Source organism: Quercus robur, chromosome 12, assembly GCF_932294415.1.
Source record: "Quercus robur chromosome 12, dhQueRobu3.1, whole genome shotgun sequence".
NCBI lineage: Eukaryota > Viridiplantae > Streptophyta > Magnoliopsida > Fagales > Fagaceae > Quercus > Quercus robur.
Genome location: NC_065545.1, coordinates 18,715,572 through 19,271,139, shown reverse-complemented (window position 1 = coordinate 19,271,139; position 555,568 = coordinate 18,715,572). Strand labels below are relative to the sequence as shown.

Here is a 555,568-nt window from a genome sequence, read left to right as displayed (position 1 = left end):
AATTATGCTGGCCAGCGTGACGGTACATAACGGACAAGAGCGACGGTGAAGACCTAAAAAGAGGTGACGGCACATACTTAACAAAGGAGACGGTGAATGCCTTGCAATGGTGACGAGACGTTATTGCCGTCAGCATACCTTCTAGGCTGACGGTGACCTAAGGCAAAAGGACACAAAGACGAACGTCCTGAAGGTCATAGGATATGTGTAGACTGACGGGATTCATAGACTGACGGCGTCAGTCTATGAAACGCCTATTCTACACATTTGCATGTACAAATAAATAACTTGCTCCCCACGTTTCATGGAACCTAAGGACTCCTATATGGAAAGGATCCCGTAAAATACGCCCAGGAAGACTCCGATAAGGAAAAGACTTCTACTCCAAGGAAAAGAGGGTCAGCCCTCTCTACTATAAAAACCCAAGCACCCTCACAAACCAAGGTACGCGTAATTTACCCTCTCTAGCACTCTAGAGCAGTGAGAATAATTCTAATTTGACCTTCGGAGGGTACTTGGCCGGTACCACACCGGTACTCCCCGCTAGGTTATTCTTTTTCGTTGTGCAGGTGCCGTTAGTGATCGTGCGAGGAACGTGTGACTCATTGGTGGTATTGTTTTCGGTACCATCAAAAACCTTTTTCTTTTTTCTAGATATAATTTTTTTTTAAATAATTGAAAAAATAAACTATGCTTAAACAGGCACGGTGTGTCTGTGCTAATTGAGAGCCATATTTGCATGTCTTGGCCCTCAAGCATACACATTGACTATTTGATTTTCCATCAACTTTAGCGTAATATAGTTTGTAATATTGATTACAAGTATCTTTTGTGTTTGGTAGAATATCCCAAATCCCATGATTATATGGCTCAAATCAATATGTTTTTCTATCACAACCTGTTAGGTGCAGACCCTTTACCTAGCCAATAGGTGATCTTAGCAGGCATCAAAAATCAATGCCCACTTTGACCTAACATACCATCCATAAATAAAAAAATTCTATCAAATGATGATTGTGTTTGAAGTTTTGAACACAGTCAGACCACCAAACATGAAAATTATAGTCTTTTACTGGGTTTCAGTTGAAGTCGTAAGTGAGAGTTAGTGTTTGTGCAGATATTCTAGGTTTTTTTTTTTTTTTTTTTTTTTTTTAATGCTCACAAGATTTTGTGGAAAAAGAAGAAGTTATATATTGACTGCAATTGCCACTTGCTAGTTAAACTGTCACCAAACTCTATAATTGGTAAGTTGATTGGTTTATATTACGAATAAGTCATGGAAGGATTAACAGAATTGATTAGACATTTAAATTCAAAAACTGAACGACTTAGCAAATAGATATTTTAACCATTAACAAATTTCACTTAGCCAAAGTCGTAAGAGGGAGACAGGGGATATGTGATGGAGAATTAAAGAAACGCAATAACAAAACACTAAAACATATCAATTAAAAGTGGACTTGTGAAGAATACATAAACTCATCAACCCAATTGTAGAGCAAAATTTCATGAAAGAATAAAACAAAATCCATTAAAAGAAATATGATTTATATATATTATGTAGATTTATCACGTAACATGTCATTATAAATATGATTTCTATTTTAATTTGCACCCTCCTTTTAAGTCTTGATTTTACTCCTGAAATATTAAACTCAATGTGTAATGGTCACCATTAAGGTCCTCAATCATCGATGTAATATTAGTAAGACTCTTATAGCTCAACTTGTAGGCAGTTTTAAGTGTTTCTAAGATATCTAAAGTTCAAATCCCCTTATCTCTCGACTATCGAATTAAAAAATAAAAAATAAAGAAATCTTTAGTACCATACTATAGCCCTCATTTTCACTCCTGAGTCTTCTTGATATCATTTTTTTAAAGCTTTAAGATTATAAGTCAATGCAAGATTTTTGGTCTAAACTTTCACTCATGGAAACCGAGACTTTGGTTCATGAAGCTTTCATTTTGACCTTAGAACATAGAAGTTAGAAGGTCTTTTCTCTCAATCTTTCTTGTTTAGTGGTGAATTATCTTGAAATTCCACTTCATGACAACCACTATGTTAGTTATTTTATTAAACTCATAAAGGTCTTTTTGTCAAATATGATTACAAGTATGAGAGGAGCATTGAGGAATTAAATTAAGAATTGACTCCCAATGGCAATGGACTCCCATTCAAAGCAAGTATTCAAAAAAAAAAAAAAAAGTACTACGTTCATAACATTTTCATAATACTTTTATAACGAATTATATGTGGTAAGTTGTTATTAGTTCTAATTTGAATTCATAATTTAAATTATTTTTTTCCACCTATAACAACTAATAATAATCTGTCACTTAAAATTTATTGTAAAAGCGTTGTAAAAATGTTGTGAATATAGTATTTCTCAATAAAAAAAGGGTGATGGAATTACATTTTTTCATCCTGAATTTTCAATTTATTTTTTATGTTCCCAAACTATCAATTTACTCAATTATGTGTAAAATGAAAAAATAAATAAATAATTGCATTAATTTACCGTCTACTGTCTAAATCTAGCGTTAAATAACTATTGTGTAAAACTATAGACGGGAAACCAATTCATAGTCTCATAGATACACTCAGTAAAGTGTTGTAGAAATAAAAGCCAGTGGGCCTGGGCTTACATGGGTGTACAAGTCGACAGCCAATGATCTAACAAAGACAATAGAAAACATAATACTAATATATTTTTGATATATTTCAACAGTAATGGAAAATAGATGAAGGTGGTTGACACATAACACACCAATCTCAACAAATATGGATCTGCTTTTAATGTAAGATGGAAATAAGCCACCAACCAAAAACAAATCGATGTTGACACTGCTTATATCTGAATCAAAGCCAGAATTAAAGTGTCTTTTTAATAATTTAACTACACTCTTAATTGATTCCTCGAAATCCCATACTCCCAAGTCCCAAATTATCTACAAGATTTTTTTTTTTTTTTTTTTTTTTTGAATTAATTATCAGCAAGCTTGTGAAAAAAGCAAACAATAAAGTGTATAAAAACTACATGTTGGACAAAAGCAATGAAGTGTATAATAAATTTTTTTTTTTTTTTTTAATAAAGTTTCAACCTACCTATGATGTCTACATGATTGTATTTTTTTATCATCAAATTAAGACACCAATCGGTTTTTAGTGTAAATAAGATTTAAATCTCAAATCTCTTATTCAACTGTCATAGACTTTACTATTTTTTTTATAGAAATTATTACAATATGCTCTACCAGTTAAGCTAAGCATGGGGAGGCATCAATTCAGATACAAGACTCTTGACGAAATTTTACCAATTAAACTAACTGAAACACTCAATATAATAAATCTTTCAATTGGTACAATGGTACACTATAGTCGGCACAATATTTTGATTAATCTTAATCATATGCATAATCTCAATTTCTTGCAAGGGGGTTTTGGTTTTTATACTTAGTGAATGTGTGAGTTACGTTTGAATGATTATGAAGCAAGTATTTATAATTGCTATGAAGAATGTTAAATTGTTAAGGAATTGTTAGTACAACGCAATCGATTAAAAGTCCAAATAAATAATAGCCATTGGCTTGTCGTATGTCTGTGGAAAAGGTTGAAAAAATCTAGTAATATATCATACCTGCAACATAACGTACCCAAGGGGAATCGTGCATCGGTATAAAGTCTTGATTTCACATTATAATAGTAATGATGATACTTGCTACTTAGTGATTAAAATAGTAATAATGATAATTTGAGTAGATGTGACTCATGGAGCTAATATACATATTCATTCATAATCATTTGCGAATTTTTTGAAAAAAAAAAAAATCGAAATATTAAACCCCATATATTGTCTCAATTTTTACTTAATCCAAGGCATAAAGACCAAAGAAACAAACATTAGGTCAATTCAATTTTAATTACCATTTATTCATAATTTTAAAAATTATACTTGTGTTGATGTTTATTTTAATTTTCTACACAGTTAGTCTTGAGCCAAAAAAAAGGAAAAAAAAGAAAAGAAAAGATTTAAAAAAAAAAGAGAGATTTTTACTTTTTAGTAAGTCGACAATTAATGTAAAATTAGTCAACTAATGTGAAGAAATCTTTTATGGATTCAGTGAATTTGATTTCAATTAGTTGATGAAGCTCTATAGAGTCTTATCTTAAGATTAATTGGAATTAAAACTTAATTGAGTTGAATTAATTCATACCCTCATACTAATTTTATTTCTTTTTTAATTGGGCAAGAGAAAGTTACAAGCTAAACATATTCTATTTTACATAAAAGAGAGTTCCCCACAAGTCATTAAAATGAAAACAATTTTGAGAATAGCCTTAAAATCTATTATTATCAAACTTTACCTTTCAAGCTTTAATGACAGCTTTTTAAAAAAATTATCCTCATCCATTTAATACTTAATACATTCCTCCTAACTAGTATGGATTCATGTCCAACTTAATTGTCTATTCAACTTTTTCCTATAACTATAGGAATCAATGAAGTGAACAATTCAAAAATGTAACTCTCTCTGACTTTGAACTGGTACATCCTCCACATATTATTTATGCATGGTCCATTGAATATGACACAGTTTGATCCATAAAGCCTAGTGTCTAATTCACATGATCTATATAACACCACATGACATTTCCCAAAGCAAACCAAGCAGCCAAATAGAGCCGTCTCTGACTCTCTGACCATTGAAGTTACCTGATAAGATCAATAAGAATCTTTAGGACCTTGTCTTGAAGAATAGTAGAATACAATAACATAATCTAGTACCTGTTTTTTTGTATTTATAATTTTTTGTATATTTTATTTTCAAAAAAAAAAAAAAAAAATTTTGTATATTTTATTTTCAAAAAAATATATATATTGTTAACAGTAACTTGCACCAAAAAAATATTAATTGTGAACAGTAGCCCAGGAAACATAGAAAAGGCAGTGTTTGTTGAAGAGCTTAGAGGACACCCTGAAATCAAAGCCCACATCTTCTTCTTCTTCTTTCATCTGTCTTTTCTCTATTCATTCTCTTATTTGTTCTCTCTGTGTGTTTGCATGGAAAATATATGACAGCCTTCAGTTTCTCCTCATGGTATGTCCAAATCCAAGTTTGTTTTTGTTCTAGTAATTTTAAATTTAGTACTATATTTTGGCTTTATGCACTTTTTATTTTGTGGGTTTATTGCAATTTGTGTTCATATGTGATTGTATGGCATCAAGTTTGCTTTTTGTTGCTTATTCTCTGTTCTGGAATTCTTCCATGTGTTTTTTTTTCATATTGGGCTATGCTTCTTCTTCCTGTTTCATTGATTTGTAAGTTTGAAATGTTCTTTTTTCGGGTATGGTATTTCAATGGCTTATCAAAATTTTGTGGTTTGGAATCTTTTGGCTATAATTTTTTGTTTCAATGTCTAGTTTTCTCATCCAACTTGTTTTGTAATTCTACTTTGTTTCTAAGATACCATTCTTTTCTGCATTGTCCCATCAGTTCAATTCCTTTGTATCTACGTTAGTGTTTGTTTCATATGTTGTTCACTTTTGTTCATCTATATATATATATCTAAATTTTCCTCTTATTAATAAAGATTTAATTGTAATGACTTTTTCTGTTCATGTTTTGGCTTCTAATCATTATCTGGGAACCATATTTGTAGAGAGAACAAAAACATTTGGGTAATTGACTGAAACAACATAAGAAAATCAAATGCTATTTATGCTGCCTTTGATTCAACATAAGGTAAAAGTTTCCATCTTTTCACTCACTCATCTATTTCAAACTGTTCATTCTCAATTACCATTCCTAGCATTAACATGCTGCAATATTTTCCTTTCTTGGTAGGTTTCTGTTCTTTGAATATGAAAAAGAAGGTAGATTATTCTTCTCCTGTTGGAGTTCTTGAGGACTATTTTAAGAGCTCAGAATCTGAAACATGTTCTTCAAAAGAACACAATGTAGACTATGAAGTGCAACAACACTCAAAGCCCACTTCTCGTTGGCATGGATTTGTCCAATTATTAAGAAGTAGATCCAAAAAATCACTGGCCACAATGCATCCTCTCAGTGTCATGAAGCTCTCAAGAAGAATTAGTGGTAGTATGAGGGAGGCCAAAGCTATGTTTCCAAGCTTTTGTGCAGATACTGATTTGAACTATACTGGATTACCATGGAAGAATTTTACCTTGTATGAGCTACAAACTGCAACCAACTATTTCAGTCATGGTTTGTAGTATGCTTCAGTATTTAATTTCAAATTTAGTAATCTGTTACTTATAATTTAATTATGACATGCCATGATAGAATTTTCGGCTTTGCTTTGGTGTAGAAAACCTGATTGGAAAGGGTGGTTATGCTGAAGTTTACAAGGGGTGTTTACGAGATGGAAGACTTGTAGCAATCAAACGTCAAACAAAGGGAACAGCTGACGAGATTATAGGGGACTTCTTATCTGAGCTTGGTATAATGGCCCATGTGAACCATCCAAATACTGCCAAGTTAATTGGCTATGGGACTGAAGGAGGAATGCACCTTGTTCTTGAACTATCTCCACATGGGAGCTTAGCTTCTCTGCTTTATGGTCAGTTTCCATTTTGGGGTTACTATATCTCAAAATTTAGAGACTATAATTCAATGTATCCTGTTTTATTAATTCTTTTCCTTGTTGGAAAATGCCTATATATAGGTTCAAAGAAAAAGCTGGGATGGGGTATTAGGTATAAGATTGCATTAGGGACAGCTAAAGGTTTAGTATATCTTCATGAGGGTTGTCAAAAAAGAATCATCCACAGAGACATTAAAGCTGCAAACATTTTGCTTACAGAGGAGTATGAGCCTCAGGTACCATTTTAGTGACTTAAGACATACAAATATAAGCAACCTATGCTTGGACATTTGTGAAGAAGTTCATGCTTCAATCATGAAGTTTAGGTCAAGTGTTTTTTGATTACTTCCCAATGCACTTTATATGTAATTTTTCAGTAGTGTGGACTTCAATTAGTATGCCTATTTTGTAACAGATATGTGATTTTGGACTTGCAAAATGGCTACCAAAGGAGTGGACTCATCATACTGTTTCAAAATTTGAAGGCACATTTGGGTTGTTAACCAGCTTAACTTTATTTTTTTTCCTGACTATCAATCAAAGAATTGTTTATAGACTGAAGCCATTAATTGTTGAAGTGCAGGTATCTTGCTCCTGAGTTCTTACTGCATGGGATAGTAGATGAAAAAACTGATGTCTTTGCTTTTGGTGTGCTGTTATTGGAACTAGTCACAGGACGCCGAGCACTAGATTACTCACAGCAAAGCGTTGTTTTGTGGGTATATCTCTTAATTATATTCCCATGTGCAGGTTTAGACTTGTATGTTAAGTGTACATCTCATAGAGATGGCTACTGATAATTTCTTTTTGTTAAATGTATCAGGCAAAACCCTTGCTGAAGAAGAATCACATTAGGGAGCTTGTTGATCCTGCTCTATCTGATGACTACAACTCTCGACAGTTGAATCTTGTGCTCTTGGTTTCCTCTTTATGCATACAACAGTCATCAATTCGACGGCCTTCTATGAGTCAGGCATGTTCTGTTCTAGCACAGCTAATAATATTTGAGTATAGTGATAATACAATTAAGAAGAGACTTTCAGGTCAAAGTTGAGCCTGACTCAATGGTTAAGCTTTGGAGATTTTCCCCCAATGCTAAAAGACTGAACTTGTTGCAATAACAACAAAACCTTAGTCCCAAAATTTTGGGATCAACTATGTATCCTCAACAAATTAGTTAGGATTGACTATGTATTTATTGAACTTGTATATAATTAAATATCCAAAGATAATGTAGGGTCTAGGAGAAATACTTTAATTTTTTATGCCAGTTGTTGCTTCATCATTGTCTAATTCTGAAGTGCAACAAGGTATTTCATTTCTGATAGTCTGGCAGGACTTCAATTTTATAACCAAAACATGTCATTTTTACTCTATTTCCTCTCTTCTCTACTAGGTATAAACTGATCTGTGATAGTAATTAGTTTTTTTTCCCCATAATCAATAGTAATTAGTTTAACATTAAAGAACTCTATAGTAACAATTTTCACTGTTTGCACTTGAAAATGTAGCAGGTTCTACAGCTTCTTAATGGCGACCTTAGCTGCTTGAAATGCATGAAAAGCAGTCGAACAGCATTCTTCCAGAGAGCTTTCCATGAAGAGTTTATTGGTGCAGAAGAGTGCAACCCAATTAAGACTTAGATGATACTAATGAGCATCAATATATGGGTTCCATGTATAATTCCAAATATGATTATAACTCATTGTCCACCATCATGTATATGATGAAACAAAGATTTAGGACATTGAAGCTTAAATGATCTTGCCCCATCAAGAATTTTAGTATGTTGGTCCCAGAAGAAAGGAATGATTATGCCTTTTCACCTATGTACTCAGAAGAAAATGTTAAAGAACAAAAGGAAAGAATGACAACGGGTTTGAACCTATGTACATAAAAGAGATTAGGTAACAAAACCTGAGAATGTTAAATTAACTTATATTGTAATGAATTCTCTGTACAGTTTTACTTGGAGGAAGTTAGGGAAACTTCTGTTAAGGTTATTTACAATTGCACCTCTCTCCCTAGAGATGTTTGTTATTAGTTATTACATCAAGCTACCATTTGGGTTTATTTACCATATAATGATGTACCAAAAAAATAAAGATTAATAATTAAGTGCGATTGATTAACTTTATTTTCTTCTGGTTTATTTAGTTTATTTGCTTATATACAGTTTTCTAAAGCTTTATCTTTCTAGGTACAAATGTAGTTTTATCCAATCTTATCAAATAAGATAATAAAATATGCTATGAGCGAAAAATAAAGTTAATCCAAATACACAAATATATATTTTTGGGTAAGCTAAAATTACCTTTTTTTAATGAAGAAAATTTGATTGATAGGAGGTCAATATCATCTATAATTGATATAGTGGGGGTGGAGGAATGTATGGGCTAAGTTAGGTTAAGCCTTACTTTATTGAGGTTTAGTTTAAGCCTCACTTTATAAAGGTACCAACCAAGTATCAGCTACTATGAGTATGAATGGACCAAATAGATAATCTTGCCCGTTAATTATTTCTCAGTACTCAAACAGTCTAACCTCTCTAAATCTTATCAATGGTAATGTCTTTAATTATCTATCACACATCACAAAGTTTCTATTCATCTAAAATCAACTTTTTTATTGTACAAAAATCTAAAATTCAATCTCCGCCTATATAAAAAGTCAATTGGTCCATGACCTTTATGTTTTGTTGTTGGGTAGGTTTCATTTAACTCAATTGGTCAAGTTTTTTATCATCAGGAGCGAACGTCATGAGTTGAAACTCTCTCTCTCTATATATATATATATATAAATAAATAAGGGCCTCTAGTCCTTAGTTTTTATTTATTTATTTATTTAAGATAGATGTTTGCCATTTACGTTTGTTGTTGGCATTTTTACTTTTTATAAATTTTGGAAGTGGGGAATGGCCAAATGGGGACCCATAGAGCTCAATTTCAACTAGACCTTTGTGAAAATTTCTATCATGGCAGCTATTCCTTTTATCAATCCCATCTTGGAGACTTTGACAAGTAATGGGAAGAGTATAAAGTATAAAGTATATGTAATTTGCCAATTTATTTTTCTATTTTCTTCATGTCGAAGGTTTTTTTTTTTTTTTTTTTTTTAATATTCCTTACTAGAAATAGAAAATGAATTGAATTCCACATGTTTTTTAACATTTTTTTTTTTGTTGCACTAAGCCACCAACATTGAAGAATACATTATAGGTGGGCTTTGCACCCAATATAACCCTATCTAATTTATCACTAGTTTTGATGGGCTATAGAGGCCCAATTAGAGATGGACATGAATATGTGTAACCTTTATGTAAAGGTGTGCAACGGTCAATCAACCTAACTCAACCCAACTAATGGATTAATATTTTATTCTTTGTAAAAAATTAGGTTTTTATTAATTATTTTTTAAAATTTTCAATAAATTATTACAATCTACATAATATACTTAAATTATATTTCAAATTCATCAAAATATAAATATCAATTAAACTAAAAATTAAAATAAGACTATATAAGTGTAGGGGCATTGGGCCCTGGATCCCATTATTTAGGTATATAATGGACCTAAGGCCCAAGCCAAGGACTGAAGGCGTCCGAGGAGGGTAAACGTTATCAAAAGAGCCCATGTTAGTAGATAGAGAAGTCAGTTTTGATCATAACGGCACAAGGGGTTGGGCCAAGGATGAGAGCATCCTCGGCTAACCAAGGCCGGGGGTCCGTAGAGGTGGTTTGTCGTCCGGGAGAACGTCCCATGAACACTCTGCTGATACGGATAGGCACTACAGGAACACAAGACAGAGAGGTGTCCTAAAATATCTAAAGGGAAAGCTGCTACCACCGCATTGAATGTCCTGCAGCTAACTTTCTGGCCGTATTTATGTGAAGAAGACCTCTTAACAGTGCTACCTTGGCTATCACAACTCACAGAAAGGCCAGAGAGGATGTCTAATGGGACAAGCACTCAAGTAGTGGCTCAAATGATCAACAAGTATAGGATCAAGATCGTTCAAAGGGAACTATCTAATGTAAGAAATCCTCCATGGGTAAGAGAGGAAGAAACAAAGAGAAAATTACTATAGAATCAAGAATTGACTTTGTAATCAAATCTGAAAGAAATATATAAGAACAGATCTCCTCGGACTTTGCCGATGATGATTTTCTTCATTATAAACTTGTCCATTTACATCTTCTTGTCATCTAAATCTACTTTTGTGTTTGTTTGATTCATTAGAGCCCAATTTTCCAACCCATTCTTTACAAATTCATTGTTTTGAGCATTTTGGGTCTCAGTCCATCTATCTGTTGGGTTAAGAATTCAAATCTAGTCCTTACAATAAGTAAAAAAAAAAAAAAAAACTTATATACATGGTGGGATAAGTTAGATTGAAAAAAATTATCAACTCGACTCAAGATTCAAAATAAAATTCCAACCTACTGACCTATGAAAATCTTTGGGTTGGTGGGTTTAATGCATACCCTTACATCTATGGATGTTTTGACCAAAACCAATCACAAATCTTTGGCTTGGAGCTTGTTTTAGCTTAACAAAATAAGGTTTGGATCCTTTGGGACTAGGGCTGTAAACGATCCGAGTTTTGTCGAGTTGTGAATGTTCAAGCTCTGCTCAATAGCAAAAGTAGAATGTTCAAACTTGACTTAAACTTGATACGAGCCCAAAAATAATGTTCAAGTTTGAACTCGTTATAAAGTATAAAAGGTTGAGCTCGACTTGGCTTGGTTCATTAGTCAAGCCAAGCTCGAGCTCAATATCAAGCCTAGACTCAAGCTCAATATCATGCTTTTGAGCTTGAGATCCAAAACAAGTATATTATCAAGCCTGTATCAAGTTTATTATCTAGCCTATTTGGTTTGGATGAGTGGTTTCAACTTATAATTAATTAAAGTCTTAAAAGAATATGAGTTTACTGGTCAAGCTCATATCAATTTTATTACCAAACTCATAAATAAGCCTAACCTCAACTTGTTTTGTTACTTTTGTATCGAGCCTTAGTTGTTCATGAGCTTGTTCATGAATAATATTTTTTACTCGAGCTTAGCTCATTTATTAAAAAGCCTAAAACTAAAGTTTGAGCTTGACTTGTTTATAAACAAACAAACATGAACGAGCATTTTATTGAGCTAAGCCCGAGCTGCTTATAAATAGCTTGGTTCATTTACAGCCCTATTTAGGACATAATAACTTCAATGAAAATTATGATTAAAGACTTCTCAATTATCTAAGAATTACTTTATGGTTTAAGAATTTGGTTTTTTTCTTTTGTTGTTGGTAAGTATGGTTAATAAGTTATAGCCAAATATGGTATGAAAATAATCTAAATTGTCTGGAACTCTGGATTATAGTTGAAGACAATTTGGTTACTTAAAACACCCAACAACAAAACATAAATACCAACAATTACATTGTAATAATGACACCATTGTGTCCCTCAGTTGAATCAAACAGCCACATGCCAAAAATGACATCATTTTTGTCTCTTTTAGGATCTTATTTACGAAAAAAATAAGGTCATTATGAATTCATTCATTGACACACATTAAGAACAGAATTCTTCGAATACAAAAATGATCAAAAACGTCAACAATTCCACATTAGGGTATGTAACATAGTCTCTCAAGTAAAGCAAATTTCCAACCCAAAAATGGTGTCACCTTGACCCAAAGTTTGGGCAAAGTGGACACAAATGATATCATTCTGATAATTCATCACTAAATTAGCCCTGTATTCTAAACTAAAATTAAGGCAAAAAGTAGTGATTAATTACCGTATTCTAAACTAAAACACCTGCCAATGACTGAACAGCCCAATCACAGCCCACACGGCCACACCTTTCACGCCACCAATATCATTATCAACTATCATCGGTGTAGGCCCATTTGTGAAAAATAAAAATTAAAACAAAAAATAAAAAGCATTAAAAATCCAATTGTCCCATCGCAATAAATGAAAAGAAATTAGCCTTATCTATGATCTCATATAACATTAATTAAAGTATCAAAATCCTCATATATATATATATATATAATACTATTTTTATTAAAAAATATAAAAAATAAATTAATTTTTTTCTTTTCTATAATTTTTATATAAAAAATACTACATGAAATATCCATTATATATATATATATAAGTAAAACTAATATTTAAGAATTTTTTTATAATAGTTTTTATAAAATTATAAAATCCTAAGTGGTTGTGTGAGGAAAAATCCTAAGTGGTTAATTAGCTACGGCATCAGAAAAAAGATATTCTTTTTTAAGCGCCGTTGTATTTAACTCCAACACCACCATTTTCCTTAATCTCCGGCATTTGAAAAAAACAAAAAACAAATTAAGCAAAAAATATAAATTGAAATTAAAAAAAAATGATGAAAAAAAAGAGTTAAATTTTCAGTGAAGGGAGAGAGATAGAGAAAGAGAGCGAAAGAAAGCGAGAGAAAGTACAATGAACTTAGATTGAAAAAACTCTCACACAGAGAGAGAGATTTTCGGTTTCGAAGTCAAACCGAAAAGAAACGGAGAAGAAAATTTTTGTTTGTTTGTGTATGTGTGTGTGTGCGTGTTGCGATATTTTTTTCTGTCGCGCTGAAGCAATCGGATGAGATATCCGATCGTCAGCAGCGATCGGAGGAGATGTTCATCGTCGACGGAGGCAGAAGTGGAATTAGTTTTACCGTCGGAGGCGGTGGTGGAGGTGGCGGAAGGAGGTGGAGGACCGAGTAGCTCCGGCGAGTCGGGGGTAGTTGTTGTTGTTGTAACTGTAACCGTTACTGTATGGTTGTGGTGAAGATGAAGAAAGTAAAGGCAAAGAACAACGGTTTGTTACCGAACTCACTCAGAATCATATCGTCGTGCCTCAAAACAGTTTCCACCAACGCCAGCACCGTCGCTTCCACGGTTCGCTCCGCCGGAGCTTCGGTCGCTGCTTCCATTTCCTCATCTTCTTCCGAGGATCACAAAGATCAGGTTCATATCTCTTTGATTTTTCGTTCTGTGTGTAAATTTTAGTCTTAATTTGATATAAGCCTCAAATTTTGGTTCTGAATTAGTTAGATTATAGTGTTTCTGTGTATTTGTATGTTTAATTGTATCACAGAAATTTATTTTTAGTTTAGAATTGAAATTTTCATGATATGAACTTAGAGCAGTTGTGTTTAATTGTTAGTACTGAGCTTCTTAGTAATGCTTAGGTATTTGACTCAGCTATATGGTGCTAGTTATGAAAATCGAGGCGCCGAGTGAATTTTCTTTTGTTTGGTGATGGTTTACTGGAAAGATTGGTGAAATGTGAGGAAATGGAAGTCATTGGATTGGTGTTTTGAAGTTGATTGTATCATTGTGTGTTTCAGTTAGCTCAACTAGTAAGTATAGTCTTGTTTTGTCAAATGAGGGACTTGGGATTGAATCTTGCCTGCACAATAAAGAAGTGGATTGTGAAGTCTCGTGTTGTCAAATGAGGGACTTGGGATCAAATCCTGCCTACACAATCATTATGGAATGGACCTATCAATTCAAATATGTGGATTATTTGGAGGGAGCATAATGGTCGCATTTTTGACGATCAGGAGCATTTGGTGGATCAGCTCATAGCATTATTTACAGGGACACTGTTTGACTGGTCTCATTCTTGGGGATTCACTTCTAGTGATTTCATTCCATTGTTCTTAGCTTCTCTTCTTATTTGTACATAGTTTGCTTTCTTTCTTGTTTGTTTGAATATATTTTTGCTACTTCATTCTCCTTGTATGAAGTAGCCTTGATTAATAAAATTTTTCTTACCTATAAAAAAAAAAAAAAAATTGTTTGAGCTGGATTTGAGATATAATCTTACTTTGTGAAAGAAAAACTATTTGTAAACGTTTCTCATTCGTGCAATTCTCTGGACTTCTAATTTTATATGATGGTGTTTGGTACTTTCTTTTGTTTTGCATTGTATCAATAATAGTACACAGTGCTTTATGATGTGTGTTTCCCCTGGCTTATGTGGACTGGATTTAAACTTGTTAAATGTCTTGATTCTGAAGACATTTTGTGGTGTTCAATTCTTGAGTCTAACTTTATGGCATATGCATCTGCTCCCCTTTTACTAAGATTGTGTTTATGAGAATGTGTTTCTTTTTTGGGTGAACAGGTAACCTGGGCTGGCTTTGATAGGCTTGAGCTTGGTCCATCTGTCTTCAAACAGGTTCTCTTGCTTGGTTATCAGAATGGGTTTCAAGTCCTTGATGTGGAGGATGCCTCTAACTTCAGTGAACTTGTTTCGAAGCGTGATGGCCCGGTTTCATTCTTACAGATTCAGCCCTTCCCTGCATTGAATGATGGTTATGAAGGATTCAAGACATCACATCCTTTATTGCTGGTTGTTGCGGGTGAAGAAACCAATGGTTCAAACCTTGGTCAAAATCGTAGCCATTTGGGTGGCAGAGATGGTAATATGGAGTCCCGATCTGTAAACTCGGCCAACTGTCCTACTGCTGTCCAGTTTTACTCCCTTAGGTCTCATTGCTATGTTCATGTCCTGAGATTCCGGTCTGCTGTGTGTATGGTTAGATGCAGTCCTCGAATAGTAGCTGTTGGTCTGGCAACGCAAGTAAGATGGCTTGATCTGTGACATTTGGTTGACTACACAAGTCTAGAAGTACAGATATCTCAGTCAAAAGATATTTAACCATCCAATATATTTTAAATTTTGTATCTAACTATTTATATCTGCCTTCAAACTCCCAACATATCTAACTGTGGTTGAGTTTGAAGTGAGAACCCCCATGCATTTATCATGAGTCTGCAATCTGAATTTATTTTTCTGCATAATTCTGCTGCTGTTAATGATATAGGTTCAGGCTGTTAATGAAGTGATGCATTTCAGTCAGTTCTTACTAGTTGGTTTATATTTTCTGAGTCCTTTGTGGGAGTCAGGTCTTATGAAGACGAAGTAGATTTTTACTCTGTAGGTGTGATGCACTATCATGATATCACTCTATTGAAGGCAGCATCCTTTGTAATATAAGGATTATTTTTACCATTCAATTTACTAAATCTGTTTTATATTTGGTGGCAGATTTACTGCTTTGATGCGCTCACTCTTGAGAACAAATTCAGTGTTCTCACCTATCCTGTTCCTCAGTTGTCAGGACAGGGGAGCAGTGGGGTTAATGTTGGTTATGGTCCGATGGCTGTAGGTCCAAGGTGGTTAGCTTATGCTTCCAACAACCCACTGGTGTCTAGCACTGGTCGCTTAAGCCCACAAACCCTCACTCCTTCTCCAGGAGTTAGTCCTTCAACATCACCTGGCAGTGGTAGTTTGGTGGCTCGCTATGCAATGGAGTCTAGTAAACAGTTGGCTGCTGGAATTATCAACCTGGGGGACATGGGATACAAAACTTTTTCTAAATACTATCAAGAACTGCTCCCTGATGGATCTAACTCTCCAGTATCACCAAATTCAGGCTGGAAAGTTGGTAGGCATGCAGGAGCAGATATGGATAACGCAGGGACGGTTAGTATTTCACTCGGGATATGAAGTATTTTAAGTAGTTCATCTTATTTTTTGAACATCGTTGATCTCTATGTTAGGGCCCTAATAGTAAAGTCAGATAGTATGGTGGAAATATTGTTTTCCAACCTTGTTGTTTTTGGTGCTTGCATCATGCTGGATTTCCTATATGATGATATAAAACTTATGTTAAATGCTGGAAACCAACTGTCTGTTTTACTTTAGGGATGTAACTTTTTGGTTTTCTGTCTAAACGTATTGGTTCTTTCTTATCATATTATGCAAAATTTTCATGATATTGTTGACCAGAATTTAAAATTTAAATTTGGAGTGAAAACTACCAGGAGAGAATGACTAATGTTAACTTCTTTCTTATTACAAGAAGTAAAACCTTAATGATTCATTTAATCTATAAACATGACAATGTCAAAAGGAGAAGAAAAGGAAGAAGTTTTATGACTATGTGAAATTCAGTTACAATGTTTGATTGCAGGTTGTTGTGAAGGATTTTGTTTCCCGAGCTGTCATATCACAATTTAAAGCGCATACCAGTCCAATATCTGCACTATGTTTTGACCCTAGTGGGACCCTTCTGGTTACTGCCTCAGTCTATGGGAATAACATAAATATATTCCGGATAATGCCATCTTGCACACGCAGTGGATCAGGTGTTCAAACTTATGAATGGGGTTCTTCTCATGTGCATCTTTACCAACTGCATCGTGGAATAACATCAGCTGTTAGTATACATTCAATTTAAAGATGATTATTGGTATCTAAGATTTGATTTTCTTGTAAGGCCCGGATTCTTGTGAGTATTTATTATATTCCTTTTCTTGTGTTTATTTATTATGCAGATCATCCAGGACATTTGCTTTAGTCATTATAGTCAGTGGGTTGCAGTTGTTTCATCCAAGGGTACTTGTCATGTTTTTGTTTTGTCTCCTTTTGGTGGCGATGCGGGTTTTAGAATGCTTAGTTCGCAAGGTGAAGAGCCCTCCCTCTTTCCTGCTGTGTCTGTACCTTGGTGGTCTACTTCATCTTGCATCACCAATCAGCAATCTTTTCCACCGCCACCACCTGTTGCCCTCTCGGTAGTGAGCAGAATAAAATATAGTAGTTTTGGATGGCTTAATACAGTTAGCAATACTACTGCTGCAACAGGCAAGGTTTTTGTGCCATCTGGTGCTGTTGCTGCTGTTTTTCATAATTCATTATCTCAAAGGCTTCAGAATTCTAACTCAAGGGCCAATACCTTGGAGCGTCTGTTAGTTTATACTCCATCAGGTTATGTAGTTCAGCACGAACTTCTGCCATCAGTTGGGGTTGAAGGATGTGACAGTGGTTCAAGGACCCAGTCAGCTTCATTTGTACATATGCAGGAGGATGAGTTAAGAGTGAAAGTTGAACCTATTCAATGGTGGGATGTATGCAGAAGGTCTGATTGGCCAGAGAGAGAGGACTCTGTTTCTGGTACCAATTTTCATGGACCAGATGCTACTGATGTTATTCAAAATAAATCAGGTTCTGGAGATAACTATGGAGTGGATTTTCTTTACATAAATGATGGCATCAGGGGGAAAAGTATGGCGAGGACTTATTCTGGAAAGCCTCATGAAAAATCTCACTGGTACCTGTCTAATGCAGAGGTGCAAATAAGCTCCGGCAGGTTACCAATATGGCAAAAATCTAAGGTATTTCTTGTGTTAAAGTTGCAATGCTCATTATCTTCTTCTATATTTTGGATGTCATTTCTTTATTTCATTGTTCTAGATCTGTTTTTACACAATGGATTCTCCAAGAATTGATACAGTTGCTGGTGGAGAGTTTGAAATTGAAAAGGTCTCCATTCATGAAGTTGAAATAAAGCAGAAGGAATTATTGCCTGTTTTTGATCATTTCCTTAGCATAAAATCAGACTGGAATGGCAGGTAATGATCATTTATTCCATACTTCCTTTCTGGTTTTGGTTCCTCTTTATTAATTGGTTTTTTTTATTCTTGCCATAAAATTTTAGACTTTGTATCTTTTTAAAATATTCTGATTAATATTGCTTTTGAGTTTTGAGCCTGTCTAGTGTTGGAAGTGGGCGATACTTCACTGTAATGTTAATTGAAAAAGGCATGTTACTGTAACCTTTTCAGAACTTCTATTAAACTGTTTTATTGTTGTGTTGATGTTGTTATTGCAAGAGAGGAACGGGTGTTGGATAAATTTTACTTTTACATTGAACTTTTAGGTCTAGGTGTCACGTTGTTGGTCCATATTTTCATTGATACCAAACTACTTGAGATTTTTTTTTCTACTGGAGTTAATTTTATATCGATAATTATTTTTGTAGCTACAACCATATTTTTCCGTATAATATTACATCATAAATGTTATGGCTTGGATGCTACAATTTACAGTAATTTGGCGACGTAAATGTGTGACCCTCATCCTAGGTTCGATCCCCACTAGGAGTTCCCTTGGATTATCTTATACACCAGTTCTAGCAGGTGGGGTCATGTATCTGTGGTTTACTCCCTAGAGGTGGGTCCAAACTCCAAAGGGTCCTGCCATGGTGAGGTTCCACTTCATCCAAAATAATAATAAAAAGTGAATGCATGATCTTAGGGTCTAGAGGCATTTGCCAAGAAGGGTTCCATGTCATGTTGACTCTGATGTAGCATAGAATTATGATCTGTCAGATGCTATCAGAATATGTCTAACGTCATAAAAGTCTTATCATTTTTCTGACTTCTGCTGAGACTGTCTGTGTCTGTGTGTCTGTTATCTTATGCTGAATGTTTGTGTTATTTATGGAGTAATTACTTGGTTGTTTGATTCAGAGGCCTTTCCAGTGGAGGATATCCTAATTCTACATCTGCAGAGCATCATCCAGGTGAAGGCAAGATCACAGAAGAGACTGTCATCTGTCACTCAAAGCCAGCATCACTTAGTTCGACTGAAAGCTCGGATGGGGGTAAGAAAGAACGGCTTTTTTTTTTTTTTTCTTGAAAGATAAAATGATATTTAGACTTCATTCATCAATATTGTGCTTGATTGAAAACAATCTATGTCAAACCACTGAAATGTAATGCATGATGTGCAAAATAGCATAGCCAACATGCAGTTCTGATTTTGTCTTTTACTTCAACAATTGAAGTCCACTTGAATACGTATTTATTTAAATTTTACGAACAAAATTCCTGTCAGGTTCATCAAGAAGAATTGAGAATTTTCCTGACTTTGATCAAATAAATAGTGAGAAGTCGTATGCATACAGTTGTCAAACTTTGAATGAGATTTACCCGGAAAGAAGACCCCTTTTTGAACCTTCCCTACTGAAGCAGAACTCATCGAATATTGTATCTGCTCCATCTGAACATCCAAAACCTGTTGATTCTCAAGTTGACAGTTGTGGAACAAGAGATGCCCCATCACCAAATGCTGGTGGGATTGGGATCAGTGAAGTCTCAGTTTCAGGATCTGACCAACATGCTTCTAATCTGAATATTCTTGAAGAAGGGCACACAACTGTGCACTATCCTGCTGTAGATTTTGGACCATTAATTCAGGTGGGGCACTTTGAGGTAATGCAGGACAATGGGTGTGATGGGTTAACTGTGGTTGATACTGGTGATGTTGATAGCAGCAGTAACCACTGTGAGAGGGAAAAGCCAGGGGAGGATGGGGAAGATGATGAAATGCTTGGTGGCATATTTGCCTTTTCTGAAGAAGGTAGAAACCTGAAACTATTGTCTCTCTGATTGTTTCTTTTTTGATAGATATGCGATAGAATTTGAAATCTATGGCATTCGTTCTATGATAATTGCTCTTTATCATAAGGACAAAACACCAATGGGTTTATATTTGGTGTAGGTAGGATTTAAAGTTTGAATCAAAATCTCTTATCCAACTATAAGAGGCTTTACTGGTTTAGCTAACCAAAACTCACTTAGATTTTATGACTACTAATTATGTGCAATCGTTTTCTTTTCCATTTTTTATCATATATTTTTGCAGGTTGATGCATAAATTATGGAAAGCTTCTGGGATTGCGCCTTCTTACGGAGTCATCTCATTAAGATGAAGAGAAAGTTCCAATAAGGCCTTCTAGAGTGGGGATGGTGTATAATCTTTTCACAATCAAAGTGTAATGCAGTGTAAATAAGGAGTGACATGTTGGCAACACATTAAGCAAGTGTTGGCAGCGTATGTGATTAATCTCTCTCTCTCGCTCTCCCTCTATCTCTCTTTCTCATGTACATTCTGTAGATGGAAATTCATAAATTTGTGCAGGGTGCTAGTTTCGTTCAAGGGGGGGTGAGTTTAAAAACTCTTTGGTAGAGTTTAATTCGGTCTTCAAGTTTCAGGGTAGACCGTATGTACAGCCGAATTGGTGTGAACAGGTTCTCTCCAGCTGTATAACTTTTTAAATTTTCTTCTGGAGGTAACAGAGTATGGAAAAATGAAAACAACATCGATTAATGGACATTGTATTCATAGATGTTTTAATATTTCTTCTTAATAGCCGGTGGAAATTGCATACCACAGCCATTAGAATGTGTCGGAATTTTTAGTGCTCGAAAGATGACCCTTAAATTAAAGTGGTGGGGATGAGGAATATATCTAATGTTGTGTGTTTATTTTGCTAGAAATTTGGCTTTCTTTTGCAGGCCTATATGTTGAAACCGTTTAATTAAAATAGATATTGAAATAATATTAGCCGATATTTGTTGTTACAAAATCTAATCACCTTTTTTTTTAGGGTGGAAATCTAATCACTTATTTAGAAAAGGATGGATAATATTTTAAACTCTATAGTGGAGCCATTCTTTCTAGTTTCTAATAAGAACTTTTTAGGATTTGGGGGGAAAACATGTGAAAGCTTTGGCTACAAAAACCCATACAATGCACTGAAACTAAATTTGTTTCTTCTCTCTCTCTCTCAAAAAAAAAAACTAAATTTGTCTCTCATGATGAGGGTCATTTAGCTCAACTAATTGATACATTTTTTGTGTTTTTAACTGAGACATTTGCAAATCCTCTCTTGCTCAATTTTCAAATTATTAAAAATAAAAAATTGTCTCCCATGGCCTTAATTGAAAATTAATATGGTAAATACGAGTGAACAATGGTGAGGCTAAGAAATGTAATAAGAAAAGATGGCGTGTTTCACGTTGAGGAAAAATGCAATCAAAGGGGAAAGTCCAATATGAAACACGCCATCTAGCTCTTGCCTCTTGGAGGATTTCTTGTGGTCTACTCCCAAGAGTTTTTGAGAACCACATATTGGGTTCTTATTTTTTGTGGATTGTCCAATCCTACATGTGGATTGTGGTGTGCAGCATCTTCCAACCAAAGAATTGCCTCAGTTACTTTATTTAAGTTATCACCAAGCCTAGGTAAAAACATCAGGGATGGCAACAGGGCAAATTTAAAATGAAGCGGTTTCAAATTTCAACATTAATAAGTCGGTTGATTGAAGGCATTTTGCCATTTGTAATGAAGTGATTTCAATTTCAAATCTAATATAAATAATAAGGTAGAGTTGAAAGATAAAGGAAGCCTGGTAGAGAGAGAGATAGAGTTTTGGAATTATAATAGAATGGTATAAAAATAATAATTTATAAATAGGATTGTATAAAAGAATATAACATGTAAGGCAAAATGTAAGGCAAGATGGGTCAAGTAGAACTAGAATATAACATTTTTATCATCTCTAATCTTATTGGCACCCAAAAAAAAAAAAAAATATATATATATATATATATATATCTTTCACAGTCACATTACTAAATACTAGGAAAATAAGGTATAACTAACTACTATTCAGCAAAAAATGTATGATTAACTATTTTAGTTCCATTGCTTCTGCTTTCAGATTTGGAACAACTCTGTGAAAGATAAGATACCGATTAAAATATAAACTTTGCTTAGATGAGATTAGAATATTGCTTGATCTTAATGCTTGCTACTTCTGCTAGAATTTATGCTATCAATCAAAGAATATCCCCCCTTTTTCTGTAACTACAACTTCTCTACAGATTTTAATAAACTTTGTAAAAGACTTACTACTTATAATAGAATTTATGTTAGCAAACAAAGAAGATCTTTATGGTTCTTTTTATCATTATAAAAAAATTGTTGTTCTTTTTATCTAAATGGAAATCCATATTATTTTTTATATAATAAAAAGCTCACTAAATCATGTTAGATGGAATATAAAATTATGGACTTCCTTATTTTGAAAAATTAAGACATTTTCATTTCAGCGTAAATTTATAGATATGAGAACAAATAAATAAAAATACATATTTCTCTATTCATTTTTTACTTTTATGATAATTTACTTGGAATTAGTAGAATTTTAAAACTACGAAACCAACTAGTTTCACACTGGAGGAACAACATTAATTGTTATAACAAGTGGAGAGGAAGATTTTCCTTAGTAAAGGAGAATAGGCAATTACCTCCTCATTTATTACTTAGAACACTTCTACGATTAAAAACATTTAAGTAAATCAACCAAACATATAAAATCAAAGAAAAACGAATATTTCACTTATAAATTTCAACTGTCGAATAATAAATAGAAACCATTTGTCTAATTTTTAGTGTTTTACTCTATGTTTCACACTTTCACCATGTATAGTATGTTATGTATATTTTTTTTTTCCTCCAAGTGTGAACACGTCAACTTTTACTTTATATTTAAAATATATATATCATTTGCAGATTTGGTCGTTAAATTATTTTTTTTTTTGGAGAGAAGATTGTTGGTTGTCAAAACTTAAAATGTTTGATTAGCAATTAGAAAATCCAACTAAAGAAAATATCCACGCTGTTATCTCCGAATTCATGCATGTCTTTCGGTTTTATTTGGAAACTAGTAAAATGAATTATGGTTTGGTCAGAAAGGATGATCTCAAAATTCTTATCACGAGTATAAGAAACATAAACAAAAGAAAATTGATGATGAAGTTAAAAGAATTGTCAAATTACGGAAAATAGAGACAAAGAAGGTGAAAAGAGGAGATTAAGAGAGGTATTATTACTTATTAGGAGTTCGGATCTTCAAAAATTGAATAAAAGTAACAAGTATATAAATGAACAGTTCATAAGTGATGGTGACAAAGTCAAAAAGATATTCGAGGAGACAAAATGTTTTATTGAATTTTTTTTTTAATTCTTCCAAAAAATTTAAAAAGTGGAGTATATCTTTAGAAGGGTATTTTTATTTTCTTCATAAATATGCTTATGTGAGACAGCAAAAAGTTGTGACTTTATCTTGTGAATTATAAAGGAATAAATACTATTTAATTTATTGGCTTATGATGGCCTTATTTTTTCTAAAAATCACATAATTAAATTTAATTAGAAAATTTAAAGCAAAACACATGTTGAAGCTGTACTTAACTAGTTAACTAGTGTTAACTATTAAGTTATAAATTTTTTATGAGAAATGTTAACAAATGTCCTTAGAATATTGGTTTAGAAACTATTTTTAAAAATACTTTATGGGAAAATGATATAGCAATTAAGTTTTTTGAAATTTTTTTTATATTTTTTATAAAAGTGATATTAAAAATTTTTTAAATATGATTTATTAACAATTATCCTAAAGACACCAGTTAACTTAACCCGTATTTTATTTATATTTGTTAAAAGAAAAAAACTGTAAATTGCAATGTGAATAAAAAATAAATAAATGAAATAGTAGTAAATAGGTTTTAAGTATCAGAAACCAAAATAGCTAAGTTCTGAATTACTGTCATATACTCATATGAGTTATATCCCCATTTATGGCAAGTCATTTACTAGATTTCCCAAAACTCTCCTTGAACGTTTTCCACGGGAAACAGTCCTTATCTCAACATCATTGACCACTCTTGTACTGTATCTATTTAGTCAAAACTCAGAGATTATAATAAGATCTGCTTCATCTCCACACTTTGTTTTCTGGGTCAGTCTCTATTGAGTGGTAAAGCTCAAAGCTTTGAGCAACAAAAGAAGCCATCATGGATGTTATGACACAATTGCAGAGACAGTGGCGTGAACACACAGCCTATCTACGTAAGGAGGTCAGTTTCATTTATTTTTTGGGTGTTTGTTATTGGAAATTGTTCAAGATATGATTGTGTGAAATGGATCTCTAGGTGGGTTTGTTCTGTTTAAGCCTAATTATTTGTTTCTTGGGAAAGTTTGTTTTTTTCTTTGAAAGGATAAGTTTTGATATATCAGATGTTACCCAGAAGATAATTGAAGACATGCTGTGAATTTTCCATGTTGAAAGACTTAATATTGATCAGAATATATATATATATATATATATATATATATATATAGGCTTGAAAAGTAAAAACTTTCCTTGAAAATTAGCCTATTTTGCAATGAAACAAATAGAATATGTACTAGTTTCTTTATGTGTTTCTTTATCTATTTGGGTTGATAGAGGAAATCTGATGGGTTTTGTTGGTGATTAAAAGGGATATTTGGATGACCAGTTTGAACAACTTCAGAAATTGCAAGATGAGAACAGTCCAGATTTTGTTGCTGAGGTTGTGTCTATTTTCTTTGATGATTCTGAGAAGCTCCTCAACAATATGGCCAGAGCTCTGTGAGTACTTGTTATCTATGTGGTTGATTTTGGAAAAAGTTTGTTTATTACCCCTTTTTTTGGATAAAAGGAAATATTTCACTAATAGAAAAAGGGTTTTTATTTTTTTATTTTATTTTTTTTATTGCGTTTGTAGAGAACAGAAAGTTGTTGATTTTAAACAGGTAGATGCCCATGTTCATCAGTTCAAGGGTAGCAGTGCCAGGTATTTGCGGGTTTTCTCTGTTACTCTCTATTTGTTTATTGCTGCATCAGTATTAATATTATGGTTCTTGGAAGAAACTGAAACTGGACCTGTTTATGTTTGGAAATTAAGGTTAACTCATGTAGAAAATATGGTTTTGTGTCTGCTTTACTTATATATTTATCTTTTATGTTTTGAAGTGTTTGATTACATTTGTCTTTCCTATGTCTAACAGCATAGGTGCAATGAGAGTTAAAAACTTGTGCATTGAGTTCAGAAATCATTGCGAGGCCCAGAGCCTTGAAGAGTGAGTTCATCTTCATTCTTTTTTCTCCCCCATCTGATGTAATGTTTCAGTGTTAAACCAATTTCTATTTGATGATTGTCTACACAAAACAGATGGTTCTGTACATCTTGACTCAATTATGTTCAAATCCTAAATTCCTCGATGTGGCTCTAGCAAATTTTTATATTAAAGAATCTTGGAAGTTTTAAATGAAGAATATAAATCTAGTAAACAAGATGTCCAAATTTATGTAACACACTTGCCATCATAATTTTGTTAGAGAATAGCTAAAATGATCCAAAAGTTCAATATTAAGTAGGTCTTTAAGAAATTGTTTTAGTCTTCTGACTCTATTTGTTTAAGTTCAAATAAGGAGATTTTTTATTTTGGTTTATCCAATATTTGGACTAGACTTAAGCATTCAGTTTTTCTGACATTAATTGGCATTGACTTTTCACTTGAAATCATGAGGGGCAATTTTCATATGAACCTTAGAGATGCTCTTTGATGGAAATAAATAGAAGTAAACTGTAAGATATTTTGTATATGATTTAGGTCTTCTTGAATGTTGTCATGATTAAGGTAAATCCCGGAAGAACTTCATATCCCTTTACTTTTGTTTGTATTTCCGGTTTGATTTAAACCAATAGCATTTGTTCCATGATAATTGTAAATAATTACTAGGCTAAGATACCTATGGGCTTCACATTCCATTTTATAGATAAAGGATCACTTACACAAATCCTAAACATGATGAAAGAGGCTGTGACCATGATTATTGCACCAAAGTGTGAATGACTCAAGATTGTTTTGGTGCAGGTGTGTGAGATGTTTGCGAAAACTGCAATATGAGTACTCTGTACTGAAAAATCAGCTCGAATATTTATTCAGGGTAAGTATTAACTATTAAGTATTAACTTCCATTCAAGTGAAGTGGTGTGTGTTGTCAGAATGATTTTTATCATGAAGTGTCAATGCTTGCTTCATGGGGAAGATAACCTTATATGTTTAAAATAAGCATTCAAAATTTCAAATTATCATCTATGTTGAAACTCCACTTTTTGGCCTTCTACAACCCTTTTTTTTGTTGGGCATCTAATATGTTTCTCCTCACAATGGGAGACAGCTTTGAATGCTTCCTTCTAATGGATGCTCAATAACATCTTTGAGCAGTAGCTTTGGCTAATTATCTAGTTTGTTTAACCATTAGCTTGTCAGTTTTGGATGTAATAGTGTTGTTATTGTAAAATCTTATTATTTCCCTTTTGTTGGTCACTGTAGCTTGAGCAACAGATCCGAGCCGCTGGTGTGTAATGGTGATGTCATCTCCTATAGGCAGAAACGAGTGGATATGAAGGATTGATGTTATAGATAATCTATATTGAGTTTTTGTGATGTTGAAATTAATCCTTCTAGACTTTCTGGAGGATTTCTCTAGTTTTATGTCTAGAGCTTACATAAATGGAAAGTGCTAATGTGAATAAATATACCTTCTTTATACAGAACATACAGTTTCCTTTTGCTGTTCCTGTTCACTAGTTGAAATTTTTGTATTGGTTGTTTAGATGGTTGAAATTTTCTGGTGGTTATTTTTGCTACCTATTAATGCTAATGGTTAATTTTGTATTTCTTTCTTTGATGGGTTAATATGAAGTTTAAACAAGCCTCCAAAAGTATAGGATCATGTTAGCAGTTTAATTTTACATAACCGCAAAATTCTATGAAGGTGATTGTAACAATTTCTCTGTTGGTTCCTTGCTAGGATAGTGAGTCAATTACCTCAGATTCTTGGATATAATGATTGACCTCTAGTTTTAAGGTCCAAAAGAATGGAGATGTGATTCAGAAAATTCTCTAGAAGCTATTTTAGAACACTCACAGCAGTGGAGTTAAATAGCTATTTTAACTCTACCAAAACACATAAACCACCATCTAGCAGTGGAGTTATAGCTAATTTTTTTTAGTTTCATTGCTACAGTGCACATCTATAGGTTGATGTAGGTGTGTGCAAAAAATTGACGAACCGAAAAAACTGCTTCAAACTGACCGAACCGGTGCAAAAATTTCGGATCGGTTTTAGTTCGATTCGGTTTTGATTTTATTATATAAAAAACCGAAAATTTCAGTTCGGTTTTCGGTTGCAGATTTGAATGCACTGAGCCGACCGAATCGAACCGAAATATATTATTATATTATATTTTATATTAAATATATAATATAAAGTTTGTAAACATGGGCTTGGCCTTGCCAATATTACTCAAGCCCACTGCCCGTTAGATAAGTTAGATTAACTAACTAAAATTAAACAATTTAAACTAATTAAGTTAAACAAAAACTAATTGAAAATAAAGAAAATAAAAACCCTACCTACCTCGCTTTCATTTACACGACATCTCCCTCATCTTCGTCACGCCTCCATCTCCCTCTCTCACAGACTCACACAAAGCTTCCATCACTCCCTCTCACACACACCAGCCTCCATCAGTCGACATTTGCCACTGGCCTCCACACTCTGGCCTCCGCACGCTGGCATCCACAGCTACTCCACATACCCCACAGCCCACACGTATTCACTGTCACGCCTCACAGCCTCCACTCCACACAAATCTGCCTCTGTTGCCGCCTTCACATGCCGGCCTCCCCACGCGACTTGATCTTTTCATTCTCACGGTGACCACCTCTCTTTTTAATTTCTTGATAACCCTTTTTTTTTTTTTTTTGGTATTTTGGGTTTTGTTTAAAGTTTAATATTAAATCAATGCTATTTTCAGTGAATCTGTGATTGTGGATTTGAGTTGTTATTTTCTTATTGAAAAATCGATTACCCCATGTGATGTTGAGTTGTTTTTTTTTCTTTTTGTGACTGAGAGTCTGTGATGTGGATTGAAACCGAAAACTGACTGAAACCGACCGAAATTGAATTCGACGGTTTTTCAATTATTTCGGTCGGTTTCAGTTGGGAATTTCACAAACCGAAAATTTCGGTTTCGGTTGGCCGGATAAAAAAAAACCGATCGAACTGAACCGATTACAGCCCTAGATAGATGTGCACTGTAACTGAGAACTAAAAAAAATAATAATATTTTATTAAATTTCTCTTTTCTCTTTCATTTAAAAAATATTTTCTCTTTCTTTCTTTTTCTCTCTCTAGCTTCTCTTTTTTAAGGATGGAAAAATGTACCTAACCCGTGAGTACTCGACTCGACCTGACCCGTTTAACATTAGGGTCAGGTCTGGGTTTTCATTAAAAAAACCCGAAGCTGGTTCGGGTCGGGTCTGGGTATTAGGCATACCCAGCCCGAACCTGACCCATATATATAATATATATAAAAAATAAAAATAAAAACCTAAGTATAAATACTCACTTTTCCAACCCTAAATCCCTCAGACCCATTCTCTCCCAAGCTGCCTCCCATTCTCTCCTTCACCCTCACTCTCACTTGAGCAAGACCACTGTTGATCATTTTGCCAGTGCCGCTGCTCCTTGCATACCTCACCTCACCGGTGTCGCTCCATTCTCCACCTTGCTAGTCTTTCCTCCCTGCCTCCTTCACCTTGCTGCAGCCTGCAGACATCGCTGCTCCTCCCTCACCTCGCCAGGCCCTCCTCCACCTCACAAGGCCGCAACTTTCTCATCTCCCTCACCTCGTTGTGAACTCAAGCTTTTGCAATGAAAATCATTCTTTTTGTTCATAGAATCATATTTGTAATTTCTAGTTTTAGTGCTATTTTGGTTGAATAGGATCGGCTTGTTCGATTTGATTTTGTAGGGTCTTATTGTTTGGACCTAGGGTTTGTATGTTAATTCTTGTTTTTACTTTTGATGTGGGAAAATATTGTAACGAAAAAAAAGGGTTTCCGATCTATTAGTTGTTGAGAAAATAATGAGTTTTCTTGAGTGTTCTTTTTCCCCTCCTGTTTGGTTGCTGAGAAAATCAATATCAATCAAAAATTTTTTTTTTTTTTTATTAGGCTACAAAATAGGCCCTGAAGTACCACGACCCAATGGGACCATGGAGCCCACGGGGCCCGACGGGGGCGGGTTTGGGCCCCGGAAAAAAAAATCCGTTTAGTAAATGGGCCGAGTCCAGTCCGCAGGTCGGGTCCAGGTATGGAAAAACCCGGCCCGAACCTAAACCGTTGCCATTCCTACTCTTCTTTCTTCCTTTTTCCTTCTCACTTTTTTTTCTCTCCCTCATCTACTCTCTGCTTCACCGCTGCCAACCCACCCCCACGCCGTCGATCCATGCCGCCAACCCATTTCGCCCTTACTTGGTTGCTTTTTCTTTTTTTTCCCTGCTGTGGGCTATGGTGTGGTGGTGTGGGTAGATCGGCGTCGGTGGGTGGCTGGGTTCGTCGACATCAGTGGATATATTACCTAGTAAGGAATGGAGTAGATCGGCGTCGATGGTTGTGGTTATGGTTGTGGTTGTGTGGGTAGATCTATGTCGGTGGGTGGCTAGGTCCATCGGTGGGTGGCTGGGCTGTGGATAGGTTTGCCGGTAGATCAGTGTGTTCGTGGTGATGGCTCGAGTGGGTTTCATGGTGGGTCTGGTGGGTGTGGGTTTGGTTGATTTTTTTTTCTTTGTTGTGGGCTGTGGTGGTGGTGGTTGTGGTTGTGGTTGTGGTTGTGGCTGTGATGGTTGTATGTAGTGAATATATTATTTTATTGTAGTGAGATAAATTATTTTATTGTAGTAGATATGTTATTTTATTATGATGTTTATATTATTTTATTGTGTTGAAAGCTAAAATAGATCCACTGCTACAGCATGTGTGTAGGTAAAATAGATAAAGTAACTTTTGGTAGAGATAAATTGCTAAATTTTTAGTTTCACTGCTGTGGATGCTGTGCATTCTTTTGATAAAAGCTATACACAAGTTATGAGATATAAAAATATATTTGGTTTTGGATTGGTCTTTGGTGGGCAAATAAAGTAGAGAACCCAGCATAGCATACAGACGGCTTTGGTGAGCAAATGAAATGGAGAGCCCAACAACTAAGGTTCGAAACCACACTTAAAACTTATGGATCGGGCAAAGGTGAAGTCTGGTTCTACTATTTGAGCAATTCAACTTGGGTTACCCCTAACGTGCTACCTTTCTTGCGTCAATTTCACACAATGACAATGTAATCTAGCAACCACAAGCCAATAGGCATCCTAAATTGTTTATGGTACGGTAGATATTGGTCAAGCAGCTAGTAGAGTTATTGTGCAACACTACTATTTTTTTAAATGGAGTAAACTTAAACTTCAAAGAAATAAAATTTCAACCGTGCCATAGATTCCTTTCCATTTCACTGTCTTATCTTTCTTTTTTGGAAAATAAAGCACACCTGAAAATTGATCTGTATTCGATTGGCAGATTGCTACATTACTTAGGTACAACATGGTACAGTGGGGGGGGGGGGGGGGGGGGGGGTTCCAAACTTGAAACCCAAAATTAACAATTAGTGCAGCTAGCTCTGAGCCCTCCTGACATTTGCAGTTGAAAAATCTATATAGAAAAAATAAAATACCATAGCGGCAAGCAAAATCCAAACAACATTATTTATGTCAAAGATAAGATGATTTGAGAGTGATATGTAGCATTCTCTCAAAACATTGCTCTGAAAACATTTAATTTACTAACGCTTTATGTGGAAGCCTTCTCTGCAGCTTGCATTATTGTATTTAATTTAATTTACTAAGTTGTATTTGTATTTATTTTTGAGGCTGCTTTCATTATTGAACGTGGAGAAATGATGTTGTATGGGCATGGGATTTTAATCATGAGCCTCACTATTTGGTTTCATGCTACCCTGAGGTCTCATACTAATATGGTCCAAGGATTACTTACAAGTTACAACTTAGCATCCTTGTAGATGACTCCAAATTTTTTGCTGAAGTGAAAATGACTATAAGATTAGGGATATACAAAATATTGATTTTGATAATCTAAAACTGCGCTTTAAATTTATTCATCTACGTTACAAATATGCTTTGTGTCTATCATCTATGATACACTAGTTAGTTTCACTTAACAATGCTCATGATTTCACTGTGTGGTCTGAAACAATAACCCAAATATTTGACCAGTTGAACTTGATACAAGCAGACTTTTGTACTGAAAATATATAGCACAATTTAATAAAAATCTTTACCCCCAAGGGGTTCTCTTTTTTCAAAAAACAATGTTCATGATGTGCTTTTTTTTTTATTCTTTTTTTTTTTTTTGTATTTTTTCCCCATAATTGATTCATTACTAACGTTAATCAATGGGTATTAAAAAAAAATTTGAAAAACCTCAGCAAGTGAGAAATGACACATTCCATCATTTTGCTATTTAAGGTTACACTAAATTCTGCATAATTGCAAAAGCAATTCAGTACGCGTTTTTTCTTTTTTTGGAAAAACTTGAACTACCCTGAATTGCCAACTCATTCTTGTATGTTTTTGTCTTCTTTTTTAATGAAATGTTTTTGGCATTAAGTGTGGTGACACTGTCTTATCAAACGCAGTTTAGAATTATAATTTGTGAATAAATTATAGTTGTTAGAACAAAAAGTTGGACATATGATTTTTATTTGTAATTTGTTGCATCAAAAAGGATAGTAATTTGTTTAAAAATTTTCAAGAAAATAAAATGTAATTTATCCTTAAAAATTAAGCTTAGAATAATGCTACAAGCACAATAATTTTATAATTTTTTTCATAATTGTTGAATTGGTAAAAGTTTAGCTACAAAATCAGTTGTAGCATAAGGTTACAACTTTACTCAATATCATTAAAATTATTACATATTTCGAAAATTTAACCGTTGAATTGTTTGTTCTTTATGTTCTTAATACACATGTCAAATTTTGTGCCAATCAAATATTATTTACTATATGATCTATAAGATTATATTTTATGCATAATTTTAAACTACAAAAACTTGTAATTTAAACAATTTATTGATGAGATAGCTATTGATCTTTAATTCTCTAGAAATTTTGCAAGTATAGAGGATATAAGAAGAAAATGGAATCCAATGGCGGCTTTGTCGAAATTCAACTCTAATAAAAAAATATTGAATAAGGTTGTAGTTTTAGGCTACAACCAAATTTATAATTAAACTTTGTCTATTAATTTTTACATGAATCCACCACCTGATCAGTTATTATTTTCCACCGATTAAGAACTTATCCAAAAAAAAAAAAGGTCCTCAACTGTTGTGAAAAAAAATATATAAATTAACTTTCAAGGATAATTAATAACAAATCCATAAATAAAATGTAATTGTTATTTTTTCTTTGTATAAAAGCCATACAATGTAATTGGAACTAAATTATGTGCTCTAAAAGGAGGTTCGTTGTAAAGAAGGTAGCTTAGGTGGATGAAAAAGACAGCCCACCCAAGTTACATAAATTACACATGTTGGTCCTAGTCTCATAGATGAAGAGAGTGTAAATCCATACAGAAAACTCCATAATAGTCTAATGCAAGGACATGACCATGGACCAGAAAATCCCTATGATGAGGTGAGTATTGTGGTTGTTGGGGTTGGTGCAATCTTCACGCATGCCCATGCAAAGTTGAACATGGTGGGGCATATGATATAAAATGAGGGGGTTGAAGTTGCTGATCTGAATTACCTGCAAAGTAATACAAGCTGGTTATATATATTTTACTGCATTAGGCTAATTTTTTATGTGATTTTTGAACTAAACCTTGAAACATTTTCTTATGAACTTATACAAGTGTTACATAAATGCTTTTGATCGTTTTTGCTTTATGTTTTGACATATGTGTTATCAATTGTGATTCTAGGTGGTCTTATATAATTATGTGCAGAAACTTTTTCTTCTCTCCAAATCATGTTTCATTTTCTTTATGAATTCCTTTCCACCACATCCCTATTGTGTATTTGTCCTCTTATAGTTGTCTAGTCTTTCTTGTCTAGAAATAGCTTCTCTGATTGTTCATTACCTTTTGCTTTAATGATTAACCACATTTTTTGATGAGGCTCATTTGAAGATTAGAGTACAAGATACAATTTAATTTGTCCAACAAACTCCCTAAAAATTATAATAGTTAAGTATAGTTTTACTGTTTAGTCTCTATTGCTTTTGTTGAGATAAGTACATATCGTGTGGTTTAACAAATAACAAGCAATCTTGTGATGCAAGAAACAAATCTTCCAAGTTCTACTAGCCATTGACATTTGACACCCTTAAACCAATTACAGTAATAAAGCCTAATGTGTACTAAAAGAAAAGAAGAGTAAGTTCCTCAAAGGTCATTTGCCTCGTTTTAGACTGTGTCACACGGCAGAGCTTGTTAGGTTCTTCAGAGGTACCTTTTTGACCTTTTGCGAATTTAAGTCTAAATGTAGAGTGGACTGTGGACAATTAGCATTAGAAGAATGTGCTACAGAAACTGACTTTTACGGTTCTTTGTTTACTTTTACTAGTATAGCATTTAAGTGTAAATTTATTGCTTGGTACTAATGTGTATGTTCTTTCTTTGGGTCCAAGAAAGGGATGTGCCAGATGGCAACAGAATGCTGAAAATTTGGCTTTTACCAAGTTTTTTTGGCTCCACCTGATACCACAACAGTCCATTGTGGAAAAACTGTGAAACAATTTAGTACTCTGGGTCTAAAGTTATGCCCTTTCAAGAGACTTAATGGTTAAATTTAAGAGCTCTAGGATTTCAATGTACAATGTACTGATATTTTCGAACACCTCTTTTAGAAGAGAAAAAATACAACGGATATAGTGATGCCTGAATTGTGGTGGGAAAAAGATTTGTTCTAATGTTATTACATCCATTCTTTTCTGTTATTTATTATTATTATTATTATTATTTTAAATCTGTTTATGATAATGTTATTATAGCCGCTCTTCAAATGGTTGAGCACAGTTGGTGCATTTTGGATTGGGGTCAATGATTTGGTGGCCAACATACCCCCAGAAAAAGGCCAGAACCATCAGTGTCGAAGGAAATATGGAAAAATCTAGCTGCATAATGTAACATCAACTTATTTGCACTGAAAACTTTAGTTTTAAAATTACGTGAGCTGATGACTAATGTTTGCATAGACTTTCCCTTTTATTTTAGTTGTCCATTTCATCATGAGCTTTCCATTTGCATGAGGTCCCTCAAAAAAAAGTTGAGTAGCTTTTTTGAGCAATGGATGGGTGTAAGGTTCACTTTTCAGTTTTTAAACAATATTACATGTATTTTTACACACTTTTTCACCCACACATATTTTCAAAAAATACAAACAACGTTAGTAAAACAAGTAACCAAATAGTCTCAGTTTTCTTGTCTTTTTATCACCTTTGGTTTGTGTTAGAGGAAAAGTGGCCTTAAGTAGCTATTAATCATTCCTACCCCAACAAGGAAAATTAAACCTGTAACTGTGGGCCTGTGGCCAACACCGAATTACAACCCAATTATATGATATACACCTTCTTTTTGGCAGAATTTCCTAGTTCTTATTTTGCTAATCAGGTGTTTGAACTCCTAATGTATCCTACTAATTTTTTAGCAAATATCAAATAATCATCGAGATGAATCCTTTGAGTAATCACAAAGGCATTTGAAACATCCAGTCAGTCGCCCATGATCCAACAATGCATAGGAATTGATGTGGTATAGCATCAATTGGGAGTGGGACTTTTAAAAAACAAAAGGTACAAAAGGAACTTCATTGAACACTAAAAAGCATATAAACATAATGGTTAACAGCAAAAACAAGTTTGTTTGGGTACACATTGTCCATGTCTAAATCAACAACAAAAGAACATTAGAACTACATTCATTCTCAGAATACATCAGTGGTTTATACATTTTAACTCACAGGTTATTTGGGCAATTTTGGTCAGCTGGCTAGATATATCATTAGAGTGAGTGATCACAAACACAAAACAAAGGGTATTGAAGTTTCACTTATTAAGAGACTTTCAATTCAACAAGAAACCGCTTTTGATTTGCTTGTCCCCAACCCCACATTACCAAAATTGCACAAGTACCTTGTGAGTTTTACAGCTTACAACTTACAGGTAAAGCAAACGAAACGACGACTAGTCTAGTAGTATCATTTTCATGAAATACGAGACAACAATAACACTTAAAAGCTTAGCTGGCACCACTTCACAGTCTTCCCCACATTCCTGCTCACGTGTCACCCCATCACAGGCCAGTGACATTTAATCTGTATCACCTTCAGTCATCTTTATCACAGTCACGTGATCCCCGTCCTGAGTGTCCTGACCACCTCCTCCCGAACCTGATGACATGGCACCACAAACCTCAGGCTCGGACAACCGTTTGCACCCGAACCTCTTCCCAATAAAGAAACCAAATACAACCAAGAATCCACATGGAAAAAAAACCAATAAAATTAATAAAAATAAAACCAACAAATAAAAAATGATTTCTGACCGTGTTTCCTTCACAGTAATGAGTAAACCAAATACACACACACTCGCAATACCAGTTCATTGCGTCTTCTCTCAGAAGCCACAAACAATAATGAAAAAGCAAAGCTATTGAGAGTAAGTAGTAGAGCAAGTAAAAAGAAGCTTCGTCATTGAAAGTTTTCAAGTATAGCTTGCTTTCCAAGCCACCCCATTTTCTCACTCACTCTCTCTCTCTCTCTCTCCATCTCTTTTTTTCTTTTTTGATGCTGAAAGTTCCGCCATTAATAAAAGCTCTCACCTTCTCACGCCGTTTCCCACGAGAAACCGGTCGGTTCCTTTCACGGAAAAGCATTCTCATTTCACTCACATTATCGTTCTCACTCTGCTATAAAAATCCAATCTTTGACAAAACCCATATCACAAACTCACTCCCATCTCTTCTTCCATGGCCAGCCCAAGAGACTTCAGGCTTTTGGGTCTTCTGGGTCTGTGTTTTTTTCAGTACAATCTATTAGTGTTAGCGATTCTAAACCCAGTTGATTTTCTAGCTCTGCAATCGATTCGAAAAGCTTTGGAAGACTTGCCCGGGTCGAATTTCTTTGCTTCATGGGATTTCACCTCCGACCCATGTAACTTCGCCGGAGTTTATTGCGATTCCGATAAGGTAATCTCTCTCAATCTTGGCGACCCGAGAGCTGGCTCTCCCGGGTTATCGGGTCGGATTGATCCTGCAATTGGAAAGCTCTCTTCTTTAGCTGAACTCTCCGTCGTTCCGGGTCGGATCTTCGGAGCTCTGCCCCAAACATTGTCTCAACTGAAGAACCTCCGGTTTCTAGCGATCAGCCGGAACTACCTCTCCGGCCAAATTCCGGCGAGTCTCAGCGAGCTCCGGAACCTCCGAACACTCGATCTCAGCTTCAACCAGCTCGCCGGAGAGATCCCTCGTACCATCGGAACCTTACCGGAATTAACCAACGTCATCCTTGGCCACAACCGGCTCACCGGTCCGGTACCTCTGTTTCTCTCCCATACCCTAACCCGGCTCGACCTTAAACACAACGACCTCTCCGGTTCAATCGGACCGGATTCACTACCTCCCTCTCTGCAATACCTCTCACTCTCCTGGAACCGGTTCACCGGCGCAGTAGACCGGGCCTTAACCCGGATGAACCGGCTAAACTACCTAGACCTGAGCATGAATCAATTCAGCGGTCCAATCCCAGGCCGAATCTTCACCTTCCCAATCAACAACATCCAATTGCAAAGAAACCAGTTTTCCGGCCCGGTTCAACCGGCTGATCAGGTAACAATCCAGACCGTTGATCTGAGCTACAATAGACTATCCGGTCAAATCCCACCCACGTTCTCGACCGTACAGAATCTTTACCTGAACAACAACCGGTTTACCGGTCAAGTTCCCGGTAGCTTCGTGGACCAGTTACTAGCTGCTAGTATACAGACACTGTACTTACAGCACAATTATCTAACTGGGATTCAGATCAATCCAACGGCTGAGATTCCTTTAAGCAGTTCGTTGTGTTTGCAGTACAATTGTATGGTCCCACCCGTACAGACACCGTGTCCGTTGAAGTCAGGGAAACAGAAAACGAGGCCTACTGAGCAATGTAACGAGTGGAAAGGGTAAATTTGGAATTTCATGCCTATATCTCAGGGGCAGAATGGAAAAAGACAAAAAAAGATAAGTTTTTTATCATATTTTTGTTGTGGGGTTTGGGAGGGTTTTTGATTCATTTATTACTTTTGTGATATAGAATAGTGGGTAAAGTTTTAGGAATAAGGAGAGATTGTCGATAAAAAGAAAAAAAAAATGTTAAAGCTCTACAAAAGAACGTTTTTAATCTATATAGTGTAAGCTATTGTAGTGTGAGTTATTTTTTGTTATTGATTTATAGAAAGTAAAGTATTATTATATATTGTGTTGTTGGCATTTATTATGTTTCTGTTTGATGAGAGCACATGATGACATTTACTTCAAGACTTGTCTTTTTTTAACTAAGACATCAATGGGTTGTTTGATGTAGATGGAGATTTTATTACAAAGAGAGTTAACTTGTTGAGCTAGCTGTACTGTGTATGCAAATTGTCAGCACTTATATGATATCTTATAATTGTGACCAGCACCAGCCAATGGTGAGGGAGCTTAAATTAAAGTTAAGCTCAGATTAGATGGAGATTTTATTACAAAGAGAGTTAACTTGTTGAGCTAGCTGTACTGTGTATGCAAATTGTCAGCACTTATATGATATCTTATAATTGTGACCAGCACCAGCCAATGGTGAGGGAGCTTAAATTAAAGTTAAGCTCAGATTATGCTTCATCCTAGCACATTCTAGTTATTGAACTGTCCATGACAGATTGTCCTTTAGCATTCATGTAGCCCACAATAAATGGGGTATATCCTTTATTTGTCCCAAAGTGATTTGTAAAACACTTGTCTTCTGTAAGCTAGCCGTTTCTTTGTAATTTCTAGGAAGAATCTTATCTGTTGGGAATGTTTGTGTTTTTTTGTTTTGAGTTAGCAGCCTGCTACTGTGTCTTCTTGTAAAAATATATACAGGGCATGGACTGATTTTGGTGATTTAGACTGATCTATTCATATTGGATAAAAGTACAGTTATGTTTAAGAAGAAAAAAAAAGAGTTTTCAAAAAGCTATAAACAAATAAGCTAATAAACTTCATAAAAAGATCAAACCAAACTCACTTGCCTTTAATTAATATAAGCATCTGAATCTGATTCATTCATTCAAAAAAAAAAAAAAAACAACTATCTTTTTTTAACAGAAAACCAAGCTTAAATAAGTTCATTGCAGTTTAAAACCAAAGCATATAAGCTAGGCTCTTGTGCTTGTGCTTGATTTATAATTTCCAAATTAAACTAGCTTTTTTTAACAGAAAACCAAGCTTAAATAAGTTCATTGCAGTTCAAAACCAAGCATATAAGCTAGGCTCTTGTGCTTGTGCTTGATTTATAATTGCCAAATGAAATTGTACGCGCACTGGCAACTGGTATAGCAGCTTTCGATATACATTATCACATATGGGCTCCCAAAGTTGTTTTTGTTTGTTTCTAGAGAATTTCCTTTCTTTTCCTGAGAAGAACTGAAGAAAGTTTGTAGGGAAACTTTCATTGCTGGACCTATGCTTTTCGGCTTTTTGGATGCACGGCTTTTGTGTGCATGAATACCATCATTGAGGCCAGCTAGATGAGTGAACTATAACATTCATATGCCACTTCTATTTTATGTGCCTTGTAAGCTTGTAAACCAGATGGTCCACTTGATCATATAAAAACAAATTTTATTTTTTATAATTTAAAAAAAGATTGATATATGCTAAGAAAAGCTAAATAACTAAATCACAAAAGAGACTATGAATGATATTTCCAGATTTTGACTGACCTTTTACAAGGTAAAGGGTCATATTGTGTAGCCAAAAACTTGGATCATCTATCTCTTTCTTATGTCCTAAGAGAAGGACATGAGATTAGGTGGGGTTAGATAATTATTTGGTGAGTTTGGGGCCTTTGGGGCCTGGGGCATATAGAAGGGAGCAAATACTAGCAATCGCAAAAGGTCAAATCTAAGAAGCTTTTTAAACTCATTTCAGTCATTTGTATGCCTAGGGTTGTTGGAGTGAACAACTTAGCACATGCCAAAGGTGTAAAAACGCATTCCCCATGAGTCCATGATGACTTCTTTTGAAACCGAAGGTCAAACCCACTTTTTTTTCAAGATTCTAGGTCTTTTATAATGCTTTTGGGAACTATGTAATCTCATATTTCTCAGAGTTTCTTTGGCTAGGAAACAGATTAATTCCCAGATCAAGGACAAAAGTTTCTGATCTAAGAAAATGAATTCCATGCAAATTAGTGAAAGTGTTTGCAAGAATACATAATGGTTGAAAATTGAGTATGAAAATGAGACACATAATTAGCTCGTGCAGAAAGGCAGTGTGGGTTTAAGATTATGTTTGAAGCCACTGAGATAATGTTTGAAGCTTCTTTTTAAGTGGGGGCCCTTGTCTTTTATGTTCCCTCATTATCCTAATATCGACTTTAACTACTCCATGTTGTTACTTCCCTAGTAGGAATCGTCATTGATTATTATGTTAATTTATTTGTGTTGCTTCTTTGAAAATCTTTGACTATCACCTAAAGTAGGGTCCCTCTCATTGTTTATGTTCCCTCATCATGTTAAGCCACCCCTCCCCCAGTTAATCTATGTTGCTGAGCTTCCATCATAGTTATCACACAATTGAGCCAGTCAAAATGGTGAATCCATTTGTAATCATTTTAAAAATTTTATTTCAGCTTAGATCTAATTTAGAAAATTCTCCTTCCTAAATGTTTGATGAACCAACCACTCCTAAGGGGTGCCACTGATTGTTCTTGGCCTTCTAGGACTTTAATGATTCAGCCTTCCTTTGGCTTGATAAAAAGAAACTATACCATGTGTAATAAGCACTGTAATTTGCCCAAAGGGAAACATACTAAACCCATCTCCTTGAGGGAAGATTATCACTGTTTCTGGAAGAAAATACAATATTAAGAAAATTGCCTTGGATTACCATACAAGAGATGCTAATCTATATTCTATGCTACTAGCCAAATGGTGGAGATTTTTCTTCTTTTGTTTTTTATCAATAATTTTTACGCTTCTCAATTTTGTGGGATCAAAATTTTGGGATTACACCGATGATGGTCTAGGACTTGAAGGAGAAAATTGAATAATTAAGATCAATACATGGTGCCAACTGCCAACAATCTTTTTAAGTCAAATGATATTTTATAGTGTCTTCAATGGAAATGTTCAAAGTTTGAAGGGTTTGAATTCTCATTTTCACTTAAAATATGTCCAAAAAATATTATTACTCAATTTGATATTCTATTTTATTCAATACCTCAAAATACAAAATATTTTAGTGACACATTAATGAGTTGGGCTTATAGGTCACATTACTCTGGCTAAACCCCTCTTTTATCCCCTAAACATTGAGCCTCCAGTGAAATAAAATCATAATTTTCTTTTAGAGATTTTAGCAGGTAGAAAAAATAAAGGCTAAAAAAACCAAAAAAAAAAAGGGGGAAGGAGAGGGAAAAAGAGGAGTTATGATGAGAATTGTTTTATAAGGTATCGAATGCGGCACATGATTGCTTAGGTTCTTTATTTTTAATTTTTTTTATCATATATGATTGCTTAAATGTACTTTGGTTTTCATTAGAATGCAAATCCAGCACAAGCTAGGCATGCAAAAGCATTTAGTTTTACATCAATAATTGCTTAATATCTAGGGCACTCAAACATTCCAGTAGACCAGGAAAAATAGGACTGAAGCTTTTCTTCTGTTGATTCGTACTAGTATTAGATTTAGAGCTTGTGGGTCATTTGTGTTCCTTGGAATACAATTCCTTCTTCCAACTTTTTTTTGGTTTTTGTTTTTTACTTTTTTCTGTACACCGAAAATATTATGGTTATTATTGGAGTGGCCCTATCATCGAATCAAATAATGAGATGTTAGTCATGTAACTTTTTCTTTCTTTTTTTTCTTTTTTTTTTTTCCATCCAAAATTCACACCTTCGCTCACATAGCACCTTACTTGGAGTCACCAACACAAAAATAAAAATAAAAATAAAGGACCACAATTAATTCACACTCATTTTCACAATTATCTGATGTAACCGACTATGAGTGGTGAAAAAAAAAATGGTGGATCTGTATAAAAGTAACAGACAACCAATTACAATTTGCCACATATAATAGTTGTGAAAATTGGTATGAAATTGATTGTGATCATAATAACACAAAAAGAAGGGGCTTATGAGTAAATGTGTAAATTTTTCGGTGAAAAATTCAGCTCATTTTTTATCCTTTGAGCAGGGTTTGAAAAACAATTCTTCTAAGACTATAAACTGTATCACACACTTTATCACAACTTGTATAAGTGTAAACTTATGATTTAATTACATGATTTACACATGAATCCACCGCTGCTATTTGGTGAACACGTGCAAGTTGTGAGAAAAGGCGAAGTGTGTATCCCAAGATTCTTCCTTGGAATATTGAACTTTTAATTGAAAAGTAATCTCTCTCTCAAAAAAAAAAAAAAATTTTGAAAAGTAATAAAAGACCCAAAGGTACCAGCTCATCTCAATGAAAAGAGAGAAGTGAGATGGGGATGGGCCCGTGGGCATTACAGGCTGTAGGGGTGGCAAATGGGCGGGTTGGGTCATAAATGGGTTGGGTGTATAATTACCCATTTATCCATTTATGACCCGTTTATATATAAATTAATTATCCATTACCAACCCAATCCATTTAATTAGTAACCCACCCATTTAACCCAATATGACCCAAATACCTCTAAAACTACTTGAATACCCTCTTGACTTCCAAAATACCCATAAATACCTAAAATGATGCAAATACCCCTAATCTTCCAAAATTACCAATATACCCTTGGACATCCAAAATTATCCCCAAAATCTCTAAAATTAGTAAAATACCCATGAAACCTCTAAAATGACCAAAATGACCAAAATACCCTTGATATCTCTAAAATCACCAAATATGCTTAAAAACCACTAAAATGACCAAAATACCCCCTGAAACCCAAAAAATGACCAAAATACCCCCAAAACTCAAAAAATGACCAAAATACCCCGAAACCTAAAAATTACCAAAATACCCCCCAAAACCTAAAAAATGACCAAAATACCTCTAAAACCAAAAAATGACCAAAATACCCCCAAAACCCAAAAAATGACCAAAATACCCTCAAAACCCAAAAATAACCTCAAAACCCAAAAAAATGACCAAAATACCATCAAAACCTAAAAATGACCAAAATACCTTCAAAACCCAAAAAATGACCAAAGTACCCCCAAAACCCAAAAAAAAATGACCAAAATACCCCCTAAAACCTAAAAATTACCAAAATACCCTGAAACCCAAAAAATTACGAAAATATCCCCGAAACATAAAAATGACCAAAATACTTCAAAAACCCAAAAAATGACCAAAATACCCCCGAAACCCAAAAAATGACCAAAATACCCTGAAATCTAAAAAATTACCAAAATACCCCCGAAACCCAAAAACTGACCAAAATACCCCCAAAACCTAAAAATCACCAAAACACCCTCGAAACCCAAAAAATTACCAAAATACCCCCAAAACCTCAAAAAATACCAAAATACCCCCGAAACTCAAAAAATACCAAATACCCTTCAAACCCAAAAAATGACCGAAATACCCTCGAAACCTAAAAATGACCAAAATACCACTGAAACATAAAAAATTACTGACATACCCCAAAACCTAAAAATAACCAAAATACTTCTGAACCCTAGAAATTTACTGAAATAACCCTAAAACTAAAAGATGACAGAAATGCCTCCGTAACCTAAAAAATGGCTAAAATACCCTTAGAATCTAAAAGATGATCAAAATAACCCCGAAACCTAAAAAATTACCGAAATTCCCTCGAAACCTATAAAATGAATGAAAGACTCTTAGAACCTTTAATTTGTCAAAAATATCCTTGAAACATCCAAAATACCCTGAAACCTCTATTTCGGTAATTTTAAATGTTTCTGGTGTATTTTGGTCATCTTACATGTTTAGGGGCATTTTGGTCATAATTTGGGTTTTAGGGGTTTTTATCGATCATTTTTTTAGGTTTTGGGGTTATTTTGGTAATTTTTTTAGGGTTTTGGGGGTATATCGATCATTTTTTAGGTTTCAGGGTATTTTGATAATTTTTTTAGGTTTCTGGGGTTTTTCAGTTATTTTTTAGGTTTTAGAGGTATTTCGGTCATTTTTTAGATTCATGGAGTATTTTGGTAATTTTTTAGGTTTAGGGAGTGTTTTGGTAATTTTTTAGGTTTAGGGTGTATTTTGGTAATTGTTAGGTTTTGGGGGTATTTTAGTCATTTTTTTAGGTTTTTGGGGTATTTTGGTCATTGTTTTAGGCTTTGGGGTTATTTTAGTCATTTTTTAGGTCTTGGGGTATTTTAATCATTTTATAGGTTTCAGAGGTCTATTGGTCATTTTTTAGGTTTCGGGAGTATTTTTGGTAATTTTAAGGTTTCAAAGGTATTTCGGTTATTTTTAAGGTTTAGGGGGTAATTTAGTCATTTTTTAGGTTTAGGAAGCATTTTGGTCATTTTTTGGGTTTTTAGGGTATTTTGGTAATTTTTGGGTTTTAGGGATATTTTGGACATTTTAGAGGTTTTTGGGGGGGGGGGGGGGTATTTTGCTCATTTTAGATGTTTTGGAGGTATTTTTCTCATTTTGTGGGTTTTGGGGGTATTTTGGTCATTTTTTGGGTTTTGAGGGTATTTTGGTTAGTTTTTGGGTTTTGGGGATATTTTGGACATTTGAGAGGTTTTGGGGGGTATTTTGCTCATTTTAGAGATTTTGGAGGTATTTTGGTCATTTTGTGGGTTTTGGGGGTATTTTGGTCATTTTTTGGGTTTTGGGGGAATTTTGGTCATTTTTTGGGTTTTGAGGGTATTTTTGTCATTTTTTGGGTTTTGGAGGTATTTTGGTCATTTTTAGGTTTTAGGGGTATTTTGGTCATTTTTTGGGTTTCAGAGGTATTTTGGTCATATTTTGGATTTTGGGAGTATTTTGGTCATTTTTTGGGTTTTAGGGGTATTTTGGTTATTTTTTGGGTTTTGGAGGTATTTTGGTCATTTTTAGGTTTCGGGGGTATTTTGGTCATTTTTTGGGTTTTGGTGGTATTTTAGTAATTTTTAGGTTTTAGGGGTATTTTTGTCATTTTTTTGGATTTCAGAGGTATTTTGGTCATTTTTTGGATTTTGGGGATATTTTGGTAATTTTTAGGTTTCTGGGGTATTTTGGTCATTTGCTGGGTTTCAGGGATATTTTGGTCATTTTCTTGGTTTTGGGGGTATTTTGGTAATTTTTAGGTTTTGGGAGGTATTTTGGTCATTTTTTGGGTTTTGGTAGTATTTTAGTCATTTTTTGGGTTTCAGGGGTATTTTAATCATTTTTTAGAAATTTAGATTTTATATTGTTTATTTAAATTTTAGATGGGTTTAGTGGGATTATCGATTTAGACCCATCTAATTAAATAACCAAATGGGTCTTTACCCATTTAACCCAAATATTCAAATGGGTTGGGTTAAAACTTATCCAAATAAGGTGGGTAATGGGTGGGTTCATGGATATGGATAAAAATTGCCACCCCTAACAGACTACAATGGAATGGGTGAAAGAATTGGGCCTCTCCGGAGGCAGAGCTAAAAGACCCAAAAGAACCATAATGATGGAGCACAGCCTATATTCCATTTGATTTGATACCTTACCACCATTTGCAAAAAGACCCAAAAAAAAAAAAAAATGAGGGAGCATAGCTTTCATGCCTCCATGGGAGTCCAGTGACTTCAGTCCATCATCCTGACAATGGGATTCAATGGGACGGCTGTGATCTTGCCACGCCACTCATAGATATAATAAACACATGCCATTAGAATAAAAAAATGGTCCAAATGTTTTGACTGATGCGGGATAGGCAACCCATTTCTCAAAACTTGTTAGAAAGAATTCTATTTCATTTTTATTTAAAATACAGAAAAGCACACATTTGGCTGTGTATTTGCATTAATACATATGCAGTACCATCATCCATGACTTTTACACAAAATATGAAGATCGCAATCCCCACTTGTAGTGGTATTTTATGTACAACTTAAGATGGTGAATATGAGAATTTTTTGTAGTTCATATTGCTCGTCAGTTGCACCTTATTTGATAGTGAAAAATGTAGCTTGAACCATATACAAATATTTACCAAACAGTATCATACATATCTTGCACAAACAGCAAGTGGTCTTCAATAAATATATCTCCTTGGAACTCTCTTCTTGGTCACGGGTGTCGGTGCTTCGCCACTCCCAGGAAACTCCCATTTGACAATATCCCCATCCCAAGATGAGCTAAGAAGCATAGGGTAATAAGGGTGCCAACTACAGTCTCTAACAGGTGATTTATGATGCTTGAGTGTTGCAACTTGAGCTCCACTCACCTAAGAACAATTACCAAGTTACCGTCAATCAATTTAATTGTGCAAAGCTAAATGCTTGGCAATGGGTGTGCATGGGTCGGGTTGGGTCGGGTTGAGGGGATTTTTTGACCCAATCCACCATGGCAGGTCAAAAAAAACCCAACCCAACCCAACCCATCACATAAGTCCAACCCAACCCACATGGGTCGGGTTGGGTCGGGTTGAACCCATGGGTTTGACATTTTTTATTATTATTATTAAATTGAGTATAAAAAAAAAATTAAAATATTAAAAAAACCTAAAGATTAGTATCAAGGTAACTCTTTAAAAGCAAACAACACTAATGACTAAACAACAATAGTAATTTATTAGGATTTGTGTGAACTAATTGGCTTTTATATAGGATAGGAAGAACTAACTATTTAAAAAAATTTATTAATTATATAATATATTATATATATTAAATTAGTATTAGTAGAAGGAACTGAGGAAATACTGTTCTACAACTGTTTTTTTTTTTAAATTATTAAATATATAATATATATTTAAATGTGTATATATATATATATATATATATATATATAAAAGTTCCCTACAATTGATTTTAAAAAAATTATTAAATATAAAAATATATTTTAAATATATATTATATATGGGTAGGTCGGGTTGGGTTTGGCGGGTTTGTAATTTTATGACCCAGACCCAACCCAACCCGCCATAAAAAAATTTTTTGTAACCCAACCCAACCCACCAAGCCTTAAAAACCGACCCAACCCGGCGGGTCGGGTTGGGTTGGGTCGGGTTTGGCGGGTCGGTGGGTTTTCTGCACACCCCTAGTTGGCATTCAGCTTCAAATGTGGACACAACAATGACAGTTCGGCAAGTTATTCGAGATCTTCAGATTACTTTCTACTTTCATATTTAATTTTGTGGACATCATGCAAAACAATAAATTGTAGCTTTTTTTATATGTGAAAAGACACTGATGATTTTGTCATCCAAATAAGAGTACATCTAACAAGTACCAACCAATGTATTGTATGAGTCCCAACAACTGGTTGAGTTTCAATCTCTCTTCAAACAAGGCATAAAAAAAGGTCAAGAGGATTGCAACCCCTCATCCTCCCAGCCTCATCTGAGTAACTCTATTTCAGAATTACCAACAGAAAATAAAGCATGCAGATAACAAGAAAAGCAGTATTTGATTACGTACCAAATCATAAATATAAACACATGAATTGTGAGATCCAGTGTATATGTACTTTTGACCAGTGCTGCAAAATGTCAAGAAATTGATGTTAAAATTTTGGACAACCGTCAGTACTGTACAAAAGGAATTTAATCCCCAAAAAAAAAAAAAAAAAAAAAAACGATGACAAAGAAGAAGAAGAAGAAGAAATCTTGCAGGAAACCAAGATTAAAAACTTTGTTATATCTTAATTCAACCTTGGGGCCCCTTGGGAAGTCAAAGTAAAAGTAAATTAACCAGATCAACATAGAATGAGAGCTCTATTGATTCAGGTTGACCACAAATAATATCATCAAACAAACAGCTTGGTACTTACCTATATTCTGGGGAGAAGTAGCAGCGAATAAGAGTACGCAAGACCGAATGACCTCTATATGTAGCCACTGATAGATCACGCGGGTGTTTCACATCTTTTGCCTGTGGCGGGTAGTCCATCCATCTATAGTCCCATTCATATTTCCTGAAGTCTTCTCGATTGCTGACATGAAGAAGAAAAAGATTTGTTACATACGTGTACACAAGCACAGCAGCATTCAAGCAGAAAGACTTTATAGACCTTTTTATTTATTATTATTATTTTTATATAAGTGAAAAAATATGTTTAGACATAATGGGAGTCCTTAGTTTGATGCAAACAAACCCTTGGTAGACTATAATAGATTCTATCTAAACTCAAACTTTCCATAATCATGCTGACTTCAATCCAGAAGTGAATAAAAATAAAGTTTGGCTGTACAACCCATTCATGCATCTCTTCACACACTCCTCTAATTATAGACCTCAGATCCTCTGGCTAACTTGTTTTCCTTTTTACTTCAATCAATTTCTTTTAGCTCCATTATTGTGCACAATATTTTAGTAGTCAAGGGAAAGAAACTTTTATTTTCATAGAAATACCATGCCAAATAAATGACATATTGCAAAAATGAGAGGAAATAATTTAACAAAGAAGATCTAATAAATAAATGGACTAACGTTAAAGTTTTAATGGCCAAAACTTATGAAAATGATTTCTGAAATAATTTCATAAATTTATTTCACCTCTGATACAGATGAGGAGCTTTCCAATCTCACAACATACCTAAGCCATATATATAAATAAATAAATAACCTCTGCATCACTCTTTTCTTTTTTCTTTTTCTTTTTTTTTTTCTTTTTCAATATCCCATAACTTCTGCATCACAATCAAGAAAGAGGAAACATAGAAAGCCATAATATAATTGAGATCACAACCTCATAAACAGAAGATTGTTTTCAAAAGCACCAAGAAGCCATCTTACGATCAAGATCATTACTTCATAAAGGTAGGACAAATTTTAAAAGGCACCATGGGAAGCCAGAAAGTGATCATACCAAGTAGCTTCTGAGGACATTTTCCGGATATCCCATAGTTTTATGGACTGATCTTTACCATTTGAAATGAAATAACGACCATCTCCACGGCTGTCAATAAATGTAATGCCTTCTAGGTGTCCCATCAAGACCCCTGCTGGCTTATCTCTAGCATCTAAGCAACGTCTGTCCCACACCTACATAAAGTTATCTATCATTCAAAATTATGTGTATATTATATTAGAAGGCAGGGGCAATTTGCCAGAGGCTGCCAACGTGAAGTGTAGATGGTCAAATTTTGTAGTTTATGGGAGAAAGTGTAATCAACGCCTTAGATTAGTGGAAAAGAGAAACCAATCCCAAATACAAATACCATATATGTAAAAGTACCTTACAGTAAGTATCATCACTCCCAGAATAAATGAGATGGCCACTTTCATCAGCAAAACATACAGTGTTCACATCAGACTGCAACACAAAATGCAAAACCTTTAAAAATCTGTAGTCCCATTCAATCAAAGTAGCCATTTTGCATAAAATTGTTCTTCCAAAAATGGAATAAAAAATAATAAATTAATTTACACAAACTATTAGGATAACTCAATATGGCTCCATTGAAGGTTACACACACCGCTACCTTTCTGTAGTTCCAAGTCTTCTGTTTTTATTCAAGTCATGTTGTGCTAATAAAAACTTGGTAAGAGAATTAGTATTTTTATTTTTTATAAGTAATTACTGCTTCATCGAATAAGAAAAAAAGTTACAGAAGGGACCAGAGCACACAGGCAATGTGCTAAGGGCCCAAAAAAAAAAAATTATATAGCAAGAAAATTACAGCTATCGAGTAAATCAGCCAAAGAGTTAAAAGTAAAAACACCCGAAGCATTCCACTCAAATAAAAAGTCCAGAAGAATAGCAGCTTCAAATCATGAATCAATCCCGCACTTCCTTCAAAAGTGCAAGTATTCCTTTCCCACTAAATACTCAACGAGGGATCATGGCCCAAATTGCTGCCTACCTATGTCTGTTAAACCTACTTGACCAGCTTGCTAGAAGATCCACAACCCCACTCAGCATAACCCCAGAACTCTGAAGAGAGAAAACACCAAATTCCACAATTTTCTAGCAACAGGGTAGTGCATAAGTAAATGATCAATAGTCTCCCCATCTCTCTTTACACATGAAACACCAATTGAACCCACTAAAGAGTATTTTGAGGATAACAAAGTAAATACACTATTTGGAAAGGCCAGTTATTTGAAGTGAGGCTTAAAGCTCTGCATAGAACCTCTTTAGCAACTCAGTGCAGTAAAATGTAGGTCATGCAGATGAAGTTTAGATACAGGAATAAATAGTGAGAAGTGCTAAAGAATTGAGATAGAGAGATGAAGAAAAGTTTTTAATCAAGAGGCATAATCTTTGTATTTTCGTGCAAGAGGAGAAAGATAAAAACACAATAATCACACAAACAACCTGCATATCAAATCAAGAAACACATAATAGAGGTGTTTATGCAAATGGTAACAATACCGAGTGTGCTGAAATTTGGAGGGAAGGCTTATTTGCTTCAAGATCATAGACATATAAAGAATCATCACTACTTCCAGCGACAACTTCTCGTCCATCAGTTGAGAATTTCACAGAGAAGATTCCGAAAGAGTATCCTCGATCCTCATCACCAACAGAAGAAAAATCCAAACCATCATGGATCTCCTGTATAACATATAGGCTCCAAAAGTCAAGCAAGAATACAGTGGAGAGAGAATAAAAATTCAGTTTTCAAAAGAAAATTCAGATACCAACATCATTTCTGGCCAGAAGGGTGCAATCATAAACATAAAGGGTGACCAACATTTGGCACAATGGGTTGCAATACATATTATTAATTTTTCTTTTTTTTTTAAATTTTTGGTTGTTCCTTTCAGGGAAAATTTTCAAGCCATAGTGAGCATGCAACAAAAAAACTATATTTTCCTAGTTATCATTTTTTTTTGGGGTGCAATCTAAAGATAGCGATAAAACAGTCAGAAGGAAGAAAGTCCAAGATACAGTCCTCCAAATTTGTGACCAGGAGATTCCCAAGTGAGATTGTCAAACAAAGCATGCAGTGATCCAAAACATTGTTTTATTCCCTATTAGATAGCCATAGTGGCATTCCCAATAGTGCCTGCTCATGTGGGTTACTCTCGAAAACATTTGGTTGTACAGCCTAGTAGATTTCTACATTCAGATGGAGCTTGCATTGCACATGAACCAAATGTGTTTCATCCACACATTCCTATTTTCAATGTCCTACCCTTACATTTAAATTGTTAAAATATCTTTAACCCTATGAATCTTTTTGTGCTTCACCACAAGATTCCAAATAGCTGAGATTTTTTTTTAATTTTTAATTTCTTTGCTTTCAGATACAGATTTCCAAGCTATTGGGGTAGGCAACAATGCAAGTGTGAAAATAGTTTCATGGAAAGTTGATGTAAAAGAACTGAGTTGTCATGCTATACTTTTATTCCATACATGCATTAAGTAAATTGCAAAACCTACTGGGAAAAGCTAGAAGAGGGGGGGGGGGGGGGGGGGGGGGGGATTATAAGTGGACACTAACAACTTCATACCGTAACATTTGCCAGAGATTCTGTTTCAGCAGAACCAACATTAACAATATGGACGATAGGTGACATGCTGGCATAAACCTGCAATAGCAACCAATAACAACAATGTGGAGAAAATGAATTATAAGCTTCAAGCCCTTGAGAGAGTGTCCCTTTAAATCAACTTATATCAAACGAAATTAGTGGAGTGACAAAATACACAAGAAAAGAACAAGAATATACCAGATTCACACTCAAATCAACTAAGACTTAAACCAAATTAAATTGAGGGCTGTCAGATAGCCGTGTGACCATCCCAGCCAGATCAGACCAACTGGGAAGTCCCATTCAATTTGGGTACACTTGTCAAGATGAGTTTGATAGGAATTTTCTATCTTTACTACTATATACAATGTATAGGTGTGCAAGGGAGCAACTGGGAAGTCTGAGTTAGGACATGTTTCAATCTTGCTCACTGTATTGTCAGAGACATTTCAAACATCAAAGAATATTTGCCAGTTTCTTAGATCTTTTACTCAACAAAAACATGAAATCTTCAAGGGTTACATAAAACAAACCATGCAAAGTGCAAGCATACATCTTTCCTTTGCTCCTACCTCACAGATTTCCAGCAGCTAGAAAGAAGATAAAAGAATGTTCTAGTTCTATCTTTGTAAAGCAGTCCTTGTCAAACCATGCTACTTTATATAAAATCATCCACTCTTGCTAAGTAACTTCCAAGAGGGTACAGGACAAAGAACTGGATATCCAAATACATTTGTATATCATATGAAACCACAGTTCTTTTTGAGTGAGTTCGCCAGGGCAGGGGAGTAGGAGTTAAGCAACCACTATTCCAATCTAAATGAAGGTAAACACTAGGACAACAGCAATGCTAAACTCGCAAGTCACAAATAAAACTTCCAATAGGGAATGCAATATTCATTCAACCATAATGATTTGAAATGGCATAGTTTGCCTACCTCTAGTCATAGAATGAAAAACATAGGGATTCAGGGCTTCTCCCTTCCCCCTTTCCCCATTCTAACGTTGATAAAGCACAGCCTTTCATGGAATCTACCTAATTATGGTAAATATTTGCCTTATTTGATTTTTTTTATTGGGTAAGTCATTTGCCTTATTTGATAACTTCAAAATTTTCATTTTATTGGCTATTTGATGACCTAAAAACTCGTAACTGATTTGGAATAACACAGAGCATTCTCAAAATCACCAATAGAAGACAAAGTAAAATGGATATGTTTCATTGTTTTCATTTACAGTTAGAAATTCGTTTCCAGTGGTTGATATTCTCCTTCATAGTACCCTGCTTTTTCGTATCCAAGAGGACCTCAGTCTCAGTAGGGTACACATGTTAAGTAGAATGGTTTTTTTTTTTACCTCACATGCACGTCAGTTAAGAAATAAAGATAGTTCCTATCAGAAATAAACACCTTATACATCACGCTTTGGATAAGTTCAAAAAATATAAATATGCAAAATATAAGGACAAGGGAATATCATTTACATGTCATTTACATGCAACTAAGTTTAAAGTGTGTGTATATATATACATATAGGAACTCACAAGATGGCGTTGATCTGGAGAAAGAGATGTATCAGTAATTGTCCATCGCAAACTTTTGGCAAGAATATTTTTCTGAACCTTCCACCCTTTATCAACATTGTATATTCTAATGTGGCTTCCCTGCAACAGATGATCAAAATCTATTGTAACCGAAAATTATGACAGATATGATTATCCTGTGATTTGTTTAACAACAAAGGACATGCAAGAAAGAAAAAATTAAATTAAAAACTTTAGGGCTCACACCTTTAATAGTTCTGAACCAAGAAAACAACTTAAAACATGCCTAGTAAAAACATATGTTTCATTTGAGGCAACCCTTCATTACTCTAGAGAAAAATGAGATTTTTCATTTTCTCTTCTTTGACTCAGTTTTATCAGCAACAAGATGAATTTCTATTGAGAAGGGGTTCTACATCCCTATTTCCAAGTCAGCTATTATTTACCTGAAATCCAGCTACAAAAAGAGAACCATCGGCAGAAAACTGCGAGACATAGGCTCGACTGTTCATTTCATCTATAAGCCAAGGACCATTTACTGGAAGATATCTACTAAGAACATGACAACAATCTGCTGATGAGAACCTCCCCCTTCCTGAAAAATTACATTCTCGACCAGCCAACATTTTCACTGTGGAAACAGGTAACCCCCGCCTTCCAGGTGCAATTTGGCTCAGCATTTGATGGGGTCCTGATTTTAACTTTGTGAGCTGGGCAATTTCATTGTCTAAATCATTCAATGGCTTGTTGGATCTTTGACTGTCACCGACTCCATGGACAACCTCCCCGCCGTCACAATGGTCTGGTTCTATCTCCAGCCTACTCATTGCATAACCCATTTCATCTATTGCAGCCCTGTTGTGTGTAACATACATTTTAGTTTAAGACCACTGCCAACAATTTGTTGTGCAGAAACATATATAATACTGTTGCAGCTTCATACCACCCCCATACAATGTCAGTCCCGCCAAGGAAAAAAAAAGTTTCACTTTTAGACTCCAAACCTACAAACAAGAGACATTCTATTAATCAATCATCTCCTACTTTTCATGTACATGTAGGATAAGGAAAAGATAATAATCAATCCCAATATTCATTAAGTGAAATCTGTTTGGTTATTTTGGACTACATCTAAATTTCAATATCCCATTATAAGTTTTACACTTTCCTTCAGTCTATTCGAGGATCATCTTATTCCACCAGCTTTCTTTTGATCTCAGTTCTTCAAACTCTATTCATTCTATGTTTTGAGTTCAAAGTCTCCATCTAATTTATCATATAGCTTACCATCAAGTTTCTTTCTACTTAACACAAAATAAGAAAGCCAACCCAACTAAGCTTTGATCCCAACATATTTTTTCCCCCTGAAATGTAATTCCAACAAATTGGGTCTTACCAAAAAGAAAAGGGAAAAAAAATTTTCCACATGAAATTTCCCAGAAACTGTTTTCCACCAAACAAAGAGTTTTAGTCTAAACCATAATATAATTTCCAACTTCTAATTCATGTAAAACCCACAATCTTTCTATCCCACCACTAAATTAAAAAATTTCTCAACAGAAAAAGAATGAAAGAGTCAAACTTTACTGCATATGCAACCACCATATTCAGCTCAGTCACTGCAAAGTGAAACCATTTCCAATACCCAACATCCACAAACCACCACAAAACCCATTCTTTCTTAGGGCTCTTAAATTATGATGAATAATGAACTATATGACATAAGTATTTAACAAAACAGATCCCTGGAAATTAAAGCAGAAACCCCAAAATGATCAACAATAAAACAAAAATGACAAAAAAAAAATCAAAACAAAAAGTTCTTTTTTCATTTCTGGGTCAGCAAAAAAATGCAACAATTATGGAAATCTGACCTGTAGGCTTATGGGTCTGACAGGAAGAATCGTGTGGATTTGAGGTGATATACCTTATAAGGGAAAAGTTGGATAATGTTTTTTTTTTATATAAATATTTTGGTCTCTACTTTCTAGGAAACTAAAAAGGTTGTTTAATGTGTTTTTTGGATTGGAGTGGTAAAAGATTGAAGTCCTTTTTGTCTTTGGTTTGGTTTGGTTTTCAGTGTTGAGCTGAGAAGTCGAGTCGTGTCGTGTCTCACGTAAGATTGCATAGTGCATACAACTGGGCGTTCTCTGACGTCCACGTTGCCACTTTTGGGATCTTTTTGTAAATACCAGTAAATTGGGTACAAATACAATATGACCAAAAGCAATGATCGTCATTTTATTTTTTGTCCCGGTTCACTGTCGCAATGAGTTTAGTGTATAAAAAGTATCGGACTTAGGCTAAAGTCCTTGTGAGAACAATATATATATATATATATATATATATTTTATGCTTGAGATTGATGAAAGGATTTTATTTTTAGTAAATGAAAAACAAGTGCAATAAAAGGGGAAGTAAAAAAAATCTTAGGACACAATTTTTTCTATAATTTGTTAAAGTGATCGATTATGAGTGATGGACCAAAAAATATACATGTCCATATAAAAGTAATAATTCAATACTTGCATTCGTCCACTTCAACAAATCGTGAACAACCCTTTCAAGAAAAAAAAACAAAACAGATCGTGAACAAAATTGTAATAAAAATTGTATCCGAAGAGTTATTCAAATGAAAAATTGGTAATATTACATAATTAATGATTGAAGTGCAGAACATTTTGTTGGTGGTGATATTATTGTTTTAAAATTTGTGATACCCAATTTTTAAAAAATAACCCTCCACTCTAAATAATCAAAATAATTGATACTCTAGAGTTAACTTTTTTTTTTTTTTTTTAATAAAAACAATAGAATTTCAATTTACAATGAAATATGTAACAACTGAACTAACTAGAAGTGAGTTAAAACTAGAAGCGAGTTGAAATTAGCATTATTGAAGTTATGAAATATGCAACAAACATCGGAGTAAAATAAATAAATAGAAGAAAAGTTCCACACTTAACAACTCAAGCATCATAATTTTTTTTTTTTTTGTTTTAAAAAGGTGTTTAATAGAAATTTACCCAAAAATCACTAAAGTCCAAAACTGGTGTCAAGATGAGATTGAAGTTGTCAAAATCGTTGTAGGCCAAGTAATACACCATCACCCAATAAGGATTTAACTAGTGGGTTCCAATTAACTCAACTGGTAAAGTTTTTTATAGTTCTATAAGAAATCTGGGGTTCAATCTCCGCTTACATCAAAAACTGATTGGTGTCTTAGTCTGATGATAAAGAGCTATTATTAGAAGCGAACGCCATAAATTGAAACTTTCTCTCAAAAAAAAATAAGGATTTAATTAGACATCCTTATCTCTCATTCATGAACCGAATTGAACCTAAAAAATAGATCTACCTCCTTTAATTAGTCCAATTTCTCACAAGTTTATGCGATTCCACCAATTCCACAGTTTAAATATAGATCTTACTATAATCTTAAAAACAAAATATTTTGGCAATTCCAAAAATCACATAATTATAGTAGTTTATACTCTTTTTCTTTTTCTTTTTTGGAACAAATAATAGTTTATACAATTATACTTGCCAATAGCCTTATTAATCAACTAGTTAGCACCTTCTAATATTTTCAACAAAAATATTCAAGATTTAAAATTCCCCCATATTGTAGCTAAAAAAAGTAAATAAAAAATTGGAAGGTTATACTTAATTCAATGGAGCCAAGAGTTTTTGTACCTCAACCGACTGCTGCTTTTTAATATATTCATGACATCAACTGTTCAAATTTCTCTTGTAACTATTAATTCATTTTAAAAAAATCAAAAAATCAAGTGTTTTTATACTCAAATAAGGAAATGGGAAATTGAAGTCTAATCCCACCACACTAAAAAAGAAATTCATTTGTATCTTAGTCGGATAATAATAACTAATTTGTTGTAAAATGGAATATAGTTAGCAAAATAAAGATCCTATCACACATATCATTTTAAAAACTATCAAATTTACTAGATCATTTTTTTAGATTTCTTTTATTGAATCTTTTTTTTTTTTTTGGTAACATAATTTATTGAATCTAACAATATAAACAATATCACATTACTTAATGTGCGAGCTAGAAATGAGGTTAATGGGCCGGTCCTCACTTGGGCTCACAATCTATTTGTGATGTAGGTTTTGGATTTCCTACCTTGGGTAGTTCCTAGCACAGAGACCCAACAATGCAACCTCACCCTATGAATTCCTCTTCTTTCTCTCTTACTGCTCTCCTGATGCTCTCTCTTTTCTTTTGTGCCATTCAACAACCCCCTATTCCTCATTTTCATCTCTTATTTATAGCTCAAGATTAGTGGAGGGGTTATGATTACTCTAGGTTATTAGTGGACATGGAGGTCCAATTCCATTGCCTTTAAGTGGGTGTTTAGTTGGGAGTGTGAGTAGTGGCTTTGGAACTGGTTCCCACCTTAAATGGGACGTTCGGCAGCGATATTCTCCAGGGTAATACCGGGCAGCTAAGATATAGTAACCCCGAGCAATCACGTTCTTGGATAAGATGTGTTAGCCAGGCAGGTCTCTGGCTGTGAACCATGAGGTGTAAAATTCAAGATTGTATGCCCAATGGGCCTTAGGCCAAGTATAGTGTAATGGATCTCGGGCCCATAGCCTCAGCAGGCCTAGGGCCCAGCTTCGGACAAAGAGGTTGGAACCATGGGCCACACAATAGGGTTGAAGTTTATGGTCCAAGTGGGCTTGGGGACCCTTGTGTCGTACATTAGCCCCCCCTTGATTTGTTCTCGAGGGCCGGGCACAAATCAAGGACATTAAGTGACAGAAATTATCCAAGAAGTCTAACGGGTATATTCCAGACGGTTGAAAACTCATTAATGGGCCTTTAAAAGGTGCGTTGTATCTGACCACTTGGTTCAACCGTCATCATTGTCTGACGGTTCATGAACCAAGGCGACGCACTCGGCGGTTGCAATGGGGATTCGTAGAGTTTCTCGCCCCTCACTTATTACATGTTATTTATTCCTCCACTGGCTCCTATACATAGTTCCCTCTGAGTCTCTTCTTCACTTTTTACATTCTCGATTCCTCAAACTCCTTCTCCGCCGAGCATACTTCTTTCATGCGCTCATCCTTCAGCTTAGAACACCATTTCTTCCTAAGGTCCACAGTAAGTTCTCTTTGCCTTTCCTTTCATCCTCTCTTCTTCTTTCAGTTTTCCTTTAATCTTAGTTTAGGAATGGGCTATTTTTACTATAACGACCCAAGGAAAAGCGCTAGCTACATCTGCGTTATACCTTAAAAGGACTAGTCGTAATTGAGGCTCCTTGTAGTTGTTAATAAAGCTCAGTTCAACCCAGTAAATACCCGATGTGGAACTCATCACACACCCACACACATCACACAATCAATCAAATTGGGGCATCACACATATGTAACAACCCAAGGAAAAGTGCTAGCCATATCTACGCTTTACCTCAAAAGGACTAGTCGCAATTAAGGCTCCTTGTAGTTGTTAATAAAGCCCAGTTCAACCCAGTAAATACCCGATGTGGGACTCATCACACACCTACACACATCACATAATCAATCAAATTTGGGCATCATAATCTCCCCCACTTAAATCCCTAACGTCCTCGTTAAGGCCCACTTTGTGGGGTAGTGTCTTTGAGCCCACATTGGATTATCAGGCCGGCTCTGATACCATATGTAACGACCTAAGGAAAAGCGCTAACCACATCTGCGCTATACCTCAAAAGGACTAGTCGCAATTGAGGCTCCTTGTAGTTGTTAATAAAGCCCAGTTTAACCCAGTAAATACCCGATGTGGGACTCATCACACATCCACACACATCACACAATCAATCAAATTGGGGCATCACAATCTCCCCCACTTAAATCTCTAATGTCCTTATTAGGGCCCACTTTGTGGGGTAATGTCTCTGAGCCCACGTGGGATTATTGGGCCGGCTTTGATACCATATGTAACGACCCAAGGAAAAGCGCTAGCCACGTCTGCGCTATACCTCAAAAGGACTAGTCACAATTGAGGCTCCTTGCAGTTGTTAATAAAGCCCAGTTCAACCCAGTAAATACCCGATGTGGAACTCATCACACACCTACACACATCACACAATCAATCAAATTGGGGCATCACACTTACCTTCTATCTTTAGAAGCATCCTTGGCTAGCTTTAGAGCAGCCTACAATGTCCCTGGAGATGTTGATATTGCCTATTGTCACAAGGGCGATATTGACCTCCATAGGCGTTCCGGCTCAAGCACTGTCTTTTTCCCCCTTAGGCTATTCTTGAGGGTGGGGTTAGGTTCCCCGTGGACCCTCTCATTATAGGCACCCTTAGATTTTGTGGCTTGTGTCCTGACCAACTCCCCCCAATTTTTACCAAGTGATGAGTTGCGTGAGTAGGTTAAACCAAATATTTGGTCTATAGTTAAACTACCATTATATTAACTTCATGTATAGTCTATTCGGAAATATTAGGTCTGATTATTACAAAAAAACTAGGGATATATGGGTACGGCTGATATCATGCCTTCCCGATTCTAACAGAAATTCGACAAGGGAATTTGGCCGAGTGCACGGCAATTGGTTTGCCAATGAACTCCCTTGCTCATTTTCGCCGCGTGATGTTGGTCAGTACTGAGAACCTTCATTTGCTTTAAGCTTGAATCTTTTACTTAGTTGCTTGCATATAAATTAACCGATCTTTTTGTTGATTTGCTGTAGAAGGAAAAATGTTTCAACCAAATCTCCGAGTTGTACACATAAGGGACCTTAACTTCGTACTTAGGTCAAAAAATTTTGTGCACACGGACGGACAACTCCGAGCATCCCATTTGATACTCGGCGTTAACCTGGTATATTCTACCTGGCAAGCATTCAGCCAGGCGTTGTTAGTAGATATTCCCCTTCTTTCTTATATTGATGTCCGGCATGCCAATTTTCTCCCACCTTTTCTGACTGTTGGTGAAGCCTGAGACCTTAGTCGCAGATACACCACTTCAGAGGATCGTGCGCCGGTGCGAGACGAGTCGGCTGAGCGCGTATCTTAAAGCCGAAAAGTCCACGTGCCTGTTGAAGTGCCTGACGCCCTCGCCCAAGTAGCCGAGCCAGAAGCAACTAAGGATGATCAAGAATTAGTTATGATGAATAGGTGGAAAATGATTATTGACCGATTCATTCTTGGTACTCATCCCTCCGCCCAGCCTCAAGGCGAGGACCATGCTCCCCCTCCCCCTCCCCCGGGTGTCAGTCGCCCAAAAAAGAAGCAGCAAGTTGGGTACCAACCCTTTAAAGTCCCTAGCGACACCCCCACAAAGACTCCTCCCCGAGGCGAGATAATGATCCGGGAATCAGTGGGTGAACCCTGGCCATCCGCCAAAGTTAGTATGGACGTGGCATCTTTATCCCAGCTTGAGAACATTTGGCAGCCCAACTTCAAGTTTGGCGACGGGCTTCTGCCTGCGTCAGCCAGCATCAAGGCTTAGGCCCAGAGCTAAGGGGGGATGGTGGCACAAAGCTTGGTGCACGGCCTTTTACTTCCCGAGGATGTCCAATTCTTCTCAGATGGGATCGAGGACTCGTTGGCAAGGCGTTTACAATGGCATACCATAGCGGTAATTTTCTACCTTACTTTCACATTTATTTTAACGTGTGCGCATTCCTTATTCTTTCATACTAATCACTACTATAATATCAGGCCACCCAACTAACTAATATCCTCAGCAAAAGGATGAAGGAGTTCGCTGAGGATGTTGAGTGAGAGAAGGCCCTGAAGGACGTTGTTGCTGCTACAGCCAAAGATAAGGGCAAAGCTGCCAAGGCTGCTGAGAAAAAGTCCCAATCCGCGAAGAAAGCTCGGTTTGTGGTGGAGAGGAATTTGGCCAAGGTGGAGGATAAGCTAGGGGCCATAGAGCTCAAACTGGCGAAGGCAGCCAATCTAAATTTGGCCCAGGCTGATGAAATAGCTAACCTAAAGGCAACCCTCGAAGCTTGTGAGAACAAGTGGTATGATGAGGGCTTCGCGGAAGCCGAGAACTCCGTGGAGCCTATCGTCCATCAAGCCCTGTCTCATGGGTTCGAAGAGGGGTGGCTGGCAGCCTTTCAAGCTATAAGAGTGCCCGATGATTCCCCACTGAGGAATCCAGTGCAAATCCCATACCCGGCTCCACCTCCCCTCGTCCAAAGCCAAGTTGGTGCCGCAGATGAAGAAGATACCCCTAGTATGAGGGAGTTGGTCTGAGTGATTGATGATCATGCAGAGAACATTGATCTCGAGGTTACCAGCAATCTCAATGTCGCCAATGATGCACAAGGCCAGCTACCACCAACCGGGGATGCGCTAGGGCAGCAGGCCGGCGATACAACTCAACTCCCACCTACCAAACCTTCTTTTTGATACTTGTGTTTCAGTTTGCTTTTATTTATGATGCATGTTTACTTTTTCCCTTTTACTTATTTGGTTTGCCTAAGTCACTGGGTTGTGGTTTTCCTAAGTTTTATTTGCCTATGGTCACCAGGCTGCAGTGACAGAACATTAGTTTAATCTTCATTTACTTACTTCAATTGTGTTTATGAGTGTTTGTTACTGAGTTATTCTTTCGGTTATGTTCTTTGATTGTCTTTCTCTTTTTATATGTATATATACTCCAGATGACCGGGTAGTTTACTCCTGGGACCAGCCTGGAAGAGATCACCTATATCTAGAAAGAATTGGCTCTTCAACGATAATTACTAAATTTGACATACATTGACTTTTTTAGGAATATGTAGGGTAATTACCTTTCCCGTGATTTAGGTTGTATCCGAGATACTAGTTTCAGCCCCTTAAATAATTTGACATACTCCTAGTGTGCCCGGCGACTAGAATAGAGCTGGGGAGCTTATTTCTATTCTTGGAATAGCTCAATGTAACATTCCCAACCGTCCGGTGATGAAGGTTTGTTCAGGAACCGGTTTTTGCCCTTGGGTAAAATCTAAGATTAGGTTTCCACTTGCCCGGTGATTGAGATCAAACCAAGAAGCAGGTTTTTGTTCTTAGAAAGGTTCAAGGTAAGGTTTCCACCTACTCGGTGATGAAAATCAAATCGGGAACAAGTTTCTGTCCTTAGAAAAACTCAGCGTAAGGTTTCCACTTGCTCATTGATGAAAATCGAACCGGGAACAAGTTTCTGTCATTGGAAAAACTCAGCATAAGGTTTCCACCTACTTGATGATGAAAATCGAACCGGGAATAGGTTTCTATCCTTAGAAAAACTCAGCATAAGGTCTCCACCTGCTCGGTGATGAAAATCGGTTTCTGTCTTTAGAAAAACTCAGCATAAGGTTTCCACCAAATCGAACCATTAACAGGTTTTTGTCCTTAGAAAAACTCAGCATAAGGTTTCCACCTGCTCGGTGATGAAAATCGAACCGAGAACAGGTTTCTGTCCTTAGAAAATTAGGATTAGGCTTTCCTTATGTTTGTTAGATAGGACTAGCAAGTTGACAATAATAAACAGTAATAAAACCATGTGTGAGCATAGCAATATGAATAAACATCAACCTTATATTATTTAACATACATGTGCACCAACAATTCATTGATAAAATTTCTTTAGATTATGGACGTTCCATGGTCGAGGAAGCGGTCTCTCGTCTAGATCCTCTAGGTAGTATGCGCCAGCGCCTGTTATGGCAGTAACTCTATAAAACCCTTCCAGGTCGGGGCTAACTTCCCAGCGTTAGTGTCTCACATATTTCCTACTGCTTTCCGCGACACTAGGTCCCCAGCGTTGAACTCCTTTGTGTTCACATCTTGGTTGTAACGTCGAGCAAGCTTTTGATGGTATTTGGCCAGCTGTATAGTCGCAACTTCTTGGTACTCTTCCAGCAAATATAAACGCTCCACCATTAATCCGTTATTCAGAGTAGGGTTGAATACAGCAACTCGGGCACTACATAGGTTTATCTCGGCTGGTATGACAGCTTCTGCCCCGTATGACCACAAAACGTTGGGTCCTCGACCCACCTACCCTTTGCACCATCTAACATTTTCTTCAATCTATTTACAATTGCTTTATTCATGGCTTTAGCTTGGCCGTTGCTCTGAGGATATGCAGGGGTGGAGTACCTGTTCTTGATGCCAAGATCCCTGCAAAACTCACAAAAAGCTCTACTATCGAATTGCAACCCATTATCAGATATAAGAGAGTCCGGCACCCCAAATCCCGTGACTATGTTTCTCCATACAAACCTTTTAATGTCTACGTCCCGAATATTAGCTAATGCCTCTGCCTCTGCCAATTTGGTGAAGTAATCTACAGCTACCAAAACAAACCTCCGATTGCCTGTGGCTCGAGGAAACGGGTCGATAATATCTAGCCTCCATTGTGCAAAGGGCCAAGGGTTATTGACCGGGTTCAGATAACCTGCTAGCTAGTGGATCAAGGGGGTGTGCTTTTGGCACTGTTCACACTTCCGTGCATACTCGACGGCATCCTTCTGCATCTGCGGCCACCAAAATCCCTGGGTCATCACTCGGTGTGCCAGTGAACGTCCCTCTACGTGACTGCCATACACCCCATCGTGTAGTTCAGCCAAGAGTTCATTAACCTTTTCGGGGTGCAAACATAAAAGATACGGCCCCCCAAAAGATCTTCAATACAACTTGCGATCTACCAAGAACCAATATCGGGCGGCTACTCGACGTACCTTGTTAGCTTCCTTCTCATCATCCGATACTTTATCCTCGGCCAAAAAATTGATGATCGGGTCCATCCAACATGGCTCAGTCATTGAAATCACTACAACACCTATTGTGGCACCAATACTCGGTTGCTGTCATAACCCAAACCTGCTTCAAAGTTTAGAGCATGTATGTTTTATAAAATCATAAAATCAAAACTTCATGCACTTAAAAGTAATTAAGATAATAACATGCATATAAACCCATTAAGTTAATTATGAAATTAGGTTAGGGTGTTACATCCTTCCCTCCTTAAAAATTTTCGTCCTCGGAAATTGTACACATACCATCAACAAAGAGATTCGGATACTTTTGCCTCATTTCCTCCTCTGCCTCCCAGGTTGCCTCTTCTGTAGAGTGATTTCTTCACAACACCTTGACTAAAGAAATTGTCTTGGTGTGAAGAACTTGCTCCTTACGATCTAAAATCTTAATTGGGATCTCTTCATTTGACAAGTTCTCTTGGATTTGAAGTGGTTCATACTCTATCACATGTTTTGAATCAAGAATATATTTTCTAAGATTAGAGATATGAAATACATTGTGTATCTTGGATAATGCAGGAGGTAAGGCAACTCGATATGCAGCTGATCCAATCTTTTCAAGTATCTCAAATGGTTGAACAAATCTAGGACTTAGCTTATTTGTCTTCCCAAATCTCATCACTCCCTTCAATGGTGAAACTTTGACAAACATATGATCTCCCACATCGAATTCAATGTCTTGTTGTTTCTTATCAGCATGGCTTTTCTGCCTACTTTGAGTAGCCTTTAGTCGTTCTCGAATTAGCCAAATTTTATCAACTGTAATCTACACAATCTTAAGTCCCATAAACTTCCTTTCTCCAACTTCATCCCAACAAATTGGTGACCGACATCGTCATCCATATAAAGACTCAAAAGGAGCCATCCCAATGTTAGAATGATAGCTATTGTTGTAGGCAAACTCAATTAACGGTAAATGACTATCCCATCTGCCTCCTAAATCCAAAACATAAGCTCGCAACATGTCTTCAAAGGTTTGAATAGTACGTTCAGATTGTCCATCTATTTGAGGATGGTAAGCTGTGCTGAATGTCAATTTAGTACCCAAAGTTGTTTGTAAGCTCTCCCAAAAATGTGAAGTAAACTTAGGATCTCTATCAGACACAATAGATGAAGGAACCCCATGTAATCTCACAATTTCTTGTATATACAACTCAGCAAGCTTATTTAAAGGATAGTTAACCTTCACACGAAGAAAATGAGTTGACTTGGTTACGCGATCTACAATCACCCAAACCAAATCATAACCTTGAAGTGATTTTGGGAGTCCCACAACAAAATCCATAGAAATATGCTCCCACTTCCACTCGGGGATAGTAAGGGGCTGTAATAGTCCTCCAGGTCTTTGATGTTCAGCTTTTATTTGTTGACAAGTCAAGCAACGATTTACAAATTTAGCAATATCTTTCTTCATACCACTTTACCAAAAATTTCCTCTCAAGTCCCGATACATTTTGGTACTATCCGGATGTACGATATAGGGAGTACAATGAGCTTTTTCCATAATCTATCTTTTCAACTCATTATCTACTGGAACACACAATCTGGAACCGTGCATTAAAACACCATCCTTACTAATGAGAAAACCAGGTATATTGCCATTAGATGCTCTATCACAGATCTTAGCTAATTCTAGATCATTAAATTGAGAGGCCTTAATTTTCTCCAATAGGGTAGGCTTCACAATTAAAGTGGAAAAACATGTACTTGAACCCCTGATTATAAACTCAATCCCCATCCATTGTAAATCTGCCAAAATTTCTTTTTGAGTAGTTAGTATGCAAGCTAATTGTCCTAAAGACTTTCTACTCAAAGCATCTGCCACCACATTTGCTTTGCTAGGATGATATTCAATGGAGCAATCATAGTTATTTATCAACTCCAACCATCTTCTTTGCCTAAGATTCAACTCTTTTTGTGTAAACAAATATTTGAGACTCTTGTGATCTGTGTATATCATACAAGGTTCACCATACAAATGGTGTCTCCAAATTTTAAGAGCAAAGACCACTGCTGCTAATTCCAAATCATGAGTAGGATAATTTTGTTCATATGACTTTAGTTGTCTAGAGGCATAAGCTATGACCTTCCCTTGTTGCATGAGAACACATCCCAAACCTTTCTTGGAAGCACCATTATATATCACAAAACCTCCTAAACTTGAAGGTAAAGTAAGTATTGGAGCGGTAACTAGTCTCTGTTTTAACTCCTTAAAACTATGCTCGCATTTATCAATCCATTCAAACTTCACTGCTTTCCTGGTTAAATTGGTTAAAGGCTCAGAAATCTTGGAGAAAACTTCTATAAATCTTCAATAATAACCAATCATGCCCAAGAAACTACGAACCTCCGAGACGGTCTTTAGTTTTTCCTAATTCACTATAGCTTCAATCTTCTTTGGGTCAACTGAAATTCCATCCTTTGATGTCACATGTCCTAAGAAAGAAATTTGTGCTAGCCAAAATTCACACTTCTTTAATTTGGCATAAAGTTGCTTATCCCTTAAAGTCTGCAATACAATTCGCAAATACTTCTCATGATATTCCTGACTCTTAAAGTATATTAAAATGTCATTTATGAATATCACCACAAACTGATCTAAGTAAGGCTGAAACACTCTATTCATTAAATCCATAAAAGCAGCTGGTGCATTTGTCAATCCAAAAGGCATCACAAGAAACTCATAATGACCATATCGGGTTCGAAAGGCAGTTTTTAGTATATCATCCTTCTTCACTTCAATTGATGATAGCCAGAATGCAAATCAATTTTTGAGAAAACTTATGCTCCTTGTAATTGATCGAATAAATCATCTATTCAGGGAAGTGGATACTTGTTCTTCACTGTTACCTTATTCAATTCTCGGTAATCAATACAAAGTCTCAAACTTCCATCCTTCTTTTTAACAAACAGAACTGGTGCACCCTATGGGGAAACACTTGGCCTGATAAAACCCTTATCAAGCAGATCTTGTAATTGCAATTTTAACTCTCTAAGTTCAACTGGGGCCATTATATAAGGAGCCTTAGATATAGGATCAGTACCAGGCAAAAGTTCAATAGAGAATTCAATCTCTCTATCTGGAGGTAAGCCAGGTAACTCTTCTGGAAAAATGTTAGGAAATTCCTTTACAATAGGAATATCTTCTAACTTCTCATTAGTAGCTTCAGAGTTAATCATATATGCCAAAAAGCTACTACACCCCTTTTCAATCATATTACTAGCTTGAAAAGCAGAAATTATACTCAATGGTTTAACCTTTCTATCTCCCTCAAAATAAAATTCAGATTGGCCAAGTATATGAAAGATTACACGTTTCTCAAAACATTCTACAACTGCATGGTGAGTCGAAAACCAGGCCATACCCAAAATTACATCAAAGTCATGCATATTTAACAATATTAAATCTGCAACTAACTCCCTACCAACAATATTTATAACACAACTTCGATACACCTATTGAGCACACAAAATTACAGCCGAAGGAGTAGACACCCATAGTTCACAATCCAACAACTCAAGACTCATGTGTAACATATCAGCAAAAGTAGGGGATACAAAAGAGTGTGAAGAGCCAGAATCAAATAAAACATGAGCAGCTTTAGAGCAAATATTGAGAGTACTTGATACCACATCCGATGCTGCTTGTGCATCTTGTTCCGTGAGGGCGAAAACTCTTTCCTAGACCATTGGCCTCTTTTGTCCACTTCCAGCAGTGGAGTTCCCTTTGTTAGAATTATTTGGACAATCCCTAATAAAACGACCAGGTTTGCCACAACGAAAACATGTATTGTTGGTAGCACGGCATTCCCCAAAATGAGGCCTTCCACAATGGGCACATTTTTCTACAGCTCTTGGCAAGTACTTAGTGGTATTCTTCTTGGAGGAGTTAAGGGAGGATTTTCCTTTCCAGGGCTGGTTAAACTTCACTGTTTTGTCTTTATCTTGTTCCATTATTGCTTTCATTTTAGTACATTCTTGAATGTCTTTTTCTACAGCTTCAGCAAGTATAACCAAATTTTTGTAGTCCTCAACTCGAGAAGTAGTCAAACGTTGTCTGATTTTGAAATTCAACCCTTTGTGAAACTTCTTAACCCTTAAAGTTTTAGTAGAGACAAGACAAGGAGCAAAACGAGACAACTCGGTAAACTTTGCTTCATATTGAGCAACCCCCATACTCCCTTGGACAAGTTCATCGAAATTTTCAGCTTGCTTATCTGTAACACCTCAATCCAATTTTTATAATTAAACTATATGTTTAAGTGGTTAAGTATGATTAATATTTTAAGCCACTTACTTACAAAGTATTTAATGAACATATTATTTTATAATGTTATTGAATAAGAATTTGTAAAGATTATAAATAATTGAAATGATTATTTGTATTATAAAATATATTTAGCATGTACAAAACTATATTAGGTGGTTAAGTTGTGATATATATATATATATATATATGCAAAGTGATATTATTTTTGTAGAAAAGTAAGTGTGAATGCAAGGAATTATTTTGGTAGAAAAGTAAGTGTGAATGCAAAGATTTTATATATATATATATATATATATATATACATATATATATATATATATATAAGTGTGAATGCAAGAATATTGGAAAAAGTGGGTGAGATATTTGTTTTTCCCTAGCCATACACGTATCCAAGCCCCAAAAGTCTTCTTACTTTTCTGATTTTCTTGGCTGCTCCCTGAAGTCCAGCAGCTGCTTTTCTTCTTTCTCTATTTTCCCCTTTCTTTGTTCTTCTTTCTTCTTCCTTCCTTACACGGCAACATCTCTCCCTTCCTTCCTCACCAAAAATTCTAGTTTCTTTAAAGAAGAAATTAAACAATTAGCCTTAAGGTTTCATCTTCAAAGTGTGTGGGTAAGTAATTAAACCTCATCTGATTTTGTGTATTTGGATAGTATAATTGTTTGCTTACTTTCCCTCTTTGTTCTCTGCTCTGTTTTTGGAAGTTGAATTGGTGATTCTGTTTTAGTGATTTGAAGGTTTGATGATATTATGGTTTATTTAATGTTTAATAACATATTTTAGTATGTTAATTATAGGTATAAAAATACTCAAATGAAATTAAGGCCTATTGCTATTTGTTGATGATTTTGTAAGAATATGTTCTGAAGCTGTCACTGTGACAGATTCTGTGTTCATGCATGTTAAATTATGTATTAAATTTTATATAGTGAATTTGGATGCTAGGGATAATTCCTATGAAACTTAAGACACTTGTGGTTGTTATTGAATTGGTCTCACAGCATTTGGATTAATATAAAAATAATGGTTTAATTTATAAGTTGCAAGAAATTCTGTCAGGGCAGATTTGAGTATGCTGTCTTGTGGGATTTTTAGTAAATCATGGGTTTATTATTTGACTCCGAAATTTTTATAGTATATACTGGACATATAGGGGAGTAGTTCTGTAAAATTTCATGACAATTGGATGTGTTTGAGCAGCCCGTTTGTATTTTACAAATGGAGCCTATGCTGCTGGAATAGAACAGTGAATAGTAAGGGACATGTCTAACTTTGTGGATTTAATTATCAAGTTAGGGTGAATGTTTTGAGCTATAATTTAATATTCTTGTCTTTTGGTATGTCTCGATCATAGATTAATTTTGTATAACTTGTTTTGAGGCTTATTACTCCAAGGAAGGGGGTTCTAAACCATGAGACGGTTGTATGTATGAAGCTGTTTTGCCCGACGTGTTGTATGTTATCATATGAATGTATATAGTTACATAATCATGCTCAAAAGATTTTATATTTATGCATGCATTATTGCCCTGACCTTAAAGCACCTTTTGAAACAAAGTTGGCTCATTTAGAGATATGGGATTAATATAAGAATGTTGGTTTCTCTAGGATTTTGTACTTGTTGTTGATGAATGTATTTTTGTTTGTGGGAACCTCGTTGAGGTGGGATTAGGACTTCCTTGATTCTAAGAGATAGGCTTTGAGATGAATGTGAAGTTTATGATAAGGAATTATGGATAGTAATAAGTTTTGAATTATGGTTTAGGTGTTACCAGTATCCAAGTCTAAGCTCCTTCGACTTTAGGCTCTCGATTCTTCTGCTCTCAGGTAAGGGATAAGTTATATGAGCATTTGGTAAGTCATGAGGTTATTTTAAAGTATATTATGCATTAAAATGTTTTTGGATTAGAGATATGACATGTAATCATTATTCTGACAAAGTTATGTTCGTGAGCTTTCGAAAAACTTATGTATATGATTTAAGCATATTGAAACTATTATTGATTCCACGAACATGATGTTTAATGAAAAGAATGGAAATGTTATTATTATGAAATGTTATGCAAAATAAGAAGTTTCAGTATGATGTAAAAGTATGAAATGTTTTCGGGTTATGTCCTCTGATAATTTGAACTCAGCCAGTAGGGGTTAATTATTGGCTTTCCATGGGAAAATGTTATCTGTTTGGCCATTTAAAGTAGAGGAAATGGGGCTGCCCGTAACTCTAGGCCATTTAAAGTAGAGGAAATGGGGTTGCCCGTAACTCTAATTTGATTAAGGCCTTCTCCCCAATGTGTACGGACGGCGGGGAGGAACAAAACCTGGAGGGGATGTGCCATCAGGCCTTCCAAAGGGGACAATATCATACACACGGGGGCACCCAAATGTGATGAGGCCTTCTCTGTACAGCTTATCAGACATGGACTAACCAATATGTTATGAACAGCTATGTTATGTTATAAATCATGAGAGAATTCTTTTGTTTAAATGCATTATGAAAAGTTAAAAGCTCTCATGAAAATAAGAAGTTTCTGATGAAAAGAAAGCTGTTCATTAAAGATAAAAGTTTATGAAGTTCTGTTGTGCTATAAAGATAAAGTTTCTAATGAAAGTACAAGTTTATGTTTAACGTTATCAGATATCTGTTTTTTTTATGAAACGTTAAGTTTTATGATCATGAAAGTTATAGTATCCTATGAGAAGAAGTTTATAAAGAAAAGTTTTCTTATCAGTCAAGATGTTTCTAGTTTAATACAAAGTTGCCGATTATCTGATTTAAGTTAAAACAATTATTTTTTTATGAGAATATATACATGGTGACTCTGTAGGAAATGAAAGAAGTTTAATCCGAAAGGTTTTGGTAATATTATTCTGATAAGAAAAGGGAGAACAATTATTTTCCTATGAAAAGCGTATAAGTTATTATTCTGAATAGTATAAAATACTATGCATGGAAAGCTGTTCTCCTATTTGATTATGCATAGAATGAAATGATTTGATTTACATGCATCCTTATTGAATTCTCATATTTCTTACCTTTACTGAGCTGTGTAGCTCACCCCTTCCACTCTTTCAGTTAGCAGGTTTTATTTTGGAGCAGAGGGAGCCTTAGTCGAGTTTTGAAAGGAGCTGGTTTTAGTTTGATATGTATAAATCCTAAATTGGCATTCTGACGTTTAGCTTTATAGTTATTGTGTATTTTAGGATCAAATGAAAGTTGTGTATACCTTAAAGTATCAAGCTATGTATTATGTAAAAGTGTGGAAATTAAATGATTGGTGGATTATGTTATTCCTTGGAGTACAATGTAGATGCTCTGAATGTCAAGTCAAAGGTTATATAATTTAAGTAAAGAAACAAGGATTGAAAAGAAAAGGAAAGCTTTCGGTAAAAGTTTTGTAAAAGTTAAGTGGTTCTTGTTAATATCAGGTTTAGGCTTGATATTAGCATGCCGGTCATGATCACAAATCTGAGTATCGGGTTTGGGGCGTGACATTATCTCTGAAGCATTCTGTAAAATATTGCTCATAAAATTTCTTCACAAATTCTGCCTTACTAATCTGGGTATTATCACCTCTTCCTTCTAAGAGAAGTCTCTCTGCTAACTTCCACCATATTTCAGCAGGACCTTCAAACATGTATGTAGCATAATTCACCTTCTGAGAATCTATGCATCCAAGGAATTTAAAAATCTTTTCCATCTTAAAAACCCAACTTTCTGCTTCTAATGGATTGGTAGTGCCACTAAAAGAAGGAGGCCTTTGCTTTAGGAAAGCCTCTTGGGTAGAACCTTGACTAACTCCAGCTGGAGGATGGATATTAGCTGCCCTTTAGGCAATCTCCTCCAACACTTGGTTGCACACATTACTTATATTTGAAGCTTGCATCCTATTAAGAAACGACATCACACATGCTAGGACACCATTTTTTTTAACATATTCATAATCATGAACATTATAATTTAAACTCAACATGTATGTGCGGTAAATTACGCATGCAATTATACAAACATAGAGCACAACAAAATTCACAAAACAAAAATTTAATTGTCTCCAAAGAGATATGCATTTACTAATCTACCCAAGCTACCCTTTCTGACTTCTAAAAACACTTACATCTATCTAAAAGTCTATAAAATCATAACCTATGCTCTGATACCACAACTGTCACGACCCAAACCTGTACTTCAGAGTTTAGAGCATGTATGTTTTATAAAATCATAAAATCAAAACTTCATGCACTTAAAAGTAATTAAGTTAATAACATGCATATAAACCCATTAAGTTAATTATGAAATTAGGTTGGGGTGTTATAGTTGCGCTATGAGCTTCACTTTGATTATTCGAGGCACATCCTCTGTCATTGATGACGCTAATGTAGCTGAAGAGTCTGCATGCTTGTTTTGCCCTCGAACCACCTGGATCACCTTGGCCTTAGTGAACTGACTTATAACCTGCCTTACTACCCACAAGTATTCCTTCATTCAAGAGTCTTGAGCCTCAAAACTGCCCTGCACCTGACTAACCACCAGCCGAGAATTCGAATAAATTTCGACTTCCCGTGCACCCATATCCAGTACGACTCTCAATCCAGCGAGCAAAGCTTCATACTCAGCCTCATTATTGGAGACCCTAAACCCCAACCTGAAAGAATGTTCCAACCGTATTCCCTTTGTAGTGGTGATGACAATCCCAGCTCCAGCCCCAATTGCACTAGATGCGCAATCCACAAACACCTTCCACGGGTGACAATTCACGTGACAAACTATTTCCATCTCTTTCCTTGGGGAAAACTCTGTAATGAAATCAACAAGAACTTGGCCTTTCACTGAGCTTCTTGGCCTATACCTTATATCAAAGGATCCTAGTCGAGTTCCCCACTTAGCTATTCGGCCCGTGAAGTCAGATCTCTTTAGCAACGATTGTAAAGGATATTGGGTTAAGACATAGACGGTATGAGCTTGAAAATAGTGAGGCAACTTCCTCGTAGCGTGCACTAGTGCTAACACCAGTTTCTCCAAGGGCAAATACTGTGTCTCTGCGTCACCCAGGGTCTTGCTAATGTAATACACGGGTTGCTGTACTCCTTGATCTCTTAAAATCATGGCACTCATGGCATGATCTGACACTGATAAATACATGAATAAGTCCTCTCCGGGTTTTGGGGTCATCAACATAGGTGCCTGCATCAAATACTCCTTCAAGTCCTAAAAAGCCTTTTCGCATTTTTCATTCCACTGGAATCCCCTCCACTTCTTCAAAAGCTGGTAGAATAGACGGTAGTGATCGACAAACTTGGAAATGAACCGGTTAAGGGCAGCCAACATGCCGGTCAGTACTTGTACTTCCTTCGGATTGCTCGGCAGCTTAAGGCACTTCACAACTTCAATTTTATAGGGGTTAACTTCTATCCTTCGGTTGGTTATCAGATATCTTAAGAACTTGTCGGCCCCCACCCCGAAAGCATACTTATCCGCATTGAGGCGCAACTTGTGTTGCCGAAGTCCTTCAAACACCCCTTGGAGATCCTCTATATGTCGTGCCTCTTGTTTACTTTTCACCACCATATTGTCAATGTACACCTCCATAATTTGCCCGATCTTATCTCGGAACATTCTTGTCATCGTCCGTTAATAGGTGGCCCCGACATTCTTTAACCCAAAGGGCATCACAGTATAATGGTAGTTGGCGTCAAAGGAGATAAATGCTATCTTTTCCTGATCCTCAGTGGCCAAGGCAATCTGGTGATAACCTTGAAAGGCATTCAAAAAACTCATCCTCGGGTGCCCATATGTGGCATCTACCAATTGATTGATCTTCGGCATAGGAAACGGGTCCTTTAGGCACCCTCGATTCAAATCCCTGAAATCCACGCAAACTCTCCATTTGCCAATCTTCTTCTTCACCACCACGGTATTCGCTAGCCATTTCGAAAAGAAGATTTCCTTTATCGCCCTAGCCTCCTTTAACCTTTTGACCTCCTGCCTAACTACCTCAACGTGTTCTTTAGCTTACCTCCTTGGCTTCTACTTCTTGGGGGGAAATGATGGATCTACATTAAGCTTATGAACTATGAATTCGGGATCCATCCCGAGCACCTTATACAGGCTCCAAACAAACACATCTATATTCTGTATAAGAAATAATAACGTTTCTACTCGATCCTTATCCCTCATACTTACCCCTACTTGAAAATACCCGTCGATATCCGATATTATTCTTACTTTGATTAATTCCTCAGTACAACTAGCCTTCATTCCCTCTTGGGGCTCCTATAATTGCTATAAAGGGACCTTCTTGGATGTTCCCTTCCGTTTGACCTGCTCGTGCTTCCAATTAACCGTGGCCACTAAACACTGTCTGGCCATTTGCTGGCTTTCTCTTACTACAGCAATGCCCTGCTCAGTGCGGAACTTAACCTTCATGTGCAGGGTGGATGAGACTGCCCCCATCGCATGGATCCACGACCTTCCTAGAATCGCTGAATAAGGAGAAAACGAGGTGACCACTATAAATGTCACTGTTACTTCCTTTCCTTCCAAGTTCACGGGAAGTGAAATTTGCCCCTTGGGACTCACTACCTGGCCATCAAACCCAACCAGGGGCGTATCGTACTTTGAGAGGTCTTCGTTTTTCAGTTCGAACCCTTTGAACAGGTCCGGTTACATCACGTAAGCCCTATTCCCTTGGTCCACCATCACCTTCTTCATTATGAAACCATTTATTCGGGCCATCACCACCAACGCATCATCGTGTGGCTGAATTGTTCCCTCTAAGTCATCGTCGTTGAAAGCAATGGGCTCTCGTGTGAACTTCATCTTCTTCTCGGATGGTTACTTGCCTGAGCAGTCTTCCACTGGCACTATAGCCAACACCCCTTTCCTTCTAGTCACAGCAATACCCTTTGAGGCAACGTGGATGACCTCGATCACTCCTAATGGGGGTGGGAGAGGATTCTCCCTTTGCTGTGCACCTTGCTCGGTACCTCGGTTCCCTGAATCCACTACAAACTCCTTCAAATACCCCGCTTTCACTAGCTACCCTAGATGATCTTTCAATACCCGGTATTGCCCTGTGGTATGCCCTTTATCTCTGTGGTAAGTACAATACAAGTTTTGGTTCCTTTTGGACAGGTCACCCCTCATCTTGTTCGCCCACCGGAAGTATGGCTCGTTCTTGATTTGGTCTACGAACTTGTGCACTGGCTCCTTGAACATTACGTTTACTTCCCCCATTTGTGCTTCCAGTCCTTGAATCCTTAAGTCCCTTCGGGGCCTTGACTGAAAGCCACCCTGCCGAGGACGACTCATTACCGGGGCTTTACCTTTGTTCTGCAGCCGGTCATCCTCTAAGCGTTTGTACTCTTTAATGCGCCTCATAAGTTGCCTCATATCCTCGAAAGGCTTTCTCATAAGCGACTCACGCAGTTCAGAGTCCTCGGCCAACTTCATTCTAAAGGTGCTTGCCGCAATCTTCTCATTGCCCCCACCGATCTCATTGTAGAGTTCTCAATACTGACTGGCATAGCTGCGAAGGGTTTCCCCTACCCTCATTTTCATGGATAGTAATGCATCTACTGGTTGTAAGGCCCGGCTACAAGTTACAAACCAGACACCGAATTCTTGGATTAACTCAGCGAAACTATGAATAAAGCCCTTCCGTAACCCATTAAACCATTTCAAAGCAGTGGATCCAAGGCTTGAGGGAAATACCTTACACATTAACGCGTCATTGTGAGTATGCAAATGCATCATTTGAATATAATGGCTGACGTGCTTTACCGGGTCCATTTTTCCATCGTAAGAGTTGAACGGTGGGCGCGTAAATCTACTTGACATTGGGGCCCGTTCAATGTTGTTTGAGAATGGCGACCGAGCAGCTTTGCGTAATGCACGGCTCATAGCATCCATGGCGGCGTTCCGGGGCCGTCGCTCTTCTGGGGAATCCGAGTCCCGGTCTACATACTCCTGTGAACATGAATGATCCTGGTGTTGACAGGAACCGAATTGATTGGACTTGGCCCAGTAGCGACCTCCCCCACTAGCAGACCCTTCTTCTCGGTCGTCTTAGTCTCTTCTCTGGCATCTACCTCTTGCTTCCAACTCCAAATCTCTCACCAACCTGCGCAACTGCTCAAGTTCCTCATCTCTCTTGTTAAATTGTCCGTGTCCTAAAGCTCTCAACATTGTCTTGTGTGTTTGATACAACCCTTCTCCGAGGTCGGATCATTCTTCCTCTCACTCACGATCCCTATCTTCACACCTCTTGTGCCTTCTCTCTCACTAGGTAGATCCTTGAGAAGACCCCTTGGAGCCACTTTCAGCATAACTCCTTGAACATCTTTCAGACATTTCTCGAGTGTAAGTCTCGGTCGAACCACAGTTTCTTAGGAGATTCCCACAGATGGTGCCAATTGTGTGCGCCTGAAATGAGGTTAACGGGTCGGTCCTCACTTGAGCTCACAATCTATTTGTGATGTGGTCTTTGAATTTCCTACCTTGGGTAGTTCCTAGCACAGAGACCTAACAATGCAATCTCACCCCATGAATTCCTCTCCTTTTTCTCTTACTACTCTCCTGATGCTCTCTCTCTCTTTTTTGCTTTCTCTTTTCTTTTGTGACATTCAACAACCCTCTATTCCTCATTTTCATCTCTTATTTATAGCTCGAGATTAGTAGAGGGGTTATGATTACTCTAGGTTATTAGTGGGCATTGGGGTCCAATTCCATTGCCTTTAAGTGGGTGTTTAGCTGGGAGTGTAAGTGGTGGCTTTGGAACTGGTTTCCACCTTAAGTGGGACGTTCGACAGTGATATTCTCCAGGGTAATACCGGGCAGCTAAGATATAATAACCCCGAGCAATCACGTTCCCGAATAAGATGTGTTAGCCAAGTAAGTCTCTAGCTGTGAACCATGTGGTGTACAATTCAAGATTGTTTGCCCAATGGGTCTTGGGCCAAGCATAGTGGCATGGATCCTGGGCTCATGGCCTCAGCAGGCCTAGGGCCTAGCTTCGGATAAAGGGGTTGGAACCATGGGCCACACAGTAGGGTTGAAGTTCATCGTCCAAGTGGGCTTGGGAACCCTTGTGCCGTACACTTAAAATTTTAAATAATGTATCTAGGGGTGTGCATGGGTCGGGTTGGGTCGGGTTGAGGGGAGTTTTTGACCCAACCCACCATGGTGGGTAAAAAAAAACCCAACCCAACCCAACCCATCACATAAGTCCAACCCAACCCAACCCAACCCACATGGGTCGGGTTGGGTCGGGTTGAACCCATGGGTTGAAATTTTTTTATTATTATTATTAAATTGAGTAAAAAAAAATATATTAAAATATTAAAAAAACCTAAAGATTAGTATCAATGTAACTCCTTAAAGGCAAACAACATTAATGACTAAACAACAATAGTAATTTATTAGGATTTGTGTGAACTAATTGGCTTTTATATAGGATAGGAAGAACTGGCTATTTAAAAAAATTTATTAATTATATAATATATTATATATATATATATATATATATTAAATTAGTATTAGTAGGAGAAACTAAGGAAATGCTACTTTACAATTGTTTTTTTTTTTAATTATTAAATATATAATATATATTTAAATATATATATATATATATATATATATATATAAAAGTGTCCTACAATTGATTTAAAAATTTATTAAATATAAAAATATATTTTAAATATATATTAAATATGGGTGGGTCGGGTTGGGTTTGGCGGGTTTGTAATTTTATGACCCAAACCCAACCCAACCCGCCATAAAATTTTTTTTTGTAACCCAACCCAACCCACCAAGCCTTAAAAACCGACCCAACCCGATGGGTCGGATTGGTTTTGGTGGGTCGGTGGGTTTTCTGCACACCCCTAAATGTATCAAACTATAGTATACAACCATAAATTTATATAAAATAGAATATGAAAAATGGACGAGATTGACAAATTTTGAAAATAAAAAGGATAAAGATCATAGTATCCTACTGTGTCTATCACACACAAATGTGAGATTAGTAGGAAGGTTATAATTAAATGATTAAATAAAATAATAATAAATCTTTCAGCAAAAAATTAAATAATTAATAATAATCCAGTTCTGTTTAACACTGCACCCAAACACAACCAAATCCTCAGCCACTGATTCACAATCACAGCCATCTCTCTCTCTCTCAGTCTCTGCGTAAACCCTCTCTAAACCCTAAAATGCTCGTTAGAAGAATCTACACCACAAGAAGAAGACTATGAAGCGGGTCTGGAAAATCACAGACGCGGCGGCCCAAGCCGAGCTTTTCTGTTTCACTAAACCCAAAACCCTAGCTTCTTCTTCTTCCTCCTCTCCTTTCAACTTTACCCTCACCAAGTCCCCTAATTACGCCTTTGCCACTCGCGACCTCAATCCCCACCATTCCAGCAAATACACCTTTCCGACCAACATTCTCAGCTTGTTCGCCGACAAGCTTGCACCTTCCGATTTGTCGGCTAAAGAGGATCTGAGGAACAAGGTGACGAGGTTGAAGGAGGAGCTGGTTCTGAGGTTCGAGGATTCCGAGGATTATGTTTTTAGGGTTTTGGAGGAGAAAGGGGCGTCTTTGTTTCGGAGCTATTCGGATGGGTCCGCTTTTATTGAGCTTTTGAAGCAGCTCAGTTCATGGCCTCACTTAGCACTAGAGGTGTTTTTCCCATTTTTACATGTTTGAGTGTGTGTGCGCGTGCGTTTTTATGATAAAATTGAATTGCATTGCATTTTGTTTTTATAAGATGTTTGATGTGGGATTTATTTGGGTCATTGGTTGTTTCCCTTGTTGGTTGTTGCATTTAAAAAAGGAAAAAAAGTGGATTTGTGTGTTTTTAATGATAAAAGTGTATTGCATTTCTGCTTATTTAATGGCATTTGGTTTAGTTTGATGTGGGATTTATGCGGGTTATTGGTTGTTTCACTTGTTGATTGGTGCTAAAAAAAATGTTGATTTGTGTGTGTTATATGATAAAACTGTATTGCATTTTGTTTTTATTGAATGGAATTTGGCTATGGTTGAAGTGGGAGTTATTTGGGTTACTGGTTGTTTTACTTGTTGATTGGTGTTTTAAAAAAAATGAGAGACATAGTTGTGGTGAGTAATTATGGAGCTTATGATTTATTTGGAAATTCAGGGAAATATTGTTTTTTTTTTTTTTGGGTGATTTTTGTAGGATGTACATAGGTTTTCTTTTGTTTTTGGAAAGAGGAGTGGAACATGGACGTGTTGAGATTTTGATGAATGAGCCTTTCTTTTTTGGGTGTGGAGTTTGTGCCTTTGTGGTGATATAGATTCTTTATGCACTAAATGTTATAAAATTCTGTGCAATGAAAGTACAACAAAAATTTTGGCTATTGATTTATGGCAGTTGGAGTCTGTTGTTAGGGTCTTCACTTAGTGAACGGTTTTGAATTGTATCTATCTTGGACAGAAAGCACTGCTTCGGTTTTCGTGGGATGTCTGACTGCCTCTTACTATGTTAGAGTGTATAAAAATTATAACAAGCAACTAGATCGATGCAAATTGTTGGGGGCAAATGATCTTTAGTCCTATTTAACATGTCTTAGATGGTGTTGTCTATTGACGTTCAGGTTTTCAATTGGAGGAGAAAACAGGCAGAGTATGGCATTCTTATGACACCTGAGGAGTATTCCAAGGGCATTGCAATTGCTGGTAGAATTAAGAATGTTGATCTTGCAGTGGAGCTGTTTACTGAGGCTGCTAACAAGCGAATCAAGACAATATCTACTTATAATGCACTAATGGGTGCTTATATGTGCAATGGTCTGGGTGATAAATGCCAGTCATTGTTTCGGGACCTGAAGAAGGAAGCAATTTGTAGTCCTACAGTTGTAACGTATAACATTCTTATTTCTGTTTTTGGTCGCTTGATGCTAGTTGATCACATGGAAACAGCTTTTCGGGAGATAAATGATTTGAATCTCTCCCCTAATATAAGCACATACAACAATTTAATTGCTGGATATGTCACAGCTTGGATGTGGGATAGTATGGAAAATACTTATCAGATGATGAATACAGGCCCTGTTAAGCCTGACATTAACACCTTCTTGCTAATGCTTCGGGGATATGCACATTCAGGTAATTTAGAAAAAATGGAGGAGATGTATGAATTGGTAAAGCACCATGTTAATGATAAGGAAATTCCATTGATCAGATCCATGATATGTGCATATTGTAGGAGTTCTGCATCAGATAGAGTTAAAAAGATTGAGGCACTAATGAAGCATATTCCAGAGAAGGATTATAGACCATGGTTGAATGTGATGTTGATTAGGGTTTTTGCTCAAGAGGATTGGTTAGAAAAGATGGAGAACTCAATAAATGAGGCATTTGAGCACAACACCTCTGTTATTACAGTGAGTGTGATGCGGTCCATAATTGCAAGTTATTTCCGGTGCAAGGCAGTGGACAAGCTTGCTAACTTTGTGAGGCGTTCAGAATGTGCTGGGTGGAGAATTTGCCGGTCCCTGTATCACTGTAAGATGGTCATGTATGCGTCACAGAGGCGCTTGCATGAAATGGAGAGCGTCCTAGATGAGATGGAGAACTTTAACTTGGATCGCACAAAAAGGACATTTTTGATAATGTATAAGGCGTACTCTACTTGTGGTCAAAGGCACAAGGTTGAGCAAGTATTAGGATTGATGTGGAAGTATGGGTATGGAATTCCTTTGGATGCATTACCATCATAATTTACCCTTTCAATAACAGCATATTGGATGGCAGAATTTGCAAACAGCAGTCAGCTAATTATTGTGAGAAGTTCACTGCATCTGTTTGACAGGATTGGAGTTTCAAATAATTGAAAGGTACACACATCTTGTGTCATAATTTTCATGAACAATCTTATCTGTTCACCCCCCCACCTTTTTATTTTCAGTTCCTCAGTAGTTCAAAACCCATGATGATCAGTTATTGACGTTGCTTACCATTGCCTATTACAATGTGCAACTATTGATGAAAACCCCATTGTTTATTTGCTAAAATATTTTAGGACAAGTCACTCTGGTCCTTTTAGTTTAACTAATTATGCCTGGCTGTTGTGTTGACCATTGATGCTTAAAATGATGGAAGGTGCCAATTTTTATACATCTCTTTGGTCTTTTGTAGGAAGTATGTATTCTTTGAAGCTTTTTCCATTACATAATAATTATGTTTCCGTATTGATGCACTTATAATTAAACAATTGTGCACTGTTTTATTTTAATAATTTCCATTGGAAACCTATGTTAAAAAAATCCAATGCTATGCCCCTTCATGAATTGCAATCTTTTATTAGAACCAGATTTAGAGCTGGATCCAACTTGCAAATTAATGCCAAATTGCCAACCTTAACTAGGTGATCCTGATTCTTGAAAGGACAGCCGATGCTGGAGATTGTTTGCAATGATGCTTTGGTTAGGACAATTAATACTTGCTAGGTCGCGAAACTTGCTCTATTTGCATAGTTTAATCATAGAGCAAAGGAGGAATCTTCAATTTTGTAGTGTAGCCGTGTAGGAAAAGTATTGATGGAGAAGTTAGAAGGTTGATGCACAGAAGCCTTGGTAAGCTTCAGCATCTTGGCCGTCTTGCAAATTAAAGCCAATAGGAGAATTGTAGATGAGAGTTTCAGGGATAAAACCATAACAATGAATTATTTCATTATTTATATATTTTTCAATCAGTATTCAAGTTTTATTGATGGGACTACATGGTCTTGTAGTTTTACTGTTTTAGTTTGGTTTGTGTGGAATAAGCTTTTTTGATAAGTAAGAAGAGAATATTATTAATAAAAGAAAAGCAAGAGAAACACAAAGAGTTCACGGTAGTGAACAAAGGAAAAAAGAAACAGCAAGACAAAACAGCCCCTAATCTATTCTAATAGAAGAAATAAAATCCGTAAGGGTAGAACAATCCGAGAAACCCCAACATCGAGACCAATCAAAGAGGGTCCTCTGGCAAAACTCTAATAACTGAACCACAGTTTTCTCCTCATCCTCAAAGGCCTGCTGATTCCGTTTAGACCAAATAGTTCACATTAAACAGCCTAGGACCAAATCCCATATATCAGAACTATGCTTCCCAAGCCAATGAAACCAATAGAATAATAAGTCCTCAACTGAACTTGGCATGACTCAATCAATCCCAAACAACCGGGGCATATACATCCACAAAGAATGAGTTATCGGACAAAAAAGTAACAAGTGATCCATAGATTCCGCATTACAACAGCACAAATAACATCGATTCGCCAAAGGGCGACCACGAAGCATAAGGTTATCCAATGTTAGAATCTGACCATGAGCTGCTGTCCACATAAAAAAAGCCACCCTTTTAGGAACCTTAACTTTCCAAATACCCTTCCAAGGGAAGGTGGAGGGAGGTGCATTACGAATCTTATGATAGAAAGACCGAGTATCAAACTTCCCACTGCCATTAAGATTCCAACAAAGCTTGTCAAACCCTCCACCCCTAGGGATTCGGGTTTGGATGAAATGAAGAAGGGAGTAGGAGGCCGCCAACTCCCAATCATTGAATTCCCTCTGAAATCTTAAACTCCACACTCTGTCATTATCACCCACTGAAGGGCTTAACACATCAGAAATACAAGCCTCCTTATTAGCTGAACACAAAAATAACCGAGGATAAAGACTTTTAAGAGGGACATCCCCAGTCCACTTATCATGCCAAAAAAGAGTACGAGATCCATCCCCCACCACAACAGAGTAATGTTTTGCGAAAGTTTCCCACCCTTCACTAATACTCCACCATAACCCACATCCATGGGCCCTACTACAAGCTCTAGTGCACCAACCCCCTTTTCCCTCCCCGTATTTCATGGCTATGACCCTACGCCACAAATGAGAGGTTTCATGTCCATACCTCCAAAGCCATTTCCCTAAAAGGGCTTGATTAAAAGGCACCAATTTCCGAATTCCTAAACCACCCATCTCGCGTGGTAAGCAAACCTTTTCCCAAGCCACCAAAGGATATTTGAAACACTCAATTGATGAACCCCACAAGAAGTTCCTTTGAATGCGTTCCAATCTAATCGCCACAGCTTTGAGGATAGTAAAAAGGGAAAGGTAATAAGTCGGAAGGCTTGAAAGGGTACTCCTCAGCAAAGTGAGTCTACTACCCTTTGACAAATAAAGCCGCTTTCAACCTGAAAGCTTCTTTTCCATCCTCTCTAGGATTGGATTCCAAATGGAGGGCGTTTTATACAGAGTTCCCAACGGCATACCCAAGTAAGTCATAGACAAACTGCCCACTCTGCACTGAAGGATATTAGCCAAAGACTGAATGTTACGCACCTCCCCAACTGGGACAGTTTCACTTTGCCCCACATTCACCTTCAGACCAGTAAAAGCTTGAAAACAAGTCAAAGCTAGCCTAATAGATAGAATCTGCTCTCTAGAGGCATCACAGAAAAGAATGGTATCATTAGCAAATAAAAGATGAGAAACACGGATACCAGTAGAATTAATAGAACCCCCATGAAAACCCTGAATGAAATCACCTTCCTCAGTTTTCTTCATGATACGACTTAAGACCTCCATGATCAAAAGAAAGAGGAGGGGAGACAAATGATCGCCTTGTCTGAGACCTCTAGAGCTACCAAAGAAACCAACAGGAGATCCATTAACCAGAACTGAAAAGCAAACGGTAGAGACACAAGTCTTTATCCATCTCCTCCATCTATCTCCAAATCCCATCCTCTCCAATAGATAAAACAAAGTGTCCCAATTCACATGGTCATAAGCTTTCTCAATATCTAACTTACACACCACCCCTGGGGTGCGATCCTTCAGTCTACTGTCTAAACATTCGTTGGCAATAAGCACTGAATCCAAAATCTGTCTACCACCAACAAAAGAATTTTGTGACTCCGAAATAAGATTATCCAACACCTTCCTCAATCTGTTAGCTAAAACCTTGGACAAAAGCTTATACACACTGCCTACTAAGCTGATAGGCCTAAAATCTTTAATATTCAAAGCATTAATTTTTTTGGGAATTAGAGATAGAAAAGAAGCATTTAGAGACCGTTCAAACTCTATGCTCCTATGAAAATGATCAAAGAAAGCCATGACATCTATTTCCACAACACTCTAGCATTTTTGAAAAAAAACCATAGAGAAACCATCAGGACTTAGGGCTTTATCACCCTCCATCTCTTGAAGAACCTTTACCACCTCTCCTTAGAAAAGTCCCTCTCTAATTCAAGCTGCTCGTCCTCTTCAATGCTAGAAAACTCTAATCCATCCATAGAAGGGCGCCAAGTATCTGACTCAGTGTACAAACTTTGATAAAAGTGGACCACCTTAGACCGCACCTCTTCCTCATCCTCATATAGGACACCATCCACCTCTATACCCCGAAGATAATTAGTTCTTCTATAAGAGTTTGCAACCCGATGAAAAAAGCGAGTATTATTGTCCCCCTCCTTCACAAATAAGAACCGGGACTTTTGTCTCCAAGAAATCTCCTCCAAAGAGGCAAGATGTGCAATCTCTCCTTTAATCTGAGTACGACGAGTTTGATCCTCATGAGAAAGACCTGACAGGTCCTCCCTAGCATCCAAACCCAACAAATCCGATAAAAGACATTTCTTCCTAAAGGCCAAATCCCCAAATTCCTCCTTATTCCACTTTTTCAAGTCCTCTTTAAGAGCTTTTAATTTACACCCCAGAATAAAGCTAGGAGAACCCGAAAAGTAATACCCATTCCACCATTGTCGAACCCTCTCAACAAAACCCTCTTCTTTCAACCACATATTCTCGAACTTAAAGGCACTCCGGCCTTTATTAACACTACCCGCCACCACCAACAGAGGGCAATGATCAGAAACTACACGAGGGAGAACCCTTTGAGACACGTTTCCAAAGTGATCCACCCAATCCACTGATGCCAAGGTTCTATCAATTCTTGACATACAATCTGAACCCGAATCTCTAAACCAAGTAAACGAAGCCCCTTCAAGGGGTAAGTCCACAAGGTAATTCGCCTCAATGAAGTCTGAAAAAGCAAACATAGCCGGACTAAAAGCCTCACAACCAAATCTCTCACTTGGATATCGAATGGTATTAAAATCCCCAAAAACACACCATGTCGTATTCCACCTGGAGTGCATCCTTGAGAGTTCTTCCCACAGAGCACCCCGCTGAGAATCCTCATTAGGCCCATACACTCCTGAACAAGCCCAAACAAAATCATCTACAACCCCCTTGAATAAAACATTAACAGAAAATCGCCCAACAGCACAATCAACTTTTTCAAAAACTCTCGTCCCAAACCAGTAACACCCCCCCTGCAGTGTTGACTGCATCTAGAACAACCCAATCCAGGAAAGGACTACCCCAAAGGCTTCGAACAACAAAAGAGTTTAAAGAAGACATCTTAGTTTCTTGAAAGCAAACTATATCACACTTCCACTCCTTAAGAAGATTTTTACAAACCTCTCGCTTCTGAGAATTATCTTCCTCCCTTTCACATCTTGAGAGATTGTACTGAGGCTGGATGGAATAAGCATTGAGGCTTTTTGTTTACTATCTGGATTCAGAGAATTATCTTCCTCCCTTTCACATCTTTAGAGATTGTAATGAGGCTGGCATGACATTTTGAAACGAATAATACTTGTGGAAAAGAAATTTGAAGTGAATAATAAACAAAACCCAATACTTTCAGATACAATGTGCTAAGTGGGTGCCATCCCAACCATTGTTAGGACATAGGAGTATTAAATTATGACTTTTTTAATTGAAATGACAACAAATAACAATCATTGGCAGCATCATATTATTGTCAAGGGAAACAATCTTGAGTCTCACATGTTTCAAGCAGATTTCAGAAGTAGATTTATGGGATGGTTCAGACCACCACTATGAAGCAATTTCCTGTGGTCTAGAGAAATGTATCAAGAGCAATAGTGGTGGGATGGCCTGAGGCTATCCATACTGGTAGAATCAAATATGATTAGAGATCAATTCTCAGCATGGTTTTAACCGTGTTAAAACATTGACAGTCTTGTGTGGTGTCTGAGACAATGCCATTGACAGATCGACTCCTTTTCATATTCTCACTGAGAAAACATATTCGCTCTTTTGGAATTTATAAAAATTATGTTTTAGATGTCTCTATCATGGACATTAGTGTATCTGATAATTGGGTGGCCTTGGTGGCACTCATGTTCTATGGATTGTTTTGTAGTTTTCAGAAAGCTCTGAGTGCTTGAAAGGTTCTACTTTTAAGCTTCGATGTCAGAAAATTCTGGTATGAAGTATCTGAACTCAAAATTCATGTTCTTTGCTGTTGCTAGAGTCTCGTCAGGTTCAGATTAGCTTTAACTATCTCTAGAAGTTGTGAAATTCATTCAAGTTCCTGGAGCACATGATTATGTTGGCCCTGTTGTTATTTATGAAAATGATTAATTAAGATTACGCTGGCTGTAAAAAGTTCTGAATATGCATGTAGTTTCTATATGTGATGCCATTTGAATTTTCATTCTTGAAACCATATGAGGAAATTTTCAGTTACTCTTGTAAATCTTTTTTACTTGCACCTGTGTTAATCAACTGCATATGATTTGCAGAGACTGCTGAAAAGTAGTGTTTAATGGACCAAGGCCACCAAAGTGCTGAATGCTTACTAATGTTGAAATCAATTCCCTCCAATACACGAAAGATAGTGTGTTTTTCTGCACAAATTCCCAGCTCACTGCTTGCAATGTGACTTAATTAACTGACTTTGTAGAATACTACCAGGACAGAGAAGAGAGACTATTGATCTTATATTCAGGGAGTATAAAAATTTCTTGTATAATTCTGCAAGAGGTATGCTGAAGATGTGTCAAATGACTCATTATACTTGTAACAAGAGCAAGACCAATATTTGGAAGATAGGATTTAGCCTCTCAATCAATGGCCTTTAACCTCAAGGCTGATTTTTGGATTTTGCAGTGTAAAGTATCTCAGACAGTATGAATTCAATCTTCTTGTAATACCAATTGAAAATTTAACATTTTTCTAAAAAAAAAAAAATTCTAATAAAATCCATCTATGGTCCATTGGTGTGCAAAGTGCTTTCCTCAATACATGTCCTTTTTGCGGATTTTCAATAGAAGTTGTAATGTGTTTTTAGAGTTTGGGATTTCAATAGAAGTTGTAACTTGTAAGATGTCTTTGAGTATGGGAAAATAAAATAGTATTATTTTTCTAACAGTCCTCTGTTGCCTTTTTGCTTACTATTAGAGGGCTTATACTGCTACTCTGTTTTTCTGTGAACAAAAGCAGCCCAATACTTTGTTACCTAATTGCTAATGATGGTTATTTTTCTTAATGCAGTATGGGTAATCCATCAATGCATCTTAAAAACATTGATGACTTTATTCCTGTGCCAGAAGTCTTTGGTTTGTGGATGAGATTACCGTTCACCACAATAAAGATGTTGATATCAAGATTCAAAACCTATTTGCTGGTGTTGTATTGCATAATTTTTCTTCTAAGGTTCTTATTTTGATTTCTTTAGCAAGTGAAATATGGTCTAAATTTAACATAACCGGCATTATTCAATTCATGTGTAAAGTATAAGATTGATAATAAGGTCGGCTGGGCTATGAATAAGTTGGATCTATTGCTATTCACAGGATTATGAGTTTCCATCAGAGTTGGTTTCTAAGGCATTTCATTGAAGTGATTGAATGGATCGGAGGATCACAATGACGCCAGGTTAATCGGGTGACCTACCCAATTTGTTGGGGCAAGTGAGGATTGCTTCATTCAAGGACTAGGAGAAAATTGAGTTGGGTTATTCTGGAATGTTATGTTTACGTGCATTTCTGTACTTGTAAATTAGGGGGTTTCTGGTACATATGTTTGAAAACATGTATTTTGTTGTTTGAAAACATATGTGGAAATACGTGTGTGTGAAAAAATGTATGGAAATACGTGCAATGTTGTTTAAAAATTGAAAATGTGTGTTTAAGTTGGTGTACCAAACACCCTCAACGCATTTTCTTTTTGGGTCTGAGTTCTCAGTTCTTGGCTACCACATATAACAAAGTATAATATTAGATGTGCTTTCATGAAGAATAATAAAACACATATTAAGAGTTTTGTAGTTTAGTGGTACTATTAAATTCTCAGTAAAACACATGTTAAAGAATTTTGTAGTTCAATGGTACTACTATCTAATTCTCCAATAAGAGTGAATTTGGATTTGAATCTCCCTTCCAAAAAAAAAAAAAAAAATCAAATCAAATAAAATACCACACCCATATACTATTTTATAATTTCCTGCCATTATTGGAATCTTGATGGGTATATACAAGTGGATCTAGAGTATTTAGTTTGAGATTTGGAATAACTAATAAAACCAGATTCATGAAATGCGGTCTGGCCAAGTGTGAATAAATCATAATTACCATTACTCTGGTTCCCTACTAAGGGAAAACATTTCTTGGTAAAACCCCCATTTTTGTTTCCCATGTGACACCAAGGGAAAACAACTGAACAAGACTGCTACACATGCTGGAGGAGGCTGGGGGCAGATTAAAGAGCAAATGAGTTTGTACAGGAATGATTCAGAAACATGGGGAAACATCTGTACTTGTGTCTATGTATTGTTCCACACTCACTTTCTCCTACAAATCCTTGTCATTTACCTACTTGCTTTCCTCCATATATTATTTTTTTCTTTTTTCTTTTTTCTGGGTTCCTCCGTTATATTCTAGTTCCTGCATTACTTCCTACTCCATATCTCTATTGTTGTTTTTCGCATTTTAATTCCTTTTCCGTGGGCTTGTTGAGTTTGGTGAGACTTTAAGGTTAAGCAACCAGGGCAACAGTGAAATGGTGGTGGTGGTTTTAGTCTTTTATTAATGCCAGAAAAACTGTGGACCATGCATATGCACCTCAACCAAAAGTTAGAGCAGACACCTACTACTAGACCATAAAGAAGAAAATTACAAAACCTAAAAGAAAAAGTGATGCTTACTGTTTCTTGACTACCAAGTAAAAACAAACTTTTCTGTTTAAGCTCTGTCTTTTATGGTGGTTGGACTGTAAGTTTTCAACTCTATATGTCTTGTTTTTCATGTTTCAGAGAATTTCCCTATATGCATGTGAAGTTAACTATTCCAGAATGAAAACATCGAATAAGTTCGAATTTTTTTGCTCAAATGTATGACCTTGACTAAATGAAAAGTAAGTTGCTGGTTTTGTTTGTAATGTAAAAGGTGTAAAACTACATTAATGTTGAAGAGTAGTAATTTGTAAAGGATGTGTATATATTGTTGGCCCTTAAATAGAAGTGAGAGCGAAAGATTATAGCTTCTTTTTTTTTTTTTTTTTTTTTTTTTTGTAAATTTATTTGATTTATGATTGAGAGTGTAAGATAAAAGAAAGGATGCTAGAGACTTGTAAATGAAAGCAAGTTAAAAAGAAAGGACGCTAAGGATAAAACATCGCATTGACGGAGATCCAAACAAAATATGTTTTGCATCTTATTCAACAAGCTAAGCATTTAGATATTTTAATTCAGCCAAAAAAAAAAAAGCATTTAGACATTTTAATTATTTTTACAATAAATATATTCAGCAAGTGAGAAGAATGTGCTCATGTTATGTTGTTAGTGTGCTTTTTAATATGATGGTAATAGAATGGGCAAATTTCCTTCAATAATTTGTTATTGTTTTTATGTAAATATCAAAAAGTTACATCACCAAAAAAAAAAAAAAAAAAAATTATGGAGGTTTTAAAATTAATATTTTAGATTTCTTAACCCAGTTTGACATTCTTAGTCACATTTATTCTAAGAGAGATGTTATGTCACAACATTTTTATAATTATTTCATAACAAATCTCAAGTGACAAATAATTAATAGTTTTGAATAAGCTAATCACTAACATTATTTTTTTATAAGATTTTTTGTGAAATAATTGTAATGGTACCTTATTCTTTATTGCAAGGCATGCGATTTGACACAACATACTTGTTTTTTTTTTTTGAGGGGGACACAACATACTTGTTAAGGAGAGAAAAAACATCTTTACAACTTAGAGTCGACCTCTAATAAAGGAGCTCTGGTAATGCATTTAATATGTTATATACTTATGTTACTAATAAATGCTTAGTAAATGCGAGAGCGCCGACATATCAGCAGTGGCCACGAAAATTGTCTAAAAAAATTTCTGACATTTTTTTTTAAATTTTTTTATTTTTCTTCTTAGAGGCAATGGCTGATATTTGTTTTGTGCATGACAACTTTCTTTACCTTTTCAATTTCACTTATATAGCATCGGAGCAAAAAATATAAAATGGATGGTCTTACAAGGAGAGGAGACCCACTTTTATGCATTCTCATCAAAGATGGTAAAAATTTTAGTATTTAGCATTTAAAAAACTAACTTTATAACGTTTAACACATCACTTTACAATACAACTTAATCAAAACTTCTATTTTTTTTTACTACTTCATTTAAATATTCTTTCTTTGTTATTTTTAATTCTTCCTCTCTCTCCCTTTGTCTCTCTCTTTCTCAATACAACAAATTTAGAACCTTCTCCCTCTCTTTGATCTTTTGCTCTCAAACCCGTGCTTCATGGCTGGCCACCAAGCTCCGTCTCTAAACATCAACGCCACCACTCCATGGTGGTTCGACCCTAAGTCTCACCCTCTCCATATTCTCAGCCTAAAACCCTTCTCATCCCTTCGAGCCCGCCCTCCTAAATTGAGCTCTCCTTCTAAACTTCCATGGTCGAAGCTTTTCAAGCTCATCACCTCCAACCACGCACCACTGCCGAAACCCAGCCAAAATCAAATCACAACACCACCATGGCCAAAACCCAACCAAAATCAAATCACAACAAAGACCTAGAAGCCCACCAATCAAATCACAAAATCATGAACCACATCCATCGAAATCAAAAACCACAAAACCACAAAATGACAAATCAAAGAATCACAAAATCACAACGAAGACCAAAATCACAAATCAAATCACACCCAACAAAATCAAAGCACAAAACCCACAAAACAACCAAAATCACAAAATCAAAACAACCCACCCTCGATGAAAAGCGACGAGCAAACCTCAATCAACCCAGCCACACTCAGAGCGTCTCATGTCCAGCGTGGCATTGGCGGTGGAAGCCACGCTCAGGGAACAGGTCCACAACACCTTTGACGAGGCCCTTGGAAAAATAGTGACAGCGGCGCCATCCTCGTCGTCGCGTCACCCACCGTTGTTGAAGTGGAGATCAAGAGTCAAAGAGAAACAAAGAGGCATCAAGAAGGAGAAAAAGAGAGAGAGGAAAGCAGTGGAGAAGAAAGGCATGACACAAGAGAGAGTGAGAGAGAGAAAAAGAAAAAAAATATTAAAAAACTCTAGCATCTTGCTACAGTAGGGTGTCAAAGATGAGATTCCACTGTAACTAAATGCTAAATTTTTAGGATTCAGCATGTTTGATGTAGGTGTGTTTTTATCATTTGAGGTGCTAAAAATGCTAAAAATTAGCATTTAGCATTTTTAGCACCTTTGATAAGAATGCTCTAAGCATTTTAATCAAGAATGCTATAAAAGCATCTCAAAAAGTTATTTTATTAATTTTAACAACTCACTTTACAATACATCCAATATCAAAGGTTCTATTATTTTACCACTTTATTTAAATATTCCATTTTTATTCTTTATTCATTTAAATAAGTAATTACATCCATTGTTGCTATAGTGTTTCATTAAACAAACAATTTTTTTTTTTAATATCTTGCTATAGTGGGTTGCTATCTCTATTCCACTGTAGTTAGATGTCAAAATTAATAAAATCTAGCACCTTTGATGGAGGGTGCTTTTTTAAAATTTGATATTAAATTATAGCATTTGACATATTTGCTAAGAATGCTATTTGTAACCCAAAAAAAAAAAAAAATCTTTAGGGGAAAAAAAGTGTCTCTAATGATGGAAATTTTAGTACGAAGTTAAACTATTCCATGATGTTAATTAAAAACTAGTTTGATACATTTTGGTCCGTTATGTCTCATTTGTCCCATTTTATTGTCAAATCGAGAAAATATCTAATGAGACTATCTCATTTTTCTTATTTTCTGTTGAGCTTTGTACACTTTTTGAGATGTAAATATTGTGACCTGGGAGAGAGATTGTCTACAAAATAAGTTTTTGTTCAATCATAGAAGTTAGGCCTATAAAATAACCTTAGAAATTTTTTAACTTTTCTATTAAAGTACACTGACTAGAGCCTTCTAGATGGTAGATTCTTTTCTTTTTATTTATTTTTGGCTAAGAAATTGGCTATCCTATCATTCCCACCCTTTTTTCGTGCAATTATAGTGTCAGTCATTTTTGTATTTTCTCTTGTTTTATTGTTGTACATTCTCTTCACTCTTTCTGTACCACCACCTTTCTGTTTTATTCATGTTTTATTACACAGGCAACCGTTTTTGTATTTTCTCATGCTCTATTACTGATCTCTCTCATAGGTGACAAAATAATAAAAACAAAAGGGTAACATTTATTTTTATTTATTTATTTATTTTGGTTAATTTTTTTTTTTTTAAATCTCTCTACCTTTCTTTGTAGGCCATTATTAATTTATCATCTATTCTCTCCCTTATTTATATATATATATATATATATATAAACTCATAAACAAATAACAATTACCAGCCAAGAAAAAGAAACTTGGTTCTGAAAAACGTTTTATGAGATTGTCAACAATAAAATGGATATATATATTTAAAAAAAAAAAAAAACTATCATGGAATTATCTCACAAATCAGCACACAGTTGCTTAATTTGCACCCATAATGGGGACAACATTAGACGCAAGTCACTTTTGCTTTCTCTTTTATTGGAAAAGCAAAACCAATCAAATTGGTCTTTGATCTCTTATGACCAGGAACAAATCAAAATCTTAAAAGAAGAGTATACATAAGATATTCTGTTAACATGTTATAATTATCCAGTTTCATAATAAGTAAAGGGGAAAAGATTTCAATCCAAATTCTTCCTATTCGAAAGACTGGATGATATCATTAAGTCATAAGACTCTTTTTACTATTCTTAACTTATCACAAATTCATCAATATAAAGTTTACTTTTGCATAAAGTATGTCTAACAAGTCAATCATGTAGATAATGATATTTTAAGTTTATTCATTTGAATTTATTGCAAAAATCTGTTATCATTCCTTTATAACTCTTAAAAATAGTGTAAGTTGGACAGGAATTTACCATGTATGTTCCATTTGCTGTTCATGTATAGTATTATTATTCTAATCTTAACTTTAATTAAATTTGCAGAAGAATTTTCTACAGAAAATAAAAGGGTTATTAAAGAAGCAATCAATTTGACATGGTCCTTGAAGGGGATAAACCTTTTTTTTGTTGTTGTTGAGATAAACCTAATAATACCAAATTGGTCTGAAAGAGCCTAGAATCAACTAGGGTAAACTATAGGTTTTTCATTAATATAATATTAGATTAAACCACTAAAGACATGTTATTGGGATAATCATGGTGTAAACACACAAACCGTAAAAGGATGACCCACCAAAATAGATTAATCATAAAAAGTAAGCTACTGACCAAACAAAATTAAGGTTTTTGTCCATAATCTCCAATAAAGAAAAGGCATTTGTTGACAATGACTTTATTATGTCGTATTAGGGGTATACTTTCAAAACATAAACAGCTAATTTACAAGGGACAGTTCATAATAAGACATGATAAAGCTTAAGACAATCTGAACAAGAAAGGTGAAAAACAAAATTAAAAATATAAAAGTCCAATACCAAAGTGAATAAATTTTGGTGATTGACAGATGCAAACTTAAGCATATATTCTAAGCAAAATGCCAGGAAAGTCAATTTGAAGACAGGGTTCCATGTCCTTGTCCAAGCTTAGCTGTTCCTACCACTTAGTGTCCACTAAAACACTTTGAAGCAATCCCAATTCCCAACAGGGTTAAATTTTTTTAATTTTTTTTTAAAGGGCTTGGCTTGGCTTTCATCTCTTCTTTTCTTTTGTTTTTGTTTATATTTTTTTGGTGGGTTTTCAAATGTGGTCCCTTAGAGTACTTCCAAAATTCCCAACCACTGCTAGATGGGTTTCCCCCCATCAAAACAAAGCCAATTCCTGAATTTGCTGTTATCCCAAACTCCAAATAACCCATCTAGAATTAATCAAATTGACGTAGAAAGATTGAGAAGTCCATGATTTAGACTCATGTCCAATCATTTTTTTTTTCCTTACAAGAATTTGAAGCTTTCTTTTGTTGGATGGGGTTTGTCTATGGCTTTGTGAAGACATTAGGATGGTCCGCCACGCCTTTGCCAAATTACAAGTAGATGAATATGGAAACACTTTCATTTCCTCCTTTTTCTTTTCACATTTGTCATTGACTTTATGTAGCCAAATTGAGGTTTAATCCTTAATGGGATGCAAAGAGAGAGGAAAACATCAAAGTGGCATTCAACTACTTATCCTATTTCTGAATCATGCTTAACCTATTTCACTATCATGCGCTATAGAAAATTTCCCCCACCAAATGATTCCAAAGAGGGAAGTGGCCTTTAAGACCCGCGTGATTGGAAATTTATTCGTAAGTTATAGATAAGAATCTTAGATTATGAAATATCTATTATTAGCATGGATGATTTTAAAATATGATTTTCAAGCACCTGGTTCAAGTAACCGAGACAACACAATACTTTTTCAAAACTTGTTGTGGATCCAGATGAAAGAAATTTTGTTCCAATTACAAAAATTATGGTGTCAGCTGTTGTGAAAATATTGGATCTTCACATTAGTTGATGTATAATAAGTTTTAAGTGTGTAATCCAACATGTGCAAAGGCATTGTGTTCATGAATCTTGCACTGGATGTTGAAGAAGCCACAAAATTTGCTGTCTAGATACAAGTAACTTTCCCATCCAGAGCTTAACATTTGTAAAATCCAGGATTAACTTTGTTATACAGTTCCAAACTAGAAAGCCTTGCTCTATATGCCTATACAAGTTAATTGGCTTTAAACTTGTCGCTACCTCCAGAAGTGAAGGCAACATTCTGAGCCATATATCAAGAAGTTGCACTTGAATTACGGTCACAACTAGCCAAGCTTAGATTTTCATCGGTGAAAGAAATGACAGGACAAAAGAAACAATACAAGGATTAGCTCTATCAGAAATGATAATAAAGGCTAAAGAGCAAACAAAATCTTTATATAACTAGAACACAAGTATAACATACATGACTCATTACATGACGGATACATTCCAGTCCATGTCCTGAAATTAGTGCTTATAATGATATATCCATTTACTAAAACAGATAGATCAACCACCAAACATTACCCCTATACTTCTCTCTCTATTTGCAGCTGGAAGTTAACCAGGGTAAGTTTATATCTGGTGGTTCAGCCAAATCTCACAAATCAAATGAGTGAGTTCTGATACTTCTGAGCTTCTGATAGTGGCTTTCCCTGATAGAATACATTTATGTACCTAAAAGACATAGGCAGTAATCTTCCAGACCAAGAACAAACAAACCCCCAGAGTTGCAGAACTCTCTTTATCACCATGAATGGCAATGGAGTAAGAAGTAATACTACACAATCATATATAGGTATATAACTACACACCATAACTGCAAAAGGGGGGAAAAAAAGAACCCAAGTGAAGTGTCAAGCTTCTGTTATGTATGGCTGTTGTAGGTGAGGTTAAGTAGTGTATTAACAGTTAGGATTCACAAAGTTGTTTATCTCCTCCATTAGGCAATAGAAGTGGTCATTATTTGGCAAGAAGTAGAACCCAATGGTGGCCTCCTTTAAGTAAAGAAGTTTTACCTCTTGGCCAGCCTTCTGGAGCCCTTCCACATAAGCCAATTGCCAATCTTGTACAAGATCCAAACCAGCAACCACAACAAGACTTTTGGGAAACTTGAGTCCTTCAATACTTATTCCCCTGGGGCCAAATGGATTACTTGCCGGATGGTCTCTATCTTCCCCTTCAGGAAGATAAGCCCTCCAATACCAATCGCGGTCTTGAATTGTAACGAAGTATTTACCATCCAATCTTTTCTCTGATTCAGTTCTAATTTTCCCAGCAAACATTGGATGAAGAAGGATGTTACCCAATACCTCAACTTCTGCCTCGGCCGCCTTCACTGCTACATGGTGAGCAATGTTTCCACCAGAACTATCTCCAGCCAAATATACATGAACCTTGGAATCTTTCCCACTCTGAAGCCATGTTCTTGATTTAACCCACTTAAGAGCAGTCCAACCATCATCATATGCACAGGGGTATCTATGTTCAGGTGCTCTGCGGTAATTTACAGAAACCACAACAGCCTTGCAGATGCTCACAAGCCGGCGACAAAAAGTGTCATAAATAGCACTATTGGCTGAAGAATGTGCGAAGCTTCCACCATGGAAGAAAATTATGACAGGGACAATCTTGGTAGTGCTCAAGGGCTTCTCAAGCTCTAATATGCCCCATTGAGCCTCATTTGCCGGGGCTGGTTGGTAAACCCGGTTAAGAAGTCCGGTGACTCTATCAACATGATCAAAGGAAAAAACTCCATCGACTGGGATTGTATTGGCAGGGACTTTGCGGTCAAGAAACTCGGCCAATTCACGGTTGAATGTCCCATCAGAACGGCGAAGGATATTGTAAGCCAGCTTGAAATTGGAGATGAGTACCCATGTATTGAGTGGCACAACCCTCTACACGAAAAGGAAAAAGAAAAAAGAAAAAGTTCAAAGATTGAAAGGATAAGAACTAATATGCCATTTTCAGTTTACAGAACCTTAATAGAGCCTAAGTAGTAACAACCAAATTGACTGTATGCATACGACAAACTCTTAACATACCCAGAACAGAAAAATTATGAAAATGTCTAAGGCAACGGTGAAAAACACATGAAATTTTAAGCAGTGAAGAGAAGAAGCAGTAGAAAATAAATTTTAGACATGAAACAAAAAGAGGAAACCATTTAACATGGTGAAAATTTGCCACTTTTGCACCAAATCAAACTCGAATTTCTCAAAGTTGGATTTTCCAGAACAACAAAATTTCTTCAAGAAATAGAAAGAAGAAAGAGACTCAAACACAATCCATGATCCATACCATCACATCTACAACTCATTGCACCATCCAAAAAGCCATTACAGACATGGGAAACAATTCAAAGTTAAAAAAAGCACAAATGGCACCTGAAACAATTCAACTCCTTCAAAATGAAAGGCACCAAAATCGAAACTCCAGCCCCAAAACCCAAACACCAACATAGAAGAATATACAAAATCAAACAAACCCATCAACCAAATGATCATACAAGCTCCAAACTTTAAGAACATAACACCACCAATAGGACCAATACACTGGAAGCAGGGAAAGTACAACAAGCCCAAGATATGAAGCTAAAAATACCTTGGATTCATTGAGGTTGACTTCATTACTACCAGCCATGACACTCCAAAAGATTCAAAACCAAAACCAACAAGAAGCTCTAAGAGTCTAAAAAAAAAACCCAACAAGCCCTTTAATTTTTCATAACCAAAAACAAAGGTTTTTTTTTTGTTCAGAAGAAGTGAGAGGTGAGGTGAGGTGAGGTGAGGTGAGAGTAGAGAAAAGAAGAAGGTAATGAAAGACTAATAATAAAGGGTGTGTGTTGTTTTCATTGGTGGCTTTGGCGTTTGGAGGACACTGATAGATTCCTCGTTTTTGGGTTTATGCTGAAATATGATGAGAAGAGACACTTGTTTTTCTGAGATATTAAGAACAGGGAACAGAAAGCGTTCAGAGAGACAACAGAGAAAGAGAGAGAAATGAAAGATGATAGAAAAGAAAAGGATAGAGAGAAAATGAAAAGTACATATACACACAATTACACACACACATACACTCTCTCTCAAGAGAAAGAAAGAGATGGGTGAGAAAGATAAGAGAGACACGCAGAGAGAGAGAGAGAGAGAGTCAAACGCAAAGGAACGACGGTGATGGACGGAGACGACAGAGACGACAAAGCGGGCGGCCGAATTAAACTGTTCATTGGGTCCTACCATTTCTTATTCTATATGTTTTATTTATTTATTATTTATTTGTGTTTTTGTTTTCTTTATTTATTATAGGACTAGTTTAATTTCTACTCGGTTCTTTTCTTTTTCTTTGTTCTCTTTTTATTATTATTTTATTTATTTGTTTTTCGGGGTGTGATCTGGAAATTAAAGAAAAAGTTGGCACTTGGCAATTGGGCATGGTTGGCTATTGGCAGGCCTGGTTTGGCTTTTGTTTGTTTATTGTTATCATTTATGCAATATTTCAAGCAACCCTTTTTTGTCTCACCCTAGGATACAACCATTATTTGCATGAGATGTACCTTAAGACTATTAATTATTGATTAGTTATTGGGCTCAAGAAAAAAAAAACATTTTTTGTATTACATTAATTAATGTAATTATATAATTTTTTTTTATAAATATAATATAATTTTAATTTATGGGCACTATTTCTTGAAGAATGTTTTCATCATCAAGTTAATATGATAATTGGTTTTTGTTTCTAAAAAAAGAAAAGAAGAAGATGCTAATTGGTTTTTGTTTTAAGAGAGAATGAGGGATTGAAATCCAAATCTATTATTCAACGACAAGATACTTTACTAGTTAAGCTAATTAAATTAATTAGAGAACCTACAATAAAAAATGTACAAAAATTTACTTTCTTTGTATTTTATTATATTTATTTTGATGAAAAATGTAAACGAATCAAACACTTTTTTATATGGTTAATAGAAAATACGCACAATAAAGTGAAAAACATTTTCAATGGTAACTTTTCTCTTCTCACCCCATTCTCCAAGGGGCTAACAAATAGAAAATAATTTCTTATTCAGTATCTAATTTGTAAATGAAAAATTGTGTTCATGTACTTTTTTGAAATTACAATAAATATTAATAATTTTTCATCTGAGCCAAACAATTTTTTTTTTTTACTCACTTTCATATGGTTACAATCTACAAGAAAACAAGTTGATATTTTTAATTTAAAAAAAAAGTTTTATATTAAAAAAAACGACGCATACAATAGGAATAATTTCTTTGCACATTTATATTCATCACTTGAGATTCCTCTTTGAGGGATTGTTTCGTTCAACTTTCAAGTATTGATTCTTTAGTGGATATGAGATATTGTGATCATATCTAAATAAAGTAACCACAATTAGTTGCCTCCATTAGATGAGAATAATTTCTTTTGGAGTTCTATACCTTTTTTTTTTAATTGCTTTTCTTCTAGTTATCCTTCACTTTTTTTTTAATGACATTTGTAGTGAACATTATTGATGTAATGGATGTAAATTTAAATGAGAGTAATCATGAAAAAGATCTTATTTAATGTAAAGTAATGATTGTGGAGGGGAGTGTTTCTTTTCATGCTTCATGTTAGATTTATGTTTTAGTTTATATTAAAAATTTATATAAAAAAGATATAAGGGGAGAGAAAGATGTACACTATCATAGGAGTTTGTGCTTAATGACGAGAGATGTTTAGTGCTTTTCTCCCTTAGGAAAAAGTATTAGTTAAAAACTTCATTACAACTAGCTCAAAGATTGATATTCAACTAAGACTTTTACCTTAGACCACTTTCCATTTGTTAGTACTTCTTTAGAACTTTAGACTAATGAGTATTATATTCTGGTTTAAAAAAGAAAAAAAAAGAGAGAGTACTAAATTGGGACAAAAATAGGTTTGTTAGACATCTAATAAAAATGATTATCATTTTTTTTTTTGGATTCAATTCAAAAAATATGATAACTTATTATCAAAACTACCTTGATGGATAGCTTAAAACATAATCAATATTAGAAAGTTTTTTGTTGTTGAATAATGAATTTAGAATCAAATTCCATTTACACTAAAAAAGAAAAATTGATACTTTGACTTAATGATAAGGAATAATTATAATAGAGCAAACATATTATAGTTTCAAAACTTAACATATCTACATATTTTTAGGAAGGAGGGAGGGAGGGAGGCAAGAATTTGTTTGATCAACCCTTGTAATATAGTGATGTTTTTATTAGACCTTTTTTTTTTTTTTTCCATAAAATAGAATGGTCAGATTTGATTCATAAATATAGTAAAATTTATGAAAAAAAAGTTAAAATACTACTAATTATGTAATTTAATTGATTTATACCCTCAACAATTACAATAATATTAATGTGCCCCTTTTGTCAGCGTCCATTAATCTCATTGTTAATCTTAATCCACCCAAAAATAATGTTATTTTAAAACAAAAATATATATAAAAAAAAAGATATCATTTTTAGACGAGTTAACTCACAAAAATTTATACCACCGCACACCCTAGTTGTGATGGTCACTCCACAAGTACTTGTGGAGTGGGGGTCAAGAGCCATGGTTCAAGTCTCCAGGAGGAAGTTTCACACATATATACACTTAGATTAGGATAAAGTAAAATTCTATCTTGTTAAAAAAAAAAAAAAAAAAATCACAAAAATTTATCAAACCATAACTATGATAACATAATGACCACATTAACATGGTTAGAACAATCAATACAATTGAAGGATATAGATAATAGTAATTAATAAATTTTTGTTACAATTATCACAGACACAGTCATTGTCTATAACATTTCAATCAAGATTTTTCATATCTAATAGCTAGATTTCAAAGAAAAATATATACATTAAAAAAAAAAAATTTAGGAGAAGTAAATAACTACTCTAAAAGGTTCTGGAACTAGTCAAAAACTGCTCTGGCAAAGGCCGTACGAATTTAGAGAAAAAAAAAAATTGGAGAGAAAAAAACAAAATAATCAAAAGAAGCAGACAAAGAGTTTTTCTGCGTGCGGCCGACGCCAAGGCACGTGGCGACAAAGGGTTCCATCTCAACTCTCTTTTAGCCTATCCAATTATCCAATTCCCCAAAATACCCTCCACATGCTCTGGAAATAACGAAACCTGCCACTCGACCACGACCACGTGTTTTGTCCTCTAGCGCAAAGCGCGTGACGGCATGTTTTTTGTCAGAGCTTGAAGAGAGCTTTCCTTTTAATAATTTTGTTTTTTTCCCAAACACAAAAAAATAAAAATAAAAAAGAAAAGAAAAATGTGGGTTTTGGATTTTGTCGTATTCTATAGAGACTGTTTCTATATCACCATCTTCTTGTGGGTAATGGACACCTGTCAAGGACACATAACTCACGTTTTTAAGTCATGGGTCCTACCCTCTAAAGTCTTTTTATTCTTGAAACAACTTGATACGATGATCAAAAACTCAATTAGTGGGACCCTTCTTTTAAAAAAAAAAAGAAAAAAAAAGACCCACCTGTGATTTGCATTGTGGAATATGGATTTGCCACGTCTTATGGTTTTGGAGCTTTGCTTTGTTTTGTGTTTGTGTTTGTGTGATTGATTAGGTTATTTTTCTTATAACAAAATTGATGTGGGACCTAATAAAGGATCTCCGCCGTTGGTTTTGTTTGATGGAAAAGGTCCAAGCTATGATGGCTGTGCGATAAAGTTTGACAAAACAAACAAGAAATCAAAAGTATTAGGTACTTTGGTTTTTTGTACTTTAAGCTAATCTTGACCGTTCATTTTTTTAATTTTTTTATTTGATGGGAAAACGTTTTACAATTACAATACAAGTAAGCCAAAGATTCTTTAATACATGAAAATGAAATCCTTATCAAGGTGGCTTTCCGACTCTCATCAATTTTATTGCTCCTAATAAGTTTCTTCGAGGTTTAGTGAGGTGGGTTTGATATGACTGAGTCTTTTGTCTTTAGTCCTAGTTTAGTTTAAGAAATTAACGGATCAAAAAAATCAAGATATTCAAACTTATCGTAAAGATGACATAATACAATTGTATTTTGAAAAAAAGTAAATTATATTAAAGTTGTACACAAATCAAAATCTTAACACAAATCAAATTTTGTGTTAGAAACATTTCTCCTCTTCCTTGTGTGTGCGTTTGTTTCTAAAAAAAAAAGAAATGAGTAATTGTCTCACATTACTTTAAAAGTTATTATGACTTTTGAGTGAAATTGTGGTGTATCTTTGTGTTAGAATATTTTTCCCTCTCTGAAGGTGTGTTTGTTTCTCAAAAAAAATAAAAAATAAAAAATAAAACAATACCATGAATTTAGCAACCAAAAAAAAAAAAAAAACCATTAAATGGTATGGTATGAATAGAGAGTTATAAGTTTGAGTTCATAATGGGGTAAAATTTACTATCTTTCTTGAAAGAAATGAATGCCCTAAGGCTAATTCTATAATATCACTCACAATCTTAGGCCCTAAGATCACGAAAACAAAACAACTTCCCCAAAATGTCTTGGTCATTGGAGACTGAGCATTATTGTTCAAAGTTTAGTGTAGCAGTCAAATTTATATATATGAATTTATAATCCTTTTGCACTGACCAGGATAAAATGGTCAATGTCTATTTTCCTGGCTAAGCTAATTCGTAGGGGTGACATTTTCGATTAAGAAAAATATATACTTTTTAGAGAAGATGATACGATATTTTAGGATAGTTTTATGCGTAATTTTAACTTTCATACACCTATGAAAATATGTTATTTATTTATTTATTCTATCTTCTCTCTTTTTTTCAATGTGAAGCACATGCTATCATTCTTACAAACATGAGACTCCAAAAACCCTAGATATGTCAGCCAAACCAGAAGATGATAAATTGTCATAAACCTTACAACTATGCACCATCTAATACCAAAAGAAAAAAGTAATGATAATAAAGGCAAAGAAAGCATAGACTTTGAAAACTTAGAACAACTCCAACGCCTACCTATAGAGAAAGTTTCCAGTAGTTTCTTTTAATAAAAACTTCTTGGTCTCCATGAGAGCATCATTGTTCACATGTAACAACATAAATATAAAGTGTCTTAAGTTATTATTACGTGACTTTTTCTTAAACTCGGGTAAATATTAGCGTACACCGATTATTACACACAACCGTACATACATATTTTACACCAAAATTGTGATTTGGGGTTGTTGTACACACACTTTTTACACAAAAATAATTGTATACAACAATTAGTGTGAAATAAACATCACTGCCGACTCATAATATTTTTGGTTTCATATAATTAACATTGACAATAAAAGATAAAGACAAAACGTATAAAACCAAAGTTGATGTAAAAGAAAAAAAAAAAAAAAAAGAAGAGTAAAATAATAGCACGCTAGTGCTTGTATATTTGGATGCATATGTTGTCCTTATATGAAGGTTTGGCTAAGCATGTGCCACACACATACAAACTATACCAAACATCTTTGCCGTGTTGCTTACTACACCTTTTCTTTTCTTTTTTCGTCTTCAGCTTCCCTTTCTTTCCTTTTTCTATTAGCATGCGCTCTTTCTCTCTCTTTATTCAATAGGCTATCTGTATCTTTTGGGAGTTAATTTTTTCTTTTCTTTTCTCTCTAATAACGTGCGGCCCACTATGAGTTTTGGCCTTTTCTGCATTAGGTCAACAACTAGGAACAGCTTTCGGCCTCTTGTGCCAATTGGGTCAATTCCACCAAGTGGAAAATGATTTTTTGATGTATAATGTCTTTTTTTTAACTTACCCAAAAATTTAGATCAGATGGGTCAGTGTAGGCACCAAAAAAAAACCTCTTCCCTTCTCTTTTCTTTTTTGCTAGGACAGTATAGAAAGAAATTAGATTTGATGTATTGCCAGTGCCAAAGGTTTTTTTTTTTTTTTTTTTTTTAAAGAGAGTTTCAACCTATTACATCTGTTCTTAATGATAGTTCTTTATCATAAGATAAAGATATCAATCAACTTTTGGTGTAGACAGAAATTGAACCCTAGATCCCTTATTCGACCATCCAAAACTTTACTAATTGAGTTAACTCGAATTCACTTTTCTTGTTCTTCTTTATTATAGAAACAAAGAGATTAGAGCAATTGGGTTCTTCTCCTTTTCTTTTTTCCTAAATATATATAGGAAGAAATAGATTATATAATAGCCATCAATCCCATCATATTCATTGCATATTTTCATATACTATAAGGCTGGCTTCTAGGTGCAATGGAGCTAGAAAGTTTTAACAATTCATATAAAAACAGAGTTCAATTTTTATAACATTTTTTTTTACTAGAAACTATCATGAAACAACTAATTTGTGCATATTGTGTGTTAGGACATATGTGATTCACTTGTTAGGAACATATGTCACTATTTTATGTAATTGGCTTATCTTTTGACAAAACGCACTTTACCTGTATTTGGATAGATCTAAGATGTGTTTAATATTTCAAGAAACTGTGTTTCAAGATCAAGTGTTGAAGACATGCAAGTCTGTTCAAGATTCAAGCTGAAGAAGTGCTGTTTATTAAATCTCGACAGCTAGCTATCCATCGAGCTTAAGAAGCTGTTCCAGCCCCGTGGCTCGACAGCTGCTTGACAGCACCTCGACAGGCAGCTATTTGTCGAGCTTTATAAAAAAAAATTTCAGTTCTGTTTTGATTCTAATCCGTGATTATGTGTTTGAGCCTTCTTTTCTTCTAACTCTAGACATATAAAAGGATTATTTTAAGGGCCGTCAAAGTGTACACAAGTTGCACAAGTGTTGAGCAAAGTTTGTTTAAGCAATTTGTAACCAGAGACAAAGTTTTGCCCTAGTTCATCATTCTTGTGAAGAAGTTGCTATGTATGTGCACCGTAGGGTTTTGTGACAAAGTATCTTCTTGATCTTCATCGTTGGGATGGAATAAAGAACTTTGCAGCCAACAACTTTCTCTAGTTGGTGATTGAAGTCGCGTACTGGAATCCGTGCATTGGTTAGTCATGTACTTAGGAGCCGTGCATCGAAAAGGAAAATTGTCACTACAGAACAAGTCCAATTGGGTATTGGGGTAAGGGTTCAACTGTAGGTTGGTATAAGGTACTGGGATTCCTTTACTTGTAACCGCTTGTTGTGATAATAGTGGAATTTCGGGAGTAGTGACCTGAAAATTACCCGGTGAGATTTCTGCCGTTAGGTTTTCTCCATTTGTAAAAAAATCTCCGTGTTATTTATTTTTTGCTGCATAATTAGTTTATTGGTGATTTGTTTGTGCTACCACGCATTTGCATAATTAATTAACTTAATTAATTCACTTGACTAAATTAATTGGTTAATTTATCACAATGGGTCAATTCGTTTTTGGCCTATCATTGTGAATAACAAAAACAACTTTTGAGAAGACAGATCTTGATAGACATATTATTTGCTGCATGTATCTGAATTTTCAATTTCTTTGAGCATCTTCAAATTACTTGCATTTTCAAACATTTTTATTTTTGTACAGAGTATAATTACTTTTATAAATTTTGATAAACTATCATATATCCAAAAAAAAAAAACTTAAAAGGGTTTTAAACAAAAGGTAAATTAAAGTATTTAACAACTATTCTGACACATTCAAAATAAAATTATGAAAAGAGATATATATTGGGCGCATATGGATGGTTGTTCTTTTGTGTTTTCAATTGACATGCATGGGTCTTTTTTTTTTTTTAGGCTGAGAAAGAACAAAAAATGACATGTGTAAAGACTGATGGGTTAATATAAGCATATGCTATGCATTTTAGAACATCTCCATATTGTTCTTTTTCCCCCTATGTATATATGTCTTTCTTCTTCTTTTTTCCTCTGTATTTTTTTCCCCAAAGTAGTATTTTAGATTTTCTAGCTGTTAACTTGATTTGATCCTAAAAGAAAATTGTAGGTAAAGTCTTATGTCATTGAATAAAAGATATGAGATTCGAATCATGTCTTCATAAAAAACTAATTTGTATCTTGATCTATTTTAAAACGATTATCATGAAGTAGAAACTATAATTTAAAATTCTATTGTATCTATAAAATAAAATTTTAAAAAAATGGAGAAATGGTAGGCAATTGGAGACAATTTTAAAAGGAGAATAGCGAAGAATATTCCCTTTGTGCTTTCCTTCTATGGCCCAGCTAATTGAATTTTCACTAATCAAATCTTCTTGTGCTTAACTTCTAAAAATGTTTCTTCATGTAGTACTTTGAACATTCTAGATAAAGAATAGAGGTGATGATGGTAACCAATCATAATAATTCTTTTGTTAATGAATTCTAACCAAGATGACATCTTCTTCCATTATAAGAGTAAAATGAATAGTGAGATCAATGTTCAAGATTTATAGGTGAATGTATAACATATTAATAAAGAAAAAGACATAAGAATTCCTTATCTTGTTTTAGCCTAAATAAACACAAGGATGAGAGAGGTTCAAAGTCATTGATCACTTGCATTACCTACAGCAACAATATTTAAAATATAATGGTCATTATTTAAATGTAATGGCCCTTATATTAATAAAACACTATAGTTAATGTTATGCATCCCTTTAACAAAAATTTAATATAATATATAATTTTATGTTTTATGTTTTATGTTTTATATTAGGTTGCACAAAATGTTGTCTTTAGGTTTTCCCTTTGCCTCCACTAGGTTAACTTTTTATTGGGTATTTGGAGAAAGAAAGCTATATGCAATGAATGTGTGGTCTTGGGTGATGAAGTCACTCTTGATTAATTAATACAAAAACACCACCAGACTTGGTTCATTGCATGTGAGGTATTGGGTGATTAATTAGATTCTCCCATTGAGCAAAGAAGTATCACATGCTTGTTTATAATCGTCTTTCATAATATTTTCTCATCACCTAAACATAAAAAAGTTACATAATAAAAACTGTGCTTTATATATGTTAGGTAAGACCGAATGTTGAAGCAGACATCACTCAAGTATTTTGGTCCAAGATTTTCTATGATGACAATTTTATTGAAAAAAACAAAGTATGCATGACCCATTTGGCTTACCATTAATCCACTTTGTGGTCAAGCTGATTCAACTTTCAATTATGCTTTCCCATGCTTCAAATTAATCAGACAAAATAGGCATGTTTGTCATGTGTTTGCTACATAGTGAACTGCCTAATTTTGGTGTTGAAATATATTGCATAAATCACCCAGATAATCATAGCATAATAGTATAAACCCCATAGTGGGAGAGGAAGAGATTTTGGATTAAATAAATTAAACCATTATTTTCAATTTTCAAATAACAAAAACAATATAGGAAGCACCAAAGTTAAAGTGGAGTCCAAGAATTGGCCTTAAACAAAGAAGATTTCAATCATTGTCTTGGTCACTGAGTCTAGTTTCCTTGTGACATATAGTCCATGATATCAAATTGGGTGTATTTGTTTCTTTATGATGAATAGGAGAGACCAATCAAACCTCGAGACAAACTAAAATGGGTTTGACAACCACCCTCGTGATATATGAAAATTACACTTCCCAATATTTTGAATAATTGAGGCTCTACCCTTTGCTTTATGAAAATTCAATGTTCTTACTTTAGTTGCAACTTTATAACCATTTGTTTTGTGGGGTCAACTCTCTCTCTATCTCTAATGTCGCAGAAAAGGGGAAAAAAAAAAAAAAGGTGAAAGCAATTGGGTTTTAACTAGGGGAATTGTTGGGTATTGGGGAAGAAAAACAATTTTTGCTGATAGGTAACATTATAAATTACAAGGAATTCCAGTACCGTATTACAACAGTTCATTGAATTTCCATGTCAAAGTTTTCTTCTTCTTTTTTGAAAGCTCCATGTCAAAGTTAAATACCTTTTTTTTTTTTTTTTTTTTTTAAATTGGCAAGTGGTTATTGAATATTATATAGTGAGAAACATCTCTAACTTAATCCTGAAACAATTATTTAATTAATTAGATCATGTGTTAGTTAATTCAATTAGGGACAACTTAGTCCTTAGTGAAAATTTCCAAGAAGCTACAATTCCCCCCCCCCCCCCCCCCCCCCAAAAAAAAAAAAAAAGGAATCCTCAAATGGAGAATTGTCAGAGATTGTTATTTGTTAAAAACACCTTCTTGTGGCAGCCCATTTGGCCTTCAAAAAATAAATTAATGTAAATTGTATAATCACTTGGGATAGGAAGTTCTGAAATCTAATGGTAGACTTTGTAAAAATTACATGGGGGAGTTCTTATATTGCTCCAAGATAATTAAATATATTTCAATTTTAAATTTTTTTTGGTATCTTCTATTGATGGATAATTGAATGAGTCAGAGTACATGTTAGCATCGAATTTAATTAAGTTAAATAAGCATTAATTTATCAAAATATTATAGTAATTGAAAATGATGTTTGAGAATGACGATGAAATAGATGACGAAATGATGAGAGAAAATAAGGAAGAAAACGACCTTAGCTAACATTATGTGTGTTGATGGCCTTTTCGGAAGCCCAAGTGGAAGGGAAAAGCCTGGCAGCACGGACAGAAAGGGGTTGGCAAACAGATAGAAAACTCATTAAACCCAAACAGCAGGAATAATGGATCACAGGCTCATGAGATAAATAAATGGGTCTTGAGGAGGTAAATGGGCTTAAAGGAGCCCAGAAAGAGAGAAAAAGCAAACCATGGGCAGTATATGATGTGGAAAAGTGAGAATGGGCCGCGATAGGCCCAAAGTAATGAAAACAAAGAAAGTAAGGGGTTGATGACAAGCCCATGAACCTCAAGGATGAGGAATAACGTAATTGGGCTGGGGAAGCCCAAAGAATTCAGTAAAAGTCCATGGTAATGCGAAGTTAGGAAAAGGGCTGAGGAAGCCCAAGGGAAAACAAATGGGACACAGGAGCCCGCTAGTAATGTAACACAAGAACCAATGATCTTGCTGGGCCATTAAGGGAAGAATAAACGGCAAGTCCAAAGGGGTTCAGCCAGATTGAAACAAACAAACTCAGCAGGAATGATAGAGTGATATGACAGGAGATAGTAGGAGGAAGAAGGGTGGGCTGAGGAAAAAGCAAAGCCCATCATCAAGCAAGGCTCAGCCCCAAATAGGGCAAGCCATAAAGGAAAGGGAAACCAGAAAATGGTCAAGAACGGACGGCAGACTGTGCAAACCAACCACGCAGACGCATGAGTAGTAGGCAGATTTTGGACATACATGGAAGAGAGGCATGCGCAAAGCCCAGACTCCATCAGCCTGTAACCAGCCAATATAGGACATGGTGAGGTTATAGGTCAGAGGTAAGGGGGTATGGTTTGGTGGTGGGAGAGGGGAAAACCTATTTTGGGGTTTCTGCTAGGGCTCTTTTGGGGGAAGTGTTTTGTTGGGATGACATACCACCAAACGGGCAAAGCTGAGTTGGAACCATTAGGTGCATGCCATGAGGGATAGGGAGAGAGAAGGCACCCATACCGTAGTAGGAAAGGGTGCCACGACAGACAAACAAACAAAATAACATTCTTTTGTTTGGCGATGGGGAATGGCTCACAGTCGGACTAGTGGTGGTCGGCAGGTACACTCAAACTAGATAAAGGTGGTTTAGGGCTAAAATAGTAAAATCCGGTCATGGCAGGCACTATAAGGAGGCCCTTGTCGTGTACAGGAACAACAACAACAATAGTAAGCACTACGGTATTTGAAAACTTGAAAACTAGGAAATAGAAACAAGAATTAAGAAAAGAAAAAAAGGGAATATTAGAAAGGAAGGAGAGAAAAAAGATAGAGAGTGAGGACAGTAGGCATGCACCAATAGGTTCATTCCTTCTCTTTCTCTCAAAATTCTTCCCTCTGCCAGAAACGAAAGATGTTCTTGGGTGCCAATCATTCAGGTCCACTTCCCTCAAAGTGATTAATTTTTACGGCAGGATCTCCCTGAGATTATTGACTTTGAGAAGGGGTGTTCTTCCCTCTCTGGTTTTGGTCCTGCGGATCAGACTTGATCTAATTTATTTACTTTCTCAATCAGCTCACATACAACTCACTCGTTCCCTTTCACTTTTCTTATAAAATGATTGCTGTTAAAACAATGGTTATCTTTCCTTAAACGAGGTTTATCTGTTCACTTTAATAAAGATCTCAAAGTATTTGATTTTATTATTATTATCATGTTTGCCTGCCACAACTCACTTGAAACAGTTCTGCCCGCCGTAAGCGTGTTCCTGGTAGACGAGACATAGTTTGTATATAAGCCGTACCAAGTTGAGTTCCAATTGGACTGGTCTCAACTCCCATACCTAGAACACTCGGGCCCTATACCGTAGAAGGCAGCCCAGCCCACTTTAACCAAAAAGGCCCACTACAATGTGTTTCCCTCTACTAAGTGCAATGGGTGTATACACATTTAGAAGATGTGTCCAGTAACAATCACCCTACAGCTGAAAGACTTTTATTTGAAACCCAATTACCCAAAACCCACTATCAAAAAAATTATATTAATCTCTCTCTCTCTCTCTCTCTCTCTCTCTCTCTTTTTGGTAAATTCTGAGAATACTTGTTTTGCTTCCAATGGGAACAATTCCCATAATTAGGAAATGATGTCATGAAAGTCTAAAGAAAGCACACATGATGTTCTCTTGATGGAACATAAACCAAACTGTTAGTTCCTGGTAGTAAACCTCAAAGCCACGAGAGGTTTCCTTGAATCCACAAGGAGAAGAAAACTGGAATCCACTAGAGAAATAGTTTGTGGTTCCCTCTACTGAGTGCAATGGGTGTATACACATTTAGAAGATGTGTCCAGTAAACCCTATAGCTAAAAGACTTTTATTTGGAACCCAATTACCCAAAACCCACTATAAAAAAAAAAAAAAAAAAAAAAATCTCTCTTTTTTTTTTTTTTTTTTTTTTGTGTATAAATTCTAAGAATACTTGCTTTGCTTCCAATGAGAGCAATTCCTATAATTAGGAAATGATGTCGTGGAAGTCTAAAGAAAGCACATGCGATGTTCTCTTGATGGAACATAAACTAAACCGCTAGTTCCTGGTAGTAAACCTCAAATCCATGAGGGGTTTCCCTGAATCCACAAGGACAAAAAAACTGGAATCCACTAGGAGAAAAAAACTGGAATCCACTAGAGAAATAATTTGACAAATGTCTGTATTTATTGATAATAGTCTGATTTGCTTCTAACGGCTACAAAACATATAAATATTGAGAAAAACGTCTAAAACTCTAATTCGTACTAATTACGCAATTAGGTGACAAAATACCAAAATTTACCAAAAATGGCAAAATTGAGTTAAATGCAGAATCATAAACTAATGACCTTAAGGGTCGTTCCAAAACAGACGAGACCTTATTCTGACTTTTAAATTAAAAGTTATTAAGGAAAAACAAATATTACTATAAATAGTAAAAACATTGTTTTCGGAGTCCTAATGAAGGGATTCGCCTAAATTTTGGCGACGTTCATAGTATCATGAGTCTGGATTAGAATGCTATTTCCTTTCAACTTGCTAAATTTCATGCAATTTCGACACTATCACCCTAATAGCCTCTACTGGCACCCCCATTTAATCTTGCGATGTGACTTCCTGCGCCCTTGTTGCTCTAAGAAGGCATGTGCTGTCTGTTCTTAGAAAATATGATAAACATGGCATTTCTATAAACTTTTGAATAAATGGACCATGAAGAGCCCTCTTTTAGTTTTTGTTTGGTTCATTTATTGGATCTTAAATAATTGATCTACTAATGATTTATTGGTTCAGAGGGTATGGGGTTTGGGTGGTGAGACTTTTCCTTTCAATCCAAAAGGAATGCAAAAAATTGATAAAACATAGATGTCTTTGTCAGTATTAGATTGTAATTATATATATGAGAGGATGTTGTGGGGTATAATATTGCAGGGGATTTTGGCACAGAAAGAAAGTTACTATTTCTCATGTCATTTGTCTTTGTTACATATATGAATAAAATGGACTCACTAATTCTGAGTATAAATGGATATGGTGATAATAGAGCATGATGGGCTAAAGCTGGGCTGGACATCCAAGCCATTTTTAGAGGACAAAGATTACACTATGGAGGCAAATAATGGACTTACACATGAATTTCTTCATTCTTGTTTTTTTTGTGGGTAATTATTAATATAATAATATCACACACTCTGAAATATTTTTATCTTTGATCTCATTAATCATTTTTTTTTGGGAGCCCAAAGACTACTAATAGCACTCACATCACATCGGTGTATAATAGAAAAATGTGTAAAGTTTACACAATTTTGCTAAAAAATAACCTACATCAATCTGTGTATAATTGTATAAATTTACACTATCACTGTCCAATTTGTATTTACTTTTTGGGATGTTAACCAATTATAAGGGATATTGGTTTAGGAGCTATTTTTAGAAATATTTAATTCCGAGAATGATAAAACAATAAATGTTGTTAATAGCTTTTTATATTTCCTATAAAAGTGGTGTCAAAACTTTTCTATTATGGTTCATTAACAATTATCTTAAAGGCATCTGTTAACATGACCCTTAGTTTTTTTATTATTTCTTTACGTATTTCGAGAATGAAGGAAAATAGTGAATGATGGTTGTTGTGCACAAAGATAGAGAAATCATTAAAAAAAAATCATAAAAAATTGATATTTTAATGTAAGAGCAAGACTTAGGTACTATTCCTTAAGTTTCTCTATTAAGATTCTGTCATGTAGATTTTTCCTCATGTGATGGAAGTGTATTTTTTAGTTAAGTAGTTACATGACTCAATTTTAAGTGGGGAACCTTAAAAACAGCACTTAAGTTTTGTTCTTAATATAATGTAAAATAGATAATTTAATGTAAAGTATTTTGAAAAGGTGAGTGTGTAAAATAGAAAAAATAAATTCTTATGTTAAAGTAAATAATAATTTTTGAACGAATTGATATGAATCTATCAAGTAACAACTTTTGTTCTTTTATGGCTAGGTGAATTTATTGCAGATTGAAATTGAACCCCAAACATGATACGGACCCATAGCAAAGGTGAAGGTACCACTAAGTCCAAAAGTCATTAACAACTTACAAAGAATTTTGTTTGTTTGTTTTTTTGAAAATGATCTTTTGAAATTTTCGTATTTGGTATGACAAGAAAATAGAGTCAATGAGAAATTTAAAATTCAGTAAACAAAAATAACTAAGCATTTTGGGAGGAAAATGTTTTCAGTTCCTCAAGCGTAAAATAAATTTTATGAAAAACACTTTAAAATAGAAAAAGACTTTTTCACAGCATCCCATTTGACATAATTAAGGTTGAGACATCCAATCCAATCCAATCTAATCGAACTCATGATAACTATAAAAATCACTGTGTTATTAAAAGTGTGAGTTGGGTCGAGTTACTCAAACCCAACATTTAAAAATTAAAAAACCAAAGCCCATTAATCTTCCAAAACCAACTTGAGCTTTCTAGTTGGGTTGAGTTATTGGGCTGGTGGGTCTAATACACACTCACACAGCCCAACCTCTCTAGCCCCAGTTTGACACACACTATATAATCTCACTCAACGTTCTCTCTCGCCGGCGACCTCACTTCCGGCGCCGACCTGCGTTGTCTTCAGCCTTTTCAATCTTCTCTCTCTATCGAGGTTAGTAATTTTCTTTGCTTAATGTGGGTTTTTACTATTGCCTACAACCTGTCTGTTGAAATGCTTCAATGGGTTTTCAATACATTCTTGTCAATAGCTATACCAAAACTTTCTCTTAGGAACTATTGGAACGTCCTTAATTATTTCATATAATCAAACAGTTTTTTTTTTTTCCTCAACCTTTGTGTATGTTTCTCTTCATGAAACTGATCATAATTTATTAAAATTGTTTGTTTTTATATGATTCTTCTGTGCATTCTTTAGATTATTGATAAGCATTTTGCTTTTGGGTGTTTGAGAATTTGGGTTTAGGTTTCTGGAAAAAAAAAACATGCCTTCTTTGATCCATGATACCACAGAAACAAAATACATGAAGCTAAGGTTTCTTTCATAATTTTGCAACCCAAAACTCTTGTTTCCAGTTTTTCTATTTAGATTATTCTTACAGCATAAGTGTTAGAAGTTGTTGGTTGACGAAAACGGTGATGACAAGCCATGAGGCTGGAAATAACTTAAAGTCTGAAAATAAGACCTTTTTTTTTAGTTATATTCTGCTGGCTTTTTTGTAAACTTCAATATCAGTTTACTCGTTTTGTTATCCAGTGCTGTGATAAAAGTAGTAGCATTGAAGTTTTTGTATCGAGCTGGATGACTGTTTGTTCATATTATTTCATGTCTTCCAGGGTTTTGAGTTGTGAATACTGTTTTGATTATCAGATTAAATGGAGGAATCAGAGAAGAGGAGAGAAAGACTGAATGCAGTGCGCATGCAAGCTGCTCAGTCTGAATTTTCAATTAATGTTGCAAGTTCTTCGATGCCTGTTTCCCTTTCTAATCCATTGATTGAAACCTCTGCAACTATGGCAGAGCAGGAGGAGTCATGTTCTCCTAGGTTTGATTTTTACACAGACCCAATGTCAGCATTCTCTGATAGCAAGAAGAGTAGCAAGGCTAGTAATCAGAACAGACCAGATTATTTCACATCTCCCAATTATTGTGGTTCTCCTATGGCACAGTTTTCACCATCTCTTCCAGGTAGTTTGTAATCTTTCATCATTTTGTCATCTCTTTTTTTCATAGGATAATATCAGATTACCGCACACAAGATGCAGAGGCACCTAATAGATTAGTATGAACATCATGAGCTGTCCAGTAATAAAAGTAGTTGTTGTGATACTTTCTTCTCGATTCCTTCTTCTATAACCTGAGCTCGAAGAAGGAAGAGGTAAGAGGGCGCTAGAGAACATGTGGTCAGGGTGAATGTGCATTTGCTTGAAACAACTCTCTGATAGCTGTTTCAACTAGACGCATTTTGTATAGCCATGCTTGTCTCTCTGATAGTGTTTTCTTAAAAATGAAATTGTAGTTCTTGGGTGATGTGATTGTTTCACATTATTAATAAAATAGTGGAAATTGAAACTATTTTCATTCCAAAAATGCTATTCTGTTTTAGCGACTTACGGTTTTATTCTGGTGCTTTGAGTATTTGATGGTATAAGTAGGAGCCACTTATAGAGATGAAACATGGGTTGGTAGAGAACTTGCGATCAGTTGTTATTCAATGTAGCTTTAGTGAATCCTAGCCATGTTTTTTCCAAGTGGTGGGACACAGGGACTGGAAAATATTTGGATTTCCATGCTCAGGGCCTCAGGCTTCAGTTTAACCTTGGGCAAATTAATCACTACCTCTCACATAAGCATGTCATTGTGAAAATGCATGCAGTAAAGTTTTAATTTTATTTTTAATATCAATGAAACAAAAGGGGGATTCTTGTATTGTAATTATTGTTATCATTATCATTGTAATAATGGCCGGAATGTTTTATGATGATTATTTGTCACCTGAAGTTTCTCTTTTCTTGCTTTAGCTGGACCAATGAACCCTGGAATGGCTCTGTATTCTGCTCATCAAATCCAGATTAGCAGTTCACCCAATCAGATAACGTACCAAGAACAAGGTTCTTGTTACAGCCCTGGTCCACATAGAAGCCCAATAGGAACATCCAATCCTTTTACCATGCATCCCCGGACTCCAGAAGTCTGGAATGCACCAATAACCCCAACAAGCAGTAGTTTTCCATATAATCCATCTAGAGGGGGTCATTATCCAAGCCCTGGGTTTGGACCAAGAGGTAGCCTGCGTTTTAATACTCGGCAAGGCTGGGGTCACTGGGTCAGCCACAGTCCAAGCCCTGGTTCAGGACGAGGAGGCAGTCCTAGCCCTGGTTCAGGAAGAGGTGGGAGTCGCTGGTATGGAAGAAGCATGAGCCCTGTTTTGGGACATAGTAGTGGACGAGGGCGAAGTTCTCATGCTCGTCTATCGGGGCCTCAGCAATTTTACAATCAGTCCATGTTAGAAGACCCATGGAAGTTTTTGAAACCAGTTGAATGGAGGCGCATGAGTGCTTTAGTGAATAGTTTGAACGCCCCTGACTCATCAAAATCCAGGATTACAAAATCTCCTAGCACAAGAAAGACCAAAGTTTCAGAACCTTCAAACAAGTCAAGTTCTCAACCAAGCTTGGCTACCTCATTCAATGAAGCTGTAAATGACACACCAAGTATATGACAGTTGCTGGGAGTTCTCACTTCTCAGTAGGATTTCTAACCAGAAAGAGAAGCAGGAAGGCTTAAAAGGTGTTTGGTGGATATCTAGACTCCTGAAGGCACCAAAAGAATTTCGTATATCTCTTTGTGGAGTTTCAAAGAAACTGTTACTATTTGCAATTGCATGTAATGATCGCTTTTAAAATTCAGAGTAAATTATCAGAAGGCTGCAAGCATCTGATACTGTACAAAGTAATAACATAGCAAGTTAATTATAGTTGTATTTTGCAAGTTCTTGTGGCAACAATCAAAGGTTTCCTTTACAATTGAATATCTTTACAATATGATTGCATTTTTGTCACCTTACCAATTAAGGTGCATGTTGACCATGTGAAAGTGAAGGCAAGAGGCAACTGATTAATCCTGAGAAGATTAAGAGCTGTCAATGATTTTAAAGGGTTCCTCACCCCCCCCCACTCCCCCCCCCCCCCCCCCCCCCCCCCCCCCCCCCCCCCCTTCTCACATTAGTGCTGCCTTGGACCTTGGGTATTTATTTATAGGACTTTTCTCTTGCAGGTAATTTTCATGGACCCTACTCCTACTTCCCTTTCTCTTTAGGGCACACAGGAATCCTACACTTCCTTTTGCCCAACTCTTTGGAATTTAAAAGGCACATACTTTTTTTGGTTAAACAAGACCATAATATTAATTAACAGCAAACAAGTTTACTACAAAATAGCCTGGCTTTATCAAAAGCCAGCAAAGGTTCGACCACAGGCGGTGGTTCATTCAAAATAAGGAAGTCTATTAGTTGTACTGCCCCTGCAGTCAGATAAGAGGGGTTCCAACATAAAGTTAATAGATGAGGGATTCATAAACATATAAACAAGAACTTCAATATCCATTTCTACATTAATATTATTAATTCCTAGCTGCTGACCTAGGTTAAGGCCATCTTTAAGGGCCCAGAGCTTAGCCTTGACACTAGAAGTGGTCCCTAAATTCCTTGTACGTTTAGGAGCTTCTAACCTTGAGAAACCTGCTAGCATAAATGTGTTTCTTTGGAAAAATCTGAATTATCCACCCAAAAAAAAAAAAAAAAAAAAAAATCATGGGGGTAACACACTCCCTTAGCTTGCCTTTAAGCTGACTCAAAATACATTTTGGAGGGTCTTGAAAACACAAGATTCCACACAGTGGTTGCCCTCTCTGAAAGTGTTAGTGATACCAAAGACAAGAGATTAGAAGGATTTAGAATTGATCTCAGATTCTCAATTCATTACAGTTAGTTTATAGGGTTAGAATTTAGAATCACCAGCTCTAATATCATGATAAATTACCAATTATACCAAAAGTTTAAGCTATTGAGAAATGATGAATTAAATCACTTAATCAATATTCTAACTAACATTTAGTACCACAACCTAAAGCTAAAACCATGCCTTGAAACAAGTTTTTGTTGGCAGCATATCTTGTTCATGAAGGTATGTATAAGCTGTCCAGCCAAGCTCAAAAACATGAACCACGTTTCTCTGTTGTTAAAGAAGCAGCTTCAATGAAAGGAGGCAGCTTGTAAAACCCCTCACTCTTGCTCCTGTTGAAGTCTTACTACAATGCCTGAAGCTTTATTTGCAGGGTGGTTTGCAGGGATTGCTAATTTGTTACTAAGAATGATTTTGAGCTATAATTGTATGTTTTGCTTTCCACTTTCTAAAGCTGTGAAAAAGCTTCCATCTGATGCAGGTGTCACCCATTTAGCTTCTGAAATACCCAATATCTCAGTGCTGCTAAACAAAGAAACCTTGCAGAAATATTCAGCTGAAGGATGAACATGGTCTATTTTCTATCTCTTCTCTGGCCTAAATACAATGAAAATGGGTTGGTCTGGATAATCACTCATGGCAAGACTTGCGATGCCACAGCCCACAACCTAGTAAGTATTTTAACAGATGATCTTCATATTCTAGCACAAAGATCTCTGAGGTAGAGGTGGAATCTTCAAATTGAATTCGACAGGCTGCTGAAAATATTTCAACCAAACATCATAAGGGAAAAACAAATGCACTATCTAAATGAGTAAAAGAAAGAAAATGCTATTAATTCTTCATATCAAAATGGAGAATTATTATTTCAGATTCAAAACTCATCCTATGTATACTTTCATGATTCCATTGACTATGGTTATGATGCCAATTATTACTGTTGACAAGAATGCCCAATGTAAAAAAAAAAAAAAAAAAAAAACTATCATATAATTTCATTCTGAAGCTGCATGAAGTGTTGTAGTGAGACTTTAAATTCTAAAAACTGAGTACCTTGCCAATTGGATATTTCTTTTTCATCTTGAGAGAGATGGTTGATAGGTAAACTTACCCCCAAGGATGTCTATTTTTGAAATAATGTGTGAAATATGTATTCACGACACTCTCCAGAGGACTAATAGCTGAAAGTTTAAATTATCATTAATATTATCTGACTGAGTGTTTTTTATCTAATTTTCTATAGTTGACACAATCTATCCAATACCCTTTGTGATAGTGCTCCATGAATTGGTATTTGATATGAGACAATTGCTGGTTACTTAGTAACATGGATATTACAGAACCAAATAGGCTTATTCTTTTGGATTCTTAAAGGCATATGGACAGAGAGTTGATAACAGCTGACTGCAATTAATACTTGAAAAACTTATCTGTTTAATTTTTTCAAATAGAGGGGCCAGTAAGCATTTGATAGAATCATTTCTTCTAATTATACAAATAAAGAAACAATAAATAACTATATTAATAGATCAACCGAAAGCAAATCAAAAAAATGATACAAGGACCTCCCAACTGCATTTAACTTGAAAAAATTAGTAGTAATTTGTTGGACCAGCTAGAGGTAAGTCCAGATCCTTACTGATAGGCAATAGCAAACCGAACAAGTACTGAATCTCCCTTCCTGAAAAAGTGAATCTGTGCTTTGTTTGGAAGGATCATCATAAATGATTAAAGTATTTTCCTCTTAAGATATGCTTCTTCCACACCACCCCCCCCCCCCCCCCCCCCCCCAAAAAAAAAAAATTTGGTTATCAATAATAATGGTTTATCGTCTGCAAACTTCATAACAAGGTTTCCAAGAATGCAGGCATAAGCGTTTCGTAATTAGTTCAGAGGCATAAAGGTTGTTAAAGGACAGAAAGTTGAGTGCACACGAGCCCAAAACTGCCATGAAAGTTTTTAGCAAAACAACAGATATGGGTTTACATCCTGGCTTACTTGCAAGATATGCAAAGAAGTATGTCTTGACATAGACTCTCATGCTATTGGTAGCATACACATCGTTAAAGGCAAAACTGAAAGCAGCCAAAAGAAGATCCAAATTGTAGAGAATCATAAAACAAGAATTTAAGGGTGCCCCTAAGTTAAATTTTATTTTTTTTATTGAACTAAAAAAAAGACAAGTATGCATCCAAGTAAAATGTACAATGGTTGGAAGCTCATGTTTTTTAGTCATTAATGATTTATTTGATCACAGTAAAAAGTGAGCAAGTGACTATTGTTGGACTGTTGTAGCAACTTTTCTTTATAAAACAAATTGCAGTGCAGCATCTTTGTCTAAGTTTAGCCCACTCTTCCAATGGTGCCAATCAGAAAAGACAAAAACAGACAATTGCATTGGTTGTTATAGCCATGATTACATTTCCTTACTGTTGGGAAAGATGGGCAAACATAGTAAACTTTAGATTCATATATATGAGTTCAGGCATATAAAATTGAGCTCATATTGCTCTTTGCTCAAAGAAAATTACTGTTGATATGCTGCCCCTTAGATGTTAGATAGTTTCTAAATTGGTATTTTCTTATCCAAACAATAATAGAAGCTCCAGTAGAAACTAAAATTTAAGAAAGCCAGTGCACCTATTTAAATATGAACTATAAGGAAAACTGTATTTTAAATTTCAATCTTCAATTTTTAATCATTCATAGTATTAATAAATAAATAAATCCTTGAAAATGAAAGAATCTAAATAGTGCTTATCCCTGTTACAATCATTGATTCCATTACTTGTCAAACATGATTATTACCTTAGTTCCACTTACTACTTTTTCACACTCTCTAGAGGCTAGAACCAAAACATTATGACTGGTTCACAGCAGTTACTAAAGCTACTATATGGAAAGATGCACCTTTAGGCCCAATTCCATTGCATAAAAGAAAGACAAAAATTTCTAACAATATAGTTATGAAAGAAAATACAGCATTAATTGACCAACTTGGTGAATGTATATAGACCAATATCAGAATCTAGTAAAAGCCTATTGAAACTCCACTTGTACTCATTCTCTAATTCAAGTTTACGGCTATATTTTTCATTTTCCAGAAGGTGTCTGTTTGCCAAAAAATAATTTGGACCGTGTATCAAAGTAAAAGATAAAAACTAAAATTGAAGGAACAAAAATATCTTTTGAACCCACTTATAGCTGTCAAACAACCCAAACCCAGGGAGTCATTGACAAACTGCAAACTAAGCAATGTTCTCATCTTTCATTAAAAATGTATATATATAAACAAAACAAAAAATGAAGACATTGAATGTGTAAAAAAATGAGAACATTAAACAAAAACGATGACTTTTTAAAAATTAACATGGCAAAACTAATTGAATGTGTAAAGTTACAATTGGTGTCATTGTTAAATAAAAAAATGAATAAGAATGTTATTTATGGCTACAAACCATACAAAGAAGGCCCATGGAAAGTGATATTATGAGCTCATTAGATTTAAAATAATCAATTTGTAGTTGCAAGCACAGACATCTTTCATTAGTCAAATGGCAATGGTTCCCATATATGTCCATGGACCAGTCATGAAATCACTAACTCTGCAAGAACAAGTGATTTGATACTAAGCTTTAGGAATAATAATTATATGCATAATTGTTTGCGAAATGTCATGGACAGTTGCTATCTACCAGACTAGAAGTTACAGGTAACTAATTTGGACCTTTTCTGGACGTCTGTAATCTCCAGTAATATAAGTCGTCATGCTTACATGATGCTTGACATTTTGGCATTCTCATTTGCATTACATGCTCCTACCAAAACCAATTAAGTGTAAGAACCATATAAATTATTTTCTCTAATGCCTAGTATGTTAAACAACTGCCTGTAAGTCAGAAATTCAATATCACTCAATTGCAATAATTATTTCGGCTTAATAATCTAATATGCCATCACTAAAAGATGTGCAGTGTGTTCTGCCTGAGGACCTTGCTTTGGTTACCAGGCTACGGCAAGGTCCCCTCTTAACTAAGGCACATGTTTCCTCTCATGAATGTAGCCAGAATTAGCCTAACAAAACTCACGAATATATTGTAGAATTAGTTTAAGCATTTTCTACAGAGATTTCCAATTCACTATCAGAAAAATATTTCCTAGATGAACAAACCAATCAGCTGCCTATTTTAACAGTCTAATCTATCAAGATTAATAAAAATAATATGATCTCACTGTGGAAATTGAACAAAATGCTCCTATTGGGAAGCTGCAGGTACCATCAGTTCATTTTTAAAGGTCAGAGCAACACCACAAGTTGAAGTTGTTGAACTGTTCCAGTCAAACTACCAATTTTTGTATTCTTTAAGAAATAAAACAGAAGGTACCTCATTGTCTTGCACTTTTGAAAAGTAAGTGCACATGTTCAAACAGGCCAAACTTTGATTAGCGACCCTTTCAGTCCACCATCCTATCATTTTCAATGTCTTAATCTCGCTGACTTCATACCCAAACCAACAAACATGGAATACATTAATCCATCAATCAACTCACTAACAATTAAAAAAAAGAAAAATTAAGAAGATAATAATAAAATTATCAAATATTTAGTACAAAAAACCAGAAGAGCATCTAAGCATACATCTTCTTTATCTGGCTTGCATTGATACAGACAAACCCCAAATTCCAATTCCAATTTTCTCAGCAAAGCCAAAAACTTTCTCAAGAAACCAAAAGGGTGTGAGCAAGGCAAAAGGCAAGTCATCACTCAGCACCATGGATAGGCTGGTGAAACCAGACCTTAAAGAAATAAACTTGGCATTCAAAAAAGGCCAAAAATGCACCACCACGTTTCGTTTAACCAACCTCATGCACGCCATGGCTGTGGCAGTTTCTCTAACCACTACAAGGCCATCTGTATACTCTTTCAACCAAGCTTTCTCTGTAATCCCACCACTCTCTTCCTTAACATACACCCTCCTTATCTCTCAGCCCTCTGATAAACCTCCTCTCTCTTCTCCTCCTGATATTATCACCGTCCGATCCTCCATGCTCCCCATTGGAAAAGCTCACCAGGATTATCTCCGCCGCTTGTTTTCTAAGCCTGGACCCCATGTTTTCAGGGATGCCACCATACCCATCAACCTTGTGGGTCACCAAGTTGTTGTCTTTCTCATTTCCCACCATACCCAGATCCCAGAAATTGAATTCTTTTTGAAGAAAGGGATTTCTGGTTGTACTAGGACTCAGCTCACTTCATTGCTGAAACCTGCTATATTGTATAGTAATGCTAATTTTGTTACTGAAATACTTGATGCTGGTGCTGATGTGAATTGTAAAAATTCAGATAAAAGGTCAATGATTACATTGGCTATTCGTGCCGGTGATCTTGGTATCTTGAAGGTTTTGATAGCTGCTGGTTGTAAAATTGATAATTCGGTTGACAGGATCTTGCACGAGGCGGCAGCTGTGGATAGAGTGGATTTGATGGAGTTTTGGCGTAAAAGGTTTGGAGATATTGATGTGAACTCGGTTGATTTGGATGGCCGGACACCAATTCATGTCGCAGCAGTTAGGGGGTTTGTTGAGGTGATAAGGTTTTGTGTATCAGTTGGTGGGAAAGTTGATGTTTTGGATTGTAATGGGTGGAGTCCTCTGCATTATGCAGCTGCAGAAGGGCATTTGCAGGTTGTGAAGTACTTGTTAGAATGTTCCAATGTGAAGTATGTGTTGAATAATGAAGGGAAGACTGCTTTTGCACTTGCTGTTGATAATGGGCATTTACATTTGCTGGATTTGTTGCATTTAGGGAATGTGTTGCATAGGGCAGCAAGGGTGGATGATATTCATGGAATGAAGACTTGCCTTGCAGAAGGGGCTAACGTGAATGGGAGAGATCAGAATGGATGGACACCTTTGCATAGGGCTGCATTCAAGGGGAGGGTTGAGAGTGTGAAGTTGTTGCTTAATAATGGTGCACAAGTTGATGTTGTTGATGATGCTGGATACACGCCACTGCATTGCGCGGTTGAGATGGGGCATGTGCAGGTTGCATTGGCGTTGATTGCTCATGGAGCTAAAGCAAATGTCAAGAGTCTCAAAGGTGTAGTTCCTTTAAATTTTGGTCGTTTCAAGAATCATCCTTCTGTTGATCATCCTGTGTCATGAGAAAGAAAGAGCTTTGAATGGAGAACGGGATTATCTGTTTTGTTGAACTTTGTTAATGTATTCTGCAATTTATATATAATCTTGTGATTTCTGTCTGATATGGATTGTAAGGAATCAATGGTTGGAGAGAAAGAGAACGGACTGTGTTCCACTTCCAATCAAGGTGTACATCTGTTTCAGAAAGGGATCATATGGCCCTTGAACCTTCAATTTGGTTTAATGAAGATTTAAGTTCCCCATTCCTATGTAATGAACTGAGGTTTTTGTTTTTAAATTTTAAGGTATTGTGTCGTGTGTGTTTATTTTGTACTGTCCCATGCTTCTTATAATTTTTTTTTTAATTTTTTTTTTTTATTGTTGAAAATATTATACTCTTCTCGATTGTTGTTTCTCCAGAAAAGTGAGATCTTTTAAGAACTTTGCATAGCTGAGTGGCATTGAAAGGGCATTGTTGGCTGTTTGTTCTGACCAAATTGTGAAATTATGTTGTTAGTTCTTGGGCTGTATTTGATAATTCAGTTAGTTCTTGCACATGAAATGTATGTAAAGAGTATTCATTTGGTGAAGCCCATTGTGGCTATGGTGTCCCTGAAATGACTTGAATTTAAGCATGCCGCTTTTGAAATTGTGGAACTGAATTTTGTTGATTTGGTTTGTTGTTTCGCCTTTGATTTTAATAAGCATGTTAAAATTTGTTACATCTCTCACGAAGGAACCTCCTAAGTTCCAACCAATAAATGTAGTTAATTTAGCTACTGCAGAAAGGCATGTAGAGGCTGGAAAATTCTGCCTGCCTACTTTCGCTTTGTGTGAGATGTCAGGATAAGTACAGAAATATTGCTTATTAGCTTTTGAATTAGTAACTACTTCTTAGTACTCGATTCTCTTCGCTTAGGTGTTGTGTTGCATTGAGCTGATAGAGTAGATGATGATAATAGATTAATCACTCACCCCAATCCTAGCTAGGTAGATAGAACCGGTGATTTGTCGAATCTTGTAGCAGTCCATGCTCTTATTGGACAGTAGGAAGAACATACTTCTTGTTCTACCTCTTTTTTGGATCAATGGGAGAGGAAATTTGGGAATGGGAAGATGAGGAGTTCATGGAGATTGTTGAGAAAGCAAAAAGGCAAGAAATTGGAAACAAAATCTTCAAATTTTCAACTTGAAATCAAAAGCAAAAGGAAAGGAGCCAAACAACAAAATTGGGTTAGAACAAGAGAAAAACACTAAGATAGCTCTCAAGTCTCAGCCCAAAATAAGGTTCAAACTCCCTCTAAATTTTCACAAGAAAAAATGTAAAAGAGAAGGAAATTTTTTTTGGTTATTCAGCCAAGCAAGAATTAGAGGAATGGGTTTTTCTTCTTTGAAGTTCAGTTAAAAGGAGGAACTAACAGGTGAATAGGAGTTCATAGAGAAAAATAATTTGGCGGGAAGTAAACTCCCATCATTAAGCTGGGTATGTGAGAAAAATGAGTCTTCGGCTTAGGCCCAACCCACTTCCAGTTTCTAAAAGTTTCTCTTTCAAGTCCATTTTAATCCTCCGAATTATTTAAACGCCTAAGCCCATTTTAATATTTCAAAGCTTTTCAAATAGACAAGCCCATTATGTAGCATGAGATTTTGTTTTTTTTTTTAAGGCTTGAAACCATTTCCTAGCATTTTCTAGAAAAAAAAAAATCATTTTCTATGAAAATGAAACAAAGTTTCTCTCCAAACTTCAAACTCTTCATATATCTTTATACTAAGTGTTTGTTTGGCTAACTTATTTTTTGTCAACTTATTTTATTATTCAGCTTATTTTTGCTACTATTTATGGCTCTCACTGCACTTTTTGGTATTATTCATGAGTCTCACTGTACCATTTCAACTAACATTTACCTTTATGTACAGTACTTTCAGCAAAAAGTTTTTAGTTTCAACAAAATAAGCGAATCTCAAATAGATCCTAAGTGTGAATTTTGAAAATCCAACCGTTGGATTGCACATTCTTACTATATCCTTTATGCTTGCAAAATTTTAAGAAAATCAAAGATCAATTGTTATAGAAAATTGATATGAGTGGTATCACAAGTTAAAATATTATGGGAAATTGAAAAGGCTGTTATTAGCACATAATAAGAGAAGGAAATTGTCATGGGAAATTGAAAAGATTGCTAAAATATTAATTTTTTTTTTCTTTTCTCATAAAAAATTTCTTAAAATGTTTTACTAACAGATGCCTTTAAGGCATTTGTTAATTTTTCCCTAAAAATATATTATATAAACTTGGTATTTTATTGTGTAATAAATTTGTAAATAATATCCTAAGTTATCAAATTATATTTATAATTTATTAATAATATAAATAGTCATTTTCATAAACAAAGATTATTCTATTAATGAATCTAATCAAATTGTCTGATTTCATTACTTTGTCTTATCAATATTCTTAAAATTTCTCGCAATTGATATCAACTTCCACACTATATATATATATAATAATCAGTTATATATCCTATATATTGATAAAACAATTTTTTTTTTGAATAAATATTTTATTGACCAAGCCATAAAGGAGAATAGTTAGAAAAGTTGGGCGACCGGAGGAGATGGGCAAAACAAATTTTTTTTTTTAAAATAAATAAATATATATATATATATATATATATATATATATGAAAGACTTTTAACATATGACGTTCGTTCCTGATAAATATTCTTTATCATCAAATCAAGATATCAATCCCAGATCTCTTATTCAACCATTAAAGACTTTACCGGTTGAACTAATTGAAATTCACTTTTTTTTTAATTAATATATTGATATTAAACAATAATAAAAAAAATGACCTGCACCAAGGACAATAACGTATGGGCGGTACCAAAAGACTAGTCATCAAACAAGTTCATTGAACTCGTTATTATGGGTGTGTTTGGATACCACTTATTTTACTTAAATTGAAAAATTATTACTTAAAGTACTGTAGATAAAGGTAAAAGTTAGTTAAAATAGTATAATAGGACCCATAAATAGTGCCAAAAAGTACAGTAGGGCCCATGAATAATAGCAAAATTAAGCTGAATAATGAAATAATTTTCATTTTTCATCCTAACCATTTGAATACTGTTTATTGCTGAAAACTAAAAACACTGTAGCAAAATAATTTTTAAATGTGTGAATAGTGCTGTGGGACCCAATTTTAACATAAAATTTGCTAAATTCTGTACTTGTAGGTCCCGTGAACAGTGCACGAGATCCACAGAAAAAGCAAAATGCACTAAACTTTCAGTTTTCAGCAACATCCAAATTCACCCTATGTGTGTTTCTCTCTGCTCTCACTTTGGTTTCCTAGCTAGCTAGCTCTTTTAACTCACCATTCCTTCTCTCTCTCTTGCTCTCTCTCTCACACAAAAATGGTAGATTTGAGAGTTTCATGTGTTTCTCTTTGTTCTCATGCTGCTTAATGCACAAGGAAATGTTGCATTGACAGCACAGACACAGAAAATGATACCTAAGGCCAACAAAGATGGCCCTTATTTGGGTTTGGTGATTCCGAACCTATTTGAATTGAACCCTCTTCTTCAATCTACAAACTACATGTCTAGCTGGTAAGTGGTAAACTGGTAATACTAGGCATACTGAAATCATTTTATTAATGGTGTTTTTTTTTTTTTTTTTTTTTTGGTATAGAAGTTTTGAAGGGAAGGATTTTGATTTCAGTTTTTAATTGTTCTAAATGACTTACATTAAGTATGAATGGATGAATTAATTGTTTTGTTAAAGAAATTTATGAATAGATTTAAGAAATATTAATATGTGGATTTGAAATGATTACATGTAAGATATTTACTTCAAAGCCATAATTGTGTTTAGGAGGGTGTTCAACTGTCCTACAAAATGCTCTGATCTTCTTGTGATGTTCTAATTAATTTGATTAGAGCTAGGTTTGTGTCCAGGGTGTTGTCTCTTTAGCGAAGGGAAAGAGTTTGTTTAGTAGTTCTTTGATTGTAAGGCGTATAGTTTGTGAAAGGATATCTTGTACTCGCTGTATATGTTGTGTTTTCTCACAACATGGTGGGTTCCATGCACTAGTGAAGCTCACATGTGACTTGTGAGTGACCTACAATAAAATGTATACCATGTAGGGGTGTGCTCGGTTCGGTTTTGGTCGGTTTGTATGGGTATGGCCAACCAAAACCGAATATTTCGGTTTGTGAAATTCTCAACCGAAACCGACCGAAATGACTGGAAATCAATCGGTTTCGGTGTATATCGATTTCAGTCAGTTTCGGTCGGTTTTCGGTTTTCCAAAGAGCCTACCCACATATAAAAAAATCACATATTAAAAAAAAAAGTAATAGAGCAACAGAGAGAGCTGTTGAACAAATAAGAATGACAAAGAAAGAAAAACTTCCAACAATATTTGTTCAACAATTTACAGTATTACACATAGACTCCAACAAAAAATTGAAAATATTTTGAACTTTACCGTTGCTGCACCATAGCAGGAGCCTACCCCCATGCTTGAGTAGGGATGGCAATTTTTGCTCGACTTGCGGGTACCCGGCCTGGCCCGACCCTAATGGGCCGGGTTTTACCCAGTCTGATTAGGAATAGGGTCGGGTATGGGTTTAAAAAAAAAACCCAAAGCCGGTTCGGGTCGGGTCCAGGTTTTATGAAAAAAACTCGAGACCCGGCCCGAAACTCGGCCCGTTTAAAAACCCGTTACCCTAAATTACAAAAATACCCTATATATATATATACCTATAATCTAACCCTAATCCGGTAATCCCTCATTTCTTCAACCTCCCTCGCCTCCCTCAGCTCAGTCCGACACTCCCTCACTCCGACACTCCCTTTCCCTCAGCTCAGTCCCTCATTTTAGCTCACTCCGACACTCCCTTACTCCCTTACTCCGACACTCTGACACTCCCTCATTTCAGCTCAGTCACGCCTCCCTCGCCTTCTCACTCTCACGGCCTCACTCTTCCTCAGGACCGATTGAAGTTTCGGCAAGCAAAACCGAAGGTACCAAATTGCCATTTGTAATCACGAACTTTGAGATGTGTGTGAAAATTGGGTAGTTTTTATGTTTGAATTGGTTTCAGTTTTTCTGTTTCGGTTTTCCTCTACCCAAAATTGGGTAGTTTTTATTATGTGATATGATGAGATGTGTGTGAAAATTTGGATGATTGATGATGAGGTATGATGCTCTGTTTTGTGTGTGTGTGTTCTAAGTGTATTTGTTGATATTTATGTTTGAATTGGGTAATTGCCATTTGTTTATGTTGTGCCACCTTTTACTAAAATTATTCAGTGAGATTCTCTTTGGGTAATATCTTTCGATCTAGATCAGAGAAGTTTCTATACAACTTGGGTTTGATAAAGTCATATGCTTGAGCAGTTAATTTGGAGAAAAAATTGTTTCCAATGCATGTAAATATTAAGTAAAAAGTCTGTTTAGTTGTAGATTGTGCTTTAGGACCAAATTGCAAAGGTTTAGGTGCTTCCCATGTAGATCTTGGTTTGCTCTCAAAATTGCAATCGGTCAACTTGTAAAGTTTCATGTGCATACAACTAGTTGCACCTTTTGGTTATTGTTTTGCGTATATACATTTACCTGGTTGCATTTTTTTGGTATTAAAAAGTGTTTTGCAAATACAAGTGCACTGCTCCATTACTTCAGAATATTCTCTCTTATTTCTTGGTCTGGCAGAATTTTAATGCCATGATATTGTTCAAATAAAAGAGGATGGAAGTGAGTTTAATGTGAGTGTGATTTAAGTTTTTAAACTGAGATCAAGGCCCCTAAAAACATTAAAGAATGTCAGGCTTCATGTAGCAGAAAGACATAGTTTAGTTGATTGGTGAAAATGACTTGAAAAAATGTCAAACACATGGCTCAAATATTGGATTGAAGTGCTGTGTTGCTTCTAATAAGAGTCAGGACCCTCTATATATATATATATATATATATATATGGAGATTTTGTTTGTTTGGTAATTAGGATTGGATTTGATGATAAGTAATACATTGGGGATGTTGAAATCAGTGAAACTAAGTGTGAAATATGGTAGTGAATTTTTGTACACATATCTTTCACCTGATTCAAGTCTCAAAGCATTCTGTTCCCCTGTTATTTCCCTCATTTCTGCATAGTTTGTTTAATGGAAGAAATTGTTTGTTTTTTGTGTTTGTTGGGAATGCAGATCCTAAAACGGAGATGGAAGACACAAACACAGACACAAATAAATATGGTCTTCCTCGCCAAGTGGCTCTCCCTTGAGAAAGGGACGTTGTCCCTTGCCAACTATGCGGTCTCCTTCGCCATTTTCATGATCACCCTCGCCATTGTCGCCTGGCAGCTCACCCTCAGGATCACCATTAAACAACGAGTAAGTGTTTGGATTTGTAGTTAATTATGTTTAATTATGATTGCGTTGATAGAATTTGTGAATCTGTGTAATTATGAATTTGTGCCTATTAATCAATGAGTATGTGTAATAATAAATTTGTGATAATTTGTTTTGATTCTAACTCCCAAACTTCTGAACCAATTAGGAATCCGAAATCCCCGACGGTGGACTTAGTGAGAGAAGACTTAGAGGTAGAGGAACAAGAAGGGACAGAGGGAGAGCAAGAGCCTACAAATGAGGACTTGGATACAAGTAAAAAAAAGAAAAGACTACCTCAGATGTTTGGTCTCATTTTACAAGGAAGAAAGTTGATGGAAAAGTTAAATCCCAATGCCATCATTGTAACAAACTTTACTTGGGTGAGTCTAGCCAAGGTACAACTCATTTGCGTAATCATTTAGCAAGATGTCCACGGATGAAGTTTAAAGAAATAAGGGATATGTGATAACAAGTCTTAATTAAACAACAAAATAAGGTGGATGGAACTATGAGTTTGAATACTTACCAATTTGATCAAGTTAGAGTGAGGAATAAGCTTGCTCGTATGGTCATCCTACATGAATATCCCCTTTTAATGATTGACCATATTGGGTTTAAAGAATTTGTGGCTGATCTTCAACCTATGTTTAAACTTGTCACAAGAAATACTTTGAAGAGTGACATTCTTAAAATCTATGATAATGAGAGGGAGAAAGCTTTGAAAATGACGGACAAGAATGGAAGTAGGATGACAATTACAACTGATATGTGAACTTCAAGTAACAAAAAGAGAGAGTTTATGGTCATTACCGCTCATTTTATTGATCATACTTGGACGTTGCAAAGCCGGGTTTTAAGGTAATTTTTTTATCTATAAATTGAATGTTAAAGACTTTACATTTAGAATGTTTACTGAGTTATGTTATAATTATTCATATTATTTTTCTAGGTTTGTTTATGTTCCTTCTCCACACATGAAAGATGTCCTTCCTGAAGTCCTTGTTGATTGTTTTTTAGAGTGGAACATTGATAGGAAGTTGTCCACAATAACTATTCATAATTGTAGTGCTAATGATATCATGATAAGACTTCTCTTGAATAAGCTTGATACTAGTTCTCTTATGTTGGATGGGTCTATGTTGCATATGATGTGTACTGCACATATTTTGAATTTGATTGTTCAAGATGAGTTGTCTCTTATTGGTGATGGTATTGAAAAGATTCGTAATAGTGTGATTTATTGGACTGAATCACCAAAAATGAGGCAAAAATTTGAAGAAAATGCACGTCAATTACGTGTTCAATGCACCAAAGAGTTAGTCTTAGATTGTAAAACTCGTCGAAATTCAACTTACTTAATGCTTTTTACTGCATTGATTTATAAAGATGTTTTCTCACGTTTGGCTAAACGTGAAATATCTTATACTTGTTTACCATATGATTATGATTAGGAGTTAGCCAAAGATATTTGTGGGAGGTTGGAGTTGTTTTATAGTGCAAATGAGTTTTTCTTTGGTCGTAAGTACCCCACAACTAATATGTATTTTACTTTGGTGTGTGAGTTGAAAATTGCATTGAATGAATAGAGTTTGTCTTCAAATGAGATGATAAGTACGATGACAGAAAGCATGCTTGCTAAATTTAATTCTTATTGAGCTAATGTTAGTGTTGTTATGACTATTGCTGCTATCTTAGATCCAAGATATAAGATGAAGTTATTAGAGTTTTATTATCCTAACATTTGTGGTGATAATTCTGATTTGGAGATTGAAAAAATTAAGAATCTTGTTATGATTTGCTTGATGAGTATGGAGATATAGATGAGTCCCCTGTAAATAATGAAGGAAGTTCTCATATTCCTGCAAGTACTTTAAGCCCTATGGCACAAATGAAGTTTAGGTTGAGTGGGGCAATGTCATCTTTTGATTTGTTTGTGAACAATAGGTCAAGTAGTTCAAAGAAACATGGGAGTGCTAGAATGGAATTTGATCATTTCATTGATGAGGGAGTGTTGAAAAGGAGTGAAGATTTTGATATTTTGGGATGGTGGAAAAGTAATGGTCTCAAGTATCCTACTTTACAAAGGATTGCAAGAGATATTTTAGCCATTCCTGTCACAACTGTTGCTTTAGAATCTGCCTTTAGCACTAGTGGGAGACTTTTAAGTCCACACCGTAGTAGGCTACATCCCAAAACTATAGAGGCAATGATGTGTGCTCAGAATTGGTTATGGAGTAATATCAACGGTTAGCAATTGTCTAATTTCTATTTATAAAATCAAAATTGTATTTTTATATTTGCTAGTTACAATTTGATGAAGTTTATTCCATTTTTTAATTCATTGTTGTTGTAGGTTCTACAACTATGTCTGGAGATTGTACACTTCAATCAATTCTTGATGATGGGAAGCCTAATGAAGAGGATGGGAGTTGTGTCACAATTGTGGATGATTAGACATTTTGTATTAATTTAGTAGTCTTTTTAATTTCTTAGACTTGTTGGATTAATTTGTTAGTTTGTAATTATTCTAAGCCTTTTTAGCCTTTTGTAATTTCTTAGCCTTTTTAATTTGTTGGTTTGTGGAGGATAAGACATTTTGTAATTTCTTAGCCTTTTTAATTTCTTAAACTTGTGGGATTTATTTTGTAACTTTTTAATTTCTTGAACTTGTTGGACTTGTGATACTTAGTTCTTGGACTTGTTGGATTTATTTTATTTTTATGTTTAGCTGGTGATTTTAGTTATGATTTATTGATTTATAGATGTATAATTAACAGGTGATTTATTGATTTATGATTAACCTACGATTTGGATTGATTTGGCTGCTATATAACATGGCCCAAATGCCAAAAATCTTAATACAAAAAAATCTTAATGGGCTTGAATCTGGCAAAAAAATCTTAATGGGCTTAAAAAAAAAATTGGTTGGGCCCAAGCGACTAAACGGGGCCGGCGAGGCGGGTCTGGGCCCTGGAAAAAAAACCCGATTAATAATCGGGCTGGGTCCAGGTCGCGGGTCCGAGTATGCAAAAACCCAGCCCGAACCCGGCCCGTTGCCATTCCTATGCTTGCGCCTACCTCCATGTCTCTGTAGTGATTTTTCAATCTAAATTGAAGATAGAACAGAGATATGTGACTTAGAGAGAAGAGAAAGGCATGGCCATGGTCCATGGGACTTAAAGAACGAAAAGAAAAGAAAAGAGTGAGGTGGCTGAACGCAGAGACCAGAGAGAAAATTAGGGAAGGACCGAAGGGTAAAGAGAAAAAATTGAAGCGAGAAGGGTAGAGAGAGATAGAGAAAAAATTGAGAGAAAAAAATGGGGAAGGGGGCGGTTGAAGAAAAGAAAAGGGAAACTGAAGAAAAGAAAAGGGAAGAATAAACAGGGGTATTTCCATATTTATGCTACTACTAGGGTTTTAAAAAATTAAATAGCAAAAAAATACTCATGTCCCACACAAAGGCTCGAACCTCGGATCAACTAGCTAAACCGCACGGAGCATACCACTCAGCCACTAATCAGTTATGTATTTAAGTTAAATAAATAAATATATATATATATATATATCGGTTGGTTCAGTCGGTTTCGGGTTGAAAAAATCTAGCACTGAAACCGAAACCGAAACCGAAAATTTCGATTTTTGAAAAATGAAACAGAAACTGAACCACACCAAAACCAAACTGAAATTTTGGACATTGTTTGGTCGGTTTCAGCTAGTTCTTTCGGTTCCTCGGTTTTTTGCACACCCCTAATACCATGTATCGAAATTACATATCATGTAGGGTCCACATGCTGTGAGAGGATTGTAGGGAATTAACCTGAAATTCCTAACCTGTGAGAGACAAAAATAGAGAAAACACACGTCAAAGAAAAAAAAATCACACGCATAAGACAGTATTTATGTGGTTTGGCAATTTTCTTATGTCTATGGAGTTGCAAGGATTTTACTATTATTAGGGAAAAATACAAAGTGCGGCAGTACAATATTTCAGTCTCTCAAGAACGACGACCATAAAAAAAAACCCTATCGGCCCAAGTCTTCGCTCCATGAACTAAGCCTTAGAAAATCTCCCATTAAAAAACCGCGCAACATTATTTGGGTTAGGTCGGGTTGTCAACTGGATCAAACTAGACTTCACAAAACCCAACAAATCTCCCACTTGGAGACTAGTTCAATCACCAACATCAACCGCGATCCTCCAAAAAAACAATCCCTTATCCCTGCAACTCATCCTCCTGTCCTCAAGCTAGAAAGCCAACTGAAGCTGCACACAGCTTCACCTTCTCAGTAATGACACCCTTAGTCAACATGTCTGTCGGGTTCTTAGATCTACAAATCTTCTCAAGTATTACTAGCTTATCTTTAATAAGGTAACAGATAAAGTGGTATTTTGTCTGTATATGCTTCGACTTTGAATGAAAAGCCAAATTTTTGGCAAGAAAGATTGCATACAGATTGTCACTGTGTAGAATGTCTATCTCCTGCTTCTTACCCAATTCATCCAAGAAACCATGTAGCCAAATCATCTCATTTCCAGCTTTAATTGCTACAACATACTCAGCTTCTGTAGTAGACAAAGTGACAATCTTTTGTAGATTTGAGGCCTATGATATAGCTGTACCACCCAAAGTAAATACAAACCCAGTAATACTTTTTCTACTATCAATATCACCAGCAAAATCAGCATCTATATAACCCTGTAGTTTCAAACTTGCACCTGTGAAGCAAAAACATGTATCTGATGAACCCTTCAGATATCTCAGAATCCACTTGACTGCCTCCCAATACTGCTTTCTTAGCCTACTCATGAATCTGCTCACAACTCCCACTATGTGTGCAATGTTTGGCCATGTACACACCATAGCATACATCAAGCTAGCTAGCTAGCTAGCTCTTTTAACTCACCATTCCTTCTCTCTCTCTTGATCTCTCTCCCACAAAAATGGTAGCTTTGAGAGTTGCATGTGTGTTTCTCTCTGTTCTCATGCTGCTTAATGCACAAGGAAATGGTGCATTGACAGCACAGACACAGAAAATGATACCTAAGGCCAACAAAGATGGCCCTTATTTGGGTTTGGTGATTCCGAACCTATTTGAACTGTACCCTCTTCTTCAATCTCCAAACTACACGTCTAACAACCGGACCATAGACATTGCTGGTAAGTGGTAAACTGGTAATACTAGGCATACTGAAATAATTTTATTAATGGGTTTTTTTTTTTTTTTTTTTATAGAAGTTTTGAAGGGAAGGATTTTGATTTCAGTTTTTAATTGTTCTAAATGACTTACATTAAGTATGAATGGATGAATTAATTGTTTTGTTGAAGAAATTTATGAATAGATTTAAGAAATATTAATATGTGGATTTGAAATGATTAGATGTAAGATTTGTGTTTAGGAGGGTGTTCAACTGTCCTACAAAATGCTCTGATCTTCTTGTCATGTTCTAATTAATTTGATTAGAGCTGGGTTAATTTGTGTCCAGGTTGTTGTCTCTTTAGCGAAGGGAAGGAGTTTGTTTACTAGTTCTTTGACTGTAAGGCGTATAGTTTGTGAAAGGATATCATGTATTCGCTGTATACACTGCTTTTTCTCACATACACGGGTTCCATGCGCTAGTGAAGCTCACATGTGACTTGTGAGAGATCTACAGTAAATGATATATCATGTATAGGAAGTACGTATCGTGTAGAGTCCATATGCTGCAAGAGGATCAATGTGTGGAGCCCACATACTATAAGGGGTAGATGGATACCTCCAGTGCATGATATACTTTTCTCTAGTTGTATAGTACGTATTTTATTTTGACCCCTGTTGTGTATTTCTAATAATAATGTCTACTTATTCATCAAAAAATAAATAAATAAAAGAAAGATAACATGGCAAGAATTTTTGTTTTATTAAAATCTTGAAATCTAAATCCATTATTTACTATCCCCCCTCCCTCAATTATTTCTTATTCTCAGGAAAAAGATTTCGGTTTGGAACCATTGGCAAGAAGAAAGTCATACTAGTTATGACTGGGCTGAGCATGGTATTATATATTCTTTTAATTTTGATTTTATTTCCTTTGGTGTTTGACCCATTTTTCTAATTTTTTCTACACTCAAATTTTATGAGGGGTTAACGATATTTGTTCTTTCTTTTTTCTTTTTTACCTAGATAAATGCAGGCATAACTACTCAGCTTTTGTTGAGCTTTTTCAATGTAGAGGGAGTAGTGCATTATGGTGTAGCAGGAACTGTGAACCCATCTATCAATAGAGGAGATGTGACCATTGCTGAATATTGGGGACATACTGCTCTTTGGAGTTGGCAGGTAGTAAATTTGATTTTCTACCTTACATCCAAATTTAGCTTTATGAGTTTGTGGATGGTGAAACTTTGTATAAAGATTGTGCATACACTATAGTATTATAAGGAGCATCATGAAAATGGATTCTTTTCACAGGTTTCAGAGTGAATAAAATTATGTTAGAAATGCCATGTTTGTAGTAACTATAATCTAAAGTACCGTTGATTTTTTGCAAATGTTTGTCATATATATGCTGCAGAGGTATGGGCAAGGGCCTGAAGATGTGCTACCCCTGAAATCAAATGGAGATTACACGAGAGAATTTGGGTATTTAAATTTTGCAGATTATACAGTAAATGTCACAGATGGTAGCTCATATGACAACCTCTTGAACAATATTTGGTTTCAACCTGAGGAAGTTTTCCCCATAGATGGGACTCCTGAGGAAAGGGAGCATGCCTTTTGGGTCTCTGTTGATCCCCTCTACTTTGAAATCTCAAAACAGCTAGAGGTAAGTTACCTATTGTCTTCATTTTGCACTTTATATTGGTATATTTATTATAAATTTTCATCAATCAAATCATTGCTTGCTCTCTATTATTTTTGAGAAAACACAAACGAACAAATACTAATTTTGATGATTCCCAAAAAAAAAAAAAAAAAAAAGACTGACTTAAAAAATAATTAAGGATAAACTCCAAATTGGTTTGGATCTATCTCTTCAAACTCATTACATTGCAATTTATAAGACTATTCATAAGTATTATTTAAATAAATCACATGACTCATTAGAAAAGTCACCAAATGGATTTGAAACTAAACTTGTTCCAATAATTAATACATTGTACACCAATCAATGGTCATGCACTAGTGTATTAATTTTTTTTTTGGAATCATGCGCTAGCGAGTAATTGTTTTCACTTCATTCCAATAATTCTCTCATGGAGGATAAATTGGGTTCGAATTCCCTCATTCCATTGTTGTGTCTCTCCCACCCCTCCAAAAAAAAAAAAAAAAAAAAAAAAAAAAACAATACATGTATATTGCTGGTGGCCTAAAATTTAAGTTACATGCATATTAGGGTCTTGTACTAGAAGGTTGCATTAACTCAACAACATGCTTGTCCGAGACACCAAAGGTGACCATTGTCCAAAGAGGAACAAGTACAAGCATTTTCCTAAGCAATTTCGCATATCGAAACTTCATCTATAACAAATTCAACGTAAGCCCAGTAGACATGAAAAATGCATTTGTGGCTCTGATATGTCTTCAACAAAGGAAACCTTTCATCGCTTTTAGGGCTATCTTCAGCCAACCTGATAGGGGTTCATGTTAAACAACAACTTGATTTATATCTTCAAAAAAAAAAAAAACTCATATTGAAGCATGCTTTTATTAATCATATCAACTATTTTTTAAATATAATGGGGGTAATTAGACTCCCCTCCCATGAAATTTTGGGGAATGAACACTCCACTCCAAACTTGAAGGAAAAAAAAAAAAAAAAACTCTCATCCTTGAGGCTTCAGGAAGATAACACTATCCACCTTTTGTTAATATTAGAAAATGGATTTTCTAATTTTTTAAAAGATTCTCTTTACCAAATTTTAATCATGGTCAAAAAGAGCATATTATAAATTCAATCTTATTTGGTGGTTAAACAAGTTGACTTTTATTTTATTTAATTTTTTGTTTGAAACAAATAAACGGGCAGCAACTAAACCACCATAACATAAACTTTATGTATAGTTTATGCGGCAATATTAGGTTCGATTATTATTTAAAAGCTAGGGATGTATGGGTACAGCTCATATCATGCCTTCTCAATTCTAACAGAAACTTGGCGGGAGAATTCGTCCAGGTGACCAACAATTGGCTTGCCGATGAACTCCCCTACCCAATTTTGCCGCGCGACGTTGGTCGGTACTGAGTACTTTTGTTTGCTTTAAATTTGATGCTGATGGAACACAAATCCGTCAGTAAGAGTGAGCAGATGGAATCTCTTGTAGAAAGTGAAAGTTTGCTCGATGAGGGACACCGGTGTGGTGCCTGCCACAAAGTCTCCGATGCCAAAGTTAGGATCACAATTAAACACAGTAAGGAAATAAAATATAATTTCAGGGTATTTTTGCATATATCCTCTTCTGTTGGTTGTATGAAAGTTTTATACCTGAGGCCTTAAGGGCTAGCTGTTGAGGCTGTTAATGCTTTCTGAAGTAACGCCCCTGGTCAGTAATGAGACTTTTAAGAGGCTCTCCAACGGTCTGCTTGGTCGATTTGGTAACTGCTCGGGTCATTGATTGACTGCATTGAATAACTCCCTGCCTTCGTCAGTGATGATGGCTTTCTTCGTTGTTTCTGATTACCTCGTCATGGATGATTCTCCCGTCATTAATGTTATCTTCGTCAGCGGGATGTAGAGTCGTCATTCCCGTCAGTTGCCCCCCAGGTTCTGGGGTCGTCGGTGACCCGTCATGACGATCACAGAAGATGAAAAGTTTTTCTTGTGACTCTTGGGGTTCTGTTCCGCTTTTAATGCTTAGTGGCGGCGCTACACGCAATCATGGCCACGTGGCGCTTGATGGTCTGTGGAATTAATGGCATGACCCTTGGGTTTCCCGCTGGTTTTTCAATCGTTTTTGGCCCACATTTAAAACTTCTCCTCTTTAACTTTTCTTCTACTTCTGTAAGAGCAAAGACAGACCAACTTTTTTTAGAGCATTTTTCTTAGGACTTACATTCTCCAGATTTTCTTGCGCTGCGCTTCTGCTGTTCCACCATTGGAGGTACGTTTTTCTTTCCTTTTTCTTTCTTCTTTTTCTTCCTTTGCTGTAGCATAATTTTTTGATTCGCTATTTCTCTTTGCTTCTATTCTGTTGTTGGTCCTTGTTTTTCTTTTTGGGGTTTCAGTTTTTGTATCTTGTTTTTCTGCCCTCCGATTTCTGTATATTCCATGGTTGATAGTTTGGAGGTTAGGATAGCTTGCCCGTCGATATCCTTCCTTTTTGCGCGTCTAGGGGGGTCTTTGGGTACTTACCCTTTTTTGGAAAATTTTGTGTACGGGGGCAATAGTCTGAGCGTCGTTTTGGGCGAATTGTTGCCCTTGCTCCGTCAATCGCTTAATTGGTTCGAGGGTTTAGGAGGGAGAGGATTGATGTCTGAGGTTAGGTCTAGTGATCTTGAGACTGGGCTATCATCCAGTGGTGGCCCGACTGAAGGAGATACAGCCGTCTCTGACCCTCGAGAGGTTAGGGCTTTTTATGCCCTTAGGGAGATTTGTGGTCTGGATGACGAGACCGTGAATAGATTTAAGGATAGGTTTCAATTTCCGTCTAGGGTTCGTGTTCGTCTACCCAGGGAAGAAGATAGGGCCTGTCACTTCTTTCCAGGCGAAATATGCTTTTACGAGTCAACCTTCACCTGTGGGCTTAGGCTCCCCGTCCACCCGTTCCTGATGGAACTTTTAGATCACTTTGGTATAGCTCCTGGGCAGCTCATGCCTAACTCGTGGAGGATCGTCATCAACTGTATGCAAATATGGTTGGCCTCCAACGGGGATATGATCAGGATAGGCGAGCTCACCTACCTGTATCGTTTGAAAGAGTCTAAGGAGTGGGGGTATTATGAATTAGTCCCTTGGGAGAGAAAGACTAGGATCGTCAAGGGATTGCCCTCGTCATTCAGGTATTGGAAGTCGCGCTTTTTCTTTGTGTCTGGGGACGACTTCGAGACTCAATCCAGCAGTGATTGGGGTGATATCCCGAGGTTGCTCCGTCGGTGGGGAACCCCGACCTTAGGTGCGTTAGTATTTCTCCCCGTTGTTTCAATTTTGCCAATTTTGAGGTTTTGGTCTTGCTGACTTCTCTGTTTCTTTGTTTGGTATAGTTAAGAGACGGCCTGGACTGAAGAGACGGTATAAGGAACGCATAGAGACTGCCATCGGGTACGCTGAGACGATTGAGAGCTAGGACGAACTGGTCGACCCCCGGTCTCTTGCATTTTACAACCTTGGTCCTGACCCATCTCCTTTCGTTCCTCGTCAGCTCGGCATTGAAGGCAAAAAGAGTAAGTTTTGACTTCGTCAGTGCTGGTTCTTCTTATGTGTGCTTAAGCAATTTTTTGACACACTTTCTTTTTGCAGAGATGACGACAAAATTCAACAAGGACATGTACGCAAAGATGAGGTCAAAGAAGGACGAACCCCTGTCCAATCTGGGGAAGAAGGCTGTGCGAGTCACCGGGAAGGGTCCTGCCTCCATCCCGCTCAGCATCGTTCCTTCCATAGCTTCCGAAACGACGAGGACTGCCTCCCCGACCGTTTCAATAGAAGAGATTCCTACTCCTGGCTCCAAAAGGCCGCGTGTGGCAGGCAAAGGGAAAGAGAAGACTGATACTCGTTCATCCACAATATGGGATGACGAGTCATTGGCCGTAGAAAGAGCTCACGAGGTCGTTACTTCAGCGGACTTGAAGGCTCTTTCTGACTTGTCCTTAAACGATGTGGCCTCTCGTCACGTCCACAAACTGGTCCAGGTGTGGGGTTCTTCCCTCTTCATCATCATTTTTTTTTTTTTTTTTTTTTTTTTTATAGACGACTTCATAATTCCCTCCAGGTGTTGGGAGAGAGTCTCCATATCACCGCTGAGTACCTCACTCAAGGGGCCAAGGTGGCGTCTCTGGCAACCCGGATGGAGGCTTTGGAGAAGGAGAACTCTGACCTGAGGACGAACCTGATCACTTCTATGGACGAGGCCACGACGTTGAAGGAGAAGGTCAAGGTGCTGGAGGACGACCTCAGAGTTGAGCGCGGGTTGACTCACGAGAAGGACGAGCAGCTTCTGGCAGCCAAGGAGAAACTTGTGACCATCGCCGCTCGATCCGTGGAGGCTTTCCAGACCACTGACGAATACAATACCGTGCTCTTCAGCTGGTATTTCAAAGGTTTTGAGCTTCTCCGGAGGTACATGATCAAGCATCCTTCTGGAGTCGACCTGGAGAGCCTGGATTTGGAGGAAGTTGACAAGGAAATGGCTCTGGAGGAGGCGGCTTCATCTTCTGCCCCTGGTGATGATGCTCCTGAGCCTGTTGCTGACGTACCGGCCAGTGAGGGCACAGCTGATGCTTGATTCTTAATACTTAGGAAATTTTTTTTTTTTTTTTATGGTGGGTGCCCATCTTGTTTTTGGGCCTTTCTTTTTGTAAATCTAATTTCAAAACAGTTAACTTTATTTTGAAAACAATGATATTGGCCCAGTGGTTATGGGCTGGAATGAAGCGTACTTACTTTTCTTCTTGATGTTCTGGCTGATTTACATCCGTCCACAATTTTTGTGCTTTGTTAATTAGTTGTTGATTTAATGCACTGCGCTTTTTTCTCCGTCAACTGACTTCTGCCATTTGTGACTTTAGGGAGTGCTGCATGGGCGACTTATGTCCGTCCAGGCGGACTCTTATTGCTTGGTCTTTTAACCCTGCTATTATAGTCGTCAGTAACTTACATCCGTCAAGGCGGAATCTTGTTACTTAGTCTTTTAACCATACTGTTATGGTCGTCGGTAACTTACATCCGTCAAGGCGGAATCTTGTTACTTAGTTTTTTTTTTTTTTTTTTTAAACACTGTTATGGTCGTCGGTAACTTACATCCGTCAAGGCGGAATCTTGTTACTTAGTCTTTTTACCATCCTATGATGTTCGTCGGTAACTTACATCCGTCAAGGCGGAATCTTGTTACTTAGTCTTTTTACCATCCTATGATGTTCGTCAGTAACTTACATCCGTCAAGGCGGAATCTTGTTACTTAGCCTTTTTACCATCCTATGATGTTCGTCAGTAACTTACATCCGTCAAGGCGGAATCTTGTTACTTAGTGTTTTATAGGCCTCATGGTCGACCTGTACTGCCTGCGCAACAACATCAAAGGAATAATACTTTTATTAACTTCAATAACGAATGTATTCGTGTATTACATTTACTCATGGTATTTCTTTAAATGCTCAATGTTCCACGGACGAGGGAGCTTTTGTCCGTCCATAGTTTCCAGATGGTAACTTCCTTGCCTAGAGTAGTGAACGATGCGATATGGCCCTTCCCATGTAGGGCCCAGCTTCCCTTGAGTAGGGTCTTTAGTTGCTATAGTGACTTTGCGAAGGACAAGGTCCCCTATGGCCAGACGCCTGAGTTTGACCCTCTTGTTGTAATACTCGGCCATTTTCTTTTGATACTTCGTCATTCTACTGGACGCATTGTCTCTTACTTCATCCAAGCAATCCAGGTTGAACCGCAGTTCCTCGTCATTGAGTCCATCTCTGAAAGTTCCTCGCCTGATGCCTGTTACTCCAACTTCTACTGGGATCACTGCCTCTGTGCCATAGGTAAGCCTGAAGGGTGTCTCTCCTGTCGGGGTTCTGGCTGTAGTCCTGTATGCCCAGAGGACACTAGGTAGTTCTTCTGGCCAGGCACCTTTTGCTTCGTCCAGCTTGGTTTTGATTATCTTGAGCAGCGTCCTGTTCGTTACTTCCGTCTGTCCGTTTGCCTGGGGGTGTCCCGGGGATGAGAACTGATTCTTGATCCCGAGGTCCGAGCAGAAGTCTCTGAAGCCTTGGCTGTCGAACTGCTTCCCATTATCAGATATGATCGTCAAAGGAATCCCGAACCTGCAGATTATGTTTTTCCACACGAAGCTCCGGATCCGAGCCTCAGTGATGGTTGCTAGGGCCTCTGCTTCAACCCATTTAGTGAAATAGTCAATAGCAACTAGAAGGAATTTTACCTGACCTTTACCTTGGGGCAGAGGACCGACGATGTCGATTCCCCATTGTGCGAACGGCCATGGGGAGGCTATGGTCGTCATTTTCTCCGCTGGAAGCCGTTGCACATTCCCGTACCGCTGGCATCTGTCGCACCTTCTAACGATATCAGCAGCATCCCCCTGCATGGTTGGCCAAAAATACCCCGCTCTTATCACCTTGTTGACTAGGGATCTGGAGCCGGCATGGTCGCCACAGATTCCTCCGTGTACTTCTTCCAGGATGTATTTGGCCTCGTCCTCGTCGACGCACTTTAGATAAGGCATGGAGAAGCCTCTCTTGTACAAGACGTCATTCAGGATTGTAAACCTGGCTGCTCTCTTCTTGACCTTTCTGGCTTCGTCAGTATTCTGAGGTAGGTGCCCGTCCTGGAGGAAGGATATTATGGGCGTCATCCAGGTGTCTGTGCTCTGGATGGAAAATACCGCTACCTCTTCAATACTCGGGTGTTTCTGGATCTCTATTGCCATGTCTGTGCTCGTCTTCCCTTCTTCTGATGACGCTAGTTTTGATACTTCGTCGGCCCCCATATTCTGGCTCCTTGGTATCTGGACGAATTCCACTGTGTCGAACTCTTGAGTTAGTTGCCTTGTCAGTTTAAGGTATTTCTGCATCCTTTCTTCCTTTGCTTCATACTCTCCACTGATCTGTCCGATTACCAGCTTTGAATCACTCTGGATCAGCAAGTTTTTGGCTCCAAGAGCTTTCCCAAGCCTCAAGCCCGTCAATATTCCTTCATACTCGGCTTCGTTATTAGTGGCTGGGAACTTCAGTTGAACCCCGTATCTCATCACTTCTCCGTCGGGGGTGGTTATGACGACCCCTACTCCCCCCCTCTTTTGGGCTGACGAACCATCTGTCTGTATTGTCCATTTATCAACTTCGTCTGTAACTCCATGTTCATCTGGAAGAGTGAACTCAGCGATGAAGTCAGCCAGGGCTTGGGCCTTGATGGCTGCTCTGGGATGGTACTCGATGTCAAATTGGCTGAGTTCGATTGCCCATTGGACCATTCTCCCTGCTGCTTCTGGTTTGTTCATTGATTTCTTAATTGGTTGATCCGTCATCACAAGGATAGGATTCGACTGGAAATACGGCCTGAGCTTGCGTGAGGCTACTATAAGTGCAAACGCAATCTTTTCGATCCTTGGATACCTGAACTCAGCTCCTTGCAAGGCTTGACTGACGTAGTACACCGGGAGTTGCTTCTTGCCTTCTTCTCTAATCAAGGCTGCGCTTACTGCCGAGGCTGACACTGCCAGGTACAAGTATAGGTTCTCCCCTCCTTTGGACGGGCTCAGGAGGGGTGGACTGCTCAGGTATTGCTTCAGCTCTTGGAACGCTGCCTCGCATTCGTCGGTCCAAGCAAAAGCCTGCTTGAGGGTTTTGAAGAAGGGCAGGCATTTGTCTGTGGCCCTAGAGACGAACCTATTTAAAGCTGCTATCCTTCCTGTAAGCTTTTGTACATCCTTGACGGTCTTGGGTGAGGCCATGTCAATGATGGCTCGTACTTTCTCTGGATTTGCTTCTATTCCCCTCTGGGATACCATGAATCCCAAGAACTTTCCCGAGGCCACCCCAAAAACACACTTGCTTGGATTCAACTTCATCTGGTGTCTTTTCAGGGTTGCAAAAGTCTCCTCCAGGTCGTCCAGATGAGCGAACTCCTCCTTGCTCTTGACGAGCATATCGTCCACGTATACTTCCATGTTCCTGCCAATCTGTTGGCTGAACATTTTGTTTACCAATCTTTGGTACGTAGCTCCAGCATTTTTCAATCCAAAAGGCATCACCTTGTAACAGTAGAGTCCTTGGCTCGTGATGAAGGCAGTCTTCTCCTGGTCCTCTTCAGCCATCTTTATCTGGTTGTACCCTGAGAAGGCGTCCATGAACGTTAGTAGCTTGTGCCCGGCGGTGGAGTCCACGAGCTGGTCTATCCTTGGTAGAGGGAAGCTGTCCTTTGGACATGCTTTGTTCAGGTCGGTGAAGTCTACACACATTCTCCACTTTCCGTTGGCTTTCTTTACCAGGACGATGTTGGCGAGCCACTCTGGATAATATACTTCTCGGATGAATCCAGCCGTCAAGAGTTTGGTTACTTCCTCTGCTACTGCCTGATCTCGTTCCGGAGCGAAGGTTCTTCGTCGTTGCTGGACGGGCTTCCTGCTGGGGTCCACATTCAGCCTATGCTGGATGACTTCTGGAGATATGCCTGGCATGTCCTTGTGACCCCATGCAAAGACATCTAGGTTCCCCTTAAGGAATTTTATGAGTCTCGTTCTCATCTCGGGGCTTAGCATCGTCCCTATCCTGGTCGTCTTGTCCGCATTTCTTGCTACCAACTCCACTACTTCCAGGGTCTCCATTCCGTCCTCCTCTTTTTCTTCAATCGTCCACGTGTGGTTCTCTTTTCTTGCCAGGACGGCCTGATAGCATTCCCTTGCCAGGACTTGGTCACCCTTCACTTCACCCACGCCGTTGTCTGTTGGGAATTTCACCTTCAAACAGTAGGTCGACGTCGCCGCCTTCCACTTGTTTAGGGTGGGCCTCCCTATGATGACATTGTAGGACGAGGGGCAATCTACCACCAGGAAGTCTACTTGTTTGGTCAACTGCAACGGGTAGGTCCCTGCCGTCACCGTCAGAGTCACTATTCCCCTGGGGTAGACCCTGTCTCCACTGAAGCTGACGAGCGGAGAGTCAAAAGGGCGGAGCCTTTTTGGATCTAATTTCAACTGCTGGAATGCTGGGAGGTAGATGATATCTACTGAGCTCCCGTTATCAATAAGGATCCTTCTGGTGTTGAACCCTTCTATATTCAGCACTATGACCAGAGGATCGTTGTGAGGCTGCTTTACTCCCCTAGCGTCTCCTTCATTAAAGGACATGTCTTGGTATGTTCGTCGGTGCTTGGACGGAGGCACGGTGTGGACGCTGTTCACCTGTCTGTGGCATGCTTTTTTGAGTGATCTAAACGATCCTCCTGAGGATGGTCCTCCCGTGATCGTGTTTATCTCCCCGATCACTTTGCGTGGAGGTTGGGACGGATGGTCGTCATCCCGAGTGAAGGATTCATGTTGGATCCTGTTGTCGTCTCTGAACTTGCTATATTCTCCTTTCTTTACATATTTCTGCAACTTTCCTTTCCGTATTAACTCCTCTATTTGTTCCTTTAGGTCTCTGCAATCTTCTGTGTTGTGGCCGTGGTCTCTGTGGAACCGGCAATACTTGTTCTTGTCACGTACGTTAGGGGACGAGTGTAATGGCCTGGGCCATTTGAGATAATGCTCGTCCTTGATCTGCGTGAAAATCTTGTCAACAGGCATAACCAAAGGAGTAAATTTTACCTGACGAGGATTTTTGTCATCTCTCCTTCTATTCCCGTCATTGTTCCGACGTTCTGATCTGTCTCTCTTTTGCCCTCTGCGGTCGTCTTCCCTCTTGGACTTGTCTCCTAGCCTCTCGGTATCTTTTATGGCAGCTAGAGCATCTTCCGCGTTCATGTATTTTTGGGCCTTCAGGAGCATCTCAGCCATTGTCTTCGGGGGGTTTTTGGCAAGAGAGGCTACAAGGTCTCTGGATTTCAACCCTGCCTTGAAGGTCGTCAGTTGCACCTTGTCATCAGCTTCGTCCACCTCCAGAGTTTCCCGGGTGAATCGCTTGACATATGACCTCAGAGTCTCCTTCTCTCCCTGTCTTATGGTGAGTAAGTAATCTACTGGTCTCCTTGGGCGTTGTCCCCCTATGAAGTGACGCAAGAAAGCACTACTTAGCTGATCGAAGTTGTCTATGGACGAGTTCGGCAACTTAGTAAACCACTCTCTTGCAGCTCCTTTGAGAGTCGTAGGGAAGGAACGACACAATATCTCGTCAGGTGGTTGCTGAAGGCCCAGAGTCGTCTTAAAGGTATTAAGATGATCCTGAGGGTCCTTGAGTCCGTCGAATGGTTCTAATTGAGGCAGGCGAAACTTTGACGGCACGGGGCAATTAAGTACCGCTGCAGTGAAGGGCGAATCTGTAGCCCTTACCATCTTGTCTACACTCCGGTCTGTTTTTTCCTTGATAGCGCTCCTTAGTTCGTCCATCTCTTTCCTCATTTCCCGAAGAAGATCTGAGTTCTGTTCGTCCGGAGTAGTTGGTCTCCGGGGGGTTTCCCTCTGTTGGCTATCCCCCTCTCCCTCCGTGTTACCCTTGGACCGGTTTTCTTCCTGTTGAGCTTGTTGAACCTGCTGGAGCCGCAGCTTCATTTCCTGGTTCTGCCTGGTGAGTTCCTCAATGGTGGCTGCCAGGGCTTGAACTTGCTGGGCCAAGGTCGTTGAATCTGGGTTGGATTCCATCTGGATATGGTGAATTGATGGAAACTACGTTTTCGAATGTAAATCTGAAAACTCGTTCCCCACAGATGGCGCCAAACTGATGGAACACAAATCCGTCAGTAAGAGTGAGCAGATGGAATCTCTTGTAGAAAGTGAAAGTTTGCTCGATGAGGGACACCGGTGTGGTGCCTGCCACAAAGTCTCCGATGCCAAAGTTAGGATCACAATTAAACACAGTAAGGAAATAAAATATAATTTCAGGGTATTTTTGCATATATCCTCTTCTGTTGGTTGTATGAAAGTTTTATACCTGAGGCCTTAAGGGCTAGCCGTTGAGGCTGTTAATGCTTTCTGAAGTAACGCCCCTGGTCAGTAATGAGACTTTTAAGAGGCTCTCCAACGGTCTGCTTGGTCGATTTGGTAACTGCTCGGGTCATTGATTGACTGCATTGAATAACTCCCTGCCTTCGTCAGTGATGATGGCTTTCTTCGTTGTTTCTGATTACCTCGTCATGGATGATTCTCCCGTCATTAATGTTATCTTCGTCAGCGGGATGTAGAGTCGTCATTCCCGTCAGATGCTTTTCCTTATTTTACTTACACATATACTAACTGATCTTCTTGTCATTTTGGTGCAGAAGGGAAAAGATTTAAACCGGACCTTAGAGTTGTGCACGTGAGGGACCTCAATTTTGTGCTCAGGTCGGAGATATTTGTGCACTCGGACAAATAGCTTCGGGCGTCCTACCTAATACTCAGCTGCAATCCGGTATACTCTACCTAATAGTTGTTCAGCCAGACTATACTAGTGGACAACCCTCTACTATCGTACATCAACGTACGGCATTCCAATTTACTCCCCCCATCTTTAACGGTTGGTGAAGCTCGGGACCTTAGTCCCCGTATAGTCAAAGCGAAATCATTAGTACCCCTCAGAGACACTTTAGCAGAAACAATCTCCAAAAATTGAGTCATCCATAGACCTGTTGAAAGACCTCAAGATCCAACCCCCATTCAAGTAGCCAAGCCAGCAACAGCTGAATCGGTAAATTCCTTAGGAGCAGAATCCGACACTGCTGAAGACGAAATGGTGAGCAGACGAGCAATGACTATCGACCGCTTTCTGCCTGGAGCTCGTCTAGTAGCGCAACAGTAAGAGCCCCAAGGAAGAAATCCAACTCCCCCTCCTCCTCCCCCCGGCCGCTCTCAGAAGAGACAGTGCACGACAGAGCAACCTCCTACGGGCCCGGGGGATGCGCCTTAAAGAACTCCCCCTCGAGCGTCTGGGGGAATCACTATCTGAGAGCCCCCTGGCGATGTTTGGTCTATTGCACAAGTTGGGTCTCATGTTGCGTCTTGGAAGAAAAACTTAAAACCCCAACACTACCTTATCAAACCGGTTCCCTTCCTTCTAAAATATTCTCAAACCTTCCTCTCTCTTCCAAAACTGTCACAACTCTTTCTAACTCCATGGTCGATATCCTCCGCTCATCGCCATTGCCACCACCACCACAATCGGTGATGGTTCTTTCTTTTCTTTCTTTGACATACCTACTCTCTCTATCTCATGATTCACTCAAACTCAGACCCAAATGGCTCAAACTCTCTCTATCTCTCGATTCTCTATCTCACAAATCGTTGTCTCTCTCTCCTAGATTGATAAGTCTCTCTTTTTCATCTCTTTATCTCTCAACTCAGTGGTGCAGATTGTGATGGAGATAGATAATGGTGTATTCTGATGTTGGGTCTATGGGTCGTGAGGTTTGTTGATTTAGGTTTGTGGTGTTTGTTGATTTCTGGGTTTGTGGTGTATGTTGTATTCTGTTGTTCATTTTTGGGTTTGTGGTGTACACTGATTTTTGTTTGTGGGTTTGTGTGTGTGTGTTGATTTCTAGGTTTGTAGTGTGTGTTGATTTGTGGTTGTGTGGTGTATGTTGATTTCTAGGTTTAATTGTTGGTGTATGTCGATTTTTGGGTTTTGGATTTTGGTGGGTGTATGTTGATTTCTGGATTTTGGTTGGTGTATGTTGATTATTGTTCGATCTAAGTTTTGAATTTTGATTTGTTTGGTTATAAAGAAAGTACATGAAAGACAAAGAAAAGAAAAGAAAAAAGAATTAATTTACTAAAAACATGAAGAACATGAATAGTAAGAACATAAAGAACATGAACTAAAAAGAAAATTTTATTTTATTTATTTAATGATTATTTAAATAATTAAATAATAACTAAAATTTTATTTTATTTTAAAATAATTAAAGAAAAGAAAAAAATGATGTGGCATTACTTAAATGCCAAATTAAAATTTATTATTAATATTTTAATAGCCACGTAGGCGTTTTGAGTGCCCACAGTGCACTCCGTTAGTTACGTAGGATATTTTTATTAGAAAGATGACGGTAGAGATAAAAACGGAATGCATTTTTCAAAATAAAGACTAAAACCGGTAAAAAAAAAAAAGTAGATACAAAAATGAAAATAGAGTAAAAATGTAGGGACGAAAATAATATTTCTGCCTATAAACAATTAAAGCCAACCCTTTTGGCCAAAGATTTAAAAGTGCAGATCAATCAGTTTACAAATGGAGGATAAATCTAAAAGAATTGGAAAGCAAAAGTACACTGAAACAATGACTAATCAAAAAATGTAAATTGAGCAACTGAACGTCTAATGTTGTCACCGGATAATTGTAGTATCACATTGGAGAGGATGTTTATTTTAACTGGGAGTGATAAAAGTATAAAATATGCTTTCAGAGTACTATAGAATAGATTTTGGACTATTGAAAACCAAAGAGAAAAATACTACAGGTTTCTATATATTAAAAGAGAATAAAAAATTCATTTACAAGGGTTTATTTTTCTTTTTTCGATTTGGTCTTTGGTTTTGATAATTGACAATTGTCAAACGTGCTTGTAAATATAGATCATCAAGAGAATTAAAAGATCTTATCCCTGAGTATACAATTTTTGATTCACGACGAACTCCACATTCTGCAACGTGTGAGGGAGGGACAGTCAGGTAGTGTTAAGTGTTGAGTGACTTGATTTGTGTGTTGACCGAAAAAAAAAGAAGATAATTGATTAATTATATCAGAAAAGCAACATTTCGGGTCCCACCCATCGACAATCGCACCAAACTTTTTGACTATCCCCACTTGCCTGCCACTTTCCCCCCATCTTCCTTGGTGGTTCTTGGAAGATAACAAGAAGACTACCGATCGACCAAGTCTACAATTAATAATGTTTCGCCGCGCATTGGTCTTTTTTAATTTGCTTTGCTTAATTTCTTTCTTGGAAGAATAGTTTGTTGCTCTGCTTTCATGGCGCTAACAACCTTTTCTTCATCATTCACATCCAGCCCAAGTCCTACATGGGGTTACGAAGTATTTGTAAGTTACAATGGCGATGATACTGGCAAAAGCTTTACAGACCATGACCTCTTTGCTGCTCTAAAACGGCACGAGATTCGCGCCTTTAGAGATGACAAGGAGCTCGAGAGAGGGAAAGATATTTGGACCGAGCTAGAGAAGGCAATCGAGACATCAAGGATTGCTATTATAGTGTTCTCCATAAATTACGCTGCTTCCAGCTGGTGTCTGAATGAGCTGGCTAAGATCTTGGAATGCAGACGGAGCTTGCAGCAAATTGTACTGCCCATTTTCTACAATGTGGAGCCGTCCAAGTTGCGTGCACTGAAGGGGAATTTGGCCCAAGTATTTGCCAGTCATGTGGAGCGTTTCGGGGAAGGTAAGGTGCAGAGGTGGAGGACTGCTTTGACTGAGGCTGCAAACTTGGCCGGGTGGGACTCGGGAAATGACGCACATCGGTAATTCATTTTTTTGCTAAATATATTTGACAGTAATGATGTAGATACTACCAAAAAAAAAAAAAGGCAAATATATATAGTCAGGGGTGGAGCCAGGAATTTTTATTTGGGGGCCAAGTTGCAACACTAATATATTTATTAAGACAACTCCATACACACACATAAATACACATGCTTTTTTTTTTATATACACACACTTTTTTATTTGATAAGTTATATATATACACACACCCAACAAAAAAAGAGCTTAATATTTTCAATCAAAATTATGTTTGATGGCTATCTTTCATAAAATTAATAAAATACATTTTCACAATTTTCATAGTGAAATTCTTAAAAAGTTTCATTTTCTATAAAAATTATCAAATTTTATACTAATGTAAGTAAAATTATTCAATCGAACTAATGTAATTTTCAAAAACAAGAATGATCCAAAACTTGGAGGAACAAATTAGGCTCAAAACATATTTGAAACTATTTTGCTTTGACCCATTATGTGGCAACTAAAGAGACATTTCATGTGTAGTTTTAGTGACAATAATTTTTTAATGAGTCAATGACTTGTTAATCGCCACATAACAGGTTGAAAAAGATAAATTCAAACATGTTTGGTGCCAAACTTTTTCAAATATTTAACAGATATAAAGACACATTTTACAATAAAAAATAAAATTGCGAAAAATAAAGTTGTCCCTATAACTATTAGACCAATTTTTTTTTTTTAAAGCATCATTGGACTAATTCAAATACTTGGGGGGGCCAACTCTTATTTTTGTAGACTAAATTTTGAAAACATTAAAATTTATATATATATTTAAAAAAATTTCAAAATGGGGGGGGAGGGGGGGCATGGCCCCCCACCCTTCAACATGGCTCCGCCCATGTATATAGTGATGGTTTCTAAACTTGTATGACGTTTCTATGAGTGATTTTAGTCCTAAACTTGTGATCTAGTCTAGGTACTAACAAAGTTAAAGTGATTGTTTTGATCTAAAATCTTTTTTTTAGGGTGTAAAAAGAAATTTAAATTACATAAAATCTCATTAAAAAAACTTGAATATATTGATATAACCAAAAAAAAAAAAAAAAACTTACAAATATATAAAGTTTACAATTTCTTTCTACTAACAAAATAAATAGGCAAAAAGTGACTAATGAGAGTTTTTTTTTTTTTTTTTTTGGAGAAACGACTAATGAGAGTTAAAATGAGAACTAATAATGTTGATATGAGAGTAAAAAAATGAAAGAGGGTCTAAAATGTTAATAATAAAGAGAAAAATTGAGAAAGTGACAGAGAAAGGGGCAAATAGTAATAGCCATTTTGGCTGGAAGTCAAGCCTTCGAGCAAAGTTGCTAAGGAAATCTCATGGCCAAAGTATCTCTCTTATTATTGCTTTTAGGAAAAATGAAATTAGGCAGTATTTTTATATAAAGGGTTGAACGAGTTTCGAATTAGATTAGAAGTTTTTATTTTTTATTTTTATGTTTTTTAATAGGTTTTTGTTGAATTTTTTGTTCATTTGTTGTTCTTTGGGCAATTTTTACTATTATTTAGGTTCATTTTTACTATTATTAAAGAGTTAAGGATTATATTATGTTTGGGGGGGACCAAGATAAGTTTTATGAGAAGTTATTCGTTTACAACAATTTCACTAAAAATTTTAGATGATAAGTTGTTATTGATGTATAAAAAAAGTGATATCAATGGTGTACCCAATTGAAAACCAATAACAGCGTACTACTTAAGATCTGTTGTGAAATTATTGTAATCATAACATTACTCTATTTTTGTTGAACCCAAATACTTAAGATGCTCAAGTCATTGTGTTCAATATTTAGAGAAAATGTTTTAGTTTAAAAATAATTATGTATATAATTTTTTTTTTCAAGTATAAAATTCTATTTTGGAACCTAGTGAACACCCTAAAATGCATATGGCGTTGTTCCTAGGGTCTGTTTAGATTGAGCTTATTTTTGCTGAAATTTAAAACTAAAACTGAAAATACTGTAGCCAAATAATTTTTAAATGTGTGAATAGTGCCTTGGGACCCATTTTTAATGAAAAAGTTGCTGAAAAGTGGAATTTGTGGATCTGTGAACAGTGCACGGATGCACTGTTCATAGTGGAAAAGTCAACATTTGCAGCTTTTACTGCGTGCAACTGTAGCGTGGGTCCCATGCCCAAAACGCAAACGCTGAAACACAGTAAAACACGGAAACCAAACGGGTAACTTATCTTTTTTTTCCAGCTGAAAACTGAAAAACACTGTAGCGAAATAATTTTTAAATGTGTGAATAGTATCGTGGGACCCATTTTTAATGAAAAAGTTGCTGAAAAGTGAAATTTGTGGGTCCGTGAACAGTACACGATGTGCTGTGATTGGTCCAAAAAATTTTGAAAAGTCAAAGTTTGTGGCTACTGTTCATTGAACAGCTGAAAACTGAAAACTGAAACTGAAAACTGAAAAACACTGTAGCAAAATAATTTTTAAATGTGTGAATAGTATCGTGGGACCCATTTTTAATGAAAAAGTTGCTGAAAAGTGAAATTTGTGGGTCCGTGAACAGTACACGATGTGCTATGATTGGTCCAAAAAATTTTGAAAAGTCAAAGTTTGCGGTTACTGTTCATTGAACAGTGCATGAACAGTAGCCGCAACACCCAAAACGCTCCAAAACGCGTTAAAAAAAAAAAAAAAAAAAAAAAAACAGACAAAACGCAAACGCAGTTTTTTTCAGCCGAATCCAAACGCGCTCTAAGAGTGCGTTTGGATTCGGCTGAAAGTTCCCTGCGTTTGCGTTTTGTCTGTTTTTTTTTTTTTTTTTTTTTTTTTTCACTCGTTTTGGAGCGTTTTGGGCGTTGCGGCTACTGTTCATGCACTGTTCAATGAACAGTAGCCGCAAACTTTGACTTTTCAAATTTTTTTGACCAATCACAGCACATCGTGTACTGTTCACGGACCCACAAATTTCACTTTTCAGCAACTTTTTCATTAAAAATGGGTCCCACGATACTATTCACACATTTAAAAATTATTTCACTACAATGTTTTTCAGTTTTCAGTTTTCAGCTGTATCCAAACGGACCCTAAGTATCAGTTTTTGGTTTGGCAATATCATGTACGGGACTAAAAAAGCAATTAAGGACTAAAATAGCTCATGAGTCATGATTAAATCTTAGGGAGCAACAAAGATGTTTTTTTAGAGAAACAAACACACAAAAAAGGGAGCAACAAAGTATTTATATGATTTTGGTGTTTCATTCTATTCATGATTAATTAGTTTCATCTTAAATAATAAATGATCGCTGACTTCTATTTTTATTTTGGATACAACTTGCAGTTCCGAGTCAAAGCTTATAGAGAAAATTATTGGAGATATTTTGATTAAATTAAATCTGGCATACTTCACTGTTACACCCTACCCAGTTGGAGTTGAGTCTCGGGTGCAAGAAATCAATAAGCATTTAGATGAGTATGCAGGTGATGTTTGCATGGTTGGCATTTGGGGGATGGGTGGCATTGGCAAAACAACAATTGCCCAAGCTCTATATAACCTAATAAAATGTAAATTCGAAGTAAGTTGCTTTCTTGAAAATATACGAACAAGATCTGAACAATCAGGTGGTCTGATTGATTTACAAGAGCAAATTATTTCCAGTGCCCAAGTAAATTCCAAGAAAAAAGTTAGGGATGTTTATGAAGGAATTAGTGTTATAAGAGACATAATTCAGAGTAAAAAGTTTCTTCTTGTTCTCGATGATGTGTGGGGCCCTGATGAGTTAAGAAAGCTAGGTATTGATAAGGATTATTTTCAACCAGGAAGTATAATTATTATTACATCAAGAGCTAAGCACCTGCTACATGGTGCTGGGTGTGATTTCATCTATGAATCACCGTTCCTGGATTACAATGAGTCTTTTCAGCTCTTTAGTTGGCATGCATTTGGAAAAGACCATCCTAATGAAAATTATGTAGTGCTCACAAACGAAGTAGTATATTATGCTCAGGGACTTCCATTGGTATTAAAAGTTTTGGGTTCTAGTCTGTTTGGCAAGAGCAAGTTGGAATGGAAAAGTACAGTGAAAGAATTAAAAGATTCTCGTTTTAAAATTTGTGAAGAATTGATGATAAGTTTTCATTCACTAAGCGATAAGCAGAAGGCGCTGTTTCTAAAAATTGCACTTTTCTTTGTTGGAATGGAAAAAAATTATACTTTGAAAATACTTGGAGACTCAGATTTCTCCTTTGAAAGTGAACTTGCAGTTTTAGGTCGTCGATGTCTTGTAACCATCGATTGCTTGAACAGACTGACAATGCATGATTTGATTATAGAAATGGGTAAAGAAATTAACCGCAGACAATCTTCGGAAGGAGCTGGAGAATATAGCCAACAATGGTTTCATGAGGTACGTCTTTTGTCTAAATAAAATGAGGTACGTCTTTTGTCTAAATAAATATCACACGGTACGAATAATAAGACACTTCCCTTTGCATTTCACATTTGTGTAAATCAATTAAGTATCTTTCTAATTGCAGTCTACTTTAATTAGATGAATAATGCTAATCTTAAAGTCGGCGATGTTTCTGCATAAGCTATAGTGTTTAGTTGATCTACTGTTCTACATAAACTGCAAGTAGGTTCTGTATGTAGCTGGAACTTCAATCGTATTGCCACATGCTGATATTCAATTAGTTAGGATTGGGTTAGTACTGTTGATATTTCTGTTATGACACGTGTACAGAGCTGCATGATGTTAGTTTGTTTTAATTTCCTGCCAAGTTTTTATCTTTGCTCTGGTGTATGTATAACAGAGCATTTGTAAATTAATTGGTTGGTTGCAGGGCTGACCCTAAGGATCTTGGGCGGGCTAGATGGATTCATGGGTCAGGTCCGGGTCATACACTCAGGTCAGTCTTAGGGCCAACCCGACTCGCCCAATCTTTTTAAAAACGATAAAAAAACAAAAACAAAAACCATTTGAAAATTATTAGGAATAATTTTGTGAAATACTGATAAAATTAGAAAATTGTTAATAAAATATACTTAGCTATTCTCTCACCTGTTTGGAGGAGGAGTAGAGGTAGAGGATGATTGGCTGGAAGGAAGTGGTGCTTGAGAATATGAAGACATTTGGTGCTCAAAAAGGAACAGGAGTTAGGTATTGTTTTGTGTATATATGTGTGTGTATATATATATGACAAAATTTAGGTACAGTATCTTAGGTTTCTCTCTTAAAATTCAACCATATTACTATTTAACTAAAAAATACACTTCTATTCCATAAGAAAAAATTCTCATGATAGAATATTAAAAGATGAACCTAAAGAATAGTACTTAAGTACTGTACCTAAATCTTACTCATATATATATATATATATATATATATATAGAGAGAGAGAGAGAGAGAGAGAGAGAGGGGTAACTGGACTAATTTTAGTTCATAGGCTAAAACTAGTGGAGTAGTTTTATTCTTGTTTTTTTTTTTTTTTTTTTAGAAAACAGTTTTATTCTTGTTTTGGTTCTAGTATTTCAGAAAATTAAAAGTCTAATGTTATATACTTATATTCCTAATATGGTGTTCTAAAAAAATATTCATAATACAAATTTTCTTCTTAATTTCATCAATTTTTTGTCAACCATAACCATCACTTGAAAATTTTCTAATGTAAATTTTTTGAAAATTATTTCCTTTTAAGTCATGTTTTCCTCCATTAAACCCATTTTGAATTTGGTCTGCCATTATAGAGTAGGAATTTGGCTAGATTAGACTGCCAATGTCCAAGTCAAGTCTAAATTCATTAGTTAAATTTAATGAGAAAATCAAGCAATTTAAACTTATAGCCACCCAAAACTCCCCTTTCCCCTTTTCAAAATTAATTCCCTACATTCATTGGATATGTTATTATTTGTTTCTTTATTTCTCTCCCCCTCCTTTAACACGCAATCTCAAGTCTTACACTTCAGCATTAAGTTTTAAACACTCATAATTATTAGATTTAATTTCTATCATTAAAACACTGTTTTGGTCCCTATATTTTGGGGTTATAGTCAATTTGGTCCTTACATTTTAATAGTAGTTAATTTGATCCCTATTATTTTCAAGTTGCAATCAATTTGGTCCCTACCGTTAACTCACTAACAGAAAATATCTATTTGACAAATGGTTTGCATTGTTGGCGCGCATGTGGCCAACATAATAATATAATATTAGAAATGTGCTACGTCCATAACATTTTCACAACAAATCATAGGTGGTTAGTTGTTATTGGTTCAAATTTGAACCTAACACTAAGATTACTTTTTTGCCCCAATAATAACAATCAGTAACAACCTGCCACTTAAGATTTGTTGTAAAAATGTTGTGGATATATAATTTCTCATAATATTAAATATTTAAATATTTAAAAAGCCACCTAAGCTTTTTTTTTTTTTTTTATCAGTCCAACTATGCATTTTAATTTAAAACAAAATCTGTATCAGACAAAAAAAAAAAAAAAAAAAAAAACTGAAAATATTTAAACTGAACAAAAATAAAGAAAATAATTTTTTTTTTTAATAAATCTTGAATTCCTTTTATTTCCTTTTCCATCCCTGCACTTTCTTAAATACCAAACACAATAACCAGCAACACTCTGAAACTAAACTTCTCTACCTCTCTATCTCATTCACTCTCACACACACGCATAAATCCAATCTATTTTCAGTAATATAAGCTTCCTTGCCTCTCTCTCTCTCTCTCTCTCTCATTCTCTCACACGCATACACACAGAAATCCAAATATTTATTTCCAATAACCATGGCTGAGCATGGTGGAGCAAGAAGGGACATCAGTGACTTCGTGCAAGGATTCGACAGTAAATGCCCAAGGGGAGCAGCAGGAACGGAGGACGTCGTCATGGGCGACGCAAAGGGAGAAGTGGGTCTCGTCTGTTCGATATCGGCAGTAGGGATACGGTTCTAGGCCTTGCTGTTTTAAATGTTTTGTTGGATTAGAAATGGGAAAACTGATTTCTGATGGTTGAGGATTTCAGTCTGGGGTGGTTCAACCTTCAATGGTTTGGATAATTGGATGTTGATGGTGGCTATAAATGGTTGAATCTGACTGTGGTGGTTTTTGATGGTTGTGTGAAGTTGCTAGGAAAATAGATAAAAGTAGATAATTGTAAAAGAAAATTGAGTTTTAACAACTGTGTGATTATTGTTTAGTTTTAGATTGTTGTGTTGCTGGGAATTATGGCTAGTAGCTAAGAAAATGTTTTAAGAATATAGAAGAAAAAATAAAAAAGAAATTGAGGTTTTTTTCTAAAAAATAATAATTTTTTTTTCTTTCAATTAATATTTTCAGTTTTTTACAGGGGTTTTGTTTTAAATTAAAATGCTTAGGTGGATTTTTAAATATTTAATTATTTAATATTATATTATTATGTTAGCCATGTGTGCGTCAACAATGCAAACCGTTTGTCACGGAGATATTTTCCGTTTGTGAGTTAACAATAGGGACCAAATTGACTATGATCCCAAAATATAGGGACCAAAATGATATTTTTGCCTACAATTATTCAATCTTATAGTTGTAAACCTTTTGTGTTTGATTTCCTCATCACACTAACTTTCTAATTTGGTTGATGAATTTTCGGCACGTTTAGTACATTATAATGATAATTACATAGTCATATGAATAAGTATTACAATAAATACAAGATGTAGAATTGAAATAACTATTACTTATTCATTTTAAAGAATAGCTATTTATACTATTGCACACTCTTGATGCGATAGTCACTTCACAAATATTAAGTGTTTGTGAGGTATGGGGGGTAAGAATCGAGGTTCAAGTTTCCAGGAGGAAATTTACACACATACACACTTAGATTAGGTTAGATTAAAATTTCTAACTTATATTAAAAATATATATATATAGCTATTTTTTTTTATAAAAAAAAAAAAAAAAGAAACTTTTTGTATTCAAATTCTTAAAAAGAGGTTAGGGTTGGTAGCTAATAAAATCTCACAAAGTCTTCTCTTTCCCTCTATAATATACCAGACCTGTGCCTTGTGATTTGCGCAGCCATGGAAGGAAAAACTTTCCCTCCAATTTCTTATTCCTTTTTTGACATCAATCACACTTAAAGAGCAAGACTTAGGTGTTGTTCCTTAAGTTCCCCTTTTAAAATTCTACCATATGGATTTTTTCTCATAGGATGGAAGTGTATTTTTAAGTTAAGTAGCCACATGACTGAATCTTAAGAGAGAAACCTAAGGAACAGCACCTAAAGTATTGTATCTAAGTTTTGTCCACACTTAAATACTTTATATGCATTCTCTTCCTTCTTGAAAAGTTTTATTGTTCAAATCTTTAGAATTGTTACCATTTTTGAATTTTGAGATTTTTTTTTCCATGGAGAGACACTGTGAATCAAGCCAGCCAATTACGTAAGTCTAGGCTGTCTAGCTATTTTCCTTCTCTATGATCATGATCATGAGTCCCTCTATATAAGATTAGTTCATAGTAAAATGTGTAAGTTTAAACCATAGGTAGTAAAATGCACCAATTAAAAAAAATCCTCAAAAAATGTGGGAAAAAAAGGCCCAAAACAACATGGGAGGGGGAATCTGCGGGTTGGGTTGAGTTTCTCCCTTAGAAAACTCATTTTTTATTGGGTTAGGTTGTGCCGGTGCCTATGAACCCGATCCAATCTCAGTCCTAGTTAAGCTAAATGCAATTTCTCATTAATATTTTCTCACTCCAAACATAAGTTTCCTTTGTTATTTCTTGCTTAAGCTTCTATAGTTAAAAATACCACAAATTTTATTATGTAATCTTTACAAACTGACAGAGGCAATGAATGTGATTGGTAAATTTTAAAACATAACAAATAAATGTTTGATTACCTTATTTTGCTTGGTGACACACCAATTTGCAAAGGCTATATAGTAAAACTTTTAGTAACAATAGCACCACTTTGATTAGAATACCACATATGACTATTTTAGTGACTAAATTAAATAGATCATGTGACAATGCTAAAATTTTTTTTTTTTTTTTTTTTAAATACTACACGTTTTTGTTTGCTGTTTAGACATATTCGAAGGAAAACTGTTTTGAGTCTTTGAGATGTGTCTATTTTTACGTTGGATTGGATTTTCATATGTTTACATTGTAGGCACATAAAAAGTGGCATATATTGTACACTTTTTGCAAATGTCAACACTTAAACCACTTTTTATGTTTCTCCAAAAAAAAAAAAAAAAAAAGCACTTAACCACTTTTTATGAATATAAATCTACATTGCAAATACAATGTAAAAGGAACGTTTATGTTTTGTCCATTTTATATTTGATTTATGCCTCACCGTTTGTTTTTGGGCTTCCTATATTCTTGTAGGATCGACCTTCCAAAGGTAACGGGCGACATGGTTGGTCCAACTTCCAAGAAAATTTGCTAGAGACTAAGGGTGAGTTTGGTTCAGCTTTTTGAAAAAGTGCATAATGAAAAAATGGAGTTTTGTAAAAGTGCATAATGAAAAAGTGGAGTTTCAAAAAACTGAGTGTTTGGTAAAAGCTGTTAAAAAGTGCATAATGAAAAAGCTGAGTGTTTGGTAAAAACTGTTAAAAGTGGCTTTTTGAGGGATAAATGACCAAAAAGGACAATGTATATATAAGGGAATTTATTTCAAACTTTTGTTTTGTTTTTTTTTTTTTTTGTGGATGTGAGTTTATTTCATACTTATTAAATCATCTATTTCATATACTTACTAAACAATAATAATAATAATATTAATTAAATCTAAATAATTTCCATCAACATGAAGCACAAAATAAAAATGTAAAAAGATGATAAAATATACACCAATAATCTAAGTTTAAATTGTACTACATAATAATGTAAAAACATATAAAATACATATCAATAATCTAAGTTTAAATTGTACAACACAAAAATGTAAAAAAGATGATAAAATACATACCGATAACCCAAGTTTAGATTGTACTACAGGATATTATAAAAAAAAGACAACTACTAATTATTATCCCCCCAAATGGAATTAGCAATGGAATCAGGAAGAACCACCATCGCAGGGTCTGTTGACATTTTCTCGTCTTTGACACTTAGCAATCAAATCCTCGTCTTTGACACTTTCTCTATTTTCCAGGTTATATGTTGACATCAATACATAAGCATAAACGAGCACACATTGACCACCTTCCTAGGCACTTGCACTTTTGGAAAACTTGAATTTGTTTAAGGAAATATAGTAGCACTGATGCATGAAGAACAAGTACTTAAGTGGCTGAGAAAGTTTCAAAAGCTATCATACATGCTTCTCACATTAAGAACTTCAAGTTCATGCAGTGACCAAACTACAGTCACATATGCATGCATTGTTAAATCAGCAAAGTACAGTGACCATGTTATGTTATGTATATGTTATTTTCGCATATACTATGTTATGATAGAGAAAGCATATATGTTATTTTAGCATCAAAAATTCAGATCAGTGTTATATATTCATAGCATCAATTTCACTAATCTAACCATATTGGTCATGCTATCCATTTTCACTAATCTAACCAACAGACACCCTGAAGATTTAACTATTTCATGGAATACAATCTCTAAATGTTGTGGAATGCAAGAATTTAATTGTAGGTAGAAAAACATATTATGGATGATCAAATTACTAATGGAAATAGACAGTAGAACTAATATGAAAATGGAATCAAACATAAAATGCCAAAATAAAATTTTGAAACGTACAAGGCCAAAATAAAAGCAACTCAAAATTTTAAGGGTCAAATTAAGTATCCTGGGGAATTAAAATAATTTAATCATATAACCTTTGCTAATACTTGCTTGAACTGCCTTGACATCAGTAAAGGAAAACACAGAAAAGTGAAATCTAAACGTCCATTACAGGGAGAGGCGAATAAAAAATAAATTGTATCATTGATCTAGACATTAAATGTTACAAACCAAAACACAAGCTAACACAACTGAAATATATAAGTTCTTCGAAGAGTACAAAATGTTACAACCAGTCTGTGAAGCATAACAATATCTCCAAGTTAATACACATTCATAGCAAGATCCGAAATTTTGTTATAACAAAACAAATAAACAAAAACACTTCATGAGAACATGTATATATTCCAATCAGCAAGATCCGAAAACAATACCCATTATATATTCATCAAACTAACACTTCATTATATATTCCAATCAGCAAAAACAAATAACAAAACAAGTAAAGGAACAATACCCATTCATAGCAAGATCCGAAATTTTTTTTCCCACACTCTGTAAAAAAAAAAAAAAAAAAAAAAAAAAAAACCAGATCAGTGTTGGTACTTGGTTTTTGGTAGCAGATCAGTGTTTTTGGTACCTGAGAAATCAAAACCCACACACCAAAAGTGAGAAATCAAACCCAGATCCATGAGAAATCAACCAAAGAACAGAGAAATCAAAACCAAAAAAACCCAAATCAGACCCATGAGAATCAACCCCGGTTCGGTCCAAATCAAAACAACCCATACCCATAACAAATCAACCCAAAGAACACACAGAAAAATCATTACCCATAAAACAAACCACAATCCAAAACTACAGAAAGACTTACGGAGAGGAAGAACCAGAAAGAAAGAAAGAAAGAAGAAGAAGAGGAAGACGAAGCGGAAGAAGAAAAGGAAGACAAAGAAAAAAGACAGAGAGAGTAGAGAGACTTACGAAGGCAGAGCAAGGCAGAGAGAAGAGATGGAGGGGCGACTTTCTGCTGGGTAAAATGCGAAGGGAGAGCAGAGATGAGAGATGAGGGGCGACTTTCTGCTGGGTAAAATGGTCTTTTTGCCCATTACAACGGTAATATGACAAAACGCGCACAGCGCGTTTTGATTTATGGACCGCTGCCTCACCATTTTCCTTCCGCGTTTTGTCCTCACATTTTATAAAAGTTCAAAACGCAACTTTCATAAAAAAGTTGCGTTTTGAGCTTACCAAACGCAAAACTGGGTTCAGTGTTTTTGAAAACGCCCTTTTTGGGCTCAAAAAGTGGAACCAAACGGGCTATAAGTTCTTTGAGGGCGAAGCTCCCTTTGAGCACAACCTGTACTTGTCAGACCCTCCAATAATGGCCATTGTGAGACTGACTGAGCAACTGAGAAGTCTAGAGGCTGAGCGAAAGTTGTGGGAGGCTGAGCGCCAGATTTTGCGCCAACAGTTGGAGAAGAAACGAAGGGCACATCTAGCCACTTGTGAGGATGCTGCCAGGGCTTCTTGGCAACTAAGAGTTCAGAATGCTGCTTTGAATAGCGAGAATATTCACCTTCTTATATTTTTAGCAGATGATAGGAAATTTGCCCCACAACTCAATATGGTTCTTCCCTGTTCAGAATTGGCATCTGAGAGTGCTTCTTCTTCATTAGCCTCTAATCAACCAACAATAGCAACCGCTACTCCCGTGGCTTCGATAAGGCCAGACACTCTTGGTTTGGACCATGCTACTTTCCTCGACCGCCTGGTCATTGGCATCCAAAGCTTCGGTGATCCATCAGAATCCACTCCACCTATAAGAGGCTCTGACCTCCCACAATAGATAAGATTTTCCTTTTCTATTGGTGAGTTGAGGGCATATTCGATTCCAAGTATTTTTATTTTAAATTTAATGTTGTACATTAATCTGAATTGCATGTATAATCAGTTTTTAAGTTCCAATTCACAAATTCTCAAAAAAAAAAAAAAAAAAAGTTCCAATTCACATATTTGTAGTTGGTAATACTGTTCAGGTAAGCAAATCACCCATCAGAGGTAAGGATAAAACTTTCCGTCAATAAAGCTTTTTGGGCTTTTTTTTGCACGCATGGTTTTAGGACGACAGGCATGCTAGGTAGTTCACTCTGCGGGTCTACATGTAGGTCGTTTCTTGTTAGTTGTTGCCTAGAATTAGCAACTTGACATTTGAGTGTGTCAGGAATCAGGCGTTGTCACCCCGCAATGCCATCAATCAAGTCATGCCAATTTCCTTCATCATCCATGATACAGCTGATTGAATTTTTCCTCCTTCTATCTGAAGCCTTAGTGTGAAAATATTTCATATTTCAGTCTTCAAGCCCAAGCCATTGCACCTTAGCTCTCTGGTGCCACTTAATTTCTTCACTATCCAATAATTCATTAATTTCTTTCCTTAGAATATTAATTTCACCGCCCAAGCTGCCATTTCTGTCTTTGCAAACCAAACTATTGAGAATCTCCCTTTTCTCCTGAATTTTCTTTGGAATTTGCCCAAACACCAATTTGTTCCACCTAGATAAATTATCAGCACAACATCTCAATTTTGCAGCTATTCCCATAGGAGAATTTAACTCTTGGCAGCCATCCCAGACCCCTTGGATGATGTCTTTGCAATCCGCCCTATTAGTCCACATTGCTTCGAACTAAAATCTATGTTTAGTGGGATACCTCTTAACAACAGTATCATCGGTTAAAAGCAAAGCGCAATTGTCAGAAGTGGATTCCACCAAATGATGCACTTTTACATCTTTATAATGATCAACCCAATCAAGAGTTGCCAAAGCACGATCCAATCTCAAAAACATTCTGCTTTCACCCTCTTGCATATTACACCAAGTAAACTTAGGCCCAACAAACCCAAGATCCTTGAACCTACACTGGTGAATAACTTCTCTAAAATCATCCATCTGTTTTTGCGATCTTAGCACCCCGCCCAATTTCTCTTCCACCGATACTATTTCATTAAAATCACCAAAGCATAACCAGGGCAGATGGATCTTTCGACTAAGGCTTCTCAATAACTCCCATGATTCTTTTCTACGGTGAGTTTCAGGGTTCCCATAGAGACCGATGATACGCCACTTAAAACCGAACTCAGGGTCAGTCACCACTGCATCAACAAAATTCCTAGAATAGCTTTGGATTTCAACCTTAATATCCCTACACCATAACAAAGCTAAACCCCCATTCCTCCCAACACTAGGAACAGTTAAACCATTCAATAGACCAATTTTAAATTTCACCTTTTCCATTTGATATTTCTTCATTTTTGTCTCTGACAGGAAGACTATCTTAGGCTTCCAACATTGCACAAGCTCGCGTAACACTCGAACTGATCGGTGGTTCCCAAGCCCCTAGCAGTTCCAACCTAAAGCAATCATTGGTCTAGGCAGTGCTGCTCAGCAATCACCGCTGTTTCATCAAATAAATTTGCACCCCCTTCATGTTCCCCAACGTTAGCACATAAACGTTTATGGACATTTTCATCAAAGATAAGCAACATTTCATTATTAAACTTTCTTTTTTTACTTACCTCTTGGGCTCTTTCTGACTTCACGACCTCTTGGGCTTTCCCTTTTTCTCTAGCAATCTTTTTATCTCCTTTTAGTTCCTTGGGCAATCCCACAGTCTGGACAAGGAGGCTGTGTCCGGTCCACCAAAGAGTGCTCTTTTTCTTCTAGCCCCACGGGCTTTTTCCTTTCAAGCTCATTTAAATTCAGCCCATTCTTCTTTTCCCCACTTAAGCCTTCATTCTCATTTATTCTTTGTGGGCTTACACTACCAACCCCATTAGTATCCGACCCAAATGGCTTTCTAACTACTTGTTGACCGGCTTCAGTCCCAATCCAATTAGTCCTTACCGAACTAGTTCTATCTTCATTCTGCCCATCACGTGTCTTCTGCTCCTCCACACTGTTCAAAGCTCCTGTCAACGTCTCTTCCCATCTGGCCTACTCACCGTGTTTCCTGTGACTTGACATATCAGGATTCATCTCATGCTCCAACTGATCCGCCTCCATCATGAGCGCTACACCCTTCTCCGCCTCTACATTCCCGTCAACCACCATCGCTGGCGAGCTTTGGCTGCCCGCCCCACTTCCTTTTCTAGCATCACTGTCCACCACCATGGAAGCCAAGCCTCCTTTCTCAGCCACGGACTGCTCTTTCAACCTATCTTTTTCACCTCCAAATTTCAAAACTCCACTAGCTTTCAGCCATTCACCATATTGCCTCCCTGATAATTGCTCCAGTGAACTACCTTGACAATGTTTTTCATCATGCCCAAGTTAACAGAGAGTAGGCAACCTCTCATACCTGAAATCCACCCAAAATCTTCCACCTTCATCATTCTTCACATACCCCCCTCTACGGAGAGGTTTATCAATTTGCACCTCAACTCTTATTCTTAAAAACTTTGCTTGGTCTATTTGTATAGCTCTCTTGTCCACCTCCAACACTCTTCCAATTTTACTGCCAATATCTCTTCCAATATCTTCAGTCATATTCTCAAATGGCAGTCCCCATATTTGCACCCAAAAAGGAGAATGGGAGAAAGTAATGTTTTTTGATGTCAAACCTTTCCTCCATCGGCAAAGAAGAAGGAGGTTATTATCAAAATTCCAAGGGCCACTTCTTTCCACCCACTCTAGCTGGTATCTAGACCCAAACTTAAACTGCAAAATATTATTACCCACTTCCACTATTCTCAGATCAGAGCCCATTTTCCAAGCTGCTTTTAGAGTGTTCTTCACAGCTCTAAGATTTTGATGGCGATCTAAAAGTAGACGCCCAAATAAGCTCAGAGAGCATTCTTCAAAGATTTCAGAACTGTTGCTATTAGTAATAACAATATCCTCTTCTTCTTCTTCTTTTGTGAGCTTCAAGTTTCCCAAACTATTCACTACATCCTGATCCATACGGCTACAACCAAATGAAATATGGACTACAACCACTTTAGGGAAAATGGTGTAATCCAAGAAAGAGCCCAGATAAGATTTTTAGGGAGGGAATAGCTCTTACTTGACTGAGAGAGAAAGAAAGCTCTTACTGTACAGAGAGAGAAAAAGCTCCTACAGGGGAGAGTCTTTGCTATTCCAACAAAAGTCACGGAGGAAATGAATCAGTCCCTAATTCAAGAATTCACTAGGGAGGAAATTGAGATAGCGCTGAACCAGATGCATCCAACAAAAACTCCTGGACCGGATGGTATGTCTGCTACCTTTTTCCAAAATCATTGGGGTATTGTTGGTAATGATGTGATATGCATGATATTAAATGTTCTTAACTCTAATATGTCTATGGCTGAAATTAATAAAACAAACATCACTTTGGTGCCAAAAATAAAAAACCCCACAAAGATGACCTATTAGTCTTTGTAACGTTGTTTATAAACTCATATCTAAAGTGTTAGTCAATCATCTTAAAGTGATCCTTCCTCAGATTATATCTGAAAATCAAAGTGCATTTCTTTCCGGTAGACTTATTACCGACAATGTGCTTGCTGCTGCTGCTTTTGAACTTATGCATTATCTTGAACACAAAAAGGAAGGTAAAGACGGTTTTGTAGCAATTAAGTTAGATATGAGTAAAGCCTATGATAGGATGGAGTGGGGTTTTATTAAAGTAGTGACGGTTAAAATGGGCTTTCATGAGAAATGGGTAGAGTTGATCATGCATTGTATTACTTCTGTATCTTACTCTATCCGTGTTAATGGGGCTGTTTATGGTAACATTACTCCTTCGAGGGGTCTCCGTCAAGGAGACCCTATTTCGCCTTATATCTTTCCTTTATGTGCAGATGGCTTTTCCTCTCTTATTAATGATACAGCCAGAAATCACAGAATAAGTGGAGTTTCTATATGTCGTGGCTGCCCCAAGATTACTCATCTGCTTTTTGCGGATGACAGTCTTTTATTCTGCAAAGCAAATGGTCAAGAATGCCAGAATCTTATCAATATTCTCCAATTATATGAAGAGGCATCGGGTCAGAAGATTAATGCGGATAAATCTTCAGTCTTTTTTAGCAATAATACCCCGGGTGATAGAAGAAGTGAAGTGTTGAATATGTTGGGGCCTATGCAAGATACTCGCCACAAAAAATACCTTGGATTACCCTCAATGATTGGCAAGTCAAAAGTTGAAATTTTTGTTGAAATTAAAGAGAGGGTGGGGAGGAAATTATCGAGGTGGAAGGAAAAAATGCTTTCAGTGGGTGGCTGAGAGGTCCTTATTAAAGCTGTTGCTCAAGCAATCCCAACATACACGATGAGTTGTTTCCATATCCCGAAAAGCCTTTGTGATGAGATGGAAACAATGATGAGGAAATTTTGGTGGGGTCAAAGGGGTCAAGAGTCAAAAATTGCTTGGGTAAGTTGGAAGGAAATGTGTAAGTCTAAGTTGAGTGGTGGAATGGGGTTCAGAAATCTTCAGGCTTTCAACCTTGCTATGCTAGCTAAGCAAGGTTGGAGATTGATTTTGAATCCTAACTCTCTGGTGGCCCAAATTTTTAAAGCAAGATATTATCCGCATGGTGATATTTTTCACGCTAAGCTTGGATCCAGCCCTTCTTATACTTGGAGGAGCATTTTCAATGGGTTGGAAGTTGTGAAAAGAGGCACCCGATGGCGAGTTGGCAATGGTGAGAAGATTCTTATTTGGGAGGATAAATGGCTTCTGACTCCAACAACATACAAAGTTATCTCCCCCCCGAAGCCTTTTAATGATTACCCTAGGGTCTCATCGCTTATTGATAGAGATACTAGGAGGTGGAAAGGTGATGTAGTGAAATCTCTATTCTTGCCTTTTGAAGAAAGGACTATTCTAAATATTCCCCTTTGCCACAGCCTTCCAGAAGACCAGATTATATGGGTGGGGAATAGAAAAGGAGAATTCAGTGTTAGAAGTGCGTAGTATATTGTTGTTGGAGTGCTTGATACTTTGGAGGTAGGCGAATGTTCTACTGGTGATTCTAGAGGTCCTCTATGGAAAAAGCTATGGCACCTAAACATTCCTCCTAAGGTACGTATCTTTGCTTGGAGATTATGCAAGAATGCTCTTCCTACTTTTGTGAATCTGCATAAGAGAGGTGTTGATACCTGTGATGTTTGCCCGGTTTGTGGCATGGAGCCTGAAACAAGTTGTCATGTCTTTGTGAAATGTGAAATGGCTAAGAGGGTATGGAGTTGTTGGCTGGACTGTCCGGTTTTGTTATTGAATGTAAATAGAAATATTGTAGATATTGCTATGGAGATTTTGGAATATGGTTCATCCAGTGACTTGGAGATTTTCTTTAGGGCCGCTTGGGCAATTTGGTGCAATAGAAATAGAATTGTGTATGAGTTCTCAAGTCAAATGCCTGATCATATTTGGAGCTTTGCAAAGAAATATATTTTTGAATTCAAAAATGCTTCAAAAGCTTGTGCTCAAAGCTTGTCCCGGTCAGAAGGTAAGTGGCTAGCGCCTCCTCCAGGTATATTCAAGATCAATGTTGATGGTCCTACTTCGGATGGTGAAAAGAACTCTAGTGTGGGAGCTGTAATTAGGGACTCAGCTGGCAATATTGTTGCTGCTTGTTGTAAATATCTACAAGGCAAATACTCAGTGGAGGAAGTTGAAGCTTTAGCGATGGAATGTGGTCTCCTTCTTGCCAAGGAGCAAAAGCTTTCCCAAATAATTTTGGAATCTAATGCTCTAGTAGTAGTTAATAGTGTTTTAGCAGCTAGAAATGGTGGCTGTCTTGGCCATATTTATCAAGGAATTCATAGTCTGCTTGCTTCTTTTAATAGCTGGAAAATCAAGCATGTGAAAAGAGAATACAACAAGACAGCTCACGAGTTGGCTCAGTTTGGAAGGCAAAAGGAATTATCTCAAGTGTGGAGAGGAGTAGGTCCTCCTTGGCTGTTTCAAATTGTTCAGGAAGATAGTTTGTAATCTGCTTTTTCCTGGAGCTTGTTGTACTTTCTTTTCTTATTGGCAATGAATTCAGCAATTTGCTTTGGTTTCAAAAAAAAAAAAAGGAATCAGGCGTTGTGTAAGTTATCAATCAACCTTTATAAACAAAAGAATCTATATGGCTAATGGCTTGTGCTTCTACGGGACTATCAGCTACTAGAGTTTCCAGACTGCTTTTGACTACAAGCGCACGGATCAATTTAAGAAAAAAGCAAATGCTCCGAGGATGGTTTTTGTGTGTTGCATTTGCAAGCCGCTTTCTCGAAATTCATGGATTCACTCTTTTCTATGAATTAAAAAATTAGGGGTGTGCATAAAACCCACCAAACCCGACCCGACCCAATCCAACCCGCTAAGTTTAGTCAGTTTTTAGGGCTTGGTGGGTTGGGTTACAATTTTTTTTTTAGCGGGTCGGGTTGGGTTTGGGTCATAAAATTAAACCTGCTAAACCCGACCCGACCCACCCATATTTTAATATATGTTTAAAATATATTATATATTTAATAAATTTAAAAAAAAAAAAAAAAAAAAAAAAAAAAAAAAAAACCAGTTGTAGAGCACTTCCTCTATTCCTACTACGGTTGTGCACGGTTCAGTCAGCTCGGTTTTTTTTCAAATTTGTTACCAAACCGATAGGGATCGGTTTTGTAATTATTAAAACCGATGCATACCGATTAGGGTCAGTATTCCGACCTATAGCAATGCGGTTTGATCGGCTCAGTTTAATTAGTTTGGTTGGTTTGATTTGAAACATTAACAAAAAATCTGTTCACATAAAAAAAATCTGTTCAACCAGGGAGACTCCCTTTTCAATGACTTATAGAGCCGAGGTTGTTATTCCTTTAGAAACTGGCTTCTCAACGCTAAAGACCAGCTCATTTAGTCCGAGCAGTAACAATGAGTTGCTAGAAAAGTGCTTAGATTTTATTGAAGAAAGAAGAGAGAGTGCAATGGTTCAATTGGTGTACTACCAACACAAACTCAAGCAAGGTTACAATGCCAACGTAAAGTTGATGCCATTAGTGCCAGGTGACTTGGTGTTAAGAAAAGTTCTAGGTACGACAAAGAATCCAGCATAGGGAAAGCTTGGACCTAACTGGGAAGGGCCATACTGTGTCACCTCGGTAGCTAGTATAGGAGCATACTTTCTTGAAGACCTAGATGAACATGTAATACCACGCCTATGGAATGTAAACAACCTGAAAATGTATTATTATTAATGAAAGTTTCCTTTGTCAATATGTTCATTTGTTGTATAAAGGCATTGTACTTCCCATTATTTGTTCTTTATAAGTGTTAAACAAATCCTAAATTATGCTAGTCTCTCGGATCACATACTTGGGTGAAATTAACACTCAATGGCATCTTTATAAGTGTTAAACAGATCCTAAGTTATGTCAGGTCTCTTAGACAACATACTTGGGTGAAATTAACACTCAATAGCATTTTTATAAGTGTTAAACAAATCCTAAATTATGTCAAGTCTCTCGAACCACATACTTGGGTGAAATTAACACTCAATGGCATCTTTATAAGTGTTAAACAGATCCTAAGCTATGTCAAGTCTCTCGGACCACATATTTGGGTGAAATTAACACTCAATGACATCTTTATAAGTATTAAACAGATCCTAAGTTATGTCAGGTCTCTCGGACCACATACTTGGGTGAAATTAACACTTAATGACATCTTTATAAGTGTTAAACAGATCCTAAGTTATTTCAGGTCTCTCGGACCAAATACTTGGGTGAAATTAACACTTAATAACATCTTTATCAGTGTTAAACAGAATCTTAGCTATGCTTGGTCCCTTGGACCACATACTTTGGCAAAATTCTCTGACATCTATTCATTTTTTCTAAGTGTTAAACAAAACCTTAGCTATACCTGGTCCTTCAGACCACATACTTTGGCAAAATTAACACTCTCTGACATCTATTCAATTTTTTATAAGTATTAAACAGAACCTAAGTTATGTTAGGCTCTTCGGACCACATACTTAATTGAAATTAACACTCTATAACATCTTTATATAAGTGGAAAACAGAACCTAAGTTATGTCAGGCTTCTCAGACTACATACTTTGGTAAAATTAACACATTGTGATATCTTTTTTGTTTCTCACTAACTGTCAAGACAAACCTAATATTATAACCAACTCCTCAGATTGGTAGCTCTGAAATGGTCAATTCAAAGTACAGGTATGTGTTAAACTCCTTAAATTGTTAACAGTGTATTGTTATCGGTTTTTACTAAAGGTAAAGTAACAAAAGTTCAATCCTATTTATAATAGTGGTACTTGGAGCACATAGAAAAAAAATGCAAGAAATGAAGAGAAAAAAATTATCATTAAATGAAAGAGAAAGTACATTACATACATTGACAGAATGTCATTAAAAAAAAATTACAAAGAAAATTCTAAGTGCTAGGCTTTGGCCCTGGGAGAAGAAAGGTCCTCTTTCTAGCTTACCTGGGAGGTAGGAGCGTCCTTGACATTAGGATCAACTTCTTGGGTCTTGATCTCTACTTCCTTCACCTTGGCTGCATCTTCCCTATCCTTGGCAATGTCCTTGGCTTTTGCAGAAGGCTTTTTCCCCTTGCCCTTACCCTTGTCTTTCTCCCCCTCAGCCCTCTGGCCTTGATCGCCAGCTTGGCTGGATCCCTTCGAAGCCTCAGGGAGAGGGAGAGCAGCTTGGATAGCCGGGGGCTGCTCAGAATTCTCTAGAGCAAGGGTAGAGGGAGAGGAGATGGCACCTAGGACTTCACGGATATCCGGATGATAGTACATGCTCCCGGGTTGCCTCCAAACAGAGTCTGCAGGGACTCTTGCAATGCTAAGGGCCTTATCCCATGTCGCATTGTAGTAATCCCTACATACCTCTGAAGGCTCCTCAACAAGCCTAATCTGCGTCTCCTCCATGCCTAGCAGATAAGATGCTTGCTTCTCAGCCTCAACTACTTCCTTGGCCAGTTGAGCTGCCTCCATGGCCTTTTGTAGCTCAACCTTAAGATCAACGACCAATTGCCTCTAGGTGGCTAGATCTATCTCGGTCAAGTGCAGTTTTTGGCGCCGGTCCTCAACTTGCCTTTCTACGGTCTTTAGACCCACCTCAGCACTCAGGCGAGCCTGGTCCGCTGCTTTCAGCTTCTCGGACATCTCAGCCTACTCCTGTTTGAAGGCCCCCAATGATTTTTCAACATCAGCACTGGAGAAGGCCTCAGCCTTGGCCTCATTTTGAGCGTCACGAACCCACTCCTTGGCCACGAAAACTTGCTGAACAATCTGCCCAAAGACAATGGAAAAATCACGAGTTAAAAAGTAAAGAAAGAACGAAAATACAGCTTAGCATTCAAATTCACGGATATGATAGATTGCTTACCATAACAAGGTCTCTCTTCAAGGACAGGAAAAGGTCATTCTGCTTGAAATGCCTATAAGCTTCCATATCCTTCGAAAGGAGTAAAGGCCGCTCCAGGGCTTCAGCAATGTATCCCGCACGACCCCTTTGAAATTCTAGGACTGAGGCGTTCCAAGGGATGGGAGTCCCATCCACCTCCAACCGAGGAGACCAGGTTTGTTGCGTCATGCACACGTCAGTCCTATTTTCCTGCTCTCGGCTGTCCACAGAGTGGGACCTCTTGTCCCGGGCATCTTTGGCCACTTTCTGTTGTTTTGTCCCCTTCTAAGGAACCACCTCACATTCCTCAAGCACCTCAATTGGCATTTTCTTCTTCAAATTAGGAATTGGCTTCAATTCGAAGTCAGTGGAGATCTAAGAAGAAGGAGGGGGAAGATTAGTAGGAACTTGGGACTTGGTGGCTTCTTTCGAAGTTGACACCTTGCTCCTGGAAGCCATGAGGTCTCTTAAGCTCTTGTTCCCCCGGTTCAAGGCCATTTCGTCCTCTTCTTCCTCTGATGAGCTGTCCAGACGAGCAACTACTAGAACCGGAGCTTGGACACTTGAATGCCTGTCTGGTTCGCCCTCGGTGTCCGAGATAGGGATTACTTGTACTCCTTGGCTCTCCTCCTCTTCAAAATGAAACTTGTCAATTTTTTCTTCAAGCGAGGAGTTTGAGGAGGCGATCTCTTCCCTCGCTACTACTGCTTCAGGTAGAACCTGATGGACTGGTTATACAATCAGAGGAGGGTTCTGTTGGAGTGGCGGTGCAACCGGTGGAAGGGCGTCGCGAGCTAAGAAACTTGGCAATGACACGTCAATACGAGCCAGCCGTGGGTCACCTGCCCTTATAGCGTTGCCAATATCTTGGTATACCTCCGAGATTGGCTCAAAGTCCAAAATTAGATGGACGGCTTGCAGCTGGCTATCCTCACATACAAAAATCTTGGATCTCAACAAGTAATTGAGAGTGGCAACGTTGGTAAAGCTGAGTCTAGGTGCCATGTGCCTCTTATCTGCAAAGGTAGCCGAGAAACAAAACATAGTTAGAAAGCTAAAATCCATCATCAAAAGAAAGTAGGATGAAAAAGAAATAATGACATGGTCGGGGTCAAAGAATCTAGATCTTTTGCTATAGAACCTAACACTAAGGTATCCCACCTAGCTTTCCCTCTCGGATGGGGCAGTGAAGGCCATCATGCCACGCTCCCGAAACTATCAGATAGTCGTCTTTCATACCCTTGTTAGATTTAGGTAGACATGATACTAATCTGACAACGTCAGATCGGGACTTGAGGTAATATCCCGCCTTTTTAAGGGAGTGGCACTTGTACATATAGACCACATCATGTCGGTGAGCCCCAAGCGCAGATGCTTGTTGAGAGCATCAACACTACCTAGGACCCTAAATAGGTTGGGCGCACATTGGTGGAGGCATATCCTATGATTGAGGAGGTAATCCCGTGTTATCATACCCATAGGGAGAGTCATCCCCCCTTCTATGAAAGCTATCATAGGGATGATGACTTCCCCCCTTTCTCTATGTGTCACTATTTGTTCTGGGGAACAATATCGTAGGGCAACTCCTTGGGGTATGTGATATTTATCCTTAAAGGCCTCTATGGCAGGGGAGTCTACTAGGTGCTTAAATCTACCCATCTAGACAAGCTAAAAGGAAACAACTGAGATTGGAAAATGAAGAAATAAGAACGGGAAGGCTGAGGAGATTGGCCGAGGAGAAAAAGAAAAGTTTAAAGAAATAAAAACTTACAAGAACTAAGATGTGTATTAGTCCCTGAAACTTTTAGGAAGATTTTCAAGGATCTCTTAAGGAAAAGGTGTGGGAAGTTTAGTGATTTAAAGCGCTCTGTGAATTTGAATGCTTGGATTCTCTGAAGCACTTGAAGATTTGTGAAATAAAGAAGAAAACGAGTCCCCTCAAGGCTTTATATAGAGGGAGAAAATGAGTGGGAATAATCCTGCTAAAAATTCTAGAAGAAATGTTAACCGTTGGATCTGCATGTCACCATTGAATGTGGGGGACAAAACACCGCCTGGAGTAATTAATGATGCTTCGTAGGTTCGAAACGTTAGTAATAATTATGAGGCGCATAAAACGGCACTCCCACACGTGTGAATCAAGGAATCAGTTGGTCTTTTTTTTAAAAATCAAAACCCCACTTTTTCTCCTCGGATGAGAGGGAAAAACTGGAGTTTTGAGGGGCTATTGTAGGGATAAGGGCCCAAAATCATATATTGGGCCTTGGGCTTTGTTCGAGAACGTTGAATGGTCTGAGGAGGGACAAATAGTTATTAGGGGTTCCAATTTAAATTCTCATGAGAAAGGAACGAATGGAAGCTGGTCCGAGGAGGAACTCTTCCTCGGATATGATGAATGCAGCTCAAGTATGTATTCCAACAGTTAGAGTGACCCTTCAAGAAACTCCAATGATAGGGACATGCCTTATGAACATACGAGAAGGAAGGAAACCCAAAAATATCTAAGGGAAAGCTGCTACCACTGTATTAAATACACTGCAGCTACTTTTCTGGCCGCATTTATGTAGAGAAGACCTCTGAACAGTACTGCCTTGGTTACCACAACTCACAAAAAGCCAAAGAGGATGTCTGATGGGACAGGTACTCAAGTAAGGGCTCAGGTAAGGGTCATCAAATAGCCCATGACCCATGGGCTGGCCCAGTAGCCCGCTAGCCCACCAGGCTAATGGGTGGCCCAGCCCGGTAATATTGAAGCCCGTGGGCAGCCCAGTAGCCCAATGGGACAGGCTATGGGTTGGTTTCTTTACCCATGGGCGCCCGGTGGGCTGGCCCGTTAGCCTAGCCCGTTAGCCCAGCCCATTAGCCCGACCCGTTGCCCAAAATTTATAACAAAATAATTTGGGGGTTGGGTGGGTGAGGGATTGAACTTTAGACATTATAAAAACTTTAAGACCACACACCTAACCACTAAATACTTGGAATGATTGTGATACAATATGCGTAATAAATATATATTTTTTTGTATTAGTCTAGTAGCTTTGATTTTTAAAACAAAGTTACTAAGATGACTGTTGCCCTATCTCTGTGCCTCTGGAAAGAAAGTCATTCTTTCCTTTGATAAATTCCAATTCTTTCCTTACAAGTTACAATTATAGAAGAAATTCCTTTAAAAAAAAAAAAAAAAAAAGCTTACCGTTGGTTGGAAGAAATTCTTTCCTTAATGAGTTGATATTTGATTCTTCATATATTTCCTTTAAGAATTGATATTTTATTCTTCAAATATTTCCTTTAAGAATTGATATTTGATTCTTCAAATATTTAAATATTTGAAGAATCAAATATTGTTCAAACGGTAAGCATTCTTAAAGGAAATTTCCTTTAAAAATGCTTACCGTTTGAACAATACAAAAGTCAGTTCTCCTTTTTTTTTTTTTTTTTGTGTGTGTGTGTGTGTGTTCAAGTATGCAATCTATAAATACTATGCCATTTCTCTCATTTTACTCACAAAAAATCTCTCAAATTCAAACTTTCCCTAGACTATTCTCAATTTTTCATCTCTTATTATTTTTGCCCTCTTATAGTTATATACTCCATTGAAGACCTGTTAAAAATGCCCATGGGTAGCCCATTAAACCCATCTCACTAGCCCAGCCCGCTAAAGCCCAAGTGGGCATTGCCCATGGGTAGGGCCATGGGCTAGGTTTTTCCATCCAGCCCGGCCCGACCCAGCCCATTGACTAGTCAACAGCCCGTTAAGCCCAGCCCATTAGACCCATGGGCCAAGTAAAAACGGGCCGGGTTGGCCCAGCCCGGCTCGTTGACGAGGCCTAGGCTCAGATGATCAACAAGTGTAGGATCAAGATGGTCCAAAGAGAGATATATAATGTGAGAGACCCTCCATGAGAAGAGGATCGGAAAAATAGAGAGAGAAAATACTGTAGCAATCTAAATTGTTCTTGTACCCAATTGTGATCAATTTATAAAAGGGTGACTTCCTCGGACTGTAAGTCCATTAATATCAAAATCTCTTATTTGTATATTATTGTCATTTAATTCAGTATTAGCCGTTGTTCAACTCATTAAGACCTAGTTCTTTAACCCACTTTCTACAAATTTATTGTACTGGGCTCATTGGGCCAAAGTCTCATACATCTTGGGCTTGGGCTGCAAAACGTGTCCTTATTATTATTATTATTATATTGATAATGTAATTATTATATTTTGTATTAAAAGTTATGTATGATTTTGTGAGAGTGCTTTTTTCTCGGGATACTCAGGCCCAAGGATCCCGGACCTGAATGAAAAGAAAGGATTTGGTGGACTGGGCCTTGACTCACCGCAGCTAAATGGCTGTTTAAGAATCAAGTGAATGCAGAGAATACTCTGTGACAACACACAAAAATGACAAACAAGGATATCGAGGAGTGCCAGAAATTAACAACGTAAGCTCAGAAAAAAAGAAAAGCAGGATTAGCAAGACAATAAAAGAGAAGTACTGTGGGGATCCTGGGAACAATATTTAATCAAAGCATTATCTATTCGATCACAGCAAGCTTACTAGGACGTGATACAAGGTCCAATCAAGCTCAAAAATTGCAGCCTTGAATGGCTATTTCAGCCTTCAAAACTTGCGAAGTTTGATTCTCGTTGGATCCGAGTATGTGCCATAGTTGCTTTTACAGGATATCGGGAAGCAGTATTTGTTTTCCCTTGGTATTTTCTTTCTGCCTAAACTTTCTGATAATTTTCTAGAGAATCTCTTCTTTCTATTGTGTTTCTTTCCTTTTTTTCTCGCTGCTTTTCTTCACAACCCATCCTCTCCTTTTATAGTGGAGTTTTCTGGGCGTCTTGGGGAACCGTTGGTTCCCCTGTTTTGGTCTTTTGTAAACAGAGTATGTTCTGTCCTCATCATCTTGGTAAGTCCCCTTTTCCGTTTTCTCTCATTCTTTCCTTCTCTTGGTTCTGATTCCTTCGAAAGTTTCTGGTTGGCCATCCTCTTTGGGATGTGCTGAGGTATGCCCTTCTCGGCATCCTCACTTCTGGTGTCTTTTACTTCTCCGTTTCTTTCCTATTTGGGCGGAATCCTGTTCTGCTCTTTTGAAATCGTTTTGTTAACATTCTTCTTCCTTGTTTTGGTTCCCCGACGCCTTTTCTGTCTGTGCCATGAAAGGTCGCTTGCGTCCTTTTGTTTTTTTCTTGTTTTTCTTTCTATCGATCTGTCCTGGTCTTCTTTTTTTTTCTTCGCGCTCATTGATGGTGCCCGAGGATCCTTGCGCCTTATACTTTGCTGTGATGTTCTCTCTTTTTCTTTTTTGGTTGCTTTTCCTTTTCTGGGCTTCGGGATCCTCAGGGCCTTTTGTATAATCCCTTTGGACTTGGTCTATTTTTCTTCTGGGCTTAACTCACTCTTTCTTGGGCTTTAGCTTATTCTTTCTTGGGCTTATTTTACTGTGCTTTTTTAGACCTCAACATTTAGCCCCCCGAGCTCGTGGGTTGCCTGAAGCCCACGCGTGAGTGATTTAGGTTTCCTTAGGTTCTTGTGGTATCCCCTTTTTTTCAACTTTTACTGGGTTCCCTTCCTATTTACTTGGGATCCCGGCTCTTTTCTGCTGCTTCTATTCGCCTCTTTTTTGCGTGTTGTATTCCCTTATTCTTTCGCAGCTTCCTCTTTATACGGGACGTGGCAGTTGGATATTTGAGGTGAAACTCCTCTACCCACTTTCCTCGTTTCCCGTTATTTCTCATTAATAACTGCTGTAACCCCTACTTCAAATTAAATTCTTTGGCAACTGGCGCGTCTTTTCATAAACTGTTTTCCCCAACTGCTATTTGCGCCTTTATTGTAGCCGTTTCATCTTATCACTTTGCTTCTCTGGGTTATTTCGCTCTCTGTGTTTCTCTTTCTTTTCCTCTTCTTCTCTGTTACTCTGGTCTTCCTTTTTCGCACCTTCAATCTCTTTTCTTCTCCATAGTGTGTTTCCATGGCTTCTTCTTCTTATCGAAAGAGGAGAGAGCGTACTCCTGGTCCTTCTGAGGGTGAAGGTTCTTCTGGTTCTGCTCCGAGCGATTCTCATGAGGTTGTCGAGCGTCCAGCCTTCCCTCTACGGGATCCTTGGTATTCTCCCAGTTTATTTTTTCCTCATATTTCTCATGGTGAGGCTCCTCCATCCCCTCACGTTTGGCTATTTTCTGGCCAAGCGGGTTTCGCTGGTTCCGCCCAGGTTCCTGACCCTAGAGAGGTTTTCGATCTCCAGATCAGACAAGGAATCCGAGAGGCGGTTCCTATTTTCTTTGATTTTGTGGCGGGGAAGATTCAGGGTTGGCCCATATGGGTAGACAAGGAACTGTCTGATGCTGAGTTTGTGGGTCGTTTGGAGCGCGCCGGCATCCTAAAGGCAGTGGCTATTTCCAGAAACCTTGAGGGTTTCAGAGACGCCAAAGGGCTCAGGCATCTGGTACGTCGTTGGTGCCCTTCCCTTCATACTTTTTTCTTTTCTACTGGTGAATTGACAATCACCTTGGAGGATGTGGTTAACAACTTCCTCCTCCCAGTGTTTGGTGAAGAGAATCCCTTTGATATTGACCTTTCTGGTGAGGATCTTGTGGTAGAAGAGAAATTATTTGGTCATTTTGGTGGTCGCTCCGCCTCTCCTGGTGGTAAGCCGGCTAGGATGGGGAGATGGGTGATGACCCTCTCTCGTGAAAAGGATAAGGAAGTAAGGTGGGCTGGTTTCCTGGCTTTCTGGCTTAGTAAATTTTTGTTTAGCGAGTTCCCTGGGTACGGAGTTAAGTCTTCGCTTTTTCCGTTGGCTATCAAGTTGGCCCGAGGTACTCAATATCCTTTGGCCCCTCTGTTTTTGGGTCACGTTTATTCTCAACTGGACCAGCTTCATGGAGATGAGGCTGAGGGTGACTCTTGCTATGTGATTACTTCATCTCTTCATTGTGCCATTCTTCAGATTTTTATGTGGGACCGTTCTGCAGCCACTTTGGCTAAGTGCAGAAATTTGAAGTTTGTGAAGGACAAGTTCCAAGGATCCCCCGACATAGTGAAGGGTCTTTGTGGCAATTCTACTGATGCCTTTCCCATTATTTTTCATTGGATTAGCTTAAAAGGTGGTGGCCTCAATCTTGTGGAGTTGTTTGACCAAGCAGGGAGCTTATGTTGGAGATCCCCTCGTGAGTTTGGTCCTGGCTTCGCGTGTGATTCTGTGTTGTCTTCTTTTTTATCTTCAACAGGTAATACCTTCGACTTGCGCAGTGGTGATGAGGGCAGTCTGGCTTACCTTGCCTGCATTAGCCCCTCCTGGCTTCCCGTGCCTTCTTCAAGTGGCCCAAAGTACACTCATTATTCAGCACACCGGGTGCTTCGACAGTTTGGTTTTGATCAAGATATCCCGCCAGTTTTCAAGGATGTGGTGCCATCCCTTCCTTCCTTGGATCCTTTCTTGAAGCTGCAGGCCTTTTCTTATTGGTCTCGGAGGAGCCCCCAGTTCGTGGTGCCTAACTCCCAGAGAGGAGTCTTTGCTTCCAGTGGCTATACCGGTTATTGGAGAAGAGTACAGAAATCTTTTGTTGACTATGTTGGCACTGGTACAATTCGGGAAGTCCCGAACTCTAGCATTGTTTCTGCTCCGACAGCTAATAGACGTTTATCCCTTCCTACTGCTGGGATTGTTTCTGCTGCTGCAAGCAGCAAGACTGGGTTCGCAGAGTGGCATTCCTCCAGGGGAGGTTGGGTGACTTATGGACAGGATCTTCCTGAGGCCTGGCTGGGTGATAGTCTTATCATTGGTACCTCCTCTGGGGTGCCCATCAAAAAGGGTGCAACAGAGACAATTAGTGCTGCTACTGCTAAAGGTAAGGATGTTAAGTTGAAGAAAATGAAAGCTGCTGATGTTGGCGAAAGTGCAGGGGGTGTGGAGATAGGCTCTGAAGCAAAAAGAAGGAAAACGGGGAAATCTCAAGCACACTTGGCATCTCACGAAGGCAAGGATGTCAAGGAACCTTTAGTTTCAAGGACCCGGAAGAAGACCAAGGTAGAGTCTTCTTTTCCCCAGGTTCCTGTGACTGCTTCAGTCCATGGTTCTTTAGGATCCTCTGGTTTGGTATCCCAGCCTCCTTTAGGACCCTCTGGGCGTACTCGTAGTAAGCAAAAGACTTCCAGAGAATCTGTAGAGAGAGAGAGAAGGGCAAGACTTCTTTCCTTCTTCTCTCTTTTTTTTTTTTGTTGCATTCATTTTCTATCTTTGCTGACGAGTGGTGATTTTCTTTGCAGTCCAAGCGCAAGTCTGATTATAAGAAGGGTAAAAGTCAATCTTCTGGAGACGACGTGGTACGTGTGTTCCCCCTTCTTCTGTTCTTTCTGTGTTGCTAGCATTCCTGCTGTTTTCTTCTTTTTTTTTTTACTTAGTATTGCCTTCTCTGCTTCTCCTTTCTTTAGGTGGAGGTATCCCCTCCTACGACTGGCAAGGCTCTGGGGGAGGAAACTATCACAGCTCTTTCTGTCATTTTTCCTGTTATGGGGGAGGAGCCTCCTACTGATGACCCTGTTGAGGAAATTGGGCAGCCGATGCAAGGTTCCCAGGACTCTCAGGATCCCAAAGCTTCTAGGATCCCATCATCTCGAAGTCCCCATCTCGAACGCACTCCCAGTCCTATCAAAACTGTGTTTCCTCAGTCCTTGTCAGATAAAGGTGCTTTGGGAGACACTCATTTATCCAAACAAACAGGTAAAGCTTGTTTCTTTTGAAATAACGTTATGTTTCACTCTCTTTCCCAGTTTTCTCTTGAGTTCCTTCTTTTCCTTTTAGGTCAAACCAGTGAGAAACCCGCTCCCAGTGTTGCCTCTTCTTTAGAATCAGAGAGCTCAGAAGGTGAGTGCAAGCTGTTCCATCGTGTTTTCCTTTTCCTTTCCCCCCCCCCCTTTTTCTCTTTTTTATATGTATGGCGAAGCCCCCTGCATCTATCCCTTCCTTTAGCCAGTTTGCCATCGGTCCTTCACCTTTTCTTCAACTTGCCTTATGTTCTTTCCCAGAATCCTCGGGGACGTCAGGAGATCAGGAAGAAGAGGTTCTGCCTCAAGAAACTGGAACCGGTTTGTTTCTTCTAAATCTGTTCTTCCTTTTCTTTTTCTTCTCTTTTTTTTTTTTGAATATTGATACAGGCTTTGCAGGTTCTGAGCCTGCTATCCCTGAAGGAATTGTGAGACCTGTTGAAGTTGCTGATCTTCATCCAGAGCAACAGGCTGCAAGTCCTCAGGTTTCTACAAGTGGTGACGCGGTGATGGGGGATGCCTCGAAGGTGGCTGCCTCAGATCTTGATTCAAAGCTTTCTTCTTTCCTGGCTCGCTTCGATCTTTTGGAATTCAACAGTCTTCCTGCCAGCCACTTTCATGTCTTTGGGTCTTCTTATGGCAGCTTCCTGCGCTTCTCTGTTCCTGTGGAGGGCTTGCCACTGCTAGAGAGCCTGCTCAAGAGTCACGGGGATTTTACCAGTGGCTTCAGGGGAGGCATTTTTCTAGGCAATATTTTGATGGAGTTGCTGTGTGCTGTGTTGATTTCTCTAAAGAATTCCTCCGTTGATTCGTTGTCTGAAGAAAAGCTTCTGGAATGGAGAGGGGTGGTGCAGGATCTTCTAGAGGCCAAGTTTAATTTGTCTTTCCTGCTGGATCACTTGCGTCTGCTGGCTCATATGCTGTTTCAAAGGCAATCATTCAAGAGTATAGACACTGAGATAGCTGTTGCTGAGAAAGCTTTGGCTCATGCTCACAAAGTTCTACAAGATTTGAAAGTCAAGCGGCAGAGGATCCTTTCTTCTTTGGCTGTTCCTGCTATTTCTCCAGATGCTTCTCTGTTGGCCGGCCTCATTCCTTAGTTTTTTTTTTATATGAACAATTTGGGGTTGTATAATTTTTTTTAAACATTGCTCTGCTCTTTCTCTTTTGTGCTTCAAAACTGCTTCTTATTTCTTGGTATGTGAATCTGCCTTTTTCCTTGGATGTATATATATTGTCTTTACTTTCTTGTGATTCTTTTCTTTCCTGAGTCCTGGACCATGGTTTTCACAGGTTTCACTGTAAGTTCTGGTCCAGGTACTTGGTGACTTATTGTGCAAGTACTGAGCTGGGTACACTAGTATCCTTCTCTATGTATGTTTTTTTTTTTAGATACGGTCCCAGTTCATGAACTTTGACAGGTTCCCCTTTTGCCAAGTGCTAGGCTAGGTATCCTAGATATTTTCTTTTATTCTGTGATCCTAGACCTATGCACTTGGGACTGTTTGTGGGATATCCGAAATTATTTGTGTGGTGGATCCTGGGCCATATGTAAAAAGGGGTATTACATATTCTCCTCTTTTTTTTTTGACTCAGGTATCCTTCCTTAAATTTATCCAAATTTGGTCTTTGCAATAAGAAAATTTAAACTTTGAAGAAACAGGAATTTCGTTAAAACATAATCATTTTTTTTTTGGAACAAAGCAAAAGTCTTTTGGTGCAGCATTGACCACAAAGTGTCAATCTATCACATGTTCCTGAACAAAATTATCTTAGGCTAGAATTTTGATAAAGGCTAAAAAAAAATAAAAAGACAAAATAAAAGGAACTTAGCAGATAGTGAAGTTGGTGAAAGGACCCTGAGGTACTGGGGATCCCCTTGTCCTCATGCATAATATTGCTTCAGCCACTTCCCATTTATGGGTTCTGTCAGGACTGTTCCATCTTCTTTGGCAAGGTAATAATATCCACTTTCATGAGCTGTGTTGATGATGTAGGGTCCTTCCCATTTTGGGGTGAACTTGGAAGGCCCTGGCAGGTTCCTCCTCACGTGCTCCGCCATCCTTAGCACTAGTTGCCCTTTGGTGAACACTCTTGGGCGTACTGCTTGTGCATATGCTCTGGTCATTCTTTGCTGGTATCTTTGGCTTCTTTTCTTGGCCAGTTCCCTTTCTTCTTCTACTCCTTCCAGATCTACTAATCTCTTTTCATTGCTTGCGTCGTCACTTTCTCCCTGATTTTCCTCAAGAACTACCCTTGGTGTAGGAATGATTAACTCCACAGGGCTGATGGCCTCGGTTCCATAAACCAGGGAGAATGGGGAGAATCCCGTGGCTGTCTTTACAGAGCTCCTACATGCCCAAAGCACATCTGCCAAATGGTCACTCCATTTTCCTCCATACTCATGCTTCATTTTCTTAAGGATTTTTAATATTACCCTGTTAGTAGCTTCAGCTTGGCCGTTTCCTTGTGGGTAGTATGGGGTAGATCTTCCCTGCTTGATGTGGTATGCTTCAGTTAATCCCTTCACATCTTTGTTTATGAATGGGGTTCCATTATCGCTGATCAATCTTCTGGGGATCCCGAATCTTGTGATGATGTGGTCTCGAATGAAATTTGCTACAGCTGCTCCAGTAGCTTTTTTCAAAGGGATGGCCTCTACCCATTTTGTAAAGTACTCCGTGGCTGCCAGGATCCATATGTAACCATTGGATGGAGGATTTATGGGCCCTATGAGATCGAACCCCCAAGTATGAAAAGGCCATGGTGTCGTCATATCCTGTAGGACATTTGGGTGAGTGTGAATCGCATCTCCTAGGACTTGGCAAGCATGACATGTTCTGACCAGCTCCTCAGAGTCTCTTTTCATCGTTGGCCAGTAATACCCCAACAACAGTAACTGCTTGTGCAGCCTTCTCTTTCCTGGGTGACTTCCGCAATCTCCAGAGTGTACTTCTCTGGCTTCCTTTGGTCCCAGGCACCTGAGGGGATCCCCGTGGTATCCTTTTTTGAACAAAATATTATTCTGCAAGAAATACCTGCACGCCAGTTTCTTGAGCTTATGGGCCGGCTCCTTGTCGGTTGGCAGGATACCCTGAGCCAGGTATCCTATGAAAGGAACCCGCCAATCTTCCATAACAAACACAGCGTAGCTTTCTTCTTTATCGATTGCCAAACGACATTCTTTACATTTCCCCTGTATGACTGCTGCTTCCTTGTCCATGTCTGGCCAGTAGTACCCCATGCGTTGCATCCTCCTGTATAGGCTGACTTTTTCTGCAACTCCACATGTTTGGGCGTGTAATTCTTCTAATTTCAACTTCCCTTCCTTCTCGGTGATACATCTGGACAGTATTCCTCCTGGCAGTCTTCTGTACAATTCTCCTTCTATCTAAGCGTAATCCATTAGCTCTTTGATGCTCCCCCTAGGATTTACTTCTTTCATCCTTTCTTTGACTTCGTCCCTCCAGTCCCACTGCTTGGATTCCCCTGGGTACATTCCTTGGAAGATCCTCACAATAGAATGTTCCTGCCTTCCTATTCTTATCAGTGTATCTTTCTCATCAAATGGTATTTGGGATCCCAGGGTGGCGAGAGCATCTGCGAACCTGTTTTCGCTCCTTTGAGTGTATTCTATGCTGAAGGTTTGAAATTCCATTTCCAGTCTTTGTGCCCAAGTCCTGTAGGCTGCTAAGCTTTGTTCCCGTAATGCAAAGTCACCTTTCACTTGGGAGACTACAAGATTAGAATCTCCCAGCACTCTCATGTGTCTCACTCCTATGCTGAGTGCTATAGCCAACCCGGTCAAGTACGCCTCATACTCAGCTGCATTATTAGAACACGAGAAACCAAGCTTAAAAGACAGGGGCATGACATCCCCATTTTCACAGCTTAGCACAATTCCTACCCCATTTGAAGTTGCTGTAGCTGACCCGTCGAACCTCATGGTCCATTTCTTTCCTGGGATCTCCATCACTGCTACCTCACCAGGGATTTCTTCGCTGAGCGGGCCTTCTTCCTTCCCTGGGAATTGGGCTAGCAAATCTGCTATGGCCTGGCTCTTTACAGCCTTGGGAGTTCTTGTGCCTATATCATATTGTGAGAGCAATACTAGCCATTGTGCCATCCTTCCCGTGAGGAGGGGCTGGTGCAGTAGTGCTTTTATGGGGTGTGACTTGGTTACCAAGAGGATTTGGTGAGCTGAGAAGTACCTCTTCAATCTTTGGGATGCATAAACGATTACTAGGCAGGCTTTCTCTATTCTGGGGTACCTGGTTTCGGTATCCTTGAGTGTTCTGCTTACATAGTATATGGGCTGCTCATTTCCTTGGTCATCTTCTTGTGCCAGTAAAGCTCCTATTGCCTGAGAGTTCGATGCTAAGTATAGCAACAGAGGTCGCCCACGTACTGGTGCCTGGAGGGTGGGCAGATGGTTCATAATGCTTTGAATTCTTTGAAAAGCTTCCTGCTGCTCTGTTCCCCAGGTGAATTCATTTCCCTTTTTCAGTAATTTTGATAAGCCTGCCGTAGCTGAGGCTAAACCAGGCACAAACCTCCTGATATAGGAGACCCTTCCCAGGAAGCTTTTGAGTTCTCTAACAGTAGTTGGTCTTCTCATCGTGGCAATAGCTGTGGCCTTGGCTGGATCCACGCTTATGCCTTTGTGATGTACCAGGAACCCAAGGAACTTTCCAGCAGACACTCCAAAGGCGCACTTCATGGGGTTCATACGTAACTTGTATTTCCTGCATCTTTCAAAGACTTGCTCAAGTACTTGGAAATGTCCTGTTCTGGTTTTTGACTTGACCACAATATCATCTACATAATCCTCCATCTCCTCATGCATCATGTCATGGAAAATGGCTGTCATGGTCCGTTGATACGTAGCCCCCGCATTCTTGAGGCCAAAGGGCATTACAGTGTAGTAAAAGTTCCCAATCGGAGTTCTGAATGCCGTCTTTTCTGCATCTTTGGTTGCCATGCGAATTTGATTGTACCCACTGTACCCATCCATAAATGAGAACATTGAGTTTCCTGCAGCTGAATCTACAAGGAGATCGATATTGGGCAAGGGGAACTCATCTTTAGGACATGCCTTGTTCAAGTTGCGAAAGTCTACACAGCAGCGGATTTGACCATTCTTCTTCTTCACAGGTACAATGTTGGACAGCCATTTTGGGTGTTGGATGGGTTTGATAAAACCAGCTGCTAGTAATTTCTTGACTTCTTGGACTATTTGAGCTTCTACCTCAGTGTGGAAGACCCTGGCTGGTTGGACTACTGGCCTCACCCCTGGTTCCACATTAAGAGAATGGACTACCAACTCCGGGTCTAGACCAGGCATCTCATCATAAGTCCATGCAAACACATCTCTGTATTTTTGAAGTAAGGCTACCAGTTGTTCTCTTTCTTGAGCCACCAATTGACTGCTAATGAAAACAGGTTTCCGGGATCCTGGTTCTGTTCCCAGGTCTACTTCCTTCAGTTCTTCCTCGGGCTGAATCTGGGCCTCCTTAACTGGTTCTTCTGGGATTTCTTCTTGGGCCATCATGCAGCTTGGTGGTCCGGGACCTTCCTGGACAATGCATTCGGGTCCCGCGCACCTTCACAAACGATAAATTAGCCTTCCCCCAGGTTCCCGCACCACCACACATTCTCGGGATCCTGAAGAGCTGGGCTCCCTCTTCTGTCTTTTTCTTTCTAAAAGGTTTCTCAGGTCACGGGTGCCCCTTCCTCCTTCTTCTTCTTCTAGGATAGGTGCCCCCGGGGTCCCTGGGGTGGGGTTCTCATCATCTGGCTCCAACTCATCATAAAACATTGTTTCTGCAAAGTTCACTTCTCCCTGGCTGAAAGGATTATGATTGGCAGGGATCCTTATGGGCCTCCCATTCAGTCTCCCTTTAATGCATTGATGGAACGTGGATGGAATAAGGCGATGTTTATGAAGCCACGGGCGTCCCAGCAGCACGTGATAAGAAACTTCTGCATTAATCACATGAAACCTTGTCAAAGCTACTATTGGCCCTACTCTTAAGGCTAGCTGCACGTATCCTTCTGTTGCTTCCACCGATCCTCCAAATCCTGTTATTTCCATGGGGGTCCCCAGGATCCTTCTGTCAGCTAAGCCAACAGCTTCCAAGGTACTTAAGGCTATGAGATTGAGTGACGCCCCTGTATCCACCAGTGCTCTCCTGACTTGAACGCCATTTATGGTGGCCATTAGATAAAGGGGTCTACGGTGGTCTGGGTGCTCAATCTCCATATCCTCATCAGTGAAAGTTATTGCATTGGTTGTCTCCAGGAAAGCTCGACTAGCATGTGACTCAGCTGTAAAACATTCCATCCCTGAATCTGCTGCTATACTCATGAGAGACTCTGTGGCTACTCTTCTTGCTTCTGGTCCGAATCCTAGTTGATTGAATAGTGACCTGAACTTAGGATTCTTCTGGAGGGTCTTGACTGTACTCGGGTGGAAGGATCCTTCAGATTCTCCTGCCTCTGCTGGGTTCCCATGTATTACTACTGCTACCACCCCTTTTCCTTTGTGGTTAGGTAAGGGGTTCCTCTGCACTTCTGGTTCCTTCTGAGTGAGTTCCAAGGTTCCTTCCCTCAACTTTTTGTGGAAGAGCCTGCGAAGGGTCCAGCAGTCCTTAGTGGAGTGCTTCACATAATTATGGATTCTGCAAAATAAAGGATTCTTCCTTTCTTCCTCGGTTGGCGGCCTGGACACAGTGAATGGCCTGACAACCCCATCTCCAATCCATTTGTCTAGGACATGGCTTAGCTCCTCAGCTGTGCATGGGATCACTGGCGGTTCCTCAAACACCTTCCCATTTGGCCTCTTCCTTTTCTCTCCTGCTGATGCTGTCATAGCTTGGGATGCGGGCAGCCTTTTTGTTCTCATAGTTTACGCTGTCCTTCTGGTTCTCTGTAGCAGGTCAGCAAACTGTGTGATACATAAATTTTCAAGGTTGAGCCTGTAATCAAAAAGCATGTTGGCTATACAGGTTTCCACGAGCTCCTTTTCTTCATGGTCTCCATAGCAGTCTAGAGACACATCTTCGAATCTTTTAATAAACTGAACAGGATCTTCTCCAGGTCTCTGCCTCACCATCTGCAGGTTCTGGAAAGTAATTTTGTCTTCACCAGGGTAATATTTGGCGCAGAATTTTTCCATCATCTCATCCCAGGTCTTGATGGACCCGGGTCTCAGCGTGGTGTACCAGGTGTATGCCCTATCTACCAAAGATTTGGCAAATTCCCTTAGACATAATTCTTTATCTCCTGCATAAGGGCCCATAGTGTGGACAAACCTGCTCACATGTTCCACGGCACTTCCATTCCTCCCATCAAAAGGATGGAACTTTGGGGGTTCGTATCCCTTAGGATATGGTTTGCCAAGGAGTTCTGGAGGGAACGGGGGATCCCGAGAGAATTGCTTGGGGATCCCTGAGAGTTTTTCCCTTTCTTGCTCCAAGAGGGCATTGACGTCTGCCAGTGTCAAATACTGAGGGTTGGCTCTTCCTCCTACCGCTGACCCTCCTTCTGGCTGGGTCCCATCTTGGTGGCCAGTAGGGGGAATGTTGTCTCTGACTTCCTGTGTCCTGCCTTCTTTGAGAAGACGAACTTCTTGCTCCAAATCCTTTAACATTGCTGTCATCCTGGCCATTAGGTCTGGTTCCTGTCTTGCGTGTCTTTGTTCTGACACAACCTCCTGTTCTACCAAGGGTATCTCACCTCCTTGTCTGGAGACTTCCTCGTTTTCTCCTACAGGCTCGGAAGCCGTAGGTGGCACGTTAGTTCCTTTGCTGTTTCTTTGTCTTGGAGGCATTCTCTGCGAAGGGATTGTTTCTTCCTTCTTCTTTGCCCAGTCCCCAGTGGAGTCGCCAAAATGTGAGAGTGCTTTTTTCTCGGGATACTCAGGCCCAAGGATCCCGGACCTGAATGAAAAGAAAGGATTTGGTGGACTGGGCCTTGACTCACCGCAGCTAAATGGCTGTTTAAGAATCAAGTGAATGCAGAGAATACTCTGTGACAACACACAAAAATGACAAACAAGGATATCGAGGAGTGCCAGAAATTAACAACGTAAGCTCAGAAAAAAAGAAAAGCAGGATTAGCAAGACAATAAAAGAGAAGTACTGTGGGGATCCTGGGAACAATATTTAATCAAAGCATTATCTATTCGATCACAGCAAGCTTACTAGGACGTGATACAAGGTCCAATCAAGCTCAAAAATTGCAGCCTTGAATGGCTATTTCAGCCTTCAAAACTTGCGAAGTTTGATTCTCGTTGGATCCGAGTATGTGCCATAGTTGCTTTTACAGGATATCGGGAAGCAGTATTTGTTTTCCCTTGGTATTTTCTTTCTGCCTAAACTTTCTGATAATTTTCTAGAGAATCTCTTCTTTCTATTGTGTTTCTTTCCTTTTTTTCTCGCTGCTTTTCTTCACAACCCATCCTCTCCTTTTATAGTGGAGTTTTCTGGGCGTCTTGGGGAACCGTTGGTTCCCCTGTTTTGGTCTTTTGTAAACAGAGTATGTTCTGTCCTCATCATCTTGGTAAGTCCCCTTTTCCGTTTTCTCTCATTCTTTCCTTCTCTTGGTTCTGATTCCTTCGAAAGTTTCTGGTTGGCCATCCTCTTTGGGATGTGCTGAGGTATGCCCTTCTCGGCATCCTCACTTCTGGTGTCTTTTACTTCTCCGTTTCTTTCCTATTTGGGCGGAATCCTATTCTGCTCTTTTGAAATCGTTTTGTTAACATTCTTCTTCCTTGTTTTGGTTCCCCGACGCCTTTTCTGTCTGTGCCATGAAGGGTCGCTTGCGTCCTTTTGTTTTTTTCTTGTTTTTCTTTCTATCGATCTGTCCTGGTTTTTTTTTGTTTCTTCGCGCTCATTGATGGTGCCCGAGGATCCTTGCGCCTTATACTTTGCTGTGATGTTCTCTCTTTTTCTTTTTTGGTTGCTTTTCCTTTTCTGGGCTTCGGGATCCTCAGGGCCTTTTGTATAATCCCTTTGGACTTGGTCTATTTTTCTTCTGGGCTTAACTCACTCTTTCTTGGGCTTTAGCTTATTCTTTCTTGGGCTTATTTTACTGTGCTTTTTTAGACCTCAACAGATTTTTATATACGAAGTTAGTAAAAAGAGCGCGCTCGCACACACACATATATATTCTTGAACTAGTAATAAGTATATTATTATATTTGAACTTGACCTATTTGGTTAAGCACATATAAACAAATAATTAAATTACTAATTTGGTCACTCTAAGTATTGAACAAAGTTTAATTTGGTCTTTCTACTATTTTCTTTTTTATAGATTCAATAGAATTTGAAACTTATAACATTTGTTCTATAATAATCTCTCTTTACAATTAGGCCAAAACATGGATGAGTCTATCAACTATTAACTACGTTTATTTAATCTATTAACTTTAAAAATCAAGTCAATGTCACCCTTGAGTTTCCTCTCCATTCTTGGTTGATGCTACGGTCTAGTAGCGGAATCCGGGAAGCTAAAAAAGAAAAAAGTTCGGCGCAACCTCGTTGAAGCAAGAAACTTAGAGGGCTTAGGTGCACTGGGTAGATTAGGCTTGGAGGGTCTATTGCTGTCCATGTATCCCAACTACATTTTCTAGTGGATTGTTTACCGCTAGGAGGGCGGTGGAGAGGTTTTACGCCAAGGGTTTCGGTTTCCTCTTCGATAACACATCGCGTGTTGTCTTTGTGTTTGCATCTTCCTTCCCTTTTATCTTCGCCTTTTATTATCTGTTGTGGGTTGTGATTTTAATTTGGCTTAGATAGTTTTTCTTATTCTATATTATAGCTTATGTTCATTTTCCGCACACTAGTTGTTTGACATAAGGCTTGAATTGGTTAATTTATAAAATTGGAGGTCTAAACGTTCAAGGGTGTTTATACACATATTTGAACTTTCACTAAGTTTATACAATATCAATACGTATGCTATTATTTTAGGCAGACTATTTAGTACAACTTTTTGAGGCATGAATGACAGATCTTAAGAAAATAGAAATAGTAAAAAGAAAGAAAAACGCTCTTAAAATGAAATTCTCTTCCATTTCAATATTAAGATTTTATTTTTGTTGGATTTGACCATGTATTTACTACCACATAATCTATATATATATTAATAGCCAAAGTTTAGAGAAAATACAATTAAAATTTAATTGGATTCTCAATTTTTACACCACGTGTCCTCTTTAATTTTTAATTTTATGCCAAGTAATTTATTGAGTGTAAAAATCAAATAGTCCAAATTCAATTAGATTTTAAATTGGAGTCCAATTTTCCACCATATGTCCATCTAAATTTTTAATTTTTGTGGCAAATGAATTACTGGGGGTAAAAATTGAAGAATCTAAAACTAAATAAATTCTAAATATTATATATATATATATATATATATAGAAAAATCAGAATATATTTTAGAAATGTATGGTTTAAAAAAAAAAGTAAACTAATATTATATATAATTTGAAACTTCTCCTTAAAAAAAATGTATAATTGAACCGTATAATTGTGATTATTTTTAATTGCACCCATGCGAAGCTACACACTAGTTTTAAATAATGTGGCATTGGATTAACATTCAAATTTATAAAATATCTTATTTGAAATATAGAATGGAATCTGGAGTAGCAACGAATATCAAAAACCAAAACTTAGAGCCTCCCCAGCCAGCCTTGGAAATGTCAAATGTAAGCAGCATTTGGCATTTAGGCCCAAAATATGCTCAGCAGCTGGAAGGCTAAAAGTGGGAAAGTGCAAAAAAATTTTGGCATAGTGCTACAATGCCATCTTACATAGTGCTACAATGCCATCTTACATGTAAGATGGCACTGTAGCACTATGCCAAAAATAATATTAATATTTTATTCATACTTTTCTCTCTCATCTCTCATCTCTCTCTGTCTTTCTCTGTCTCTCACTCCCTTTCCTCTCTTTTTCCCTCTTCTTTATCACACTTTCTCAGATACTACATGGCGTTGGGCATCATGCACCAGATCGGAGCTCACGCCGGATCGGAGCTCACACTTTCTCTATCACACTTTCTTAGATACGAACTCAACCGAGACAACCGGGACGGTGAGCGCAACATCTGTGTGGAAATCTCTGGTGTCAAGTCTCCAATGCAAGGTTCAAAAACCAGACGTGGATTTCGGTCCGTCACCGCCATTGAGTCCGTGCAGATCGCCGATGCTTGGAGCGACACGAGCCAATCTCTCCATGGCATGCAGAGCCTTTGCGATGGAGCCAATCTCTCTGTGGCGTGCTATGGGTGCTGATTAGGTTTGTTTAGATCAGTAGGTGGCTGATGTGGTGGTTTTACCGTGGGAGTTATGGTGTGGTTTTGTCGTGAGGGTTACGGTGGTGGTGATGTTTTAGACCTAGAGAGACCTTACTGGTTTTTTTTTTTTTTTTTCTTATCTGTTCTTGTGCTAGAGGTTAAGGGAGAGAGACAAAAAGGAAAAGAGAAAAAGAGAGAGAAATAGTAAAAAAAGAATAAAATAGAATATTTAAATAAAATGGGGAAAAAATAGAATTTTGGAATATTAGGTGTGTTGTAAAATAGTATGGTATATTTGATAAAGTAACTTTTTAGAATGGTAAAATGAGAGGAGATAGTATTTTCGGGTGCTTATGCTCTTAAGCAAAAGGTAATTATTGATTTAATTTATTTTTAAAAATATTTCATTAATGTAATTTTATTGGCAAAAGAAAAGGAAGAAAAGGGCAAAGAGGGAACAAACTATGCTAAGTATAAATTAGGTAGTAGGTACAGGGTACTATCACTTATTCTGAATCACTAATTAATTACACAAGCATGGCATTTTCGTAAATGTCCACAAATGCAATGTCATTCTTTGAAACGGAAAAAAAAAATTTAAGACCCGACAAAATAAAGAAAAGCAGACGCGTTAGCTGCAACGCCAATAGTGAAAGAGTCCACGCCTGCACAGGAAGCCTCAGACAACTCAGTCTTCACTGCCCCATTTTTTCCAACCCCTTTCCATCATTTCCTCCTTCCTCTCCTCTTTGCTGCAATCACATAAATATAAGATCACCCACCAAGTCTATAGGCTATACAAGTATTATATGTCCCCCAAACACGGTGCACTGATTTTTGTCAATTTGCTATGCTTTCATCCATCATGGCCCAAGAAACCTGTTCTTCTTCTTCATCCCCATCCTCATCCTCATCCAACCAAACATGGAGTTACGATGTCTTTGTTAGTTTCCGTGGCAAAGATACCCGCTACAAGTTTACCGATCACCTCTTTGCTGCGTTGGACCGGAGCGGGATTCACAGCTTTGACGATAACAGAAAGCTTGAGAGAGGGAAAGATATCTGGACCGAGCTTGAGAAGGCAATTCAGAAGTCCAGGATTGCCGTTATAGTGTTCTCAGAAAACTACGCTGATTCGGAATGGTGTCTCAGAGAGCTGGCGAAGATAATGGAATGCAAACAAAACTTGCAACAAATTGTGCTGCCCGTTTTCTACGAGGTTAGTCCTTCCCACATTCAAAGTCAAAAGGGGAGTTTGGAAAAAGCGTTTGTCAGTCATGAGGGGTGTTTTGAGGTAGACGAGGTGAAGAGGTGGAGAGATGCTTTGACTGAGGCTGCAAACTTGTCCGGGTGGGACTCGAAAGATGATGAAAATCGGTAATTCATTTTCTTGCTCAATCTATTATTATTAGAGCAGTAAACAATTTTATAAAATTCTTTAAAAAAAAATTGATATGAATTAAGTAAAAATATATTTTTTTATAAATTGAACTGCCAATCAAATAATCCACAATTTTTTGTTGGCTTACACGCCCATCTCTCTCCCTCCCATCATTGGTAATTTTCTTTGGCTTTTTGTGTTTTTAATAGCATCAACGTGTTTTTCAAAGACGTTAAGTATGGGGGGTTTGTGAGACTATGGACCGTACGGCTACGGTGGTGTTTTGGGTCGGTGGGCCAGAAGGCCATTTTCTTTGAAACTTTAGGGTGGATTTGTTTGAAGGTGATATGGGTTGGATGAAAAATTTTGAAGAGAAAATAAGATGCAAAATCTTTTTAGAATGTGTTTAGAAAGGTGAGGGAGGAGAAAGAAAAATAATTGGTAAATCTGGGTGTTTTCGCTCACCAAAAATTTTTCTCTTCAAAGTAAAGAGAAATCAAAAGAGAGAATGTTTGGAACCCAAAAAAAAAAAAAACTCTGCTACTGTTCACAGTCTCTTTTTCTTTGCTTTCCTGCTTTTTTTTTTTTTTTTTTCTCCGTTTTGTCAATTTTTTTTACACGTTGACTTTTTATTACGTGTCATCTGTTTCTTTTTTTATAAATTTCCTTTTTTAGTTTTTTTGTCCCTTTTTTTAATCTCCTTTAATTATTTTTGTCGTTTTCTTTTTCTTTCTTTTTTATAAATTTCCTTCTTTAGCTTTTTTTCGTCCATCTCTTTACACTTTTGGTGTTTTTATTTTTTTATTCATTTGTTTTTTTTAATCTGTTATTTCTTTTATCTATTAAAAACTTATAAGTAAATTTATATAAATTATATTTTCTATTTCTCTACTATTTTTTACTCTCAAACCAAGCATAGGATGAAAATCTAAAAAATAATTTATCCTCTCACTTTTCTATCCTCGTCCTATACTTTCACTTTACCACTCTTTTAACCAAACAAGCCTTAAAAATATATTTCGTTTGGCTTTAGGAGTTTCTGTGTAGTGCAGCAATTTTTAATGAAGCTAAATCTGATATCCCTCTGTATTCATAAAAAAGAAAACTGCAAAAGGGGAAGGAAGGGAGATAGTTGATTTTATTTTATTTTATTTTTTAGAAAGCCATTTAATATATATATATATATATATATATATTTTTTTTTTTTTTTTTGAGAGAGAGTGCATTTAATGAAATTTTAGTTCTAATATATGATGTGCATTTCATTTTTTCTAAGGGCCATTCCACATCGGCAGTTTATAGAAACTTCGTAAAATTGTTTGTGGCTCTACTCCATTATTATAGAATATAGATGTAGAACTGTATCACTGGAGTTTCCAATGGGAAATTCCTCTCTTCTGATATTGGCTACTACTATCACTTTTGAAGTAGTTTATTCATTTTATCCGAAAAAATACATGTACGGAATCAATTATATTTTCGCGGGATTTTGCTATAATTTTCGAGGTTAATTTTATCTTATATTACATTATCACTGATTTATATTTTTACTGCGGATACAACTGGCAGTTTTGAGTCAAAATTTATACGGAAAATTATTGAAGACATTTCCGGCAAACTAAATGAGTTCGCACACCTTACGGTTGCATCCCACCCAGTTGGAATTGAGTCTCGAATGCAGGAACTCAATAAGTTATTAAACAAACATTCCAGTGATGTTTGTATGGTTGGGATTTGGAGGATTGGCGGCATTGGTAAAACAACAACTGCCAAAGCTATCTATAACCAACTACAAAGAAGGTTCGAATCAAGTTACTTTCTTGAAAATGTAGGAGAAATTGCTAAGCAATCACAAGGTTTGATTTATTTACAGAACCAGATTCTCTCCAGCGTCCATGTAAATGACAATAGTAAAGTGGAAGTTGTTGATAAAGGAACTACCGTAATAAAAAATAGAGCATGGTGTAAAAGGGTTCTTGTTGTTCTTGATGATGTGGATCACTAGGACCAATGAGATAAACTGGCTATTATGCGTGGTCATTTTCAACCAGGTAGTATAATTATCATTACAACAAGAGATAAGTCTATACTCAAATTGGATGAGATTAATGAAATATATACGCCACTAGCACTGGATTACCATGAGTCAATTCAGCTCTTGAGTTGGCATGCATTTGGGAAAGACGAACCTAAGGAAAATTATGTAGAGTTATCAAAGGAAGTAATATATTATGCTAGGGGGCTTCCACTGACACTCAAAGTTTTAGGTTCTTTTTTGTCCGACATGAGCACAACTGAATGGAAAGATGCATTGAAAAAATTCAAGGCTTGGAAAATTATGTAGAGTTATCAAAGGAAGTAATATATTATGTAGAGGTTGATGTAAATGTTCTGAATACAACCTTTGAAAGGGAACTAGAGGGTTTGGCTCTCCAGTATATGAGAAGAGTCAGACAATTCAAGGTATGCAAGCATTTGTTTTCATCTTTCTAGGCTTGGATAGTTTGGATATGTTGAATTCAATGGGATGTTAATTCAGTACTTTTCTTTTGGGTGGGAGAACAGATTCAGAAAATGTTTACTATCAGCCATTTGCATTCCCTAGAGAGAAAACATGATTTTTTCTCAAGATTCACCAATCTCGCGGTGGAGGATCTCGTAAACTATGCAAGACTTCTAGAAAGAATTCAATTCGGAGCTAGACATGGTCTAATGACTGGGACCCCACTCCCACTCCCACGATTACAACTTTCACCAGGCGTACTAGTTAAGGACCTCAGAATTCAAAGATCATTCCTGAGACCCATTCTAACAATGTCAAATGCAACATCGCTCGATTTCATTTATCAGTTGTTATAAATTTCATTGATGAACTCAAGCTTGAATCTAGCTCATGCAGAACACTTCTAATAAAGCAGCTTTCAAAAGGTTTAGAAGCGATACATGAAAAATTTGCCACGTTCTTGAAATGGATATTTGTAAATTACTCTGAACTATTAAAGGAGAGTTCTACAAAGCTTTTCGAGGTCTGTCTCTCTCTCTCTCTTTAATTTCTAGTTTGATTGAACTGGGATTTTGGACCATAACTCGCTACTCATGATGTAATGTAATAGGAATTGATTGCAACCGTCAGTATTAGCTGCTTCCTATCTCGGGGTGAGATTCCAGAGTGGTTTGACAACATTAGTACGGGATCAATTTTATCTTTTGTTGTTGTACCCCCACCGTTTAAGCAAGAGATCCAAGGTTGGCTTTTATGTGTTGTATTTGCAACCCGATTTCATGCTATTCATGGATTTGATATCATCTGTAAATTCAAAAATAATACCAAGGGCATCGAGTGGCAGTATGAAAAAAGGAATTGTCGAGTAAACCCAAGTCAGGAAAATATGTGGTTGCACTCTGTACCGCTACATGACATTGTATGCATGTTGGAAGCTGGGGATGTAGTGGAGTACTCAATACAAGTTAGAGGTAGCTTCCAACTGAAGAAGTTTGGGGTCAAACTGATTTATTGGAATGATACGGAGTATTGCCGATCCAATTTTAAAGCGAGGATCCAGAATGTACCCGTGCCCCATACGGATGACTTTCTTGATGCAGTTGCTTCAATAGATCAAGCACTATTGGCTGGTGATAAGAAAATCAAAATTTTCTATTTACAGGTGAATTTTATAACTCTCATGCAACCTAATAGGACCTGTTTATATTACAATTGTAAAAGAGTTTCATAAGTGGTTTTTATGTTCTAATTAATATTCTCTCTGCTTCCCCTTAATTTTGTAGGATCAACCTTCCGATTGGGGACGTGGTTTACCCTACTTCCATGAAAATCTGCAAGGGACTATGTTCTTTGAGAACAGGGCTCCCTAGACAGGAATTTTCTTTTCTTTTGGTGAGTTGAGGGCATAAGATGTAGAAAGATTTTTTTTTTTTTTTTTTTAATTGATAATTTTATCTCAAACTCAATTACATATAGATATATCCAGTTTTATTTAAAGATAAATTGTACGATAACTTCAATCTCTATGTATGGTTTGTTGTTGGCAATATCAGTCAAGTAAGCAAACCATTGCAGGAGCGGTAAGGATAAAATAACTCGATTACAGAAAGCTTCGTCGGCTTTGTTAATTTTGCACCTATGGATTAGGACATGCCAGACAGTTGGCTCCTCTGGTCTACGTGTGGTTTCTTATTACCCAGTATCAGCAATTTGACGTCTTCATGAAGAGTTGTCACTCTTTGTGAAAAGTTGCTTCTCTTAGACCCCAATAACTTAATCAACGAATTAATTGATCAACAGTAATTAGATGGTTTGTGTTTATTACACAAATTGTTACATAAACTCCATTTTTTAAATATAACTGGAATTTGAAATCACGATTTTGACCTTTAAATTTGGAAATCATAGCTTCAATTCATGAATTAATTAAAAAATGGGATGTAGTTAATAGCTTGTGTGCAATGAGTATAACCTTTTGGTTAAGCCCAAGGTTAACAACCATTAAATATAGGAACTTTTTTATTATGAAATTGTTGTCTTTATACGTAGCACTATCGTTGATATTGATGATATAGAATCATAGATTAGAGGTGTGCTTAATTAGAAGATATATACAATAAAGGAAAATACAATATTGGTCTCTAATTTTGAGTTATGAGTTTAAAGTGCTCATTTTTAGGCTTGACAAACTTAAGGCTCATTTGATACATGTGTTTAAAAACTGAAAATTGTTGTTTGAAAACATTTGTGGAAATACGTGTAATGTTGTTTAAAAACTGAAAATGGTTGTTTGAAAACACAAACCAAACGCCTCCTTAAAGTGGCTATTTTTAGTTCCTACGGAATTATGACGTATCAATTTTTAATTTGGCTATTTCATGTAAGAGACTAAAAGCAATTACTTTAAATATTAATGATTAAAATCGCTTATGGTATCAATTTAAATTCTAGATAAAACACTAGAAAGTACCAATTGGTGGAGCTAAAAATCTCTCAGTCACCTCAAGTTTCACTTCATGTGACTTGCAAATATTAATAATAAACCAAACTAAATTAAAAATTGGGTTATGTTTAAGTTACAACTTATATAATTTTCATAACTACAAGCAACGGTGGTCAAATTTTATTAAACATGTCACTTAATTCCCCGAAATTGCCTTGTTTGGGATTTCAGATAAAGTGGTGTTAACTGTCAATTTACTTTGTGCACACAGTAGCAAGCAGATGGCATGGCAATTTCACTTTCCTTGAAAAAAAAATTTGACAATTTTATTCTTGGATTCCGGATTCGAACTTTCAACTTTTGAGGGTTTTTTTTTTTTTTTTACTACTTTCGGTAGATCATTTTTGGGGTTACGATTTGTGTGATTGTGATTGCCTTATTTTTCTTCCTGGCTTCATTTCAACTTCGATTGTTAATATATTTATGCAAACTGGATTATATACGAATAAATGAAAAACAGTGCCTGCATATTTTAGAATCGGGCTAGACAAAAGGGGGTAAGAGTATCTTCTCTACGTTTTAAAGTTTTAATTGAGCAAACTAGGAAATGTAGGACACCCCAAAACTGTTTGATAAAGAGAAAGTGTTCTGCCGAGGAAGAGAAGACACTGTCAAAAACAGCAATAAAAATAAATAATTAAATAAATTCTCGAAGTTTTGTAGAAGAAATTTGAATTTGAAGAGTGAAGAGGATGGCTTGATAACTGTTGAATCTGGATGGAATCGGGAATTTGCCTTAGGGGCCAAAAAAAAAAATCATTCAATAATAATAAATACATTAAAATTTAAATTATTAATACATAAAATAAAATAAAATAAAAAATAGTGTGTTCAGTTTTAACAAAATAGTAACAAAATAAAAGATGCAAATAACAATTTCTTGATATATTTCAACTCAAATATTAAGGATATATCAAAATGGAACTTGACCTTTTTTTAAATTCTAAAATCATATGTCATTAATTTTGTAATAAAATTTCACAAAACAACTATCTTTTATCTTACAACAATACATTAGATTCATCAATTAAATTCAAAAACATAGCTATATATATTTAAATTTAATTATCCCTAAAGGAGATAATATTGTTTTCACTTCATTTGTAAATGTTCTCATGTATTTAAATTCGATTAAAAAAAACTTAATGTATTGTAATTAAGAACCATACATAAGCCTATGTCATTTTGTTTTTTCTTTTCCTTTTTTGTTTTGATAACTATGTCATTTTGTTATTGTTTTAGGTAGGAAGCCATATATATGCCAAAGTATGAATTTGATATTTAATTAAAATTTAAAATAATATAAAGCACTATATAATATTGAAAATTTTCAAGAGCCTCTTGATATCTCCGTCTCCGGTTCGAAAGGTTAAAAAAGGGCGTAAAATTTAAGATAATTTTTTTAAAATAAAAAAATAAATGGATTAAAAGTATAAATAGATTTATCCACGGCCAAAATGGCCCATTAGCATGTTTTTTTGAACTATTTAGCAACAGAGCACTGTTTCGGAACTATATAGCAATATACCACTTTTTCTGGTACTCGAGTTTGGTGAGCTCGAGTACCATGTTTTTTTAATCCACTGTCGCCCCATATTCAAGGAGCTCTATAGTGGCGTTTTTAAGCCCTATAGTGACGTTTTCGGACCCTATAGCGGCGTTTTTAAGCCCCCATACCAGGTTAAGGGGCCCTATAGTGACGTTTTTTCGGGCCCTATAGCGGCGTTTTCCTGCAAAAATTTTTTTATAAGTCCCCATAACAGGTTCAAGGGGCCCTATAGTGGCGTTTTTAAGCCCTATAGTGACGTTTTTGGGCCCTATAGCGGCGTTTTACTGCAAAATTTTTTTATAAGCCCCATAACAGGTTCAAGGGGCCCTATAGTGGCGTTTTTAAGCCCTATAGTGACGTTTTCGGGCCCTATAGCGGCGTTTTTTTTTTTTTTTAGAAGATGTTTGACCAGTAAAAAACATGGTACTCGAGCTCACCAAGCTCGAGTACCAGAAAAAGTGGTATATTGCTATATAGTTCCGAAACAGTGCTCTGTTGCTAAATAGTTCAAAAAAACATGCTAATGGGCCATTTTGGCCTTTATCCACAAAGAAAAGAAGTTTCCTCGTAACAGTTCAGCTATGAGTAGCGTTGTCCTGATAATTTCGGCACTTGTGCTTTCATTCGGACCATGTTACTGCTATTTGTTGAGTGGAAAACTACCTGCTTATCATCATGATGGAGAGTTTCAGCTGTATCCTTTTCTCTTGAGTTTATGCAAGCCATGGTTGGGCTTGGGGGGCAATGGCCCCCAAATTTAAAAAATATATATATATTATTATATATATGGGTACTAATTTTAGCAATTTTGTTTTAGAAAATTACACTTTTGATCCCTTAAAAATATTATTGATTCTTTTAGGAGTATTGTTATAGTCACAAATTTTTCTATAACATTTTTACAAACGGTTAAGATAGCAAATTCTTATTGGTTCACATTTGGGTTCACCAATTACATTATCAGCAATTTGTAAAAAAGTTTATAGTTCAAACATTTTCCACATTTTAAAGACCATTAAAAAATGTTTATAAGCATAGTTGTCAAACCGTGAATCGTATCGTGAATTGATTTTTAATTTTTTCGTATCGTGTATCGTATCGTATCGTGTATCGTAAGATACACAAACACTTAATAAAATTTATAAAAATTATAAATATACATATATAAATTATATATTTATTATAAATTTTAAATATATTCAACTAATGACTAATTTATTCATCCCTTATATAATAATCTTAAACAAACTAACTAAATAAATCAAACTAGCATGTGTTCATAACATTCACATTAAAATTACTTAAATACAAAAGTGATAATATATTACAAATGAGTCAAAAACAATAATTTATTTTCATCATCTTCATCAAATTGCATAATCAACCCCATCTAAGTCAATGCTATCATCATATTTATAATTTTACAAATTTATTTCTTCATTAAAATTTTCTTCATTGTTATTCGTTATTAACATTTACTATCTCTTCTTGTTCTTTCTATTTCCATAAAAAATAAATTTGGCATTCTAGTTTCTTGGACTTAAAACAATAACGATAAAAAAAAAAAAAAAAATTTGAAATAAATTTTAAAATATTAAAATGAAAGGTAAGTATGTACTTTGTAGTGCAATTGTAGGAGAGGGGAAAAAACTTATGAATATGTTATTTTAGTAAGCTAAATTAAGTAAACTAATAATTTTGTGTTAAAAACAAGTCTAACAACTTGTTAGATTCAAATAAAAGTACAAATTTTAACAAAAAATCTCATTTCAAAACATTTGTTTATGTATCATACGATACGTACAATTTTACGATACGATACGATTCATACGATACACACATTGTATCGTACGATTCATGAACACTTATGATACGTCAATACGATACGGAACTTTTTACACACGATTCGATACGTATCGTACGATACGTATCGCGTATCGTATGATACTGACAACTATGTTTATAAGTCTAAAATCTAAAAAAGAAATATACAAACCCAAAAAAATTAGTACAACAACAAAAATTATCAACAATAAACTAAAAAAAAAATTAAACCTAGTCAACCAATTTTAGTTAAAACAAACAATTTGACCCTTTAAAAAAAATTTTAAACAAGTAGCAGCTAAGCGACTAAGTAGCAACAAAGTTAAAGGCCGAAGTCACTGCACACAACCAACAACGAAGCTGCCCCCCTTAACTCTAAGTTCTGGCTCCGTCCCTGATGCAAGCAGACAGGTCTTACCTCAATTAGGTCTGTGTGTTGCGACCATGGCTCATCCCATGGGCCAAAGAAGCTCTACTCCATCCTCATCGACCCCAACATCGACATATCATGTCTTCATTAGTTTTCATGGCCTCAATACCCGCACAGCTTTTACAGCTCATTTCCGGACCGCTTTAGAGCATCTCCAGCAGCCTCTTCAAATTTTTGTACTGTTTGGAGAGTGAACATTTCATTTTATCTTTGCCTACTTACTTTTTCAAATACACTTTCCAACAGACTCTCTATCCTTTTCTCTATCTCATTTAAATATTATTTCTTCATTCATTCTTTATTCTTTTTTCATCATCATTTATTCTTCCTATATTCATTCCCAACAATTATATTTTTCAATAAAAAAATGTTATATTCACAATATTTTTCGCAATACTTTCACAAGAATCACATCAAAATCTTATGTGGAAAGTTGTTACTAGTTCTAATTTGAACCATCACTGAAATTTTTTTTTACTCACTAATATTAGCTAATAACAATCTATTACTTAAATTTTATTGTGAAAATATTGTGGTAACATTTCTTAATTGCAATTTCTTTTTTTCTTTTTTTTTTCCAAACTTACTTACATCCATACATTTCTTTTCTTTCTTTTTTTCTCTTGGTTTTTTCCCCACCACACACCTATCCCACTCCCATCTCTATCTACCCTTCTTTTTCTTTTTCTAGTTCATTACGGATCTCACTTTCACTTTCTTCAACTCTCTCATTCTTTTTCTAGCTCTCTCTTTTTTTTACTTTTTCTAGTTAAAATTGTAATTCAACAAAATTCAAAAAAAAAAAAAAAAAAAACTACCAAAGAAACTTTTTTCCTCCTCCTAAAAAATAAAAATAAAAATAAAAATAAAAAGCTTTTTTCCTAAAAATTTAGCACACACTCTATTTATATATATTTCACACACATTTGATACTTTTTTTTTTTCTAAAAAGTAGCAAACACTAAACCAGCAATTTACTTCATTTCAAATCCTAAATTTTATAGTAGTTTCTTAAAAATTCCTTCCTATGTAAACTCACTAACAATAGACAAATTCAAATCAAAAAACTAAAAAAACTACCAAATAATTCTCTATATAACTTCCCACTAGAGTCCTAAATAGATTCAAACTTCTCCACTATTTCTAAAAAACAAAAAACTTTTCATCCCACAAACACAAATAAAACCACCACCCCCTACTCCTTCCCAAATACAGTTATTTCCAACTTACGTTTCTCTCCCACCTATTAGATTGAGGAAAACTGCTTCCACCCTCACTTAACTTTCTTCCAGCATCTTAAAAAAAATTGGTTTTGGAGCGTGTTCAAAAAACCTGTTCATATAACTAGCTTTATTCTTTAAAAGAATGTAGGCAATATTTATTCTCTTCATCTAATGAGATTCTTCCTTATTTATAAGTCCTCATTTTTTTTCATGAGTGAAGTTCACCGTTCACCTAAATTTCGCCTCTTACTTGCTTTTCGGGGACAAACACTAAACAACTTCTTCATTAGATCTATAAAATCCAATTAATTCTCATGTAACTTTTGTGGGTTTGATTTTTGTCTTCTCAATTGGAATTCACAATGGACTTATTCGATGGTCAAATAAACCCATTTCTTCCGTTAATAACAATTTCTTATAGCCAAGTCTTTTCCCTACAATAGTCATTTTTATTTGTTTGAAAAATAAAAAAAAAATATATTTCTAAACTATAATAGATGCAAATTATTAACTTTTACCAAAAAAAAAATAGAAGAGCCTCACGCATGTGCTCAAAGGCTAGTATGTGTGTGTGTGTGTGTGTATATGTTTGTATTATCTTTAAGTTGAAAAGTAATTATGTTGTTTGAGAGTAATTCTAGAACGGTAGAACCACAACTTTTACCACAAATATGTGGCGGATTATGACTAATTTCCTATCACTTTTATATGATCCGACCATCCATCATGCACAATCAATTCTATAGAATAGTTATGGCAAAGATTGTGTAAAAATTTGTTGTCCTAAAATTTTTGTGTTTTAAATTGTATTTGGTCTAAAGTTTGTCACATTCATATGGACCTGACAATGTATCATACACAATAATTTTATAAAATAGTTGTGGCAAAGACTGTATAAAAATTTGTGATCATATAATTTTTGTGTTTGAAATTGTATTTGGCATAAGTAGTAATTACTACCAAAAGTTTGTGATCCTATAAATTTTGTGTTTGAAATCGTATTGTAAAATTCCAGTTTTCAGTTTCTGAACTACTTAATAATAATTTCAACATACTATATTTTTCCAGTTATTTACCAATTACAGATGGGGAAATAACATGTATAATGAAAGTATTGAATCAAGTGTTTCTTGTGGAGTACAAAATTGACATATAAAATAGGTTCTGCCACTGCTTGTTGTCAAATAAAAAATCTATGAAAGGAATGGAAGTGTTCAAAGATGATAAACGCTGTAGCTAACCACCCACAAAGCCTAATCTAAAACCCCAAATTTATTGGCCCAAAACTCGATGAATGTTCTTATCATCAAATCAAGACACGTAATAATATGATAATTGTTCTTATTATCAAACCAAGATATTAATTAATTAAACTAATTGGAACTCACTTTTCAATTTAAATTATAATTGATTTTTGTTATAGAGCGAAAATTGCACACAGCAGAGTACACTATGCCAAGTATTCAAAATAGTATTATTATTATAGATGCTTGTTATGTTCAAACACGAATAGTGAAATAAAAAACCAAAGAAAAAAATTGTGAAAATTTAAGAATAAATCTAATTTAACAGGGAATTTAAATAATGTACTCATATTAGTTTGAATTACACCTAATGTAATTTTTTAATTTTTACACCACTTTTAAACCATTAATTCCACTGCATGCAATTCGACATTCAACAGCGGTCAAAATGTCAAATACTCTTATTCATGTCAGTTAATTCCCTGAAATTGCTTTTTTTGAGATTTTCTTTACTTATTTATTTATTTATTATTATTATCTTCTGCAATTTTTTAAAGAGTGGTGTTAATTTGACTTTTTCTGAATTCTGAAGAATGAAGGTAACGGGAAATTGGACTCAAATTGCAACTTATTGTGTCTTACTCATAGATCGTGGATTAATTCGAACTTTTTTTTTTTTTTTTTTTTTTTTTTTTTTTGAGAAAGTTAATTCGAACTTTCAACTTTGGGTTTCTAGCTTTCTAGCTATTTCTTCCTTTGACTTTACAATCGGTCGCTACATCATATTTGGGGTTACAAGTCTTGTGTTGATTAATTAGCTTATTTTTCTTCCTGGCTTCCTTTCAACTTCGTTTATTTTTATTTTTATATAAATGCAAACTGGATTATGTATTATTAAAATAAAATATGCCTACATATTTTATTCTATAATCTAGACAAAACCCCGTAAGAGTAATTCTGTATTCTGCTTAAGAAGAATGGACACTGTCGAACAGCGAAGAAGTCAAGAAAAGTTTGACAACGGTTGGAAAAGATTCAAAAAAAAAAAAAAAAAATTAGAGAATGTAGCAAAATAATGATACCATGGCCCATGGGTAACCTGTCTAATAATTAGAGAATCTATCAACACTAATTTAGTAGTATATATGATGAAATAAAAATGGTGATATATAGGCTGATGACACCATAATTTGTGGACACCCTAACCAAATAGGTGCAACATTTCTATCAAAAAAAAAAAAAAAGGTGCAACATATTATATGCACATAGGTCATAGGGACTTTCTTAATAAGGAAAACTCTCGTCAAATAAATTATTTTGGAAAAACAATTTTTTGTATAAATTTTTTTTTTTTTTTATAGAAATAAACATACACATACAAGAGAGGGGGAAATGGCTATAACACAAAGACACACCACAACTCCATTCAAAAGTCATAATTTTATGCCGTGTTTAATAAAACGTATGCACTGGCTCAATAAATAATTATAATGTCAATATAATTAAAGTTTAGTCAAGTTAAAATATTTTTGTACAAGTATGATATATAGTAAATATTCTTATTTTTCATTTCTTTTAATTTGATCTATTAATATTTTTCTATAATTATTTAATGGCCATATTTTAAAATCATATATAGTCTGTTTATATGTATATTTAATTTTAATTAAATAAAAAATAATTTTAAAGTATGATAATATGAGATTTTAAATAATTTGTTTGATAATTTACTTTAAAAATCTACAATAAATCAAAATATTTAAACTCAAATTTATTGAATATTTAATTAATTGGTTTTCGATTATATCAGATCGATGATATTATGAAACAAAAATCTAATCATTATTTATATATATATCTTTGGATGTTACTTTCAATTAGTTCGCTCATTCATAATTGCCTTAGAAATACTGTAAATCAATTAAATTAGACCAGGCAATTAAAATCGACAATTGTGTCCTTTATTCTAAAATAATAATAATAATAATAACAAAACATTCATATCTCTAATTCTAGACATCATTATGAGACACATAAAACAATCAAATCCAAGTTGACCATTTTGCCTCTATGAGAACAGAGAGTGGAAGTGTTCAAAGATGATAAAAGTTGTAGCTAACAACCCATAAAGCTAATCACCTCATCATTTTAAACCCCAAATAGACCCTGCCCAAAACTGGATGATTACTCTTATCATCAAGCTAAAACACGTGATGATTCACTCCTTCAAAGCTCATGATAATTATTCTTACCTTCAAATCAAGGTATTAATCAGTTAAGTTAACTGAAATTTGTTTTTCTATTTGAATTAATTGAGATTTTCCATAAACTCAATTAAGTACAAATATATATGTCATAACATTAAAATAAAGAAAAAAATTACCAATTTATGATTAAAAATAATCAAATTAAGAGATAATTATAAATGCAAATAGTTTAAACATATAATTTGAATTATAAATTTATGGTTTAGAATAGTCAAATCAAGAAATCTTTCTAAATATAAACAAAGAAAAAGTATTAAGAGTATGCACACATGTGAGTATTTGAACGTGTGACTTAAAAACCCAACTTGAATGCTTTTAAAAATTCCATAGAATTTCTGAGATCCAAACTGAAAGAGACTGGTATGAAAAGAAATTTTTTTCTTTTTAATAGGAGGCGTGCTTTGTTTGCATTATATATACATTTTTTTTTTCAGAGTTCTATGCTAGTACTAATTCCTATTCGTGTAGGTGTAGCAAGGTTGTTATTTTTTATTTTTTTAATCAATACCAAGTGGGACCCACGGTTTTATTTTATAGTTGTAGACTTGTTGTACATCTTTGTCTAGTCCATCAAGCTTTTGTGTTCAAACTACTATTCAATGAACCAATGTAGAGATTTTTTTTTTTAATCATTACTAAGTGGGACCCAATGGAGAATTCTTTTTTTTGTTTTTTCTTTTTGTCTTTTGTGTTAGGGGAAAAATAAGGTATTTTAGGTCATTATAATATTATTAGTGAAAAAAATTTAAAGTTCAGGAGGGGCACCTATCCCCCCCCCCCCCCCCCCCGCGGCGACCAAAATAGGTATTCAAAATGAAGAAGCCTATAACAACGGTTTTAAAACCGCTAGAGTAGGTATTCGAAATGAAGAAGCCTATAGCGGCGGTTTTAAATCCGCCGGAATAGGTTTCACATATGAAGAACCCTAAAACAGCAGTTTTACAACCACTAGAATAGGTTAGTTTAAAAACAAAAAATGAAGAAGCCTATAGCGGCGGTTTTAAAACCGCCGAAATAGGTTAGTTTTAAAAAAAAATGAAGAAACCTATAGTGGTAGTTTTAAAACGCCAGAATAGGTTTTACATATGAAGAACCCTAAAGCGACGATTTTAAAACTACTGGAATAGGCTATTTACAAAAAATAAAAATAAAAATAATTGAAATTTCTTTCCTATAGTAGCAGTTTTAAAACATCGTAATAGGTCAACCTACACTAGTGGTTTTGAAAACCATCACTATAGGAGACCTATAATAGAAGTTTAAAAAGCATCAACTTTAAACAGTCGTAATAGGTCAACCTATAGCAGCGCTTTTAGAAACCGTTGGTAGGACAAGTTTCTAAAAGCACTGCTATAGGTCTCTTATAGCGAAGGTTTACAAAACTACCAGGAAAAAAACATTGTTGTAGGACAAGTTTTTTGTAGCTTAGTTTGAATTACACCTAATGTAATTTCTTAATTTTTACACCATTTTTAAACCATTAATTCCACTGCATGCAATTCTACACTCAACAGCGGTCAAAATGTCAAATACTCTTATCCATGTCAGTTATTTCCCCGAAATTGCATTTTTTGGGATTTTATTTACTTATTTATTTATTTTTATTTTTATTATTATTATCTTCTGCAATTTTTTTGAGAGTGGTGTTAATTTGACTTTTTCTGATGAATGAAGGTAACGGGAAATTCTACCTTCTTCAGTCAAAAAAAGGTAACGGGAAATTGGACTGAAAGTGAAAGCACAACTTATTGTGTCTTACTCATTGATCGTGGATTAATTCAAACTTGAAGGTAATGGGAAATTGGACTGAAAGTGAAAGCACAACTTATTGTGTCTTACTCATATAGATCGTGGATTAACTCAAACTTTCAACTTTGGGTTTCTTTCTATTTCTTCCTTTGACTTTTTCTAATGAATGAAGGTAACGGGAAATGTCAAACAGCAATAAAAGATACGTAGAAGTTAAGGAATAAGGATGGATGGACAACTGTTGGAATGGTTCAAAAAAGGATGTAAAATTTAAGAAGTTATAAATATATATAGTTCTTTGTTCTTCTCAACAGGTCCTTGCTCCTTTGCCCTTGAGTTTAGCCCATAACATTGATCAGAGTGTTGCAAACATGGCTGATTCCGCAGACCAAGAAACCTTTGCTCCTTTCTTATCAACCTCAACATTGACATATAAGTATGATGTCTTTGTTAGTTTTCGAGGGGAAGATACCCGCACTAATTTTACCGACCATCTCATTACTACTTTAGAGGGCAAAAAGATTCGTGTGTATAAAGATGACAAAAACCTTCCCAGAGGGGAATTTATTTGGACTGAGCTGATGAAGGCAATCGAAACGTCAAGGATTGCAGTTGTTGTGTTCTCAAAAAACTATGCTACTTCGAATTGGTGCCTAGATGAGCTGGTGAAGATCATGGACTGCAAAAGGGTGTTGAATCAACGGGTGCTACCTATTTTCTATAATGTGTCTCCGTCCGAGGTGCGAGATCAAAAAGGGAATTTTGCGGAAGCACTCCCTAATGGCCCCGAAGTCATGGTGAATAGTTGGAAGGCTGCTTTGAAGGATATTGCAGACTTATCGGGCTTGCATTTGAAACCGTTTCGGTAATACTACTTGTTACATATTGTTAGTCATCTTTTCCATTATAAAACATCCCAAAATATAGTCATACTCATATCTAAATAGTCAACATAATGCATTAAATGCTTTATTTTTATTACCTTTTTTTTTTTTGGAAACAAACACACGCATAAGGTATAGAAAATTTGGAAACAAACACACACGCATAAGGTATAGGAAATAAGGTTCTAATATGAGATGCAGGGAATATGTGAGATTCGAATCAAAGACACGAATCACTACAAAATATGTCAATATCAATGAGTTATCACTTGAACCTAATCAATAAAAAATTATGTCTTGTTTTGAGTATTCTAATTTATACTATACTAGGGGTGAAGGTAGGTGAAAATTTTGTACCACATTTTATGTAAATGAATGATTAGTACTTTTTTGTGTTATTTTTATTACACTTATCTCATTAAATCAAAGTGTATTATACATATATTTTTCTAAAAAAATAAAAGTTTAAAAGATACTACTAATGCATCGATTTTTTTTTCTTTTATTACTTGTAATACTATACAAGTATAGATAGATCATTAAACAAAAGTATATTAAAGATATATATTACTATAAATATACTAGTGAATCTTTTTAAATAAAAGCCTTATTTAGTTTTTTTTTAATTTTAAAAAAGATGGTTGTGTATTTTATGTAGGGGTGTCAATGTTCGACCCAACCCGCGAACACAACACAAACCCAACACGGGTTTTTGCAAGTTAGAGTTGGGCATTAGCGGGTTTGGGTCATAAACAGGTCAACCCAAACACGACACAATAAGAAACGTGTCATAAATGAATCAACCTGTGTGACCCACAATAAACACGTTTGACATGCCAATTTATTTCATGTCAACCTGAAATGACACATTTAACACAGGCTGTTTAACTTATATAACAAATAAATATTCATTTTATTTTAGATTTGTCAAATAACTTTTTATCCAACCTATATTTTAAACTTAAAAAGAAAAGTGGGTAATTACAAAAACTTAAAAGGGATATAATTGGAAATTGAAATGGGTTGAAGACTTAAAGTGCATGCACAATTTTGGGATGTAAAAAAAAAATATATATATATATATATATATATATTATTTCTAGATGGATTTTATATTTAATATTAAGTAGGTTGAAATGAGTTGTGCCACATTTATGTTAACCCAACACAACTCGTTTATTAAGCATGTCAAGTGGGTTGAGTCAGGTCAACCCACTTTATTAACAGGTCGGGTTAGGGTTGAAAGATCATGACACGATTATTAAATGGGTCAGATTCGGGTTGAGCCATTTAGTCGAATATCCCTACCTTGACACGACACGATCCCGACACGCTAACCCGAATTGAGACCCATAATTTTATGCTTAGAAGGTAGAGATCATTATTGTGTTTGTCATTTATGAACAATAACTCTTATATGGTACCATATGAGAGTTGGAATGTAGCAAAATTAGGATATCACGTTTAGCATGCCTAATTAGATAAAATATTTTGAAATACAAAAAACATGACTAACGTTTCTCTTATTATGCTAATTAAAAATATTTCAACTTAATGGAGCTTTAGTACTCTTATTGATATTGATGAACATTTATCATGTGTTTAGGTTTTTTTTTTTTTTTTAATTGGTCTGGAATTTAAATTTGAGTAAACTTTAATACACTTATCAATAGTATAATTGTTAATTATTGTGTCAAGTGTGTTACTATAGACAATAATGAAATTATCAAGACCAATATTTTATTTTAGTTTCATTTATAGTAAAAACCAAATATTTTCATACTTTATTATAATCTTATATTTTTCTTATTTGATTAATTAATATTTTTCTATATTTTTTTTTGGCTACGCTTCTAATTGCAGTCCAGAGTCAGACTTTATAAAGGAAACTGTTGAAATAATTTTAAAAAATCTACATAGGGAATCAACTACGGATCCATGGCAGATTGATGTTCCTGAAGGCTCTGCAGCAATTGTGGTGCGCAATATCCCTTCGTCAAAGAATTCTGAGTGGGCTCGCTTTTTTAGTGAAAACGTCAAGCGTTTCTTTATTTGGTACCTGGTTTTACACGTTGTGCCTCTTATTATATTTGTTGCTTTTGCCTATGGAATGTATAAACTAGTGACTCAGTTTCCGAGTTTATAAGGAAATGAAATGGAATGAAATATATTTAAGTAAGAGAAAGAAATGAAAAAGAATGGAATGAAATGAAATGGAATTAAGTAACCTTAATTGGATGTTTTAAAATAAATTAATGGAAATGAATGAAAATGAATGGAATGTAAGTAATCTTGTTTGGGAGCAACATGGAATGAATGAAATGGAATCATTTTATGACAATATTACTATTAGACCCCTATTTTAAAATAAAGAATTGAATATACAGGGGTATTTTGGGAGTTTTAGTAAAAAAATTATTAAATCTAATTTCATTCCCTCCCAATTTCGGAGGGAATGAAAATTTGAGGTTTTAAGGGAATAAAGAAGAATGAGTATTCCTTTCTACCCATTTCATTCCCTTCTACTTAAACTCCCAAATAAGGGAATAGACTTTTCATTCCCTTCATTAAAACTCCCAAACAAGGGAAAGAAATAATATTCTAAAATGATTCTTTTCATTCCTTTCCATTCCATTTCTTTTCATTCACTCCTCCCAAGCGGAGCCTAAGAATTAGGTACAGTACTTAGGTGCTGTTTTTTAGTTTCATTTTTTAAAATTTTGCCATGTGGTTTTTTTCTCATTAATGGAAGTGTATTTTTTAAATTAAATAGCCACATAGTAAAATTTTAAAAAGAGAACCTAAGAATCTAAGTTATTGTACATAAATTTTATCTTAAAATATTACACATGGGCCCGCCGTGATGCCGTCAGGGTAACAGGAACACTACCGTCAGGCTTACACTTTTGATCTTTTGATTTTGATATATGTCCTCAAAAAATAAAAATGATGTATTTTTATTTTGATAACTCATGTTTAAATTTGCTTGTTTTTAATAGCTCATTAAAATTTGCTCATTTTTGTTTTTGAGTTTGACATCAATGTCAATTTCATCCTCTTATCTATCTCTACTTGTGATATGATTTTTTTTTTTTTTTTTTTGAGAAAGCGATATGATTGTTAATTGTTAATTGTTAATTAAACTTGCAATTGTGACATCTAGTCCAATTAAAATAACCAAATATACATGTCAGTAACACTTTCTTTCTTTCTTTCTTTTTTTTTTCTTTTTTTCCTTTCTTTATTTTATTTTTTTTTTTTTGAACCACTATCAATAGTGGTGAAGCAAAAAATTTGTTCTATGGGGCATTAGCAAAAAGTTAGATATAACTTCATTTAAATAAAAAAATTGAGAGTAGGGGAGGATTTTTAAAAGTCAGAGGCAAACCATACACCCTAAACCATTGATCAAACCCATTAAATACATACCATGGTAGAAGCTGCCATTAATTATCCACAAAGCCTAATCATCGTCCCATTTTAAACCCTAATCAGCTCTTGTAAATTTGTAATCGACCATAACCCAGAGTCACCACCTATCATCTCCATGAGATTGTGTTATCAAAAAAATGCCACCACAAAATGGCAGCATCTAAAGAATGTGGATGTCAAGGATGGTGTTTGGATTTTTGGTGAAGGAGGGTTTTAGGGCTTGTTTGGTTTGGACATGACTCAAGCTCCGTTTGGATTGCGTTTCTGGGATGCGCGTCTGCGTTTGCCTTATTTTTTTTATTTTTTTGTGAGAAGCACGTATCAGCTTTTTTGTGGGTCCCGTGCACTGTTCACGAAACCCACAAATCTTTTTTTTCAACAAAATTTTCATTAAAAATGAGTCACATGGCACTATTCATACATTTAAAAATTATTTTGCTACAGTGTTTTTAGTTTTCAGCAAAATAAGCGGTATTAAAACGCACACTCAGTTTTCATAACTCACTACTCATAACTCATAATTTAAACTCATAACTCATAACTCATAACCCAAACCCCACTATCACTCAAAAACTCCAAAAAATTTATTTGATTACAAAACCTAGTCACATATCTCAATTTTTAAGTCCACTTTTTGCCAAAATGGTAGAGTCCACCCCACTCACACTACACAATGGGTTTATGGTTGCTACTCGCATCCATTTTCTCTTCCCCCTTTTTCATATTCTCCCATCAAATAACCCAGAAAAGCAGAGTTTCCCATAAGCCAAAAGCAAAGCAGTCACCTCCCACTTCGACGCACACGCACAACGAGAACAGGTTCTTATCTTCTTTAATCTTCTTTCATTTTCTCTTCATCAATACCCATTTAACACCTCTCTTCCCAGAAACCCATTCCACACCTCTCCCTCATCTGACCTCAGATTGTCGCCTAGGGTCAGTGAGCACAAATCAAGATTGGAATAGGTGTTGCTGACACCAAAAAAACCATTGTATAAGGTAATTTCCTCATGTGGCTTTAGCTCCATTTCTGTAGCTCTGTTTGGATTTGATTTTGAATAAACTTAAGGAATAGATTTACTCTACTTTGCCTCAAAAAATATTAGGAGATTTTGGGTTTGTAATGTTTAACCCCATTTTCCACAACAATATTTATGCAATCAATGGGTTTTGTTGAGTTTGGGTTTAATGTAATGTATGCTATTTGGGTTAGATAAATTTGGATGGGTATGTTGGTTGTTTGAGTTTGGGTGTATGCCTACGAATATATACATTCTTCACTCTTAAATGGGGGTTGGTCACAATTCATACTTTTAGAATATATAACTAGTTGTATTCACTTGTCAATTTCTGTTGTAAGCTTTGGTTTCCTTGCAATCTTTATAGTATGGAGCAAGTAATTACTAATAAAAACTAAAAGGGTCATCAACATTAGTCCATGGGGAAAACCCCAATTTAACATCCAAAGTAGAATACCAAAAAAAATTCATAAAACATAAATTAAAATGAACAAATATAACAATTGACATGGAAAATGGAGAGGGAGAGAGAGATAGTTTGCACCTAGGAGAAGATCACAAAAATAAGGGCTCGTTAAGGACAACTAATGGTAACAGAGCTCAATGTCACTGGAGAAGATTCTGACACTCCTCGATATTTTGTCTTCAATCACGAAATGTTCATCTCAGGCGATTTTAGTGCTTCGGTTCAAATTCTCAAATGTCGCTAGAAATGAAGAAGGAGAAATGTGAGAGGAGACGGAGAGAGGGAAGGTGTTGCTGAAAATTATGGGGAAGAAATGAACTGAAATGAGGAGCTAAGCAATAGTAATATCAAAGGATTTAAGATGATTTGACAATGCACTACACATGGGTCCCACAAAGTCACTCTATTTACCAAACTGGCACTGAAAATTAGTTTTAAACTTTTGGAAATACAAAATTTTTGTTCTCAATTTCCATCACCCAAACTCAAATTTTTGAGTTTTGAGTGATGGAAAGTGGAAACAACACTTAAAAACCTAGCCAAACACTCTTTTTTCTGTGGGTCCCACGATATTTGGATTATGGGTGATGGAAACTGAGTTATATAACTCAGTTTCCATCACATCCAAACAACCTCTTAGGCCATGTTTGGATTCAAGATGACTCAAAACTCAGTTCTCAATATTCCTTTCTCAATATTCATTTCTCATCACTCAAAACTTTTATCCATGTCTCAAAACTCAGTTCTATATTTTTCTTTTCGGCGTAAATGCACTTTTAGTCCCTACATTTTGACTTTTTTCCATTTTAGTCCCTACATTTTAATTTTACCACTTTTAGTCCCTAAACCAATTAACGCGTATTATTTTCGTCCTTTCCGTCAGTTAACCGACGAAAATAGCTAAGGTGTCAGTCGGAGGACTTAAAATATTATAAAAAATGCCACATCACCTATGACACATCAGCATATAAATTAAAAAAAATTAATTTATAAATTTTAACTAAATAAAAAAAATAAAAACAGAATTAAAAACCAAAATCACTTCACAATTCACACTAAACCATGAACGCAAAAAATTCCAGAAACCCAATTCATTTGAATGACACAAGCCTCCTTCTATATCACCCGCCAAACTGAGAAACTGATCCACTTCAACTATGACCATTCAAATCCAAATGGTACTTGTGCCAAATTCAGACACAAAGCCATCCCGATTCACCAAACCCAAACCCACACCCACACCCAAATTAACTATCTGTTTCGTTGGTGGCCAGATCTGAAACATCACACCAAGATAGCTTGATTTAGGTTCACCCATTTTGCCTCTTTAGAACAAGCAGCGGTTGCGGTCAGCTGTAACAGCGGACCAGCGAGTGGGTGTGGAAGAGACATCTTTAGTGAATTTGAACTCACTGATTGCGACCTAGAGCTTGCCCCGTTGTGTGATTGGACAGTGGTGGGTTTATGGTTTCTGGGCTTGTTAATGATAGACAGAATTGAGGAGCTGCTTATGGGTTATATATAGGTTGTTCATCTAAGTGGGTTTGTTGTTTCATCTCTGTGTTGTTGTTTCTTTCTGGGTTGTAAATTTGTGGGTTTGATGTTCATCTCTGTGGATCAGATTTTAATTTCTGGGTATTGTTATTCATTTCCAGGGTTTGGGAGACGGACGGTGGAAAGTGTTACAAAGATAATAATTTTTTTTAAAAAAAATTTAGATGCTCACCGATCTCGGCCTTCGTCCTGGTCTTGGCCACAATGGAGCTCGTCGGTCTCGGCCTTTGTCCCGATCTTGGCCACAATGGGCTCGCCGATCTTGGCCACTGTCTTGGTGTGGGTTTGTTGACTGATCAGTGGGTTTGGTGACTTTTTCAGTGGTAGTGGTGGTCATGTTCTGGAATTTTTGTGAGTTTTTGAGCTGAAGTTCATGTTATGAAGAAATGTTTTTGATCGGCAGGGTGGTGGTGGCTTGATTGTGTCGGTCATTGGTGGTGGGATCTGGGTTTGATTGTGTTGACCTAGGTTTGTTATGATTGGTTTCTTGATCTGGGTTTAGTTTGGGTTGGTTTGTTAACTAGTTTATGGGTTTGATTTACTGAGAATTCGGTGTTGATTGTGTTAGAATTTGGGGAAGAACATGAAGAATTTGATGATCTTGATTTGTGGTAGATCTGATGGTGCTGGGTTTGATGATCTCTAAGGTGTTGAATTTGGGTTTTTTCTTCTTGTTTTCATTTATGTCCTAGTGATCTGGGTTTGAGTTCTTGGGTTGCTGGGTTTGTGTTTTTATGATGGGTTTGAGTTCTTGGTTGCCGGGTTTGATTTGGGAAGAATATGAAGAACAAGTTGTAAAATGAAGAACAATTTGAAGAACATGAAGAACAATCTTAATTCATGTGAATTTTAGTTTTTAATTCTATTTTTTTTTTGTATTATCTAGTTAAAATTAATAAATTAATTTTTTAAATTTATATGTTGATGTGTCATGGGTAATGTGGCATTTTTTTTATAATATTTTAATTCCTTCAGCTGCCACCTCAGCTATTTCCGTTGGTTGACTGACGGAAAGGACGAAAATAACACGCATTAATTGGTTTAGGGACTAAAAGTGGTAAAATTAAAATGTAGAGACCAAAATGAAATAAAGTTAAAATGTAAGGACTTGCATTTACGTCTTTTCTTAACTCTATCCCATAAGCGTTTGGCTCAAAAATTCGGGTGTAGTTTTCATCTAAAACAACTCTATTTTTACTGAACTAGTGGACCCCACATGCTGACACATATTAGAACGGTAAACTCTTTTATTTTCTCCCTTTCCATTCCTCTTTGTTTTCAGTCTTTACCTCTCCTCTTTCTCTGCAATTTTCTCTGTTTTGTTCTTCCCCACTTATTAGATCAACTAATAACAGCAACAACACGTATTTTCTCTCTTCCCCCTCCAAATCTCAAAAAAAAAAAAAGAAATCTTAAGCATAGCCCAGATTTTCTCTCTTCCCCACTCCAAATCTCTTTTTTTTTTTTTTTTTTCTTCTCTTATCCACAACCATAGAGAATAGCAAAGGAAGGGAATAAAGAACCCAGGCTCCATTGCTCAACAACCTTTCTCTCTCTCCAAAACCAATAGCCCATTCTTGTCTCGCTTGAATCGATCATTTTTTCTCGTTTGTGTTTGCCGTGATTGGGTTTGATCAAATATCATCTCAAATGTTTGTGGGTTTGTGTTTGTGGACAAAGAAATGATATGCCAGTTGAGCCAAGATCAGATCAAAGAGAAATGAGAGACTGTGTCGCAAGAGCCAAAAGAAAGAGAGAAAGAAGAAGAAGAGAGAGTTTTGATTTGTTTGAAAGACAAGAGAGAGAAAGTGGAGTTTAATAAATACTGATAGAGACAACTCATCCGTGTGGGTCCCAAACGTTGGTTATTTTTACAAAACTGCCACGGTAAATCAATTCTCATAACTTGAAAACATCAAAAAATTGTTTTCAGTTTTCATAACTCAAACTTAATTTTTGAGTATTAAGTTATGAAAATTGAGTTAAGAAACTGATCCAAACACAACAAGTTCATGTGGGGCCCACAAAATTTGGAAAATGTGTTATGAAAACTGAAAATTGGGTGATGAAAACATTTGAACCAAACAAGGCCTTAAAAACTCATTACACCCAAATTGCATCACCACCAACCCCTTTCTCCCACATTGGGCTATCACATGAAATTGAGAGAGGGAGGTATATTAGTAAAGAAGAATTAAATAAATGGGAAATGAAAGTGGGAGAAAAGCTACCACACCCAAAAAGAGTTTCTTAAAGTAGTGGAGGAAATAAATTACAATAAAAAAGTAATTTTTGTATGGACAAAGTTGACACAAGATCAAAATTCACTAAAAGCATAATTCAAGACAATTAGGTTAGCCATAGCAATGAAGCTTGGGTACAAGCGTGTAATCTACAAAGCGAATGCTATGAAATATGAATGTTATTCTTCCCCTAGTGCGAGTTTGATTTTACATTTGTAATTTTGTAGTGGTTGTAATTTGTGAAGTTTTGGGTTTTTAGCCGTAGGTGATTTGGAACTCTTTTTATGAATGATTTATGATTATGCCTTTTTTTCTTTTTCTTTTTTTCCTTTTTATTTAAAATTTAAAATTTATTTTTTTATTTAAAATAAATTTTAATAATTATATATTTTTTTAATATTTTGTAGTGATTAACGATAGTTTGTAGTCATGTAAATAAAATGATTATAATTAATGTGAACGTGAATACCTACCTAGCTAATTCGATTGACTAAAATATCCAATATAATATTTTAAAGAGTAAAATTTTTATATCCTTTAATAATATAAAAAGAGCATAATTTACATTATTCCCAAAACCAAAAAACGACGTCGTAACAACGCAGCGCCAAAACTGAAAACTTTTCCCGCCCCTCAAACCAATCCGAAAAACATAAATCTTCTTGCCACGTTGGCGATCCGTGTGAAACCCCACTCCACCAATCCAAAAAGACCCTTAGAGCCTTCCCTCCCACGTTGGCAATCTGCGTGAAACCCCTTTCCACCAATCAAAAAAACACACTCTCTCAATTCTCAAACCTTCAAATTTCAAAAATCTCCCAGCCACGCTGGCAATCCGCGCACAACCAAAACCAACCAATCAAAACCCTCCTTTCCTCTCTATATAAACCAAAACACACCGAACCCATCACACTCAATATCTCAAAAGCAAAAGTGCAAAACACATTTCCAAATCTCTCTCTTTCTCTCACTCAAAAACTCTCAAATCCCAAAACCGACAATGAGCTCCGCTGCAGAAACCACCACAAAGGGCGGCAGAGGCAAGCCAAAAGCCACAAAGTCCGTCTCTAGATCCCACAAAGCCGGTCTCCAATTCCCAGTTGGCCGTGTCGCCCGGTTCCTCAAAACCGGCCGATACGCCCAACGTGTCGGCTCCGGCTCCCCAGTCTACCTCTCCGCCGTCCTTGAATACCTCGCTGCTGAGGTTCGTTGAAATAACGCTGTTTCGTTTGTCATTTTCTGGGTTTTTGTTTTGGTTTTTGGTTACTGATTGTTTTGGGTTGTTTCTTGGTTCAGGTTTTGGAGTTGGCTGGGAATGCAGCGAGGGACAACAAGAAGAACAGAATTATCCCAAGGCACATTCAGCTTGCTGTGAGGAACGACGAGGAGCTGAGCAGGCTTATGGGGTCTGTGACCATTGCTAATGGTGGAGTTTTGCCTAACATTCATCAGAATTTGTTGCCCAAGAAAGCTGGGAAAGGAAAGGGTGATATTGGGTCTGCTTCTCAGGAATTTTAGGTGTACTGGGTTTGTTGGGTTTCGTTAGGTTATGGATATGATAGCCTTGTAATGAAGTAGCTTTTTATTATGTAAAGCTTCACTTGAATGATAATGAAATATTGGGTTTTATCTCAGATTTTCAATTTGTGTTATGTGAATGGTGTCTTATGTTTTACAATTTGGAAATTATAGGAATCTGAATTTCAATTAAGCGCATAACATGGAAATGTGATTATTGAATTTAATGTTTCAGATTGAATGTGTTTTGAATTTGGAGTAATTATCTTTAATTCTGTGACTACACTTGTCTAATTTTAGTGGTAATTGGATCTTAAATTGTTCTCTGTAAATGTAAAGTGAGATGTGGGTTGAATATGGGATCGGATATTGGGTTCAGGGCAAGAATATAACAAGAAAAGTGATTGTGGAATTGAAACTTTCATATTGAATGTAATTTGAATTTGGAGTAAAAATATGGGTTAATAATTTAAATCATCTTGTAAAACGTTAGCAATTATCTTTGATTCGGTGAACACATTAGATGTAATATATAATTACAATTGCAGATTCTATAACTGTATGACTGTATTTGTTATTAATTTTAGTGGTAATTGCATCTAAAATTTATCTTTGTAAATGTTAATTTTTGTTTTAAAATTTGGGAATTTTTGAAATTAAAAATTCAATCAAGCATTTAAGATGGAAAAGTGATCAAAGTAGTGTTTCTTTCAGCTTGAATATATTGGAATTTGGAGGAAGAACCTTAAAATTTCTCTCATCTTTTGCAATATTGATATTGTAAACTATAAATAGTGGTAAATATGTTAGCAATTACCCTAGTTAGCAAAAACATTACCTTAGCTGTGTGATGTTGATTGCTATTAGGGTTGTGGTCGATCATGTTGTCAAATTTGTGGGTATACATTTAGTCTATTTCGCTATTGAAACCAAAAGTGTAATTGGTGATGTATAACTATTTTTGTAACAAATTTGATTGGTAATTGGATCGAGCAACATAGAACAAGCTCCGTTAATAAGATCTTCAGGTTATTCGAGGAGTGGAGTTTGATTAGTTTAAGATGTTGGATTAAATATATATTAGTACTATTTTTTAGAGTTTTTACAAAGAAGGGAACTAATTTACTTCTCTTCTAAATGATTGAAACTATTTTATTTTATTTATTTTTTTAAAAAATAGTTTCAATTTTTGACATTCACTCTTGATAATTGTATTTTATCATTAGACTAATATTCTAATTAGTTTTTGTTGTAGACAAATCTCTTATTTGACCATAAGAAATATTAACAGTTGAATTAACTGAAACCATAGTTATTTTACTTCTTTTTTGTCTAATTTTCCTAAAAGAAATCTTGTTTGGAATGGGGACAACTTTTTTTATTTTCTATCTCAATTTTAATGTTAACTTTGCATCGGAACATTAACCTGATCATGCTCTTAAAACAGGTAAAGTGTGAAATCCTTAGGAGTTATGACTGATTTTATGTCTTCAGTAAAAATGCAATGAAGAAAAAAGGAAGTAGATGCCCAAAAAATAAAAAGGAACATAAGGAAGATGATTCCACAAATTTATTTTGAACATGTTTACTTTATCCTGTGAATGTTTTAATTGTAGGCAGGCTTAATTTGTAATTTGACAATTGAAAATAATACTCTAACAAAATTTAGAGAGAGAGAGAGAGAACCCATAAAGAAAAACAAATCTATTATAAATTTCAACAATTACAAATATGTTCTCTAATGAAAACCCAAACAGCCAAACTCACTTTGACCAACAAAAACAGAGAAAAAAAACCTTAACAAAATAAAGAATACCCGAGCAAATTTACTAAATCTTCTCACAGACAAACTCAGTGACAATGATATTTCCTTTGCAAGTTGATAGCTTGAACATTCTTCACCTCTAGGCAATTCAAAAACTCCTTTCTTGCTTTCTTCATCAAGTCGCCCTCATTCAAGTTTGGAACCTCAGAAGATGTGTACACTCTGACTTATTGTTATTATTACTCACCACTGTGACTACCTTCACTTGCCTACTTTGTTTGCGCTCCTTCTCTCTCTCATAAAGTTTCCCAACTCTTTCGATCGCTGTGTTAGCTTTCTCACTCTTTTGAAACAAAACTTTTCCAGTGGAATATGATTTAAATTTGGGGGGAAGAATTTGTGTTTAGTATTTAAATTTATTAGCAATTTCATTTGATTGTGTGATTCTAAAATCTCAACGTGGATGACAAAAGAATCCCCCTCAGCGCATGTTTTTCTTTGGCCAAGGGGCGTTGTCCCTTCCCGAATGTGAGTGTCTATAAAATTTTAATTTATTGTATGCAAAACATATATACTTTTTTTCACATATTCTACTACTATAAATACTTTTGGATCACTTTGTTTCTTATTCTTTGTAGATCATAAATGGGGGAATGGAAAATACGTTTTTTATTTTTATTTTTGTAACAAATTGAATCCTTAAAAAAAAAAAAAAAAATTTGGTAACAAATTTACTAAATTGTACATTAAATCCTATAAACTAATAAAATTTTGATTTGTTTCATAAGAAAATAAAAGAAAGGACAAAATTAAACTCAATAAAAAAGTCTCAGCTCTATTGTTTGAAATTAACTATAGAAAAATTATTTTTAGGTTTAAAAATGAAGAAGAACATTTTTCCTTGTAGTTCTTAAAAAAAAAAAAAAACTTGGTTTGAATTGGGTAGGGTTTGGGTACCCACCAAGAGCCAGGGACAGTGGCGGTTCTAGAAATTTTCTTGAGGTTGGCCATTAAAAAACTTTAAATTAGACAAAATCAAATAAAAATAAAACTTTATATATTGAAAAAAAAAAACACAAATTCATCAAGTTTTACAAAATTTTTTTTTTTACGAGTTTTCATTGTAAAGACTCAATTTGTAACGACCCTAGATTGGCTTATTGGGTTCGAACGTTAAAGGTTCAAACAATAAATTTGTAGAGAGTGGGTTAAAAGGCTAGACCTTGGTCACCGGACAGTTGTTAGTCACGATGTTCATGATGGTCGCACAGGGGTGGACTAAGTTTGTCCAAAAAGATTTTCTCCTCGGCACGGCCTAGGAGGCTCTAGTTCTTGGCCCTCATCCTAGTTCCCCCCCTCTTTTTGGCTTGCTTCCTTCTCCTTTTAATACTAGCCTTCACCCTCCCTCCAACGTCCACGTGTAGGTTCAGCTTTCTAGAGCTGATACTTGTCCTATCAGCCCATACCCAAAGTGGTTGGGAGTGGTTGTAAAAACTGAAAAGAATTGCTCTGTTAAGCGCAGAGTACTTAACTGCAGTAATGGTAACCTTTCCCTTGTCCTTTGTCGCCACACTGTTCAGGAGTCCTTTCCCCATCAATGCGGAGGTGTTTAGCTTTTCCATAAACCGCTCCTATACCGTACTCGCCCTTTCTCCTAGGAGCGCTTTGGGATGCCGAGGACAGAATCGTCCTCGGCTATATCTTTAGGCCATTTGGACTTTCGTTGTATGTCTTCGGCAATTTCTCTCCTTGGCTCGGGTCTTGGGCCCTAATGTAAGGTGGGCTGGGGTCACAAATTCTCTGGCCCCACATTCATGTTTTGAAACTGTTGTACGATAGTCTCATTATTAATGCTATTACGAGCTACACCTCTTTCAAATTTGAGTTCAATAAAATTTTCATGAGCTTTTTCTTTTTGTTTGAGAGGGCCTAATATATTGTTAAGAAGACCAAAGTTTTTTTTAAAATTTGTTGGGATCTAAAAAAATTTAGGGTGGTCACAAACTCACAAATTTTTAAGGTTAGACAAATCATCATATAAAAAAATGCATATATATAATTTTTATTTTTTTTTCCAGGTCCAGGCCAAGCTGTCGTGTGTCCATTCTTCTGCTTAGAGACAATTTGGCACCCTTAAGCATATGTGATGGGAAAATGAGTAACAAAAATGATAGATTTATTTATTTATTTTTTTAGTACAGCCAGATATTATAGCTTAACTGAAATGAAAATAGCAATGGGATTCAACTCGGGCCAAGTTTGAACTACCTTGAATTGGGCCAACGACAACAACCTGTTCAATTCATCAACATCTTCAAAGCCCATCATCATCCCTGAAAAAAGTTAAAAAATCGAAATCTTTGTAAAAAAGACATTTCCACTTTCCCACGTTTCCTGCCATGAAAAAAATTTCAAATTCCCGCAAAATCACAATGCCACGTTGGCGATCCGCACCTAACTAATCCCCACCAATCAAAACCCACCACAGCATTCTTTCTCTTCCTATATAAACTATCCTTAACTCCTTCGCACCCTCAAACCCTTATATTATCATCATCAGACCCAAACAAAAAAAATCACATTCATTTTTTTCTCCGATCAGGAAAACCAAAGTGCAAAACCATGAGTTCCACAGGAGCTTCAACCAAGGGTGGCCGAGGCAAACCAAAGTCCTCGAAGTCTGTTTCTCGGTCACAGAAAGCTGGGCTTCAATTCCCTGTGGGTCGTATCGCCCGGTTCTTAAAAGCTGGCAAGTACGCCGAGCGTGTCGGTGCCGGAGCTCCGGTTTACCTCTCCGCCGTGCTCGAATACCTTGCTGCTGAGGTTAGTCTTTGATTTTTTTTTTTTAGGTTCATTTCGTGGGGGTGTTTGGATGCCGAGAATATGTGGGAAACTGGGTGTGCTGATTTTGTGTTTTGTGATCGTTGCTCTGTTAGTTTATGGATTTGGGTATTGGATCTTTGGATCTATGCAATTAGGGACTTTGTTTAGTATTGGGTTTTGAGTTTCTCTTTTCTGTTTGGTTGCTGAGAAAATATTGGATAGAAACTGTAAAGATACTAAATTTAATAGAAATTGTGTTTGGTTTGTAAGAAAGCACCAGTAAGATTTGTCATTTGTAGTGATAAACCATTTGGGCTTAATTGAGGTTATTGATGTGATTTTGAGTTGTCTCATTTATTTGGTTGATGTGGTTCTCTACAGGTTCTTGAGCTAGCTGGCAATGCTGCTAGAGACAACAAGAAGAATCGTATTGTTCCAAGACACATACAACTTGCTGTGCGAAATGATGAGGAGTTGAGCAAGCTTTTGGGAACGGTCACCATTGCTAATGGAGGTGTCTTGCCCAATATTCATCAGAATTTGTTGCCTAAGAAGATTGGTAAAGGGAAAGGTGATATTGGATCAGCATCGCAAGAGTTTTAGGATTTTTTTTGGGTGAGGAATTTGATGTTTGAGATTTAAGAAACGGTCGAGGATGGGATTTGTTGGGTGCCCATTTGGGCTTTCTGATCTGTTTGGTCCTTGTAAACCCTTAATTTGGGTATTTTTGGTGGTTGAATATAAAGGATAATAATTTAATGTTTTACAATTTTCTGTGTGAAATGAATATTATATTGTTTAAGCTGAATTACGGATGAAATGATGTTTTGGTTTTTGCTGGGTTCATTCTAGTGAATTGTTTTGGCATGTGTTTGTGATTAGTTATTAATTTGTTCTTAATGTTTTGATGAAATGAGGATATTTTCTAACCTTTCTGAATCTATAGGTTCTAGTTTTCAGTTTTCACAACTAGAAACATGGATATTTGGTGTTTATGACCTTTTTCTTTGCAAATGAAACCTTTTAGCTATCATTAGGGAGCTCACTGTGAGTGATAAATTGGCTTCTCTAGGCTGCTGTTGAGACATATGCACTGTCATTTGGCTGTTAGGCTATGTATCTGTAGTCTCACTCTTCATATTAGTGCTAGATTGCAGATTGTTCTCTTTCTTTTTGAAGTCTTCCAACATTCAATTTGTGGATAACAAAAAGAAACTCCTTAATGTACTCAACTTGTGGGGCACTACTGAAACTAAGAAGAAACTCCACCTGATCAGCTGGGAAAAGATAACAAAACCCAAAGCCAATGGTGGTCTCGGCCTTCAATCAGCCAAGGAAAGGAATTCAGCTCTTCTTGCCAAGCTAAATTGGTGTTTTCACCAAGAAAAGGATGCCCCTTGGGCTAGAGTTCTATCTCACAAATACATCACTTGTAGGAGGTGGCCTCCAAATAAGTTCAGATCTTGTTCTCCCACTTGGGCAGAAATCAAGAGAGGTGAGCCTATTTTTAATAAGGGTATAAAATGGATAGCGGGGAAAGATAGCAGTTTATCTTTTTGGCATGATAAGTGGTTGAGTGATGGTACCATTAGAAGCCTCATTGAAGGTACTTTGTAGAGAAATGAGGAGACTTTGCTTATTAGGGATGTTATGCGGCATAACTCTTGGAACTTGGGAGATATTTCTTTTTCCTTTCCATATTCCCTAAGGCAGAGAATCAAAGCAACTCCTATTCCAATGGCAGCAACAAGTGTAGACCATATTTCATGGTGTTCTTCGCCTGATGGGGAGTTTGATTTGAAGGAGGCTTATAATCTAGCTTGTGTAGTTCATGATTCCCATTTGTATGAGTCTTTTATGGGTAATTGGGTGTGGAAAACTATTGCTTTACCCAAGATCAAGTGCTTCCTTTGGCAGGGCATTCATAAAAGTATTCCCGCTAGAGAAGTGCTTGACGCAAGGGGACTTGTTCCCATCTCTTGTCCTCTGTGCAACGCGGAGGTTGAATCAATTATTCACATTTTACGTGACTGTCCTCTTGCCAAAGAATTCTGGAATTCCTTTCCTATACCGATCCACTCTTGCACATTCTATGGTACTAATCTATTGGACTGGCTTCGAATAAATTGTACCAATTATCAGGTGGCTGTATCTGGTATATCTCGGAGCATTCTCTTCCCTTTTGGAGTGTGGTGCCTCTGGCTCAGACGCAACATAGTGATTTTTAGAAATGCAAAAGTCCAAAAATCTTTAAAGGAGGAAACTCTAGCCAAAGCTTCTGAATTTGCATTCCTCGGCTTGAATGAGATGCTCCAATGCACGCTAGCTGTCATACAGGTGCAGTGGTATCCCCCCCAGATGATTGGTTTAAGCTGAATTCTGATGGATCTTCATTGGGCAATCCTGGTAGGGCTGGTGGATGTGGTATTATCCGCAATTCCTGTGGAGAATGGGTAAGTGGCTATGCACGTGCTATTGGTCATACCTCAAGCGTAGCTGCTGAATTATGGGCTCTCCGAGATGGAATAAACCTTTGCGTTGCTCTAAATTTGACCAATGTCATTTTCGAATTAGACGCTATGCTTGTGGTGAATCTGGTGCAGAAAGGTAGTGATGGACCTTCGGGTAATGATGTGATTATTGCAGACTGTTTAGAAGGTTTGCAAAAGATCCCAAGGACTAGAGTTCAACATTGCTACAGAGAGGCGAATAAGTGTGCCGATGCTCTTGCTAGAAGGGGCGCCTTGTTGCCTCAAGATTTTGTTATTTTTCATTTCCCTCCTGCTGATGTTTCTCTTTAGGTAAATTTTGATGCACTGGGACTATGTATGAGCGTTGTCGCTCTTCTTTTGCTTTTTGTTAGTTAATGTTATTATCCGATTTACCAAAAAAAAAAAAAAAAATCAATGAAGTACCAATTTCATAATATGCTGCTCAGAATGAACACTTGGCCAAATGTTTTTTTTTTTTAACTGGTCTCTCCCATTGACTATTGGATGTAACACATTTCGGCTTTATTCAAGCGCAACGCAAACGTGCTAGGAGTGAAGCCCGAAGCCTCTACACGTCTCACGTCTTAGGCTGAAGGAGGGGATCAAGAGTTAATTGCTAACAAAGATCCTGTTCGTTTAATATTATTAATATAAGATATTATAATTAAGAACTCAATTTCAAACGGGGATGTAGCTCAAATGGTAGAGCGCTCGCTTTGCATGCGAGAGGTACAGGGTTCGATCCCCTGCATCTCCATCCAATACATATTTTTCCATTTTTGCTCCTTCCTTATCCCAAGTTTTTTTCACTTCACTTCTCAGTACTCATCACCAAACTTGAACTATACACATTACACACACACGCACGCTCTCATGTCCGTTCCTCTCTTCAACCTCGCTCCAGACCTCACAGTTTCTAGGCTCTGCTTAGGTTCTCACTTCTCTCCCAAACTCTTTTTCTATGTTCACTTCATCTCTCTAATCCTTCAAACCCACAACCTTACTCTCTTCTCTCTATGTCTCAGGGACCATGACTTTTGGTGAGCAGAACACTCTTCCACAGTCATTTCGCCTCCTCGATGCAGCTTTCGGTGCTGGAATCAACTTCTTCGACTCTGCAGAAATGTACACACCTTTAATTTTTAAACCTTGCAATTCCTTTCTGGGTATAATTATGTAGTAAAAACTTTTTTTTTTCGAGATTTCTTTCTGGGTTTTGTTTTCCTTTGAGTTTTTTCAACTTCTGGGCATGTTTGTAATGTCTATATATATATATATATATATATATATATATATGCAAGTAATTGTATGTTTGGAACTTCAGGTACCCAGTGCCTCAGCGTGCTGAGACTCAGGGTAGGAGCGAGGAGTACCTGGGCCGTTGGATTAGAGATAGGAAGATCTCCCGGGATCGCGTCGTTTTAGCCACAAAGGTCTCAATTCAACTCTTTGAAGTCTTTTACATTTATATATAGTTTATGAATGTGAAAGGCTTCAAAGATGTCACCTTTGAATGATATTCATTTCTGTTAATTACAAATATTTGGTTCACCTTTGAATGATATATTGATATTCATTTTAGTTAATCACAAGTATTTGGTTTTCCACATTGCTCAAAAGTCTTATTGGTCTATAGTAATAATATGAATATGTGCATTAACATTTGGGTGGTATGCTGAGGTGAAACAACCAAAAATCTCTGACCATGCATTAGGACAGTGGATTTGAATTCAGTGCTTGTTTTGAGTTCCTTTGTCTGCATGAAAAAACTAGTACATGGTCAACTTATTTGGGGTTTTGATTGTAGTCTCTTATGAAAATTCTGGCTCCGTATGATTTTGCTTTTGGTTAGACATGCACATTAAGATTGTTTAAACTTTATTTTGATAGAAGTGGTATAGTTTGTCATGTTCTTTTAGGCAAATGTGAAGGCATTTGAATCTGAAGTTGTTTGTTGAATCTGGTTTTAGTTCCATGATGATTGTTTGGGGCTGTTTATAAGTAAAACACTGGGCTAGATTTTCTAGATTAAGGAGAGTCCCTATAAGCATATGAATGTGGGTAAACATATGAATGCAGAATCTTTATTGTTTCTATATTATCTTTATAATATAGTTATTCTTGTAATAGCTCAAGGTCGGTATATGTTATAAGCCTTTTTGTACTATTTGGACATAGTACCAAAATAAAATGTCCCGTTGTCCGCGGTTTGAGATCTTTTTTAGGCTTAATAACCATTCCTTCTAATGTCACATTATTAGTTTTTAATACTCATTTGAAATTTGTGCTCAGTTCTTTGTGTATTGTTTGGATCTAGGTTACTGGACCATCTGGGCAAATGACTTGGATTCGAGGTGGGCCAAAGTGTTTGGATCACAGGAATATTACTGAAGCCATTGACAACAGGTTAGTTTTTAAACCTGTTTATGTCTAGTCACTGCAGGCTTTCATAGTTTGTATTCATCAGATCATCAAGTGACTGAGATAGTGTGATTCATTAGTCCAAATGGTTTATATCTTATATGCATTCTATTTGTTATACTTATACGTACTGGCCAGTGTTCTATATTCTTTTATCTTTTATTCTCTTCGTATTTTGAGCCATCTATTAATCCTCTCTCTCTCTCTCTCGTTTTCCATTTGGGATAAATTGCTTTCTTTTAGTTTGCCACTTGTATGTAGAAGATAATCTCTCACGATTTCTCATTTAGTCTTTGCATGTTTGTTTATACATTAGATTTGTAGGCTATGTCTTTGTGGTATATTTAACTTTTGTTACATTAACATTATTAAAACAGGATGGCCCTATGTAAGAATGCCCTAGCCCCTAGGTACATGTAAATCCTACTGGATGGTGATTATGTATTCATCTTAGTGTAAGTTTCTGTTTGACCATCTTTGAACTTGGTTTTACCCTTTAAAAGGATATCTGTGCCACCTGGGCTAGTGTCAATGGCCATTGCCTTGGGTTTCCATGAGAGAACAAGCATCAAGAACAAGTTATACAATGTTGTGTTTGGTGTTACCACGATATTACCCAACTGAAAAATGATTTTACCCAAGAGTTACAACACATGGTTTTGTATAATGGGAATTGTTATACTATAACAGTTATAGCATATTGTAGGGTTTTTTCGTTTTAGAAACATTAACACACACACATATATTTATTTCTGAACTCCTTTTTGATCCTTTTCTGTTTTGTGTTTCTCTATATATACAGCTCGTACTACTGGAGTAGCACCTTATTCTTCGATGAAATTATTTACTTATTAAAAAAAAAAAAGAGGAAACCCAAAAGGATGAGATGTATGATCATTCAGTTAAGAAATTTGTATTATGCTCTAATGGGTTATTTATTGAATTGATGCAGCTTGCTGCGAATGCAAACTGACTACATTGATCTTTATCAAATTCATTGGCCAGATCGGTTTGTATGTGGATCCTAAATCAAGTGTTCTGGGATATTGTAGATATCAAAGTAGCTCATTGCTAAGCATGATTTTTGGGATATATCCTGGGTGGGTTGGGGGGGGGGGGGGGATGAAACTTCTTGATCATTTGTTTTCTTTGACACCAACCCAAAATTGTTCTCTTGAAGTAATTCATAGCTGATTTTGTAGCTATGTGCCCATGTTTGGGGAAACTGAATATGATCCAACTCGACAGTTCAGTTCGGTTGATATAGAGGAACAACTTGACACTCTTGGTAGAGCCATTGATGCTGGAAAGGTGAGTGATGTTATCATTGGGTTTGCCTCTATAATAAATCTCTGGATAACATGGAATTTCCAGTTATAATGAAAAACTTTGTTCATAGATCAGATACGTTGGTCTCAGTAATGAAACACCATATGGCGTCATGAAATTCATTCAGATTGCCAAACGAGTTCCTGGCCATCCTAAGATAGTATCAGTGCAGGTTGTATGAGGTTTTCTGCTTCATAGCTGCAAGGCTTCCTGTTTTTCTTTAGCATTTTTTTTTCACATCTCTCTCTCTCTCTCTCTACTTTATTGGTTGCAAGGCTCATGTACAACTCATTGTCTTTGTGATAGAACTCATACAGCTTGCTTTGTCGAACTTTTGATTCTGGAATGGCTGAGTGCTGTCACCATGAGAGGTAGTTTTGTTTTCGATATATTGATTACTGAGGGTGGAATTATATTTGATCTTATCATGTATGAAATGGTGATAAAAAAAGTGCTCAACTTACACAAGTCAATTAGTTGTACTAATGGAAAGAACTATAGCATTAGAGATCGTATTTTATCTTTTATGTTTTTATGTTTACAACTACTGTTTATACATGCTGAACTGGATGTGTAATTGAAATCATTTTTATAACATGACTCATAGCAGCTACCTTTGGCTTCCACAGAAGTGTAGTTATGTGATTTCATGTTCACTGTGTCAGAAGTTGTGCTCTCGTCTATGAAATTCATTGCTAAACTGCCTAAAATTTGGTTCTGAATATAATTTTTTTGTTCCCTAGCAGTTCTGGAAGAATTCAATTTTACACAAATTATTAGTATACATGGTTAGTATTACTGTGAGCAATACAAATTAGCAATTGAAATTTAATTGTAACTTCGGAAATTTGCGTAGGGACAAGGATTTTTCTGTCAATATGAAATTTTGGTTTGTTATTACTTACAAGATTAGCTTTCTCTTTAGATGGAAAGAACCAATTTGGGTTTATTAAGTAGATTATGCTGCATTCATATAGTTGTAATGTGATAAATTGAAATACCCAACTAAATGCACTTGTATTGTATTTAAGCTCTTTTGTTTTCAATTTTTAGGGTCAGCTTATTGGCCTACAGTCCCTTGGCAATGGGTGTTCTCTCTGGGAAGTATTCTTTGCCAGATGGGGGTCCCACAGATGCTCGGTTGAATCTTTTTAAAGGTCAATGATCAAATTTTATTTAATCTAACTAGTAACTTGTCTCATGTGGAACTATTGTGTTGTTTATTCTTTTCAGGTAGGTACTCAGAAGGGGAATCCAGATACAACCTGTCCAGTAACATCATAAAAGCAGCTACCATGGTAAGCAGATGCTTCTCGGTTTTGAATTTTAGTTATAATGTGAGAGGCTTATTACAAGAACCTACATTTTCAAAACCTATTCTTAAATTGAAATCCATATTCATGATTAACTGTTGATCAGTGACACAAATAAGAAATGTGGTCTAAACTTTGACTGGGAAATGGGGACTTTTTAGCCAGTTTTCTGTTAGAGTTCTCTAAACCTTCTTATTACTTAACTTGATTTAAAGATGGCTTAGTTTAGTTGCTCACATTAGCCTTTTCAGAACAATGAAGACATACATACTTTTCAGCATATTATTTGTAATGTGTTGCAAGTTCATTGTTGAGTTTATCGTATATTTTTGAGCCTGCCTTTTGCATGTTAATCTGACCTGTCCTCTCTCTCTCTCCAGGAGTATCTTGAAATTTCCAAAAAATATGGCCTTCATCCTGTATCCCTTGCAATTGGTTTGATACTACTCCCTCTCACTTTATTTGCGCAATATATTCTTATATAAGATTATTAATCTCTGTAGCTTTTGCAATTGTTGCAAATTTTCTCTTACACCTCATGATCATATGAGACTTTGTGAGCTATATAAATCAGTTCTAGATATAATGGAAGTTGTAGTTGCCTTTTGTGCTACTAATGATCGTATTATTATTATTAGAGAATAAATTATGGAAGGACATGATGTAAAACCCATGTTTTACCTCTCCAATCCCAACATGCCATATCATTTTATCACATATTTAAGAATAAGTACAATCACACCCAATCAATTCTAATACCCATATATAAATCCAAACAAATTGAAAGCTTATTCAGATGTTATTAGATGTGGTAGGATGTATTGAATTTTAAATAAAATGCTGATGTGACAATCATGAACCTAACCTTACAAATCCCAATAATGGTTGAAAACTATTGTCCATAAGACAAGGGGTCAGGGTTTCGTTGTCTAGACTCTAGACTAATTTGGGTAATTATGAAGGCTATAAATATTGGGAAGTTTAACTGTAGAGTTATATTTGGACTTGCTTTGTCACTAATGCATCAAAAGCAAAATGCCTATTTTAGATTATTACTTGATCTCAGATATTTCCTTCTCTTTACACGGCTGAATCATTTTGGATGCATTATGTAAAATGTGGGAGCTTTTCCCAAAATTCACATACTTGATATGAAGTCCCTACTGTTAATTTTATTTTAGTGGCAATTGTTGAACTTATCTGACAGATACAGAAATCCCATTTTTCCTCCTGTTCTTATCATGCTGTTCATATTAAATGAAAATGGTTAAGCTGCTTTTCCCTTCCAATTGTGTGTGTGTGTGTATTTCATATTATTGTTTCTCTGTGTACTGATCCATTGGAGGCCGGAATCAGGGTATGTGAGAAACCAGCAACGTATTTTCCTCTTAGATATTAGATATATTCTAACTGTTCTGGTAAAATTGAGTTTTCTCTCTCCTGCTTAGTTATGAATATTTTGATTCCTAGATAGGTTCTACTTTCTAGGCACATCTATACATGTGAAAGATCTCGGTTGATAGTGGTCAAGGTTGGTTGGTTAATTCTTAATTCTTTTTTTACTTAGATAATTTATCATTCTTTTTGGCAGCCTTTGTTTTGAGGCATCCTCTTGTTGCAAGTGCTGTTTTTGGAGCTACTAAGTTGTGGCAGCTTCAGGAGGTTCTCAATGCATTCAAAGCAGAGCTCACATCTGAAATAATTGTTGAAATTAACAAGATTCATGGAAAGTTTCCCAATCCATGTCCCTGATCAGTAGTCAATGCTGTTCAGTTTCTTATTAAGGAAAATTGACTAGATTGGCTAAAAGGGATCCGGTTGTACCTCGTGCAATTGCATTTGTAATATTGATTAATTTGATATTATTGAAGGTTGTCAGTTTTGTTGGTGCTTTGCTAGAGGTGGTGGCAGTCATATGACAAAAGCTTGTACCTACCCTTAGCAAATTCTCCAAGAGATGCATGACAGTAAAAGTCCACTACAAATTGTTGCATCTTCACAATTGTTCATGTGTTTTGTGCCCCAGTTTAGTTGTGTACTTAGTGCTCGTGTGGACCAGATTTGACAGATACATCTGAAGATGGCAAAGGATAAAATTTTCTGGATTTTTGATGATAATATTTTGCACCTATAAAGGTGTATGTTTTGTGCGCATCAATCACCATAGTGCTACTTGTACTTTTTGGTGATCAAATGCTCTGTTCAGATTTTGAAAGGTACGGGGCTGTGGGGTCTGGTCCCAACTGCAACATGGCAGCACCACGTGGAAATTATAATATAATTGGACTTTCAGCTTTTGGTTTCTTTATTGTTGAATCTTGAATGTTGAATGTGAATGAGCACAGGTCATGAATCTTCTGAGAAATGGTCAGCATGAGAAGAGGGTTTGCTTAGTTTGTACCATAAAGGTCCCAAAAGTTGACTAACTATGGAATCTAGCTTATCAATGCAGCGAAAAGTAAGTTAAAAATTTTCACATTATACACACTATCGCAAATATATATCCATAGTTAGTCAAATTAACCATTTGTGAAAAAGAGGTTGATAAATAGCATTGCTTGTATGGCAAATGGTTTTCCTTTATTCATTATGGATGCAAAGTCAGAAGTGTCCTGCAATCTATCACCAATATAGAGTAACAATATTTTAAAACAAAATCAACCTCAAAGATAATATTTAGAAAATCCTATCAAATATCCTGCATGTCAAATAACACCTTTGCTGAAAACCCATAACTCTGAAGATAACGGAAGGGGGACGTTTCATTTGTTGTAATGTTATATATTACACCGTAATATTACGTTATTGTAATCTTACATTAATGTAATCTTAATACAAAAATACAATACTACATTGTTTAGGAAGGTAGTGAGATTAAGATAATGTGATATATATTGTAATTTTAAATTATGGTAATATTAGAGAAAAAAAAAACAAAAATCTTAATATAATATTATCGTAATGTCATATTATCATAATATGTATCACATCCAAGACACATCACAACGAACCAAATGTTCCCAAAGTGTAATCAGCATTCATAGAAAAGCCTACCAACCAATTTCTTCAATGTTTATGTAAGTTGACATTTCAATTTTGTATGAACAAAACAACAGAGTGATCATTGTAGTACCACATGCCAACCATGGAAAGTGTGAGCCTTTAAGCCTCCACTCTCCAGCTTGTTCCACCTCATAAAACTCATTTCTCTCCCACTGGCCTTGCCTTGTTTACTCAAACAAAATGGCCTTTCCATTAGTCCTTTTTTATAAGGGATTGTGGTCGTATCAATCAAGTGCTGCAATAAACAAATGAAGGATTTAAATATTTGAGTAAATTCATAAATTGTACGGAAGATGCGGTATTGGTTGGTTCTACTACATACAGACAAATAGGGAGCTGTAATATAAAAAATTATTCTGAATTTTGTTCTTTTACCATCATGAGCTGGGCCTAATGTACCAATAAAGAAATTGTGCCTGCAATTTTTTAGGCCTATTTTTTTTAGTGGGGGGTCAAATCTGGCTAAGCAAGATAGTATAAAATTGGAAAATATGTGAAAGTGCTACATGCAAGCGTGCTCTAATGATGGGAAAGAAGAAGATTAATATAACCACAATCCAGAAAGATAGATCTGCAATTTTTGGTTGGATTTTACTGCCAACTTAATAGGAGCTGGTTTCTGGGGCATATAACTTTCTAGAAGAAGAGTAACAAAAGTACTTCTTGCCCTTTTATGATGGCATGGAAATGAAGCTACCACTATAACATAATTTACATTTACATCTAGACTTGATTGTACAACCATGCCACATTACACCAAAAACAGTAAATTCTCACCAATAAAAATGCAAATCCAATCCATAGCTTGTTTCCTTTCTAGTGGTTTTGATAGTGACATGTCTAGGTGACAATTTAAACTTTCTAATAGACATGCTTTATAAAAAAAAAAAAAAAAATTGACTTTTAATTTAAATTTGATAGAAATTGTATCAATGGAGTAAAGGGCATTGTTTGTTGTATTAAAGTTTTAGAAAAATATTGCAATTACAGACTTACAGTATAATTAATGAATGATTTTTTTTTTTTTTTTGGTCACGCGGTCAAAAGTGTCATGTTTCATTGTTTTGTAGAATATACGTCTAAAACTATTAAGTCTAAACACTCTGTCACGTTATGTTCAACTTGATTCTAAGAAAAAATATAAAAATTTTCAACTTTATTTCTCTCTTTTCGTGCCTCTACCGTGTCCTACTTTTTGAATCTTTCACTAACTTTGGGTGGCATAGTAGTACCTTGTGAGGCTGAATTGGTATCTAGATTCTTATTCTAGAGGCAGAGAGAGACCTTCGCCACCTACTTTTGAGTTCAGTAAGTCAAACACAACATTTTTTTTACCAATTAATTCAAAAATAATAATTGTGAACATAAATTGTTATGATAATTATTATTTTCTCCATCACAACATATTATGAGTTTTAATTAGTTTACTTAATAAGGTTTAGCCAAAAAAAGAAAAGAAAAAGTTCTCTCATCGTTAGTATTAAGTAAGGACTTCATTGATTTTTGAAAGTTGTTCTTCCGCACTTTAGGACCGTTTTTCTATCCAATAATGGCTAATTTTTGTTAATAATATTTTACAGCCTTCATCTAAAAAAAAAAAAGAATTTAAGTTTATGTTTAGATATGGCTGAAAACTGAAAATTAAAAACATTGTAGTAAAATAATTTTTAAATATGTGAATAGTAATGTGGAACCTAATTTTGAAGAAAAATTTGCTGAATTAGACAACTTGTGAGTCCCGTGAACAATGCATGGGACCCACTGACAGAGACACAAATGCGCTAATTTCTTCATTTCAACGCAATCCAAATGGAGGTTAAGTGTGCGTTTGGAATGCATGAAAAACGTGCATTCCAGCATTTAGCTGAAACAATGGTAGGTCTCGTGCACTGTTCTCGGGACCCGCAAATACTTTTTTTTTTTTAGAAAAACACTTCAAAACTGGGTCCCATGGCATTGTTCACACATTTAAAAGTTATTTTGCTACAGTGTTTTCAGTTTTTTACAATAAGCGGTATCCAAACAGACCCTAAGTTTAAATCTCTCATGTGTATATATATATATATATACTAAATATCAATTATTGTATTGATTATAATTGAATTCTATTGTATTTTTAAAAAGAAAAATACAAAAGTTCATGATTAAATTACTGATTTTGAGTTTTTTATTTTACATAATCATTCATACTAATGCGTTCTACCAAAACTCAAAAGACATATAATGGTTGACCTATTAGGCTTCTCTCTTTCTTACAGGTGCCTACTGTCCAAGCCTTCAAGGTCCCGAAAAAATTAAAGAAAAAAAAAAGCCAACAACTTCTCTGAGAAAGTCTCATCAAACTCTCCGAAAAACCAAAAATTAAAAAAAAAACCCAAACCCAAACCTTAACCTCAACCTTAACCCCCCACAATCTCAGCAAAAACCGAGGCAAAAACCAAAACCAAAAGCTGAAAGCTGAATTCTACTCAGTAAATTACAACAGAGCGGCGGGTCCGGAGCTTAGTCCGGGCCCCACCTTCTTTCCCACCTTTCCCTCCGATCTTCTCTGCCTTTTGGACTCTCTCTCTCTCTCTCTCTCTTCTTCACAATTCAATCACACTCTCTTATTTCCTTGCTGGGTTTTCTTTTTCACTTTGTGATCTCTCACTGTTTTCAAGAATAGAAAGAAGAAACAAATTCTGATAATGGGTTCGAAGCCGTGGCTGTACCCGGCTCCGAGTTATCGTAGTATGGAGACGTATTGGGATACAGACGAGGATGCGCCTGGTCCACGATGTGGTCACACGCTCACAGCTGTTGCTGCTTCCAAATCCAATGGCCCACGTCTCATCCTCTTCGGTGGCGCCACCGCAATCGAAGGCGGCGCTTCCTCCTCTGCTCCTGGCATCAGTATATTCATATCTCTATCTCTCATTAGCTCTTTTGTGGTTTGGAATTGAAATTGGGAATGAAAGTTTGGTTCTTTTTTCTTTTTTTATTGTTTTTTGCGTAGGGTTAGCTGGCGTGACAAATTCTGTTCATTCCTATGATGTTTTGACCAGGAAATGGACCAGGTGAGTTTCTGGGGATTTTGTATTTTTTCATGAAGTTTATATCTTTTGGGGTTAAATTGAGTTTTGGTTGATTTGGGTGTTTGAATTTTGTGAATTGGTTGCAGAATTAGGCCGGCAGGTGATCCACCCTCGCCACGGGCTGCACATGCCGCGGCTGCAGTTGGTACAATGGTTGTGTTTCAGGTGATTAAAGGAAATGTTTATGTGAAAAAGATTGGAATTTTAGAGCTGGGTTTTTGATTTTAGAGGTTTTTGTTTCTGGGATTTTATGGTATGTTTTAATAGTGTTATTGATTGGTGCTGTATGGCTAGGGTGGGATAGGTCCTGCTGGTCATTCCACGGATGATCTATTTGTGCTTGACATGACAAATGATAAGTTTAAGTGGCATAGGTGAGCTTAGGTGTCTTGAATTGATTAGAATTTGTCTTTCTGGGGTTTTTGAATTTTGCTTAAGTTGTGCTGTTGATCATTCTGTTTTTGATATGGATGTAGAGTAGTGGTACAAGGACAAGGACCTGGGCCTCGCTATGGCCATGTAATGGACTTGGTTGCTCAAAGATATCTTGTCACTGTTAGTGGCAATGACGGTGAGTTCAATTTGCTGTTCGATTATATTTTATCTTGTCATGTGTTATTGGAAGAGAAGCATGCCAAAATCACAAAAGAAACTCTGTTTTTGTTTGTTTGAATGATGTGTATAATGATTAATTGATTTTTCTTCTGTAAACCCACTAATGACCTCTACTTCTCAAAGATCCATATATGCATGATGTGCCATTGATAGCATTATAGGGCATTGGTTGGATCTATTCAGTAAATTATTAATTTCTCTCATACATATAATCAGAGATTACCATATAGAATGTAATTAAGATAACAACACTTTCCCACTCTCACTTGTCCTAGCTCTTTATTTAAACTCAGTGTTCGTCTTTTGTGTTTAAGCTGAGCTTTATCATGAACAATTCAAAAAAAGAAAAGAAAAAACTTCTGCTGGTTTTGACTCCTCTTCCTTTGGTAGTAGATTTTTTTATTTTGGTTGCATACATATGTGAAATATAGAAACTGTGTGTGTATTTGCCAGAAAAATGTATTTTTATATGTTGCTGCAATGAGAATGTATGTTGTCATATGTTTAAAACCATGTAAAATTAATGTTTCGTTCTATTTCAGGCAAAAGAGTTCTATCTGATGCTTGGGCTTTGGATACTGCTCAGAAACCATATGTATGGCAGAGGCTAAGCCCAGAAGGTGACAGGCCTTCTGCAAGAATGTGAGTACTTTGTTGTAAATCTAAAAATTATTAATGTTTGTATTCATTCAGTAGACCAAATTTGTTTTATATTCATGATTCAACATTATTTTGTAGGTATGCAACAGCAAGTGCCCGTTCAGATGGCATGTTTTTGCTGTGTGGTGGAAGAGACTCTTCTGGCGCGGTATATGATATACTCTGATGTGGATTATGAAGCAGTCAATTGAATAAATTATGTGTTCATCATTGTGGTTTGCTCTATTAATTTTTGGCTGGTTTTGGGCATCTGGCTCAAATTTAGCTCTGAATTGGGGTCCGTGATTGCAATGTGCTTAATAATTTAATGCATATAAAGATGTGAAGTCAAGACGATCAACTAAAAAGATTTTGATGGGCCAATCTGTGTCTGCTCATTTGTATACATGGATAGCATGTACAATTCAACTCAACTCTTTTTATTTCTTTTTTTGGGGGGTGGGGGTGGGGGGGTTGTACCTTGGATGTCCTGTTGGAATCACCAAGAGGTGCCATTTTATCTTCCCATTGAAAAATACATTGTTTTTAAAGCATGTTTAAACATCATAATCTACTCCCTCCATCCCAAATTGTTTGTTTATTAGAAAATCCAAAATTTTAAATTGACTTAATTGGCTTTGAAATAAGAAGTTACCAGTTTCCAAATTTTTTTCTTAATTTTAACTTAAATAAAGTAAAAGCTAAATTAGGAAAGTTATAAAAAATTGTGTTTATTGACTCTTAAAGTGGAAAATATTTTGGGACATCCAAACATGCAATAATAAACAAATAAAAGGGAACAGAGGGAGAATCTGCCATCCCATAAAGTAACACAGCTACTAGAATTATTGGTTGGAGTAACTCACAGTATAGAACTAGAGGCAGGTTGACCTGTAAATTTCCCAATAGTGTCCCAGTTGTTTGAGAAAATATTTCCTAATTATTTTAAAACTGATTTATGGCATTTTCCTAGTGTTTCAAAACCTGTTGCAGTAATTTGTATGTCTTAAATAGGTTTCCATGTGAATACAACAACAACAAAGCCTTACCTTGTGTTTGGATGGAGGGAGATAAGGGGAGAGTAGAGGAGAGTGGAAGATGGATAAATTTTAGTATATTCGGGCCACTATCTCCTCTACTCTCTTTTCTCTCCATCTCCTTCTTTCCAAATATACCCTTAGTCTCAAAATTTTTAGGTCAGCTATGGATCCTCTTCAATAGATTAGTTAGAATTGGCCACATGCATTCTTCTCCACCATTCTATTCTATCTGAAGTCATACTCTTTGTTACTTTATTAATTGACATGTCATTTTTTATTACTTTACTAATGTTCTTTTAGGTCTTTTTCTACCTTTTTTCTTCCTCTTGACTTGGATCAACTCACTTACTTTTTTACCAGCGATTACCTTTGAACATGGCCAAACCATTTCAAGCGCCCTCATCTTTTCATCAATAGGGGCTACTCTTATTTTCAAGCGGATTTCCTTATTTCTAATCCTATCTGTCCTGCCTATTTCTACTTATCTATCTTAACATTCTCATTTCAGATGCTTTTTATTTTTATTTTTTTTATGGATATACTACTTCTTAACTACCCAACATTCAATGCCATAGAGCATAGCTGGTCTTGTAGCAGTCTTATAAAAGTTTCACTTTAACTTTATAGGTATTCTACGATTACACAATATTCTTGATGTGCTTCTCCACTTCATCCTTGCTCTTATATTATGATTTTACATTCTCTTTAATCTCTCAATCTTTATAAATTATAGATCCAAGGTATCAAAAGCTCTCACTCTTTATCTCTTGACCGTCAAATTTTACTGCCCTTTTGTCTTTGATTCTACTTTTACTAAACTTACATTCCATGTACTCTGTTTTTGTCCTACTTAATCGAAAGCCTTTATATTCTATAGCATCTCACCAAATTTCTAACTTGGCATTAACTCCACTTTTAATTTCATCTGCTAAAACTATAGGTTTCCATGTGAATATGAATCTAATTCTATTACTTATATTTATGTAACTCTGTTTTAGTAGGCATATTTACTTGGAATTAGATTCAAAGTAATAGAATTATTTTTCTATGTGAATATGAATCTAATTCTATTACTTATCTTAATGTAACTTTCTGAATTCAGTGGGAATGTTTGAATCTTGTGTAATCAATTCTATCTTGAGGCCTTACTGGTGAAGCTATGATCTAACTATATAGTGCTTACACTTCCACAGCCACTTGCTGATGCTTATGGGCTGCTCATGCATAGGAATGGTCAGTGGGAATGGACTCTTGCACCAGGAGTATCCCCTTCACCAAGGTATCAACAAGCTGCGGTAAGTAGTGAGATATGTGTGTATATATCTACCAATTTGCTAGTTATAACATTTATTTGTCTGTATGTGTGAGTATTCATGTACAAATCCTAAACGTGTTACTTCTGCATATTTTTGGATATATTCTCCATACTTGTATACATTCTTAGTGGGCCTGCATTGTTCATTCAAACAAGTCGGTTTGGGATCATAGGTTTTTATACTGGTAGTCTTTTTAGTCTTTAATGAATAATCTTTTGTCTTGAGCCTCTTTCTAATCACTGAACTTGAGATGTCTTGCTATCAGGTTTTTGTTAATGCACGATTGCATGTTACTGGAGGTGCCCTTAGAGGAGGACGTGCAATTGAAGGTGAAGCAGCTATTGCAGGTAATGTGCCAGAAATGTCATTACTGTGAACATATGTGCATGTATGTATGTATGTGTTTGTGTACTTCTTTTAGAAAACCTTAAATGTCTTTTTTTTGGTTAGTATTGGACACTGCTGCTGGAGTTTGGTTAGATAGAAATGGTTTGGTCACCTCCTCTTCACGCACAAGCAAGGGCCTCACTGAATTTGATCCTAATTTGGAGCTTATGCGTCGTTGCCGCCATGCAGCTGCATCTGTTGGTGGTCGTATATATATTTATGGTGGTCTCAAGGGAGGTAAAACTCTAAAATCAGTATTGAAAATAATTAAGAATGTAACTACAGAAGCAGAGTAAATATTCAATCTGTTTGTTGGATTACATGGATTAAAGAAAAGATTTCTGTTAATGGAATATTATCTCCAGCCGGGTTAACATCAGAATTGCACATTTGCTGATAAGCTTCTTACTCTCTCTTTCTGTTTTATTTTATTTATTTATTGTGGGGTTTGTGGGGTGTATATAGTCTTGCATTACCTGTTCTCATCTTTGTGTTTCTTTCCCCCCCTTTTTGTTAGAAGTTATCATCGTGGAAAATTCTGATCAAATATGTTACTCTGTGCAGATATTCTTTTGGATGATTTTCTGGTTGCAGAAAATTCTCAATTCCAGTCTGACATCAATTCTCCCGTAATAACATCCGAGAGAGCCTCACCAATATCAAGCCCCAAATTTAATCAACCTAACGTAAACCCTTATGTGACTACACCAACTTTGGATGGTGGACTAGATATTCCTTCTTCTGGTAGCATGAGGTATTGTTCCATAGCCCTCTTTCCTCTCTTTCACTCTTGCATGTTCTTTGTTCATTCATATGATAATTTAGTGGTGTATGTTCATCCTTAGCAGCATGGACAAAAATTCTTTGGAGAAATTGAGGGAAGCTTCTGCTGCTGAAGCTGAGGCAGCTACCGCTGTCTGGCAAGCAGTGCAGGCTGCTTCTGCTGCTCCTCCTGAAGAGACATCTGTATCAGATGATAACTCCCAAGCTGCAGAAACAACTTCAGATGGTAGTGATACAGAGGCAGATGTTCGTCTTCATCCAAGAGCTGTATGTCCTTTGCATCAGTGTCCTATATCTAAGTTTCTATTTTGTACTCGAAATGCAAAATCATACCATTCTGTGGTCACAGGTTGTGGTTGCGAAAGAGGCTGTGGGTAACCTGGGTGGGATGGTAAGGCAGTTATCTTTGGATCAATTTGAGAATGAGAGCAGACGGATGATTCCATTGAACAATGATTTATCGTATCCTACTAAAAAATTCACCAGGCAGAAGTCTCCTCAGGGCTTACATAAGAAGGCAAGCATTATTCAGATTTAGAGTTCTTCCCTTGTTTTTATCTGGCTTACTTCAATGTGATCCATTGTCATTTGTATTCTTGCCAGATCATTTCTTCATTGCTCAGACCTCGGAATTGGAAACCTCCTGCCAATAGGAGATTTTTCCTGGATTCATATGAAGTGGGTGAGCTCTGTTATGCTGCTGAACAGATCTTTATGCATGAGCCAACAGTCCTTCAACTGAAAGCACCTGTTAAAGTATTTGGTGATCTCCATGGACAATTTGGTGATTTAATGCGGCTTTTTGATGAATATGGATTTCCTTCCACTGCAGGAGATATAACGTAAGTTTGATATTTAGTTTTCTGCTTTATATTATGGTAATAAATCTGATTAAATGGGGCAATTTATCTGTATCAGTTTTAGATTTTATGGATTGTTAGTTGTGTCAGAATCATAAATCTTGGATTATTTGGTAAAACTCCAGAGTCTATCCTATTTCTATTGTAGAGTAAGAAACTGCTGAATTATAATTGGATTTGACTTGAAACAATTGGGTTTAGGGTAATGACTTCCTGTATAGAATGAGCTGAAAGCTTTTGTAAAAAGAAATTGTTGCTTGGTTTTGAAGGTATGCATCTAAAGACAGGGAGAAAGGTTGAATATGTTTGATTCATGGGTGATCCTGCAAATAATGGACACTATTTTGGGTCAAGGTTGCACTTATGTATCATAAATCAAAATTAGTTGGGTAGTTCATGCTGGTTTAAACATTAGTGCCTTGGTTTGCTGCTTTTGGCTGTCATTTTTTGAAAAATTTGTTTTACTCATTGCACTGCACTATATTCTAAAATCTTTTCTATGTGATTTGTACTGATATTGGATAAAAACTTTCCCATCTGAAGCTATAATGCGTGGTGTTGGTCTGTGTTTTGTGGGTTGGGGTTTAGCACTTTAGCTATCTATTTTTAAAAGTTGCAAAAAACTCAGTACTGTGACCTACATAAGGCCCAGGGGATTATAGTAAGCTCCTTTTTTTTTATAATCTAGTAAGCTCCTTTGTATCAAACATGTTTCCCTCAACCTATTTGGGTATTCTCTGTGATTCTTGTTGCCTGTGCAAGACGTATTTCTTCTAATCAATGGTCAAGTGAAACTTGATAGAAAGTCTTCTGTGGTCATTCTCTATGTAAATTAAGAATCATAGCAAACAAGTTGGAGATGTTTAATGAGCCTGTCTATTTTTGTCAGGTATATTGACTACCTGTTTTTGGGTGATTATGTTGATCGAGGACAGCATAGCTTGGAGACCATAACCTTGCTGCTTGCTCTTAAGGCAAACTTCTGTTTTGAGTATTCCAACTTTAGTATACGTTCTGTTGTTCTTATTTACTTATATTTGACTCCATAGTGCTCTGTTTATGATTTTGCAGATTGAGTATCCTGAGAACGTTCACTTAATACGTGGAAATCATGAGGCTGCTGACATAAATGCTCTCTTTGGTTTTCGCCTTGAATGCATTGAAAGAATGGTATAGATGAATATGCATTTATGGTACATCTATATTGTTTGAGTTTTGTGAATGTCCTAATAATGTTTGATGTTGTAGGGAGAGAATGATGGAATATGGGCATGGACACGATTTAATCAACTATTCAACTATCTTCCACTTGCTGCACTTATTGAGAAGAAAATCATCTGTATGCATGGTGGCATAGGGAGGTCTATAAATTCAGTAGAACAGATAGAGAAGCTCGAAAGGCCTATAACAATGGATGCTGGATCTATAATTTTGATGGATCTTCTATGGTGTGATCTTCTCATCCAATTGATTTGTGTATTTGGTATTTATGTTCAAGATTTTTTTGTTGACAACATGGTACAAATACAGGTCTGATCCTACAGAGAATGATAGCGTGGAGGGTTTGAGACCGAATGCTAGAGGGCCTGGTCTTGTCACTTTTGGGGTATGCATAATATTCTTTATGTTGAATTGAATCCTGAATATATTTCCTCATGTTAAGTGTTTATTTATTTATTATTTAATGTTATGTACTGATGTTGCTTCTGTGTCTGAGTTGCTTTTTGTTTTTTTTTTGTTTTCCCCATTTTCCTACTGCTATGGTCAGAGCTTGTAGCCACTAATCAAACATAGTATAACATTCAATATATATATATTATCTGACATATAGTAGATTAGTAGGAAGCCAATAGCAATAAGGGACAACCCACAGTATAGGATCCAGAAAAGAGGTTGTTTTCAGGCCAAACCCATTTAAATTGCATTCCTTTAATAGCAATAGACTTTCACAAATTATTTGACTGAGCTATATATCGTCAAAGTTGATTACCTGATAGCCTCTATTAATAACTATCATTAGTTTAATGTGGATAGTGGTTACAATGTACTATTATATATACCTTGGTTTAATTTGTTTGATATATATATGTTCTTGTCCAAAATCTATTCTATATTATACTTGATTCAGCTACATGCCTCTTCACTGGGATACTGTTTTCTAGTCGTGCACTTTTGTTATATGCATACTTGCATTATGCAACCATTATTTATTCTTTCTACTTGCAGCCTGATCGTGTCACAGATTTCTGTAAGAGAAACAAATTACAGCTAATTATAAGGGCCCACGAATGTGTCATGGATGGGTTTGAACGGTTTGCTCAGGGACAGTTGATAACTCTTTTTTCTGCAACTAACTATTGTGGTAAGTAACATTGCTTTGGGGTTTCACCCTCTTGATTTGCAAGTATATGTAATATAGTCTCATATGGCATATACATTTAGGGACGGCAAACAATGCTGGAGCTATACTGGTAGTTGGCAGGGGGTTGGTTGTGGTTCCAAAATTAATTCATCCCTTGCCACCGCCCCTTCAGTCACCAGAGACATCTCCTGAACGTGTACAAGAGGACACATGGATGCAGGTATGCTTTTTGCATCGTGTTTTAATTGTGCCTTTATATTGGATATAGATCCATTTGAGAATACCAATTCTTTTCACTGACTTGTGTCACACTTTATTCTTGTGCTCTGCAGGAACTTAACATTCAAAGACCACCAACTCCTACTCGTGGTCGACCACAGCCTGACCTTGACCGGAGCTCACTTGCATACATATAATGTTACCTGACAAATTTGTGAACTTCACAACTTGTCAAAGTAAAAATCTGCATTTCTCTGACAGGCTTGACCTTGACCTGTCCTGGGTCGGGATAAGTTTTCCACCTGTGACCAATATGTCCTATTGTAGTCTGAAAGATATGAGTTGCCAAAAATGAAGCCTTGTCTAGTGTACACATAGCTTGAGGATGGTAGAGGATGTAGCTATTAGCCAATTGATCATCGTTCTTTAACATTTGTAATTTATGTACAATTTAGAATGTGAAGATACTGTTGCCCACCATACAGATAAATTATAGGGAAGGAGAAGAAGCTTGTTTTGCTTTTGTGTAATGTAAAATAAACGACAATATGCAATTAATTTCTTTGTAAGGTATTTATTTGCATTTTGATAAGGCAATTTTGAAACCAAAGTTATAATTTGAAATGTTCATGGAGTTGAACAATATTCTTGTAATTGTGTCACTTATTGGAGTATTTATTTATGGATGGAGTTTGGCTTGAAACATATTTGGAGTTATCTTGCTCAAATTCATGATGTGGTTAAAGAAATCATCCATGTATAATTTTAGTGACGGGCTTTTTTAATGAATCACATGACTTGTTTATATAATACACATAAATAGTCTTATAGCCAAGGACTTTGTAATTGAATTGACCCATCTACATGCACAAAATGCCTGGGTATTTAGAAGGAGGGGGGAATTGTTTGAGTTGTTGAATTAATAGTATGTTATAATTATTTAAAAAAAAAAACATAAATAGTCTTATAAATGGTAATATAATGATTTGAAAAAAATAATTTTAAACATGTTTGAAGTCAAATTTTGTTTTTTATTTATCTTTCTTTATATGTTGGCTCACAAGGGTTCAGAAGTATTCATGCGTTTTTTGGGATAGCAAAGTTGTTGATAAATGGAAGCATTTCTTCTTTGGACATAAAAACACCTCAACAAAAGATTAATAAAAAATTGTTCTGTCAGCCATTTGTTCTTTTGAAAGAGATGAGCTCCCATGGTCTTTGATGAAACTAACCATTTAAAAAAAAAAAAAAAAAAAAAAAAAACACGCGCAAGTAGAACGATCAAATTCTACTGTACGCAATAGGTAGATTGCTCAGAGGGATTTGAAAATAGAAAGAAATACATATTGTGTTAAGCAAACACCGCAGATCTCACAATTTATGGTGATCTTAAAATTGTAGTGAGGATTATTCCATGAAAGCAAAAGGCTCAACAACTACGGTATTGGTGGAAAAATGCGTGAATATGGTGAAATCACAGCCTTCTGCACAAACTTAGATTGACTTGTGTTGTGTTAAGCAAACACCACAAATCTCTCCTTCCCTCTCTTGCTATCCTTTCTTGCCAGCCCTTAGCGCCCAATTTTTCCGGTTGGTCAGGTGGATTATGTCGCCTGAGTCGAAGGCATCACAGTCATCCCCCAATAACTGGAAGTGAACTGCAGCTGTCTCATCAGCCACAAGGGCTAAGCATGTCTTATTACAGTCTTGCGATTGTTCAAAAGTATGTACCGTGTTCATGTCATTCTTGGCTGCAGGCACAGTGTCTTTAGGAGAGACCATCCTTGCTTTCTAACTGCAAGAACCTTAACATCAAATCAAAACGAGCATTGAATGCTTATATGGGCAGCAAGAAACTAAAATGTTGAGTCAGAAAATCATGATTGTAAAAATGACTTTCTATGAAGCAAAATTATTGAACCTTTCCTAGGCATATAGTCACTTGGGATAAAACCATAAAGTATGCACTTGGTGCTTATTATTGTGTCAGGGAAAACTAGAAAAACACAAAAAAGCATGAAAAATCAACATAAGAGAAAATACAAGAAGGAAACACAATAAAATACATGGTTCACCCAACTAGTTTTTACGTTAAGTATCGACCAATACAAAGATATAGAAACCCAATTTCTATGCTTTGGCAAACAATGAATAAAGAAACTGATACTGTCCATTTAAAACAATACAAGGAATTTAGTAAAACGTATTGAAACTTATCAAGCACTTACTGCAAACTTATAAGAACATCTATTTAGCTCTAGCTAACATTGTAGCATCAGTTTATTATGGTGACAATAAAAGGCAAGCTAATTGCGTTCAAATATGCTGATCCTTTTGGTAATTTCTTTTTTAACACATAGGATGCACACCCATAAATAGATTGCAATTTGTCAAATGCGTAACTGTAAATTTTAGTTGGAATAAAGAGAGTAATTCATACAAGCTATATTGGACTCTGGTTCAGGCAATGGCCAATTGGGGTCAAAGTATGAACGTTATTAAGAACCTTTCTCATGGAATTTTGTAGTAAGCACCAGAATTTGCAGCTTAGCTACCCGCTAATGTGGTAAATCGTTTCTATTTTAAGTAACAAGTTTCGTTCCGGTTTGTATATTGGAATATAATATTTTGACACACATGTTAAGCAGTTATTGGCTTGCTACACCAAAAACGCAATGTTGATGTGGTGTACTTGCTGCATAAGATACATTTCCCATCCTTTGGGGTGAACTTGACTTTCCCAGCAAGGTCTTGGCACATAGTTTGACAGACATACTACCCAAGCTATGTTGTAATTTGGAAAACAATAATGCTATGGAGTCCATAATTGTGGAAAAAGAGTATGGACACAACTTTTTCACATCAAATTTTATAATTGTTGAATTGGTAGATTGCGCGTGGTGGACAATTGACACTCACAAACTCATTACTCTTTTTCCACCACTCATGGTCAATCAACTAAGCAATTCTGAAATTTAATATGAAAAAAGTTGTGTTGGTAGCATTGGGGCATTTTTCCTTTTTCTTATGGCAAAGTATTTTTGGATCCAGTGTAAAAACCTATATCTGTAGAATTTGGGCCAGCTAGCCAACAGGCCGCGCTTCTTGCCCACCTCGTCTGTGCAGATGCCAATGTGCCATCACTTTCCTCCCCATATTACCTACTTCTGCAGTTCTGCTCAATGCTGCAACTATTTATCTTGTAATCGTTATTTGTTAAGTTTCAATGGCAAGCACAAAACCATATGGTTCATACAATCTTAACATCAGTTATTTGATTGAAGCAGTGCCATACCTTATGAGTGTTACTAGGCTCATCCGAAAATATTGAACATAAGTAAAAACAAAAATTTTTTGTATAAAAAAAAAAACAATTTTTTAAATTGAACCTATAATTGATTTCTTTTCTTTTTGCTAAACTTATTTTTGGTTTGTGTCTAAAAGATGTACAATTGACAGCTTGCATGTAACAAGAAACTATCCCCCCAGCCACTTTAAGAATGGGATATACATTCACTGAGGTCGGATAGTGAATATTTTGCTTAAATCCCACAACACTCTAACTACCCCTATCTTTGTTTCAGCCTCTTCAAATGACATGCCTGTAGATTTAGAAGGGTGAGGAAGAATAGTCCCTTTCTCAACCTTAAGCTCATAAACATCCAGCACGCATGTCTTTCGTTCCTTCAACTTCCATCCATACCATTCACCATGCATCTGATACACCTTTCCCTTACCAATCTCCTCTCCTTTCACATTTACAAACATTACACACTGACCTGGCTTGCACTGGACAAAATCTGCGCGGCCAACAACAATAAAGTTTGACTGGACAATCATAGAGTTTTCACCATCACTAGCTCCCAGAATGCTTTGAGGATCTCCAAAAGCATCTCTTGGGACATAAGAATCTTCACCAGGACTCTCAGGTGAGTCATTGGCTAGTCTCAGTGAACTGTGCTTGTCTTGAAGACCATTTTCAACCTCTAGTGCTGCACGAACAGCCTTAGCCGCACGGGCACGAGCTAGCCTGACTTTCCGGTTGTTCAGCCTGTTGATAATACAAAATCAATGATTTTTCATTACAAAGAGAACTGTCAGAAAATATATCAAGTGCTAGGATAGAGACTACGTGAGACATAAATTACGCATGTATGCATGTAAGGTATGTACATATTGCAGGTGTATGTGCTGATATGAGGACCCCAAGGGATAGAGCACAATGGCTGAGGACCACAACTCACGAAATAGAGGTCACTGGTTTGAATCTCCTCTTCTCCCTTCCCTTGGGGCCAAAGCTCACTCATTAAAAAAGAAAGGTGCTTATATAAAAGTTTTCTCACCAGTTCTTTAGCTGTGCAGATGTAACCTTTGAACCCTGGAAAACACAATGTAGGAACTCCTTAGGCACATGTTATCGAATTAACTTACACCATTTATATATTATGAGTTGCAAGTGACATACATGAAGACTTATTTTATGAGCCCATGATTGTACGGAAGCTGCGTTTCTCTGCATATCAGGTTCATCTAAGAGAGCCCTCTCGATCATATTCATCTGTCTATCATTCATTAAAGTTCGTTTCCGTTTTCTTTGCTGCTTTTCTTCACATTGAATGGTTTCAACTTGTTTGTCCTCTGTATCTCCACCAGATCCACTTTCTTTTACGTACTCACTTGATTTCAGGAACTCACCATTGTCCATTTGATCAATGGCATTCTTTCCTCTAGTGGAACTCGTATCTGAACCACTTGTTTCAATATTCTGAGCATCTCTGTCCATTTCTCTCAAACCTTCAGATGCTCTTGTACTGGATATACCTTTACCCTCCCTCCTATCTTGCGTTATCATATCATCACCATGTTCCACATGTCCACTTTTGATGCAAAACTGGTCCATTTCTTGAAAAGCAGAATCCTTGAACATTTCCTTCTCTAAGTTACCATGTTGGCCATTAGAATTTGGAGGTTCTTTCCTCAGAAAAGGTGATGAGCATCCCTCTGGACTCTGAGCCTCCTATAAGAGATAAAAATTTGCTTCCTTAGCTCAATATGTTGAAAACAAATTACATCACCTAACTCTGTAAGCCAAAGAGAGCACTGGCTAATTTATATATTATCTGAAATTTTAAAGCATATGTATGCTATTTGATTCTAAATTCAAGTTTTATAGTTAAAAAAATTGCATGCTATTAACGGGCAATTTTATGACAATGTTTGCTGATGTTCAGTATAGAAAATTTAACCCAAGATATAGACTCAGGTTTTCTTTCCTCAATTTGCCTCAGAAGAATGGTTCATATTTATAAAGGGCATTAAAAAGAAAAGGAAAATAAAAAGGATCTTGCAAAGTGAAGAAATAAAAGGAAATAAATTAAAACTGCTCCAAAGGACTAAATTTACCTGCACTTGTTTTTCCTCAAAGTCAGCAGAAGTAATTAATGATTGTAATTGGTTAAAGAACACCCTGAAAGAAAATTCGAATAAAAAAAATTAACTATCTCAAAGAGTTAGTGAAGTCAAACAAAATACGTTACAATGGAGGAAAGCTAAACATAAATGTGCCCACAAGCATACATAAACAGAAATAACAATATGAATTCTTGCTAATTTAGCCAAAAACATCTGGGAGAGAAAAAAAGTTTAGTTAGGTTTAAATAACCTTAGAAGCTGTACATCTTCCTCGTTCAAAAAATTAGGAATTAAAGATTCTGCATGACTTAGCAATGAACCTACACAAACAAGTTATCCATAAGGAATGATATATTATCACAATTATGTCCACAAGAACAAAAAAAAGAAGAAGATAATTACGCAGATTCCTGCAAACACTGGCAGCTTTTGGAGCATCAGAAGTAAAGGAGAAACCAGGCAATGATTTTGATAGATCCATTTTCAAGCACTCTACAAACTTGTGAAGGAAGAGGTTCCGCTCCTGCTCTGTGGATTAAAAGAGAAAGTTTAATCAATGTAATCAAGAAACCTTATATGTACAGCTAAAGATTATAAACTTTACAAAAGAATCAACCTTCACAGATGTTGGGATTAAAACAATGAAGATTTGCTATTATTTTGACAAATAATGATGTTCTCTGATGCGCATAGGAAGCCTGACGTATGCTATTGGGAATTAAAGTAAATTCCAAATTTGTTTCATTTGGTTGGTCCAATGATGAAAATTTATCCAAAACCCATCCAGCTGCTGCAAATGAATCATACTCAAGAGTAGAATCGTCTTCCCTTACTGGGAGGTTAGAAGAACACCAACTAGATACGAAATCTCCATGAGGAAGTGAAAATATTGCAGTCAGAACTTTTGTCTGGAAAGAGAGAAAAGACTCGGTCATAAACTATTAGAGATGCTTTTAAGGCAAATACGTAATGTATGTGCACCAAATGCATCATCAATTCTAGATCACAGAATCACTATTTGAAGAAAAAATAGGTAATAATTTTTTTTTTTTTTTTTTTTTTTTTGTAAAGTATGTGCATCTCTTTTGAATCAAGTAATTGCACAGCCTCTAGATCTCCAAAATTATCAAAGAACATTGGACTCTCAAAACAGAATTATATCAAAAGTATATTATTGGAACTATAGTAGGTATCTAGTCTATGAAGCCTGATGATGATAGCTTACAAAGTATATTGTAATGTAAGAATGAAAGTTTGAATCATCTGAGAAGATGTCAGCTAGGCGCATTGCATTGAGTTGTAAAAAACCCATGGGGTAACATCTGTCAGAGCAGGAAGCAAGATGTTTGGGATCTCTACCAAGCTCAGTCTTCAATAACCCAAAAACCTGCTGACAAAACCATAGTTAAAGCAGGCTTTACGCACAGAAAAAGAGTATCTAGAAGAACAGTAGAATGTTCAAGAAGACAAAAAAATGGACTACTGTCACTTGCATAAATGCAGTTTGCAGTCTACTAGTAATGAGGGAACCCAAGGGTTGAGGACAGAAAAGTTGATCTCTGCTTAAATTACCATCTCTTTTGGTACACACTCAAAAAACCAACCTCACGAAACGTTCCATAACCAGAAATAATTATGAAAAGAGGACCGCAGGTATAGACAATGAAGTGAAAATGATAATCATGTTAGATCCTCCAGCCAAAAACATAAAAAAAAGGTTGGGTCCGTTGGTGAGCCACTTCAGAGCAAGCCACCAAGCTGCTGTACAAGAAGTCTAATGGTCCATTGAGAAGGATAGCCCACTCTCAGAATAATACAGGAACTTACCTCTAAAGCTACAGATTTTGCCAAATCCAGGCTCCCTGGTGAACTAGCAACGTCATCCAAGTAAGAGAGGCTTTCTGATTCACACAGACTCAACAGCTGCAAAAGAGGAAATGTGACTAGTTTCAATAAATGAGGTTTGTTTACAGAGGAATCACACAATGGGAAGCTGCAGTAGAATCTAAAGTAGCTGAAGCCTCAGAGTAGAAATTAACAGTAAATCTTCATCACTGGGACTCACAATTGATAGGACTTTAGCTTTCAGCCTAGATACAGCAGCCACAACTCTAGAGGATTCTACAAAAGGTGGTGTGACATTTAGCTTCAAGATGGCTCGCGCCAAAAACAGAACACAACCCTTTTCACATAGTTCCTGAAATAGGACCAAAACGAGAGTTTAATAAAATAACAACAGCTGTATATAATCTTAAAGAATCAACCAAATAAGAAAATAGAATTGGCCAATAACTTTACAAGTATCCATTAAGTCAATTTTCAATAAGAAACCCATATATCATATGACCTTGAACTTGTTTAATAATTGCTACAATCTAAACCATGATTTTGTCAGCCAAACCAAGAATTTTGGCAATGCAAATCTCCCTGTTTGTCTCACTGCCTACTTGCCCTTGCTTGTAAACAATGCAATTGAGAGAGGGTTATATCTACACAGATATCTACCCAAGGGTACTTCTGGTTTGAAAAAATGATGAACTCGTCCCATCTCTTTCCCTTTCAGCCAACTGATACAACATATAAGAGACCCCTAACATATCATTCACTGAAAACAAAAGGAAAAATAGAGTTCTGGCTTGGAAACCTTATTCCTGAGTAGGCGCTCCAGAAACATTTTTTGTTGGCACAATGATTGAAGAAACTGTAAAGAAGCCTCACATTGCTGGCAGAGATAGTTAACTATTTGTTCAGCAGTCAGATTTGATTTCATGCATGAAACAGGATATTGAGCTGACAGCTTGATGTCGAGAAACCTAATGGCTACAAGAACTGCTCCAAAAGCAGCATCCATAAATACGTCAACCTGTAGCAGAAAGATTCATGATCACTGACTGCATATATGTGTAAGCTTGCAGAACTTGATAACTGAGAAGGGGAAAAAGAAATCTAGCAAGAGCAAAGATTAGACTCAGGAACTGATTAAAAATGTAGCTTAAACTGATGGAATAATGAATATAAAAAGGTTCCATGAACATGAAAACAGTAGCTTTGAAGAGAGATTACTTAAACTGAACCCTATTTCTATTAATAGCAGCTTAAGCAAATCATGTGGGGTAAGTTATACCTTAGGGTGTGCAAGCAATACATGAGCAAGATCTGGCCATTGTGAACATATACATCCTGTTAATAGATATAGACTGCATGCCACCATTGCTGAATGCATAAGGGGCATGGAGTCATTACGGGTTTCCTGCATCATGAAAGTAAGTCTCAATATATATAAGTAGTACAGGTGAATGACCTCAGAAGATGAGGATTGTGGAAAACCTGTTTATAACCACCAAGAACAATTAGCAAATAAAACACCAGGTCAAGCAGCTGCTCTGTCACCTTGACATCATCTAGCAAAATCTGAAACCATAATTCAAGCATAAGAATCCCGAGAGATTTTGTAGCCTTTAGAATAGCACCTGTTCTAGTGCCATGGCAAAATACTCGAACTTTTGGAAAGAAAGAGATGGAGGTCTCATACATCCCAAAGAGACCATGAATAAGCAAAGTGAATAAAAGAAGAAAGAACAATTCAGCAATTAAACATAAATGAAAAATAGCATTCACATTGTCCCTTGTCATGAACAATCATTTACACAGACATTAACAGTAAAAACCCCAATTATACAACAATACTCTACTATCTTGAAAGGAAAAGGAGAAGGAAAACATTTGGTTAAGAATACCAAAATCAAGTTTTGGCATTATATATATAAAGGCCACTACGATGATCAAGATTATAGAAGTAAGCTTGACCATGTTTGTTTGATTAGGTTCTAATGCGAGGTGGATGTTTGGTTTATTTCTAGAAATCTTATAAGAATTACTGATTCTTCCCATGATATCCTTAGGTTTTAAATACAATGTCAAGCATTTTACTCATTATTTTTATAAGGCAAATAAATAATAACTAAAAAATTAAAAAGAATATGAGCTGTAAATTAAGTGAAATCTCCTAAAGTAATAGTCTAGTATAAACACATATAAGACCAAAATAATATATATATATATATATATATACATATGTGTGTATATATTTATTTATATTATTTAACAAGACATCATGCATTTTCGATCAAAATTATTTATTTTCTTAAAAGACTAAAACATATCAAAATAGGAGAAAAAAGAAAAAAAGAAAAAAAAAGTTTAAATGTGAATTTAACCATATGATGAAAAAGAAAGTTAAATACATAGCATAAACACTTTTTGAAAGAAAGAAAAAAGTTACATCGTAGTTGGTAGTAAATTAGGGTATAATTGTAACTTTTAAAAATCGTAACTTTCCCAAGTCATGGGAATACAGATACCCACCTTTTTAGAGGGAATCCACATTCCCATGGCTTGATAAAGTTCTGCTTTATTTAAACTAAAGTAACAATTATAGCCAATTAAATATATATTTGATGAACTAAAATATAAAATTTTCCAATAAAGTGCTTATGCTATATAATTCCTTGATCTATTTGCAACCACGTAATGCTTGGGAAGCCTAAAAGACTACCCCGAACCAAATGACTAGATATTGTAAAAATAGTGAATACAGCTTGCTCAGAAAATCCATCAAGTCTCCAGACTCTCAACAGACATTGGAGCAATATGTAATAATATGTTAAGTCCTCAACACATAAGAAACAAATACAAGATTAATAATAATAGAGACATGATAAAAAAAAAATAATAATAATAATAAAAATAATAATAATAAAAAAATAAAAATTTAAAAAAATCTTTAGCAAGAATTAGTATAGGAACCTGCTCAAGTTTAGCGTGTCGAGGTGCTAAATCACACAATGAATGTAAGAGACGAATGCCGGATAACAAGTATCTGAACAGGGTTTCATCTTTGTCAGATGACATAAGCACTGCCATAAGGTGTAAGGGAAGAAATGATGCAAGCTTCTCCATATCAATCTGAAACAAATCATAATCTAAGATCTCACATATTAATAAAAAGGTAAGAACAGGATTGCATATTGATGATAAATGACGACCATGATGCTGATGATAATGATGCATTATCGGACCTTAATTGATGACCCCTTTTTATTAAGGTAGTGAATAGTGAAGTTTTCGGAGTCCCTCAATAACTTATGAAGTTCCAGGGAGCTAAGCCCATGCAACCCCTTCACTGCTGAAATTAAGTCAATGGCTTCCTACAAATAAATTGAACTAAATTATGATGGGAACAGGAGGGGATATGAGTTGAAAAACAGATTTAAATTTAAAAAAAAAATGTAAAATAGTTAAATCAAACAGACAATCACAAGAAAAAAAAAAAGGATAGAAAAAATATGCAACCAAGTTCAGGTTAAGTTCAGATTACTTACTACTGCAGAACTACATGATGGTTCTTCCATAGCAAGCGTCATTCTTGAAAATCTAAAGCCAAGGGGAAAAACAATAACATAAGAAAGAGAAGTAGAGCAAGCAATCACCAACATGAGTTTAGTAAGCATAGGATAATTACTATTTTGCAATTTAGGAAGGCAAAAAGCTTGATTATGTTGAAGTTACTCCAAGGGCTAAAAGTTGAGGGCAGACAATGGGACCTAGTACAAGTAATACTTATGGAAATTTCAAATGTAAAAAGGAATCTGTATGAGAAGCAACTCCCACTCCTTCCAATTATGAAATGATGCATAGCAACCATTGCAGAACTTGAGTTGCATAGAAGACATCAGATTTTTTCTATTTGCAAGCAGGGTCCATGATGGTTATTGAACCTCAATCTTCAACACTTAAAATTGGTGAAATTGCATGCATTCCACACAGGTATTCTTGCAGCAAGTGGCATATTAGACAGAGCCTAGGAAGCATGAATTATTTCAACTAGCATTTATATATGTATTGGACACACATCCAATATGGATACTCTCACAAGATACTTAATTTTTTATAATTTTTCACTCCCTCTTTCACCCATTTCCCCTCTATGAACTAATAGCTTCTTAATTGGTTTCATCATTCAAACATATTTTGCACCTATTAACATTTCTTGTTTATCTTTAAACTGAAAATTAGCATAATATTTACCTAGGAATGTTTACTTTTATATCAATTAATTGAAGCATCCATGCCATATTGTATACTAAATTTTCAAGAATTGACAAATCGCTGTGTTGGTATTGAATTGTATATGTATTCTGTATCCATATTGGTGCTTCCTGGGATAGAAATCAATATCATAAGTTAACAATCACCAAATCAATCCACAAATGATTAAACAATCCCCCATAAGACAACACAACTCTGCCACGCGTAGAGACAGTCAAGCTCAAAAAACTCCACTAAATCCATTTACAGGGCACCGAGTCATAGATTGCATCCCATGAGAAACAACAGTGAGGAAATGCTAATAGCACTACAGCTACTGCATGCATATGGAAGTGCATTCACACCTAGACATGCAAATGCAAATAAAAACTCACCAAAATCAAATCTTTCCATTGGAAATGAGAAGTTTTACTCAAAACACACACAACTCATTACTCTTAAGTATCAAAATCTTCATGTATATCAATTAAAAAGCAATTATTAAACACTTGCCAATACATAATAGTCCCAAAAGAAAATCTAAAATGCAATATATAACTTTGTATCAAATTGATGCAGACTGCAAAATCCAACTAGCAAAACACAACTGAACTCATCAATGCAGTAATGACAAATTCCATAACCAAAAAAAAAAAAAAAAACAACCAAGAAAAAAACTAAAACAGTATACAATAATTGAAAATTAAACTTGTAACTTCAATATACAGTAAAACCATCAAAAACCCACATCAAAAAACCCTAGTTCTGTAGCAACCATGTTGAATTGAACGTTAAAACCCTATAAATGCAAAGACTTTTTCAGAGGCTACTGTGTGAAGCGCACAGTAGAAATGGCTTTGAAAAAGTGTGTGTATTTATATTCAAAAAAATCAGAAAGCTGACCTGAGAACCGTATCGACGAGCTTCGAGTACGAGATTTATATAAAGCGCCTCAAAAAATAAATATATATTAAAAATTAAAAATGAAAAAGCAAGAAATTCGCGGGTGTTTTTTTTTTGAGCTAATGTACACACCTCGAGAATGAGATTTGAATTGTAAAATGCAGTTTTGTTAAGGACTATAATGTTATTTTGCGTTTCAGTGTTTTTTTTTTTTTTTTTTTAATAAAAAAATTTATGTTTAGTTAATTAATAATTTAATACTAATGTGTTAGATTAAAGGCCTATTAAAGATACTATATAAAACTATATACATGTATTTGTGTATTTATGAATAAGATATAAACTCCCAAAACAATTGGGTTTTTTTGGGATTATACAAATCAAGATTAAATTCTCTCAAAAAAAAAAAAAAAATCAAGATTAAATATTGAAAAAATATTTGATTTTTAAACATTACTTCTCAAATTATTAAATAACTATAAATTTAAAAAATAAGTGATTATGAAAATAGTATTTTCAAAATAGTTATTATACCATGGTACTTCATCTTATAACTTTATTGGAAGTTCTTTGTTGAACTTCTCTACCTTCTAGGTTCACTTAATTACTTGTCAGTTTTGAATTTCAATGCTTTGTGAAGGGTTTCATTATAGCTTCCTTAAATATAAAATTCACACCTAAGAATGATATAAAGCTTTATCTTAAAAGATTTACACCAACTTTAATTCTCTAAGACATAGCTCCTTTTTTTTGAGAAAGAAACTGATGGATTTTATTAATAAAATTCAACTACATCTAATTGTAAAATCGAACCAATATGAGATGGGACATCTTCCATCCATACTTGAAAATCTGGTATGCATGATGCATTTTTAGCCAAACTATGAGCAACCCCATTGTCGTTTCTCTTAATGTGAGAATACAACAATCCTTCTCTACGAACATGTGAAAACCTAATACAATGAAATAACCTTGCAAAACATTTAACATCACGACTAAGTAAACCAAAGGATTCCAAAGACTGCGAATCTGCATTCAAAGCGTTCATTGCAATCTCTGAAACTCCCTCTGGAGTGACATCTTCCAAACTTAGATCAGCATCCAACTGTAAAGCCTTCGATATAGCCAAAGTTTCAAGCTCTATGACAGTTAAGGGGAGAAGGATGATTCCGACCATGTGTGCCAAGCCTTTTCCTTGGCATTCTCGGATGATCACTCCAATCACTGCCCTATCTTCTACTTGAAACATTGTATCGATATAATTTTTGGCTATGTTTGTGAGCTGGTTTGGCTATGTTTCCTTGATTATACATAATGCCACAAACAAATCCAATTAAAAATTATGTATACCTCAAAACAAAAGGGTTTTTAAGGGATTGTACAAATCAAGATTAAATATTGAAAAAAAAAAAAAAAACAATGTTTAACATATGTTACTTTTCAAAATATTCAATAACTATAAAATCCACAAACAAGTGTTATCAAAATGGTAATTTCATAATAGGTAAAGTGTTGATCGTGATACTTCACCTGATAATTATATCGGAAGTTTTTTGCCCAATTTCTCTCCGTTCTTGATTCGTAGAATCATTTGAAAATCTTGATCGACGCTTTGTGAAGGGCTTCATCATAGATTTCTTAGTATAAATTTGACCTACAAATCGAAACTTTTATCTTCGCCTTTTAGATTTATACCAAGGTTAAATCCCAAATCAATTAGGGTTTTTTTCCCTCTTGAAAGGCTTCACATACCTCCTCGACTATACGCAATGCCACAACTAGATCCGAGCAAATGGCAATAAAGGAAATCAAGAGATTAAATAGTTTATATACAGAAAAAATGTAGTTGTGTTTTTTTTTTCCCTCATTTTATTTTATTTAATATTCTTCATAAATAGTTTTAAGACAATAAATGATTTGTAAAAATGGATATTAAATAGTAATAGAAAAGAAAAATAAATTTTTGGTACCACTCTCCTTGCATGCATGGGTTGCCAGGTGTAACTTACCCAAATACAAGTCTAGAAAATTAAACCGGGAATTCTTCCACGTATGCTCTAATAACGTCATTTGCTACAGATGTCTTTTCTTTTTATTTGAATAATACTTACTACTCATGGATTTCAATTACTTCAATTAATAAAATTTACTGTTTTCAAATAAGGAACTTGGGTTTGTATCTCACTTGTGAAACAGCAAAAAGACTAATTAATAATTTAATCTAATACTAAAAAAAACAATAATTTTGGAGCTGATGTTATAGGTTCAAATCCTAGGTTATTAGGTTCTATATGAAATAATATTTTGTAATAATGAGTATTCCTAAAGCCTTTTCTTGCATCTTAATTCTTCCTTAAGACTTTCATGGAATGTAATGAAGAGATATACTCATTATTTTTAAAATCTTGCTCCATAATTAATTATAGACAATCATTATCCTCAAGGGCCTTTTATTTTTTTATTTTTAATTTTTTATGAATAAATTGTATTTTATTGAAAACTAAAAGTTGAAGCATAATATTTAATGTTCCTATGCTCTTATTGAACCACATTATTATAGCATTTTTGTCCAATTTGGTCAATTTTGGTCTAATTCGGTTCAATTCAGTCAATTTTGATACACTTACTTAAAAATATGGAAAAAAAGAAGAAGACAAATTTGCATGGAGAGTAGCTATTCTAAATTTGAATTTGTTTAAAAATACAGATCTCTCGTTTTATTGAAAACACGATACCAATTTAACAAGCATACTCTAAAAGCAAACTCAACTAAGGATAGACACATAGACTCTCCATGAGGCACACCAAAGTTTGTCTTACAAAGAGTCATTGAACTTCATATTTCCCACCAATTGAAGAATCACACCTCATTAGAGAGGATTCGAATGCCAAATTGCCGTAAATCCAAGAAGTTCTTTGAATCCATAGATGATAGACAATATCAACGAATGCCAATCTACTAACACATGACTTCATGCTTTCCCTTTTCAACGAATAACCTTGATACTACCAAGCAGCAAATCGATCATAGGTGGTCAACCAAGCCATAAAGGCATGATGAGACATAGGGAACTCCTGTCAAATGAAGTTGACCCACTAAGCCTTCTAAATAGTAAATTCTAATGCCTTGCTCAAACAATAGGCAATTTTGTAAGAGAACTGATTGAAGGAGATGGAGCCAAGTCACTTGATTTGTCTTGCTTCAATTTAACCTAGAAAATTAAGCTCAAATTGGATTAGCGTCAAGGAATATTTTATGGCAACCTATTACACACCATGTTCAATTGAAATTTAATCAATTTTGGCAAAATATTGATGCTATTTTGGTTTCTATTTTACACTTTTCCATGTTCTACTAAATCAGTCCTTATATAGTTTGTTAATTTATTTTCAACACTAAACAGCGTTTTTGAAAATCTTATGAAGCTTTTGTATGGCATCACATCTTTTCAAGTGTCTTTCTATTCACCTTCTCCAATCCTGAATTTGATATTGTATTTTAAATCTTAGATTCTTAATTATATGAGAGCTTGCAACATTTCTTATATTAGATGTACTTTAAAGACTTAGTCATTTATAAAAGTGGTTTCCCAACTATAAAGGTATACATATGACATAATACATTATCAAAAATATATATATATACACACACACATATTGCATAATATAATATGAAAGTTTTGCTCATACTAGAATGGTGCTATTCTAATCTATTTAATGTAAAATACATTAGTACAATAAATCAAAAATGAAAGAAAATTTTATTTATTTTTTTATAGAGAAAAATGAAATAGAAATAGTTGTACTTCATAATTAAACAAAGATTAGTACATTTTGTACATTAGCATGTTTAGCATCTTCTTCATTTATTTTTTGGAGAGAATTTCAACCTATAGCGTCCACTCTTAATAATAGCTATTTATCATCAGACCAAAATATCAATTATTCAACCATCATAGACTTTACCAATTGAGTTAACTGAAATCTACCGCATCCTCTACATTAATAAAGAACTATGTAAAAAAAATCGTTAAAAAAAAAGAGGCTAAAATCCAAAATTGGTCCTCTAAGTTTTAACTTTTGTCATTTCAGTCATTTAAGTGTTAGTTTTGTGATTTCAGTCCTCTAAGTTTTAAATTTTGTCAATTCAATCTTTCGTTGCCCTTCAGTTAACTCCTAGTCCTACAGTTAACTAAACCAAGACTACACCATTTGTGTGTGTGTGTGTTTTTTAATTTCTTAATTTTACTGAAATAAGTTAATTACAAAAATGAAAAAGAAAAAAGGAAACTAAGGGGAACGCCATTCCCTTGCCCCTGGAAATCAAAAACTACATTCCTGCGAATCGAAAGTGATCAGATCCAACATCTCCAAAAAGGCTCCAGTGTTCAAAATTGCAAGATCTCGAACTTCCCAGGAAAAAATATGATCTTATCTGTCCCATCCACATTGTGACTCCAAGAAGCAAAATAAGAAGAAGATCACGAATGGGACTTGCTAGAACCGAATTACAGATATTCAAACAATGCATAACATGATAACAATAACATCTGAAAACACTATCGATATAAATTACTGAATTGAAAACTATATCAGCTCTAAGAACCCCTTAAATAGAATCATTTCTAAACCCCATTGTTGCGGATCTGAAGCAAAAATTGGAAAGACCCAAGCTGGTCATGGCTTCCAACCAAGAACTTTCTTACCTCTGCTTCCGTCTCCCTTAAGGTTATCAACCTCAGTAGGCCTAAAATACCTCTTGTCAATCACAACATGATCTTTCCAAGTCAAACCCACACCACATCCCCAAACGCAACCTGCAAGAACTCCTCCACAGTGTGAGCATCTTCCGTGGCAATCTTCTAGGTTCACTCTTGTCAATTTCGAACTTCAACGCTTTGTGAAGGGTTTCATCATAGCTTCCCTAAATATAAAATTCACACCTAAGAATGATATAAAGCTTTATCTTAAAAGATTTACACCAACTTTAATTCTCTAATGGATTAATTTCTTTCAAAAGGCTTAACATAGCTCCTTGATTATACATAATGCCACAAACAAATCCAATTAAAAATTATGTATACCTCAAAATAAAAGGGTTTTTCAGGAATCATACAAAAACAAGATTAGATATTGAAAAAAAAAAAAAAAAAAAAAACGATGTTTAACATATGTTACTTTTCAAAATGTTAAATAAAATGAGGATTTTTTTAGAAAATAACAACAAAACCCAAACAATATCATTAGTTAGGAAACGTTTTAAACTATTTTGGATTCTAGCAATTCGAGTCTAAAGGGGACGATTTTTGTGTTATGAAATCGAGTAATTTTTACTCGATTTTGCTTTTTTGCCAGTACCTGAGGTGGGCCCAATATGCCAGAAATCGAGTTCAATGGAGTCGTTTTGTAAGAGTAAAAAACGAGTTCAATGGACTTGGTTTCTATTCTTGCAAAACGAGTTCATTAAACTTAGTTTTTCCACGCATAAATCGAGTTTAATGAACTCGTTTTGCAACACTGGAAAACGAGTCCATTGAACTCGTTTTTTACTCTTACAAAACGAGTTCAGTAAACTCGATTTATGCGTAACACGTGTAAGCCAACTCAAAAGCAACACAAAACACACAAAGTTCAAACTTTACACAGCACTCTCTCATTCCCTCTCTGACTCTCAGTCCCTCTCACAAAAAAACCAAACACAAAAAACTTTCAAACTTATTTTCTAAAAAAATCCAAAAACTTCAATCTCAGTCGAGCTCTCTGACACTCTCATTCCTGTCGCTCCGTCGCCGGCACCGTCGCCGACTGCTCCCGTCGCCGTCGCTGCTTCTCCCTCCCATCGCCGTCACTGCTTCTCGCTCCCGTCACCGTCACCGTCGCCGTCGCTGCTTCTCCCCCCCGTCGCCGTCGCTGCTTCTCCCTCCCGTCACCGTCGCCGTCGCTGCCTCTCGCCGTCACAAGTAAACTCTTTCTTTTTTCTTTAAATATTGTTGTATTTTGACAACGATCATCGTTTGTTGAATTTGTGATTAAATCAACAAACGATCATCGTTTGTTGATTTTGTTGATTAAACTCTCACAACACCATTTTGCTTACAAAAAAAGCAGTTCAGAAAAGATTCAACTTTCAATCGTTGAACAAATTTTTGCAAACAATTGCGTAAGGCCTAAGCCCAATCCATATTTGACTGTAATACATTAAGGATATTCTGGTAATTAATTCAAGCATAAAACTTTCTAGGGGTTTCTACTTTGGGACCAAGTTGGTCTTTATTTTGAATTCAATGGTCCTTAGTTTAGTAGTTAAATTAGGAGTCTTAATGCTACTTTTATAAGAAAGAATTCTCATATATATTGCGTTCAATCAATGTACTCAAAGAATTGATATTTCATAAATGAAATTATGATTAATTTGTTTTATTGAAAAATGCATGCCTAGAGTTTTCTCTCTTCTTATTCTTTGCCTCACTGTTACTATTCAGTCATTGTTTTCATTACCTTTAAACAATAACAAACTTCTCTCTCTCTCTCTTCTCCTTACATATCAAAACTCCAAAATTCACATACTTTCTCTACCAAACAGACACCCAAGAAGGCAAGAACCCCTTGAAACAACACTTAAATCCTAATATTGTTGCTGTCAACAATTTCCAGTAAGCAGATTTCTAAATTTGGAGTCTGTATTAGCCACCAATGTGAAACCTTTTCAAACCCTATTTCAACCTACAAACCTTAACTCTAGCCTTTCCTCACCATAACAACTCCCAAAATCATAACTTTTCCTGCCCAAAATCCCACCACTAGTACAGAGAAATATTGTCTAATTAGTCCTGCATCAGAAAAGTGAAGGCTAATTTCTTTAACTTAAAACAAGTAGGTTCAGAATACTTCATAGAGGGACTTTTACAGCACTGTTAAAATGGTAATTTATGGCATTCTAATTAAGGGTTCTATTTTATAAAAGTGAGATTGCACGAGTTACAATATGTCTTTCTGGTTGCCTCTTGCCGTCACAAGTAAACTCTTTCTTTTTTCTTTAAATATTGTTGTATTTTGACAACGATCATCGTTTGTTGATTTTGTGATTAAATCCATTTTGGCTTAGTAATCCTTTGTATAATATTGTCATTGGTGATTCATTTTACCATGGAATGTATGCATGCCCGCGTTTGGTAGTTGTGACCAGGATCTTAGTGAGTTTAACTATTTAAAAACTTTCGAATGAAGAGGTATTGCTAACTCTGCATTGATAGGTTTCTTTTGTTGTTATGTTTGGGTACATTTCATGATATGTAGTGTAGGGTGTTTCTACTATCACAGGCTTGTCCTTTGGAAACTTGTCAACACAACACATTCTGAGTTGAACACGTCTGAAATGCTTACTAAATGGAATATGTCTGAAATTCCATTTAGATGCGTCCCTGCATTCTGATACTGTAAAAGTTCCCCCATGTAACACATTGTGTTGGTGTTGGAACAGGGAATTTGTCCCGAAAAGGATACAGTTCCTTCCAAATTTGTAATTATAGATAATTAGATGTGTCTTTTCACTAACATTTTAAGTGTTTAACCATTTGAGAAGAAACTTTTTTCCTTAGGATATATGTGCAAAATGAATATTCCTTGTAGTGCTGAGTTTACTCTTTAAATGTAGAGCAAAATAAAGTTTCTGACGACCAAATGTAATCAAATTGTGAGGGTTAGCGCTTATTTGCATGCAAGTTGCTTAGTTTGGATTGAAACTGCTGAAGTGTAACTTTTGGGTATTTTGGAATAGTAACTGGTCCCTTTTTGGGGTTGATTGATATATCAATTTTTGTTAATAGGTATTGGACACACAATTTTCACGGAATGATGAGGTTACATAAAATTATGATGCTTTAAAGTCAATGCTCATGGATTTTGAGTGTTTATATGAATATAACATATTTCATGATAAAATGCATGGTTAGAAGAGTGTATATGTGTGTGTGTGTGTATAATGGGTAAAACTTATATACTTTAGCTGCAGTATATTATCGTTTTTGAAGCTCTTGAATACTTATCGTTTGTGCAAGAAATTGGGATCCTTACCAATTTAACATGTGCTTATATTACTCTTGACTCCCTAAACTTCGTGCAGTATGGCTGCTGTTCCTGCTCAGCTCCCTGATGAGTTTGGTCCTGGGCCCATGGACGATTCGGTGTTGAGGTTTATAAAAACACATCGAGCGTGCGCTGTTTGGGAAGGCAAGGTAACGATTCGATTTGGTTTTTTTTTTTTTTCTTTTTGGGGTTGATATTTTAAGGTCCCTTCATAACTGCTTTATTTTTGTTTTTTGGGATCAATAACTACAATCATATATACAAAGGTTATGGCATATTGCATCTCATCACCATAGTTCTATCATGTGCAGGATCCAGGGCCACTGAAATGCCGCGGTCGTAATGACGAGTTCCGAAAACGACGCCGGATAGTGGTGGATGATCGTATCGTCGACATTGTGAAGAGAGTTGGATTAGAGGGGCTGTATAGGACCCCAGGTAGAGAGATTGATCATAACCTGATCACAACCTTCGTTGAGCGATGGCGGCCTGAAACCCACACCTTCCACCTGCCACATGGTGAGACAACGATCACATTACAAGATGTGGAGTTCTTTTCGGAATTCCAATCGATGGTGAGGCAATTGTTGGAACAACTGACTTGACATGGAAAGATGAATGTCAGAGTCTGCTTGGAATTGCTACTAATGACACCACGCTTAAAGGACAAAGGATCCAAATAAAGAAGCTACTAGAAAAAATTGACGAAGGGTTGCCCGATGATGCAACAGAGGTGGTTGTGCATCAATATGCACGGTGCTATATCCTAGCACTCCTGGCAGACACAATTTTCTCCGACAAGTCTGGTGATAGGGTGCATACGATGTGGTTGCAGATGCTGAGGGACCTTCGGAATCCACCTCAGTACAGTTGGGGGAGTGCTTGCCTTGCATGGCTGTACAGAGAGCTATGCAGGGCAACCGACAGAGGTGCTAGTCAGATTGGTGGGGCCTTGTTGCTAGTTCAGTATTGGGCATGGGTCAGATTCCCTTTTTTGTGCCCAAGGATGGACCTCCCACCAGATGGTGCATATGGCCCACCATTTGCACCTTCTCCATTGTCTATTAAGTAAGTCTCTTCCTTGACCGATTCTCTCTATTGGAAATAGATCCATAATTTTAAACACATTGTTAGACATAGAAAATAAAATGTTAACCTTGATATTCTTCAAATTTTGACTCATTAATAGGATTTTTATTTATGTTTTTTATATATCGTTTGACAACCACGGAGGTCATATGTTATGATTGATGTATAATATAAGTCTTATTAATTTCTAGCTCCACCACTAATCATATGTTTAGATAATCATTTATTAGTATAATCTTAGTGGTATGTACTGTTAAATTTACGATTGGCCATCATTTATTGTTGTTGATTACTTCATATTCTCAATTCCAAGTATTGACTCCCTCTTTTGCAATTGTAGGACTGTGTGGGTTGTGAGCACCTTGAATAGCCCCGCTGAAATCTGTCTGGTCCGGTACCGTCAGCTTTTAGATTGTATGCATCCAAAGCAGGTACCAAAATTGTGTTTATTCTATTGTTTATGACTATTGTATTTATAAATGTAAAAGAGCTCATAGATATGGAACATTGCATAATGTGCTGTCCTTTGATTTGACTATTTCAGGTGGTGTGGCAACCATATGAAGCTGAATTAGCCCACCTGCCTGCGTTTTGTGTCGCCGGAAGGGATGTATGGACGGCGAGGGTACCGCTTGTATGTTTCTGGCTAGTAGAGAAACATACACCGGACCGTGTTGTTCGTCAGTTCGGGATGGTACAAGAACCCCCCCCATATGTTGATACTGACGAAGCCCTTCATGCCATAGACCTGAGGGGGAAGATGGAGGTGAATTGGAGGGACAGACATTATGGCCATATCCGAGTATGGAATACTCGAGCACGATCTCTATGTCCTGGAGCATGACTAGAGGGTGATATGTCGCCTGCTCATCCATACTTTGATTGGTACGATAGGGTGACTTGGAGGTTCGTCGACCACACTTCGGCTTCACTTATTATTATGGTAATTGCTTCGACCTTTCTTTTCAATTTTTGTTGCGTATCAGGAACTTCAGTATGATGTACTAATTGTATTTATTTACTTTCAGGTTGCCAGTCACAAGAAGTTGTTGAAACTTTATACAGTAGGCAGTCCTGAGTACAAGCATATTTCAGCTGTACTTAAGACAGTGGAACGCCTTCACCGTATAACTGCTCGACTTCCGTTGGAAGATATCGATGAGGCAAATCCAGAAGCGCCAGAAGATACTGGACGACCAAGCACGAGCTCAACTCGTGCCAGCCATAGCCATGGTCAGCGTGCTGCATCCCATCAGGTTGTCAGTAGGGCAGATCTCCCTCCACCCCCACGTGCATCTCCTGCCCCAGAGTTCCCTCCACCTCCACATGCATCTCCTTCCCCAGAGATCCCTCCACATACTGCTCATGCAGTTTCTGACCTAGAGATCTCTCTACCCACTGCTCATGCATCTTTTCACCCCGAGATCCCTTCACACACCTCACATACATTTTTTGATCCTGCTCATCTTTCATTTACTCCACCATCCTTTGATCTCGGCCCTGATTTCAGTCAAACCCCTCCTGTCATGCACACGCAATCCCCATCGTACAGCATTGGTCATATAGACCATGTACCGCCCCATAGTCACTCCATGTCATTCATGCCCACTCCTAGACTGCATATAGATCCCATGAGTACGGGCACTCACATTTCATTTGCTGCACCCTCCTCCCCCGCAGTTGTAGGATCTTCAGTTGTTGGGAGTCAAGCAAAACAGCCAGCTGTGCATGTTGAGAATGAGCAGGTTGTTGGGTTACAGTCACCCCTACCAGGTCGACCTAAACGTACAATAAAAGCACCTCCTTGTGGGACAGGTGGTCACAAAGCAGGACACAACACTGGCCCCACGGTATGACAAGTCATTTAATGTAATGAATATTGAGTAACTACTGTTATGGTTGATTTTGGAATTCATATAATCCATTGTTTGGTTGTAACTCCATTTTTGCAGCAACGTGAGGAGCCTCACGAAGGAGATGCAGTACCCCCTCCCCCACATACCAGACACTATACGAGACAGCATAAGCGTAAAATGCATTAGGATTAGCATCCCATAGAGGTTCTCTCTCTCTCTCTCTCTCGCTCTCTGAAATCACTGTTTTTTTATTTATTTAATTCTTTTAATGCTTTCAAAACATTCCTGATTATTTGATGTGAGTTTATCTTATAAACCCTTTTCTTTTTAATTATATTTCAAAGTCTTTGATTTTTGTAAATTTTACATTGAAATACTAATGCCTGGTTGGAAAGTTTATCCAACTCTCTACTTTTGAATTTGCTTTGTGCTTTGTGTTTACGAGATATGTGTTGATGCTAGATTTCAGTGGATATGTTTCTTGGTTTTCTTTAAGTGATTTTGTTCTTTGATGTTTAATGTGTTTTTTGGTGGGTTAAAACATTAGGCAAATTGTTGTCAGTTTTTTTTATTTTTTATATTTAAAATTGCTGGATGTTGAAACTTTGTTGGTATGAATGTATGTAGGGATGGATGGCACTAGTTTGGGACTTGTTCTGCACCATAAAGCTCTTGGGAAGTAAGTCATATTACATGTTATAGCTTGAGGGGGCCATTGCTCCCCCAAGATTTTCTAAATGCTTTAAATTTTCCTTTACATTTGAGGATAAAGTTTAATTATGTATACAAGTGGCTCCCCCAAAAATGCACTCACTTTTCTTTTCTTATATCATTTATATATAGATACACACAATTCTGTCCCTAATTAGCCCTCCCACCCAATAGCTAAACGCCTAGTTCCACTGCTGAAAATAGAGACTTACAGCTGGAGGCTGAAAGGTTGGACGTCCTCTGAGCATTAATCTCACTGGTTGGGTGGCATCAGCAGGTGGAATCTTTAAGATTTGGAATCTTTTATTTTAGGGTTTAGGGTTGAGGGAGAGAGAGGGAGATACATTGGTGCAGAAAACATGAATGTGGTCCATACAAATGGACCAAACTACCTTCCCTTGATCATGGACAGGGGTTTTGTTGGTGTATTGCATGATTGGTAATGAAACCTTCTTCCTACCATTTTTCTTTCAGTATAAATGATACATCTTGGTATTCTTGCTTAACCTGAAATCTCAACTAAATGTTATTCTATTGCGCCAGTCTTTCATATACATGCAAGGATAGTATATCAGGTTATTTAGTTTAGTCAGTGAACCCTGGAGATAAATTGATCCAAGTTACATGTTTGCTGTCCCCTTCCAGATATCTTTTCAATTGGCTGTCTTGTTCCAGGAACTTTTACTTAAAAATTTATTTGGTGGGTCATCTTAAATAGAATGGATAAGTACTAACCTTTTTGAAGGGGGCTTGTCTTTCCAATCCTTCTGTTGAACTTGGCTGGCATTACATGTCTACTAGTGAAAGTGTTGATTGGAAAAGATTTATAGTTACTTTAATGTGTAGGTGGTTACTTGCCAATTCTATATTTCAGATACGTTTGGTAAGAATTTTAAGGGTACTTAGTAATAGTAGCAGTATAGGGGATTTGATTTTTAGCGTTCAAATAATTTGGAGCTTGGAGTTAGTTGGGAGTATTGGTGAATCAAATTACCAAAGATTATAAAGTAACTGTGAAAGAAGTTATGCATTCTAAGGATATGCCATAATAACAGAATTATATGATACGATTCAAGGATCCCTTGAAAACTCAGCACTGTCGCAGAATGATCTTTTTGAGCAATCTAAGGAACTACTTTGGTATCATTTGCTTCACAAAGAAGTTAGCCACTGTATTGTACTTTTATCTGGTTATTGTAAATAATTTATGCTTTGATCTTGTATATATAATAATTCCATTTTCCTTTCAGGTGTGAAGCCTTTCCAACGTATCCTAGAACTTATGACTTGGTGCATGCAGCCGGACTGCTATCCCTTGAAAATGTCCAGTAGCGCCGTTGCACCACACTTGATCTGTTCACTGAGATTGATCGAATACTTTGTCCAGAGGTACCAAATCATATAATTCTCTCTTTTAGTTCTATATATAATCATTATGCATTGATCGCCTTATTCTTGAAATAAACCTTTAATTTAATGGCCAAGGGTGGAGCAGAAAAATCATTACACATGAAGATAAGATCATCCCGTTATATGAGCATTATTTTTCATGTTCCAGAAAACTTTATGATGGTTGTTTAACCTTTACAGGTGCATTTAGATGGTACTCCTAACAATTTAGAAGAAAGTGATTTCTGTGATTTTAGCTTTCTGGACAGAGGGCTTTTCAGTTCAGATATTTCTGTTTGTGTAAGTTTGCTGCATACATGAAGATACTTGGTATTTTATGCTTTAAACTTTAGTCCAAGTTGTCTTTTATTTTATAAATATTGTGAGGGAAGTCAATTGGAAATAACTAACCACAGTGATAGTGCCCCTTATATTGTTTTCTTGAATTTGGCAGTTTAAAGGTGCCATGCTTGAACCTGTTCGTAAAACACAAGATGCAACGTTCTTTGTGAACAATTCTAGTGATATTTAGGTTCCACGTGGACCAGAGCAGCCAGGTGCTGTTCAAATTACCATGCTGGAGCTGGCAGCACAAGGACATGCTTCAAAGGTATCGGCAGATAGTTTAGGTAGATATGAATAACAGTTACCTTTTTCACTGCTCGCTTTTAGTTTTCTGTTCTTCTCTGTGAAGAGCCTTGTACCTTAGTGGTAACTCTATGGATCATTTGTCAAACCGAAAAACACTATGGAACCAGTTTGCAATTGAATTGACTTCAAATTTAATTTAATTTAATTCAATGTCTTTGCAATGCGATTGTTTTTTTTTTTTTTTTTAAATATTCGCAATTCAATTATTTTTTTCGACTAGATATAAGTTGAATTGGAAGTCTTTAGTTTTTTGTGATTTATTGAGGATTTTATTTTTAATTCTTAATTAAATAGAAACTGGAAAGATGAGTGTTAACAGTACAAGTTGGTTCAAAGCTGCTAGTTTACCAGCAATTGCCTGTCTTTTAGCTACTCCTCTAGTCTTATACTCGTTATATCCTCCTCAAACCAAAGACACACCAGATGCCCCTGCCATGGCTGCAAAGAAATTGGAGCATATGGGTCCTGTTACAAGAAATGAGTGGGTGATGGTCGGTACAATGCTCCTTGCAGTCCCTTTGTGGGTCTTTGGGTATGTAGTATGCCTTACTTTGTGATAGTTATAGAACCATTGAGTAAGCTCACCAACTTCAACAAAAGTCACTAATTTCTGTTGTATTGCTATGAAAACATGGGTTCATAAACGTGGTTTCTTTGATGGTCTATGTTTCCGATTGGTAATTTGGTACTTTTAATGGAATATCAATTGCTTAGCGTAATTGAACTATTTGGTTGTATTTCATTAACTTAAGAACTGCTGGCCTAGCACTCTGCGGTTTAGTATCTGCTTTTGTTGGCATGATTAATCCTTCTTGCAATACCTGATTGAGTGTAACTTATTAACATGTATAGAAGAAAAGTATATACTTGTTGAACTCACAGTTGGATTTTCCATTTAACAATCACTACCGTTGATTCACCAACAAATTGAGGCATGTAATGCAAATTCATATGAGATGGGTGATTATGCATGTAGTGATATTTTGTGATATAAAATTTCTCAGTATCCATGTATAATTTTATATTGCATGGTCCTTTGCTTATTTCATTGTTGGCGTTAATGTTATTAAATATAATGTGCCAAACATCCATCTGTAAGTGGGTCTTGCTTAGTTCCAACTACTTATACAGCACCTTGTCCTTAAACCAATACAGATAAAAATAAACTAAGAAACTTGAAAAGATATAGATCCAATGGCAGCATTTTAGGAGAGCAGCCTCTGTTCATTTTGTGTATCCTCCTTATAGAGCATTTTAAAATGCCATTCTTTCACATACTAGTTGATATCTGATTAATGGATTGTGGCTTTGAAACAGGGACAAGGAGCTTGTCATTTCCTTCAATGGGAGGATACTCAAGAAATTACCACAATTAATGATCTTGTAGATGAAAGCAAACATGGCATATCTGTAGATTCTACTTCAACAAGCCATGAGTTAGTCACTAAAATGGGTGATTTGAGTACTAATAATTGAAAGAGGAAGTTTGATTCACTAGAGATGGAAAATCCTCAACATCTCCCAACTTCTGTGGCTGTACATGAACATTTTGAGAAAGATAAAGAGCCTGTCATAGAGAGGAGTGAACATGATGAGACTTCAGAGAATTTAACATCTACAAAGTATATTGATCCATCACGAGTTGAGGACTCTTCAAATCTCCAAGACCTAGCTGTGCTGGAGGTTGAGTTGACTGTAAGTGAACCTTCTGCTCTTACTGTATCTTTGCATTCTTGTTGGCCTTTTGCCAATGGTGATTGGTACAGTTTTTGTGTCAATCATAAACTCCTCGTGTATGCACTCCATCTGTGTTCAGTGTGAAATGCTCCTGTCTATCATCATTAATTGTCTGATATTTAACTAGTTAACACTTGTGACATGGTATGACCTGATTAGACATGGTGTGACTTGGGTGGGGTAGTGTGAGTTGTGAGGGTGGTTTTGATAGTTGTGGAAAAAAATGCCCACACCTTATATGGAGGAAGTGGGGAATATTTGGCTAAACAAAAACGGGAAGGCTGCTATCCTTAACATGAAAGTGGGAATGATAGTAAATCCCTACACACACACATGTATGTATGTGTATATGTGCAAGTACATAAATAACTATAAAAAATGATGGTTCATATCTGTTTATGTGCGCTTTGAAAATGTGTTGCAATTTTGATTTTCTACAGGCAATACAAGGAATACATGGAGAATCTATTGGAGTATCTAATATATTTTTTGCTTTGGGGATCTTGATGACCAACACTAATGCGATAGTGCTGGCAGATGGTAACTTCTGGGGAAGGACTGAGAGGCATGTAAATTGTTAATTTCAATTACATTGACTTTGCATTTGAGAAATGTCTGCACTGAGAACCACATATCCAGGAGGACTCAAATTCTCTTCAGTACGTGAGAACAGGGAAACAAGATTGTTGAATTGCCATGTCTTATTGTAACATCCAATTCCCGGAGTCTACAAGTTTTACGGATATGTTTCCGTTTTGTTCTGACCTATAAAGTGTATCTGTTGTTTCTTGTCAATTGTAACAGTGTAGAGTTCAATTTAGTTGTAATGGTGCATCTTACTGTTGATGTCTATGTCAATTGATTATGTTTTCTGGAAATACTCCTTTTTTGCAGCTGGCTAGGGAGACTTTATCTTTTTGGGTGAAGGCATTCTCTGAGGATACAGCTAAAAGACTAGAAAATTTTGGGTTCATACAATTCAGACCAGGAGGTATCACATGTTTTTACTTTTATTTATTTATTTATTTATTTATAATTTTGGTTGGGGTGGAGACATTTTTATGCAAGGACGGGCTACATAATTTATACAATTGGATCCTTTATTGAAAATTTCAGGAAATTATTGCTGCTAGAAGTGAACCAATATGTTTCTTTTAATTGTAATCCATACAAACTATTCCACTTTTAGTTAGAATGATGCAATTTCTTGTCTATATCTTTGAATATCTTTGAAAGCTGACAGCATGGGTTGTATTTGCTCATTATGCTTTTGCCTTACCTAAGAACGTCTTGAAAGTCTAACTGTTCTAAAATTGCTCTTGTAGTCCTAATTTATATCTATCCATTAGTTTCAAACTTTGACATTGAATGGAATGGAATGTACAATAAGCACAATTTATTCTAGAAAGGGGTCTAACATCCTTATTTGTTTTTGTATGAATCTCAATGATTAGGCCATCAGGTAATTTATTTTGCAATGTGTGCCACAAGGATTCACATTGTCCCATTGGTAGATTAAATCTCATTTATTTGTTGGAGCTTTTAACATCATCCAAATATTTATTGTTTCAGAATGTGAGGCCCAATGCTGAAAACCTCCCTGAGGATTTGGGTTTGATTGTGACTTATTGTTGGAGAGAGGACCCAAACACTCGACCAAACTTCAAGCAAATTATACAGATGCTCTTGCATTATCTGTCTACTATTTCACCACCAGCGCCCACTATCCCTCCTCGGATATATGCTGAAAAATGTACTGTTTTTCCGCCAGAATCTCCTGGTACAAGTTCCTTAATGGCTGCAAGACATGACTCAGGGGAAACCCCAACATCCAATATAGAAGACAACTCTGTAGGTTTTTTCAGTTGTGATAATATATTTTTTTTTTATCATGAATACCTCCGGTGTACTAGAGTGGCACTAATGTAATACCTGTTTTTTGTTCACTTTGCTAATTATATTCCCATTATACGTATAAAATATTCCTTTCCCATGTATATGAAAACAAGAGCTCCTATCAGCAGTCCTGGTTAATAGGCAGCAATTTTGACTAAATATCTAAAATTTGCAGGCTCAAGCAAGGGAGAAAGCTAAAAAAGAGGGATTTGAAGTAAGCAATCCCAAGACCCAAAATTTGGTGGCTAACACAAAGGCCCTAGCAGAAAATGAAGGGGAAGGACTTGCCAAGGTTACATTTCTTTTAAGGACTTGCCAAGGTTACATTTCTTTTACTTTTGTGCCTTGATTTATCCACCCCCTAGCTTAAATAAGTGTTCCTGCTCAGCACACTGTAATTCATCTTGATTATTACAGCACAGTTGCAGAGTTGGTGGAAGTGGGTCCTGAAAAGTTAAAGGAGGTAAGGAGTTTTTTTTTTTCTTTTTTATAAACCTATAGTTGTAAGACTCCAGAACATATGACCTTACAAAAGTAATTGTGAATCATTTTCCCCCTAGTAAAAGATATAAGGTGTTAGCAAAAATTATAGGTGTTAGTTAGCAAAAAAGATATAAGGTGTTAGTTAGCAAAAATTAAAAGATATCAGCTTTCTTTTTTCTTTTACTGAATGTGATGTTTTACCAAATAGAATTGGTTTTGACTGGAGAATATGTTATGAACCAAATTTGACATCTTTATTCATATAATTGTTAGTCTCTAATATCTTCTCAGTTAAAAAAAAGGAGAGATTTTAAGAGGGATTTCATGATAAACACAGGAATAAATCCAAGAGAATTTTTGAAAAAATAGAAAGGAAAATACTAAAGCTAAATGTGATTGACCTCACTTTAACAACATAATAAATAAGTGTCCGAATTTTTTTTTTTTGCGATTGCTACATATCAGTTTGTAGGATTTAAATAGTAAAAAAAAAAAACACTCACCCTGTTGTCTTGGAAAGATAGTTCAATTTCAGAAAGATCAGGTTGAGCTTCAAGTATTGCTTTCAATGAAGGGATGATATCCTCCTCCATTAACTGAGGCAGTGGCTTGGCCGCAGCTTTTGCTGGAGGTTTGGCCTTTGCTGGAGCTTCTTCTTGAGCTGTCTTCACCTCCTTTGTTTCGGCAGCCACTGGTAATTTCAAGACATTTGTAGTTTTCTTGAATTGATTTAACTTGTACAATTTAACTGTTACAAATTATATAATATTAGATGAGAATGCAACTACTTACCTGTAGAAGTAGACGATTCTTGCACAGCAGACCAAGCAACCATGTTTCTGTGATTAGTAACTAATTTACATACCCTCTGCAAATAAAATAAATAAATAAATAAAAATTCACAAATATGCCTATCCTCCCTCTGGCCATCACAAAATATAATTATTTTTTCAACCATTTAGTTGGAGATCAATGTAAATAGCTTATATTTAATAAAAAAAAAAAAAAAAGGTGTATAACAACGGAAAATCTTGGGAGAGGTCCGTATAATTTTCCAAAATGAGAAAACTAGCTGATGTGGCACAAGACAAGCGGCCTAATAATTGTGTCCACATATTAGAGTTCTACACCATATCAAATTTTAGATGCCAAAATGATGTTCTCCATATCCCAGAGATCCTCTTATCTTTGCCAAGTTTCAGTATTTAATTTTGTTCTCCAACTGGGTTTATCTATAATTTTTGTTTGTATTGTAAAATCAGGAGATTATAAGGAAGGATATTATATTGGAGTGGAAGTAGTTGAAGGTGACCCAGAAGCAGAAAAACCATTTTATGGTCCAGGCTGAGATTCATTGCGGACAGGCTGAGATCTGGAGGCAGATTACTGCTGCTGGAGACACTTGTACTGAAGGTATTTTCTTGCGCATGTACACATTTGCTATGTATCCTACAGTTACTGCCCTGCCCAGCCCAACCCCCCCCCCCCCTCTCACCCACCGTATCTTTATAGTTTATGTTTCTCTTGCTTTGTTCTTGCTAACTTGCTGCTTGCCCTTATCAGTTATCTGTTAATATATATTTTTTTCCTTCCAGTGACAGATTGTATAAGTCAAGTTTTAGGACTTCATATTCTGGGTTGGTTGGGCCGGCTTGCTTTCCCTCCTCCTCGATGTTTATTAGTTTTTCCACCTCGGCCTCTCTCTTGTGGTAAATACAGATTACATTCCATTTGTTTGGTTTTTTTTCCCTCTTTCATCTTTGGTTGTGACTCTGATTCATATTTTTGGCAGGTGTTTTCCCTAATTTTGATTCCATATTTGTTCCTCGAGATAAAGATGTGTCTAATTGTGAAGGCTCTGCTGACCTGCATCATAGCCCTTCAATTGTTGAATTTGATGAGACGTCATCACAAATATCTTGTCGTGACGCTCAGTCTTCGAGTGAATTGTCAATCCCCAAGAGTCCTCCTGCTTTGCTAAAAGGTAGCGTAACAACTTTAAACGTGGATGTGCTTGAGCAGACAGTGTTGCCTCTTCAAAATCAGCTTCTTACCCATCTTGAATCAATGAATCCGCTTCAACACGAGTCCATGACACAGGTGGTGGAATCTACTTTTATCGTTTTGGATCGTCTATTAGTTAATTATACACCTTTTCAAGAGCGTGTGAAGGAGTTCATTGCCTGTGCATCATCATTTGCTGATATAGAGTAGTCCATCAACAACAAACATTCTTTTCAAGAGTTGATGGAGCGGTACCATAGTGAGAAAGTAAGGTATATAAGCAAAGTGGCTACTATAAGCAACAATAGTGTAGCTGTGTAGCATCTATCCATTTTGGCTATATAATTTGATTGTTTTTTATATGTAATTTGTCACTTTGTTCCATCCTTGGTTAAATGGATTGGATTTAGCTAGATCTTATGTATGATCGTATAGCCTCTTCATAATTAGTATGTTGGTTTGCGTAATGCTTTGTATGTGAATTGCATAGCTTGTACAAGGATTTTTCTATGTACAGCTTTTAAATTATGTTGAGATTTACCGAAATGATACTAATTTGATAAATAAAAGTCATCTATTTCACCTTTTATGTTCCATTGATGCTTCTATCAATCACAAATTGTTAGAATTTATTTTTTCCTTATAAAATAACCAATGTTTAAAATGGGGAAAAAAATCAGACAAATGGGAGGTTGTAATTGATATATTTGATAGACAATAATCTGTTCACTAGATAAATGCATAGTCGGGTTTGCATGGATGTTGAGGTGGGAAATTTCCTACGAGTGTCTTTAGAAATAAGTGTTTCCTTGGGTTGTTTATTGTTTCTCTGTTTTTGGTTGGTTTTTGATGAATGAGCATGATTGCACTGATGGTACTGACCAAGCTTCAATTGGAAGTTGTAGCATCAATGCTCAAAGCACGAATAATCAAAGGGATGATAATTCATTGACAATATATATTACTGCTTGAAGGGGAAGGGAAGGATGTGTGTGTGTCTATAGCATTCAGGAAAAATCATAGTTAAGAATTGTGAACATTGGGTTCAATAAAGGCTTTTTATGTTTTTTTTTTGGGAGCAAAAGAACCCTTACAAGTAATATTCTCCCCTAAAAAATAAAATAAATATTTATTTTTATTTTTTTACCTAAATAATGAGGCTATTGCATTTACGTGGAGCTCTCTTGCCATTTCTCTTTTTGGTCTTCTATAATTAACTATAATAGGAGGAAAAAAACAACCTTAAAATTTACAATGAAACATTAGGGGAAGAAACAAAATATTTTCCAGGGATATTGGGAAAGAAAAGGACCACCCACTTGTTGAACACATCTAATTTGGTCTAGTACCACAACCTGTCCTGCTAGCATATGGATCATTTCTTTCATCTTGTTTTTACGTACTTCATTTGTCTATGGCAGCGGCTTTAGTAAGGTAGTAGTTCTACTGAGATAACTTGAATTTTTTTTTATTGCTTTCTACTTGACCTCGATGGCTGTCCCTTCTTCTCCATGTGGCAGTGGTACCGTCCAGCTGAAAAAAGACAATATTAAGCAATAGCCAATAGGTGTTCTTTCACTTTATCACATTGTGAAAGATTCTATTAACAAGGCCAAGACTAGTTCATATATGAAAAAGGGGATGGAGATTCCCAAAACCCAATTCTCCATTTAGCTTGTCCTGTAGTCTGTAACTGTAAGGTTTGAAGTTGAAGTTTGGTACAGTGCTACCTTTAATTCATTGAAAATTAACCGTCCAAGTCACACATCACTCTGACAAAATTTGTTCCTGGCCTGGATATATATGTACTGTTTAAAGTTCATTTCAGTAAGTTAATTCAATCATCACAATTAAACTAGTGAGTAGTAAGCAATATAAACTACAAAATTGTGGGGATTTAAAATTGAAAGACAAAATTAAACAGTCATAATATCACAATCTAGAAACAGGTACATTGGATATAAAATACTTCGAGTACAAGTTCATTCAGTGACAAACAAAATAATAATTGTGTGGATACAACCCAGTAGTAAGTTCAAATACATAATAAAGAGAACCCCAATTGACATCTACAATGCCATTCCAAACTCGAGTATTTGCATGCCTAGCAAAAATTCAAATATTGTTGTTAGATACCAAAACCCAAAACATACGTACTAACCTATGCACCTTGGCTAATTGATACAATCATGGCATTTTATATAAAAGCATCACTTACCTAGTTTGGATTATTACTGCTTGTCGAAGCCCCACGGGAAAGCGGACATCTTCTACGGTTATGCCCATGTTGATGACACAGTCCACAGCTCTGCTTTTGCTGAATCTCCCTCAAGTCAGAATCTGGCCTCCGGCTTCCCGGTTCTCGCCGGACCCCATCCATCTCATTTCGTATCCTAGACGCCACAGGTCGACCTTTGCCCCGCAACAGTTTTGGGTCAGGCACCCACTTTGGACCATCCACATCCCTCCACAATGAATCTGACTTTGGTACCACAAATGCATGTGAGTAGGTGTGAATGGCGTTCACCAAACTATAACATGGGTCAATATATGCAGTCGCATCTTGCCCCAAGTACTGAAGAGCTTTAATTGCATGTGAACAAGGGATCTTTCTCATTTGCCACTTTCCACAACCACATGTTCTGGCCTTTACATTTACTTCATAACTATGGTGTCCCCCTCCAGAGCTATAGATGTTGTATGAAGTAATTACTTGATATATACCATTCAGATTATTAAACGGATTTATTTGGTGTGAAATTGATTTTTGTAGGTTGTGTCCATAGATTTTTAAGGCATATTTAGTCCATACCTTGTCCTTTGAGAGCTCATGAGTAATTTCTTTGTGTCGATCATGGAAATACGCAACAAGTTTGCAATGAGTGAATTCAACCATTGCAGCAATGGGTAGGCCACGGGCACCTTTGAGTACTCCATTGAAGCACTCCGAGACATTGGTTGTCATAGCCCCATAACGGTATCCACCATCATGTAGTTGGGTCCACTTGTCTAGATCCTCGTTCATTAGATATGTGTATGGCATGATGGATGAGTCGAGTTCACTTTCCTGCCGCTCGGTTCTCCGTTTCTTCCTAAGGGCCTCGATCTCAGCTTCCTTGATAGGTTGCATGTACAACTCAAATTTAGATTCCTGAGTAGCATACCCCACTTTCAAGGCTAATGACTTTAAAGTGACGTCCTGAAAATGCGTGTTGAAGTTGCTAGCAACATGTCGAAGGCAATATCTGTGAACTACTCGTTGTCGTCCATCATCATGTCTAGGCCAGTTTGCAATTGCACTTTGAATACCCTTATGTCGGTCAGAAATTATACAGATGTCCTTATCTGCTATCATATCCCCCAGTGCATTCCTGAGGCGTTCTAAAAACCACCCCCAACTAGACCCTGACTCTTTGTCCACAACGGCAAAGGCAAGAGGCAAAACCTTGTTGTTGGCATCGGTGGCCATTGCAATCAACAACACCCCTCGATATTTACCATACAAATGGGTCCCATCAATACTGATCACTGGCTTACAATGTCTGAATCCTGCAATGCATGGAGCGAAAGCCCAAAATATATAGCGCAATATTGTATCACCGAACTCGTCCCTGGGTATGGTGTGAAACCAGAAACGGGTGCCAGGTTCTTGATCCCAGTATGCAAACAATAACTTTCTCAACCTTTGGTAAGACTCTTCCCAATCCCCAAATATCTTTGCAATACCTCGTTGTTTCGCATCCCATATCTTATAGTAAGAAAGAATATGCCCATAATACTTCCCTTTAATGAAATGTCTGAGGTGATAAATTGTTGCCGTGTGTTTCTCTTTCAACAATGGAACAAATTCTTCTGTTAGAAAATTACAATCCATCATTCTACCATCAAGGGCCGTGGCAAGGGGCATACAATTATGAGGACCCCTATAAGATGTGACCATCCATAGTCCGAGTTCAGGCTTCACAACTGCCCCAACGTACCACATGCATGATTCATCGCTGCATTTCACAGACAGTCTACTTGTGGTCGACCTACTAGTCACAAAGTTTCTGTTATGCTTTGCGGCGTAAATTGTTAATGCATGTCTCACCGCATCTTTATTAGCAAAAATCAACCCTTTCGCAAAATTCATGTCTGCATTCCAAGAACCAAATGATTGCTGAACAACTTCAGGATCAACCATATTTTCCCAAGTATTTTCATAAAATGATGAGGCAGGAGGTTCATAAACGAGGGTCGTATTTGTAACATGCTGAACTCTAGCATTAGCGTCCTCATCATCTTCATCACATTCAGCCATATCATCAACATGAGGAATGTGAGTAATTTCATGGTCATCAAGACCCCTGTCAAAGTCACCATCGTCAATCCTTTCTTCATACTCATCTCTATCCTCACCATCTTCCCCAGAACAGTCTTCGTCTTCATCTTCATCTTCAACTACTGGAACTGTAGAGGATTCACCTCGATGTGTACAAAATTGATCTTCATATCTATTTCCAGGTTCACTCTCAATTGTTACTGGTGTCTCTTGAAAAGGGGGTGTATAGCCTCCCAATGTGGTGCATTGATCATCTAGGACTGCAAACTGTAGAGATGTAGTTGTTTGTACAATTTCGTCCTCTACGCCGACTTCTGCACGAGGCTCCAAAGTGACGTATAACTCAAAATTTGCTGCTTGTTTCCATTTGTCCATCTTACTAAACATGAATTTCACATGTTTGTCCTCTGTTATCGCCATATATCTGTAATTAATGCATTGATTGAGGACTTCATATGGAGAACGGAAAGTAATATGTATGTCATGCAAAGCAGGGTTCACTTGCAACTCTTCCATAATTTTTACTTTCAGCTCATTCAGGGTCTTTAGCTTACGGCGTATCATCATATAGTAGCACTGGATACCCGGACCTTGAAATGAGACTCCATCATAAGGGTTGGCATTGCTAAGGGGTCCACCGTAGTATATATTTATATAGATCATTGTCAACCTATAGATCATCAAGTGCAATTGTGTTAGTGACAAATTTATAACGCTCAATCAACATCAATCACAAAACTTTGCGTATGAAATGCCAACAATACTAACCTCAACCAAATTTGCATATACTCACCTTTAGTAATCTTACAAAAATAGTCATTACCAATTTCATATTCTTTAAAAATTCTAAATCATTCTAGGGGCATGACTTTCAAAACCCATTCAAATAAGTTATGATGAACAAAAATATTATATACCAACCAGTTATCCATTGAAATCTCTGTTACAAATCTTAAACAAATATATCTTGAAATAATTTATGATAAAAAGACTACTATCTTAGGTATCAAACTCATAATCCATTTCATATCCATGAGAAAGACCTAAAAGTACTAAATATTCCTAACAATTGATCACAATATTTAGTACTAAATATTCCCAATAATTAATCACAATATTAATTTTTTTTTTAACTTAGCATATTATCACAATATTTACACTAACAAACAAAACAAATATTCCCATATGTTGTAATAACATAATAATCACAATATTTGGTACTAAATATTCCCAATAATCACAATATTTGTAGTTATTTTCTAAAAAAATCCCTAATGACTCCATTCTTTTTGCCAATATCTAATCCCCTAAAATCCTAAAGGGCTATGGAAATGGACAGCGTTTGCTCTCTTTCTATTTTTAAAGTCTGCTCCTTTTTTCCTAACTTGGAATGTTACAAATGGTAACAACACCAAATATTTGTAAATTTTTCACAAACTATACATGCTCGTGCTGCACCATCCTTACACATTCATTCATGGTCATGGTCATGGTCATGGTCATGACCATTTCATGTTACAATTTTACTGTTGCAACTTCCTTAAAAAAAATAAAAAATAATTGGATTTATAAGATTTTGAGCTTAAAAAAGTTTTATATATTCTCTTAAATGAAAAAATAAAAATAAAAAGGAAAAAATTGCATATCTAGAGTACTCAAATTTTCACATAATAATCACAATATTTGGTACTAAATATTCCCAATAATCACAATATTAACTTTCTTAAAAAAAAACTTAGCAAATAATTTAATCACAATATTCACACTAACAAAAAAAAAAAAAAAAAAAAAAAAATTCCCCAATATGTTGTAATTTAATCAAAATATTTACACTAACAAAAAAAAATTCCCCAATATGTTGTAATTTAATCACAATTATTTACTAAATATTCCCAACAATTAATCATTAAATTACTACTCATTATAGATATTTTTTCTTAAGTAGATTTATGATCTTATATAAATGTCTCATAACATTAATTTAAAAAAAAAAAAATAGCAAATAATCACAATATACTAACAAATAAATTAATCACACTATTTACACTAACAAATAAGAAAAACAAAACATTTCCTAATATGTTCTAAATTTTTCTTTAAAAAAAACCTAGCAAATAATCACAATATACTAACAAATAAATTGATCACAATATTTACACTAACAAATAAGAAAAACAAAACTTTTCCTAATATGTTCTAAATTTTTCTTTAAAAAAAATCTAGCAAAATAATCACAATATTGTAAAATATTACCTGAGAATGTTGTGTGATGAGTGTTCTGTGAGTGAGTTGAATATAGAGACTGAGGGTCCGTTTGGATACAGCTGAAAACTGAAAACTGAAAAACACTGTAACGAAATAATTTTTAAATGTGTGAATAGTATCGTGGGACCCATTTTTAATGAAAAAGTTGCTGAAAAGTGAAATTTGTGGGTCCGTGAACAGTACACGATGTGCTGTGATTGGTCCAAAAAAATTTGAAAAGTCAAAGTTTGCGGCTACTGTTCATTGAACAGTGCATGAACAGTAGCCGCAACACCCAAAACGCTCCAAAACGCGTGAAAAAAAAAAAAAAAAAAAAAAAACAGACAAAACGCAAACGCAGTTTTTTTCAGCCGAATCCAAACGCGCTCTGAGTTGAAGAGCTGAATATAGAGAGTGTTCAAGAGAGAGCTGAATATAGAGACTGAGTTTCTGATATGTATTCACAATACAGAGAGAACTTATTCCCACGGCAAGAGGACAGGTCCAGCTGGGACCCACAGACACGTGGAAGGCTGGGGACTGAAGCTGCTGTGCGGGAACTGTGATGCCCACGTGAAAGCTGCTGTGGGATGGGGGAGTGCTGCTATGGGATGGGAGTGCTGCTGTTTGATGGAACTGATGCTGGCAGTTTATAAAAGGAAATCGAGTCCAAAGGACTCAGTTCCTAAGCCTGGAAAACGAGTTCGTTAAACTCGGTTTCAAAGAGTAGAAACCGAGTTCAATGGACTCGGTTTCCAGGCTTTGAAACCGAGTGCAAGGGACTCGGTTTCCATGCTTTAAAACCGAGTCCTTTGGACTCGGTTTCCAGGCTTAGAAGTCGAGTTCTTTCAACTCAATTTCTCGCAATAATAAAATAAAAAAACCCAGGAAATCGTCCCCTCTGAACTCGAGTTGTTATATTCCAAATTAGTTTCAAACGTTTCCTAACTAATGAAATAGTTTGGGTTTTGTAGTTATTTTCTGAAAAATCCCATAAAATGATGTTTAACATATGTTACTTTTGCCCAATTTCTCTCTGTTCTTGATTCGTAGAATCATTTGAAAACCTTGATAGACACTTTGTGAAGGGCTTCATCATAGATTTCTTAGTATAAATTTGACCTACAAATCGAAACTTTTATCTTCCCCTTTTAGATTTACACCAAGGTTAAATCCCAAATCAATTAGGGTTTTTTTTCCCCTGAAAGGCTTCACATATACATCCTCGATTATACGGAATGCCACAACTAGATCCAATGGAATGGCAATAAAGGAAATCAAGAGATTAAATAGTTTATATATGGAAAAAAAAAATGCAGTTGTGTTTTTTTTTTTTTTTTTTCCCTCATTTTATTTTATTTAATATTCTTCACAAATAGTTTAAGACAATAAATGATTCGTAAAAATGGATATTAAATAGTAATAGAAAATAAAATAAAAATAAAAATTAATTTTTGGTGCCACTCTCATTGGCCCTTGCATGCATGGGTTGCCAGGTGTAACTTTTCCAAATACAAGTCGACAAAATTAAATCAAGAATTCTTCCATGTATGCTCTAATGACGTCATTTTCTGTAGATGTCTTTTTTTTTTTTTTTTTTTTTTGAATAATACTTACTACTCATAGATTTCAATTACTTCAATTAATAAAATTTACTGTTCTCAAATAAGGGACTTGGATTTGTATCTCACTTGTGAGACAGCAAAAAGACTAATTGATACGTTAATCCAACACTAAAAAAACAATAATTTTGGAGCTAACATTATAGGTTTAAATCCTATGTTACTACTTCGATAATGGAGATTATTAGGTTCTATATGAAATAATATTTTGTAATAATGAGTATTCCTAAAGCCTTTTCTTGCATCTTAATTCTTCCTTAAGACTTTTATGGAATGTAATGAAGAGATAAACTCATTAATTATCACTTCTTGCTCCATAATTAATTATAGACAATCATTGACCTCAAGGGGCCTTTTATTTATTTTTTATTTTTTATGAATAAATTGAATTTTTTTTTATACAAGATAAAAATTCTATTCTAACCTAATCTATCTGTATATGTGTGTGAAACTTTCTTCTAGAGACTTAAACCCCGGCCTTTGCCTCCCACACCTCACAAGCACTTATACTTATGGAGTGACCATTGCACCAAGGGTGTGCAGTGGTGTATTTTATTGAAAACTAAAAGTTGAAGCATAACATTTAATGTTCCTATACTCCCATTGAATCACATTATTATAGCATTTCGGTCCAATTTGATCCACTTTGGTCCATTTGGTCTAATTCGGTTCAATTCAATCAATTTCGATACACTTACTTAAAAATATGGAAAGAGAAAGACAAGTTTGTGTAGCTATTCTAAATTTGAATTTGTTTAAAAATACAAATCTCTTGTTTTATTGAAAACACGATACCAATTTAACAAGCATACTCAAAGAGCAAACTCAACTAAGGATAGACACATACTCTCCATAAGGCACACTAGAGTCTATCTTACAAAGAATCATTGAACTTCATATTTCCCACCAATCGAAGAATCACACATCGTTTCTAGTAAGTAGTGACATTTAAAATACTCTCATTAGGGAGGATTCGAATGCCAAATTGCCATAAATCCAAGAAGTTCTTTGAATCCATGGATGATAGACAATATCGACAAATGGCAATCTACTAACACATGACTTCATGCTTTCCCTTTTCAACGAATAACCTTGATTCCACCAAGCAGCAAATCGATTATAGGTGGTCAACCAAGCCATAAAGGCATGCTGAGACATAGCAAACTTCTGTCAAATGAAGTTGACCCACTTAGCCTTCTAAATAGTAAGTTCTAAAGCCTTGCTCTAACAACAGGCAATTTTGTAAAAGAACAGATTGAAGAAGATGGAGCCAAGTCACTTGATTTGTATTGCTTCAGTTTAACCTGCAAAAAGCTCAAATTGGATTAGCGTCATGGTCTATTTTATGGCAACCTGTTACACACCATGTTCAATTGAAATTTTCTCAATTTTGGCAAAATATTGACACTATTTTGGTTTCTATTTTTACACTTTTCCATGTTCTACTAAATCAGTCAGTCTGTTAATTTATTTTCAACACTTAACAGCATTTTTGAAAATCTTATGAAGCTTTTATATGGCATTACATCTTTTCAAGTGTCTTTCTATTCACCTTCTCCAACCCTGAATTTGATATTGTATTTTAAATCTTGGATTCTTAATTATATGAGAGCTTGCAACATTTCTTATATTAGATGTACTTTAAAGACTTAGCCTGCGTTTGTTTCGCCTGAAAAGGATTTCAGGAAATTATTTTACACCAATCTGTGTGTTTGGTACCTATAGAAAATTGGGTCAAACGGAAATTATTTTACCCGTTGACTGTAAAATACAACCCCTCTTCACCCATAAAACCATTTCAGTTTTTAGTCATTTATAAAAGTGGTTTCCCAACTATAAAGGTATACATATGACATAATAAGTTATCAAAATATATAAATATATATACACACACATATTACATAATATAATATGAAAGTTTTGCTCATACTAGAATGGTGCTGTTCTAATCTATTTAATGTAAAATAGATAAGTACAATAAAACAAAAATGAAATAGAAATAGTTGTACTGCATAAATCATAATTAAAACAAAATTAGGACATCTTGTACATTAGCAAGTTTCGCATCCTCCGCATATATATATTTTTTTTATAGAGAATTTCAACCTATAGCGTCCACTTTTGGTAATAGCTATTTATCATCCGACCAAAACACTAATTATTCAACCACTAGTCGCTAACCCGTGCGATGCACGGGAAAACACAAAGAATATCTACAAAATCTATATAACATTATTGTTATATTTGTTAGGTTTAAACACCCTCTTCTTGAATTATCAAATTATTAAAAAAAAAATTAATTCTCTTCTTCACTTTTTACTCAAACTTGTTTTCATAGCTCATATTTAAACAATCGTATTAGGAAATTTCCTATTAATAGTAAAATTTGTGTAAAGACAAATTACAGTTTCATGTAAAGTGTACATACCCATACTCTATACCTCTAAGGAAGGAAACATCACAAACCCTTTACATATGTAGGTTAGATTTAAAACAAACTACATATATTCCAAGTCTGATAAGCTAACTCAATGGTAGAAAAATGTTCTTTATAAAATTAGATTGTAACATATTTTACAAAAGGGGGCAATTTTTTGTAACTCTCTATCTTGCTACTCATATTCTGTAGTATATAACAAAGAAATTTATATATCTAGGTACAATGGGCAATAGCATTGGCTGTTCTTAAGCACAATTCAATATAGACAAATGAGATAGAAAAGAAAAAAAGTAACATAACAAATACAAAAAGTACCACTATTCCAGCCCTCCATAACTCCATAAACAGAATCCTTTCCTAACCCAAAAAGACCACCAACAACTCTCCATAACAGTCAGACCAACCTCTCAAAGAAACCCAAGGAAAGCACGACCAAAAATGTATAAAGCTTCCTCCTTTTTCTTATTGAACCAAGAAACCTAGCAAAGGTAGCTCCTTTTCCCATTCACCCTGCACAACCAATGGGAAGAACATATACAACAAAGCAAGCAGCAAGACATGGGAGCAAAATATAGAAAATAACTCTATCTCTACCTTTCCCAACATCCTTAATTGTAGGTCCTTACTTTCTCTTAGCTTCTGTTTTAACATATATAGTATTAGATTAGATATTGATTTGAAATCACGTGAATAAACTGCTAGTTTTCCATCATTCTTTGGACAATATTCTCCCCCCTCCTTGCAATAGGATTTCCGAAAGAGCAATTAAGGATTTTGATTGAATGATTAAATTTATTAGTTTCTAACAATTTACAATTTTTAGATAAGTGGTAATTTATTTATAGTATCAAGGCAGATGGAATTAAGTATGAAATATCTTAAAATTTAAAGCCACTAAAGTGTTCGAGTTCTACCACAATAAAACCAAAACAAAAAAAGCAAATACTTTACCGGTTACGGGGATACGGCCTATCTCTCTTTGCCTGCGGTTCCGACAAACCTTAACTGAACAATAGACCTAAATAAGATTAAAAAAGAAAAGCAAATATCAGCACAACATTCAATCCTACACTTATTTGATCCCCAGGATTTCATTAAGATTAGTTACAGAAAACTGTTTTTACTTTGAAAAAAATTGTCAATAAGTCTAAACAATAAACCCATCTATTGTGACCAAAGCATCCAAATTAAATTACTAAACCCAGTTTCAAAGCAATAAATTCAACTTGTCACCATTAGAGAGAACTGCGATTCCAAACGAGCTTCAATTAGAAAGAAAAAATAGAATAGGAAATATTTCCAAATTAAAAAATCCAGGCCCAATTGTCCACTGCCCTTTGCTCTTTGCCCTTTGCATCGTGTGTGTGGGTTTTGAGTTTGACTTGTGGTGATAGAGTCCTAAACCAAAACACGATGCAATTCCACAATAGTATACCCACCGATTAGCACTGTTTCTGGCAGGGATAGAATGTAAAAAAAAAAAAATTAAAAGAAAAATTCCAAGGGAAAAAAACAAAAACAATAAAGCCATCTATTTTTTAATAAGGGTGAAAGAAGAACCCTAGACAATTCAGAAGGGGAAATTTCTTTTAAAATATATACAGACGACTTTAAATTCAATTTTGAATTATAAAAAGAACCTCCCTACAGAAAATTTTAAAACGTTGCAATTACCTACATGAATAATTATGTGTTTTTCTAAGCACCGATAAGAAGTTCCAGGGAAAAATCACTAAACCCCTAAAATCACCAAACCAAAAGCCGGATTATTGTAAATCTGGAGGAAAAATCCAAATAAAAGCAATTAACAAAATGTGACCAACGAACCCTAGCCAATGAAATAAAAACAAAATTCTAGAGTATAGAAATAACTAAAAATGGAGATGCTAATTCAAATAGGAAAAGCAACAGCAGAAACTTTGGATTGCAAAAACAGTATTTGAAGAAGGAAAATAATAACGCTATGCCACCTTAGGTATATGCAGAGAAGAAACAAAAAATAACAAAAAGTGCAAGTACTAAAGATGTGAGAGTGAAAATTGAGAGAAGGAAGATATTTTCTTTTGTTACTATGTTTTTTACCAAATGAATACATCATTTCATCTTCGGGATGTGCTGATTGTATAGGGGTGTGGCGTTTAAGGGTTTTTGCTTAACGCATGTCTGTTTTTAAAATAGTTGTTTTCCCTACATAGCAGAATAGCCTTGATTGTAGAAACAACTATTTATGACTTGGCTGATATTGTAAATCTACTCATGCATACACATACCTTGAGCATCAATGTCTAAGTTCAACTTGCAAAGTATAAACAACATTTTTGCTTTAATATTCACATAGCCAACAGTATACCCTGCACACATATTTAAAATTTTTGAAAAAAAAAAAAAGCATAAGACATCAGAAAGAAATATGGTCTAACTTAGGTAAATACAAATTTATAAAGTACACAATTTATGATAAGAAATTTTTTTGAATCATCAAACATTTTTCTTCATGTTTACCCTAGAAGACCATATCAAAAGGTATATTATAATTGAATAATGGTCATTAGAAGGATAGTTAGTAATATCATAGATGTTTCTACAGCAAAAAAGTAATAACCGAAGAAAATGTTCCTTCCATAGCACTTCAAAACCTTTTTGCACGTGTTGACAAACACTTTTACCCTAGGTCTTAAACTTCCATTTGAAGTTTTATCCTGAGAATCAATATAGGCAGCATTAAAGCTTTTAATATAAGAGTAGTGAACACCTAGAACATAACAGTCTATGCAAAGTGATTCATTTTCGTTTTTTAATGGTAAACGTGGCAGAAATTTAGAGAGGTACTTTTCCTACATGTCAAAACTACCTTAATTGTAGGAAAAGGCTTAAAACCAAGAGACACAAACCATGAAGTTGACTTAAACTAATGTAAGAGTATAACTATCGAATTATCAAAAAAGAAAAAATGCAAAAGTGAGTAAGATATTTTGTCAAACACATGTTGTATACCAGCTATGTTTTGCAATTAAAATGACTCACTATAGTAAACTTACAGAATTGGGAATCCATAGGAAGAGCATGATTTGAGATACCTTGAAATTCATTGGCGACTGTTCCATTGACTCCTCGAAAAAGAATGGGGTAGTGGCTCTGTAATGTTCACATCATTATATTATACTAAGAAAACAATGAACTTCTATTTCATGCTGCAGAAAGCCAAATGAAATTATTTTTCAAGATCAACACATATATGCAAACATAAAACCAAAAGATGAAAAGGATGAGTTAAGAACCTCCAAACGTTTTGCCATGTAGTTTGCATTCAAGGTTCCTATCTTTGAGGCTTCAGTGAGTCCCTTAAAACTCATGGCTATGTATGAATATGAAATTGGCAAAATAAGTGCAGAACCCCAAGGAGCAGTAGAGATGGTACCAAGAGGTTGAGCCCTTTTTGGTGCTGGAATACCAACTAATGGTACCTGCAAAGGTGAGAAAAAACATTATAGCAACAGATTGATGAATGTATCTTATAGAATTGCAATCCAAAAGTTGGGAACACATTTTCTAGGATTATCAATGGCAATCTTAAAGTCAAATGCACCAAAATACCGGGGTGAATAATTATTTTTTCATGTTCAATATACTCAACATATTTGACAGTTGTTTAAGGGTTTGCATACACCAAAAGTAAATAATAACAGGGTAGGTAGGTTTTCAATTGAAAGAGAATCAGAATTCTTACCCGGGGTTAGGATTTTGCTCTTCAGAGAAGGTTGGCTTCAGTTGCAGATTCTTTGAATTTGACGGTGGCAAGGAAACTATATATGTACATAAAAAAGTTATACATACAAAACAAAGAAAGATTTGGCAGCATTACACACACAAAACAAAGTTCTAAAAGATAAAGGTTTAGGATTTTGGTTTCAATTAGTCAAAATATAATCCAAGAACCAAGATAACATCAATTACATCCTAACCTCTTCGTTTTCTTGCAGAACACAGAGAGCAAACCGTCAAAAAAAAAAAAAAAAAAACCCTTTTCATATCAAACTTCGCTTCAAGATTAGCCAAGTTTTCTCATCTATGTGAATTGTGGACCCTTGCATTAATCAACCAAATTTCGGTTCACAATTTGCAAATTTTAGGCGAAAATTCATAACACATTGATAGATTTAACAGTAATAAACAATTAGAGTGAAAGATTTACAGAGAAAACAGCAAAGATCGTAACGTACCTCAGCGGAGCAACCACGAACCTCGCGGAGAATAACCTTAGGGAAGCCATTGACGTTTTCGTCATCTTCTCTCTCTCGCTCTTTTCTTTTTTCCTGATTGTGGAATAGTTAAGAGAATGAAACATATTAGGATAGGGACGGCCAGGTTTTGTTTTAGGTTTTGTTGTTGTTTTTTTTTTTAATATATATATATTTTTAAAGATAAGTATCCGGTGTTTTTGAGTGAATAGAGTTTTTAACGGAGTGAAAAGAGTTTTTAATTTTGTTATTTATTTTTTAAATATTGTGTTAATGTGGAAAATTGTGGGATTTTTTAAATATTATGCTGACGTGGAAAATTGTGGGAGCTTCAAAGGCTTCGGTTTTATATATATATATATAGATTATAGATTTTTCCAGTTGAGTTAAATGAACCTACGGCATCTTCCACATTAATAAAGGACTATATAAAAAAAATCGTTAAAATATATATATACTAGTATTATGCCCATGCGATGCACGGCTTAATAAAAAAATTATATATAAATTAAAATATATATTTTTTATACTATAATATAATTTAATAACAAAAAAAATAGTAATTTTTAAAAATTATGGCAAGTTTTAAATTTTTAGAAGCTCTTTCTAGTAAAATTTTAATTTGTTTTTATATATATATGGCACTTAAAAATCTTTCTATTATACTTGCTAACACGTGGAGTAGTAGAAGTGCTAACCATAAATAAATTTCTAGCATATATAACCAAAAATAAATTCCATAAATTACAAAAATAAAGTATCTAGATTGCAATGTAAATGTAAATTTTTGTCATAAGTGAGGAAATAATTAGCATAATCAATTAAGAACACCAAATCAAAAAATAATATCAATAATTAAGATGAATTGCTATCTAAATTTTTTTAATAAAAAATCATAGAATTTAAGTAATAATTGAACTATGTTAATAGAAAAAATAGAAACACAATAAAATTAAATTAAAAAGATAGCTCTTCTCACATAAATCTCCTAATTTCATATTGTAGATGAGTTCCATCCCAAATAGATTTGGTGATAAAATTTCTTGTATATAATATTCCATAAATTACAAAAAAATAAAATAAAAATAAGTATCTAGACCTTCTAGGGTACTACACTCAAAATAATTTCAAAAATAGATAAATAAAGGTACATAAAGAGGAAAAAAAAATATATATATATATATATATATATCATATTGCAATATAAATGTAAAAGTTTACATATGAATTACCCGCGTCTAGCCATTTTGATATTGACATTCATGTCTAGCCATTTTGATATTGCCCTTAGTGAGGAAATAATCTACACAATCAATTAAAAACACCAAATTAAAAAAAAAAATATCAATAATTAAAATGAATTGCATTATCTAAAATACTTTATAAAAAATAATAGAATTTAAACAATAATTGAACTACGTCAATAGAAAAATAGAAACAAAATGAATAAAAAATAAAAAGAAGATAGCTATTATGAATAGAGATGAATAAATTAGAGTAAACAAATACATATAGAAGAAGAGATGAATAGAGAAAAAAAAAAAATTGTATGGTTCTATGAGTTTATATATATATATATATGTCCACTCCACATAAAAAAAGTTGATATGAAAAAAAAATCTAATGTCAGTTTAATTTGTGAAGGTGTGAAGTTAAAATCTAAATCTTAGAAGTCTGAAAAAAAAAAAAAAAAAACCATCAATATGTACCATAACAAAAGTTAAGAAAATCCCAAGAACCATATTCGAGCACAACAAATTAAATTATAAGCAAACATTATCGTAGCTTTTAGATTGAGGAAGATAGAAATTTACCTTGTAAATAAGGAAAAAACTGAAGAGAGGGATAGACTGCAGCATGCCGTGTATATAAAATGAAAGTGTGAAATTGATATCATTCCCTTGTAGCAATGGAATTGATTTACGTATCATGATATCAAAATCCAATAACTGATCTACTTTAAATAGTGCTATATTCACATGTACTTGTAAGAGAAGTAGAGTTCCAGTTAAACTTTATTATATAAAATCCCATGAGGAAGATGATATTTGATTATATTTAATTATTTAATTATATTTTTCATTTTTAATTGTGTTTATCTAAATATTTATAAAAAAGAAAAAGAAGAATAACAACTTCAGAAATCGTAGAAATCAAAAAATGGGAAAAAAAGAAGAATAATTTTTATTTTTATTTTTTTAAAAGAAGACAAACTGTAGGAATCAAAAATTAGGGAAAAAAAGAAGAATTTTTTATTTATTTAATGGATGAGAAGAAGTTAAGTTGATATTAAATTATTAAGTTTTTGTGTCTATCAAACTTTATCCAAAGAAGTGATTTCAAATTAAAATTTTTTATCAACTTAGAAATCATAGGAAAAAAAAAGATAAGAACAAAATTTTGGAGTGGCTCAAGTAGAATAAAGAATTCAATCCTATCTAATTGTGTTATGAGTAATGATTATCACATATTAATTAGTATACAACTAAATTTTGGATATTGATTTATCATATTTATCCAAAAAATTTGTATATATCTATTCTTAAAATCTAAAAATTTATTAAAATTTCTGCAATTTGGTTGAGACACATGACGCAATTACAGCGTCTAAGCCCAACTTTTATTATATATAATATAATATAATATGATATGATATGATATATATATAATTATATATAACCAGCTCCAAAAAAAAAAAAAAAGAAGGAAACCCCTAACGACTAATTGACAAGCTTTTTGTTGCTGAATGGCTGTACTATACCAGTACTTCGTTATGCGTTTTGAAGCCAAATATTCGAGCTTCACATGAAACCCCTTCTTCCTTCTCAAAACTCGATCTCACTACTCCTCTCTGCTCTCACTCTCAGATCTCAACTACACCTCCACTCTCTCAGCCTCAGGCCATTCTCTTCAATTTCCACCAACAAAGCCAAATGGAACTCAACCACCAACGTAATCATCACCAACCCAACTCTGCTAATCATGGAGTCATGCACCACCATGCTCCAACTCAAACAAATTCAAGCCCACATGACCCGCACTGCCCTCATCACTCACACTTTCCCTGTCAGCCGAGTCCTAGCATTTTGCGCTTTGGCTGATTCTGGTGACATTCAATATGCCCGTGTGCTTTTTTCTCAGATTGAAAGACCCAATACTTATATGTGGAACACTATGATCAGGGGCTACTGTAAAGCCAAAATTCCCACCATTGGGTTTTCATTTTTTCGTCAAATGGCTCGAGAATGCGTCGAAATGGATCGCCGGAGCTTTGTTTTTGCGCTCAAGGCGTGCGAGCAGTTTTGTACAGTTTTAGAGGGGGAATCAGTTCACTGTTGGATTTGGAAGATGGGTTTTGATTCGGATTTAGTAGTGAGAAATGGGTTGGTTCATTTTTATGCTGAATGTGGGTGTCTGAATTTTGCACGTGAAGTGTTTGATCAAAGTTTTGAAAGAGATGTTGTTACGTGGACCTCGATGATTGATGGATATGTGGTGCATAATTGTTCGGAGGAGGCATTGAAATTGTTTAATTCAATGTTAATGAGTGATGTTGAGCCAAATGAGGTTACTATGATTGCTGTACTTTCAGCGTGCTCCCTAAAGGGGGACTTAACTATGGGAAAAAGTATCCATGAGTATATAAAAAAGAGGAACGTTAATTATAGCCTGAATTTGCAAAACGCTATGTTGGATATGTATGTAAAATGTGGTTGCTTGGTTGCTGCTAGGGAGGTTTTTGATGACATGAAAATTAGAGATGTGTTTTCATGGACTATTATGGTTAATGGGTATGCTAAGTTTGGTGAGTTGGATTTAGCAAGGAAGTTTTTTGATGCCATGCCTGAAAAAAATGTGGTCTCTTGGAATGCAATGATTGCAGGTTATTCTCAGAATAATCAACCAGAGGAAGCATTGAAGTTGTTTCGTAACTTGGTGGGAGTTGGTTTGCATCCAATAGAGAACACATTGGTCTGTGTGCTCTCTGCTTGTGGTCAACTGGGTTCTTTGGATTTGGGTCAATGGATTCACCACTACTATATTAATCAAAAGCAGATTCAACCTAGTGTGATCCTGGCAAATGCATTTATTGACATGTATGCTAAATGTGGGAGTATTGATGCAGCTGCAATGATTTTTAACGAAACGGTGGAGAGAGATTTGGTTTCTTGGAATTCCATGATTGCTGGATATGCTTCTCATGGACATGCTACAAAAGCCCTTGTCCTTTTCGATGAGATGATTAATATGGGATTTAAGCCTGATGAAATCACATTTGTGGGTGTCTTATCGGCTTGCAGTCATGGTGGTTTGGTTTCTGTCGGTCAAGAATATTTCAAAAGTATGAATAGAAATTTTGGGATAGAACCAACGGTTGAACACTATGCTTGCGTGATTGATTTATTTGGTCGAGTGGGGCTACTAGAAGAAGCTTATGAATTAATAACAAAAATGCCTATGGAAGCAAGTGTCGCTGCATGGGGCGCCCTTCTTAATGCTTGTAGAATGCATGGGAATGTTGAGGTGGGTAAGCTTTCTGCCTTTAAGCTTTTAGACTTGGATCCTGAAGATAGTGGTATCTATTCATTGCTTGCAAATATTTGTGCTCATGAGAGAAGATGGGGTGATGTAAGGATGGTTAGAAGTATGATGAGAGAGAGAGGGGTTAAGAAAACTCCTGGTAGTAGCTTGATAGAGGTCGAGGGTGAGTTTTATGAATTTTTGGTTGCTGATGGATCGCACCCTCAATCTGAAGATATTTATAGGGTATTAAACGAAATATTTTTGCTGTCCAAAGTGGAAGACTCTGTTCCTGGTACTAAACTCAATTAATGAACTTTAATGTGTTTGATGCTTTATTTACAAATTGAGTGACTGACTTTGGGGGGGATTATTTGGGCGGTCAAGATGAGGGGTCAGGGTTGCAGAACATGCATGAACCATGAAATCAAGGAGATAAGACACCAAAATTTGAGCGACTGTCTTGGCTTATAGACTTATAGTGTAAACCAAGGTCCTCAACTTGACCCATCTAGACTTCCTCTCATTCTTCTCTGGTGCAATATCTGATTCTCCCAAACCTATCTCTTCAACTTCCCTTTCTCTTCCTCACATTGGCTTATAATACGCTTTGCACTTAGGCATATTATTCTTCTTTTTCAAGCGCACATGAATCACGTAACATGTACTTGACCTGCCACTACTGGCGTGTTAATTGGGGAGGTCTTGAGTTAACTCTTACGTTCATTAACTAAGAGTGGCTTTGCAGTAATAACTAATAACTATGTGTGAGAATGAGAGAGCGCTTCTTAGAGGAGCCGGTAGATAGTGGAGGAAAGGGCATACCATTCATTGCATCCCATAAACGACCGTCAGTTTCTCAACAAACGAGGGTCTTTTTGTTATCACTCGAACCCCAACACAAGAATCATCTTTACAAAACTACACACCATTTTTTTATAAAGAAAACTGACGCATTATCTTTGGAGTTTGGAGGTTTAACCTTGAAAGGTTGTCCACCATAATTTTTAGGAATATTTTATTGATAATCGTCCATCGCTTATTGCCAAATAATTGGTAAAATCTAATGACTAGGAATAATGACATTTTTTGCAGTGTTCTATCTCTATAGTTCAATCCAACCTCTCCTCACCTAGTATCTTCTTATCTCAGAAATGTAATAGTTAAAGTTTCTTATCATTGAACAAAACACCTAGATTCAAACCTTAACTACATAAAAAACCATGAAGTGTTGTGACATGATAATAAAAAACAATTATTATTGAAGCGAATATTATAAATTCAAATTCTATAATATTTATGGGGGAAAAATGCATCACGTCTATTTCCTACAAATTTGAGTTTTTGTGTGTGTGTGTGTGTGTGTGCGCACACACCCGCAAAGTACGGAGCCACAAAAGTGACTCATGTTAAATTTTTTTTTTTATTCTTCTAAGTATAATATTATGATGAGTAATACTTAGATACAAATCCTTAAATAATATTTAAGTTCTTCAATTAAATTTAACCCCAAGTATTATAAGGTGACTTACACACATATTGATTTATTGGAAGTGATTAGTTATTCATATTTTGATTTTGCGGGACGTTTAGACACAAGAAAGTCTATTTTATAATATATTTTATTTCTTTCTAGTGGCATTATAAAGTACTAAACAAACTATTGTTGCTTCATTTATCATGGAGATATAATTTGTTGCATGCTACGAAGCTACGGCAAAAATATTATGGTTAAGGATCTTTGTCATTGGTCTTGAGATTGTCGAATCTATTTCAAGACCTTTAATTTTTTGTTACCATTTGGCTGCGAGTTTCTTCTCTTAGAATAATAAAAGTGGTTGTATAAAAAAAAAAAAATAATAATAATAATAAAAGTGGTAGTGAGTTCCAATTAGCTCAATTGGTAAAATTTTTCATGGTTGAATAAGAGATTTAGGATTCAATCCCCGTATACACCAAAAACTGATTGGTATTTTAGTCTGATGATAAAAAGCTATCATTAGGAGCGGACGCTATAAATTGAAATTCTCTAAAAAAAAGAATGAAAAAAAAAAAAAAAAAGTGGAGGTCGAAGTAAGCATATCAAACTTAAGGCACTTTAGTGCTAGAAAGAATGTGAAGGACCATAAGGTTTCCTTAAAATTTTATATATCACAAATTGTTCCAAATTCCTGAGCAGATCTGATCTAATATATAATTAATTAATTGATTTATATATATTATAAATATTTAAAATAAATAAATCTTTGTATATGATACATATTTAATTAATAAATAACAATAAAAATTCAAATTAAAAAATTTATACCAAAAAAATAAATACCAAAATAGCAATGAAGGTATATCATAAAATATATCAATGAGGATATAAGGAGTAAATAATGCCAATGCAACGTCTTACTTTGACTCATGACCTTGTTTTTCACGAGAATTTCATTTTACTTTATCTCTTCCATTTTCATGTCCATTCATTTTAGAACTTATCATCATAAACAAACCAATTGCAATAAAATAAAATAAACAATTACACTTCTTTATCCTACATTATGTAGTTCACGGTTACAAAATTACAAAAAGAATGCCAAAAAATAACAAAGAACACCAAAATAGCAATGAAACTAATGACTAAAGGTTTGCTGACCAAATAGTAAAGACCATGTTGTGCATATGGGGCTTGGTAGATTTTTTGATGTTTAATTCCTCTCTAGTTGTTTTGTATTTTGAACATATATTTTATTGTTTTTAGAGAATAAAATATATAATGTTCATTTGGGGCACATAGTATAAATATAAAAATAGTTTTATTTGTTTGGGGTATAAAAAGACACATTTTTTTATAGAGATAGTTTCTGATGATGCCGAAAAAGTCACCAGTGAGCCATACGGTTCTCGCACACTCGAAACAACACCTGCATAACAAAAAGAGAAGACCTTGCAGAGAGCACCGGTGTGGTGCCGGCCAAATACCCTCCGAATGTCAAGTTAGAACTTATCACAACTCTAAAGTGCTAGAGCAGGGTCAATTATGCGTACCTTGGTTTGTGAAGGCATTGGTGCTTTTATAGTAGTAGAGGGTTGACCTCTTTTCCTTTGATTAGAAGTCTTTTCCTTATAGGAGTCCCCATGAGCGTATTTTGTGGGATCCTTTCCTTATAGGGATCCTTTTGAGTAACATCAAACGTGGAGAGCAAGACATTCCCTTATACACAAAATCGTGGATAGCAAGCAAACTCATATCAAGGTCATTAGCTTACCCTATTCCCGAACTTTAGTGGTGTCAGCTTTATGCCGTCAGCTTATTAATGGCGTCAGCCTTTAAATGTGCCTCGCGGACTCCCTTCAGTGCTCCTATTAGATCTTCGTTTGATGACCTCTGCCAATGGAAGCTGAAGGTTTCACTTGTAGCTGTTAGCTTATGCCTGACGGTTCTAAGTACTATTTTTATCCTTATTAGTTTCAATTTATGAAGTTTGTTGTTGATGATTATTCTTTATTAACTGACTAAGATACCAATTGGTTGTTGGTGTAGGTAGGAATCAAACCTCAAATCTCTTATTCAACTATAAGGGACTTTACTAGTTGAACTAACTGAAAGGATTTAAATGTCTAATAGGTTGTCGAATCATAAAGAAGAATTATTAGCTCATAAAGTTTCATAAAAAAAAAAAAAAAAAAAAAACTCATAAAGTACTCACATTGGGAGTATTATACATTGAAGGAAGTTTCAATTACAATTAAGGATATCACCACCATAATTTGTGTTAGATTCTTTTTTTGAGTGGGAGTATTTTACAATTAGTTGGCATGATTCACATGCAACTCCCAAACCCATGTCACTGATGATGAAAACGGAAACTATTTTTATCCTTATCAGTTTCAATTTATGAAGTTCACTGTTGATGATTATTCTTTATTATCTGACCAAGATACCAATTGGTTTTTGGTGTAGGTAGGAATCAAATCTCAAATCTCTTATTCGACTGTAAGAGACTTTACTAGTTGAGCTAATTGAAATGATTTAAATGTCTAATAGGTTGTCGAATCATAAAGAAGAATTATTAGCTCATAAAGTTTCATTAAAAAAAAAAAAAAAAACTCATAAAGTACTCACATTGGGAGCATTATACATTAAAGGAAGTTTCAATTACAATTAAGGATATCACCACCATAATTTATGTGTTAGATTCTTTATTTGAGTGGGAGTATTTTACAATTAGTTGGCATGATTAACATGCAACTCCCAAACCCATGTCACTGATGATGAAAATGGAAACGATAATGCCAATTCACGCATGAACCAATAGCCTACTTGTTCATAACAATAACGCCAATTCACACGGAAATGATAAAGTCCATAATTATTTCACAATATTCTAAAATAGCCTACCAACTCATATGAGCTCAAAAAAATATGAATTTTTTTTTTTAATATTAATTTAAAAATATTGTCAAATTATTGTTGATTTTTATTTTGTCCCTAGAGAAAAAGCTAAAGTTAAAGTTGAAGTGGAATCTTGAAAGGGACAAAAAGTAGGAAACCAAAGTAGAAAGTTGAAGTGTTTTGTTTTCTGAGCCTGTCATACCATTACCACCGCGAAGTTTCTCTCCACTTGCTTGCCACTTTCACATCTTCTTCATTCATCAGGAAAATAGGTTTCCGATTTTCTTTCCCTTTTGATGTCTTTTGCTTCGCTTACTGAGTTTTCTACCCAAAATCTAAGGCAGAAAAAGTACATTTATTGCATTTAGATAGGAGATTTGATGGTCTTTGTTATCTTCTTGGCGTTATTTTAAGTGTGATTTTTCCACTATAATCAGTATCTTTGAAGAAATATGGGGTACTCAAGCCAAAGCCAAGCACGCTGCCGTTCCTATCCAGGTATGCTTTCACTTCTTTCTAATGTCATTTGATTACCCAATAGTTTGTAGCTTTGTGTTCTATATATTAAAGAATTAAAAGTCATTTATAACTATATGGACAATAGTTTGTGTTCTGAAACTCATTGTACTGAACAGATCTAATACTTATTGTTCTGATATTGAAATGCATGTATAATCTATATACGAGTAACGCTACAAATACAAATTATTTTATAACATTTTTATAAATTGCTGAGGTGGCTTTAGCATTTTTCAAATAATTATTGTAAGTAAAAATGTGATGTTAGTAATGAGCCCATATTAAAATTAGTAAAAATTTGTCACATCAACAATTTGTAAAAATGTTGTAAAATAGTTTGTGTCTATAGTATTACTCATTTACATATATCTAAAAGCAAGCGTAGCATTTATTATTACTACACTCTTGTTAAGTCACATTAGCGGCCATATCACTATTTTATTTTATTTTATTTTTTTATTTTTATCAAAAAAAATTTGTTGCCAAATGTAATACACTACATGCCATCATAAATTCTAATTGTTTATTGTCTATATTGAAAGCTCCTTTCAACATTGAGTGTCATTTTCTTTCCATCCTAATCCTTTTATATATACACACACAAAATACATTTTACTACTTAATCATTAAGTCATATCATTCACTTATTTTTTATCTCTTCTTTTCTTTTTTAAAATCTTCTTCTCACTACTCTCTAAAAAATCAAAAACAAAAATATCTTCTTCTCCCTATTAGTCCACACCTATAGTTACACTTCCTCCAACCTTTCATTTCCCTTTTTGCCTCTTTACTTCCCCCACTACTCTCTACTTCACCGTTACACTTCCTTCATCATTTTTCATAATTTGACTCTTCTTCTTCCCATTTTATTTGTACACGCCTTACATTTCCTCCAATTTTTCTCTTTCCTCTTTGCCTCTTTACCTCCCCCACTACTCTCTATTTCGCCGTTACACTTTCTTCATCATTTTCTCTTTTTTTATAACTTGACTTTTCTTCTTCTCATTTTATTTGTATAAATTTGATATCATTTCTTCCATTTCAATCCATATTTTTACCACAAAAAAAAATTGTGAGTACTCTCTCTCTCTCGGTAAATTTTTGTTATTTTTTATAACTCTAATTTAGATTAATGGTTTTTTTTTTTAAAATATATGTTTGGGGATTGTGTGTGTGTTTTTTTTTAATATAATTTCTCTTTACAAAGTCTTCTCTCTCCCTTTTATATCTTTGGTTGAATTTCGGTTTAGGTAAATACTTAGATTTTTTTTTGGAAATAGGAATTTGAGTTTATATCAAAATACAATCTACATGGCAATGAATTAGAATATTCCTACCAATTGTTTGAACAATAAATTATGATGAAGTCTAACTTTTGTTTCTCTGGTTTCATTTTAATTTTGGTTAAGATAAATTTGTATTTTTGTGATGAGTTTTGATTACATGATATCTCCTTATTCTTTAAGAGAGTTGAAACTTATAATGTTTAGTTGTGTATTAGGTTTTTTTTTTTTTAGAGAGTTTCAACCTATGGCGTCCGCTCCTGATGATAGCTCTTTATCAAGTTGTATATTAGGTTAATATAACATACTACAACAAAAGTTAGAAAGATATGGTTCACTTTAAAAAAATATTTATCAAACATACAAAAAATAATATAATGATATATTTGTAGAGATAAATAGATAAAAAATTCTTGTAGAAATCATTTTAAAAAGGGCAAGACTTAGGTACAGTACTTAGGTGCTGTTCATTAGGTTCCCATTTTAAGATTCTGCTATGTGGATTTTTTCTCATAGGATGGAAGTATATTTTTTAAGTAAGTATCCATGTGGCAAAATCTTAAAAAGGGAACCTAAGGAACAACACCTAAGGTACTGTACCTAAGTTTTGTCTTTTTAAAAATTGACAATACTTGAAGTAAGTGTTACTTTTAATATATTACACCCAATTATATATATATATATATATATATATGTGTGTGTGTGTGTATTCCCAGGTATCACGTGGACTCACGGCTAGTTTATTTAAACGATGTAACAATATATAAATTTAATTTAATGGTTAATGAAAAAGTAGTCGTGAAAACTGAAAAACACATTTGAGACGGCAAAAAATCAGATATGAGATTTTTATGATAAAAAACGTATTTTAGAAGTAGAAAAATCAAATCTTGAATTTTTATGGTAGAAAAATAACCCAAAACAGCAATGAAGCGAATTGAAAAAGAGAGAAATGGGAGAAGAATACCTTACGGTGAGCAAAGTACTTTGTTGAAAAATATAACCACACCCGAATTATTTGAAGATAGCAGACTATAAGATTAATTGCAGTAGAAAAAGTATAAATGCAAGGTAAACTTAGGTAACAAATTCATAACATTTACTTAGATTAAGCAGATTATGAGCAATGGGAGTTACGAAGCCCCAGATCATAGAGAAGTGGTGAACAAGTAAAAAACAAAGGCTGTTAATGGTTACCTTCTGCTATCCCAATTCATCAATGGACGTTGGACTAGCTGAGAAGCTTATAAAGTCAGGAAGCCCACCTGTATACAAGACCTTAACAAATGAAGAGTATTTTCATAGCTTTATATGCCCTTCATTTTACGGTTCTTCTACAACACAACTGATTAATTGATCATCTGTGAGATATCGGACTCTGAGGTTGACAAATAGTGGTCTAAGTGGTTTTGAAACCACATGTAGCTCACTAATGATCGATGTGCTCATAGTTCAAAGGTAATTACTCATTTTAACTTTTGTTTCTCTTTTAGACTAGCATTATCAAAGCCAAGGCAAGAAAGTTGTAGTGAAGCAACTTGAAGAATCAACTTCTACAGCTAAGGGATCAGTTACAGAACAGGTGGAATTGCATTCATCCAGGCAGATTGCACAAACATAGTCTTCAGGGAATCAAGCATCAAGTTGCCAAAAGCAAGGAGCATCGAGTTGCCAAGACAAAAGAGTGAAGTTGAATAACAAGCTGCATAAACGGCAGTGTAGTTTTCTTCTAGTTTAGCAGTGTTTGTTAGTTTTAATTCACACATGTCTTGGTTAGTTATTTACTGTAGCAGGTTTAAGAGTTTGTTAAGTTAGTTACAAAGTGTGTATCTCGATTTGTATATAAAGCCTTAAACTCTATTAATGCAAATCAAGAAATCAGTTTTACCAAATTGGAAATTTCTCACATGGTATCAGAGCAATCCTCTAGAAATTTATGAAATGAGGTTCTTTCAATTTGGTAATTTTCTACTGATTTCCTTTTCTTCTTCTTCAATTTCCCTTCTTTCGATGCCATTGTTGATCTTTGTAAAGCTTCCTTAAGCTCTTCTATGGCTGCTGCAGCAGCAAACACTTCCTCAGAAACTTCATCTCCACCACAAGATTCATACAATCCAAATGATCCTATGTTCTTGCATCACGGAGAGAATCCTGGTGCTGTGCTCACTTCTCAACCTTAAATTGGAGGTGAGAACTACCCTACTTGGGCAAGGTCCGTGAGAAAATCACTCATTGCCAAGAACAAGCTTGGTTTTATAGATGGTTCTTTAACCATTTCCTTACCATTGGTGGATTCTCCTTCAGCTGTTCAAGTTTGGATCCAAGCTGACAATATGGTTGGAGCTTGGATCATCAATTCAGTTTCTCCCAAAATCCAAGCAAGTATCATATACAAAGTCACAACCCTAGAGATTTGGACCGATCTCAAAGATGCTTTCCGTCAAGGAAATGAACCTAAGGTGTTCAATATTCAGAAGCGAATTGCTAAGCTTCATCAAGGAGAACAATCCATTACTGACTATTTCACTTAGTTGAAGGTGCTATGGGATCAGCTACAGAATTTCAGTCCCTTTACTTTGTGCACATGTGGAAAGTGTGTTTGTGGCATTAACCAAAGACTTGCAAATCTTCAAGCAAAGGAGTCAGTGATGAAGTTCCTTATGAGACTCGGTGAATCTTTCTCTCAAGTGAAGACTCAAATACTTCTAATGGATCCACTCCCTTCAATCAAAAAAGCATACTCCTTGTTCATTCAAGAAGAGATGCAAAGGTCTGTGAGAAATTCAATCAGGGTTGAATCAACTACCTTAGCCACCAAATCACAGAATTTTGCTACTTCTGGTCACAATGCCAAAGGAAAGGAGAGACCTTTTTGCACTCATTGTAGAAAATTGGGTCATACAGTGGATAAATGTTACAAATTGCATGGTTTTCCTCCAGGTTTTAAGTTCAAGAACAACAAGAATGCCTCAGCTCATCAGGTTTCATCAAATCTTGAGCTGCTTCAAGGCAATGTTCCTCATGCCACTGTAGATTTCACCTCAGCTGTTGTTGCTTCTCATGCTCCAGCTTTTACTCATGATCAATATCACCAACTCTTGGCCTTGATTGGTTCATGCTCTACTCAGCAACTTCCACAAGGTCCAGAACCACATGTTGCTAATGTAGTGGCTTTACCAACAAATGCAGTTGTAGATACCTCTATCAATTTTAAGCATTCAGTATTTTTTGCTAAAATTGTCAATAGGAGAGCTTATGGACTTAAAACTTGAGTGATTGACATTGGTGCAAGTAATCACATAGTTTGTTCCATACAATTGTTAACTCCTTATACTGAAATTTCACACATTATGGTTGAATTGCCTAATGGGTAAGCTGCTGTTGTAACTCACATTGGAACCATACAACTTTCATCTCACATTACTCTTACAAATGTCCTTTGTGTCCCCTCATTCACTTTCAATCTTTTATCAGTTAGTGCTTTAACTAAATCACAGCCCTTTTGCCTTGTTTTTCTATCCAAATTTTGCTTTATATAGGACCTTACCAGTTGGAGAATGATTGGAATGGGCCAAATGCATGATGGTTTATACTTGTTACAAGATTCAAGCATATCTCAAGCCATTAACTCCCTTGCTGATTTTCTCTCCAAGCACAATTTCAAGTCTTTTACTGGTTTTTGTTCTTCTACTCTTCAAAATAATCTGTTTTCTCTTTGGCATTCAAGACTAGGACACCCCTCTGATGTAAAAGTTCATTCCCTAAGTCATGTTTTTCCCTTTCTTCAACATTGTTGTACTAAGTCTTGTACTGTTTGCCCTTTGGCAAAACAAAAGAGGCTTCCTTTCCCTTTTGATAATAAAAGATCTTCTCATTCTTTTGATCTTGTGCATATGGATGTTTGGGGACCCTTTTCTGTTTTAGTATTTGATGGTCATAGATTTTTTCTCACTATGTTTGATGATGCTTCAAGGGCAATAAATCTGATGTTAGGGCCATAATTGTTTCTTCTACAATATAGTCCTAACTCAATTTGGAACTAAAATCAAATCCATTAGATCTGATAATGCCCTTGAATTTAATATGCCTGATTTTTATAATTCAAATGACACTATTCATCAGCAAAGTTGTATTTATACTCCACAACAAAATTCAATTGTGGAAAGGAAGCATCAGCACATACTTGCCACAACTAGGGCATTACAAATACAATCTAATGTTCCTTTAGCCTTTTAGGGTGACTGTGTTCTCACTGTTGTTCATTTGATAAATAGGCTTCCCTCTCCTCTTCTAAATAACAAAACACCTTATGAGCTCCTTTTCAATAAAGTTCCTTCCTATTCTCACCTTAGAACCTTTGGTTGTCTTTGCTATGCCACCAATACCAATCCTCACAAGCATAAGTTCTCTCCTAGAGCTAGGAAATTTGTCTTTCTAGGCTAACCCTTTAATGTCAAAGGGTACAAACTCTTTGACCTTGAATCACATTTTGTTTTTATCTCTAGGGATGTAGTATTTCATGAGATTGTCTTCCCTTTTTCAAAAGGGACAACTATTGAGTCTGTTGATTTGATTCCCTTACCTATCCTACCCTCTATTCCTTCACCTACTTTCTCTGATTTTCCTTTATCCACTGCCTTTTCTCCTTCTTCATCAGTTTCTGATGACACCATCATCCAAGTTCATCATGATCCTGATAAGGAAACTCAAGATTTTCCTGACGCACTTGATGCATCGGATGCACTCACTGAGTCTACTACATCTGTTGTACCTAGCCATTCTCCTAGTGCATCATATCTTCTTAATTATGTTCCTCATTTTGCTAGAAGATCCACCAGAACCTCTAAACCACCTTCATACCTTCAAGCTTATCACTGTAATCAAGTGTCATCAGCTCATAATTAACCTCACAAATTTGGAGATAAATTATCAATGTTTGAATTTTAGTTTAAGTTGGACTTGTTAGAGAGATAGAGTTTAACTCCCTGTTAAGTTTTAATTAAACAAAAATAATTTTGTTTTAAAAAAATAATAATGATGAGTTTGAGTTTAAGTTGGACTTGTTAGAGAGATAGAATTTCACTGCTTGTTAAATTTAGACTAAACAAAAATAATTCTATTTAAATAAAATGATAATTTTAATTAAATATTGTACTGACGTGAAAAAATGTAAGAGTTTTAGAGGTTTCGGTTATATTATAATAATAATAATAATAAGAAAAATGTATGAAAACCTACAAGCTACCACCTCTAGTAATTTTTTAGAATATTCTTATGATTTGTTTCTCTCAAATACAAAAATTGGAGGACTTTAGAGGATATAAATGGGAGAGGATCTTATCCCAAGTTGGATAAAAACCATCAGATAACATCTATATGACCAATCCAGTGATTGTTGGGAACTTCTAAATTGATGGAATATACAAAATCGTGAATGACCATCCTAGTGATTGCTAAGAACTTCTTAATTGATGGAATATACAAAATCGTGAGAAACATTTAAAAACTATTACCATTTTTTTTTTAAATAATTCAATCGTTACAATAATGGTAGAGGGGAGATTTGAACCCTAAAAAATGTTTGTTGGAAATGCCAGAAAGTGTCAATTGAGCAACAAGGCTCTTGGGAATTGTTATCTCTTTTTTCAAGCATGAGATCAAGGGCTAAATGAAAAATCACAATGGAATTGGCAAGATCTCATATATTTTAAAAGTGTGTTCCAAGTTTGCCTCCAATAATTAAAATTTGAAAAAAAAAAAAAAAAAAAACAACAACAACAACAACAATTGACATACCAACAAATAATTATGCTCCATCCTCAATAGATGGAGAATTTCTTTTCACTGACAGTTCTTATAAATTCTGATGGACACAATTTCCTGATAAATATCAAACCATCCCTTCCAACATCCCTGCTTACACAGAAGTTGATGAACAGATCCTTGCACAAGTTCACATGAGATGACAGATCAACCAAGTTGTACCTATTTGCACTACAGCTCCTACATCTACCAAACTACCATAGATATAGCTAACATGATAACTCAATTCAATTAAACTAAATCTTAATTCTAAAAAAATTGGGGTCAGCTCCATTTGTAGATGTATAATGTAATGGTAAAAGGCCTAAAATATAAAAAATGCATACTACTCATACAGTGAATATCATTTGAGAGAGAGAGAGAGAGCAAGTAGCAGAATCCTACAACAATGAAATCTAAAGACGTGATCATCTTTTAAACTGCGCCCCCCCCCCCCCCCCCCCCAAAAAAAAGAAAGCCCCCAAAAATGCAAAGGCTATATTCTTGAAATGTTACACTGCACCCATAAAATTCAATCCTATACGGGATATTTATAATATGAGTGATAGTCTTATACATAAGGATTCATTCTATTAGAGGTTTATTTATGAATAATCACTTAAAAACATTATCTGATCAATATACATTATTTGGTGAATAGACACTCCTTGATTGAAGGGAGAAAATACATGGTGTTTCCGATGCATGCATCTTCCCTCTCACATGAGGGTGGACCCCACAAGAGAGGGTGGACCTCACACTTGTGGGATCCACCCTCATGTGAGAGAGAAGATGCATGCACCGCAAACACCATATACTACCTCGATTGAAGAAGTATTAAGGAGAACAAAAATTAAAGAGATCCATAGTCCGGCCATATAAAGCCACGTGTTCTACATCATAGAGTTTTGAAGTTGTGGGCAAGAATTCTGTTATAATTCACATTATTTTGCAATGAGATTTTCTCTACAAATTACTTGGACAACATTAGTTGTAGGTATATTTATTTTCTTGTGCACTTCAAGATTTCTTTCACAAGTTGCACCCATAAAATTGTACATATATCTCACGAGTGAAATAGTACTTACTATTTTTAACGAAACCTTATTTTATGTAATAAATTATGATATGATCAACCTAGACTAAGATAAATTATAATTTATTCAAAAGCTTTTATATCTAGGGGTAACCCCAGGTTCCTGATGAAAAGATCTGAGAAATGGAAGTTGAAGTTGAGGAAAAAAAGAGAATCCAAAGTTAAATCAACCAATCACAACACACAAATTGTTAAACGGGAAGGGAAAAAAAGCAAACCCAAAGTTTTTTTTTTTAAGGTTAAATTATAAATTATATCTTCTAATTTTGTCTAAAATTCAATTCAGTCTCGTAACTTCAATTTCATTCAATTTAGTTCTTCAACTATGAACTTTATTTAATTTAGTTTTCTTGTTAGTGTTTGTGGAACTGTATTGGTCGTTATTGTCCCAATCTCAAAAATGGCGTAGTTTCGATTTTTTTTTTTAAATTTTTTAAAACTAAAAAAAAGGGAGATTGTAATTAAAGATTAAAAAAGAATTTAAACAAAAATTATAAAACCCACAACACAAACAAATACACAAATTTTGGTAACAAGAAAAACGACATGAAGATAGTCTCCTTTGTGTCTTTTTGTAACTAAAATTAGAAAAATTGCTATGATTTTTTAATGGAGTTTATGGTGTGTTTATATGTTAAAATCTCATTCATTCTCTCACGTGAATGTGTGTTTGTTTCTTAAAAACAAATAAAATAAAATAAAATTGATCAGCTAATTGATCAATTCTCAGCCCAGCAAGCTTTATAGCCCTGCCCACTCGGTCAGCTAATTGATTGGCTTTGCCAAGATTTGTTTTCTAAGATTTTTTTTGTTATGGTTGACTCTAAATGGATCAAATCAAGAAAGAAAGGATGCTTGCCCTGATAGACGGAGGAGAAGGATAATAGATTTAAATTTATGTTTTTATTTTATTTTTAAAATATTCTTTATTAATTTGAATGAAAATTTTTAATTAAAGAAAATTTTAAAAATCCAAACTGTGATGTTTTTGGAACACTAATTGCTCATTTTTGACGAATCTCAACGGAATGACTAAATTGAATAAAGTTCAGAGTTAGGAGATTATATTGATTGTAATTAAAGTTCTAGGATTGAATTGAATTTTTCGCAAAATTAGAGGGTATAATTTGTAATTTAACTAAAGTAAAATTATCTTATAAGACGATTTAATACATCTTTCTCACAATATGTGTAAGTTCACACATGTGAGTCTCACATATTGAGAGAGAGATTTCATTAAATTGTGTCATGTGATATAATACTCTACTCCCTTTATTCCCCCTCAATCTAAACAGACCATTTAACTTTTAGACTTGGATCCTAAAGATAGTGGTATATATTCATTGCTTGCAGATATTTGTGCTCATGAGGGAAGATAGGTTGATGTAAGGATGGTTAAAAATATGATGAGTGAGGAGGGGTGTCAAGAAAACTCCTGGTAGTGGATTGATAGAGGTAGAGGGTGAGTTTTTTGAATTTTTAGTCGCTGATGGATCACACCCTCAATCCAAAGAGATTTATAGGGTATTAAACCATTTATTTTTGTTGTCCAAACTAGAAGAGTAAGACTCTGTTCCTGATAGTGCTCAATTCATGAACTTCCTTTCATGCGCATTGTGATGCTTTCCTAACAAATCTGAGCGACTCTTTGGGAGGAGGGAATTTTGGGTGGCCAAGGAGGAGGGGTCAGGGTTGCATAAGATGCATGAACTATGAAATTTGAGAGATGTGATACGTAGGAGTACACTGTACACGGAAGTTCAATAATGCTTGCAACTTCCCATTTCAAATAAGCTGAATGTTTAAAATTATAAAAATAAAAATGAAAACATAAAAAAAAACAAAATAAAAAACCTGCCCGACAGCACTTTGGATAATTTGGACACAAAAGTCAAAAAGTTAAAGGTCCCTGTGTGTGTGTGTGTGTGTGTGTGTGTGTGTGTGTGTGTGTGTGTGTGTGTGTGTGAGAGAGAGAGAGAGAGAGAGAGAGAGAGAGAGTTAAAAGTTGAGAAGAGAGAGAGTTAAAAGTTGAGAAGAAGGTAAGGGGGTGTTGTAGACACCCCATTTTACAACTTGCATTTAATCAACCTGTAGATCTTTAGATTTGTGATACAAAACAAATCTTGATGTTCTAACGATCATAATGGTATGTCATGGGTTTTGATCGGATCACCAGATCAAAAGTTATCATACAAACAATTTTCAATGATCATGACTTGCCTACACGATAGGCCTGATTGCGTCCCATTCTAAACACTTAATTTTGATTGGTTCTCACAAGAATTAATTTAAAATTAATCAAGTGTGATTTTTGATTGAATTGCATTTTATTTCATTTTTATAAAGAAAATAATAAAAAAATGTTTTATTTATGGCATCTTATCTGCTCTTTTGAAAAAAATTCCAGAGATATGATCCATGAAAAATTCAAAAAAAAAAAAGAAAAAGAAAAAATGCTGAAAAAACGTCATTATCTTCAGCAGTAACTTGAATCGCATTTTTGGTCAGAAAAACGTTGAAATTTGGATTTCTCTATTTCTATAAAAGTTGTAGAGAATTAAATTTCCTTTCAAAAAACATCAATCTCGAATCAATTGGAATTTTGAGCAGCAAGTTATGGCCAAAATACGAAACAGGTGCAGAAGACAACACAAATTCAGTATTATCTTCAATTTTCTCTCAAAATTTCAAATGAGTTCAACGTCAAATCTGTTCAAGCCTATATAATAGACTTATCCTTTCCCTTTGTTTCAGAAGAAATATTTTTGAAAAATAAAATGGGTAAAGAAACAGATACAGCCTATGAAAAAATTCAAAAATACTCAAAAGACGTTACTATTTTCGGCAGCAATTTGAAACACATTTTTGGCATGGATAACGTGGAAATTTGGCTTTCTCTATTTCTGAAAAAGTTGTAGATAATTGAATTTCCTTACAAAAAACACCCATCATGAATCAATTGGAATTTTGAGCGGAAAATTGGAGCCAAAATACGAAGCAGGTGCAGCATCATTTCAAAATTTGAATGGGGATCAACACCAAATCCGTCCCCAGCTCATTTAAACAGGTTATCTCCTCCCTTAGCTTCAGAAAAAAGCTAATAACTTAGCTTTAAAGCTAAGCCATCCCTTCCCCTATAAATAGAGAAGACCTCTTCCATTCTCTGGACCCGGAATTCCCTCTAGAGAGCTAGTGAGAAAGCAGGAAAAAAAGCTATTGAGCAACCATTGTTCTTACTTTGATTGTAGTTGAGTACTTCCTTGCTTTCTCCTTAGCCCTTTAGGTGATCATTTCCCCTTTTAATTTATGCTGGTAAGTAGTTAACTTTTTTTTATTCTTTATACATGCTAGAATAAATGCTTACAAATCATTATTCACTTCTTTTATGCTATGCTTGGATGAACATGCCTATGTTTTATTGGTTTTCTCTTACATGCTTAGATGAACATTTCTAGGCCAATACACAATTTTCTTTTGAATGCTTAGATGAGCGCTTCTAGGCTAAAACACAACTTTCTCTTTAATACTTAGATGAACATGTTTAGGTAGTTGTTTTACATTTTTAAATGCTTGAACAAACATGTCAAAGTATTTTGATTTTGCCTAGAAAAACATGTCTAGGGTTTTTCTTTTACTTCTCTTCATAATTGCTTGGATGATCAAATATGCTTAAAGGTTTTATTTTTATTTGCTTCTTTTTGCAATTATGTTGATGTCAAATCACATGACAATTTTGTTTTCCCTCACATGCTTAGATGAACATGTCTAGGCTAGGAATTCTTTATTTATATTGATATCTTGGATGAACATGCCATTACCTTCATTTTTTTGTTATCTAACAAGTTTTATTTATTTTTTTTTTCTCTTCATGTCAAATTCCTCTAACATATATTTATTTACACTTCTTGCAAATCACATGTTTATATGACATATTCTTTGTATTTGTTTGACATGACATGACATTGGCCACCTTAACCTAGGAGACCGGTTTTACCGGGCGAGATGGGTGCTTAATCCCTTCCCATCTCGTAAATTAGCCTCCGAACCAAGATCAAGGGTTCTAGACATTTTTTTTTTTTTGTATATACAATTTTACCTTTTTTAGAATGTAACTAGGAAATAAAGCAATGTAATTTACTTTTCTTAGATTGTACCTAGGACAAAAGGCATTGTAAATTTTTGTTACAAAATTCGATGTAAATTGTCATATACATTAATAATACAGAAGTATTTTTCATTAAAGGTTTTCTTGTTTTTCCTTTTAAAATTAAATAAGTGGCGACCCCATGTAAAACCCTCGATCTAGGGGGGAGCACATTTTACAGGTGTTTGTAAATGTTATTTAAATAACAGTTTTCAGTATTTAAACATCATAATACCATTTAACTCATACGTATTTTCATAACACTTAAACAACGTTACTAAAAATCTGTTACCAAACGGACTCCAAGACTTGGGAGAAGAGAACCGAAATAATCACAAGCGTTAACCCCCAATAATGATCTACTGACAGAATTTATGGCTTGTTTGGAAGTTTAAAAAAGGAGGGACAGTAGAGTAAAGGAAGGGAGAGTAATTCAATTACCTTATTTGGAAATTTTTTAAAGAATGAGGGAGAGGGATTTGAAAGGGTTTCAACTACTTCTAACCCCTCATTTTTAATTCCCTCAAATTGGAGAGATTTGGAGAGAGAGTAGAGTAAATAAATTATTCACCAAATGAATTCTCCAATTTACCCTTTCTAAATTAACAAAATTACAAACCGATTATATAAATAATCTTTGTTTGTTTCCTGAGAAAATTAAACACTAACGTAATGATCTGTTTGGTTGCCAAGAAAATGATTAAAGATACAGTGAAATTCTCAATTATCTCTTCCCTCACTGAGTCCAGATTCAAATAACCACACACATCAAGATAAAATTTCAGAGCTCATCATCAAATTCATTCAGTGAAAACTCAAATTATTCAAAATTTTGAAAGAAGAGGAGGTACTCGAGTAATGAAGGAAAGAGGAGACGATGGTGGATGAGGCGATGGAGAAGAGCATCGGCAAGGTGTGAAGGCAGGCGCTCTAAACTCCGCCTCTGCCTCTGCCATTTCTCCACGCTCTCTCGGTTCTCACACGTCGTTCAATGCCCATCAGAATCGACAGATCGTAGAGCTTGAATGCATCGCGGAGCTCGGAGGATCCGCCATCTTCAGAGCTAGAGCAGCAGAAGGCGGCGAACTCAATCAGGGAAATGAAGCTGTTGTGGTCGGAGTCGAGCTCGTCCATGATGTGGCAGAGCTCGTCCTCGTCGGAGAAGGAGGAGCCGAGGGAGCTGAAGATAGCACCGAGCTTCCTATGTGAAGCTTCTTGAAATTTTCCATTAATAAAGAAAATATATTTTTATTATAACTTTTTTAAGGTAATAAATTTTTTTTTATAATAGTTAATAGTGGTTTTATTCTTTTATTAGTGGTATTTGGTGAAATGAGAATGTTGATTAAATAATTATTTAATCTAACAAATTAATTATAGACCAATGTTGTAAGTCCATTTTCAAATAGGGGTAAATTTGTCTATTTAAATAATTTCCTTTCCTTTCCATTCTAATTTTTAAAATATTCAAACAAGAGAAATGACTAATTACTTCATTCTCCCTTACTAATTTTAAAAACATCCAAATAAGGTGGAGGGTAACCATTACTCTTTACTCTACTCCCCACTACTCTTTTCCCCTCTACTCTCCTCCCTCTCCAAACTTCCGAACAACAACAGGCCATTAAAGTGAAAGGAAGAAAAAGAAATCCAAAGTGGAAAGTTGGAAGTGTTTTCTTGGCATGTTCTTACAAAGTTTCTCTTGACTTGCCAATTTCTTATTTTCTTCAGTCATCAGAAAGGCAAATTTCCCATTTCCTTTCCCATTTGAATGCCTTTCTTTGACTTCACTCATTGAGTCTTCTACTCTGAATCTAAGAAAGAAAGAAAAAAAATTTGCATTTAGATTGGAGATTCGATGATCTTTGTTATCTTCTTTGTGATCTTCTTTGTGTTACTTTAAGGCTTATTTTTCCATTATAATCAGTATCTTTGAAGAAATATCGGGTACTCAAGCCAATTATATTGCTATTTCTACAATCCAGGATACTGCCACTTCTTTCTAATCTCATTCGTTTTCCCAGTAGTTTGCCTTCTAAAATCAAATTTCAAAATTGTGATTCAAGGTCAAGTGCATGCATCTACGAAGATGACAAAAATGTCCTTCAACCTCTATAGCATTTGTTGTCTATGCGCTGGAAATACCCAAAATATAAATAATGTTTTATTTATTTATTTATTTATTTTGAGACCAAAGATAGAGCATCAAACAGTTTGGGTAAGAGGAGTAGAGGACACAAAGGGACCTCACAAATTTCGTATAGAAGCTACAATTATATACAGGAAATAAGGGTAATATATATATATATATATATATATACATATATTTGTTATAATAATTATTTTATAAGAACTGAAATGGAACGAGAGGCTTATATCTATAAGAGCATTCACATTGGGAATGGTATATGCCATATGTTGGTTCAATTTAGCATAAAAGCCCAAAAACCCCATTACATCCGAACTTGTAAATGTAGACTATTGCCAAAAAAATTTGCAATTGTGCTACAATACACTGTAGCTCAATTGTAAAACAAAAAATATTATTTTATTCACATATCTGACTCTCTCTCTCTCTCTTTATTTCCTCTTCTCTGTTTCTTATCTCCTCTCTCTCCACAACGGCCTCTCTCTCTCTCTCTCTCTCTCTCTCTTTCTCTCATCACATCTCTCTCTCACGATGGGCTATTTTGGCGTGGGTCGTGGGTTCATCGTGGGTCTAGCGGTGGCGTGGATCTGGTGGCGCCGTGGGTCTAGTGGTGTAAAATTTTGAATTTGTGATCTGTATATTCAGATTTGTAGCGATGGGTTTTGCATTGATGGGTTTTGCAAAAATGTTGGCGGTGTGTTTTGTAGTGATGGGTTGCTTAAGATCCCTGCAAATGATGGGTTTTGTGTGTGTTTTGCAATGAGGCATGGATTGATTTTTATCTTTTGGGTTTAGATGGGTTGGATGTGGCAATGATCTGGTAGTTTTTTTTTTTTTTTCCTTAATTTGGGTTTTTGGTTCCGGTGAGATTTTGGTGGGCAGTGGGCAATGGTGGCGTGGTGGGCATGGTGGTGGTGGGGTGGTGATGATTGGGCTATTTGGTTGTTGAGAGAGGGACAGAGACTCAGAAAGGCAGGGACGGAGATGAGAGAAAGGAGAGATAGATAATTTGTTTATTATTTTATTGTATAATTTTTATTATTTTAGTGTGTAGTATTATAAAATAAAAGTTGGAATGTTGAAAGTATTGTAAAATGGTATGGTATAATTGATAAAATAGTTTTTTAAGATGGTAAAATAAGATAGGATGACATTTCCAGATACAGATCAACAAAAATTCTTGCCGCACGTGGTGCAACATGGAAGGCATGGCCCCATGAAAGAACAACTTCACAGGTGATAGCAAATAAGGGAAGCAATTAAATAGTCCCAACATTAAAATAAGAAAAAACTTACTTTTTCCTGAACTTGTCCCTAATTTCCAAGTAAGTGGGTTGGACGAATTGGTTCAAAACTATATCCAAATCTATGGTGGTCCCTACTCCATCATTGAGGCTGAAAGAAGTTATACTTTTTTTTTTTTTTTTTTTTTTTAGAATGAAGAAGTTATACCATATGCTTCAGTCATCAGGAAAACAAGTTTCCCATTGAATACCTTTAGCTTCACTTATTGAGTCTTCAACTCTGAATCTAACTTCTCTCTTTACAAAACAAAAAGGGGAAAAAAAAGATTGCATTTAGATAGGAAATTTGCTGATCTTGGTTATCTTCTTGAGGTTACTTCAAGGCTTATTTTTCCACTGTAATCAGAATCTTTGAAGAAATATTGGTACTGAAGCCAATTTTATTGGCATTTCTATAGTCCAGGTATACTGCTGCTTCTTTCTAGTCTCATTTGATTTCCCAATAGTTTGTCTTCTAGAACTCATCCCACTGATATTGCTCGTGCATATAAATTGGGATGAGTTTTTATTTATTCATTTATTTTTAAATGCTAACCAGTTTCTGATCTCATACTTCTTGTCCTGATATTGAAATGCATATATAAAAATTATGAAGGGTTCACTAACAAATTTAATATATATGTGTGTTTGATTATTCAAAATCTCATTTTATAATTAATGAATAACAATTTTTTTAAATGATGTAACAATAAATTGTTATTAAAATGTATGACAATTTATTCTTAACATATTGAAAAGTCAGTTCTTCCTAAAACAAGAAGTAATATCAAGTTATAAAGTGTTCTGGTCCGTTTTTTTTTTTTTTAAGATAATATAGACAGAAGACAGAGGAAATGGGGAGGGAAGGAGTGGAAAGACAAAACTTATAACACTTTTTTACATACATTTTGGCTCCTTCTAAATTTATATCTGCTGTGAATTTGATTTAGGAGATTTCAATTTGAGCAATGAGATAGGAACTCCTCCCACTTTCTGGCCACACTAATTTAAGATTTTTCAATAACTTATAGTGGCTACAAATGCATATCAATATGTGAAATTTGAAATTTTTCAATAACAACTCTCCCATACCATACGCAATGGGCTTAAGAGCCAGGAGAGAGGGGTAGTGAAGTGGTTTTGGTTAGGGTGGTGGGTATGGGAGTAATGATCAACAATCCTTGGATCCGTTTAGATATATCTTTGATTTCTATTATTTTGTTTCTTTCATTCTTCATCTTTCCCTTTCTATTTTGCGTTGTAGATTTTATGTTTTAAAATAAAAGTAAAATACAATCAATACTACTTGTGTGACTCGTTATGTGCCCTATCAACACTTAGGCTATTTATTTTTAACAAATCAAAATTAGGGAACTAAAATGCTTTCTTTCCTTATCTCTTTGTATACATGGACAAAATGTTTGTTGTCCATATGTATACAAATTGACAATAAACAGGGACTTGCTAATGGAGATGTTAGGCGCAATTCTTGAGCTTGGAAAAACGATATTGGCTCCGATTAGTGAATATTACAAGTATCACAGAAGTGTTGATGAACATATGAAAAATCTCAAGAGAAAACGAGACGATTTAGAATGCAAAAAGTCAGACATTGAATCAAAAATGAGAGCAGAACTTCTTCCAAGAAAGAAACCAAAAAGAGAAGTTGAATTTTGGCTCCAAAAGGTAAATACGATTAATGTGGAAATACAAAACACTGAACAAGAGGCTGAAAGAGCGAAGTATTTTTCACGTATGCATGTAGGAAAAATTGCTTGCCAGAAGATACAGGAAGTGACAGAATTAATTGATCAAAGTTGTGGTTTCGGTGAAAGTTTAGTAATTGACCCACCTGTAAGCTATGGAGATGAATTGCCAACTGGGGCATTAGTGGGAGAGAGTACAGCTGAAATAACAACGGAAAAGATTTGGAAACACTTGTTAGATGAAGATTGTGGAATGATTGGTGTTTATGGTATGGGAGGGGTTGGTAAAACGACTATCATGAAAAAAATCAATAATCGCCTGTTAAAAGAGAAAGACAAGTTCAATCATGTAATTTGGGTTACCGTATCAAAGGCATTCGATGTTATCAAACTACAAAATGCCATTGCCAGCATGTTGCATCCAAATCCTTTAAAGTCTGAGGATGAAACAACAAGGGCAGGCAAGCTGTATGCAGCATTGAAAGAAATGAAGAAGTGTGTGCTAATTCTAGATGATTTGTGGAATGCATTTCCACTGGAGAATATAGGGATCCCAGAGCCCACTTCAGAAAATGGGTGCAAATTGGTATTGACAACTCGAGATGCTAAAGTTTGTGATGGAATGAATTGTAAAACTATTAAAGTGGAGCTTCTTTCGATAAAAGAGTCGCGTGATTTGTTCTTGAAAACAGTGGGCTGTGATGTTTCAAATATTCCAGAAGATGTTGTGGAAGGCGTTGTCAAACAATGTGCTCGTTTGCCTCTTGCAATCATCACAATAGCAGGAAGTTTAAAAAATGTAGTTGATGTTTTTGAGTGGAGGAACACATTGAATGAGTTGAGGACATCAACAAAAGGGTCGGCACATGTAGATGCTCCAGTATTGAAGAGGCTTCAATTCAGTTATGAACGCTTAAAAGATAAGAAACTTCAAGATTGTCTCTTGTGTTGTGCACTATACCCTGAAGACTATGAGATTTACAGAGATGAGTTGATAGAGCATTTGATTGGTGAGAAAGTAATAGAAAGCATGAAGAGTAGGCAAGAAGAGTTGGATCAGGGGCATACTTTGTTGAATAAGCTTGAAAATGCCTGCTTATTAGAAGGTGGGTCTAAAGATTTTATAATCGAAGATATTTTTGAAGAAAAAAGGCGTTTTGTGAAGATGCATGATCTAATAAGAGACATGGCCCTCCAGATTGCAGGTGCTAAGTTCTTGGTATTAGAAGATGTTCCAAATGAAGAAGAATGGGGAAATGATGTTGAAAAGGTTTCTTTGATGTGCAAACGTGGTTCAAAATTTCCTTATGTGTCACCAAAATGTCCTAAGCTTTCGACCTTGCTTCTACGAGGATATGAAAACATCATCCCGGATCCATTTTTTGTGCACTTGCATGGACTCAGAGTTCTTCATGTAGATTGCGATGGGCTTGAATCTTTACCAAATTCAGTCTCTGACTTGAAGCATCTTACTTCATTGAGGCTTAACAGTTATGATTTAGAGTGTGTGCCTTCATTAGCAAAGCTTACAGCATTAAGGAGTTTGGATCTTTCGGTACGATCACTGGAAGAAATACCTCATGGTTTGGAAATGTTGGTCAATTTGAGATACCTTAATGTTGAGAGTTATAGAATGAACCATAAAATGATGCCACCAGGGATTTTACCCAAACTCTGTCAACTCCAAGTCCTCAAATTGCCTATTTGGGGTTTAGATGTTAATGGAGAGGAGATGGTAAGGTTGAAGAAATTAGAGTGTTTTGAAGGCACATTTGATGGCGTTAAAGGCTTCAATACATATGTTGAATCCTTAGAGGAGGGAGGACCTAGCCATTACAAATATGCCGTGAATCAAAAAAAGCCAGCTAGCCAGCTGGGAGTTGCCGAGTTGGGCGAAAGTGTAATTTTAAGTGACTGCAATATATGTCTACTCCCAAAAGATGTTCGTGCCCTAATAATTTGGGACTTTCAACGTGGCAGTCTGTGTCAGGGCTACTGGAAAAAGAGTGTTTGGTTGAATGGGTGTGAAGAAATAGAATACATTAATTCTTATTTTGACACCTTTTCTCTTCAAAGCCTTGAGATTCTAGATCTCGTAAAATTGAATAATTTAAAGGGACTGTTTAGAGAAGAGAAAGTCGCACCAGCACCGGTCGTCCCCCTCGGCACCTTTTCCCGCCTCAAACAATTTTCAATATTGCATTGTCCGAATATAAAGAAGCTCTTCACCCCTCGGTTGCTGCTGGACAACCTGGAACAGATTGACGTCTTTAGCTGTAAACAATTAGAGGAAATAATAGGTGGGGCTGAAGCATCTGATGAAGTTGAAGAAGAAGAAGCAAAAGAAATTGTGAAAATATTCCCCCAATTGAGAGAATTGAGATTAAAGTGTTTACCGGAGCTGAAGACCATATGCAGTAGCAGTAATGTAATACTTTGTGATTCTCTCAATTCTATTGAGATCCGCGAATGTCCGAAGCTTAAGAGATTACCTCTTTCTCTGCACCTTATTGATGGAGAACTATCTTCTCCGCCTTCTTCATTACAAATCAAAATAGAGAAAGAAAGGTGGGAATTGCTGGAATGGGACAATCATGATATGAAGATGGTCCTTGAACCTCTCTGTCAGTTCGATAAATGGGTATGACTCTCTCTTTTCACTTTACATCTTTGTTTTATTTGAAACGATTCAATTTGTTGGTTATCCATTTCTCCTCCTCCTCGCTTTCTTTCTAATCTCTTTTTCCTTTTTCTTTTGGTACCCTTTACACCACCCCGCAGCGGTAGTTCTCAAGATTCACATGACTCTTCCTCTGTAAGTCAAACCCCGAACATACATGCCTATCCATTTTAATTATTCTTCCTATTAATTTGTTTTCATTGGTTTGCTTTTCTTTGTTGGTTTGATATATTATTTTATTTTATTTTATTTTTTGTTGTTGGTTTGATATAGGATACGTCATCAAGCCAAAGCCGACTCAAGAAATAATTGTGTGGCGTGGTCCGCGTGGACCCGCAACTAGAACTTGGCTCTCAAATGTGTTTCCGTGTAATTCTTAGCTCTTTTGGTTCTGATTTGCTTTTTATTTGAACTTTGTTGTGTTATGATTTATGAACATGTGTTCTTCTCTTTGGCTGAGTGGGATGATCTTCTGTAATAAATTGATACTCCATGTTTATTTGTTTAGTATTAAGAATGCAAAGAAGTGTTGCATATCTCAAGCCACACAGCTAGCTAGTGGTGCAGCTGGGACTGATGAAGGAAGCACTAGCTCAGCCACAAGAGCAGCAGTCAATGCAGCATTTGCTGATGAGGTGTGCACTGATCAGACTACCAAGCTAGCATCAAAGGACAAGATCAACTCAGCAATCTTGGAAATGGTTGAGTCCATGCCACATCATGAGTTCTTCATCCAGGATCATTGAAGAAGTTAGTTCCACAAATCTAGGAGTTAGTTACTTAGGCTTGCCACGTGTACAGCCACCAGAAAGTTCAAATAACTGATTTTGGCGCCAATAGTTGAGTTAGTTATTTTTCTGTGTATATAAACAGAGTAATGTGTAGATGTTTATTAATTCAATTCATTTCATTGTAATTCATTTTCAATCAATGAAATTCTCCCAATTCTATTTAGTTTCTCTGTTTCTTTACATGGTATCAGAGCTCTAGCATGTGCTAGCTTCGCTTCTTGTTACAAACTTTTCTTGCTTGCCAAACAGAGATTACTTCAAGAGTTTCCTTGAATTCTGATTTGCAAGATCTTAATTCATCTCTGTTGATATTGAATCTTGTCTCTCGCTTCCATTTCCAATTTCATTAGAAGTTTCATTCAAGCTTCGTGAAAATCATCAATGGCTTCTGCTGAAGGAAGTGATTCTGATCCTACGCACAATCAATCCACACACCAAGCTCCTCAGTCTAACACAGAAATCAATTCTCCCAATCGTTTCTTTCTTAGTGCAAGTGAGAATCCTGGAAATATCTTAGTCACTCAACCACTCTTGGGGATGAGGAACTATCAATCTTGGTCTAGGGCTATGGTTCTAGCATTGACTGCCAAGAAAAAGATAGGATTCGTGAATGGCAAGATTGTAAAGCCTGAAGATGATTCTCCTCTGTATGAAGATTGGGAAAGTTGTAACACAATGGTGCTTTCTTGGTTGATCAACTCTATGCATGATGATGTTTCAAGTGGCATCATGTACTGTGAGACTGCAAGGGAGATGTGGCTGGAGTTACAGCGTGTGTTTTCACAAGGAAATGGACCAAAGGTTTATAATCTTCAGCAAGAGATTTCACAGATAACTCAGGGGCAATTATCAGCGACTGAGTACTATTCTAAATTCAAGAAGCTTTGGGATCAATTGATTCATTATGAACCTTTACCAGCCTGTTCTTGTGGAGCAATGAAAACTCTGAGCATTGCACATGAGAAATCTTATGTGATGAGGTTCTTGATGGGACTCAGTGAGAGTTTCGAGACAGTGAGGAGTCACATTCTCATGCTTGAACCATTTCCTTCAATGAGCAAGGTATATGCTCTGGTTCTCCAAGAAGAATCTCACAAAGGCATTGGCCATGGCTCTACCTTCACACCTAAGCCTGATTCAGTGGCAATGTATGCCAATACCAGGGGATATTCAGGAAATAAAGGTGGCTTCAAGAAGGAAAGACCTTTGTGTACCCATTGTAACATGCTTGGACATACTATGGACAAGTGTTACAAGCTCCACGGGTATCCACCAGGTTACAAGCACAAAGGGAAGCCTAATTCCAATGCTAACCAAGTTTCATATCCTCAAGGTCAAGCTGTTGAGGTTTCTTCTAATGCATCTGTTCAGTGTCCTATTTCTAAGGCACAGTGTGAACAATTACTTGCTCTATTCAATTCTGGGACTGATCAAGGTGCTAATCACCATGTTGCAAGTGTTAGTACAAGTGCTGCTGTCTCTAGCATGCTTTCTGGAGCTACTGGTTCACCTGCTGCAACTGGTATGCCTTCCACATATATGACATCTTCAGACTATGCTCAATCTACTTTTGTTGACACCATGTCAGGTATCAATCCTTTGCTTCATTTTTCTCCTTCCTTGAAGCATTCAATTTTTTCTGCTAAAGTAGTTGATAGGGAAGTCTTTTGTGCCACTGATTGGGTCATAGACACAGGGGCTACAGATCATATGGTCCATTCTATTGCATATTTCACCACTATCACTGCTACCCTAAACACCTTTGTCAATTTACCTAATGGTGAAGTTGCTTCTGTTACTCATGTTGGCATTGTGAAGATATCAGAACACCTTATACTTCACAATGTTCTTTGTGTCCCATCTTTTAGTTTCAATCTCATCTCTGTCAGTCAATTAGTTAAGTCCACTGCTTGTTGCCTTATTTTCCTTGGACATTCTTGCTTTATCCAGGACCTTGCTCATTGGAGCACACTTGGTCTGGGTAGAGAAAGCAATGGACTTTACTTGCTGGACAAGAGCTACACTTCTTCACCATCTGTTGCTGCTTCTGTCCATAGTCCTCAGGTTCACATCTGGCACTCCAGATTGGGCCACCTGTCAAATGCCAAATTGGCTTCAATAAAATCAAGTGATGTACCTAGTTTCATTTCTGCTGAGACCCTTGATTGTAACATTTGCCCCCTTGCAAAACAAAAACGTTTACCCTTTAATAAAAGCTCTCATTTGTCTAAATCTTGTTTTGAGTTGATTCATTGTGATTTGTGGGGACCCTTCTCGGTTTCTACCATTGATCATTGCAAGTACTTTTTAACCATTGTTGATGACTATTCTAGAACCACTTGGGTTTATCTGTTAAAACATAAGTCTCAAACACAATCTGTTTTAGAACAATTTTGCACTATGGTGGAGACCCAATTTTGTAAGAAAATTAAAACTTTAAGGTCTGACAATGGGACTGAATTCATCATGAAAGATTTTTTTGCAAAAAAGGGCATCTTGCATCATTTGAGTTGTGTTGAAACCCCTCAACAAAATGCTATTGTTGAGAGGAAGCACCAACACATCTTAAATGTGGCAAGAGCTCTCATGTTTCAATCCCATTTACCTTTGCATTTGTGGGGTCATGCTATACTAGCTGCTGTGTACTTAATCAACAGAATCCCTTCATCTGTTTTGTCAAATCAGATTCCTTATGAAGTTTTATTTGGTTATCCACCTAGCTATGCACATCTTAAAGTGTTTGGTTGCTTATGTTTTGCTTCCACTCTTTCAACTCATAGGTCTAAATTTGCCCCTAGAGCTGTTAGGTGTGTCTTCTTGGGATATCCTTTTGGGGTTAAAGGGTATAAGGTTCTTGATTTGTCTACTAACAAGGTGTTTCTTTCTAGAGATGTGGTTTTCCATGAAAATTCTTTCCCTTTTGCTTCTATTTCATCTCATCATGCAGATCCTTTTCTATCATCTGCTGTGGAAGCTTCTTGTTCAGCTGGTGTTGCTGATTTTGTTACTCCTGTCAGCATTTCTGAACCATCTTCCATGGATTTTACTGATCCACCTTCTTCTTCTCATCAGCATATTCCAATTGTCTTGTCTTCTAATCCTATCTCTTCTTCTAGTCCTATATAGATGTGTCATTCTGATGCAGTCCTTTCTTCATCACCACCAGTTGCTTCAGTGCCTCCAGTGCCTCTAAGGAAGTCTACTAGGGATATCAGACCTCCTGCTTATTTGCAGGACTATGCTTGTACTGCCATTGCACCTGGTGCTCCTTATGCTCTTGATCAATGTCTTACATATTCTCATTTGGATCCATGCTACCATTCTTATCTGCTGGCAGTTACTTCTAGTCCTAAAGAGCCTACAAACTTTTCCCAAGCTGTTCAAGATCCACTTTGGAGGGCTGCCATGGACAAAGAAATCCAGGCCCTTGAACAGAATCATACTTGGAATGTGACTACATTGCCTCCTGGTAAGCTCCCCATTGGCTGCAAATGGGTTTATAAAGTCAAGCTTAACCCGGATGGTAGTGTTGAAAGGTTTAAAGCTAGGCTGGTTGCAAAGGGGTATACTCAAAGGGAAGGTCTTGATTTTCTTGAAACCTTCTCTCCTGTTGCTAAAACAGTTTCAGTAAGGGTCTTGATTGCTCTTGCTGCTGCCAAGCAATGGCCTTTGCACCAATTGGACATCAACAATGCTTTTTTGCATGGAGATTTGGATGAAGAGGTTTATATGACATTGCCACCTGGTTTTCACAGTAAGGGGGAGTGTGTTTCAGATTCTTCCACTGCTCCTAGGGTGTGCAAATTAGTTAAATCTCTTTATGGGTTGAGACAAGCTTCAAGGCAATGGTACACTAAGCTATCAACAACAATAAAGGAGCTTGGTTTTGTTCAATCTCAGGCTGATCATTCCCTATTTGTGCACAGCAAAGGGTCCTTGTTCACTGCTCTATTGGTCTATGTTGATGATATGGTGATCACTGGCAATGATCATGCCTGTGTTGTCTCTCTCAAGTCCATTCTTGATCAAAAGTTTGGTATTAAGGACTTGGGATCACTCAAGTATTTCTTGGGTTTAGAGATTGCAAGGAACAAGAGTGGGATCAGCTTAACACAGAGGAAGTATGCCTTGGAAGTGCTTGAAGAAACTGGTATGACAGGGTGTAAACCAGTCCAAACCTCAATGGAACAGCAACTGAAGTTGTCTAAAGGCAGTGGAGACTTACTTACTAATCCAGGACAGTATAGAAGGCTTATTGGGAAGCTTATGTACTTGACCTTGAGCAGACCAGATATCACATATGCAGTTCATAGACTCAGCCAGTTCTTAGCACAGCCTAGAGCACCACACATGAAAGTAGCTTCTAGAATACTTCAATACATAAAAGGAACACCTGGTCAAGGTGTTTTCTTTCCCACAAAATCTGATCTACACCTAAAAGCATACTGTGATGCTGATTGGGCAGGGTGTCCTGACACAAGAAAGTCTCTAACAGGCTATTGTGTGTTCCTTGGTGATGCCTTAGTGTCTTGGAGATCTAAGAAGCAAAGCATAGTGTCTAGGTCTAGTGCAGAAGCTGAATATAGAGCTATGGCTAACACCACCTGTGAATTGACTTGGATTTTGCATCTGCTACAAGATTTACATGTCAAGCATGATCAACTTGTGCTGATGTACTGTGACAACCAGGCAGCAATCCATATAGCAGCTAATCCAGTGTTCCATGAGAGGTCAAAACACATAGAAGCTGACTGCCATATTGTAAGGAATAAGATCCTTGAGGGTGCACTCAAAACCTTCCATGTTTCGACTAAGAATCAGTTGGCAGATGTGTTTACCAAGGCCTTGGGAGTGGAGAGTTTTTTAAGGCTAATTAGAAGACTAAGTGTCATAAATATTTTTGCTTCTCATGTGGAATATCCTCATACTGGTATGGAAGATCAAAAGGCAAGAGCTGTACTCTTGAGGGGGAGTATTAAGAATGCAAAGAAGTGTTGCATATCTCAAGCCACACAGCTAGCTAGTGGTGCAGCTGGGACTGATGAAGGAAGCACTAGCTCAGCCACAAGAGCAGCAGTCAATGCAGCATTTGCTGATGAGGTGTGCACTGATCAGACTACCAAGCTAGCATCAAAGGACAAGATCAACTCAGCAATCTTGGAAATGGTTGAGTCCATGCCACATCATGAGTTCTTCATCCAGGATCATTGAAGAAGTTAGTTCCACAAATCTAGGAGTTAGTTACTTAGGCTTGCCACGTGTACAGCCACCAGAAAGTTCAAATAACTGATTTTGGCGCCAATAGTTGAGTTAGTTATTTTTCTGTGTATATAAACAGAGTAATGTGTAGATGTTTATTAATTCAATTCATTTCATTGTAATTCATTTTCAATCAATGAAATTCTCCCAATTCTATTTAGTTTCTCTGTTTCTTTACATTTAGTAATTGTGAAAGGATTCAAACATTCTCTGTTTCTGCTTTAGAGATAATGTGAACTAGATAAACTGTGAGTGTGCAAATGCTTCCAATTGCATAAGCGCCCACACATCCTTTTGTCTGAACTTGTAACCCAGTTAGCAGCTGCATTGGCTGTTCTTTGATGGTTATCATTATTTTTTCTTCTCTAGGTGCAACTTAATTTATTAAATTTCAGGTGCACTCTCGACTAAAAAGCTTTAAATCATTTGTTATATGTTATCTTTACAATAGATTTTAGGCTAAAATTGTTTTTGAACTAAAGTAAATTTTCTTTGATACAGTGGACTTAAAAGACACCAATGAGCTTGTAATTTGGACTAATTAGGTTGCTATATATGCCCTTCACTTTACAGTTCTACAATACAACAGATTAATTGATCATCTGTGAGATTTCAGACTCTGAGATTAACAAATAGTGTTCTCAGTGGTTTTGAAACCAAATGTAGCTCATTAATGATTGACGTGTTCATAGTTCAAAGGTAATTAGTCCTTTCAACTTTTTTTTCTCTTTTAGATTAGCATCCTTTGTTGCTAGAACTTGGTTCAATGCACAGACAAGTGGTCTCCTTTAGGTCATGAACAAGTTTTTTGATGCAATAGAAGCGAATCATAACTAGAAGCAGATAGGAATATGTAACACCTCCTGTGATTGTTTAGGAGTGCTTTTGTTATTCTACATATATGTCTGGACTGTCTAGTGGATCTTTTTATTTTTGAAAACTAGAGTCTGATAGATTGTATGACTTAGTTGCCATATTTGAAAGCTGCCATGATTCAGCTAGAACCCTCCTTTTCAATTTGTCTCAAACCATGCACGCAACTTCTGAATTGCTATAGGTCTATAATTGGTGGATGCAAACTGCATCCATCAATCTGCTTGGTTTTACACCACCCATTTTTTGAAACTTCTGCAGATGGAATATCAACAAAGCCTCTCTAATTGCAGATAAATAACCACAGTTTTGCTTGTCATTGTCCAACTATAGCAACCAGCCATCCTCCTCTTGCCTTCTCCCTTTTTGCCGACAAAAATTGCTCCTATCCATTTACCACTTCTTCCCTTAACAACTACATTGGCTGTTCTTTTGATTAGAGACACCTCAACTTGCTGTATTCTAATAAATAGATGCTTAACATCTTTGATAGTTGGGACTATTTCCCCAAAAAAAAAGAAGAAGCTTTCTTATGATGAAGAAAGTCTTATTTGAAAAACAGCCTAGGTAACTCCCCCTTGAAGACAAAATCTGCACCTGCATTAGCTAGAGCAGAACCAGCTGCAACTTGCTGTATCACTTAATTAATATCTTTCATAATTATCATTTTGTTTTTCTCTAGGTGCAACTTAATTTGTTAAATTTCAAGTGCACTCTCGACTAAAAGCTTTTAAATCATTTGTTAAATGTTATCTTTTTAATTGATTTTCGGCTAAAATTGGGTTACTACTTGAAATAGATGCTCTTTGACACAGTGGACTTAAAAGTTAAAAGACACTATATCTTGTTTTGGACTAACTCGGTTGCTACATATGCCTCTCACTTTACGGTTCTTCTACAACACAACAGATTAAATAATCATCAGTGAGATGTCAGAATCTAAGGTTGACAAATAGTGATCTCAATGGTTTTAAAACCACGTGTAGCTCCCGAATGATTTATGTGCCCATAGTTCAAAGGTAATTAGTCCTTTCAACTTTTGTTTCTCATTTAGACTAGTAGCCTTTGTTGCTAGAACTTGATCCAGTGCTCCTTTAAGCTTTAACAAGTTTTTAAACAAATTGAGGTGAATCATAATTAGAAGCAGATATGAATATGTAACACATCATGTGATTGTGTAGGAGTCTACAGTAAGAGAAACAGAAGGATAGATACTAATGCTTATATAAGACTTTCGTTGCAATAATTATAAGGCTGTTTGGTTTAGGCAAAACTCAAAACTCATTTCTCATCACTCAAACCTCTAACCCATATGGCATATCTCTATCTCTATTTTTCTCTTAGCTACCCTGATCTTGCCTTGTCTGTTTTTGCCAACAAAACTTGCTCCTTTCCATTTACCACTTCGTCCCTAAAAGCCGTCCACAAGTATAATGAGCTACCAACCAAGACATGCATCTTTGTTTAGAGGCAAAGACATTTCTCTCTCTTGCATCTGCTGTCCCACCATGCTTGCTCTCAGAAACCAAAGAGTTTTATAAATTAGCATATTGACTGCAATATTAGCTTCACCTTCCCTAGTAGCTTTGCTTCTTTATTTCCAGATGGGCCTTAAAGTAGCTAGAAAAACCACAAAAAGTCATCTATATGTGCCTTGGTTAAGCAATTCCTTCTCAGGCCAACAACAACAAATCTAGACTTTTATGGATCTTGGGCCTCTTGGCTCCAAATTCTCCACTCGGATAATCAAGTCTGATCCAAACCAAACATCTCAAGTTAACTGGTGGTCAATACACAAATGACCCCCAGTGTTTCTTGGTCATTATAGTCAATAATTGAAGCCCATTATAGACAAAACAAGCATTCTGAAATTGAACTAAGCCTATCATAGGTTTTATTCATGTGGATCCTAAGGGTATACAAACGCTTTTTTCTTTCAACTTGTCCTCATGTGAAGCTGAAATGATATATTGTTTGAGAACAATTTCCTTTGAATGTTAACTTATATATAGTCTTGATTTGATCATAGATATCAACGATGTAGCCTATCATTGAGGGTGGATTAACATTGTTGGGTCATGATGGACAGAATGTGCTAGTTCAAATAACTAAGACAATGACAGACAAAGGGCTTGTCATTTTTGTAGTCCTCTCATAATGAGATTTTCTACACATTGAGCACTGACATTAGTAATCTTACCGTGTTCTTGCCAATTACTTACAATAATAATAAGAAAAAATGTATGAAAACCTACAAGTTACCACCTTTAGTAATTTTTTAGAATATTCTTATGATTTTTTTTTTCTTGATAGGAAATATTCTTATGATTTGTTTCTCTTAAATACAAAAATTGAAGGACATTAGAGATATAAATGGGACAGGATCTTATCCCAAGTTGGATAAAAACCATCTCATAGCATCTAAAATTACAAAACGAATTGAATAATAACACAAACAAAATTTCATAACATCAATTGTCATGGCAAGAAAGCTGCAAGTAGGCAATCAAATAATACAACTACCTCATAAAAAACTGAAAATCATAACGCGTATATGTATATGTATTCTGAGAACCTAGAACAACACAATAAAAGAAGCATACAAAAGCTTCACTGGGTTCAAAACAATCTTGATATGATATATCTCATCGAGTAACTATAGTTTCTCAAAAAATTACAAAACGAAATAAATAGAAACACAAACAAAATTGCATAACATCTATTGTCATGATAAGAAAGCAAGTTTACCTTTAGGTTAGTGAAGGACACGTGTTCTCACATAAGCACTACCATTAAGAAGAAGTATTGTAGAAATATATTTTTCTTTTGGATACATAAACTTCAACATTTACCTTTAGCAGCTATTTGTATGATTCAAAAATTGTTTTGAATGGAAGTATTTTGCTTGGGTATTATCTTATTCATTACACTTTAGCTTCAACTTGCATCCTTACAGAATTTGTGAATGCAAGTTTTAGGTTTCTATTGAGGGAAATAAATCATTGCCCATAACTGTGTATTTAATTAGGGCTCTTGTTCTAATAGCCTCGTAATCAAAGTATACATTTCAATAAAGTTTTGTTCATTATTGGATCAAACTCTTGCATCAATTCATGACTGTATTGGCAACATCAAAATTGTTCAATTTGAAACATTACAAGAAATTAGAAATATAAAGGAACACGATCAATTACATTTTAGAAGTAAAACCAATATAAAAAAATAAAATAAAATAAAAACTAAATTTTATTACATTCTTCTTGGTTTGTACTCTAAATCCTTGTAAAAGTTTTTGTAAATGAACAATGAAACTACCTTAAGAGTCAAAATTAGAAAATACATTCAATGTTTCAATGATATTGAAAATTAGCCTATTGACAACAAGATATGGCTTCAATACATCATGGAATGCTTGTAACAAGTTCTACTTTGAAAAAATTCAGTTACAACCGAAGACCATCTTTGATAGAGCTACTATTTTCCTGGCAGAGTACCAACACTTCATATTCTTAGCAGTTTTTATGTCAAGCTTTTCTTTTTGCAACACTGTCATGTAATGTGTCTTAGCTGCTATGCTCTTTCTTGAGTTGTGTTTCTCTGTTTCATCTGATTGTCTTACAAATTCTTTCAACATATCAGTACAAGTTTTCTATCTTTTAACTCACAAAAACAATATAAATCATGGAATGCTTCAAAACATTTTCTGGCAAGATATATTGAACTTTTGGGCAGCAAAGGCTAATATTTTATCCTGTTAACAAGAAAACAAGAGATATATAGTTATTAATCCATATAACCTTTGGCCACAATAAATGAGGAAAAAATGCATAAAACAAACTCTTGTTCATAAGCTCAATTGTGCCTAAATCTAAATCCAATTTCTGCTTTATTGTATAAGTAAATACCATATTTGTATAACATAGAAATGCCCAATTAGAATTAAAGTTCATAATTCAGCCCCTTTCTATCTTAAGTTTCAGATGCATAATCAAAGCATATTCCAAAATTACAAAGAACAAATTAGATTATACAACACATAAAAACAGAGAATGCATCTTAACATTTTTCCTTCTCCTTACTTTTTTTTTCAACATTTACAAAAGTAGAAACACAAAACTTACAGTATTTCATTAGTTAGATTGATCTGTGTTTCAGATACATAATCAAAGCATATTCCAAAAATACATAAGCTGAGTTGATTATTCCTTGAGTATATACATTATTATTCATAAGTACCGATTAGAGTCATAGGAAATTTACCGGAACCACCACCGGAATTGGTGGAGCGGAATGTGGTGGCTACTAGCTGTAGCCATGGAGATTGAGCCATGGAGTCCTAGAGAAAGATCTGATGGAAGAGAGAGAGGGAGAGAGAGTTTTTTGAAATTTGAGGAAGCTGAAGGGTGTAGAGAAAAGAGTAAAGAAATGGGTGAAAGTGGTGTCACGTGGATCAATGACGTGGCTCTATGATGTGTCATATTTATATCTGTTAGATTAAAGTAATGGCTGAGATTGAAATTATTGCACCCCGGTATTGCACGGGATCTCAATCCTTATCGGTAGAGTCTTAAAGCTACATATAGCTCACTAATAATTGATGTGCTCATAGTTCAAAGGTAATACATCCTATCAACCTTAACTCTCTTCTAAACTCGCAGCCTTCGTCACTATGACTAGATCCAATCTCCAAACAAGCTGTATTTCTTTGGTCATTACCAAGTTTTTAAATCCCATAGAGGTGAACCACAACTAGAAGCAGATGGGAAATTGGGAATATGTAACACCTCATGTGATTGGTTAGGAGTGTCTTGTCACTCTTCTAAACCGTGGCACTACTGAGTAATTAATGTTGCCGCAGACCAAGATTACTTGGTATTTTTTAGTTTACTAAATAGTAATTCTCTCAACTTCAGACTTTCAGTCCTTTCTCTTTTGTTTTAAAAAATAAATGATAAACAAGTAATCTATTTACTGAAAAGAAAACAGAGCAGGGCAGAGTTCTAGAAGCAAAATATGGAAAGGTAAATGAAAAACAGAGAATTATTTTCTATATGAGAAATTGTAAAATGCATTCCTCACTTGATTACTGAAATGACCTTTGGTATTTATTCTTATACAGACACACATCGAAAATAAAAGGCGGGAAACCAAAACTGAAATGTAACAAACTCTAAAACGGAAAACCAGTCATCTTTAACAGAATTTTAAACAAATTAATGACCTGATGACTTCTGAGTTTATGCTAAACAACACAGGTAATAAAAACTGTACGACTTATAGCTTAGTGATGAACTCTGAGGGTTATAACACAACTTGCAGCATAGCAAAAAATAATTTAAAATGACCCGTCATTTGCAGCTTTTGTCTTAACATTCTATAGTCAATACGAATGTATATACTATATAGTATATAGAGAAAAATAGTATGATTGGCAAATGTTGTAAAAAAAAATTCTATAATCTATATAAATTTGACTGTTTGTGGCTTCTTAGTTGTTGTCATTAGTTAGTTTTTGAAATGTTATACTGCACCCTAAAAATTCAATCCTATACAAGATTCTTTCTTCAGAGGTTTAATCCCAAATCAGAATAAATAAAATGTATCACAGACTATGATTCCAGGACAGACTGCCAAATTATATGTAAAATCCAATCAAACTTAGTTAATAGAAACATAAGAACATCACAAAACCACACCAAAGAGCTTCAACATCAAGACAGAGAAAGGTATATTTACAGAAATTCTAAAGGAGATACCTATAAAAAAAAAAATAAAAAAAAAAATTCTAAAGGAGACATTTTCACTTGGGTAGGAATAAGAATTACTTCTTTGATAAGTGATAAATCTAAGAATAGGCACTTCCTGCTTTTAAATTTTTTGGAAAAAGAAAACAGTTGTTATCACCTTATTGAATGCCAGAATAGGGCATTTGTAGAAGTCAAGCTCCTCACCAATAAAACCATCTTATTTTTTCAATATAAGCAGAAGACGACTTTGTAGGCAAGGTTTAAAGAGTCACAATACCATAGTATCCACCAAGCATAATGAGACTATATGTTGGAATCTTCCAAGGTACTTCCAGCTTTTAAATTTGTTGGAAGAGGATAACTACTTGTTACTGCCGATTCATGTACTGAATGACAGAATAGTGCATTTGCAGAAATTGAGCTCCTCAGGTAAGATTTAGAGAGTCACTGTACTATAGTATCCAACATTAATGAGAATATATGTTTAAATTTACTGTTCTCTATTTAAAAAAGGGTGGAGAGGTCACGACCCAAAATGATACTGGGTTCGCACGTAAAAAGGCCCAAACAATATCATTTGTAGAGCGTGGATTTGAAAGGTTAGGCCTTGGTCACCGGACAATGGTTAGTCGTGATGTTTATACAGAATTAAACCGAGTTTGCTCGAGGAGTCCTTCTCCTTGAGGCGGTCTGAGAGGCTCTAGTTCTTGGCCTTTTTTCCCAGCCCCCTTTCTTTGGATTGCTTGCTTTTCCTTTTATATTAGCCTGTATCCCTTATCCTACGTCCACGTGTAGGTTCGGCTTTCCAGGACTGATACTTGTCCCATCAGCCCATACCCAAAGTGGTTGGGGGTGGTTGTAAAAGCTGAAGAGTATGGCTCTGTCAGGTGTAGAGTATTCAATGGCAGTAATGACAGCTTTCCCTTTCTCTCTGGTCGTTATACTATCCAGCGTCCCTTTCCCTATCAACATAGATATTTTAGGCTTTTCCCAAAACTGTTCCTATACTGCTCTTGCCTCTTCTTTCAGGGGAACCTTGGATACGCCGAGGACAGAATTGTCCTCGGTTATGTTTCAGGACTACTTGGACTTTTACTACACGTCCTCGGCTTTACCCCTCCTCGGCTCGGGCCTTGGGCCCCAATGTAAAGACGGGCCAGGACCACAACTTCTTGGGCCCCACAGTAGTAAATTATAATTTGTCTCTCTAGCCTATTGACATTATCCTTCCTTCCTTTTATAAAGTTTTTTTTTTTTTTCATATGTTTTATAAAAAATATATAAGAAAAAAACAAAAGAAAGAAATAAGATTTCTTCTTCTTCTTCTTTTGAGAGTTGATAGATGAAAATATGAGATTAACAATAGACATAAGACATCACAAAAAAGATGTATTTATCACATAATCATTTGAACCCAAAAAAATAAAATTTAAAACTTATAACATCGATGTTAGATTGCATTTTAACTTCAAGTCAAGATATTACTAACTGATTCCATTTTGGTGTTTATTTTTGCTTATAGTTTGGATTATATTGATATGTGGTTGCATTTCAACCAATAAATATTGAGAAGTACTATGCTCACAATATTTTCATAATAAATCATAGGTGATTAGTTGTTACTGGTTCAAATTTAAACCTACCAATGAGATTACTTTTTTGCTCCAATAATAACAACCAGTAACTACTTATTACTTAAGATTTGTTAGTGAAAATGTTGTTGACATAACATTCCTCAATATTAGTTTCAATTCCAATGAGATTTTCCTCTAGTAAATTTCGTTCATCTACTGTTGAACTTGTTCTAGCCTTCTAACCTTCTAGCCACCTCATCTTTTTCTTTTTCTTTTTTGGTCGTGTCAATATTCTATTTGTTGGATACTCCTTTGAAGTTTAAAGTATATTAACAGAAAGTGACTCCTTGGAAAATTTTCAAGGAAGAAATTACAACACTTGAACCTAATTTCAAAGGCAATAAGTAAATTTTGATATATTTTGGCAAACCAATCATGTAATGTCTATCATTTATCATAGGGGAAGAATCCCTTCTTATTTAAATCCTTCAATTTTATTCAAGATATAAGAGATCAACATTTAAAAAATTCAATGATCTTAAAAATGCAAATAAAATAGACAATTGGGCCTCCTTGCATATGATGCATAAGTTGTTCATCAGGCATGTTTAAATAGACAACTGTGATTCTTTAAAAATGGGTACTTGGGCAGGACCTGCTTCAGAGATCTTTCTTTAACTATCTCTTGAACATTCGACGAGAGGAGGAGAAAAAAAAAGGATCCAAGCCTGCGGCATTTGCTGTTGATTTGATGAACACCATAAAAGAGAGGTTCCATATTCCAGATCCATGAAACTTTTTCTTGTTTCAAGAACCAACGCTTCACAGACATGGGATCATGATTTAATCTTCTTTTCCTGGAAATTTCAGCTTTTCAACAGGCCAACTCTAATCAGAGATTGATTTTATAACATTCGCTTGTCTTTGAACAGTTATATTGATTATCAATACTTCAAAAATATAACTCAGTTATTAAAGGAAGTAGATGGAGGCAACCCAAATTAAGATATGGCATTAAACAAGAGGATCTTTGTACTGTTACAAATTTTCTCACTGGGCAAGGCTAATTCCCATCCCCATCTTCCCCCCTTCCCAAAATAAATAAATATTTAAAAAAAAAAAATAAAAAAAAAAAAAAAAAAAAAAGGCCTAAGGATACTACACATCCTCTAAACTGAAAATTGAAAAAATGGTACTGCTTCACAACCTGTTTCTACAAACTTGTACCTAAGGTATTGCTGTCCTACATATACAAACGTGCAAGTTTAAGTTTATAGTCACTAGCTGGAGGCCCCTGCACAATGAAAAGAAAAAATAGTCAAACACAGTATATGAACAAAATATTATCTACAGATATTATCAAGGAAATATTTCCCAGTGCAGAAACAATACAAGATGACTTGTAATCGAATCTAAAAAGATTGTTTGAAGTGACAGATGGATAAGGCAATTTAACCATTCCAATTGAAAAAAATCCAAGGACTTTTTTTTTTTTTTTTTTTTTTCTAAGTTGTCCAATTAGGCTGATGTCACAAGAGAAAAAAGTTATGACTGGGTCCAATGAAAAAACTTCCATCTTCGGTAACTTCTTCAATCAGAGATGAGATGATACCACATTTGGCAGGGTATATTTTACTTTATACCTGATGTTATTGATGCAGCTAAATTATCTGCAGCTCTTTCTGAATCTCCTGTCCTTGTCTGGGATGTTTGGGATCTCTACCAAGCTCAGTCTTCAATAACCCAAAAACCTGCTGACAAAACCATAGTAAAAGCAGGCTTTACGCACAGAAAAAGAGTATCTAGAAGAACACTAGAATGTTCAAGAAGACAAAAAAGTGGACTACTGTCACTTGCATAAATGCAGTTTGCAGTCTACTAGTAATGAGAGAACCCAAGGGTTGAGGACAGAAAAGTTGATCTCTGCTTAAATTACCATCTCTTTTGGTACACACTCAAAAAGCCAACCTCACGAAATGTTCCATAACCAGAAATAATTATGAAAAGAGGACCACAGGTAAAGACAATGAAGTGAAAATGATAATCATGTTAGATCCTCCAGCCAAAAACATAAAAAAAAAGGTTGGGTCCGTTGGTGAGCCACTTCAGAGCAAGCCACCAAGCGGCTGTACAAGAAGTTCTAATGGTCCATTGAGAAGGATAGCCCGCTCTAAGAATAATACAGGAACTTACCTCTAAAGCTACAGATTTTGCCAAATCCAGGCTCCCTGGTGAACTAGCAACGTCATCCAGGTAAGAGAGGCTTTCTGATTCACACAGACTCAACAGCTGCAAAAGAGGAAATGTGACTAGTTTCAATAAATGAGGTTTGTTTACAGAGGAATCACACAATGGGAAGCTGCAGTAGAATCTGAAGTAGCTGAAGCCTCAGAGTAGAAATTAACAGTAAATCTTCATCACCGGGACTCACAATTGATAGGACTTTAGCTTTCAGCCTAGATACAGCAGCCACAACTCTGGAGGATTCTACAAAAGGTGGTGTGACATTTAGCTTCAAGATGGCTCGCGCAAAAAACAGAACACCACCCTTTTCACATGGTTCCTGAAATAGTACCAAAACGAGAGTTTAAGAAAATAACAACAGCTGTATATAATCTTAAAGAATCAACCAAATAAGAAAATAGAATTGGCCAATAACTTTACAAGTATCCATTAAGTCAATTTTCAATAAGAAACCCATATATCATATGAACTTGAACTTATTTAATAATTGCTACAATCTAAACCATGATTTTGTCAGCCAAACCAAGATTTTTGGCAATGCAAATCTCCCTGTATGTCTCACTGCCTACTTGCCCTTGCTTGTAAACAATGCAATTGAGAGAGGGTTATATCTACACAGATATCTACCCAAGGGTACTTCTGGTTTGAAAAAATGATGAACTCGTCCCATCTCTTTCCCTTTCAGCCAACTGATACAACATATAAGAGACCCCTAACATATCATTCACTGAAAACAAAAGGAAAAATAGAGTTCTGGCTTGGAAACCTTATTCCTGAGTAGGCGCTCCAGAAACATTTTTTGTTGGCACAATGATTGAAGAAACTGTAAAGAAGCCTCACATTGCTGGCAGAGATAGTTAACTATTTGTTCAGCAGTCAGATTTGATTTCATGCATGAAACAGGATATTGAGCTGACTGCTTGATGTCGAGAAACCTAATGGCTACAAGAACTGCTTCGAAAGCAGCATCCATAAATACGTCAACCTGTAGCAGAAAGATTCATGATCACTGACTGCATATATGTGTAAGCTTGCAGAACTTGATAACTGAGAAGGGGAAAAAGAAATATAGCAAGAGCACAGATTAGACTCAGGAACTGATTAAAAATGTAGCTTAAACTGATGGAATAATGAATATAAAAAAGTTCCACTAACATGAAAACAGTAGCTTTGAAGAGAGATTACTTAAACTGAACCCTATTTCTATTAATAGCAGCTAATTAAATCATGTGGGGTAAGTTATACCACAGGGTGTGCAAGCAATACATGAGCAAGATCTGGCCATTGTGAACATATACATCCTGTTAATAGATATAGACTGCATGCCACCATTGCTGAATGCATAAGGGGCATGGAGTCATTACGGGTTTCCTGCATCATTACAGTAAGTCTCAATATATAAAGTAGTACAGGTGATAGACCTCAGAAGATGAGGATTGTGGAAAACCTGTTTATAACCACCAAGAACAATTAGCAAATAAAACACCAGGTCAAGCAGCTGCTCTGTCACCTTGACATCATCTAGCAAAATCTGAAACCATAATTCAAGCATAAGAATCTGGAGAGAATTTGTAGCCTTTAGAATAGCACCTGTTCTAGTGCCATGGCAAAAAACTCGGAACTTTTGGAAAGAAAGAGATGGAGGTCTCATACATCCCAAAGAGACCATGAATAAGCAAAGTGAATAGCAGAAGAAAGAACAATTCAGCAATTAAACATAAATGAAAAATAGCATTCACATTGTCCCTTGTCATGAACAATCATTTACACAGACATTAACAGTAAAAACCCCAATTATACAACAATACTCTACTATCTTGAAAGGAAAAGGAGAAGGAAAACATTCAGTTAAGAATCCCAAAATCAAGTTTTGGCATTATATATATAAAGGCCACTATGATGATCAAGATTATAGAAGTAAGCTTGACCATGTTTGTTTGATTAGGTTCTAATGTGAGGTGGATGTTTGGTTTATTTCTAGAAATCTTATAAGAATTATTGATTCTTCCCATGATATCCTAAGGTTTTAAATACAATGTCAAGCATTTTACTCATTACTTTTATAAGGCTTTCTACAAATAAATAATAACTAAAAAATCAAAAAGAATATGAGCCGTAAATTAAGTGAAATCTCCTAAAGTAATAGTCTAGTATAAACACATATAAGACCAAAATAATATATATATTTATATTATTTAACAAGACATCATGCATTTTAGATCAAAATTATTTATTTTCTTAAAAGACTAAAACATATCAAAATATGAGACAAAAATAGGAAAAAAAAAATATTAAATGTGAATTTAACCATATGATGAAAAAAGAAAGTTAAATACATAGCATAAACACTTTATTGAAAGAAATAAAAAAGTTATATCGTAGTTGGTAGTAAATTAGGGCATAAGTGTAACTTTTAAAAATCGTAACTTTCCCAAGTCATGGGAATACAAATACGCACCTTTTTAGAGGGAATCCAAATTCCCATGGCTTGAGAAAGTTCTGCTTTATTTAAACTACAGTAACAATTTTACCCAATTAAATATATATTTGATGAACTAAAATATAAAATTTTCCAATAAAGTGCTTATGCTATATAATTCCTTGATCTATTTGCAACCAGGTAATGCTTGGGAAGCCTAAAAGACTACCCTGAACCAAATGACTAGATATTGTAAAAATAGTGAATACAGCTTGCTCAGAAAATCCATCAAGTCTCCAGACTCTCAACAGACATTGGAGCAATATGTAATAATATGTTAAGTACTCAACACATAAGAAACAAACACAAGATTAATAATAATAGAGACGAATGCCGGATAACAAGTATCTGAACAGGGTTTCATCTTTGTCAGATGACATAAGCACTGCCATAAGGTGCAAGGGAAGAAATCCTGCAAGCTTCACCAGATCAATCTGAAACAAATCATAATCTAAGATCTCACATATTAATAAAAAGGTAAAAACAGGATTGCATATTGATGATAAATGACGACCATGATGCTGATGATAATGATGCATTATCTGACCTTAATTGATGACCCTTTTTTATTAAGGTAGTGAATAGTGAAGTTTTTGGAGTCCCTCAATAACTTATGAAGTTCCAGGGAGCTAAGCCCATGCAACCCCTTCACTGCTGAAATTAAGTCAATGGCTTCCTACAAATAAATTGAACTAAATTATGATGGGAACAGGAGGGAATATGAGTTGAAGAAACAGATTTAAATTTTAAAAAAAAAAAAAATGTAAAATAGTTAAATCAAACAGACAATCACAAGGAAAAAAAAAAGGGATAGAAAAAATATGCAGCCAAGTTCAGGTTAAGTTCAGATTACTTACTACTGCAAAACTACATGATGGTTCTTCCATAGCAAGCGTCATTCTTGAAAATCTAAAGCCAAGGGGAAAAACAATCACATAAGAAAGAGAAGTAGAGCAAGCAATCACCAACATGAGTTTAGTAAGCATAGGATAGTTACTATTTTGCAATTCAGGAAGGCAAAAAGCTTGATTATGTTGAAGTCACTCCAAGGGCTGAAAGTTGAGGGCAGACAATGGGACCTAGTACAAGTAATACTAATGGAAATTTCAAATGTAAAAAGGAATCTGTAGGAGAAGCAACTCCCACTCCTTCCGATTATGAAATGATGTATAGCAACCATTGCGAAACTTGAGTTGCATAAAAGACATCAGATTTTTTCTATTTGCAAGCAGGGTCCACGATGTTTATTGAACCTCAATCTTCAACAATTACAATTGGTGAAATTGCATGCATTCCACACTGGTATTCTTGCAGCCAGTGGCATATTAGATAGAGCCTAGGAAGCATGAATTATTTCAACTAGCATTTATATATGTATTGGACACACATCCAATATGGATACTCTCACAAGATACTTCCTTAATTTTTTATAATTTTTCACTCCCTCTTTCACCCATTTCCCCTCTATGAAACTATTAGCTTCTTAATTGGTTTCATCATTCAAACATATTTTGCACCTTTTAACATTTCTTGTTTATCTTTAAACTGAAAATTAGCATAATATTTACTTAGGAATGTTTACTTTTATATCAATTAATTGAAGCATCCATGCCATATTGTATACTAAATTTTCAAGAATTGACAAATCGCTGTGTTGGTATTGAATTGTATATGTATTCTGTATCCATATTGGTGCTTCCTGGGATATAAATCAATATCATAAGTTAACAATCACCAAATCGATCCACAAATGATTAAACAATCCCCCATAAGACAACAAAACTCTGCCATGCGTAGAGCCAGTCAAGCTCCAAAAACTCCACTAAATCCATTTACAGGGCACCAAGTCATAGATTGCATCCCATGTCAAACAACAGGGAGGAAATGCAAGTAGCACTACAGCTACAGCATGCATATGGAAGTGCATTCACACCTAGACATGCAAATGCAAATAAAAATTCACCAAAATCAAATCTTTCCATTGGAAATGAGAAGTTTTACTCAAAACACACACAACCCATTACTCTTAAGTATCAAAATCTTCATGTATATCAATTAAAAAGCAATTATTAAACACTTGCCAATACATAATAGTCCCAAAAGAAAATCTAAAATGCAATATATAACTATGTATCAAATTGATGCAGACTGCAAAATCCAACTAGCAAAACACAACTGAACTCATTAATGCAGTAATGACAAATTCCATAACCAAAAAAAAAAACACAACCAAGAAAAAAAAAAAAACTAAAACAGTATACAATAATTGAAAATTAAACTTGTAACTTCAATATACAGTAAAACCATCAAAAACCCACATCAGAAAACCCTAGTTCTGTAGCAACCATGTTGAATTGAACGTTAAAACAGTATAAATGCAAAGACTTTTTCAGAGGCTACTGTGTGAAGCGCACAGTAGAAATGGCTTTGAAAAAGTGTATGTATTTGTATTCAAAAAAATCAGAAAGCTGACCTGAGAACCGTATCGACGAGCTTCGAGTACGAGATTTATATAAAGCGCCTCAAAAAATAAATATATATTAAAAATTAAAAATGAAAAAGCAAGAAATTCGCGGGTGTTTTTTTTTTTGAGCTAATGTACACACCTCGAGAATGAGATTTGAATTGTAAAATGCAGTTTTGTTAAGGACTACAATGTTATTTTGCGTTTCAGTGTTTTTTTTTTTTTTTGAATAAAAAAATTTATGTTTAGTTAATTAATAATTTAATACTAATGTGTTAGATTAAGGCCCATCAAGGGTAATTCTACAACACCCTCCCTCTTTTTTTTTTTTTTTTTTTGTACGGTACCCATTAGTAGGCAACCTGCTATATCAGGTTACCAAAACATCACATTTGATGGTACTATCCTCACATTATGTAGTACTAACATCACATGTGATTGTACTTTTGTCATATTCGATGGTTCCTTTATTTTTTCTCACATTTGATGGTACCACTCTCACATTGTGTATTACCAACATCACATATGACTGTACTTTTGTCACATTCGGTGATTCCTTTATTTTTTTTCTCACGTTTGATGGTACTATCCCCACATTATGTAGTACTAACATCACATGTGATTGTATTTTTGTCACATTCGGTGGTTCCTTTATTTTTTCTCACATTTGATGGTACCATCTTCACATTGCATAGTACCAACATCACATGTAACTGTACTTTTGTCACATTCGATGGTTCTATTATTTTTTTTTCCACATTTGATGGTACCATCCTTACATTGTACAGTACCAACATCACATGTGACTGTATTTTGTCACATTTGGTGATTCCTTTATTTTTTTCTCACATTTGATGGCACTATCCTCACATTGCACAGTACCAACATCACATGTGATTGTACTTTTATCACATTCAGTAGTTCCCTTATTTTTTTCTCACATTTTATGGTACTATCATAACATTGCGCAGTACCAACATCACATGTGACTGTACTTTTGTCACATTCGGTGGTTCTCTTATTTTTTTCTCACATTTTATGGTACCAACCTCACATTGCGCAGTACCAATATCACATGTGACTGTACTTTTGTCACATTCGGTGGTTCCCTTATTTTCTTCCTCACATTTTATGGTACTAGCCTCACACTGCGCAATACTAATATCACATGTGACTGTACTTTTATCACATTTGGTGGTTTTCTTATTTTTTTTCCTCACATTTTATGGTACTAGTCTCACAAAACGCAGTACTAACATCACATGTGATTGTACTTTGTCACATTCGGTGATTCCCTTTTTTTTTCTCTCACATTTTATGGTACCAACCTCACATTGCATAGTACCAACATTACATATGACAGTTCTTTTGTCACATTTAGTGGTTCCCTTATTTTTTCTCACATTTAACGATTTTATCCTCACATTGTACAATTCCAACATCACATTCTTTTGTCACATTTGGTGGTTCCTTTTTTTTTTCTTCACATTTGACGGTTCCATCATCACATTATATAGATCCAACATCACATTTGACAATACTTTTGTCACATTTGGTGGTTCCTTTATTTTTTTTTCTCACATTTGATGGTTTTATTTTCACATGAAGTAGTACCAATATCATTTCTAGGATAACCTTAAAACCTAAAAAATGACTGAAATACCCTTAAAACATAAGAAAATGACTAAAGTACCCTTAGAACCTATAAAATGATTGAAATAACCCTAAAACCTAAAAAAATGATCGAAATACCCTCTAAACCTGAAAAATTACCGCAATACCCTTACAACCTAAAAAAAGACATAAATGATCCTGAAACCTAAAAAATAACTAAAATAACCCTATAATTTAAAAAGTGACTTAAAAACCCTTAGAATTTAAAAAATGACTGTAAAGCACCTGAAACCTAAAAAATTACTTAAATGACCTTGTAACATAAAAAGTAACTGAAATACCCTTAGGAAGCATTTGGTTCGCTATGATGTGTCTTTGATGTGATTCACATTACAATTATTTAACATTGAGGTTTTTGGTGTATTTTATTTTTTCTAATATTACCAAATTTAAAATTACAAAATATACAACATCATCTAAATCTCATCACCTTCATAATCAATGTAATGTTATATTATTGTATTGAGATTATAATAACGTAATATTACGGCGTAATGTAACGTAATATTACCATAATGCACTTGAAACCTAAAAAATGATCAAAATACCATCGAAACCTAAAAAATGACCAAAATACCCACAAAACCCTCTAAAAAGATTGGAATACCCTTAGAACCTAAAAAATGATCAAAATACCCTTAAAACATTAAAAAAAAATGACCGAAATGACTCTAACATCTAGAAAATTACCAAAAATACCCTTATTATTTTTCACATTTGGTGGCATCCTTATTTTTTTTCCTTACATTTGACAATTTCATTGTCATATTAGGTAGTATCAACAACACATGTGACTATACTTTTACCACATTTGATGGCTCCCTTATCCTTTTTTCTCACATTTGACTCGCATTTGACGGTTCCATTATTATATTAAGTAGTACCAACATCACATCTGACTAAAAAGGAAAACTGAAGAACTCGTCATAAAAACCTCTCCATTGCCAAAGCTGAGAGGAACCAGAATTGAAATACTTTGTTTCTTCTTTTGTGGGTCTTGCTTAGGGTTTTGTTTAGTAGTTGTGGCTTTGGAAGAGAAGAAGCTTACAGAGAGAAGAAGCATAGAGACCAAAGAGACAGCAGCGTAGAGAGAGTCATAGACTAATTCGTAGGGATTATTTATTTTTCTATAATGAGCTTAAAGGGCAAATGGTTCAAAATATGTTTCATCATTCTATTTCAAAAAAAAATGTCATTAAGCAAACACGAGAAATTAAATAAAGATGATAAAGAAAATGATTCACGATCTCGCACAACTTTTGAGTGTAATGGGTTTTGATGAAATCACTTATAAACTTTCAATACGTGGTTACATGCTTGCCAAAAACACTTTATATATGATGCGATTCTTTAGGAACTAAATATAAAGAAACTAAGAACCAAATGTTCTAATATTTGGTTTTTTTTTAGTAATAATTAAAATTTTAACAATAAATCGTCCCAAAATAAGCACAAATCTTAAAATTTACAAAAATACCATGGAAATTACAGATGTTCAAAAATAGTCCTAAAATCTATGAAATGAAAAAAAAAAAAAAAAAAAAAAAAAAAAAAAAAAAAAAAGAAAAGAAAAAAAGACCACCACAAGGCCTTGAATATGACCAAAATTCCCTCATTAACATATAAAATGACTGAAAAATTATCAAACTATCCCTTAAACCTCAAAATAATAGAAATACTCATAAAACCTTAAATTTTTTAAAAAATGACTAAAATACATTTTTTAACTTCCAATATTAATAAAAAACGTAAAGATGCAACAACTTGCTAAGTGATTCAATTATACAATAGCAACAATAAAATGCAAAAACAATGTTATGGCTATACAATAGCAACAATGTTTTGGTTTTAACATTGGAATTGAAAACAATTATTAATCAGATATGGTGTAGGTGGGATTGTGATAGTTTGGGTTTGGCGGGGCACAATCCAATGGAAGAGCTCCTTGAATTGTCGTTCCATGGGTCCGATAGAGGCATGGTGCATTTTTCAATCTAACAAATCACCATTACGACTGCACAACATGCATATAAATAGTTTAACATCACTTCAAAATTTATAACATCTAATTTCACAAGTATTTTCTATGCATTTCCAAAAGCAGCATTAGAATAAAATATATTTAAGATTATAAATACTCCAAGATTAAATCAAAATCAAGCAATTTAAAGCTTCACAGCAAGCGCACAAGTTTCTATAAAACAATGTTACTTTGCGTTTACATAATAATAATGTTTGAAAACTCAACAATACAAATTTGAATGCGCAAAGCTAATAATCAACATGTCCACTAGCAAGTTAACAAAATTAATAGTATAATTACATGAATGACTCAATGAAATAATCAAGCAGCTACGACACAATAATAAGGTATTCAATCCCCTAAAAGAGTTACAATTCTTAAATCCCCAAGTTCAACACACTTTTGATGGCTAATGCTAAGATATTTATGCCACTCTAGTAACCTGAAGCCATGATAACTCCCATGCTTGCCATTGCCAGCACCAACAACATAGTAGAGGTGTATCTGATAAACATGACAATAGGAATAAGAGCATACACTTAAATTTGTGGACTTAAACTTAAGGCTACATACCAATGGCTGATGTCACCTTTTTAACCAATCTAACATAAAGAAGCCATGAAAAAAATAGCACACAACTAACTAATGCCATTTAAATGACAGGAATAGAATCAAGTAAGGTCCAGTCCTTGCTTAAATGATATTTTGTTTGTTTTTTACTAATTAAAAATGATTGCTGGTGGGGAATAGTTGTTGTTGACTATGACTCATCATAATCAATGAACTAAATGATGTTGCCACTTTGGCAACAATAACTTGAGCTTGATTTGTATTGTTATATAATTTATTTTCATGAGTATGATTTGTACAGCTAAATAATTAAATCAGACAACATATAGATATTGGCTAAATGTGATGCATGTCAACTTCCTAGTACTTAGAGTTCAAATAGATCCCAAAAAATATGAAGTCCAATAATACAATTAACAGGACTCCAATTGTTGAAGGCATAGATGATTAAGAAGTGATATTTCTTCTCAATTTGTCAAACTGATACAGCCATAAAAATTAATGACAAAAGCTCACAAGGGAACCATGTATCATGATTACGAACCAAATGCGTATGCAGGAATAAACAACAACAATTTCTTTTTCTTTTCTTTTTTTCTTGAGAAATGTTTGGATTTTATGGAAACAGCACAATTACAAAGCCAATTACATCAAAGTAGAAGCTGCTAGCAACATTCTGCTACAAGCAAATTGACAAGAAACTTCAAGAAGTGAATATACTAAAATAAAACATTTAAAATTTAATCCTTTACACAAAAAAATAGTACTGTATAAGTTAAGACCAAAACAACAAGTACAAGGAACAACAAGTCCAAACATAATTACAAAACAGAGTTTACAACTCACCTTACCTAATAAAGACTCATAGTGAAACTAATAGTTGAACTGGACAGTAGGTTTCAATAGAAATACAAAGACTTACAGCAAGGTTACCTCAACCAACTCTAAACTAAAAATGGCTGACAATGAAACTTAAGATCATGGTTAGACAATAGGTTTCTGCAGTATAGCAGGGCTCCTTAACCAGTTACAACATAGGGTTCTATTTAGCACTAAATTGCATAATTGATTCCCCAGTTACAGATGATTTATAAATAAAAACCCAATTGATCCATAGCCTTATAGGTTTTCACTAGATAGCCATAGTTCACTTTTATATCCATATAACATCACAAATTTAGACTTCATCATTTGGAAAAAATAACTTATGTGTATAATTTTGACCTTAATAATCTAAGAAATCAATCCTGGCAAAAGATGACATTGAAAACAAAACAAATAGGAAATTATTCATATTGATAACCTGAGTTATTAAAATTAGTAATTACTTTTAAAAGAACATGTTATAAGTGTTTGGACTCATTTACGTACAGAAGCAATAGCAATACACAGAATAAGCAAAGAATTTAACATATTTAATAAATTCATTCATAAAGGATTTGTCTTTGGTTACACCCATGGATTAGGAGGGTAGGTTCTTAGTAATAACTGATAAATGGGGTAGAATTTTATCAAGGTATCCAGTTTAGTCTGGTTAGGATTGTTTCAAAATTTAATCCACCAAAACAAAGTAATTGAATGGTATGACTACATATTTTTCTATTTAGTCCAGTTAGGACGGTTTCAAAATGAACCCACCAAAAACAAAGAAATTGAATTTTTCACAAGGTCCAGTCCACTTAGAACTACTCAATGATGAGTTCAAAAAAAAAAAAACAAAAAAAAAAAACAAAAAAGAAAAAAACTACTCAATGTTGAACCCTAAGCAAGTTCCACCCTGCACCCAATACCCATATTCGACAAATAGAAAGGGCAGTGATATGCAATCAACAACCAATTGAAATAAAAAAAAAGTATATATTTTTTCAAACGGATTCGCTGAAAAACTAACGAAGAAAAAGGGGAAACAAAACACAGGTGAGTGAAATTAAGTTTTTTTTCTTTTTATCCTTACCTTCACTAGTGAGTAAATTGATGGACTGCGGAAAGGAGATTGACGTATGAAGAGCACGCAAGAGAGAAGAAGCAAAAGCAATTTTCTCAGAATGAACGAACAAATCAAGCAAGCACTTTTTCGCGCCTGAGATTATTTTTTGAGAAGATCAAATGAGTTTGGGAGGACGCGAGAGAGAACTGATAATAAGATCTGGTTCTATCATTTTGCTTTTATATGCTAACTTGTCTTACCGGTAATTGGTATCTCACTAAAATTGAATAAACGGTCAAGATTAAAAACCATTAATTTTGATGGTCAAGATTTCGATGGTACCATACCCACTTAAAAACATAAGGGTACGGTAGAATGACCCGCCTATTAAAGATACTATATAAAACTATATACATGTATTTGTGTATTTATGTATAAGATATAAACTCCCAAAACAATTGGGTTTTTTTGGGATTATACAAATCAAGATTAAATTCTCTCAAAAAAAAAAATCAAGATTAAATATTGAAAAAATATTTGATTTTTAAACATTACTTCTCAAATTATTAAATAACTATAAATTTCACAAATAAGTGATTATGAAAATAGTATTTTCAAAATAGTTATTATACCATGGTACTTCATCTTATAACTTTATTGGAAGTTCTTTGTTGAACTTCTCTATCTTCTAGGTTCACTTAATTACTTGTCAGTTTCGAATTTCAACGCTTTGTGAAGGGTTTCATTATAGCTTCCTTAAATATAAAATTCACACCTAAGAATGATATAAAGCTTTATCTTAAAAGATTTACACCAACTTTAATTCTCTAAGACATAGCTCCTTGATTATACATAATGCCACAAACAAATCCAATTAAAAATTATGTATACCTCAAAACAAAAGGGTTTTTAAGGGATTGTACAAATCAAGATTAAATATTGAAAAAAAAAAAAAAAAACAGTGTTTAACATATGTTACTTTTCAAAATATTCAATAACTATAAAATCCACAAACAAGTGTTATCAAAATGGTAATTTCATAATAGGTAAAGTGTTGATCGTGATACTTCACCTGATAATTATATCGAAAGTTTTTTGCCCAATTTCTCTCCGTTCTTGATTCGTAGAATCATTTGAAAATCTTGATCGACGCTTTGTGAAGGGCTTCATCATAGATTTCTTAGTATAAATTTGACCTACAAATCGAAACTTTTATCTTCCCCTTTTAGATTTATACCAAGGTTAAATTCCAAATCAATTAGGGTTTTTTTCCCTCTTGAAAGGCTTCACATACCTCCTCGATTATACGCAATGCCACAACTAGATCCGAGCAAATGGCAATAAAGGAAATCAAGAGATTAAATAGTTTATATATGGAAAAAAATGTAGTTGTGTTTTTTTTTTCCCTCATTTTATTTTATTTAATATTCTTCATAAATAGTTTTAAGACAATAAATGATTTGTAAAAATGGATATTAAATAGTAATAGAAAAGAAAAATAAAATAAAAATAAATTTTTGGTACCACTCTCCTTGCATGCATGGGTTGCCAGGTGTAACTTACCCAAATACAAGTCTAGAAAATTAAACCGGGAATTCTTCCACGTATGCTCTAATAACGTCATTTGCTGCAGATGTCTTTTCTTTTTATTTGAATAATACTTACTACTCATGGATTTCAATTACTTCAATCAATAAAATTTACTATTTTCAAATAAGGAACTTGGGTTTGTATCTCACTTGTGAAACAGCAAAAAGACTAATTAATAATTTAATCTAATACTAAAAAAAACAATAATTTTGGAGCTGATATTATAGGTTCAAATCCTAGGTTATTAGGTTCTATATGAAATAATATTTTGTAATAATGAGTATTCCTAAAGCCTTTTCTTGCATCTTAATTCTTCCTTAAGACTTTCATGGAATGTAATGAAGAGATAAACTCATTATTTTTAAAATCTTGCTCCATAATTAATTATAGACAATCATTATCCTCAAGGGCCTTTTATTTATTTTTTTTAATTTTTTATGAATAAATTGTATTTTATTGAAAACTAAAAGTTGAAGCATAATATTTAATGTTCCTATGCTCTTATTGAACCACATTATTATAGCATTTTTGTCCAATTTGGTCCATTTTGGTCTAATCCGGTTCAATTCAGTCAATTTTGATACACTTACTTAAAAATATGGAAAAAAAGAAGAAGACAAATTTGCATGGAGAGTAGCTATTCTAAATTTGAATTTTTTAAAAATACAGATCTCTCGTTTTATTGAAAACACGATACCAATCTAACAAGCATACTCTAAAAACAAACTCAACTAAGGATAGACACATAGACTCTCCATGAGGCACACCAAAGTTTGTCTTACAAAGAGTCATTGAACTTCATATTTCCCACCAATTGAAGAATCACACCTCATTAGAGAGGATTCGAATGCCAAATTGCCGTAAATCCAAGAAGTTCTTTGAGTCCATAGATGATAGACAATATCGACGAATGCCAATCTACTAACACATGACTTCATGCTTTCCCTTTTCAACAAATAACCTTGATACTACCAAGCAGCAAATTGATCATAGGTGGTCAACCAAGCCATAAAGGCATGCTGAGACATAGCGAACTCCTGTCAAACGAAGTTGACCCACTAAGCCTTCTAAATAGTAAATTCTAATGCCTTGCTCAAACAATAGGCAATTTTGTAAGAGAACTGATTGAAGGAGATGGAGCCAAGTAAATTGGATTAGCGTCAACGAATATTTTATGGCAACCTATTACACACCATGTTCAATTGAAATTTAATCAATTTTGGCAAAATATTGATGCTATTTTGGTTTCTATTTTACACTTTTCCATGTTCTACTAAATCAGTCCTTATCTGTTAATTTATTTTCAACACTAAACAGCGTTTTTGAAAATCTTATGAAGCTTTTGTATGGCATCACATCTTTTCAAGTGTCTTTCTATTCACCTTCTCCAATCCTGAATTTGATATTGTATTTTAAATCTTAGATTCTTAATTATATGAGAGCTTGCAACATTTCTTATATTAGATGTACTTTAAAGACTTAGTCATTTATAAAAGTGGTTTCCCAACTATAAAGGTATACATATGACATAATACGTTATCAAAAATATATATATATACACACACACATATTGCATAATATAATATGAAAGTTTTGCTCATTCTAGAATGGTGCTATTCTAATCTATTTAATGTAAAATACATAAGTACAATAAAACAAAAATGAAAGAAAATTTTTATTTATTTCTTTATAAAGAAAAATGAAATAGAAATAGTTGTACGTCATAATTAAACGAAGATTAGTACATTTTGTACATTAGCAAGTTTAGCATCTTCTTCATTTATTTTTTGGAGAGAATTTCAACCTATAACGTCCACTCCTAATAATAGCTATTTATTATCATAACAAAATACCAATTATTCAACCATCATAGATTTTACCAATTGAGTTAACTGAAATCTACCGCATCCTCTGCATTAATAAAGAACTATGTAAAAAAAATCGTTAAAAAAAGAGAGGCTAAAATCCAAAATTGGTCATCTAAGTTTTAACTTTGTAATTTCAGTCATTTAAGTTTTAGTTTTGTTATTTCAGTCCTCTAAATTTTAAATTTTGTCAATTCAATCTTTCGTTGCCCTTCAGTTAACTCCTAGTTCAACAGTTAACTAAACCAAGACTACACCCTTTGTGTGTGTGTGTGTGTTTTTTTAATTTCTTAATTTTACTGAAATAAGTTAATTACAAAAATGAAAAAGAAAAAAGGAAACTAAGGGGAACGCCATTCCCTTGCCCCTGGAAATCAAAAACTACATTCCTGCGAATCGAAAGTGATTAGATCCAACATCTCCAAAAAGGCTCCAGTGTTCAAAATTGCAAGATCTCGAACTTCCCAGGAAAAAATATGATCTTATCCATCCCATCCACATTGTGACTCCAAGAAGCAAAATAAGAAGAACACGTATGGGACTTGCTAGAACCGAATTACAGATATTCAAACAATGCATAACATGATAACAATAACATCTGAAAACACTATCGATATAAATTACTGAATTGAAAACTATATCAGCTCTAAGAACCCCTTAAATAGAATCATTTCTAAACCCCATTGTTGCGGATCTGAAGCAAAAATTGGAAAGACCCAAGCTGATCATGGCTTCCAACCAAGAACTTTCTTACCTCTGCTTCCGTCTCCCTTAAGGTTATCAACCTCAGTAGGCCTAAAATACCTCTTGTCAATCACAATATGATCTTTCCAAGTCAAACCCACACCACATACCCAAACGCAACCTGCAAGAACTCCTCCACAGTGTGAGCATCTTCCGTGGCAATCTTCTAGGTTCACTCTTGTCAATTTCGAACTTCAACGCTTTGTGAAGGGCTTCATCATAGCTTCCCTAAATATAAAATTCACACCTAAGAATGATATAAAGCTTTATCTTAAAAGATTTACACCAACTTTAATTCTCTAATGGATTAATTTCTTTCAAAAGGCTTAACATAGCTCCTTGATTATACATAATGCCACAAACAAATCCAATTAAAATTATGTATACCTCAAAATAAAAGGGTTTTTCGGGGATCATACAAAAACAAGATTAGATATTGAAAAAAAAAAAAAAAAACGATGTTTAACATATGTTACTTTTCAAAATGTTAAATAAAATGCTGTTTAACATATGTTACTTTTGCCCAATTTCTCTCTGTTCTTGATTCGTAGAATCATTTGAAATCATTGATCGACGCTTTGTGAAGGGCTTCATCATAGATTTCTTAGTATAAATTTGACTTACAAATCGAAACTTTTATCTTCCCCTTTTAGATTTACACCAAGGTTAAATCCCAAATCAATTAGGGTTTTTTTTTCCCCTGAAAGGCTTCACATATACATCCTTGATCATACGGAATGCCACAACTAGATCCAATCGAATGGCAATAATGGAAATCAAGAGATTAAATAGTTTATATATGGGAAAAAAAATGCAGTTGTGTTTTTTTTTTTTTTTTTTTCCCCTCATTTTATTTTATTTAATATTCTTCACAAATAGTTTAAGACAATAAATGATTCGTAAAAATGGATATTAAATAGTACTAGAAAAGAAAATAAAAATAAAAATTAATTTTTGGTGCCACTCTCGTTGGCCCTTGCATGCATGGGTTGCCAGGTGTAACTTTTCCAAATACAAGTCGACAAAATTAAATCAAGAATTCTTCCATGTATGCTCTAATGACGTCATTTTCCGTAGACGTCTTTTTTTTTTTAATAATACTTACTACTCATGGATTTCAATTACTTCAATTAATAAAATTTACTGTTCTCAAATAAGGGACTTGGATTTGTATCTCACTTGTGAGACAGCAAAAAGATTAATTGATACCAATCCAACAATAAAAAAACAATAATTTTGGAGCTAACATTATAGGCTTAAATCCTATGTTACTACTCCGATAATGGAGATTATTAGGTTCTATATGAAATAATATTTTGTAATAATGAGTATTCCTAAAGCCTTTTCTTGCATCTTAATTCTTCCTTAAGACTTTCATGGAATGTAATGAAGAGATAAACTCATTAATTATCACTTCTTGCTCCATAATTAATTATAGACAATCATTGACCTCAAGGGGCCTTTTATTTATTTTTTAATTTTTATGAATAAATTGTATTTTTTTTATACAAGATAGAAATTCTATTTTAGCCTAATCTATGTGTATATGTATATGAAACTTTCTTCTAGAGACTTAAACCCAAACCTTTTCCCCTCACACCTCACAAGCACTTATAGATGTGCAGTGATGTATTTTATTGAAAACTAAAAGTTGAAGCATAACATTTAATGTTCCTATGCTCCCATTGAACCACATTATTATAGCATTTCGGTCCAATTTGATCCACTTTGGTCCATTTGGTCTAATTCGGTTCAATTTAGTCAATTTCGACACACTTACTTAAAAATATGGAAAGAGAAAGACAAGTTTGCGTAGCTATTCTAAATTTGAATTTGTTTAAAAATACAAATCTCTCGTTTTATTGAAAACACGATACCAATTTAACAAGCATACTCAAAGAGCAAACTCAACTAAGGATGGACACATACTCTCCATAAGGCACACTAGAGTCTGTCTTTCAAAGAATCGTTGACCTTCATTTTTCCCACCAATCGAAGAATCACACATCGTTTCTAGTAAGTAGTGACATTTAAAATACTCTCATTAGGGAGGATTCGAATGCCAAATTGCCATAAATCCAAGAAGTTCTTTGAATCCATAGATGATAGACAATATCGACAAATGCCAATCTACTAACACATGACTTCATGCTTTCCCTTTTCAACGAATAACCTTGATTCCACCAAGTAGCAAATCGACTATAGGTGGTCAACCAAGCCATAAAGGCATGCAGAGACATAGCAAACTTCTGTCAAATGAAGTTGACCCACTTAGCCTTCTAAATAGTAAATTCTAAAGCCTTGCTCGAACAACAGGTAATTTTGTAAAAGAACAGATTGAAGGAGATGAAGCCAAGTCACTTGATCTGTATTGCTTCAGTTTAACCTGCAAAAAGCTCAAATTGGATTAGCGTCATGGTCTATTTTATGGCAACCTGTTACACACCATGTTCAATTGAAATTTTCTCAATTTTGGCAAAATATTGACGCTATTTTGGTTTCTATTTTTACACTTTTCCATGTTCTACTAAATCAGTCAGTCTGTTAATTTATTTTCAACACTTAACAGCATTTTTGAAAATCTTATGAAGCTTTTGTATGGCATTACATCTTTTCAAGTGTCTTTCTATTCACCTTCTCCAACCCTAAATTTGATATTGTATTTTAAATCTTAGATTCTTAATTATATGGGAGCTTGCAACATTTCTTATATTAGATGTACTTTAAAGACTTAGCCTGCGTTTGTTTCGCCTGAAAAGGATTTCAGGAAATTATTTTACACCAATCTGTGTGTTTGGTACCTATAGAAAATTGGGTCAAACGGAAATTATTTTACCCGTTGACTGTAAAATACAAACCCTCTTCACCAGTAAAACCATTTCAATTTTTAGTCATTTATAAAAGTGGTTTCCCAACTATAAAGGTATACATATGACATAATACATTATCAAAATATATAAATATATATATACACACACATGTTACATAATATAATATGAAAGTTTTGCTCATTCTAGAATGGTGCTGTTCTAATCCATTTAATGTAAAATACATAAGTACAATAAAACAAAAATGAAATAGAAATAGTTGTACTGCATAAATCATAATTAAAACAAAATTAGGACATCTTGTACATTAGCAAGTTTCGCATCCTCCGCATATTTTTTTTTTGAGAGAATTTCAACTTATAGCGTCCACTCTTAGTAATAGCTATTTATCATCAGATCAAAACACCAATTATTCAACTATTAGATATTTTACCAGTTGAGTTAAATGAACTTACGGCATCTTCCACATTAATAAAGGACAATATAAAAAAATCGTTAAAAAAATATATATATATATATATATAATTATATATAACCAGCTCCAAAAAAAAAGAAAAAGAAAAAAAAGAAGGAAACCCCTAACGACTAATTGGCAAGCTTTTTGTTGCTGAATGGCTGTACTATACTAGTACTTCGTAATGCATTTTGAAGCCAAATATTCGAGCTTCACATGAAACCCCTTCTTCCTTCTCAAAACTCGATCTCACTACTCCTCTCTGCTCTCACTCTCAGATCTCAACTACACCTCCACTCTCTCAGCCTCAGGCCATTCTCTTCAATTTCCACCAACAAAGCCAAATGGAACTCAACCACCAACGTAATCATCACCAACCCAACTCTGCTAATCATGGAGTCATGCACCACCATGCTCCAACTCAAACAAATTCAAGCCCACATGACCCGCACTGCCCTCATCACTCACACTTTCCCTGTCAGCCGAGTCCTAGCATTTTGCGCTTTGGCTGATTCTGGTGACATTCAATATGCCCGTGTGCTTTTTTCTCAGATTGAAAGACCCAATACTTATATGTGGAACACTATGATCAGGGGCTACTGTAAAGCCAAAATTCCCACCATTGGGTTTTCATTTTTTCGTCAAATGGCTCGAGAATGCGTCGAAATGGATCGCCGGAGCTTTGTTTTTGCTCTCAAGGCGTGCGAGCAGTTTTGTACAGTTTTAGAGGGGGAATCAGTTCACTGTTGGATTTGGAAGATGGGTTTTGATTCGGATTTAGTAGTGAGAAATGGGTTGGTTCATTTTTATGCTGAGTGTGGGTGTTTGAATTTTGCACGTGAAGTGTTTGATCAAAGTTTTGAAAGAGATGTTGTTACGTGGACCTCGATGATTGATGGATATGTGGTGCATAATTGTTCGGAGGAGGCATTGAAATTGTTTAATTCAATGTTAATGAGTGATGTTGAGCCAAATGAGGTTACTATGATTGCTGTACTTTCAGCGTGCTCCCTAAAGGGGGACTTAACTATGGGAAAAAGTATCCATGAGTATATAAAAAAGAGGAACGTTAATTATAGCCTGAATTTGCAAAACGCTATGTTGGATATGTATGTAAAATGTGGTTGCTTGGTTGCTGCTAGGGAGGTTTTTGATGACATGAAAATTAGAGATGTGTTTTCATGGACTATTATGGTTAATGGGTATGCTAAGTTTGGTGAGTTGGATTTAGCAAGGAAGTTTTTTGATGCCATGCCTGAAAAAAATGTGGTCTCTTGGAATGCAATGATTGCAGGTTATTCTCAGAATAATCAACCAGAGGAAGCATTGAAGTTGTTTCGTAACTTGGTGGGAGTTGGTTTGCATCCAATAGAGAACACATTGGTCTGTGTGCTCTCTGCTTGTGGTCAACTGGGTTCTTTGGATTTGGGTCAATGGATTCACCACTACTATATTAATCAAAAGCGGATTCAACCTAGTGTGATCCTGGCAAATGCATTTATTGACATGTATGCTAAATGTGGGAGTATTGATGCAGCTGCAATGATTTTTAACGAAACGGTGGAGAGAGATTTGGTTTCTTGGAATTCCATGATTGCTGGATATGCTTCTCATGGACATGCTACAAAAGCCCTTGTCCTTTTCGATGAGATGATTAATATGGGATTTAAGCCTGATGAAATCACATTTGTGGGTGTCTTATCGGCTTGCAGTCATGGGGGTTTGGTTTCTGTAGGTCGAGAATATTTCAAAAGTATGAAAAGAAATTTTGGGATAGAACCAACGGTTGAACACTATGCTTGCATGATTGATTTATTTGGTCGAGTGGGGCTACTAGAAGAAGCTTATGAATTAATAACAAAAATGCCTATGGAAGCAAGTGTCGCTGCATGGGGCGCCCTTCTTAATGCTTGTAGAATGCATGGGAATGTTGAGGTGGGTAAGCTTTCTGCCTTTAAGCTTTTAGACTTGGATCCTGAAGATAGTGGTATCTATTCATTGCTTGCAAATATTTGTGCTCATGAGAGAAGATGGGGTGATGTAAGGATGGTTAGAAGTATGATGAGAGAGAGAGGGGTTAAGAAAACTCCTGGTAGTAGCTTGATAGAGGTCGAGGGTGAGTTTTATGAATTTTTGGTTGCTGATGGATCGCACCCTCAATCTGAAGATATTTATAGGGTATTAAACGAAATATTTTTGCTGTCCAAAGTGGAAGACTCTGTTCCTGGTACTAAACTCAATTAATGAACTTTAATGTGTTTGATGCTTTATTTACAAATTGAGTGACTGACTTTGGGGGGGATTATTTGGGCGGTCAAGATGAGGGGTCAGGGTTGCAGAACATGCATGAACCATGAAATCAAGGAGATAAGACACCAAAATTTGAGCGACTGTCTTGGCTTATAGACTTATAGTGTAAACCAAGGTCCTCAACTTGACCCATCTAGACTTCCTCTCATTCTTCTCTGGTGCAATATCTGATTCTCCCAAACCTATCTCTTCAACTTCCCTTTCTCTTCCTCACATTGGCTTATAATACGCTTTGCACTTAGGCATATTATTCTTCTTTTTCAAGCGCACATGAATCAAGTAACATGTACTTGACCTGCCACTACTGGCGTGTTAATTGGGGAGGTCTTGAGTTAACTCTTACGTTCATTAACTAAGAGTGGCTTTGCAGTAATAACTAATAACTATGTGTGAGAATGAGAGAGCGCTTCTTAGAGGAGCCGGTAGATAGTGGAGGAAAGGGCATACCATTCATTGCATCCCATAAACGACCGTCAGTTTCTCAACAAACGAGGGTCTTTTTGTTATCACTCGAACCCCAACACAAGAATCATCTTTACAAAACTACACACCATTTTTTTATAAAGAAAACTGACGCATTATCTTTGGAGTTTGGAGGTTTAACCTTGAAAGGTTGTCCACCATAATTTTTAGGAATATTTTATTGATAATCGTCCATCGCTTATTGCCAAATAATTGGTAAAATCTAATGACTAGGAGTAATGACATTTTTTGTAGTGTTCTATCTCTATAGTTCAATCCAACCTCTCCTCACCTAGTATCTTCTTATCTCAGAAATGTAATAGTTAAAGTTTCTTATCATTGAACAAAACACCTAGATTCAAACCTTAACTACATCAAAAACCATTAAGTGTTGTGACATGATAATAAAAAACAATTATTATTGAAGTGAATATTATAAATTCAAATTCTATAATATTTATGGGGGAAAAATGCATCACGTCTATTTCCTACAAATTTGAGTTTTTTTGTGTGTGTGTGTGCGCGCGCACACACCCGCAAAGTACGGAGCCACAAAAGTGACTCATGTTAAAAAAATTTTTTTATTCTTCTAAGTATAATATTATGATGAGTAATACTTAGATACAAATCCTTAAATAATATTTAAGTTCTTCAATTAAATTTAACCCCAAGTATTATAAGGTGACTTACACACATATTGATTTATTGGAAGTGATTAGTTATTCATATTTTGATTTTGCTGGAAGTGATTAGTTATTCATATTTTGATTTTGCGGGACGTTTAGACACAAGAAAGTCTATTTTATAATATATTTTATTTCTTTCTAGTGGCATTATAAAGTACTAAACAAACTATTGTTGCTTCATCTATCATGGAGATATAATTTGTTGCATGCTACGAAGCTACGGCAAAAATATTATGGTTAAGGATCTTTGTCATTGGTCTTGAGATTGTCGAATCTATTTCAAGACCTTTAATTTTTTGTTACCATTTGGCTGCGAGTTTCTTCTCTTAGAATAATAAAAGTGGTTGTATCAAAAAAAAAAAAAAAATTAATAATAATAATAAAAGTGGTAGTGAGTTCCAATTAGCTCAATCGGTAAAATTTTTTATGGTTGAATAAGAGATTTAGGATTCAATCCCCGTATACACCAAAAACTGATTGGTATTTTAGTCTGATGATAAAAAGCTATCATTAGGAGCGGACGCTATAAATTGAAATTCTCTAAAAAAAAGAATGAAAAAAAAAAAGTGGAGGTCGAAGTAAGCATATCAAACTTAAGGCACTTTAGTGCTAGAAAGAATGTGAAGGACCATAAGGTTTCCTTAAAATTTTATATATCACAAATTGTTCCAAATTCCTGAGCAGATCTGATCCAATATATAATTAATTAATTGATTTATATATATTATAAATATTTAAAATAAATAAATCTTTGTATATGATACATATTTAATCAATAAATAACAATAAAAATTCAAATTAAAAAATTTATACCAAAAAAATAAATACCAAAATAGCAATGAAGGTATATCATAAAATATATCAATGAGGATATAAGGAGTAAATAATGCCAATGCAACGTCTTACTTTGACTCATGACCTTGTTTTTCACGAGAATTTCATTTTACTTTATCTCTTCCATTTTCATGTCCATTCATTTTAGAACTTATCATCATAAACAAACCAATTGCAATAAAATAAAATAAACAATTACACTTCTTTATCCTACATTATGTAGTTCACGGTTACAAAATTACAAAAAGAATGCCAAAAAATAACAAAGAACACCAAAATAGCAATGAAACTAATGACTAAAGGTTTGCTGACCAAATAGTAAAGACCATGTTGTGCATATGGGGCTTGGTAGATTTTTTGATGTTTAATTCCTCTCTAGTTGTTTTGTATTTTGAACATATATTTTATTGTTTTTAGAGAATAAAATATATAATGTTCATTTGGTGCACATAGTATAAATATAAAAATAGTTTTATTTGTTTGGGGTATAAAAAGACACATTTTTTTATAGAGATAGTTTCTGATGATGCCGAAAAAGTCACCAGTGAGCCATACGGTTCTCGCACACTCGAAACAACACCTGCATAACAAAAAGAGAAGACCTTGCAGAGAGCACCGGTGTGGTGCCAGCCAAATACCCTCCGAAGGTCAAGTTAGAACTTATCACAACTCTAAAATGCTAGAGCGGGGTCAATTATGCGTACCTTGATTTGTGAAGGCATTGGTGCTTTTATAGTAGTAGAGGGTTGACCTCTTTTCCTTTGATTAGAAGTCTTTTCCTTATAGGAGTCCCCATGAGCGTATTTTGCGGGATCCTTTCCTTATAGGGATCCTTTTGAGTAACATCAAACGTGGAGAGCAAGACATTCCCTTATATACAAAATCGTGGATAGCAAGCAAACCCATATCAAGGTCATTAGCTTACCCTATTCCCGAACTTTAGTGGTGTCAGCTTTATGCCGTCAGCTTATTAACGGCGTCAGCCCTTAAATGTGCCTCGCGGACTCCCTTCAGTGCTCCTATTAGATCTTCGTTTGATGACCTCTACCAATGGAAGCTGAAGGTTTCGCTTGTAGCCATCAGCTTATGCCTGACGGTTCTAAGTACTATTTTTATCCTTATTAGTTTCAATTTATGAAGTTCGTTGTTGATGATTATTCTTTATTATCTGACTAAGATACCAATTGGTTGTTGGTGTAGGTAGGAATCAAACCTTAAATCTCTTATTCAACTATAAGGGACTTTACTAGTTGAACTAACTGAAAGGATTTAAATGTCTAATAGGTTGTCGAATCATAAAGAAGAATTATTAGCTCATAAAGTTTCATAAAATAAAAAAAAAAAAAAAAACTCATAAAGTACTCACATTGGGAGTATTATACATTGAAGGAAGTTTCAATTACAATTAAGGATATCACCACCATAATTTATGTGTTAGATTCTTTTTTTGAGTGGGAGTATTTTACAATTAGTTGGCATGATTCACATGCAACTCCCAAACCCATGTCACTGATGATGAAAACGGAAACTATTTTTATCCTTATTAGTTTCAATTTATGAAGTTCGCTGTTGATGATTATTCTTTATTATCTGACCAAGATACCAATTGGTTTTTGGTGTAGGTAGGAATCAAATCTCAAATCTCTTATTCGACTGTAAGAGACTTTACTAGTTGAGCTAATTGAAAGGATTTAAATGTCTAATAGGTTGTTGAATCATAAAGAAGAATTATTAGCTCATAAAGTTTCATAAAAAAAAAAAAAAAAAAACTCATAAAGTACTCACATTGGGAGTATTATACATTAAAGGAAGTTTCAATTACAATTAAGGATATCACCACCATAATTTATGTGTTAGATTCTTTATTTGAGTGGGAGTATTTTACAATTAGTTGGCATGATTAACATGCAACTCCCAAACCCATGTCACTGATGATGAAAATGGAAACGATAATGCCAATTCACGCATGAACCAATAGCCTACTTGTTCATAACAATAACGCCAATTCACACGGAAATGATAAAGTCCATAATTATTTCACAATATTCTAAAATAGCCTACCAACTCATATGAGCTCAAAAAAAATATGAAATTTAATTTTTTTTAATATTAATTTAAAAATATTGTCAAATTATTGTTGATTTTTATTTTGTCCCTAGAGAAAAAGCTAAAGTTAAAGTTGAAGTGGAATCTTGAAAGGGACAAAAAGTAGGAAACCAAAGTAGAAAGTTGAAGTGTTTTGTTTTCTGAGCCTGTCATACCATTACCACCGCGAAGTTTCTCTCCACTTGCTTGCCACTTTCACATCTTCTTCATTCATCAGGAAAATAGGTTTCCCATTTCCTTTCCCTTTTGATGTCTTTTGCTTCGCTTACTGAGTTTTCTACCCAAAATCTAAGGCAGAAAAAGTACATTTATTGCATTTAGATAGGAGATTTGATGGTCTTTGTTATCTTCTTGGCGTTATTTTAAGTGTGATTTTTCCACTATAATCAGTATCTTTGAAGAAATATGGGGTACTCAAGCCAAAGCCAAGTACGCTGCCGTTCCTATCCAGGTATGCTTTCACTTCTTTCTAATGTCATTTGATTACCCAATAGTTTGTAGCTTTGTGTTCTATATATTAAAGAATTAAAAGTCATTTATAACTATATGGACAATAGTTTGTGTTCTGAAACTCATTGTACTGAACAGATCTAATACTTATTGTTCTGATATTGAAATGCATGTATAATCTATATACGAGTAATGCTACAAATACAAATTATTTTATAACATTTTTATAAATTGCTGAGGTGGCTTTAGCATTTTTCAAATAATTATTGTAAGTAAAAATGTGATGTTAGTAATGAGCCCATATTAAAATTAGTAAAAATTTGTCATATCAGCAATTTGTAAAAATGTTGTAAAATAGTTTGTGTCTATAGTATTACTCATTTATATATATCTAAAAGCAAGCGTAGCATTTATTATTACTACGCTCCTATTAAGTCACATTAGCGACCATATCACTATTTTATTTTATTTTATTATTATTATTTTTTTTTATCAAAAAAAAAAAAAAAATTTGTAGCCAAATGTAATACACTACATGCCATCATAAATTCTAATTGTTTATTGTCTATATTGAAAGCTCCTTTCAACATTGAGTGTCATTTTCTTTCCATCCTAATCCTTTTATATATACACACACAAAATACATTTTACTACTTAATCATTAAGTCATATCATTCACTTATTTTTTATCTCTTCTTTTCTTTTTTAAAATCTTCTTCTCACTACTCTCTAAAAAATCCAAAACAAAAATATCTTCTTCTCCCTATTAGTCCACACCTATAGTTACACTTCCTCCAACCTTTCATTTCCCTTTTTGCCTCTTTACTTCCCCCACTACTCTCTACTTCACCGTTACACTTTCTTCATCATTTTTCATAATTTGACTCTTCTTCTTCCCATTTTATTTGTACACGCCTTACATTTCCTCCAATTTTTCTCTTTCCTCTTTGCCTCTTTACCTCCCCCACTACTCTCTATTTCGCCGTTACACTTTCTTCATCATTTTCTCTTTTTTTATAACTTGACTTTTCTTCTTCTCATTTTATTTGTATAAATTTGATATCATTTCTTCCATTTCAATCCATATTTTTACCACAAAAAAAAATTGTGAGTACTCTCTCTCTCTCGGTAAATTTTTGTTATTTTTTATAACTCTAATTTAGATTAATGGTTTTTTTTTTTAAATATATGTTTGGGGATTGTGTGTTTTTTTTTTTTAATATAAATTTCTCATTACAAAGTCTTCTCTCTCCCTTTTATATCTTTGGTTGAATTTTGGTTTAGGTAAATACTTAGATTTTTTTTTTGGAAATAGCAATTTGAGTTTATATCAAAATACAATCTACATGGCAATGAATTAGAATATTCCTACCAATTGTTTGAACAATAAATTATGATGAAGTACTTTTGTTTCTCTGGTTTCATTTTAATTTTGGTTAAGATAAATTTGTATTTTTGTGATGAGTTTTGATTACACGATATCTCCTTATTCTTTAAGAGAGTTGAAACTTATAATGTTTAGTTGTGTATTAGGTTTTTTTTTTTTTAGAGAGTTTCAACTTATGGTGTCTGCTCCTGATGATAGCTCTTTATCAAGTTGTATATTAGGTTAATATAACATACTACAACAAAAGTTAGAAAGATATGGTTCACTTTAAAAAAATATTTATCAAACATACAAAAAATAATATAATGATATATTTGTAGAGATAAATAGATAAAAAATTCTTGTAGAAATCATTTTAAAAAGGGCAAGACTTAGGTACAGTACTTAGGTGTTGTTCATTAGGTTCCCATTTTAAGATTCTGCTATGTGGATTTTTTCTCATAGGATGGAAGTATATTTTTTAGGTAAGTATCCATGTGGCAAAATCTTAAGAAGAGAACCTAAGGAACAACACCTAAAGTACTGTACCTAAGTTTTGTCTTTTTAAAAAATTGACAATACTTGAAGTAAGTGTTACTTTTAATATATTACACCCAATTATATATATATATATATATATGTGTGTGTGTGTGTGTGTGTGTGTATTCCCACGTATCACATGGACTCACGGCTAGTTTATTTAAACGATGTAACAATATATAAATTTAATTTAATGATTAATGAAAAAGTAGTCGTGAAAACTGAAAAACACATTTGAGACGGCAAAAAATCAGATATGAGATTTTTATGATAAAAAACGTATTTTAGAAGTAGAAAAATCAAATCTTGAATTTTTATGGTAGAAAAATAACCCAAAACAGCAATGAAGCGAATTGAAAAAGAGAGAAATGGGAGAAGAATACCTTACGGTGAGCAAAGTACTTTGTTGAAAAATATAACCACACCCGAATTATTTGAAGATAGCAGACTACAAGATTAATTGCAGTAGAAAAAGTATAAATGCAAGGTAAACTTAGGTAACAAATTCATAACATTTACTTAGATTAAGCAGATTATGAGCAATGGGAGTTACGAAGCCCCAGATCATAGAGAAGTGGTGAACAAGTAAAAAACAAAGGCTGTTAATGGTTACCTTTTGCTATCCCAATTCATCAATGGACGTTGGACTAGCTGAGAAGCTTATAAAGTCAGGAAGCCCACCTGTATACAAGACCTTAACAAATGAAGAGTATTTTCATAGCTTTATATGCCCTTCATTTTACGGTTCTTCTACAACACAACTGATTAATTGATCATCTGTGAGATATCGGACTCTGAGGTTGACAAATAGTGTTCTAAGTGGTTTTGAAACCACATGTAGCTCACTAATGATCGATGTGCTCATAGTTCAAAGGTAATTAGTCATTTTAACTTTTGTTTCTCTTTTAGACTAGCATTATCAAAGCCAAGGCAAGAAAGTTGTAGTGAAGCAACTTGAAGAATCAACTTCTACAGCTAAGGGATCAGTTACAGAACAGGTGGAATGGCATTCATCCAGGCAGATTGCACAAACATAGTCTTCAGGGAATCAAGCATCAAGTTGCCAAAAGCAAGGAGCATCGAGTTGCCAAGACAAAAGAGTGAAGTTGAATAACAAGCTGCATAAACGGCGGTGTAGTTTTCTTCTAGTTTAGTAGTGTTTGTTAATTTTAATTCACACATGTCTTGGTTAGTTATTTACTGTAGCAGGTTTAAGAGTTTGTTAAGTTAGTTACAAAGTGTGTATCTCGATTTGTATATAAAGCCTTAAACTCTATTAATGCAAATCAAGAAATCAGTTTTACCAAATTAGAAATTTCTCACATGGTATCAGAGCAATCCTCTAGAAATTTATGAAATGAGGTTCTTTCAATTTGGTAATTTTCTACTGATTTCCTCTTCTTCTTCTTCAATTTCCCTTCTTTCGATGCCATTGTTGATCTTTGTAAAGCTTCCTTAAGCTCTTCTATGGCTGCTGCAGCAGCAAACACTTCCTCAGAAACTTCATCTCCACCACAAGATTCATACAATCCAATGATCCTCTGTTCTTGCATCACGGAGAGAATCCTGGTGCTGTGCTCACTTCTCAACCTTTAATTGGAGGTGAGAACTACCCTACTTGGGCAAGATCCGTGAGAAAATCACTCATTGCCAGGAACAAGCTTGGTTTTATAGATGGTTCTTTAACCATTTCCTTACCATTGGTGGATTCTCCTTCAGCAGTTCAAGTTTGGATCCAAGCTGACAATATGGTTGGAGTTTGGATCATCAATTCAGTTTCTCCCAAAATCCAAGCAAGTATCATATACAAAGTCACAACCCTAGAGATTTGGACCGATCTCAAAGATGCTTTCTGTCAAGGAAATGGACCTAAGGTGTTCAATATTCAGAAGCGAATTGCTAAGCTTCATCAAGGAGAACAATCCATTACTGACTATTTCACTTAGTTGAAGGTGCTGTGGGATCAGCTATAGAATTTCAGTCCCTTTACTTTGTGCACATGTGGAAAGTGTGTTTGTGGCATTAACCAAAGACTTGCAAATCTTCAAGCAAAGGAGTCAGTGATGAAGTTCCTTATGGGACTCAGTGAATCTTTCTCTCAAGTGAAGACTCAAATACTTCTAATGGATCCACTCCCTTCAATCAAAAAAGCATACTCCTTGTTCATTCAAGAAGAGATGCAAAGGTCTGTGAGAAATTCAATCAGGGTTGAATCAACTACCTTAGCCACCAAATCACAGAATTTTACTACTTCTGGTCACAATGCCAAAGGAAAGGAGAGACCTTTGTGCACTCATTGTGGAAAATTGGGTCATACAGTGGATAAATGTTACAAATTGCATGGTTTTCCTCCAGGTTTTAAGTTCAAGAACAACAAGAATGCCTCAACTCATCAGGTTTCATAAAATCTTGAGCTGCTTCAAGGCAATGTTCCTCATGCCACTGTAGATTTCACCTTAGCTGTTGTTGCTTCTCATGCTCCAGCTTTTACTCATGATCAATATCACCAACTCTTGGCCTTGATTGGTTCATGCTCTACTCAGCAACTTCCACAAGGTCTAGAACCACATGTTGCTAATGTAGTGGCTTTACCAACAAATGCAGTTGTAGATACCTCTATCAATTTTAAGCATTCAGTATTTTTTGCTAAAATTGTCAATAGGAGAGCTTATGGACTTAAAACTTGAGTGATTGACATTGGTGCAAGTAATCACATAGTTTGTTCCATACAATTGTTAACTCCTTATACTGAAATTTCACACATTATGGTTGAATTGCCTAATGGGGAAGCTGCTGTTGTAACTCACATTGGAACCATACAACTTTCATCTCACATTGCTCTTACAAATGTCCTTTGTGTCCCCTCATTCACTTTCAATCTTTTATCAGTTAGTGCTTTAACTAAATCACAGCCCTTTTGCCTTGTTTTTCTATCCAAATTTTGCTTTATATAGGACCTTACCAGTTGGAGAATGATTGGAATGGGCCAAATGCATGATGGTTTATACTTGTTACAAGATTCAAGCATATCTCAAGCCATTAACTCCCTTGCTGATTTTCTCTCCAAGCACAATTTCAAGTCTTTTACTGGTTTTTGTTCTTCTACTGTTCAAAATAATCTGTTTTCTCTTTGGCATTCAAGACTAGGACACCCCTCTGATGTAAAAGTTCATTCCCTAAGTCATGTTTTTCCCTTTCTTCAACATTGTTGTACTAAGTCTTGTACTGTTTGCCCTTTGGCAAAACAAAAGAGGCTTCCTTTCCCTTTTGATAATAAAAGATCTTCTCATTCTTTTGATCTTGTGCATATGGATGTTTGGGGACCCTTTTCTGTTTAAGTATTTGATGGTCATAGATTTTTTCTCACTATGGTTGATGATGCTTCAAGGGCAATAAATCTGATGTTAGGGCCATAATTGTTTCTTCTACAATAAAGTCCTAACTCAATTTGGAACTAAAATCAAATCCATTAGATCTGATAATGCCCTTGAATTTAATATGCCTGATTTTTATAATTCAAATGACACTATTCATCAGCAAAGTTGTATTTATACTCCACAACAAAATTCAATTGTGGAAAGGAAGCATCAGCACATACTTGCCACAACTAGGGCATTACAAATACAATCTAATGTTCCTTTAGCCTTTTAGGGTGACTGTGTTCTCACTGCTGTCCATTTGATAAATAGGCTTCCCTCTCCTCTTCTAAATAACAAAACCCCTTATGAGCTCCTTTTCAATAAAGTTCCTTCCTATTCTCACCTTAGAACCTTTGGTTGTCTTTGCTATGCCACCAATACCAATCCTCACAAGCATAAGTTCTCTCCTAGAGCTAGGAAATTTGTCTTTCTAGGCTAACCCTTTAATGTCAAAGGGTACAAACTCTTTGACCTTGAATCGCATTTTGTTTTTATCTCTAGGGATGTAGTATTTCATGAGATTGTCTTCCCTTTTTCAAAAGGGACAACTATTGAGCCTGCTGATTTGATTCCCTTACCTATCATACCCTCTATTCCTTCACCTACTTTCTCTGATTTTCCTTTATCCACTGCCTTTTCTCCTTCTTCATCAGTTTCTGATGACACCATCATCCAAGTTCATCATGATCCTGATAAGGAAACTCAAGATTTTCCTAACGCACTTGATGCATCGGATGCACTCACTGAGTCTACTACATCTGTTGTACCTAGCCATTCTCCTAGTGCATCATATCTTCTTAATTATGTTCCTCATTTCGCTAGAAGATCCACCAGAACCTCTAAACCACCTTCATACCTTCAAGCTTATCACTGTAATCAAGTGTCATCAGCTCATAATTAACCTCACAAATTTGGAGATAAATTATCAATGTTTGAATTTTAGTTTAAGTTGGACTTGTTAGAGAGATAGAGTTTAACTCCCTGTTAAGTTTTAATTAAACAAAAATAATTTTGTTTTAAAAAAATAATAATGATGAGTTTGAGTTTAAGTTGGACTTGTTAGAGAGATAGAATTTCACTCCTTGTTAAATTTAGACTAAACAAAAATAATTCTATTTAAATAAAATGATAATTTTAATTAAATATTGTACTGACGTGAAAAAATGTAAGAGTTTCAGAGGTTTCGGTTATATTATAATAACTAGTCGTTAACCCGTATGATGCACGGGAAAGCTGTTGATAATGATATGTCAATCAATTGACACAACTTCCCTAACATTAAAAAAAAAAAAGCCGATATCAAGGTATAAACTATATACCAGAGCAATAAAATCTATCACATACGATGAGATATCATGGTAACCAAATGCTTGAGATCATAATTTAGAAAATATAAGAATACTCCAATACAATTAATTACACATAAATTAAATTCCAAATATAATCACTCCAATTTCATCTCCCTCGCTCTCTCCCTCTCTCCCTCCCTCAACCCCATCATTCCATACTCATTCAAATATAATTCATACATTACATTAATCATTCAAATATAGTTTATACATTACATTAATCATTCTTGATGTCCAAGATGTATCTAAATTCTAACATTGCCAGTAAATAAAAATGCTACATCTCAATGGGATTGAAAAGGCAACACAATGCCAATTTACACAATTATTGAAATCATGACTTTCCACTATAGAGAGAGGGAGAGAGAGAGAGGTGGTTGTTGCGTTGCATCTCTTAAGAAGATTTTGCCTGAACATTTTTCCTTCTGATAAGTAATCAACCTGGAACAAAAAAGATGTACCACTTTTCAAAGTATGCACATTTGGGAGATTAAAGATAAAGAAAAATGAGAAAATGAGAATCTACCAATTAGGAACAGCTACCACATCAAATTCAGACCCAAATCCCACTGATGTAAAGTTGTTTTGTTTCATCAAGCTAATTTCTTCATTATCAACTGCTTTCGTTATATATTATTTGTAACATAGACTTTTACCTATAATGAAAACATACAAACTTTTAAAATACCAAGACAAAGGAAACGGTACAATGGAATAAAAAAGTGAAGTTACAGACTTTAGATAAAATAAGACAAACATTAGTTATTTTATGATTGGAGGATCATTGTGATTAAAAAAGAACATAGACAATTATAGTGCAGTAAATGATCTATTTAATTGTTTCACACAGAATTTTTTTTTTTTTTTTGACAAACTTAAGTCATAAATAAAAGGGATGAAGGAGTAAAGAAGAAGAAGAAGAATAATAGAAGGAAAGAAAGGCCAAATGAAATACTGAGTCTACATTCTGAATATTAAGGAATCAAAGAGAGTTAGAAATGAGTCTCCTTCCATGGTCAATTCCAAGTTTGCAACTTAAGGTTTTTTTTTTTTTTTTTTTTTTTTTTTTTTTTTTTTTTTAATGTGGAAGAGACAAAATTAAAGACCTTTTTTTGGGGTAATCATTCAAATAATTCAAGAAAATTTAGTAAAATTTACATAAAAAAGGGCCCACTGTTCTTCCCAAAATGGTTTATTTCCACTATCATGAAATTATTTTTTCTAGAAACCTAGATAGAATCCTTCCTATGACACATTAAATCCAACTGAACTAAATATACTTAAAGAGAACATGAAATTAAAACTCAAAAGAAGAATCAAAATTCAATGTTCTTCTTAAACCCCTGCCATTCACAAAAAGGTGAAATTAAATTGCTAAGACTAAGTCTATGTTCAATATCAACCCCACCATAAAATGCCCTATCAAATCAGCAAAAATCTAATGTAATGAGACTTTACAATTGTAGAATAACTATTCATTTCCAATAATACATTGAAAAACACCAAGTCACCTTTAAATCACACGAAAATTCATAATCACACCATGAAATAAATGATAATCAAAATCTAAAGCATTATTTCCTATCTTGAAACTAAGCTTGAGCATTATGGGTAAAAGTCAGTGGTCGCTTTATTGAATGATTTATTACCTCTTTTCCTTTTACTGCCTTCTCATTTTTTTTTTATGGTGTAGGATGATCTGTTCTTCCTATTTGAGTCTCATCTTTTCCTCTAAACCTGTATGCAAATCAATTTATTTAGTAAAAAATGTTCATTGACACATCATTAACATATTGATAGATCTGGAACTCTTTATTAGCATCAAGCAAGCAACCACAACCCATATTAACATTCACTAAGTCCATAATTTTGTTAAGAACCTGTAGTTCTTGACCAATTGGAGTGATGAAGTGTGTGAATTGTGAATTGTAATGGCTGATTCAAGTTTGCTTGGCCTCCTAAGAATTGGGGGGAAAGATTAGAGAACAAAAGAAAGTAAACTTAGATTACTATTCTCCTGATATTCTTTCTTACAATCATTGCAGCCTTTTAAACTAAGCTGCAACTGAAACTGATTAACTAACTCCTAATCTATCACATGCTTTATAATACATTGAGCACATGCCTAATTAGTCAGGTCATCTATAACAGAATGTGACCTGCCAATAACTACCAAAACATCCTAGGACTTTATATCAATTCCTATTACGGTGCTAACAGCTACCAAGTATCACAATACAGCTAACACTAAGTACACCAGAAGCATAATGCATATAAGCATGTACAATAACAACAACAACAACAACGCACAAACAACACCAGCACTTAGGATATCAGCACAAAATAGCAATGTACACAGGTAGTAAGACCAGCAGATTGTAATACCTTTGACATGATACCCACTGAGAAAGTGTCAAACAGGGGCCAAAAAAAACCCCTTTCACAAACCTTTTCTTTTAAAGGGATAGATAATAGGTCATACATAATCAATGGATTTCTAGCAAACTATGATGATCTAAACTACTAAGGTCAAAAAGTAAATTCCCACAAGCAATGAATCAAAGGACAGTAACACAAGTATTAAGTGGTTAAACAAAGAGTAGAATCACTCTTCTAAAATTATATACCATATGGATAAAACCAAGTCCAAGTTCAATATCAATCTCACAACCAATGGTCAAACAATCAATAAAAATTTCCAAGTTATGACGACACATTCACATACACAGTTTATAATGAATTAGAGAATGAAATTGCAGTTAATATGATCTCACTGACTACAGTAAATCTTGTGCAGTCCAGGAATTATAAAAGTACACAAACACATATTGAGCTGTTTGCAAAGACAATTGAATATAAAAGAAGCTGGCCAAGAATGCTTAACACCCAAATATCAAAAGAATGAATATTAGACAATCTTAAGCTAAACTATGTTTTTTCAATTAGATGAATGCGATAGTAATAATTACAAAGAAAGAGAGGTACAGAAATATATTCTCCAAGAGCAAAAAGAAAATGAAAATCATAACAACCTTAGGAAAAATTAAAGCGCAGCTCTCTTCTTAATGAAAATATAATGGTATGAGCCTAAGAAGGGACAGTCATGAATAATTTTACATGATAAGCTTCAACTTGAAAATGCAGAAAATAACACTATTACTAATTAGCCAAAATCTATTTGGCCTTCATATCAACTTCGTGTAATGTTCTATATATAATTAGAGGGTAACATACTTTACAAAAGTATTTTATATAGACAATTCAGAACTCTTTAGCAAGCTTTAACCAAAACCTCCATCATTATGAAAACAAAAGGCATATTACAGATATTTAAATGAATTTTAAGTTTGGTGATACAAAGAAATTCAATACAAATTTTGCAAATTTTAAAACCAATTTCCATTTATGGCTTGAATGAAACTTACAAAATACGCATTGTATTTGAGCAAAGTAAATTAGACAAACGAACTCTTGAGAACCTTATAAGGGAAAGCACAAACACAAGCATCAAATTCTTTAATTTATTTTTGTCATCAACAATAGGTTCTTAGGTTCCAAAATTAAGATACTATATATAATCCTTTTCTACTTGGGTTGTGAGGAAAATTCACTGTACCATTCAATTAAACATCTTCAAAAAACAATGGAAAAAGGGGCAAGCATTTAATAAAACAATTAGCCAACAGCAACATAAATCTATAATATAAAGAGCTAGAATTTCCCAATCCAATATAATTGAAGAAAGAAAACCTTGGATTTGAAGTGCGACCGCTGGTCAGCCTTGCAGGTCGTCAAGAATTCTGGCTTCTTCATCATTGTACCAGGTTCCTCTCCTTGGTTTGTCAGATGGAGAGTAAGGCAAGCTCTGAGAGGTAAAGACGATGGGTTACCAGGTTCCTCTCCTTGATTTGTCAGATGGAGAGTAAGGCGAGCTCTGAGAGGTAAAGACGACGGGTCAATCGTTTCCCAACGTATCTGATCGGCTCTTCCTTCTTTCTCATCCTAAGTTTTGGATTTTGATTTTAGGGGAAGGAGAAGGATTTGATTTTTGGAGAGAAAGAGGGTTTCTGAGGAGAGAGAAGAAGGTTTTGGATGAGTATACTTGAGGGCTGAAGAGATAATCAAACGGTGGGGCCGACAAATATAGAACTGGAGAAGGGTGGCGCCGGAGAAGGTGCAGCCGTTGAGCTGTTGAGCCGTTGAGCTACGATTTGCGTGTGGAGAAACGGCAGAGCTTGGGAAGGTAGAACGTGTTAAAGGCTTAGGGTTCCTCTGTGATTTTGCGTTTAAGATTTTTTTTTTTTTTTTTTTTTTTTTTTTTTTTGAGAAACTTGCGTTTAAGTTTTTTTTTGCGTTTTAGAAAAGTGTTTTTTTTTTTTTTTTTTGGTTTATGATTTTTTTTTTTTTAATGTTGGGCTGACGTGGAAAATTGTGGAAGTTTCAAAAGTTTCGGTTTTATATATATATATATATATATATATATATAGATAATAATAACAATAATAAGAAAAATGTATGAAAACCTACAAGCTACCACCTCTAGTAATTTTTTAGAATATTCTTATGATTTGTTTCTCTCAAATACAAAAATTGGAGGACTTTAGAGGATATAAATGGGAGAGGATCTTATCCCAAGTTGGATAAAAACCATCAGATAACATCTAAATGACCAATCCAGTGATTGTTGGGAACTTCTAAATTGATGGAATATACAAAATCGTGAATGACCATCCTAGTGATTGCTAAGAACTTCTTAATTGATGGAATATACAAAATCGTGAGAAACATTTAAAAACTATTACCATTTTTTTTAAAAAAAATTCAATCGTTACAATAATGGTAGAAGGGAGATTTGAATCCTAAAAAAGGTTTGTTGGAAATGCTAGAAAGTGTTAATTGAGCAACAAGGCTCTTGGGAACTGTTATCTCTTTTTTCAAGCATGAGATCAAGGGCTAAATGAAAAATCACAATGGAATTGGCAAGATCTCATATATTTTAAAAGTGTGTTCCAAGTTTGCCTCCAATAATTAAAATTAAAATTTAAAAAAAAAAAAAAAAAACAACAACAACAACAACAACTGACATACCAACAAATAATTATGCTCCATCCTCAATAGATGGAGAATTTCTTTTCACTGACAATTCTTATAAATTCTGATGGACACAATTTCCTGATAAATATCAAACCATCCCTTCCAACATCCCTGCTTACACAGAAGTTGATGAACAGATCCTTGCACAAGTTCACATGAGATGACAGATCAACCAAGTTGTACCTATTTGCACTACAGCTCCTACATCTACCAAACTACCATAGATAAAGCTAACATGATAACTCAATTCAATTAAACTAAATCTTAATTCTAAAAAAATTGGGGTCAGCTCCATTTGTAGATGTATAATGTAATGGTAAAAGGCCTAAAATATAAAAAATGCATACTACTCATACAGTGAATATCATTTGAGAGAGAGAGAGAGAGCAAGTAGCAGAATCCTACAACAATGAAATCTAAAGACGTGATCATCTTTTAAACTGCCCACCCCCCCCCCCCCCCCCAAAAAAAGAAAGCCCCCAAAAATGCAAAGGCTATATTCTTGAAATGTTACACTGCACCCATAAAATTCAATCCTATACAAGATATTTATAATATGAGTGATAGTCTTATACATAAGGATTCATTCTATTAGAGGTTTATTTATGAATAATCACTTAAAAACATTATCTGATCAGTATACATTATTTGGTGAATAGACACTCCTTGATTGAAAGGAGAAAATACATGGTGTTTCCAATGCATGCATCTTCTCTCTCACATGAGGGTGGACCCCACAAGAGAGGGTGGACCTCACACTTGTGGGATCCACCCTCATGTGAGAGAGAAGATGCATGCACCGCAAACACCATATACTACCTCGATTGAAGAAGTATTAAGGAGAACAAATGTTAAAATTAAAGAGATCCATAGTCCGGCCATATAAAGCCACGTGTTCTACATCATAGAGTTTTGAAGTTGTGGGCAAGAATTCTGTTATAATTCACATTATTTTGCAGTGAGATTTTCTCTACAAATTACTTGGACAACATTAGTTGTAGGTATATTTATTTTCTTGTGCACTTCAAGATTTCTTTCACAAGTTGCACCCATAAAATTGTACATATATCTCACGAGTGAAATAGTACTTACTATTTTTAACGAAACCTTATTTTATGTAATAAATTATGATATGATCAACCTAGACTAAGATAAATTATAATTTATTCAAAAGCTTTTATATCTAGGGGTAACCCCAGGTTCCTGATGAAAAGATCTGAGAAATGAAAGTTGAAGTTGAGGAAAAAAAGAGAATCCAAAGTTAAATCAACCAATCACAACACACAAATTGTTAAACGGGAAGGGAAAAAAAGCAAACCCAAAGGTTTTTTTTAAAGGTTAAATTATAAATTATATCTTCTAATTTTGTCTAAAATTCAATTCAGTCTCGTAAATTCAATTTCATTCAATTTAGTTCTTCAACTATGAACTTTATTTAATTTAGTTTTCTTGTTAGTGTTTGTGGAACTGTATTGGTCGTTATTGTCCCAATCTCAAAAATGGCGTAGTTTCGATTTTTTTTTATAAATTTTTTAAAACTTAAAAAAAGGGAGATTGTAATTAAAGATTAAAAAAGAATTTAAACAAAAATTATAAAACCCACAACACAAACAAATACACACATTTTGGTAACAAGAAAAACGACATGAAGATAGTCTCCTTTGTGTCTTTTTGTAACTAAAATTAGAAAAATTGCTATGATTTTTTAGTGGAGTTTATGGTGTGTTTATATGTTAAAATATCATTCATTCTCTCACGTGAATGTGTGTTTGTTTCTTAAAAACAAATAAAATAAAATAAAATTGATCAGCTAATTGATCAATTCTCAGCCCAGCAAGCTTTATAGCCCTGCCCACTCGGTCAGCTAATTGATTGGCTTTGCCAAGATTTGTTTTCTAAGTTTTTTTTGTTATGGTTGACTCTAAATGGATCAAATCAAGAAAGAAAGGATGCTTGCCCTGATAGACGGAGGAGAAGGATAATAGATTTAAATTTATGTTTTTATTTTATTTTTAAAATATTCTTTATTAATTTGAATGAAATTTTTTAATTAAAGAAAATTTTAAAAATCCAAACTGTGATGTTTTTGGAACACTAATTGCTCATTTTTGACGAATCTCAACGGAATGACTAAATTGAATAAAGTTCAGAGTTAGGAGATTGAATTGATTGTAATTAAAGTTCTAGGATTGAATTGAATTTTTCGCAAAATTTGAGGGTATAATTTGTAACTTAACTAAAGTAAAATTATCTTATAAGACGATTTAATACATCTTTCTCACAATATGTGTAAGTTCACACATGTGAGTCTCACATATTGAGAGAGAGATTTCATTAAATTGTGTCATGTGATATCATTACTCTACTCCCTTTATTCCCCCTCAATCTAAACAGACCATTTAACTTTTAGACTTGGATCCTAAAGATAGTGGTATATATTCATTGCTTGCAGATATTTGTGCTCATGAGGGAAGATAGGTTGATGTAAGGATGGTTAAAAATATGATGAGTGAGGAGGGGTGTCAAGAAAACTCCTGGTAGTGGATTGATAGAGGTAGAGGGTGAGTTTTTTGAATTTTTAGTCGCTGATGGATCACACCCTCAATCCAAAGAGATTTATAGGGTATTAAACCATTTATTTTTGTTGTCCAAACTAGAAGAGTAAGACTCTGTTCCTGATAGTGCTCAATTCATGAACTTTCTTTCATGCGTATTGTGATGCTTTCCTAACAAATCTGAGCGACTCTTTGGGAGGAGGGAATTTTGGGTGGCCAAGGAGGAGGGTCAGGGTTGCATAAGATGCATGAACTATGAAATTTGAGAGATGTGATACGTAGGAGTACACTGTACACGGAAGTTCAATAATGCTTGCAACTTCCCATTTCAAATAAGCTGAATGTTTAAAATTATAAAAATAAAAATGAAAACATAAAAAAAAAAAAACAAAATCAAAAACCTGCCCGACAGCACTTTGGATAATTTGGACACAAAAGTCAAAAAGTTAAAGGTCCATATATGTGTGTATGTGAGAGAGAGAGAGAGAGAGAGAGAGAGAGAGAGAGAGAGTTAAAAGTTGAGAAGAGAGAAAGTTAAAGTTAAAAGGAAGGTAAGGGGGTGTTTGTAAATGTTATTTAAACAACAGTTTTCAGTATTTAAACATCATAATATCATTTAACTCATACGTATTTTCATAACACTTAAACAACGTTACTAAAAATCTGTTACCAAATGGACTCCAAGACTTGGGAGAAGAGAACCGAAATAATCACAAGTGTTAACCCCCAATAATGATCTACTGACAGAATTTATGGCATGTTTGGAAGTTTAAAAAAGGAGGGGCAGTAGAGTAAAGGGAGGGAGAGTAATTCAATTACCTTATTTGGAAGTTTTTTAAGGAATGAGAGAGAGGGATTCGAAGGGGTTTCAACTACCTCTAACCCCTCATTTTTAATTCCCTCAAATTAGAGAGATTTGGAGAGAGAGTAGAGTAGATAAATTATTCACCAAATGAATTCTCCAATTTATCCTTTCTAAATTAACAAAATTACAAACTGATTATATAAATAATCTTTGTTTGTTTCTTGAGAAAATTAAACACTAACGTAATGATCTGTTTGGTTGCCAAGAAAATGATTAAAGATACAGTGAAATTCTCAATTATCTCTTCCCTCACTGAGTCCAGATTCAAATAACCACACACATCAAGATAAAATTTCAGAGCTCATCATCAAATTCATTCAGTGAAAACTCAAATTATTCAAAATTTTGAAAGAAGAGGAGGCACTCGAGTAATGAAGGAAAGAGGAGACGATGGTGGATGAGGTGGTGGAGAAGAGCATCGGCGAGGTGTGAAGGCAAGTGCTCTAAACTCCACCTCTGCCTCTGCCATTTCTCCACGCTCTCTCGGTTCTCACACATCGCTTCAATGCCCATCAGAATCGACGGATCGTAGAGCTTGAATGCATCGCGGAGCTCGGAGGATCCGCCATCTTCAGAGCTAGAGCAGCAAAAGGCGGCGAACTCAAACAGGGAAATGAAGCTGTTGTGGTCGGAGTCGAGCTCGTCCATGATGTGGCAGAGCTCGTCCTCGTCGGAGAAGGAGGAGCCGAGGGAGCTGAAGATAGCACCGAGCTTCCTATGTGAAGCTTCTTGAAAATTTTCCATTAATAAAGAAAATTTATTTTTATTATAATTTTTTTAAGGTAATAAATTTTTTTTTTTAATAATAGTTAATAGTGGTTTTATTCTTTTATTAGTGGTATTTGATGAAATGAGAATGTTGATTAAATAATTATTTAATCTAACAAATTAATTATAGACCAATGTTGTAAGTCCATTTTCAAATAGGGGTAAATTTGTCTATTTAAATCATTTCCTCTCCTTTCCATTCTAATTTTTAAAACATTCAAACAAGAGAAATTGCTAATTACTCCATTCTCCCTTACTAATTTTAAAAACATCCAAACAAGGTGAAGGGTAACCATTACTCTTTACTCTACTCCCCACTACTCTTTTCCCCTCTACTCTCCTCCCTCTCCAAACTTCTGAACAACAACAGGCCATTAAAGTGAAAGGAAGAAAAAGAAATCCAAAGTGGAAAGTTGGAAGTGTTTTCTTGGCATGTTCTTACAAAGTTTCTCTTGACTTGCCAATTTCTTATTTTCTTCAGTCATCAGAAGGCAAATTTCCCATTTCCTTTCCCATTTGAATGCCTTTCTTTGACTTCACTCATTGAGTCTTCTACTCTGAATCTAAGAAAGAAAGAAAAAAAAATTTGCATTTAGATTGGAGATTCGATGATCTTTGTTATCTTCTTGGTGTTACTTTAAGGCTTATTTTTCCATTATAATCAGTATCTTTGAAGAAATATCGGGTACTCAAGCCAATTATATTGCTATTTCTACAATCCAGGATACTGCCACTTCTTTCTAATCTCATTCGATTTCCCAGTAGTTTGCCTTCTAAAATCAAATTTCAAAATTGTGATTCAAGGTCAAGTGCATGCATCTACGAAGATGACAAAAATGTCCTTCAACCTCTATAGCATTTGTTGTCTATGCGCTGGAAATACCCAAACTATAAATCATGTTTTTTTTTTTTTTTTTTTTTTTTGAGACCGAAGATAGAGCATCAAACAGTTTGGGTAAGAGTAGAGTAGAGGACACAAAGGGACCTCACAAATTTCGTATAGAAGCTACAATTATATATAGGAAATAAGGGTAATATATATATATATATATATTTGTTATAATAATTATTTTATAAGAACTGAAATGGAACGAAAGGCTTATATCTATAAGAGCATTCACATTGGGAATGGTATATGCCATATGTTGGTTCAATTTAGCATAAAAGCCCAAAAACCCCACTGCATCCGAACTTGTAAATGTAGACTATTGCAAAAAAAATTTACAATTGTGCTACAATACACTGTAGCTCAATTGTAAAACAAAAAATATTATTTTATTCACATATCTGACTCACTCTCTCTCTCTTTATTTTCTCTTCTCTGTTTCTTATCTCCTTTCTCTCTCCATAACGGCCTCTCTCTCTCTCTCTCTTTCTCTCATCACATCTCTCTCTCACGATGGGCTATTCTGGCGTGGGTCGTGGGTTCATCATGGGTCTAGCGGTGGCGTGGATCTGGTGGCGCCGTGGGTCTAGTGGTTTCACCGATGATGGTGGCGCCATGGGTCTAGTGGTTTAGCCACACAATATCAAAACAGTAAAAGCCATACAACAGAAAACGAAGAGACAAAACAAAAAAAAAAAAAAAAAAAAAAAAAAAAAAAAAAAGGAGAGGGATTTCGGAACACGTCAAAGAGTGAAATCAACTTAGATTAGTGAAGAGAAAAAGCATACCTTAGCTGATTAAACTCGTGGGTAAGTGTGAGCGTTAATAGTAGATCGAATCGGAGGGGAGGTGGAGAAGCACCAAGCCACAAATGAAGAGAGATGAGAGAGGGAGACTGAGAGTGAAAACGGTATGGGTAAAATTTTGAATTTGTGATCTGTATATTCAGATTTGTAGCGATGGGTTTTGTAGTGATGGGTTTTGCAAAGATGTTGGCGGTGTGTTTTGCAATGATGGGTTGCCCAAGATCCCTGCAAATGATGGGTTTTGTGTGTGTTTTGCAGTGAGGCATGGATTGATTTTTATCTTTTGGGTTTAGATGGGTTGGATGTGGCAATGATCTGGTGGTTTTTTTTTTTTTTTTCCTTAATTTGGGTTTTGGTTCCAGTGAGATTTTGGTAGGCAGTGGGCAATGGTGGCGTGGTGGGTATGGTGGTGGTGGTGTGGTGATGATTGGGCTATTTGGTTGTTGAGAGAGGGACAGAGACTCAGAAAGGTAGGGATGGAGATGAGAGAAAGGAGAGATGGATAATTTGTTTATTATTTTATTGTATAATTTTTATTATTTTAGTGTGTAGTATTATAAAATAAAAGTTGAAATGTTGAAAGTATTATAAAATGGTATGGTATAATTGATAAAGTAGCTTTTTAGGATGGTAAAACAGGATAGGATGACATTTTCAGATACAAATCAATAGAAATTCTTGCCGCACTTTGTCACTGGTGGTGCAACATGGAAGGCATGGCCCCATGAAAGAACAACTTCACAGGTGGTAGCAAACGAGGGAAGCAATTAAATAGTCCCAACATTAAAATAAAAAATAAAAAATAAAAAAAAAACTTACTTTTTCCTGAACTTGTCCCTAATTTCCAAGTGGGTTGGACGAATTGGGTCAAAACCATACCTAAATCTATAGTGGTTCCTACTCCATCATTGAGGCTGAAAGTACATAGGACACGAAGAATATGTGAGAGAGGAGAGAGGATGAAGTTGTTGTTGGTTTTTTTTTAATAAGAAGATTTAATGCCTTAATTACAAATTTTTAGAGAACAATAACAAGATAACTATGAGTGTTTTTTCACCCTTAAATCAAATATAAATCAATGGTCCATAAAAGGTATAAGAAGTTATACTTTTTTTTTTTTTTTTGAGAATGAAGAAATTATACTAGATGTAACTTAAACTCATATATATATATATATATATATATATATATATATATATATGAGTTGGGTTCAAGTTACATATGATGTAACTCTAAGCAATGTTACATTAGTCAATAACTTGTTATTGAATTCAAATTTTAAAAATCCTACCGTTGAATCACACGTTTTATAGATGCTTAACATGCATGTCAATTTCATGTCAATTCCAATATTATTTACCATGCGATCCATAAACTCATATTTTATAAATTATTTTAAATTATAAAAACTTAAATTTAAATAATTAATTAATAACATAATTATTGAACTTTGATCACCTTGAATGTAACATTGGTTAGAGTTACACTTGTTTAACTTCAACCCATCCCCCACCCCCCCTAAACACACACACACACACATAAACAAATTATCCAGTGTTTCTTCCTCATTTCAGAGAAGACCCAGAGTACTAACACATAGATTTTATTTTGATTATTCAATCATAGTACGCAAAGCATTCACCATCAACATTTTAAGAAACACTATAATCTTATAAGGCAATTACAAAATCTGTAGCCTCCCTCCTCCATAGTTGAATGCTCTATTAAAGCATTCACCTTGACATCCTCAAAATCTGCAGCCTCCCCTCCTCCATATGGGCTTGAAGTTCTGGCAAACATACTTGGCCAAAACAAACGGTTAATTTGAAAAGTTAAAAATGTATCTTTACAAGAGAATACTTCCCAAACTCAAGAAGCTCCTTTATAACTTGCAATCAAAACGATTATTAATGTCAAAAATAATTTTTCATAAAAACTTTGGCTAGAGGACTTTTTTGGCTAAAGGGATCAAAGAAGTTTTACTGGTGGTATAGGTTCGAGAACGAGTCAAAATGGACTGGTGGAGCTTGTTAGAGGCAGAGGGTGTGTTTTGTGAGTTTTTGGTTGGCAGGGGCGGCCCAACATAATTTGGGGCCTAAGGCGAAAAATTTATGCGGGGCTTTTAATATGTAAATATTAATTAAACAAAATTATTTAATACTAATCAAATTAAGATTAATTTGATACATTAAATACATAAATAATACCAACTAGACTAATGTTAATTTCATGTAGAAAATTGAATATCACAGTTGAATTTTTGAAAAAGATACTTTATTTTGGATATAAGACGATGCATAGTTAAATAAAGTTATAATCTAATTTTTAATTTTATATGTTAATACTCTCTCCTCTCTGTAGGAGCTCTTCTCTCTCGTACTTTACGAGCTCCTTCCTCCCTTAGCTAGTCCTAAGGGTATTGATCCTATTATTGTTCTCATTAACATTATTACCCTTATTCTAAGTGTGTCAAGTAGCTGAGTGCAATGGCGGATGATGTGATCAACTGTTTGGAGAACATGAAGCTGACGGCTGAGGAAGAAGAAACAATAAATATCTCAGATGAAGGTCGGAGATCGGAGATTGAGAGTTGCAATTTAAGTTTGATTGGCAAATTTCTTACTTGCAAACCTTTTAACAAAAGGGCTGCAAAAAATACATTACGGAGAGCTTGGGGATTGGAGGAAAAAGTGCAGATTATTGAGGTGGGTGCAAACCTATTTCAATTTAAATTCAACACAGAGTTTGACTTAGAAAGAATTTGGAAGGGTGGGCCATGGTCCTTTGATAATCAATTGCTCATGCTCACTCGTTGGAAAAAAGGCATGACAGCAGAGAATGTGCAATTGAACTAGGCTTCTCTTTGGATCCAGATATGGGGGGCTCCTTTTGATATGGTATCTGCTCGTGTGGCTACGGAAGTGGGGGGCCGATTGGGAGAAGTTGTGGAAGTGGAAAAGAGGAGGAAGCAGGACGACCCCAGTTATTTTATGAGAGTGAAGGTAGCGCTACCAGTTTCAAAACCACTCCGACGTGGTGGCTTCCTAGCTGGTTCCGATGGGAAATGGACATGGGTCACATTTAAATATGAGCGGCTGCCTATGTTTTGTCACCATTGTGGCCTATTGGGACATGATCTCCGCCACTGTGAGAGTCATTTTCAGCTAGCCAAGAGTGGTGTTGAGGTTGAATACCAGTATGGGGAATGGCTAAAAGCTACGGGAGGTCGCAACCAATCACCAGGGAAACGCCATATAGAGCAAACACAAAAGGCAGGATCAGCGAAAGAGAAAACAGGGGACGATGCCCATGAACTCAGGCAACACAGTAAGTCCGGTGTGGCGACGGCGAAGGAAGTGTTTGAAGGAAACCCTAGCTTGGCAGAGAGACAGAATCATAGTGAACCGCGAGAATCAGGAGGTGTAACAAATCTTCCGTTACAACATTCCGTGATTAATGCGGAGCTGGAATCAAGAAAGGAAATGATTGGAGTAATGGAGATAAATGGTGATAACGGTAAGGAAAGCAATGACGTGCATGGGACAGCTGGAGTTAATGCATTGAAGTGCATGGATCCGAATTTGATGGTAGCAACGAATGCTTATAAGGAAAGCATTGATGGGCAAGGGACAGCTGGGATTAATGTATCGGCGAAGGAGAATATGGCCAGCACCGTGGAGCCAATGCAGAACAACCAAATGGACAGTTACATGCAGGATGGGCCGGATGTACCAAAGCCCAAATCTACGTGGGTTAGAATGAAACATGTGGATCGTGGGCCTAAGGAAAAAGATAGTGGAGAAATTCAATCTGTGCTAAGGAAAAGGACAGCCATGGAAATAAGAGACAAAGAGGGTGATATGAGTATTGAAGCACATGGTGGGAAGAGGGGTAAGATGGAAGTTCACAACAGATACTCAGACAAGATATCGGCGAGGGTGGATGATCACCCTTGTCGGGAGCAATGAAAATATTAAGTTGGAACTACCAAGGGCTTGGGAACCTTTGGACAGTTCGCAGCCTTCGCAATCTTGTGAGGGATCAAGCTCCCAGGGTTTGTTTTTTAATGGAAACAAGACTTAATAAAGAAGGGTTTGATGAATTTTGTGGGGACTTACCGTTTACTAATCGTTTTATTGTGAAGTATCCAAATGCAGGGGGTGGCCTAGCCTTACTTTGGAAGGGTGATGTCCAGCTAGATGTTATCAACTATACAACAAATCACATATTGGCCAAGGTTGTGGAGGAGGACGGTTTGGTGTGGTTTCTTACTGGGTTCTATGGTTGGCCGGAAGCTGGGCAAAAGGTCAAGTCTTGGGCACTTCTTCGACATCTCAGGACGTTGGTTGATGGTCCGTGGGTATGTATAGGCGATTTTAACGCCATCTTGCAGTCCACTGAGAAATTGAGCAAGAGACCGCCACAACATAGCCAAATGGATGCATTCCGGGAGCCTCTGGATCATTGCCAACTTGAAGACTTGGGCTTTAAGGGCTACAAATTTACATGGAATAATAAGCGGCCAGGCGAAGCAAATACTAGACTGAGATTGGACAGAGCTACGGCGACGGCTGATTGGAGAACCAAATTTCCATTATCCACAGTGACACATCTATCTAGTCACGCCTCTAACCACTTGCCGATTGTATTGTCTGTACAAAGTTCCAGGAAATCATGGTACAAAGGCCAAAAGAGCTTTAAATTTGAGGAAGCATGGCTCTTATTTGATGACTGTGAGGAGGTAATTAAAGATGCATGGGAAAGAAGTGGGGCCGAAGCTACAGGGCTTGGAGTGGTGAAGCAAAAAGTTGCTGCATGTGCTTTAGACCTACAGGCTTGGGGTTCATCAAAAGTACAACCTGAGGAAAAAGAGATAAAGAGACTACAGAAGCAGATTGAACAACTGAACTCAACGGACCTTACTGAAGAGATTAGAGCTGAATATTTGATGACTAGTAGAAACCTTGATGCTCTTCTTAGAAAGCAAGAGATTTACTGGGCACAAAGGTCGAGAATTTCTTGGCTCAAACACGGGGATAAAAACACAAAGTTCTTCCACTCAAAAGCATCCCATCGAAGAAGGAGGAACCATATACAAAGATTAAAAAATGCAGAAGACATTTGGGTGGAGGAAGTGGAGGAGATTGCAGGTGTGGCTGTGGGTTATTTTGAGGATTTGTTTAAGGCAGGGGCATGTGAAAGAATGGAGGATTGTCTCAACACCATTGATCCAAAGATTACTCCTGAAATGCAACATATGTTATCCGGTGCTTTCAGTGCTAAAGGGGTCAAAATAGCATTATTCCAAATGGGACCGACGAAGGCTCCAGGACCCGATGGTATGAATGCTCTTTTTTACCAAAAGTTTTGGCATGTTGTAGGTGACTCGGTTACTAATGCAGTGTTAGATTTTTTAAACTCCGGTTATATGGTGCCTGAAATAAATTACACTCATATTGTGCTTATCCCCAAAATAAAATCACCCGACAAAATTTCTGATTTTCGTCCTATTAGTTTATGTAATGTAATTTATAAAATCATATCTAAGGTCCTAGCCAATAGATTGAAGCAAATTCTCCCACAAATAATCTCCCCAACACAGAGTGCTTTTGTCCCGGGTCGTCTGATTACTGATAATGTGCTATTAGCATATGAAACATTACATACCATGCATGGTAGGAAAAAAGGAAAAAATGGGTCTCTTGCTCTTAAACTGGATGTTAGTAAAGCCTATGATCGTGTGGAGTGGAATTTCCTCCGTGGTATTATGGTTAGAATGGGCTTTCCTGAAATATGGGTGGATAGAGTTATGTGTTGTGTCACCACCCCAGCTTATTCAGTCTTGATAAATGGGAAACCTTATGGCACTATTGCACCATCCAGGGGACTCCGTCAAGGAGATCCTCTCTCACCTTACCTGTTTTTATTGTGTACAGAAGGTTTCACATCTTTGTTGCAGAAATCAGAGGCTGAGGGGCTTATACAAGGAGTCTCTATTTGTCGGAGAGCCCCAAGGATTACCAATCTTTTGTTTGCAGATGATTCTTTAATTTTTTTTTCAAGCAAAGCAGCAGGAGGTGCAGGTGATCACTGAAATCTTGCAAGTGTATGTGGGAGCCTCAGGACAATGCATAAACTTGGAGAAATCTTCAGTGTACTTCAACAGGAACACACATGTAGAGCAAAGAAACCGGATCATAAATACTTTGGGAGTGAAGGAGGTGGACCGGTTTGAGACCTATTTGGGACTACCCACATTGGTAGGCCGAGCAAAATATAACTCTTTCGCTTACCTTAAAGATAGGGTGTGGAAGAAGCTCCAAGGGTGGAAGGGTAAGTTGTTATCAAAAGCCGGGAAAGAGGTGTTGATTAAGGCAGTTGCACAATCGATCCCCACATATACCATGGGGGTATTTCAATTGCCCAAAAAGCTGTGTGATGAACTTGATGCAATGTGTGCAAGGTTTTGGTGGGGGCAGGAAGGAGAGGAGAGGAAGATCCACTGGACAAGTTGGAGTAAACTAACTGAGGCCAAAAAGGAGGGAGGTTTGGGGTTTAGGGATTTAAGAACATTCAATATATCCATGCTAGCAAAACAGGGGTGGAGGCTAATACAGAAACAAGACTCATTACTGTACCAGTGCTTCAAACCTAAATATTTCCCACGGTGTCACGTTTTAGAAGCAAAGGAAGTGCCAAACTGTTCATACGTATGGAAGAGTATATTGGCAGCAATACCAATTCTGAAATCCGGTTGTTATTGGAGGATTGGGGATGGATCAAATGTGAAGGTATTAACAGATAAGTGGATTCCGAATCATCCAACAAATGGGGTGATTCATCCACCGGAGGAAGAGATGCAGGACTGGTACGTATCTGAGCTAATTAATCAAGACCTGAAAGAGTGGAAGAACGACTTAATTGTTGCAAAATTCCACAAAGAAGATGCCGATGCTATTCTGAGGATACCACTGAGCCACAGACAAGCCTCGGATGCAATAACATGGCTTCATACAAAAAAGGGAGTTTATTCAGTCCGATCGGGCTACCATGCTGCGAGAAAATTGAAAAAGAATGAAGAGATGGCTGAGACATCCACAGGTCCTTTTGGAGTGCAAGTTTGGTCCAAACTATGGAAGCTCAGAGTGCCCAACAAGGTTAAGGTATTCGACTGGAGGGCATGCCTAAACACTCTCCCTACCCGAGCAAACCTAGTGAAAAGGAAAATAATTCATGAGGATGTGTGCATGCTCTGCTCTAGGGAGTCCGAAACAGGGGTGCATGCATTGTGGACTTGTGGCGTGGCAAAGGACGTTTGGGCAGGGAGTTGTGGGAGATTGCAAAAAAGCCATCATGGCCAACAAGACGTGTTGCAATTGTTTATTGAAATGCTAAACCGCTTGACCAGTCCGGAGTTCGAATTGTTCATTATGCAAGCTTGGTTAATATGGAACCAAAGGAATGCAGTTGTGCATGGGAAGAAGATTGTGGACCCGAGGTGGCTGAACAAGAGAGCATGCGATTACTTGAATGAATTCCAACGATCCCAGGAACAATTGGATATTCCAGCTCGAACGGATATTTGTGTAAACAGATGGAAACCGCCATCGGACCCTGTTTTCAAGCTGAATTTTGACGCGGCCATATTCTCGGATCTGAATGTGTCTGGGGTTGGTGTTATAATCCGGAATTGCAAGGGGGAAGTAATGGCAGCAATGACTGCAAAAGGTCCACCGGTTGGAGGCAGTGAAGAGGCAGAAATCTCAGCTTGTCGAAGAGCGATGAAGTTCGCCATTGACGCTGGCAGACTTGATTGTGGAAGGGGATAATGCTGCTGTAATGTCTTCACTTTCATCATCTGGAGCTGATCTGTCTCGGCTTGGGCATATTATATAGGACATTCAATGGTTGGCCAACGGGATTAGATGGGTTTGTTTTAGTCATGTTAAGCGAGGTGCAAATTCGGTGGCACATGTATTAGCTAGACATGCGAAAAATGTAACTGAAGATATAGTCTGGTTGGAGGATACTCCCCCACCAGCTAGTGAGGCATTGTACTATGATTCCTTATATTTGAATGAGTAACAGATCAAGTCCATTTTCAAAAAAAAAAAAAGAGAGAGAGAGAGAGGTAGATATTATTTGGTGTATGGTTTTGTAGGATATTAGTTTACAAAAATCAAAGTCTCAAACTATTAGGGGAAATTAATCTATAATTGATGATTTAACACATTTGCAACATCTTTTTGAAATATTTTAGGGTTTCAATTGAGTTAAAGTTCTGTTGGTCTCATACTTTGAGAGTTTTAATAGAAATGAAAAAGAAAAATACGCTAATTAAAAGCACAATAAAATGTTCAAAATATAATATGATATTGTCTCTCATTAATGAACTTCATCCATTTAACTAATAAATGTTTATATCACATTTTTTGTGATTAATAACATGACAATTTGTGAGCTAATAGTAAAATTTGTACATCACTAATAAAAAAAAATGTACAACCTTTAAAAAATATATATAATTTTATAAAAATTTGGACCTTTTAACTATGAAAAATGGGACATTTTTTTCAAGGAAAAATTTGTTTTTTGGTGGGGCCTTAGGCCTAGGCCTAACTTGCCTAGGCCTTGAGCCGGCCCTGTAATGGTTGGTGATGGAACACACCCTCAATCCAAAGAGATTTTTTAGGATTAGGATACCAAACTATTTATTTTTGCTTTCCAAACTGGAACACTCTGTTCCTGATACTAAACTCAGTCGATGAACTTTCTTTCATGTGTATTGTAATGCTTTCTTAACAGATGTTCAACAACAATGCTTGCAATTCCCATTCCATATGTGCTGAATTTTTATTTTATTTTTTAGAATCGAAAACCTGCCCCACAGCCCTTAAACTTTTGGACACGACAGTCAATAAAGTCGAAGTTGACAGAAAGAAAAAGAGAACGGAAAGTTATTTATTTATTTAATTTTTTATAAGAAAAGAGAGCCGAAAGTCAAACAAACAAATCAAAAGCATTAACCCCCAACTAGCCTCTGAGCACGCGCTCACGCGCGTGCTCAGAGGCTCTTCTATTTTTTGGGTAAGGGTTAATTTAGAGTATTTATTATAATTTGGGATTACTACATTTTCCAATCACAAAAAAAACCTACGGGTGTGATGAGTGTCATGTATGGAGAAATAATTTTCCAATCACACCCCTAGATTTTTTTGTGATGAAAAATTATTGTGATTGGAAAATGATTTTTCCACACATGACATTCATCACACCCCTAGGTTTTTTTTGTGATTGGAAAATGTGATAATCCCAAATTATAATAAATGCTCTAAATTAACCCTTACCCAAAAAATAGAAGAGCCTTTGAGCACGCGCTAGTTTTTTGCTAATAAATTTTGTAAGGTTATATGTAATGAATAAATAAGAAAAGAGGAAAATTATTTTATGAGAGATTCTCATGAAACCTCTCTCCTACATTATGTGTGGGTTTCCTATACTGTCGTTACATGTCTCCCACAAACCCACCTAAAATGTTTTTCCTTTTGATATGTTTGTAGTCATTTTGTTTGGAATTTTTTTTTAAAGCTTCATAAAATTTATTTGTTACTAAAATTTTGATCCGCCTTATATTTTTCTTTTTCACAATCTCCCTACTAAAATGTTTGGATAATCAAATTTAATGGTTACTAAAATATACTTAGAATTATCTATATCACTCTTAGCTAACTTGCACTATCAAATGACAAAAAATAAAAAAATAAAAAGGGAATAATATAAAAAATAAAAAATGAAGAATATAAAGCAACATAAAAAATGAAAAAAATTCTAAAATGAAAGAAAGAAAATAATCAAACAAAATGGTATATGCCATTCAGGTAGTAAAATGTAAACAAAATGATTTCAAAAATTTGTTTGTGCCCTCTACTAAGTCCACAATCAAAAGGTAGTTTCTCAATAAAACGAATAAATGGTAAAAAAAAGTCAGCTACTTACAATACATAATATTTACTTAAAAAAAAAATACATCTCTCTTATATCAAAAGCCAAGGCAGTCAATTGTTCTCCCATCTTGCTAATATCCTCATGTTCTTTGCACATGTACATAACATCTGCAAGAAAAAAAATGGTAAGACCTGGGCTCCACACAAAGCACAAAATGGTGTTGTAGAATAGAGGCCAAAGATGCAAATGTTCAATCCGAAATAAAACCAAATAAATTGTGCAAGCAAAGGAATGATCAAGTGGCACAACCATCCATTGAGTTCCATTGATTTTCTTATGAAATCAAAGAATTAATGGGATTTTGAGGAATGCTCTGCATATTGGGTTCCACAGTTTGCTAACAGCACCACACGTGGTCTTGCCTAGCTTGCAATTGAGATTAAATCCATTTAAATTTTTGTTCAAAAAAATTCTAAAATAAATTTATTACAACATAAATAAAAAAAGAAACCCTACTCACCATATATTCTGTATGACAATGGTTGCAACCCGAGGCATTAAAAATTGGATAATAATGAATGGAACTCAAGAGAAGACACGTTGAGAGCAAAAACAGATACAATATTTTAAAGCATCAATTGAATGTAAGAAATGGAAAACTAAAAAACATGATAAGTAAAATAAGAATATTTTCTTATATACTTATCCGAATAATCTTGGAAGTCAAGTAATGAAGTCTTTTGTTATTCCAGTGCAGTAATATTCTATTCGGTTTTTTTTTTTTTTTTTGGATATATCCAGAAGAAGAAGAAGATGAAAAGGAAGGAGGATATAACATGAAACTTAAATAAAATAAAATAAAAACTGGATAAGCAAAAGAAGTTAAAGAGAAGTTAAAATTTTTAAATTTGATAGTAAAGCAGTTTATTAGGAGTAAAACATGGGAGAGTGGAATTCAAACAATTTGTTAGGAGTAAAATGTGGGAGTGGAATTCAAACGTGTTAAGGGTTTTTTTTTTTTTGAATTTGAAAAGAAAAAGGGTCGGTCAGAGTTTTTTTTTTTTACAAAACGTAGGATTTTTTTTTTTTTTTAATACAACGTGGCTTTTTTTTTGTTTTTAGTCACCACCAACATTTCAAAATTAAATTTAAAAAAAAAGAAAAGAAAAAAAAAGAGAGAGTTAACGTGATACATATATATATATATATATATATGTATAAAAGTAGAACTCAAGTTTGCTACATACCTAAATAAAAAAATTTAACGCCAAAAACATATACATTCAGTCACCACCAACATTTCAAAATTACATTTAAAAAAAAAGAAAAAAAAAAGGATAGTTAATGTGATACATTAAAAAAAAAAAAAATGTAGAACTCAAGGTTGCTACATACCTAAATAAAAAAATTTAATGCCAAAAACATATACAATGATGGTAAAAAAAAAAAAAAAAAAAAATATATATATATATATATATATATATATATGAAGAAGGAAAAAAAAAAAAAGAAGTGAAGTGAGGAAGGAGAAGGAAATAGTAATTGATCATCTATATGAAACTATTTTGATTTCAATTCAAATTTTTTAAATAAAATGTAAACAAAGGCTATTAAAGGAGGTAAGGGAAGCTACACTTTTTAATTGTTTACAAATGAATTTGAATGCTTCTTTTGTAGCATAAGGCAGCCCTGTCTTTGGATCACAATACCTACAACATGAAATGACAATTCATTAAGAAGTACAATGGTAGAGTATATGAAGGAACAATTTATTTCAAAATTACATTTAAATAAAAGAAGAAGAAAAAAAAAAAAAGAGTTAACGTGATACATATAAGGAAAAAAAAAAGTAGAACTTAAAGAAAGTCAATCATAAACAAAAGAAAAGAAAATAAAGAGAAACTTGCAAAAAATAAAACTTGAAAATTTGTTGAAGCCTCTGACAGTAAATGTCTTTAATCTAAAGAAAAAGAAAGGAGTATGTAGAGCTAAACTAAATGTCTTCAATCTAAAGAAAAATGAGAGAGAGAAAATGAGATAGAAACTGCAAAGCATATGTGAGTTTGTGGTTTTAAAATGTAGGAGTTTTAATTTACATATCTATACCCGGTAGTTGAAAACTTGTAAGTGGGTATGATGAGGGTATCTAGGCATGAAAAATGTGGAATCCAAACAGGGAAAGCCTCTTAAATAGTAGTATAGATAATGATCTACTGATAGAATTTAAAGTGAAAGGAAGAAAAAGAAATCGAAAGTTGAAAGTTCGCTAGTGTTTTCTTAGCATGTTCTACGAAGTTTCTCTTGACTTACTTGCCAATTTCCCATTTGCTTCAGTCATCAGGAAAACAAGTTTCCCATTGAATACCTTTAGCTTCACTTATTGAGTCTTCAACTCTGAATCTAACTTCTCTCTTTACAAAACAAAAAGGGGAAAAAAGATTGCATTTAGATAGGAAATTTGCTGATCTTGGTTATCTTTTTGAGGTTACTTCAAGGCTTATTTTTCCACTGTAATCAGAATCTTTGAAGAAATATTGGTACTGAAGCCAATTTTATTGGCATTTCTATAGTCCAGGTATACTGCTGCTTCTTTCTAGTCTCATTTGATTTCCCAATAGTTTGTCTTCTAGAACTCATCCCACTGATATTGCTCGTGCATATAAATTGGGATGAGTTTTTATTTATTTATTTATTTTTAAATGCTAACCAGGACTTCTTGTCCTGATATTGAAATGCATATATAAAAATTATGAAGGGTTCACTAACAAATTTAATATATATGTGTGTTTGATTATTCAAAATCTCATTTTTTTAATTAATGAATAACAATTTTTTTAAATGATGTAACAATAAATTGTTATTAAAATGTATGACAATTTATTCTTAACATATTGAAAAGTCAGTTCTTCCTAAAACAAGAAGTAATATCAAGTTATAAAGTGTTCTGGTCCTTTTTTTTTTTCTTTTTTTTCTTTTTTTTTAAAGATAATATAGACAGAAGACAGAGGAAATGGGGAAGGAAGGAGTGGAAAGACAAAACTTATAACACTTTTTTACATACATTTTGGCTCCTAAATTTATATCTCCTGTGAATTTGATTTAGGAGATTTCAATTTGAGCAATGAGATAGGAACTCCTCCCACTTTCTGGCCACACTAATTTAAGATTTTTCAATAACTTATAGTGGCTACAAATGCATATCAATATGTGAAGTTTGAAATTTTTCAATAACAACTCTCCCATACCATACGCAATGGGCTTAAGGGCCAGGAGAGAGGGGTAGTGAAGTGGTATGGGAGTAATGATCAACAATCCTTGGATCTGTTTAGATATATCTTTGATTTCTATTATTTTGTTTCTTTCATTCTTCATCTTTCCCTTTCTATTTTGCGTTGTAGATTTTATGTTTTAAAATAAAAGTGAAATACAATAAATACTACTTGTATGACTCTTTATGTACCCTATCAACACTTAGGCTATTTATTTTTAACAAATCAAAATTGGGGAACTAAAATGCTTTCTTTCCTTGTCTCATTGTATACATGGACAAAATGTTTGTTGTCCATATGTATACATATTGACAATAAACAGGGACTTGCTAATGGAGATGTTAGGCGCAATTCTTGATCTTGGAAAAACGATATTGGCTCCGATTAGTGAATATTACAAGTATCACAGAAGCGTTGATGAACATATGAAAAATCTCAAGAGAAAACGAGACGATTTAGAATGCAAAAAGTCGGACATTGAATTAAAAATAAGGGCAGAACTTCTTCCAAGAAAGAAACTAAAAAGAGAAGTTAAATTTTGGCTCCAAAAGGTAGAAACGATTAATGCGGATATACAAAACATTGAACAAGAGGCTGAAAGAGGGAAGTATTTCTCACGTATGCATGTAGGAAAATTTTCTTGTAAGAAGATACAAGAAGTGGCAGAATTAATTGATCAAAGTTGTGGTTTCGGTGAAAGTTTAGTAATTGATCCACCTGTAAGCTATGGAGATGAATTGCCAACTGGGGCATTAGTGGGAGAGAGTACAGCTAAAATAACAATGGGAAATATTTGGAAACACTTGTTAGATGAAGATTGTGGAATGATTGGTGTTTATGGTATGGGAGGGGTTGGTAAAACGACTATCATGAAACAAATCAATAATCGCCTGTTAAAAGAGAAAGACAAGTTCAATCATGTAATTTGGGTTACTGTATCAAAGGCATTCGATGTTATCAAACTACAAAATGACATTGCCAGCATGTTGCATCCAAATCCTTTAAAGTCTGAGGATGAAACAACAAGGGCAGGCAAGCTGTATGCAGCATTGAAAGAAATGAAGAAGTGTGTGCTAATTCTAGATGATTTGTGGAATGCATTTCCACTGGAGAATATAGGGATCCCAGAGCCTACTTCAGAGAATGGGTGCAAATTGGTATTGACAACTCGAGATGCTAAAGTTTGTGATGGAATGAATTGTAAAACTATTAAAGTGGAGCTTCTTTCGATAAAAGAGTCGCGTGATTTGTTCTTGAAAACAGTGGGCTGTGATGTTTCAAATATTCCAGAAGATGTTGTGGAAGGCGTTGTCAAACAATGTGCTCGTTTGCCTCTTGCAATCATCACAATAGCAGGAAGTTTAAAAAATGTAGTTGATGTTTCAAAGTGGAGGAACACATTGAATGAGTTGAGGACATCAACAAAAGGGTCGGCACATGTAGATGATGAAATATTTGAGAGGCTTCGATTCAGTTATGAACGCCTAAAAGATGAGAAACTTCAACGTTGTCTCTTGTGTTGTGCGCTATATCCTGAAGACTACAGGATTAGCAGAGACAAGTTGATAGAGCATTTGATTGATGAGAAAGTAATAGAAAGCATGAAGAGTAGGCAAGAAGAGTTGGATCAGGGGCATACTTTGTTGAATAAGCTTGAAAATGCCTGCTTATTAGAAGGTGGGTCTAAATATGTTGAAATCAAAGGCATTTTTGAAAAAAGGCGTTTTGTGAAGATGCATGATCTAATAAGAGACATGGCCATCCAGATTGCAGGTGCTAAGTTCCTGGTATCAGAATATGTTCCAAATGAAGAAGAATGGGGAAATGATGTTGAAAAGGTTTCTTTGATGTTCAACTATTACTCAAAATTTCCTAATGTGTCACCAAAATGTCCTAAGCTTTCGACCTTGCTTCTACGAGGATATGTAAACATCATTCCGGATTCATTTTTTGTGCACTTGCATGGACTCAGAGTTCTTCATGTAGATTGTCGTGAGTTTAAATCTTTACCAAATTCAGTCTCTGACTTGAAGCATCTTACTTCATTTAGGCTTAATAGTTTAAATATTAAGCGTGTGCCTTCATTAGCAAAGCTTACAGCATTAAGGAGTTTGGATCTTTCGGGAGGATCACTGAAAGAAATACCTCATGGTTTGGAAATGTTGGTCAATTTGAGATACCTTAATGTTGAGAGTTATAGAATGAAGCATAAAATGATGCCACCAGGGATTTTACCCAAACTCTGTCAACTCCAAGTCCTCAAATTGCCTTTTTCTGGTTTAGAAGTTAATGGAGAGGAGATGGTAAGTTTGAAGAAATTAGAGTGTTTTGAAGGCGCATTTGATGGCGTTAAAGGCTTCAATACATATGTTGAATCCTTAGAGGAGGGAGGACCTAGCCATTACATATATGCCGTGAATCAAAAAAAGCCAGCTAGCCAGCTGGGAGTTGCCGAGTTGGGCGAAAGTGTAATTTTAAGTGACTGCAATATACGTCTACTCCCAAAAGACGTTCGTACCCTATCAATTAGCGAAGGTCAAAATTGCGATGTGTCTTCGTACTACGGGAAAAAGAGTGTTTGGTTTAAAGAGGGGTGTGAAGAAATAGAATACCTTAATTCTTATTTTTACACCTTTTCTCTTCGGTTTGAATAATTTAAAGGGACTGTTTAGAGAAGAGAAAGTAGCACCAGCACCGGTCGTCCCCCTCGGCACCTTTTCCCGCCTCAAACAATTTTCAATATCTGATTGTCCGAATATAAAGAAGCTCTTCCCGCCTCGGTTGCTGCTGGACAACCTGGAACAGATTTTGGTCCAGCGCATCTGATGAAGTTGAAGAAGAAGAAACAAAAGAAATTGTGAAAATATTCCCCCGATTGAGGAATTTGGCATTATGTGATTTACCGGAGCTGAAGACCATATGCAGTAGCAGTGATGTAATACTCTGTGATTCTCTCGATTCTATTGAGATATGGAAGTGTCCGAAGCTTAAGAGATTACCTCTTTCTCTGCACCTTATTGATGGAGAACTATCTTCTCCGCCTTCTTCATTACAAATCTATATAGCGAAAGAAAGGTGGGAATTGCTGGAATGGGACAATCATGATATGAAGATGGTCTTTGAACCTCTCTGTCAGTTCCATTAATGGGTATGACTCTCTCTATTCACTTTACATCTCTGTTTTATTTGAAACGATTCAATTTGTTGGTTATCCATTTCTCCTCTTCCTCGCTTTCTTTCTAATCTCTTTTTCCTTTTTCTTTTGGTACCCTTTACACCACCCCGCAGTGTTGAGCAGATTCACATGACTCTTCCTCTGTAAGTCAAACCCCGAACATACATGCCTATCCATTTTAATTATTCTTCCTATTAATTTGTTTTCGTTGGTTTGCTTTTCTTTGTTGGTTTGATATATTAATTTTTTTTTTTTTTTTTTTTTTTTGGTTGTTGGTTTGATATAGGATACGTCATCAAGCCAAAGCCGACTCAAGAAATAATTGTGTGGCATGGTCCGCGTGGACCCGCAACTAGAACTTGGCTCTCAAATGTGTTTCCGTGTAATTCTTAGCTCTTTTGGTTCTGATTTGCTTTTTATTTGAACTTTGTTGTGTTATGATTTATGAACATGTGTTATTCTCTTTGGCTGAGTGGGATGATCTTCTGTAATAAATTGATACTCCATGTTAATTTGTTTAGTAATTGTGAAAGGATTCAAACATTGTCTGTTTCTGCTTTAGAGATAATGTGAACTAGATAAACTGTGACTGTGCAAATGTTTCCAATTGCATAAGAGCGCGCACATCCTTTTTTCTGAACTTGTAACCCAGTTAACAGCTGCATTGGCTGTTCTTTTTATTAGACACCACAACTTGCTGTATTACTTAAAATCTTTGATGGTTATCACTATTTTTTCTTCTCTAGGTGCAACTTAATTTATTAAATTTCAGGTCACTCTCGACTAAAAAGCTTTAAATCATTTGTTAAATGTTATCTTTACAATAGATTTTAGGCTAAAATTGTTTTTGAACTAAAGTAAATTTTCTTTGATACAGTGGACTTAAAAAGACACCAATGAGCTTGTAATTTGGACTAATTAGGTTGCTATATATGCCCTTCACTTTACTGTTCTACAACACAACAGATTAATTGATCATCTGTGAGATTTCAGACTTTGAGATTGACAAATAGTGTTCTCAGTGGTTTTGAAACCACATGTAGCTCACTAATGATTGATGTGCCCATAGTTCAAAGGTAATTAGTCCTTTCAACTTTTTTTTTCTCTTTTAGGTTAGCATCCTTTGTTGCTAGAACTTGGTTCAATGCACAGACAAGTGGTCTCCTTTAGATTGTATGACTTAGTTGCCATATTTGAAAGCTGCCATGATTCAGCTAGAACCCTCCTTTTCAATTTGTCTCAAACCATGCGCGCAACTTCTGAATTGCTATAGGTCTATAATTGGTGGATGCAAACTGCATCCATCAATCTGCTTGGTTTTACACCACCCATTTTTGAAACTTCTGCAGATGGAATATCAACAAAGCCTCTCTAATTGCAGACAAATAACCACAGTTTTGCTTGTCATTGTCCAACTATAGCAACCAGCCATCCTCCTCTTGCCTTCTCCCTTTTTGCCGACAAAAATTGCTCCTATCCATTTACCACTTCTTCCCTTAACAACTACATGGGCTGTTCTTTTGATTAGAGACACCTCAACTTGCTGTATTCTAATAAATAGATGCTTAACATCTTTGATAGTTGGGACTATTTCCCCAAAAAAAAAGAAAAAAAAAAAAAGAAGCTTTCTTATGATGAAGAAAGTCTTATTTGAAAAACAGCCTAGGTAACTCCCCCTTGAAGACAAAATCTGCACCTGCATTAGCTAGAGCAGAACCAGCTGCAACTTGCTGTATCACTTAATTAATATCTTTCATAATTATCATTTTGTTTTTCTCTAGGTGCAACTTAATTTATTAAATTTCAAGTGCACTCTCGACTAAAAGCTTTTAAATCATTTGTTAAATGTTATCTTTTTAATGGATTTTCGACTAAAATTGTGTTACTACTTGAAGTAGATGCTCTTTGACACAGTGGACTTAAAAGTTAAAAGACACTATATCTTGTTTTGGACTAATTCGGTTGCTACATATGCCTCTCACTTTACAGTTCTTCTACAACACAACAGATTAAATGATCATCAGTGAGATGTCAAAATCTGAGGTTGACAAATAGTGATCTCAATGGTTTTAAAACCACGTGTAGCTCCCGAATGATTTATGTGCTCATAGTTCAAAGGTAATTAGTCCTTTCAACTTTTGTTTCTCATTTAGACTAGCAGCCTTTGTTGCTAGAACTTGATCCAGTGCTCCTTTAAGCTTTAACAAGTTTTTAAACAAATTGAGGTGAATCATAATTAGAAGCAGATACGAATATGTAACACATCATGTGATTGTGTAGGAGTCTACAGTACGAGAAACAGAAGGATAGATACTAATGCTTATGTAAGACTTTCGTTGCAGTAATTATAAGGCCGTTTGGTTTAGGCAAAACTCAAAACTCATTTCTCATCACTCAAACCTCTAACCCATATTTCATATCTCTATCTCTATTTTTCTCTTAGCTGCCCTGATCTTGCCTTTTCTGTTTTTGCCAACAAAACTTGCTCCTTTCCATTTACCACTTCGTCCCTAAAAGCCGTCCACAAGTATAATGAGCTACCAACCAAGACATGCATCTTTGTTTAGAGGCAAAGACATTTCTCTCTCTTGCATCTGCTGTCCCACCATGCTTGCTCTCAGAAACCAAAGAGTTTTATAAATTAGCATATTGACTGCAGTATTAGCTTCACCTTCCCTAGTAGCTTTGCTTCTTTATTTCCAGATGGACCTTAAAGTAGCTAGAAAAACCACAAAAAGTCATCTATATGTGCCTTGGTTAAGCAATTCCTTCTCAGGCCAACAACAACAAATCCAGACTTTTATGGATCTTGGGCCTCTTGGCTCCAAATTCTCCACTCGGATAATCAAGTCTGATCCAAACCAAACATCTCAAGTTAATTGGTAGTCAATACACAAATGACCCCCAGTGTTTCTTACTCATTATAGTCAATAATTGAAGCCCGTTATAGACAAAACAAGCATTCTGAAATTTAACTAAGCCTATCATAGGTTTTATTCATGTGGATCCTAAGGGTATACAAACGCTTTTTTCTTTCAACTTGTCCTCATGTGAAGCTGAAATGATATATTGTTTGAGAACAATTTCCTTTGAATGTTAACTTATATGTAGTCTTGATTTGATCATAGATATCAACGATGTAGCCTATCATTGAGGGTGGATTAAGACAGAATGTGCTAGTTCAAATAACTAAGACAATGACAGACAAAGGGCTTGTCATTTTTGTAGTCCTCTCATAATGAGATTTTCTACACATTGGGCACTGACATTAGTAACCTTACCGTGTTCTTGCCAATTACTTACAATAATAATAAGAAAAAATGTATGAAAACCTACAAGTTACCACCTTTAGTAATTTTTTAGAATATTCTTATGATTTTTTTTTTTTTATAGGAAATATTCTTATGATTTGTTTCTCTTAAATACAAAAAATGGAGGACATTAGAGATATAAATGGGACAGGATCTTATCCCAAGTTGGATAAAAACCAACTCATAGCATCTAAAATTACAAAACGAATTGAATAATAACACAAACAAAATTTCATAACATCAATTGTCATGACAAGAAAGCTGCAAGCAGGTAATCAAATAATACAACTATCTCATAAAAAACCGAAAATCATAACGCGTATATGTATATGTATTCTGAGAACCTAGAACAACACAATAAAAGAAGCATACAAAAGCTTCACTGGGTTCAAGACAATCTTGATATGATATATCTCATCGAGTAACTATAGTTTCTCAAAAAATTACAAAACAAAATAAATAGAAACACAAACAAAATTGCATAACATCTATTGTCATGATAAGAAAGCAAGTTTACCTTTAGGTTAGTGAAGGACACATGTTCTCACATAAGCACTACCATTAAGAAGAAGTATTGTAGAAATATATTTTTCTTTTGGATACATAAACTTCAACATTTCCCTTTAGCAGCCACTTGTATGATTCAAGTATTTTGCTTGGGTATTATCTTATTCATTACACTTTGGCTTCAACTTGCATCCTTACAGAATTTGTGAATGCAAGTTTTAGGTTTCTATTGAGGGAAATAAATCATTGCCCATGACTGTGTATTTAATTAGGGCTCTTGTTCTAATAGCCTCGTAATCAAAGTATACATTTCAATAAAGTTTTGTTCATTATTGGATCAAACTCTTGCATCAATTCATGACTAAATTGGCAACATCAAAATTGTTCAATTTGAAACATTACAAGAAATTAGAAATATAAAGGAACACGATCAATTACATTTTAGAAGTAAAACCAATATAAAAAATAAAATAAAATAAAAACTAAATTTTATTACATTCTTCTTGGTTTGTACTCTAAATCCTTGTAAAAGTTTTTGTAAATGAACAATGAAACTACCTTAAGAGTCAAAATTAGAAAATACATTCAATGTTTCAATGATATTGAAAATTAGCCTATTGACAACAAGATATTGCTTCAATACATCATGGAATGCTTGTAACAAGTTCTACTTTGAAAAAATTCAGTTTCAACCGAAGACCATCTTTGATAGAGCTACTATTTTCCTGGCAGAGTACAACACTTCATATTCTTAGCAGTTTTTATGTCAAGCTTTTCTTTCTGCAACACTGTTATGTAATGTTTCTTAGCTGCTATGCTCTTTCTTGAGTTGTGTTTCTCTGTTTCGTCTGATTGTCTTACAAATTCTTTCAACATATCAGTACAAGTTTTCTATCTTTTAACTCACAAAAACAATATAAATCATGGAATGCTTCAAAACATTTTCTGGCAAGATATATTGAACTTTTGGGCAGCAAAGGCTAATATTTTATCCTGTTAACAAGAAAACAAGAGATATATAGTTATTAATCCATATAACCTTTGGCCACAATAAATGAGGAAAAAATGCATAAAACAAACTCTTGTTCATAAGCTCAATTGTGCCTAAATCTAAATCCAATTTCTGCTTTATTGTATAAGTAAATACCATATTTGTATAACATAGAAATGCCCAATTAGAATTGAAGTTCATAATTCAGCCCCTTTCTATCTTAAGTTTCAGATGCCTTCTCCTTACTTTTTTTTTCAACATTTACAAAAGTAGAAACACAAAACTTACAGTATTTCATTAGTTAGATTGATCTGTGTTTCAGATACATAATCAAAGCATATTCCAAAAATACATAAGCTGAGTTGATTATTCCTTGAGTATATACATTATTATTCATAAGTACCGATTAGAGAGACATAGGAAATTTACCGGAACCACCACTGGAATTGGTGGAGCGGAACGTGGTGGCTGCTAGCTGTAGCCATGGAGATTGAGCCATGGAGTCCTAGAGAAAGATCTGATGGAAGAGAGAGAGGGAGAGAGAGTTTTTTGAAATTTGAGGAAGCTGAAGGGTGTAGAGAAAAGAGTAAAGAAATGGGTGAAAGTGGTGTCACGTGGATCAATGACATGGCTCTATGATGTGTCATATTTATATCTGTTAGATTAAAGTAATGGCTGAGATTGAAATTATTGCACCCCGTGCAATACCTAGAGTATTGCACGGGATCTCAATCCTTATCGGTAGAGTCTTAAAGCTACATATAGCTCACTAATGATTGATGTGCTCATAGTTCAAAGGTAATACATCCTATCAACCTTAACTTTCTTCTAAACTCGCAGCCTTCGTCACTATGACTAGATCCAATCTCCAAACAAGCTGTATTTCTTTGGTCATTACCAAGTTTTTAAATCCCATAGAGGTGAACCACAACTAGAAGCAGATGGGAAATTGGGAATATGTAACACCTCATGTGATTGGTTAGGAGTGTCTTGTCACTCTTCTAAACCGTGGCACTACCGTGTAATTAATGTTGCTGCAGACCAAGATTACTTGGTATTTTTTAGTTTACTAAATAGTAATTCTCTCAACTTCAGACTTTCAGTCCTTTCTCTTTTGTTTTAAAAAATAAATGATAAACAAGTAATCTATTTACTGAAAAGAAAACAGAGCAGAGCAGAGTTCTAGAAGCAAAATATGGAAAGGTAAATGAAAAACAGAGAATTATTTTCTATATGAGAAATTGTAAAATGCATTCCTCACTTGATTACTGAAATGACCTTTGGTATTTATACTTATACAGACACACATCGAAAAGAAAAGGCGGGAAACCAAAACTGAAATGTAACAAACTCTAAAACGGAAAACCAGTCATCTTTAATAGAATTTTAAACAAATTAATGACCTGATGACTTCTGAGTTTATGCTAAACAACACAGGTAATAAAAACTGTACGACTTATAGCTTAGTGATGAACTCTGAGGGTTATAACACAACTTGCAGCACAGCAAAAAATAATTTAAAATGACCTGTCATTTGCACCTTTTGTCTTAACATTTTATAGTCAATACGAATGTATATACTATATAGTATATAGAGAAGAATAGTATGATTGGCAAATGTTGTAAAAAAAAATTCTATAATCTATATAAATTTGACTGTTTGTGGCTTCTTAGTTGATGTCATTAGTTAGTTTTTGAAATGTTACACTGCACCCTCAAAATTCAATCCTATACAAGATTCTTTCTTCAGAGGTTTAATCCCAAATCAGAATAAATAAAATGTATCACAGACTATGATTCCAGGACAGACTGCCAAATTATATGTAAAATCCAATCAAACTTAGTTAATAGAAACATAAGAACATCACAAAACCACACCAAAGAGCTTCAACATCAAGATAGAGAAAGGTATATTTACAGAAATTCTAAAGGAGATACCTATAAAAAATAAAAAATTCTAAAGGAGACATTTTCACTTGGGTAGGAATAAGAATTACTGCTTTGATAAGTGATAAATCTAAGAATAGGCACTTCCTGCTTTTAAATTTTTTGGAAAAAGAAAACTGTTGTTATCACCTTACTGAATGCCAGAATAGGGCATTTGCAGAAGTCAAGCTCCTCACCAATAAAACCATCTTATTTTTTCAATATAAGCAGAAGACGACTTTGTAGGTAAGGTTTAAAGAGTCACTATACCATAGTATCCACCAAGCATAATGAGACTATATGTTGGAATCTTCCAAGGTACTTCCAGCTTTTAAATTTGTTGGAAGAGGATAACTACTTGTTATTGCCGATTCATGTACTGAATGACAGAATAGTGCATTTGCAGAAATTGAGCTCCTCAGGTAAGATTTAGAGAGTCACTGTACTATAGCATCCAACATTAATGAGAATATATGTTTAAATTTACTGTTCTCTATTTAAAAAAGGGTGGAGAGGTCACGTTACTAAAAGAAGCTAGGTGCCCAAATAAGCCAAGTCATCGTAAAGTGAATGCCTACCATTACAGCCATTTAGGTGGAAATGGCCAATGTTATTTCCTATCACTAACATGTCAAAAACAACAAGAGTTTGCTGTATTCTTCAACCTCCAATTTCAATGTTGTCTAGGCACTAACTTAACCTGATGTCTCATGGTGATTTTTGAGTCGATGTAAATGCATACATGCATCTATCCTTTAATCTTCTAAAAGCTCCATAAACCATGTAAATGACAGATAAATAAGAGCAAACAGCAATTAGATATTTAAACCCAGTTTAACAATACTACATCCAGGTTTGTGTGCAGTGGCGGCGCCACGTTATGCTCAGGGTGTTCCTAGGAACACCCTGAGCTGGAAAATTTTTTTTTTTATATATATTAATTAAATTTTTTTTATTTGTTTATCCTTAAAAAAAAAATTAGGAACACCCTCCATCAAATTAGGAACACCCTTAATAATAAAAAAATATATATTTGTTCTACTTTCAAGCCCAGGAAAAAAAAATGGTAACAGAACAAGAGGCATGCCCACGGATTCTCAAAACATATCAACGGACGGCAAGCCCACGGCAAGACCAACATCAAGCCCATGACAAGCCCAACAGATAGTAGCAAACCCAGTAACCCACGGATTCTCAAAAAAAAAAAAAAAAAAAAAAAAAAAAAAAAAAAACCCCTAACCTAATATATTGAAATCAGATCCGGCCTCAAAACAGAACCCAAATTAAAAACTCTCTCTCTGTCTCTATCTCTAAAAAAAAGTCCGAAACTTTTCTAAAATCCTAATTGAAAAAGAAAGAAGCAAAAGGGTCTCTCTCTCTGTGTCACACTCACTTGGGAGTAGGAGCGGTGCTGAAGAGGCTGGCATTTTGGAGCTCGATTTCGGTGAGTTGTTGGTCGCGGTCCATCTCGATGATGAGTGGCACAGCCAGGATCAGGAAGGTGGTGCCGGCGATCCACGCCGCCTTGCCAGTGCTACGGAGGAGCTTCTTGGACACGACGGCGGCTTTGGAGGCGGCGTGCTTGGCGTGGATGACGATGGACGACTGGGATACGTTGCGGCTGGCCCTGGATATGAGGGAAAGTTTGCTTTCCTTGCCTTGGGTCATTCGCTTTTTCCCTTGGGTCACTCCTTTCTCTGATCTGTCGGAGGAGGAGTTTGAAGAGTTGTACACAGGTGTGACTCTCTCTCTCTCTCTCTCTCTCTCTCTCTAAGTCTTTGAACCGTGAATCTGTGATTGTCATTTGTCTGTTGTGTTGCCTTTTGCTTAGTTTTAGTTTACTGCTTAGTTTTAGTTTACTTTATAAATTTTTATTAATATTTGCCCTGTTTTTGGAGTTATCCGTTGGTCAGTGTTGGTGTTGGTGTTGTTGGTGTGGTGTTGGTGAGATAAATTAATTGTATGTGTTGTGTTTTTGGTGAGATACAATTAATTGGTTTTATTTGATTGGCTCTAGTCTTGTGATTGGGGGGCTTTGGGACATTGGAATTGGGGGTGGATGGGGGCATGGGGCCGGGGTAAATGCACATGGGTGTGTGGTTGTGTGCTAATTTATAAAAGACAAATAAATTAATGAAACATCTAAATAACAAATAATTGGGGGAAGCAATTAATAAAAAATAATTAATAATTTAATTAACCAATACATTATAAAAGACAAACAAATTAAATTATGTTACTATATTAGGTTAAATAATAATTAATAATTTTATAATTAATGAAACATTAATATAACAAATTATAGTATATAAAAGACAAACAAATTAATGAAACAACTAAACAACAGTAATTAATAATTTTATTAATATTTCAAATGACCTTATAGTTTATTGTTTATTCTTTTGCTAGAATTATGGACAAGTATTTGATAAGAAAACCACGTATTCAAGATTCATCTCCTGTGCAAAATACATCTTCATCTTCTAAGCAAATTCGTGTTGACTTTAACTTAGAAATTCTTGAGGAACACCCTGGAAAAAATTCCTGGAGTCGCCACTGTTTGTGTGAGAGTGTACGTGGAATTCATATAAATGGAACATAAATTTCAAATTTAATCCTGGAATACATTTGGAAGACCCCAAAATTTCAAAAAATTCAACCTACTTAGTCCATCAATATACGTTAGAATTTCCTATCGACAGCTCAAATACTAAACAGGTAATGGCATTACCAAACTACAGTTACAAAAGCTGACCTTTAATGATATAATATAAACACCATACCAAACCAACATAACACATCTCATGTATGTCTATTCTAAGAACACAGAACAACACAACAAAAGAGGCATATAAAAACCTCATTGGGATAAAATAAAAATAAAAAATAAAAAAGCTTGATATGATAATATGATATATCTCATTGAGTAACTATAGTTCCTCAAAAAATTACAAAACAAAATGAATAATAACACAAACAAAATTTCATAACATCAATTGTCATGACAAGAAAGCTGCAAGCAGGTAATCAAATAATACAACTACCTCATAAAAAACCAAAAAGGCAATAAAGGTTCATCCCCTTCCAGCAATCCTCAATAAAGGAGAAATGATACCCTGTAGCTCTTGCAAAGAATGTTGTATCCGTATCTCCTCCTCAACAGACCGCTTAAGGTTTCTAATTTGACCCTTCAAGGCCTCAGAACCTCTGATATCTTCAACCCGCATTTCAAGAACCTTCTTCGTCAATCCCATCAACAAACCTGAGAATCTTGGCACTGTAGAATACTTTTGTAAGAACATCAACGGCAACCCAAGCTCCTCATTATCCAGATTCTCAACACACTTCAACAATTTCCTCCTTGCCACCAATTCCTCCATCACCGCCACCACATTCTCCGGATTCTTATTGCCCAACACTGACACCAGTGCCTCCTTGTGCCTAAACTTCTTCAACAACTTATCATGCTCTGCCAACTTTACCTTCTTTGGCCTCATAACCAAATAATCCCCCTCCTTAGGCTTATCGCCCTGCCCTCTATGAAAATACCGAAAATATGAAGGCCTCATAACCCTTCTCTCCTCCTCCACACCTAAACTCCAAAAGCTTCTCAAACCAGTCTCCACATTCTCCTCCTTCGTTTTTCTCTTCCCAACATACATTACCCCATTCGAACTCCCAATCACTCTCACCCCACAATCTGGTGAAAACCCAATTGACATAAGTGGTGCAGGGAACCTCATAGAATGCGTGACCTTCATCCTCCCATAATCAAACACCTTCATATACCCATCCAATCCCACACTCAGAACTCTATGCTCCCTCCCTTCCTCAACGTTCTCCTTCCCAACTCTCCCTACACAAACTGAAGTAACCGTCTTGGTATGACTCTCCATCGAATAAACCATCTTCCCACCTCCAATAAAATCCCAGATCTTAACCGAATTCCCACCTGCAGTAGCAACTAACCCCCCAGATGGCAAAAAAACCACACTTTCAACTGGTTTTCCATGGTTAACCTCCATAACTGTTTTGGAACCAGTCACTCTCACATCCCAAAGCTTAACCGTATGATCATAAGACCCAGTGACACACATTTCATGACTAACAGGTGAAAAATCACCACAACGTACATAGTCCTTATGACCCAATAGCTCTAAAAGTGGAGTCTCAGAAGCAACATCCCAGTACTTAACAACAGCATCATCGCCACCGGAGACCAAATGGAGCTTATCATGAAGTGGGTATTTGATAAAACCACTCTCTATCTCACTGTTACTGTATTACTCAAAACAGAAATGAAAAACAGAGACTGGAAAGATAAACTGAAAAGCTCAAGTGTTATTGCTATCAAGAGAACAATACAATACAATACATACTGGTGAATGGATACAATATATATATAGGTACATCAGTGAAGGAAGGAGATGAAGCCCAACGGATTCTGGTAACAAACTCATAACCGTTTCACACGAGCCATAACAGAACCATACACGTGCGTGATCCTTCAGGCCTTCAATAACTGATATAGTCTAAACGACATCGTTGGGTTTAATGAGAAACGACACCGTTAGACTTTAAGCGTGTTTTGTGTTTAGCCAATTCACTACACGACACCGTTTTGGACTGAGAACTAGCCGTTGGAATAATTGCTTCTTCTCCTTCAATCTTTGATTCTGAGCTTGCACTGTCATCCCCTCTCAAACGAATGGGGAATTTCCACATAAGTTTGGAAGTAAGCCAACGAAACCGAGGAGAGGAAAGACCCTTGGTAAACAGATCAGCAAGCTGATCATGAGTGGAAATAAATTTAAGAAGCAAGTCATGTCTGAGGACCTTTTCACGAACAAAGTGGTAGTCAACCTCGATGTGCTTTGTGCGAGCATGAAATACAGGATTGGAGGCAATGGCCAAAGCACTAACATTATCACACCACAGAAGCGGAGGTTGAGGAAGAAAAATGCCAAAATCCCTAAGGAGCATTCGAAGCCAATACAATTCAGCTGTAGTAGATGCTAAAGCACGATACTCAGCTTCTGTGGAAGAACGAGACACAGTGCATTGTTTCTTAGCAGACCAGGTAATGGGGGAATTACCAAAAAAAACTACCATACCAGTAATAGATCGTCTATCCACAGGATCCCCAGCCCAGTCTGCATCACTATAAGCAGATAAGGAGATGGGACCTGGAGTAAAAGCAATCCCAAAATGAAGGGAACCTTGAAGATACCTCAGGATGCGTTTTGCAGCTTGAAGGTGATTTTGGGTAGGTGTGCTCATATGTTGACAGGCCTGTTGAACAGCAAAAGATAAGTCTGGCCTGGTGAAAGTGAGGTACTGTAATGCTCCAACAAGGCTCCTATAGGATTTAGGATCAGATAAAAGGGTGCTGTCATTTGGAAGAAGATGATGATTAGGAGAGCATGGGGTCTTGCAAGGCTTGCAATCAGTCATGCCAAACTTCTTGAGAAGATCAGAGGCATATTTGGACTGATGCACAAACAAACCAGAGGAGGTGTAGTCAATCTGAAGTCCAAGAAAGTAGTGAAGCAGGCCAAGATCTTTAATATCAAACTCCTTGCCCAAAAGTGTGATGATGTTAGAGACAAAAGTAGAGCAATTACCAGTGATTATAATATCATCCACATAGAGCAACAAATACACAATAAAAGAGTGATGCCTCAAGATGAACAAATTGCCATCAGCAGCTGAAGCACAGAAACCCACATGAAGTAGCTGAGATGTAAATCTCTCAAACCAAGCTCGAGGAGCTTGTTTGAGACCATAAAGGGCTTTATGAAGAAGGCACACATGATTAGGAAAAGATGGATCAACATAGCCTTGAGGTTGAGCCATAAAAACCTCCTCCTTGAGAAGACCATGTAGAAAAGCATTGGAAACATCCAATTGCTTCAATTGCCAACCATGTTGCACAGCCAAAGCAATAAGGAGTCTAACAGTGGCAGGCTTAACAACTGGACTGAAGGTTTCATCATAATCCAAACCATACTGTTGGAGATAGCCCCTAGCCACTAATCTGGCCTTATACCTGGCAACAGACCCATCACTATGCCTTTTGAGCTTATAAACCCATTTGCAGGTCACAACATTTTTATGTGGAGGAAGAGAAACCAATGACCAAGTCTGTTGCTTCTGTAAAGACTGGAATTCAGCATCCATGGCAGCCACCCATTGAGGATGTTTGGAAGCAATTTTAAAGGAAGGAGGTTCTGCATCAGTATAGTCACATTGTACCTGCATAACTTTAGGCTTATATATTCCATGCTTAGACCTTGTAACCATAGTATGAGTATTTGTGGAGGAAGGAACAAGATCAAGAGGAGCAGGATTGGAAGGTAATACAGAAGGTTGGACAGAATCTGGTAGCACAGAAGGAAAAGGGGCAGATACTGAGGAAGGAGTATTAACAGGAGGAGGAACAACAGGGATTGGAGAAGAAGTAGAAAGAAATGAAGGAAGAAGAGAAGATAACAGCTCAGAATCTGAAGAAAAAGAAGAAGTTTGAGGAGTAGCATCAGATGTAGAGGATGCTAGAGAAGTAGGGACAGGATGAGACAACCAATCAGATAAGGAAGAAGAAAAAGGAACATGAGGATTAGTGAGATTGGGATTAGTGGCAAAAGGAAAGAGAGTTTCATTAAACAAAACATGGCAAGCAATATAGACTCTGTTGGATGTAGGATCAAGACAAATATATCCTTTAGACAAAGGTGGATAGCCAAGAAAAATACACAATGTAGACTTAGGTTGTAGCTTGTTCTTATTATAGGGTCTAAGAAAGGGATAGCAAGCACACCCAAAGGATTTAAGAGCATGAACAGAAGGTGTCTTAGAGTACAATCTTTCCCAAGGAGACTGAAACTTTAATACAGATGAAGGAAGCCTATTGATCAGATAAGTGGCAGCAGTGAAAGCATATGACCAGAAATTAATGGGAAGATGGGATTGATAAAGGAGAGCAAGACCTGTTTCAACAACATGTCTATGCTTCCTTTCTGATACTCCATTTTGCTCAGGGGTATGTGGACAGGAAGATTGATGGAGAATACCATGAGCAGAACAATAGGCTTGAAACTCAGCATTAGTATATTCAGAACCATTATCAGTTCTTAGAATTTTGAGTTTGGAATGATGTTGAGTTTCAACCATGTTCTTGAAATGCTTAAAGACAGACAAAAATTCATGCTTAGATTTAAGCAAAAACAACCAAGTAAACCGAGTGTAATCATCAACAAAAAGCACATAGTAATTAAAGCCAAGTAAGGAAGTAATAGGAGAGGGACCCCAAACATCACTATGCACAATTTCAAGAATTGAAGTGGAAGCAATTGAAGATTTATTCAAATGAAGTCTGTGCATCTTAGCACTTATACAATGTTCACAAGAGGAACAAACCTCATCAATCATGGACAAAGAAAGAGAGGAAAATACAGTCTTAAGAACAGAATATAAAACTCTAGAGTGAGGATGGCCAAGCCTGTGATGCCAGAGCAAAATCTGATGTGGTTTGACAGACACAAAGGCAGAGGACTTGAAATGGTTCAATGATGAGGATAGATCAGAGAGGGATGGAATAGGATAGACCCCATCTCTACTCAACCCTGCATAGAGGATCTTCCCCGTGGACAAATCCTGAATTAAGAACTTGTTGGCATCAAAATAACAAAAAACATTATTTTGGAGACATAGTTTATGAACTGACAGAAGGTTAGAAGCAAGGTCAGGCACTCTTAGAATATTATCAAGCCTAAAATTATGAGTTAGGGTTTGAAGCTTACCATTCCCAATGTGAGTGACTGGCAGTTCCTGACCATTCCCAACAGTGACAGTCTCATTGCCTTGAATAGGTTGTTGATGAAGAGATAGCTGTGACAGATTGGGAGTTACATGATCTGAGCAGCCTGTGTCAGTGAGCCAAGAGTTGGAAGCCTGAACTTGAGCAGCATTGGCCACCATTGAAGCAAGTTTAGCAGGGGCATGCCTTCCTTGATATGCAAAATCCATGCGATGGTAACAATCAAGAGCTGAATGACCATTCTTTCCACATATCTGGCAAGTAGGCCTACTAGATTGACCTTGATTTTGAGAAGACTTAGGTTGATTAAAAAACTGAAATTGAGATGGAAAACCTTGATTACCAAGATTAAAACCTTGGAACTGAGAGCCAGATCCACCAAAGTTGGAGTAATTTCCCCCACCAAATTGAGAATTCATTCCACCAGAGTGAAATTGAGAGTTCATTCCACCAGAGTGAGGTCCATGTCCACGAGCACCTCTCCCTCTCTGGTTGTAATTTCTTCCTCCTCTTCCTTTAGGAAAGCCTTGTGAATGGAAGTTTGCAGCCATAGCCATAGAGACTTGATCAACACCATTAGATCTTTTCTTAATAATTCTCTCTTCAGCATTAAGTAATGCATTCAATTCTTCTATTGACAACACATCACTCCTAGTCCTAATAGCAGAACTAAAGGAGTCATAGCTAGATGGAAGACCATCAAGAACAATGTGGAGAAGCTCCTCATCATCCACAAATACAGACACAGCAGCTAATCTGTCACAAGCTTGCTTAATTCTCTGAAAATAACCATCAATTGATTCATTCCCTTTCTTAATTGCATTCAATTCATTACGGAGACTCATAACATGAGACCTTGAAATTGATGCAAATCTTTTCTCTAACACTCTCCAAACTCCTCTAGCAGATTTTTGCCCAACTGTGAGAGCAAGAATTGTAGGAGAAAGAGTTGAATTCAAGAATGTAAACATCGCTTGTTCACGATTCTTCCAAGCTATGAATGCTGGATCAATTTCAGTGGTAAAATTACCAGATGAATCCTTAAGAAATCTATCTGGAGCAGTGACTGAGTCATTAAGAACCTCAATCATGTTGTAGGTATCAAGAATTACTTCGATTTGATGTTTCCACACCACATAATTCCCATGATCTAGCTTCACAGTCATCATAGATGACATATTTGATAGCAACAACAACGAAGAGTTCACTGGCAGACTTGAAGAAGCCATAGCAGGCACAGTACTTGAAGAAAACGATGAAGAAGATGAACTGGACTGAGTAGAGGCCATTGATATGGATCAATGCTCTGATACCATGATAAAACCACTCTCTATCTCACTGTTACTGTATTACTCAAAACAGAAATGAAAAACAGAGACTGGAAAGATAAACTGAAAAGCTCAAGTGTTATTGCTATCAAGAGAACAATACAATACAATACATACTGGTGAATGGATACAATATATATATAGGTACATCAGTGAAGGAAGGAGATGAAGCCCAACGGATTCTGGTAACAAACTCATAACCGTTTCACACGAGCCATAACAGAACCATACACGTGCGTGATCCTTCAGGCCTTCAATAACTGATATAGTCTAAAGGACATCGTTGGGTTTAATGAGAAACGACACCGTTAGACTTTAAGCGTGTTTTGTGTTTAGCCAATTCACTACACGACACCGTTTTGGACTGAGAACTAGCCGTTGGAATAATTGCTTCTTCTCCTTCAATCTTTGATTCTGAGCTTGCACTATCAGTATTTGAGAAAACGTACTGGGCGTGTGTAGGACCTGAGTTTACGAAGTGGGGTCCTCTTTTTGACATCGAACACTTGGATTAGACCCGAGAGGTCAGACGCGGCGATCAAGAGGCCGTCAGAGCGGAACGAGGCAGAGGAAACGACGTCGGAGAAGGAGGAGATGGTGGAGGAAGGAGAGAGGGTTTGGGGATTGAAGATTCTGAGGGAAGTGGAGTGAGTGGCGGCAAAAGGGTGAGGTGGTGAGGGAGAGAGTGAGGGAAGTAATGGAGGAAATGAGGTCTGGGATTTGGTGGGTTTTGAAGGAGGACCAGTACTTTGATTCTGGGGTTTGGTTTGGGGTTCTGGGTTTGGGTTTGAGCTTCGGTTTGATGGTTTTGAAGGTTGAATTTGGTTCCGCCATGGAAGGAGGTTGTGCAAAGTGAAAGCTCTAAATTTTGAAAGTTCAGGGTTTTAGACAGGGAATACCGAATACGTGTTATGTGTGCTTGTGGGGTTTCAGACTGAGAATACCACGCCGGAAGTGGTAAAAAGGTAAAATGTGTATATACCATAGAAAATGCACATTACTCTATTTTGAATTTGTAATAATATATATATAAAAGGACCCATTATCCAGGGGCGGCTTGATGCATTTGGGGGCCTAAGGCGAAAATTGATCATCTTATTTAAATGCAAAATTACTACTAATTAACATGAACTACATAGAATTTTTTTTTTTTTTTTTTGAATTTTTAAGACAAAAAAAATTTGACAAAATTTTTCATACTTGTTGATGTGGTAGATTGATAGTGGTAAGTAAAACAGTGGTGTTAGTGGTAGATTTAGATGAAAACTAGTAAAAGTTTGCTAATTAAACTCTTATTATTATTCTTTTTTTTTAGGAAGTGCAACATTTACAATATTTTTTACAACAAATCCTAGATTTTAAACTGCTTTTTGTTTTTATTTGAAAATATCACTATAATTATTTTTTTGCCATCAACAATAGGCTGTAATAACTTGCTACTTAGCATTAGTTGTAAAAGTGTTGTGAAAAATATTGTGGACGACGTTGCATTTTTCTCTATTTTTTTATTTGTTTTTCATCTAATAAAAAAAATTATTTTATTTATTGATTATATATAATCCTATTGGTTAAAATTTAGGGGCCTTTTTTTTACTTGGGGCCTTAGGCGGTTGCATTTTTTGCTCCACCATAGAGCCGGCCCTGCCATTATCCTCAAAATATTGAAACCAGAGGAAAAAAAAAAAAAAAAAAAAAAAAAAAAAAAAAAAAAAACTCACCTCTTGATTTAGGTTGCTGAAGCAAGTGTAAGTCATTTACAAAACCTCATTTATTAATTATCACCCAAATCAGAACCTTTTTTAGGGGCGACGGTTCTGGTAGAATGACGGGAGTAGGAGGCTAACGGTGGTGGCGCTCAAGATTTCTCTCTATCCCGCTCGCTCTTTATGTGCCTTTATGGACTCTTTCTCTCTCTACTGTACAATACTCTTCTCTTGGCTGTGAATAAGTCCTTCGTAGAAATACTCTTCTTTTATAGGCCATCCAATGTTACTTTCACTGGTGAACTGATGGCCTAGGGGAGTTCTTCCAAGATAATTTTGTCATGGTGCTTTCTTCAGGTGGGGGCTCCTCTTATGAGGATCTTGGAAGAGGAAAGCTTCCTATAGACATGCATGTTAGAGGCTAACTTGACAAACCTCATAGTCGGTTTCTTTCTAGGGAGCTCTACCACTACTACTTTTCTAGAGATCTCCTCACTTAATGGACATTCCTCTTCTTCAGGGAACTGGGCCAGTGAATCTACTGTATCCTAGCTCTTAACAGCTTTGGGGGGTCCTCAAACCTATGTAGTATTGGGAAAGTAATTTTAGTCACTAGGCCATTTTTCAAGACAATAAGGGTTGATGAAGAAGGGCTTTTTTTGGATGAGAACTCGTCACCAATAGGATTTGAAGGGCTGAAAAGTAATGCTTCAGTTATTGAGATGCACGATCACCAGAAGCACTCTTTCTATGTTAGGATACCTCATTTCGATGTCCTTCAATGCTCTATATGTCTGGGAACAAGATCCGAGATACAACAATAGTGGTTTTGCTACGGATTGGTGCCTATAAGGTAGGCAAACGATTCATGATCTATTGAAGTTTTTTGAAAGGCATTTTGTTGCTCAGCTCTCTATATGAAAGCATTCCCCTTTTTTCAACAGTTTGGATAGTTCACTAGTGACCAAGACTGGTCCTGGTATGAACCTCCTAATGTAAGAAACTCTTTCCAAGAAGCCTTTGAGTTCCTTGACTATGGTAGACCTCTTCATGGTTGCCATTGTTATTGCCTTATTTGGATCTATGAGGAGATCGATGTTAGGCAAAGGAAATTCATCATTTAAATTGCGAAAGTCCACACAAATAAATCTTCATATTTCTTCAATAGTTCCACCAATTGCTTTTTTTTTTTTTTTTTTTTGGTACTAATAACAGATTGCTGATGAGGATAGGCCTTAGGTTCCCTAGGTCAGCCCTTAGGTTCACCTCTTCTAGTTCCTCCTTTTGTAGGATTTGTACCTCCCTTTCCACATAGGTTCCTCCAGGATTTCTTCTTGGGCTATCATGCCAGATGGTGGTCTGGGACCCTCTTGCAGGCTACGTTCAGGTCCTGCATACTTTCATAAATGATATTCTGCCTTTCCTCTAGGTTTCTTCTCCTTTTGGGATGGGAGCCCCACGGGATCCTAAAGATGGGATATTTTTCAATTGGAGCTAACTCATCGTATCCCTAGGTTCCTCCGAGATCTCTTCTTGGGCTATCATGTAAGATGGTGGTCTGGGATCCTCTTGCAGGTTACATTTAGTTCATGCGTACCTTCACAAGCAATATTCTGCGTTCCTTCCACATTTCTTCTTCTTCTAGGATGGGAGCCCCCAGGATCTCGGAGATGGAATATTCTTCAGCTGGACCCAACTCATCATAGAATATGTTTTCCACAAAGTTTACTTCATGCTAGATGAAGGGACTAGGATTGGTAGCAATTTTTTATGAGCTTCCCATTTAGTCCCTCTTTCACGTACTGGTGGTAAGTTGAGAAGATCAGGCGATGCTTGTGGAGCTATGGTCGCCCCTTAGAGCTAGTTGTAGGTGTACTTCAGTGGACTCTACAGCTCCTCCAAATCCCGTTATTTCCATGGGTGACGCCAATTGTTGAACTGCAATAAATGATGGATGCACTGTATAGTTGTTGAGCTTTCAATAATATAGATATTGCTACTGGCTTGGAATATAGTGTTGCTATTGATTTTCTTCAAAATATGTTCAAGCTCCTCCGCACAATAGGCTTTAGAACGTATGTGTAAAAAAACTGTTGCGAAAAGTATTATTTTGAACAACTGTCAATACACATTTATAAGTGGTGCAAGTGTTGAATAATATTAGACTGGAAATTGAATTTGGTTGGACATGCTTTAATGATAGCCAAGTTTTCAACTTTCAATGATAGGTCTTACAGTTCTAAATCTTGCAACCAAATTTATATATTTGTTTACCGTGTATTATATGTAACCCGATTGTATTGATATTGTTATATGACGAAAATTTCTGTGACTAAATCAATGATTCTTTTTTTTTTTAATCATTGATTTGTGCCCTTTATTATTGATTCAGTTTTGCAAAGCACTATGGATTTAACCGATGTCTCTTTTACTACGGATTTTTTTTGTTGAGTGAAGGCTTAGTCATTGGTAGCTTGGGGGAGGTTTGATATTGTGGGTCTTCGAAGATTGAAGTTCAATTGCCGTTTTGGGCATATTGGGACAACCAAAGTTGCAATGGACATAGATTATGAATCAGTCTTATGAGGTGATGTTGACAATTATAACATATTGTATGAATTCTGGTAGATAATTGGAATTCATACAGTATGTTCAATAGCCTCCAGAGCAACTTTTATTAATAATTTTTAATTTCTGTTAATTTGCTAATAATTGTTAATTGGAATTTTGCTTTAATATACTGACTATGACTCTCTTGCTTATTTATAAATCTGTTTTTGTTTTTGGAATCAGAATTTATAGGTTCTTCAGTGGATTTGTGGATTACATCCATTGATAGAAGCTTTCAGCACCTTCAAAACCCATGCTTGTGTTCTTCTTTGACCACTTTTTCTTCATCTAATTCGTTTTACCAGGATTGCTTTTGTTTTGTTAGAGATGTAGTTATTTTGGTTCTGCCTTGATTGGTTCATTTAGGGTAACTGTGGAGGAAATTTGATTATGAGTTTCTAATTAATTTGACCAACTATTTCAAGGTCCTCCAAACATGGGCTGTTGGAAGGCATAAAAAAAAGACCTACATAATCTGTTATAATCATTATGCTTCAAATCAGGTTGTAAGAATCAGGTAGTAAGAGCCTAAGAAAATTGATGTTGTCAATTCTTTCTGGGCGGGTCTTCCCTCTCCCACGAAAATAATAAGCTAAATGCCTTGCAATGCTTTCCAGGTTGCCATCATCCCAAAGGCTCCAACCTCACCGTTGCCACAAATTAGCCGCTTTCCCATGATTAGATTTTTGTAAAATGGATATATTTTTCACCCAATGAATTTGTAGATGGACATTTTGAATCCATACCATTTATTAAATTCTCCAACAAATATGATTTCCAAAAATCCATAATTATTTTAGAGTTCTTATGAAATTCAGATTTATTTTCTCCTTTTTCTTTTCATTGAGATGGATTTTTTGAAGCCTAACTTGTGTTCAATGTGAAGTATTTCATTTTGAGATTAATATCATAATATCATAACGAGTAATTTCATAATATCATAATCTCCATCTTGCACTTTGGGGCAATTTTTTCAAATTATTTTGGTTATTGGGTTAAAAATTCTACTAATTGTTGGATATTGTATATGGCAGATGAAGCGCATCTCCTATGTCTTGAAAGAAAAAAACAAGGCGTCGAAAATAAATCAAATGGCGATCATGTACTTAATTTGTGTTGATATTATTCTTATTAAGAAAGAAAAGAAAAAAAAAGGCTGATGGCCTATTCATCTGTAATGTTGTTAGGTTTGCTTTTTTTTTTTTTTTTAAATGTTTTATTGTATGGATTCTTTTTTTAAGAGAGCTGTTACTATGAATACTGTTATTGTATGTTTACTGTTTTTTTTTTTCTTTGTTTGTGTGTTATATAAAGGTTATTTTTCTAGTAGTACCAAAGCTATTAATCTGTCTATGTATGTTTGTTGCTATGTAATATCTAATAAGACCACTTTAAAGGTAGATTATGGAATTTTTTTTATTTCAAAGTTACCCAGCATAGGTAATCATGATAAATTTAATTTTACAAGGGATGCTACTGTATAACTGAAACAGGTTTGCATTGATTTGATTTGATTTTTTTTTTCACCTGTTGTTATTTTGGTCAATGCTGATTGCTTGCTTGAATTCCAAATGCATTAGGATTATGATTGTCTCAAGTGAAGAGAAACATTTTTCAAAATTTTCATCCAACCACCCCTTGTTGGTGCATCTTTACATTTTGAATTTATATTGATTTAATTGTTATTCCTATCTTGCATGTTTTCTTTGCAGCATGATTGCTAATTATGATAAGTTTGCATATCAATAGTTAAATATATATGGGGCAGTATATATCTTAACTTCTTTTTGTATTCTTTACTGAAAACAATTAATGGTAGTGCATTTTAGTTTAATTTTCTTTTTTATGAATTTAGAAACAATTATTGGTACTTCATTTTTTATTTAACTATCTCATGTATCGCATGAGTTAGCGACTAATTTGTTATAGAATGAAGTGAAAATAGCATCTCTCTCTCTCTTTCCCTAAAAAAGCTTGAAAAATGGTATTTTCTGCTACTTGTATCTGGACCACAGAAGTGAAATTGTATTTTACTTGAATTAAAATATTTGTACGTAAAATGGGCATTTCATTTGCAAGTTGCAACGGCCCCTCTCCAACTAGATAATGAGGTGAACGGTTCAAAGACAACAGTCGAAGACCTAAGAGATAAGACTTGGACAATTTGGACACATTTAATGTAGCCCGACATATTTTAGAAAAAGATAAAACCAAGTTCGCTTAGCAAGTTCTACGAAATTTCTCCTGACTTGCTAATTTCCCATTTTCTTTATACATCATAAAAATGCTTCACATATTGAATCTTGTGCTCTGAATCACTTTCCTCTTTCTACAAGGGGGGGGGGGGGGGGGGGGGGGGGGGGGGTGGTGGAATGGATATAGAGGGAGATTTGATGCTCGTTGTTATCTTCTTGGCGTAACTTTAGTGCTTATTTTTCCACTGTAATCAATATCTTGAAGAAATATCGGCATCCGAGTATATATTGCCATTTCAATCCAGGTATACTGCCCACTTCTTTCTAATCTCATTTGATTTCCTAATAGTTTGTTCTCTGCCACTTATCCTACTGAAAGTTGATTCTATATATATGCTACAATTGATGTGATTAGCTTTGTTACCATGTAAGAATTTATGTTGGATTATGATTGAAAGAGAAAAATAAAGATCATAAGTAAAATTAACAGGGTTTGGTCCGACAATTTATGTTCTCATTAAAAAGCCCTTAACAATTAGATCTATACTATATACTTATTTTTTACAATGAACTTTAGACTAATTCTAGAATAACTCTAAACTTCCTTTACATGCTCTAAAAGTAAGGTTATTATAAGTAGGTTTAGGATTATCTTGTTTACACTACAAGTACATTGAACTCCCATTAGGATAATTGACTTGGATCATGATTAAACCTTAATATTTTTAACAATATAAATTATAATGAGATCATTGAGATGTTAAAAAACAAAAATACTAACAATTAATTAATAATAGAACTAAAATACTTATTGTACTGATTATTGATATTTGATTGAAAACATAAATTGTGACTGGTTTACTAAAAGAAATTTAAAATATATGCCCTACTATCAAATAAGGAAGAATATATATATATATATATATATATATATATATATATATATATATTTACATTTGCTCTCATAAAAAATTAAATTTCAGGCCTCCTTTATACTTCAATATCAAAGAATTTTTTTCCCGATTATAATAGGGGGCCTAATCTTAACCAATTGTTGGGGAAAAAAGTTGATGTTCCCAAATGCAATGTGGGGAAGTCAAGCCGAAACTCAACAATGAGCTCTTGAGATGGTGCCCAAAAGCTTTCGATATAGTGATAAGTCTATCCAACCAAGAAATAAAGGTTGCACCTTAACAAAACAACAAAACCCAATAAAACACTTCACAATAGTTAATTAGTAGATTAGTGGTCCTGTTTCGACAATACAAGAAAAATAGATTCTCCAGTGATAGGGTGAAATTAAATTTAAAGTCTAGTAGTCAATTATTAAACTGATTTAAGAAAGTATTCACTTCTAGAAGTCCTGTCTTGGTTAGGGGGGTTTATTGTACCTTCAACCATCATTACATCAATATGAGGGAAGAATTTCATTGTTACAAATACATTATGTCCTTCAATAGTAAAACAAAATGTAAAAACTAATGGTTCCATGGTGAGGAGGAAAGGGTTATTCGGCAACAAAATGTAAAAACTAATGGTTCCATGGTGAGGAGGAAAGGGTTATTCGGCATGGTGTGAAGCGAGAGAGAGATTCCAGCTCAGTGCAATAGATATTTAACTAATATTCTTGGGGAATATATATGTGGGGCATGAATGGGGTAGTAAGTGCTGCTTTGAGTGAGAGAGTGTGTAAGCTTATAAATAATGGGAAATGCTAAAATTAAGTCTTTAATGGTGAAAAGGGTTATTTATGGCTGAAACTGAAAAATAAAACTTATTTACTAAAACTGAAAACTGAAAATTGAAAACACTGTAGCAAAATAATTTTTAAATGTGTAAATAGTGTCATGGGATCCATTTTTAATGAAAAAGTTACTGAAAAGTGAAGTTTGTGGGTTCATGAACAGTGCACGGGTACACTGTTCACGGAAGACTTGGTCAACAACTGCAGCTGAAAAAAAAAAAAAGAAAAAAAAGGCAAAAAGAGGAAAACGTAGACTTGCAAACGCGCTATCCAAACACTCATTAGGAAGCATTTATGAACTTAAAATATGCAAAAAAAAAAAAAAGGGGAAGGAATGGTTGAGGCTAAGTGGGTATGGGCTGAATATGGCAGAATGACCCAAAGTACTAACATACAAAAATTATTCAGTGATTCTTCCTCGTTTCAGAGAAGACCAAAAGTACTAACATATAGATTTTATTTTGATTGTTCAATCATAGTACGCAAAGCATTCACCATCAACATTTAAAGAAACACTATAAGCTTATAAGGCAATTACAAAATCTGTAGCCTTCCTCTTTCATAATTGAGGGCTCCATTAAAGCATTCACCCTGATATCCTCAAAATCTGTAGCCTCCCTCCTAAATCTGGGCTCGAAGTTCTGGCAAACATACTTGGCCAAAGCAAACGGTTAATTTGAAAAGTAAAAAATGTACCTTTACAAGACAATACTTCCCAAACTCAAGAAGCTCCTTTATAACTTGCAATTAAAACGATTATTACTGTCAAAAAACAAGTTTCCCATTGAATACCTTTAGCTTCACTGACACTTATTGAGTCTTCAACTCTGAATCTAAGTTCTCTCTTTACAAAACAAAAAGGGGGGAAAAAAATGATTGCATTTAGATAGGAAATTTGCTGATCTTGGTTATATTCTTGAGGTTACTTCAAGGCTTATTTTTCCACTGTAATCAGAATCTTTGAAGAAATATTGGTACTGAAGCCAATTTTATTGGCATTTCTATAGTCCAGGTATACTGCTGCTTCTTTTTAGTCTCATTTGATTTCCCAATAGTTTATCTTCTAAAACTCATCCCACTGATATTGCTCGTGCATATGAATTGGGATGAGTTTTTTTTTTTTTTTAAATGCTAACCAGTTTCTGATCTCATACTTCTTGTCCTGATATTGAAATGCATATATAAAAATTATGAAGGGTTCACTAACAAATTTAATATATATGTGTGTTTGATTATTCAAAATCTCATTTTATAATTAATGAATAACAATTTTTTTAAATGATGTAACAATAAATTGTTATTTAAATGTATGACAATTTATTCTTAACATATTGAAAAAGTCAGTTCTTCCTAAAACAAGAAGTAATATCAAGTTATAAAGTGTTCTGATCTTCTTCTTTTTTTTTAAAGATAATATAGACAAAAGACACCGGAAATGGGGAAGGAGGGAGTGGAAAGACAAAACTTATAACACTTTTTTACATCCATTTTGGCTCCTTCTGAATTTATATCTCCTGTGAATTTGATTCAGGAGATTTCAATTTGAGCAATGAGATACTCCTCCTACTTTTTTGTTTTTGTTTTTTTTGTTTTTTTTTTTTTTTGGGTGAAGGAACTCCTCCCACTTTCTGGCCACACTAATTAAGATTTTTCAATAACTTGTAGTGGCTACAAATGCATATCAATATGTGAAAATTGAAAATTTTCAATAACAACTCTCCCATACCATACGCAATGGGCTTAAAGGCCGGGAGAGAGGGGTAATGAAGTGGTTTTGTTTAGGGTGGTGGGTATGGGAGTAATGATCAACAATCCTTGGATCCGTTTAGATATATCTTTGATTTCTATTATTTTGTTTCTTTCATTCTTCATCTTTCCCTTTCTATTTTGCGTTGTAGATTTTATGTTTTAAAATAAAAGTAAAATACAATCAATACTACTTGTATGACTCTTTATGTGCTCTATCAACACTTAGGCTATTTATTTTTAACAAATCAAAATTGGGGAACTAAAATGCTTTCTTTCCTTATCTCATTGTATACATGGACAAAATGTTTGTTGTCCATATGTATACAAATTGACAATAAACAGGGACTTGCTAATGGAGATGTTAGGCGCAATTCTTGAGCTTGGAAAAACGATATTGGCTCCGATTAGTGAATATTACAAGTATCACAGAAGCATTGATGAACATATGAAAAATCTCAAGAGAAAACGAGACGATTTAGAATGCAAAAAGTCAGACATTGAATCAAAAATGAGAGCAGAACTTCTTCCAAGAAAGAAACCAAAAAGAGAAGTTGAATTTTGGCTCCAAAAGGTAAAAACGATTAATGTGGAAATACAAAACACTGAACAAGAGGCTGAAAGAGGGAAGTATTTCTCACGTATGCATGTAGGAAAAATTGCTTGCCAGAAGATACAAGAAGTGACAGAATTAATTGATCAAAGTTGTGGTTTCGGTGAAAGTTTAGTAATTGACCCACCTGTAAGCTATGGAGATGAATTGCCAACTAGGGCATTAGTGGGAGAGAGTACAGCTGAAATAACAATGGAAAAGATTTGGAAACACTTGTTAGATGAAGATTGTGGAAGGATTGGTGTTTGTGGTATGGGAGGGGTTGGTAAAACGACTATTATGAAACAAATCAATAATCGCCTGTTAAAAGAGAAAGACAAGTTCAATCATGTAATTTGGGTTACTGTATCAAAGGCATTCGATGTTATCAAACTACAAAATGACATTGCCAGCATGTTGCATCCAAATCCTTTAAAGTCTGAGGATGAAACAACAAGGGCAGGCAAGCTGTATGCAGCATTGAAAGAAATGAAGAAGTGTGTGCTAATTCTAGATGATTTGTGGAATGCATTTCCACTGGAGAATATAGGGATCCCAGAGCCCACTTCAGAAAATGGGTGCAAATTGGTATTGACAACTCGAGATGCTAAAGTTTGTGATGGAATGAATTGTAAAACTATTAAAGTGGAGCTTCTTTCGATAAAAGAGTCGCGTGATTTGTTCTTGAAAACAGTGGGCTGTGATGTTTCAAATATTCCAGAAGATGTTGTGGAAGGCGTTGTCAAACAATGTGCTCGTTTGCCTCTTGCAATCATCACAATAGCAGGAAGTTTAAAAAATGTAGTTGATGTTTTTGAGTGGAGGAACACATTGAATGAGTTGAGGACATCAACAAAAGGGTCGGCACATGTAGATGCTCCAGTATTTAAGAGCCTTCAATTCAGTTATGAACGCTTAAAAGATAAGAAACTTCAAGATTGTCTCTTGTGTTGTGCACTATACCCTGAAGACTATGAGATTAACAGAGATGAGTTGATAGAGCATTTGATTGGTGAGAAAGTAATAGAAAGCATGAAGAGTAGGCAAGAAGAGTTGGATCAGGGGCATACTTTGTTGAATAAGCTTGAAAATGCCTGCTTATTAGAAGGTGGGTCTAAATATTTTGAAATCAAAGGCATTTTAGAAAAAAGGCGTTTTGTGAAGATGCATGATCTAATAAGAGACATGGCCCTCCAGATTGCAGGTGCTAAGTTCTTGGTATTAGAAGATGTTCCAAATGAAGAAGAATGGGGAAATGATGTTGAAAAGGTTTCTTTGATGTGCAAACGTGGTTCAAAATTTCCTGATGTGTCACCAAAATGTCCTAAGCTTTCGACCTTGCTTCTACGAGGATATGTAAACATCATCCCGGATTCATTTTTTGTGCACTTGCATGGACTCAGAGTTCTTCATGTAGTTTGTGGAAAGTATAATTCTTTACGATCTTTACCAAATTCAGTCTCTGACTTGAAGCATCTTACTTCATTAAGGTTTAATTGTTATGATATTAGGCGTGTGCCTTCATTAGCAAAGCTTACAGCATTAAGGAGTTTGGATATTTCGGGTCGTTATCTGGAAGAAATACCTCGTGGTTTGGAAATGTTGGTCAATTTGAGATACCTTAATGTTGATAGTTCTCTAAAGATCCAGAAAATGATGCCACCAGGGATTTTACCCAAACTCTGTCAACTCCAAGTCCTCAAATTGCCTTTTTTTGGTTTAGAAGTTAATGGAGAGGAGATGGTAAGGTTGAAGAAATTAGAGTGTTTAGAAGGCGCATTTGATGGCGTTAAAGGCTTCAATACATATGTTGAATCCTTAGAGGAGGGAGGACCTAGCCATTACATATATGCCGTGAATCAAAAAAAGCCAGCTAGCCAGCTGGGAGTTGCCGAGTTGGGCGAAAGAGTAATTTTAAGTGACTGCAATATATGTCTACTCCCAAAAGATGTTCGTGCCCTCATAATTTGCGAAGTTCCACCCTGTGTGTCTTCGGACTACTGGAAAAAGGGTGTTTGGTTTAAGGGGTGTCAAGAAATAGAATACCTTAATTCTTATTTTTACACCTTTTCTCTTCAAAGCCTTGAGATTCTACATCTCTCCGGATTGAAAAATTTAAAGGGACTGTTTAGAGAAGAGAAAGTCGCACCGGTCGTCCCCCTCGGCACCTTTTCCCGCCTCAAACAATTTGAAATACAGTTTTGTCCGAATATAAAGAAGCTCTTCCCGCCTGGGTTGCTGCTGGACAACCTGGAACAGATTGACGTCTATGGCTGTGAACAATTAGAGGAAATAATAGGTGGGGCTGAAGCATCTGATGAAGTTGAAGAAGAAGAAGCAAAAGAAATTGTGAAAATATTCCCCCAATTGAGGAAATTGACATTACTGTATTTACCGAAGCTGAAGACCATATGCAGTAGCAGTAATGTAATACTTTGTGATTCTCTCAATTCTATTGAGATCTACGACTGTCCGAAGCTTAAGAGATTACCTCTTTCTCTGCACCGTATTGATGGAGAGCTATCTTCTCCGCCTTCTTCATTACAAATCAAAATAGAGAAAGAAAGTTGGGAATCGCTGGAATGGGACAATCATGATATGAAGATGGTCCTTGAACCTTTCATTGAACGGGTATGACTCTCTCTATTCACTTTACATCTTTGTTTTATTTGAAACGATTCAATTTGTTGGTTATCCACTTCTCCTCGCTTTCTTTCTAATCTATTTTTCCTTTTTCTTTTGGTAGCCTTTTTCTTTTTCTGTGGCAGTTAAATCTCAAAGTGGGGGGAGCAGATTCATTAAATCTCAAGGTGGGGGGAGCAGACTCACATGACTCTTCCTCTGTAAGTCAAACCCCGAACATACATGCCTATCCATTTTAATAATTCTTCCTATTAATTTGTTTTCATTGGTTTGCTTTTCTTTGTTGGTTTGATATTTATTTATTTATTTTTTATTTTTTGTTGGTTTGATATAGGATACGTCATCAAGCCAAAGCTGACTCAAGAAATAATTGTGTGGCGCGGTCCGCTGGGACCCGCAACTGGAACTTGGCTCTCAAATGTGTTTCCGTGTAATTCTTAGCTCTTTTGGTTCTGATTTGCTTTTTATTTGATACTCCATGTTAATTTGTTTAGTAATTGTGAAAGGGTGTTCTTCTCTTTGGCTGAGTGGGATGATCTTCTGTAATAAATTGATACTTCATGTTAATTTGTTTAGTAATTGTGAAAGGATTCAAACATTGTCTGTTTCCGCTTTAGAGATAATGTGAACTGTGAGTGTGCAAATGTTTCCAATTGCATAAGCGCGCACACATCCTTTTGTCTGAACTTGTAACCCAGTTAGCAGCTGCATTGGCTGTTCTTTGATGGTTATCATTATTTTTTCTTCTCTAGGTGCAACTTAATTTATTAAATTTCAGGTGCACTCTCGACTAAAAAGCTTTAAATCATTTGTTAAATGTTATCTTTACAATAGATTTTAGGCTAAAATTGTTTTTGAACTAAAGTAAATTTTCTTTGATACAGTGGACTTAAAAGACACCAATGAGCTTGTAATTTGGACTAATTAGGTTGCTATATATGCCCTTCACTTTACAGTTCTACAACGCAACAGATTAATTGATCATCTGTGAGATTTCAGACTCTGAGATTGACAAATAGTGTTCTCAGTGGTTTTGAAACCAAATGTAGCTCATTAATGATTGACGTGTTCCTAGTTCAAAGGTAATTAGTCCTTTCAACTTTTTTTTCTCTTTTAGATTAGCATCCTTTGTTGCTAGAACTTGGTTCAATGCACAGACAAGTGGTCTCCTTTAGGTCATGAACAAGTTTTTTGATGCAATAGAAGCGAATCATAACTAGAAGCAGATAGGAATATGTAACACCTCCTGTGATTGTTTAGGAGTGCTTTTGTTATTCTACGTATATGTCTGGACTGTCTAGTGGATCTTTTTATTTTTGAAAACTAGAGTCTGATAGATTGTATGACTTAGTTGCCATATTTGAAAGCTGCCATGATTCAGCTAGAACCCTCCTTTTCAATTTGTCTCAAACCATGCACGCAACTTCTGAATTGCTATAGGTCTATAATTGGTGGATGCAAACTGCATCCATCAATCTGCTTGGTTTTACACCACCCATTTTTGAAACTTATACAGATGGAATATCAACAAAGCCTCTCTTATTGCAGACAAATAACCACTGTTTTGCTTGTCATTGTCCAACTATAGCAACCAGCCATCCTCCTCTTGCCTTCTCCGTTTTTGCCAACAAAAATTGCTCCTATCCAATTTACCACTTCTTCCCTTAACAACTGCATTGGCTGTTCTTTTTATTAGAGACACCTCAACTTGCCGTATTCTGATAAATAGATGCTTAATATCTTTGATAGTTGGGACTATTTCCCAAACCAAAAAAAAAAAAAAAAAGCTTTCTTATGATGAAGAAAGTCTTATTTGAAAACCAGCCTAGGTAACTCCCCCTTGAAGACAAAATCTGCACCTGCATTAGCTAGAGCAGAACCAGCTGCAACTTGCTGTATTACTTAATTAATATCTTTCATAATTATCATTTTGTTTTTCTCTAGGTGCAACTTAATTTATTAAATTTTAGGTGCACTCTCGACTAAAAGCTTTTAAATCATTTGTTAAATGTTATCTTTATAATGGATTTTCGGCTAAAATTGTGTTACTACTTGAAGTAGATGCTCTTTGACACAATGGACTTAAAAAGTTAAAAGACACTAATCTTGTTTTGGACTAATTCGGTTGCTACATATGCCTCTCACTTTACGGTTCTTCTACAACACAACAGATTAAATGATCATCAGTGAGATGTCAGAATCTGAGGTTGACAAATAGTGATCTCAATGGTTTTAAAACCACGTGTAGCTCTCGAATGATTTATGTGCTCATAGTTCAAAGGTAATTAGTCCTTTCAACTTTTGTTTCTTGTTTAGACTAGCAGCCTTTGTTGCTAGAACTTGATCCAGTGCTCCTTTAAGCTTAAACAAGTTTTTAAACAAATTGTGGTGAATCATAACTAGAAGCAGATAGGAATATGTAACACATCATGTGATTGTGTAGGAGTCTACAGTAAGAGAAATAGAAGGATAGATGCTAATGCTTATATAAGACTTTCGTTGCAGTAATTATAAGGGTGTTTGGTTTAGGCAAAACTCAAAACTCATTTCTCATCACTCAAACCTCTAACCCATATTTCGTATCTCTATCTCTATTTTCTCTTAGCTACCCTGATCTTGCCTTCTCTGTTTTTGCCAACAAAACTTGCTCCTTTCCATTTACCACTTCGTCCCTAAAAGCCATCCACAAGTATAATGAGCTACCAACCAAGACATGCATCTTTGTTTAGAGGCAAAGACATTTCTCTCTCTTGCATCTGCTGTCCCACCATGCTTGCTCTTTGAAACCAAAGATGTTTTATAAATTAAGCATATTGACTGCAGTATTAGCTTCACCTTCCCTAGTAGCTTTGCTTCTTTATTTCCAGATGGGCCTTAAAGTAGCTAGAAAAACCACAAAAAGTCATCTATATGTGCCTTGGTTAAACAATTCATTCTCAGGCCAACAATAACAAATCCAGACTTTTATGGATCTTGGGCCTCTTGGCTCCAAATTCTCCACTCGGATAATCAAGTCTTATCCAAACCAAACATCTCAAGTTAACTGGTAGTCAATACACAAATGACCCCAGTGTTTCTTGCTCATTACAGTCAATAATTGAAGCCCATTATAGACAAAACAAGCATTCTGAAATGGAACTTAGCCTATCATAGGTTTTATTCATGTGGATCCTAAGGGCATACAAACGCTTTTTTCTTTCAACTTGTCCTCATGTGAAGCTGAAATGATATATTGTTTGAGAACAATTTCCTTTGAATGTTAACCTATATATAGTCTTGATTTGATCATAGATATCAACGATGTAGCCTATCATTGAGGGTGGATTAACATTGTTGGGTCATGATGGACAGAATGTGCTAATTCAAATAACTAAGACAATGACAGACAAAGGGCTTGTCATTTTTATAGTCCTCTCATAATGAGATTTTCTACACATTGGGCATTGACATTAGTAACCATACCGTGTTCTTGCCAATTACTTACAATAATAATAAGAAAAAATGTATGAAAACCTACAAGCTACCACCTTTAGTAATTTTTTGGAATATTATTATGATTTGTTTCTCTTAAATACAAAACTTGGAGGACATTAGAGACATAAATGGGACAGGATCTTATCCCAAGTTGGATAAAAACCATCTCATAGCATCTAAAATTACAAAACGAATTTAATAATAACACAAACAAAATTTCATAACATCAATTGTCATGACAAGAAATTCAGCAAAAAAAAAATTGTCATGACAAGAAAGCTGCAAGCAGGTAATCAAATAATACAACTACCTCATAAAAAACCGAAAATCATAATGCGTAAATGTATATGTATTCTTAGAACATAGAACAACACAATAAAAGAAGCATACAAAAGCTTCACTAGGTTCAAAACAATCTTGATATGATGTATGATATATCTCATCGAGTAACTATAGTTCCTCAAAAAATTACAAAACGAAATAAATAGAAACACAAACAAAATTGCATAACATCTATTGTCATGATAAGAAAGCAAGTTTACCTTTAGGTCAGTGAAGTACATGTTCTCACATGAGTACTACCATTAAGAAGAAGTATAGTAGAAATATATTTTTCTTTTGGATACATAAACAGATAAACTTCAACATTTACCTTTAGCAGCCACTTGTATGATTCAAAAATTGTTTTGAATGGAAGTATTTTGCTTGGGTATTATCTTATTCATTACACTTTAGCTTCAACTTGCATCCTTACAGAATTTGTGAATGCAAGTTTTAGATTTTTATTGAGGGAAATAAATCATTGCCCATGACTGTGTATTTAATTAGGGCTCTTGTTCTAATAGCCTTGTAATCAAAGTATACATTTTGATAAAGTTTTGTTCATTATTGGATCAAACTCTTGCATCAATTCATGACTATATTGGCAACATCAAAATTGTTCAATTTGAAACATTACAAGAAATTAGAAATATAAAGGCACACGATCAATTACATTTTAGAAGAAAAACCAATATAAAAAATAAAATAAAATAAAAGTAAATTTTATTACATTCTTCTTGGTTTGTACTCTAAATCCTTGTAAAATTTTTTGTAAATGAACAATGAAACTATCTTAAGAGTCAAAATTAGAAAATACATTCAATGTTCCAATGATATTGAAAATTAGCGTATTGACAACAAGATATGGCTTCAATACATCATGGAATGCTTGTAACAGGTTCTACTTTGAAAAAATTCAGTTAGAACCGAAGACCATCTTTGATAGAGCTACTATTTTCCTGGGAGAGTACCAACACTTCATATTCTTAACAGTTTTTATGTCAAGCTTTTCTTTATGCAGCACTGTCATGTAATGTATTTTAGCTGCTATGCTCTTTCCTGAGTTGTGTTTCTCTGTTTCGTCTGGTTGTCTTACAAATTCAGACCAGGTTTTTTTTTTTTTTTTTTTTTTTCAACATATACAAGTTTTCTATCTTTTAACTCACAAAAACAATATAAATCATGGAATGCTTCAAAACATTTTCTGGCAAGATATATTGAACTTTTGGGCAGCAAAGGCTAATATTTTATCCTGTTAACAAGAAAACAAGAGATATATAGTTATTAATCCATATAACCTTTGGCCACAATAAATGAGGAAAAAATGCATAAAACAAACTCTTGTTCATAAGCTCAATTGTGCCTAAATCTAAATCCAATTTCTGCTTTATTGTATAAGTAAATACCATATTTGTATAACATAGAAATGCCCAATTAGACTTAAAGTTCATAATTCAGCCACTTTCTATCTTAAGTTTCAGATGCATAATCAAAGCATATTCCAAAATTACAAAGAACAAATCAGATTATACAACACATAAAAACAGAGAGCGCGTCTTAACATTTTGCCTTCTCCTTACTTTTTTTGTCAACATTTACAAAAGTAGAAACACAAAACTTACAGTATTTCATTAGTTAGATTGATCAATGTTTCAAATGCATAATCAAAGCATATTCCAAAAATACAAAGGAAAAAAAAAAAAAGATAATACAGCACATAAAAACAAAGAACACGTCTTACCCAAGAGTGGGTCTCTCCTTCGAGCTACAGGAATGAAACCAAAATCAGTAAAAATGAATGGCTATTTTTCAGCAAATTCTGGATCATAACTGATAGTATCAAAGGTGGATTTTTTCGGCAAAATCAAACAAACCCAATTCAAAAAAATTAAGATAAGATCAAAACAAATACTCTCCAGATAATAAAAATCCAAAGAAGAAGATCCCCCAACCATTTAAAAAAAAAAATCCTGAAGTACCGATTAGAGAGACATAGGAAATTTACCGGAACCACCATCGGAATTGGAGCGGAACGCGGTGGCTACTAGCTATAGCCATGGAGATTGAGCCATGGAGTCCTAGAGAAAGATCTGATGGAAGAGAGAGAGGGAGAAAGAGTTTTTTGAAATTAGAGGAACCTGAAGGGTGTAGAGAAAAGGATAAAGAAATGGGTGAAAGTGGTGTCATGTGGATCAATGACATGGCTCAATGATGTGTCATATTTATATCTGTTAGATTGAAGTAATGGCTGAGATTGAAATTATTGCACCCCGTGCAATACTCTAGGTATTGCACGGGATCTCAATCCTTATTGGTAGAGTCTTAAAGCTACTTATAGCTCACTAATGATTGATGTGCTCATAGTTCAAAGGTAATACATCCTATCAACCTTAACTCTCTTCTAAACTCGCAGCCTTCGTCACTATGACTAGATCCAATCTCCAAACAAGCTGTATTTCTTTGGCCATTACCAAGTTTTTAAATCCCATAGAGGTGAACCATAACTAGAAGCAGATGGGAAATTGGGAATATGTAACACCTCATGTGATTGGTTAGGAGTGTCTTGTTACTCTTCTAAACCGTGGCACTACCGCGTAATTAATGTTGCTGCAGACCAAGATTACTTGGTCTTTTTTAGTTTACTAAATAGTAATTCTCTCAACTTCAGACTTTCAGTCCTTTCTCTTTTGTTTTAAAAAATAAATGATAAACAAGTAATCTATTTACTGAAAAGAAAACAGAGCAGAGCAGAGTTCTAGAAGCAAAATATGGAAAGGTAAATGAAAAACAGAGAATTATTTTCTATATGAGAAATTGTAAAATGCATTCCTCACTTGATTACTGAAATGACCTTTGGTATTTATACTTATACAGACACACATCGAAAAGAAAAGGCGGGAAACCAAAACTGAAATGTAACAAACTCTAAAACGGAAAACCAGTCATCTTTAACAGAATTTTAAACAAATTAATGACCTGATGACTTCTGAGATTATGCTAAACAACACAGGTAATAAAAACTGTACCACTTATAGCTTAGTGATGAACTCTGAAGGTTATAACACAACTTGCAGCACAGCAAAAAATAATTTAACACGACCTGTCATTTGCAGCTTTTGTCCTAACATTCTATAGTCTATACAACTGTATATACTATATAATATATAGAGAAGAATAGTATGATTGGCAAATGTTGTAAAAAAAAAAAATTCTATAATCTATATAAATTTGACTGTTTGTGGCTTCTTAGTTTATCTCATTAGTTAGTTTTTGGAATGTTACACTGCACCCTCAAAATTCAATCCTATACAAGATTCTTTCTTCAGAGTTTTAATCCCAAATCAGAATAGATAAAATGTATCACAGACTATGATTCCAGGACAGACTGCCAAATTATATGTAAAATCCAATCAAACTTAGTTAATAGAAACATAAGAACATCACAAAACCACACCAAAGAGCTTCAACATCAAGACAGAGAAAGGTATAGTTACAGAAATTCTAAAGGAGATACCTATAAAAAATAAAAAAAAATTCTAAAGGAGACATTTTCACTTGGGTGGGAAAAAGAATTACTTCTTTGATAAGTGATAAATCTAAGAATAGGCACTTCCTGCTTTTAAATTTTTTGGAAAAAGAAAACTGTTGTTATCACCTTACTGAATGCCAGAATAAGGCATTTGCAGAAGTCAAGCTCCTCACCAATAAAACCATCTTATTTTTTCAATATAAGCAGAAGACGACTTTGTAGGCAAGGTTTAAAGAGTCACTATATCATAGTATCCACCAAGCATAATGAGACTATATGTTGGAATCTTCCAAGGTACTTCCAGCTTTTAAATTTGTTGGAAGAGGATAACTACTTGTTACTGCCGATTCATGTACTGAATGACAGAATAGTGCATTTGCAGAAATTGAGCTCCTCAGGTAAGATTTAGAGAGTCACTGTACTATAGTATCCAACATTAATGAGAATATATGTTTAAATTTACTGTTCTCTATTTAAAAAAGGGTGGAGAGGTCACGTTACTAAAAGAAGCTAGGTGCCCAAATAAGCCAAGTCATCGTAAAGTGAATGCCTACCATTACAGCCATTTAGGTGGAAATGGCCAATGTTATTTCCTATCACTAACATGTCAAAAACATTAAGAGTTTGCTGTATTCTTCAACCTCCAATTTCAATGTTGTCTAGGCACTAACTTAACCTGATGTCTCATGGTGATTTTTGAGTCGATGTAAATGCATACATGCATCTATCCTTTAATCTTCTAAAAGCTCCATAAACCATGCAAATGACAGATAAATAAGAGCAAACAGCAATTAGATATTTAAACCCAGTTTAACAATACTACATCCAGGTTTGTATGTGGAATTCATATAAATGGAACATAAATTTCAAATTTAATCCTGGAATATATTTGGAAGACCCCAAAATTTCAAAAAATTCAACCTACTTAGTCCATCAATATACGTTAGAATTTCCTATCGACAGCTCAAATACTAAACAGGTAATGGCATTACCAAACTACAGTTACAAAAGCTGACCTTTAATGATATAATATAAACACCATACCAAACCAACATAACACATCTCCTGTATGTCTATTCTAAGCACACAGAACAACACAACAAAAGAGGCATATAAAAACCTCATTGGGATAAATTTAAAAAAAAAAAAAAAAAAAAAAAAAAAAAAAAAAAGCTTGATATGATAATATGATATATCTCATTGAGTAACTATAGTTCCTCAAAAAATTACAAAACAAAATGAATAAGAACACAAACAAAATTTCATAACATCAATTGTCATGACAAGAAAGCTGCAAGCAGGTAATCAAATAATACAACTACCTCATAAAAAACCAAAAAGGCAATAAAGGTTCATCCCCTTCCAGCAATCCTCAATAAAGGAGAAATGATACCCTGTAGCTCTTGCAAAGAATGTTGTATCCGTATCTCCTCCTCAACAGACCGCTTAAGGTTTCTAATTTGACCCTTCAAGGCCTCAGAACCTCTGATATATTCAACCCGCATTTCAAGAACCTTCTTTGTCAATCCCATCAACAAACCTGAGAATCTTGGCACTGTAGAATACTTTTGTAAGAACATCAACAGCAACCCAAGCTCCACATTATCCAGATTCTCAACACACTTCAACAATTTCCTCCTTGCCACCAATTCCTCCATCACCGCCACCACATTCTCGGGATTCTTATTGCCCAACACTGACACCAGTGCCTCCTTGTGCCTAAACTTCTTCAACAACTTATCATGCTCTGCCAACTTTACCTTCTTTGGCCTCATAACCAAATAATCCCCCTCCTTAGGCTTATCACCCTGCCCTCTATGAAAATACCGAAAATATGAAGGCCTCATAACCCTTCTCTCCTCCTCCACACCTGAACTCCAAAAGCTTCTCAAACCACTCTCCACATTCGAACTCCCAATCACTCTCACCCCACAATCTGGTGAAAACCCAATTGACATAAGTGGTGCGGGGAACCTCATAGAATGTGTGACCTTCATCCTCCCATAATCGAACACCTTCATATACCCATCCAATCCCACACTCAAAACCCTATGCTCCCTCCCTTCCTCAACATTCTCCTTCCCAACTCTCCCTACACAAACTGAAGCAACCGTCTTGGTATGACTCTCCATCGAATAAACCATCTTCCCACCTCCAATAAAATCCCAGATCTTAACCGAATTTCCACCTGCAGTAGCAACTAACCCCCCGGATGGCAAAAAAACCACACTTACAACTGGTTATTCATGGTTAACCTCCATAACTGTTTTCGAACCAGTCAATCTCACATCCCAAAGTTTAACCGTATGATCATAAGACCCAGTGACACACATTTCATGACTAACAGGTGAAAAATCACCACAACGCACATAGTCCTTACTCCTTATGACCCAAAAGCTCTAAAAGTGGAGTCTCAGAAGCAACATCCCAGTACTTAACAACAGCATCATCGCCACCAGAGAGAGACCAAATGGAGCTTATCATGAAGTGGGTATTTGAGAAAACGTACCGGGCGTGTGTGGGACCTGAGTTTACAAAGTGGGGTCCGCGTTTTGACATCGAACACTTGGATTAGACCCGAGAGGTCAGATGCAGCGATCAAGAGGCCGTCACAGCGGAACGAGGCAGGGGAAACGACGTCGGAGAAGGAGGAGATGGTGGAGGAAGGAGAGAGGGTTTGGGGATTGAAGATTTTGAGAGAAGTGGAGTGAGTGGCGGCAAAAGAGTGAGGTGGCGAGGGAGAGAAAGTGAGGGAAGTGATGGAGGAGATGAGGTCTGGGATTTGGTGGGTTTTGAAGGAGGACCAGTACTTTGATTCTGGGGTTTGGTTTGGGGTTCTGGGTTTGGGTTTGAGCTTCGGTTTGATGGGTTTGAAGGTTGAATTTGGTTCCGCCATGGAAGGAGGCTGTGCAAAGTGAAAGCTCTAAATTTTGGAAGTTCAGGGTTTTAGACAGGGAATACCGAATATGTGTTATGTGTGCTTGTGGGGTTTTAGACTGAGAATACCCCGCAGGAAGGGGTAAAAAGGTAAAATGCGTATATACTATAGAAAATGCACATTACTCTATTTTGAATTTGTGATAATATATATAAAAGGACCCATTATCCTCAAAATATTGAAACCAGAGGAAAAAAAAACTCACCTCAAGGATTTAGGTTGCTGAAGCAAGTGTAAGTCATTTACAAAACCTCATTTATTAATTATCACCCAAATCAGAGGATTTAAAAAAAAAAACTATAAAACTCAAACTATATTATTAGTTAGACAACGTTTGAAACTAATTTCGTTTCTAACAATTCGAGTCTAGAGGACTCGATTTTGGGGAGTTGAGATGTCCACGTAGGCCTGGAAATCGAGTTCATTGGACTCGGTTTCTGTACATGGAAATCGAGTCTAATGGACTCGGTTTCTGTACATGGAAAACGAGTTTAATGGACTTGATGTTCGTTCATGGAAATCGGGCCCAGAGTACTCGGTTTTCTTCGTTCAGCCAGACATGAACTCACCAAGGAAGAGAACACACATGCTCTGTTTTACTCTCCACAAAACAAAGCATGTGAGTAGAGGAAGAGTGATGGCTAACAGAGCATGTAGATGTTGCTTGCTTTTTTTTTATCCAACATGTCGTCCCTAAGGAATGCTGTTAATAGACGAGCTCATAAGGAGCGAGCTCAACCGTAAGTCTCACCAGAAGTAATAATTTCTTTTTATATTGTACCCTTTCAAATATATATAAATATTTTTTCATTTTCATATCCAGACATGCAAGGAAAAAATTCGGGCTTCTTGAAAAACACAAGGACTATATTAAGCATGCACAAGCATTTCACAAAAAGGATGATACTTTGCGGGTAAGTGTTCTTGCTTCTTGTTTAGCTGGTAATCAAACTCTCAAATACATAATAGGGTTGTTTTGTAAATGGATTTTTTTTTTTTTTTTGCTCTACAGAAACTAAAGGAGAAAGCAGCTTTTAGAAACCCAGATGAATTTTACACTCTTCTTATTTTCTTAATCTCTACTCACATGCTCTGTTTTGTGGAGAGTAAAACAAAGCATGTGAGTGTTCTCTTCCTTGGTGATTTCATGTCCGTGTGCTGAACGAAGAAAACCGAGTACTCTAAACTCGATCACCATGAACGAAAATCGAGTCCATTAGACTCGTTTTCCATGTACAGAAACCGAGTCCAATAGACTCGATTTCCACGTACAGAAACCAAGTCCAGTGAACTCGATTTCCAGGCCTACGTGGACATTTCAGCTCCCCAAAATCGAGTCCTCTGGACTCGAATTGTTAGAAACAAAATTAGTTTCAAACGTTGCTTAACTAATAATATAGTTTGGGTTTTATAATTTTTTTTTTTTTAAATCCCAAATTAGAACCTTTTTTACAGGCGATCGTTCTGGTAGAATGACGGGAGCAGGAGGCTGACGGTGGTGGCGCCCAAGATTTCTCTCTATCTCGCTCGCTCTTTATGTGCCTTTATGGACTCTCTCTCTCTACTGTACAGTACTTAGTCACTTTTAATATCCCAAAGTCAAACTACATTGTTTTGATTTTTTTTTTTACTTAATCAAATATTTAAATTTTATTTAATTTTTAAATCTTTAGAGGAAAAAATATATATACTGGGGAAAAAAATTCTAATTTAGTTAAAAATTTTAAAAATACAGAGAGTTGTAAAAAAAAACTGGTATTTAATCTCGATAAACCAAAACCTATAATTTATTGAAGTAGTGAAAATTCAAGAAACCCATTCTTCAAATCCACTAAAATATATATATATATATATATATATATATATATATATATATATTGTGGGGCCCAATAATTCACGGGCCAGGCCCACTTGCTCATGGGGAGTCCAAAGGCCCAAGCCAAAGAAAGCCACGGCCCGAGCCCAATAATATAAAACCCAAAAAGGTCCGGAGATGCTGCCGAGGACAGTTCAGTCCTCGGCAGACCCAAAATTCCACCAAGAAGAGAGGCAAAAACGGAATAGGAATAAAATTGAAAGAAAATCTAAAATATCTAGGAAAAGCTGCTCTTACGACTTTTTCCCTAAAAAACTCTGCACCCATCAGAGCCGGATTCTAGGGCTTTATCAACCGCCCCCAACGACTTTGGATTGGGACTGACGGGACAAGTATCAGTCTTGGAAAGATCGACCCTACACGTGGACGAAGGAAAGCGAACGCAGGCTAGTATAAAAGAAAAAGTAAGTAATCTGGGGAGGGGGCTGGGAAAAATGGGCAGAAACCAGGGCCTCCCATCCCACCAGGGGAGAAAGACTCCTGAGGTGAATACACCTGAACCATGCATGAACACCACAACAAAACCACCGCCGGGTAACCAAGACCTAGCCTTTCGAACCCACTCTCTACAAATGATATTGTCTGGGCCCATTCACGTGCGAACCCAACACTACTACGGTTCGTTGCGGAACGTGTCCCTACATATATATATATATTATCTATTTTAATGTATTACTTTATTAATATGTCCTACGTCACATCTCTTATTTTAACACATCATCATTAAAATAACTTTAAAAAAAACTCCTAAAAAAAAGAAAAATAAATAATAATCTCACGTGCATATAAAATAAAATAAAAAAATTAGAAGAGAGAAAAAGAGAATAAAACTCATTTATGAGTTAAAAAATTATGTAACCCTTACATTCGGGTATAATTTGAACTCATATATGTATAATTGTGATTGTTTTAATTGTATTGTGCATATGTATAAGTTATACACTAATATATATATATATATATATATATATATATATAGAGAGAGAGAGAGAGAGAGAGAGAGAGAGAGAGAGAGAGAGAGAGAGAGAGAGAGAGAGATGTAGTTTTCTTAACATACTGCACCGCACTGTTAATATCCAATTTAATTACTATTTTTTTAAGGGAATTTTAATTGCTAAATGGTTGCACTAAATTACAACAAATTTTTTTTTGGGAGATATGAATAACAACTTAATTTACCTTATTAACTTTTTATGTGCTTGTTTATCAATTTTTTTTTTTAAAGAAAAAAGGTAATTGTAGTAAATTATAATTTGTCTCTCTAGCCTATTTACATTATCCTTCCTTCCTTTTATAAAGTTTTTTTTTTTTTCATATGTTTTATAAAATATATATATATATATATTAAAAAAAAAAAAAACAAAAGAAAGAAATAAGATTTCTTCTTCTTCTTCTTCTTTTGAGAGTAAATAGTGGTAGATGAAAATATGAGATTAACAATAGACATAAGACATCACAAAAAAGATGTATTTATCACATAATCATTTGAACCCAAAAAAATAAAATTTAAAACTTATAACATTGATGTTAGATTGCATTTTAACTTCAAGTCAAGATATTACTAACTGATTCCATTTTGGTGTTTATTTTTGCTTATAGTTTGGATTATATTGATATGTGGTTGCATTTCAACTAATAAATATTGAGAAGTGGTATGTTTCTAATATTTTCATAACAAATCATAGGTGATTAGTTGTTATTGGTTCAAATTTAAACCTATGAGATTACTTTTTTGCCCTAACAATAACAACCTACTACTTAAAATTTGCTAGTGAAAGTGTTGTTGACATAACATTCCTCAATATTAGTTTCAATTCCAATGAGATTTTCCTCTAGTAAATTTCGTTCAACTGTTGAACTTGTTCTAGCCTTCTAGCCACCTCATCTTTTTTTTTTTTTTTTTTTTGTCGTGTCAATATTCTATTTGTTGAATACTCCTTTGAAGTTTAAAGTATATTAACAGAAAGTGACTCCTTGGAACATTTTCAAGGAAGAAATTACGACACTTGAACCAAATTTCAAAGACAATAAGTAAATTTTGATATATTTTGGCAAACCAATCATGTAATGTCTATCATTTATCATAGGGGAAGAATGCCTTCTTATTTAAATCCTTCAATTTTATTCAAGATCTAAGAGATCTAACATTTTAAAAATTCAATGATCTTAAAAATGCAAATAAAATAGACAATTGGGCCTTCTTGCATATGATGCATAAGTTGTTCATCAGGCATGTTTAAATAGACAATTGTGATTCTTTAAAAATGGGTACTTGGGCAGGACCTGCTTCAGAGATCTTTCTTTAATTATCTCTTGAACATTCGACGAGAGGAGGAGAAAAAAAAAAAAGGGATCCAAGCCTGCAGCATGTGCTGTTGATTTGATGAACACCATAAAAGAGAGATTCCATATTCCAGATCCATGAAACTTTTTCTTGTTTCAAGAACCAACGCTTCACGGACATGGGATCATGATTTAATCTTCCCTTCCTGGAAATCTCAGCTTTTCAACAGGCCTACTCTAATCAGAGATTGATTTAATCTCAGCTTTTCAACAGGCCTACTCTAATCAGAGATTGATTTTATAACATTCGCTTGTCTTTGAAGATGTATATTGATTATCGATACTTCAAAAATATAACGCAGTTATTAAAGGAAGTAGATGGAGGCAATCCAAATTAAGATATGGCATTAAACAAGAGGATCTTTGTACTGTTACAAATTTCCTCACTGGGCAAGGTTAATTCCCATCCCCACCTTCCCCCCTTCCCAAAATAAAAGAAAAAGCCTAAGGATACTAAACATCCTCTAAACTGAAAATTGAAAAAATGGTACTGCTTCACAACCTGTTTCTACAAACTTTTACCTAAGGTAGTGCTGTCCTACGTATACAAACGTGCAAGTTTAAGTTTTTAGTCACTAGCTGGAGGCCCCTGCACAATGAAAAGATAAAATAGTCAAACACAGAATAAATGTATATGAACAAAATATTATCTACGGATATTATCAAGGAAATATTTCCCAGTGCAGAAGCAATACAAGATGACTTGTAATCGAATCTAAAAAGATTGTTTGAAGTGATAGATAAGGCAATTTAACCATTCCAATTGAATAGAGTTAACAACTCACTTGACCTAACAAAACTCATAGTGAAATAAATAGTTCAATTGGACAGTAGGCTTCAACAGAAATTCAAAGAAAAACTTACAGCAAGGTTACTTCACCCAATTTTAATTAACTATGGCTCACAATAAAACCTTAGATCTCAGGTAGATAGTAGCTTTCAGCAGAATAGCAGGATACATTATCCAGTTAAAGCATAGGGCTGTAATTGGACTGAATTACATAATTGACTCCTACAATTGATTTATAAATACAAACCCAGTGGATCGATTGCCTTAAAAGGTTTTCAATAAATAACTATAGTTCGCATTTATGTCAATATATTCTTAAATAAAAATAAAAATTTTATGTAAATATAACATTACAAATTTAGACTTCATCATTTGGAAAATTAAATTATGTGTACCTATAAAAAAATATATATAAATTATGTGTATAATTTTACCTTAGTGGTCTGAGAAATCAATCCTAGCACAAGATGACATTGAAAAGGAAACAAAGAGGAAATTAGTCATACTTTTAAGCTGAGTTGTTAAAATTAGTAATTATTTTTTAAAGAATATGTTATAAGTGTTTGAACTCATTTACAGAAGCAATACACAGAACATAATAAGCAAAAATTTCAACTTATTCAATAAACCCATCCATAAAAGGATTTGACTCTGGTTACACCCCTGGATTAGGAGGGCAGGTTCTTAGTAATAACTGATAATAAGGTAGATTTTTATCAAGGTATTTAGTTCAGTCCAGTAAGGATAGTTTCAAAATTAACCCACCAAAACAAAGGAATTAAATGGTAATAGCTACAGGATTTTTCACAAGGTCTCAGTCCAATCCACTTAGAATTACTCAAATGTTGAATCTTGAGCAACGTCCCCAATACCCATATTCGACAGATAGAGATATGCAATCAATTGCTTTGAAATAAAACTAATGAAAGAGAAAGAGGAAACAAAACAAACCAAGAGCACGCAAATAGAGGAGGGTAGTAATATGCAATTAACAAGCATTTTTAGAATAAAAACAAAATACTTATTCAAATGGGTTTCAATGAAAAAGGGAAAAAAAAATAACATGAGTGAAATTAGGGTTTTGTTTTGATCCTAAGCTTCACTTAAGAGTAAATTGACGGAGAAAGAACAAGCAAGAGAGAAGAAGCAGTAGCAATTCCTCCTCAGGAGTGAACCAATTCGCACTAACTAGTCATGCAAGTTGCCCCTGGGGATTTTTTTTTTTTTTTTTTTTTTGATGGGAGTTGCCCCTGGGGATTGAGAGAACGCGTGAAAGAAGATCAAATTCTATTGTTTTTGCTTTTATACGTTAACTAGCCTTCCCGGTAACTGGTATCCACTTAAATTGACTGAAGGGTTGAGATTAAAAACCATCAGATTTAATGGTCAAGATGTGGTTGGGTACCATACCAACTAAAAAAACATGGGGTACCATAAAATAACCCCAAAAAGAAAAGTCGAAAACCTGTCAAAAAGCACCGGGAGAATTTGGACACAAAAGTTAAAATGTTTAAAGTTAATTGTCCGCTTGCCAAAAAAAAAAAAGGGTTAATATATTGTCCACATATGATATATGAGAAAGTCAGAAAGTTGACGTTGAAAAGAAGTGGACGAGAACCGAAAGTTAAATAAGCCAATCACAAGCGTTAACCCCCAATAATGATCTACCGACAGAATTTAAAGTGAATAGTAGAAAAAGAAATCCAAAGTCGAAGTGTTTTCTTAGCATGTTCTACAAAGTTTCTCTTGACTTTGTTGCCAATTTCCCATTTTCTTCAGTCATCAGAAAAGCAAGTTTCCCATTTGAATGCCTTTTGCTTCACTTATTGAGTCTTCTACTCTAAATCAAGAAAGAAAGAAAAAAAATATTGCATTTAGATTGGAAATTTGATGATCTTTGTTACCTTCTTGGGGTTACTTTAATCAGTATCTTTGAAGAAATATCGGGTACTCAAGCCAATTATATTGCCATTTCTATAATCCAGGTATACTGCCACTTCTTTCTAATCTTATTCCTTTTCCCAGTAGTTTTCTGTTTTCCTTCTAAAGCTCATGCTACTGATTTTTTATCGTGCTTATAAATTGTGATGAGATTTTTTTTTTTTTTTTTTTTTTTTTTTTTTAATGCTAACAGTCAGTAACAGACCTAATGCTTATTGTACTGATATCGGATTGCTTTTTTATATATATATATATATATATATATATATAGGTTTAAATGATGTAATAATATATACATATAGTTTACTGTAAAATTATATTTCATGACTACCTTATATTTTAAAACAAAATGATTTAAAAAAAAATTATAATAGCCTAATAGGGGCCTATATGTTCTCAACACATATTAATTCTTCCAAAACCAAAGTAATAGAAAGTGATTAAGATTACAATTCGAGCAATTTGAATCCAAAAGGTTCAATTATTGTGAATATTCCATCAATCACATATTTAGATGTTAAGTGAAAACAAGAAGAAAGAAAATGTTGCCCCGAGGGGAGATTAATGGGTATTCTCAAAGAACAATATACCCTCTACTCTCATAAATGGTTATTTAATAAATTAAATAATGAGACCTATCGATTATGTGAGATAAGGGAATACCACATTATTCTACTTGCTCTAAAAAAAAGCATTATTCTACTTACAAAAGTTAGGACAAGGAGGATGCACATATCTAAAGAGATACTGCTCCACTCTCTAGCTACAAATGTGAGATTTTTACATAACAACTCTCTTAGTGGCTACTCGCATATTTGTTATAATGCTTTCGATGATGCTCATGAATCATACAATACACAAATGAGTATCATATGAATCATATCGTATCTAGAATGGTAAATATTAGATAATACATAGACTTATGGGTTTACATTAGGGATTTTCTTTTGGGTTAAAATTTGTGCTTCGATTTGAGTTCAACAAGTTATTAGACTTGTTTTTAATAAAAAAAAAATTAATACGTCACTTGATTGAGCCAAATGAAATAACATGTCTATAATGTCTCTCTCTCTCTCTCTCCTACAAAATTTGGCCACATCTGCAAATGTATTTTCTATGCTATGAATAAGGTATTAACCAATAATATAATTATTTTTAATTTTGTTATATTTTTGTAAGTCTAAGAGTGCGTTTGGATATCGCTTATTTTGCTGAAAACTGAAAACAATAAAAAATAATAATTTTCGGATTATTGTTCATATCAAAAACACTGTTCATTTACCTATTTGTACTGTTCATGTCTCATAAACAGTGCAATAGGTGCTGGTTAAAAAAAAAAAAAAAAAGGAAGTTTGAAACGCAAAACATCCAAATGTGGATGTGATCCAAACGCTCACTAAGAAGCTAGAATGTCGAGAAGAAATATAAAGAAAATGTTATTAAAATAAAAGAACAAGAAAATATAGTAAATATTGCTGATGATAAAGAAATTGTCAATGAAGAAATAATTTTGCAAGATGATATACATGATAATAATATTAACTTAAATAAAGTTGATTAGACAAGATGATGAACAGGATGAGAAATGAATTATTATTTTGGCTTATATGCCATCTATTATCACTTTTGAATTTACATTTTTTTTTTTTTAATGAGTTCACAATTTTGATTGCGAATGTTATAAACATATTTTAATTTGATTTATTTAATTAGCATTGTTAAATATTATTATATAAATTATGTGGTAGTGAAGTGCTATTGGTTAGGGCGGTGGGCATGGGAGTAATAACCAACAATTCTCGGATTTGTTTAGAATAATCTTTGATTTCTATTATTTTGTTTCTTCCATTCTTCATCTCTTCCTTTCCCCTTTGCAATGTAGATTTTATGTTTTCAAGATTTTTTTTTTTTTTTTTTAACATTTAAAAAAAAATCCATGTTTGTATGATTCTTTATGTCCTATCAAACCTAAAGGTAATTATTTTCAACAACTCAATATTTAGATGAATTATATTGACAACAAATCCAAATTTGGAACTTAAATGCTTTCTTTCCTTTACAATTAATTTAATTTTGTATGTGAACAAAATGTTTAACGTCCGTTTGGGTATATATATTATACAGGGACTTGCCAATGGAGATGGTAAGCGTAATTCTCGAACTTGGAAAAGTGATATGGGCCCCGATTCGCAAATATTACAATTATCACAGACGTGCCAATAAACATATGGAAATTCTCGAGGAAAAATGGGAAGTATTAGAATGTCGAAAGGGGGACATAGAATCACAAATGAAGGCACAACTTGAACGAGGAAAGATTTCAAAAGAAGAAGTTAAAAATTGGCTCCAAAGGGTAGAAAAAATGAAATCGGAGATAGAAAACATTAAACAAGAAGCTGACAAAAGGATGTGTTTCTCACGTATGAAACTAGGAAAACTTGCATTTGAGAAAAGACAAAAGGTAGAAGAACTTCGTCAAGAAGGTGATTTCAGTGATGGTTTGGTAGTTGATCCACCTGTAACTGTAAGCCATGGAGAAACATTGTCAACTACAACATTAGTGGGAGAATCTACAGCCAAAAGAACAAAGGAAAAGGTTTGGCAACACTTACTAGATGAAGATTCTAGAAAGATTGGTGTTTATGGCATGGGAGGCATTGGAAAAACAACGATCATGAAAGAAATTAATAATGATCTATTAGAAGAGAAAAAGTTCGATAACGTAATTTGGGTAACTGTATCAAAGCCATTTAATGTTATCAAGCTACAAGAGAATATTGCATGCAAGTTGAATCTAGATCTCTCAGAGTTCTCAAGGTTTACGGATGAAACTACAAGGGCAGGCAAGCTAAAAAATGCATTGGAAGATAAGAAAAGGTATGTGCTAATCCTAGATGATATGTGGAAAGCATTTCATCTTGCGGATATAGGGATTCCAGAGCCTACTTCATCAAACGGATGCAAATTAGTATTGACAACTCGAAATATTGATGTTTGTAAAAGTATGGATTGTAAGGAAATTAAGATGGAGCTTCTTTCAGAAGATGAGTCGAGGAATTTGTTTTTTGATAAAGTGGGGAGTAATGTTTTGAATGTTCAAGATATAAAACCAATTGTGGAGGAAGTTGTTAAAGAATGTGCTTGTTTGCCTCTTGCAATCGTCACGATAGCAGTAAGTTTAAAAAATGTAGTTGATGCTTCACAGTGGAGGCACGCATTAAAGAAGTTGAGGGCATCAATAAAAGGGCCGGCAGATGCAGAAGCTGCCGTACTTGAGAGGCTTCAATTCAGTTATGAACGCTTAAAAGATAAGAAACTTCAAGATTGTCTCTTGTGTTGTGCACTATACCCTGAAGACTATGAGATTAGCAGAGACGAGCTGATAGAGCATTTGATTGATGAGAAAGTAATAAAAAGCATGAAGAGTAGGCAAGAAGAGTTGGATGAGGGGCATACTTTGTTGAATATGCTTGAAAATGCCTGCTTATTAGAAGGTGGGTCTAGAGAATCTAGAATCGGAGATATTTTTGAAGAAAAAAGGCGTTTTGTGAAGATGCATGATCTAATAAGAGACATGGCCCTCCAGATTGCAGGTGCTAAGTTCCTGGTATCAGAATATGTTCCAAATGAAGAAGAATGGGAAAATGATGTTGAAAAGGTTTCTTTGATGTGCAAACGTGGTTCAAAATTTCCTTATGTGTCCCCAAAATGTCCTAAGCTTTCGACCTTGTTTCTACGAGGATATGTAAACAGCATCCCAGATTCATTTTTTGTGCACTTGCTTGGACTCAGAGTTCTTCATGTAAATTCAGTCTTTGACTTAAGGTTTAAACCTGTGCCTTCATTAGCAAAGCTTACAGCATTAAGGAGTTTGGATCTTTCGGGAAGACCACTGGAAGAAATACCTCATGGTTTGGAAATGTTGGTCAATTTGAGATACCTTAATCTTCGTACATCGAAAATACAGAAGATGCCACCAGGGATTTTACCCAAACTCTGTCAACTCCAAGTCCTCAAATTGCCTTTTGGGGGTTTAGAAGTTAATGGAGAGGAGATGGTAAGGTTGAAGAAATTAGAGTGGTTTGAAGGCGAATTTGATGGCGTTAAAGGCTTCAATACATATGTTGAATCCTTAGAGGAGGGAGGACCTAGCCATTACATATATGCCGTGAATCAAAAAAAGCCAGCTAGCCAGCTGGGAGTTGCCGAGTTGGGCGAAACTGTAATTTTAAGTGACTGCAATATATGTCTACTCCCAAAAGACGTTCGTGCCCTAATAATTTGCGGACCTCAACATCGCATTCTGGTTCGGGACTACTATAAAAAGACTGTTTGGTTGAATGGGTGTGAAGAAATAGAATACATTAATTCTTATTTTGACACCTTTTCTCTTCAAAGGCTTGAGATTCTACATCTCGTAGAATTGAATAATTTAAAGGGACTGTTTAGAGAAGAGAAAGTCGCACCAGCACCGGTCGTCCCCCTCGGCACCTTTTCCCGTCTCAAACAATTTTTAATAATTGGTTGTCCGAATATAAAGAAGCTCTTCACGCCTCGGTTGCTGCTGGACAACCTGGAACAGATTGACGTCTATGACTGTGAACAATTAGAGGAAATAATAGGTGGGGCTGAAGCATCTGATGATGAAGTTGAAGAAGAAGCAAAAGAAATTGTGGAAATATTCCCCCAATTGAGGAAATTGATATTATGTGGATTACCAGAGCTGAAGACCATATGCAGTAGCAGTAATGTAATACTTTGTGATTCTCTCAATTCTATTTCGATCTCCGGATGTCCGAAGCTTAAGAGATTACCTCTTTCTCTGCATCTTATTGATGGAGAACTATCTTCTCCGCCTTCTTCATTACAAATCAAAATAGAGAAAGAAAGTTGGGAATCGCTGGAATGGGACAATCATGATATGAAGATGGTCCTTGAACCTCTCTGTCAGTTCATTAAATGGGTATGACTCTCTCTATTCACTTTACATCTTTGTTTTATTTGAAACGATTCAATTTGTTGGTTATCCATTTCTCCTCCTCCTCGCTTTCTTTCTAATCTCTTTTTCCTTTTTCTTTTGGTACCCTTTACACCACCCCGCAGTGGTAGTTCTCAAGATTCACATGACTCTTCCTCTGTAAGTCAAACCCCGAACATACATGCCGATATCCATTTTAATTATTCTTCCTATTAATTTGTTTTCATTGGTTTGCTTTTCTTTGTTGGTTTGATATATTTAAAAATAATAATTTTGTTGTTGGTTTGATATAGGATACGTCATCAAGCCAAAGCCAACTCAAGAAATAATTGTGTGGCATGGTCCGCGTGGACCCGCAACTAGATCTTGGCTCTCAAATGTGTTTCCGTGTAATTCTTAGCTCTTTTGGTTCTGATTTGCTTTTTATTTGAACTTTGTTGTGTTATGATTTATGAACATGTGTTCTTCTCTTTGGCTGAGTGGGATGATCTTCTGTAATAAATTGTTACTCCATGTTGATTTGTTTAGTAATTGTGAAAGGATTCAAACATTGTCTGTTTCTGCTTTAGAGATAATGTGAACTAGATAAACTGTGAGAGTGCAAATGTTTCCAATTGCATAAGAGCGCACACATCCTTTTTTCTGAACTTGTAACCCAGTTAACAGCTGCATTGGCTGTTCTTTTTATTAGACACCACAACTTGCTGTATTACTTAAAATCTTTGATGGTTATCACTATTTTTTCTCTAGGTGCAACTTAATTTATTAAATTTCAGGTCACTCTCGACTAAAAAGCTTTAAATCATTTGTTAAATGTTATCTTTACAATAGATTTTAGGCTAAAATTGTTTTTGAACTAAAGTAAACTTTCTTTGATACAGTGGACTTGAAAAGACACCAATGAGCTTGTAATTTGGACTAATTAGGTTGCTATATATGCCCTTCACTTTACAGTTCTTCTACAACACAACAGATTAATTGATCATCTGTGAGATTTCAGACTCTGAGATTGACAAATAGTGTTCTTAGTGTTTATGAAACCACATGTAGCTCACTAATGATTGATGTGCTCATAGTTCAAAGGTAATTAGTCCTTTCAACTTTTTTTTTCTCTTTTAGATTAGCATCCTTTGTTGCTAGAACTTGGTTCAATGCACAGACTAGTGGTCTCCTTTAGGTCATGAACAAGTTTTTTGATGCAAAAGAAGCGAATCATAACTAGAAGCAGATAGGAATATGTAACACCTCCTGTGATTGTTTAGGAGTGCTTTTGTTACTCTACGTACAGGTCTGGACTGTCTAGTGGATCTTTTTATGTTTGAAAACTAGAGTCTGATAGATTGTATGACTTAGTTGCCATATTTGAAAGCTGCCATGATTCAGCTAAAACCCTCCTTTTCAATTTGTCTCAAACCATGCACGCAACTTCTGAATTGCTATAGGTCTATAATTGGTGGATGCAAACTGCATCCATCAATCTGCTTGGTTTTACACCACCCATTTTTGAAACTTCTGCAAATGGAATATCAACAAAACCTCTCTAATTGCAGACAAATAACCACAGTTTTGCTTGTCATTGTCCAACTATAGCAACCAGCCATCATCCTCTTGCCTTCTCCGTTTTTGCCAACAAAAATTGCTCCTATCCATTTACCACTTCTTCCCTTAACAACTGCATTGGCCGTTCTTTTGATTAGAGACACCTAAACTTGCTGTATTCTGATAAATAGATGCTTATTATCTTTGATAGTTGGGACTATTTCCCCCAAAAAAAAAAAGTTTTCTTATGATGAAGAAAGTCTTATTTGAAAACCGGCCTAGGTAACTCCCCCTTGAAGACAAAATCTGCACCTGCATTAGCTGGAGCAGAACCAGCTGCCATTTGCTGTATTACTTAATTAATATCTTTCATAATTATCATTTTGTTTTTCTCTAGGTGCAACTTAATTTTTTAAATTTCAAGTGCACTCTCGACTAAAAGCTTTTAAATCATTTGTTAAATGTTATCTTTATAATGGATTTTCGGCTAAAATTGTGTTGCTACTTGAAGTAGATGCTCTTTGACTCAGTGGTTTCAGACTAATTCAGTTGCTACATATGCCTCTCACTTTACGGTTCTTCTACAACACAACAGATTAAATGATCATCAGTGAGATGTCAAAATCTGTGGTCGACAAATAGTGATCTCAATGGTTTTAAAACCATGTGTAGCTCCCGAATGATTTATCTGCTCATAGTTCAAAGGTAATTAGTCCTTTCAACTTTTGTTTCTCGTTTAGACTAGCAGCCTTTGTTGCTAGAACTTGATCCAGTGCACCTTTAAGCTTTAACAATTTTTTAAACAAATTGAGGTGAATCATAAATAGAAGCAGATAGGAGTATGTAACACATCATGTGATTGTGTAGGAGACTACAGTAAGAGAAACAGAAGGATAGATACTAATGCTTATATAAGACTTTCGTTGCAGTAATTATTAGGCTGTTTGGTTTAGGCAAAACTCAAAACTCATTTCTCATCACTCAAACCTCTAACCCATATTTCATATCTCTATCTCTATTTTTCTCTTAGCTGCCCTGATCTTGCCTTCTCTGTTTTTGCCAACAAAACTTGCTCCTTTCCATTTACCACTTTGTCCCTAAAAGCCGTCCACAAGTGTAATGAGCTACCAACCAAGACATGCATCTTTGTTTAGAGGCAAAGACATTTCTCTCTCTTGCATCTGCTGTCCCACCATGCTTGCTCTCAGAAACCCAAGATGTTTTATAAATTAGCATATTGACTGCAGTATTAGCTTCACCTTCCCTAGTAGCTTTGCTTCTTTATTTCCAGATGGACCTTAGAGTAGCTAGAAAAACCACAAAAAGTCATCTATATGTGCCTTGGCTAAGCAATTCCTTCTCAGGCCAACAACAACAAATCCAGATTTTTATGGATCTTGGGCCTCTTGGCTCCAAATTCTCCATTCGGATAATCAAGTCTGTTCCAAACCAAACATCTCAAGTTAATTGGTAGCCAATACACAAATGACCCCAGTGTTTGTTGCTCATTGCAGTCAATAATTGAAACCCGTTATAGACAAAACAAGCATTCTAAAATTGAACTAAGCCTATCATAGGTTTTGTTCATGTGGATTCTAAGGGTATACAAACGCTTTTTTCTTTCAACTTGTCCTCATGTGAAGCTGAAATGATATATTGTTTGAGAACAATTTCCTTTGAATGTTAACTTATATATAGTCTTGATTTGATCATAGATATCTACGATGTAGCCTATCATTGAGGGTGGATTAACATTGTTGGGTCATGATGGACAGAATGTGCTAGTTCAAATAACTAAGACAATGACAAACAAAGGGCTTGTCATTTTTATAGTCCTCTCATAATGAGATTTTCTACACATTGAGCATTGACGTTAGTAACCTTACCGTGTTCTTGCCAACTTACAATAATAATAAGAAAAAATGTATGAAAGCCTACAAGCTACCACCTTTAGTAATTTTTTGGAATATTCTTATGATTTGTTTCTCTTAAATACAAAAAATTGGAGGACATTAGAGATATAAATGGGACAGGATTTTATCCCAAGTTGGATAAAAACGATCTCATAGCATCTAAAATTACAAAATGAATTGAATAATAACACAAACAAAATTTCATAACATCAATTGTCATGACGAGAAAGCTGCAAGCAGGTAATCAAATAATACAACTACCTCATAAAAAACCGAAAGTCACAACTTTTATATGTATATGTATTCTGAGAACATAGAACAACACAATAAAAGAAGTATACAAAAGTTTCACTGGGTTCAGAACAATCTTGATATGATATATGATATATCTCATCGAGTAACTATAGTTCCTCAAAAAATTACAAAACGAAATAAATAGAAACACAAACAAAATTGCATAACATCTATTGCCATGATAAGAAAGCAAGTTTACCTTTAGGTTAGTGAAGGACACATGTTCTCACATAAGTAGTACCACTAAGAAGAAGTATTGTAGAAATATATTTTTCTTTTGGATACATAAACAGATAAACTTCAACATTTACCTTAGCAGCCACTTGTATGATTCAAAAATTGTTTTGAATGGAAGTATTTTGCTTGGTATTATCTTATTCATTACACTTTGGCTTCAACTTGCATCCTTACAGAATTTGTGAATGCAAGTTTTAGGTTTTTATTGAGGGAAATAAATCATTGCCCATGACTGTATTTAATTAGGGCTCTTGTTCTAATAGCCTTGTAATCAAAGTATACATTTCGATAAAGTTTTGTTCGTTATTGGATCAAACTCTTGCATCAACTCATGACTGTATTGGCAACATCAAAATTGTTCAATTTGAAACATTACAAGAAATTAGAAATATAAAGGTACACGATCAATTACATTTTAGAAGTAAAACCAATATAAAAAATAAAATAAAATAAAAACTAAATTTTATTACATTCTTCTTTGTTTGTACTCTAAATCCTTGTAAAAGTTTTTGTAAATGAACAATGAAACTGCCTTAAGAGTCAAAATTAGAAAATACATTCAATGTTTCAATGATATTGAAAATTAGCCTATTGACAACAAGATATGGCTTCAATACATCATGGAATGCTTGTAACAGGTTCTACTTTGAAAGAATTCAGTTACAACTGAAGGCCATCTTTGATAGAGCTACTATTTTCCTGGCAGAGTACCAACAATTCATATTCTAAGCAGTTTTTATGTCAAGCTTTTCTTTATGCAGCACTGTCATGTAATGTGTCTTAGCTGCTATGCTCTTTCCTGAGTTGTGTTTCTCTGTTTTGTCTGGTTGTCTTACAAATTCAGACCAGTTTTGGTTTTTTTTTTTTGGTTTACTTTCTTTCAACATATCAATACAAGTTTTCTATCTTTTAACTCACAAAAACAATATAAATCATGGAATGCTTCAAAACATTTTCTGGCAAGATATATTGAACTTTTGGGCAACAAAGGCTAATATTTTATCCTGTTAACAAGAAAACAAGAGATTTATAGTTATTAATCCATATAACCTTTGGCCACAATAAATGAGGAAAAAATGCATAAAACAAACTCTTGTTCATAAGCTCAATTGTGCCTAAATCTAAATCCAATTTCTGCTTTATTGTATAAGTAAATACCATATTTGTATAACATAGAAATGCCCAATTAGAATTAAAGTTCATAATTCAGCCCCTTTCTATCTTAAGTTTCGGATGCATAATCAAAGCATATTCCAAAATTACAAAGAACAAATCAGATTATACAACACATAAAAACAGAGAATGCGTCTTAACATTTTGCCTTCTCCTTACTTTTTTGTCAACATTTACAAAAGTAGAAACACAAAACTTACAGTATTTCATTACTTAGATTGATCTGTGTTTCATATGCATAATCAAAGCATATTCCAAAAATACAAAGAAAAAAAAAAGAGATAATACAGCACATAAAAACAGAGAACAAGTCTTACCCAAGAGTGGGTCTCTCCTTCGAGCTACAGGAATGAAACCAAAACACTAGATCAGTAAAAATGAATGGCTATTTTTCAGCAAATTATGGATCATAACTGATAGTATCAAAGGTGGATTTTTTCGGCAAAATCAAACAAACCAAATTCAAAAAAATTAAGATAAGATCAGTAGAAATCCAAACAACAAGATCCCCAAACCATTTTTTTTTTTTAAAAAAATTCCTGAAATACCGATTAGAGAGACATAGGAAATTTACCGGAACCACCCCCGGAATTTGGTGGAGCGGAATGAGGTGGCTGCTAGCTGTAGCCATGGAGATTGAGCCATGGAGTCCTAGAGAAAGATCCGATGGAAGAGAGAGAGGGAGAGAGAGTTTTTTGAAATTTGAGGAAACTGAAGGGTGTAGAGAAAAGAGTAAAGAAATGGGTGAATGTGGTGTCACATGGATCAATGACGTGGCTCTATGATGTGTCATATTTATATCTGTTAGATTAAAGTAATGGCTGAGATTGAAATTATTGCACCTCGTGCAAGCAATACTCTAGGTATTGCACGGGCTCTCAATCCTTATCGGTAGAGTCTTAAAGCTACATATAGTTCACTAATGATTGATGTGCTCATAGTTCAAAGGTAATACATCCTATCAACTTAACTCTCTTCTAAACTCGCAGCCTTCGTCACTATGACTAGATCCAATCTCCAAACAAGCTGTATTTCTTTGGCCATTACCATGTTTTTAAATCCCATAGAGGTGAACCATAACTAGAAGCAGATGGGAAATTGGGAATATGTAACACCTCATGCGATTGGTTAGGAGTGTCTTGTTACTCTTCTAAACTGTGGCACTACCGCGTAATTAATGTTGCTGCAGACTAAGATTACTAGGTATTTTTTAGTTTACTATATAGTAATTCTCTCAACTTCAGACTTTCAGTCCTTACCCTTTTGTTTTAAAAAATAAATGATAAACAAGTAATCTATTTGCTGAAAAGAAAACAGAGCAGAGCAGAGTTCTAGAAGCAAAATATGGAAAGGTAAATGAAAAACAGAGAATTATTTTCTATATGAGAAATTGCAAAATGCATTCCTCACTTGATTACTGAAATGACCTTTGGTATTTATACTTATACAGACACACATGGAAAAGAAAAGGCAGGAAACCAAAACTGAAATGTAACAAACTCTAAAACGGAAAACCAGTCATCTTTAACAGAATTTTAAACAAATTAATGACCTTATGACTTCTGAGTTTATGCTAAACAACACAGGTAATAAAAACCGTACGACTTATAGCTAAGTGATGAACTCTGAAGGTTATAACACAACTTGCAGCACAGCAAAAAATAATTTAACACGACCTGTCATTTGCAGCTTTTGTCTTAACATTCTGTAGTCTATACAATCGTATATACTATATAGTATATAGAGAAGAATAGTATGATTGGCAAATGTTGTAAAAAAAAATTCTATAATCTATATAAATTTGACTGTTTGTGGCTTCTTAGTTGATCTCATTAGTTAGTTTTTGAAATGTTACACTGCACCCTCAAAATTCAATCCTATACAAGATTCTTTCTTCAGAGGTTTAATCCCAAATCAGAATAAATAAAATGTATCACAGACTATGATTCCAGGAAAGACTGCCAAATTATATGTAAAATCCAATCAAACTTAGTTAATAGAAACATAAGAACATCACAAAACAAAACCAAAGAGCTTCAACATCAAGACAGAGAAAGGTATATATACAGAAATTCTAAAGGAGATACCTATAAAAAATAAAAAAATTCTAAAGGAGACATTTTTACTTGGGTAGGAATAAGAATTACTTCTTTGATAAGTGATAAATCTAAGAATAGGCACTTCCTGCTTTTAAATTTTTTGGAAAAAGAAAACTGTTGTTATCACGTTACTGAATGCCAGAATAGGGCATTTGCAGAAGTCAAGCTCCTCACCAATAAAACCATCTTATTTTTTCAATATAAGCAGAAGACGACTTTGTAGGCAAGGTTTAAAGAGTCGCTATACCATAGTATCCACCAAGAATAATGAGACTATATGTTGGAATCTTCCAAGGTACTTCCAGCTTTTACATTTGTTGGAAGAGGATAACTACTTGTTACTACCGATTCATGTACTGAATGACAGAATAGTGCATTTGCAGAAATTGACCTCCTCAGGTAAGATTTAGAGAGTCACTGTACTATGGTATCCAACATTATTGAGAATATATGTTTAAATTTACTGTTCTCTATTTAAAAAAGGGTGGAGAGGTCACATTACTAAACGAAGCTAGGTGCCCAAATAAGCCAAGTCATAGTAAAGTGAATGCCTACCATTACAGCCATTTAGGTGGAAATGGCCAATGTTATTTCCTATCACTAACATGTCAAAAACAACAAGAGTTTGCTGTATTCTTCAACCTCCAATTTCAATGTTGTCTAGGCACTAACTTGACCTGAAGTCTCATGGTGATTTTTGACTCAATGTAAATGCATACATGCATCTATCCTTTAATCTTCTAAAAGCTCCATAAACCATGTAAATGACAGATAAATAAGGGCAAACAGCAATTAGATATTTAAACCCAGTTTAACAATACTACATCCAGGTTTGCGTGAGATTGTATGTGGAATTCATATAAATGGAACATAAATTTCAAATTTAATCCTGGAATATATATGGAAGACCCCAAAATTTTCAACCTACTTAGTCCATCAATATACGTTATAATTTCCTATTGACAGCTCAAATACTAAACAGGCAATGGCATTACCAAACTACAGTTACAAAAGCTGACCTTTAATGATATAATATAAACACCATACCAAACCAACATAACAGACCTCATGTATGTCTATTCTAAGAACACAGAACAACACAACAAAAGAGGCATATAAAAACCTCATTGGGATAAAATAAAAATAAAAAATAAAAAAGCTTGATATGATAATATGATATATCTCATTGAGTAACTATAGTTCCTCAAAAAATTACAAAACAAAATGAATAATAACACAAACAAAATTTCATAACATCAATTGTCATGACAAGAAAGCTGCAAGCAGGTAATCAAATAATACAACTACCTCATAAAAAACCAAAAAGGCAATAAAGGTTCATCCCCTTCCAGCAATCCTCAATAAAGGAGAAATGATACCCTGTAGCTCTTGCAAAGAATGTTGTATCCGTATCTCCTCCTCAACAGACCGCTTAAGGTTTCTAATTTGACCCTTCAAGGCCTCAGAACCTCTGATATCTTCAACCCGCATTTCAAGAACCTTCTTCGTCAATCCCATCAACAAACCTGAGAATCTTGGCACTGTAGAATACTTTTGTAAGAACATCAACAGCAAGCCAAGCTCCTCATTATCCAGATTCTCAACACACTTCAACAATTTCCTCCTTGCCACCAATTCCTCCATCACCGCCACCACATTCTCCGGATTCTTATTGCCCAACACTGACACCAGTGCCTCCTTGTGCCTAAACTTCTTCAACAACTTATCATGCTCTGCCAACTTTACCTTCTTTGGCCTCATAACCAAATAATCCCCCTCCTTAGGCTTATCACCCTGCCCTCTATGAAAATACCGAAAATATGAAGGCCTCATAACCCTTCTCTCCTGCTCCACACCTAAACTCCAAAAGCTTCTCAAACCACTCTCCACATTCTCCTCCTTCGTTTTTCTCTTCCCAACATACATTACCCCATTCGAACTCCCAATCACTCTCACCCCACAATCTGGTGAAAACCCAATTGACATAAGTGGTGCAGGGAACCTCATAGAATGTGTGACCTTCATCCTCCCATAATCGAACACCTTCATATACCCATCCAATCCCACACTCAAAACCCTATGCTCCCTCCCTTCCTCAACATTCTCCTTCCCAACTCTCCCTACACAAACTGAAGTAACCGTCTTGGTATGACTCTCCATCGAATAAACCATCTTCCCACCTCCAATAAAATCCCAGATCTTAACCGAATTCCCACCTGCAGTAGCAACTAACCCCCCGGATGGCAAAAAAACGACACTTTCAACTGGTTTTCCATGGTTAACCTCCATAACTGTTTTCGAACCAGTCACTCTCACATCCCAAAGCTTAACCGTATGATCATAAGACCCAGTGACACACATTTCATGACTAACAGGTGAAAAATCACCACAACGCACATAGTCCTTATGACCCAAAAGCTCTAAAAGTGGAGTCTCAGAAGCAACATCCCAGTACTTAACAACAGCATCATCGCCACCAGAGACCAAATGGAGCTTATCATGAAGTGGGTATTTGAGAAAACGTACTGGGCGTGTGTGGGACCTGAGTTTACGAAGTGGGGTCCGCGTTTTGACATCGAACACTTGGATTAGACCCGAGAGGTCAGACGCGGCGATCAAGAGGCCGTCACAGCGGAACGAGGCGGAGGAAACGACGTCGGAGAAGGAGGAGATGGTGGAGGAAGGAGAGAGGGTTTGGGGATTGAAGATTTTGAGTGAAGTGGAGTGAGTAGCGGCGAAGGGGTGAGGAGGCGAAGGAGAGAAAGTGAGGGAAGTGATGGAGGAGATGAGGTCTGGGATTTGGTGGGTTTTGAAGGAGGACCAGTACTTTGATTCTGGGGTTTGGTTTGGGGTTCTGGGTTTGGGTTTGAGCTTCGGTTTGATGGGTTTGAAGGTTGAATTTGGTTCCGCCATGGAAGCAGGTTGTGCAAAGTGAAAGCTCTAAATTTTGGAAGTTTAGGGTTTTAGACAAGGAACACCGAATATGTGTTGTGTGTATCGTGTTGGTTGTGGGGTTTTAGGCTGAGAATTGATACGTCACCGTTTGGCTTTGTATTTGCCGCGCATGCAGGAAGGGGTAAAAAGGTAAATGCATATATAATACTCTCTTTTGAATTTGTAATAATATAGTATATAAAAGCAGTGGCGGCGCCACGTTATGCTCAGGGTGTTCCTAGGAACACCCTGAGCTGGAAAATTTTTTTTTTTATATATATTAATTAAATTTTTTTTATTTGTTTATCCTTAAAAAAAAAATTAGGAACACCCTCCATCAAATTAGGAACACCCTTAATAATAAAAAAATATATATTTGTTCTACTTTCAAGCCCAGGAAAAAAAAATGGTAACAGAACAAGAGGCATGCCCACGGATTCTCAAAACATATCAACGGACGGCAAGCCCACGGCAAGACCAACATCAAGCCCATGACAAGCCCAACAGATAGTAGCAAACCCAGTAACCCACGGATTCTCAAAAAAAAAAAAAAAAAAAAAAAAAAAAAAAAAAAAAAAAAACCCCTAACCTAATATATTGAAATCAGATCCGGCCTCAAAACAGAACCCAAATTAAAAACTCTCTCTCTGTCTCTATCTCTAAAAAAAAGTCCGAAACTTTTCTAAAATCCTAATTGAAAAAGAAAGAAGCAAAAGGGTCTCTCTCTCTGTGTCACACTCACTTGGGAGTAGGAGCGGTGCTGAAGAGGCTGGCATTTTGGAGCTCGATTTCGGTGAGTTGTTGGTCGCGGTCCATCTCGATGATGAGTGGCACAGCCAGGATCAGGAAGGTGGTGCCGGCGATCCACGCCGCCTTGCCAGTGCTACGGAGGAGCTTCTTGGACACGACGGCGGCTTTGGAGGCGGCGTGCTTGGCGTGGATGACGATGGACGACTGGGATACGTTGCGGCTGGCCCTGGATATGAGGGAAAGTTTGCTTTCCTTGCCTTGGGTCATTCGCTTTTTCCCTTGGGTCACTCCTTTCTCTGATCTGTCGGAGGAGGAGTTTGAAGAGTTGTACACAGGTGTGTCTCTCTCTCTCTCTCTCTCTCTCTCTCTCTCTCTCTCTCTCTCTCTCTCTCTCTCTCTAAGTCTTTGAACCGTGAATCTGTGATTGTCATTTGTCTGTTGTGTTGCCTTTTGCTTAGTTTTAGTTTACTGCTTAGTTTTAGTTTACTTTATAAATTTTTATTAATATTTGCCCTGTTTTTGGAGTTATCCGTTGGTCAGTGTTGGTGTTGGTGTTGTTGGTGTGGTGTTGGTGAGATAAATTAATTGTATGTGTTGTGTTTTTGGTGAGATACAATTAATTGGTTTTATTTGATTGGCTCTAGTCTTGTGATTGGGGGGCTTTGGGACATTGGAATTGGGGGTGGATGGGGGCATGGGGCCGGGGTAAATGCACATGGGTGTGTGGTTGTGTGCTAATTTATAAAAGACAAATAAATTAATGAAACATCTAAATAACAAATAATTGGGGGAAGCAATTAATAAAAAATAATTAATAATTTAATTAACCAATACATTATAAAAGACAAACAAATTAAATTATGTTACTATATTAGGTTAAATAATAATTAATAATTTTATAATTAATGAAACATTAATATAACAAATTATAGTATATAAAAGACAAACAAATTAATGAAACAACTAAACAACAGTAATTAATAATTTTATTAATATTTCAAATGACCTTATAGTTTATTGTTTATTCTTTTGCTAGAATTATGGACAAGTATTTGATAAGAAAACCACGTATTCAAGATTCATCTCCTGTGCAAAATACATCTTCATCTTCTAAGCAAATTCGTGTTGACTTTAACTTAGAAATTCTTGAGGAACACCCTGGAAAAAATTCCTGGAGTCGCCACTGTATAAAAGGAACCATTATCCTCAAAATATTGAAACCAGAAGATAAAAAAAAACTCACCTCAAGGTTAAGGATTTACGTTGCCGAAGCAAGTGTAGAGTGTAGTGTTGTGATCAGGAATCAATTTTTTCCTCTCCAGAGAGTCATTTAAAAAACCTCATTAATTAATTATCACCCAAAACCGAACCTTTTTTACAGGCGGCGGTTCCGTCAGAATGACGGTAGCAGGAGGCTGACGGTGGTGGCGCCCAAGATTTCTCTCTTTCTCGCTCGCTTTTTATGTGCCTTTACGGACTCTTTCTCTCTCTACTGTACAATACTCAGTCTCTTTTAATATCCCAAAGTCAAACTACATCGTTTTGATTTTTTTTTTTTACTTAATCAAATATTAAAATTTTATTAAAAAATTAAATTTGATTTAATTTTTAAATCTTTAAAGGAAAATATATATATATATATATATATATATATACTGGGGGAAAAAATGCCAATTTAGCTAAAAATTTTAAGAATATAAAGAGTAGTAAAAAAAAACTGGTATTTAGTCCAGATAAACCCAAACCTATAATTTATTGAAGTAGTGAAAATTCACAAAACCCATCCTTCAAATCCAATTAAGCCTATGAACCTTTTTTCTTTTAGTATTAGCTAAAAAAAATGTCATTTTGACACACTAAAAGAACTATTTTATCTATTTTAATGTATCACTTTATTAATATGTCATATGTCACATCTCTTATTTTAATACATAATCATTAAAATAACTTTAAAAAAAAAACTCCTACAAAAAAAAGAAAAAGAAATAATAAACTCACATGCATATAAAAAAAAAAAAATAGAAAAGAGAAAAAGAGAATAAAACTCATTTATGAGTTAAAAAAATATGTAACCCTTACATTCAGGTATAATTTGAACTCATATATGTATAATTGTGATTGTTTTAATTGTACTGTGCATATGTATATGTTATACACTAATATATATTGTGGGGCCAGAAAATCTGCGGTCCTGACCCACTTTGCATTAAGGCCCAAAACCTAAGCCGAGGAGAACCATTGCCGATGACACATAATGAAAGCCCAAAAAAGGGGTCTAAGAATCTGGCCGAGAACGATCTTATGCTTGACACCCCACAGAACATCTGAAGAAAAGGACGAGCTCAGTGCAGAGGCAGGATAAGTGGAAAAGCTGCTAATACAGTAATAAAGGACTCTGCGCCTGACAGGTCCATGCTCTTCACCATGCTGTTCAACTTTTACAACTGCTCCCAATCACTCTAGGCATGGGCTGATAGGATAAGTCTCCACCCCAGAAAGTGAAACTGACACGTGGATATTGAAAGGAAAGTAAATACCAGTATAAAAGGGAAGAAGAACGGGGGGAGAAGGGATCTTCCCCTCCCCCCCTGGAAAAAGGAAGTCCTAAAGGAGGGACAACGAGGAGAGCATTAAGCTCCTCGGATGGGGTCCGAGGACAAAAACCCTACAGTCTGCATCGATGGAAGTTTTAACTAGTCACGCCAGACCCACCCTCATATAAACTTCCATAAAAGCCACGATTAGACCGTCGTCTGGTGACCAAAGCTTAACCTTTCAAACCCACGTTCTACAAATTGTATTGTTTGGGCCCTTTACGTATGAGCCTACTATCATGTTTAGGTCGTTACAAATTGTGTCCCTACAATTGGCGTCGTTTGTGGGAAAGGCTTACGCATTGGCATGGACGGTGGGTCGAACTCCTGTCAACCCAGGGCCTGTAAAAACCCCTCCATTACATCCAGCGGCCTGATGTTGTTGCCCTAGGGTGAAGTTCTACTATGGGCTATGCTTCGAAGCACTAGCAACAAGGACAGTTCTAGGGGCTTCCACCATCAGTTCGACGCCCCATGCCTTGGCCAAGGGGCTAATTCTCGGTACTTAAAAGAAAAAATACAAGTTTTGGATAGAACCAAAGCCTTGTATGGTCCTCGGACTCAAGCCTATGGGGAAACCAACTACTTAAAAGAAAAAATACAAGTTTTGGACAGAACCAAGGCCTTGTATGGTCCTCGAACTCAAGCCTATGGGGAAACCAACTACTTAAAAGAAAAATACAAGTTTTGGACAAAACCAAGGCCTTGTATGGTCCTCGGACTCAAGCCTATGGGGAAACCAACAACTTAAAAGAAAAAATACAAGTTTTGGACAGAACCAAGGCCTTGTATGGTCCTCGGACTCAAGCCTATGGGGAAACCAACTACTTAAAAGAAAAAATACAAGTTTTGGACACAACCCAGACGTTGTATGGTCTACGGACTCTGTCCCATAAAGGGATTACCTATTAATAATTGGGTTAATCCCTAGACCGAATGGAAGTCCCGGTTTGTCCTCGGATCCTCAATACCAAGGGAACTAATGCGAATGTGTTGGGGCCCGGTACAACCGTACCTCAGTCCTCGGATCAGAGATCAGGTGTTATCAAAAATACGGCCAAAGTTCCCCACTACTTGGAAGCTTTCTCGGATGGTTTATTTTGGGTTTCTCATTCTCAGATGACTACCTCACGCGCATTACAGAGCACTCAGCTGTTATCCCGGTTAGTCTCATAAGTTTAATCCCCTATTGGTTGGTGTTGTTACATTTGATAGTCTCAATAAGTTCAAATTAATAGCTTTTTGTTACAAGGTTTCCTGCCATAAGTATTGTTAAAGAGAAATACACGTGAAATACATCCATTCACAAAGTAATTATTGCAGAAAAGAAAAATATTTAGAAGGAAACAGAATTATCTTTTATTAAGACAAAAAAATGGTACAACGTACAACGTACAATGAAGGAGCTTAAGTAAGCCTATACTAAAGGCTAACCACATAAACAAAAAGAAAAGATACAAAGGAGAGAGGTGCTGAGAAGAGAGATGCAGCAGTTCTAAAATGTTGTCTAAGGAAACCATTTCTCAATACTTTTACATGCCCATAACTCAGGCAGCAAAAGAACTTGACGTGGGATTAACACCTTTGAAGAAAATGTGCAGGGAGCTGGGTATTCGTAGGTGGCCACACAGGAAGTTGATGAGCCTCCATATTAGCAGCGCTCGCGATAGAGCGGATAGTGCTAATGACGGGAAATCCCACTGCTGTCGCACCAAAAATCTGACGCGACCAGTACCTGCTTCGGATTTTGACTGAAAAAGGCGGAGGAATCGCTCCCACCTTGTGAAAACGGAGAACTGTCTTAAGTCTCTGTCTTCCCTGCCCTGACCGCGCCATCCTGAGACTCGGAAAGACCCAGTGCTTCTGGAGCGGGTGTGGTTCCTTCATCCCCATTCGTGCTTCAAACACCATTCTAAGGTTTAATTGCACTAGCAGTAAAAACCTTAAGCACAATTGAAGGATTAGGAATTTGAAGGGGTGAAGGGTTTATACGTAAAGAGAGTAACCTCCTATCCTGCTTCTTATATAGAGGGGAGGTTGATGGCATTTAATCTACGAAGATTTCCAAGAAACGTTACGAACGAGACAGTTTTCGCTTAACTCCTAACACCGTCTGCAACCACAAGACTCGGGTAGCCTCGTAAAGGGGACATATTAAAGACGCATCTCGAACAATGAACCGGCAGGAGCGCATCGTAAGTAAATGTAGAAGAATTTCTCGTAATCCGGCGCAGCTCCCAGACAAGAGAAGAGACACTGATATTAATGAAGGATAAAATCGAGCGAGTCATGGGTTAGGTCCGACATTATCAAAATCCTCCTCCCCAACTAAGAGGTTGGACAGCAGGATTTTGAGGGGCTATTGTGGGGCCAGAAAATCTGCGGTCCTGGCCCACTTTGCATTAAGGCCCAAAGCTTAAGCCGAGGAGAACCATTGCCGAGGACGCATAATGAAAGCCCAAAAAAGGGGCCTAAGAATCTGGCCGAGGACGATCTTATGCTTGGCACCCCACAGAACGCCTGAAGGAAAGGACAAGCTTAGTACAGAGGCAGGATAAGTGGAAAAGCTGCCAATACAGTAATAAGGGATTCTGCGCCTGACAAGTCCATGCTCTTCACCATGCTATTCAACTTTTACAACTGCTCCCAATCACTCTAGGTATGGGCTGATAGGACAAGTCTCCACCCCAAAAAGTGAAACTGACACGTGGATATTGAAAGGAAAGTAAATACCAGTATAAAAGGGAAGAAGAACGGGGGGAGAAGGGATCTTCCCCCCCCCCCTGGAAAAAGGAAGTCCTAAAGGAGGGACAACGAGGAGAGCATTAAGCTCCTCGGACGGGGTCCGAGGACAAAAACCCTACAGTCCGCACCGATGGAAGTTTTAGCTAGTCACGCCAGACCCACCCTCATATAAACTTCCATAAAAGCCACAATTAAACCGCCGTCTGGTGACCAAAGCCTAACCTTTCAAACCCACGTTCTACAAATTGTATTGTTTGGGCCCTTTACGTATGAGCCCATTATCATGTTTGGGTCGTTACAAATTGTGTCCCTACATATATATATATATATATATATATATATATAAAGGTGTAGTTTTCCTAACATACTGCACCACACTGTTAATATCCAATTTAATTGCTATTTCTTTAAGGGAATTTTAATTGCTAAATGGTTGCACTAAATTAAAACAAATTTTTTTATGGAAGATATGAATAACAACTTAATTGACCTTATTAACTTTTTCTGCGCTTGTTTCTAAAAAAAAAAAAAAATTTAAAATAAGTAATTGTAGTAAATTATAATTTGTCTCTCTAGCCTATTTACATTATCCTTCCTTCCTTTTATAAAGTTTTTTTTTTTTTTTTCATATGTTTTATAAAAAATATATATAAAAAAACAAAAGAAAGAAATAAGATTTCTTCTTCTTCTTCTTCTTTTGAGAGTAAATTGTGATAGATGAAAATATGAGATTAACAATAGACATAAGACATCACAAAAAAGATGTATTTATCACATAATCATTTGAACCCCAAAAAATAAAATTTAAAACTTATAACATCGATGTTAGATTGCTTAACTTCAAGTCAAGATATTACTAACTGATTCCATTTTGGTGTTTATTTTTGCTTATAGTTTGGATTATATTGATATGTGGTTGCATTTCAACTAATAAATATTGAGAAGTGCTATGTTCACAATATTTTCTTAACAAATCATAGGTGATTAATTGTTATTGATTCAAATTTAAACCTACCAATGAGATTACTTTTTGCCCCAACAATAACAACTAGTAACAATCTGCCACTTAAGATTTATTAGTGAAAATGTTGTTGACATAACATTCCTTCAATATTAGTTTCTGTAAGGGCGGAATTTGGGGCCCAGGCCCAGCAAGCAGGCGATTCTGGCCCAAAAGACCCTCAACAATGAATTTGTAGAGAGTGGGTCATAGAACTAGGTCTAGACAGAGTAAACGTAATTGTTAGTAAGCCATGCAACCATTTGAACGTGGGGATATTTTATTAAGTTTCCTGGGATAACAGTTCATGGGACAATATCTTATGCTTTGTTTACAGAACTACTCTCTCTTTCTCTCTCTTTTTCTCTCTTTTTCTTCCTCCTCTCTTAGTCATGGGGACTTTCTTCTCTTATATATCGTCCTTAAATTGGTAATGGCCCTACACTTGTTAACCATCTGGGCCTCTACTTGAGTGTCTGTCTCATAGGACACCCCCCCCCTTTTCTGTGAGTTGCACTGGCCAAGATAATACTATTCTCCTGTTTTTTCTACATTAATGCGACTGGAAAAGTAGCTTCCTTGCATTTAATGCGGCAGTTGTGGTTGTCCCCTGAGCGTCTAGCATTTCCCCTCGATTTGGGACGATTTCCCACCATGTGAAGGGTGTACGTTAGACTCCCATTTGGTGCGTCCGAGGAGACACTCCTCCTCGGACGCCTCTTAAACAAGCCCGGTCCGGCCCAATAGGGTTGGGCTGGAAGTCCTCTGGCCATGTCTTCACTTCCTATTATGGCTGGGCTCCGCATGGGTACCAAGGCCCACTGTTGACTGATGAATTTTACCCCCACAATAGCCCCTCAAAATTCCGACTCTTTCTTCTTGATCCGAGGAGGAAAGGCGGGATTTTGATACCTACTGGATAGTTCGCTGTGGATCCTCGCTTCACCCGTGCGGGGGTGTGCCCTCACGTGCCTCATTAATGCAACAGGCATTTAATGACCCGGGGGGGGGGGGGATTAATTGCAGCTTTTGAAGCCTTACGCTCTTTCAATCCAACGGCTGGAGATCAGATCAACGGTGGACACTATTTCATTTGCTCTAGGCGGGAGCATGTCTGTCCAACTCCCTCTGAGTATATAAGGTTTTAAAGGCATCCGTTCCTTACTTTTGACGAACGCTCCAGTATTCAGAACGTCTCAGTGCCTTCTCCTTCAGCACGCTCTTACCTTCGCCGTCATTCCCTTGAAGATTCCGTCGAGTTTCTTACCCGTAAGTGCGCGCAATTTACCTTCTCCTTCTTTGTTACTCTTCTTTAGGCAAACTCCCTTCGTGTTGTCTAGGATTAGGGGGAATGGGTAGGCTTGAAAAAATGGTAGACTCTCCGTTCGGTATGGCGGGCTTCAGGGCGAAGTATCGTATTCCTCCGGAGGTAGGCCTAGAGTATTGCCACCAAGAGGAAATTTTGTTCAAGAGGAGAACAGGGGAGGTCGCAATTCCAATGATAGCCTTCGTGGAAGGAGGAATGACGATTCCAATGGGGAGAATAACTAGGGACTACCTACGTGGTCATAGATTGGCCCCCCATCAGTGCACCGCGAACCTGTTCCGTATCCTGGGGTGCGCCGACGCTTTAAACGACCAAATGAACCTCGGCCTTTCATGGCACGACGTGGTTCATCTCTATGAATGCCATAAGCTCGGCGACTCATACTACTTAAAGTCCAGGACTGACGAAGTGAGGTTGATATCTTGCCTTCCCAAATCCAGCAAAGGCTTGAAGGACGACCATCTGATCGTCTCCGGACCATGGCATGACGGCATTCACTGTCCGACTAGGGCGGGAACGCCAGGTGGGGTGTCATAGAACTAGATTCCGTGTGGAGGACCCTAGTTTTGAGCTCTTCCCCCCCCCCCTTTTCTTTCTTTCTTTTTCTCTTTTTTTTTTTTTTTTTTTTAATTTTAAAGTTGTTGGTTTGGTTGCATGCCTCCTCGGACTAACGTAAACCCTTTAACGGCCTTTGCAGACAAGGAGCGGACATCCCCTCGGCTGAGCTTGGTCAACGTCTCGGCTCTAAATTACCTCCTGAGATCTGAGATTTTCGTAAGCGAGGACGGACAATTGCGGTCGGCTCCTTTGATTTTGGACTACGTTCCCCTCACTCGATCCTTGGTAGACGCCGGCCAAGCTATAAGGGCTGGCAATCCAAGATTGGCACGTATTGACGTATCCATACCAGGGTTCCTTGCTTCAACAGACTTACCTCCTGTTCAGCTGCCTGCCCAACGCGCCTTTCCCGCAGTGGTTATCTCGGAGGAGGAAACTGGTTCTTCACATTCATCCTTAGAGGAACAAATAGACCAGTTCCAATTTACCGAGGAGGGAGAGGTGTCGGCCAGGGTAATAGAGCTCTCGGACTCCGCCAACGATTTAGACCGTGCTTCAGCGGCTCCTGACACTGGTTTAGTCATCGCACAAGTTGATACCAGCGAAGAGACTGAAGAAGAATGAATGGATTTGAAGCCAAGGACTGGCCTCAGGGGCCTTCTATCTAACAGGAGCAAGGGGCAGTCCTCTAAGGACGACTCGAAGGAACAAACTGCTCCTAAGGCTCCTACTCCTCCTCTCCTTCCCACGTCGGACGCGGGGCTGCAGCCTATGCCTAACTTAAGGTGAAAAAGGCCTGTAAAAGAAACGGAGGAGGGAGAGATTGGCCGTGAAAAGGCCAGGCCTCAGAAGAAGGGCAAGAGACGAAAGAGCCCCGAGAGAAGAGGACTAGGTCCACTGACAGCCGAGACGAGGCGGCCATTCGTAGGGAACAACGAACATGGTCACCGCGGATCGAATTAGACGGCGCCCCGATCCCTTGGGATGCGACCCTATGGGAATCCCAACGAGGGCAGGCATCATTCTTGGCCAAGGCCCTGCAGCAGCCTCTTCTCTTGCCTCGTGATATGGAGGGTCTCAGAAAGAATCGCCAGCCAGACCTTTTCATGTCATTGAAGAGGGACATGGCCATGGTAAGTGGAATCTTCTATCTCGTCTCTATATTGTGTACCCTTTTATCGTCATGTTTTAATAGGGTTTTTATTTCCTTCCGAGCGCAGGTCACTCAACAAATTTTTGTTGCTGAGGAATGGGCCAAGAAGGCTCGTGAGGACTTGCATAGGGAGGCTCAGTCCCGCTCTGCCGCCCAAAAGGCCGCTGGCGATCTCAAACAGGATTTTGATCGCCAGAATAATGAAATAAAGGAGGTGAAGAAGGCTCATGCGAGTGCGGAAGCCGGCCTTAAGAATGCCGAAAAGCAAGCTGACGATCTGCGCATACAGCTCCGCCAATCTGAGGAGAAACTTACGGCTGAGCAGCAGGCGGTTTCAACGCTCAAGGCTGAGCTTGCAAGGACCAAGGAGGAGGCCCGCTTGGCCAGGGAAGCTGCCGAGAAGGCTGTGGCGGCCTCATATGAACGTGGAGTCCATGATACTGAGGTTAGGCTGGCCGAGGAAGTTGCCATCGTCTGCAGGGAATACATCACCACGTCCTGGGGTGTAGCCCTGGATCGGGCAGCTGTCCCAGCAGATTCTGATCTCAGGAAGGTTGAGAACATCTTTTTCCCGGATGACATACGCGAGATTCTTGACGAGGTTGCCTCCAAAGAGCCTCTTCCAACAGACTCCTCTATTCCCGAGGCTGGGGGCATGGAGCAGGCCGCGCAGGGTAAGTCACCCGAGGACAGCCTTCGTATTAGCGAGATTCTTGCACAGGCCAAGGAGATTGCCCCGGAGACCCAAGCAGCAGATGATCAGCCCGCTCCGACTCAGGGCTCTTAGGAAAGTAGTGTAGGATTTTATTTGTTTTACTTTTCGTGTTTTGTTCTGTTTTGCGTTGTTAATGTTTGTGAACAGAACCGCTTTTGGGTTTGAATGATAAAGGTTATTTCCTTTCAAATATCGTTGTTTTATTCTCTTCTGTTTTCATCATGAATGGATGTCTGTTCTGTCATTTACTGTTGAAAGTTAAGTATAAATGAATGAATTCGTGAAAATAATGATAGTTCATAATTAGACAAAAATGGCTGCGAAGTTAATTTTTCCCAAGTCTGTGGCCGAGGAGCCATGCAGGACTTGGGTTCTGTTTAACACTTAGTGAGAATCGTTTCGCGGTTAATTTCCCCCAAGTCTGTGGTCGAGAAGCCATGCAGGACTTGGGTTCTGTTTAACACTTAGTGAGAATCGCTTCGCGGTTAATTTCCCCCAAGTCTGTGGCCGAGAAGCCATGCAGGACTTGGGTTCTGTTTAACACTTAGTGAGAATCGCTTCGCGGTTAATTTCCCCTAAGTCTGTGGCCGAGAAGCCATGCAGGACTTGGGTTCTGTTTAACACTTAGAGAGAATCGTTTCGCGGTTAATTTCCCCCAAGTCTGTGGCCGAGGAGCCATGCAGGACTTGGGTTCTGTTTAACACTTAGAGAGAATCGTTTCGCGGTTAATTTCCCCCAAGTCTGTGTCCGAGGAGCCATGCAGGACTTAGGTTCTGTTTAACTCTTAGAGAGAATCGCTTCGCGGTTAATTTCCCCCAAGTCTGTGGCCGAGAAGCCATGCAGGACTTGGGTTCTGTTTAACACTTACATAAGTAACTGCACAGCAATACGGCATCAAAGATTATATCTTTCATTAATAACAGTACCTTTTCAGGTTGTTTACATTCCAAAAGCGTGGCACTACACGTTCATCTAAGTCTTCCAAAAAGTAGGCTCCTATGCCGGCTACAGAAGTGATGCGGTACGGTCCCTCCCAATTTGGTCCGAGCTTTCCCCATGCGGGGTTCCTCGCAGTGCCTAAGACCTTCCTCAGTACTAGATCCCCAGGCGCTAATGGTCTGGACTTCACCTTGGCGTTGTAACCTTGCTTGAGCTTCTGCTGATAGTTAGCTAGGTGGACCATCGTGCCTTCCCTTCTTTCGTCGATGAGGTCCAAGCTCTTTTCCAAAAGTTTGTTATTGGTAGCAGGGCAGAAGGTGGTGCTCCTCTGGGTTGGGAAGTTCACCTCCAGTGGAATGACAGCCTCGGCCCCATAGGTCATTGAAAAAGGGGTTTCTCCTGTGGACCTACGAGGCGTGGTACGGTATGTCCACAAGACATGGGCTAACTCCTCTACCCATCTTCCTTTCGCGTCATCTAGTCTCTTTTTCAGTTCATTCATTATGGTTTTATTGACGGCTTCCGCTTGTCCATTACTCTGGGGGTAAGCTGGTGTGGAGTATCGGTTAACAATTCCTAGCTCATTGCAGTACCTTCTAAAGGCTTTACTGTCAAACTGGAGCCCGTTGTCCGACACTAGGGTGTGCGGGGTGCCGAACCTGGTGACTATATTTTTCTAGAGAAACTTCTTGACATCGACGTCCCTAATGTTTGCCAGCGCCTCAGCCTCCACCCATTTGGTGAAGTAGTCGGTGCTGACGAGAAGAAATTTTCTGTTCCCTGTTGCCTTGGGGAAAGGACCAAATACATCTAGGCCCCATTGCGCAAATGGCCAGGGACTGGACAATGGGTTTAGCTCTCCACCAGGCTGGTGTATGCTCGGAGCGAATCTCTGGCATTGGTCGCACTTCTTCACATAATCCAGGGCTTCTTTATGCATGCTCGGCCACCAATAACCCAGCGTTAAGGCTCTGTGAGACAAAGACCTACCCCCCGTGTGACTTCCGCAAATTCCTTCGTGTAACTCTTCCAGGATGAGTTCAGCAGCCTCTGGGTGCACACACAGCAAATACGGCCCCGAGAACGAGCGTCTGTAAAGCTTGGAGTCCTCCGACAACCAGAATCGAGTAGCTTTTCTCCTGATTTTGCCAGCCTCAACCTTATCATCTGGCAAGGTGTCGTTCTTTAAGTACAGAACGATAAAGTCCATCCAGCTCGGTCCTGCCCTGATGTTATGTATTCCAATCCCATTGGCCTTCTCTGTTAGTGGAAGGAGGATCTCTTCTACCAAAATGACTCGAGGTAGGGGTTGAGCCGAGGAGGTAGCCAACTTCGCGAGAGAATCAACATGAGTGTTCCCACTTCTGGGTACGTGCGTCAAGCGGAAGTGATGAAAATGGGTCTGCAGGAGCTTAACCCGAACTAGATACTCTTGCATTCTTTCGTCCTTCGCTTCCATGTCTCCATTTACCTGCCCCACAATAAGTCTTGAATCCGAGAACATGTCTACGGATTTCCCCCCCATTTTTCGGATCATTCCCATTCCCTCCAATAGCGCCTCATATTCGGCTTCGTTATTCGTGGATGAAAAACCGAGTCTCAATGACTTCTTTATTGTTATCCCTTCAGGTGAGAGTAGGACAAGTCCTAACCCTGAGCCCCTTTGGTTCGATGCGCCATCAATGTATGCTTTCCACCAAGTGAGTCCACGCGGGGAAACTGTGCTGCTCACCTGTTCACCAGCCCCTAATAAGACCGACACTTCTTTTCCTTCTGTTGCAAGCTCCGCAAATTCTGCCACTAGGTCGGCGAGGACCTGGCCTTTTACAGCGGTGCGAGGCATGTATCTAATGTCAAAGGCGCCTAAAATCGTTCCCCATTTTGCAATTCTACTTGTGTAATCGGCGCTGCGCAGGATGGACTTTAAGGGGAGCTGAGTTAACACCACGACAGTGTGTGCTTGAAAGTAGTTGGGCAGCTTTCTTGTGGCCTGTACGATGGCCAAGATAGCCTTTTCGAGGGGAAGGTAACGGGTTTCTACCTCCTGCAGGGATTTGTTAACGTAATAGACTGGTCGCTGTGTGCCGTTGTCTTCTCAGATTAGCACCAGGCTTACTGCATGCGGGGCCACTGCTATGTAGGCAAACAAAACCTCGTCGGCCTCGGGACTAGACATAATCGGCGGTTGGGCGAGGTATTCCTTTAGCTGTTGGAAAGCTATAGTGCACTCCTCATCCCACTCAAATCCTTTCCACTTATGTAACAGGAGAAAAAATGGCCTGCATCTATCTACTGAGCGCGAGATGAAACGGTTTAAAGCAGCTATCATACCAGTAAGCTTCTAGACTTCTTTAGGGTTCCGAGGAGGCTGCAAGCTATGGATGGCTCTTATTTGGTCAGGGTTAGCCTCAATGCCTCTGTGAGTCACCATATAGCCCAAGAATTTTCCAGATCCCACTCCAAATGAACATTTGGTTGCGTTCAGCCGTAGTTTATACTTTCTTAGTATTTGAAAAACGTTGCCGAGGTCTTCAATATGGTTGGGAGCCAACTTACTTTTAACCACCATGTCGTCTATGTACACTTCAATGCTTTTACCCATCTGCTATTCAAACATCCTGGTCATCATCCTTTGATAGGTTGATCCGGCATTCTTTAGGCCAAAGGGCATCACTTTATAATGATAATTCCCAATTGGGGTGACAAAAGCAGTCTTCTCCTGGTCTTCGGCAGCCAAGGGTATCTGGTGGTAGCCCTGAAAAGCGTCTAGAAAACTCATTCTAGGATGTCCGACAGTTGAATCTACCAACCGGTCTATCCGGGGCATAGGGAAGGGATCCTTTGGGCACGCCTTGTTTAGGTCTGTGAAGTCTACGCAGACCCGCCATTTCTCGCTCTTCTTCCTTACCACTACCGTGTTGGCTAACCACTCGGGATAGAAGACCTCTTTAATAGCCCCTGCTTTCTTCAATCTTGCGACCTCTTCTCTCACGGCGTCAGTATGTTCTTTCGACGGTCGTCGAGGAGCCTGCCTCTTAGGTGTTATAGCCGGGTTCACATTAAGGTGGTGGCAGATGAAATCTGGGTCGACCCCGGGGGCCTCATAGGGGTCCCAAGCAAACACGTCTATATTTTGTCGGAGGAAAGCAGTCAGTGCTGACTTCTCTTGGGGCGGCAATTCTGAACCAATTTGAAAAAACCTCTCAGGGTCAGATCCGACAAGTACTTTCTCCAACTCCTCACATGGCTGGTCCTCCACTGCCCGCAGTTGGGACCGTAGTCATTAATTGCTATAAGCCGTTCTCGGCTGAGGTAGAAGTTATGCAATCCGGCTGTCGCGAGATTGCCAACACCATGCATTGCCTAGCCACTCCCTGGTTCCCTATTATCTCTTTGATCTGACCTCCTGACGGATATTTCACCTTTTGGTGCAAGGTTGACGACACAGCCCCTAGTGCATGAAGCCATGGCCGGGCCACGATAGCTGTGTAAGGGGAGTATGCATCTACGACAATGAAGTTCACTTCTACCACTTTTGAGTCTGTTTGCACAGGCAACGTAATCATGCCTCTCGGGATGACGACCTTTCCTTCAAAGCTAACCAGGGGGGAATCATATGGCAACAGGTCTTCCTGCTTCAAGTTCAGTCCCTTATACAAATCAGGGTACATTACCTCCACAGCGCTGCCCTGATCAACTAACACCCTTTTCACGTCATAACCTCCTATTCTGAGCGTAACGACTAAGGCATCGTCATGGGGTTGGATAGTTCCTTGTTTGTCTTCCTCCGTGAACCCGATTAATGGTGTGGCGCTCATTCTAGCTCTTTTGGATTCCCTGTCGTCTGGCTCAGTCGGGAAACTGCTCACTGACATTACCCTGAAGGGGACAGAGCCTGTCCTTCCAGGTGCGGCGAGAATGACATTAATTGTGCCAATGGGTGGCCTCAACGTACTTTGTCTGGTTTCATTGTTTGATGGTTCTTGCCATCCTTCAAGGCGATGCAGCAGATGTCTCAGCTTTCCTTCTCGGACGAGCCGGTCTAAATAGTTCTTCAGGTTCCTGCAATCATCAGTAGTGTGACCTGGCTCCTGATGGTACGCGCAATACAGGTTCCGATTACGCTTCAAAGGGTCGCCAGCCATCTTGTTCGGCCACTGAAAGAAAGGCTCATACTTCACATTCTCTAGGATTTTATGAAGAGGTTCTCGGAACACAGCATGGACTGCCTGAGCCCCAGTAGATCCGGACTGCTCTACATAGTCCCTTCTCGACCTGTTACTGTTGTTAAATCGTTCCGACCTGAAGTCCCTCCTCTCCTGAGGGACGACCTTCGCTTTACCTTTCCCCATCTGCTGGTCCTCCTCGACCCTTTTGTACTTGTCAATTCTATCCATGAGTTGGCGCACGCTGGTGACTGGCTTTCCAGTGAGGGACTTTCTTAAGCCATGTTCTGTCGGCAAGCCCCTTTTGAACGTACTGATGGCGACGTCATCATAATTCCCCTCTATCTCGTTATACATTTCCCAGTATCTATCCGAGTAGGCCTTCAGCGTCTCTCCTTCCCGCATGGACAAGGATAAGAGGGAATCGAGGGGCTGAGGGACTCTAGTGCTGGTGATGAAACGGGAACCAAAAGCCTGCGTCAGCTGTTTAAAGGAATATATGGAATTCGGCTGGAGGGCATTGAACCATCTCATCGCCATGGGTCCCAAGCTAGATGGGAATATCTTATACATTAACGCCTCATCCCTGGTATGGACGGCCATCCTCTGATTGAATTGGCTTACATGCTCCACTGGGTCGGTCCGACCATTGTATATAGCAAACGTTGATTGATGGAGCCGCCGAGGAAGCACTGCACTCTCTATTCTACGTGTAAACGGCGACTGGGAAATGCGATCCAGGGCCTTACTCATGGCATCGTTGGCCAGGCCTTGGTAAGATGGGCTTTTGTGGCTGCGTTTACGAGGCCTCTCTTCCTCGTAGGAAAAGGTCTCGCTCGGAGGGGTTCTTGATCTTCGCCGGTATTCGTTATCCTCGTCACTGCTAGTACCCGAGCCGGGTGAAGTACGTTTCTGCTGTGCTCGGCGCAGCTTTTTCTTCAAATCATCAATCTCTTGTTGTAAAGCCTTTCAATCGTTTTGCTTATGGGATGCATGATTCTTCCCTTTTGAGTGGCTTTTACTCGTGTGAGAGGTGTTCACGCTGTCCTCTCGCTAATTATCTTGATCTTTCCCTCGTTCGATATTTAAAAAATTGTCCTGCCGTTGAGAATCTGCACGTCCAGTTTGGCGCGGGCCTGATCCTTCCATTTCTTACTGTTTCACTTGTCGAGACACAAATTCTCCCCACAGACGGCGCCAATTGTAAGGGCGAAATTTGGGGCCCAGGCCCAGCAAGCAGGCGATTCTGGCCCAAAAGACCCTCAACAATGAATTTGTAGAGAGTGGGTCGTAGAACTAGGTCTAGACAGAGTAAACGTAATTGTTAGTAAGCCATGCAACCATTTGAACGTGGGGATGTTTTATTAAGTTTCTTGGGATAACAGTTCATGGGACAATATCTTATGCTTTGTTTACAGAACTTCTCTTTCTTTCTCTCTCTTTTTCTCTCTTTTTCTTCCTCCTCTCTTAGTCATGGGGACTTTCTTCTCTTATATATCGTCCTTAAATTGGTAATGGCCCTACACTTGTTAACCATCTGGGCCTCTACTTGAGTGTCTGTCTCATAGGACACCCCCCCCCCTTTTCTGTGAGTTGCACTGGCCAAGATAATACTATTCTCCTGTCTTTTCTACATTAATGCGACTGGAAAAGTAGCTTCCTTGCATTTAATGCAGCAGTTGTGGTTGCCCCCTGAGCGTCTAGCATTTCCCCTCGATTTAGGACGATTTCCCACCATGTGAAGGGTGTGCGTTAGACTCCCATTTGGTGCGTCCGAGGAGACACTCCTCCTCGGACGCCTCTTAAACAAGCCCGGTCCGGCCCAACAGGGTTGGGCTGGAAGTCCTCTGGCCATGTCTTCACTTCCTGTTATGGCTGGGCTCCGCATGGGTACCAAGGTCCACTGTTGACTGATGAATTTTACCCCCACAGTTTCAATTCCAATGAGATTTTCCTCTAGTAAATTTCGTTCATCTACTGTTGAACTTGTTCTAGCCTTCTAGGCCACCTCATCTTTTTTTTTTTTTTCTTTTTTTGGTCGTGTCAATATTCTATTTGTTGAATACTCCTTTGAAGTTTAAAGCATATTAACAGAAAATGACTCCTTGGAACATTTTCAAGGAAGAAATTACAACACTAGAACCAAATTTCAAAGACAATAAGTAAATTTTGATATATTTTGACAAACCAATCATGTAATGTCCATCATTTATCATAGGGGAAGAATCTCTTCTTATTTAAATCCTTCAAATATATACAAGATATAAGAGATCTAGGAGCCCGTTTGGTAAAGGAACTTGAGTAATGTTGTTTGCATTTTTTTAATATACATGTGGATTAAAAAGTGTGAAAATGTGTGTAATGTTGTTTAAAAACTAAAAACATGTGTTTAAAATGCTCTACCAAACAGAACCCTAACATTTAAAAAATTCAATGATCGTAAAATGCAAATAAAATAGACAATTGGGCCTTCTTGCATATGATGCATAAGTTGTTCATCAGGCATGTTTAAATAGACAACTGTGATTCTTTAAAAATGGGTACTTGGGCAGGACCTGCTTCAGAGATCTTTCTTTAATTATCTCTTGAACATTCGACGAGAGGAGGAGAAAAAAAAAGGATCCAAGCCTGCAGCATGTGCTGTTGATTTGATGAACACCATAAAAGAGAGGTTCCATATTCCAGATCCATGAAACTTTTTCTTGTTTCAAGAACCAACGCTTCACAGACATGGGATCATGATTTAATCTTCTTTTCCTGGAAATTTCAGCTTTTCAACAGGCCAACTCTAATCAGAGATTGATTTTATAACATTCGCTTGTCTTTGAACAGTTATATTGATTATCGATACTTCAAAAATATAACTCAGTTATTAAAGGAAGTAGATGGAGGCAACCCAAATTAAGATATGGCATTAAACAAGAGGATCTTTGTACTGTTACAAATTTCCTCAATGGGCAAGGCTAATTCCCATCCCCATCTTCCCCCCTTCCCAAATACTAAACATCCTCTAAACTGAAAATTGAAAAAATGGTACTGCTTCACAACCTGTTTCTACAAACTTGTACCTAAGGGCTGTCCTACATATACAAACGTGCAGGTTTAAGTTTTTAGTCACTAGCTGGAGGCCCCTGCACAATGAAAAGATAAAAAGTCAAACACAGAATAAATGCATATGAACAAAATATTATCTACAGATATTATCAAGGAAATATTTCCCAGTGCAGAAACAATACAAGATGACTTGTAATCGAATCTAAAAAGATTGTTTGAAGTGACAGATGGATAAGGCAATTTAACCATTCCAATTGAAAAAAATCCAAGGACTTTTTTTTTTTTTTTCTAAGTTGTCCAATTAGGCCGATGTCACAAGAGAAAGTTTATGACTGGGTCCAATGAAAAAAAGTCCATCTTCGGTAACTTCTTCAATCAGAGATGAAATGATAACACATTTGGCAGGGTATATTTTACTTCATACCTGATGTTCTTGATGCAGCTAAATTATCTGCAGCTCTTTCTGAATCTCCTGTCCTTGTCTGGCCTTTGTTTTCCTCTCTTGAAAGCCTCAGTGACCTCAACTTGGATGACCTAATTGAATTTATCAAAGGGGCATCTTCCTCTTCCTCTTCATCTTGCTTCTCTTCTTCATCTTGAGCGTCTTCTTGGTCATAAGCACTGATAGAATCCTCGTCTTCACTTGAATTGTGCTCATCAAAAAGTCTCTTTCCCTCTATATTACGCCGCTTACGAGGACGACCCCTGCGCCTGACAGATACCCCTTCTTTCTCGTCTGCATATAATTGACCATATTAGTCCTCACATTACAATCAAGAGTCCACAATTAAATAATATGTACATGAAACCAGAGAAATTTATGACTGGGATTTATTAGCACTAACAATTCGAAAATAAGTAACCCTTACAGTTCACACAATCCAAATACTTAAAAGACTTTCAACTGCACTATAAAATGGCCAGCCAATGAAACATTTATCTAACAGAATTCTGTGTATACGTGCGCTTGTGTGTGTGCGTATGTGTGTGTGAGAGAGAGAGAGAGGAGGCAAGTAAAACCAACATTAGTGATAAATAAGAAACTAGCTTAATTGGTTACTATGTAACTAAGAGCAAAGGTTTTGGAATAGTGACTATGAATGAAGCGAAAATGTCAATAGCAATAACTTGCTCACTTCAGATCCAGGGGGAAGCATCAAAAACTAGTAAAAAAAGCACAGTAGTACCTTGCAAACCTTCATTCTTTGCATACTTCTCACGTAAGCTGTCAACAAATGTGTAATAGGGGCGCCAGCCACTTGGATCTTCATCTGTATTTACATTCTCCGTACGATTTTGAACATCCTTTACACTATTTGCACAGCAATTAGTGTTAACATGAGCCATAATGGAAGTTTAAGTGGGAAATATTCACAATGCCAACATTTTAAATAGAAAAGAAGAAATCCTTATTCCTTACATGTCAAGCACATCAGGTGTAGGAAGTTTTGATACAAAATGGAGCACAGCGCCTTCCAAGAATGACAACTGCTTTGGAGCATCTACAAAAGCATAATCAATACCATCCTTGACCATTTTTAAGATGTCTGACCTGTGCTTGTTCCGAGCAGCACCCATGAAAGTTCCAGAAAGCCGAGTAGCAAGATCTTTACATTCTATAAAAGACTTGCTAGTCAAGGGTTCCTCATCACTTTTGGAAAGTTCTACAATATGCCGACGGTAGGCCTGCACAGATCCAGAATAGGAAAGCTTATATAGCACTTAAAATAAATAAACAAAAGCATACACTACAGAAACTAAAGGAAGGAACTTTGTACTTTCCCTAACCTAAAAACTCCCAAGACACAGTGATCAGATGCATCCTCTAATTTCCCTAATGTAGTATATATTCTCAAGGCATGAAGTCCAAAGGGACTTGTGGCACCAGGTAAAGCCTCATAATTTACCTTAACTAGCAATAAGAACTTCCGTTGAAAAACAGAAAGTAGAAGTAAAATCTGTAAAGCTAAGGCATGGAAAGAAGAATTTAAGCAACAGAAAGAAAAGCAAATTTAGAAAAACCATAAGACAGACAATTTTATTTTTTCTCCTTTTGTCTCTGCTCTGTGTATATCATTTACTTTTCTTTTCAGGATATGATATCATTTAGTTTATGCAATAACATTTGAAGACACAAGAAAGTACCCAGACAAGCACCCAGTACATTAAGCCCATCTGTAAATTCGTACTTAGGTCAGAATCTTTGACTAAATGAAATTTCTCAACCGCACAGTCATGAGGCTCACCCTTTTCAGCGCTTCTAAGAAGATATTGGAAAGGTCAGCATCTTTTTTCTTTAGCACAGTGATCAGATGCTTAACAATCTCTGCCACACCTGTTCCATGCATTACGAAATGAGAAATAATCTCTGGACCGAGATACTCCTGCATTAAAAACTGGCTTTCAGGATCAAACAGATAACAAGCATATTCATGTCATTGCAAAGAAGAATTCCCAACAGGTTTAATGTCAAGAAGAGTAACAAAAAAATCATACTTTAAACAAACAACAGAGATATGTTCACCTTCGGAACTGCATCGCCAGCAACCAACTTTGCAGCAGCAATCATGACTGCATCTCTATTTGTCTCCTCAATATACTCTTTATTCACATCTTCATCTTCTGTCTCATCTGAAAGAAACATTAAGGAAGATAACTGTAGATTCTAGATGGAAATCCAAGCAAGTACAGCTGAAACATAAGTAGCCATCTTGAATTATGAAGTTCATGACCAATGTTGGTTCTAGACCCCCAAATATGAACAAAAGGTAGTAGACTACAAGTACCAAAAAGCGTACTTTTTGATTTCTAGATGCAATGTTATCTACTGTTCAAATATATAACCAAAGATATTAATCATTTGGCCCTACAAATTCAAGTTAAATGTAAAAGATTTTCACCTTCATGGTTTGTAGACATATTTGAATAGAAAAAAGATAATCCAACCAAAAATAAGTAAAATGGAAGATGCTTTGCCATTCTTAATGGTGGCACGCCATCATCGTTTATCTTAACTAAAATACCGTACTTTTAGAAATAAAGAGGTACAAAAATATTAAATTACCTGAAATATTGAGCTGTTGTTCACAAAGTTTCCAGAACTTTTGAAGAATAGATGTATCTGGAAAATATCCTAATCTTTCCAGCTTTGTTGAACTATAATTTGTCTTTCTGAACAAAAACCATGCTTCGGCCAGTATAGTACAAACCTTGGGCAGAGAATAGATTTTATTAGATCAAAATTGGGGCATTCGAAAAAAAAAATATATATATATATATATATTTCAAATTTGTGCTTGTTGAAATTTGATAAATTAAAGCAAAAATGCTCACCCTGCAAGCTAGTTGATTTCCATGTTTACTCATTTCCTCCACTTCAGAAAAGTTGTTAAGAAAGTAATCTAGTTGCTCAAAAAACGTGTTGCGTTTAGATAGTAGTGAAGATAAAGATGCTTCAGTCACAGTTTCACTATTTACAATGGAGTGCAGACACCACGCCAAATGCAAATACATGTTCAGAAGAAGAAAACTGACAACCTGAACCAGTATGAGCAGCAGATCAATATAAATGCATGCAACAAAGAGAGTAGGAGAAAGAAATGTCTGATTAATTAGCAAGTTACATTTGAGTATTTGACACACCTCATCTTCCATATTTCTAAAACTACTGAGGACCATGACAATTTCTTCATATAAACTCTCAATTGGCACAGCCCTTGACAATTGAAGCTCATACAACCTTTTCAAATTTACAAGAAGAGAATACTCATCACCACCATCCTGCAGGGCTAAAACATGTTACATTATATCCAAGTTGCCCACAATCAAGGAAAAGGAAAGATTATGGTTGAAACATACCACAACTTCTTTGATTGCAGCTTTAAGCTTAGCAATAAGTCCATCTTCAAGTTCTTTTAATTCACTACGGGCAAAATCCTGCAGCTCCCCTTGACTCTCAGTGGAACAAAAGTTTATAGCCTTCACACAGGATCTCAGTGCCTCCTTCTCACCATGCTTAAAAAAAGCCTCTTTTATAAGCTGAAGGACACTTCTAAAATTCTGAATGGCAAAGCAGGAAAGCATTTAATATGAATTTAAGCTGTTAAAAATATAAATTAGCCTGCAGACACAAGTAATTCTGTGACCCACCTGCTCCTGCCTCTTCAAGGAATAAAGTTCAAGGTTAGTATGCAAAATAATCTCAACTAATGACGGCGCTTTCCGTTTGTCTGCCATGAATTTGCGCAAGAGCAATGGATAGTTCTTCATCATGGCAACAGTGACATCCCTTCTGTTGTTTTCAAATACTTCCTGACAATCAGAATAAACAAACAACCCTAAATATGTAGTTGTTCATAATCAACTGAGTAATCATTCTTCTTAACTTCTAAAAGCAAACCAATGAAGATAACTTAATAACACCCGATCGTGCCAAAAATAAATAAAAAATATTACATATCAAAAACCTCTCGTTTTCTCCTATAAACACAAAAATGTCATCAGAACTGACAATGCAACAGCAAAGAGAACTTTACTCCCAAAAGTTTGGGGTAGGCTATGGATCCTTAACAGACATCTTCAGAAATGACACTGTCAATAAAGTTTACATGGTAACTTAAGGTTGTTTGGATGAACAATTTAAAAATCTCTAAGAATGTCCAAAATGACAGGGCCCAAAATTTAAATTGCATGAAATTTCTCAATCCCGTCAAATAAATTTCCTTAATTTGATGAGTATATTAAAATAAACAAAGAAAAATTTTAGAGTATTATTAGTAGTTACAATGATTATGGTGGTAGTGGTGGCACTAGTTTGATGATTGAGGCAGTATGATGTCACAGTGTTGGTGGTGATGATGGTGGGGGCGGCAAGGTCATGAGGAAGGACGTGATGGTAATGGCAGTGACAGTGGCAGCAACAGTGATAATGATGGTAGTGATAATTTGAACAATATTATGGTGGTTATATAATTGTAATATTATTTACATTTGACACCATTCATTAGAAATTGAACTCGGGATTTGGATGCTTGAAAATCCCTAGTTCAAACATCTTTATCTTAAATATTTTTAATAACACTATTTTTCCAACCCAAACAAGGGAAACAAATAATAGAAATTCTCAAATTATAACTTTTAAGTAAAATTCCTCATCCAAACAAAACATATCAGTATTTAAAAAAAAACAAGAACAAATTGCATAATTGAGGAATTACACACTTTTTGAGCTTTAGTGTAATACTGCTTGCGATTATCAGTAGCAGGTACAATCCTCTCTCCAACTGCCTTTTTGACAGAAGCACACAGAAGCCGTACCAAGTTTGTTGCATCATCATCAGTAAGCTCAATCAATGGATTCTCATCTAAGAGCATGGAGATAATACACTTCCAATCCTGCAAGTGAAATATGACGCATTCATTAAAGTAACAAAAGGATTTTTACTCCACAGAAGTTAATATTAGTAGAATATTTCGTTATCATTCTAGTCTAGTTTGTTATATATTAATATTACATCTTCTCAAGGCTAAAGAAATTAAAAAACTCTTTGGAAATTTATTGGACCCTTCAATAGGAACACTAATATAGCAAGAACATTCAGGTAGAAGGTGAACTCAACCATAAATGCTATATGTTCGGCACTTTGCCCAAAACCCAAACCCAAATTCACTAAATACATGGTTGTGGTTAATTTGGCTAGCTTATTTTACCTGCTTGTTTAGGTACAGCTTTTTAAATCACCACTTTCTTCTAGGTATAGCTTATTAAAAGGTCACTTCTGGAAACGTACCCAATTTTTAAAAATAAGCTATCCCAAACAAACACTAAGAATGAAAATTGACCAGGCCAAGTTGCTCTCAAAACAGTTGGACCAAGTTAGTAGGGCTAGAGTTGAATACCTTCTTGCAGATCTTATGTACTTTTGTGTTTCCTAAAGTTTCAATCACAATGTACAAATCAAACATGAAATAAACCATCTGGGGATAAATGACGTTTTAATCAATATAAAGCCACAGTATGCAGCTGTCTTGGTATGATGAGTAAGTGCCTTCCACCCAAAGCAGTATAAGTCAGCCTGATTTCAAAAATCAACCTCTCAAAAAAATTTGGGGGGTAAGAGACAGCCTATCAATCACCTCCCCCAAACCTCGCAAAAGTGAGATTTTTGGGCACTAGATACAACTTTTTTATTATCTTTTGCTTTTTGCTATACACACACGTACACAAAGCAAAATAAAATAAAAAATGAACCCCAAGAGGTAGCACATTCGGTTCAGGACAGGATGACGCCTCATGGAATGGAGGTCCACTAGTTTGAATCTCCCCTTCCCCCTCCCCTTGAGGCCATAACTAACTTATAGAAAAAGGATTAAAAAGAAAAGGAAAAAAAATAAAAAATAAATATTTTTGCATATATAAGTAGAAAATTTAAATAAATAAATAAATCTATTAGAGCTATTTATGCACAAAAGAAACTAGGGAAAGGGGGGGGGGGGGTGGAGGTTTGTTTTTATCTTAATTATTACATATGATATTTCAATCCACTCTAAGTATGTTATATGCAGTATAAAATTTTAGTTGGGCTCGAATCAGGGAGGCAGCAAAGAGTGTAGTTTTGGATATTATAGAACACAGGAAAAGAATACATGTAATCTAACACAATTAGTTAGTGAGGATCCTTAGCCAACCCAAATTTTATTGGGATCTCCCACCCAGACCTCCTATGTAGCCTAGTACTCAGAAAAATATAACAACATACCTTCATAGCCTTCATGTATTCCCAAACATCATCAATGACATAGATACTTAAAATAGGATCAGTTGAAAACTCTCTTAGTATTTGCAACATTCTGCCAAGATGGACCTCTGAAGAAGCGCTGCTGTCGCCTAGAAAGAATATTGTAATCATCATAAGTGCTTTAGTTAACAGAAACATAATTAGCATGTGGCACTATAGAGTTCATGTAAGTAAAACCTTTTGTGCCAGACTGGGAGGTGTTAAACTTTTGAGCAATCAGGTGATCATAAACTAATGCTCCTATAGCATGCCTGATTTCTGGTGGATCGTCAATCAATAAATCATATAAAGGACCCAAGTCATCATCGGGTATAAGCTGATGTCTGAAACAGACCAAAACCAATTTTCAGTGTAAAATTCTTGCATAAACAGTCATCAAAGAGGAAAAAAATTATTAATAACAAAGAATTCACCAAAAGGTTGATTAACAAAGCCTCACCTTAGTAGTTGTTTTACAAGTCCTATGGCACAGACAGCCACAGAAACATCAATGTCATCAGCAAGCTCAATCATCCGGTTAGAAAATCTTTCAGTAAATAAACTAAGAGTTGGCACATTATCATCCGCCTCATAAAGATTTTGCAATGCAAGGATCGAAGCTCTTCTAACGCCAGCATTCTTCAATAGCAATAAGATAAAAATGAGCAATTTTAGATTTCTCTAGCATGAGCGATCAAAATTAATTTGTAATTAATCAACAACTCTAACTTACTTTGTCATTCAGTGTCCACCCAAGATACTTCAAGTACAAATCCTGTAAGAACAGAGATGGATATGATAAAATCCATGAACCAAGTGACTGTATGCATGACGTTCGAATGTTTGGGTCAATGTCTCGATAACGGTGGACAAATAACCTTGCAAAAGCAAAACGTCAATGTTTTAGGAAATATCTAATAAGTAGATAAAACAAAAGTTTTATTAATTCCAATCCTGTTATTTGAAATGAAATTAATTGATTTATTAAGTCAGTGAAGCCTACCCAGTAAATATTTTGCGCATCATCTCCTCCAATACTGTTATCTGTTCATGAGTTGTTGAGAACCTTTTATTTAGTGACTCCAGACGAGGACCCTCAGTTCGTTTCTTCTTTTCAGCATCCAACTGTCTACGGGTAGTTTCACGCTGTGCACCGAGCATTTTAGCAACAGCTATGAAGGATGTGACAAGTCGGAGGCCCATCAAGGAAGCAACTTGACGGTAAATTCTTGGAGGAGTACTGCATAGAATGGAAACCAGGAGAGCACAAGTCTAAGCTACTTTCAAAAATTTTGCCATAAACTCAAAACTAAGTAATGGTTGAGACTAACCAAGATAGTGCAATTATATAGTCCATACACTTGTCGAACAAAACCTGATCAAATAATGGTCCATGTTGACACTCATGAACTAAATTGTCCCAGAATGATTCAAGATTATCTTTGAAGTTCTTTAACTCCTTCCTTTTTGAATTTTGATAATCCTCAACTTCTCCCTAAGATTCCAGAAAAGTCAAGCAAAAACTATGGGCAAAGGATCTTGATCATGAACTTTAGATTCTTGGATCATGTTATTAACACATAAAAATTCTAGGAAACAACGACTGAAAGGCATCAAGAAAAGAAAGAGGGTATAGGAAACTAGAAATAATAATAATGCAGTAGGTTAGGATACTGTTCTAGCAAGATTCACAAGAGCAACCACAACATCATCAACATCTGTCTCATCCAGGAACTCTTCCTTGATATGATACTTAGCTCCACATGCCTGGTTTAAATTTCATCAATCAGTTCCAAGACCAGAATTTTTTAGTAAAATATCAAGTTGCTAAGTCAATAGGTATAGTGTTCTGATTAAAAAATTAATGATACATCAGAGTATAAAATTCTAACACACTTCACTGTCTTAAATTTCAAAGGAGATCTTCTTTCAGCCTTTGACTCTAATATGGGATTTAAAAATTCTATCACTCTAATATTTATCCTTTTGATCAAAGAGTTTTTAAATAAAAATTTCCACGTTACCTCAAAGAGCATCATCAGGAGTTCAACCATTGCAGGTTTTGGAGCCTTTTCATATCGCTCAACCCAAAGCTTGACCACTTGAGGAATAAATTTCCCATTGCCCTTGACGACCTCTGCATGAACCATACACCAAAGTTAACTCAGCTTATAAAATTGCATAAACCAGGTCCTTAAAAGAAGAGTGCTCTTGATACTATAAGGAGGAAGGGAGAGGAGACAATACAATAATCTTCATTAGAAATCGTTTGGTAGAAACAGATATAAGAGTACATTTGAAAGTTGAAGCTCTCATCCATCATAATAAATTACCAACTGCCCCAAAATTTTAAGCTATTCGGAAATAATCTAACACCCCCCCCCCCCCCCCCCACAAATAAGTGGAACTAACACATCGAATTTTTAACTTTTAAATGGGATGCGGAGTGGAGACAAAGCTCAAAATTAGGACCATTTTAATACCATGATAAATTACCAATTGTCTCAAAAGCTTATGCAATTATAAAAATGGTGAATTTAACATAACAGATTAAAAATAAAACAAGGCGACAATGCCTTATGATATAAAATTTTGATGCAATACAATACATACAATTTGATGCAAGAGTCACTATCAAGGTAAAGGTCTTCTACAATCATGGATACATTTCAAATGATATAATCAACAAGACAGATCTCTAAGGATTACGTGAATAGTATGTATCCAAATCAGTGAAGCACAATTATCATTATAAATTTACAATCCACAAGGATTCAGTTTTAGCTGCCCATCCTTCTCACTAGAAGCTCCTCTCACATTTTTATGACATAGAGGTTACCAAGCACAACTGCAGCCACTCCATTCCATGCACACACTTATAAGGCAAGACCATACCAAAGCAACCCCCTCTAAGAATCCCATTAACAAAAAAAAAAAAAAAAACCCTTGCAACCTGAGCTATTTTCATTTCAACTTAAAATTACCCATTAATCCCGACACTCATTAACAAAAAAACCACCAGCAATCTGAGCTATTTGCATTTCAACTGAAAATTTAGTTACATCCCAACTCAGTAATTATGGGTCGGTTTGGTTAGGCATTTTAGGATATTAAAAGAGCGTTTTTAAAACCCAAAACTCTGTTTTGCAATCACAACTCCTCATTTATTTTTTTTCTACAAACGCTCATTTTAAACTCAAAACACAGTTTTCGAACAGCTTATACGAACGCACCCTATATAAAACACTGGAAACTCCAATTGAATAGGCACCAAAATTGCAATAATTCAACATGGAAATTCTACATAACTATCTCCAATCCGAACAGTAAATCATTTCCACCATTACACATATCAATGAAATTCTCAAAGTTACAATTCTACAGAAATTTGCATACCAATCAAGCTGAGGTCGTTGGCTTTGTGAGCCGAGGCCGAAGTTCCTTCAGAGGCACGACTCCGCTTGGACTTAGGACGAAGCTCTTCGAAATCTTCGGGCGAACTCTCCCGGTCCACGGACTCATTTGCTTCGCCGGTCCGGTCGCCGTTGGCCTTACCGGTCTGGTTCTCAGTGACACCCTGATGAGCCCTAGGTCTTTTCTGCTCCACTCAAAAACACACACACACACACAACGAAAATCAGTTCAAATTGTATAGCAGAGAGAGAAAGAGAGAGTGAGAAATGGAAATGGAACTCACCGGAGGACGCGTTGAGGTCTCGGAAGGTGGAGCTAGATTCTCCATCGCGCTTTAGAAGCTAAACCCTAGAAATCAATTTTAGAGAGAGAGAGAGAAAGAGAGTGGGAATTTTCAATTTTTGAGACCTAGAAGTGAAATTAGAGAGAGAGAGAGAGATCGGGAAGAGAATAATCTCCCGCCAAATGATAAATTTGGGAACCATGGATTAGCCACAAGATCTAAGTATAGAGCGTGGTGTGGTACGAGAGGGCTATACTCAAGTAAAATTATTGCTTATTGTTTTTTTTAATAATAATTAAATAAATTGCTTCTTTTTTCTTTTCTTTTTTTAGTTAGACCTACATGGAAAAATTCAAATTTTATGTTTTTTTTTTTTTTTTTTTTTTTTAAAGAAAGGAATTTCATGGAGTAATTGAGGTAGGTAGTTACACAAAATTTTTCATAACATTGGGAAAAATAACTTTCGTTTTTGAATTAAGGAGTTCTTAATTAGGGGGTTTAATTATTATTCTAATAACAAGAGGAGCTTTTTTGTCGTTAAAAAAAAGGTAGATTAAAACACAATTCATATGTTGAACCAAAAAAAAAAAAAGGAAAAGGAAAAGGTTGTTTCTTCTTGTGTAAAAAAAGTGGGATATACATTGTTGAGGTAACTTATTGTGGGCAATGAACAACAATAGACTCACAAACAGACACTATTTTTATTTTTCACAATTTATAATTTGTCGAATAAAATTTTACAAAACAAGTTAACAATATATAGCATTAGACTTAAGTAAATCTAACTTGTTTCTTAATATTGAGTTAAACTAACGAGATTCAAATATATAAATCTCAATGTCATATCATCGTATCACATATTAAAGAATAGGCACAATTACACTCAATCAATTATAATACTCATATGAAAATCCAACCTAATTGGAAGTTTATTAAGATGTTATTAGATATGATAAAATGTATTAAGTTTTAATTAAAAATATGTTATTAGGTGTGATAAGATATATTGAATTTTAAGTAAAAATCTGATATTAAATGTGGTAGGATGTATTATAATACTCATATGAAAATTGTAGGGACACGATTCTTTAACGGCCCAACAATGATGTTGGGCTCGCACGTGGAAGATCCCTCACAATATGATTTGTAGAGAGTGGGCTTGAAAGGCTAGCGTTTGGTCACAGGGCGTTGGTCCAGACCGGACTTTAGGGAAACCCAGATAAGAAAAGGCTTCAGTCTGGATATCCAAACCCTACAGCTTTATAACTTGAGGGATTGGACTCCTCGGATCATGTCCGAGGAGCACTAATGCCTTTCTCCGGTTACCCGACGGTGGGTTTTTCGTGGTGGTGTACATATATTGTCCGGGCATTCTCATCCCTGGAGTTTTTCCCAGGAAGTGAGATGGGATCCCCTTTCTGATTAGTTTACCTTCTCTTTTATACCAGCCTACGTTCGCTGTCTCTTGTCCACGTGTAGGGTCAACTTTTTCAGGACTGTTATTTGTCCCGTCAGTCTAATCCCGGAATTGTTGGGGATGGTTTGATAAAACCTGAGAATCTGGTTCTGTTAGGTGCAGAGTCTTATCTGGGGAGAGTAGTAAGGGTAACTTACCCAAGATATTTTAGATCTTCTTACCAATTTTCCTTTACCTCTTTTTTACCCCTCTTCTTAAGGGGGCTTTAGGTCGGCCGAGGACTAAACTGTCCTCGGCTGCATCTCTGGGCCGTCTTTGGCCTTATATTTTTTGAGCTTTGGGCCATAACCTTTTTCAGTTTGGGCCTATGGACTCTCCATGAGCAAGTGGGCCTGGCCCATAAATTATCGGGCCCCACAATAGCCCCTCAAAACCCTGCTGTCCAACATCTTGGTTGGAAAGGTGGGTTTTGGTAATACCGAGCCTTTATTATGGCTCATTTATTTCAGCCCTTGACTGACGCGGGCGACCCTTCACCTGCCCAAGGAGTGTACCGGTCTACGGGATGTTCCCCTTAATTTGCGCACGACGCCCTTATGCCGTTTGGGTACTCGAAGCGCGTCTTTCATATCTTCCCTTTACGAGACCTCCCAGATCTAACGGTTATTGATGGCGTGGGGGAACGAAACGGCGTATCCTTATTTGCAGATTTCCCTGGAGATCTGAACGTATTATGTACCATTTTCTTCGTCCCCTATATAAAGAGAGAAGACAAAAGCTGATTTTCTCATATCTAAATCCCTCAGATTCCTCCCAGAGTTCACTTCTTCCCTCTGGTTATACCTTATCCGATAATACGTTCACCACAATAATCAGCTATGAATAAACCATTCCATTCCCAAAAACACCATGTCCTAATAAAGCTCGAGATGGCTCGGTCAGGGCAAGGATGGCGGAGACTCAAGATTTGTCTCCCCTTCCTTTTAGCCAAAATCCGAAGCAGGGACTCGTCACATCTCACTTTCGGCGTGACTGAGTCAAAGACATCCATTATCACCACCACCCGCTCTCTCATGAGCATATCTAACATGGCACCAGTGTGTTAGGAGTCAGGACTGGGGCAGGGGCTAAATGCTCCTGCTTCTTCCTCTCTTTGTTCACTGGCGCCTCTCCTTGCTTCTCTTTCTTCCCTTTCATCTCTTCTCTCTTCTTTTCCTCCTTCTTTTACTCATGTCCTCCATCTTCCTCATTCATCTCCTCCATCTTCATCATTCATCTCCTCCATCTTCTTCTTCCTTCTCCTTCATCTTCTTCTTCCTTGTCCTTCATCTTCTTCTTCCTTGTCCTTCATCTTTTTCCAAAGAAGGTTCTTCTCTCAATATGAGTAATGCTGAGGCAGAGATTGGAGAGACTTTGAAGACGAGTTCAAAAGACACCTGAATGTTTACCTATTCGTACTTCGGATGTTATTGCTGCTTCGGCAGTTCACCTTTTGTATAGGCTTGTTTAAGCCCTTCTTTGTACGTTGTAACAATTTTTCATATTAATAAAAGTTGCTGTTACTTTACTTCGCATGTTCTGTTCTTATGTTTTTACAAGTTTACAATCGCTGCTCGGCACAATAATATAGCATTTGAATCAATGACAACTAAGGCCAAAATATTTGCTAATAAAAAAGATGTCACCATAACTTTAATAAAATTATTTGACATAGCAATGCCGACTAGTGAGGAACGAAACTCACCTTAAAATTAGTCAAGATGAGGATTAAGTGCTCGATACGGTGTAGGAAGTAACTATCCGAGGACATGTCACCCGCCAAATGAACAGTTTCCTTAGGCTAATGAACATTGGGTCGTTTCACTATCTTCTTAACACACTGGCCTTAACCTTTTACTGTATTTGAGCCGAGAACCTTCCCCAACCGAGTAGTTGGTTTCCCAAAAGGCTCGAGTCCGAGGACTTCGCAACGCCTGGGTTTTGTCTAAAACTTATGTTTTTTCTTTTGTGTACTTGGTTTCCCCATAGGCTTGAGTCCGAGAACCATGCAAGTCCTAGGTTCTGTCCAAAACTTATTTTTTTCTCAGTACTTGGTTTCCCCATAGGTTTGAGTCCGAGGACCATGCAAGTCCTAGGTTCTGTCCAAAACTTTTTGAGTTCAGATTCTCCCTTTCCTCAGGTATTTCACGAGGCGCCGAGCAGGGGTTGTTCCCGGCAATGGCTATTTCTCGGCATGGGCCATAGTCCCTGGGCCCTCATGCAGAACGGGCCTGGGCCGCGAATTCACTAGGCCCACGAATTAAGAGGTATTTCTGCAGCCTTTGGCCACGCGGTACTCTCTAAACGTCCCAATGTTCGAGGTGCGCCTTTACGAGGCTTCTTTAATCTTGTGGTTGCAGTTGACGTTGGAAATTGAGCCAGAGCCATTTTGTCTGTAGCGTCCCTTGGGATGCTGCGTGAATTAACTGCCACCACCTTATTCCCTTAAATAAAGGGGAGAGACAGTTGCTTTTCCTACACACAACTCCTTCAGCTTCCTCCCAAATCACAGCTCCTATACTCAGTGCTGTCCTCCCTTAGCATAACATGTTTGAGGCGAGGGTTGGGAAGAAGGAACTCTCTCCGCCACAGAAGCGCCGTATCCTCCTAAGACTCAAAATAGTGAGGTATGGGCACAGGAAGCATAAGTTCAAGAGAATATTCCATTTCGACCGAGGGGAAAGGGTGTCTCTCCCTCTTTTAGTCAAAATCCGAAGCAGGTTCTGTTCATGCCAGAATTTTGGTGTGTCAGAAGAAAGATTCTCCGCCATCAGCGCCTCTGCCTTGTTGCAGGCAAATATTTGGAGAAAACCCCTCAACTTCCAGCTCCCTGCACCTTTCCTTCAGCGGTGTCAGGCTCAAGTTGGGTTCTCTCTGCACATTTTCTTCGAGGTCGCGGGCCCTAGGCTGAGTTCTTTTGCTGCCTGAGTTATGGGCATGTAAAAGCACTGAGGAAGAACGAGGTCTTGAAGCAGTAGCCAACCTCTCTTCTGTGCCACCTCCTCGGCTTTGTTTTATTTTCTTGTATCTTTCCTTTTGATTATGTGGTTAGCTTTAGTAGCCAACCTCTCGTCTGTACTGCTCCTCGGCTTTATTTTATTTATTTTTTGTATCTTCCTTTTGATTATGTGGTTAGCTTTAGTAGCCAACCTCTCGTCTGTACTGCTCCTCGGCTTTATTTTATTTTTTTTGTATCTTCCTACTCAATTATGTAGTGAGCTCTGACATAGGCTGATTCCAGCTTTTCATTGTACGCTGCACTACTTCTTTGTTTTAGTAAAAATAGAAATTTATTTACATGTTTTGAGTACTGATCTTTTGGCAACACTACTTTGTGAATGGGTGTGCTCCATGTGTGTGTTTCTTCAAGAATATTTAGAGCAAAATACCTTGAAACATAATCTAACTAATTCTAATTTACCAATTCTACCAGGCATTATGTCGATAATTCATAGTAAATCAAACTTAGGAAACTAACCGGGGTAACAGTTGAATATTCTGTGATAAGCGCGTGAATACCGTCCAAGATTGATAATCTCTAAATAATCCATCCGAGCAGTCGACTGGGAAGTAGGGAACTCCGATTGTGCTTTTGTGTACTTGGTTTCCCCATAGGCTTGAGTCCGAGGACCATGCAAGGCCTAGGTTCTGTCCAAAACTTATGGTTTTTCTTTTGTGTACTTGGTTTCCCCATAGGCTTGAGTCCGAGGACCATGCAAGGCCTTGGTTCTGTCCAAAACTTATGGTTTTTCTTTTGTGTACTTGGTTTCCCCCTAGGCTTGAGTCCGAGGACCATGCAAGGCCTTGGTTCTGTCCAAAACTTATGTTTTTTCTTTTGTGTACTTGGTTTCCCCATAGGCTTGAGTCCGAGGACCATGCAAGGCCTTAGTTCTGTCCAAAACTTATGGTTTTTCTTTTGTGTACTTGGTTTCCCCATAGGCTTGAGTCCGAGGACCATGCAAGGTTTTGGTTCTGTCCAAAACTTATGGTTTTTCCTTTGTGTACTTGGTTTCCCCATAGGCTTGAGTCCGAGGACCATGCAAGGCCTTGGTTCTGTCCAAAACTTATGGTTTTTCTTTTGTGTACTTGGTTTCCCCATAGGCTTGAGTCCGAGGACCATGCAAGGCCTTGGTTCTGTCCAAAACTTATGTTTTTTCTTTTGTGTACTTGGTTTCCCCATAGGCTTGAGTCCGAGGACCATGCAAGGCCTTGGTTCTGTCCAAAACTTTTTTGAGTACTTATTTGCTTTTTTCGCAGGTCAGCCCCTTGGCCATGACGGGGAAAGTTGACTTGGGGTCGGAAGCCCCTAGAGCCGCCCGTGCTGTTGGCACTACAGGATGTAAGCCCTGGCACAAGTTTATATCGGAGCGACAACTGCAGGTTACCGGAGATGGGGAAAAACTCGCGAATCTCTGCTTGCTAGAGAGTTGACTCATGCGCCACCTGTGCCAACGCGCAAGCCTTCCCACAGACGGCGCCAATTGTAGGGACACGATTCTTTAACGGCCCAACAATGATGTTGGGCTCGCACGTGGAAGATCCCTCACAATATGATTTGTAGAGAGTGGGCTTGAAAGGCTAGCGTTTGGTCACAGGGCGTTGGTCCAGACCGGACTTTAGGGAAACCCAGATAAGAAAAGGCTTCAGTCTGGATATCCAAACCCTACAGTTTTGTAACTTGAGGGATTGGACTCCTCGGATCATGTCCGAGGAGCACTAATGCCTTTCTCCGGTTACCCGACGGTGGGTTTTTCGTGGTGGTGTACATATATTGTCCGGGCATTCTCATCCTTGGAGTTTTTCCCAGGAAGTGAGATGGGATCCCCTTTCTGATTAGTTTACCTTCTCTTTTATACCAGCCTACGTTCGCTGTCCCTCGTCCACGTGTAGGGTCAACTTTTTCAGGACTGTTATTTGTCCCGTCAGTCTAATCCCGGAATTGTTGGGGATGGTTTGATAAAGCCTGAGAATCTGGTTCTGTTAGGTGCAGAGTCTTATCTGGGGAGAGTAGTAAGGATAACTTACCCAAGATATTTTAGATCTTCTTACCAATTTTCCTTTACCTCTTTTTTACCCCTCTTCTTAAGGGGGCTTTGGGTCGGCCAAGGACTAAACTGTCCTCGGCTGCATCTCTGGGCCGTCTTTGGCCTTATATTTTTTGAGCTTTGGGCCATAACCTTTTTCGGTTTGGGCCTATGGACTCTCCATGAGCAAGTGGGCCTGGCCCATAAATTATCGGGCCCCACAAAAATCCAATATAATTGAAAGTTTATTGAAATGTTATTAGGTGTAGTAGGATGTATTAAGTTTTAAGTAAAAAGATATCATTATGTATGATATGATGTATTGAATTTTAAGTAAAAAAACTAATATGACAATCTCTTATTGAACAATATAAAATATAAGTTCTACACCCAAATAACTTTTCAAGTTTAGAACAATGAACCTAATGCTATCTTAAAAGGTCAAAATATTCCTATACTTAACCCGCCACCTTCCCCCCTCCCACCCAAAGGCTTTTTTTTTTTTTTTTTTTTTAAAAAGTAAATATGAAGAAGGGGAGGAATAAATGAGGGGCTTATGGGTGTAATCCCCAAACCCACCTTAAATAAAAGAAAAACTCCAATTCCTAAGTCCTAAGGTTATTTATTTGTTTGTTTTTACTTTAGAACTTAGAAATACTACTACAGAAAACCAGTGATAACTGCCAAGGTAGCTTAAGTAGCTATAAAACCAACATCCAACCACCTAAAAGGAGTATTAACTTATAAAAAGCTTCTAAGAAACATGCAAAGATCACCAATGGAGTATGCTGCTTGTATACATAGGGTGTATTCAGTTATGATGCAGTAAAGAGAAAGAAATGCTGCAATCAAGTTTGTTTGCACCATACATAAAAAATTCAATGGCATTTTGTAGCTTCCCAACTAAGAGGTCAATAATATATCTCCATTTCCATGATAAGTAATCTGTAAGATTAAAACCAATCGAACCATAAACTGAATTCCTTACTTAGATGATCCAACGCAAATATATTACTGTCATTTTGATACACACTTAAACTGCCACTGCATGGATCCTTTATATAACTTACTTAGATTAGCGGTACCAAAACCGCTTTTGGGTCAATGCATTGCACAAGGGAACCTAATCAAATCAAGCATAAATGCATTGTTGTAGACATCCTAAATGATAAGATATAACAGTTCTTAAAAGGGCAAATAAGCAACTTCAAGAGCTGGCCAAGGACTCGATTAGGAGCTGGTAACCCTCTGGTACTGCCGTCTGTCTTTGAACACACTCTGCCAGGGCAGGAACATCAGCATTGAGGTCTAAAAATCTGGCCAGTAAAAGCAGCAAATGAAAATCGGATATTCGCTTCACAAAAGGAAGACTCTTCGTCCTGTCCAGATGATTTTTCAGCGCCTTAAGTGTCACATGGGTAATCCGATTCTCAATGGGAAACGTTGATGACAATGGACCCTGCATGGCAACCAAGATTCAGATTAGTGCCATAGTAGTACCCTTGCAGCATAGAAGCAAATGAATTATAGAAGATTTGTAGAACATGTAAGACACAACAAGAAGATAAGTTAATGCTGCAACAAAATCTTCACAGTTGAAAATGAATCTCCAAATATTAAACACAAAGGAACGCAAATAAATGTCTCTCATACAGATATACCACTCTGCGGTAGATAATCAGATCAAAAAGTAGTTTAAAGTGCAAAAGTCACTCATGGCTATGTATTCTTTCCATGGACAATGACTACGGATTCTTTTGATATTCCTTTAATGGAAATAGAATAGTTTGCTTCCCAAACATTATAGAAACCTTATTAGTAAGTTCCAACAGCTTTGGATGATCAAAATTGCAGTGAAACAAACAAACATGCATAGACCAGCTTACCATGGTATGCCTTAACACAAAATTCTAGAATTGCAAACAATAACCAACAAAGATAATCCAGCAACAAGACAAGAGCCTTGTAGTTCATTGGGCACTTTCTAGTATTTCTAACCTAGTATTTCTAACGAAGACATTCAGAGTTCAAATCTTGCCTCCCCCAACTATTAAATTATCAAAATTCATAAATTGGTACTTTCAAGATCTTGCCTTTTAGCTTGTTGCTTTTGGACATATGTTAATAAAAAAAAATTTCATGATCCTAGTTGTCATCAAGATTAGCAAAGACTATTATTATCCATTTATGAATTGGGTGTCCTTGCATTTACATAAGAATTCAAACTTCTAAAAATCTGACATCAGCTCATGGACCAATTATAAGATTAAAAAATCTACCTTTCACCCTTGGAATATGGTTATTGCAACCACTTATGTATGAGATATTAGTTCCTAATGCTCCGTTTGCTAGCCAGAGCCTTAGTCTAGTAGTTAAAGGGGTTGCAAATCTTTTGATTGGACATGGTTCAACATTCTATCACTTATACCTTACTGTCACCGAGATGCAGACATCACTTGCACCAGATCTCTTTCTAGGAATAGCCATTAATCTAAAGAATTCTTTTGTTTGCTTAAAACAGAAAAGAGATTAGATGCTACGGAAAATCATCCAACTTTTCCCTTCTACAATAAGTAAAATGCACCCAAAGTCCCAAACTCTCCCCCTCCCCCCCAACCCCAACCTGGGGGGCCAAAGAAAATAGTAGTAAAATTAAATATTAATATCAAAGGACATATGTTTGGATCACACACACACACACACACACAGACATATAACATCTGCAAGTTCTTTTTGACAGAACTGAAGCAGGAGCAAAAAAAAAAAAAATGCAGTTTTGTCTTTTCTATGTCCATTGTTCGGTTTCTCAAATGTGACAAGTAGACAGCAAGTAATGCACAAAAACAATCACAACTAGTTAGCCATAATTGGATCGCATCAGGAATCCAATTACCCTAAGAATTATGACCTTGCTTGGTCCAGGTTACACTCTACTGAAAATCTGGCAACCTTAAATATAATTCTCAACTTCAAACTCAAATTCATTAACCTCAAATTTTGTCCTATTCATTCATTTGCCCCTTCCTTTTTTTTGGCAAGTGCTAAAGAGTTTTCTTCTTTATGGCCTAAAGAAAAGTCATTGGAGCCCCTTCTCAAAAACTAAAGTGAAATGAAGGGTAATACCTCAATTCCCTCTATTCCATTCCCTTCCCTCTTAATTTATCCATTCCTTTTCTTTACAAACTTTCAAATATGTAGTGTAATAAGTGATTTATCAAAGCCATCGTCATTGTAAGCTTCGCAATTTCCTCACTTATTAATACTATGAAAAGCACAACCACAAATAATTAAGCACAACAACAATTCAACATAATTAAAACAACCCCAATAACACGAACTAAACACAAAAGCAAAAACACAGTCTTTAAGCCATACCTGGTGATCGAAAATCTTAACCACGACCAAGAAAAAATCATTGTCAACCTCCCTAGTATCCTTAACCCCAACAACCACATCCTTCTTCATTTTCGAAAGCTTAGGATCATCGTCTTCAGCAATCTCGGTCTCAAACAGCCCATCCTTAAACAACTTCACACAATTGTCACTCATCTGAAAGGCCTCAAAGTGCACGTCAGCACCACCATCCTCATTCACCTCAAGCTTCACAATCGCAGTGACCCACTCTTTAAGCCCACTCTCAGCATGAAACTCCGCAGCCTGAAGAATTTCCTTGTTAGACATGGTGTAATCCTTCTTATCCTGACTGATTGTCTGTGTGAATATGAACCCAACTTTCCTCATCCCCAAACCAATACCAATGGCTTCCACAAGCTTTTCCTCATCTGGGTCTCGGAGTATAGCCAAATTCTCCTCAGTCCCTTGCTGCGGAGGCTCATAGATGAAGTCCACCTCGACTTTTCCGGTCTCCGAAACGGTGCCGTACATGAACCCACATCGCTTCACGCCGAACGCCAGCGTTTCATTCACGTAATGCTGGAACGCGTGCGCGGAATCGCGATCGAACGACACGAGCTCGCAATGCGGGTTCTCCTGGCGCGTGACCCTCACTTGCTTCGCGATTAGGTCGTCCATGGTCATCTTGCGCCCGAACGAGCCGGCCGGGTTGAAATTCCTCGGGCCCGAAACGTTGCGCTCGCCGTCGTAGGCGAGGAAGACGATGGAGCCGTGCGCTAGGTTGAGGGACGAGAGGGTGGCGTTGGGGTTCGCCATGTCCGTGAAATTGAGAAGATCGGCTGGGGTTTTGGATAAGAGGAGGTTTTGGTTGGTGGAGAGGGTTTGGTTTTGGATTGGGATTTGGAGTTGGGATTGGATTAGGGTTTTGAGTTGCGAGACTGTGATTTGGGGGTTTTCGATCGAGACTCGCTCTAACCCATCGCGGCTTCGGACTCTCAGCTGAATCATCTTCTTTGTGGTGAATGTTGATCGACTATGGCGAAATAAATAAACCGTTGTTTTTGGAGTTGAATGAGATGAAGAAATTTTGTGTTGAGAAAACTCGGGCGGTTTTATATATATGGTGGTTTGCAGTGAGATTGAAGTGAGAGAGTTTCTGGAATTTGTTGGTTTCTTGGAGGAAGAGGAAGAGGAAGAGAAAAAGAATATATACTGTGTATACGACAGGGAATAGGTATTTAACTCGCCGAGAGGAAAAGAATTACAAATAATTGAAGATTAAGGGCCCGTTTGGTACATGTGTTTAAAAACTGAAAATTGTTGTTTGAAAACATTTGTGGAAATACGTGTGGGTGAAAAAGTGCATTGAAATGCGTGAAATGTTGTTTAAAAACTGAAAATAGTTGTTTAAAAACACAAACCAAACACCCCATAAGCCCCCTATGCTCTTGTGTAGTTTTGATTTTATTCCCTAATAGGTGACTAGTTACTGTGATATTTTAATCATAGTAGCCCCTAATCACTTTTGGACTTTGATAAAGAATAAGAAATACTAACACATTGCTTATAAGGGATGATAACTCAGCATGTTAAGATCCTATTTTAATCTATACTATTATTTAAGGGATTTTTTTCTGTTTGGATTTTTCATTTTTTAGTTTAAAAATGCTCCTACATCCATATGTTTAAGTAGAGACAAAACTAATGGACAATCCAGTAAAAATCCAACTCTAACTCCTACTAAAACATTGCCTAAAAAATAAGACCACTTTCCTATTAATTTTCAAATTGATTTATTCATTTATAAATTAAATTTTCAAAATAAAAATTATATATATAAAATAAAAAATCACTATTTTTTTTTTTTTTTTTACAAAATAGGACCACTAACCAAAAAAAAGACTAATCGCAAGCGCGAAGTGCGTATAATGAGGCTAGTGAAATATAAAGAATGCTAACACGTCATTAATAAAGAATGAGTAACTAGAACTCAAAACGTACATCATAACGGAATCTTGTTGGCCTGAGATCCAAGTCGTTAGGTTGCTAAAAGCAGTGGTGATACGTATCCTTTGTGTTTGTATTTATTTGATTTGACCACCTCTAAATTGGGATTATTTTGATTTATATTTTATACCTATAGTTATTTTGATTAATCTAGCACTTAACCGATAGTTAAGCACGACACATTAACACGTTGACAAAAAAAAGAGTGTCCAAATTAAAATCAAAATTTTGAAAATTTAAGAGTCAAAAAAAAAAAAAAAAACCTTGTGTGATGTGCAATTTATTAGTAAAAGAATTACTATATGAATCCTAAAAATGGAATTGCTAGTTGGGGACCCAAGTGGGTGGGTGGAGATGCTGACATGGAAGGATGAAGGGTGGTGCTGGTGCTGGTGGTGGGCTACTAATAATGGTAATCAATCACAGTTACGTGAGGAAGATATGTAATGTAGGGGATAGGAAGCCAAATTGGGTTTATGAGGAAGAATAAAGGCTTTTTTTTATGGGCCCCCAAGTGAGTCTAAACGACGTGAAAAGGTATGTCCATTGTTGTCCCGAACCATGGTTAACACAAGCCCAACTCTCATCCAGTGCTTAGTCCAAACAGATCTAAACTTACATCTTTGTTTTGGACAAGCTATTTGGTTCTTCTTAGAGATTGTGGAATGGAGGTAAAATTCTTCTTTCTTCTTTTTTAAATCAATTCATTCAGCGCAAAGTAAACTATGCTGGTTTGGTTCTATTATTATGGTATTTTTGTTGAGTTAGGGTTATAAAAATTGTTCAACTTATAAACGTGATTAAGTGTTTGATCTATTAGGGTTAGGGTTAGGGTTAGGGTTAGTGTTAGTATACTATAATTGTTATGTTTTAGGCCTTTTTTTTTTTTTTTTACTTACCTCTAGTACTTTTTTAATTAGGGATGACATTTGTTACCCAACCGGACCCAACCCGATAAATAGTAGGGTCGGGTTTGAGTATTTAAAATAAAACATGAATCAGGTCCAGGTTTTGGTAATACCTGGACCGAACCCGAACCTGACCCGCCTCGCTTAAATGTTAAATTACCAAAAAACCTCACACGCACTTGGGCCCAAATCTAGCATGGCTAAACAAGGTTCGTGGGGTCCAACAAGGCGGATATAAAAATAAAATAAAAGCCCATTTATTAAATGGGCCAGGTTCGTGTAACAAGTCTGGGCCTACAGGGCAGGTTAAGGCATAAAGAAACTTGGCCTGTTGCCATTTTTTTTATGTTTTACTTTCAGACATAAGTTGAACATGCAACAATCTCCAGCTTCGTCTGTAGAACCTTTGGCTCCAAAAGGTGGGTAGTAGTGTGTGCCATAATAAGTTTGAGCCACTCAAATTTCTTTAATAGTATATTTTTGTGTCCTACTCTATTTCATTTTATTTGATATATTTATTTGTTAAATTATGATTGTCCCAAAAACTTTTGAGATATGATAAATTTAATCATCTAATCATTGATTTCTAATATTATTCAATTTTTTTCTCCAGAGGTTGGTAGGAATTATGCATCTTCTAGCACCTCCTGTCCTAAGCTTATAAATCAGCTTGCAAAATAGTGGGCTTGATCTAGATAAGATTGCTCAAGACTTCCATAATCTAAAACGACCAATTGTTAGTCCACAAAATGAGGGTTGTACAGTTCCTATAATTCGGTTGATACATTATGAGGTGAGTTCACCACTTCCCTGATACTTTTGCTCGATCGACTTATGTGTTGAAATGTTCTTTGGCTTTTGTAAGTTTTTTATAATTCAAATTCATAAATCTAACTTCTTTTTTGTTGTTGTCTCAGGATAATAGCTATGCTTTAAAGTGGAATTTATTTGTCAATTACGGTACGAATTTTAATACAAATGTTACTTTGGGTGTATATATATTCTTGAGATTTTGATTATTTCCAATATAATGGTGATAATACTGTTTTGACTGTGATGTTGCTTGGATTAATTGCAGAAGAGTTGTATGTCCCTTGTAAGATGCAAGATAAGGATGAGCATTGCATAATAAAAGTTGAAGGTGGATATTATGATGATGGAGATGAATGTTATGGGGGTAGTTGAAGATTTTGTTGAAGATGCTGATGAAGATATGGATGAAGACAACCCTGAAGTTTTGGATGAAGATGAAGATGAAGACAATTTTATAGATGTCTACCCAAAGTATGACGATTATGCTTTCAATATTTGGGTTAAAAACTTCAAATTTTGTTCTTTATAACTGGTTTTTTTTTACTAATTTTTTAGAGGTGTCAAACCTGTCCTTAAATTTATAACAATTTTGCAATTTAATATGGATGCACTACATTGATTTTACTTATCGAACATGTCTTGCTAATTCTAGGATCAAGAATTTAATGTTGCAAGAGTATCAAACTTTCAAGTGAATTTATATTAGATTGTCAGAAACAGGAGGAGACAGCAGCAAATAATGAGAAACAATCATGATCAAATCATTGATGATCATATATATGTATATATAGATGCCAATCGTGGGCCATGTCATATTCTAAGCACCTCACCAAGAAGGCAATGCAAAAGGTTGCAACAAGCACAGCAAACCAAAATCTATAAAACTATTACATTAAAAAAAAAAAAAAAAATCTATAAAACTAATAGACCCAATTATGCCTTTTATATTTCTCTCTTCAAAAACCATGAGACACAATAGGACTACACGAGAGGGAGAGGGAGACATATATAAAAGATTTGACACACCTCCAAATCAATAATCTATGCCGAGCATGTAGGTTCTTTGTTAGAATTTTATTTAGTATATATATGGTATTTTGTCAAAACTGGATTGGTGACTGGTGTTTTAGACATAAATTAACAAAAAACGAGTAAAAAAAAAATTATAAAAATAAAGAATTCTTATATATTGTTCATCATACAATGAGAAAAGTGAATATAAGAAGAATGTACCATAACAGTAATCTTTGTGAAGCTTGACAACCTAAAAAAAAAAAAAAAAACCCTTAAAAAGGGAAAATACTTAGGTACTCTCGAAGCACAGAAAAATAGTGTTCCCTCCTCTCACATTTATGGTGGACCCCACTATGAATTTAATGAGTGGACCCCACCATGAATATGAGAGGAAGAAATACCATTCTCCATACTCCGAAAATACCTAAAAATTACTCTTTAAAAGTAATGAAAACCCTTTGACAAAAGTGTCGTTGGCTTTGAAAAGAGAGCAAATTGAACTTGAATGGGCCTGGGCTTGGGCTTGGGCTTTATAGTTGTACTGTAGTTATATAATGTATTATAAATCTAGTTTAAAATATTAATATTACTATTTTCGTGTGTGTTCTCTAATAAGTACTCTCTCCGTCCTACTTTGTTTGTCATTTATTCCATTTTGAGATGTCCCAAAATATTGTCCTATTTCTAAAAATAAAAGTCATTAATTTACTAATATTTTTATTATACCCTTATTAATTTACTAATTCAATTTTTTAATAAATTTATTTAAGGGTAGTTTTGGAAACTTATACATTTTTAAAAGGTAGACAAAATAATAAATGATGTTCCTTTAAAAAGTTTGACTTTTCAAACAGGACAAACAAAGTGGGACAGAGGGAGTATTACTGTTTACTAAAAAACCATGAGACACAATAGGACTACACGAGAGAGAGAGGGAGACATATATAAAAGATTTGACACACCTCCAAATCAATAATCTATGCCGAGCATGTAGGTTCTTTGTTAGAATGTTATTTAGCATATATATGGTATTTTGTCAAAACTGGATTGGTGACTGGTGTTTTAGACATAAATTAACAAAAAACGAGTAAAAAAAAAAAATTATAAAAATAAAGAATTCTTATATATTGTTCATCATACAATGAGAAAAGTGAATATAAGAAGAATGTACCATAACAGTAATCTTTGTGAAGCTTGACAACCTAAAAAAAAAAAAAAACCCTTAAAAAGGGAAAATACTTAGGTACTCTCGAAGCACAGAAAAATAGTGTTCCCTCCTCTCACATTTATGGTGGACCCCACTATGAATTTAATGAGTGGACCCCACCATGAATATGAGAGAAAGAAATATCATTCTCCATACTCCGAAAATACCTAAAAATTACTCTTTAAAAGTAATGAAAACCCTTTGACAAAAGTGTCGTTGGCTTTGAAAAGAGAGCAAATTGAACTTGAATGGGCCTGGGCTTGGGCTTGGGCTTTATAGTTGTACTCTAATTATGTAATGTATTATAAATCTGGTTTAAAACATTAATGTTACTATTTTCGTGTGTGTTCTCTAATAAGTACTCCCTCCGTCCTACTTTTTTTGTCCTTTATTCCATTTTGAGATGTCCCAAAATATTGTCCTATTTCTAAAAATAAAAGTCATTAATTTACTAATATTTTTATTATACCCTTATTAATTTACTAATTCAACTTTTTTGATAAATTTATTTAAGGGTAGTTTTGAAAACTTATACATTTTTAAAAGGTAGACAAAATAATAAATGATGTTCCTTTAAAAAGTTTGACTTTTCAAACAGGACAAACAAAGTGGGACAGAGGGAGTATTACTGTTTACTAAAAAACCATGAGACACAATAGGACTACACGAGAGAGAGAGGGAGACATATATAAAAGATTTGACACACCTCCAAATCAATAATCTATGCCGAGCATGTAGGTTCTTTGTTAGAATTTTATTTAGCATATATATGGTATTTTGTCAAAACTGGATTGGTGACTGGTGTTTTAGACATAAATTAACAAAAAACGAGTAAAAAAAAAATTATAAAAATAAAGAATTCTTATATATTGTTCATCATACAATGAGAAAAGTGAATATAAGAAGAATGTACCATAACTGTAATCTTTGTGAAGCTTGACAACCTAAAAAAAAAAAAAACCCTTAAAAAGGGAAAATACTTAGGTACTCTCGAAGCACAGAAAAATAGTGTTCCCTCCTCTCACATTTATGGTGCACCCCACTATGAATTTAATGAGTGGACCCCACCATGAATATGAGAGAAAGAAATACCATTCTCCATACTCCGAAAATACCTAAAAATTACTCTTTAAAAGTAATGAAAACCCTTTGACAAAAGTGTCGTTGGCTTTGAAAAGAGAGCAAATTGAACTTGAATGGGCCTGGGCTTGGGCTTGGGCTTTATAGTTGTACTCTAATTATGTAATGTATTATAAATCTGGTTTAAAACATTAATGTTACTATTTTCGTGTGTGTTCTCTAATAAGTACTCCCTCCGTCCTACTTTTTTTGTCCTTTATTCCATTTTGAGATGTCCCAAAATATTGTCCTATTTCTAAAAATAAAAGTCATTAATTTACTAATATTTCTATTATACCCTTATTAATTTACTAATTCAACTTTTTTGATAAATTTATTTAAGGGTAGTTTTGAAAACTTATACATTTTTTAAAAGGTAGACAAAATAATAAATGATGTTCCTTTAAAAAGTTTGACTTTTCAAACAGGACAAACAAAGTGGGACAGAGGGAGTATTACTGTTTACTAAAAAACCATGAGACACAATAGGACTACACGAGAGAGAGAGGGAGACATATATAAAAGATTTGACACACCTCCAAATCAATAATCTATGCCGAGAATGTAGGTTCTTTGTTAGAATTTTATTTAGCATATATATGGTATTTTGTCAAAACTGGATTGGTGACTGGTGTTTTAGACATAAATTAACAAAAAACGAGTAAAAAAAAAATTATAAAAATAAAGAATTCTTATATATTGTTCATCATACAATGAGAAAAGTGAATATAAGAAGAATGTACCATAACTGTAATCTTTGTGAAGCTTGACAACCTAAAAAAAAAAAAAACCCTTAAAAAGGGAAAATACTTAGGTACTCTCGAAGCACAGAAAAATAGTGTTCTCTCCTCTCACATTTATGGTGGACCCCACTATGAATTTAATGAGTGGACCCCACCATGAATATGAGGGGAAGAAATACCATTCTCCATACTCCGAAAATACCTAAAAATTACTCTTTAAAAGTAATGAAAACCCTTTGACAAAAGTGTCGTTGGCTTTGAAAAGAGAGCAAATTGAACTTGAATGGGCCTGGGCTTGGGCTTGGGCTTTATAGTTGTACTGTAGTTATATAATGTATTATAAATCTGGTTTAAAACATTAATATTACTATTTTCGTGTGTGTTCTCTAATAAGTACTCTCTCCGTCCTACTTTGTTTGTCATTTATTCCATTTTGAGATGTCCCAAAATATTGTCCTATTTCTAAAAATAAAAGTCATTAATTTACTAATATTTTTATTATACCCTTATTAATTTACTAATTCAATTTTTTGATAAATTTATTTAAGGGTAGTTTTGGAAACTTATACATTTTTAAAAGGTAGACAAAACAATAAATGATGTTCCTTTAAAAAGTTTGACTTTTCAAACAGGACAAACAAAGTGGGACAGAGGGAGTATTACTGTTTACTAAAAAACCATGAGACACAATAGGACTACACGAGAGAGAGAGGGAGACATATATAAAAGATTTGACACACCTCCAAATCAATAATCTATGCCGAGCATGTAGGTTCTTTGTTAGAATGTTATTTAGCATATATATGGTATTTTGTCAAAACTGGATTGGTGACTGGTGTTTTAGACATAAATTAACAAAAAACGAGTAAAAAAAAAAAATTATAAAAATAAAGAATTCTTATATATTGTTCATCATACAATGAGAAAAGTGAATATAAGAAGAATGTACCATAACTGTAATCTTTGTGAAGCTTGACAACCTAAAAAAAAAAAAAACCCTTAAAAAGGGAAAATACTTAGGTACTCTCGAAGCACAGAAAAATAGTGTTCCCTCCTCTCACATTTATGGTGCACCCCACTATGAATTTAATGAGTGGACCCCACCATGAATATGAGAGAAAGAAATACCATTCTCCATACTCCGAAAATACCTAAAAATTACTCTTTAAAAGTAATGAAAATCCTTTGACAAAAGTGTCGTTGGCTTTGAAAAGAGAGCAAATTGAACTTGAATGGGCCTGGGCTTGGGCTTGGGCTTTATAGTTGTACTCTAATTATGTAATGTATTATAAATCTGGTTTAAAACATTAATGTTACTATTTTCGTGTGTGTTCTCTAATAAGTACTCCCTCCGTCCTACTTTTTTTGTCATTTATTCCATTTTGAGATATCCCAAAATATTGTCCTATTTCTAAAAATAAAAGTCATTAATTTACTAATATTTCTATTATACCCTTATTAATTTACTAATTCAACTTTTTTGATAAATTTATTTAAGGGTAGTTTTGAAAACTTATACATTTTTTAAAAGGTAGACAAAATAATAAATGATGTTCCTTTAAAAAGTTTGACTTTTCAAACAGGACAAACAAAGTGGGACAGAGGGAGTATTACTGTTTACTAAAAAACCATGAGACACAATAGGACTACACGAGAGAGAGAGGGAGACATATATAAAAGATTTGACACACCTCCAAATCAATAATCTATGCCGAGCATGTAGGTTCTTTGTTAGAATTTTATTTAGCATATATATGGTATTTTGTCAAAACTGGATTGGTGACTGGTGTTTTAGACATAAATTAACAAAAAACGAGTAAAAAAAAAATTATAAAAATAAAGAATTCTTATATATTGTTCATCATACAATGAGAAAAGTGAATATAAGAAGAATGTACCATAACTGTAATCTTTGTGAAGCTTGACAACCTAAAAAAAAAAAAAACCCTTAAAAAGGGAAAATACTTAGGTACTCTCGAAGCACAGAAAAATAGTATTCTCTCCTCTCACATTTATGGTGGACCCCACTATGAATTTAATGAGTGGACCCCACCATGAATATGAGAGGAAGAAATACCATTCTCCATACTCCGAAAATACCTAAAAATTACTCTTTAAAAGTAATGAAAACCCTTTGACAAAAGTGTCGTTGGCTTTGAAAAGAGAGCAAATTGAACTTGAATGGGCCTGGGCTTGGGCTTGGGCTTTATAGTTGTACTGTAGTTATATAATGTATTATAAATCTGGTTTAAAACATTAATATTACTATTTTCGTGTGTGTTCTCTAATAAGTACTCTCTCCGTCCTACTTTGTTTGTCATTTATTCCATTTTGAGATGTCCCAAAATATTGTCCTATTTCTAAAAATAAAAGTCATTAATTTACTAATATTTTTATTATACCCTTATTAATTTACTAATTCAATTTTTTGATAAATTTATTTAAGGGTAGTTTTGGAAACTTATACATTTTTAAAAGGTAGACAAAACAATAAATGATGTTCTTTTAAAAAGTTTGATTTTTCAAACAGGACAAACAAAGTGGGACAGAGGGAGTATTACTGTTTACTAAAAAACCATGAGACACAATAGGACTACACGAGAGAGAGAGGGAGACATATATAAAAGATTTGACACACCTCCAAATCAATAATCTATGCCGAGCATGTAGGTTCTTTGTTAGAATTTTATTTAGCATATATATGGTATTTTGTCAAAACTGGATTGGTGACTGGTGTTTTAGACATAAATTAACAAAAAACGAGTAAAAAAAAAATTATAAAAATAAAGAATTCTTATATATTGTTCATCATACAATGAGAAAAGTGAATATAAGAAGAATGTACCATAACTGTAATCATTGTGAAGCTTGACAACCTAAAAAAAAAAAAAAAACCCTTAAAAAGGGAAAATACTTAGGTACTCTCGAAGCACAGAAAAATAGTGTTCCCTCCTCTCACATTTATGGTGGACCCCACTATGAATTTAATGAGTGGACCTCACCATGAATATGAGAGAAAGAAATACCATTCTCCATACTCCGAAAATACCTAAAAATTACTCTTTAAAAGTAATGAAAACCCTTTGACAAAAGTGTCGTTGGCTTTGAAAAGAGAGCAAATTGAACTTGAATGGGCCTAGGCTTGGGCTTGGGCTTTATAGTTGTACTCTAATTATGTAATGTATTATAAATCTGGTTTAAAACATTAATATTACTATTTTCGTGTGTGTTCTCTAATAAGTACTCCCTTCGTCCTACTTTTTTTGTCCTTTATTCCATTTTGAGATGTCCCAAAATATTGTCCTATTTCTAAAAATAAAAGTCATTAATTTACTAATATTTTTATTATACCCTTATTAATTTACTAATTCAATTTTTTGATAAATTTATTTAAGGGTAGTTTTGAAAACTTATACATTTTTAAAAGGTAGACAAAACAATAAATGATGTTCCTTTAAAAAGTTTGACTTTTCAAACAGGACAAACAAAGTGGGACAGAGGGAGTATTACTGTTTACTAAAAAAAAAAATGATGTTATCCTACATTGGTTGTTTGTGTTTAGTGTCTGCTATTTATAACCCAAATCTACAACTACAAAAGTTAGGTCATTTTGCAGTTGTACTCTGGTTATGTAATGTATTATAAACCCGATTAAAAACATTAATATTACTATTTTCGTATGTGTTTTCTAATAAGTATTACTCTAATAAGTATTATTGTTTACTAAAAAAAAAAAAAAAGTCCTACCTCTTCAAACTTCTTCTTCTAATTATTATAATTATAATTTTTTAAATTTTGGTATATTTGAAGAATTAAACTTTTGAAAATTTATGACTTTAGAAGGTGCTAATTAAATTGTTTGATTTGTTAGGGTTAGGTTTGGGTGATAGTTCAGTTTTAGGATTTTTCTTTTCTTTTCTTTTCTTTTGAAATTATTTAATGCAAATTTGTTTATTATTTATTCTCAGTTGTGTCTATGTGTTTAATTTCAAAAACACCAATCCTGGAATCGTCTGATGAGTTTAGTTGTGTTGCATCTTCAAAAAAAATAAGTGTTGTAATCTGTAGATTTTATTCTTTTGTAGTTCTCTAGTTTTGCTCATGCTGGGGTTTTGTACCCTTAGGTATAATTCTTCTGTTGTAGGATTAAAAGAAAAAAAAAAATCATGTAACGTAAATTTGTTTATTATTCTCTGCAGTTGGGCAAGTGATATTTGGCTTTGTTGATGCTTTCACAGTAGATGGCATTTTATTTATTTATTTGAATTCTGTGATGTTTTTTTGAATTTGCTTGTCTACTTTTGTACATAATTTCGCTTGGATGTTTCTGTCAAAAATAATATTACGGAGAATAAGAAATTGACTTTTAATGAGTCCACTTGAACATTATATTGAAGTGGTGAGAATTCTTGAGTCCTACATAGGAAATGATAAAGAATATTAGCTTTGGGTTAGACATTAAGTTAAGCTTTAGGCGTGTATGGACTGAGCCCTCTTGTCCAATTAATAATAATATTTTATTATTTCATTTTTTGAGTCAATAAGTTTGTATACAGCAATTATTTCAGAAACAATGTGTCTTTTTAATAACGTATATATTCATAGTCCCTCATTTATGAAAAATAAGTTTTGGAGAAACTCTTCTAGAGAGAAAATATTTTTTGTATTCATTTGAGTCAAAGAGAGAATAAAAGACATAGATTAGTTTGCAGAATACAGACCTTGTGTGCTTCTTTTCTGTATTGTAAATCATTTTATCTTGGGAGGTAGATGTTTGTGAGTTTCAAAGCACCATAGATTATGTGAGGGGTGAAATTTGCTTTAAGGAGATTGTGTCAAACACAAGACTTGATTTATATTATTCATTTTTCTTGCATTTGGTCTGTGGGTTTTTAATTATTTGCAGATTTTTTCTTATATATATAGTATCTAGTTATTGTTTTTGCCTATCACATCTATTTGTGTTATTGCTTATATTTAGATCTTTATATTATTCTTTTTTTGTTTAATCACAAATGTAAATTGTTGAAATATACCCAACAGTTTCATCATGTTGATATGATTACCTGAATGATAATTGTTTAAATTGTTTATGTCAACTTATTTTCTGATGAATTTTTTTTATATAAAAAATGTGACTTAATCAATAGGAAACAACAATTGCCACATATGTCTCAGAATCATTGCAAAGGAAACTAAATGTTTCATGTCCTGCATTATCCATGTATGTAAAGTTCCTCTTCAAGTTATAAAAAATTCAAAGAACTTACAATTTTTTTTTTGTTTTCATTTTAATTTTTTCTTTATTTTTTACTTTCATATAACAATAGCAACAATCACTAGATACATCTATAGAACCTATGGCTCCAAAACAGTGGCGACTCCAGGAATTTTTTCCAGGGTGTTCCTCAAGAATTTCTAAGTTAAAGTCAACACGAATTTGCTTAGAAGATGAAGATGTATTTTGCACAGGAGATGAATCTTGAATACGTGGTTTTCTTATCAAATACTTGTCCATAATTCTAGCAAAAGAATAAACAATAAACTATAAGGTCATTTGAAATATTAATAAAATTATTAATTACTGTTGTTTAGTTGTTTCATTAATTTGTTTGTCTTTTATATACTATAATTTGTTATATTAATGTTTCATTAATTATAAAATTATTAATTATTATTTAACCTAATATAGTAACATAATTTAATTTGTTTGTCTTTTATAATGTATTGGTTAATTAAATTATTAATTATTTTTTATTAATTGCTTCCCCCAATTATTTGTTATTTAGATGTTTCATTAATTTATTTGTCTTTTATAAATTAGCACACAACCACACACCCATGTGCATTTACCCCGGCCCCATGCCCCCATCCACCCCCAATTCCAATGTCCCAAAGCCCCCCAATCACAAGACTAGAGCCAATCAAATAAAACCAATTAATTGTATCTCACCAAAAACACAACACATACAATTAATTTATCTCACCAACACCACACCAACAACACCAACACCAACACTGACCAACGGATAACTCCAAAAACAGGGCAAATATTAATAAAAATTTATAAAGTAAACTAAAACTAAGCAGTAAACTAAAACTAAGCAAAAGGCAACACAACAGACAAATGACAATCACAGATTCACGGTTCAAAGACTTAGAGAGAGAGAGAGAGAGAGAGAGAGAGAGAGAGAGAGAGAGAGTCACACCTGTGTACAACTCTTCAAACTCCTCCTCCGACAGATCAGAGAAAGGAGTGACCCAAGGGAAAAAGCGAATGACCCAAGGCAAGGAAAGCAAACTTTCCCTCATATCCAGGGCCAGCCGCAACGTATCCCAGTCGTCCATCGTCATCCACGCCAAGCACGCCGCCTCCAAAGCCGCCGTCGTGTCCAAGAAGCTCCTCCGTAGCACTGGCAAGGCGGCGTGGATCGCCGGCACCACCTTCCTGATCCTGGCTGTGCCACTCATCATCGAGATGGACCGCGACCAACAACTCACCGAAATCGAGCTCCAAAATGCCAGCCTCTTCAGCACCGCTCCTACTCCCAAGTGAGTGTGACACAGAGAGAGAGACCCTTTTGCTTCTTTCTTTTTCAATTAGGATTTTAGAAAAGTTTCGGACTTTTTTTTAGAGATAGAGACAGAGAGAGAGTTTTTAATTTGGGTTCTGTTTTGAGGCCGGATCTGATTTCAATATATTAGGTTAGGGGTTTTTTTTTTTTTTTTTTTTTTTTTTTTTTTTTTTTGAGAATCCGTGGGTTACTGGGTTTGCTACTATCTGTTGGGCTTGTCATGGGCTTGATGTTGGTCTTGCCGTGGGCTTGCCGTCCGTTGATATGTTTTGAGAATCCGTGGGCATGCCTCTTGTTCTGTTACCATTTTTTTTTCCTGGGCTTGAAAGTAGAACAAATATATATTTTTTTATTATTAAGGGTGTTCCTAATTTGATGGAGGGTGTTCCTAATTTTTTTTTTAAGGATAAACAAATAAAAAAAATTTAATTAATATATATAAAAAAAAAAAATTTCCAGCTCAGGGTGTTCCTAGGAACACCCTGAGCATAACGTGGCGCCGCCACTGCTCCAAAAGGTAGGTAGCGTGTGCCATAAAAAGTTTGAGCCACCCAACTCAAATTTAATGTTATTTTTGTTTGGCTGGGGTTTTGGTTGGTAGAGAGGGATTGGTTTTGGATTGGATTAGGGTTTTGAGTTGTGAGACTGATTTGGGTGTTTTCGATCGAGACTCGCCCTAACCCATCGCAGCTTCGAACCTTGAGTTGAATCAATCCTTGTTCTTCTTTGTGATGAATGTTGATCGACTATAGCAAAATAAACCATTGTTTTTGGAGTTGAATGAGATGAAGAATTGTTAAGAAAAAGTGCAATGTTTCAGCAGTTTTATATGGTGGTCTGTAGTGAGAGTTTCTGGAATTTTTTAGTTTCTTGGAGGAGGAGGAAGAGGAAAAGAATATATATTGTGTATAGGGCAGGGAATAGTTACTTAACTTACGAAGTTACCTTGGGAAAGAATTACAAATAATTGAAGATTAAGCCCCCTATGCTTTGGTATAATTTTAATTTTATTCGCTAATTAAAAGTTTAAACTTTTGATCCGGGTGGCTAATGTGGCTTTCTTACCATGCTACACTTCCGGATTAAGACCCCATTTGATGAAGTATAAGGAATACTAATACGACACTAGTAGGGGATGGGTAACTCAAACCCAAAATGTTTAGAATAATGAAATTTTGTTGGCCTCAGGCCCAAGCCGTTAGGCTACTAATAGCAGTGGTGATACCCTCTGCGTTTGTATTTATTTTGATTTTATAACCTCTAAATTTGGATTATTTTGATTTATACCTATGGTTGATTTTTGATTAATCTAACACTTAACAAATAGTGAAGCAGGACACATTAACACATTGACAAAAAATGAGTTGATCCAAATTATAATAAAAAATTTGAAAATTTAAGGGAAAAAAAATCGAAACTTGTGTAATGTGCAATTTATTAGTGAAAGATTTACTATATGAATCCTGAAAATGGAGATGGGGACCCGAGTGGGTGGGTAGAGATGCTAACATGGAAGGCTGAAGGGCGGCGGCGGCTGTTGTGGGCTACTAAATAATAATTAGGATCAATCATAGTCACGTGAGGAAGATATGTAGTGTAGGGGATAAGGAAACCAAATTGGGATTATGAGGAACAAAAAGGTTTTCTTTATGGGCCCCCAGGTGGTCACACACTTACACTTGAGTCTAAAGCAGAGGTGAAAAGCGCAACTATCATCTAGATTGTTAGAAAAATTCTAAAACTAATTTTATTGACAAGTTAACATAAGGCACTAAAAATGATCTTGTTCCAATAAATGAATATTCCATTCAATAAATAAATAAATAACCACAACAGTATAAAGACTAACAAAAGCTTTGCATGTTTAGTAGAACGTCCAGCCTCTTTTTTATACTCTTTCCCTCTAAACCCACAGCCGGTGTCTGTAAAATAGTACAAAACAACTTAACTTTTAACAAGTCACATGTCTGTCGTGTTATACCACGACTATATATAAAAGCTTTTATAGTACCATTCTAGTAATCTCATGGCTTTAGCTTTACATACTCTTCCTTATTCATAAAATTAAAAAAAAAAAAAAACACCCTCTTTCATATTTCTTTCTATGTTCCCATTATCTGGGGCCAATCATATCAATTCCTTAATCTCTCCCTTACGCTACCTTTGCAGGCTTTGCAGGGAGGGAAAAAGAAGATTATTTCTGGCGCCATTAAATTCTTGATCTAGAATAAGAAAATTTAACATATTCCATAAGTAAAATCAATGCAGTGCATCAATACTAAATTGTTAGAAATTCAAGGACATGTTTGACACCTCTCACCAATTATAAGAAACAATATTTCAACCCAAGTATTGAAAGTCACTTTTATCTGGCTTGTATTCATCAGCATAATCATCATACTTTTTGGAGAAATCTATATAATTGTCTTCTTCTTCCAAATTTTCAGGGTTGTCTCCTTTCATATCTTCATCAGCATCTTCAACATAATCTTCAACATAATTTTCATCTATCTCATAACATTCTTCATCATCATCCTCATCATCAACATAATCATAACATCCATTTATGTGCTGCTCCTCCTCATCTGCTTCTACATCTCCAGGTTCAGAAAGCATTGTACGAGGGTCATTCATCTCTTCTGCAATTAATCCAAGCGACATCAGAGTCAAAACAGTATTATCACCATTATATTGGAAACAATCAAATTCTCAAGAATATACATAAACAAATATAGTGCAGACAATGAAAAGGAAATAGTGATAAAAGATGGGTTCTCTGATTCCTGTTTAAACTGTACAAACCTACAACAACTCAAAACATAAAATCTCCAAAAGTAACATGGTGTACAAAAGGGAAAAAGGAAATACACAAGGACGAGAGTAAAATCATATGAAACTTTGTAATTTAGATACGTGAGAATAGGAGGGAAGGGTGGTTGTTAATGGGGCCAATGGATTCCCAAGGAACTAAAAATCCTCTAAACCCTCATGTTAAAACCAAATGAAGAAGTTGGAGCTCAAATCATAACTCTTGGAAGTAAAGAAAACCTTAAATCTTAACAGTCATACCGTTGACAAATAAAATCCACTTTAAAGCGTAGCTATTATCCTGAGACAAAAAAAAAGGAGGAGGTTAGATTTATGAATTTGAATTATAAAAAACTTACAACAGCCAAAGAAAACTGCAACACAACTAAACTAGGCCCAATATGTGAGCTGACATTTCTATCTAAAGGTTTAAAAAAAAAAGCATCAATAGAACTAGTGGTGAAAAGTAAACTTCCTGTCATGTGAATTTCTTTCACTAATAACCACAAATAATGAGGAACAACATGGCCTGCTTCAAACAAAAGATCTGTTTCCTCAACAATATAGTCACAAACATACTCATGATAGAGGGATCAAGTACATGGTCAACCATGATGATCAACATATTAACACAAAATATTTATCAGGATCGGCCAAATGCGTTCAAGGACCGTTATAAATCACACACACACACACAAAGGAATGCCACCAGTCAATCAACTAAAAAGCAAGTCCAATCTAGGAATGATCAAAATTCATCTCTAATCTAAAAGGAAAGAGGAGTTGAATTTTGCTACAATGGAGGGAGGGGATGTTATATACCTACCAACCAACAATTCTTTTAATGGTAATAACTAATAACAGTGTTTAAAATCGCAAAAAGGTAATATCACCATGGCCAAGAATAGCAAGACAAAAATATTTTGAGCAAATAATAAGTCGGGAAGTGGTGAACTCACCTCATAATGTATCAACCGAATTATAGGAACAGTACAACCATCATTTTGTGGACTAACAGTTGGTCGTTTTATATCACGAAAGTCTTGAGCAACCTTATCTTTGTCAAGCCCACTATTTGCAATTTGGCGTATAAGACCAGCACAGTAGGTGGACACTAGATCAGAAGATGCATAATACCTAGCAATCTCTGGAGAAAAAAATTAAATAAACATATCAAGAAAGGATGAATAGAGTAGGACACAAATAACATTAAATTTGAGTTGGGTGGCTCAAACTAATTATGGCACACACTTCCTACCTTTTGGAGCCATAGGTTCTATAGATGTATCTAGTGATTGTGGCTGCAGTTGCTGTCTGAAAGTGAAAAAATAAAAAATTGTAAGTTTACATACATAAATTGTAAGTTCATTGAATTTACAAAAAAAAAAAAAAAATTGAAAGTTCATTGAATTTTTATAACTTGAAGAGGAACTTTACATACATGGATGATGCAGGAGATGAAACATTTAGCTTCCTTTGCAATGATTCTGACACAGCTGTTGCAATTGTTGTTTCCTATTGATTAAGTCACATTCAAAAAAAAAAAAAAAAAAAAAATCATCAGAAAATAAGTTGACATAAACAATCACAACAATTATAATTCTAGTAATCATATGAAACACATCCAATTCTGTACAATAATAGACAATCAAATTCAAGAAAACATCACAAAATTCAAATTAAAAAAAAAAAAATGCCCTTCTATTGTGAAAGCATCAACAAACCCAAATATCGCATAGATTTGCTTAGTTACAAATAAGGGTGGCAATTGGGTGGGTTGGATATGACTGGGTTGGGTTATAAATGAGTAGGGTATATAATTACCCACTTATCCATTAATGACCCATTTAATTTTTTTTTTGAATAACCATTATCTACCCAACCCATTTAATCTGAAACCCACCCATTTAACCCATTATAAAATTCATATTCAGCAAATCAACGAGAAATTCTCTTACTCGTGAAAATTTTTCTCATCAATAATATTAATTAAATTATAAGAATTGAGGAATCATTCTCAAGTCTCTATCCACCTTGATCTTAAATGTGCAAAATTGCAAATCATATAGATTTATCAATCCAAAACTAATTCAAATTTTCCCTCAAAACAAATTGTGCCCTAAAATAGAGCAAAATAGCAAATACACAAACGCCAAACTGAACCTAAGCTAGCTATTTTTTCCTTTCTCCTAACTTTTCTCGGCATCCAAACATAGGATTAGTAAAAATTTAAGGAAAATATAGAGTAATTACAGATTTGCAAGACATATTTGAGTGGATGAGATCCACGGTTTTGATAGCATGGAGTCCGAATCATAGCACATAGTCTTGGATCCCTCCAATGTTGCTTTTAACGCCATGAATCCAACTCATAGCCCAACGATGTTTACCCCAATTTTTGTTCTATGATCTCCTTCTTTCTGCATGAGTGAGTGAGGTTTTACAGGGCAGAGTCAAAGAGAGAGAGGTGTTTAGATTTTGTCTAGTTTGGTAGCTGAGAAAACACCCAAGAAAATGGAGGAGAAAATTTTCACTTAGATGCAAGAAGTGGCGGCTGGAGCTGCTGTGATGTTTTCTTATTAATTAGGGTTTTTGGCTTTTTTTTTTTTTTTTTTTTTTTTTTTTTTTTTTTATAATAATTAAACTTTAAATTTTAAATGAGCAAAACTAGAGAACTACAAAAGAGTAAAATCTAACAGATCATTACAACACTTTTTCTTGATATTTTTTAAATTAGACACAAACTGAGAGAATAATAAACAAATTGCATTGCATTGCATTGCATGGCATAATTTCCAAAAACAAAAGAAAAATCATAGAACTCATCCAAACGTAACCCACCCTAAAAGATCAAACAATTAAGCACCTTCTAGAGTCACAAATTTTCGAAACCCTAATTCTACAAATATCCCAAAATAATATATATATATATATATATATATTTTTTTTTTGTGAAGCAGAAGAAGAAGAAGAAAAAGTTTACCTCCATTTGCACGACACCGCCTCTTTCTGTAGTCTCCCCCTTTTCTGCCTCAGAAAAACAATCGGCACATTTAGCCGTTAGGAATTCGAACATTGAATAGGTAAGCTAATATACATAGATATATAGACTTAGGGTAGCAATACGGTCAATATGGAAATACCCAGACCCAGGCACAGGCCCAAACTCAAGCCCAGGTCCAGGTCCAGGTCCAGGTCCTAACTAATACATCTACGATTAGAATACTTGCCAAACAAGAAAGCGCTAACCAGTAAATATATATTATTATTGTGCATATATATGTCTGAAGATACCGTGAACAGTGAATATTCACTCTACATATCAAACTATCTTTTTTTTTTTTTTTTTTTTTTCACATGAAGGGGTCTTCTGTCAACCCATTGGAGACTGAATGGCATCATCTTGTAGCCTTTCCTCAAGAACATACAAGCTCTAGTTATCAAGCAATCGCAATGTACTTATATACTTAAATTGATGAATTCTTTATGATCAGATATCTATATTCTTATGATTGAATGAGGAACTCTATTGTCTGTGCAGACTTGGCAGGATATTAAAAGAAAAAATCGTCTTATGCGATGATTTAGAGCAAAAGAAATTGGCAAACAGTGCTAGTGCATCTGGGATTATATATTTCAAAATGAAAAAAGCCAACCATTTGCCCATGACTATGATGAGGTTCCATCCGTTGGGATAAATTCTAAGCAAGCTAAAAAGATTCATGACGAGATAAGGTACGCAAAACTCATCTCAGAATTAAGAATGGATCATAATTTAGGACATACTGACATACTATTTTTTTTTTTTTTTTTATTATAAATTCTTTACAGCAAAGCTAAAGAAAAAAAAAAAGAGGGGTCAGCTTAAGGCAAAAATCTATCAAAGTATAATGGTTGACAATGAAAAACACTTCAACGCTGCTAAATTCTCTGGTAGAGGACCAAACCCAGTAACCCATGAAATTCTGAAGGTGATTTAAATTTATTTATTTATAATGTCTTTTCACTTTGAAAATGATAAAAGTTTTTTATTAACTCGATTCTCTCTCAACTTTATCTAGCCTGACTTAGTTGCTGCTGTAGTTGACATTTGTGTACTCCATTTTACAAATAGAGGTACATATACACTTAAAGCAGGCACGTCTTATGCATGTCCATTTGTTGCTGCAAAAGCAGCCCTTATCAAACTTGAATTTGAGAAGAAATCATTGAAACCTTCACCAGCATGGATGCATTCTGCTCTCATTACCACTGGTAAATGAATTTCTTAGTTTTGTTTTATTTTTCTTTTAAGAATACAATTCTACTGTACTTATACTGCCTTGTTATCTATCCACTATCCAGCTTCTCATTTTGAAGAGATGGTAGATGATTCATTTGCCATAGGAGCAGGAATTGTGAATTCAGTTGAGGCTTTAGATCCTGGTTTAATCTACGACCTAAAAGAAGAAGACCATGCCAAGTTTTTGTATGGACAAGGGTATGATAAAGAACTTACAGAGATATTCAAGTGCATGATAGACATAAAAACCAAGATAGAAGCCTGGGAGTTGAATTACCCTTCGTTGACCATTGCAGTCCCAAGGGGTAATACCATATATTTCAAAGAGATTTATCGTTGTGTCACACATGTTGGCTCTACATCCTGCAGTTATGAAGCAAAAGTCATAAGCCGCATAACAACAAAAGCTATCATAATTACAGTAGAACTAGAAATCCTACACTTCCCAGTCATGAATACAGTGGTTTTGAGGGTTGATCCGGAACATTGGATTCCTGAAGTTGTTACTGCAAGAATGGAGAGGTAAAGAAGGTGACAAGCAGCGCATTGTAAATAGCCCAATCGTTATTATTTCGAAAGATTAAAGATTGTTTTGTAGCGAATCTAATTCACAATATTTGTGAGGCGGCTTTGGAGTGGTGTTGTTATTACATATCCAGAATGGACACTGACAAAATAGGCAAGATTTACGTAGGTAATTTGTAGTTTTTATTTTGTTATCTAGAATTCTGTTTTTTTGGGATATTTTAGTAATGAATTTTGGTTATCTGGTTTTATAGTTTCAACTTGCTTGGTTATAAGTTTAACTTACTTTATACCTATTCAAGTTTACTTTTCTTACTATAGGAATCATTTCCAAACCCTACCATATGGCTTCTAATAATTGAACTATTGAAGAGAATTCAGCATTAAATAATTCCCTTAATGGCAAGAATCAAGGTCTCCTCTTTTTCTTTTTTCTTTTTTAATAACTGTTTTTGTAAAAATAATGCATACACTCAAACCTAGTTAGTTTGGATGAAAAAAAAAAATAAAAAGAAAAAAGACATACGGGTTGACTCAGGGAAAAAAAAAAAAAAATTCTTTGCCTATATTTGGGGACGGGTTTAGGTTTTTAGGGACCCACATACTTTTTGTTAACTCCAAATTTAATGGAAAAGACGAGAATGTAAGATAGTTTAATTAGTGTATAACGCCTGAACTTTTAATGAGTCACATGTATGTTTTTATAGTACCATTATAGTAATCTCGTGACTATAATGCTCTTTCTTATTCATATTAATAAAAAAATCCTCTTTCATATTTACTTTTTTTTTTTTTTTTTTTTTTTTTTTTTTTTGTGGTTAAAAGGAAGATATCATTCAACTAAGCCAAAATGGCTAAACTGTTGGCAGTAAGCCTACAAAGGTTCTCCCCCATGGCATCTGAGTACACAAAATCAGATACAACATCAGATGGGGAGCTATCCATAATAACAAAATTTTCCACTTCTTCTATATTTATATTCCCATATTTCTGGGGCTAATCATATCAAATTATCAATCCCAATAATCTCTCCCTTATATATGCCACCTTTTTGCAGAGCGGGAAAAAGAAGGTTATTTCTAGGGACATTAAATTCTTGATCCTGGAATGTAAAAAAAATAATATTAAATTAGTAAAATCAATGCAGTGCATCGATATTAAATTGCTAAATTGTTAGAAATTCAAGGACACCTCTCACCAATTATAAGAGTTCTAGTATGTGACTTGTATTTACGCACGAGAATGTTCAATAGTAATGGTGTTATTAATGTTAACCTGAGAGGGAGAGAATATGTCTAGGATTTTACTAATGTGTGCCCTTAGGACACACATTAATTTCTATTTTTGGAAATAATTTTCTCGAGAATTGAAAAAATAATGACAGTTTTTTCAATTATCAAGAAAATGTTTCCAAAAATAGAAAGTTTAATGTGTGCCCTTAGGGCACACATTAACTGGATCCATATGTCTATGTTACTTATCAAATCATAACAACCCAACTACCAGTGGCGGAACCACACACAAGGGTGGGGGGGCCAAGGCCCCCCCAAAGTTTAAAAAAATTATTTTATAGTATTTATATTATTTACATTTTAAAAAATGTAGCATGTAAAAATTGAAGTTGGCCCCCCCAAATTTTGAGTCATTTCAATGTTGCTCTTAAAAGAAAGAGAAATTATATTAAAATCATATAATTTAAGAGGTTTAACAAATTGAACTATGTAAAAAATGATAAATTTTTGTACATATCTAATAGAAGAAATACATGACTTTTGTATGCTCATTAAAATTTAGAAGATGATAAATTCTCTTAGTAAATTAATTTTTATATATGTGTGTAGAGGTTTGTCTTGATTAACAAATATATTAACATCACAACTTGGCCCTCCCAAACCAAAATTTCTGACTCCGCCCCTGCCAACTACCCTTCTTAGCAATCAAACATTGAGCTAAATTAGATACGTTAAAGCTTTGATTCATTCTTTGGATGAATCTGTTGATTTATCACTCAATAATCATTTACAACTAGGTCAATATAATAGAAAACACCGAAGAAAAAAAAATAAAAAATTGCACATATATTAAGCTACACGCCAGGCTAGAGATGGCAACAAATTTAGACACCAAGTTTTAAAAAAATGGATTTGTACAACAAAAACACTACTCTAAATTGCGAGATACACTTTCAAAGCTACAAATATACAAAATATCAGTTCTTTGAAGGGTTTGAAGCCAGGGATGGACCATGGTGGGGCCCGGGCCCCACCTATGTCCAAGAAATTTTCTTTTAAAGTTTTTTTTTGGTGCTTAGCCTCTTAACTCTTTCACCAATTTTTAAGCTTGTCATCAGGCCCAACACCGTTGAGATGCTATCAGAGTTGAACTCGCTATCTTTGCATCACATTTCTTCTTTTTCTTTCTTTCTGCATTTCTGCTCTGCTGGGAAACCAATAGATTTTGCTCCCAAGTGCCAACTTCTACTATCTTTCTTCTTAAATGTCCTTTATTTTACTTTTTTTTTTTTTTTAAATGCAAGAAACCAATGAGTTTACTGTCAACCACTAACTCTATTTCATCTTAAATACCTTTTACTTTTTTTATTTATTTCAAAAACAAACTTAATGGGCGGACATTGGACAAGTCTTCAGCCTTCTCTATTTTTCTAATTCATGAAACATTGTTTTTTAATGGGCTTGGGCTTAAAATAATTTGGACATGTTTGCACAAAAAAATTAAGAAAATAGATTTTAATTAAATATATTAATTTATATAAGTTAAATATATGTCTATATAGTATATACACATTTTTTAGAGACCATTAAGTTCATATATGTATATATGCTCTGTGTGTGTGTGTCTATATATATATATATAACTGCTGTAATTTTGAAACTATACTCTGGTAGAGTATTGACTCCCTCTTCTAAAATCTTAGACCTCTCATTCCCTTCAATCAGCCTAACTAGCCTAGCCTAACTGTCAACTGTTCAACCCAAAAACTTAACAAAAACAAAAGGTAAATAATGACAATAATTTTTATTTTTTATTTATTTATCCTATATGATGGAAAGAATTAAGGTAAAAAATAATAATAAATACTTTTTTTTGTGTGCTTATACTCCAGCCCCTTTCAGTTTGAAATCTTGGGTCAATCCTTGCCTGAAACAATGCAACACTAAACACCACCCAAAAAAAAAAAAAAATTCCACCATTTATTTACTTGAAATTGGAATTTGTTCCACTCTTAAGATAAAGTCAAAGATTCCTCACAGAGTCAGAGATTCCATATATCTATTCTATGAAGAGCCTAAAACAACATAACACTAAACACCACAAAAAATTGACCATTTAAAGCTTGTTTGGATGGGATGAAAACTGAATGATATCATTTAGTTTTCATGATCCATCATCCAAATCGAGTGGGACCCATGGATGAGCATCTGTTTGGAGGAGTTTTGGATCATTGTTTTCATGACTTAATGACTCAAAAAAATGGATGTGGGTGATGGAAAGTGAAAACAAGTTTCAGGTGTTTTCAAAACTTGAAAACTGAAACTTAGTGGCAAGTCCATAAATAAGATGAGATTGTGGGCCCCGAAGCCAGTGCATTGTCACATCCATCTCAGGCTTTGGGTTATTACCGTTGGAGCTCCCCTGTTCCATTTCATTTCTCCCCAAAATTTTTGTTGAAAATTTTCCCTTTTCTCACTTCCCTCTTTCAGCCTCTTCTCATTTTCACTTCCCTCTTCATCCCCAGCAAGCTAGCTCCATGGCACCACAGTCTGTGATTGAAGCACTGAATTAGGCCTGAATCTTCACTAGCGAGTCTATCGAGCTCTATCACCGTGTCCATACCTCTCTCTCCCTTTCCTCGGTGCAATATATATCTCTCTCTCTCTTTCCATTTTCCATGTTCATGGTCTGATTTGGGTTTTTTGTTGGATGTGAAAGGGGTTTTTCGATTTAAAGTACTGATATTGGTTGTGGCTTGTGAGACAACATTTCTTGTAATCTTTTGAAATATTATGAATTTCTTAAGTTCTACCTTCGTTTTGAACCCAAATTGTTAAATCCTTTGGCACTTTGAAACATTTTATATTTTAGTATTGGACTATTGGATGCATTGATAGATTACTACATAAATTGATTGGCTTGATAATCTAGAAATCCTATGTTTAACTTTGGCATTTGTTTATGGTTTTAATTCAAATTGGTTGTAGCTTTAACTCCTGGTTTATTGAGATATCTTGCTTAAGCACTAGGTTTGATGAGCTAAGTCACATGTAAATTGTTTCCTTGCACTTTGGTTGTCTGGTGGCATGTCCTATTGGTAATTATTCTTCTCCTCACATGGAGGCCATGCCATTATGAACAAATGCACATATTTTTTTACTAGGTTAGTTGAGCACTTGAGCTTTATCAGATTTTGATGTTCGTGGATTTGTGATTGAAATATCCTACTGGTTATATTTACCTTGTTGTGAGAGGGCATGCCAATAACCTTCTTGATAATGTCTTGAATTTCTCAAAATTTAACATCTTTGGACAAATGGCCTAGTTAATGAGAGATGTGATGCAAAAGAAGGCTTCTTGATATAGTTGAAAAAAATTTATCATATCATAGAACCTGTTTATAAAAAAAGAAAAAAGGATGAAGAACATTGTGTTAGAATTAAGATGGAACAATATCAGATTGTTGCTTCAATTTGTGTCCAAGAATAACTATAGTCCAATCTATGAACCAGCAGTACTACAATATTTTTTCCCCTTTCAAGGGTAATCATTAGATTTTAGTGACCCAAAAAGTGATGTGATATCTTGCCAAATGGTAATGGGTGCATGAGTAATAGTCTCTCACATATACATGGAATAACCATTGTTGTTGGTACCACTACAATGAGGTTTTGCCAAAATATGCTAGGTGACATGTTCGCTAATATGATATACTTGGTAGTATTCAACATAGGGAATGTGACAAATTCCCATATGAGTCATATGCTTCAAATGTAAAGAACCAGAAATGAAATTCAGAAATGAGAAATCATTGGAAAAAAAGCCATAGCCAAAACAACATACCCTATAACAGAACATCGAGGAACAGGGCTAATAAGGTCTAAATTTATGGCAGATGAGTTCTATGTTAATCACTTGAATGACTATTAATTAAAGTAGGGTTGATTTGTTTCTTTATTGCTTGACATTTTGTTCCATATAGCATGTTATAACGCACAACTATCTCATTATGGATACTCTGTTATGTCTATTGTTTTTAGAAACTTACATGTGTTATTAGAAACCTTTCATTCTTATATGTGATTTTATATTCATGGGGTTGTTTGTGAGTCTTTTATATTTAAGTTTACCATTCTGCCTTGAAGAGAAGTATTTGGTTTTTCTTTTTTTTACTCCATTGTAATTAGTGCAGCATGTTTTAGTTGATTTTCTCTGCAAATTATGTCACTAACAGTAGGTAGTATCTTTTCCTTTGATATCTTTACATCTTAGTACTGCAGCTGATTGTGAAATTGGCACTTGAAGAATTATGAAATAAATTGCTTTCTAAATAGGTTTTCTTGTCTTCTTCACTTAAGTTGAGTGGTTGGTTAGAGATTCAAGTGGCCAATTCATGAACTATTAATATACAAATATATTAACATATGCAATTGTGTTGGGAAATTTGTATGAGATGGCACAAGAAACTTAGGATGCTGAAGACAAAATGTGGCCTCCCACATTGAACAAATTTTCATTGACATTATGGTCAATGAACAACAAAAGGGGAATATGGAACATGATGTCTTTAAGGCTAAAACTTGGCTATCAATTACGAAAACACTAAATTAGCAAATTGGGAAGAGTTTCCTCTCTAAGCAAGTGAAAGATAAGCATAATAGGCTTAGGCAAAAACAGAAAAAGTGGGGCTAGCTTTTGAAGCATACCGGGTTGGGGTGGGATGAGACAACCCAAATGGTTATTGCTTCTGAGGAGGTGTGGGCTAACATGGTTGCGGTATGTTATATTTACTACCCTAATTCTTTGCATATTTTTTTTTTATAATTTTCTATTTCATATTAGCAGGATTTTGATGTATATATTGTCATTTCAAGGGGATTCTAAGGCAATTACATTACGGAAGAAAGGGTGTCCTAATTATGACAAGCTGAAGCAACTTTTTGCCCCTAATATTGCAACTGGTTCCCTTCAAATTTCCTCAAACACACCAACTCTAGATTGTGATGAAGAGTGTGCCCTGGAGGAGGAACTTGCCAATGAGGCACGTTACACCCAGTTGGGTGATGATGATTGCTACAATCCCAACATGGAGGGCATAACTCAAGACGATCCCCCTGTTGATGAGTAAACCCAACGTGCGAACAAACGTCCCATGGAAGAGCCTACTACCAAGGGGAAGAAGGTTGCAAAGAAAGTGGATAGGGCTAGTGAGATGACCATGGCTCTTCAAGAGTACATTGCCTTGGGAAGGGAAATGTTTTCCAACAAAAAGGGAAAGTCTAGTGGTAGCTCTGATCATGTTGCACAATCCGCCAGTGGTGGTGATCCTTGCTCACTTAGGAGAGCTTTAAAAGTGTTGAACTAGTATGAAGCTCTTGATGATGACACCTATGTTAACATCGCTGAGGCTCTCCAAAAGAAAGAGAAAAGGGTGTTGTTCATGGGCATACCAGAGCATAGGAGGAGGAGGTGGATGAAGTGTCATGCTCAACAGCTGGATAATTAATGGGGATTACTTTTGTGATGTTTTGTTATGTGATTTTGATGCGAATCACTTGGTTTAGTTTTTAAGTACTATTTAAGGACTTTATGTGCGTGTGCTTCAACAATGTTCGATGTTTGATTTTATTTCTCTTATTTAGTTCAACACTTTTATTTAATGTAGTTTCATTGTAATGTTAAAGTGTTGTGAACTATGCCCATGAATTTGATGTTATTTAAATTAGTGTGTGGGTTTTGTTATTTACTCAGTGTTTTTTTTTTTTTTTAAATTTTTTTTTATAGTATTATGTTTTTTTTTTTTAAAATAATATTTGTTATTTAGTTCATGTTACTTACATTATAAGGTGAGTTCAGCTAACATTATTGCAATTCCCTTAGTACTTTATATTAATTTGTCCGTTTATATATTGCAATATCTTGGGTTCTAATGCTTTGGTTTTTGCAAGGTATAAGGTATAATGGTCTCCCCAGTGATCCTTTCTGGCAGTATGATTTTGACGATGCTTATTTTAACTCTGACAATGATGACATGGACATTGGTGGTTGTGGTGATGACATGGACACTAGTTTTAGTGATAATGACATGGATATCAGTGACTGTGATGATGACATGACCACTGGTGCAGACACAGACTCAGAGTATGACAGCGAGGAGGAGGAGTTTTGGTTTGTATTTTCACTTATTGGCGAGATGGTGGCATATTTCCAGCAGCATTACAACAAGCACCCACAACGTACTAGTATTTTGAATGGAAGTGCTTATATGGCTGAAGTGAGAGATGGTAATCCTACCAATTGTCATGACAAACATGTTCCGCATGACACTAGATCTATTCTATCACTTAGTTGATGAGCTGAAACATTATGGGTACTTAAAGGAAGGGAAGGGGCGTGTTGACGTGTAAGAGGCAGTGGCCATATTCTTATACATCGTCAGCCATAATACTCGGATGCGACCTGTGGCAGATAGATTCCAGCATTCCACTGAAACTATGGACTGCAAGTTCCGTAGGGTGTTACGGGTTGTCCACACATATGGCCATCATTTAATCAAGCTTGATCCAAATGTGGTAGGCCTTCTAGAGCATTTACGAGGGAACAACAAGTACTACTCTTGGTTTGAGGTAAATGATTTCATAATATTAGTTCTTCCAAAATGGTTATTCACACATTACTGTATAGTATTTCAACTAATCGGCACTATTCATTGTAGAGAAGCATATGAGCTATCAACGGAATACATATTAGTGCTCGGCCTTCAGTGGAAAGACTCCAGCCTCACAGGAGTCGCAAGAGCACTGTTACAACCAACGTCATGTGTGCATGTGACCATGACATGCGATTTACGTATGTCCATTTTGGTTGAAAGGGAAGTGCCAATGACTCAAGGGTGTTTGAAGAAGTTATTATAGACCCGAAGCATGGATTCCCATGGCTATTGGAAGGTATGTGTCTTTAACTTATATTCTGCCTCACATGTATTGCAGCCTTTAAATTTTCACTGCTACAAGCAAGTAGCAGCTAGTCCTCTGTTTCTGTGATTAAGCTGTGCCCTTAGGCTTTAAAGATTGAGCTTTAAACCTTAAGTTCTGACTATTACTTCTATGGAATGAGCTGGTTGCTATATGTTACTACTCTATATTTATTGTTTTTTATGCTTTGGCTATGTTACATTCATGTTTCATTCATGATTTCATTCATGCAAAGGAGGAGAGACCTTAAAAACTTTGTTCCATCAATCATTCAAGTCTAGGAACTATCCAAAACAAAAAAAATGGCAAACCAAAAATGAAAGAGATTGTTCCTTGAAGTTTGTCAGCTTTGGTTGCAATATTTGAATTCCTTTTTAAATCATATCTACTTTGTAAAATCTGATCTAGAGGAAAGTACCAAAACATGCTCTCCTAGTTTTTTGCTAATTTTGTGAGAATTGACCCAATCCTGCCAAAAATGGAGGAGACTATCAACTAAATGTTGAATGTTAAACATAGAACTTAAAAATTTACAAGAAGAAAAAAAAATAATCAAACCTACTGTTCCTGTAATTTGGCATTGATTTCCTCTTTAACCTTGGTAAAGTAAGTCATGTTTTTGAAAAACAAATTGCAGTAAAGTAAGTCCTGTTTGGTAAAGTAAGTCCTGTTTTACATAGTTCCTTTTCTTTTTCCATTGTACTTGAGATAGCTTTCAGTTGGCCTTATATAAATTGATGTATATATGCACCTAGGCAGCCATTATCCAAAATTTAAAAAAATAAAGGTTTGGCTAGATCATGAAGAATGAAGTAGCATTTAAATAAAAAATCACTCACGTCAGATCTGCCTATCTTTTTAAGCTCATCATGTTCAAGTTTGTATTACCTTTTTGTTTATAGCTATTAGCTATCTATAATATTTGATTAGTATGATAGGTATTGTATTGTGACAGTGGTGTATTGTATTCTATTGTGGATATTTGTAAGTGTGATAGTTGTAGTTGTGTAAGGGTGTGCAGGGGGGGGGGGGGGGTGTGCGTGTGTGTGTGCAAGGTGGTGCATGTATACCTATAAGGGTGTGCATGTGTGCCTGCATGTGGGTGTGTGCAATGACTAGTGCAGCTAAGCTGTACTGCTATTATGGGGTTGTTAGTTGGTTGGACCAGGGTGTCAAGTAGGTAGTTAGTTGGTTAAGGGGTGTAAAGGACATTCAGGTGAGAATTACATTGTTTTACTTCTCTATTCTTTCTCTCTTTCTTGTTCCTTGTTCCAATTCCTAATTCCTTCCTTCCTTTCTTCCACTGAACTATCAGAATCTTATCATATTGCCACCAGAGATAAAATTTGAATGTGGTTGTAAATAAATCATATCAAACACTTGAATTTGATTATTTCTATGAATAAAAAAATTTTAAATTTCAGTTTTTCTCCTATAGTAGTACTTGCTATATGAATTTAATTTGGTGAAATTTGTAGATATTTTTACTGCCTAAATTAAATTAGCAAACAAGCAGCCAGAAATCAAATTGATGTATCCTAGATGCCATTTAATAAGTCATTCTATTTACAGAATATCATTTCTCTAGAAATTTATGGAAATTAAAAAAGCATGCTATTAGTCTCACATCTGACTCTTACAACTCTTCTAGGTTTCTAGCTGGGCTAGTTTTAACTTTAGTATAACTAAAACTGATCCACATTGTATTTTTGTGTTTGTATCAAATAATAAAACTCCAAAGTCACAGACACCCCCCCCCCCCCTAGAGTCTAAACAATGGGATTAACTTAATTACATGTAAGAGTGTTGAGAAACCATTTGTTGTAAGCTGTCTTGTGGCTTAACAAGTACAAAATCATGTTGCTAGTACTGAATTAGAATATAGAGGCTCTGTTGATTATTTTACTGATTTAATCCCCTGATTATTACTGATCCATTACTTTTACCAATATGTGTAATTTTTATTATTACTGATTTAGATATGCTATTCTTGTAGGTTCCTATTACTTGGTTGATTCGGGGTACCCCATTGGTGCATTGTTTCTTCCACCACATAAGGTCACCTGATATCATATCCAAGAATTTAGGAGGAGGAGGAGTACTACGCAACCAAAATCGGGGAAAGAGTTGTTTAACTATAGATACTCATCATTGCGCATGGTGATTGAGAGGGTTTTTTGGAGTCTTGAAGGCTCGCTTTCTCATCTTGAGTTGCATGGCACAGTATAAGCAATATCATCAGCATTTGGTTGTTTCTATGTGTTGTGCGTTACATAATTTTATAAGCATCAATAATTGAAGAGATGTAATGTTTAACACGTGGGAGAATCTTGACGTTGATAGGGATGATATACAAACAGGAAACAATGAGAATTCCCCTAAGTCGAGTGCAAGTGCCGAAAGGAGGCATGTGAGGGAGATGTCTAATGCGGTGAAGAGAGCAATGGGTGAATTCAGGGATGATATGACTGACCGCATGTGGGAAGAGTACGTGCGAGGTCAAGGTTGATGGTTGGCATGTCTAAGGATTCACTCTATTTGTTGGGGCTTTTGTATAGAGCTAATACCCATTCTTATGACTTTTTGTTGGGACTTTTGTATAGATCTAGGTACTGTGACTAGAAGTCACTTAGCATGATACATGATGCATTCTTTTGGACATTATGATGCATTTTTTTTGTAAATTTAGATTAATTGTGGGCATGCTTACATGTAATGGCTAATGTCAATAACCTATTGACATTTCTGATATAATTCCTTTTAGTAATTTTAAAGTAGGTGTATATAATATCTATTGGTAATGTAAGTATAGGTGGACATGCTTATATGCATTTGTATGTAATACCTTTTCGCAATGGAGTATTTTTCAAGGACCATATATTGTGTATGTGATATGGTTACAGGTGGATAATTATGTGTGTGATATGTATGCGATATATATGTGATATCTGTATGTGATATGGTTACAAACAGTTTTTGTCTTCTGTGAGGGGCTTGGATTTATGAGCTTCCTCTTGTTCATGTTTACTTGAGAGTTGTCAAAGAGATATGACAACTATTTGATAATTGGGTTGGTAGCTTATTGGTGTGACACTATCAGTAAATTTTAGTGGATAAAGATAATGGATACAAGTTTTTAGGTGGTATTAGAGTTCTGCACAACTTCACAGTAATGGATGCTTGAACCTGCAATTTGTTACTTGTTGGTAAACTAAGAAAAACTATAGCAGATTGTTGGATACTCTTATATATGGGGCTTGATAGCTAGAATACCCTTTTTTAACCAAGCTGAAATTAACAGGGAGAAAGATATTCATCAAAGAGTCATTATATTAAATTAAAATGTCAAGTTTTATAGTAGATTGTTGGAGTCATGTGTCCAAACTTATTGGGTTACATATTGCCTATTACATATACCACACTCTCATGGTAGACACAATTGACTCTTTCCAACATCCCCAAACCCAGTACTAAATAAGTAGAATACAATAAATAACACCCATGAGAGAATTATAACTTGTTTATATGTGTTCATCTTCTCTTCAGCAATCCTTTGTGCAACCTTACATTTTTCTGTCTTTCGCTTTGCAACTCTTTCCCTTTCTCGTGCTTCTTTAAGCGATGCACGTGCTTCTTTCTCACCCTTAATAGTAAGCATTGCCTCATTCCCTAGCCTCTCGAACTTTGCTATCACGATAGGTGTCGTTTCCGCGCCACGCTTGCAGGTGTTGCTATCCAACCATTTAAAAAATTTACAATGTCGGACATCATCTTGCAACATACATGACAATATCAATTAAGGCGAAATGAAGGAATTTATGACATATCACAAATAATGTAACTAAACACAAATGTAAACTCATCGGCATCCATTTCCTACAACCATAAAACCTCCTACCAAAGTTATGGAACTTCAATGATGTTTTAACCACACAGCGATCCATGTCGCATAGATGGCCATTAGAGCTGGAGTAGTAGTTACTTCCTTTTGACATTAGTTCAAACACCACAGCCTCTGCACATAGCACAAAATAAACAATTATAGTAAAAACAAACAAATACCACAGAGGTAGAATCACACGAGAACAATCTAGACAAACTCAAAGCATACTTGCAAGTGAAACCAAATACCCACAATCCTGACCTCAGAGCATAGTCACAAGAAACCAAATACCTACATTCTTGACCTCAAAGCATATACACAAGAAACCAATTACCCACATTCCTGACCTCAGAGTATAGTCACCGAGAGCTAAACAAACTCAAAATTAAAACACAATTTTCAGTATTCATGAAGTCATACATTGGGAAAAAAGAGATGTGGGGAAAATAATAAAGCAAGTAGAGATATGAGTTTTGGAACCCATTCATGAATTTCGGTGTTCCTTTCGGGGCAGAGAAAGAAAACAAGATGAAGACCAACAAAGCAAGAGAAGCAGAGCACTACAACTGAGAAACGAAAACAAAAACTCACCAATAATCTTTGATTTTTGCAAGAGATGGTCTTTGACTTTTGCTGGAGAAGAGAAGCTTCGAACTTTGCTTTCGATGGGTCCGGGCACAACTTCACGAGATGGGTCTCTTTGTTTTCTAGTGATAGGAATTTGGGGAGATGGGTATTAGAGATATGAGATGGAATCTACAGTGTGTTGGAGATTGGTATTTGATGGCATGGGTTAGAGATGGAAATTGGAGAGCTTGGGATTGGATTCGGAGAGTGTTGAGATTTGGGAAGAATGGGTATTTGCCGAAATTGGGAAGAATGGGAGTCATCATGTGTTAAAGAAGAAGGAAGGAGTTTTTAAACATTTTTTATATGGGTTGAGGTTACCGTTCTGTTCCTATGGCAGGTGTGGGCTCCACTAAAAAAGGGAAAAAATGAGAGATATCAAAATTTGAGTGATGAACCAAACAAATTATTTTGAGTTTTGGGACTAAAGTGATGGACAATGAGTTTGAGTTATGAGTGATGGATGTTGAGTAATGAGTTAGCCCCAATTATGACATAGTCAAAGATTCCTTATAAAAAGTAAACTATCCTGATTAACAAAGATGCAAAATTTACTATTAAACTAAACTTTATTATTGACTTCCCACCCAATTAATTTCCTAGGTCTTTCTTTGAGTTAACCTTGCTTTGGTGAATGGTAGCATTTTTTCTACTTCCACATATGGTAGATAGTAGCCCATGGGGCAAATCTACAAATAACAGTCCTTTAATTTCGCATAACAGTCCTCAGAGTTTTATCTTTAAGATGCCCCTCAACCCATTCCATTATGTCACTCCATTAAAATTTAGGATTTCTGATTAGGCACCAGCTCATCATAGTTTTCCTTTTGATTCAATAGAACAATAAATAAATAAAAGAAGAAAATTAATCTGAGCATATAACTTGCTTAAATCCTCATGGACAAAGTTATAAAGCACACTAACATATTCCACACCAGCAAGGGTTGCCCTCTCAAAAGTATCAATCATTGTCTAACGAATGCAATAGAAATTTCATTCTTCTTTTTCATAGTTTATTGTTTCATTTTTGGTTTGTGTAGACTGTACGGCTATCTATCTTATTTTACATGTTCTGGTGCTTAGATGATGTATATCCACTTTATGAGAACATAAGATGTGTACCATAAAAAGAAAAAAAAGGTTTGTTGATTATTCAACAAACTAGACTCATTACACGCATTTTGCATGTATAATAATACTTTTTATTTATTTATTTGTTTTTGTGGTTTAGTGTTATAATGCTTCAAAGTGATATATAAATAACCGTGTATATTTATTTATTTATTTTTTAAAAAATGAGGTAAAGTAACGAGGAATAATATTTAAAAATGAAATTGAGAAACGTAAGAAGTTGAAACCTAATGAGACATTTGAATTTATTGATTGAAATAAGAATTGTGATAAGTTAAAAAAGAAAAGAAAAAGAAAGATATTTGAACAAAAGAAAGATGTATACGTTAGTGTGGATGGATAGAGATTTGTGATAACTGTATAGAATTTGGATAATAAAAAGTTTAGTGATGCATAATTGGATTGCAGAGAATTTTATATTATGAGTATATCAAAGGTGAGATTAGCCATTTTTAGTAATGCATAATTAGATTGCAGAGAAACAGTAGAATTATATTCACAAATGACTTTGAAAAAGACCAGACTTATAGAAGCTGATTCTTGGAAGATAGTATCCCTATAATTTTTTGCAACCATCACGATACTCAAAATTTTGCAAAAGAATCATTGATTTAGTATGACATATTCGATTTTGAAAAGGAAAAAAAAAAAGAGAGAGAAAAGAATGGAATCTTGAAGTATTGTCAGAATTTAGAAACCTTGATTGTGCATGTGTTAGGTTTATATTTTTATGTAATTGGTATATCTTATGACAAAATGCAGTTTACTTATTTATTATTTGTTATTGTTTTTCATATGGTGCGCAAAACATCTTTGTTAAGTGCTTTCCGAAAAGACAGGTATAAAACCAATCAAAACAGTCAATCTAGTTTGTGCTATGGTTTGAAGCTAATGAAAATTTTATTGTCTTTCAAGTTATAAAGGTGTCATATGAACCAAGGCTCCTTGTAAGTGGAGAGAGAGAAAGGTCGCTATTGAGGTCGGGTTGTGTGGGCTCAGCCGCTTAGTTTAGATACGGACCTATGACTTTTTATTATATTTTCATTATTCTATTTAAATATTATTTATTTTAGTTTTCTCCTAAGATTTAGGGTGAAGCTAATTCCTCTTAAAATTCATTTTGGACTTCTTTAGATTTTAAAATTGATTAAAAAATTTTTGATACAAAGAACCAATCATGAAAAATTCTTACAAACCGGATTTCTTACAAACTACTGATTTTAAAATTGGACTTCTTACAAACTGTTGATATGAAAAATTTTACTGGTTCATATTAAGGCCTACCACTAACATCATTTTTTTTACTTACTAATAATCACTCATTGTATCAGTAGTTTGTAAAAAAAAATTGTAAAATAATTTGTGAATTTAGCATTTTTCTTTTTGTTATTCAAATTTCCTTCTTCCTTTATTATTATTATTATTATTTAGCATTTTTCTTTTTGTTATTTTTTTATTTAAAAAAAAAATTTCTAAATTATACTAGAGGCAAATTATTAACCTTTACCCAAAAAAAGAAGAAGATCCTCTGAGCACACGCGTTTATATGGTTCAAAAATGAAATCCTCATTAATGAAGGGTAATTTCATTTAGAAATAAAGCCATAAATGTCAAGTAACAAATTTCATTTTGAATTCAGAAAGAGAATTCCTAAAGTTTAGGATTTTTTTTTTCCTTTCACGTTCAAAAAAGAAATTACAATTACTGCTTATATCTAAAGTTTATTATTTTTATTTGTTTGAAAAATAAAATATATATATTTCTAAATTATACTAGAGACAAATTATTAACCTTTATCCAAAAAATAGAAACACATGCTCAGAGGCTAGTAATATATATAAAAGGATTCAACTCTTTGAACTGAATTTTTATATGGTTTAAAAATACCCTCATTAATAAAGGGTGACTTCTCTTAGAGATTGGGTCATAATGTCAAATAACAAATTTCATTTTGAATTCAAAAAGAGAATTTGTAAATCAGGATTTTTTTTTCCCTTCAAATTCATCTTGTTATTCCCTAAAATTTAGTATTTTTATTCTTTTTATTTTTTTTTATTTTTAAATTGGGGGTGTTTTATTTTTATTGGGATATAAGATGATGAAAAATTATCATGTCCGGTTCCCTCGGGGGATGGATCTATAATAATTCACCTATCCCAATAACAAAAAAAAAAAAAAAACCTGACTTGAACGATCCTGTATTAAGAGCTAAAATTTATCTTTTTTATTTGTTTGAAAAATAAAAATATATATTTCCAAATTTTAATAAATGCTAATTATTAACCTTTACAAAAAAAAAAAAATAAATAAAAGAGCGTTTGAGCATGGGCAATACATGTGCGTAGAGGCTGGTGTGTGTGTGTATATATATCATCTCCTTTTTTTAATTTTTCAAATCAAATAAAAACTATGTAATAAGAGAGATAAAGATGATTCTATTGTAAATAAATTATGAAGAAATCTTACCAAAATGACATGATTCTATTGTAAATAAATTATGAAGACATGATTGTTTAATTAGGAGCACCTTTGAATATGCTTTTCACTAAAAGCTATAGGCCCTTTTAGGGTTTTGGTTATTAGTTTACGTACTCACTTTTGTATCACATTTCTTATTAACTTCACACATGATTTAGAGGCATCAGCTTGCAAAGTTTTTTGGAGATCATTTAATATGTAAATCACATCAAGACAACTACCATCCTTATTTATTTTCTTCAATAAATTGTGACACATATTTCAGGTTCCACGAAAAAGAAAAGAAAAAAAAATGATGTTACAAAAAGCAATGAGACGGTGCCAACACCCTAAACTGATTTACATCGATCCAAAATATGCAGATTTTTGTAGACTTGGAAGCACCTTTTTAGTGCGTTTAGATGGCATGATTTGGGCATTTAGATTTGGATTTTGGTGATTAAAATTCAAATAGTTTGTTTGGATAGTTTAAAAAAGGTGAAAGATTTGGATTTGACAAATTCACAAAGTATTTTAAACGTTTAAAATGCTAGGATTTGAAATTACTCCTAAAATTAATGGATTTTAAATCAAGGCATGTAAAAATTCAAATTTATTAATTTAAAATTCAGATCCAAGTTTTCAAATGCAAACTAATAGAAAATTTTATTACACGCTGTGAATGTGTAATCACAGCGTAATAAAGAATGTGTGACTATTATTATTCATTACTAATTAGCATACTAATGCCTCTAAAATCATGTGTAAAGTAAATAAGAAATATGATCCAAAAGTAAGTACGTGAACAATTGTAACCAAAACCCCAAAATGGAGTAAAAAGTATGTTCCAAAGTGCACTCCTAAATCGGTCTGGGACTCTGGGTTAACAATCAATGATGTCATTTTGATAAGATTTATTCATAATTTATTTACAATAAAATCATCTTTATCTCTCTTGTTACATAGTTTTTATTTGATTTTCAAAACTAAGAATGGAGATGATATATACGCGAATAGATTGTTAGAAAAATTCTAAAACTAATTTTATTGACAAGTTAACATGAGGCACTAAAAATGATCTTGTTCCAATAAATGAATATTCTATAACTACATCAGTTCAATAAATAAATAACCACAACAGTATAAAGACTAACAGAAGCTTTGCATGTTTAGAAGAACGTCCAGTCTCTTTTTTATGACTCTTTCCCTCTAAACCCACAGCCTGTGTCCGTAAAATGGTACAAAACAATTTAACTTTTAACAAGTCACATGTCTGTCGTATTATACGATGACTATATATAAAAGCTTTTATAGTACCATTCTAGTAATCTCATGGCTTTAGCTTTACATACTCTTCCTTATTCATTAAAAAAAAAAAAAAAACCCTCTTTCATATTTCTTTCTATGTTCCAATTATCTGGGGCCAATCATATCAATTCCTTAATCTCTCCCTTACGCTACCTTTGCAGGCTTTGCAGGGAGGGAAAAAGAAGGTTATTTCTGGCGCCATTAAATTCTTGATCTAGAATAAGAAAAACATATTCCATAAGTAAAATCAATGCAGTGCAACAATACTAAATTGTTAGAAATTCAAGGACATGTTTGACACCTCTCACCAATTATAAGAAACAATATTTCAACCCAAGTATTGAAAGTCACTTTTATCTGGCTTGTATTCATCAGCATAATCATTGAAGATGGTAAAATATAGAGCTTGATGGGCCTACCTTAATGGGCCTGACGGATCGGAACTGGTGGGCCTGTATAAAGATGATCCCCTGCACCTTGAAGGCCCATTGCTGACAGACGTAGTAAGGGCCCATGATCCGAAGTCCATATCGCCTAGAAAAGCCTTAAGATCCAAAAATGGAAATCCTTGCTCACCACGCTCAGAGGAATTTGTATTAGAGTCCCACATGGAAAAGATTTGGAAACCAAGAAGAAAAGTCAACCCTTTGTCACTATAAAAAGCCTAACACCCTCAGAAATCGAGGTACGCTTTAATTGACCATCTCTAACGCTCTAAGTAAAATAGAAGAATTCTAACTTGACCGTCGGAGAGCTTTTGGCTGGCACCACACCGGTGCTCTCTGAAGGACTTCTTTCGATTGTTTCTGTCATGCAGGTTCGCTTCGAGTCGCAAGTACGGTGTGACCCATTGGTGACAATTTTCGACGTCATCAGTTGGCGCCGTCTGTGGGAAAGAACGTAGCGCACTATTGCTTCCTAAACAAAAGAGTTACATGGTACTCACACGTTCGATGGCAACCACTAACGACGTTCAAGAAGAGGAAGCCCCTACGACTGCCCTTGAGAGACAGGTCAGGACGCTCGCCGCAGCCGTGGAGCGCCTCACAAAACAAAACCACGACCTAGAAGAGCAGCTGAACCAAAAGAGTGCGACGGTCAATAACCACGGAGCGGATCAAGAAGGAACCAGCGCTGAAAGGAGGAATCATGACGGACCACAGGAGAGTAACGCCCCTAGCAAACAAGTGTGACGGGACGCTAGCATCCTTTCAGTGACGGATACAGCTCCACAACCCATCATCGCGGAGATGCAGGCGATGAAGGAACAGATGGAAGTACTAATGAACGCTCTCAAGGGGCGAGTGTCCAGTGATCTTGACGACCTTGTCAACCGGACTGACTCGCCATTTACAACAACCGTCAATTCCTTCCCCCTGCCAAGTAAATTCCGCATGCCAAGTATGGATAGTTATGACGGAATCAAGGACCCTCTCGATCACCTAGAGACCTTCAAGACCCTGATGCACCTTCAGGGAGTGGCAGACGCAATTATGTGCAGGGCATTCCCTACAACCCTAAAGGGCGCAGCAAGGATTTGGTTCAGCCGGCTAGTACCAAACTCCATCGGCACCTTCAAGGAGCTGAGCGCTCAATTCACTACGCACTTCATCGGAGGACATCGGTATAAGAAATCCACAGCTTGCTTAATGAATATCAAGCAGAGAGAAGAGGAGACGTTACGGGCCTACATATCACGCTTCAATAAAGAAGCGCTCTCGATCGACGAAGCCGACGACAAGATACTAGTGGCAGCGTTCACGAACGGGCTGAAGGGGGGTAAGTTTTTGTTCTCCCTATACAAAAACGACCCAAAGACCATGTCGGAGGTGCTTTACAGGGCCACCAAGTATATGAATGCCGAAGACGCACTATTAGCCCGAGAAGATAGACCCAAGAAAAGAGACAGACAAGAGGATCCCCGACAGGACCAGGGGCGGAAGAAAGGAAGGATGGGAGATCGAAGGGAGGAGAGACGTCCAAAACCCATGGGCGCAAGGTTCACAAGTTTCACCCCGTTGACCGCTCCGATAGACCAAGTCCTAATGCAGATTAAGGACGAAGGATCCCTGACGTTTCTGGGAAAGCTGAAGAGTGATCCCAACAAAAGGTCCAGAGACAAATATTGCTGCTTCCATCGTGACCATGGTCACGACACGGCCGATTGCTACGACTTGAAGCAACAAATCGAAGCCCTTATCCGACAAGGGAAGCTGAAGAAGTTCGTCAGCAAGGAGAGAACGGATCAACCCCCACAAGAACAACACCCCCGTCGAGAAAACGAGCGACCAAGGCCCCTATTAGGGGACATAAGGATGATAATTGGAGGAACAGCCGCGGCCGGATCGTCGAAAAAGGCTCGCAAAACATACCTTCGGATGGTACAGAATGTCCAGTTGGCGGGTACAGTGCCAAAGATGGCAAGAAGGGAAGGCCTCATTATCGGGTTCTCGGAAGAGGATGCAAGACGCCTACACCATCCACACGACGATGCCCTTGTCGTCAGCTTGCGGGCAGGCGACTATAATATGCACCGAGTGTTGGTCGACAACGGTAGTTCGGCCGATATCTTGTACTATCCGGCATTCCAGCAAATGAGGATTGACAGGGAGCAGCTAATACCGACAAACGCCCCGCTCGTTGGTTTCGGAGGGAGTAGAATATTCCCTTTGGGCGCGGTCACGTTATCGGTGACAGTAGGAGATTACCCCCAACAAATCACCAAGGACGTAACATTCTTGGTGGTCGATTGCTCGTCAGCCTACAATGCTATTATTGGACGACCCACGCTCAACTCGTGGAAGGCGGCAACATCAACTTACCACCTAATGATCAAGTTCCCAACGGAGTATGGGGTAGGAGAGCTACGCGGAAGTCAAATTGCCGCACGAGAATGCTACGTAGCTATGATGGAGGTGGAAGACCAGATCCAGGCCTTGAACATAGAAGAACACCGAACGACGGCAGAACCTACAGAGAAGCTAGAGGAGATAACTCTCGACAGTTCCAATCCAGACCGAACCACCAAGATCGGAACGCTTGCCAAACCCGCAATCCGTCAGGAGCTCGTAGCTTTCTTGAGGAGCAATAAGGATGTGTTCGCCTAGAGCCATGACGATATGCCAGGAATCGATCCCTCGGTCATGGTACATAAGTTGAATGTGTTGCCCTCGTTTCCACCCGTCCGACAAAAGAAGAGAGTATTCGCCCCGGAACGAGACCAAGCAATAGCGGAAGAGGTCCGCAAACTCCAAGAGGCAAGCTTCATCAGGGAAGTCTACTACCCCGATTGGCTGGCGAATGTGGTAATGGTGAAGAAAGCGAGCGGCAAATGGTGGATGTGCGTGGACTTCACCGATCTTAACAAAGCATGCCCCAAAGATAGCTATCCCCTTCCAAGGGTCGACATCCTAGTAGACTCGACGGCTCAACACCAATTGCTAAGTTTCATGGATGCTTTCTCTGGTTATAACCAGATCCGCATGCACGAGGACGATCAGGAGAAGACTTCGTTTGTAACCAGTCAAGGACTCTTCTGTTACAAAGTAATGCCATTCGGCCTGAAGAATGCAGGGGCAACATACCAAAGACTAATGAACAAGATGTTCGCACAGCAAATCGGGAGGAATGTCCAAGTCTATGTCGACGACATGCTGGTGAAGAGCCGGAAGGAGGAAGACCACTTGGAAGATCTCAAGGAAACATTCGGCACGCTTCGATCCTACAACATGAAACTCAATCCGGGAAAGTGCGCATTCGGTGTAACGGCAGGCAAATTCCTAGGATTCATGGTATCTCAAAGGGGGATTGAAGCTAACCCGGACAAAATCCGAGCCATAATGGAGATGGCCCCCCCCGAGAAACGTGAAGGAAGTACAAAGCCTTAACGGCAAGGTAGCGGCATTGAATAGATTCGTGTCGAGAGCGACGGACAAGTGTTTACCCTTCTTTTGAACATTGAAAAAGTCATTCGAGTGGACGGACGAGTGTCAGCGAGCCTTCGAGGAGTTAAAAACCTATCTATCTTCACCACCTCTACTGAGCCCTCGCAACCAGGTGAAGAACTCTTCCTCTATTTGGCTGTCTCCCCGGTGGCCGTCAGCGCGGCCTTAATCAGAGAAGAGGACAGGGCACAGAAGCCCGTGTACTACGCCAGCCGGGCGCTCCGCGGTGCCGAAGAAAGATACCAACCTATGGAGAAACTCGCTTTTGCATTGGTCACGGCGGCTCGCAAGCTCAAGCCCTACTTTCAAGCCCATACCGTGAACGTAATGACCGACAAGCCCTTGCGAAGGGCACTGAGTAATCCTGAAGCCGCGGGTCGACTGACGCTGTGGGCAATAGAATTGAGTGAGTTTGATATCAAGTATCGTCCACGTATGGCCATTAAAGGACAAGCTGTAGCCGACTTCATAGCAGAGTTTACGCGTGACGAGGACAAGGGGGCAAAAGAACCCCCCCAGTGGAACATCTACACTGACGGATCATCCAATCGGCGAGTTGGAGGAGCCGGCATAGTATTGCTGTCACCTGAAGGAGACAAGATTGAATGTATGGTCCGTCTCGACTTCCCCATTACCAACAATGAAGCAGAATACGAAGCGGTGGCGGTAGGACTCGACCTAGCCAAAGCCGTCGGAGCTGAAAGTGTGGTCGTGTATTGCGACTCTCAAGTCGTGACCAATCAAGTAAACGGAGATTATGAATGCAAAGGGGAAAGGTTGAAGAGATATCTTGATCAAGTAAGGGCGAGAGTCGACGGGCTAAAAACAATGGTCGTCCAGATCCCCAGGGGAGAAAATGAGCTCACCGATCGGCTAGCCAAAGCCGCTTCAGCAGAACATATGATGACACCGGGTAATGTACTTTCCTTTATTCAAATCTTTCCACTAATAGACCCCGACAACATGCAGGAGATACGCTCCGAAAGAAACTGGACTACACAGATAATTTCATACTTAAAGGACGGGATACTGCCAGAAGAGAAGGAGGCAGCGAGAAAGCTAAAAGTCCAAGCGGCAAGGTTCTTCTTGATAAAAGACATTCTTTACAAGAGAGGTTTCTCCCGTCCTTATCTAAGATGTCTCGGGGTCGAAGAGGCAGACTACGTAATGAGGGAAGTACACGAAGGAATATGCGGGAACCATTCCGGATCGCGATCGTTAGTGCACAAACTAGTACGAGCTGGGTATTACTGGCCAACCATGCAGAAGGATGCCGAGTCTTACGTTAAAAGCTGCGACAAATGCCAAAGGTTCAGCAATTTCATCGGACAACCAGCTGAGGAGCTAACCCCTATAACGGCTCCATGGCCGTTCGCTCAGTGGGGACTAGATATTATGGGACCTTTCCCAACGGCGGTAAGGCAGCTGAAGTTCTTGGTAGTGGGTATTGACTACTTCACAAAATGGGTAGAGGCGGAAGCCTTGACCACCATTACAGAAAAGAACATTAGAAGTTTTGTCTGGCGGTGCATCGTATGCAGGTTCGGTATTCCTAGAGTTCTTGTCTCAGATAACGGGAGGCAGTTCGACAACGGCCACTTCCGGGATTTCTACACACAGCTAGGAATAAAAAACCACTACTCATCACCCGCCCATCCTCAGGCTAATGGCCAGGTTGAAGTCACGAACCGATCCCTGTTAAAGATTATCAAGACTCGGCTCGAGGGGGCAAAGGGCATATGGCCCGAAGAATTGCCGAGCATACTATGGGCATACAGGACAATGGCGAGGACTCCGACAGGAGAGACGCCATTTCGACTGACATACGGGAGCGAGGCGGTCATCCCAGCAGAAGTTGGACTCACAAGTTACAGGGTTCACAACCATGACGAAAGCAGGAATGACGAATCCATGAGGCTACAGCTGGACCTGATAGATGAGGTTAGGTCGGTGGCGGAGCAAAGGATCGCTAGATACAAGGATCGCATGTCCAGACATTACAACACCCGGGTCCGACACAGAAACTTCCAAGTAGGAGACCTCGTACTCAGGAAGGTCATGGGTGCAACTAAAGACCCTGCACAGGGAAAACTCGGCCCCAACTGGGAAGGACCTTATAGAGTTACGTCATGGAAAAGGAAAGGAACGTACCACCTAGAGACAACAGACGGAGAGAAGCTACCGCATCCATGGAATGCCGAGCATTTGAGGAAATACTACCAGTAGTAGTGACACGGCAACCAGTTTTTGTTTGAGCTTTTTATAAGTTTCTCTTTTAACTGTCTTTTTTGCTACAATCTTGTCGTGCCCTTTTTAAGCCCAAAGGGGGCAGGCACTTTTTCCTTTACGCATTTCTATAATCAGATATTACTTTGATCTTCTACTTGGATGTCATTATAATTATCTACAAAATTAACGGAAACTAAATAAAGTCCACAAGATGGACGGATACAAATGCAGTCCACAAGATGGACGGATCATTCTACGGGGATGATAACATCCTACAAGAATAATCATTCAAGTCCACAAGATGGACGGATACAAATGCAGTCCACAAGATGGACGGATTATTCTACGGGGATGATAACATCCTACAAGAATAATCATTCAAGTCCACAAGATGGACGGATCATTCTACGGGGATGATAACCTCTTACAGGGATGATCATTCAAGTCCACAAGATGGACGGATATAAATGCAGTCCACAAGATGGACGGATCGCCCTACAAGGACGATCGCCCTCAGTCCACAAAATTGACGGACAAAATGTCCACAAGATGGACGGATCATCCATCGGGGGTGATATCACCCTACAAGGACGATCACTGTCAGTCCATAAAATGGACAGACACAAAATAAAGTCCACAAGATGGACGGATCATCCTACAAGGATAGTAGCCAAAGTCCACAAGATGGACGGACCACCCTACAGGGATGATATCATCCTACAGGGATGATATCATCCTACAGGGATGATATCATCCTACAGGGATGATATCATCCTACAGGGATGATAACTCAAGTCCACAATGTGGACGGATACAATCGAAAGTCCACAAGACGGACGCATCGTCCTACAAGGACGATCACTGTAAGTCCTTAAATGGACGGACATAAAATAAAGTCCACAAGGCCGACGGGCCATCCTACAGGGATGATGACATCCTACAGGGATGATAACTCAAGTCCACAAGGTGGACGGAAATAATAGAAGAACGTGCCTGCGAAGTGGACGGACCACTGACTACGTTAAATTTTTTTACAAGTCCATTAAATAGGCGGTACATTTAAAAGTGATATACAACGCCACAAAGTGGACGGATCCTCATAATGAACCTCTAAAAATAGACGGAGAAGGAAAATCCTCACGGATGTAAATGCTCAATCAACACAAAATAACAAGTCTGCAATGTGGACGGAGTATCACGGATAAACAAATATTCTCATAAAAATCCTTCCTCAAGAAGGAGGACGGACTTTTAAACAAGTTCCAAACAATGATAGAAAGCATATGAACATTAAGCCAAAAGCCCAGAAGGCAAGTGTTTAATACAATTAAAGAGGACGGATTGTTCTGAAAAGTAAATTTAAAAAAAAAAAAAAAAAGGACGGATTGTTCTCAAAATAAATTACATTGAGATTAATCTTTCTTTGGTTCTGCGACTTGGACACCCTTCGACGGGACGGATTCTCCGTCTCCTTGAACAGCGTCTTCGCCAAAAAGGTCCTCCGTATTTTCGGAGGCGACGGGGAGGGCAGAAGTCTGGGCTTGGTCCTCAAGTTTGACCATTGACAAATCCAGCTCTGGGTAGGCCTTCTTGACCTGACGGAGAGAATCATCGAAGCCTTGAAGGAAAGACTCTGACAGCTCGCCCAAGCAGGACTCTGAGTTGCGGTACTCCTCGACGGCTACCTCTTTCACATGACGGATCTCTTCCTTGAGTTCTTTAATCTCCGCCTCCTTTTTCTCTATGACCGTCAACGCATCGACCGTCTTCTCCTCCAGCTCTTTCCTTGCCTTCTCAGAAAGCTCCAGCTTCTTCTCCATATTGGACCTCCATTTATGGAGTTGACCAAGCTCTTCCTCCGTCTGCCCTGCCTTGGCGCGCACCCTGTCCAAGGTACTCTCACGGTTGAGACACCGGTCCAGTAAACCCTTCATCATGACCAAGGACTGCAAACAAGAAAAGAGCCCGTCACATAATGTAAATAACAACGAAAAAGAAAAATGAACATATTTGACGGACATAACCAACCTGAGCAACGGCAAAGAGGCCCGTCTCCCCCATGGCCTCCGTCGAGTGGTTTCCAAGATCTTCATAGTCTTCCGCCGTGATGATAGAGGACAGCTTCTCCAACGCATACTTGAAGTCGTCGCGGAGAAGGGAAGGAGGTCTCTCTTGCTTACCGTCTGGGGCCGTCATCAATCCTTTTCCCGTCCCCTTCTTAGCTGGGGTGACGGTCTTGTTACCCTCAGCCATTAAACCAACCACAGGTTCAAGAGAGACCTTTGGTTGCTTAAATGGACGGTCGGATTTTGATGTCGGTTTCCTCTTCGGGGCTGAAGCCGACACCCTAGGTACCACCTCGCCGGATTCCCTCTTCTTGACGGCTTGAGACTTGATTAAAGCTCGCCTTTTTGCGTCTTCCATCTCTGCAAATAATGACGGATGAAATTAAAACTAAGTAAAGTCAGTTAAATGGCAAAGTAAAGTCGACGGGCTTACGTCTATGAACTCGCTCGTCGTATCTAATTGCCTCTTGGGTGGGCTCAGGACCGTCGCAGTACCAATGTATGGTCTTCGGGTTCACCAACTTAGCCCAAGTCCTTTCCTCCGGCGTAGTTTTTCTGCAAATATTTTCAAGGAAACTAAATTCCTCAAGGCTGACTTGTGGGCGCCGTCTACCTGCAGAGAAAGGCGATCAAGATATGCACATAAAAATGGACGGATACGAAAAGCATTACAAAATTAAGACGGGTGCATACACGATTGATTTATCACTGCCCAGGTTGTGTCGACGGGCATGTACTCCGTCTCCCCTGGACGGCTCATCCATCTGTCACCCTCCAGGAAGAAGTAGCGACTTTTCCAGTCTCTATTTGGGTCTGGGGTCTCAAAGATCACCTTCAACAAGGGGCTCCGACTAGCAAAACTATACATCCCCCTTGATCCAGAAATCTCGTCTGGACGGTAACAGTGAAGAAATTCACGGACCGTCAGTTTCCTTTCCCCATCCGACATTGCACCGTAAAGAATCTCCATGGCTATGAAGACCCTCCAGGCGTTAGGGGATATCTGGGTGACGGACAACCCCAGATAGTGCAAAAGTTCCCTATGAAGTGTAGAAAGCGGGAATCGAAGTCCAGCCTTCAACGCCTGCTCGTACACTCCGACACCGTCTACCCCTTCATAGTAACACTTCTCCGACACATATGGTAGACGGATGGAAACATAGTCCGGGATTTGGAACTTGGTTCTGAAAGTGCTGAAATGTTTCTCCCTGATGACGGATGTAAACCTATGCACCGTCCACTCTAGCAACATGATGAACTGCCTTAGTCCATCAGCACCTACAACGGACTCCAGTGCTTGATCCCCGTCGTCATCAGAACCCTCTATTTCAACTATCTCCACATCCTCATTTGTTGAGGATGAAGAAGAGGCAGACGGACTCCTATCTTCGCCGGGGCTCTCTTGGTCTTTATGACCGGACGGGTATACATCCTCGTATTCCGTCCCATCACGAACCACCGACTGGTTACTTGACGCACTAGACATTTCCTACAATTGACGATGAAACCTAAGACCGACAGGTTTTAAAGTATTGACGGGTATGGAAAGCCTAACAACAATGCATGGACGGAAATGTAACTTGATTATAGTATTAGAAGTACTTACCACACTTAGCAGAGGAGAGGTGACGGTTGGTGTAATCAGTAGATGCTCGTCCTCGACGGATTGCTCTGACAAGGTTGACGGCTTTGCTCTGACAAACAATTTTTGATTGAAAATTGAAAAAATGAGAGAGTGAGGCGCCTTATATATATAGGAGATGCACGGAAGACGAAGCGACGCTTCGATCCTATACAACGGCCACTCAGAGAGTGACACGTGGCATGCTTAATAAATGCTGACAACCTGTCAGTACGCACCAACAGATTTGTACCCATCATGAAACCGTCAACTTGATGAATCTTCCTCTGACGGGTTGATCCATTTGGAACCGTCGTCCTATCTTGCATGAATCCGTCATAAAATGCCGTCATACCCATACGTTAGGACCGTCACCCCATTGATCCTTTGACCTAAAAGGTGACGGACCATTGGGGTGAAGGGGGCAACTGAAGATGGTAAAATATAGAGCTTGATGGGCCTACCTTAATGGGCCTGACGGATCGGAACTGGTGGGCCTGTATAAAGATGATCCCCTGCACCTTGAAGGCCCATTGCTGACAGACGTAGTAAGGGCCCATGATCCGAAGTCCATATCGCCTAGAAAAGCCTTAAGATCCAAAAATGGAAATCCTTGCTCACCACGCTCAGAGGAATTTGTATTAGAGTCCCACATGGAAAAGATTTGGAAACCAAGAAGAAAAGTCAACCCTTTGTCACTATAAAAAGCCTAACACCCTCAGAAATCGAGGTACGCTTTAATTGACCCTCTCTAACGCTCTAAGTAAAACAGAAGAATTCTAACTTAACCGTCGGAGAGCTTTTGGCCGGCACCACACCGGTGCTCTCTGAAGGACTTCTTTCGATTGCTTCTGTCGTGCAGGTTCGCTTCGAGTCGCAAGTACGGTGTGACCCATTGGTGACAATTTTCGACGTCATCAATCATCATACTTTTTGGAGAAATCTATATAATTGTCTTCTTCTTCCAAATTTTCGGGGTTGTCTCCTTCCATATCTTCATCAGCATCTTCAACATAATCTTCATCAGCATCTTCAACATAATTTTTATCTATCTCATAACATTCTTCATCATCATCCTCATCATCAACATAATCATAACATCCATTTATGTGCTGCTCCTCCTCATCTGCTTCTACATCTCCAGGTTCAGAAAGCATTGTACGAGGGTCATTCATCTCTTCTGCAATTAATCCAAGCAACATCAGAGTCAAAACAGTATTATCACCATTATATTGGAAACAATCAAATTCTCAAGAATATACATAAACAAATATAGTGCAGACAATGAAAAGGAAATAGTGATAAAAGATGGGTTCTCTGCTTCCTGTTTAAACTATACCGACCTACAACAACTCAAAACATAAAATCTCCAAAAGTAACATGGTGTACAAAAGGGAAAAAGGAAATACACAAGGACGAGAGTAAAATCATATGAAACTTTTTATTTTAGATACGTGAGAGAGGGAAGGGTGTTTGTTAATGGGGCCAGTGGATTCCCAAGGAACTAAAAATCCTCTAAACCCTCATGTTAAAACCAAATGAAGAAGTTGGAGCTCAAATCATAACTCTTGGAAGTAAAGAAAACCTTAAATCTTAACAGTCATACCGTTGACAAATAAAATCCACTTTAAAGCGTAGCTATTATCCTGAGACAACAAAAAAGGAGGAGGTTAGATTTATGAATTTGAGTTATAAAAAACTTACAAGAGCCAAAGAAAACTGCAACACAACTAAACTAGGCCCAACATGTGAGCTGACATTTCTATCTTAAGGTTTTAAAAAAAAGCATCAAGAGAACTAGTGGTGAAAAGTTAACTTCCTGCCATGTGAATTTCTTTCACTAATAACCACAAATAATGAGGGACAACATGGCCTGCTTCAAACAAAAGATCTGTTTCCTCAACAATATAGTCACAAACATACTCATGATAGAGGGATCAAGTACATGGTCAACCATGATTATCAACATGTTAACACAATATTTATCAGGATCGGCCAAATGCGTTCAAGGACCGATATAAATCTCTCACACACACACACAAAGGAATGCCACCAGTCAATCAACTAAAAAGCAAGTCCAATCTAGGAATTATCAAAATTCATCTCTAATCTAAAAGGAAAGAGGAGTTGAATTTTGCTACAATGGAGGGAGGGGATGTTATATACCTACCAACCAACAATTCTTTTAATGGTAATAACTAATAACAATGTTTAAAATCGCAAAAAGGTAATATCACCATGGCCAAGAATAGCAAGACAAAAATATTTTGAACAAACAATAAGTCGGGAAGTGGTGAACTCACCTCATAATGTATCAATTGAATTATAGGAACTGTACAACCATCATTTTGTGGACTAACAGTTGGTCGTTTTATATCACGAAAGTCTTGAGCAACCTTATCTTGATCAAGCCCACTATTTGCAATTTGGTGTATAAGATCAGCACAGTAGGTGGACACTAGATCAGAAGATGCATAATACCTAGCAACCTTTGGAGAAAAAAAATTAAATAAACATATCAAGAAAGGATGAATAGAGTAGGACACAAAAATAACATTAAATTTGAGTTGGGTGGCTCAAACTTATTATGGCACACACTACCTACCTTTTGGAGCCATAGGTTCTATAGATGTATCTAGTGATTGTTGTTGTTGCTGTCTGAAAGTAAAAAATAAAGAAAAAATTAAAATGAAAACAGAAACAAACTAACAAACAAAAAAAATTGTAAGTTCATTGAATTTTTATAACTTGAAGGGGAACTTTACATACATGGATGATGCAGGAGATGAAACATTTAGTTTCCTTTGCAATGAGTCTGACACATCTTCTGCAATTGTTGTTTCCTATTGATTAAGTCACATTTTTAAATTTATATATATATATATATATATATATATATATTCATCAGAAAATAAGTTGACACAAACAATTTCAACAATTATAATTCTGGCATATGAAACATCCAATTTTGTACAATAGTAGACAATCAAATTAAAAAAAAAAAAAAAAGAGACATCACAAAATTCAAATAAATAAATAAATAATGCCCTTCTACTGTGAAAGCATCAACAAACCCAAATATCACATAGATTTGCTCAATTGCAGAGAATAATAAACAAATTTACATTACGTGAATTTTTTTAAAAAAAATCCTAAAACAGAAGAATTATACCTGAGGGTACAAAACCCCAGCATGAGCAAAACTAGAGAACTACAAAAGAGTAAAAGCTAACAAATTACAACACTTTTGCTTGATATTTTTTGAATTAGACAAACTGAGAATAAAAAACAAATTTGCATTGCATAATTTCAAAAAACAAAAGAAAAATCATAAAAACTGAACATTAATCAATTAAACCTAACCCACCCTAATAACCCTAAAAGATCAAACAATTAAGCAACTTCTAAAGTCACAAATTTTTGAAACCCTAATTCCGCAAATATCCGAAAATAATATATATATATGTAGGGCTCTTGGGCCCAGAAGTTCATTATCTACTTGTATATTGGGCCTGTGGCCCAAGCCGAGGACAAGGATCTGCCTGATCAGGAGAAGAAGTCTTTGTCAGAAGAGACTGTGTTGATGAATAAAAAGGTTGGTTTTGGTCATAATGGCTCGAGAGAATGTGCCGATGATGAATGCGTCCTCGGCTAGACAAAGCCGAGGTCCTAAGAGATAGTCTATCAACAAGAGTGACGATCCCGAAAATTCAGTTAGAGCGGACAAGCATTGCAGAGACATCAGGTAGGGAGGAGTCCTAAAATATCTTATGAGAAAGTTGTTGTCTCCCTATTAAATGCATTACAGCTAACTCTCTGGCTGCATTAATGTGGAGGTGATACCTGAACAGTGAATTTCAGCCTTACAGCTACTACATAAGGACTTATGGGGAGTGCTGATGGGACAAGTATCCACACCGATCGTCTGGCATGCACGTGGAAGGTGGAGATGAAAAGAAAAGACAGTATAAAAGGAGAAGGAGTGAGTGAGAGAGGGGGATTGGAAAAATCAGGAAAGAAACACTGTAGCAATCTAGAACCAGACTTGTAACATTACTTAAGAATATTATATAAGAACCAGTGTCCTCAGACTTCGCCAAGGACGTTTTTTCTTCAGTTTATACTTGTGTATTTTCATTCTTTTGTCATCAAACCTACCTAACTTGCTGTTTGGTTAACTAAAACCCAATTTTCTAACCCATTCTCTATAAATTCATTGTTTTGGGCTTTTTAGGCCTAAGTCCATTTACACCTTGGGCTAGGATATCAAATCTGGTCCTTACAATATATATATATATATATATATATATATATATATAAAGTGAAGAAGAAGAAGAAATAGAAGAAGTAGTTTACCTCCATTCGCACGACAACGACTCTTTCTGTAGTCTCTCATTTTCTGTCTCAGAAAAACAATTGCTACTTTTTTAAGTTTGAACATTGAAGAGGTAGACTTTAGATATAGATTTTGGGTAGAAATACGGTCAATATGGAAATACCCCCGGCCCAGCCTAAACAAGAATTTAACGTCGCTAGAAATTGAATCAAAAAATGTCGCTACAAGTAAGTCCTATAAAAAAACATAAAAACAAAATGTCGCTAGAAGTAAGTGGCACAAGTGAGTGATTGATTGGTCCCAGAAATATGGAAGGAAATATGAAAGAGGATTTTTAATTATTATTATTATTTTTTTTTTTATGTATAACAAAGAGGTGTACACTATAAAGCCACGAGATTACTAGAATCTATACTATTATTTAAGGGGCTTCTCCTGTTTGGATTCCTTAATTTTGATACCCAAAATACCCTCAAATTGACCAGTTTGTAAAGCTTAAATAATAGGGTTAGACATGTAAAATTAATAATTTAAAAACTCCTAAATTTTAGCCAAAAAAAAAAAAAAAATTACTATTTGCTCCTTGAATAACTGACTCCCACTCTTCAAACACCATACACAACCATCCGTCCATCCCACTAATTTCCCACTAAATCAAAATCTCTTGGGATCAGTTACTACTTTTATATTTCTATCTCCCCTACTTTTACTTGCTTTTCTACTCATTTTTCAATTCCAAATAATCCCATTCCACTCCTATTTTAGATTCAGTTTTCACCTTGCACATGTTACTCCATTACTCTAGAGAAAAATTAGAATGAATTATAGGGCTAGTGACTCACCAATCTATCCTTCCATCAAACAATTTTAATGAATTTTCTTCTACTCTTGCCTTTTCAAACCAGAGCCCATGATGATGGTAAGCAATCCTAATATCCCCTGAATTGCACATTTCCCATTGTTTGGATTTTTCCTAAGTTACTTTCATCAATTCAACTACATTTATAAATGAAAACTAAAACTTTGAAAACAAGCAACAGGAATCGACGGAGAAATGCATACAAAGGTTAGTAATGCAGAACTTTTTTTTTTTTTTTTTTTTTTTTGAGAAAGAAGACCTAAAGTTTTATTAAGATAATGGCATATCTGCCTGATAAACATCAAAACAATGG

General features: G+C 35.9%; 35 protein-coding genes, 5 long non-coding RNA genes and 1 other non-coding gene across 97 annotated transcripts; 28 read left to right on the top strand and 13 right to left on the bottom strand.

Moving 5' to 3' along the window:
• Positions 1-4,857: 4,857 nt before the first annotated feature.
• On the top strand, positions 4,858-8,744 carry LOC126709402 (receptor-like cytosolic serine/threonine-protein kinase RBK2). The gene is made up of 9 exons (XM_050409619.1): positions 4,858-5,100; positions 5,663-5,745; positions 5,848-6,228; positions 6,332-6,583; positions 6,689-6,843; positions 7,023-7,102; positions 7,191-7,326; positions 7,431-7,580; positions 8,122-8,744. Exons 3-9 carry the CDS (start codon positions 5,865-5,867, stop codon positions 8,248-8,250), a joined length of 1,266 nt encoding a protein of 421 aa, XP_050265576.1. The 5' UTR covers positions 4,858-5,100; positions 5,663-5,745; positions 5,848-5,864; the 3' UTR covers positions 8,251-8,744.
• A 4,187-nt stretch (positions 8,745-12,931) lies between these two features.
• LOC126710262 (autophagy-related protein 18g-like) lies at positions 12,932-20,610 on the top strand. Of its 2 annotated transcripts, none has more exons than XM_050410645.1 (9): positions 12,932-13,599; positions 14,765-15,223; positions 15,692-16,129; positions 16,620-16,865; positions 16,984-17,820; positions 17,900-18,057; positions 18,195-18,247; positions 18,958-19,091; positions 19,325-19,544. In XM_050410645.1, the coding sequence occupies exons 1-9, from the start codon at positions 13,408-13,410 to the stop codon at positions 19,367-19,369; spliced, it is 2,562 nt and encodes an 853-aa protein (XP_050266602.1). In that variant the 5' UTR covers positions 12,932-13,407; the 3' UTR covers positions 19,370-19,544. The 2 variants fall into 2 exon arrangements, with proteins under 2 accessions (XP_050266602.1, XP_050266601.1); XM_050410644.1 differs by lacking the exon at positions 18,195-18,247 and adding an exon at positions 20,135-20,610 and having other exon boundaries at positions 12,937-13,599; positions 19,325-19,849.
• Positions 20,611-23,913: 3,303 nt separating this feature from the next.
• LOC126709645 (histidine-containing phosphotransfer protein 1-like) lies at positions 23,914-26,827 on the top strand. Its single transcript, XM_050409953.1, has 6 exons — positions 23,914-24,195; positions 24,601-24,731; positions 24,868-24,936; positions 25,151-25,222; positions 26,021-26,093; positions 26,483-26,827. The coding sequence occupies exons 1-6, from the start codon at positions 24,133-24,135 to the stop codon at positions 26,513-26,515; spliced, it is 441 nt and encodes a 146-aa protein (XP_050265910.1). The 5' UTR covers positions 23,914-24,132; the 3' UTR covers positions 26,516-26,827.
• An 8,795-nt stretch (positions 26,828-35,622) lies between these two features.
• Positions 35,623-37,526, top strand: LOC126709394 (LRR receptor-like serine/threonine-protein kinase ERL2). The gene has a single exon (XM_050409607.1). The coding sequence runs from the start codon at positions 36,040-36,042 to the stop codon at positions 37,237-37,239; it is 1,200 nt and encodes a 399-aa protein (XP_050265564.1). The 5' UTR covers positions 35,623-36,039; the 3' UTR covers positions 37,240-37,526.
• Positions 37,527-45,162: 7,636 nt separating this feature from the next.
• On the bottom strand, positions 45,163-54,446 carry LOC126710563 (LEC14B protein). Of its 3 annotated transcripts, XM_050411089.1 has the most exons (11): positions 54,282-54,446; positions 53,351-53,411; positions 52,854-53,262; positions 52,408-52,527; positions 50,844-50,921; positions 49,759-49,941; positions 48,619-48,696; positions 48,250-48,425; positions 47,212-47,373; positions 46,860-46,920; positions 45,163-45,667 (listed from the first exon to the last, which is right to left on the bottom strand). In XM_050411089.1, the coding sequence occupies exons 3-11, from the start codon at positions 53,244-53,246 to the stop codon at positions 45,476-45,478; spliced, it is 1,443 nt and encodes a 480-aa protein (XP_050267046.1). In that variant the 5' UTR covers positions 53,247-53,262; positions 53,351-53,411; positions 54,282-54,446; the 3' UTR covers positions 45,163-45,475. The 3 variants fall into 3 exon arrangements, with proteins under 3 accessions (XP_050267046.1, XP_050267045.1, XP_050267047.1); XM_050411088.1 differs by having other exon boundaries at positions 52,854-53,411; XM_050411090.1 differs by lacking the exon at positions 53,351-53,411 and having other exon boundaries at positions 54,282-54,441.
• A 12,398-nt stretch (positions 54,447-66,844) lies between these two features.
• On the bottom strand, positions 66,845-67,339 carry LOC126708239 (uncharacterized). Its single transcript, XM_050408041.1, has one exon. It carries the CDS (start codon positions 67,337-67,339, stop codon positions 66,845-66,847), a length of 495 nt encoding a protein of 164 aa, XP_050263998.1.
• A 454-nt stretch (positions 67,340-67,793) lies between these two features.
• On the top strand, positions 67,794-70,722 carry LOC126709590 (uncharacterized). 2 transcript variants are annotated; one of them, XR_007649434.1, is made up of 3 exons: positions 67,794-68,043; positions 69,197-69,285; positions 70,508-70,722. It is a non-coding gene; the product is annotated as an uncharacterized LOC126709590 (long non-coding RNA). The 2 variants fall into 2 exon arrangements; XR_007649433.1 differs by having other exon boundaries at positions 67,796-68,043; positions 69,197-69,258.
• A 6,745-nt stretch (positions 70,723-77,467) lies between these two features.
• On the top strand, positions 77,468-87,581 carry LOC126707909 (pentatricopeptide repeat-containing protein At2g30780). Of its 2 annotated transcripts, XM_050407646.1 has the most exons (4): positions 77,468-78,110; positions 79,049-80,290; positions 86,807-86,968; positions 87,109-87,581. In XM_050407646.1, the coding sequence occupies exons 1-2, from the start codon at positions 77,682-77,684 to the stop codon at positions 80,171-80,173; spliced, it is 1,554 nt and encodes a 517-aa protein (XP_050263603.1). In that variant the 5' UTR covers positions 77,468-77,681; the 3' UTR covers positions 80,174-80,290; positions 86,807-86,968; positions 87,109-87,581. The 2 variants fall into 2 exon arrangements, with proteins under 2 accessions (XP_050263603.1, XP_050263602.1); XM_050407645.1 differs by lacking the exons at positions 86,807-86,968; positions 87,109-87,581 and adding an exon at positions 86,056-86,541.
• On the bottom strand, positions 83,653-84,792 carry LOC126708238 (uncharacterized). Its single transcript, XM_050408040.1, has one exon. It carries the CDS (start codon positions 84,790-84,792, stop codon positions 83,653-83,655), a length of 1,140 nt encoding a protein of 379 aa, XP_050263997.1.
• A 7,099-nt stretch (positions 87,582-94,680) lies between the features above and the next one.
• LOC126708554 (gibberellin receptor GID1B-like) lies at positions 94,681-97,457 on the bottom strand. The gene is made up of 2 exons (XM_050408340.1): positions 96,913-97,457; positions 94,681-96,206 (listed from the first exon to the last, which is right to left on the bottom strand). The coding sequence occupies exons 1-2, from the start codon at positions 96,949-96,951 to the stop codon at positions 95,211-95,213; spliced, it is 1,035 nt and encodes a 344-aa protein (XP_050264297.1). The 5' UTR covers positions 96,952-97,457; the 3' UTR covers positions 94,681-95,210.
• A 15,297-nt stretch (positions 97,458-112,754) lies between these two features.
• LOC126709832 (protein SICKLE-like) lies at positions 112,755-115,862 on the top strand. Of its 2 annotated transcripts, none has more exons than XM_050410179.1 (3): positions 112,755-112,954; positions 113,672-113,989; positions 114,823-115,862. In XM_050410179.1, the coding sequence occupies exons 2-3, from the start codon at positions 113,677-113,679 to the stop codon at positions 115,521-115,523; spliced, it is 1,014 nt and encodes a 337-aa protein (XP_050266136.1). In that variant the 5' UTR covers positions 112,755-112,954; positions 113,672-113,676; the 3' UTR covers positions 115,524-115,862. The 2 variants fall into 2 exon arrangements, with proteins under 2 accessions (XP_050266136.1, XP_050266137.1); XM_050410180.1 differs by lacking the exon at positions 112,755-112,954 and adding an exon at positions 112,982-113,140.
• A 5,476-nt stretch (positions 115,863-121,338) lies between these two features.
• On the top strand, positions 121,339-123,178 carry LOC126709673 (protein VAPYRIN-LIKE-like). The gene has a single exon (XM_050409994.1). It carries the CDS (start codon positions 121,537-121,539, stop codon positions 122,926-122,928), a length of 1,392 nt encoding a protein of 463 aa, XP_050265951.1. The 5' UTR covers positions 121,339-121,536; the 3' UTR covers positions 122,929-123,178.
• An 11,036-nt stretch (positions 123,179-134,214) lies between these two features.
• On the top strand, positions 134,215-136,936 carry LOC126708237 (bark storage protein A-like). Its single transcript, XM_050408039.1, has 5 exons — positions 134,215-134,465; positions 135,273-135,340; positions 135,469-135,624; positions 135,860-136,111; positions 136,682-136,936. The coding sequence occupies exons 1-5, from the start codon at positions 134,249-134,251 to the stop codon at positions 136,934-136,936; spliced, it is 948 nt and encodes a 315-aa protein (XP_050263996.1). The 5' UTR covers positions 134,215-134,248.
• Positions 136,937-141,569: 4,633 nt separating this feature from the next.
• Positions 141,570-145,295, bottom strand: LOC126708236 (uncharacterized). The gene is made up of 4 exons (XM_050408038.1): positions 144,153-145,295; positions 143,563-144,083; positions 142,504-143,367; positions 141,570-142,254 (listed from the first exon to the last, which is right to left on the bottom strand). The coding sequence occupies exons 1-4, from the start codon at positions 145,293-145,295 to the stop codon at positions 141,570-141,572; spliced, it is 3,213 nt and encodes a 1,070-aa protein (XP_050263995.1).
• Positions 145,296-149,895: 4,600 nt separating this feature from the next.
• LOC126708235 (disease resistance protein RPV1-like) lies at positions 149,896-154,678 on the top strand. Its single transcript, XM_050408037.1, has 3 exons — positions 149,896-150,551; positions 153,894-154,572; positions 154,673-154,678. The coding sequence occupies exons 1-3, from the start codon at positions 150,046-150,048 to the stop codon at positions 154,676-154,678; spliced, it is 1,191 nt and encodes a 396-aa protein (XP_050263994.1). The 5' UTR covers positions 149,896-150,045.
• A 1-nt stretch (position 154,679) lies between these two features.
• On the top strand, positions 154,680-163,263 carry LOC126710176 (uncharacterized). Its single transcript, XM_050410563.1, has 3 exons — positions 154,680-154,959; positions 159,940-160,008; positions 162,623-163,263. The coding sequence occupies exons 1-3, from the start codon at positions 154,750-154,752 to the stop codon at positions 163,142-163,144; spliced, it is 801 nt and encodes a 266-aa protein (XP_050266520.1). The 5' UTR covers positions 154,680-154,749; the 3' UTR covers positions 163,145-163,263.
• Positions 160,374-162,566, bottom strand: LOC126710178 (uncharacterized). Its single transcript, XR_007649589.1, has 3 exons — positions 162,280-162,566; positions 161,905-161,938; positions 160,374-160,816 (listed from the first exon to the last, which is right to left on the bottom strand). It is a non-coding gene; the product is annotated as an uncharacterized LOC126710178 (long non-coding RNA).
• A 30,218-nt stretch (positions 163,264-193,481) lies between the features above and the next one.
• On the top strand, positions 193,482-196,471 carry LOC126709987 (disease resistance protein RPV1-like). Its single transcript, XM_050410367.1, has 2 exons — positions 193,482-194,151; positions 195,725-196,471. Exons 1-2 carry the CDS (start codon positions 193,625-193,627, stop codon positions 196,158-196,160), a joined length of 963 nt encoding a protein of 320 aa, XP_050266324.1. The 5' UTR covers positions 193,482-193,624; the 3' UTR covers positions 196,161-196,471.
• LOC126708234 (uncharacterized) lies at positions 196,185-198,172 on the top strand. Its single transcript, XM_050408035.1, has 5 exons — positions 196,185-196,376; positions 196,567-196,618; positions 196,928-197,181; positions 197,269-197,820; positions 197,942-198,172. The coding sequence occupies exons 1-5, from the start codon at positions 196,185-196,187 to the stop codon at positions 198,026-198,028; spliced, it is 1,137 nt and encodes a 378-aa protein (XP_050263992.1). The 3' UTR covers positions 198,029-198,172.
• An 11,548-nt stretch (positions 198,173-209,720) lies between these two features.
• On the top strand, positions 209,721-212,492 carry LOC126709989 (toll/interleukin-1 receptor-like protein). 2 transcript variants are annotated; one of them, XM_050410372.1, is made up of 2 exons: positions 209,721-210,312; positions 212,252-212,492. In XM_050410372.1, the coding sequence occupies exons 1-2, from the start codon at positions 209,819-209,821 to the stop codon at positions 212,475-212,477; spliced, it is 720 nt and encodes a 239-aa protein (XP_050266329.1). In that variant the 5' UTR covers positions 209,721-209,818; the 3' UTR covers positions 212,478-212,492. The 2 variants fall into 2 exon arrangements, with proteins under 2 accessions (XP_050266329.1, XP_050266327.1); XM_050410370.1 differs by having other exon boundaries at positions 209,734-210,312; positions 212,195-212,492.
• A 7,462-nt stretch (positions 212,493-219,954) lies between these two features.
• On the top strand, positions 219,955-220,679 carry LOC126709716 (histone H2AX-like). The gene is made up of 2 exons (XM_050410046.1): positions 219,955-220,249; positions 220,342-220,679. Exons 1-2 carry the CDS (start codon positions 220,046-220,048, stop codon positions 220,561-220,563), a joined length of 426 nt encoding a protein of 141 aa, XP_050266003.1. The 5' UTR covers positions 219,955-220,045; the 3' UTR covers positions 220,564-220,679.
• Positions 220,680-224,857: 4,178 nt separating this feature from the next.
• Positions 224,858-225,959, top strand: LOC126709407 (histone H2AX-like). The gene is made up of 2 exons (XM_050409626.1): positions 224,858-225,151; positions 225,533-225,959. The coding sequence occupies exons 1-2, from the start codon at positions 224,951-224,953 to the stop codon at positions 225,752-225,754; spliced, it is 423 nt and encodes a 140-aa protein (XP_050265583.1). The 5' UTR covers positions 224,858-224,950; the 3' UTR covers positions 225,755-225,959.
• A 2,368-nt stretch (positions 225,960-228,327) lies between these two features.
• TRNAA-UGC (transfer RNA alanine (anticodon UGC)) lies at positions 228,328-228,400 on the top strand. The gene has a single exon. It is a non-coding gene; the product is annotated as a tRNA-Ala (tRNA).
• Positions 228,401-228,413: 13 nt separating this feature from the next.
• LOC126709123 (uncharacterized) lies at positions 228,414-234,998 on the top strand. Of its 2 annotated transcripts, XM_050409224.1 has the most exons (12): positions 228,414-228,574; positions 228,669-228,768; positions 228,968-229,076; positions 229,961-230,049; positions 231,017-231,073; positions 231,267-231,375; positions 231,464-231,565; positions 231,700-231,764; positions 232,447-232,550; positions 232,627-232,691; positions 233,087-233,141; positions 234,298-234,998. In XM_050409224.1, the coding sequence occupies exons 1-12, from the start codon at positions 228,517-228,519 to the stop codon at positions 234,456-234,458; spliced, it is 1,074 nt and encodes a 357-aa protein (XP_050265181.1). In that variant the 5' UTR covers positions 228,414-228,516; the 3' UTR covers positions 234,459-234,998. The 2 variants fall into 2 exon arrangements, with proteins under 2 accessions (XP_050265181.1, XP_050265182.1); XM_050409225.1 differs by lacking the exon at positions 231,017-231,073.
• A 3,017-nt stretch (positions 234,999-238,015) lies between these two features.
• On the top strand, positions 238,016-247,769 carry LOC126710409 (serine/threonine-protein phosphatase BSL1). Of its 2 annotated transcripts, none has more exons than XM_050410846.1 (21): positions 238,016-238,661; positions 238,765-238,825; positions 238,930-239,008; positions 239,138-239,217; positions 239,320-239,414; positions 240,001-240,100; positions 240,197-240,266; positions 242,331-242,432; positions 242,719-242,800; positions 242,904-243,077; positions 243,405-243,594; positions 243,689-243,890; positions 243,973-244,140; positions 244,227-244,465; positions 245,373-245,457; positions 245,555-245,653; positions 245,732-245,931; positions 246,014-246,089; positions 246,710-246,845; positions 246,926-247,065; positions 247,178-247,769. In XM_050410846.1, exons 1-21 carry the CDS (start codon positions 238,457-238,459, stop codon positions 247,259-247,261), a joined length of 2,667 nt encoding a protein of 888 aa, XP_050266803.1. In that variant the 5' UTR covers positions 238,016-238,456; the 3' UTR covers positions 247,262-247,769. The 2 variants fall into 2 exon arrangements, with proteins under 2 accessions (XP_050266803.1, XP_050266802.1); XM_050410845.1 differs by having other exon boundaries at positions 243,686-243,890.
• Positions 247,770-250,398: 2,629 nt separating this feature from the next.
• LOC126708729 (nodulin homeobox-like) lies at positions 250,399-345,408 on the bottom strand. Of its 19 annotated transcripts, none has more exons than XM_050408630.1 (18): positions 345,237-345,407; positions 343,761-343,842; positions 343,621-343,672; positions 343,311-343,439; positions 257,283-257,441; positions 255,804-255,887; positions 255,601-255,726; positions 255,121-255,339; positions 254,542-254,673; positions 254,304-254,399; positions 253,702-253,863; positions 253,093-253,384; positions 252,879-253,004; positions 252,727-252,796; positions 252,468-252,531; positions 251,530-252,081; positions 251,408-251,442; positions 250,399-251,115 (listed from the first exon to the last, which is right to left on the bottom strand). In XM_050408630.1, the coding sequence occupies exons 3-18, from the start codon at positions 343,660-343,662 to the stop codon at positions 250,578-250,580; spliced, it is 2,826 nt and encodes a 941-aa protein (XP_050264587.1). In that variant the 5' UTR covers positions 343,663-343,672; positions 343,761-343,842; positions 345,237-345,407; the 3' UTR covers positions 250,399-250,577. The 19 variants fall into 19 exon arrangements, with proteins under 19 accessions (XP_050264587.1, XP_050264586.1, XP_050264585.1 ...); XM_050408629.1 differs by lacking the exon at positions 343,311-343,439 and adding an exon at positions 257,555-257,683 and having other exon boundaries at positions 345,237-345,406; XM_050408628.1 differs by lacking the exons at positions 343,311-343,439; positions 343,621-343,672 and adding exons at positions 257,555-257,683; positions 257,858-257,909 and having other exon boundaries at positions 345,237-345,406.
• LOC126708741 (uncharacterized) lies at positions 265,340-268,045 on the top strand. Its single transcript, XR_007649257.1, has 3 exons — positions 265,340-265,426; positions 267,589-267,700; positions 267,863-268,045. It is a non-coding gene; the product is annotated as an uncharacterized LOC126708741 (long non-coding RNA).
• LOC126708734 (leucine-rich repeat extensin-like protein 3) lies at positions 268,472-270,711 on the top strand. The gene is made up of 5 exons (XM_050408646.1): positions 268,472-268,619; positions 268,981-269,071; positions 269,185-269,583; positions 269,669-270,490; positions 270,593-270,711. Exons 3-5 carry the CDS (start codon positions 269,497-269,499, stop codon positions 270,680-270,682), a joined length of 999 nt encoding a protein of 332 aa, XP_050264603.1. The 5' UTR covers positions 268,472-268,619; positions 268,981-269,071; positions 269,185-269,496; the 3' UTR covers positions 270,683-270,711.
• Positions 271,358-272,977, top strand: LOC126708740 (uncharacterized). The gene is made up of 3 exons (XR_007649256.1): positions 271,358-271,646; positions 272,458-272,596; positions 272,798-272,977. It is a non-coding gene; the product is annotated as an uncharacterized LOC126708740 (long non-coding RNA).
• On the top strand, positions 273,478-275,617 carry LOC126708736 (uncharacterized). 2 transcript variants are annotated; one of them, XM_050408649.1, is made up of 3 exons: positions 273,478-273,779; positions 274,565-274,942; positions 275,425-275,617. In XM_050408649.1, exons 2-3 carry the CDS (start codon positions 274,748-274,750, stop codon positions 275,563-275,565), a joined length of 336 nt encoding a protein of 111 aa, XP_050264606.1. In that variant the 5' UTR covers positions 273,478-273,779; positions 274,565-274,747; the 3' UTR covers positions 275,566-275,617. The 2 variants fall into 2 exon arrangements, with proteins under 2 accessions (XP_050264606.1, XP_050264605.1); XM_050408648.1 differs by lacking the exon at positions 273,478-273,779 and having other exon boundaries at positions 274,272-274,942.
• On the top strand, positions 277,318-279,936 carry LOC126708735 (uncharacterized). The gene is made up of 5 exons (XM_050408647.1): positions 277,318-277,343; positions 277,884-278,057; positions 278,626-278,776; positions 278,959-279,072; positions 279,156-279,936. Exons 3-5 carry the CDS (start codon positions 278,698-278,700, stop codon positions 279,575-279,577), a joined length of 615 nt encoding a protein of 204 aa, XP_050264604.1. The 5' UTR covers positions 277,318-277,343; positions 277,884-278,057; positions 278,626-278,697; the 3' UTR covers positions 279,578-279,936.
• Positions 288,268-294,379, bottom strand: LOC126708737 (glycine dehydrogenase (decarboxylating) 2, mitochondrial-like). 10 transcript variants are annotated; one of them, XR_007649254.1, is made up of 8 exons: positions 294,215-294,379; positions 293,722-293,797; positions 293,273-293,458; positions 293,072-293,129; positions 292,265-292,345; positions 290,946-291,012; positions 290,589-290,633; positions 290,087-290,504 (listed from the first exon to the last, which is right to left on the bottom strand). XR_007649254.1 is itself a non-coding variant. In XM_050408650.1 (6 exons), the coding sequence occupies exons 3-6, from the start codon at positions 293,345-293,347 to the stop codon at positions 290,996-290,998; spliced, it is 270 nt and encodes an 89-aa protein (XP_050264607.1). In that variant the 5' UTR covers positions 293,348-293,458; positions 293,722-293,797; positions 294,215-294,379; the 3' UTR covers positions 290,087-290,995. The 10 variants fall into 10 exon arrangements, 4 of the variants coding, with proteins under 4 accessions (XP_050264607.1, XP_050264610.1, XP_050264609.1 ...); XR_007649250.1 differs by lacking the exons at positions 290,087-290,504; positions 290,589-290,633 and adding an exon at positions 288,268-288,858; XR_007649251.1 differs by having other exon boundaries at positions 290,589-291,012.
• On the top strand, positions 296,943-299,091 carry LOC126708731 (pentatricopeptide repeat-containing protein At2g22410, mitochondrial-like). Its single transcript, XM_050408642.1, has one exon. The coding sequence runs from the start codon at positions 297,038-297,040 to the stop codon at positions 299,063-299,065; it is 2,028 nt and encodes a 675-aa protein (XP_050264599.1). The 5' UTR covers positions 296,943-297,037; the 3' UTR covers positions 299,066-299,091.
• LOC126708726 (putative disease resistance protein At4g10780) lies at positions 319,585-429,506 on the top strand. 10 transcript variants are annotated; one of them, XM_050408607.1, is made up of 6 exons: positions 319,585-319,834; positions 320,868-323,622; positions 399,626-399,687; positions 428,824-428,887; positions 429,003-429,099; positions 429,234-429,506. In XM_050408607.1, exons 2-5 carry the CDS (start codon positions 320,878-320,880, stop codon positions 429,087-429,089), a joined length of 2,958 nt encoding a protein of 985 aa, XP_050264564.1. In that variant the 5' UTR covers positions 319,585-319,834; positions 320,868-320,877; the 3' UTR covers positions 429,090-429,099; positions 429,234-429,506. The 10 variants fall into 10 exon arrangements, 9 of the variants coding, with proteins under 9 accessions (XP_050264564.1, XP_050264568.1, XP_050264572.1 ...); XR_007649246.1 differs by lacking the exons at positions 399,626-399,687; positions 428,824-428,887; positions 429,003-429,099; positions 429,234-429,506 and adding exons at positions 323,898-323,931; positions 324,070-324,112; positions 400,134-400,330 and having other exon boundaries at positions 320,868-323,757; XM_050408611.1 differs by lacking the exon at positions 429,003-429,099.
• On the top strand, positions 359,026-361,172 carry LOC126708730 (pentatricopeptide repeat-containing protein At2g22410, mitochondrial-like). The gene has a single exon (XM_050408641.1). It carries the CDS (start codon positions 359,119-359,121, stop codon positions 361,144-361,146), a length of 2,028 nt encoding a protein of 675 aa, XP_050264598.1. The 5' UTR covers positions 359,026-359,118; the 3' UTR covers positions 361,147-361,172.
• On the bottom strand, positions 372,584-376,732 carry LOC126708739 (uncharacterized). The gene is made up of 4 exons (XR_007649255.1): positions 376,175-376,732; positions 374,074-374,161; positions 372,951-373,080; positions 372,584-372,865 (listed from the first exon to the last, which is right to left on the bottom strand). It is a non-coding gene; the product is annotated as an uncharacterized LOC126708739 (long non-coding RNA).
• Positions 395,567-451,648, top strand: LOC126708728 (putative disease resistance protein At4g10780). Of its 3 annotated transcripts, none has more exons than XM_050408618.1 (4): positions 395,567-395,918; positions 426,010-428,555; positions 450,734-451,074; positions 451,383-451,648. In XM_050408618.1, the coding sequence occupies exons 2-4, from the start codon at positions 426,020-426,022 to the stop codon at positions 451,416-451,418; spliced, it is 2,913 nt and encodes a 970-aa protein (XP_050264575.1). In that variant the 5' UTR covers positions 395,567-395,918; positions 426,010-426,019; the 3' UTR covers positions 451,419-451,648. The 3 variants fall into 3 exon arrangements, with proteins under 3 accessions (XP_050264575.1, XP_050264576.1, XP_050264574.1); XM_050408619.1 differs by lacking the exon at positions 395,567-395,918 and adding an exon at positions 422,353-422,479; XM_050408617.1 differs by lacking the exon at positions 395,567-395,918 and adding an exon at positions 424,777-424,930.
• LOC126708733 (protein SLOW WALKER 1-like) lies at positions 404,061-461,389 on the bottom strand. 4 transcript variants are annotated; one of them, XR_007649247.1, is made up of 3 exons: positions 459,653-461,389; positions 456,563-456,586; positions 404,061-404,598 (listed from the first exon to the last, which is right to left on the bottom strand). XR_007649247.1 is itself a non-coding variant. In XM_050408643.1 (2 exons), exon 1 carries the CDS (start codon positions 461,255-461,257, stop codon positions 459,683-459,685), a length of 1,575 nt encoding a protein of 524 aa, XP_050264600.1. In that variant the 5' UTR covers positions 461,258-461,388; the 3' UTR covers positions 404,061-404,598; positions 459,653-459,682. The 4 variants fall into 4 exon arrangements, 2 of the variants coding, with proteins under 2 accessions (XP_050264600.1, XP_050264601.1); XR_007649248.1 differs by lacking the exon at positions 456,563-456,586 and adding an exon at positions 434,436-434,459; XM_050408643.1 differs by lacking the exon at positions 456,563-456,586 and having other exon boundaries at positions 459,653-461,388.
• Positions 443,702-490,976, bottom strand: LOC126708725 (sister-chromatid cohesion protein 3). Of its 2 annotated transcripts, none has more exons than XM_050408605.1 (22): positions 490,753-490,976; positions 490,452-490,653; positions 489,080-489,192; positions 488,730-488,822; positions 488,387-488,550; positions 488,059-488,295; positions 487,789-487,933; positions 487,516-487,694; positions 487,254-487,399; positions 487,038-487,165; positions 485,500-485,673; positions 484,429-484,590; positions 484,138-484,338; positions 483,922-484,059; positions 483,613-483,816; positions 483,344-483,488; positions 482,804-482,910; positions 482,526-482,663; positions 481,700-481,965; positions 481,467-481,591; positions 480,704-481,015; positions 443,702-443,969 (listed from the first exon to the last, which is right to left on the bottom strand). In XM_050408605.1, the coding sequence occupies exons 1-22, from the start codon at positions 490,795-490,797 to the stop codon at positions 443,956-443,958; spliced, it is 3,438 nt and encodes a 1,145-aa protein (XP_050264562.1). In that variant the 5' UTR covers positions 490,798-490,976; the 3' UTR covers positions 443,702-443,955. The 2 variants fall into 2 exon arrangements, with proteins under 2 accessions (XP_050264562.1, XP_050264563.1); XM_050408606.1 differs by lacking the exon at positions 443,702-443,969 and adding an exon at positions 480,114-480,356.
• Positions 490,977-498,185: 7,209 nt separating this feature from the next.
• Positions 498,186-501,845, bottom strand: LOC126707902 (NPL4-like protein 2). Its single transcript, XM_050407636.1, has 2 exons — positions 500,608-501,845; positions 498,186-498,691 (listed from the first exon to the last, which is right to left on the bottom strand). The coding sequence occupies exons 1-2, from the start codon at positions 501,592-501,594 to the stop codon at positions 498,440-498,442; spliced, it is 1,239 nt and encodes a 412-aa protein (XP_050263593.1). The 5' UTR covers positions 501,595-501,845; the 3' UTR covers positions 498,186-498,439.
• A 15,377-nt stretch (positions 501,846-517,222) lies between these two features.
• LOC126709419 (uncharacterized) lies at positions 517,223-554,564 on the bottom strand. Of its 5 annotated transcripts, none has more exons than XM_050409647.1 (6): positions 554,417-554,564; positions 519,222-519,295; positions 519,039-519,094; positions 518,740-518,927; positions 518,042-518,081; positions 517,223-517,611 (listed from the first exon to the last, which is right to left on the bottom strand). In XM_050409647.1, the coding sequence occupies exons 1-6, from the start codon at positions 554,420-554,422 to the stop codon at positions 517,313-517,315; spliced, it is 663 nt and encodes a 220-aa protein (XP_050265604.1). In that variant the 5' UTR covers positions 554,423-554,564; the 3' UTR covers positions 517,223-517,312. The 5 variants fall into 5 exon arrangements, with proteins under 5 accessions (XP_050265604.1, XP_050265603.1, XP_050265605.1 ...); XM_050409646.1 differs by lacking the exon at positions 554,417-554,564 and adding an exon at positions 520,764-520,875; XM_050409648.1 differs by lacking the exons at positions 519,039-519,094; positions 519,222-519,295; positions 554,417-554,564 and adding exons at positions 552,457-552,551; positions 552,666-552,722 and having other exon boundaries at positions 518,740-518,832.
• Positions 554,565-555,568: the final 1,004 nt, after the last annotated feature.

What these genes read in the sequence shown, in the direction of transcription:
- LOC126708730 (XM_050408641.1), top strand. Translation starts at nt 359,119, where the DNA reads ATGAAACCCCTTCTTCCTTCTCAAAACTCGATCTCACTACTCCTCTCT.
- LOC126708238 (XM_050408040.1), bottom strand. Translation starts at nt 84,792, where the DNA reads ATGCAGTCAACACTGCAGGGGGGGTGTTACTGGTTTGGGACGAGAGTT.
- LOC126708236 (XM_050408038.1), bottom strand. Translation starts at nt 145,295, where the DNA reads ATGTCCTTTAATGAAGGAGACGCTAGGGGAGTAAAGCAGCCTCACAAC. An exon ending in GAGCTACGTACCAAAGATTG is followed by an intron (nt 144,084 to 144,152) that starts GTAAACAAAATG and finishes ATGCTCGTCAAG; the next exon opens with AGCAAGGAGGAGTTCGCTCA. An exon ending in GCTGCTGATATCGTTAGAAG is followed by an intron (nt 142,255 to 142,503) that starts GTGCGACAGATG and finishes CATAATCTGCAG; the next exon opens with GTTCGGGATTCCTTTGACGA.
- LOC126708733 (XM_050408643.1), bottom strand. Translation starts at nt 461,257, where the DNA reads ATGGCGGAACCAAATTCAACCTTCAAACCCATCAAACCGAAGCTCAAA.
- LOC126708235 (XM_050408037.1), top strand. Translation starts at nt 150,046, where the DNA reads ATGGCGCTAACAACCTTTTCTTCATCATTCACATCCAGCCCAAGTCCT. An exon ending in TCGGGAAATGACGCACATCG is followed by an intron (nt 150,552 to 153,893) that starts GTAATTCATTTT and finishes TACAACTTGCAG; the next exon opens with TTCCGAGTCAAAGCTTATAG.
- LOC126708734 (XM_050408646.1), top strand. Translation starts at nt 269,497, where the DNA reads ATGTCGCCTGCTCATCCATACTTTGATTGGTACGATAGGGTGACTTGG. An exon ending in CGGCTTCACTTATTATTATG is followed by an intron (nt 269,584 to 269,668) that starts GTAATTGCTTCG and finishes ATTTACTTTCAG; the next exon opens with GTTGCCAGTCACAAGAAGTT. An exon ending in GACACAACACTGGCCCCACG is followed by an intron (nt 270,491 to 270,592) that starts GTATGACAAGTC and finishes CCATTTTTGCAG; the next exon opens with CAACGTGAGGAGCCTCACGA.
- LOC126709645 (XM_050409953.1), top strand. Translation starts at nt 24,133, where the DNA reads ATGGATGTTATGACACAATTGCAGAGACAGTGGCGTGAACACACAGCC. An exon ending in TTCAAGGGTAGCAGTGCCAG is followed by an intron (nt 24,937 to 25,150) that starts GTATTTGCGGGT and finishes TATGTCTAACAG; the next exon opens with CATAGGTGCAATGAGAGTTA. An exon ending in AGCTCGAATATTTATTCAGG is followed by an intron (nt 26,094 to 26,482) that starts GTAAGTATTAAC and finishes TGGTCACTGTAG; the next exon opens with CTTGAGCAACAGATCCGAGC.
- LOC126708735 (XM_050408647.1), top strand. Translation starts at nt 278,698, where the DNA reads ATGGTCCAGGCTGAGATTCATTGCGGACAGGCTGAGATCTGGAGGCAG. An exon ending in TGGAGACACTTGTACTGAAG is followed by an intron (nt 278,777 to 278,958) that starts GTATTTTCTTGC and finishes TTTTCCTTCCAG; the next exon opens with TGACAGATTGTATAAGTCAA. An exon ending in ACCTCGGCCTCTCTCTTGTG is followed by an intron (nt 279,073 to 279,155) that starts GTAAATACAGAT and finishes TATTTTTGGCAG; the next exon opens with GTGTTTTCCCTAATTTTGAT.
- LOC126709987 (XM_050410367.1), top strand. Translation starts at nt 193,625, where the DNA reads ATGCTTTCATCCATCATGGCCCAAGAAACCTGTTCTTCTTCTTCATCC. An exon ending in TCGAAAGATGATGAAAATCG is followed by an intron (nt 194,152 to 195,724) that starts GTAATTCATTTT and finishes TACAACTGGCAG; the next exon opens with TTTTGAGTCAAAATTTATAC.
- LOC126709989 (XM_050410370.1), top strand. Translation starts at nt 209,819, where the DNA reads ATGGCTGATTCCGCAGACCAAGAAACCTTTGCTCCTTTCTTATCAACC. An exon ending in TTGCATTTGAAACCGTTTCG is followed by an intron (nt 210,313 to 212,194) that starts GTAATACTACTT and finishes TTCTAATTGCAG; the next exon opens with TCCAGAGTCAGACTTTATAA.
- LOC126708737 (XM_050408651.1), bottom strand. Translation starts at nt 293,347, where the DNA reads ATGAGTTTTAAGGGACTCACTGAAGCCTCAAAGATAGGAACCTTGAAT. An exon ending in ACATGGCAAAACGTTTGGAG is followed by an intron (nt 293,130 to 293,272) that starts GTTCTTAACTCA and finishes TGAACATTACAG; the next exon opens with AGCCACTACCCCATTCTTTT. An exon ending in TCCTATGGATTCCCAATTCT is followed by an intron (nt 292,346 to 293,032) that starts GTAAGTTTACTA and finishes ATATGTGTGCAG; the next exon opens with GGTATACTGTTGGCTATGTG.
- LOC126708237 (XM_050408039.1), top strand. Translation starts at nt 134,249, where the DNA reads ATGGTAGCTTTGAGAGTTGCATGTGTGTTTCTCTCTGTTCTCATGCTG. An exon ending in TTATGACTGGGCTGAGCATG is followed by an intron (nt 135,341 to 135,468) that starts GTATTATATATT and finishes TTTTTTACCTAG; the next exon opens with ATAAATGCAGGCATAACTAC. An exon ending in AAATCTCAAAACAGCTAGAG is followed by an intron (nt 136,112 to 136,681) that starts GTAAGTTACCTA and finishes CATGCATATTAG; the next exon opens with GGTCTTGTACTAGAAGGTTG.
- LOC126709832 (XM_050410179.1), top strand. Translation starts at nt 113,677, where the DNA reads ATGGAGGAATCAGAGAAGAGGAGAGAAAGACTGAATGCAGTGCGCATG. An exon ending in GTTTTCACCATCTCTTCCAG is followed by an intron (nt 113,990 to 114,822) that starts GTAGTTTGTAAT and finishes TTCTTGCTTTAG; the next exon opens with CTGGACCAATGAACCCTGGA.
- LOC126708728 (XM_050408618.1), top strand. Translation starts at nt 426,020, where the DNA reads ATGGAGATGTTAGGCGCAATTCTTGAGCTTGGAAAAACGATATTGGCT. An exon ending in ACAATTAGAGGAAATAATAG is followed by an intron (nt 428,556 to 450,733) that starts GTGGGGCTGAAG and finishes AGGAAATAATAG; the next exon opens with GTGGGGCTGAAGCATCTGAT. An exon ending in TCTGTCAGTTCATTAAATGG is followed by an intron (nt 451,075 to 451,382) that starts GTATGACTCTCT and finishes GGTTTGATATAG; the next exon opens with GATACGTCATCAAGCCAAAG.
- LOC126707909 (XM_050407646.1), top strand. Translation starts at nt 77,682, where the DNA reads ATGAAGCGGGTCTGGAAAATCACAGACGCGGCGGCCCAAGCCGAGCTT. An exon ending in GGCCTCACTTAGCACTAGAG is followed by an intron (nt 78,111 to 79,048) that starts GTGTTTTTCCCA and finishes ATTGACGTTCAG; the next exon opens with GTTTTCAATTGGAGGAGAAA.
- LOC126708731 (XM_050408642.1), top strand. Translation starts at nt 297,038, where the DNA reads ATGAAACCCCTTCTTCCTTCTCAAAACTCGATCTCACTACTCCTCTCT.
- LOC126708554 (XM_050408340.1), bottom strand. Translation starts at nt 96,951, where the DNA reads ATGGCTGGTAGTAATGAAGTCAACCTCAATGAATCCAAG. An exon ending in TCAACCTCAATGAATCCAAG is followed by an intron (nt 96,207 to 96,912) that starts GTATTTTTAGCT and finishes CTTTTCGTGTAG; the next exon opens with AGGGTTGTGCCACTCAATAC.
- LOC126708239 (XM_050408041.1), bottom strand. Translation starts at nt 67,339, where the DNA reads ATGGGGGTTGCTCAATATGAAGCAAAGTTTACCGAGTTGTCTCGTTTT.
- LOC126710262 (XM_050410644.1), top strand. Translation starts at nt 13,408, where the DNA reads ATGGTTGTGGTGAAGATGAAGAAAGTAAAGGCAAAGAACAACGGTTTG. An exon ending in CCGAGGATCACAAAGATCAG is followed by an intron (nt 13,600 to 14,764) that starts GTTCATATCTCT and finishes TTGGGTGAACAG; the next exon opens with GTAACCTGGGCTGGCTTTGA. An exon ending in GACTGAAAGCTCGGATGGGG is followed by an intron (nt 19,092 to 19,324) that starts GTAAGAAAGAAC and finishes AATTCCTGTCAG; the next exon opens with GTTCATCAAGAAGAATTGAG.
- LOC126709394 (XM_050409607.1), top strand. Translation starts at nt 36,040, where the DNA reads ATGGCCAGCCCAAGAGACTTCAGGCTTTTGGGTCTTCTGGGTCTGTGT.
- LOC126707902 (XM_050407636.1), bottom strand. Translation starts at nt 501,594, where the DNA reads ATGATTCAGCTGAGAGTCCGAAGCCGCGATGGGTTAGAGCGAGTCTCG. An exon ending in TTAAGATTTTCGATCACCAG is followed by an intron (nt 498,692 to 500,607) that starts GTATGGCTTAAA and finishes GTTGCCATGCAG; the next exon opens with GGTCCATTGTCATCAACGTT.
- LOC126709402 (XM_050409619.1), top strand. Translation starts at nt 5,865, where the DNA reads ATGAAAAAGAAGGTAGATTATTCTTCTCCTGTTGGAGTTCTTGAGGAC. An exon ending in CTTAGCTTCTCTGCTTTATG is followed by an intron (nt 6,584 to 6,688) that starts GTCAGTTTCCAT and finishes GCCTATATATAG; the next exon opens with GTTCAAAGAAAAAGCTGGGA. An exon ending in AGCAAAGCGTTGTTTTGTGG is followed by an intron (nt 7,327 to 7,430) that starts GTATATCTCTTA and finishes TAAATGTATCAG; the next exon opens with GCAAAACCCTTGCTGAAGAA.
- LOC126709716 (XM_050410046.1), top strand. Translation starts at nt 220,046, where the DNA reads ATGAGCTCCGCTGCAGAAACCACCACAAAGGGCGGCAGAGGCAAGCCA. An exon ending in TTGAATACCTCGCTGCTGAG is followed by an intron (nt 220,250 to 220,341) that starts GTTCGTTGAAAT and finishes TTCTTGGTTCAG; the next exon opens with GTTTTGGAGTTGGCTGGGAA.
- LOC126708725 (XM_050408605.1), bottom strand. Translation starts at nt 490,797, where the DNA reads ATGGAGAATCTAGCTCCACCTTCCGAGACCTCAACGCGTCCTCCG. An exon ending in TTGTGAATCTTGCTAGAACA is followed by an intron (nt 488,551 to 488,729) that starts GTATCCTAACCT and finishes CTGGAATCTTAG; the next exon opens with GGAGAAGTTGAGGATTATCA. An exon ending in AATACATGAAGGCTATGAAG is followed by an intron (nt 485,674 to 487,037) that starts GTATGTTGTTAT and finishes TTTCACTTGCAG; the next exon opens with GATTGGAAGTGTATTATCTC.
- LOC126708726 (XM_050408607.1), top strand. Translation starts at nt 320,878, where the DNA reads ATGGAGATGTTAGGCGCAATTCTTGAGCTTGGAAAAACGATATTGGCT. An exon ending in GATTACCTCTTTCTCTGCAC is followed by an intron (nt 323,623 to 399,625) that starts CTTATTGATGGA and finishes CTTTCTCTGCAC; the next exon opens with CTTATTGATGGAGAACTATC. An exon ending in ATCTATATAGCGAAAGAAAG is followed by an intron (nt 399,688 to 428,823) that starts GTGGGAATTGCT and finishes AGAGAAAGAAAG; the next exon opens with TTGGGAATCGCTGGAATGGG.
- LOC126708729 (XM_050408621.1), bottom strand. Translation starts at nt 258,610, where the DNA reads ATGGCATGGATGCTTCAATTAATTGATATAAAAGTAAACATTCCTAG. An exon ending in AGCGCCTACTCAGGAATAAG is followed by an intron (nt 254,674 to 255,120) that starts GTTTCCAAGCCA and finishes GTCCTATTTCAG; the next exon opens with GAACTATGTGAAAAGGGTTG. An exon ending in CAAAATCTGTAGCTTTAGAG is followed by an intron (nt 253,864 to 254,303) that starts GTAAGTTCCTGT and finishes TTTTGTCAGCAG; the next exon opens with GTTTTTGGGTTATTGAAGAC.
- LOC126710409 (XM_050410845.1), top strand. Translation starts at nt 238,457, where the DNA reads ATGGGTTCGAAGCCGTGGCTGTACCCGGCTCCGAGTTATCGTAGTATG. An exon ending in GTACAATGGTTGTGTTTCAG is followed by an intron (nt 239,009 to 239,137) that starts GTGATTAAAGGA and finishes CTGTATGGCTAG; the next exon opens with GGTGGGATAGGTCCTGCTGG. An exon ending in GACAGGCCTTCTGCAAGAAT is followed by an intron (nt 240,101 to 240,196) that starts GTGAGTACTTTG and finishes ATTATTTTGTAG; the next exon opens with GTATGCAACAGCAAGTGCCC.
- LOC126709419 (XM_050409646.1), bottom strand. Translation starts at nt 520,856, where the DNA reads ATGTTCGAATTCCTAACGGCTAAATGTGCCGATTGTTTTTCTGAGGCA. An exon ending in TCATCTCCTGCATCATCCAT is followed by an intron (nt 519,095 to 519,221) that starts GTATGTAAAGTT and finishes TTTCACTTTCAG; the next exon opens with ACAGCAACTGCAGCCACAAT. An exon ending in GTGGATTTTATTTGTCAACG is followed by an intron (nt 517,612 to 518,041) that starts GTATGACTGTTA and finishes GATTAATTGCAG; the next exon opens with AAGAGATGAATGACCCTCGT.
- LOC126708736 (XM_050408649.1), top strand. Translation starts at nt 274,748, where the DNA reads ATGGAAAATCCTCAACATCTCCCAACTTCTGTGGCTGTACATGAACAT. An exon ending in TGCTGGAGGTTGAGTTGACT is followed by an intron (nt 274,943 to 275,424) that starts GTAAGTGAACCT and finishes GATTTTCTACAG; the next exon opens with GCAATACAAGGAATACATGG.
- LOC126708234 (XM_050408035.1), top strand. Translation starts at nt 196,185, where the DNA reads ATGCGTGGTCATTTTCAACCAGGTAGTATAATTATCATTACAACAAGA. An exon ending in ATGTAGAGTTATCAAAGGAA is followed by an intron (nt 196,377 to 196,566) that starts GTAATATATTAT and finishes AACCTTTGAAAG; the next exon opens with GGAACTAGAGGGTTTGGCTC. An exon ending in TCAAAATTTTCTATTTACAG is followed by an intron (nt 197,821 to 197,941) that starts GTGAATTTTATA and finishes TTAATTTTGTAG; the next exon opens with GATCAACCTTCCGATTGGGG.
- LOC126709673 (XM_050409994.1), top strand. Translation starts at nt 121,537, where the DNA reads ATGGATAGGCTGGTGAAACCAGACCTTAAAGAAATAAACTTGGCATTC.
- LOC126710176 (XM_050410563.1), top strand. Translation starts at nt 154,750, where the DNA reads ATGGAAAAAAATTATACTTTGAAAATACTTGGAGACTCAGATTTCTCC. An exon ending in GCCAACAATGGTTTCATGAG is followed by an intron (nt 154,960 to 159,939) that starts GTACGTCTTTTG and finishes ATATTCTTGTAG; the next exon opens with GATCGACCTTCCAAAGGTAA. An exon ending in AAAATTTGCTAGAGACTAAG is followed by an intron (nt 160,009 to 162,622) that starts GGTGAGTTTGGT and finishes ACGGGCTATAAG; the next exon opens with TTCTTTGAGGGCGAAGCTCC.
- LOC126709407 (XM_050409626.1), top strand. Translation starts at nt 224,951, where the DNA reads ATGAGTTCCACAGGAGCTTCAACCAAGGGTGGCCGAGGCAAACCAAAG. An exon ending in TCGAATACCTTGCTGCTGAG is followed by an intron (nt 225,152 to 225,532) that starts GTTAGTCTTTGA and finishes GGTTCTCTACAG; the next exon opens with GTTCTTGAGCTAGCTGGCAA.
- LOC126709123 (XM_050409224.1), top strand. Translation starts at nt 228,517, where the DNA reads ATGTCCGTTCCTCTCTTCAACCTCGCTCCAGACCTCACAGTTTCTAGG. An exon ending in TCGGTTGAATCTTTTTAAAG is followed by an intron (nt 232,551 to 232,626) that starts GTCAATGATCAA and finishes TATTCTTTTCAG; the next exon opens with GTAGGTACTCAGAAGGGGAA. An exon ending in TCATAAAAGCAGCTACCATG is followed by an intron (nt 232,692 to 233,086) that starts GTAAGCAGATGC and finishes CTCTCTCTCCAG; the next exon opens with GAGTATCTTGAAATTTCCAA.
- LOC126710563 (XM_050411088.1), bottom strand. Translation starts at nt 53,282, where the DNA reads ATGTATGTTACACACAACAGGGCTGCAATAGATGAAATGGGTTATGCA. An exon ending in ATGTCCTCAGAAGCTACTTG is followed by an intron (nt 47,374 to 48,249) that starts GTATGATCACTT and finishes TCTTCATGTCAG; the next exon opens with CAATCGAGAAGACTTCAGGA. An exon ending in TACTTCTCCCCAGAATATAG is followed by an intron (nt 46,921 to 47,211) that starts GTAAGTACCAAG and finishes GACATTTTGCAG; the next exon opens with CACTGGTCAAAAGTACATAT.